This window comes from Poecilia reticulata, chromosome 21 (genome assembly GCF_904066995.2).
Source record: "Poecilia reticulata chromosome 21, P_reticulata-male-v2, whole genome shotgun sequence".
NCBI lineage: Eukaryota > Metazoa > Chordata > Actinopteri > Cyprinodontiformes > Poeciliidae > Poecilia > Poecilia reticulata.
The window spans coordinates 14152223-14728938 of NC_088850.1; the positions used below are offsets into that span (position 1 = coordinate 14152223).

General features: G+C 39.2%; 19 protein-coding genes and 1 non-coding gene across 41 annotated transcripts; 10 read left to right on the plus strand and 10 right to left on the minus strand.

Annotated features, from left to right (window-relative positions):
- Positions 1-29493: 29493 nt before the first annotated feature.
- On the minus strand, positions 29494-193465 carry nbas (NBAS subunit of NRZ tethering complex). The gene is made up of 53 exons (XM_008398001.2): positions 193292-193465; positions 192768-192819; positions 191531-191567; positions 189257-189334; positions 188783-188830; positions 187885-187928; positions 183283-183416; positions 181188-181321; positions 178608-178706; positions 174768-174906; positions 174613-174678; positions 174388-174516; positions 173951-174014; positions 173265-173458; positions 170001-170279; positions 164234-164359; positions 163823-163974; positions 163577-163714; positions 158576-158654; positions 156585-156689; positions 156287-156423; positions 151699-151785; positions 150659-150812; positions 144626-144811; positions 142651-142824; positions 142270-142403; positions 137627-137689; positions 135448-135570; positions 135256-135358; positions 135021-135098; positions 134742-134896; positions 131204-131316; positions 127902-128015; positions 123579-123692; positions 121455-121612; positions 120155-120238; positions 118812-118961; positions 118277-118390; positions 117016-117139; positions 113409-113485; positions 112625-112762; positions 97620-97843; positions 96425-96535; positions 91184-91434; positions 85165-85505; positions 83036-83260; positions 79547-79749; positions 77122-77211; positions 76255-76438; positions 55023-55162; positions 49853-50000; positions 48340-48474; positions 29494-30420 (listed from the first exon to the last, which is right to left on the minus strand). Exons 1-53 carry the CDS (start codon positions 193382-193384, stop codon positions 30145-30147), a joined length of 7098 nt encoding a protein of 2365 aa, XP_008396223.2. The 5' UTR covers positions 193385-193465; the 3' UTR covers positions 29494-30144.
- Positions 193466-193592: 127 nt separating this feature from the next.
- Positions 193593-199627, plus strand: ddx1 (DEAD (Asp-Glu-Ala-Asp) box helicase 1). Its single transcript, XM_008398002.3, has 26 exons — positions 193593-193711; positions 193832-193883; positions 194000-194063; positions 194454-194483; positions 194613-194709; positions 194805-194852; positions 194976-195059; positions 195151-195234; positions 195318-195394; positions 195496-195568; positions 195654-195730; positions 195835-195949; positions 196107-196245; positions 196378-196438; positions 196573-196671; positions 196841-196930; positions 197266-197454; positions 197544-197595; positions 197699-197845; positions 197926-198017; positions 198098-198170; positions 198268-198340; positions 198563-198605; positions 198688-198783; positions 198963-199083; positions 199173-199627. Exons 1-26 carry the CDS (start codon positions 193696-193698, stop codon positions 199301-199303), a joined length of 2223 nt encoding a protein of 740 aa, XP_008396224.1. The 5' UTR covers positions 193593-193695; the 3' UTR covers positions 199304-199627.
- A 2391-nt stretch (positions 199628-202018) lies between these two features.
- Positions 202019-234825, plus strand: itsn2a (intersectin 2a). 7 transcript variants are annotated; one of them, XM_008398003.3, is made up of 40 exons: positions 202019-202174; positions 208001-208073; positions 213159-213251; positions 214387-214450; positions 214842-215089; positions 215251-215472; positions 217123-217216; positions 218539-218681; positions 218825-218888; positions 219387-219524; positions 219604-219710; positions 219796-220058; positions 220138-220287; positions 220369-220509; positions 220588-220675; positions 220757-220896; positions 221905-221985; positions 222382-222521; positions 222623-223007; positions 223381-223538; positions 223663-223723; positions 224341-224564; positions 224657-224691; positions 224814-224980; positions 225673-225706; positions 225816-225937; positions 226490-226586; positions 226756-226947; positions 227171-227215; positions 230051-230172; positions 230279-230385; positions 230616-230799; positions 230897-230995; positions 231089-231256; positions 231866-232078; positions 232158-232279; positions 232371-232453; positions 233019-233102; positions 233189-233362; positions 234161-234825. In XM_008398003.3, exons 2-40 carry the CDS (start codon positions 208067-208069, stop codon positions 234310-234312), a joined length of 5211 nt encoding a protein of 1736 aa, XP_008396225.2. In that variant the 5' UTR covers positions 202019-202174; positions 208001-208066; the 3' UTR covers positions 234313-234825. The 7 variants fall into 7 exon arrangements, with proteins under 7 accessions (XP_008396225.2, XP_008396227.2, XP_008396226.2 ...); XM_008398005.3 differs by having other exon boundaries at positions 214914-215089; XM_008398004.3 differs by lacking the exon at positions 227171-227215.
- Positions 234826-234901: 76 nt separating this feature from the next.
- fam228a (family with sequence similarity 228 member A) lies at positions 234902-238267 on the minus strand. Its single transcript, XM_008398012.3, has 6 exons — positions 238062-238267; positions 236575-236760; positions 236417-236494; positions 235539-235733; positions 235303-235396; positions 234902-235175 (listed from the first exon to the last, which is right to left on the minus strand). The coding sequence occupies exons 2-6, from the start codon at positions 236752-236754 to the stop codon at positions 235072-235074; spliced, it is 651 nt and encodes a 216-aa protein (XP_008396234.1). The 5' UTR covers positions 236755-236760; positions 238062-238267; the 3' UTR covers positions 234902-235071.
- On the plus strand, positions 238254-241581 carry LOC145549847 (uncharacterized). The gene is made up of 2 exons (XM_081602841.1): positions 238254-240059; positions 240555-241581. The coding sequence occupies exons 1-2, from the start codon at positions 239996-239998 to the stop codon at positions 241085-241087; spliced, it is 597 nt and encodes a 198-aa protein (XP_081458967.1). The 5' UTR covers positions 238254-239995; the 3' UTR covers positions 241088-241581.
- Positions 241582-241604: 23 nt separating this feature from the next.
- Positions 241605-249767, minus strand: gnpat2 (glyceronephosphate O-acyltransferase 2). The gene is made up of 16 exons (XM_008398013.3): positions 248940-249767; positions 247393-247593; positions 247120-247296; positions 246866-246995; positions 246616-246743; positions 245935-246010; positions 245660-245811; positions 245299-245429; positions 244315-244556; positions 243629-243880; positions 243472-243551; positions 243108-243248; positions 242753-242852; positions 242563-242656; positions 242379-242440; positions 241605-242249 (listed from the first exon to the last, which is right to left on the minus strand). The coding sequence occupies exons 1-16, from the start codon at positions 248949-248951 to the stop codon at positions 242197-242199; spliced, it is 2031 nt and encodes a 676-aa protein (XP_008396235.1). The 5' UTR covers positions 248952-249767; the 3' UTR covers positions 241605-242196.
- A 111-nt stretch (positions 249768-249878) lies between these two features.
- Positions 249879-265247, minus strand: lpin1b (lipin 1b). Of its 3 annotated transcripts, none has more exons than XM_008398014.3 (20): positions 265027-265247; positions 258832-259035; positions 258641-258736; positions 256961-257244; positions 256567-256680; positions 255781-255904; positions 255366-255663; positions 254725-254818; positions 254448-254632; positions 254273-254366; positions 254083-254152; positions 253481-253573; positions 253339-253397; positions 252665-252803; positions 252406-252554; positions 252194-252280; positions 251614-251766; positions 251397-251511; positions 251201-251304; positions 249879-251106 (listed from the first exon to the last, which is right to left on the minus strand). In XM_008398014.3, exons 1-20 carry the CDS (start codon positions 265096-265098, stop codon positions 250932-250934), a joined length of 2709 nt encoding a protein of 902 aa, XP_008396236.1. In that variant the 5' UTR covers positions 265099-265247; the 3' UTR covers positions 249879-250931. The 3 variants fall into 3 exon arrangements, with proteins under 3 accessions (XP_008396236.1, XP_008396238.1, XP_008396237.1); XM_008398016.3 differs by lacking the exon at positions 265027-265247 and adding an exon at positions 261008-261156; XM_008398015.3 differs by lacking the exon at positions 265027-265247 and adding an exon at positions 260911-261109.
- Positions 265248-266826: 1579 nt separating this feature from the next.
- Positions 266827-273386, plus strand: gpatch2 (G patch domain containing 2). 4 transcript variants are annotated; one of them, XM_008398017.3, is made up of 10 exons: positions 266827-267008; positions 267701-267944; positions 268766-269319; positions 269481-269545; positions 269762-269959; positions 270285-270396; positions 270748-270787; positions 270937-271001; positions 271095-271183; positions 272377-273386. In XM_008398017.3, the coding sequence occupies exons 1-10, from the start codon at positions 266959-266961 to the stop codon at positions 272544-272546; spliced, it is 1587 nt and encodes a 528-aa protein (XP_008396239.1). In that variant the 5' UTR covers positions 266827-266958; the 3' UTR covers positions 272547-273386. The 4 variants fall into 4 exon arrangements, with proteins under 4 accessions (XP_008396239.1, XP_008396240.1, XP_081458724.1 ...); XM_008398018.3 differs by having other exon boundaries at positions 268766-269316; XM_081602598.1 differs by lacking the exon at positions 266827-267008 and adding an exon at positions 267061-267196.
- A 304-nt stretch (positions 273387-273690) lies between these two features.
- On the plus strand, positions 273691-311216 carry LOC103457691 (estrogen-related receptor gamma). 3 transcript variants are annotated; one of them, XM_008398021.3, is made up of 8 exons: positions 273691-274483; positions 289814-290065; positions 290160-290317; positions 291249-291365; positions 299882-299992; positions 302045-302224; positions 308188-308457; positions 308555-311216. In XM_008398021.3, the coding sequence occupies exons 2-8, from the start codon at positions 289827-289829 to the stop codon at positions 308797-308799; spliced, it is 1320 nt and encodes a 439-aa protein (XP_008396243.1). In that variant the 5' UTR covers positions 273691-274483; positions 289814-289826; the 3' UTR covers positions 308800-311216. The 3 variants fall into 3 exon arrangements, with proteins under 3 accessions (XP_008396243.1, XP_008396242.1, XP_008396241.1); XM_008398020.3 differs by lacking the exon at positions 273691-274483 and adding an exon at positions 283255-283635 and having other exon boundaries at positions 302054-302224; XM_008398019.3 differs by lacking the exon at positions 273691-274483 and adding an exon at positions 283276-283635.
- Positions 311217-313471: 2255 nt separating this feature from the next.
- On the plus strand, positions 313472-316922 carry LOC103457693 (usherin). Its single transcript, XM_081602599.1, has 6 exons — positions 313472-313972; positions 314709-314878; positions 314952-315056; positions 315442-315513; positions 316453-316629; positions 316813-316922. The coding sequence occupies exons 2-6, from the start codon at positions 314822-314824 to the stop codon at positions 316900-316902; spliced, it is 501 nt and encodes a 166-aa protein (XP_081458725.1). The 5' UTR covers positions 313472-313972; positions 314709-314821; the 3' UTR covers positions 316903-316922.
- Positions 316923-318409: 1487 nt separating this feature from the next.
- fez2b (fasciculation and elongation protein zeta 2b) lies at positions 318410-332802 on the minus strand. 4 transcript variants are annotated; one of them, XM_008398027.3, is made up of 11 exons: positions 332397-332802; positions 328135-328243; positions 327218-327346; positions 326373-326514; positions 325850-325977; positions 325084-325233; positions 324737-324817; positions 323932-324007; positions 323749-323814; positions 322706-322733; positions 318410-322310 (listed from the first exon to the last, which is right to left on the minus strand). In XM_008398027.3, the coding sequence occupies exons 1-10, from the start codon at positions 332699-332701 to the stop codon at positions 322723-322725; spliced, it is 1197 nt and encodes a 398-aa protein (XP_008396249.2). In that variant the 5' UTR covers positions 332702-332802; the 3' UTR covers positions 318410-322310; positions 322706-322722. The 4 variants fall into 4 exon arrangements, with proteins under 4 accessions (XP_008396249.2, XP_008396248.2, XP_017157702.2 ...); XM_008398026.3 differs by lacking the exon at positions 322706-322733; XM_017302213.2 differs by having other exon boundaries at positions 318410-322733.
- Positions 332803-334722: 1920 nt separating this feature from the next.
- On the minus strand, positions 334723-354805 carry wdr26b (WD repeat domain 26b). The gene is made up of 14 exons (XM_008398025.3): positions 354183-354805; positions 351890-351989; positions 350381-350437; positions 346996-347132; positions 344833-344930; positions 344559-344715; positions 341892-342030; positions 341485-341625; positions 340824-340943; positions 339678-339823; positions 339502-339580; positions 339263-339392; positions 338591-338785; positions 334723-338507 (listed from the first exon to the last, which is right to left on the minus strand). Exons 1-14 carry the CDS (start codon positions 354488-354490, stop codon positions 338482-338484), a joined length of 1833 nt encoding a protein of 610 aa, XP_008396247.1. The 5' UTR covers positions 354491-354805; the 3' UTR covers positions 334723-338481.
- A 1692-nt stretch (positions 354806-356497) lies between these two features.
- Positions 356498-369488, minus strand: adcy3b (adenylate cyclase 3b). The gene is made up of 21 exons (XM_008398024.3): positions 368301-369488; positions 367475-368209; positions 367016-367165; positions 365926-366065; positions 365704-365815; positions 364173-364300; positions 363797-363955; positions 363563-363722; positions 363322-363429; positions 363049-363125; positions 362758-362916; positions 362550-362637; positions 362291-362407; positions 360345-360616; positions 360140-360221; positions 359881-360039; positions 359143-359289; positions 358114-358230; positions 357903-358029; positions 357699-357823; positions 356498-357347 (listed from the first exon to the last, which is right to left on the minus strand). The coding sequence occupies exons 2-21, from the start codon at positions 368150-368152 to the stop codon at positions 357165-357167; spliced, it is 3288 nt and encodes a 1095-aa protein (XP_008396246.2). The 5' UTR covers positions 368153-368209; positions 368301-369488; the 3' UTR covers positions 356498-357164.
- Positions 369489-378947: 9459 nt separating this feature from the next.
- naga (N-acetylgalactosaminidase, alpha) lies at positions 378948-384180 on the plus strand. The gene is made up of 9 exons (XM_008398030.3): positions 378948-379100; positions 380454-380610; positions 380843-380983; positions 381354-381565; positions 381657-381751; positions 382073-382234; positions 382928-383125; positions 383238-383378; positions 383510-384180. Exons 2-9 carry the CDS (start codon positions 380456-380458, stop codon positions 383696-383698), a joined length of 1293 nt encoding a protein of 430 aa, XP_008396252.2. The 5' UTR covers positions 378948-379100; positions 380454-380455; the 3' UTR covers positions 383699-384180.
- Positions 384181-423547: 39367 nt separating this feature from the next.
- On the minus strand, positions 423548-443929 carry vegfab (vascular endothelial growth factor Ab). Of its 5 annotated transcripts, none has more exons than XM_081602251.1 (8): positions 443066-443929; positions 438634-438676; positions 437562-437758; positions 436051-436127; positions 433343-433375; positions 429093-429167; positions 427361-427504; positions 423548-425266 (listed from the first exon to the last, which is right to left on the minus strand). In XM_081602251.1, the coding sequence occupies exons 1-8, from the start codon at positions 443210-443212 to the stop codon at positions 425245-425247; spliced, it is 738 nt and encodes a 245-aa protein (XP_081458377.1). In that variant the 5' UTR covers positions 443213-443929; the 3' UTR covers positions 423548-425244. The 5 variants fall into 5 exon arrangements, with proteins under 5 accessions (XP_081458377.1, XP_008396253.1, XP_081458378.1 ...); XM_008398031.3 differs by lacking the exon at positions 443066-443929 and adding an exon at positions 441010-441972; XM_081602252.1 differs by lacking the exon at positions 429093-429167.
- A 73295-nt stretch (positions 443930-517224) lies between these two features.
- LOC145549872 (U5 spliceosomal RNA) lies at positions 517225-517337 on the plus strand. Its single transcript, XR_014085722.1, has one exon. It is a non-coding gene; the product is annotated as a U5 spliceosomal RNA (small nuclear RNA).
- Positions 517338-517611: 274 nt separating this feature from the next.
- Positions 517612-521336, plus strand: mrps18a (mitochondrial ribosomal protein S18A). The gene is made up of 6 exons (XM_008398036.3): positions 517612-517810; positions 519038-519069; positions 519428-519532; positions 519617-519740; positions 520915-520987; positions 521098-521336. Exons 1-6 carry the CDS (start codon positions 517627-517629, stop codon positions 521240-521242), a joined length of 663 nt encoding a protein of 220 aa, XP_008396258.1. The 5' UTR covers positions 517612-517626; the 3' UTR covers positions 521243-521336.
- A 325-nt stretch (positions 521337-521661) lies between these two features.
- On the minus strand, positions 521662-525422 carry rsph9 (radial spoke head component 9). The gene is made up of 5 exons (XM_008398037.3): positions 525079-525422; positions 524816-524978; positions 523913-524042; positions 523517-523663; positions 521662-521844 (listed from the first exon to the last, which is right to left on the minus strand). Exons 1-5 carry the CDS (start codon positions 525303-525305, stop codon positions 521684-521686), a joined length of 828 nt encoding a protein of 275 aa, XP_008396259.1. The 5' UTR covers positions 525306-525422; the 3' UTR covers positions 521662-521683.
- An 8123-nt stretch (positions 525423-533545) lies between these two features.
- tmem63a (transmembrane protein 63A) lies at positions 533546-548625 on the minus strand. Of its 2 annotated transcripts, XM_081602448.1 has the most exons (24): positions 548369-548625; positions 546504-546669; positions 546217-546296; positions 545986-546055; positions 545859-545896; positions 545614-545760; positions 544615-544662; positions 544414-544522; positions 544264-544334; positions 544089-544169; positions 543547-543664; positions 543048-543119; positions 542260-542393; positions 541223-541366; positions 540761-540914; positions 540558-540664; positions 540384-540470; positions 540237-540302; positions 539845-540007; positions 539079-539184; positions 538826-538993; positions 537193-537308; positions 537049-537099; positions 533546-535816 (listed from the first exon to the last, which is right to left on the minus strand). In XM_081602448.1, exons 2-24 carry the CDS (start codon positions 546639-546641, stop codon positions 535688-535690), a joined length of 2397 nt encoding a protein of 798 aa, XP_081458574.1. In that variant the 5' UTR covers positions 546642-546669; positions 548369-548625; the 3' UTR covers positions 533546-535687. The 2 variants fall into 2 exon arrangements, with proteins under 2 accessions (XP_081458574.1, XP_081458575.1); XM_081602449.1 differs by lacking the exon at positions 543048-543119 and having other exon boundaries at positions 548369-548622.
- Positions 548517-557237, plus strand: gprc6a (G protein-coupled receptor, class C, group 6, member A). The gene is made up of 9 exons (XM_081602808.1): positions 548517-548575; positions 550098-550320; positions 550837-551013; positions 551844-552314; positions 553510-553965; positions 554674-554889; positions 555239-555275; positions 555501-556002; positions 556040-557237. The coding sequence occupies exons 1-9, from the start codon at positions 548517-548519 to the stop codon at positions 556236-556238; spliced, it is 2340 nt and encodes a 779-aa protein (XP_081458934.1). The 3' UTR covers positions 556239-557237.
- Positions 557238-576716: the final 19479 nt, after the last annotated feature.

Below are 576716 nucleotides of genomic sequence, written 5' to 3' on the forward strand. Positions count from 1 at the left end.
CAATAAACCAAGAGAGGATAATACTAATCAAATGAAACTAAATAGAAATGAATGAAGAACAAAATGCATGAATAAACCAAGAAACTAAAGTAAATACAGAGGAATAAACTGGTATGGCAAGACCTTTCGAGCAATAATTAATACAGAGACTGTATGGCAAGAATAAACAGACACCATTTCCAGATAAAAGGTAAAATAATATTGTTGAAATGTCATGGGTTTGTTGAGACCATATCTAATACTGAGAATAAATATATCTTACAGACCATAACAGTAAAGACCTGATCACTTAATTATGTTTTTAATTAGATTTGATATATTTCTTCAATATTATTTTTCATGTCAGTTAATGTCATGAGGCTGATGACTCCATGACACTTTCAATTTGACTCATTAGGATTTGAATAAGAACCAGATTTGTTCTTTGTAATATCTGTCCAGTAAAACTATCCATCCATCCATTTTCTTACACCCTTGTCCCTTGGTGGGGTCGGGAGGTGCTGGTGCCTATCTCCAGTTGGTGTACTGGTGTACCAGGTGAGAGGCGGGGTACACCCTGGACAGGTCGCCAGTCTGTCGCAGGGCAACACAGACACACAGGACACACAACCACGCACACACACACACACACTCACAACTAGGGACAATTTGGAGAGGCCAATCAACCTGACAGTCATGTTTTTGGACTGTGGGAGGAAACCAGAGTACCTGGAGAAAACCCACGCATGCACAGGGAGAACATGCAAGCTCCATGCAGAGAGGCCGGGAATTGAACCCACAACCTTCTTGCTGCAAGGCAACAGCTCTACCAACTGCGCCACTGTGCAGCCCCCAGTAAAACTATTAATCTATAAATCAATAGACAGGTCTATATAAAGATATAATCCATGTTTCTGTCTCATGTTTGTATGGCATTAAAAGGACCTGGAACTTTAGTTTTTCCACTGAAAGCTCTGGTTTGCACAATAAATGCCACATGGGTGAAGTTTTATGGATGATACTCTGATGTCCCATTCTCCTGAAGGCAGCACAGAGCTTCACCACCAGAAACTGACAAACACTGAAGAGAAGAAGAGTTATGATTAATGTAGTTACAGTTCTATCCATGTTTAAATGTTGCAGAGCTCAGTCGTTTGCAAATAGTTCAAAGTTTAAACTGGCATGTTCATCTTTTATCTGGTCATTTTGTGGAATATTTAACAACTAGAAAATGGCACAAAATAAGAATTTTTTTCCCACTCTAATTGGCTGCTGTTAGGCCTACCAATTTTAACTTGAATGTTCATTGCATTTTTCATAGACGCCTGTATTATTTTTATATTATTATATTATATGTATTATTTTTGATGATAAATACAGAAACAAGCATAAAAATCAAAACATCTACAATAGTGATTGTAATATTAATGATAAAATAGTGGTCAGTGTAAAGTAGCCTGCAAATTCTTTGGTGGGGGACGGTGAGGGACCTGGGTGAAGGCTAGGGGGGCACTGGCCCAAAAAAGGTTGAGAAACACTGATCTAAAGGATTTTTTTTTTTTCTAATAATGTGAGAAAAAGTTCTTTAGAAGTCAGAAGAAAATCTAGCCACCTTACATTTCAGGGAGGAGAAAGATACTGAAGAAGATACTTTGGTGTGAAATCAACCTCAGAGCAAATCCAACAGACTTTGGAAAAATGCTGCTTGAAGATGTTTTGAGGGTGTCATTATCCATAGTGAAAACGTTCCTGGAGCAAAATTCACATAAAGGCCACTCAGGGAGGAAAGAATCTGTTACTTTGAATGGAACATAAAAAGACAGATTACAACTTAAAGATGATGACCATTGTTTCATCTGAATGAAAATCTGACAAGCTTAAGGAAACTTCGCCAACTGCGACAAATGAGGTTGCTGTTTGGGAGTTTCGTTGCAGGAGGGACCGGTGCCCTTCACAAACCAGATGACAGTATAAGTAAAGAGCGTTTTATAGAAGAAGAAGCAATGTCCAGAGACATCATCTGTCCGGTTAGAGTTGGGCACAAATAGGTCTTCTGAATGAACAATGATGGTAATCATGCCAACAAATCAGTTGCAAAATGTACTTAAAGACATGCAAGTCGGTGTTCTTAAGTGACCAACACCGTGCCCTGATCTCCATCGCATGGAAGATTGGAGGATGGAGCTGAATAGGTTTGTGAGCAACACCGCTTAAAATCTGTCTCCGTTATGGTCACGTGCTTTTTTTGTTTGTTTGTTTGTTTTTTAACACAGTTCATATAAAAGTTGCTTAGCTTTTTAAGTTTGTTTTATGACAATCACCAAGGAAACAAAACGAAACACTTCTTCTGTTCCATCAGATTATCCAACCGTTGATGATTCACAGCCTTTTTCTGTGATCAAGTCAACTAACCAGTTTTCCAACTAACATTTGGCTGGGGCATTTGCATCAGACAAAAGGTTTGGGCTTGCCAGGGTGGACGACTGATTAGTCGTGAGAGCTGCCACGTTAAAACTTTAAATGAGTGTACACAAGACGACAACACATAACAAAGGGTTTAGTTTGGGAGGATTAAAGAACATTACTTTGAACAAGCAACCATTGAACTCACAAAGTGAAACGCGTAATATTAGTTGTTAGGAATTACGCCCTCGATTAAGCGATTTTTCCATACTGTTTAAATCCCTAATTTGGTGAGGCAGGTGCTTTTGTCTCCAGCTGTCAGTGTGACCACCTGGACAGAGCACACACTGCGAAGGTCGCCAGTAAATCACAGGCCAACACAAAGCGCTTTCACCAAACACTTCAATACAAGATTAAGGTAATGTTTTGTCCTCTCCACATGTTTTGTGAAAGGGCAGACGTTGCAATGTCCAGCTGTGCTAGACGCTGTCGTCTCCACTTATGATTTTGAATGGCTGCAGGCAGTTCAGAGAGGGGCTTCTTTTTGCAGGTTTATGTTGGAAATGTTTATTAAAAAGATTTCAGAGACAAACAGTCAGGGAAACACTTACAACGTAAGGCCACTGAAATTCTCCACGGAAACTCCACAGACTAATAATGAAACGCACAAGGTTTTCCAAGCCAGAACATTCCTACTGAAAAGCAATAGGAAAAGTGGGGAACTTCTTGTGTACCAGAAGCAAGCTAATAATATGTGGAAGCATGCATTTTAACACAAAGGTAAATATATAAAAATAAAAATAAGGGAATATACAGTGAGGACAAATTGGTAACATAAGAAATAAAACACCAACCATTTACTAAAAATAGCATGCTTTGATTAAAATAAATGTTCAATTGAATAGGTTAATTTAAAGGTTAATAAGTTAAAATCAACAAAGTTAAGTTAATTCATTGTAAAGTTTTTGGCATTCAAGGTCTGGAATGGCAATAGTCCAAGGCTCAGCACATTCATTGGGTTTCCACATACTACAGGTCCTAATATAGATTCCTTCATTGTCTATCAAGATCTTTAAACTAAATTACCATCTGTAATTTGATCTGATTTTTTTTATATTTTCCTGCTTCTATGCATCGAGAGCGCTGTGCAGATCTGAGAGCAGCAGCACCGTTAAAGGTAGGAAAGCTTCCAAGAAGCCGTCTCCATGTCTAGACAGACTGCATTGAGCTGGCAGCATGCACTCGGGTTTCTAATGCTGCTTTGAGTTTGTTCCTTTGTTTGAGTTTGCAGTGCTGGTTGTCTGCCAGATAATTCAGCATGCATTGCTTAAAGCAAAATAAGTATCCGTGTTGCCAGATAAGGATGATTTTCATTGCCAAATATTCAAGAATCTGTACAGGGTTACCATTGACTGTAAAAGCTTGTCTGAAACATTTATTATTGTAATACTGCTGTGATACTGGAGAAGACATTTGATTGTGTTAATGTAACCACAATCAGGTAAAATAAAAGGCTTGCAGCTTTACTATATAATTTATGCGTCTAGACATAGGTTTCCTCTGTGTTCAACTCCGTGCCCAGCCAATAGATAGGCTATAGAAATGTTTACTCTACGCTAGAGAAAAACTGACGCAGTTAGCAAATCCTGTAAATGAAATCACAGTATCTTATAAATATCAAAGGTTTCGATGAAAGAAAAAAAAATCTCTTACAGAAACAAAGCTTTATAAATCCTCCCCTTCAAAAACTTTTGTGTCAGACAATGAATATAAAGTAGAATCTGTGAAATGTGACTTTCGGTGTGAATCTGAACAGCTTGCTATCCTGAAAAGGCTGATTTGGCAGCTCACAATCACAAGACAGGATAAATATATATTTAGAGTCATGCACACTTTACCTGCTGTACTATTCATCTCCCATTTTTTCTTCTTATACCTCCATGTAAATGTGTAACATTATTGTAGTCATTTTTTTCTTGTTCTGATTCACAGATGCATTGTGTTGAATATTTTTCTCATCAACCTCAGTGACAGACACTTCAAAGAAAAGCAGTAAAACTGTCAGTGGTCTCTGATCATGATATGAGGTTTTTGTACTAGATCTGCTCTTTCTTACTGTGGCACGCTAAATCTAAACTATAACTGCTAACTTCCCTGATGGTCAACTAAATATCCTGGAAAATTTCAGTAGAGTCAAACATAGTACCGTAATATTTGGTTTGCTAAATAAGCAAGATTAAAACGAAGAAAATTTTCTGGATGACAAAAATTCAGATAAAAATCATATATAATTCGGTTTAATGAAAGTCCTAAATTGGAGTGTCTTTCATTGAGCAGTTTAAAGAGTGCAGCACGTTTTCTGTCAAAAACATCATTAGAAGAAAACATCGTTAGTATAATGAGTACAAATTAGTACTCCCATTTAGTGCATGGAAAACAAATACTGCTATCACAATATTCCAGTATGGTCAGTGAACCGTGATTTTTGCTCGGTAAATAAGTTACAGGATGATCCTTTCTTGAAGAAAAATTTTTCAAGCTAAATTTACATTTTACAATTTCAGATTCATTTAAAAATATATATTTTTTATTTCTAATATTTTAGCAAAATTTGAGTTAATTCATGATTTTATCCAGTTGTCCATTTTCTATGTCCACATTATTCTCATGTAGCTGCAGGAGATGTAGGTGCCTAGTAAGACTTCAGATACACCCAAGACAGGAAGCCATGTTGCTGCCAGAACACAGTGTCTCTACAACAAGTTTGTTGTCTGGTGACACATAAAGTGATTAAGCAAACCAGTCATATTAATATTATTGATCAACATAAAAATTGCAATCTTTTCTTATTTCACTCTGTGGAAGAGATCAGTAAAATTGCATCATGCTGTTGCACAGTTAAAGGGACCCCCACCAAGCTCATATTTAGTGTATTTGTTGAACCGTTGTGATGGGTATTTTTCTCGAACCTTCATTAAAAGAACCACAGACAACATATATGAATTTTAAGACCAAGCTTTTGCAAAAGGAGAAGACTCAGCAAACTGCTCCTCCAAGCCACTCACTGTGCGTTCTGAAGACCTTTGGTTACAGCTTGTCTTTTATTATCAAGCAAAAACAGGGAGGATAGCTAAAGAAGACAGCAGACACAAATTATTACTGCACAGGCAGTTTCTAAGTTAGGGAGTATTCCGGTTGATAAGAAGGCACCTGTGGAAACGTAATTTAAGGTCTGGGAAACACACAGTTAACTGTTTCACATGAAGACAAACAGGCAGATGGGGCCTCCAGGTCAGTTTATACACACAGAAGAAAGAGAACACTTTAAATTGAAAATCACAATAATGTTGATTGTTGAACATTAGACTGAATATGAACTAAAGTAATAACAAAATGATAATACCAAAAAATCTCTAACATGTTGTTTGGTCAAAATGTCTTACAGTACATTCCAAGCCTTCGGGTTAAAGAAATAATATTGTGGTTTTTATTGTGCACTGGTAAATAATCAAAAACAGTGATTCATCCCCATGGTTGCTTTAAAGTCCTGGAAGTGTGGGCTATTCTTGACTTTCATTACTCGGGTTTACTCAAAACTGTCAAACTCACATCATTTCCACATAGTCACACAGCTGCTCTCCGGTGCTGTTCTTTTCCATGGCTTTTCCAACTACCAGCGTCCGTTCCCCGTTCTCAGACACGCATCCCTGTTCTGTCATTTTGCCTTTGAGTCTGTTTACAGCACACCTACTTCCCTCCTCCACATCTTCCCACTTGTCCGAAATGTGGCTGAAGACTCCATCAGCCATCTGCTAACTGGCTCCAACACAGATGCCAGAATTTAGACAGCAGCTGGATTCGGTATCTTTCAGTCCATTGCAACACTTCTCAGAGGGATCTTAATTGAGTTTCATGAATTTCTTCTCGCTCCGTTAGTGTGCATTGGTATATATTCTTTCGTTCACACCTTACGTATTCTCATTTTAATGCAATCTGCTGTTTTTATGTTTAGACACTGGTGCGTTGTCACTTTTCATCTAACAAATACAAATATCCTTACTACACAGCACTTAACTGTGCTATGTAAAAATGATTTGAATTACCATTTAACCATTCATTGAAAGGGAGATTCTTAGCCTCAGTGATGGAAAATCATTGGTAAATAAAGGTAAAATAAACCTTTGTATTCATGCATTCTTGCGATTTGCATTCTTTATAGTGGGCTGTAAATATCTGTCATTAATGCGCTTTGCCTCCCACCCTTCCTTTTATATAAACATCATCATAAAATCATCTGTTTTTTTTTTTTTTTTTTGGTTTACCACTCCAAAATCATGGCCCACTTTTTTTACCCCACCTGTTAGCCGCCACCTCCACTGTGCCCAGCTGTTTGGACGGAAAATGGAAGTGACCCTGAACCAAAAATTCACATTATTTTGTGTGCAGATGCGTGTATTTGTGCTGTAGGTTCCACAGTTGTCACAATGGGCTGTAGAATAAACGTGAATGAAGAAAAGCCTCTTAGCCCCCAGAATCCCACAGCTGCACACAAAACCAGACTCCTGCATGCAGACACTGAGACCTTGGTAAATTATTTACATTTGGTCAATAATGAGCCACAAATCAATTTTTAATTGTGTTTGTCTCCACTATTAATCAGACAATCGATTCTGAGGATGTCTCTGGTGCCTGGATGATCCTTAGCGAGTGAGAAAAAAGGAGTAAGGACAGAGGAGGACAACAGCTACTCTGAAATGGAAAGAGAGAAAAACTTTAATGAGGAGCAAAGAGCGATCAGACGTACTATCGGCTGAAATTACCATGAGATTTTTAATTTGACAAGAGACAGAGCCGCTACCTCTGATTTATTCTGGTCAGGGTCGGGTACAGCTGGCATTTCTATTGTACCTATTAAATTTTAGCACATACCTCATTAGAAAAAAACAGCATTGATAAAAAATAATCTTCTTATTCTCAATTCTTTTCACTTTCTTATCTTCAGTACAAAAATTTTTTTTACACATTTTTCCGACTCAGAAGGAGTTCATTTCACAACATCTGCCCAACAACAACAAAAAAAACTTTCAAGAAACAAATAACACAGAGCTGAGAAAAATACAAAACAATGAATTAAACTTCAGGGGGAAAAAAATAAATAAATACAAAACTTTAAAAGCTGCACTAAATCTCTCAGGACCCCTGGCAGAAAATGTCAAGCAGCTTTTAAGGCACAAAGACAAGCCATTAAAAGAGTTGGCGTGACACAGAGTTTTAATATTCCTTCTAGCACACACCTTTGGAAATGTCAGTGCTGCTTTAGAGCCCCGCTGATGGAAAGGCAACGGCTTGATTACAGTCATCATCCTTTCCGGCAGCCCAGACTTGAGAGTACATTTGTTTAAAGAATCTGCTTGGAAAGGTTCAAACACGCCCACGCAGACGCTCTGAAAAGCACATACTTAGGTATATTGTCTTAAATCACAATACAGATGCTTTCGGTTGTATTTCAGGAAACGGTGGCGGTCCACTTTGAAAACATTGCTTATTTATTGTTTCTTTGATACCCTTGATTCTCTTCCGTTTAGATCCAGCACACCAACTTCTTCTTCTCTTCCAACAGTGAAACAAAGCTGTTGGATTACAGTCATCATCCTTTGACTGAGGTGAGCTTAAAGCTACACGACTAGATCCAGTTCAAGCAAACCCCCATCCAAGTCGAGAGCTCTATAACAGACGTGTAGTCGGGTAAAACATTAATTAATTTTGAAAATGATAAAAACATTTTTTTTTACTTAGAAAGCCAGAAAAAAGCTTTGACATAATTCATAATAAATTCAAATATTTATTGATGATTGCCACTGTTCGCATTAATGCTGTTTTTACCTACCCACAGAAAAGACAGAAACAACGTTTTTAGTGATTTACTTCTTAAAGGTGCTCACTATTATGATCTATTATGAAAAATAAAAGCAGATGATGGCACCTTTAAAACAGCACTATTCTTAAAAAGAGCATACGTTAGCATTTGAGAATAATGTACAGCAGTAAAATATGTTCCAGAGAAGCAAAATATGGAGCATCAGTTTCCATGTAGTGTTACAACAGAAATGCATAAAATAACAAATGTAAATAAAACACATCAAATAATCAGCTAATAGTAATATTTGTAGTGTTTAATTATTTTTTTTTCTTGTCAATTAAGTGACAATTGAATGTGAAATCAATCATGATAGAGACCCAATGGCTGAAGTGATTTATTTGTGTTGTTTTTAGTATTTATTGAGGTAATGGTGTGTTCTAATGTCCAAAAAATATATATCTTCATAAGACATAGACAGAAGAATCCCCCAAAAATACTTGCCTGTAATTGGGAATCAAATGGCACATTTTTCCCCAAGTCTGCTTCTGATTGGTCAGTCAACTCCAGCCTAAATAGTCTGCCCTGGATGTCAATGCTTCTGCTGAGCTCATGTTAATGAACTCAACAACCTCAAGTAAAGTACTCTGGTCTACTGGTGGTCACAAAGACTGCCCTGGACTTTTGATTTCATTTTCTTTCATCTTCTTTTCTCACTTTAATTTAGGTTAAACTTTATAGTTCAGAATTACCGGTACTCCATATTGGACCAAATTCTTTTTAGATCTGCATCTGAGAACCTCATAAGTTGAGAATTATTGGACTTTTTTTACATGTAGTGTAATCTAAATGTTTGTTCGCTGCTAATTTTTAAGATAAGTTATGTTTAAGTTGGAAAAAAAGTGCTGTTGTTTTTTTTTCTGCTCTCACATTTTGTTGCAGTCAACCAGTAGTGAGTGGACATTATTTTTAACTCTAGTATTTAGTGAATAATAGTATTTTTTGTTGTTGTTTTTTTTTAACAAATTCTGAATCTTGTTCTTTCTGCATCTTATATTGTGATAAAAAATTGTTTAAGTTTAAAAGGGGTTTTTTTGTTTAGTTTTTTTTTTAAGATTATAAACCTGATGGAATTGTAAACATTAAAATGTAACTTCTCTACAACACACACGTTTTGATGAACTAAGCAACAGAGCCTAACCAAAACCAAAAAATTTTCTATTGGCCAAATGACAATATTTACTGTCTTCAAAGATTAAAGTGGGCGCAAAAATTAACTTTCAAAGTGTGAATTAATTCATTTGACCTGTTATTCTAATTGCTCTGACACAGTGGTAAGTACTTTATAATCACTTTTAGTTCCTGAATTGATGTTTACTTTTTCTGAGCTTTCCCTTTTCTGTAATCACACAAATTATCCCCGCACAATATGAAACGACCTCACTTGTTTATGTCCTTAGTCACTATGGCAATGGAATAGGGTTAACAAATTGGTAGAAAGCTTTTGTATTATTGTGTCCACTGCAGTGCTGATTGTATACAAAGTGGCAGGCATAGTCTCAATCAGGCTGTAATCAGACCAATAATCCTCAGGCAGGCCCTGTTTACTGCTTGCAAATAGAAGAAGAAAGAAGAGATGGTCCATCTAAATTCATCCACTTGCAGGTCCCTGCGTCGTCCATTAGCGAGCTGTTGGAAAGGGCTTCACCATTAGGGGAAAAATATGTTTTTTTATTGAGTACACAGATAGCACAGATGTCAGTTTAATTAGCAAAAGGAGAGAGCTGCATTAATCTGGCTGAACTCAATTAGAGTTTTCGAACTCAATCAACACATTATTTGGCAGGAACAAAACAAACCAAAGTCATTTTTTTCCCCCTCCACTCTGTGTTTTTCTCCTGCTGTGAATCTGCATATTACCATTTCTCACCAATACCGAATTGCATTTGTGAAAATTGGGTGGGAGAGTCAAGTTTCAATCCCACAATATTTTAATCTTTTGGGATTAACACCATTTGATTGGCTCCATCTCTCCTAGAAACCGAAGCCACGGCTCACGCAGAGGAGGGTTGGAGCAGTTTTAGCCGTCTGACTGACAGGTGGCTAAGACTATGTTTGAAATGCGAACACGGATTGATTTACAGAGGGATTGCCTTATAAATCAACCTGCAAACAAGGATGTGAACCGCAGGAGGCGGAGGGGCAAGGAGTGTGGGCGCAAAGAAAATGTAGTTAATCAGCAGCCGCACTGGAGCCTGAGACTTTTCACATTAATCTTCACAAACAAGGTAGATTTACAGTTGTAGATTTACACACAAAATACAAAATTTTTGTAAACATATATATATATATATGCAAATGCGTATTACTTGAGGGAAAGATGAAAATTATGTGATTCATAGACCATGAAAATAGAAAACTCTAATCACTCAGATCAAATGAAACAAAAGCCATTACCAGAAAAAGTTATTTTTATACCCTTTCTCTTTTAATTTAAAGGAGTGCAGTCAAGATCAATATTTTTTTTTTCTTCATTTGCTTTCAATTGTGAATTTTTCAAGAAAGTACGCGTAATCTATGTATTCTGAGGAATGATGGATTTTGTTTGATTTTAAAAAAAATACTCGTCAGGTTAAATCATCATTTTCATATTAGGTTCTGCATTTTTATCTGGTTGGTTTCTTAATTTGCTGAGAAGCAACACATAATAGGTTGGAGAAGAACAAAGTACTGCTTCATTAGACAAAAACGTAAGGGTTTTAACTCAACTTTAGCCACACGTTTTATTTGAGAAGCAACCATTGGGTAAGACTTTCTCTGTAGTAGATGCACAGTCGTGACAATTGTTTTAATTGTTTTGTTTTGCAAATTTTTTCTCTTCATTCAGTGGCTAATATTAGCTGATTAATGATGAAAAGAGCGAGTCTTCAGATTAAAAAGAAGAAAAAAAACTAAGAAATTATTAAAGACATGAAGTGACTGAAGTCAGCAGCTTCTGTGAGACTTGAACAGTGCTGAGGAATTAGAGTCGCTAGAAATGACCAAATGACAGTGACAGTGACATTTGTGACAACTTAACTGCCTGGAGCAATGCCCAGAAATCCAGCATCAAACAGACCCGAACAGACATGCCTAGTCAGCCGGCGTGGGTATAGTCGGACTGTGTACACTGACATCGCTGACGAGCGAAGCAAAGCGGTCACAGTGACCCGGACTCTGACATGGACAAAAATACAGGGAGATGGTGCTCAAAGAGACACGGAAGACTGCTGAGAAGTCACGGGCAAAGCAAATCAACAGCAACACTGCAGGAGACGCCGAGAAAACAAGCTGACAGCTGACAGCTGAGCATGCACTAATGGACATTGATCTCTTAGCAAACCGCGCTCAACTGTTCATACAAATCAAAACTGCTTAAGGACGTCGATCAGTACAGACAACCATTCGCGGTTTCCCATAAGAGATCTTGATGATAAAGAACCGCTTCTGTGCTTTAAGCTAGCAATGTAATCTCTTTACCTCTACAGTGACTCCTTGTTCTTGTTATGAATGCCCAGGGGTGTTGACTTTCTGCCTGTCTATGACAGTTTATTTAAATTGTCACTACATCCCCCAAACCGTAGGAATAAAATGTTCTTGGTGATAAAGAAAACTTTTTAAAATTAACAAAAAAAAAAAAAAACGTATAAAGAGATCATATTGTCGACAATGCAGAAGGAATGCATTACAGCAAAACCATAATTCAGTCATGCAAATTCATAATCACCCCTACAGCCCTGCTCACAAAGAGTTATTGTTATCTTATATTGTTATAATAGATCTATTAAGATCTATTATAACATCTAGATCTATTAAGATCTTATTAGATCTTAATAAGATCTATTAAGGTGGTAACAAAACAAAAAAAATCAACCAGAGGTATTATAAACCCAAACAAAATGAGGAAAATAATTCGAATTTAAAAATCCCTATTTAAAAATACTTTATTTATCCCAAATGGAAATTAAATGGTGTAACTCATATTACTCAAGGTTCTTCAAGGAGTTCTTGTAAATACTGACAGCTGTGGGTAGAAGAGGTCTGTATTGAGGTAAGTTAAGGTATGGTCATATTATTTATAGCACGTTTTCAGCAACAAGGCAATTCAAAGTACATGACTTAGAAAGAAATGCAACAAAACAGCAAACCAAAGAGCAAAAAAAGAAAACAAAAAAGTATCGCCCCATGTTTAAGGATGTAGGAGTTACATTACAGGGTTTTATTACAGCATTGGCTTGTTGCACCTTCATCTCCAGAGGTTTTCCAGTCGTCCCCAGAACATAATCAGTGTTCTTTATCAAGCTGTAAAGTCTTTTTTATGTCCCTGACTCTGATGATGCTGCCCCAAGAGATGATGGCAGGATACTCTACTCTCTCCACAACAGACTTAGAGAACATTTGCTGCAAACTCTCAAGAACCCAAGCTTCCACGTGAAGTACAGCCTGCTCTGTATCCCGCAGATGGGCTCACTGTTGTGTCTCCAGTTCAGTTCAGGTGAACACTAGTGTTCACAAGTGTGAACACTAGTGTTCATATTCCTCACCATCATTTCTCCTTGATCGAAATAGTGCTTGATCTGAACCTGTTTCTCCTGAAGCCTACAATTATCACCATTGTTTTGCTCAAATCAAAGCAGGCTGAACCGTATTAAATGCGTCGGAGAAATCAAAGAACATGATCCTCACTGTTCCGCCTGCTTTTCCAGATGACTGCAAGTTTGTTGAGGCGGATGTATGATCGTGTTTTCGACTCCACGGCAATAAGCAAAGTGCAGGGGTGGGATGTCTGTCTGGCTGGGGTCGATGCTGAGCGTGTTCTTGAACTGAATGTGCTCAGTAACGTCCAGACTTCCATCTATCTAGTCCTCCTTTTGCTTGAAGCACATGACCTTCTTCGTCCCTGAATGCGCCTCTCTGACATTGTTCCTCTGTAGTTCCTCTCAAGCTTCTCGCTCCTGTGCTTTTCAATGCTGTTTCTAATTTGTACTTTCAGCTGCTTTTGTATGTTCCTCAGTAATTCCCTCTCTCACTCCCTCCTCCTCATGTCCCTGGTGATCCAGCAGCTCACCAGGGGCGGACTTGCATGTGGGACTATCGGGGATTTCCCCCGGTGGGCTGATGGGTTAGTGGTCCGGTGGAGAAGCTGTCCCACCTGCCCCGGAGTCACGCAGCATACTCTTGTTTTCTCTACTTTGTAGATCAGCTCAGTGTATGTCTGCATAGTGGACCTGAACAACACATGAATAAGCGCTACATGGGCCAGCTGGATGACAATGAAGAGCAGAGATCGGTTCCACAAATCCCGGCCTATAAAAACAAATAGCTCCTGTGGCGCTTATTAAAAACTGAAGTCATGAAACAGTAAGCCTTGTCCCTACCAGTGCCACATGAATTAAATCTCCGTTTGTCTCTTGAATCCAGCAGAGATGTGCAGTGCAGTGGCTGCCCCAAGGTGGTGTGGGGTCTTAAACATTATATGATACAGGGGTCTCTCTTCCTGTTAGCTACGTCGCCACCACTAACAGTGTTTCAATACGAGTTTGATAGAATCTGGGATATGGCACCAACTTTAATTGGATGAGCTTAAAAGCAATTATTGATAATTGGTTATTATTTGCTGAGATGTATTGGTGGAAGAAAAAAAATCATACACAATTGATTAATCTCACAGCATCAGAGCTTCTGTCCGCACAAAATTTCACATAGTTGGTGACGTAGCCGGTCTTGTCCTTATTGTCCCCTTCATGTGTCTGGTACAAAGCATTCCAGTCTGCAACCTCAAAACAACCCTGCAGGACGGCCTCAGCTTTCCCACAGTTCTCTTCTTTACAGCTTTTAATATTAGAAGTGATCTGAAAGAGTCTTGTGGCTCAGTGGCAGAGTTCCAGCTTGGAGGGGAGAAGATGGATCCAAGGAGGTAAGTGACAGCTGATGGATGGCTGTGTGAGGTCCTTATTGCGTAGACCAGATTGTGTTGGAAAAGCCTGGATTTTGCAAGCCGATATAACCCGGTAAAGACTGACGGAGGCAGAACTGCAGAGGACGACTGTGAGTAATGAGGATTTGGAGGAGATGAGGCCTGTAGAACAGGAAGCAGTGTGGTTTGGATGCCAGCAAAAATCCAAACCGTCACACACAAAGGTGAAGTTTATACCTAAAGGAATTCCCATTAAGTTTTTCTGCTTTGATTCCTACCAGGACTGGTTAATCATTAGGCGCCAAATGTTTGTCCAGCAGCACACAGATGACTTGATGGCTATCAGGTATGGAGGCTCCAGCAGGTCATATGGTCCAGTTGACATCTCCAGTTCAGAAAAGACTGGGACTTCTTATTGTTTTCTTCCAACATAGAGTTTCAACTCAATTCAGTTTATTCAAATGGCGCCGATTCACACCAAATTTAATCTCAGGGCACTTTACCATGAAGTCTCTTAAATTCAATATCACATACTTTCCAATTGATCCCAGCTGACAAACAATGCAATTCAATTCAGTTTATTATTGAAATCAGTCGAAAAAGTTTTGTAAGGAAACTGATTATGGATATATTTTTTTAAACTCAAGAAAAAAACGTCAGTTAAAATTGTATTTGTAGCAAGGGCCTTAAACAAAAACACAGACCTTGATTCACCCACTTTGTCATGCACACAGGGAAACACCACAACACAAACATAAACTCTAAGATCTTTTTCAGCGCCTCAGCCAAAAGTCCTGATGTCTGGTTTTTGCTCTCTAAGGACTCCTGATGCTCCTTTTTAGCTAAGTTTTTAACAAAACATGCTCTCTTTTCTCCCTGTCAGTTATTCTGTCTCATCTCTTTCACCACCGTTAATACATTGCAACTCCCTCAACTGTCATTTTCTCTCTCACACGCACGCACGCACGCACGCACACACGCACACAAATATGGACAGTTGTGTCACTTTGCGCTCACATTACAGCAAAAATGTTCTTAATTTATCACTTCTCGTCTTGATCCAGATCAGGGTCACGTCTTTTCCTTCTTAGGGTGCCATCTCATGCTTTTGTGCTTCTTGTCCAATATACGTGTTATTTTAACTTTTCTCTTTGTCTGAGCGTCACTATGGTTACCACAATCCACACAAATCAACACAAGACCAGTCAGACACCTACAGCTGTGCAGACGTGATTGCTGTGTGTTCATGTGTATTTTGGGGGGCGAGAATTGAGAAGAAAGCGGATAGAAATTCAGGCTCAAGTTGTTTGGGGGCACACTATGCATGAAAGAGGAGGAGGAAATTAGTCAGAGCTAAAGAGATATAAGGGAGCACGACTTGATCCCTCCAGAGTGCCCAATTCTCTGAGGTTGTTTACAGCCAGCAGCAGCCCTTATCGTCATCAAAGCCTGTAAGTGACACTCTCAAAACTAAACTCCTCTGCTTCCCCCCTGCTCCTCCTTCGCTCTTTCTATGGAGACTGATTGCTTCATTTTCCTCTGGCATGAATGCACTGGAAACAAAAAAAAAACACAAAAAAAAAACGTGATGGCTCTTTGGTTTCTGGTGAATCTGGCATTAATTGTTTGAAAAGTGTTCGTGCCGATCGAGATGTCTGTCTGCTTAATAGTTGCAAGTATGGCTGCAGTACGGTAAGTTATCATAAAGCACGTTATGTTTTTTAAAAAAAATCATGAAAACATATTTTTGCTTCTTTAGTTTTGAGAAGTTCTGGGGAGATGAAAGACTATTTTCTAGATGTAAAAAAGTTTATTTGACTAGGCTTATCTCTATCAAGATGCCAGGAGCTTTGTGGTGTTTCTAGCCTGGTGGTTAGTAGAGTGGTGTAACTTAAAGAAAAGTGCTGTAAGCTTGTAGGACAACTGAGTCCATGAAGGCATCCATTTAGCACACAGGTAAACAAACTGTTGTTTCATGTTCTCGTCATTAATTTAATCTTAGCAAAGTGAGTGATCAGGATTTTAGTACACTCATATACAGTACACTGCAATCTGAGCCTATCAAAGCAGAACATTTTCTTTTTCCTTTGAGTTTTTCTAATTTACAAAGAGAGTAAGAGGGCCTTAGTTACTCAGTCACAGTTTCTAACAGCTAAAAACACATCATGTAACATTTTAGTTATTGAATCAGTGTTTAATGAGTTTAGGCTAGAAGTCAAAGGAACAATTAGACAATTTTTAGTCTTAGTCATTTTTAGTCTTGTCCAGAAGGGGTCAAAGGTTGAGATGGCTCATATAATTTTACTTTCAAAGCAACAGCTGTCTTTGAACTACCTAAATTGATCTTTTACACAAGGATTTACTCTAAGAAATAATGATTCAAGTAATTTGATAGCTGTCGCCTTAGTGGTAAGTAAATTATACATTTCTTCTCTGTAACTAATTCATTCTGTAAGGCTTACAAAATTACTAACAAGCTATTAAAAGCCTTCATGGATTCACCTTGCTTCTTGTCTGATGATCTAATAAAAATGCTAAGCAAAGTTGATTGAAATTCCTTCATACTGACCAGACCGCTGCACATTCTTTTTCTAACAACTTCCCCAAGTAATTCCCACTGTCTTAAAGTTTCGATCCCTGCTTTTCCAGTTAAGTGACATTAGTTGTTTTATAAAACGAAGAGAGTAAAGGCTTAGTAGCTAAACGAAAGCTCAAATTCTTCATTATGCTTCGAAAATATTGTGTTTTAAATTAGCAAAGAATAGTAACCTTGCTGTGTTTAGCTTGCGTCGTGTTTGATTATTTCCCGATCCTCCTGCAAAGCTGCAAAATCTTTTCTTTGCATTCAATCTGCAATGTCTAAAACGCAGTCCGTCCCTTCTGTCCACTCCCCTTGGCAGAGGCGAGTGGACAGGTGCGGAGGTCTTCCAGGGCTAAAAGATGACACCCAGAGAAAATAACAACTGCTGGTGAAGCAGGTAATTTTCTTCATTCAACTGAGGAGGCTAGCATCAATGAATCTCTGATTGCATGAGAATAGAGAATAAATGATACACGCACACACACATACACACACATGCAAGCCAGTGGGTGTAGATCATTCACAGAAGCACACAAACCTCTGCTTCACTTGATTTCATACTTTACATCCATCTGCTTTTCTCTTTGCTCTACATTACATACTCCACTACATGTCCACTATTCTCTCGAAAACAAACCAACCGACAAACGAAAAAAGACTGACACATTTGCTTCTGCAGCAGCACAGGAAAAAAGAAAAATATAAATAAAAACATCTCCCTCGCTGCTCATATTGATTTGGCAGATCAGCACTGTTCCCTTTTCTTCCTCAACCTCCTTTCCCCTGTTTTGCTGCCTACTTCAGCCCTGTCCTTCAATGCTCACAAACAATCTCTCAGCCATTGTGAAAACCCCTGTTGTGCACCTCCGTCTGCAGTGCTGTGGGCCAGGTGTTAAACCAGCTCCACAAGCTTCTATCTACTAAGTAGCCGAGCTACCTGAGAGCAGTGGAGCCATATGGCAGCTGGTGAAGCTGCAAAGCATGTGAGAACAGGTTTATCAGTTAAAGAGGAAGTGATAAGAAGGAACTATAATTGTTTTTCTCTTACTGTTCTGCTGCAAACAAGCTCTAATATGTTCAAATCAGCTGTATAATGCCGACGTATCTATCCGTTTGAGAATGACCGTCTACATCGTTACAACTTGGACACAGTTGGATGTTCCAGCAGCACAGTGATCCCGATTATACGTTAGATTATGTTTTAGAGACAAAAGGGGTCAAAACTAGGCTTCTTTAATCAACCTTACAACAATCATAGTGAAATTGGATAGTCCATCCTTTAAAAGCAGATCTTCAATCTGAATTATGACAGAACCTTCTTCACCAAAAACTTGCCATCACAGTTTGCTAAACTTGCAAACAGACTCTTGTTCCCATGTTATTGGGTGTTATGTGTATCTTTGAACCTGTATGCAGTTCTTATCCTGTTTTGATTTTAAAACATGAATGTCTTGTTTTTTTTTGTTTTGTTTTTTTGTAGTTGCTGTATTATTGTACCACTTTAAAGAAAAGAATGATTCAAATACATTATTGAGAACTTAACATAGCCTTGTGAGATTAACTGTAGTTAGTAGCAAGAGATTTAGAGAGTAGGGCATAGTGAGGAAGACCTTCATCCCCTTAAGTATCTGTCCTGGATGTAGCCTTTCCCATTCTAATAAGAGATGAATGGTCTCAAAAGCAAACCGTAGATTGAGAAACAATGAAACAGAAGCTGACTGAAAATGTACAGCCACAGTCTCTGAGCACGGGGTAAAAATAATTCTGTCTAATCACCGTCAGTATTCTGCATTTTATTGTTTGCACAAATACTAACTCCAACATCAAAGTTTGGAATATTTTTTAAAAGCATAATCTTAAAGCTGTGTGAAGAGACCCTTGACAGTTGCAAGACCTGCAAGACCCTTGGTAAATGGCAACAAAAAAAATCGCTGGAAATAACAGAACATTTCCTTCAGTACCTGTTTCTGTGTCCTCAGGTGATTAGCTGCAGAATACATTGGTTATTTTGGGCGAACTGACAACAAAACCATCTGGCTCAGTCATATGTGAACTGTCAAAGAGTGAAAATCTTTATTCAACTTTTTTTTTTTTTTTTTGCTAAAACTGCAGGATCGTTGTTCAGTTTGAATTGGTTGAGATTACACAAATGGACTTTTCTACAAGCCCTGCTCAGTTAATTAATCAGAATTAATTAAAAGATCACCGCACTACTCATGCAGTTAAACGGCTTGCAGAAATTAAAAACAAAGGAAAAACATTGTAAATCACACCAAAGGCTTTTATATTAAATAAATCAATGTGAAGTGAGTTCCATTTCTGGTCCTCATCAGCATTTTTTTGCCACTGAGTTTTGTAATAACTGTAATGGAGATGTGATATTAACAAAGATCAGAACACAAAAGGAAAACAGCAATAAATTCAGCCTTTAGCACACATTAGCGTTTCTCCAGAGAGAAACAACCAAACTCCATTGACAATCTTTGGATTATAAAACATCTTGTAATCGTTTCAATGAGAAATATAAATACAGGTTCTGATCAAGTTTAACTCCTTTTCTATTTTTAACTTGATTGCATTTGATTGTGGGGAGAGTTTCAGTCTCTAAATTGCAACAGATTCCAGACTTCCTCACTTTGCCCAGTAGAACGGCGTGATCAATAGTGCCAAAGGGTGCATTCGTGTCCGATCATGTTTCATTTTCTGGACCTGTGCAGCACTTTGTGTGCGTAAAGTGCTCCATTAATAAAGACTGACTGACAGCATGTGAAGAACAGCAACATGCCTGCATTTGTCAGAGCGTTAAAAATGCTCACACAAAAACGGAGAACAGCAACACAGAGTTTTTCTTTGATAGGATCCAGACGTCGGTTGTTCTCCATCAAAGAGTTCCTCAAAGGAGATGAGGCTCCACATGTACCCAAAACTAAAATGGTTACATCAGCAACATGCCTGTTCAAATGCTTTTTTTTCACTTGCGGTTACTTAAAGGACAGAAATCTATGGGTGTTGTTTCTCAGCAAAACAAAAAAAGAAAACAAGGCAGTATCCAAACACTACTGATAATTGGCTCCGACACACATTCACTTCTGGCTATTATTAAAGGTATATAAGCCCTTTCCTCTTTGGCTTTGGTTAACAGGTTATCTCAGCACACTTTTAAACATATTTCTACCAGTCAGTTCTAAAATAGTGGCAATTCAACACAGGAAGCAACAATGATAAGCAAATACTTCTGATTAACGAGTTGTTGTGGCCAATATTTGTACCAGTCTTGAATTGTGGTTGCGGTCCAGACAAACTTATTTCAAGGGCTGTGATTGGTTGCTTGGAACCTGCTGTAGGACAGCCTGTCACTGCAAATACGGCTCCAGGTCACTTGAGTTTTCTTCAAACCTAGAGACTCTACCAGCTCAAGTTCAGTCAGACTGGATGGAGAGCATCTCTGAGCATAAAATCATCAAGTATTGTTAGAGTTTTTTTCTTTGGATCTAAACCATTCTCTGGTAAAGATCACAGTTTTACCTTTACAGATAGAAGAATATAGCCCTGGCGTTGCCACTGCACAATGCTGCCATCGCTATGTTTTATAGTCGGGGTTGTGTGTTCAGGGGAAAGTGGACAGCACTTTCCATGTACGTCCAAAATTAAGCCGTGGCCCCACCTAACCAAAGCACCATCGGTCAGATGTCTGCTGTGACCACTGCACAGCACATAGCATAATGCAAACTGAATATATTTTGGCTTTCTTCTCATCACTCCTTACACTTCTATTTACATATTTTTTTTAAAAAAGGCATAATTTTATTTCTACTTTAAAATCATGCACTGCTTTTTGTTTATGTTTCAGAAGAAAAAAAATCCAGCAGAATATAAGTGTGTGGCTACAATGTGTTAAAATGCGAAAAGGTTTGAATATGAATATTTTATCAATAAAAAAAACCTGCCTTCCTTTTCATTTCACCAAGGTCTCCATTACAGAGGTAATGCGAGTCCTGCAGCAGTATATATTTATCCTGTGTGCTTTTAACCCTCGCTTTAATAATTTTGTGTCTTCCCTGCTCGTGTGGCCTCCCTCTTTGTTTGGCTTTACGCGTAAGTAAGCTTTGCTCTTTAAAAGAGAAGCAAAAGCAGCCTGGTTGTTAAAAAAAAAAAAGGTGTAATTTGTATGTGCTGGCGTAGCACAGCGTACTATAAATACAGAGAGAAAGCCGCTCCTCCGAGTTACAAGGTTGTGGGTCAAAGATGTGCCAAACAGACGCAGTGGAAAGAGTAGAGAGGAGTTTAGGAAACAAACATGGTATTAAAAGCAGGAATATTATTTTCCCCAGTATTCAGCGCGCTGACAGGCTTGAAGACTTGTGAGGGATTTCTTGGAATGCAGAGTCACTTTTCTCCCTCCCTCCTCCCCCCCATCCCTCCTGCAGACTCAGCAGACGCGAGGGAGTGCTTTGTTTCGCAGAAATAACTTCTCTCCTTGGTAGCCCGCGAGATGGTGTCTCATTCAGCCTCACCTCCTGAGGGGGGGTGCACCAATCCCCCCCCCCCCCCCCCCACCCCTCCTTTGCTCTCCCCTTCCTTCGCTTACCCTTTTCTCTCACCTCCTGGATGGATTGCGATGATGGCTCAGACCGGCATGCACCTCAAGCTCTGTCTGGAAAATGAAAAGAAAAGCGCTGACACTTGACAGGTGGTGACATTGTGTTTACCAAACCTCAGCAGTAGGGAGGTAGACTTTTAACAACATTTTGCACAGTTTTATGGAGTCTATTCAGACCCAGAAGCAAAAAAAAAAAAAAAAAAAAAAAACAAGATTATGAAACAGCCCTGGTTCTTTTTTTCTTCAGGAAAAAGAGTCTTGAATTGTTCACAAAAAAAAAAAAAAAAAAAAAGGAAAGAGAGTTCACAACAAAAAGCTGCGATCGGGAGGTGGGAACAAAAAAAAAAAAAAGTCGTTGCTGTCATCATTAACTCTAATGGATTCTGCCATTGTGCGAGTCGGTTACAGTGCTTTTCAGTGTGATGGGTAAAGTAACAATCCACTAACACGGATGTGGCCATTTTCATCCGTCTGCCTCTCTGTGCATGTTGTGCATTTTTCATGTGGCATCAGTGAACTGTGTTAGATAAGAGGTCCAACGTGAATGCTGGGGAAAAGTAAAAGTTAATGAAATTGAGATTACACCGCATTTCAGGTAATTATGAGGGCTGGCGCCAGCGGAACGAGAACACGGAGAGGGGAAAACGGGATCCCTTTAATCTTCGTCAGCTTTGTTAGCTTCGTCTCTTTGGTAAAATGATATTTATGCATAAGATGTGGTTTTCGTTTTCAACAAGATTCACAGCATGTTAGTGCTCATAATGAATGGGGGGCTGTTTTGAAGGCGGGCTTGGCAAACAAAACACACGCACACACACACATACACACACACGCACCCACACACACACACAGATGCGTGCTTGTTGCACAATCCTACAAGAATTCCCCAGAAGAATTACGAATTGAAACCATCAACAAAAAAAAGAAAATTTATGTGAGGCCTTGTAAAACAATTCAGATCCTTGAAACATTTTTGTCTCAACCACAAACTGCAATGTATTTTTGCAAATAATGTGATAGATGTGAGTCCATTCTATTTATAGAATGGCTTTGTGCATCCAGAGACTGAAATGTTTGCTTCTTTTTTTTTTCCCTCTTTGGCTGTAACGTGACACAATGAGACAAGTTCATTAACGTTTTGGCAAGAAACTGACTGAACACAAGCATCTGAAAGACCACATCATACTCTGAAGTACATGAAAGCTGCGATGAATTAGGCTTCATGTGAGTATTAACGTCTTGAGGTCTATATTTCAGTGGCATTCAGTTCGAGTGTGAGGATCTGATTGACTCTGACAGGGACCAAGCTGTGATGGTGTTACTGCGGGATCAGAGCTTTTGTTAAACAGCATGGCGGACACAGCATGCTGTGAACAGTTCACACCCCATGAAGCTGTACAGAAGAAAATATACATCACGACTGACATGTCCGTCCCAACCTTTCATATCATATATCCCAAATATACATTGATATAAATAACTTTTTTTGTACCTTGTAAAGCCTTGAGATTTCTGATGGGACAGTGGAAAAGATTTGTTGTGTGAAAGGAGTTGTTGAAGCTATTCAAGCCTAAAATGTCATCTCAATTCAGAGCATCTTGCAGTGAGCACAGACTATGCTAATGTCAGTGTCCACATTTCTAAATAAGACATGAATGATCAGGGGTTCGTAAAACACTAGAATGCTGAATGGGTATAATAGCACTTTGCACCAATTTGATGATTCAATAACCTAAATAACAGATTAAAAGTAATAAATATGTTTGTTGTTGAGCCCACGTCTATTTATCCAAAAATTTAGTACAATAATGAGGACAAAGATGGTTAATGTCCATTTCAGTCTGCTGGCTCTATATAACAAACTGGTAGCGATGTGTAAAAGGCCACGTAGTTCATGACTTTCACTCTAACAGGTTCCTAGAATATTTGAATGAAAAAAAACAAAAAAACTTTAAAACTACACTTCAGTTTAAATTTGGGCTGGAGTTTACCCTTTAAATGTTATTATCTACTTCTTTTTTTTGCAATTCTCCTAAGCATTTAACACAGTGGTCCCCAAACTTTTTCCTGTGAGGGCCACATAACTTTCCCCTTCTCTGGTGGGGGGCCGGCGTCAGTTTGTAACAGAAAAAGTGTTTCACCCTTTATCACCTGCGCTGCCGGAAATTGTTGACGGGGGAGGAGGGGCCGGGGGGGGGGGGGGGGGGCGTTTCTCGATTGATTTTTACCCAGAAAGCACATGGGCAAAAACCTTTAGTGAAACGGTCACTGGGACTGACTAGAATATATTCCATTGAGGGAAAGTAACTTTAACATATGTATTAAAGGCTCGTTTTGAAGTATAAGTTGCTACTTACAGGCATTGCTTCGAAGATTTCGACCTGGAATGCGGCGTTCATAACAAACACTTGCGTTCATCTGCTCTACCGCTAGCAAACAACCTTACTGATTAAATAACATAAAAGTCAAGCAGTTCCCTAAAAGTCCAACAGATGACAGCAATGCGCCATGCAAAACAAAACACCCACAGTTTACAGGACACACTTCCTGCTAAAGAGCCCCCTGGTGGTTGAAGAAAAGAAAATACAATATATGAAAAAAAAAATGTGAATGCTCTCTGGTATTGTTCAGGGGGCCGGACCAAATGTGGGCGGGCCGTAGTTTGGGGACCACTGGTTTAACACATTAAGCTCTCATTTGTGCAAAAAACTTCAGGGTTATTATTTTTTTTTTCTATTAACTGTAAATGACTTTGAGCTACCTTGTGTATAAATTGTTCTACAAACAAACTAAACACCCCCACAATTTTAAGGGCTTTTTGCACAAGTTCATCCAGGACTTCATTCATACCTGTAGGCGTTTCTGGATACTCGAATCCGACTGCTCTGTGCATACTGCATCTTCTCCTGCCTGTGTTGATTCGATTATCTTGATTACTGAAGGAGTCACCAGTTAAAACTGATTACAACCAAGCGTCGTGTCATCTTATTAGCCCACCTCAGATGAGTTGATTTTTTATGCCATTCATCACCAGAAGAAGCTACCTTTCATCACTCAAGGGTGCAAACCATCCGGCTTCAATTACTGTCTAAGACCAGTTTAATTCATTGTGAAAGGTTATTATACGTAGCAGCGGAATGGGCTGCCACTGCACAAAGCCCAGTCATCTTTATACAGTCAGTGCGGCGTAGTAGTGTAGAAAAGAAATAAATGGCACAACCCTGAAAGCAGGAGCAGAACCCTGTGAGAGTAGGGTTAAACATTAATTCTCCTGGCGAGCCGCCGACGTCTCTGTAATGCAGACGGAGCTGCAGGAACCAGGGTTATAGCTTTTGCGTCTGGCCACATATATTCACATGACCTGTAAGTGACACACGGATCGTCTCATTTTCCTCCATCTCCTCTGCAGGTAAGAGATTCATTACTCCCTTGTTTGATATATAGACCGCCCGGCCGCCCCCTTCTCCTCTGAGCGAGCTTGAAATACAGCAGCACTGCTGACAGGGTAAATACCTCCGAGCCACGTCCCTTTATTCAATTTCTCGCCTGTCGAGGATACAAGCGGCAGCAGTTTTAAATGGTGCCCGTCTAAGTGAATTACGGCTGAATACATTATGAAATCATACGTATTGTTGTTTTGGCCGCCCTGAAAGTTTTGTAGAAACAACAGACAAGTTGGACGGGGAAACATCACCGTGCAACAAGGGGGAATGTTCAACGAAACATTCAGGCTAATTATGAGTTGGTAAAAAAAAATTATAATAATATGTCACAAATGTAGCACATAAATCATAATAGAGTTTTTCCATTGGTGTAATGATTTAGCATTTAAACAGCTTTAACTACAATAATAAGATAATGATATTGAAATTAATTTATACATTAGATACATAAAAAAAAAATCCAACTGACAATATAAATATGGGTATTCTTACATGACATTCGTAATTATGAGCTGGCAGTTAACCTTAGACATAAATATTAAGTTCTAATTAACACAACATGTTAAAAGTGAAGTTAGAAATGCACTTCAGTGTTCATTATGGAATTTAAAGTTGAAGATAAATCAAAGAAATTGGCTAAAAGATGATTGTTGCACTAACTAAATAAACATACCCGAATGCCTCAAATATCACAAATAACGGTTTTACACACATATTGGGTACAAAGGGCCTTAAACATGTACATGAAAAATGACACATGTGGCCCATTCAGGGTTTATTTAGAATAATTAAAGGTAGCTCTTCATACCTGGAGGTATAAATTAGGTATAACTCAGACATTAGCATAAAACATTCTTAATTTAAATTTTATATAGTAAAAGTTGGAAAGCTATTGTTCCTTCAGATTCTTAGGTGTTTGTAGTTGCCATCAAAAGATGGTGTGTTTTCTGCATGTTTATTTTCCTCTTTATAGAAAACGTTTTAGGAATAAAATAGAAAAGTAGGAATAAAATTTAAATATTCCTAATTTCCGAAACAATTTTTTTTAATTTTGTTTTCCTAACTGTTTTGGAGCTGTTCTTAGTCCGGTATTAAGAGAGCATATATAATAAATAACCTCAATGAGCATTTTAATCCATCACAGTGACATTTTTCCAGCTCAGTCAAAATCACTCTTCACAAATGTTAGGATGCAATTTAAAATTCTCTTTCTAATGCATGTTGCTTCCACTCACAACCTTTGATACACATCACAAAAAGGTTTCTTTTGCATTTCAATATATTATAATGGCAGTAACCCAGTGTCGGAGCTCCAAAATCTGTTCATTTTATGCAAAACTCAAATTCTTCAAAGCAGATTTTTAATAGAACCCTCTTAATTAAAAAAAATACTTGTTTTTCATTAAAACCAGATTCTAACAAATTTCAGAGCCATTCCTAAGGATAATCAAAAAGCAGTAGTGCTACTCATCAGCCCTTGAAGTCAAATTGCTTTTTACACACCCAGCTAGTCTTTAAATATTAAACAGGAAACTTAATTTTACATAAACTGTCAAGCAGAAATAAAAGGAATAAATATTATAACAAAAATGTTGCTCTTGTACTCCCAGCTTCAAATATTTAAACTCCAAAATCCTTTCCCCTTCTTATAAAGCATGCAAAGCACAAATATTCATGTAAACATTTGTTGAGGGGGTTTCTGACATTTGAAATATATACATTTTTCCCTATTACAACAAATAATAAGCCTTAAAAACAAGTTCAATTTGTCCGACAGCACTCAAGGGAGGTTGGTGTTGTTCATGAATCAGAGTCAACGTTTTCTTCATCCGTTGTTGCGGTTCTTAAAAAGAACCGGTGACATACATTTGTGCATCGATTACAGGAAGCTGAACCATCAGATGGTTGCGGATGCCAATACCTTTCCAAATCTGGAGGAGTCTCTTTTGGCTCCGTCAGTAGAAACATCTTGCAAGAGTTGCTGCTCTGGGTCGTGCGGATGGTTTTCGCAGCTTCACGATTCTCTCCTGTTTGCAGTAGGAGCAAAAATTCAGCAAATGATGGAATTTCTTTTTCCGTTGTTTTACCAGAAGTTCTGTAACGAGCAACTTACTCCACCAGCCACGACAGGATACGGTCAGTAGATGAAATCTTCGCTTGCAACTGCGCCTCATTTTACAGCATGATTTAGTGCCACCTGTAAACATTGCAGATAGGTTTCTCCTCCGCATCTTAGGACGTATTCATAAGATTTGCGTCCAACACATCCCCGTTCTGGACTGCGCCGTACGCTCAGTCATCCATCTATATAAACAGTATCTATCTATAAAAAGAGTATCTTTAAAAAACACAGCTGCAAATGTGTTAGCAGCAGGTTGTTTCTGACAGCAGGCAGTGTATTTCTGCAAATGGCAGCAGGACCACTTGGACAACAAATTATCTTTCAGTCAGCTACGGCATCATTAAACAGTCAGGACATAGTGACTGTTTAATGCAAAATATGTATATGTTTTTTTTTATAAATATTACCTACTGCAGCTTTAAAAGACCATCTTTGTTTTACTGTCGCCGGAACAACGAGCGATTATTTTAAAAGTTAACACATTGTATTGACATGGTGCATCCCCACTGAAAGGGACTAACGGGAGTCCAAGGTGCATTTCTCACATCACACTGAGCTAATCAGGCAAAGTGTGCAGGAGTAATCAACTTCAAGTTGAGTCACCGCTGTGTTTCAGCATCTACGGCTCACGTGTTGCAAGCGAGGGCTCTGATTGGTCAAAAGGATGACATCAACAGAGGTGTGCAACAAACAACATCCAATCGTGTTCGACGCAAGTTCTCACGAGCCGGTTCCCGTGCGTTTTAGATCTTTGTGCTTCAGCACACCTGAAGCACATAATGGCTCATTAGTAGGTCTGTGCACAGTTTGATGACATGCTGGGAAGATAACAGTTTTAATCAGTGAGACATCTAAAGCACGCAGGACACTGGGACTTGAGGTGTGGAGGTGGACATCAACGGTTTAGACGATAAAACTTTGAATTGAGATAATCTGCATTTTGAGCTTCTTGTTCAGTGTTGTGAGATGGCATTTACCCACATAGGGAATGCTTCAGTGTTGTTTTCCTTTTTGTCACACTTAAATGTTCCAGATCGTCAAACAAATGTTAAGATTAGACAGAGATAACACTGAATAATCAAAATGAAGTTTCCAAACGATGATCGTTTGTACAAACCAATCCATCCCGAAGTGAAAAAGTAATAGCCCCATAATCCAAATGTTCCCAAAACTGATGTCACAAATTGATTTAGATCAGTTATGTCAAGTCTTCTCGGTGCTGATGCGATACAGCGGACCCGGGCCGCCACACACTACCACTACCACCATGTTGGGCCATGCTGCCATCTTGTTTTTTCTGAAACTCTGTTTTACAACATATGTACTGTATCCCACGCCTTCTGAAAAGTCCAGCTTTTGGGATCATCAATATGCTTTTTGGTTAATGTGGGATGCACCTCTGTGTTCAATCACTTTCCTATGAAACATGAACTCTGACTGTAGCTGATTCAAATCGGAACTGCAGCGCTTTCAGTCATCAACGTGCCCTTCCTTGGAGTAATTTTGGTGGAACGCTTCAACATCATTTCAAGTTTCAAGTCTCACTGTTTGCTTGTGCTCCAAACTCTTGGAAATTAGTTTGTAGCCCCTTTTTTGTTCTGCTTTTCAATGTCTTCATATCAGATGTCATTTGTACATTTGTAAGTGAATTCTTGATGATACAAAGCCATCAGGTCCAATAAATTAGGAGGCAATTATTTTTCCACATAAAACTAGCAATCTTCACTTGAAAAGCGATTTTTTTTTGTGTTCACTTTGTAAGCGTCATTTGAAACGGCGTGACAAAATAGAAATTTATTAGGAGGCAAATATTTGTAAAGCTCAAGTAGAAATGCTGAAGACAAAGAGGCAGTGAAGAAGAATCAAATCGTAAACATGTAAAAATATTCCTCACTCCCAAACTGCGAAGGCTTTTCTTTGATTAAGCGGTTTATTCTTTCATTTTGCGAACACAATGGATGAAGCTACCAGCCTGTGCTCGTTAGGAACAGGCTTTAAAAAAAAAAAAAAAAGTACTCCTCCGCTGATTTGACAAGTTAAACATTTTGGTGTAATTTTATGCCTTGCATAAAAAATTATTATTTTTTTGTCCCCTTTGAGCAATTATCCATGTTGAGAAAAGAAAAGATTTGAACGCTGTGGACGAAATCAGTTTCCCCAGCGAACAATACCTGGCCGCTTCCCCCACATCGTAAGTGCTGACCAGTGTAAACACTTCACCAAACTGCTTTAAAATAATTGTGCCACACAATGTAAAGAGCATTCAAGGGCCATGATAAATACATCATCATTGCTTGGGTCAGAGGGTTGTAATTATCCCCAGAACAATGTGAAATTGCTGCAATTATGATGCAAATGTTTTGAACGTATTCATTTGGGAAGGGTAGCAGTTTTGCAATAACCTTCCGTTTGAGAGAAAAGCGGAGTCGAGAAAAGGGTTAAGAAAGATATTTTCTTCAACAAAGCTGAGACCTCCTAATGATCTGTAGATGTGTACAGAATGTTCTTTTCAACAAAGAAACAGATGCACAAAATGAAAACACAATGCCTCATTATCATTACATGTTTCCTTTATTTCAGATCTGATAAGTGGGACGGCATGAAAACCACAATCATCTTGTATTGATTTAGCTGGAACAAATCATGCTGACAGCATTGTCATACACCCACATACATGTTTATTCCTAAAAACACACACGCGCAACGTGGGGTAGCAGTGGGGCTAATTTGTTTAGAGGAAATTAATTAGTTATTATTAGGGAGAAAACAACGGAGCAGAGGCAGGGTGTTTAACGGCGTGACGTTAAAGAGGCAAACCTGTCATGGAACAATAGGCTAATATCCACCCACCGCTCCCAGCTACCGCTCAATTACTTTATCACACAATAGGAGACGTTACACACGTAGAAATGCGAGGAGCTTGTGCGGTTTCTGATTAGTCCCTCCTGAACGCTCAGTCGTGACTGAATGACAGCTGAGAACAGGGCTGGATATTCCTGTGTGCATTTCTAGTTAAACCAATGTTTCAATATTAAAGCAATCGCCTCTCGTGCTGTTGAAACGGTTTTCTACTGATGATCCCTCAACCAAATTAGAGAACTAAATACAGATATATGGCTTGCCAGTACTTCTACACTCGCTGTCTACGTCCACCTCAGTGGTCAAAAACATCCTCTTCCTCCCGCTGCGTCGTGGCGTCTTCCTCACAGCCACTTCTTGAGCACGGACAAAGCAGAGTTGAAGGTGAACTGGGCCCGGTGAGTTCCTCTGTGAGAAAGCAGTAGGGAGCCCGCCTCTGGCCCGTGGCCCAACGCCATCAGGTCCGCGGCAGCTTTTTCCACGTCCCAGCCTCCCTCCTGCTGGTGGGACAGCATGTGGGAGCTGAGCAGGGGGTACAAGGCCGAGGAGACGCAGCCCACCAAGAGGCCCGCGTCCAGGAGCAACGAAAGCAGCTCCGTGTCGCAGGAGGAGGCCGTCTCCTGCAGGGAAAAAAAGACAGGGTCGAACAAAGTGTAAACATACATGTGATGAAAGCTAAGTGATACAAAGTTTTATTAAAAAGATGCATTCACCCCCCCTCACCCCCATTACTTTACTTGTGGGAGTTGAATGTATAGATTTTAAAAAAATATATATAGTCAAGTGTTAATGCATCTTACTGGTATTTATTTATGTGATAAACCAAGACAAATACCAGTCTGTCAATCTTTAATCTACTACAACAAATTGTGCTCAGAAATTACCTACTTAGTAAAAAGTGTTAGTATAAATACAGATGTCCTGTGGGTTGTTTGTGAAGAACTAAACACAGCAATCACACGGTGTGGCCCAAAACAACCCTATTGGGACCGTTTAGAGGAATTGGTCTTGGCATGGTCTTAAACTCTAAAGGTGTTTGTTTATGGTTAGGAACCTGATCTGAGCTCAGTTCAACCGAGCTGCAGAAAGTACGCTGCAAATCAGAGCCAAGCGCCTTCCAGGAGCCAGATATGGATCGCAATGATAGATTCGATAGAGTAAACAAACTAATAAAGGCTGCATGCCTTTCCATAAATCATAAAGCCTAATGATACTTTTAGGAGGTCCTCTCAAAATCAAGGGCACGACATCCGCTTCCTGCATTTACATTTGGTAGACCAGCCTCGGCCTCTCTTATGACTGTTGATTGTGTGAAAAGAAACCAAACCAACAGAAAAACTTACAAGTTAAACTCAACAATTGATTTGGACCGCAGTAAATGAACTTTACATGTGAAAATGTCCTTGGAGAACAATAATAACCAACAGCATCAGAAAGATCCAGGGACACAGTGAGGATGACGGAGAAAAGCTGTGAGAACAGCAAGGTTTGGCTGTAAAACAAACATCTCACTGAGCACTATTCAATCCATCATCTGAAAACAGAATGCACATGGTACATCTGCAAACCTACAAAGAGATGGTCATCAAACTAGAAAGTGAAACTGAGGACATATATAAGAAAAATAGCAGTTTTAGACTCGTACGTTTAAAACATGACAATGGGGGCAATGGGAAATATAAATAATATTGAAAATCAGGACTTATTCTGTATCCATCTTGTATTTGTTGGCCAGAAGCAAGGCACGTTCCATTCAATCTGACTGGAGCCCAAATGATTTGCAGCTGCAGTAAAAGTGATTCTAAAAAATATATTTATTTAGATGGAAGGAGTATAAATATGCACCACACTTTATAGATTTTTATTTGTGGAAAAAACAGTTCTTCCACTTCACAGTTATCTGCTGTATTATGTTGGTCTGTCACATAAAATCCACTGCTGCAGTGAGCGGTGTACGGGTTCTAAAGTTCTCTTAGATCATCTGACACTTTGTCTGGTGTGAGTAGTTGAAAATGTTTCATAAATACACTTGACCTTCACCTAAAAAATTAAAAAAAATGTTATACAGTTCAACAGTACGGATGCTTCAGGAAGGTACTGTAAAAAAAAAAAAGAAAAAAAAAAGTTGCTGGTGAAACGGAGAACATTTCTGCATCAGCAGCAGAATGTGAGAGTTGTGAGTGATTACATTGTCCCACGCTTGATGGAACCTGATGGGGTCACAGTGTCACATCACATCTTATATTGACCCTGACGCTGACCACCACCCCCCCTGGGATGAGCCTTCACACACACACACACACATGCACACACACTTCTCTTCAGTCTCTGCAGTCACTTGTGTTTTCAAGAGGAAAAGTATAAGCCCCCAAAAGGATAATTGTAAACACACAAACAGACCTCTATGTAATATTTTAATCACATCATCTGCCTCCTTACATCAGTCAATTACATGCAAATTCCACCCACTAAATGCTGCAGTGAGTGTTGTACAGGGCATGAAAAATCAAGGCTGAGTGCCGAGGGTTGAGAGGCCGTCTCTCTGCCTCTCACTGTGAGTCAGCCCTTCTCCTCTGTGACCTCTCACCTGTTTGCTCTCTCCATTATTAAGCTTGAATTCGCATTTTGCCCAGCTTCACACGCGTGCGCGGAGACAACAGCCAGTCCTTGTCCAGGTATTTTCGGAGCTGAAGTAGATCAATTATAAATGTTGGCCCCGTGTCTTATCCTGTTTTTGTGGAGATGGTGAGCGAAGCCGGATGAGTCGCTGCACCCCCCACACCCTTTCGCCTCTAAAATCTCTCATATCTGTGTGAGCCACTTTTTCTTTTTTTTTGCTACTTCTCGCTTTGAGGACGGTTCATCGTTTAAAAAAAACAAAAAAAAAAGACACAAGAGAGTTTTAAAAGGATGGCATGATGGGGTCTGAGCATTTCATAAGAGACTTCACAAACATTAAGCTGCTGTCATTGATGATGACAGAGCCCTGGTGGAAATACTGATCAAGTTTCGCTGCAGTGTTAGAAGACCTACGAAGGAGCATTAGCATTCAGGGTTTGTCTGCATTTTCAGTTCAAGTAGACCAAAAAGCGCATGGTTACTTTGGGACCGAGGGAAGACGGAGAAGACGGATAACGCTTATGGAGATATAGTTCTTTATGTCATGCATGAGTAATAATTTAATTTCTGGGCCTTCCGTTGAGAGGAACGACTGGATGAATCATGACAAGCTGGGGCGGGGGAACAGAGATGGACTACGAGGTCATTTCAACATAATGACAATTAAGAGAATGAAAGACATGAAAGAAGTGGCAGTGTGGGAAACCTATGATAAAGATAAAAGGGATGAGCCAGAGAGCAGCAGGGAAGGCATGCACTCAAAGCAGCTGGTGCATACATTTTTAAGTGTCCAGGAGCCAAAGTGAAGCTTTTCAAAAAAGACTTTCACACTTTGGATCAGACCTTTTTTCATTTTGCTGCCTGAGTCCCCCCTCCATCTCCAAATATGACAAGACATATATGAAGATGCTCTGTATGTTGACCTATTTCAAAACCTTTTATGATTATCTGGAAAAGTAATTATTTTTTTTTTACAAAATGTATAAAGATTAGAGTAGCAGAGACAGAACTTTCTGATAAAACTGAAACAAGCTTTACTCCATAGTAGTGTCCCCACAATATTCTACAGAGTGTCGATCTGCTACAATATGGCAGACCTGCTGAAAGGGTCACTAGTCTCTACCCTCTGTTTCAGAGACTTAATCTCTTCTCCGTTAACTTTCTGAACTGCCTGCCATCAGGCAAACTGTGTCACAGCCTCAAATCAGGACCACCAGACCCCCAAACAACTTTCTGCCTCAAGCTGTTAAAAACTTCAACTGCTGTTAAGACTATTAAACCAATTTAAAATCTTATTTGATTTGTAATATTTGCCCTCTGTTATAAACTCCTAAAAAAGCAGTCTGCTTTGCTTTCAGTTTACAAGGAAATGACATTAAACTGATTTAAAGATAAAAAAGGGTACATATCTGGACTATTTATTTCTAAAATGTCAAAAATTCCCTTCTCACCCTCCGTGGGTGGTCTGTTTCATCCTCTGAGCTCGGGTCCTCTACCAGAGGCCTGGGAGTTTGAGGGTTCTGCACAGTATCTTGGCTGTGCCTAGAACTGCACATTTCTGGACTGAGATGTCTGATGTTGTTCCTGGGATCTGTTTGAGCCACTGCTCCAGTTTGGGGGTGACTGCCCCGAGGGCCCCGATGACCACAGGCACCACTGTGGTCTTCACCTTCCAGGTCTTTTCCAGTTCCTCCCTGAGGCCCTGGTATTTCTCCAATTTCTCATGCTCCTTTTTCCTGATGTTGTAGTCACTTGGTATTGCTACATCCACCACAACGGCTTTCCTCTGTTCTTTATCCACCACCACAATGTCCGGTTGGTTCGCCATTACCATCTTGTCTGTCTGGATCTGGAAGTCCCACAGGATCTTAGCTCGGTCATTCTCCACCACTTTTGGGGGTGTTCCCCACTTTGATCTCGGGGCTTCCAGTCCATATTCTGCACAGATGTTCCTGTACACTATGCCCACCACTTGGTTATGTCGTTCCATGTACGCTTTCCCTGCCAGCATCTTGCACCCTGCTATTATGTGCTGGACTGTCTCAGGGGCCTCCTTGCACAACCTACACCTTGGGTCTTGTCTGGTGTGGTAGATCTGAGCCTCTATTGCTCTGGTGTTTAGGGCCTGTTCCTGGGCAGCCAGGATGAGAGCCTCTGTGCTGTCCTTGAATCCAGCTTTCTCCAGCCATTGGTAGGTTTTCCTGACATCAGCCACTTCAGTTATTTGTCGGTGGTACATCCCATGTAGGGGCTTGTCCTCCCATGATGGTACTTCCAGCACCTTGTCTTCTGTTCCCCATTGCCTGAGACATTCGCTGAGCACATCGTCCGTTGAGGCTTTGTCCTTGATGTATTTATGGATCTTGGATGTTTCATCCTGGACAGTGGCTCTCACACTCACTAGTCCTCTGCCTCCTTCCTTACGGCTCGTGTACAGTCTCAGGGTGCTGGATTTGGGGTGGTATATATATATATATATATATATATATATATATATAAAATTCCCTTCTCACCCTCCGTGGGTGGTCTGTTTCATCCTCTGAGCTCGGGTCCTCTACCAGAGGCCTGGGAGTTTGAGGGTTCTGCACAGTATCTTGGCTGTGCCTAGAACTGCACATTTCTGGACTGAGATGTCTGATGTTGTTCCTGGGATCTGTTTGAGCCACTGCTCCAGTTTGGGGGTGACTGCCCCGAGGGCCCCGATGACCACAGGCACCACTGTGGTCTTCACCTTCCAGGTCTTTTCCAGTTCCTCCCTGAGGCCCTGGTATTTCTCCAATTTCTCATGCTCCTTTTTCCTGATGTTGTAGTCACTTGATATTGCTACATCCACCACAACGGCTTTCCTCTGTTCTTTATCCACCACCACAATGTCCGGTTGGTTCGCCATTACCATCTTGTCTGTCTGGATCTGGAAGTCCCACAGGATCTTAGCTCGGTCATTCTCCACCACTTTTGGGGGTGTTCCCCACTTTGATCTCGGGGCTTCCAGTCCATATTCTACACAGATGTTCCTGTACACTATGCCCACCACTTGGTTATGTCGTTCCATGTACGCTTTCCCTGCCAGCATCTTGCACCCTGCTATTATGTGCTGGACTGTCTCAGGGGCCTCCTTGCACAACCTACACCTTGGGTCTTGTCTGGTGTGGTAGATCTGAGTCTCTATTGCTCTGGTGTTTAGGGCCTGTTCCTGGGCAGCCAGGATGAGTGCCTCTGTGCTGTCCTTGAATCCAGCTTTCTCCAGCCATTGGTAGGTTTTCCTGACATCAGCCACTTCAGTTATTTGTCGGTGGTACATCCCATGTAGGGGCTTGTCCTCCCATGATGGTACTTCCAGCACCTTGTCTTCTGTTCCCCATTGCCTGAGACATTCGCTGAGCACATCGTCCGTTGAGGCTTTGTCCTTGATGTATTTATGGATCTTGGATGTTTCATCCTGGACAGTGGCTCTCACACTCACTAGTCCTCTGCCTCCTTCCTTACGGCTCGTGTACAGTCTCAGGGTGCTGGATTTGGGGTGGTATATATATATATATATATATATATATATATATATATATATATATATATATATATAAAATTCCCTTCTCACCCTCCGTGGGTGGTCTGTTTCATCCTCTGAGCTCGGGTCCTCTACCAGAGGCCTGGGAGCTTGAGGGTTCTGCGCAGTATCTTGGCTGTGCCTAGAACTGCACATTTCTGGACTGAGATGTCTGATGTTGTTCCTGGGATCTGTTTGAGCCACTGCTCCAGTTTGGGGGTGACTGCCCCGAGGGCCTCGATGACCACAGGCACCACTGTGGTCTTCACCTTCCAGGTCTTTTCCAGTTCCTCCCTGAGGCCCTGGTATTTCTCCAATTTCTCATGCTCCTTTTTCCTGATGTTGTAGTCACTTGGTATTGCTACATATATGACGAGCGAGCCTCGTCATATATATATATATATATTGTATTACATCTCCTATTATCCAAACTTATCAGGACCATTAAAAACAAATATCAATGTCCATAATTTTTCACATCTCAAGGCAACAAATACATTTAATATGCCAAGCACAGAAAATGCAAAAATCTATAAATGACAAATAAGGAAAATATAAATATCGTAAACAGATTTCAAGACAATCCACTTATTTGAAAGAAGTGAAGTTGGGGTTATTGCTTATGAATAGTCAATAAATGCACCTGTCTGCAGTTGGCAGCAGTTTCAAAGTAGTGCAAAATTCACCAAATTTTGGGACATGATTGTCTTTATGATTCATCACCTTGTGATCCCCATTCTAAAACAGGTTGAAAGACCGACTTACTTTGTGATTTAAAGCTTCAAGCTTTGCCGTTAATTACATTTAGTAGTTACAGACCTAGATATGGAATTTTCCAACTGTCAATAAATCAAACCTCAAGGATTAAAAACCATAATAAAAAAACACCGTCAAACACATTTCACTGTTTTGCCAACGTGACGTTCATGCACGCAAACATTCAAGAAGCAGTCTGAGCTGAGCAGACGGCGGCCCAAATTATGAAGCGAACCTGCTGCTGACCCATACATAAACCAGATGCACTGCAGCTTCTGTTTTATGTAACTGACTGTAAGGTGACTCAACGTTAGCCATCAGGGAGGAGAGATGAGGGTGCCAGGGCTGCCGGTGTTTGAGACATTACACCTGCAGGGCTGGGAAGGGAACAAATTAGAGTTCCGGCACACAGAAGAATTATCACATACAGTCAGCATTGGCTGCACAAAACACAAATATTTGGAATGGAAGAGAGGGGTGGAAGTATGCATTGGTCAGGGGAAACTGTGACCAATGCAGAGAAATAAATACTAATAAAATTCTGTCTTTCTCCTACTTTTGTTTATTATGGAAGAGCTCAACAGACCTGCAGAGCAGAAAGCCAGTAGGGGCTTCAAACAGTATGTTCACCAACACACACACACACACACACACATCCCTATACCTCCCAGGCTATTACAGTTTGACGGTGTCAAGAGAGACAGCCGATTTGAGTCTTAGAGCCAGCTGGATTGACAGCTGAGCTGAAAATAGATGTGAAGAAGCATGTGAGAAATGGAGGGCTGGAGTGGAATCTTGATATTAGAGCGCCACAGATAACTTTGTGTCCTTCTAGCAGCATGAAAAGCTCTGTCACATTTCAGGCACGAGTGTTAATCCAGCATTCTCACCTCCTGGATAAGTATGCAGCATCAGACTGCTGAGGGTAATGACGAGGCTCGCTTTGCCCCGGTACGCTACAGCTAAATTCTATATACAGGAACCAACAGTGAAGTTAAAAAAAAAAAAAAAAAAAAACATTTCACCTTGGAGGCTGTAGTCAGAATATTATGATGCAGTTTTTCCGTGACGGAAAAGCTTGAACCGTTCAGCACTTTGTTGCAAGAATTATTACAACATGTCTTTTTTGTTTTTATATTTGTTAACATTTCAGCTGCACTGTAATGTTTTTCTTTCTAGGTTATTAGGATCACTGCCTCCTATCTGTGGAATAACTCGGTCAACTTTTTGCTACCTTTGATGTCGAAATATTTGTGGAATTATTTGAGGGAGTGATGCCAACATTCACTATGAACTTACTCGAAAACATTTGTCATTTAAACGAGACTGCAGTTCAACCCCTGCAAAATAGCATTGTGAATACAAACTCTTTGGTAAATGAAAAACATTTAATTTACCTTCAACAAACTATAGCTAACATACTTTTACTTTGTTCAAACTTAAGAAAAGATTCACTAGAGCACAAACTAAGTGCCTAATTGGGCAATTATTTTGCTATTATGTAGCTCCAAACAATAATTTGAAAAAATAAGCCCTGTGTGATTTTATTCAAGTCAGGGTGGCAATTTCCTGACACCAGTGGTCCATTTACACTCGGGCTTTAATGCACCGGAAACGAAAAAATATGACGGCCAGTTAATTTCACCCGACCTTCCACAACAATGGCTTTTTTTTTTCTTTAAGTGAACTTGTGCCCTTTTCACACATCACCTCTTTGCATCTGGCCTCACAGGCGGTTCCGTCTATTGGTGTCATGTGTGGAATTACAGAGGCAGAATGAGAGGTTGAAAATGACCTGGAGCTGATAATCCTCTGTGTCGGCAATCAGGGTAGGTAGTCACATAATTGAGATGCCCTGTGTCGGTAATGCAGAGGACGGTGTGATATTTTGTGGATGCAGGGTTGTTTACTGTAAATTAGAGATGCAGCGATCAGAATTATTTTTGGCAGATTTCTGATCTTTGGTTTCTACTGTGCTTTGAACCTGCCAGCACCAATTTTAGTCAAATTGTATTTCTAAGAACTCTATGAAAAAAATATAACAGCAGCGTGGAGCATCTTTAATTATTTAAAATAAAAGAGAAAACCTAGAGTTGATGGGAAGTGTTGATCAATAAAAGTGAAAATGCTTGTTTGAACCGATAGGTTTTCAGCCATGATTTAAAAAGCTGATGAGCGAGTTCTTTGGAGTGAGTAGGGCAAATCAATTATTCCTCAGTACGAAGGAATCATATGTTGAAGCAGGTAAACTATTTGTTAGGTACATTAGACCATCATATATAAGTTGTAGATGACCAGAATTGACTTGGTTTCTTTTCAGGAGATGCATTAATTCAAGTTATAGCAACATCAGTGGAGTCAACAGCTTCGATCAAGGAAATTGGCTCCTTGCTGCAAACTGCAATTTAATTTCTGCCTATTCAGCCGCAGTGTAGGGGAACCTTATGCATCTGAACAACAGAGATGAGGCCGTCTCAAACAGCTGGCATGGCTCCCATGGCTGAGGGAGGACTGTGACATTCCTGACCTGTCAGCCAATTCCCGCGGAAACGCTCGTTTGCAAAGAATCCCAGCATAATGAGAAATTGAACAAGAACCGGTAGCGCACAGCTACTTTTAGTTTTCTACAGTGTTAATGCTGTGGGCAGTTCCACACAGAGCTCCAGGATGATTTCTCTGGGTTATCTGAAGAGGCGAATAAGCTACTCGTCATCGTCTGGCAGCAAATCAGTCTGATCTCTGAACAGGCGCTACCCCCTCTGAGTCCTTACAGTTGGCGATGTCCTCCAGCAGTACCAACGCCGTCTCCACTATTATGCACACCTTTGCACATATAGTTCATGTACATGTGTGATTTTCTACACCTTGTCCAACTTAAGATTCCTCAAACCGCACCTGGTTGGAGTTCATTTGCTGATCCAAATCTGTTTTACTTTTCTTTTTTTTGAAAAGTGTCCCAATTAGCGTGCATTTTGTGCGCATTAACACAGTCTGTTACTCATTTAAATCTACATGTGACAAAATTGGAAGAAATTTATTATTTAGATTCAAATTAAGCTTTCCCTTTTTTTTAAAAGCGTGTTACATTAATGTGTGAGGCTAAGTGTGGTTCATTTTGAAACTTTAAGTTTAAAAATTGAATGAAATAAAAAAACTTGAACTGAAGAGATAAATTAGGATAGTTATAAAAAATTTGAAGTGTGTTAAAAAAATTCCACAAGCCTAAATTTAGGTTTGCTCTACAGCTAGACATTTAGTTGGCTTCAGGTTATGTGCTTTCGCTCCTCGACCCTATCCTGTGTTGAGCTTTTTCCTCACAGAAAATAAGCAAACACATTTTCTTTGTGTTTGCAGATACCCATGCAGTACCATGGGTATCTGGCACTGCAAACACCAATTTGTTTTTTGTTTTTTTCCTGAGGCCTCTTTAACTGAAAGGTTACAATTAGTCCAAGCAAATAATGTCAAAAAAACAGGTTCTTTTTATAAGTATTTCTTGTTACCGTTATTATCTTGTCTAGTTAGCTGTGTCTTCGATATTTCATTTAAAATAGCTGCTCGTCTTTCTTGTTAAACTTGAAGAATAGCAATTTCCCATCACTGCAATCTTGACAACAAACGGTTAGAAAACATACTGCATGACACAAATTATTATAATTTTTTTTCGTCCAATGTTTGCACACTTTTACAGACAATTTCCTGAAGTCTTAGTCCATAGGACGAGGAGGGAGAGGAGACGAGAATAAGAAAGAATAAAAGGATGGCAAAAAGAAGGGAGGAGAAAAAAGAAACGGTGCAACATTTAGTAAATGAGATAGAGAATGTTGTGTGGAATAAGAAATGTTGACACAAACGTATATAATTTTTAAAAAACTTAATCAAATTCCATACTTTTTCAGAGATTTCCAGACTAAGAAGTAATTCTGGTTTATGTAAAAGGAATGAGAGAATCAGTTGGTAACTAGCTTCCTAATGGCGTTTTACATTTTATTAATAACTATTTTAACCCCAACCCTTAGTGACTTGAAATTTTCAGGTCACTTTCATAATGTCAGAAAGTGAGATTCAGTCGTACAATATTCACAGAGTCCTTAGTAGCAGGAATGTTGTTCTTCACCATCCTGTTGAGCTCTAATATCTAAAGGATGACTGTCACATCACTCTTTAACTTGAAACTACTTCTATAAAATCTGAAGAGTGTTTTCTGGTCTCTTCGTGTTTTTCCACAGAAATCTTTTCAGCTCTGCGCCTGATGAACAAATCAATAGAGACTAAATCTAATTGAGAAGGGAATAGATCCATCATGCCCTTCTTTCCTTGTCAGGGGGTCAACAACCTTGAGAACATGAAAACCTGCCCTGAGCTGTACATGTTCGGTGCACAGGTGTTCTTGTCAGGTCGAAAGACCCTCTAAATCTCCTCAAAGGCCTCCAACAGCACGCAGCGTGCTTCTTCAAAGAGTTGGAAAAACAAGAAGCATCTTCTAACTCCTGCGAATTTGCTTATACTCACAGCCGGCGTTCACTTTGAGTGAACAAACAATCAGCATGACAAGACGACTGGGCATATCAAACTACAGCTATAAGACGACCAATCCCCCTCCCGATCGCTCTTGTTTTCAGCTTCTCATCTCTAGCCACCGCTTCTCATCAGACAGCCAAGGTTGTCTCTCCTGTTTATTTTCAAAAGCCTCTAAATAGGACCTGAAATGCCTGGTCAGTATTTTGCATGCCTGTTTTCAATTCGCGCTCAGCGCGACACTCATTTCCTGTGTACGTCTTGGTTGGCTCTCTACCTCCTTGAGCTAAATCCAGCTGAGAGCTTAATTGGGAGTACCGAACACGTACAATGCTTAATACATTATGCATGGCCAAACCTTCTTTTATCATTTAAATCATAAAGCTCCTTTGGAATGCCAGACAACACACAACCATCTCCTTTTCTCCTCCTCTCATCCTTTTCTGTCCCTCCTCAGGCTCTGCTTCCCTTCCCTTCACTCTGCCTGTCCCTGGGCTTTAGCGGTACATCAAACTGAAGAGTGCACACACACACACACGCACACGCACACACACGCACACACACGCACACACACACACACACACACGCACAAACACCCAAACACCAAACACCATCTTGCTTACAGCAAAACGTGATTAAAAGTGACAGAAGAAGAGGTTGCAAAGCCCCCCAAAAAAATAAAAATAAGCAGGTTGTGACGCAGCTGAACAAACACAAGCATGCACATTCAGGGATCAACCCGTTGAGTCGTAAGCAAACAGAACTAGCTTAATAGGTCCAATATGGGACCAAAGCTGCAAATAAGCTAATTTAAACAAGCAATTAAACACATAATCACTCAGCCAAGCACATGCATGCACTCGCCTGATGCCTTTACTTGAGAAAGCAGGAGGAGAACAGACTTTCTGGTTCTTTGGACAGACCTTTTTGTTAGCTTGACAACAAAGTCTCACATGAGGTGCACATTAAAAAGCAAGTGAGAAAAGCAAAACGGGAGCAGACAAGGGAGGAGAAGAGGCAATTAAGTTGTGAATTGACCGTTCCCTAAGTCACAACAGGCCAGTCAGTGATGGAAACATAAGTAGGCCCAGGGAGCATTCTTGTTGCAATAGATTAAATGATGTGTTTATCTTCATGCTGCCGAGTTTCTCTATTGAATTTGAGGGAATTGTTGAACTCTGGCAGCCTTCGTCATCATGGTGGTGTGTCAGGTTTCAGTGGCAGCCTCACTCTTCATCCTAAATGCATTCAGTGCAGAGGCACTGTTAAAATATCCGACTGGAATATTTATACCCAGAAAATGAAAACTAGCAGCTTTAAAAAAAAAAGATCAAGAGAATAATTAAAAGTCCACATTACTCTTGTAACACAAGTTAATTGTTAGTAATGTAACAAATTGCTCTTGTAAGAGTCTAGTATCTTCATTTCAGGTTGTATATTATATATTGTCTTATTGCGGGGCAATTTCAAGTTAGGTGGTCCGTGAGCTTTAGTTAAATGGATTAAGTGGTCCTCTACCTGGAAAAGTTTGAGAAACACTGATTTGGACTCATGTAAAATCTGACTTTTGAATTGAAAATATATTTGTCAAGAAAAAAAAAAGAACAATGTGACATTTTTAGGAAAATCTAACGTTCAGAGACAACAACTCAAAATCTGATCAAAACATCTAAATTCGCAAACAAATTTCACAACCTCTTGCCAGCACACTAAAGTTTGAACAAAACAGTACTTTTACTAATAAGAGGACTCGTTGATTCAGTCTTCTATTTATCAGATTAGCTATGTTTACTAAGATAAGGTGGCATAAGAATTACCTTTTAATGCAGGTCTGGTTTTGTTTTATTTTTTTATTTTTTTTTTTCCCGAAAGACTGTGGCTATTTTTAGACTGTAAGGCTGGGGAATCTGTTACTGTTATCGTAAACTCCATCACTACAATACACAAATGGCCACCTTAAGCAATACCAAACTAAATGTAACGGTAGACGAAGAAAGGAACTGGAAATTGAACATTCGTCTAAGTTTTATATAATGCCTTAGCTCCTTCACACTAGCAAGATGGCTCTCATCAAACCTTTAGATTAGTTTCCCATTAGGCTAGACTTGCTTCCCTCTTCAGGAGCTCCACTTTTCTCCTCCACAGCTATACATCATCTCTAAAAATGAGCAGGGGGAGGAAGAGCAGAAAATAAAGACACTATGCCACACTGCTCTGAAAGCTGTGAAAGCTTTTGCTGCCAAACAAGAGAAATAAAGGAGAACACTGCATTTTTCTGCATTAAGAATCCACTCCAATTCTCATTACTTGCTCTGCTACCTCTTTGTCTCCCTTTAGAAAACATCATGTCATAATCCCACTCCTCTCTTCCCTTCCTAAGTCCTCGAGCACATACTGTGTTGTCCCCTTCCATGGCAGAGCAAAGCTATTTACCAGTTACACAGCACCATCACAGCTAATGTAAACCTGAAGCAAAATTTACACACATGCCATGCCACTTTTCTGAATTATAATTAAAAAATAATCTTCATAAAAAATGTTATTTAATCATAATCTGAGGAATATATCAGTATTCTAAAAATTAATGGTGAGGAAAATTGTAACTGCTGACATCAGACACTGAACAGAGGCAGGAAAAAAATGTGCTTGAAGATAAAGGCTGCCAATCACTCCTAGCCGCATGCGATTTTCGTGCAGTGCTGTGTTGATAAAGTGCTGTGTTGATAAATCCATTGTGCACTGCAGCCAGACACAACTTCAGGCTTGTTAACGTCACAATAAATTATGACTGACATTTAGGAAACCCTTCATGTTTTGATTCTGACTGGTATGATGAATTGAAGCAAATTTTTGTAAAAGAGCAATCCTTAATGAAAAGACTTGAACTAACCGAAAGGTAAAAATGGTCAATTAACAGTTAAGCGCCTCTTGCTGTATTTCTAACTGACCAGACTGAGCCAAAAATCAATCACGTCTGATCCTGAGATACTGATCTGCTAATGGCTGCTGCACAGTGGCCGTTGACAAGCTGGGGCTATTTGTAGATCTGATAAAACAGCCCAGAGTAGTGTCCTCCCCTGTGAGCTTGAATTACAGCAAAATAAAAAGGAAAAAAGGGGAAGTAAACAAGTCAGATAAGAATAGAAAATACAAGGAAAATCATAAACAGATTTTTATCATCGTCACATTATTTATCTCACAAATGTTTTTGATTAGCAGTAAGGCTACGAGCAACCCAGAGTCATTCGATTTAGTTAAGTCTAATTATGTAGCACCGATTTACAACCTCTGCCATATAAAGATATTTTACAAGACAAACAATTCTCAGCAATCTCCAGTTACACAGTATACAATTTTGTCAAATTCAAATCAATCCATTGATACTTTTCCATTCAGATACTGTTACTCAATTTAATCCAAATTATAATAAAAACGTAAAAGGTTATGTTTTTGAATAACCCCAGCTAATTAAAGTCACTGAATCAATATAGACACACTAAGCTGGGATATCTTCCTATGGAAAGGAAAAAATAAAAATGAGAGATGGTGAAATAAAATTTGAAGAACGGTTGAATGAAGAGCCGATGAACAAAAAAAGGAGAGTGGAAAAGTGGTCGGTACATCCTCCAGGCCTTAGGGCCTTTAGAAACATAACTACAGCGATGGCTGGGGGAAACTCAAGTCACTTTAACTACTATAAAAAAGTTTTAAGCCTCAAAACAGACATGATGACAAAAAATGGGAGCTAGTGTTTGGAGAGGAGGCCTAAGAAAACAGCAGATTATTACAAGAAATACAACTTACAATTTTAGTCTGAATAGTGAAACTGTTACACTCCATATCTATTTGCAGTCAGCAATTGCCTTCACTCAGGCAAGTTCTCTGTATAGGAAAGTTTTATCTATCCAAAGCAATCACTAGAGAAAGGCGCACAACTTAAAAAACTCCAAAACTCCTTATCAGAGCTGTTGCCCCTGCTCATGGGTCTAAATAGCAGACCACTAGAAATCAGCTACTAAAACTAAGGCAAAGGCAGAGAGAGGAAGAGGACGTTCACATCATCATTTCCATCAATCATAATGGGCAACATGAGCCCTGACACAAACTCAGCAAGAGGATACAGAATGCAGTATAATGTGCTTTACAGAGACATGGCTACAGGATTATATCCCCTACTCAAACATCGTTCTGTCAGGCTTTCTGACTACATGAGCAAAAAGAAATTTAAAGAGTAGCAGGAAAAGGATAGGAGGTGGATTAGCATTGCTTGTGAGCATTAGATTATTATCCAGGACATATTACTCTGCAGTCCAGTCATTGAACTCTTGACAGTAAGTTTCCATTCATATCATTTACCAAGAGTTTTCACCAGTATTGTTTTGGAAACTGCTTTTATTCCAACCTCACTTGTTGCCCACAACGGATGTGAAGTCTCCAGTTACATTGTTGCTAAGAAAAGCAGCGTGATCTCAGATGGAGGGTTCTTCAAATTCACTGTAAGACAGACTGCAGCAGGAGAACCTTGTTGCCCATATTAAGCAGCATCTACAGCGACTCTTTGAAGAACCTTGAATAATATGAGTTAGAGCAACATTGAATTTCCTTTTGGAATAAAAGCATTTCTGAATTAAATTTGAATCAAAACCGGTAAGTCAGCGTATCCTAAACTCAGGGTCAGTCCAGGTGCCAAAAAAAAAAAAAAAGTTTGGTTCTGCAGCTATAGCTTTATTACTTTTCTACCATTTTCTTCCGCAAATTAGGAATAACCAAGCTTGGCATACTTTTATCGAACTACTTCTTTTGCCATAAGCACATTTATCCAAATGGAGAATTTGCTGTTTCCTACACTCTCTTTCTGCCAGGAAAACCTGTGTAATTACATCCTAGACAATGAGCTACCTGGCACCAAACTAGGTAAATACATCTGCCTGATGCATTTAGATTTGCTCTTACCCTTCATTTATGATACTTTTTAAAATCTTTATTTATAAAGGAGAAATATTTTTTCTACCATGTATAGAAAATACTGGAATAAACACAAGCAATGACGGTAGAAAGCAATACTTTCCTCACAGATTGGTTCTGATTTTGCGTTTATGTCACACGTTTCAGATCATTAAAAAATGATCAGACAAAGATAACCTGTATAAATATATAATGTAGTTTTGAACTGATTACTTAATTTAATAAAACAAAGGAAGAAAGGTTATCAAACACATCCAGTTAGTTTTGGATAGCGTTTTTTTCTCCCCTCCATTTTAACCAAACCTAGCATTTGAAAACTGCTGTTTCAATTAACTGAGGTGATGTTTGTCATTTATAAAAATTAGTTGAATGATTTGAAACATTTAAGTGTGACATTATAGCATAAACAAAATATGTAGGCACACACACTTTTTCATAGTACTGTGTGCCACAAGTCAGACACAAACACCACTGTGTCCATGATAATCAGGCACTCACTTTGTGTTGCTATTGGTTAAAGAAAACCAATATAATGACTCCACAAGAACAATGAGTGTGACTTAATTAATTACACATATGCCCATCTCAACACCTCCTTCCCGTCGCCCGTCCTTATTCTCACTCCCACTTTAAAACCAGATTTTTTTTCTAAACTCGTATTGTTTCTTTCACACTAAACTCGTAGTATGGGGAGTGTGTAAACTCGCTCAGTTCTTGTCTTATGTCACTGCGGGGTAAAAGCAGGTCTAACGAAATAGGGGCTTGATCTTTTCATTTAATACAGACTTAGTCAGTTAATTTTGAGGCTTTTTCTTATCTGATGTAGGAATAAAGCGAGGGTCCACAGAGTCTAAGAGGCCTTCTTTATGACAACTGCTTATCTGATTGGAGGAACTGTGGAGAGCACGTTCTTAAAAGATTACATCCTTATCTGAGCATGGATTCTCAAAATGTAAAACATAGGCAAATGGAAGAAGACTGCTTTATATAAATGTTAAGACTGATCTTTTTGGAATGTATCCCAAGGATGCTTTAAAAAAAAAAGAACAGAAAGGCCATGTGTTCGACTCCTCAGGATGTTCCATCTGGAATCTTACGACAACTTTATTTCTGCAAGAAATAATCTATTTTATTTTGCTGATGCACAACTGTGGTGTATGAAGACTTTCCAAAAGGCTCAGCCTTCAAGTAAAGAACAGCATGCATCTTGGATTTAAAAACATTGACTGTGCTTTCAAAGCGAACCTCTCAGCATCGATTCCATAATTTCTGGACTGTAAGCCACTATACCTTTTTCACTTGCTTTTGGCACTGCAATGTGGCTGATATATGACTTTTTACCAACGGGTTTTAAAATGCTGATGAAGAGGACAGCACAAGCTCAAAAGCAAATTTGTCTCAGACACAGAGGAAGTGTGTGTGAGGCTATTCAGTTCTGAGATTTAAAAAGACAACTTTAGTGTTTATAATGCGCAGGAGGAAGATGAATTTAATGATCGATGATTTTTCCTGGAAGTTTTTTTTTTTTTTGGTGCAACACTAAATTAAACAAATCTGACAAAATGCTTCCCAAGTGGCTATAATTAGCCAGGATTTTATAATAGCACCCAATATGTGGATTAAATAGACCAAATCATTGCAGAATGACTATGTGTGGGCCAACCAACTTTTTCATCAAGGTGTGAAAAATGTTTTCAAAAAAGAACCAGTCAAGCATAAACCAAAATTATATTAAGCTCATAATATAATTCTCACATCTAACTGTGGAGAACCTTTGGATTATTTTTCAAAAGAATATAATTGGTGTACAAAAAAACTAATCGACTAAATTGGGATTTTCTTTTGTCAGTTTCAGTCTCCGTTTCAACACAGCATGTGGAATTTTTCTGCATTTTCATAAGGCTACAAACCAAAAACATCTGGGCTCTGACAGATGGCTGAGGGAACCAAAAAAATCTGAAACACCATCTTGGGTTTAGTGAAGCTGTAAAATAGTGCCATTTTCAAAGTGCATAATTAATTGAATACTTATCAAAAATGCATTCAAAACTACTCTTTATGCAGCGCAGACAGCTTAGTCTGAACTTGAACACGAGATGCTGCAGATTTATTTATTTATTTTTACAGCGACACTTACTGCGCTCATGCCGTTGATCTGATCCAGAGTCAGCTGCAGCAGCTGCTCGTCGCCGCTCTCGGCCATTAGCTTCAGTGCGGGCTGCTGGAGGCTCGGCTGACTGTGGAGCAGCAGGTGTGCTATTTGTCGGATACACTGACGGAGGAGAGAAAGAGGACGGATGAATGGGCAGAGAGAGGGTGATGTGCGAGATGAGTTTGGTAAGACAGCAGCATAAAAGCGAGGAAAAGAGGACAAAAGACGGGGGAGAAAAGAGGAGAAACAGTGAAGGTTAATCAGCGGTGCTTATACTGTACAGCGATAAAGGTTTACGCGCAAACAGATGTGTGCTGCAGACATTGGCTCCTGTTGCAGTCCCATCCTGTAATGTATGGATAACACAATGCAATCTGACTCCCTCATGCTTCGGCGGTTTCATTTCAGCAGATTCAAATTAAAGCCGTTCAGAACAGAGTAAAAGGCCTCCATCTGCACCTCCCCACCCCTCCTTCCCACGGTAATATCAGACAGCCAGGCTGACACTAGCCTATTCACACTGAATAGCATTAGCGCTAAACTAATATCACAGTCAGCTGGCCTTAGACATACAGAATGACCGGCTGAATGATTGGCTTGATCCTTGCATAGTGCTCAGCAGGGCACAAATAGCATTAGGGAACGTCGGATGTCAAGGGTTTCTGGTGAATATATGCTTTGCAAAAACAACAGAGCTGATGTTAACACGTTACACGTCTAATAGCTTAAGGCTCCTGTATTAAAATGCAGGCTAAAAATGCAGGTGTTGCAGCGTAGTTTGCCTGAATTTAAACAAACTTAGGGCAACCCTAAGATGAAAAAAAAAAAAGAATGAAAATGTGTTGAAGTCACATTCATTACGCTTCACTAAGTTGCAGGGGTGACAAGCATTTCAAGAGATCAGGTCCTGGATTTATAATTTTACAGAACAAAATAAATAAAAAAAACATTATGTAATGATTTATCTCAGAGAGTTGAAAATTATACATTTTATGTTATTGTACAACCCTTGAACGTTCCCACAGTTCTTCATGTTACATCCACAAACTTTAATCTGTTTTAATGGGATTTTATGTGAAAGACCAGATCAAAAAATTTGCATAATTGCAAACTGAAATGGTATAATAACTCTGGAGGAGCTACAGAAATCCACAGCTTAGCTGGAAGTATACTGTTCCTTTCACTTTATCATTATGCACTACTTTGTTAATATGACATATAGAATCCCACTAAAGCACATAGAAACTTGCGATTGCAAAATTAATGTGAAAAAAGATTGATTATTTCTGCAAGGTCTTAAAAAAGCAGTGGTCTCAACACGGGTGTACATGGCAATACAGCCCATTTCCATATTTCTTTGATGCAGGAAATCATACAACATTGTTATGCCATTTCCTTCAACATTATCTGCTGCTACTGTCAAGTCTGGGCAACTATAGGAAAATGGAAACCATAAACAACAACAACAAAAAAATAGTGCATCATTTTGGCCTGTTACCTGCACAGGGAGCTTGTGTTTGGTCTTGTAAAGAGACCTCACCATGGAGACCAACTCCTGACCCAAGTCTAATGCGCCCTCTGAGGCTTGGCAGCGGGTCAGCAGAGCTGAGGTCAGCATCACCCAGGGGTTGCGCTCTGACTGGGCCCTGCAGACAAAAAGAAGCAGATGAATGTATTGTGTGCAGTATTATACCCACAAGCTTGTGTTTTCTATAAACAATATTGCAATAATTTAAAAGCTTGATTAAAAAGGCAAGCATAGAAATGAAAAAAAAGCATATTTTGCTGCAGCTCAAATAGCATTATTAAAATGCCAGTCCTAACAAGACATAGCTAAAAAAAAAAGAACATTTTCAAAAAGCCCATTACAGGAGAACATAGCTTTTGAATTTTCTTCTTAGAAAAGGACAGGGAAAAACAAAACAGACTTGAGTGTACCTCTTTTGAATTAAAAATTAAAAATAAGAACAGGGCATCTTTTTTAACAAGAGAAAATGAATAAATACAATTTTAAGATTTTTTTTTTGTTAATTACATTTCTAAAATCTAAAATTAGTGTCTCTTTGTGGACTGACAAAACCTAAAAATCGTAAAAGCACTTTTTACTTCAGCTCATACTGTATGTACGATCCCCAGCAGTGATCCAGTGTTTTTGTTTTTGACTAACTGTATGAAATACTGAGTTTTGTGAAAAAGGTATGTTGATGGCTTTTCAGTTTGCTGCACTTTCTGTTAAGATGCTGCTTGATGTTATTGTGCTTTTAGCCTTAGGGCTATCATATATTGTGTTGTAAAGCTAACAATACCTCACTACCTCAAACCAGTGAACTGCTACAGTATTCAATTCTTTTCTTTGCAGTCCTATGACATCAGATGATAATCCTGTTAGACAAAGACCGGATTAAAGCAGATGACTACAGTTTGCGCACCATATGGCATACATTATGCATAATGAAAAAAAAATAAAAATGAAGAAAAGCAGCATAAAAATACAAGGCAGGCATGAAAGCAGCTAGAATGATCAGGAGGTTTGTAAATAAACTAATGAATTCTGGCCATGACATTATGAAGACAATGTTTGACTAAACCCTCCACCCCCTGCGGTAAATATTAAACACCTACACTCAGCATCATCCTTCTCCTGTGTGTTTACACACCAGAGGACAGCTGGCAGCACTGACAGGGATCACTATGTTGACATGCTCTTATGAGCTTTTTACGACCTTCAATAATGCCTCCACAGTAACAGATTAGCTCCCACCAAGGCCAACAGATCCTTGCCCAACAAAACCTTCAGTCAGATGGGGAAAAAAAAAAACATAAGACCCATAGTCAATTTTCAGAGACAGGTATTTAAATTCTGATGACACGATGTCAGCTGAGAGTCATATAAAGCAAATTTTGCTGAGTGAATCAAATGTTGGCGAGTGCAGTTGGATAATGCAAAACAAAAGTATTGTTGCATCTAAATCAAGCCACAGAAAGAGAAATACAAAAAATAAATAAAAATTAAGTGGTGCTGAGGCCTTCAAATATTTATGTGATGTATGGGGAAAAAACGTTACCTAGTCAAAACTGTACAGACACCTTCAGTTGTTTGGGAATGTTGGCATAGCTGAAGATTTTGGAGGTGATTAGCATGACAAGGGGTGCATTATTTATTGAACAGAGAGCAAAAGACAAAAAATCTGAAGTGAGATAGGGAGTCCTAAACAGATTTCAGACTTGTTGGTCAGATATTAACCACTTGGAATTGTTTAACAAATTTCATGCCCTTAATTTTCATTGTCTTTATCCCTTCTTTCCTTAAAAAATCTTTGAATGACCTTTTGAAATTGCAGGTTTACAGTAGAAGCAATCCTGCTATTGCTTTAAATAATTAAACTTTCCTTATTTCTACTCAAACATATTTATTAAAAGCTACCCATATAAAATGTTGGCAAATTGTATTGTTTAATGAAGTGATTTATCAGTGTTTGATGAAAAACTAAATCCTTCGAGGGTTAAAATCCGTTATCAGATCTGTCTGCTTAATTTTTTTCTTCAAAAAGCATAGAGTACAAACCATGCAAAAACAAGTGTGGGCTATGATGACAAAGACGAGCATCATTTAGTAAGAAAAAAAAAAAGGCATCTCTCCATCCAAGAAACCCGAGTTTCTCGCCCTGAGCAGCTGTTTCACCTCTGCATGAGGGGGCCATGGGAACAAACAGAGTCCACTCATGGTGCTGCCACACAACACTCTGAGCTTTAAAATAACAGACAGGAGAAGGGTGCTGCAGCATGACACCGCCAAATCTGTCACAAGGCGCAATGTGAGTCACAGCCAGCCTCAATCCATGTTCTGAATCATGACTCAAAGATTGTGGACAAACCAAAGGATAAGCTCCGCTCTTAAGTCGGCATCCAAACAACAGCCTTCTGTAGTCGCACAGAAGAAAATCCTGACTCTAACCAAACACAAACACACACGCGCGCACACGCGCACACACGCACGCACACGCGCACACACGCACGCACGCACACACACACACTGTTTCATTCAGTGTGAAAGCATCACTGGTTTTTAAACGAATTCTTAAACACACAATCAGCTTGATGTTTTATTTAAATCTGACAGGGCAGCGACAAAACTGGGGTTAGAAGAAGCGATCGTGACAGCCTCAGCAGTCTGACAGTTATAACGCGCCAAAAGTCAGAGGCGTTCCAGTCAAAGGCAGAGTGCAGCTGTGTTGTCTAAACCTAATCCTAGCTCTCCAACTTCTTTTGTAAAAAGCTCAGCACAGAAGCTGGAGTCAGGCAGAACAATTTGTCTCCATTCCTGAGTGCTAGGAGGAATTGATTCTCCATCTAATGGGCTATTTCCACAGTATGAGCTTTTTAAGTGACCCTACTACCCTTTCAGGAAATCAGGGGGTTCACCTGCAGCTCTGGTGAAGGAATTACAGCGTATATGGGCCTCCACTGTCAAAACCTTATGGCCCCATCCACAGAAGCTTCTGCCGCCTTTATCAACTGGAGTGTACTAGAGACGGGACTTGCTATGTTGAAAGCTGCAGGCTGGTCATAAAAAGTTATTAAGACCTGTACAGATTCATCCCTGCAGTGCAGTGCAACGTAAATATTAAATGTCTGAATGTAAAAAAAAAACCCTCAAAAAACAAAAGCTTCCATACATGTCACAATGAACCAGATGTCAAACCACTGGCTTTGACTGTTAATCAGTTTATCAGGGATCGGCTGGTTGGAATCGAGAGATCCCACCTTTTTCAAATCCTTGAACACACCATATGTAAACATTGTCAGGTTACACTGACATCACTTTTATAAATAATAAAAAAAAAGTACACAAGGCATAAGAAGCTACTGAAAAGAAAACCGAGATGTATATACGGCTCTTTCAGGCAACTACAACAAAGACTGCAGATAACAGCAAGTTGAACTTACACAGCAAAGTTGCTCTGAATGTCAGAATAAGGCTGGATTTAGAAATGTTGGCAGACTTTCAGAAATCTCAGTTCAAGTGAGAGTCTAATAACGCTACAGATAATAATACCCACAGTGACTGCTGACAGGTTCATATTTTTGATCTTCAGGTAGATGCACAGAAACACAATAATGTGGAAATGTCCAACTTAAACTGCAGATCGAAGCCTTTCGAGCGACGCTCCATGTTGAAGTCTTAACTATGCGTTGTCCCTGCGTTCGTTAGAACACAGTCCGCTGTTAATCAAGGACAACAGAGCGGGAGACAAGCAATCTCATCATCAGGGATTTATCAATATTAGAGCCAACTTTTGCTAAGGCTCAGATGATCCCTGTTATTCAACTTCATGTTCCCAATGTGTTTGTGAGTAATTAAAGACACAAATTACAGAGCCAGCTCTCAGTGAAAGGAAAACGAATTGTATAAAAGAAGCCCATTTAAAAATGTCAATGTGTGCCTTTGCTTTATAATCTTTAAACGGAATCCAGTAAAACACTAACACGCCTGATGGCTTATGTACTCTAAATATGCATCTAAAAACTATTTTTGCCTTACTTCTCCAAATTTCACAAAAACTTGGTGCCATTTCTGAATAAGGCAAATGCAGTCTAAATCTATTGGGAAACAATAATAATAATAAAAAAAACCTAAAAACATGATGGTTTGTAATCCTTCCCATACATTGATGCTTTTTTCTGAATGACATCAAAGTGTAAACAATTACTGTAGAAATGTTTCAGTTTGTATTGCAAAATTATATACGCGGCTATGTCGCCTAATATTTGTCAAAATATTGCCACTAGTAAACAATAGTTCTTTATTTTATTTTTTTCTGTGCTGCAGTCACCCATAGCGCCTGTACAGCTCTATAAGAATGCATGTCAATCACAACTCAAAACGTCAGTTCTCATCTATCACTCAGCTTATTGTAAATAGTTTTTAAACTAAAAAAAAAAAAAAAAACACAGTAGAGAAAATGGCCTGGAAACACAAAAATGTCTACAATTTAAAAGTCAAAGTAAGTCCCTCTAAGGATAAATATAGTAAGCTTTAGGTAAGAAGAACGACAACAAACACTGCATATAAAGCCATTTCTAAACATCTTGAAATGAAAAAGTTTAACCTGTATGAAAAATACACTGCCCTTTTTTTTATTTGCCTGACCTGAAAAGAAACTCTTCTGGCTGAAACTTCATTCAAACACCTTGTGGCAGAGTGAAGCTGTGCCCAGAAATGCCCCAATGTGATAAAGTGTTATATCAAAACCCTAGCCAGAGAACATGCTGCCTCTGCCAGATGGTCTTCATCCCTAAGTGCATCCTCCCCAGATAAACATCTTACATTCACTGGAAAATGAGATTTATCAGATCAGGTTGGCTCCCTCTATTGTTTTAGGTAGTATTTTTGGCCACGTTTACAGATTAACTTTAATAAGTCACAGTTTAAAACCCCTTGAGCAATGCTATTATAACAAAGGAATAACACTACCTCATCTTTCAATGTTTATAAGGTCATGGATTCTTTCTCACCAAAGTTACAACGTTGGATGTTGTAATGGTTTCTGAAAACCAAACATTCACTTTTAAGATCTGGGCACACATTAAGGCATTTGCTTTTATTTGTTGATGCCACTGTGGTGAAGACCATCAGTAAGCTGCAGATGCTACAAAAGAAAACTTACACTTCATCTTTCATCATGGGTGGCCATGCTTGCAAGAGAAGCGTGAGCAACTGAAAGTCCTCCCACTTCTGTGCGCCATCCAACATCTCCTGGAAAAGGGCATACCGTTTGTCTTCATCCTCCACATCCTCTACCTGAACCTGGAGGCAAAAAAGGGGAAGGTGAGGAGAGAGAAACACCCTGAGAGCAAAACCTGGTGTACAGATTTAGGATTGTACACATACGATTCAATAATACAGGTACTGTTTGAGGTTTTGAGACGTTGATCTGCTGCTCCAGGTTGTTAAAAAAACAAAACAAAAAAAGCAAACCGCCTTGTTGCTATGGTTATGCACCATAACCACTGTCCAAAAGCAAAAACAGGAATCAGAAATCAGTTGCCTACAATCCAAAATGAGGAAAAATTCCCCAAAAAGTAATGTTTTTATTGGAAAGATGGAGAAGAATGGTTTTAAACGAATAAAAACAAATATGGCAAAGCTACTCGACCAAGTTGCCAACTTGGGCTACACAACTCTAGAAACAAACACTGATTTAGAAATGCCATTTTATTAACTTTTGTATCAGAAGTTGTTCTCAGGGTTTTTGAATTATGCTTCTGTAAATCTGAATGTATACAGTATTCACCAATAATGACAGGTATAATAACATAGTTAAAACTTTATCTCGGATCACTTCTGAATGTGTTCCTGACTAATAGAGTACTTCTGCAACTTAAAAAATATGCAATCTTGCTCCCATTTTGCTGGTCTTGATGTTGACTTCCTAGTGTATTTATTACTGCTTTGTGAGTTGTGCAATAGTTTTATATCTGGAGAGAAAACTTTTTTTTTAATGATTTATGCTTCCATATTTGTTGTGCTTCTCTTTTTAATAGTAAAAAAAATCTTTGCAAAACTAACTGGCTGCACAACAGATCCATATCTTGTGTTGGAGTCATTTTCCTCATAAAGTTGGGTAGGGGAATAAACGAGCAGAGCTTAAACTTGAGACCTTTCAAAAATGGAGGTCAAACGAGAAACAGAAACAGAATTTTAATTACCTGCAAAAAGCCCTAATCTGAGGTTATCAAATCCATCAGTGAATGTCATCTGCAAAGCAGAGCGTGTTAATCAGTGTTTCTGCTTTATGAACACTGTACGTCTTCTTATCGCAGAAGCATTTTCTAACTTTTACTGCCATGCTTATTCCTTATCTTTGAAAGTTTAAGGACATGGATAACATTAGGATTACTTTTTAGAACATTCAATTATAAGTTCTTTGCAACTGTAGTTTTTGTTGCAACTACAGATGCATTAAAAATGGCTACATTATTTTGCATGGACAAAGGTGAACACAACATTCTTATAAAAGTTCACACACACCAGATCTAACCTACCGTCAACTGATAATTGATTCATTCCCATTTACCACATAGATAAGAGGCTTATATTCTCTTAATAAGTGAGGACTGCAATTACCTGTGCCTGGTGATTAAATTCAACAGTTTTTTGCGGTACACAAAGAACATAGTGCAGCAGGGCAACAAGAACAAGGGATGTGGGGCAGGAACGGGCAGCTCATATTATAATTACACGTAAAGTGGGAATTAGATCTTCCCAAAGGAGTATTTTTAATCAATTAGCTTATCTGTGCACCAAACCACCACATACATGTATTCTAGTCATTATAAACTAATTTTCATTCTACACTCAAATCTATCAATGATCAATGTTTAGTTTTATATATCATTATCATTTTTAGGCAGCAATTAACTATCCAAGTCTTTAAAAGGACCTACAAACTTGCCACATTTTGGTATTCAGTTTGCAATTTTCCAACCAACTCAGGTCAGTTTCTGAAAAATTTTATTGTTGCCTTAGTCTGAGCTCAGAAAAATATTGACATTCAAGGTTAATGTATAATTTTCCACCTTCATATTTCTGTCCATCCCGGCTACTTCCTCTGCCACCAGTAGCGAAAAACTATTCCCATAAAATAGCATTTCTATATTGTCATGTTTGCCTGCAGGGAAGGTATTATGATGGTATGGTTTGGGTTTCATTATGCTACACTTGAGAATAGTGTCTGGATCTAACTTTTCATATTTCAAAAATAATATAGAAGCCTTATGGCAAGATACACCTATAGAGCTTTGCACTGTTATAAGGTTCTTTTATGCCTACACTAAAATTGCATTTTGATTTGCCAGTTGAACCAAGAACTGTAACTTTCAATTTATCAGTCTACAAGTGGATCTGAATATTTGGTGCTTCCAAAAACTTTGTTGAATTTTGGAAAGCAACAATATTTGTTTCCATAACCTTTTAAGATTTTGTGTCAAGGTGAATTGGTTTTATTGATGAATTTGAAGAATTATTTTTTGAACCAGTATTATTTTGTTTGACGAGTCACAAATATCGACTTCTCGCCATGATTCCTCCTCGCTATGGCTACTGCAAAGTGTGACTTAAGAACTATTTTTCACACAGAAGACATTGTTAAGCTTTTGCTTCAACTGTACAGAGAAACCTTACTGTGGCATGGCTCAACAACAGTGAACTCAGGGGACTCAAATTAATTTGGCTGGATTGCTGATGACTTGAAATCAGATGGACATACTACAAATAGGAACTTATTTTCCTTTTATGACTTAACATGATGTTTGGGACTTGGTTTTAGGTATTGCGTTGCATTGAGGAGTTTTTAGGCATTATTGTGTTGTATCTTCTTTTTTAATATTGTGATAGTGCTCTACTTTAAGTTAGCTACATTATTGAAAGACCTTTCTTACACCATCAGTCATTATTTTTGGAAGAGAATTCTTTAGAACATTCAGATCAGTAAGGTTTGCATGAATTTGTTTATACAGCTTTCATAGCGTCTGCGTTTTAATCGGGTTGAGGACTGGTCAATCAGACTATTGAAGTTTCAGTATTTTCTTTTTTTACACCGTTTTCATCTTGCTTTAAAACTGGCATAGGGAGTTTGTTCCCTTATTCTTTGCGTAGTGCTCTGCAAATAGTTTAAACAATTTGTTCTCATTTCTCAAAAAATCCTATGGTTCATTCAGATACAAAATTGCTAACATATTGTGATAAAAACAAACAACACATGCTTGCTCAGACAGGGAAACACAACATTACATTTTAAACCAACAAACTTCAGCAAGACTGAAGGTTAACAAACAGAGCATGGAGACAGACATGAAAGGAAAGTTGAAGGAAAAGGATGAAACCCATTTTATTTACTGTGCTGACCCTGAAAACGAAGCTTGTAAATTAAATCTACTACTTCATGCTTTTCCACTATGACTACAGTTAACCCTGCTTTCAGCAGAAGGATGAAAAGGAGCAAGGAGACCCAAAGGTGGGCAAAAAAAGGCCTTAAGCGCACAGAAAATGGCCGAAATAAAAAAAAATATATAAAAAAAACCAGTAGCCACTTCATTGATCTTTGGCATCTTTTTTTTTCGATCAACACAAAGTTAAAAAAACGAAACTAGACACAGGAGCTGGAGTGTTAAATATGATTATCGTAAGAATGGTTGATTCTCAAAAGCGAGGGCACAGACGTTTAACACAATCTCTTCGTGCATGTGGAAAAAAATCAATTGCCTAGTTTGTTGTTTATTATTACACACGAAGTCAAAGAAGTCAATGTGTTTGTGCAGATGTGGAGGAAGAGTTACACAAGAAATACATGTTTTTTAAAGTAATTTTAGTGTCCTCATGGGTATGTGTGTGAGATAGATGGGAGTATAGATAGAAGGTGAGATCTCAGTAGTGCACACAAACACATCTAACCTGATATTTCATATTCATTTAACTACATTTAACAAGGCCATACGAAACAACATTTTCATTATTATCCGATTGCTTGAAGTCCGATAGATTACAGATTAATACACTTTGACATTGCTTCGATTCTTTTAACATGGAAGGAGATTGTTATTAGTTTATTTAGAGGGAATGCACACAACCACCAAAGCATAATGAGGATAATTAATGTAGGCAAACAGTTTTATACAGACTTGGGAAGAATCAAGTGAATGCAAGAACTTTAATAAAATGCAGAGAAATAATTTCCCCCATATCTCAGTGTTTTCTTGAAAAGCAGCCTCTCTCAGGACAAATACTGAAACTTCAATGAGCTCAGCAAAGCTCTTTTAAATTTGAACAGCTTTCATGTACATGTGACACATGAAGGTAAAATTGTAGATAATTCTTGACACACACTAGGGGAATGAATACCAACAATAGTCTGTGTCTGGATGGGTAAGCATCATAAGCAAGAACCTGCTTTGAAAGCTTAAACAGATGTAAGGCACATATTTATGATCTATGGGGACAGTTCTTTGTAAATAATCTATTTATTTACTTTTAAATCCTGCTGTCACTAATGTTTTTCCATTATATTCAGAAGAGGCAAAGCTAAAGTAGCTGGAAATTGGCTGAGAGACAGGAATTTGTATTCCCTTAATCGGTGCCAAATTTGCAGGGCATGAGCTCATTAAAATATACTAAAAGTAAAAGCTTAACGTTAAAGTTAATGTATAATGTAAATTATCGACTGACATGTTTAAAATTTTAAGACTGGTTCATTAAACTCTTCCCAATTTACTTTTTGCTCAGTTTTTTTCTTTCATTGCTAGCATCTGTCCTGCCATGGAAACAGTGGCTTTTTTAGTAGATCCTTGTAAATGTCAGAACATAAAATTGATTAATTTAAGCTTTCAACCCAACCAAAACCAACAAAAAAAACCCACAAAAGAAACAAAAAAAAAAAAAGACATGGGTTCCGACATACAAATGACTATGATGCATTTTGGTCTTTGCACTATTATATGAAAGAGTCTAGGCCACAAAGTGCACTTTAAAGAGAGCCCATCACACAGATCAACTACAGATGCAACAGACATTCCTAAAACGTAACAAGTTATGGTTTCAGTAATCATAAAATGTTTCATCGTACCGTTCTCACAATTAGAAGACTGAGATTCCAAAGTAATTGCTGGAATGCCTTTTGTCTTCTCTGGCTGTATGAAGCATAGAGTAATGAAACAAAGACTACGGCATGCAATAATCAAAACAATTCAACAACACCAAACTAAACAAAGCAATGGGATAATGTTATATGTCTTATTGTAAAGCCATGAGTTAATCTTAAGATACACTCTACTGTGAGAATCTCACAGTCACACAAACCTTTGGTCTGACAGTTTCTTTAGCTTTTCCACCATCCCTCCTCAGGTGTTTTAAGGTCATCTACTAAAGCAGAAAAAGGAAGTCTGTTCTTACATGGATGCTGTCTAGAGTAGCTGAAAGCCTTTTCTGACTGTACTGAATTTCGAGTGCTTTTCTTTAAATTAACCTCTGATGGTTTACAGCAACTGCCAAGGCCTGAAGCAGTCTTGGCCAAAATGCAAAAAAAGCTTTAGTTTACGTGGATTAATGTTTGGAAGCACTGCTTTAGTGGAAACGTCACTGATTCTGACAATCTATATAAACAATAAATGAGTCGCAATTAATAAAATATCTAGTGACATATGTGAAAAAAAAAAATCCGAGTTATATGTAGCACTGTAAGCAAACATTTCTACACCAATAAGATGAGGCATTTTACCTTCTGCAACTCCCACATATTTTCTGCAATTCATCAAGCTGTGACTTCTATCTGTGTCTTTTATTACCTTCGTACCTAGAGCACATTTCAGAAGCCTAAACAGAGTTTAGAAAGGCCTAATAAAATATTTAAAGCTATTATGTAAATTTATGAGGGGGAGCCAACTTCAGAAGAAGGTCAGGAAGCAGGAGATGCATTTCACAGCAATTTTTAGTGCAGACACTTTCTCACAGAGACCGAAAGACCAACAGGTAAAAAAAACAAACAAAAAAAAAAAACATCACACACCATGTTTTCTTTCTGGTCATCTTTCATGACCCAAACATTAATAAGGAAAATACTTCAGTACCTATTTATTGCAGTCCAACATAAATGAGAGAAACATGGTGCTTTATCACTGCAGGTAGCTTTTCAGGAACCTACGTAGGTTTCTGAGATATTCCCCCCTCCCTCTTAAGCTCCACTGACACATATACACCAATATTTATTGCCCTCTTGGGTCAGTTATCCAGGACAGCTGACTGGGCTGGAGACAGAACAGTAATGCAGTCCACAAGAAGTGACTGGGCAAACTGTATTTATCGAGAAAGCTTAGGGCCTTAAGTGTGCAGCGGTGCAGAAAGAAGTTCAATTCAGTTTATCTATATAGCGTTGATTCACAACAAATGTCATTTCAAGGCACTTAAAAAAAAATTATTCATACAGATGTTGCATGAATAAATATTTCAAAATGCTAGTGAGAAAAAGCTGCAAATAGCAAAAACCTCGTATTTTAATTGAATATAAACCGAACATTTATAGCAGATACAACAGAGGCCATTCGCATGGCAGGAACAAGGTTCAAGCAGGAAATCATTTATCTCTATTTACGCCCATCACATCAACAAAGCATCTTATAACAAAAGCAGGCTAATGTGGTGCTGCTAAAATCAAACTCAAGTCAAAGATGCACTTTTCTTTTCTGAATTCTTATAAGCTTGTAGTGAAACAGAAGTGAACCTTTGCCCCCGTCAACAAAACTGCCTGATAATGTTCTCAGCAACTTGGCAATTATCCCAGTCCTTGACCTGAGTGGCAGAGGAACTAAAGGGAAGGGAGAGAGAGGAGAGAACGCGCTTGTCAGTGTATCGGGCTCGGAGCGGCAGTAGAGCCGGAGGACGTAGACATCTCTGCGTCTGGCCTTTACTGAGTGGGCTCTGAGTGAGCTCATCAATATTCATTGACCTGCGCCGGCTAATGTCCCCAGCGACGGGCAGAATAAAGTTGCAGAGGTCACACTCTTCACAAGGGGAGAGAGAGGGCGAAAATTAGTGAAGCTGGAAAGAAAGTGACGGGGATGAGAGACTTCAGTTTTTCAGACAAAAATGAACGCAAAGAAAAGCAAACGCCAACGATGGCATTACCCCGAGGGCGAGAGGGAGGCAGAGGGTTTATTACGATTTGAAAGTGAAACACATAAAACATGCAGAGAAAGCATAAGTACAAAGATAAAGACACGTGCACCTGTGGGGAAAAACAAACACAGAGACACTCCAATGTAAGCAGGGTAAGACATGACAGGATAAGTGCAATGACAAACAAATACAGCTTCCTATTCCCTCCCTAGATTCGCTATATTTCTTTTTGCTCTCGCTGATGTCTGGGGAGGATCTGCCTTGTATAACACGACACAGGAGTATACATAATGGTGCATGCCTCGAGAAAGAAAGAAAATAAGAGATGGGAAGAGTTTGGATGACAGAACACAGAAGGGGAGTGGTAAGAAAGCAACAATACATAGAGTGTAAGAATGAACAAGAAAGCTTGTAAAACAGAGAGTAGCTCAACATAAAAAGCCTGTGTGAATAAAAATTGCATGAATTTGATTTATCTGCTTCCTTTTTAGCAATATGTTGCAGGATGCCAGGTTTTCTCAAATAATAAATGCTCATATGTGTTAGGTGAATAATCCAGGAAGACGTTTAAAATGTAAAAATATGTGGCTTACTACCAAACACACGGGGTTACAGCTTGGACTCTCGAAATAATACCATAACATCTAGTAATATTCCTTAAATTTTGCTACATTCTGTTGCATTACAACCAGAAAATCTTTGTGTTTTGGTAGGCATTTAATGTTAAAAATCCACACAATGTATCAGACAGTTGTAAGTGGAAGGGAATGAAGTGATGGTTTTCATAATTTGAGAAAGCAACCAAATGCCTTCAGAAATCACCTAATTACTAAATCGCTCAGTTTGTAATTTAATTTAAGCTCTTCTGTGAAGAACACTGAAGTTTGCGAGTAACTGCAGTAACTAGAGGAGAGATCTGGAGCTCAGTTGTGAGAATCTTCTGGAGTATAAGCTGTGCTTTCTACAAATCCAGCTTTTGTGGAAGAGTGGTGAGAAGAAAGGCAATGTTAAGAAAAAGCCACAAGAAGTTTCATTTAAAGTTTGTCAAAAGTCACGCACGGGACACAGCAAACGTGGAAGATGGTGCTCTTGATTTGACGGGAAGACAGATGGAGCGTGAAAGGAAACCAATTAGTGGCTGCCAAAGAATTGAGACTGGGGAAGAGCTGCACCTTCCAGCATATATACATACATGCGCAGCCATTAAGGTGCTACAAATACAAATATTGAATCAAAAAAACATTTCACATGTTTCAGATTTTTTTGTGGTAAAATAACAAAAAAGGAAAAACCAAGCCTTTCTTTATCTTTGCCTCACAATTATGTGCTTCATGATATATCAATAAAATTGCCAATATAATACCTTGCCATTGTAGTTTTAACATGACAAGCTGTGAGGACGTCCTAGAGATATGAATCATTTTATAAACCAATGTGTCTTATTCATGCGATTTTTGGTTCTATGAAATCAGTGCAGGGCTTTGTTTATGAGACTAATTCAAGCTATTTACAAGTGCGTATAGGCTTAGGCAGACTCACAAAACAAGAGCTTTACCTGGTGGAATAAAGGAAAAGGAACTTGCAAAAACAGATTATGAACAAAAGCATCCTTATCCCCTCCTCCTTCATCTGAGATTTCTTCATCTTTCTCCAACCCTATCTGGCACTGTGCTGCCCACTCCTATAACTTCAACTGTCCTCTGGCTATTTTCTCCTCATTTTTCCTCTTGTCTGTCTCTCTCTCCACATCCTGTCTTTACTTGTTTATTTTATTGTGCAGCCTCCCCTCTGCTTTCTTTTCTTTTTTTTTGGGTGACTGAATCATCTGTGATCCCACCGAGATGACAAAGTGTTGTGCTTCTCTCTCCAGGCTCCCAAGTTAAAAACAGAGCATAAATAAAAGTTTTCTCAAAGAGCCGCGGGGGATAGATAAAAGCTGCCAAAACACGTGGCAACACAGCCGAGGATTGGCTATCACGACAATGACCCCTGATCTGTTGCATTAGACTGCGGCCGTAAGCTCATCGCATTTATTATTTATTCACTTGGAAAGGAAGACTCTCCACCGTCTTTCTCTGCACTCATGTATAATCCCTCCCACCCCCAAGGCCTGGCTCATTCACTTTCGTCAGACAGTGCTCTCTTTACTCTCCTCTCTAAGTACCCCTCAACTTTCAAAACGTCTTTTATTTTTACATGAAACACCTTTTTATTCTAAAAGATGCTGTCCAAATGTAAAGCACGGGTCGAACAAAGGAATCGGAAAATACACACAAGGTTTAAAGTGCACACCAAAGTGCACTTTTTATGCCCGTCATATTAGAACATAGGGGTGTAATGGTGCACAAAAATCACAGTTCGATACGTTTTTTTAACAGACTTCAATCAAGGAAAAAAGTGATTTTTTTTTTTGTCAAGAAATTAATCCCACTGACACTAGTGGGATTAATTTCTTGACTGAAAACCTTATAAAGGAGAACCTGGTCATGGCTGGTTTATGGTGAAATTATGTTCTTTCCACTTCTGGATTCTGGATAGTACCCCTTTTCCCAACCTCTAGCCCAATGACTACATTGAGTTACCACAGAAATCCGCCGTTCACGTCACATCAATATGCAAATTAGAAATTCATCCAATAAGAAACATCGTTTCTCCTGACGATGCCACACATTTTTGATCTAGATGTCACAGTATGGTCTGGTGCTCAAGGCAAAACAGAGAACCAAACTCATACATGATTCCAATGTGCAAAAACGACATCTGTCTGTCGTTTTTGTACTTTGTAAAAGAGGGGGGGGAGGATGAGGCTGAAAAGGTCCTATTCTTTACCAGAGTTTCTTTACTTCTTTTTATGTTCCAAAACTGCTCATCTTAGCACAACAGAGTCGCACACAAGCAATCTTTAAATATACAACAGATGGAGTCTTGTAAAATGGCAGGAGGGGAAATAGTTTCAAGCAAGAACAAACAGTACATAGAAGCACATGTCACATCCTCTTGGAAACACACCCTAAATATTTACAGTTATTAAAGTAAAAACATGAGCCTTCAAACCTAGACCCCATTTTGACTTGCATACATTGTAAAATATTGATGGGCACTTCAATCTTCTTTGCAATGTGAACATTTTTAAAATAGTCATGCCATGATAGACAACTACAAAAGTGCTGCTATGTTATAATGGAACAAATGACAGCAGCAAAGTGTTCTTAGCAACTGACAGGCTCTGGTTCATATTTGTAACTTCCTGACAGCATTAGAGATGTGATTTATACCTATAGTAAGTGTTTCTAAGGAAAAAAAGTTTAAAAGTGTCTGAAATTTTGACAGAAATTGATTCTTGCACAAGAATGAAAGTAGAGAAAAACACGAGGGAGAAGCACCTATGGGTTTTCCAACATGGACAAGGGTTCATGTTTGAATTTTTACAAAATCTGAAGCAAAACGCCAAACTAAAATTTGCCGTTTGGTAGACTGGGATATGTTGAAGTTGTTGTACCCGAGCTATTTGTTGATTGAAACTCAGAATGGACAACATTTAATTTCCAAAAGTTTACAGTTTAAAAATGGTCTTAATAAAGTGAGGAGGACATTTGAGAAGACACCTAAATGTCCATACTCTTCTAAATGGTGGCAGCACAAATATTTGAAAAATATCACAATTTAACTAGAAAGATTCAGATTTCTACATGCATATGTTGAACATTTGTGTTTAGATGCGTCAAGATTTTTTTATTTTTGCCATTTCATTCAGGACGATTCTCGCATTCGGGTAGCATTCAGTTTTATCGAAATAACCACTGGCAGACAAAAAAGAAAAGACGTGACACCATTTTGCCTTTTCCTGAATAAAATATTTTTCTTAGAAAAGATGTGTGGTAGACTGAATAGGGGTACTTTAATAGCCAAAATTCATCCATCTCCAGATGTCACAGTTGGAATTTGGGAATTTTTCTTCCCTATTCTCTAGCTAAGATTCCTCAGGAAGAATAAAAATCAAATTACCTTATTCTGGTAGTCAATGATAACTTACTTATTCCAACTATTCTAATGTTGAAATGGAGGAATGAATTTACTCGCTCTATAAACATACCATGGCAACACAAGCCCACAGAGAAACATAAGACTGGAGTAAGAAGGTTCTTTGTAGAAAACCTTCATAAAACACTAACAGAAGAATTTGAGCAATTACACAGTTTTACTTTGCTGAGCTGCCTGGATAGACATGGCTTATGATATATTTGACAAAATGACCAAAGAACTGGGCTTGACCAAAAGGTTTTAGGTTCAAAAAGCTTGATATCAACCTTTTCGACCCATTCCAAAATCCGTTTAGGTGGGTTCTTGGAATAAAAGTCATATTGGGACACACAACTGTGTCAAAGTTTCCAGTTTCTAAATGCTGATTTGAGGTAAGATTGAAAAATTTGGAGGCCGTCCCTGTCTTCTTCCTTTTTTCACTTTGTGCAATGAACAGATACAAGGATGTCCAAACTTTTTAAACAGCACGCCAAAAGTTGAAGGTACTCATTGCATATAACATTATTTTCCCCCCCAATTAAAATAAAATACAAGACAATGATTGTGAATTATTTCCTTCTTACCTGCTCAGCATAGCAATAGTTTAATTTAAAAGAAGGAAATACATAATTGTAGGCCTGAAAAACGAGTAAGATATTTGCCTTGGTAAAAAAAAATGGGTGAAGAATTTCCTAACATATTTGTGGCCCATTTCCAATGATGTCAAAATAATAGCAAAAAACATAACCAAACATTTGGCATTGAACACAAAATAAAACAGTCACTGAAAATATACTATAAAATTGCAAATTTACAAATTAGTACCACAGAATTACAATTGCAGTGGAAGTTCTACCTACAAAGTATTGACTCATTGGGTCTGAATATAAATGGAACTTGCACTTTAGTTTTAAAGGTGAAAGACTTAGAGCTGTGAATACTTTTGACAACCACTGGACATCTCATCTGGAATTTGGTGAATCGGTTAAAATGTATAATAACTTGCTGATTAAATGATCTGCCCATTCAACTGCTACTTATATGAAGATAAAGCAAGCACCAACCCAAAGCAATATGCCCGAGTCCTAGGAAAGGCAATGAAAAGTAAATTAAAGAGTAATGCCAATTAAAAAAAAGGACATTTAAAACTAAAGCAAAAAAAAAAAAAATGAAGTAAAATATAATATTGTTCACAAAGCAAGTTCAAGTTTGAGGACAGGTTTGGTATGCAAGCTCCTGAGGCTGTTTACCTGCAGACCAGAAGGCCAGCAGAGTGCAGCTACTCAGTGTGTTCTGCTAAGCTCAGTTCATCCATATTGCATACACACCACACAGCAAGGCCAAACTGCTCAGCACCAAAATGGTGTGTCACAGCAAATGATCCATGACAGTGACAGGGGCGAAAAGGCCTTGTAGCATGAATCAATGATTGGGGCGATGAGGAGCTTAGATGATGACATTTCATGCACCCAATCACGCATGAGCACCTGCTGGTGATTCTCTCTGTAATCCCTCTCTGGGCCGAGTAACATTTAAAGTAAACACAGGTGTGAAGGCCCTGATGCGGTGACCTGGCTCAATTTACTTCACTGCTCTCTGCAGATTTCCATTTAACTGTTTAAGGTCTGATGTGGTAGTTAGTGAGAAAACTGTGTTGGGATTCAGCACGATGACTACTTTCACCTTAAACACCAAGTAGAAATAGCATCGCATTAACAAGTTTTAACAAACATGGCAGAATTTTGCCTTGACGTCGTCCGTTTTTTTTTTGTGTTTGTTCCTTTTTGTTATGTTAGAAACAAATTACCCTTCGTAGACTATGGCCATTGACGTAAAGGCCACAATATTCCCAAAGACATGCACTCAGACAAAACAGACCCTCCAATCTTGACAGTGGTGGCATTTCGATGCCCTGCTGTTATGACTAATCATTCAAAATTAAGTCACAAAATCTATTCCCACTGTCACCCCTCATACCCTCGATGCCTCCTTCTCCATATCACTCCATTCCTCCTCCAAACTGGCTAAATGTCAGCATTTCAATTGGGCTCATTAATACCTTCCTCTTTAGATGTCTCTCCAGTTAAGTAGAGTGTTGGGATGCTAAATGAGGGAGAAAGAATGATGGATGGGAATGGTGATATATATATATATATATATATATATATATATATAGACACACATTTACACATACATCTAAAACCCCTCATTATCACTTCCCTGTATCTTTCCCAGCTTTGGCTCTGAATCATGTGTCATGTGGCAGGTGTTTCCACTGACACAGCTGATATTGGAATGACGATATTTACAGTAAAACTACATTTATTGACTCGATTTTCCTCTTTTCCATCATCACAACCAGGGGTGAAAGTAAGGGGGTATGCTCGGGTACTGCATACCCCTAAAAGATTTAGCAGGGGTACGCTGTACCTGCAAGAGAGGGGAGCGGCTGTCTGCTGTAAAAAAATCAATGGATGCAGGTGCAGCCACTAATCAGCCGTGACTGATTAGTTTTTCAAGAACAATCTAAAATACGACTAAATCAGTTAATAAATAGCTTTTTCCCCATTTCATGTTTCTGAGCTGTTCGTGCTTTGCTAGACCAGCGGTGCAATACGTCGATCTCGGCGGTAGGTGACAAACTGAACGTCGCCAGGACGCTGAAACCAGCACGTCCTCCTCTGGCTCCTTATCAAAACGTTCGTAACTTTATTAAAGAACAACAACAAAAAAAAAGAAAAAATCAACAAGATGTTCATATTAAAGACCCAACAAAAATAATGATCTCAGTAATTATTGTTTCTGTAAGGTGTTGCGCAAATCTGTGCGTTTCGGTTCCACGCCAAAATAACGAGCAGAGAAGGAGTTTAAAATTAACTAATCAACCACCGTTGTGTTTAGAGAGGCTTATTAATGATCGCAAAATAAATATCAAGCTTGAAAACTTAATATTGTAACGGACTGAATGTTATGGCTTGCGCAGGCGGTTGCCACGGCAACGGGTGTCCTTAAATGACAAAGAGAGACGGAGAGTAAAAAGGTAGGAGATGTTTTTAGTTGATCACCTGTTCAGGTTGTTTTACCTTTGTTTACCTTTGCTGTGGCTCATCACAGCCCCTGTAGTTTCTGAACGTTCAATAAATGACAAACTTGGACTAATTATCTCGTTCTTTGTGACTATATGTCATTTACAACAAACATCAAACACGGTAAATATGTTTCATTAAGTATTTAACAAACAAATGGCTTCTACCGTGATAATTATTTGAAATTAAATAAATTGTCTACTAGGGACAAGGGTGTATAGAAAATGGATGGATGGATAGTTTGGACATCTCGCTTTGAGCTCAGAGTCTGAGAGGCTTATCCTCTATCAAGCTACTTTTTTGCCTCTTATTTAGTGGAAATATTGATGTTGATGAGACTTTCTCCAAAATGATAACCTTTTTCAACTTTTATAGCTCCACTCTAACGTTCACAAATGACATTGAAATAAAATCAAGTCCAACATCTGGTTGGAGGTCATTCCTCTGGAACCTGTTGGAGGAAAAATATCCCAACTTCAAATGATGTGCTTTTCACCTAACAGAGCTCTGTGGTTTCTCCTATCAGTATGAGAGTCAGGGTGACGAAGTGGAAGCTACAGGATCTTCAAAACAAAGAGGTCATGATGCTAGGCTACTGGGGGTAGGCTGCTATAGGGGTAGAGCGAGCGTATGTTGTGGGGGGGGATGGGCGCCGATTTATGTGTTCGCATCCACCTGAATAATATGTAATTGTGACCCTGATCATCAGTACAGCAGGTGTTTAATGAGCTAATAGCTGCAGTAGCTAATCTACCACATTGATCACTTAATCGCAAAATAAACATCAAGCCATAAAAACATAAGACTCTAATGGACTGAATATTCAGATTTTTTTTTTTTGTGGGGATATTAGTACTACTATTATTAAAAATCAATAGCAATAATAATATTAAATTATAAATTTAAATATTGATATTGATATGTTATTAAATTATGACAATTATAATATAACTTATATAACTATATTATATTACTATTGTTTTTTAATCACAATAGTACTAATAGTACTAAAAAAACTTTTTTAATCATAAAAAACACTTTTTTTATTATTAAAAACAGTGTGTTTATTATAAATATATATTTATATATAAAATATATAAATAATATAAATATTTATATTCTTATAAATAATATTACTATTTATAACAATAAATAGTAATATTTATTATTATTATTATTATTATTATTGTTAATATTTTTTATTATTAAATAATTATATTTTATAATTTTATAGTTTAATTGTTATATAATTTAATAATTAGATTATTATTTAATTATTATAATTAAATAATAACCCCCTTGGAGGGTCCTTGGAGAACCCCCTCCAAGGACTCCAAGAAGGGTCGGTAATCTTTTCAAGAAGACTGGTTCCAGAACCGGAGCCAAGCGTCGAGGTAGAACCGACCATTTCTAGCCGAAACCTCTCAATCTCACACACTAGCTCCGGCTCCTTCCCCACCAGAGAGGTGACATTCCACGTCCCAAGAGCCGAAATGGGTTTTCTCCGTAGGGTGTCTGGGCTCTCCCTTAGAAATAGAGTGAGAAGCTCAATCATTTTGGAGGGACTCAGATTAGAGCCACTGCTCCTTCACGTCAAGAGGAGGTGGCTCAGGCATCTGGTCAGAATACCTCCTGGACGCCTCCCTGGTGAGGTGTTTCGGGCACGTCCCACCAGGAGGAGAGCCCGGGGAAGACCCAGGACACGCTGGAGGGACTATGTCTCCTTGTTGGCCTAGGAACGCCTTCGGATTCCCCCAGAGGACATGGAACAAGTGGCTGGCGAGAGGGAAGTCTGGACCTCCCTTCGTAAGCTGCTACCTTCACGACCCGACCCAAGAGGAAGAAAATGGATGGATGAAATGGATGGACAGTTGTAATTACAACTCCCTTACACTTTACGCAAGTTTTTCACTGTTCATTAACATATCCATCCATATCCATATCTCTGTATCCATGTTTGTTGCTAGGGAAGATTGGAAAAATCATTACCTTGTCCCTAGTCTCTTCAGGTTGAGGTCCAGTCTTCTAATTCCATTTTTGTCAGAACAGAGGTTGAAACTTCCCCAGCCGGGGAAGTTTGTTCTTTAAGATTAGAGAAATCGTTCCCTAGGACAGATCTCTCTTGTTGGGTCCAGTCTTCTAATGCCTCTGTCGTCAGAGCAGACGATAGAGGCAAACTTTCCCAGCCGGGGAAGTTTCTTCTTTGAGATTTGAGAAATCACTCAATAGGACAGATCTCTCTTGATGGGTCCGGTCTTCTAATGCCTCTATTGTCAAAGCAGAGGTTGAGCTTTTAGACTCAATGGTCTACTTTTCACTGCAAACTTCCTCAGCCGGGGAAGTTTGTTCTTTAAGATTAGAGAAATCGTTCCCTAGGACATATCTCTCTTGTTGGGTCCAGTCTTCTAATGCCACTGTCGTCAGAGCAGACGATAGAGGCAAACTTTCCCAGCCGGGGAAGTTTCTTCTTTGAGATTTGAGAAATCGCTCAATAGGACAGATCTCTCTTGATGGGTCCAGTCTTCTAATGCCTCTATTGTCAAAGCAGAGGTTGAGCTTTTAGACTCAATGGTCTACTTTTCGCTCATTAGAGCAGAGGTTCAGCTTTTGGACGCCTCTTTTTCCTCCTTATCGCTCCAACCCTTCTCAATCTATGCACTTTAGGATGAATGGAGAAATCGTTTCCTTCATCAGCATTCTCTCCATCAGACCGACCTGAATGATCTTTCGGTTTGCTGTGGCCTGATGAGCAAACTGCCCCAGCCGGGGCAGATGTAAAATGCTGTCCTTTAAGATAAAGAACAACAAGACTTTTTAGGGTGACGTTTGGTCTGATTTTTAGCCCTTTGATTGTAAGTTCTCTTTGCGGCAAATTCCGGTATCATAAGATGTCGAACATGATAGGGATGCAATGCAGAAGTTAAAGTCTCTTCAGAGGAACCTTCCTCTGACGAAAGATCAGCCAAATCGTCCCCTAGGACAGATCTCTCTTTACGGGTCCGGTTTTCTAATGCCGCTTTCGTCAGAGGAGAGGTTGAGTTTTTAGACTTGAGACTCCTTGAGACCGTTGAGTCTAAACAAACTTCCCTAGCCCTCTTTTGACGGGTCCAGTGATTCAATGCCGCTATCATAAGAGCAGAGGTGGCGCCTTTCAGACTCAAGGGTCTCCTTTTCACCGCAAACTTCCCCAGCCGGGGAAGTGGCAGATCTTTTTTGATGGCTCCATTCCTCTAATGCCGCTATCATCAGAGCAGAGGCTGACTCCCCAGCCGGGGAAGGGTTGAAAAGATAGGAGTCAAATACATCGTACTTGATGGACTCATCCCTATAGCTACTTGTGTCAAACGTCACCCCAGGAAGTAGCGTGTTACAAAGTTTCCTCACTCCTTTGGTGACCAAATATCCTGGTAATCGTAAAAAACATGGTGGTGAATGCGATCTTCTCCATTGTCAAATTGATTGTGCATGCATTGAAATAGATTGTATATTATTCAACCTTATTTAGACCTCTTCTCTTATTTTGTTTATGGCTTTGTTGTCATTTAATGCTACACAAATAAACTCCAGTGGATTTAACTGCAACCCATTCTGTCAAAAGAGGGAAAACAACATTTTAAGCATCAACAACCTCTCTCACTTCAAGGTCCCACCAGGACCTGTGGGAGTCTGGGTCCCAAATAGAGAGTGATCAAACATCTGCTTGCGTCATCACAAGCACTGTGCTTAAGACAAAGAAGGGGACTTTATTTGGAACTACATTTTAGTAAAATTTAAGAGGAGAAAATCTGTTACAGTCGATGCATGCAACTACACCAGGTGCGATTTGACCTCATTTTAAAACCTCATCTTTCAAACGACCAAACTAATGATACATTTGTTTGGACTGGCATGTTTTATAATGTTTATTCAATTATAAAACATACATTCATTATGTTTTACGGCAAAACATTATGTTGTTTTGTCATCTGGTGCTTAAAAATGTTTCCCAGACAGCTTCCATATTTTTATGGGTTTTCTTCCTTGGTTTTCTTTCATAGCATTTATTTCGTGTCTCACAATGGGAAATGCCCCCTGCATGACCTCATCAAAAGCTTAAATTTGATGAGGTGCCATCCTTGAATGGCTGGCACCAGTGGTGTCTATGTGAGGAGGGGCAAAGTGCTGAGGTCTATTGTGGGACTGTCCCACTGTTCTATCCGTTTCTCCCTTTGAGCCTCAGAGAAAAGTTGAGCTTAGATTATTATCCTTTAAAACAACCTTACTGCTTGCTTTGACCTCAGCTAAGCGAGTTAGTGGAATTCATGCCCTTTCTGTGTTTCAAGGCTGTATTAATTTTTCCCCTAACGACGTAAAGGCCGTCCTGCAACCTAACCCAGCTTTTGTTCCGTAAGTGTTGGGTTCATGCTCTCCAAGAGTCGACTTCTTTTCACTTGCCTCCATTTGCTTCAGAGGAGCAAAGGCATCCACATAATTTGTGTCCAGTGAGTGCACTGCCGATTTGGACAGCGTGCGAGGTTTTAGGAAAACCAATCAATTATTTGTGTCTTGGGCAAAACCACATACAGGAAACCCTGTATCAAAGCAGTATCTTTCACACTGGATTGTGGAAGATATTACTCTGGCATAATCTAGCAAGGGACTCCAGCCCCCGCCGGGTCTTCATTCACACTCCACCAGGGGGTTTGCATCCTATTGAGCCTTTTTTAAAGGACTCTATTCAGGAGGAATGCACCTACATGTTGGGCTTCCTACAACATGATTGCTAAAATTTACGAGTTTGATGTGACTGCTGCCGTTTTGGCACTTTCAGTCATAAGTGCAGGCTCTCTTTGTGTGACCCCTTACTGATTAGCCTTTGGAAAAAGTTGTCATTAAAACAGGCATGTCTGCCAATCCAGCAGTCATTTCTCAAAATAGTGAGACACAAAATGAATGCTATGACAGAAAATTTAAGGTTGTGAATATAACCCTGGTTCTCTGATTAACATGAATGAGTGTCTCACCTCAGTCACATGAAGTAAGCTTAGATTTTGCTGTAGTTGTTTTTATTTCTTCGGATAAAAAAAAAAAAAACAGGTTTAATGAGAGAACATTAGAACATTATATAAAGCTAAAAAGGTTGGTTTTACATTATAACACTGCTAATGCAGCAGCTGTTTATAAAAGTTTCTTATATAAAGTGGAAATTTCATTACATGTTTTGGTTTCCAGCAACCGAAGTACATGTTACTCTAACTTTAAAGAAACAAGCTCTGTTTCTTTTTATATATATTTAACATTATGCAATGTAAAAGCACTATGGCCAGGTCAAGATTTGCGCCGTCCTTCCTGCATCCATTCTTCCAACAATTATTAGCCTCTTTTTCAACAGACTACAAATTTGCCCGAAATGAAGAGGTGTATAATATTCCAATAACAGGAAAATCTCACCTCCTTGTTTGAAGCATGAAGAAAAGCAATACATCACAACAGCGAGGTGATATTATCTGTGCCAGTGCTCTTCGGTTATCCAATTCAGAAGTACAAATTGCTGCATATTTGAACGAAATCAAGAAAATAAAACATTGACTTTGTTAGCATCTGCAAGCGTGTTGTGACTAGGCAGGTGTTTCTATTTTACTCCTGCATTTCATTGTAGGTCAAAATGTTAATATCTAATAGCTTTCATAAAAAATACAGCAGCCATCACAGCTTGTTTGTTTGCACCTGTGCAGTACAGACAACTGAATAAATTGAAAAGGACTTTGGCCCTGAGGTAACCTGTGGGACATCGTTAGAAGAAAGCTATGCTGATTAGTAAAGGACCCCAGGGTTCTGAAGAAGAAGAAGAATAATAATATCAACTCCAATCCTGTCTGATTTTTCCCTTGTCAAATTCTCTACTCATTTGACTTTTTTTTTTTCCTTTTCCTAAAGCAATTTCTTTCTGCTCCTCGGCCTCTTTGTCTTCTGGCTGCAACAAAATGCGATGGGGTCAGTACCGACTGAATCTGTAGCACGGCTTCAGGGCAACTGGCCGCCATCAGTGGCAGCTCTGCGTATGGGTGGCAGGAGCCTGCATGATTAATCTTCTGCAGCTTTCAGCTGAGCCGTTGACACAATGAAAAGTTGCTCATATTAAAAGAAAAAAAAATGTATTGCATAAAAGAGTAAGTGTGAGTGAATGTGCTCCTGCATGGATTAAATCTGGGTGGCAGCTGAGCTGTGAACATGAGAAATATTTAAAACCGACCAAAATTTAGACTAATGAAAGTTATATCAGAGCCCCACTACAAGAATCCTTCTAACGCGTTGGGTTGCCGAGGAGAAGAGAGAAAGAGAGACGTGGTATCACTTCATTTGAAATGAGACTTGCCCTTACTGCAAGATGTCTTTTACAAGATTAATTAACAGATCCCTTGGATGTACTCTCCTTTAAGAGTGCATGTGTGTCTGCCTCAGTGTGAGTATTTCATCAAAGCCTGCCAGATGTCAGGAGTTCACCCAATTAGTTAAAGAGTCTGGGCCCACACACCTGTCTACCTGAACACACAATGGCCTGCGGCTGCGCGCATGCATTTACACATTAATTAACCAAATTCGACCATGAATTAGTCAGTGAGATAACATAATGACTAGCCACTCAAAAGCTGGTTACACTACGGAGGGGAAAGGGTGAAGGCAGAATCAGACGTGTGCTGAGGTGAGATGAACAGACGTGTGCCAACAGCCTGGGACTTATGAAATGAATACAGATATGAATCTGAAAAACTACTGATTAAAGGCAACTTTAAAGTGTTATAAGAAGGTCTGGTTATGTGGAAGCAAAGTATGCAGAATTTAGGAGCAAACCACTTTGCTCAATTACAACATTTCCCACAGAAGTGAGTGATTTCTTGGTCCACCCCTTCTTCTGTTTTCTAGTTCTCCAAATTAATTCTTCTTTTCGCTCCTTAATTTCAAGTACATCCTCAAAAGAAATATAACCAAGCCTCTATAATCTCCTGCAAATTAATTATTTCTTTGCTTTAAAAAAAAAAAAAAAAAAATACTGGGAATAAAAAGTCATTTCTCAAGTGCTACAAAATTAACACTCAATGTGCAGTGGGTAAGTGATTGGAATTACAAGCATGTGTGTGTTTGCATCACCTCTCTGTCTTTGAGAACAGCCCGAGTCCTATAGAGCAGCAGAAGACGGACGTCATGGTCTATCAGACTGAAGTTACTTTCCAGGATCTGCAGCACGTCGATGCGAGGCCTCACTGGGAGGGATGCTTCACCGCAGAACGGACGCAGCCAAGCCAGCAGGTCATCTGAAGTCACAGTGCTGTCACTGATGGAAGAAGGGCAGAGAGACAGCAGTCAGACAGGCCAAGAGAGATAAGGAAAGCTCAGACTGGCAGAGGATGCGTGTGTGGGTTCCTCTCAGAAGAGATCAACAGGTTGGGCTTATGTGTTTCCAAAAAAATAAAAAAAAGAAATAGAAAAAGCCTTCACAAAATTACTTCACAGTGATAAACAGCCTAAAAGCTAGATGTGAGTAACATTTAAGAGTCCTGAAATCATTCAGCAAAAAAAAAAAAAAAGCTGAATAGATAATAAATAAGATCTTTAAGGCTGCTTTTCTGGCCTGAACAAAATTTGAACTTTTGCCAGTGTACTCAGTACTCAATAAGACCAGTCAAAATCAAATTATTGCGCACACAAAAAAAATGTTTTGCAGTGCAAATGTAGAAATCTACAATTGATTGACATTCCCGTCAATATCCGAACTTAATTAACCACAATATTGCATTCAGATTAGAGTCTGGATGAAGTGGGTCTTAGAAATCCTGATTATTTTTTATTTGAATGCCATTCTGTTGTGGATTTGCTGATGTGCTTTGTCTTATGACTCATTTTCAAGATACACACAACCTTGCAGTTGGAAAGGATATGCTTATTTCTTGAGGATCACAAGTCCTCAAGAGGTAAGATTAAACTTTCAATAGTAATAAGTGGACTAGTGGAACCTACCCGCTCTGCACATTGTTGTGCACAGATGCCACCAACGCCTTCAGATCCCCAAGGGGTTGAGGGTAATTTCTCAGGGCAGTTTGGTCTCCACTGAAATGAAAATAAAAATCAAAATTCCAAGTTCAAACAATGCAGGATCATAATAAAATTTTTGGTAACGTCAAGGGACAACAAGCGCTTGCTTGAGACAAAAAAAAAACATTGTTTTTAAAAGTGAACCAGAAAAAAGTTAAATGAACAAGCAGTAGAGGAAACCTCACAGGGTCTATAAGTTTGGTTAATTTACATGATCATTTGAATTCTCACGTCCAAAGAGTTGTAAATTAAATTGATTTAAAAATACAAACTAGCAATCTGAAAGAGAAACTGGGACATCATTAGTGGTTCTGACATCTGCCTCTTTTCCCCGTGTTGGTCCTGGGACTGTATCCATGCAAAAGACTCATGTCTTGGCATATATAAACCACAAAACACACAAATGTTCTTCCACAAATGAGGGAGATGAGACAGCATCTTTTGCATTTTCCCACTTAGATTTTTCTCCTTGGAAAACACACACGCACAGACACACACAAACAGAGTGGTTATGACAGATACAAAAGACAGCCATTAGCATTAGGCTCGGCTCTGCCTGCTGCACCAGACCGGAAAGCTTTTTGGGGGAGCCAAAAACCAGACTGGCTCATTCATAACTGCCAAACACTTTCAGGACAGCCCTACGACAAATAAGTAAAGGCAAATTTCTGAAAGCCATGAACACGACAAAGAAAATCTACCTCTAATTACATACAGCGAAGCTCTGCGTAAGCATACATACAACCAACAAGCAGATATATGGAAGTGTGGATGAAATCTGGAGGAGAACATTTACACGAGGGTGCATTAGTTATCGGAAGACAATGAAACAGAGAAAAAGCACAAAAACACATGCAAGACAGAGAGTGTGTGTTCATCACAAGTAGTGCACGCCCGTCTGCGTGAATACAAATGAGAATCTGCAAATGTGCACGATCATCTTCTGCTGGTGTATAAATGCAGGTGCCATTAATCTGCACCATGCACCATTGAGCAGCCATAAAAAGCAGGAAATGAGGCAGGACTATAATCAAGGTGATTGGTGCTCATTTATCAAGCCAATCAGATGGCCAGATTATATCTGGCTCCGTCTGTAAAACTAAAGAGGTCCTCGAGGCTGAAAGGGCAACAAGAATGAGTAGAACTTCCTTCCTTTTAGGTCATATCAATAACCCAGAATCTCCTCAATTCTCTGTTTTTCACCAAGCTCAGTAATGACTGTATAAAGTTTTTGCACGCTGAGTCACACAATATCCACGTATTTGGCATGGCTTTTAAATCTAGCAGCTCCACAGGCATGTCAGCACGAATCATCTCTCCGTTCCTTTTGAGTGCTCAGAGCTGAACTCCCACAGGCAGCTTCTGTACATTCAGGCTTCTCTTTTGACAGTATTCTTCCCAACAACATGCTGAGCCTGGAGTGGACCGATATGCTGAATATTTTCTGATAAGTGCCAACAAAGATCAGGTTGTGGGAGTTGTGTTAAGGTGGCCTGATCCTAAACCTCTTTTTGTATTCGTATATAATTTTAAGACGTATTTTGTATCATTGTTTTGATTGTATAATCTTGTGAGACAGTATGTGTGAAAATATAGCAAAGGAATGATGCTGTTGTTTAGCATGCATTTGTATAAAATGTAACAATGATAATAATAATTTAAAAAAAGATACAGACAAGAAAACTACAAGAGACATGATTTTCTTTCAACAAACTCAGAAAAATAATTTTGGCTGCATGTAGATTTCTGTAACAATTAGAAAATCTAATGATGTGGTCTATTTTTTACAAAATATACCAGACTTTCTAAAAAAAAACACAAAAAAAAAACATCTCAACTCAAACATTCAATTAAGTTTGCATTTTTAGCCAGCAAAACCTCCTCTTTAGCATTCTGTTTGTGGTGAAATAAGAAAACTGTTAAGCTTTGTTAATTAAAAGTTTCTTACCGCATTATAAAAAAAAAAAAACTAGTGTGTGAAATGTGTTTTGAGTGAAGCCGTCAGGAAATTAAATTACATCTATATACAGCATCTAATTTTAGGTTATGTTTTCAGTGTATATACGTCAATTAAGTAGGGAACTTTCAGGCTTTCAAAACCAAGCTTTTAAGAGTTTTCCATGGCAACAGGTCATCATAGTGAATCAGTAAGTTAGATATGTCCTCACACAGGAGTGAGATACTATTTGTTTACCTACGTTCTTTTGCAAACGTCTGTAAATGTGTATGACAAACACATGCGTTTCTATTTTAGTGCATAGTTTTGATTCCTCACTTGAGTTCCTTTTGCTCTGACAACTACACAGGTGTGAGAGAAACTGAGAAACGGAGAGAAAGTGAGTGATCTTACCTAAGTGCTGCCACGACCCTCTGCACAGCCTCCTGAAGCACAGTTTTGACAGACAGGTCGAGCGGCCCAACAGCTACAGACAGAAGCTCTTTAATCTGCTCCAGAGGATGTCCGTCAGTTGCCATTGTGACTGCCAACTCGCAAATTTTTGACCTTTCAGACCGCGACAAATCATAAAGTTGACTGTAGCGCTGCCGCTGTTCCTAAAGTAGAGAGAGGTAAAAAGAGTAACAACTGAAACATAACCAAAAAGAGTCTGTTGAACGGTAACGTTTTATTGAGTTGCGTTAGGGGTATTTTAAAATGTGAACTACATTAAGGTCTGTAGGTTACAGACGTTTGGATGTACATTTGTAGGAGTTTTGTCATAGTGAATCCCAAACCTCTTTAAATTTAAATGTCTTTTAACTTTAACGCTTCTGTCTGCAAAATATGTGTGTTTCTTGCAGATATAAACCAAATCATTTCTTCTAATATATTCCATTAGAGATGCTGGTATAAAAGATGTACACTTAACAATCCGCTATGCACTTTGATCATGACGTGAGTACATTTTTTTTTTTTTTTTTTTTATCAAATATAGATTTTTGTATTACCGAGACAATATTAAGGACTTGATACTGATATCTTATTATTATTCCTTCTGTTGAAATGAGACAGAGATCATTTATATGAGATACTTAATTATAATATTATATCCATCAGCGGCGTGCCAGCTAAAGGCTGAGGAGTGCCTGATTGGATAACATTTTATATGCAGCAGTTTCACTGTGGTCTCTCATGTTCCTGGCAATATAGTCTAAGGCTGAGCGCCTGATGAAAAAATACAGCGATTTTGGTAATACGCCAATTATGTGCAATGGACATGATGATGAGTGAATGTGCTATAACATTAAGTTTTCAATTCATCAGTCCTTGCTCTGGCTCTGAGAGGAATGAAAATTACCGAGCAGGGTTGAACTTTTCAGTAAAATAACGCAGAGAACAGACTTTGATTGGGATGTTTATTCTGGAGAGCAATTTATAACCAGTGTCTCAATGTCCATAGTACTTTGCCAGTTTGCAGAACATTATACACTTTGCCAATTTGCAGAATCAATCTCCAGTGTAGATTATTGTGATTTCATGTGTTAAACTACCACATAGTGCATCATAAATGTAATGTTCAACATTTTATGGCTTCATGAATGAAATCTGAATAGTGTGGTATGCATTTATTTTCCAAGTCCACAACTCTATCCTTGAATCGTCAGCTTACTTCTCCGGTGTTCACGGCGCTGTTTGTTCATAAATATTCTCTTACAAAAATCTCTGAGTCCTTCATGGAACAATTGCATTTATACAGAGATTCAATTAAACACAGTCAGAACATGTTTCCTATTTAAAGCTGGGTCCTAAACGGAGTTTGTGGAACAGAATTTTACTTAAGGACATCAGAGGGGTTCAATGGAAATAAACATCACACGTCTCAGATTATTTGTAAATATATTTAGATGAATATACCATTATCCTTACACTTTACAATCAAACATTGTTCTGTAAGCATAAAAACAGATCAAGTGGTATAAATACTTTTACAAGGCAGTGTGTATGAAATTCAGACCAATGTTCTCCTAATGCCAGGCCAGTGCACCTGTTGCAGTGGATCATGTCCTTTTGATAAATGAACTCTTTATAGCCGAAAGAACCCGTAGAGCTCTATATATCCATCTTTTTCCCCCTATCTGGCCTTTCCCACTCCTTAATATGCTTTTTATCCTCTAAGGATGCAATCGCTTCACCCACTAAAAGAGGTGAAGTTTCATTAAAGGGGATAACGTGTCTGATAACGTGTTCTGCACACATGCACCTGTGACTCTGCCCGAACGCTCTGCCTTGTAATGCTTGTACCTTCGCCTCTATTATGGAGGATTTGTGCTCTTAAACACAGATAAATTGGGGGCTAAATATCACCAACTTACATGGTGTGGCGGTCAAGCCAGTTCTCAGCGCAGCCTCGTGGTCGCATAGCAACACCCAGCTCACCAAATCATAACGGTCCGTTTCTTTGGCCAAGCATCCATTTAGTGTTTACATGCACATGTGTAACACACAGCGAGGCGACAGCGGGGTTAAGTCAGAGTGACTTTATTTAATGAGATACAGCATGATGCATGTGCCATGTATATGTCCATATGGAGGGGGCTCATTTTAAATAGCAGACAGTAGATTTACATTAATATACCCTTGACCGGCCTCTGTGTGCCTTGGAAGAGCTTAGCAGAGCAGAACCAGCCAAAATATGCAACCACATATACAGAATAAACACTCGCAAACACCATCTGGAGGTCGAACGAAAGGCCATCTCATGGTAGGGAAATGAGAAATGCCTGCTTGTATGCGTGTGTGTGTGTGTGTCAGAATATCAAAAACACATACTCAAAAGACTGGAAGACTGGTCAACATGCCTGTTGCTTCCATCCGTTGCAATACTTTGCATACTAGCATATAATAAAATAAACCCAATGCATTACAGGTGTGCAACTTAGCAGAGGTAACTTATACCAATGCAAAGGGTAGGGCTGCCTGAATGTAACTGGCTTAAATGTAGAGTTTATTTGCATTGTACTTTCAGCTTTTTGCACTTTTTCAGGAAATAAACTAGGCTCTTGATGTATGCTAAATATTTTTTTTCTAAGTCTAAGTGTTTATGACGGAGGACTCCCAAACGTTTTTAATGCTACTTTTGTTTGCAGACTTGGATTTGAATATACCACCCATTTCTGGCACAGTTGCCATAGTGAGCCATGAGCAAGTCTCACAAAGGACTAAAGAAAGTGAGCTTGATGCTAAAGCCTCATAGGATGCACTTAATTTTTCCCATGATTGATTTTAGAGTATTTTAAAGATTTCTGTGGGACTAGTGAACATTTATTCTACAGTTTGCAGAAAGACAAAATAGGAAAACAAGAGGAAATATATTGAGGAAAGACCCCAAGGTTGGGTTTGGGATACATAATCCACCAGTCCTTGATATCAAATTTGTCACATCTAAGAATTTTTCTTATTTTAAGTTTAAAACACCTTTTTTAGCTTGTCAAAGGATACAACAAAAATCCTCTATTTATTTAACAACAAATAATGTCTGTGTTTCAATCAATTTTGGGTAAAACAAGTATGTGCATCTTATTGAAAACAAAAAAAATAAATATATATATATTTTTCTGTGGAAACATAAGTAAAACAATTTAAACAGCCTTTAGAAATGCTATTATTAGTACTTTAAAAAAAATATTTTATTACAATACTTTTTTTTTTTTACATAAATACAAATCAGTCCCACATGACTAACATAAAAAAAATATCTGCATAATATATGCATTTCATTTGAAACATTTTCTTTTTTCTTAAGTTGATATTTTTAACACACTGTTGCATAAAGAGAAATTCTCATCCTGAAAGAAAAAAAGACAAAAAAAACATAGCTGAACTGTGGCAGATGTGTCCTACCTGCTGGCTGTCTTTGAGTGACAGGATGAAGGCATGACTCAGAGTGTCCAGGTGGGCCTCGGATTGCTGCAGGTGTGCTAGAGCCTCGTCTGAAGTCATTTCTGTTGGGTCCGTACCTTCATGCTCTCCACTATTATCAATTCCTTTCTTCCTGTTCTTTTCGGCCAGCTGGCGCAGGGCTCTGGAGGCTCGCTTTATCACCTCCGACCTCGCTTGGACGCTCAGCTGGACGGGGAATAGAGGACATGGAAGGTCGAAGGACGGGGAGAAATGTGATAAGAAAAGCAAATGAGTGAGGAAGATTGAGGTCAATTTGAGCAAAGAGAGGGAGGACAGGATTGGCAGGTGATATTTATTAATTCAGAACATAACATGCTGAAGGTATGCAATCGATCTCGATGGAAATAATAACAGGAACTTGAAGTGTAAATGCGCGGGAGAAGCAGGTCAGAGAGAGAAGCGTGTGTAAGAGACATCATAGAAGTCAGGCTAATGTGATTGATTTTATTCAGTGTGAGCAGGTTAACTATTCATGCGGGGAGGAGAGGGCCTTTGGCTGAAGGTTTTACCCTCTTACATGAAAGTAGACAGCCGTTGACATGTTCTGCACACACAGTCAAACCGAGGTGGATACACCAACATTATCTGGCTTCACAGCTGCCACTTCTCATTCAAGCATAATAGATATTATGAAGCCATCGGATTTTTTTTCTTCACCAGCACAAGATGGTGTTTCAAACATTCAGATCCACAGTATTAAATCGAACCTTGAACTTTTTCACATTTTGTCACATAAAAAATGTACTTTTATCATGTAACATTGTCTTATGTACTGACTACATGTAAGGATGTATGAACATGCAGATAGATAGAAATACAAATATACAAATTGACTAAATAGCTTAATATCTCCATTTGATGAATCTTTAACTTTGTGTTGAAAGAAAAAAATAAACCGTTCTGTGTTGATTAATCCAGTTCCGATTTGACCGTCTTAAATTTGATCAAGACATGCTGCCTGATCTGACCCAAACATAGGTTGGGATTTTTTATTATTATTTTTTTTTGCACTGAATCACCTGGCCAGATCAATCTGTATTAAACTGTAAATTCAGGTATGATACCAAAAAGGTTTATCTAAAATCAATAGTCAGGAAGGGAGGTTGCCAATGCTGGGAGTTTCTCTTCATAAAAATTTGTCCAGTGGGTAGAATGACAAACCTCAGTTACCCATCGCACCTCTTAGCCTTGTAAGAAATTGATCGGGCTTCCTTGTAAAGAGCAAAGTAGCACTTAAAGGTCAGCTGTAGTCCTGATAGTGAGAGGGGTTTGGATTTTTTCCAGGAAGGGCTCAAAATGACGGGAAGAATAGGAATAGAAAAGCGATGTGTTTCTGAGAGGTAATCTGCATGTTAAAGACCAGAGGGAAAACTGCGCCTGGTGGGAATTGGGGTTTAATTGGCTCTGAAGTAGAGGGGGATCAATTAAACCTCAGAGTTGTAGGGAAAGAGAAGGGACATAAGGGAAAAACGGCAGGGGAAAAAAAAAAAAAAGCAACGTTCTTGAGAGGGAGCTGGTAGGGTGCCGGGAAGAAAAAAAGACACAGTGGGCTACTATTGATAAGGTGCACTAAGGCCCTTTAATTCTACCGCAGGACAATTTCTCACAGAGTTGTAATTATGTGTCTGACATTTCCAGGGAAATTTCACAATTTCTTTTATAAATCAGGGCTGAGTTTTGAGGCCTCAGAGTTTGGATGTGAACAGAATTACTCGTCTGAAATTAGCATGGGGGGCTTTTGACAACTCAAAATGAAGCTGGAGGCACAGGAGAAGATCAGCTCCACAATTTGGAGTCGGGTGGGAGAAATATGACAGGTGGATGTAGTCACTAAAACTCCCCACAATTCTTCCTCCTGCACAATACGGGTCCTGCCTGGGTGGCAGTCAGGATCCATTGGCCGCAAACAGTTACAAATGTGTATGCCCAGCTATCAATTCCAGTCTGATGCTATTACAGAGAGGAAAAAAAAAGTTTGTTCTACACTTTTCTCTGATGTGGTGCTTTTTCCATCCTTTCCATTTGGCAAATATTGATTCGTACATATAAGATGGCAAAATGCCGCTTACGTTTTTGGCTGCGTCAGGAGAGAAAGTGATACTGTCCAGGAAGCGGATGGCATCTGAGGGGACTAGTCTGTCCAGGTACTTGGCACAGGTGTCGTAAGCATGCAGGTAATCCTGATCACTGTGTGGGGGTCGTTTCAGCAGCTGTGGATCTCCTTTCCAAAACAATTTCTGCAGCCACACTGCGTGAACTGCGCTGGCGGAGACCGTCGCCTTGCCGCCTCCGGGCAGAGGCAGCCGATTGGCGAGTTTAGAGATGGACAGAACATTCTGACTGGTCAGGACCGGTTGTAATGTGGCCAGTGGATCAGACGACTCATCAGTCAGCTTTTTGTAGTTTACACCTGCAAACACCAAGGATAAAAAACAACAACAAAAAAAACAGTGAAGTACATTTTATATTATAAAACTGGCTTGCCTTTCCCCATCCAGCAACTCTTTGACACAATTAGATTTTGTTGAATATCAAAGCAGTCGTGCATCAAATGTTAGCAGTAATTCTAAAGAAAATTCAATGAGAAGCAAATAAAATGGTCTCATTTGTAAACAAACACTTAACCATCTCAAATGGGTTGCGAGAAACCCATTTGAAAAGTTATGATTCATTTAATTGCGTTTGCACCGTATTTTGTAAATTTATATGGTTTGGGGGGTTTGATTTTTGGGTTTCTTTATCATAAACTGCATTTTTGCTACGTTTTAAAGACAGATCCAAGTCATTTTAAGACCTTGCAAAGATAATGTATACAGTATAAATTGGATTAAATCTCTATGGGACAGCCTGCATAAATAAAGGGTAAATAAAAATACAGAAACAGAGAGTACACTTACTTTTATAAATAAAATTGGGCAATTTAAAACATTGGTTTGTTGGTATCAAAAGAAAAAAAAAAGAAAAAAAAAGGTAAATTATGTCTCAAGCCTTTATTGCCATTTTTTTAAATAACTTATTTTTCCTCTACAGACCCAGAAGGAATGTGACTTATTGATCAGAACCTCTCTCCCACTTGATCTGTTATTTAAAATCTTTGCAAAAATCTTTCCTCTTGTATGTTTAGCTAAATCTTGTTGTTTAACTCAGAAGAGGTTTTTCTTTGCCATCTTTTACCTCGATCATGTCTCTGGTCACTCAACACCCCGTACTTCTGGAAAGACCATGTAGGCGGAGGTACTTATGGAGGTTGTCTCTGAAGGATAATGGGTTCTACCCTGCTTACTGTTAAACTTTTCTTCTTTTTCCTGTTAATTTCTACATTTTCCCCCTCCATGACCATTTTTATGAATGGGGCGTTAAAGCTGTCAAGCAATTTTATTTTTTTTTTAAATGTACGACCTCTTATTATATGCTAATGCTCATTCTGGGCTCCATTTAAAAAGGGGAATGGAGCTGCTTAATTACTATGCACACCTTAGATAAGGTGTTAATCTGTTAAACCACAACCCTCCTTGAATATAAATGCATTTTACTTGAAACAATGGAAATTCATTTAGCATTCAGTTTACTATACTGCATAGCTGGAAGAAAGAGCAAAAAATTTACAAATATGTTCAAAATCTCTGGTTTCATAACTGTATTGGCAGAGTAGATAAAGTAGTTTCAACATTTCATTGCACAGTAGCTGCAGGTTTATGTAGTGTTAATTCATGGGGTGTGAATAGTCAATGTGCTTATAAATCATATGACAAAAGCTTACATGTTAAAACAATGTTTAACAAGCTACCGCACATCCAAAATACATAAATGCTGATCTGGATAATAAAGACAGTTGTGTGCTGAAGCAGTGCTGCCTGATCGTGCACAAGTACATCTGCATCAAGTCCACCGCTACGGCATGGCTCCAGCGTGTTTTTGTCTCTGTGTTTACGGGAACGAGCCATTGAGATGTTCGAGGTCTCCTGTGCCATCAGACAGACACATTACAGTGGCAACACCGCTGCCTGTCTGGATGTTAAATATTTAATACTCTCCTGTCTGTGGAGAGCTCTTCGTCGCACCGCTCAGAAGGCTCCCTTCTGAGCCATGTGAAAAATAAAAAAATACATGTAAATATATTGATAAAACAATAAATAAAATAAAAAAATCAAGCACATATAAAAATTCACAAAATCAGAACACCAAACACTTTTATATTACCACTACACAGAACACCTAAACCGCATTTAAGACCGCACTTACACATGTCCTCTCTTTCTCACTGTCTGGCTCTGCTTAAAGCACCTTTTCTCTGCTTCTGTTTCAGTCTCCTGCATGGAGGATGTCATCATCTTCCTTCCTACACTCAGACAATCATCTGGTACACTGTCTGATGACAGTATGAAGATTTAATGCACACTGCCCGATTCCGAAGGCAGTTTTGGTACTATATCAGCAGACACAAGTGTGTAGAATCATTTTCATGTTTGACCACGCATTTGTGTCTAATTTCAGCCGCTGGCCTGGTGGTAGTCCTGAATCCTCATAATGCAACCTACATTTTGCAGTTAAATATTACTAGAGCAAAGCAGTCCCACAGCATGATGCTGCCCCTACAATGCTTGAAACTTTACACAGCATACCAAAAAAAATAATAATAATAATTATTATTAATTGTGGGTAAAAAGCTGAATATTTACATTTTAAACCTTATGACTTGGTCCAAAGTTTTCAGGCCTCCTTCTACATGAATCCTCAATATATTTTGTTAGAATTTTGGCACATACTTCCTTACCAAACTCCTATAACTGACCAATATATGTACATACAGACAAGCTCAGTTGTCTGCAAAATGTCTCAAAAAGATTGAGACTGAGACACCAAAACATGAAAATGATACACACTTTTTATTTAATTTGGGTTTATGCTTAAGGTTATTCCACATTATGGAAGGCACATTTGTGCACAAGCTTCAATATCTTAGCAACTATGTTGACATATTGTTTCAAGATTTCTATATAATGTTCTTTCCTTATTATACCATCTACTTTGTTAAGTGCATAAGTTCAGTTCTGCTGCAGAATACTTATACAACACGATAGTACCAACCAGTAAATCAAATCTGACTTAATTTTGTCAGATTTTTACAATGGGTTTTTTGCCTGTATGCATTTACAAACTCAATTGCGGCCTTTTTATAGTGGTTTAGCTTCTTTTGTAAAGAGTGGTCTAACAGACCAAGTTGAAATTTTTTTTTACCATCTTCAGCCAGGATAATCACAAGTTCTTAGCTGGAGTTAAGGTTAGCGTAAATGACTATCCAACCAAAACTTTGCATGCGCTGATGTGGTTTCCCATGTGACTTATGAGTCATTTTGAGAGAGAATGCGTCAAAGTTTGATCATGTTAACAGAAAGTTAGTGGCCCTGGAGACAACAGCCTGTGTGACAATTTCACCCACACAGAGTGTGAATTTGTGGGTTGCGTTAAAGTTGTATGTGAAGAAGTTGGAAAGAGATTCAGGGAATGCAAGCTTCTATGTGTTAATGTCACAAAGTCAGCTGAGGTACAAGTAGCCTGCATGAATTTGAATGCTCTAGATTTCGTTGAGGCTTTTGAGTGTGGTAATGTGCATCTGTTGGAGTTCATGCGCCAGCATCTGCAAAACTGATCAATTAGTAAATCCCTCCCCTGAACGGAGTGTGTAAAATCGCAGCTTACCTCCTGTATCAAGATACAGCTATGACTAGCAAGTGTGTGTGAGGTACAAAGCTTTGAAAAACTTTGAAGGCTTGGGGATTCAAATCACTGCAAAGTAGGTATGTTTTGAAACAATTTCTGGGCTAACAAAAAAGTTTCAGGACTTGGAGCAAAACAGAAGCTTCTGTAGAGGGAACCGTCTACCTGTCCTGTCATTTCTTGGGCCTTTGAACTGTTGGCTTATTTTTTTAAATTAAAAGATCCTTCAGACCCTCCCGAGGTCCTACGGTTCTAAATTTTTGATGAAGACAGGAGATCAGGAGGTGATGTTATGTTGAAAAAAATTCAAGCTGAAGTTTTTTTTTTTTTCTGGCAGGAGCTAGTTCCCAAGGTTTATGTACTTTACTCCTACAGCAAAGGAAGTAAAGTATGTATATACTACTGTCAGTGTAGCTAAATAGGTTCCTGGTCCAGAGAAAAATATATATAGATGCAGCTTGTGTGCCAGGAGTGTTGCATGAGTTGGTTCTTAGCAAAACATGATCTGTAAAAATTGGTTCTTTATCAGCTTTAAATGTCTCAAATTTGACCCCAAGTGCTGAAAAACAACATATTCCATATAATTTATATTTATAAAGAATCAATTAAGTCACCATCAAAAAGACATGAGTAGAAAATTAAATACACCCTTTGGGATAGTTTGTAGAAGGACTTGTTTTCTCTGTTACAGAAGAATATTGGCCTCTCTCTGATTCAAATTACCATGAATTAAGTTATTCATTCATGCACAGCAAATCCACCAGATAATAAATATTTCTCCGTCCTTATTCTTTTATTGGGATGATAGTTAACCATCACTCCAAAAACATTTACAAATGTAGGTTATGCGAGGACACTGTTGTCTCTCATGAAAGTTATGAGGTGAAGGTTCTGAATAAATCCTGGAGTCTTCAAGAATAGCTATCCCTACAAAATTTATAGAATTCATTTTTGCAATGCATCTAGAAAACAATGCCTAAAAAGCTTTTTCTTTTAACAAACTCCAAAAATTAAGCACTCCATTTAACATCTGAACAGCGCAGCTGATGAGACTAAAGGTTCTGATGCAGTTCTTTAGAAAATAATCCTTTGCTTTACTATGAGGGAACAGGAACAGAGCAAGAACAGAAAGAAGTGACATGCACAGCAAGCCTACTGTAATAGCTAATATATTGTGCATTTGGCATTACCAGATATCACAACCTCTGTAAATCACACTTAGATTTTTGTCACTTCAGTAAAAGTTAGCCAAGTATGCCTCTGAATCCATCTGGAAAATGTAACAACACTTGTGTTTTGCTTTCATATTGGTTGATTTGCTTCCCGTGCACTGAGCCTACACCTCAAGTGAACATTTTGCTTGTTTATTATCCAAGCCTTAAAGTCGATCTCTCGGGTTAGTGTGTTTTTGCTTTGTTCATGTTTTAAACAGAGACATGTGTCACTGTTAAAATGTGTGGCACTTCCACGAGCAGAAGGAGGAAGCGAGGCGTGAAAACACAAGATGACACCCAGGCTGACCTTTACTGAACTCCCAAAAGAACTGACAATGTTTTCACCCTTACAAAACCGGGGATCAGGTACTGAAGAGCTGGGAGGGCGACGTCTGGTCTCAATGTCCTTTGAGATCAATGCTCACTTCAACGGTGTCACTGCAGGCTCCCAGGGTGTCAGTTATTTGACTAATAATACAAACGTGGGTCGGTGTCTCTTTCAGTTACAGGCAAATGATTGCATTCGGTTTCAGCACTGCAGGAAAAGTGTTTCATGAACCAATCGGGAAGAAATAAAAGGAACAGAATAAGATCAAGGAGGAGATAAAAGATAATGCATGTAACCTCTCACTGTAGATTTGTCATCGGGGATGTTTAATCTTTTCTTCACAGTAAAATATGTGTTGTTGTTTTTTTATCCTCACAATTTGGGGGCGGAAAATCTCCCATAAATCCTTCATTTAAAATGTATTTCACTGGTATTCACAAGATAGAATGTATTTGTTTATGCCTAGCATTTATAAATGCTGCTGCTCTAATATTTGTCTGAACAGTTTTTGTTTAAATCATTCAAAATTTAATACAGATCACATATCCAAGCTTTCCATCAATTCTGAGCAGCTTCCCTGGCCTGCTGAGGTGAAGTATCTCCCACCAGCATGATGCTACCAGCATGATGTTTCATGGTGGAAAAAGTGTGCTCAGGATTATATACAATCATAGCAACTTTTTCATCGGTCAAAATATCAACAAAATCCACTGAAGCCTATGGTTGTAAAGTAAGAAAACATGAAAAAGTCAAAAGAAGAATATATATAGTTCACCAGCAAATCATCAAATGGAAACAAAAAAAAACAAAAAAACTCCCAAAACATACCTTTGGCAACGGCACGAAGCTTCTTCAGCAGTTTGACGTGAGAGTCTGGTTTTATGATGGTGGTCACATAAGGCTCACAGCCTGCAGCGTCTATTAAGGTGTAGTAGTAGAGAAGGCGGCCCAGGTCACTTCCCTCCACAGTGGGCAGAACATATTTGGTCATGTGGCTGTAAAAGGCCTCCGGGTCTCTTTTCAAAGTGTCAAACAGTTTGAGGGAGTTACTCCGACTTTCGATTTCTTCAGTGGAAAGACTTGAAGTGAAAGAGAAAAAGCAGGGGGCAAAAAAATATTTTAAAAAATCAGCTGAGAATCAAATCAATACAGCACAACTGCATTTGGAACCAGATATTAACATACACAGTATAAAAAGACACATAGCTTTTCCCTCACTGAGTTTAAATAAATCTAAAACTATCCAGATAGGATTATCAAAATTACGTCTGCTCAATGCCAGATTATCGATAGAGAATCTTGTTTCCTTTAAGTTCATAAGTTTAACTACATTAAGCTTACTAAGTTGTTCAACGATTTAGGAAGACTTCTGATGGCCACAAGTATCACCAATTTATGTGGAGGAAAAAGATGGACACTTGAAACACCATCCCAACATCAACATATTGGGAAGGCAGCATCACACTGTGTGAGCGCTTTGCTGCAGGAGAAACTGGTGAACTTTACAAAACAGATGAAAACAGAAAGCTATGTGGCAAACTAATAAACTGTGGAAGAATTTCGAAGTCACACAGGCCATTCTACCAAATATTAAGGAAATGAATCTATGAATCTTCTTAAAAAAAGATCTATAAAAAATTCTCCTAAAAATTTTTGGCATTTAGCAAATATAAATAGTTGTTTAATAGTTCGCTAGTTCACCTAATTAAGATAAAACAAGAACGATTGGTCTTATTTTGTGTCAGGCACTCAGAAAAATGGATATGTCTTTTTTTAGACATGTTAGATATTTAAAAATCTGTTAAACATTTGATTTGTTAAGCATTTGATTTTAGCCTCAAAGCCAAAGATTTGTTCAGTAAGACTACAAGTAAGCACGATTGGTTGAGAACTGTTTAAACGCAGTAGGAAAAGTCATAAAAAAATAATAATAAAGCCCTAAAAAGAAACATTTAGGATATTTATCACAGCTGACAATCCTAACAATTTGAACTGATCAAACTTATACAAAGAGGAGGAATGAAAATAAAATCGAAAGTATATAGGAAGAAAGTCAAGTCGACGATATATTGAACGTTCAGATGGTGGCAAAAATCTGAGGGGAAGCCATTTCATCGACTTGATTAATCTGAGCACAATTTGAGTTTGTGTAGCCACAGAGCAAAAAGTCAACTGCAGCAAGTGGTCCAAAGAACGGGAACCAAACTAAAATGAAGAGAAGCAGAACAGCACAAAGAAACGGAGAAAAAACCCCAGAGAAATGCAATTAAAGTCAAACAAGAAGCGCTACAAAGATTAAAAAGGCAAGGGCGATGTAAAGCTACTCGCCGGTGGTCTCCGAGGGGCTCTGAGCAATCTGCGGCTGTCTGGGAGCGTGTTCGTAAGAGTGGAGTTCTGTTTATCTGTCAGAACGAGACAACATCAAAGTGGACAATGCTTCCCCTGGGCTCTCCGTCGCACTTAGCTGGGAGGCTTCTGCTAATGAAAAAATTAAATAGAGAGCAACAGCGGGTGCAGCCGCTGACAATAGGCTCAATAATGTAAATAACTCTAATCATGTTCACCACAGGAGCTCTAATATGGCTGCAATCATCTGAACTAATACAAAGGGAAGCACACTCAGCTTAGCTAGTGCTCTGTCTCTCACACACAGACAGGCACCCAATCAGGGTTGTTTCATTAGTTATTCATAATGCCTCTAAAGAGAATGAGGACTATATGAATTGAAACCTTCTTTTAGTAAGATGAGAGGTTATGAGTTTTGATAAAAAACATTTCTTAAGTTGGGAGCGTTTCTTCTGTTTTTCTCTGCGGTTTTTAACATCTCTGTGGTGAACATATTTCTCTCTGATAGCTTCATTACTAGTCTCCGCCACGCTGGCTTTGCCGCCGCCGCCGCCGCCGCTTCCTTGTTGGTTGCTCTCGAAGGACGCAATAGAATTTCCCCACTCTATCTTTGCGGTACTCATGTGGCTGTAATATCAGATGCTTGTTATTACAATCTTCTCTTGTTTGTTTCAAAAGCCAGCCAGAACAAGGAGCCAATTTAATCTGATTTGATCTCTGCGCCGCTCCTCGCAGCCCTCGTCTCCCGGCTCGTCCCAGGCCCATATTAACATGTTTGCTTCAGATGTGATGCATGAGATAGCAAACAAAAAGAGATTGCTAATGTCCCCAAATTTTGAGGCCTATTCAATTGAAGAGCCAATCAGACAGTACAGATTAAACTGTAGGGAAAAGTGATAGCTATCCAGCACGGCATTGTTCAAAGAGGTGCTGTCCGAGGGTCGAGGATGCTTGTAACTTTCTGCAAAGTAGGGGAGGTTGTACTGTAATGCTGTTGGAAAAATGCAGAAAGCATTTCTTGTTTTTTCCATAATACATAGAATATATTCAGTTAATGATGTCAAACTACATGCAGCTGTAAGATTCTCAGCAATATGAGAAGCAGTATTGAGTAAATGCGGGCCTGGTAGACTCTCATCAACACAACCAAACACACACCCACTGTCCAATGGACACTGTTCTGATAAAAAAAATTAAATAAAAAAAAAAACAGTATCTTTGGAGAATACAAATAAACAAGCAGTGGACAGGCGAATGTGGTGTTATGTGCAGCAGGAGAAAATGAAGAGCCTTATGTATAAAGGTTTCAGGTGCTTTGCTAGAATGATAAGACCTGTCAAACTTTATTCTATAAATATAGTCTATACTCTTGAAAAACAGCCCTGAGGAGCTCAATAGGTCGACCAGGCGCACTATATGAAGAGAGTTTAGTCCTCAGCGCAGTTGTCCTTGGTTTGATTCCTGGTCTCTGGCCATTTGTTGCTTGCCTTCCCTTTCTCTCTTCTTTCTTATTCCTTGTCAAACTACTGTTCATGAAAGGCCACTAGTGCCAAAAAAAACTTGAAAAATAAAACCAAACCAAAAGAAAACAGCAACAGCTTCAGCAGCCAAGCATATCATGTGTGTGCAGCGTTAATCAATAACTAAGACAATGTTAAATTTTCCTGTCAGGCCACAGGACTGCCTTTAGCGTCACTTCATGCTCAAATACTACAGAGCAAGCTTGTAGACAGGCAAGAAGTTCAACACCAGCTGCTGAGCATGAAAATGATTTCACTGATTTAATACATTTGTAGTGAAGGAATGATGAGTCGTCAGAAAACATAATTAAGAAGGTTCTCATGGTAAAACGCACATTCATGAAAAATATAGTATTTTTCTTATTTACATTCTCAAAGGGGACAAATTAAAACCTATGGATGTTCGTCATTAAGGTAGAAACTATTGCTTATTTAATACAATTTGTCATAAATATCAACTAAGCATAAAAATGTATCAATCCTCTTAAGTTTTTCTTTGTTCTATAACCTAAAAATATAAATAAAATTGTAGTTCTATATAAATGACAGCATATTTACTCTCATCAAAAATCAAGATTTGTACTTCTAAACACATTTTATTTAAAATGGCTCTTTAGATTGTCAAAGATGTAGATCCCTGGACTAAGTCCAGTATGCATGTTTTTATACTTATTCATTCGGAAAGCACATCACAGGTTTTATGAATTGTCTTCAACAAGTTCAATAAAGTTGCTACAATTTATACCACACAGCAGTATGATGTAGTTGGAACCACACAAAAAGAGGGGTTGCAGGAATGTGCCAGAAAAAAAAAAAAAAAAGAATGTGTCAGAGCAATTTTAGTTTCAAGGACCCAGGCAATTGTTATGTTGAAGACTGAGAGCAATTTGAAGTCTGGCAAGAAAAAGCTTGCTGTTTTACTGAAAGAGTCAGAGTTGACCAAAATTCTGGACTGCAAATTCAACTTCAATTCAATCAACTGTGAATTGTGGCAGCTCCTAAACAAGGTGAAATGCAAAAAATGTATTTCCCATTAGGGATCAATGTAAGTCAAATCTCCATTTTGCACTCCCACTTCGGTCTATATACGTCTTTCCCCTTTAAATTCTCCCAACTGCACTATTTATACCGTTTCCTTCCTCCATCCATCCATTAAATCAATAGGCATACTGCAGATGCTTCTACTTGAGATTATAGCATGAATATACTTCACAGATTTGTCATGATCTTGAGGTTTTGGTGGAAACACACACACACATAAAGCAGCTGTGAAAAGGGTTTAGGAAGGTGCATGTTGTAATTTATTGTTAAGCGGAGTCCATAAAGCATTTCCCTATATCAGAATGTGACAAGTGGGAATTTATCACAGATGCACACACACGTTTGCCTCCAAACACGAACAACCCTCAAACTCTGCTGAAAAGGCGTTCTATAGAAACAAGAAGAGATGCACTGCTAGCCCGATAAACTATATAGGAATTGAGGGAGCAAATAAATTATGTAAATGGTTTCCGACACACATCCTGTCATAAATCCAAACTCACTCATTCTCTAGATGTTTCATTTACACTTGGATAAAATGCTTTCTTTAATGTTTCCATGGTCTCTAAGAATGAGTTAAGTTCACATTGGATTCACATTTTTCTAAATAAAAAAAAATGGGTATCTGGAAGTTCAATGTTATTTAAGTAGTCCTAAAATATTCTGGTAGGGTTTTTTTTATAATATTGTGGAGAAGTGCTGTAAACTACAAACTAATGATACCCTGATCAGTGATTTTTGATTTCAATCAATTATTTTATCTTTTAGGATAATGCATTAATGAGAAAATGTTCTTCTCTAATAAAGTTATTGGTTCTGAATCCCATAGAAAGCAATATTATCCCCATTTATGCATCGTTTGTTCCTACCCTTAGAGATTTTTATAAAACCTAAAGTTCATGTTGTTGGCTGATGCATTTACACACCAAAAAGGGTTAAAGATTCTTGAGTGATGAATGTAATGAACAAGGGTTAAAAAAAAAAAAAAGTCTTCAATTTCTATAGTTTTAGACCTTCCAATCAACCATCAGAGCAGGTGAATTAGACAATTCTAATCTCTGGATGATTATTTTGTGCATATCTACTACAATAAAACATCAAATTAAGGAAAAAAAATAGTAAATCACAAGGAGCTAATGTGATTATGTATGTGTCCATGTACCTGCTTTCTGTAAAGAGGAACTCGAGGTGGGTCATGTAGACCTCCCACAGAGGGACGGAGTAACGCTTTGCCAGGGATAAAGCAATCCTGTACACGTTGTCATCCAGTGTCCTAGCACAAACATAGAAAAGGAGAACAGACGTGGCAATAATCAGATTTTTATCCTGTTAAAGTAGAGAAGTCAATTTCTTTTAATTACTTCAATTACATAAATGTTGCAGAAACGTTTCAAACTAGATTAACCCTCAGGACACCTTTACTGTGCCTTTGCTCTATTTACCTTCATGCTGCAAAATGGTACACTTTATAAAACTATTATGAAAATTAAATTTTTTTCCACTGTCATTGCATTAAATCTTTTCTATATTTTTATGCCTGTTTAGTCCAACAAAAAAATACTCTTTTTGAAGAAGGAAAACACACAATATGCAGTATTTTGCAAAAATAAACAACTTTTTATTGATGTGGGTGTTTCAGGGTGACCAGGTCAAAACTTAATCACAACACTGATTTGTATGCAGTATTTTTTATTTATTTTTTTTTGGAGTAATAAGAGTTGAAACCAAAAACCAACACTTCTTATCTTTGTGACCCCAAATGGTACACTTTTAAAAGTCCAACAAAAAAAAAAAAAATATTTAAATATATTTTTCACTTTTTTCTTCAATTCTTTTCTACAGCTCCAGACGTAAAGTGATGGGATCTATGATAATTATAAGGAGGGGTCATCACATCTAAAACCACTTCTCCTTGTATTTTAAAGGTAGAAACTTAGATTATTTTGGTCTTCATGGGAACATACTTTTAAAATGATAGCACTGTCATCCATTGGAAATATGTGATTATAATGGAAGTGAATAGGACCAAAATGGGACAGAAGGAAAAGTAAGTGTACATAACTTCTCCTGTTCTACAAACCTTACAATCAAAAGCTCAAATAAATTTCAAAAAGAAAATAAAAAACAGTCCTGACCAAGTTTCATAGAATTAACCTTTAATATGACAGATAATGTGAAAAAAAAGCTGTGAGGCAAGATGTACCATTTTGGACAGGAAAGGTGCGCCAAGGGTTAAGCACACATCTTTAGACATGGTACAACTCCATTCATAATACAACTGCTAAAAATACTTTTCCAGCTGCCAGCTTCACATTCCAAATACAAGAATAACAAAAATTTCCTTTAAAAAAACTTACTCTGTGAGGCCGAGAATAGTGTTTTTCTTGTACTCCATGTCAGAGCTGAAGCGCTGCACATCCACTCCCCGGCCCAGGCCCTGCAACACCTGAGCCTGAGTGAAGTCTGTCAGGCGCTCATTGTACACATACAGCTGGCTGATTAGCTTCTGCAGCTCCTCTGGCCAGGCCGAATATGAGGAGACATGCTGCGTGACCAGTCGAATCAGCTCCTTCGGATCGGCCTGTGGAAAGAAAAGGATTTAATGTCTCTGGATAACACGTGACAGGAATTTTCTCTCTATGAGCAATGAGAAGCTCGTAACAGAAGGGTTTCAAGTTTTAAGCCAATGTACTTTTCAAAACGGAATACTTCAAAATGCATTTAAGATAGAAAAGAAAAAAGAAAAAATATATGTTTTTATGACATTGCTAGCCTGGTACAAACCAATGCCTTGTTCTATGCTTTGTTTCATATGGAGGGTCTGGACTTTCGCTTGTTGATATTATTACCATGATGTGTGTGAAGTACCAGCTCAATGAAGCTTACCAGAAACCGCGTGCGCTGTAAACAACCCCATGGGGAGTGGGGCCAATAAAATGTCTTATTCGTCTTGCTCTGACTTTAGTTACTCAATATTTGGAAGCTTAGCGAACATAGACTGAATGGCTTTGTTCACTTCCTCCTGTGCTATTGCCAAACTACAACCTTGTATAGACAAACTACAATTCTAAACCAGTGCAGAAAACCATTGTGAATTGTTCACGACTCCTTCTGCTTGCTAATTGGCCCAGTTGAAATTCTACCAGAGAAATCCATCACAATGGGAAAAAGCCCAGATGAAGCACGTGATAAAAAAAATGGAGCAGAATGAAAGTAACAGTCAGGCTATAATAGTACATGTTTTTGAAGGTCAAATTTTTTATTTGGACCATTGCAGCTTTTTATTCATTGTCTTTTTTGCCATTTCTTCAGACCCTGAAAGTATTTTGTTTACAAAGTGATGAAAGTTACAAAAGAAGCAGACAAGATCACACTTCAGGTCTAAAAATGATCTACAATGACAAATTATTAACCATCTCAACTTTAAGAAATTCTAAAATCATTCCAGAGAAAGATTGTGAAAGAAGTTACTGTAGCGATTTTTGAAATCAAACATCAACATTAATTGCAGTAATTGTGGCATGTTCATGTCTTACATGGATTTTGAAACCTTGCAGTGCGTGCTCAGCTTAAGAGGATATAAAACTCATTCAAAAAGGAAGGAAATAAAAACATAATTGATTATTCAACAAAAGCATAATCAAATCCCCTTTAAGCACAGTTCATGCTAATCTGATACATTTTGTGCATAGCCTTACAAACCATATTAGAAAGAATTTCACCAAGTAAGACTAATTGTTTTTTTTCCTTTCAGTGATGTTTGCTTTTACATCTAATTACAGTATTGAGACAAGAGGTGCAGCACACCATTAAGGTTACATTTGGCCTAATTAATGCTGACATTGGGAGTTGACTTTAGCAATGCCACACATAGAGCCTGAAACGCCGCATACTGTGAAGTTTTCCAGAGGTCTCAGCAAAACACTCTAATGAGGTTATTAAAACAAATTTTGGTAATTTTCAGAAACTGAAAAAAAAAAAAAAGAAAACATGAAGAAATAGATCAACGTTTCTCTAATTACGCTTATGGAGATTTATTCCTGCACATGTTCAATCAGGTAATTTAAAGTGGAGCTTGTTTTTACATGTCAAGAAATTATGGCAAGATGTACCATCATTGCTATGGAGATTCGGGCCTGTGGGGATATTACAGACAGGTTTAAATTGACAGTGTAATACAGCAGGAGGGCTAGGTGAATGTTCTTTCTTTCTTCACCTCCATTCTAATTAAATGAGCTCCCAAATTTCAGTCGTTGGCATCTTATACCATGCCGCCCGGCAGGAGGAGATGGTTTATTTGTTGATCTTATTTGCATAAGGTAATTATAGCTGCTGGAAATGTGCAGCTGTGTGTTTGTGTATCGCCTTGCTCACACATCTCCTGCGTGTGTGTGTCTGTGCGAGTGCGAATGTAAGCTTAGTGCCAGACTTGGTGGCAGATTCGCAGTTCAAAAGGAGGACAGGAAAGGTTGTGAGAAGCCAAGTTGCAAAGAGAAGAATCATAAAAGTGAAGTCAGTGTAGATTATAAGTCAGAAGGAGGGAAAGTCATAAGATGAGAGGGGGGAGGAACAGTGGGGGTGGAAGAGTTGGGACATGGGCAACGGGAGAAAAGGAGGGTGAAGGTAACGTACTGGATAGACCTATAAAAACAAGACTGCCTGTCTGAAGTGAACACTGCTATGTTTAAATGAAGAAGAGTCTTTTGCAGCTAACTGAAAGATAAAATCTCATACATATAATTAAAGGGGAAATTAGCACTTGCTAATTTATGTAAAAGAACCACCCTCAAGACACAATGACAGATTTGTTATTTAGTCAGGAGCAGCGTTGAGTTTGTACGACACAACTATTGAGGGAAGAAGCATTAGAAATCAGCAGCCAGACTGCTGCAACATCAGCAAAAGAAGAGGCCAGAGCTGACAAGATGTTGGGTTTGATTTTGTCAACTTATAAAACCAGCTAACGACAATAAAGGCACTTGAAAATGCTCAGTGTTTTTGTGTTACTAGGGATTCGCTGACATCTGATAATAAACATCTAAAATCAGTTTGATTAAGAGTTGTTAAGACTGCAGATTATTCTCAATAGAGTATCTGAATGTTGTCACATTTCTGCTTCCAGAAGGAATTTGGTGGAGTTTACGGGATTAATCCTACAGGAAGTTGAATTTGAACTTCAGACTATTTTTCAGCATGATGTTTACATGTAACATGGCTTTCTTCCAGGTGATTAAGTTCGGTGTACAGTGAGCTATATAGTTTGTTGAAAAATACTGACGTATAGCAAGCTATGTGACTGTCTTGTTCCGCTGCTGGTCATTTCACAAATTTACCATGCTTTACGATTCTGGTGTTTTTGTGAGCAACTTTTCTGAATATTTTGTTCCTGCTTTGACAAAAAATAATGTCAACGCATCAAATTCAAATTAATTTTATATAATCTGTTCAAATCTAATTGTAAGGAAATGTGGTTATGCGACTAAAGTAATCATTTGTCAGCAGGAGGTCTGTCAGAAATGTCTTGAATTGAACAGGGGTCTAAATCGGTCAGATTTCATATAAAACAATCCCAAGTAGGGACCAGAATTATGTAAATAAGATCTAACATCCAAATCCTTATAAATTAAAGTACAAATAAATGAAATTAAACCTGAGCTTTTATAATGTTTTGATGCTGCTGTCTCCATAATTCCTCAAAAGTACACAACATGGTATGGTTGTTTTCCTACAGAGCAAGAAGTGAATTTTCTTCTGCTGCTCAGCTGCAGTGCTGGTTTTTATACCATGACTTCCTGTAGGAATGCTTTTCCCATGGCATCATAATTACTACTTTGCTGGATGTGCTCTAGTGTGTATCCCAGTGGCTTTTGCTCTATAAATGTTCCTCCAGATTCTGTTTATTGGCCAACTCCAAAACGTGACGAGGTACCTGTCCGGATTTTTCATCTTCCCCATTTGAGCTTGTCGCCTTCTGTCGGGGAGATTCTCGATTTATTCTTTATTGCTATGTATCTCAATTGTTAGCTTGCAGTTGTCAGTTTCAAATGGGTAGAGAAAACCAAGAGTAGCAGTCGCACTTCTGGGATATTTAGGAAGTGGAGCCTTTTCCTCTCCTTGGTGCTGTATAAGAATTAAGAATATGCTCTCAGCATCTGCTGTCCCCATCTGGAGAGAGACGCAGGAATCTCCGGCTCTTACCCCGATTAGGAGAAGGGGCTGAAGTTATTGATCTTGTGAAGTCTCAGGAGTATTAGCTGATGTCGGGGTCATAAAGCTCCATTCGTGTTGCATGGCTTCTACCTGTGTGCTCGGAGTTATCATCCTGTAGATAAAGTTACATTTTCACCCCTATACAGGACATCAATTAAAATAAAATGTTTTTTAAGTCCATGTCTTATTAATATGGCCACATGAGAAAGGCACACAAATAAGGCGTCTGCAACAGATTTACTTCTTGCATCCCACAATGGTCACATTTATTGATAAAACAAGGTAAAATATAAATCACTGCATTTTTTTTCAATCCAGTGATCAGTAAATTATTTTGTTGTATTACACAGTTATCTGTTTTCCACAATTGGATCTATCATGTCCAAAGAGACATGATAGATCTCTTTGGATCCTATCATGTCTTGTACTTAACTTCCTGGCTGCAAAACATAAACAGTTTTAAAATCAGACATGATTAGATTCTTAAAAATAAATAATTTTCTGTCCTTCAAAAGCTGATGTCACGAATATCTAAGACTTATTTGTAGTATTTCTTTTGTGGAAACATTGTGGTTAGGCATAAGTGGCTTTTCGCAAAATGGTACATTTTGAAGTTCCCCTGAAATTAGGCATAATGACACAAAAGAGAAAAACACATGCAAGAAGAAAAACTGTCAAAACAGTGATCGACACGCTGATGTTTGAAGTAAGCGACTGAAAAAAAAGACTTTCATGATGAAATACTGCAATGTCTTTCTTTCTCTCCTTTCTGTCATTCATCCATTGCACTGTTTGTGATCTGGATTATGCCCCCTGCTCCTCTGAACACCATTTTCTGCTGAATTTCTGAAAATTCCTTATCCCCTCTCCCTCATTACCCCAGAACCCCTAAAATCCCCTTTTCTTTATACTACATCCTTTTTTCCCCTTTAGGTTACCTTCAAAGAAAGAAAATAATTAAAAAAAACACTTTTATCTTCAATCAATCAATCAAATTTTATTTGTATAGCACATTTCAGCAGAAAGGCATTTCAAGGTGCTTTAGAAAAAAATATTTTTTTAATAATTTGTTTTTGTTTCTCCTTTTTTTGCTCAATTTCTTTAAATAGATACAATTTTAAAATATCTTAAACACAGATGTAATCCTCATGGAGAAGAATGTGAAAACTGCTTGAAGGAATTACATTTGCATTAGATAGCATGTGATGTTGCATTGCTGTGATGTCAGCAGAATGTCTAACGGCCCTTTAGCTATTCCGCTGATGCCACAGGCTCTTTTCTCTGTTTTTTTTTTCTCTTTACAAAGGTGCTAAAGAATCAATAAATGTAAAAAATAAAAACTTGCTCCTGCCAGAGATGTACTGGAAGGTTCATTTAATTTCATTTTTTCCCCCCAGTTATTACATTTGGGAAAAATCATCATTTGTTGTTTTTTCCAAATCACATTTAAATGTTTGATTCTAACACATTTTGATTTAGTAACACACAGTTGTGTGCACCTATGAACAGTTCAACAAAATGCAATAAATATTTTGTAGTGCCTAAGATAAATTATATTGTAGATTGACATTAAATATGCAATTCATGTCTGAAATTTCTGGCACAAAAACAAAGAAAAAGAGAGGGCCAAGACTCCTTCACAGCAATGTAAAAGATTAATTTCAGTCATCACAATCTTTACCAAATGTCTTAATTCTTTGAAAACTTCATGTTGTATCCATTCCTGTTGCCCAACATTAAAATATACTTAATTCTCTGAGACAGAAGAGCAAAACAATATGAATTTTTAAAAGACCAATTTTTTTTTTCCAGGAAAGTGTTAAAGTTTTTGCAGTTACTCTTTGGGTCAGCAATTTTCGGATCCTGCAAATGTCAGTTATACAAGCAAGTCTTAGAGTAATGTCTTAGACAAAAAAGAAATGACAATTCTCATCCTAAGAAAGAGTGCAGGAAATCTAATCAGAAAACATAAAAACACATTTCTGAACAGAGTAGGAGTCGGAAAACAGTCGGAAAGGCTGGGACTTAAAATATGCCGAAGGTCGTAACAAGCAGGTGGTTGCAAGGTAAAAATTAGCGATGTTACCGTAGAGCTAGAAGGTCAAATCTTATCTAGAGCCATTTTGTTTGGAGTGTTTTCTCTTGCGTCCACCACCAGTTCAAATAGATAAATGTCTGGCCATTAGTATGTCCCAGCATACAATATTAATGGCATTCTATAATTTATCATTTAAATTAGCTAAAACTAACTTTATAGTTAACAGAGCAAACAGTCCACACTGCAAAGAAGAGAATTGTATATTTAAAAACTATTTGGTTATTAAATTAAAGATGAATAACATTTTTGGACAATTGGTTCTCAATTCTGTGTTAATCAGTCATCAATGTGACAAGTTGAAGGCAGCTATGGACTACACAGAAGCTGGAAAAAACGTTATTAAAGTTGTGCACTCTGGTTTCAGAGTTGTTGTTTTTACCAGTTATTTTGTACTGAGTTTGCAGTTCTGTTCCAAGTCCTACACTGGAGTGGAGCCCCAGCAATACTAATCAATAATAATAGATTCTAAGGATCACTTCAAATGTTAACGTGGTAATCATTATTGCCATTGTTTCAAACATTAAAACCTTGTTTTACAGCAGCTGCTCTATTACACATATGGTGTGATATGTCCTCTGGTTTGATTATAAAATATTAATGACCATCCTTTACAGGAAGGCTATGTGTTTTATATCCTCACATTTAAAGAGGAACTGAATTCAGGCTAAATTAAAATCAATCAAACTTTTTTAAAAACTGGACATCAGAAGTCATAAAATTCTGATTGGTGCATCACTTGCTCTGGATTTGTCTTTATACAGAAAGACAGTATACCTCTTACATATAATGGTACTTTTTAATTATATTTTTTTAATGAAAAACAACTGAAGTAGAAACTTGAGCCAACAGATAAATAGACCAAACTGCATCAGCCCTCAGAGCCTAATCAGGTGATGCAAAAACAAAAGGTGTTTCATAATTGCAAAGTAGTATATAAAAATGTGATAATAGCGTCATGGTCTGAAGAGTTTTTAGAGATATCCTCGAAAGGGCTCTGGATGTCACAAAGTCACCTTAAATTATTATAGACCTGAATTATAACCTAATGAAAGATAAGGGAAATTAAAAAGAAACATTGTCAAGAGCAGACGGAGAAAAAAAATGCTAATTATATAGCTTAACTTTAAATTTAACAAACTTTGTTTGAATAGTAATATAAAGGTTAAAATGAAAGAAATTGCCATCACTAAGTTGTAGTAATGATCTTAATGAGTTGTGTGTATGTCATGTTTAACACTTAGCTTCATGGTCAGTGGCCTCATTAGCACTAATACTGCAATGGAGTATCTGCACATAATTAGTGGAACGGCAAAGGGGGGGAGGGGGGAAGAAACCAGGCATAGGTTGTAAAGGAATAATCACTTCATAAACAGGCTCAGCTGCACTGTGGGTCATAAAACACCATGAAGGGGAGGGATCACGAGAAAGACATGAGGAGGACAAGCAGGAGCGATTCAGCGGACTTAACGCCATGGATTTTATTAAAGAATTACGAACTACTTAGTCTCAAACAATCCCAGTCAACTGCAGCAGTGCATTAAGAGTGCACATTTGTCTAATAGGGGACTGTTAGTAGTCCCCTATTACAGGGCACTGATGAGTAAAATATTGACTTCTAATGATTATGGTTTGAAAGAACGATTTGGACAAGTGTATAGTAACAAGAAAAACAAGGAAATTAAAGTTAGTTAATTAAGAAAGAAACTGTGTAAATGGGAGGTCACTTGATCTAAATTGTTATTCTGGTCAATTCAACAATATACCACTGTTTCAATGGTCCATCACTTCCAAGGTTAGCTCTGACAATCAGCATTTTAAATACCACTGTGACTTTCACTTCAAGAAATACTGTACATAGAAAGATTGCAGCAATAAAATATTTCTTTATATTAAATTGGGTTTATCAAACCAATTTATCTATTTAAAGATGCCTGGTGAAGTTAAGCCTCAAGAACCTCAAATTTAAAGGCATGTGATAGTTTTATAAACTTTGCAGTTTATAAACTTGTTTTGCTCCTGAAAAAAGATTTTTTCCCCCTTTAAGTCTAAAAACCAATGTAATATTTGAATAGAGCTCAATCATTTTTAAACAAGAATCATGCATGTTTGTGTATAATGCAACCATGTATGCTTCTAAATGTACAGCATCGCACCGCAAGTGATGGAAATCAATACTCCAATAAGTGAGAGAATTGTGGCTGCAGGCAAAGATAAATGCGTTGATAAAAAAAAATCTCCATCTCTTTACTCAGCATATTGCCTTACAGGAGAATTACACTCACAGCTACAATTATCTAAGAACATTCTCATAAAAACTGCGCCGGAAAATACAAACTAATAAAGAGTATTAATGAGACTCGTATAATGGCAGGTAAATGTTCATCAAAACCAAAACAAAAAGAGGGCTATTTTGCAACATGTAAACACCACATGCAGAACAGTTATGGCAAAGAGCAGCTCTGTTTCACAAATGAGCACTTTAGCCACTGTAATGAAAACTTCCCTTGTGAACAAGTGGAAAGTGGCTCATTATGCCTTGGGGAGTAATGGAAACTCAGTCTCTGTATCGCTAAGCTATAAGTTTCTCAGTCATGCCTCAGAGCAATAATCAGATGAGAAAGTTAAGAACCGTAGGCTTTAAAAGCGAATAGAGGGCAACTGAAAGCTGGAAATCAGATGAGTGCCGTAAAGAAGTCTAAGTGTAAAAGAAATGCATAAAAACCTTAAACAGAGGTAAATTTAACATACAAGACAAGCTACAACTTTGAGGTTATATACTGGTACAAATTATGAATGACAGATTTCCTTGGAAATGGTTTGATTTTATTTTATATTAAGTTAACTTGTTTAATATAGCCAAATGACTTTGTATTAAAAAATTACAGGGAAAAAAAACTCAAGTTAAACAAAAGTATGAAATTACACATTTATTTTTAGCAAACAAATGTTGATGAAAATTGTTTTTGTACCTGCAGATATTTTTAACACACTATTTGTAATTAACAAAATATGTCATAGTAATGTAAATGAACAGAAAAAAAAATAATGTGAAAAACATTATTACTGAAAAACATTTCAGTAAGCTTTTACTAAAAAGCCTAGTTCTTTTCCCAGCCTAGAGAAAATCACTAGGCTCATTTAAAATCAACTTTATCTGACAGATTTCAACATGTTTTTGTGAATGACAGATCTACTAGCGGTCATTAAAGCTTTGTTTACATGGTAAATTTTCATAAACGATGACAGTTTGTCATCTTTGGACTTGAGCATCCTAGTAAGTTAACATGAGCAAATTTAAAAGACATTTGGTCCTTTCCATGATCAGTGCATGTCCTCGTCTAACGTCTTGCACCTGTGTAATACTATCAAAAATAAAGATGCAAAAAAAATAAAAAACTAATTTAACTTGGAAAAAAAAATTACTTACCAGAAAGCACCTCTAGTAATAAACAGAGAGAATATAAAAAGTATGAAAAAAATTAACAAAAAAAAAATATATATATATATATATATATATATATATAGATATAGATAGATAGACTTAAAACTACAGAGAGGTTCTTGACCATATAACATATCTACCAGTCCATTCAAAGACAGAGCCAGGGAAAATCGACAAAGCTTTCTCAAAATTTCTCAGCGTGACCAGGTCACATTGACAGACTAAATTAAATTCAGCCAACTGTGTGGAAAGCAGTGCATTAAGGTCTTAATGACACTGATGCTTTCTGGATAGCTTGGAAATGTATCAACAGAACATTTTTCCTCTTCAAGTTGCTGTGCTTAGCAAATTTTTGGAGTTAACCGATTTGCAAAAGTTTTACTCCCTTGTAAATTCTTCCATATTTTTGGCAAGTTACAATGACAAACTTTAATATATTTCAATACAGGACAGTGCAAGTTCAAATTAAGTTTTTTTTTTTTTTTTTTGCCTCCAAGTACCATCCGGTGCAAACAATTACCTTCAAAAACTCAAAATTTGTAAACAGAGTTTGCCTGTGTGCAATTTTATCAAAGTATAAATCCATCTGGCCTGTGAAGGCATAAGATTATTATTAACAGTATTATGAAGATGAAGGAACACAGCAGATGTGTCAAGAAGGTTTCGGGCATGTTGACAGGAGGATTATGTTACAAGATAAGATCCCAAGCTCTATGCATCTGACAGCTTAATTCAATCAATCATCTGAAAGTAGAAAAATGGCACAATGGAAATCCTTCCGATCGACAACATGCACGTCCTCCTAAACTTGCAGCCCAGGAGGGGCAGAGAGCATTTGTCAAAGAAGCCAAGAACTCTAGAGTAGCTGCAAAGATTCATAGTTCATGTGGGAGGATCTGTTGTTAAGACAACTATTGACCATGCCCTCAGAGGTATGGCTTTTATTGAAAGTACGACATAACAGCCATACTGCTGACAGAAAATCAGAAATGGCTTGTGCCATTTTGAAGAGGAAATCAAAAGTTTGTGGAGACACAGTAACAATGTGGAGACGTCAACCCAAAAGTCAAAAGATGGAACAAACACAAGGCAAAAATGTAATTAAGAACCTGTGACAAGGCTTGAGGATTGATGTTCACATATGCTCTTCCAGTTTGACTGAGTTTGTGCAATGTTACAAAAATGATTAAGTAAAAAAAATGTGTATGTAGATGTACAAAGCTGGTTGAGACACGACCTCCAGGAAGAGGGTTACACTGCAGTGAAAAGTGTGAATGATTGATTTTCTTAATTCTGAAATGATAGTGGTGTAGGATATTGACATTCACTAAAAATGACAAAGCATTTTGCTACAGCATTTATTATGAATATGCATGCGAGTTAAGTCTCTATTGTGTTGTTACTGCATGTAAAGTGGATTCTCTATAATCGCATGTAGCTAGTATACACAATTTAAAACTGCAAATCCATCTTAAATGAGTGCATTCTTCACTCTAGCTTTCAATATTCTTTCTTTTCTGGGAGCTTCAGTTTGAAATTCACTTTAATAAATCAGCAGAATAATATGAAAACAAGCTGCTCAATGAAGCTTTAAAAATACACCTTGAGTAAATCCTCAGAGGGCTCTATTCCTATTTGCAAATAGATGATTTCAGTAGCTTGAGTGTTTGGTGTCTTATTGACTGGGTATGAAATTATGAGATAGACACTGGAGAATTGAAAAGGCACAAGAGTCATTCACACAGTGTTACTGCTCTTCAAGAAGAGAGTGGGAAACACTCGGAGACAGCTTGACACACCGCAACACACAAAAACAGACATCCATCAGCCGCTGTCTCAGGAAAACAGATCTTAGACTGAAATCAACACCAAAATGTTAGCCTGCAGGAAAAGCTTAGACACTACAAACATCCAAAAGCATGCACACAGATGTTTCATGCCCATCCATGTATCAGAAAACATTTGGGTATGTGACACATTTTCTCTTCTGCTAACCCAATTTGCAATGCAAAGCAGAGAGTGCATAAAACATAGATACACCCTGCTATACTTATCTGAAATTAAATATCACAGAATGTAAAATGCATGACACTTTAAAGATAAGAGAAAGCAAGAGACCGTTTGAGAGAACAGTACAATGTGAAAGGCATGTACTGCTTAGATGGTATTGTGAATAGAGAGGACTAAGACTTGACAAGTCATGCAGGATGGTAGGGGACACAAAAGTTACTGAACAAAGAAGTGAAGAAGTGCTTAATAAAAAAATGCAGCATAATCAAAAAGACGCACCATGAAAACGTTTGACAATTTTTCAAGCTTAAAGTTGTCTGTCCAATGCTCGTTTAATAGGACACTTTTCTGTTTTTTTACTGGCTAGATACGCTGAATCAATTATCATTTTTATCTTGTATTAGTGTTCCTTGTGTTAGCCTCCATTTTTACATCAACAAAAGAGCTGTATCCCTTCCATTCCTACTACCTTCAAATTATTTTTCTTTTAATAAAAACAACTAGCCACCTTGTTTTCTATTTTTTGTTTGTTGTTCATACGTTTGTCCAAGGCAGAAAACTGGATGTTCTCCAGGATGTTTTCTCAAACATATACTTGAGATTTTTTTCTTTGTTTTGCTTTTTATGATGGCGAGATAGGGTAAAAAAAATATATAGCTATGTGGTACTAAAATCAGAAACTGTTTACAGTAACATGTAGGAGAAAGAAGCGAGGGATGTACAAGGAAACACACCAGTTTTTTCCTTGTTACAAACATTTTTGTGTCAAAAGAACTTTTGTGATATTTGGGCAGAAAAAATCCTTTACAAGCCCCTAAGCAACAACATCAAGAAAATACTTGTTTCCTTACAGACTTATTATGATTTTGGTTTTTTCGTCACACTTAAATGTTTATGATCAAACTAAACTAAAAGAAAATATATTTTGGAATGACATTACTGCTACAGAAAGCCACTACTGATTGGACGTCAATACCTTCAGTCTGTAACAATATTGTTTTCATATCTAACACCTAATTTAACAAAACCATGGTCACACTAATAAATTTGTACACATTGAGTCTTTAATTACACAAGTACATTAGGTATAATTAAAGCAACATCTCTTCTGACTGGAATATATAATATACTCCTTTTTTGACTAGTCCAACCATCAGAAAGAATGAGAACATGGTGCTAAAAATGAGAGTGATGGGAAGGAGTTATTTAAACCACTAAGGCCTGTAGCTCATCACCAATGATATGTCAGAGAAATATCAGTGGAAACATAGAAAAACCTGTTCAGTAATCAAAGGAAATGTGACAAAAAGTTTATAAAAATAAATACAAAAGATTTCTGACAAGCCATTCTTAAATATGTGAATAAAATAGATAATATTTTAGCATTATTTTATCTTTTGAGAGATGATCATATTTCATATCAGAAATGCATTGCTTGGTTGAAAAACAGCAATAATTAATAAACATCTGCCACAGATATGAACAAGTGTAGGATTAACTTCAATCCATTTAATAGTTCTTATGCAGTTACAAAGTTTTAAAGCATTTTTCAGACAAGGTAATACCTAGTGCAGAAAACACATACTTGTGAGGCAAGAAAATGGCACAAAACTGAGTGAAAACGCTAAAACGAAGTTGCCGTAACCTCATCAATAACAGTTGAGGGACAGCAAGACCTCAAACAAAATGAGAACAAGCACTCAAGCTTGTTCACACCGAAGCAACAAAAAGGGAAGCGGACGGTAAACAAAACGGAAAGAAAGAGCTAAAATTTGAAAGTGCAGCTGCTACAGAGAACGGAAAAGGAGAAAGGCTGTATATATATTTTAAGTTAATGGGCTTGAACTTTACTTGAGGCAGGAGGTTGAGGAGTGATTACTGCCATTAAGATGCGGGAAAGACTGTGTGCATCAAAGTGAAAGTGTGTGTGTGGCATTGGCAGCCAGTGTATTAGTGTGGGTAGGGATGTACAAGTGTACATTTCTGTGCACAGTGCTGACCTTGAATGTCAACTGGGACACACTTATCCACTTTTTTCTGCTGGCCTCTTTCCTTCTTCTCTCTATTTTCTCTGTCTTTTATTTCTACATTTTACCTCCCTCTTCCTACCTGAACTAAAACCCATGAGAGCCACAGACCACTCAAGAATAAGGTCAGAGCCGTTTCTTCCTTTATTCTGTGCCAATCAACCCCTAACAACTCAAGTGCTACTCTTCTCCGTCCTCACCTTTCCTTGTCTGTCGTATTTGTATCTCAGTCAGTCTTGACTTATTCAAGTTTTATCTCAAAGATAATGGTCCAACAATCAAAGAAATTAATCTTTTTTTTCCTGAATTTTCCAATTAAAATAAAACTATTTAGTTCTCACAATAACAAACAAAACAAATTTAGAAAAAATCTAAATAAAACGGAAATTAGTGGATTACACGCTTTTACAGTAAGAATCAATAAGAATCTCCAGTTTAATGTTACGTTTCTATTTTAGGAGAATTCTGATGTTCTGATGTTATAGCTGTCCTTCATCACACTCCATACCGACATGGCTAAAAGTACATGACACTGGTTTAAAATAACCTTTCCAGGGCATACTTTGAAGCACAACAAGAGAAATTCACATGCTTGTTTAAGATAAGCCTTATTTGGCCAACATTATCTGTGATTTAGTTGACAGCAAACGTATGTCCTGTTAGAATTATACATTGATGCCTTATGAAAGTAATAATAGTTTAATAAAAACAAATCCCTTACTTTACTAAACTATTTCAAAGTGAATCTGGCCAAACCATATGATACTTTTATCCACCAAACAAATCTCAGTTTTTTTGCAGAGGTCTGTTCCTGTAACCATCAAATCATCCCTCTTGTTATTCATCCATCTATGTGTTTTTAGTTATCCATCCACTTCTTCCACTGGCTTTTTAGCCATCCGTTGATTGGTCCATCCATGCATCTGGATGTATGGATGGAGCATTCATCCAACCATTCACTCCTTCTATCAGTCCATATATTTATTTATTTATTTATAGTCATCGATACATCCAACTACCCATCTGATCCCACCAGGTTTTCATCCCCAAGCCACATATCCATCCATTTGTCCATCCATCCGTCTGTCCGCCAGCCATCACAACCATCCATTCTCTCATTTGTACATGCGTTTGTTTTTTCAGCCATCCATCAAGTCAACACACCTGCTATTCATCCCTCAATTAATTTGTTAATCGATTTTTCTCTTTAGTTATCGATTCATTGATCATTTATCCACCCATCTAGCTATACATTCACCATCCATCCATCTCTCTAGCCATCAGTCATAGATCCATCCTTTTTCCAAGTTCCATATTTTAAGCCAGGGCTCTCCACAACTATCTTTATAAAATCAAAATGAATTTCAGTGTTTATACTTTAAAAGGACCAAGTGTTTTAGACGTTTGAGGCTTTAGAACTATGGCATTTTGACAAGAAAGGAACCCTCATTAAAACAGTAAGACGATGTAAGACTTTTTTCACTTTGATACAGCTACTGGCATTAAATGATTAGCATACCACCATCTTTTATCACCGTTCATTGAGTTCATTGAACATTGTCTGAACATGCAAACCTGATAGAGAGTGTGGTTTTTGTCCTTGAAGCAGGGCACGAGGCGGGAGTAGATCTGCAGGGAGTAGTAGTAAGCAGCCAGCTGGAGTGACAGAGCAGAGTGGCACTGCTTCTCAAAACACTTGTTGGCATCCAACACCTGCATGTATTAGAGACCATATGTTATAAGGAAAAAAACAGTCAAAGCATTTGGTATTTTTACCAGCCTGGCTGTAAAATGTATAGAAAAATTATAAAATTTAGTCCCATAGTCTGATTCACACTTTTAAAATACCTCACAGATGACAGTACCACTGAACTCTCTTCCAAATAAGTCTTTTCATCTCTTTTAGAAGCAGCTAGCTAAATAAAATTGAGCCAAATTATATCACAACTTGTGGCCTCTATATCTGCAAAGCTGGTAAAGATACACTTGGGCCACACTAAGGGAAATTACATATGCACAACACCGGTAACAGGCTTTAATTTAAAATAAAAACCTTCAAAAATCATGTATTTTTCAACAGTACGCTACATCATGTTGGTATATTTCAACAAAAAAATGCTGAAGTTTGTGGATGTAATCTAACAAAAATGGGAAAAAAAAATTCAAGGGTAAAAAATACTTGCAAGGCACAAACATGCACCATGTCTCTGTATTGCATGTTAGTCTTTATTGATTAAGATCTGTTTGTTACTCTGGATGCACTTTATGGGTAACACAGAAATGTTAAAAGTACAACTGCACTGAAAGAGAAAAGCATGTTCATTGCCACTAGATAATTTGTGTGACCGTGTGCGCATACCTGAGGCAGGGCCAGTAAGTAGGACAGAGCCAGCATCATGTCTCTGGGAAATGCATCATTGGCCAGCTGCAGCAAAACTGAATAGAATGGAGGGATGCAAGGGAAGAAAGAGAAGAAAAGATTTTAAATGAACCGCTAACTTAGCCCTTTTTTAAAAGAGAAAAAAAAAAAAAAAAAGGGAAGGTTTGTAGTGTAAATATGAAACGTCCTTAACATTTTGGTCAAATTTTGGATTCTCTCCTCTCTCCTTCTGAACTGCACTACTGCCCCTAAAACATAGCTGATTGTGCTAATTATGCACTTGAAATAACTGGCAATGAATTTTTACATCACTCTGCGAAAATGTGACCAACTCATTTTTGCGAGGTTGTAATTCAGCCACACTGGAAGGTTGCCAGGCTGGAATGGCCTGTCATTCCACTGTATCACTATTGGATTTAACCATTAATGGCTTCAAAGCATCACACTATGAACACTTCATTCGACTTTTGGGATGGTGCTCCTTTTCTCGAATGCTGTCTTTGTTTCAGACCAGATATAAAGGGATGAATGCTTTCCAAAAATTTTAGAAGATATAAAATTGAGGCAAATACACATTACATAGATGGGTAATCTATTGTCTTCTTCCGAATAATTTGAAGCTTTAAAACATGAAGAAAAAAAATGGACACAAGGAAGCCGTAAAGGGTAAAGGGTTCTTTTATGATGCAAATTTTCAAATTTTTTATCATTAAATCAGCTCTTAATAGGGTTAGGGTTTAAAATCTTTACAGAATTAGGTTGATCAAAAGTCTTTTTTTGGTCAAAAGGTTACTGCACCGAACACTCAATAAGACAATTCAAATACTGACTAACTATTAGGATCTCAACAAAACAGGTGCTCAATTAGAAGTGAAAGACTCAAGAGTACATAAAGGTACAAACGAGTACTGGCAAATGGGATTTATCAGCTCTACAAAGTCAAAACGAAAACAAAGACTGACTTTTTTGTACACTGCCTGGCTAAAAGACAAAGAGGAATCAGAAAGTAAACAAACATCACACACACTTTTCAGGTTTACCACTGCAGATGAACCCAAACCACTCTGAGCACACAAATGCACTTAATTAATCACTCACTAACTGAATCGCACACACACAGAAAACAGTGGGAGTGAGCAGAGGGAAGCAGACAAAATCACTTTGTAGTCCACAAAGAAGAAGAGGCCTGTGTTCGTGATAAGAGCAGCAGACTAACTGGAACAGACAGAAGAAAGCAGAGCATGGACACTGGCTGAGAGACAGGTTCAGGGGTAAAGGAAGACACATGCTCTGAAGAACAAAATGCACACCACTGTGCACCCATACAGAAGCATCCAGTGGATGACATGTTCAGCTAAAACTTCTGTGTGGGGGTGCGCGTGTGTGTGTGAGCAGGGGTGGAGGAAGTTTAAAGAGCCATAACAGCTCTCTTAGGAAGTGAGCCCACCTCCACCCTTAACTTTCTTTTCTCTTCCCTCCTCTCCTACCCCCTGGGTTTCAATGAGCTACACCTCAGAATGAGCTGATTACATGCCTCTTTAAAGTTACAGATACCATCGGGACAGGAATTACCAGAGGGGTAAACACGTACACGCACTTAAACACACACACACACTCTCTATCTCTCAAACTAGATAACCCCGACTTTAAAGCAGGAGATATTTCTGCTTTAGAGAGAGATGAAGGGGGACACTGATAAAGAGACCTCATGGAGGAGAGCGGGCATAAGACAAGGCTAGTTTGTTGCACACATCAATTTGGATTTCTACATCAGCTAAATGTGGCACATAGGTAGCAGAATGGCGGCACATACTGCGGAAAAACAAGTGATTAAGGCCAGTCGGTGGCAGCACATAATGCTCAGTGTGTAGTTCGATGTAAACTGTGCATCTTTGTGTCTGTTCACGTTAAGCACTTGCCCTGGCACCTCAATGCCGCTGAGTCAATGTTCACCCTTGTCATCATTAATTACCTCCACCTTATCAGGGGTCAGGTGGAAAATCAGTGTATTTATTTTCTTAAAGGCCATATCCTAGTCTGTTTTTAAGGACAGCCGGTGCGGTGGACAGATACGCCAGTCATTAATCGAAGCTTGTTATCGGGGGGGACGAAGGCGTCCGGAGTGGCTTTTCTCTTTCACAACACGTCGCGCTTCGCAAGCAACTCCGAAGGGAAGGTGACTTTTAGGGAGGCAGATATGCATATGAATGGCAGGGACAACCATAAGAGAGCCTTAGTTTGGTTACGGGGAAGTTTGTATGTGCACAAGGTAGATATGTGGATGCATACCAACACACCGCCGCTCTTTGGCCAGAGATAGCTATACACACATACACACACATGTTTGCTCTCTACTTTTGTTGTTGCATTGATTTTGTTGAGCAGCTGTGATCCATCATATGGTGTGGCCTTGATGTTTTGACATGATGCTATCTCCCTGGTACCACTGCAGTGATCCGTCATTAATTACTCTTGCCGTGGGACGCGTGAGGATACATTAATTAGCAGAACGAGGCTATTCTTCCCATGTTATCCCCAGCTCCAACACACATGGGCTCTGTGGCTAAGACGGATGAGGTGAGGGAGGGCAGGGTATGGTGTGAGGAAAAGGGGTTGACAACACTGTGCTCTTGGCAAATGACACCGCTTCAATTGTGAGACAAAGCACTGAGAAATGGTCCAAGTTAAACAATACTGACTCAGTTTACCCACAAGCTACAAATCTTCTTAATACCATAGATTCTGCAAATGTCACAAAGTTCCGTTTAGGATTCATTTAGGACCAATGTGATTTAAATTTAAGCTCATCAAGATTCATGAAAAGTACCTTAAGCTATAGCTGAGCCAAGAATTATTCATACCTCTGGGGTATAGAGGTTCAAAGTATTCTCAACTGTGATTGGAAAGAGATATAGATGTGTGTCAAAATATGATACTAAAAGGTTCCGTAATTTTGCAAACTGTGAGAGTTCAGAGACGGAAAAAACAAATCTCTGAAAACTTCAAAAACAACAAAAATAAAAGGAAGCCCAGTCAAAGTCTGAAGTAGGCTGTTTATACTCTAAAACCCTCTAATGAGGCTGAGTTATAACAAAAGATGATTAAGAGGCCAGAAAGTCTTACAGGGCAATTTTTAAGACTTTTTGCCATTTATCGGCAACAACTGAATAATTACTATTACTTTGAATGACCGTGTTTCCACAACCCGGGGGCAAATTCTTTCCACAAAGGGCTATGTTGGCTTTAACAGCTTTTTTCAACTTAAATTATGAGAAAATCTGAGTAAACAGGACAAAGTTATCTTGAAAAATTCCTTGCCATTACACAATTCAAAGTTGAATGTCTTCGTAATTAGATAAAGAAAGCATAAATATGCACATATAAAAATATAAAGATCTTTAAACTCAGAATGAAGAACTGCTGGCAGGATAAACAAGAATGATGTCACAACTCAGATACAGACACTCTAGACTACGCAAGAAATTACATGAAAATGGAAAGTGTTAATGGTCAAACAAGTTTATCACTACAAAATCTGCAATTTCACCTGTTTTATCTCCGTCACTAAGTGTTCCTTCATGCTTACCTTCTGTCGCAGGAAACAAGGTTTTTCCTTCTGTTTTAGCCTCAGCTAACTTCCCCGTCCTCAGCAAAACTTCAGCAAAGTTTTCCTGCGGCATTTCTTTGTAGGATGAGTAAACATCTTGACTCTAAGAGACAGAAGAGGAGAGAGTGATGACGTACTTAGGGTTATAGCAAGTACATTCTTGCAGATGGGTAGACTATAAAATAAGATAAAAAAATAGAGAGATGTGATTAAGATGACTGAGCATCTTCATTCACATGGAGTTAAGACAGATGAGAGATGGAAGTAGACAAATGAATGTTAGAGCCAAACAAAGAATTCCAACCAAGAGACCTTATGATATCTTTATAGGATGGCTGTGTGGCAAGTTGTTTCTCAAGTGTCTCAGTTGTGAACAATGAAGTTCCTCCTCCCACTTGCCTCAGAGCCACCGCTTCGACACTGAATGTTTCCCCGTCTGTCTTTAACACTCCATTCATCTTTCTGTCTCGGTGCATTTGTCTCTTTCTCCTTCAATCAGCCTCTTCCTCATCTCTTTTATCCTTCAATGCAACTTGTATGTTAAAAAAATGACCCTATTGATCAGGCACAGAGAGATGGATGCAGGGAGCAATTATTGTTAGATGGATGATGGAAGACGGATCAACGGTGGAGATGAAGTGAAAGAAGGGATTTGGAGAGGCCTATTAAAGTGTCATGAGAGGAGATGTATCGGCCTTTGCTGTTTCGCCTTATGTCCACTCCTTTACGTATCCATTTGATTTGTGTCTTGAGAGTAAAAAGCACAGAGATGACCCAAGGCGACCATTTTCTAAGTATAAAGGTCAATCTATTCTTTTTTTAACTTTTGACTCCTGCACTTTTCTGCTGCCATAAATCCTTATTTCAACATTCTGTTCTTATGGATTTTCCCCCACTCACCTTTCCTCTTCTGGTTAATATATGCAGCGTATTTCAGCTTTTTTATTTTCAAGTCATCTTGGATTTTGCTGACTAACATAATACCCATCTTAAAAAATGCTCCTTCCCTGATGTTAGTGCTTCTAAAGTGCTTTTGGCATTATAATTACTTAGACTGAAATCAATATTCATTTTGTCTTGACACAGTTTGTGAAGGAATGTATAAATCATGAGGAGGGGGAAAAATCAAATTAAACACCCTCAGTTAGGAGTCTACTCAGACCTTTTTTTTTACAATTTAAGAAGACGGCCTGCAGCAGAAAATAATGGTCCATGCCAAATACAGGTCCAAGCCACTCACCGGGTCTACATAGGGATCCTCAATGAGCTCCTGATAAAAGGCACTGCAGCCCTGGTGCTCCAGCTTGGAGTTTTCATACACCCCTTCCTGGTTGGTGGCTCCAGCTCCACGACCCTGAGGAGCCATCAAAACATGATTAAACTTTTACCACATGCCCACAGCACAGTCATCTCGCTCTGTCAAAGCTCATATCCTTGCATATTCTCTTTCTTAAGAAACCAGTGGCCATGTGGGCACCGTACTTGCCCAGCCACCCCGAGAGATGGCATCGTGCTCCACCTTAGTGACCACCTATCAGCCCACTAACCACAAGATGATAAAATATTTAGGAGCTTCAATTAATTATGCAACAGATGGACTTTGGTTTTTGGCGTTTTTAATGAAATCTGAATGGGAGAATGAGCATAGAATAAGTGGGAGAGAGGACAGAAACCTCTGGAATCAAATAACTCTCCATGTTCCTTACACTGTTGGTGTTTCTTTACCTCCAAACTGTTCACAATACAGGTGCATTAGGTTAGTAATGTGTGTGCACCTGAAGTGGACGGAGGTAATTAAGTGACTCCTTCACCCAACGGTGGTCGCTGACTGCTGTCAGCACTGCCTTGGTTGTCAGTCCAGTGGTGGTCAACACTTTCATGGTCTTTGCTGTAGTCCTATGAAGGAGGTCTCTAGATGTGCCAGCCTGCAGCCAAGAAGCGACGAGAGAAACCAAAGATGTTTCAAAGATTTAACAGTGTAATGAATGCAATGTGAAGGCCGTAGAATGACCCTGCATGACAGAACAAGATTTTTTTTGTACATAATGTTATCAATTGCAACAACACCTACAATCACAGCGCGGTGAGATTTCAGTCACATGTTAAGGTGGGAGGTGGAATTAAGTAAAAAAGTGAACAAACAAATTGCGTAAAAATAGAAATGTCTCAGGCCAAACTGATTAATAGACATCACTTGAATAGGATGCATCTAAAGTCAGATAAAATGTTTCAAAATCCACATATGTCCAGTTCCTGAATGTCATGACCTTCAAGAGGCTATTTATTCTCCAACACAGTCCAACACGGTTGAATTAAACAACCTGAAATTCCTCCACAGCGATGTAAAAGACATATTGCCACTTGTTGCAAAACACTATCAATGTCATCTTCACATGTGGTCAGGTTGTTTTAGAAATACGTTTTCAGCATTATTGAAAAGTAAACCTCTTCTCTAAACTATCCTAAATGTAAAATAATGCAACAAAGACACCTCTTTAAAAGAAAATATTGTTCTTTTCAAATTGAATGGTGTTTGTGACTATGCAGTCAAATTTTATGTCAGGTTTCGCATTTCCATGTTATGCCCACATGTTCTCAAAACCCCACTTACACTGCAAGTGGGCTGGATCCAAATTATTTTGCATCCTTCCTCCATATTTAATTTGGCAAGGGATTGCGAGTCAAGGAATTGAAAAACAAGAGAAAACAAATACATACAGACACAGATGTAATAATGCAAACAGACATCTAGAGGTCTTAAATATACACAAGTGAGATCTGGTGGCATTAATATAACAATAAAATGACAACAGGCAGCTTCAGATGAGCTTCCATACAGACAAAAAGCAGTTCAAGTCATGAAACATTAACACCCACTCAAGGCATCATAAAGCAGGGAGTGCTGAAGAGAAGAAGAAAGGGCATAAATTAACCAAGGGAACTGAGCAGACCTTAACATTAAGTTTACAAGTCATCAAATATGGAGCTGTAGGGAAACACATAAACAGAACCAAAGGTTTAAGATATAGCCCGCCTGGGTATACTCAGACAACCAGCTTAGACAAGGATCATATAATCACGTAAGGCAAAGCACATTAAATGAATAAAAGACACAAACCTTGAGATAGTCAGCCTTAGCTACTTCTTGTCCACTCTCTGTCTTGGCAGGCTCCATTTGATAATTAACAGCCTGGTACAACAACTGCAGGACAAACAAGTAACAGGTGAAGTTAAAGTTACACGGTTTATTGTCTTTGTATATATACGACAACATTCTGGTTGTCATTCCAATTTCTGAGCTGCCACAAGGAAAGGGAGTATCATAAAAAAGAAATGTCAGAATTCTTTTTTTAGCGGAAAAAAAATAAAACGTGTTATGTATTCCTTGATTTCTGTCTTTCTGACATGTGCTGTACTTGTTAAAGGAGGATGAATTATGATCAACTAGACAAATGCCGTATTAATGTGTTCACGTAGGTTCGGGAGTAGGGCCACACCATAACCACACTTTTCATTATAGTCAGCTCTCCTGTTCAGCACAGAGCTTAATCCTTTGTCCATTATATCTTACAGTCTTCGCTCCTATATGTGAAATACGTGTGAAAAAAGAGAAAATGCAACATCTATGTGAGCCAAACACACTTTTCAGGAGGAAAAGTGTTTTACTAAAATTGCTCCTTCCAATGTAAATACATACAATTGTTGAACATCAGAAGTCAAACTACTAGCAAAAGTGAAAAGGAGAAACACTGGATATGATTTGCATGTGCAGAAACATCTGCCAAGCTTTGAACATGCTCCTATGGACAGCTGACACACTGACTAACGTCTGGCTGGATGAAAGGAGCACAGAGAAAGAAAACATAGGCATCATCTGTCAAATATAGTCAAGTCAACGTGACAATATGAGAATATATGGCTGCCGATGTAACTGGGTCACTGCTGTGCAACGTTGTGACTGTTGGCTGAAGTAACAGGAGAAGTTTTGAAGTGTACAGATCTGTACTTTCAGCTTCAGCAATGAAAGACTTTCTTGGGAGTGTGAAGGCTGTTGAACGGCCAAGACAGGTGTCTATCCTAAAGCTAACTGAGCATGCACTTTTCCTTACAAACCTAAAAATAGAATCGGGACAAACAATTCAGAAAGGCAGTTGTAAAAAAAAAAAAAAAAAACTTTTGAAAGGAAATAAATTTCAGAGATGAAACACCTTTATGGTTATGGGGTATGTTACATTTATTTTTTTTAACAAGACGGGTACGTAAGTATTACAATATAAAATCAATAAGGATTTTTTTTTTGCAATGCTTTTTGACAGGCATGGTAAGAGCTGTGGAATAAACTCAAATGACTCATTTTGTGCATCCTGAATAGCAATTGATTCTAGTTTTTACTTGGAAAAAGGCCATATTGTCCAAACCTGAGTTTGCAAGTCACTGGAGGCAGCAAGGAGGGCATGGATGTTGTCTGGGGGACAGTGCGTCAAAGCAAAGGCTAACAATTCTTGTCGCGCCTCCAGGTCTCTGTAACCCTCACTCTGACCGAGCAAACTGCACACCTCCCACGCCGGACTGTAACCTGAGGAAACACAAGAGGGAAAAGAGGACAAGAGCCACAGTTAAGAAAAATGAGCAAGGTAAGACGGTGACTATATTATAGTTTCATTCAAATTTTGATGAACTTTTTATGATATAACACAAATTCAGTATAAAGTATATAAATTAATCACTGACAATAGGAAAAAAAAACCTTTTACCCAGCTATACAAACCATCAATTGGACAGAAATACTTATTTAAGTCTAAAACTAATCTCACCTGGATGAAAATCAACTGAAAGATAATATGTGTGTTACTCACTAAAGCTTCTTACGAGAACTATGTCAAGGTAAAGTGTTGCTGTTTGAATGGCAACTATACAAACACTCTGCTTTCAAACACACACTTGGCGTGTGATTGGTTTTCATCATCTCTTCCTGGAAAATACTTTTTTTATATATATACCTGCATCATCTTCCCGTTAGTCAGAAGGAAAAGAAGACTCGGTTTTCCTAATTAATCTATATCTCTGTAAATTATGGTTTTCATTGCTACTAAGAAATGACATTCTCTGTGAACCAAACAGATTATTTATGATTTGGTCAAACTAATACTTGTTTTGTTTTGTTTCCCCCTCCGGAGCATAAAAATAAACTAAGCAACTTTTAATTTTACTTGCATAGAAAAATGACTTGTCACTGCAAGAAAAAACATCTCCATTGCTCTAGCATCAGGCGGTAACACTTCAATGTACTTTTGGCAAAATGTAGTGCATTATAATAGTTCTCTAATTGTGCTAATACATAGAGTAATTCAAAGTAAAGTAGAAAATAATTGGATGCATTTATGATTTTTTTTTTACTTAACAGTGATAAATTCAAGATAATTTAAATCAACTTGTTCCTAAGTGGACTGTTAATGGTTTAAAATTTTAGTTTTAATGTTTTTAATCACATTTTCTCCCAAATGAATAATCATGATGAGAATTGAGGATTGTCATGATGGGTCACTGCCACATTGACGCACTAAATATAACGTCTTTTAAAAGCACAATTTGATTATAGATAATAAGAACACATAAAAAGTAGACTGTAAAAGTAAACAAAAGTATTTAACAACATTTTAAAAAGCAGTGTGCATCCACACTCCACTGTAAATTTCCAGGTATTTTATTCCAAGAAAAATTATCATTTCAGTTGGGCAGCACCATTCACATACATTTAGGGGTCATATGACAACTATGTAAAAATTCACTTGGCAGACATTTTTATAACAAGGTTCTGAACATCATTTATAGATTTCTTTAAAAAAAACAGCTTGGAAGTACATATATAATTTTCTGTGTCAATTTTAAAAATACATATTTTTATTTATTTATTTGTTTCAAATGGCTAAGCACTTAAACAACTGGTGAAAAAGTCAGAGAAACAGTGAGAAGAAGCAACATATTATTTGGTCACTTAGCCATTAATTAACAATTGGTATAAAATACAACAACACAGAAAATAGAAAAAAAATGAGGACGTAAATGTTACGTAAGCGTGAGGGGCAAAGAGCTGGATAAAGACATAAAGACAACTAAATCCTCTATTTTTTGAAAAAGAAAAAACTTTTTTCAAACTTTGCATCACGAAATAATCCAGAGTTGAACTAATTCCCATTTTATAATTATTCATGTGGCTCTGAGATTCCTGTGAGCTTTAAACCACAGCTCAATGATTTCTGTTTTTGCAAATTCCAATAGGAAATTTGCTGCCGTTACTGTTGCATTACACCATTTTCCATATTTATAGATAATTCATCCTTCTCACAATAAATTATACCTATAAAAACCTCAATTGATTTGACTGAATATTTATAAAGAGCTTTCTTTGAAATATTTTTGCAAACTAAACACAGATTGAAATCACTTTGAAATAAATGTTTAATGAATAATCCTCTTGCACAGAGAACAATTTCCCCCCCCTTAACTATGCATACTGGCTCACAGTTCTTTTAACTACAAACCTGCACCCATGAGGTCCTGACAGTGGATGTAAGAGGCTTTAAAGTCCAGACATTTGAGGGCTTGCTCCGCCAGCAAGGTCAGCACTTGGCCTTTTCGCCTCTTGTCATCATCTCCTGAACACATCAAAGGAAAAGTTTTTGCTTGAGCCGGTTCAGAGACATGCAACACATAGGCAGGATTTCAAATGTTCTTAAAACTTATTGACATTTTGTCTGATTAAAAAGTTTGTGAACCTCAATTTTCAGGACTTGACTCGAAAAGGTTATAAACTTCATTTACTGTTAACCCTAGATTTAGATTTAATATACAATTAGGAGAAAAAAAATTCTACATTTCCTTTCTTATCCATGATTGTGTTTGAAACATAGACAGTAAATTCTCTTGATAGATTTTATTTTTAGTGGGACTTTAAAAATGACACAGGTACACAAAAATAGAATGCCATGAAAGTTCAATAGATTTTGGACTCATTTCATATCAATTTATTACACAAATAAAGGGTTTCCTGAAACTCTAATTGGTGCCTCAGTCTGGGTCAGTAGGCTACACAATCATGAGGGAGACTGCTGACTGGACAGGCGCCCAGAAAGCAGTCACTGATGCTCTCCACAAGGACAGTACGCCACAAAACAGAATTTCTAAAGAAGCCGGTTGTTCACAGTGTGCTGTATCCAAGCATATTCATAGATTGTTGGGCTGCCATCAAAGCAAGTTACTGGGTTTCTATTACAACTCAGTAGAACAAACTTTTTCAGAATATTCTATATCTTACGTATTTGAAGTTACAGTAATTATTCTTATGTGAAAGCTATTTAAATGTGTTTTTTGGAGATTTTTCTTTAATTTTGAGTTGATTTATCTCTGTCCTTCATTAAATAATTCAACTTTCTAAGAATTTGATTCTATGACTGAGGAACCCATCAACATCACATCTGGACAAGTAATGTGACCTTGAATGGCTCTTATTTTTGGACCAGGACCTGGCAGGAAAATATGGAAAGAGTAAGTTTGTCCAAATATCCAAGTCTACAGAGAGCTGTTGCCTTCTGCCCTGTCTTAGAAACAGTCCATGCTAGTAGTGAAGACGATAGCCAATACCACTTTGGCAAAAAGACATAAAAAGGACAGAATGACATCGTTAGTCCTTAGTAATATGTCAAAGAGAACGAGTTTTAAATCTGTCCTTTTTTCTCATAGTGAAAGACAGAAATCAGAAAAAGTGGTTCCCGATAATGTTTAGCAGAAATCTGGGGTTTTTGATTCCAAGTGTCATAATTGTCCGAATTAAACGTATTAAGTCGTTACAATAAAATGGTCTCGAAAAGTCTGAGATCACATACTACTTGATGTCTTTGTAAATGTGGTCATTGCCATGTCTTTTCATCCAAAATAGACTTTGAAATCTTAAAGTCAGTCAGCATGCCGACTCGCTAAACAGAACCCCCCAGCCCCCAAAAGAAACAAAGCCGATATCTTAATAAAGGTGGGAACTGGGTGAAGATTCAGGACAGCCTTTGATTTTTCTGTCAGCTCGATAAACAAAAGTGGGGGGGGGGGAGGACAACAAGATCAAAAGGGACACGGACAGAAACGCAGCTTCTGAACAAACTTGTGCTCCGAGGATCAAAGAACAGACACTGCATGAAGAAACGCGCTGGTCTTTGGCTGTGCTGCCTGTGTGCGTGAAGTGTGAGCGACGGTTAGAGATGTGGTGTTTACCGAGAGGGGGTGAGACGTATTTGTCAAATATCTTCTGGGTGAATGGTGAGAGGGTGTCTTCAAAAGGCTGTCAGCACCTCAATATAGAGGAATGTTTGTGTCTGAGCAAACCAACCGTCATCTTGTTCTGTTTTTAAATCCACACAGCTCTTGGTATTTATTTTAAGCTCATCCGAATCAGACATATTGATAATCTGATCAATATGTGTACTTCTCCCTGATGGACCTATCAAACGCTGAAATCAAAAGGTTGTGAAATGTCATACAAAGACAGTCTCCCAAAGCGATAATCTGGATCAGAGGGGAAAAAAAAGAAAAGAATAAACATAAACACATCAGAATAAAACTGAATATTTCAATAATTATTACTGATCCCTTCATATATTATTTTGCCTCACGTACTGAATGATTTACGGAGCATCTCTGTCGAGGCAGAAACCCAACTCTAAAGTGTTTTTAACTTGTGTGTTGGTGATACCTGCATTAAATATTCACCACAAAGCCCTGGAGCTATGCACCCTTCAAAAGGCTCCCTCCTGCATTTATTTATTTTAAAAAAATGTTTATTCCTCCTCTCATCTCCCTTCTTTTTTTCCCCCCTCTGAAACCACACAGGGAGAGGTTCCTGCTGACAAACTGTGAGGCGTACAGACACAGAAATGCCACGAGGCCGGTTAGCAGGTTTCCTTTGGCTGGTGGCAAGTCTCTGAGCGAGAGGATGGAGGGACGGACTCACATACCCTGGAAGAACAGTAAGATGAAAGCTGGAGGAAGAAATACAGCCACACAAAAAGAATGACAGCTTGTATTTCCGATATAGAGAACATTAAACTTTGGAGCAGTACTGAAACTAAAAATGTTCCTGCAATCTTAAATTTAAAAAAAATAAATAAGAAAACATATTTCCCTTTAGGTTCTTCTTTAAAGTTAAAGTTTACTTTTTCACCTCTTAGAATCAAGGTTTCCTGGGTGAAAAGGTTCCAGTGATAACTTCAAGGTTTCTTTGAGGATTTGATATCAACTTTTCCAACTGATTGCGGCGCCGGTCGATATGGTCGGCGTGGAACAGCTGTGCAACATGCATCTCCACATATGAAAACTCAAAACAAATCATAAATTATTCAGTTTAAAAGTAGGGGATTCCCCTATTGGAATTATAAGATGAATGCTGATGCAAAGATTTCTCCCGTGGAGAGAGTAAATCCAGCAAAAAAAAACCCTGAAAAATGTCAATATGTGGTGATGAAAGTAGGCCAAAAGAGAAAGAAGAGAAATTTTGCTTTTCTGAAAACATGGAAAATGTAGAATGTTCCAGAGGTTTAAGCATTTATACACACAGGGTGAAAATGAATCAAAATCACTTCTCCACAACTGTCATTGTAAATAAAAACAGTCAAGTCTTCTGCAGTTTCTAACAGGCTTATTTACTAGGATTACCTGGATATGATGCTGCCATCACCATGAGCGATTTCTGTTTTAGAAAAGGAGGCCTGACAGTTTAGTTTTTGTCTCATTGTTCAGGAGCCCCTATTTCCACATGCTTATCGTGTTCCCTTCACAGCTTATGGGCTTTTTTTTTTATTTTCAAAAATGGCTTCTTCTCCTTGAACAAATGCAAGATTTGTGGTGTGAAAGACAAACTGTTCTACCAACGTATTCTCCCATCTGAGTTGTCAATCTCTGCAGCTCCTTCAAAGTGGCCATGGGCTTTCTGGCTAATTCACTGCTTAATGCTCTGTATTTTTTCCACCCTTTCAGTTCAGGTGAACAGCCTTGTCTTGGTAGGTTTGCAACTGTGCCACACTGTTTTTAGTTTTAGATGACAGATTGAACTCTGCAAGATGTCTAAAGCTTGAGATATTGCAGCCTTGCTTAAAACTCCTCTACAGCTTCATCTTCGACCTCTCTGCTATGTCCCTTGGTTTTTGTGATTTTTTATTTATTTATTTTTGTTCTCTAGCAAATTGCTGAGAACTTTACAAAACAGCTATAGTTAAGCAGCATACAAGTGGACATACAAAAGTTTAAGGTTTATTTTTAAGCAACGTAAGAGAATAAATCAATTTCAGAAGAAGTGATTAGTGGATGCAGTGGATAAAACTGTCATAAATCCCCTTCGAAGACATGCTAAGCTAGGAATAAAATTTAGACTTTCTGCTAAATAAACCAGTAAGAAATAAGATTTAACTGAAATTGTTGATATAAAGACCCAATGGCCTCGTACTGATTCAGTGTCTGACAAGCAAATATGCAAAATGTCGAAGTGCACCAGACAAATTAGAGACCATTCAATATAATGTTTGTGTGTACTGAAATGTGGGTTTTGCTGTTGTGAGTGTGAGCCTGAGAATCGATCCTTGCTTGAAACCTAAAACACTTGTCTTGTTCCTCTGCTGTGTGAGAACTGTCAGCAACCTTGCTAAAAGCACCCATGCATGCATCATTGTGCATCTAGGTCGGACTCTGCTGTACGTATCTCACTTCATCTTAAAAGCAGCGTCACACAAAAAGCCAGCAGGACAGTCTTGATCATTAAAGTTTACCCACCGTCCCTTTTCAGCATGATTACGCTCCAAAAGCAAAAGAGGTGACTTTGCATGTACCTGACACTCGCAGAAGTGAGGCCAGGTTGAGCAATGTGGCGGATTGTTTGTAGGCTGTGGAGCACTGGGCGATGCACTCTTCGATGAGAGATAAGCGGTTTGATTGCAGTCGCACTGGAGGGACGAAAGGAAGAGAAAGAAATGAGGGGTGGTCACACTTGTGTGGCAAATCACAACACTCAGTCGGGAGAAAGTTACAGCTGATGATTCAATAACAGGAAATTGTGTGAAATGAACGATGAAGCTGCTATGAACATGCCAGGAAAATAAAATGGAACATAATAAATGCAAAAAAAAACTATAGAGAATATATTTTAAATCATCAGTTAGCATTAACTGTTTTCTGAATAATCACTTTAGAACAAGGAGAGATAAAATTAAAATAAGTTTAAGCTTATTTACTAGGATTACAAAAACAAAAATATACATAAACAAGAGATGCACTGGTCAGGTTTTTCCTGACCAATATTTGAAACTTCTGAAGTCTGACTTGCAGAGTTAGATGTTTTAAGGATAAGCAATAACAGATGGAAAAAAAATGCTGAAAGTTAGTTTAAAGACCTGTAGTTCTATATTCTACACAAAATGAAAGAATTGCAATGTAATCCTCATTTATCTTGCAGCTTTTGTTTTTACAAGTAAGCATCGTTGAGACGCATAATGTTAAGGGTTCTAAAATAATAATACAAAAGAGATCACGTTTATATTTAAACTTTACTGTAAATCAACAGTGATTTCACTACCTAAATTGCAAGTTTTTTTTTTTGTGAAAATATTTTCCATACAAAACTAACGTTAATTCATGATGCACAAATTCCCCAATTCCGTTTCCACATTTCTCCAACCCTGCACTGAAACATGTCAAGTTTAGAAACTCAACAAGGCCCTGTGAATTATTTGCTCCCCTCTGAGGATCTTTAAAAGTTGGCATCACTTTGGGCAAGGCCTAGAGGGAATTCTGGGGAGAGAGAGGCTGTATGAGGCATTGCCTCAGGCTCTGTGGAAAGGCTGAGGGGAAAGAAAAAAAAAAGCTCGAGATGGATTACATATGTTCAAATGCTTCGGCTTCATACTTGTGTGCGTTTATCTGCTACAGAACATTGTAGCAGGGATACGGCTTGTACGCTTTAAGAAAAATAATGTGCTATTCTTTTAGTGTGTGTGTGTGAGAAAGAGAGAGAAAGAGAGAGGAAGTGAGAGAGATGCAGAAAAAAAAGTACTGTGTCCTTGAAAGAGTGCAATAAAACGACACCAGAGTACAGTGGGGAAAACAGCTTTGGCCCTGAGGAGTAAAAATGCAGTTCAATCACTAATGTCAAATAAAATCAATAAGTTGAGTTTTCTCTTCGCTGGAATTTTGTTGTGCTAATGCGTTTTGTCCGTCTTCCAGTCTCTAAGTTGATGTGGAAAATAAAATGAGATGGTGACCGTAGCAGTAGTTTTACAGTCCTAAAAAAGCAGGTAGACGCCATTTCAACGTTGTAATTGTATTTGTTTTATGCATATTTTAAAAAAAGTCAACATTTGGTTGTAAAACAAATACGATAACCTCCACTATTTCCTCTTGAATTTGGTTTATTTACAAAAAAAATAAAAAATAAAAAACGATCACTCTGGCAATAAAAACAAACAGTTGCTGCTCTTGATTATATAATTGTCCAAAAGTGTGAGCAGTTCTCTGAAAGCAGAGCTCTTTGTCAGTTAACAGGTCTGGAGCATTCAGCTGTGTGTTGACAGACTGCAAAAATAGAAAAAAAACATCAGCAGTGGCCCTACAGACGCACATCCTGCTTCTCATCTGTATGAGTCATTTTACTATCTGCAGTGGCTTGCAAATCTTTTAACCTCCCTTGAACATTTAGTCATGTAACAACCACAAGCTCCAGGATTTGATATGATACAGCAAAACAAGGAAGAAAAACAAAGGTAATTTCAAATGAAAATTTTGAATCAAAATGTGATGTACATTTATATTCACCCTATTGCTGTCAATCAATTAAAAAGTAATCAGATTAATCACACTCTGGTACTGTGATTAATCATGACTAATCACCAAGCCTTATTTTGTGAGCCTGAAATATAAATATACACACAGTTGTGCAAACCCCTCCTGCTGCAGTCCAATTAAAATTCAAGCCATTATCAGATTTATTTTTATTTTTTATTTTTTTGGCAAGAGAAAGCTAGTAATGTGGTCTCCCATTACTAACAGCAACCCAGGGAAACTTATTTCACTACACATGCATACAAGTAGCACCAAACTTGTTCAGGTAAACATTAAAGTAAGACATGCTGGTGTAAAATGAGCTGAGTAACAACTGGGTAACTAATATTAACAACTGGTCAATAGGATACACTGCATCCTATTTCACAAATCCACACCATCTTTTTTCTTACTCTTAAGCATATCAGCAATTTAGAAACTTTTACACCACTCCACCTCCTTACCTTCTAACAACACACAATAAAGATGATTTGGGCAAATTTTTAAACATGAAAATGTATGAAAGGGGAAATTAAGTCATCCACTAACTCCTGCACTCTGGAGTCAAACATGAGGCCACCAGCCCGATAAGGGAACACTGGCTGAACTGGGTCATGCAACAGAACAGTGATCCTGTGCGCAACGGTAAAAGTTCGTCAAAGTGTCTCTAAAAGAAAAGAATTAAGGTGATACAATGACCCAGTTAAGGTTTAGGCTCCTGCTGTGATGGGAACTTGAATATAAGACGTGCATGAGAACCTCAATGAACTTAAGAGATGTTGTAGAAAACAAAGAGAACATAAATTATAGCAGAAACTGGAAGTAAAAACCTCTAGCACAATGGGTGGTGTTCACCTGTTTTTAACCAACCACCAGGTAAAGAAAAATTATACAAATTCAGAGCTGTAAACCTTGAATGCTGAATTTTAAGCCTGACAATATGCCATTCTGCCTCATCTGCTTTATTTAACAGGAGGAAATGCCTGGAAGCAACTGTTCCCACAAGACCGAGTGCAGAGATGAATACAGATCGGTCAGGTTTACACCTGAAGCAGACATGTCAGAAACGATATGAGAGAGGATGCACATACAGACATAAAACTCTGATCCTAATTAGGCCATCGGGCAGATATTTGCTCAACACTTCATCCATAAACAACCATATATTCAGCTATGGAGACAAGAAGGAGAAACATACAGAAGGGTGATGCATGGTGGGAAACAGGTTTTATCGTTTATGTGTTAGGGAGGTGAAGAGTAACATTTTAGACAGGTTTGCCTTTGAGGATATTTAATGGAAAAGCACGTTGTGTACCACCTTGCAGCGGGAGAATGCGAACGCTGAAGTCCTCCAGTTGACTGAGAGCGCTGATGAGGTCCAGTTCCTCCTGGATGGCTGGAGGACAGTCGGTGATCAGTTGGAGACATGCCCTAAGGAAGAAAACAGTCAATTAATACCAAAAACGTTACCTATGATAAATCAGATCACTGGATTGACTTGAGCTTTCTCTTGCTCCTCCACATGTTGCAGTGCACTTGCAGTGAGCTGAACGAAAAAAAAAAAAAAAAACGAGATATTTGGCTGCTTCGAAATGTTTTCAATTGCAAAAAAAACCCTGCAATGTAGCAAAACTAAAAGGGCGACACCTACCACACTAAAACTATTTTTTATTGTTCTGATATTACACTTCTCGTTATTTCTACACTTTACATTTTTGAAGAAATTAAACCAACATTTGTAATTTTCAGATTTTTTATTTTATTTTTTTTTCCATTTTTCCAGTTTGTTTGCACGTTTTAGGGATATCTGTTCCCGTCTCTGGTCTTCTGGGTCCATGGTTGCTTGTTCTGTTGTTTTTACTGATATTTTTTTCATTAGAATTATCTTCTTAAACCCATTCAACTGACTGTCCAGAAGGTGAAACATATTTTACAGCCAAAACTAAGCAATATATTGGGAAAGGATGCATAAGTGGTGAGATCTGGGTTTCAAGCAGCTGTCTACTGGGTGGCCACTGGAACAGATTATTTACCAGAACAGAAAATGGTATACAAATCAACATAAGAAGCCCTTAAGATCTAAGTGAATGTCCTTATCAGGAATTCTATACCAAGTGTTTTGTTTTCAGATCTAGATAACAAAACAAATGTTACAGATAACATTAATAAGATAGTAATAATCACTTATTACTTCAGCAGCAGCACAAGAAATAAATGTCGATGTCCTGTCCAAACCCGTCTAACACAATAACACTTTTTTTCAAGGTTATCACCACATGAGGACTATGCCCACTTATGTTCATTCAAACCTCACAGATTAAAATGAAGGAGACTAAATGGATTTTCTTTATTCCAGTTAGCACTAAATGCTATTAAGCCTGAAGTTTCCAGAGTTCAGCAGTGCGAACAGAAATGTGACAAGGTTTCTAAAATGGATTTATTTACAAAGTCTAGACTAATTTGACGGATCCACAACAGCAGAGTTTCTCTTGGAATACAATCCACACTCATTATCCTTAAGAGGATTATGCAGCATAGCACTTAGAATATAAAACAGTGTGCTGAATGAGCAAGTGAGCAAGATGCAAGTTTACTTTAGAAAATAAATAAACCACCAAGGTCTGGGACGGAAAAAAACTAAACAAAAAAAGAACAAGGCAAAATGATAAATTTAACGTACATTCCCAAGCTGAGAGTACAGATCTTACATCTGTGTACATGGAGAGGATCGGCTTGTCCTTCATTTACGTGTGCAGTAATTTATCCAATAAAGCATAATGAGACCAAAACATCCTAAAAAAATACTGCAGCTAAGTACTCAGTAGACTGCACACTCCACAAACCCTCCACACAGCTTCACCTGCTCTTAAGCAAGATGAGAATTTTTCTGCCAGGAAGGAGAGGTTTGTCCTGGCAAGGACAGAAGCAGAGGAAAGAGCTGCAGATGGGTGAAAGAAAAACTGAAAAAGGACATGTTGATTATGCACTTAGGTCGTGAAGGATTTGGAAGCGTGTGCACTGACAGAGCCAATAGGAACAGAAGTCTCATTGGTTTGTTCCACCTAGACCATCATTTTCACATTATTTTGTGCAACATTTATAAAATATTTAACGTAACAATTCTATTCAATTTATCTTTGAAACAGAAGCAAAAATATTGATATCTTCTTTCATAGAATAAAGACGGGCAATGCAGCAAACTTTTTTTTTCCCAGTATGTTTTGTTTTCTTTATTTTTCCCCTCCTAACAAAAACAGAGATGAGTTTTCTCAAACACAACAAAGATACTTTGCTGACAACAACTTAATGATTGCTGAATTGTGTCTGGCTTTCTTTTTTTTCCCACAGTAGATTTTAACAGCTCTTTCTTTTATCTAAAGCACAACAGACAGTTAGTTGTTAAATCTGTTCTACACTGAAGATTAAGCAACAACATAAAAGAGAACAAAACAAGATACAGAAATAAATCTAGTCTTAGAGGTTGTCAGTTAATTCAAGATTGAAAAGGGAAAGCTCTGTGCTCTTTATCTGTAAGGACACACAGGGAAGTAAATTGTACAAACTACTCAAATTTGGACATTTTTTCAGATTTTGTTCACTACATCAAATACACACAAGGCCAACAAGTTTAAATATGGCCTTATTTTTATGTATTTATTTTTTTACATACTTTATAGCTTGCTGACAGTGCAAAGAGGGTTTTAGCAAATTTCCATTAACGTTTCATTTAAGTGCATTTCAACAGATTACTTTATAGCGGCTCCATGCAAATTTCTGCCATTAAAAAGCTGAAGCAGTTAATTTTGTAATAAACAAGATTTTAGTCAGTCTCAAAACTCCCAAAATGTCCTATGTGAAGCTTTCATAATCAAGAAAACTCTGGCGATTGATCTCCCTAGTAACACCCACCAGTTCTTCTCCCTTTTACTGATACACAACAAACACACATATGCACAGACGCACATGCTCACATGGTGGGAGTGTCACAATGGATGATGCTGTCCAAGTGTGTGGAGGGGGGCCTCCGTATTAGTTACTATAAATGAATGACGACCCAATTACTGTCCCACTTCCCCACTAGGAACAGACGGTGAGATTAGACATCCAGCGGCCCCCCTCTAAGATCTGAAGCCAGCAAGAAACACAAATACAAAATCTTCGTGTAGCACACAACAGAAGATAAAATGAAAGCAGACATAAACAGTGACTGTTTTTTTTTTTTGCTTCATTTTTTAAAAGAGGATACAACAGGGAAAAAAAATAGTTCATATGGCACAACAAAAGCCAAAAGTACCACAACAAACATTAAATACAAAAATATATTTTAATATTTCAATCTCAAATAAAAAAAAGAAAATAACATTTTGTAACTACAACAATTTGTTCAATATCTAAATAATCTAAAAAATATGCATTTGCGATGTGTAGCTCTATAGTGAAAACTGATCCATTATACTGTCACTAACACCTGATTGGTTAACCTCACAGTAAGTCAATTTCAGGACAATTATTTTTGATTTAAGCAGTATTAGCCTTGCCCAAAGGTTTAGACATGGTGTGTCTAAAAGAGCAAATAAATTAATGTATTCCACCATGCAACCACTAAATATCTTATATAATAAGTATTTCTATTTATCTACATTTAATATAATTAATGACACATTTACTTAACATTATAGAAATTTGATTAATTAAAAAAAAAATTTTGCCATCTCTGAATCTACAGGCTCATACTTCAAAATTTGAATTGTTTCACTTGAATCATGTCTAATTCGTGCCAAGTAAGAATTGGCAAAAGAGTTATTTTTCAAGTGGCCATTTTGTATGGAAATACAGCTACTCCTAGTCTTCCTTACCTGGCCAGCCCCATGCAGGGATCTGTTAGTGCTGTGGAGGAGTTGAAGTACTCCCTGGCAGCAGCCAAAACCAACTCCACACTGCTGTTGTAGGCCACCTTCAGAGCGTGACCCTTTCCCCGGAAAGACAAGCTAACGGGAACATCCTGATTCACCTGGAAACATGAATAAAAGTGCAGAGAAATCAATGAGAATGGAAATTTATTATAAGCGGCTTAATGATTGGAGAACCCAGTAGGGGTAGCAGGACCGTGTCAAGGAAGGTTTTATTCAACATACCGCGGAGCAATGCATAAGCTGCCCTGCCAGGCGTACGTTCTCCACACGGCTTGAGCACAGCAGGGACTCGACAAAAATCTGACAGAGTCAAAAAATATAAGGAGAAGTGATGCGGAAATTATATCTCTTTGTTGAACGAGAACTGTAAATGTTATTGTTTAGGGTATTAAATTGCAAGATTTCGTACAAGCACTTAAACGGGCTATTCTTTTGTGAATTTGCTGCTTGTTGATACCTGATGACACGTCTCTGATTCTAGGCAAGTGTAAACGTTCTGCTGCATATCAAGCAGGTCCTTCAGGAGAGCTCTCCACACCGACTCACTGACTGGAGGGTTCCTGAATGCAACACACAAAATATTCAACATACTCAGACATTTGTTGTGTCAGTTTCACATTCAGGAAGACATTTCATTCTGAGCTCATACTTGCGGCCGGTGTGACGGCACAGCTTGACCATTAGTTGGTGGGCCTCCTCCTTACTGTTCTGGCTGTTCTTCACATAGGAGATGGGCTTCTGGAGGCCATGCTTCTCCAAAACTTCCACCACACTGCCAAGCAAACAGTATCAGGTTTACAAGAAAATCATACATTCAAGAACTTGGAGAAATAGATTTCTTTTTGTAAGATAAAGTCACTCATCGCTTCCTTCTAAAGACAGCATTGTAGGAAGGCACCAAAGACCACGTCTAACTCTTTGAATTACAGACCCAGTCAATTTGTGCTACTTTTTTAAATTTTGAATTTAGTACTGCTGAAGAAAATGGATAAATAAAACAAAACTTTACTTTCACTTCTGTAATATTTTATTTCAATTCAAATTTTAAATCAAGTTCCATTTTGAGGCTCGATTTTCCAAAGTACTAATTTTTTTCCCCATTTTTCATACTTTTAAACATCTGAAAAACACAATAAAGTCCATACTTTCCCAGACTTTAACACTGAGTAGAAACCCTGATGCAATGCTGATGTTATTTGCACCTAAGATATAATGATCTGTAATATTTGCAATTAACATCCTACTAAATCAAATTTCTCCACATTTCTGTTAGAAGCATTGTGCATTTATGATCTGCCATTTTTAGTCTAATGAGTAAAAATAAATCAAGGGAATTCAGATACGTTAACAAATAAAGCCGCACAAACATTTTCCTTTAGCGTATTTAATAAAGAAGCAATAACGATGAGAAGGAGTCACAGTTGGAAAAGCCAAACTAAATAAAGAACAAAGACAACAAATAAAAACCAGCACAATCCACAGGAAGACGGGTAGAATCTAAGTTGTTCATTATTTTGGCAGCACAGAGTCATTTGTAAGACACAGTGCAGATGGAGAAAGCACAGTTCTAGTCAGAACAACAACATGATAAAGTGCATGTCACAGAGACAGCACTGATTTGTAAGTGTGTGTCTGTATGCAACACACACTGACAGCTGTTTTACGTGACCAAGGGAGCGGCTAGGTGTTGGTGACGGATTAGCGCGGCGCCCCTTCCCGTCTCAACAGGGTCGTGCTGCTACAGATGTTCGATCTCCACCGCAGCTCATTAACATAGCAAACAGGTGCCTGCGAATGTGTGAGGGCTTGCACTTGTAACGCATGTGTGTGAGTGAAAGAAAAACAGCAAGGCTTGAAATTTACAACAAGTTAGCGACCGTAGCCAGCCTTTATTACGGTAATCCTCGGAGGGCAAACATTTGGCATTTGCTGCTTGATTCATCTGCGGTGTGAGTCACGTAAACTTCAGCATGGCACGGCAATAAACACAATCAGCAAGCTCCCCGAGGTATCCCTGAGGTTGTTGATTCTTGCATATAAACTACGTAGAGGACAGACTGAGCCTCAACATTAGCTTTCTCACAGCTAGTTCATTCCCTTCTTTATCACCCTAATTGTTGGGATTCCTATCAGGCTACTGCCCTCTTCCCGGCTTCACCAGTATCCCCCATCTTCACCTTCATCATTACCGTTTTTCCAAGTGCATCCATGGGAGCCAAAGGGAGGAAAAAAAAAAAAACAGCAATAGATCCAACGCTTGGGGCATTTTTAACCCACTGGGAATGTCGATGATCCTTTGATACGGAGTGAGTGAGTGAGCTGAGTGCACATTTGTGTCTCCTCTTTTTTGGTGGTTGCTATGAAGTCAGAATCCTAAATTATTTAACAATTTGACTACAATGATAGTTTCCCAAGTAATAGATCACTAATGATAGAACAGAAACACCTTACAAGTTGTTGAGGGAATTTTAAATAGCAGCTGTGGAAGAGATTAGGATAAAGAATGACAGACAATCCTGTTTTATTCACTTAAAAATCCCAAATACATAAAAAAAAAAAATTAAATGTAAAAAGAAATGAAAATTGGAAGTGCAATTTGCATAAAATAGAAATTGTCTTAGCACTACTGCATAATTGCATATTTCCTGATGTCAGACATGGAAATATGTCTACCGTGATCTAAAAGATTGAACACAGCAGAAAGGAAAATGCTGCACAAATTATGCTGTATAACTTTCAGAGCCTGTGGATACATACTGTTAAACTAATCTATTCCTACATCTGCAAAGTGGACAAAAACAGAGGTGATAGATAAAGAGCAAATATACCTTAGATGCTTTTCAAGTTTGTCCACCTTGTCATGGAGTGATCCTGTGATTTCTGTCTCTGGTCTGTAAAGCAATAAAACAGGAAAAAAATGTTTCTAGTCAGTAAAATGGAGCACAAAATAAACAGTAGATTGCATAATAAAGATGTACACTATGAGTTTGTAAACCTCCATCGATTCCCTACCAAAAATACAACCCCATTGATGCTTTGGCTTGAGGCAAAGCATTCTGGACCAGGTTGGCCGGTTCCCCTACAGAGTATTAGCCATGATAAAATAAACCATGTGTAAATTTGTCTTTCTACCCCACCAATCAGAAACAAAATCTTGACAATTTTAACCCATTTCTCTGCTTTCTTCTTCTTAGCTCTGACTTTTAGCCCTCCACATCTACTTTTCCTGCAATTTATGTCCCTGATTCACTAATGTCTTGTTCATTCCTACGTTTTATTCTAGCCAAGAGGAAAGGCAAATTATGTACTTAGAAGATTTAGACTTAATTAGCCAGAGTCACAGATTAGAAAACCTGAGCTGGAGCAGCTAAGTAACGGTTTCTATCTTGGTTCACAAAGGTGCATCATTCTATGTAGGGCAAGGAGCTTAATAAGTTAGAAAAATCCCTCCCAGGAGAAAAGTTAAGTTTAGGCTGTTGCACGTACATGCCGGCCTCACAATTTCTTCTAATCTGAATGCCACAGAATATAAATCACTAAAGGAAAGTGAGCCATTTTCTCCACTATAAAAGCACTATAAAATGAATTAAAAGAACTGTATAGCAACACTATAACAAAACATTTTTGATCAATATTTATTCCACTACAGGTGAAATTCCAGTATAGCTGAAGTAATATAAAACATTAACATCTCAAAATATAATTGCTGTAAACGCTTAAAAACTGCTCTGCTTTACAGTATCTTCTTCTTTTGTCACCTAACCACTCATCTTTCTGAATAGTTAAACATAACAGAGGAAAAACTAAAATAGACAAAGGCTTTAATTCAGTTAGTTTTTTTTTCATAGACTGCTAAGAATTTGAACTGTGCCAAGTGTGGTTCAAACTCAGGCATCTTGGCTGATTTGGTGACAAACGTTTGGTAATGCCAATAGGACGCAGCTATGATGTGTGATTCAGGACGAGTTTATATAAAAAATTGGCATACTGAATCATATTTAGACTGAGCTTCAAAATTTCAGCCAGTGCTCTTAGACTGAGTTGATGGTGATTCTTACCATTTGTGGTCCAACTTTTCTATTTTAACTAGATGGATTTGATTTAAAAATGCAAATTTTAACACCATTATTATTATGCGAGTTATCATTGAGGTAAGAGAGTCAATAATTGATGTGACAGCAAACTATAATTTTAACATTTGCAATGTTAAAATTATTAAAATTATTAATTCCTTTGAAAACTGCTTATTATGTTTTCTCAAGCTTCAATATATTTTATTGACATTTTATGTGACAGACTAAGACAAGGTAGTGTATAATTATGAAGAGGTGGGGAAATTATTATTTTTTTAAGGGTTGACAAAGAATACAGATGCAGAGAACCTGTATTCAGCTCTGCTGAGTTAAAACTATTAAATAAAAACCTAATAAAAAAACATGAAAGTTTATAGCTGTAATGTATCACAATGTGAGACAGTTTAAAGCCCTTAGTGGGGTCGGGAGGGTTGCTGGTGCCCATCTCCAGCTAACGTTCCGGGCGAGAGGCGGGGTTCACCCTGGACAGGTCGCCAGTCTGTCGCAGGGAAACACAGAGACACAGGACAAACAACCATGCATCCACACACTCACACCTAGGGACAATTTGGAGAGACCAATTAAATAATCCTTATTCATCAACAGGTCAAAGTGGATATTTGTAGCAAATCTGACAAAACTCTCCAAAGGGTTTTTCCAAATATTACACTCATGTATAGGACAACACCAAAACAAACCCTCCAGCCTAGCGGTTCTCAACGTGGGCGGTACGCCCCCTGGGGGGGCGTTCAGAGGACGGCAGGGGGCGTTGGCGAAAATTTTTACAAAAGGGGGACGCTGGGATGACTTTGGGGGGCGTTCGGTCGAAGGTAAACTTTACACCTTATATGCACAACAATACCAGTTTAGACTTTGAGTAACTTGTAAAACTGTATTGTGCAACATTAAAACATGCTTGGCTGCAACGGTATTGATGGCAGCTCTTCTTCTCTTTAATGTTTGTAGCTTCTTGGCGCAGCTCCGTTCTCCTGCTACTGGTAGCTTCACCGCATCAGTTCAGCGTTACACTGGCTGATGACGTTGCTGTGATTCACTTTGTCTGGTGTCTGATTTTCAAATATTTCATGTTTTATTGAGGATTTTTGTACATACGTTTTGGCAGTTCTGGGATCATGTCAAAGCTGGAACTTATATTAAAAAGTGTTTTATTGTCCGTCTGGATGCTGCCCACTTCCATGGAAGGACAAAATCGCTCTTAAACATGTAATTACTAAAATCCTGATACCTTGACTTTGTATCCCTCTGAAAAATGAACCCATTTAAATAAGGAAATCCCTCCATGGGTGATACCACGATAGAGAGCGGTAACACCGGTGCTGTAAGTGGTCCGGTATGAAACGGGTGTGATAGAACAAGGGTACCACAGCACTTTTACATTTCAATAATCAGAATTGTTTCCATTGTTTGAAAAGGTTTATGTCAGTCTGCCTTTTCCTGATCGATATGCCCTGCACCTTAGGGGGTTAAAAAAAAAAAAAAAAAAGATGCGTACATTGCGCAAAACTCTGAAACAGGAGAAGCGGGACATAAAACGGAGCGACGAACTAGATATGAATTATGGCATAAAAACAGAGAATCCGACGCTGAACAGTGAAAAATCAACACATGATGTGGAACACATGACGATTAGGCGGCGCAGCAAGTGATGAGTGAAGATTACTGGTGGTGAGCGTCAATAAATGATAAAATAAATCTAGCAACAGGAAAGAAAGTGGACATGTAATAAACCAAGAGGACAATACTAATCAAAGAAAACTAAATGGAAATGAATGAAGAATAAAATGCAAGAATAAACTAAGAAACTAACTAAAGCAAATACAGAGGAATAAACTGGTATGGCAAGACCTTTTGAGCAATAATTAATACAGAGGACTGTATGGCATTAAAAGGGTCTGGAACTTTTGTTTTTCCACTGAAAGCTCTGGTTTGCACAATAAATGCCATATGGGTGAAATTTTATGGATGATTCTCTGATGTCCCATTCTCCTGAAGGCAGCACAGAGCTGCACCACCAGAAACCGACAGAACACTGAAGAGAAGAAGAGCTATGATTAATGTAGTTACAGTTTTAATGTTGCAGAGCTCAGTCGTTTTGCAAATAGATCAAAGTTTAAACTGGCATGTTGTACATCTTTTATCTGGTCATTTTGTGTAATATTTAACAACTAGAAAATGGCAAAGAATAAGAATATTTTTTCCACTCTGATTGGCTGCAGTTAGACCTACCAATTTTAAGTTGAATGTCCACTCATTGCATTTTTCGTAGACACCTGTGAACATAATTTCTATTCCCACGGCCTTTTTGTTCTCTGGGAAATTATTTTTGATGATAAATACAGAACAAGCATAGAAATCAAAACATCTATAATGACAGTAATATTAATAATAAAATAATAGTCAGTGCAAAGTAGCCTACAAATTCTTTGGTGGGGGGCAGTGAGGGACCTGGATAAAGGCTATGGGGGCGCTGGGCTGAAAAAGGTTGAGAAACACTGATTTAGACAAAGCAGTTACTTTTCATAAAAATAAATGCAATAAATTTGGTCAGATTAACACAATATTAAACACTGATTAAGAGAGACCCCTGCTCCAAACCAATTCTAGTGTCTCTTGTTTCAGTGCAGTCATTCCCTGTGGCGAGTGTGCAATAGAAAAGCATAAACTCCCAGCATGGAGTGCCACAGTGGAGCTAAAGTGAGACAGATGAAAAGAGCAAAATGTGCAGCTGTTGAAAGTTCAGGTTCCCGTCATGCAGCCGCCTGAGTACTGTCACAATGGTAATTTATTTCTACAATAAAGGCTGATTTTTTGAACAATTTCATTTGATTTCAGCTATTCAAGGAGTCCACATGTCCACTTTATCAATGATTTTCTCTCTTAAGACCACTCAGTCACTTTTAAATGTGCTGCGAACCCACACAGTCTCATGGGAAACTCACCAGGCCGGTCCTTGTGTCATATGCAATAAAATGCGCAACTGAAGAGGCGTACAGAGAAAAAGACTGAGCAATGGGAAAGGGTAGGAAATAATATTCGAACTGTAGCAGGGTTGACTGATGGCTCTTTGGAGTGCAAGTTGGACTTATAAGCGGGAAGAAGGAGGAAAATATAGGCTCAAAGGGAGGGGAAACAGAAACAGAGAGGGGTACTTGGGTTTATTTATAGGCCCAAGGAGAGCTGGGAGGCTGGAATGAAAGGAGAGATGGTGTGGGAATTGGGATTATTGTATTTTTGTGGAGAAGGCAGTGATCGACTTCTTTAGCATCCTGAAACCACGGCTAACAAAAGATGAAGATCGATGCTGTCATTTTCAGAGCAGTAAATATCTGACCAGCTGTCTTTGAGCGTCGGTGTATGGTGATGTGTGTATGTCTGACCCATAGCCCCTTTGGGGAAGACACTCCAGAATGTCGTAACAGAGGCTGAGCTGGTCGTCTCTCTCGCAGCTGTAGATGCACTCCAGGGCTACCTCCATCAGCTGGTCTGGGTCTCCAACAATCTTCTGATGGCACTGAAGGAGACGACAAAGGTGTCTGCATGTCGATGTGCATCCATAATTAATTTACCTTAAAGCTAAAGCAACAGTCTACCCATCGTCTTTCTTTATAACACATATATGTGCATGATTTGTACCTTCTGTGAAACACAAGAGGCCTGCCCATGCCAGTGGCTTATGGTTCATCATTTATAACGCGACCAAAAGCGCCGCCCCTGGCATAAACCAACCGCAGCATGTGTGTGAGTTGTGGGATACTTACGACAGGCTTAGAGTGCTGGAAAATGATGAGAGGGAGAGTGAGGTCTTGCTGGCCCAGGCTGACCAGGTAGTTTGCAAGCAGAGACTTGGCAGCGCCTTCGCTGTGTCCCTCACAGCGGTGCAAGAATGGCACCATCCACTGGAAGGCATCTCTCGCGTAGCCCTCAGGATTTGACTGTAAACAAAAAGAAACAGCAGAAAAAGATTTTATTCATTGGTTTTCTTTAATATAATGATGGGACAAAAATATACATAAGTTAAACATAAAAAAAGTACGATTTGCTGATACAAATCAATGCACAACTTGTCTTGTTTTTTTTATATCATCAGTCACCGATGATGGTTCTTTATGATCAGGCTCCAATATTACACAATGCCCAGGATCAAATTTTCTGTTTTATTTTAATAAATAGTCAAAGTACAAACGAAACACTAAGATACAAAGTTAAGGCAGATGTTTGTACATGTCATGATTTGAATACATAACCTGCTGAGTGGACAGAAAGTGACCGATAGCTGCATGAACAAATGTGACAGACAGAGAGACAGAGGGACAAACAGACGGCTTTATGAATGAATGATTGGATGTATGGACAGATAGACTGAAGGTTGAATGGATGGACAGATAGATAAAAGGATGGACATACAGATGAATATATGGTCAAATGGACAAACTGATGACTTGACAGATTAATTGATGGTTGGACAGTTGGAAAGACAGACAAACTGACAGATGGATGAACGGACAGATGTTTTTCCATCCTTCATAAAATGATGAAACCTAAAAATAAGCTTTGATCAAGTCCCATATTTTTCCCCTACTGTGTAGTAACCCTGTAAGACATCAGTTGGATGTCTCTGATCCTTTTCATGTTGGCGAAATATTTACAACAAATAAGATGTTTAAGATTGTGTGATGGAAAAGAATATGAGCATTTTAACACTGGTTTGCATGTATATCATGATTTCCATAGTTTTACTTTTCTGGACATAGTGGAGCACTTCAAAGAGCATTTACATAAAACATAGGGGTGCAATTAAACTTGAACTTAAACTGTAATTGCTGCAGCATGTGGGTAGTGCAATGGTGTGCAAACGTAGATGCTAAGCTCTTCAGAGAGCCTTGCGACAACCCTGACTCCCAATGTGCCGATGAGAACGTATTTGCAGAAAAAAATGATTCAAAAACAAAATTAGATCACAAACGCAAGCTTACACACCCACGCACGTTTTGCTTCACTGTGCTGTGTCTCTGAAAAGAAAGACATCAGACACCAGCAGAGAGGGAGATGTAATCTAGCCAGTTTGGTAAACAGTTACAAACACACACACACACTCGTACATCCGATGAGAGCCCAAAGGGAGTTCCAGTCAAACAGCATGTATTAGTGCAGTCAACAACATTTGCTGGCTGCCTGCCTGTGTGGCAGATCCCATTGCCAATGGTCCTTACAGGCTAAAGCTGGCAGTTATTAGCTACAATTTACAGGACAGCTCATATCATGTACTCCAAGGGGACTTGTAACTGTAGTACTTGCAATAGAATAGCTTTCATAGCTCTCTTGCTGTGGTTGGAAAGCAAGTTTGTATCATTAAATGTCAGGGATTTCAGGAATTTGTGGCCACCACTAAATATATTTTCAAAGTGAGAAACTTTTTCTTTTTCCATTGTGAACAATGAAGTCTAATTTAGATGATTTTAGAAGTTTATTAACATCGAATAGGTTTTTGTTCTCATTTTGAACTGCATAATATATTACGCTTTCATGTCAGCTGTAAGAACATGCGCGAAATCTCCTAGGATGATTTAGCGCAACCAAAACGAGAGTACCCGTTTTGAATCAAGGCTCCTTCATTATCAATCTAATCGCAAGAAAAAGAGAAATCCAGGCCTACTTTTCACTCTAAAGCATATTATTAAAAAAATAAATAAATTTTTAAAAAAAAGAGTCCCCACCAGGAAAAATGTCACTCACGTTTTTCATAAGCAGGCGCAGTTTGTCAATGTCGCTGAGCTGCTGCAAATCTTTAAGTGTCAGGCTGAGTTCACATGACGCCTCATACACCAGCGTTTCCATGGTGACCAAGTCATCAGCCAGGAGCTCCAGCCCCGGGATCTCCCGCTCCTTCCCCAGCCGTACCAGTGACAAGGAGCAATCCACCTGACAGGGACAAGAAATGAAAATGGAGAGGAAAGAGCAAAAGTAAAATGAATTTATGTGGTCAGAAAAACATGAAATTAAACATTTTAATTTATTTGTAGATTAAGAATTAGTATAAAAATAAAACAAGAGTCCTTCAAAATTCTTTTTAGGTTTAGAGTCAAAACTGTCTGTTCAAAGGCATGACAGAAAGTGTAATATTAATATGCATTCTTCATTCTGACACCCTTCAATAACATCCAGAGCAAGCAATTCCTTTCAGAAGTTTCCTCATTAGTAAATACAGTGCACTTGTGAATAACTTAATCTCTGTAATGTTCCAGCTGCTCTGTGAAGGCCTCTGAGAATGTTGGCGCACAAACAGCATTATAAAGAAATGGCAACACAGTAGACAGATTAGGGATAAAGTTGTAAAGATGTTTAAAATAGAGTTAGGATATAAAGCTTAGAAGATTTTAAAGAGCGCTGTTCAACCCAGAAACTGAAACAACTGCTGAAAGAAAGTCTCCATCCAAATCATGAAGTGTGGAGGAAAAGCTAATATCCCTTCTAGCAGAACCGGAGCTATTTTGCAAATAAGAACAGGCAAAAAAAATGATTCTCTAGATATGCAGACGTGGTTAATATGCTAACAAGTACTTGCAGATAAATGCAGCAGATTGTGTCTTTGACAAGGTAATAATTTGTGGGAGAAGGAATAAAGGAATAGTAATAAAACAAATGGAGACATGCACAAAGTGTAAATGAGCTGTGATTAACCCCGTTTCTAGTGAAATTTCTCTCATCACACCCAGGCCTGATCATTGCCAGACCTCTAGAAAAAGGAAGAACCATAAACAGAATTACAAACAACAAAAAAGAACTAACATCTAAAGCCCTGCAGGGCTCACGCTTTTCATTTATAGTAAATGTTAATGTCCCAACAAAACCAATACCCTTGCTGATAAAAAAATACAAACCTGTTATGGCACAATCTGTACTAAGGGGAAATTGCCTATTTTCCAGAGACAGATTGGTTAGGACAGTGTTTTTGTGTACTGCATTTTTGATTTACTCAAGTTATCTTTACCTGAAAATAAAACGTGTTTTATGCAATACAAAATATTCAATGATCCAGCAAAAAAGACAAAACTGTGAGATTTGCTGTGCTGCATTTCTTGGCACTGTATATCAGAGTACTTTTTGTCAAATGTGATAAATACTAGATGGAACTTTGGAATTCATTCATTAGTGCAGTCGCTGTACAACAATGCATTTCCATATACAGTTTTGTGTCTCTGCACAATGTCAGTCACAATTGGACAGTGACTATCGTGAATATAGAGGGTGTAGGTAGCAATGTGACAGGTCAATAAAAAGACACTCCTGAGGTTACTGAAGTAGGACACAGAAAAAGCAACGGTATTCCAGCCAATCCTAGACCAAATAAAACCCATCAGTCTTTGCTAATATCCAATCATTATTCGTTCCACAATAAAGCAGACGATTTGGGCTTCCTGCTACTCGGATCAATAGGATTCCATCCAAAAGAGCAACCGATCAATATTGGACCACCTATACACTGGCAGCATGCCCGACCAATCGATGTGCACCTACCTGTGGATGTCGGCCAATCAATAGCAGATGCCACTGGGCCTCTGGGTGATGATTGCTTTCTCCATTCCTTTAAAGCAGAGCCTCTTTGGCCAAGCGTCTTACACACGGACATAAGCACACTCGCATGCTACAGCCTACAGCTTATTTCAGCATATTTCTACTTAACAAGTAATTTCATATATTTCTTTGCTTGAATGTACATTCTTGCAAACAAACAGAGGCATCAGAAGAAACCCAACCGGCTTGACTCAGAGCTGAACTGACTGGATGCAGAAAGAGAGAGAGGGTTATTGATCGAAATGTGTGAAGAGATCCTCCAGAGAGGGATTTCCCTATCTCATTGTTGACAGGTGAGATTTCAAAATAAGCATCTAGGTTTAAAATTGATTTTTTTAAATTTTCTTTTAATGAGACACTAGACACAGTGAAAGATTGACCGGAGTCGTCTCTGGTAGGAAGGAGCGTAGATTAGCAATGCTGCACACTGACTGCCAGCTGGGTGAAAGACAAACTTATTGATTTGGAAATACTTTCTCTCACTAAACTAAGGTGCAGCGGACACACAGCCGTGTGTTTTTAAAATAACGCAGAAAAGATATTTGTTTCAATAACATAATCTTGTCTACACCGGATGGATTTAAGAAGTGTTCATCTACACAAACCAGCTGAATTACGTCTAAATGAAAGGATCAATCTTCTTAAAAATTGATTTGTGAAAGATTTAAGTTCTTTTACTTAAGTGAACCCTTGCTGCATACATTATTGAAAGAAAAATGATCCGACTAAATTATTATTATTATCATCATCAACATCACCACTACTACAATGGGATTCAATTTAAAAAGCAAGAACTAACAATCCATTTAATCAAGCAGTTTATCATAACAGCTTCATAGTCCTAATTACATCTGGACATAGTTTATCAATCTCCTAATCTTCTCCGGGATACATTTTCAAGTCTTGGTCAGAGTATGTCAGTAAAATGGCCAGATTTCTGAATGTCTACTATGCCACACTAGCTAAATGCAGGCGTAGTAGTTAATTAACTTGTTTTTAATCAGCTTGTTTATTATCAGTGCAAGTCTATAAACAGTACAAAGGCCAAATGAAAAATATTTGATACAGTAAGTCCCTGATAACTGTGTCTATATTGTTTAGTTAGAATGCTAATGCCAGAGCAATTAATGGTATAGATTTAACTACAAAATTAATATATTATTAAATCTGAATAAAAATTGTTTCATTATTTAGTTTTAAATTTAAAAAAATGAATCATGTTATGCATTTCTCACAAAATTCTCATTCGACACGATACTTCCATCAACTCATAAGCATCTCCCAATCAGCCTATGCCTAAATCTAGCATTTTAATTATGACCCCATCTCCGCATCTGTTATCTTTATTGATTAAGTATAATTATGTATCTTCAGTCTCTCTCTATTATCTCCCTTTCGTAAGTTCTCTATGATCCTCCAGCTCAATTAAAGCCTCCTTTTTCTCTCATCCTTTTCCAATCTTAGTCTTTTCTTTCAGACGTCGGTCTCTCATATTCTCTTCAACTCTGCTCAATTTCTGACCCACTGGTCTTCTTCTCTTCCCCTCCCACTTTCTAATAGAAGTCTTCAGCAGTCACTATAGCTGGCCTCTCTTTGAACTCCCTGCCTGGCCATCTGCTTTCCCTGTAAACCAGCAGCCCCCTTTCTCATTTCTGTTTTTCAAAAGGCATCCCCTTATTTTGGGCCATTTTGTTGCAAGTGCAACCACCACTTATTTTTAATATAATTTCTTTCCACCTCTTCAACCCCATATAAGTGGTAATTTTCTTCACACAGAGCTCTTTCCATAAGATTGCTTTCTTTTTTTCTATCGAAACATCTGTCGGCATTGGCCTCTCTTCACTTTGTGTTTGTAATGCGCTAACCTGGTGGGAAATGCTGCATTGGCCCTGCACTTATCTGCGTTTTTTCCTTTCTTGTTTTACACTCTCATGTTATGCTTTTGAAGCTTGTTCCTCTGTATGAGTCATGTTGTCAATTTCCCCCACCCCCCTTCAGCATCTCGGTAGCCATCTCTCTATGACTGCTTCACAACACTCCAGCTTCCCCTGATGTCACTCCTATTTAATCAAGCCCCACTTTCTCTACACTAAATCATTCTCCCAAGCATCAACAGCAGCCAGATCATGATGGGGAAAAAAATGCATCGCCTTGCAAAAGCATGTAAACTTTTCACATTCCTCTAAGAATGAGGTGAAAGATCATTTTCCAGCAGGACAACTCTAAATATCCAGCAAGAGCTGGATCTATCTAATTGGGTCAATTAGATAGAACCAATCAAAGTGCAAACCTAATTCCAACTGAAATTTTAATTAGATGTTAGAGTGAAAGATAACTATGGTCAGGTAGAGTGGTACATTCATTGTGTTAATGGAAAAAAAAAAAGCATGAATGATAAAAATGACTGCTGATTGCAGAAGCTATTATCAATGTAATATTCAACAATAATATTGTGATTTAATGTCTTTCCTACTATCATGCAGCTCTAGTTCGTAGATATACTAAACTAGTAGAAATATACCACAAAGGAAAGAGAGGCAAGAAGACTTGCTTCTGTAATTAAAATAAAATTGATTAATGAGAATTATTTTGGTGTATAAAAACAAATGCATGTCACACTTTAGGTTTCTATTTGAAAAAAAAAAAAAACAGAGAAACTTCGCATTATTTTATGAAGTATTTGGTGTTGCTATGCGACATGAAACCTTTATGAAACAAAGATTTCTGGTGTATCTGAAAAAGTTCAAATGGTATGAATACAAAGGAATTAAAATACCTGATTTTTTAGGATCTATGTCATTTCAGCACGTGTGAGAAAAAGTGTGAAGGCGCAGAAGAGGAGCGAGGCGAGTCCCAAGAGACTCCTGGAGTAATGTGTTAAGGAGCAAGAGGAGATGAGTTCTAATTAAAAAGAAACAAGGGAAAGAATGAAAGGGAAAGCTGGTGTGATTCCTTGAGATTAACAAAGCCTACGATTTTTTTTTCCAGATCCTCTAAGTCTCCCTCTCTCTAGTGCATGATGAAAGCAACAATTCCCCAGGTCTCACAAAAAATGAGCAATGGACCCCCAAATCTCTATTCCTCCATCCTCCTTGAGCTGAAGGAAAGGAATGAAATAGAGAAATGAAGGGGAACAATATGACTTCTGCCTAGTTAGTCCTTTCACAAAGATAAAGAGAGTGCTCCGACATCTTTGATCCATCACTGTGAAGGAGGTGAAAAGGGGAGAGGGTTGCAGTTTAGATGGTGTGGGTGGAGACAGTGGGCAGCTCCAGCGTTTATATCCCATTACTCCTCTAAACAAGTCCTATCAAGTCCTATTTTACAGCCCCGGCATCAGAGCGCAGATGACAGAAGCTTTGGTTTCTCTTCATTAAAAGTCCATATGGCCAATATGATAATAACTGTCACAGACAGGATCAAAGTGACCTTGACTGATGGAGGTTGGCAACATCTCTTCTGCATTATGAATCCACGCTCATCACACTTTTCTGCCCTCAATTATCTAAAAGTAGTGTGCAACAGCAATTATCTTTCCAATAGACAGGCTTCCATTAATTGCTTTCTGCTGCTGCCCTGCTGTAAGTCACAATAAAGCTGAGGGAACCTGAAAAAAGTAATCAACGGGGTGCATAAGATGTTTCACGTTAATGGGAGAAAATACCTGCGGTCTGAGCTGATTTCATTCCCGGCAAGGGACAAGAAAATGTTTTCAAACTGAAAGTGAGAACAACGGGAAATTAAATACTTCAATTGTTGGACGTTCAAAGCTAAATGCCCTTTTGGCAAAGAGTTTTACACTCACTACTGTAGATGTCTGTTTGAACAAAAGAGTTTCTGGTTTCCATCTACAGATGAACGAAAGTGCTAAGAGGTGGCTATACTTGTGCCAATTAGGTCGAAATGTTACATATGCTAAATATGAAATGTGGAAATATGCAATAAGCATGTAGATATGAGCACAATATAAAGTAAACAGAAAATACATACCTTTGTACCCAATTGTATAACCTTGGGCCATAACAATGATCTTAAGAAATCAATTTCTGTTTCAAGATGGCCTCATATTTCACTTTAGAATATTTCAGCATACACAAGCACTGCAAGGTACAAAACTATTCCAAATCATCATCTCTCCATCATTGTGCTCAACAGTGTTATTTGGGGATCTGCTGTTTTATCCAATGTTCATACCTGTCTGGAGGTGGAGTCGATGTCCTGGGCTCTGCTCCGGTACCAGTCGGATAGAAGTTCAATGGACGGTGTGGCTGTACGAAATCTTTGCAACTCTGGAGAATCCTCATATAGGAAACCGTCATCATCAAACAAGCTTTGGTCCAGAACCGCTCTAGATCATTAAAAGGGGAGTTTTTAATTTAAATGTAAATCATTAATTCCAGTCAAATTAGTTACTGACTAAAAGGGTATTCACAAGAATCTAACTTTTTTTCTTTTACTTGACTGGCCAATCAAAAGCTCATGAAAACTTGCCTAGTGTCAGCAGACAACAGAAAGGTTGAATGGATTACAGGAAATCGTTTAGTTTTATCCATTTGAGCTTTGCCTATCATGTCCATTTTTGTAATGTTGCCCACATCTACTATGGAATATGCTGAGTTTAGAAACGAAAACACTGCTGTTAACATTTCACACACTGATGAGGTAAGTGTGCATGACATTGTAAAGAAGTCAAACATTAGCATTTAGAGTTGATACCAAAAAAATAAAATATCTCCTCATCTCAAGAATGAAGATAAAGCATTATTGGAGGAAAGAATACCAGCATAAAAACATGTTATTTTTATTACCTAAACAAAAATGAAACGCCAGGACAGATTTCCAAATAGATGATAATCTACATTGCCTCTCTACACCAAGGAGTAATAAAACCGTGCCTGAAAAGTACAATTGTAAATGAAGCTGCCTCCCTCGTAATAGACAGCAAATGGCACAAATTGGCAGCACAACAGGACTCAGCATTAGTCTGATATGGCTCTATTTAACATTTGGATAATAGGATGTCATGTTTTGTTTCACATAATGATGCCAGCACAAGCATCTGGCCTTTATGGAACAGGAATTATCACAATTTTGCAATGTGGATGGGAGGCTTTTTGTTAATATATGGGCAGATCATATAATTACACATTAAACCCTATGGTCTGAATGTTGGAGTTTAATATGTTTAAATGTGAAAGGCTAAAAATCAGTTAGGGCTAATGTAAAGTATTTACCTGCACTCCTCTGCCTCACACCAGTCCATCTCTCTGTGTCTCTGCTCCTCCCAAGGGATCAACGCCAACTCCCCTCTTTCATCCGTACTGTAACAGAAAAAAGGATTAGGGAACAGCATCCACGAATGCAAATTTCAAATTACATAACTGAACAAACTAGCTTATCAGGACAACCATATAGCACCTGCAGTGCTGTGAAAAAGCATGTGGAATCTTAAAGGTTTCTTCTGTTTTTGACAGCCTGAATAAATAAAAAAAATAAAAATAAAAAAAACGCAGCTTATGACTCATTAGTTCATTTATTAAGGTAAAAAGGTTTTCCAAAACAAACCAGGACCTAAGTGGAAAAAATAACTGCCAACTTTAATGCAGTCTAAATCAACTGGTTAAATATGTTTTTTTGGTTCAGTTGCACTAACCACACTCATACCCGATTACTGGTAGACATGTGAAACTGTCAACTATACTGCCAAAACATTGGATCATAGCAGCTACAACAACTTCAACTCTTCAGAGAAGGTGTAGGATTGTGTTAATGATTCTTTAACCTTACACGCCGCAGCTGATGAGTCCCAAAAAAGGAAATTCTCATGCAAAAAGCATAAAAATGCCTACGCACAAAGACTTCCATGGTGAAGAAAAGTGCATTTCTTTCTGTTATCTACTCCTCTGTGGACAGAGAAAATATGTACTGTGGCTGTAAACTCCAAGAGATAGTGCAGCTACAAATCATCTTCGGTGCCGTTAAAGGCCGAGTGCACACGCGCTGCAGCGGTTTTATTAGCACTGCTATAAATTCTATCCAATCACAAAAATACATGAGAAGAAAGTAGCAGGTGTGATTTATGTTGACTTGAAAAAAATTAGTGTCAGAGATTTATAACAACACTGCAGCGCAAACTCATCCAAATTTGGAGAAGGGACCAAACCTAACATTGCATTTATTAAGGACTTAATAAACTTCAGCAAATTCATTCTGTTTTACTTACTACCAGGTCTTTTTTCTTCATTAACGACAACTCTGTTCGAGCGAGCAGAGTAAATATTGGTGAGCAGGGTCAGATATCAATAAGAGGAATAAATCATTCTGCATCCACAGCTCTGATCTACTTCACATCCAGGGAGCAGGGCGGCAGGGGTGAGGAGAGGATGCAAGGCATTTTTAACTCTTTGGGTTTGCTGCGAAAACAATTTCAAACTACAAGTAAACTTTTTTGACATCAATGCTCCTCAAAGTCCCCACAAAAAACCTGATCGATATTACAGAAGAATACTATATTCACCCTCCCTCCCCTTGTTTCAATGAAGCAAGACTTCAGTATATAGAGTGAGCCCCAGACAGATGGTGTGAGCGCGCTCCGTCTGCTGCAGTGTGGGAGTGAGTGCTGAAGGAGCAGCAGTTGGTGCTCACAAGCTGAGGGAAATGGAAAACTGGCCCACAGCGGCAGCTCCATGATGGATGCCCACTGCAGAGCCACAACCGCCTGACCTCCATACAAACTCAAGACATGCCTAATATAAAAAAAAGAAAGAAAGGCTGCACAGAACTGTGCGTGTGCGTGACTAGGCATGCGTGTAGATGGAAACCAGGACAATTACTCCTGCGTAGTAAAAGTCATGACTTCAGAAGACCTTTTCCTTTTATATATGTATATAAATGTTTCTTTGTTAAAAATGTGTTTGTCTACTGTTTACTGTAGCAGCCTCATACAGTCTTTAAGCACAAATGTCCTATGCAATAAAAACAAGGTCAGACGATCCCGACATGGGACAAAACACACTAGACAATTGCAATTGTTGATACTAAAATGATTCAACTAGCCTATCGTCTATATTTTGCTTGAACTTGAATTTCATCACATTACAATGTAGTTTAAATGCATTTTATGAGACAGATCAATATAGCAATTCCATTCAGAATTATGAAGTGAAAGGACAAAAATTCATCTTACATTATTACTTTTTTAATAAATATCTAAAATGTTTGTCATGCACGTCGATATGTTGTAGTGCCAAATGTTACTGCAGTTAAAGCGCCACGCTCTGCACATATAGACTGATATTTTTTCCATGTTATTTGTCGCAAAAAGTTCAAGTTCAGTCAGCCTGGATGTCCATCGTTTTTTGGGTGCACAGATTCTGAACAAGATTTAGCCTTAAACTTTGACTGGACCATTCTAACACATTTAGGCTTTGATCTAAACCATTTCATGTCTTGGAAGGTGAATGATCTGCTTAAGTATCAACATTGTTACAGCCTCAAACAGATTGTATTCCTTGAGAGTTGTGTATTTAGCTTTATCCATCTTCCCCGAGCATCTGCCCCAAACATGATTGCTATGATTCAAAAGTGTACTTTTGTTCTTATATGACCAGAACACCTTCTTCTTAAACATGTTTGCTATGTCCCCTACATGGGTTGTGGCACTCTGTAAATGAGACTTCTTAGAATTTTCTTTTCAGTAAACGATAGCTTTTAATTGTAATTTCTTGTAAACTGAAGCAAACTTTACACAAGTTAATCCAGTTAAGCGTGTCTTTTTAACATATTTGTCTGTCCTCTGGTGCACCATTTAAAGCCTAGTGTCACTAATTTGGCTTTTAAAATGGATAGTGATTTTTGGTTTGACAGTAAAGCGAGAGCAGTGGTGAAATCCGGCTTTCTGCTGCTGAGGCAACTGGCCAAAATTAAACCAATCCTGTCAAAAGATGATTTGGAAACAGTAATCCATGCTTTTATTGCAATTTTGTTGGATTATTGTAACTGGCTGTGCCTTGGTGATAGCCAGTCATCCTTGTCACGTCTTTAACTGGTGCAAAATGCACCCAGGTTTTAGATGGTACATTGAGAAGGGAGCATATTATTCCTGCTTTATTCTCTCTACAATGGCTGCCTGTCAATTTTAGAGTTAATTTTATTTTATTTTTTATTTGTTTTTAAAGCCTTAAGTGGTGTTATCCCACACCACCTCTCTGAGTTGCTGCACTTGCACACCCTGTCTTCATCTCATTGCCATAATAAAATAGACAGGTCTCTTCAACCGATATTTTTAAATGTAGTCTAAAGAATCAGCTTTTTGGTTTTGACTATGATCATGTATGAAATGTTAATTTTATTAGGATTGTATTGATTTGTTGACATTTATTTTCTGTAATGAAAGTATGCATTTTAATTTGTGTACTTTATCGTGTTTTATATTTTTATTTTTCCACATTTTATCCTTAGCACTTTGGCTTGTGCTTGCAGTTTTAAAAATAAAGTTGGCTTCCTTTATAATATCAACTTGTTTCTGCAATATAGAATCGAGTGTTCCTGACAGAAGTTACCATTTCTACCTTTACTTTGATTTACACTTATTTCAGTGCAGTGTAAAGCAATGAGTTTTTTTAAGTAGCGGGGCAAATTAATATGAAACCACACTCTCAAAAAAGTGCTTAGCAAAGCCGACAGTTCTGCAGGGGTCTGGCAAACAATATGCTAATAAATAGCCCATGATGTGGCCAGGTTGTTTTAATAATGACCAACCAACAAGCAGAGCAAATCACAGCTTCAAACAAGTCTATTGAGAGTTGATCTGTACATCCCACTACTTAAGATAAATAGACAATAAGAATTAAGGTAACCATGATTTCTTATTAAAGCACACAAGAGTCACATAATTAAAAGAAATAAAAATTATTTTCAGGTACTTAGTTGCAAGCCCAATAGTGTAACCATTCATAAAAGTAATGATACGAACCAAAGACGATGCTAATAAAAGTACCTCCTATGAGCCACACAATAGATTAAAAAGAGAGAACAGAGGAATCTTTTTTTTTTGTTACAGAAGGTATACCTGTTTTATCTTTTTCCTTCTTGGAATAAACTTTTTAAAACTTTAAAGCAAAGTGATAAATTTTTAAAGTAAAGGATTACCATTCCAGCAGCAGATACGATAATGTGCCCTGATAGAACACACAGTCTCTGACAAGATTTTTAATGCCCCAGATTAATTACAATAAGTAAAGAAATTCTCCTTTTGCAGCAAGTTAATTTGTCACCGCTGCAAACTTGGAACAACTATTAAAATTAGCTTGATGCTAAATGAGTTATTGTTACATTTTAATTTCTAAAAATAATTGTAGGTACTTTTCCATTGTAAATAAAAAAATATATATATAGTACTATTTCTGAAATAACTTGAAGCTGACAAAATGCAAAGAGCATCTCTTGTTGTCTAATCCATATTGAAAACGAATCAAACTTTGCTTTTATTAATTCATCAAGTTGGATAATTTGGATAATTAAACTCGTGAGAAACATAATATAGGGCTCCCCTAAGCAGAATTTACTACTGGAAAGCAAAACATCCACATTCACTTTACCAAACATCAATGTAAAACTTAAACAAATACTGTATGTTGGGGGTGGGGGGTCGGGGGAGGGGGACACAAAAAAAAAAACACTCTATGCCCATATCATATCTGGCTAGAACCTGAGGGGTGTTTCATAAAAAGAAGTCATGATCTTGCTCTTGGGTTTTTATGTCAGACATGTATTTTAAATCATTTGTATCATGATGTATGTGAGCCTCTGTTTACGTCTCACCAGGCCTCGGGCAGCAGAACGGCATATTCGTGGGGAGAGGTGGTTTCTGGAAAGTTGTAGAGGATAGCCAGCCTGTGCTGCAGGAGTTCTTCTCCATGATACGTGAACAGAATAGTCAGAGCCTGAACATTGCTCTCCTACAAACAAACATGAGAAAACGTCAACTGTAGTCCCTACAGTTTAGTTTTATTTCAAATGAAACTGAAAATTCAGATAATTTTTTTTTTAAGGTGATGAATGCAGCTATAATAAGACATCATGAGAACAAACTTTGAAGAAATTGAGACGCTCATGTTACCCTGGCATAGTTTCTTGCAGACAGAACAATATTTTGACTCCGGAACTTCTTGAAGAACTCTGCATCATATTTCTGTTCAGCTGCATGAGGCCCACCAAGTATCTCCTGGAAAAAAGGGAGGGTGGAGCAGAGAGAAGTAGAGATGAAAAACTGACAAAAAGGTTCACTAAAACAAATTTGAGAAGTTGAAGGGTTATCTTTCCAGAATAAGTGTTGCAAACCAAACTAAAGATGGGAGGGACAGAGAAAGAAGCAGATGAGAATGTGAAGAAATGCAGTAAAGGAGAGTCAACAGACATGCTATTTGACTTTGTAGCTTAGAGCTGCTTTGGGCAAATCTTTGGAACTTGTGTGTGTGTGCGTGGGGGTGTGCGTGTGTGTGTATGTGTGCATATGTCAGGAAGGAACATTTGTTGTTCTGGCCTTTGGTTAGAGGGATTTATCTGTGGGTATAAAATCTCTGCAGCATCTTTCATGCTTGAATATGCGTGTGCGTTGAAGAGCATGTCAAAATGTGTGTGTGTGATGGATAGCCTTTGAATGGGTCGTACTCAGACAGAGTCACCCCGAGTTGGGATGATGAAAACCCTAATATCATATTCATAGATGGCCAGAGAAAATGGATTGGGGCGAAAGGCATCTGACGAGTCCTGCCGTTACCATGACAATGTCCGAGTAAAGTAAGGGACGTCACCCTGTCAGAGCTGAATAGGCAGCGGGGCAAAGAAAATCTCATCTCCCCTTGCATGGGGGGAAAGCAAAGCCTTGTTCATTTGTGATTTATTGTGGATGAGCAGGGTGTGCATGTTAACATCCTTCAAACTGAATATAAAAATCCCCCCCCACCCCCCCAGCACTTGGCTGCAAGAGTCAAGCTCCACTTCAGACGTGTGTCTATTGAGCTGAAGTGCTTCTATAGCCAGTCTATCAGTAATGTATGATGTGTTAGAGCACGAAGGATCTGCCACTTCTTCAGTCTTCCATTCATATACTTAAAAATCCTCTCACATCCATATCTTCTTTAGTTGTTTTTATATTTCTGAAGAGATTAGTGGGGTTAAGAGAAAGTATCCATGCAGGATAGATGAGAAAATCCTCTGCGCGTTGTAGGGATTTGATATAAAAGCAAAAAGCATTAGTTTGCTGGTGGGAAAACATCTAAGCCATAAAGAATGTTTAAGAAAACATTAAAGCCGTTTGTGTTCCACATAAACACAAGTGAAAATATTGGAGGCATTAGAATCCCTTTTACTTAATGCAACTTTAATTAAAATTAATAGCACTTCTAAGTCCTTCTCTTTGTATTAATTGCCACAGATTCAAGCTGGACTCTTAGGATAAGAACAGGATGCGAGTTTGGAAAACATCCATTCAGACTCCACAGGGCCTGCAGACTAAAGGCTGAATAATCAATGCACAACTGGAAACAGACTCCATTAGGGGTTTATAGAGACCTTGTCACACAAGATCATGCAACAGCATGATATTTCTCAAAGTGATGCCTGGCTTGCAAAACCCTGCTGTCAGGATGACTTTCTCTTCATAAAAGTGTGTATTATAATTAAGAGTCTCAATATAAAAGTTTGAGCTGAATCCTTTTAAAGGCTCGTGTTAGAGTTAGAAAGAGGAAGAGTTAAAAAACTGGAATCAATTACTTCAGTTCTGTCAGGAGGAACTGGTCCAAATTCCAACAACCTGTTGGAAGATGCTTTTTGAAGGAAACCCAAAACATTTGACCCAAGTCATACAATACAGAACATGTATAAACTAACTATTAATTTGATTCTATCCATTTGTATTTTGTTGAATAAGTTGCCAAATTTCTCTGTATCCAGCTTGGAAAATGTGTGTTTTTCTTTACGCTTTGAACCAAATCTTATTTTGTTGAAATTATTGACATTTTGAAATGCCACGGCTGCATTTAAGAGATCATGAGCATTTACTTAGCAGTATAATCTCACTGAACTGTTCAGTGGCAGGTTTCTTGTTACCTCGTACGTCGCCAGTCGGTCCAGGTAGCAGAGCAGTTTCAGTCGACTACGACACAGCTCCTTCTGCTCCAGGGTCAACCTGAATATTAAAAAAAATAACCAAAAGGCATGTCAGTAAAATCCAGACACTTAATTAAAGACCTCAACTCTGACACAAGGTCTTGGCCAGTAATGTTACCCACAGTGAGACTGGATGTCTGCCTTAGTCTGTTCACTGCAATAAGACACAAATTAACTGGAAATTGACTCATCTGAGGACACCCACAGGGACATATTGAACTTTTGACTAGACTGCCCTCCAAACTAATCATTTTCTAAGCCAGCTAAATCAACTTCCTTAGACCACAAAAACCTATTCGGTCATTTACAGGATTCCGTCAATAAGGTGAGTGATTATCCTACAAGAATCAAATCAATGTCCAATATCATTTAATCACAGCTATAAATAAAGTGAATGACTGCAAACATTAAAGATCCAGGCAATCTCTGTGAAAGATCTGGTCTGCCCCTTGAAAATCAGTCTCGGATCAACAAGCACTGGACCTGACCTCTCATCCTTCGTTTTAATCCTTAATCCCTAATTACCGAGGGTAATATCAAGTTTTATCGTGGTGTCTCTGCAAAGACTAACAAAGATTAACACTGGCTCAAAACACCCTCTGGCACATCAAAGAGTGCTGGCTTGGATCTCGCACTACTGGTAATTACTTTGCTCTGTTTTCTCAGAGCAATGTTAAGAAGAAAAAAAATGGAGTGAGGAGATGAATGGCAAAAGGGTAAGGAAGAGGGATGAGGAGAGATGTAGAAAAAATATATTACTGTTCTCTTGAGGATGTGACTGATCATTGCTCGAAACAATAAAAGAAATACAGAGAACTTCTGACAGTGAGCAAATAGCTCATATTGTGGGAAGTTTCTACATTTTGGTGACAAATTGCCACCTGTATCACTGCAGAAGTGCCTGAATGTTCAGATTGATTCCACCTCCCATTTAATCTATGCTATTAAAATTAAAACATGCTCAGAAAGTTGCTTTATTTTAATTATTTAAGTATGACACATTCATTAATGGGATACTTCATGCATCTATCCATCCATCCATCAATTTTCTTCCGCTTATCCAGGGTCGGGTCGCGGGGGCAGCAGCTTCAGAAGGGAGGCCCAGACTTCCCTCTCCCCAGCCACTTCTTCCAGCTCCTCCGGGTGAATCCCAAGGCATTCCCAGGCCAGCCGAGAGACGTAATCCCTCCATGCATCTATTTTTGCTAATTTGATGATTATGGCTATTAGCTAATGAAGACCCAACAAGTAGAATATTACATAAGCCCAACAAAATAAAAGGCTTTTAAAACAAATATCAACTAACTGAAGAGCAAGTCCATGTACTGTAGATGATCTCAGTTGGTGGACGCTACAAGCCATTAGCTGTGAAGCAGGAACCCCTAGTTACTTAAGATCAGGACTTGACTGTTCTGATATTGTTTGGTGTAGTTTTGTGGTGCTAGAGACAGGCACCACAAAATGTATTATTTGAAAATGAGACCACATTTTCAAATAATCCAAATTCAGTATCTCAGTAAAGCTGGTCAGCAGAAGGAAGCATAATGTGGTTGGCAGCTGCACTGACTGAACTTTATAAAAGCACAGTGAACCGACACGACTTCACAACTCATCACTGAGTGTGGAAACTTCACACTAGTCCTTAGGCAACTTAGGTTCTGTGTCTCTTCACTCTTCCTCTGCAGCATGCAGAGGAAGAGTGAAGAGACGCAGGATCTATGAGTGATTTCCAAAAAAAAAAAGTTAAATTGACTTTCATCTGAAAAGAGGACCAGTATAAATAGTAAAACCAGTGTTATTTTACTTCAATTGCACTTTTCGCTCACACTTAGCTTACCATTTCTACGTTTCTTTGGAAATATCCTTTTCTCTTAACCTGTCTGTGGAGGGTGGTAACGACTGTCTGTTGGACAACTCTTAAGCCTGCAGTCTTCTCCATTATTGCATAGGCCATTGCATGGCCATGACATGAAAGTTCTGAATTTCATTTTTTTTTCTTCTTTAAGTGTCAATATTCAAACTTTCAGAAAAAAATAAATCGTGGATTTTCATTGGCTGAAAGCTACAAACAAAATACACAAAAATGACAGGATTATGTCACTGTCTGAATGAAGTTTCTAGTTGCAATTCTGCAATGTTGTTCAACTAAGAGGCAATATAAACAAAGTTCTGCAGTTCAGTGGTGAATACAATAAAGGGAAACGTGGTAATTCACTGCAGAGTGTAGGAGAGGATCTACACCTTTAAAAGGGTTTGTAGTCTATTTTTCTGAATTGTTCTTGTGAAAAGACTGAACGAATCAAATCTGTGACATTTTAAACTGTAATTCAAGCTGTCTGTCGCAAAACTGTGTGTATGACTGTGTGTTTATATGAAGTACACAGCCTGCATTCAACTAGTCTTGCACAGGCAGACAAACATAGTCCAACACTGCAGAAAGGAGGAAATTAGACTCCTAGCTGAAGCGTAAATCTGATCTACGAAGAACACAAACACCTTGCAGCAGACTACATTCTTTTATCTTCACCCGTGTCCGCCAATTTCTCATTTCTCTGTATATGATGTGAATGTTAAATTCTTCTCCAAACATGTTGCACAGATTCTACTAAAAGGATTCTATTAAAAGAGTGGATTTCATTTAATCAAAATGCTCAATATCCATCAAGACTTTTAAAACATCCATCTGTACTTTCTTGCCAAAGATTGCCGAGGTTTAGGAATAATGACATTTTATTTCACAGTTTGGACACGTGGTAGGATCAAAGATGCATTCTGTCTGATGGTCTACGGTTTGATGCACAAGGCGCCGTGACTTACTCAAGAGCAGATGTGATCGATACCAAGCCATTTCTGTAATGGTTGTGTAGTTAAAAAGAAATTAAGAGAATTATTATGTGACTCACAGGCCTCAGCCGCAGGCCTGCCGTCAACATGGCTGGTTCCATTAGGGGTGCACACAAACACACACAAACACATTTTGGGGACACATGTCAGCTCCCTAGGAAACATGACGACTCAAAGACAGATAAGAGAGAAAAAAATCCATGTTTTAAGAAGTAAATTCACTAACGACTCGATGCAATGGCCTACTTCATGGTTATAAATGATCGATTTTATTTTTTTTACACCCTCCTAAAACCCTGCGCTCATCTTCCATCTTTTATTTATCGGCACAACTACAAGTCTGCATTAAAGCTCCGGTTTATTACATATACGATGAGTCACACAGATAATCACACAAGCAAAATGATGACACATTACGGCAAATGAATGGCAGCAATTACAAAGCTCCCCATTACAAAGTTTGTGCTTGTTTTCATTCAAATGCACACTGCTGGCTCAACAGCTATTGTAGGAACGTGGCGTAAGAAGAACAAAACAGTGCGCAATCCAGCAACTTCAAATTAAAACCAGCAGGAACCATGCAAACTGTATAGATTTGCATTTAGAAAGTGCAACATCCCTGCGTGTTTGTGATTATTTCCCTCCGTTAACGTACATTTATTTAAACAGGTGTGTGTAACGTGCATGAAATCGCATTAGGAGTGTTTTTGGGATACATGAGCACGCAAATTTGCATGTGCGTATGAGGGGTGATTAGTGATCACTAAAGGGTTTTTCATTAGTCTTTCCCTGGGCACTCGACAACAAAGGCATAAATTACCTCCAACAGATTACCCACTAATCTGTGCCAATGGTTTTCCTCTGTCTTTTCCCCCCTCATCCTCATTAGCATGGCTGCCTTTATGATCCTCTCTCTTCTGTGCTACCTAATCAAACTATCAGAGTTAAATTTGGCAGCCCGCTCTAATATCCACTCCTCTTTTTTTCTGTCTACAAAAATAATACATTAGCCACAGTGTTTCCTGTCTGGCATAGAGTGGATATTAAAAAAACAAAGTAATATTTTAATACACAAGAAAACAACTTGCCAAATGAGCCATCTCCCACTGGGGAGGGTCAGGTTTCCCTTGGTGGGATTTTGTCAACAACAAATGGTTCTCCTAAGTTTTCTAGATGAATAAATAGATTACACCCACTGGTTAATAATAAGAAAAAAAACAGGAAAACATACCACAGTAAATAATTACATAAACATTAAATTAACTAAGCCTAAAAGACACCAAAGCAGGGGTTTGCTTGCCAACTCAGCTTGAGTCCAACAGCCAAACAGATCCTCTCTTACATTCGCAGACAGAGACACCTACAGAATGTCTGCCTGGCTTAAAATAAATAAGAATTATGCAGAGCAAAATTAACTTCGTAGTGTTTTGTTTTTCCAACCATATTTCATCAACTTCACCATATATATAAGTGCCTGTTGGCTTTTGGGGAAAAGTTAGAGCTCAAATGGAATCATCAAGAAATGTCTCCAAATTCTCATAAGAGATGCCATCTCTCTATTATGCTCCTCACTTTTATATTAGTTCATTCTTTTGCTGACCATTAAAATGACACAGTATTGTGCAGAACTGCATAGGACAAACTCTTTTTCTGACTTGTACAGAATGGATTATAGAGCAAAGGTTAGAAATAAATACTTTTTTGAAATTATACTCCATACTTTTCCAGTCAGGGAAAATACAATAGCACATGAACTCTGAAGTTGGATGTCAGAGATCCTGAACATAACCATAGTTTTGTTTGATCTCAAAACTATCAGAAAGAAGGTTGAGACCATGGCACAGAAGACAAAAAGACAGAGAGAATGACTCCAGAGGGAAAGTGATAAGAACATGTGATTTCAGGAGATAACGTGCAAGGAAAAATTCTACATCTGTGATTACAGTGACAAAAATCGGGTTTAATTCCTGTTAAACCCAATCACCATTCATTGGATTTCAATACAATGGTTAAACTGGTGCTTCACCACCAGCTGTTAGACTGGTACATAACACTGCAGACTTAAAAGGTCAAAAATTGGTAGTAAAACCTGCGTACCTGCTGAAATCAACCTTGGCCAGCAGCTCCTGTCTTTTCCTTTTCTCCTTCTCCTTCTTCATCTCCAGCTCTTCATCATCAGACAATAGGTCGTCATATGGGAGGTCATCAAGGTCCACATCGCCAGGCATGATAAACCTGAGAAATGGAAAGAAAACACGACAACATACAGAATACGCTCCTCGTCAGCAGGGGCAACACAGGTAAAAATCACTTGACGTTTGTGTTCAGCATCCCGTATCCCACCTGCCACCATCTTCATTTAGCCCAATGGCTATCAGGGCCTCGAGGTCAGTTCCCTTCAGCCCGTACTGCAACAGCTCTTTAGCAGCATCTACATTTTCTGGGACACGCTCCACACACTCATGCAATACCCAGGAGCGCTTGCGGATTTTGCTCTAGGAGAGTTTAGGGGAATAAAATACGGAGAACTGAGCCAAGAACAAATTATGTGATAAAGTGAGATACAGAGTTAGAAAAGAAAAGCAAAAAAAGTGACCTTAAATAAGGTTACATGTTTGTTTTTTTTTTGTGCTTCAGAGCTTATGATTTTCCCACTCAGCTCTTCTCACAAATCAAACTAATTATACAGCGATAAACAGCTAAACGTTTGATATAAATAATCAGTTTTTTTCATGCATTTCCCTCAATTCTTACCAGATAATCTTGAATTGAGGCAATGCTGACATGGCTCTTCCTCCACTGTCTCTGGTAGACTAGATCAGAGTCCAGGTTGTATGCCTGAGCAAGTGACAGAGCTTCTCCATATTCCTCATTGTCAATCTGCGAGGAAAGCAAAAGCATTTGCATAAACAACTCTGCCTTTTTTTTGTATAATGAAACAGACAATGCAAAGGGAGGAGAATATGAACTTACAATTAAAGAGAAATGCAGCAGGTTTTTGTTTAGTTCATGAGAATAAAGCCTCTTTATAAACACTTTAAAAATTTCCATTTGGCAAAAATAAAAAAAGTGCATTTTGATTGATACTTAAAGCAAACAAAGAATAATAAAACAAAACATCTGATATAATTTATGCATCATTTTATTTAATCTGCTCTTCAAGGGTACAGCACTGATTCAAATTTTATTCACAAGGACCTTCAGGTGAATAGAAAATATGAACTACAATGAATTGACTCATTGAAATGAGATTGTACAAAACAAAACAAAAAATCATTAATATGTTATAATTTGTTTAATTAATCATTTGACCTTATTAATTTTTGCTCATTACAACTTTGAATGACTTAAAATTGTTTCTGCAAAACACAGAATTACCTTGAGTTGGAAACTTTTGTTTACTTACAGGGAAGAATGAACTGATAATGAAGGTTTCTGAGCAAGTGCTATGGAACTGATAACCAAGTTTTCAGTGAAGATGTTTTTTCTTCTCTTTCCAATCGAAACTCCTTTGAACCGGGTTTGATTTAGGGACAGAGGTACCAATTAACCAGAGTTGGGAGAGACTTAGAGACTTAGAGAAACCCCCTACAGGAGAGAGATGGATGGAAGGCACCGTGCACACGACTGATAAGATATAAAAGGAGAATTGTATGTGTTAAGCTTCACTTCTTCTTCCTTCTTCTCTTGCTTTTACTCTGATTTTCTAAATAAAATATCTAAAGATAAATGCGCATTTCTCTGATTGATTCAGTGTTTCACTCGCTCCCAAAACGAAAAAGATTTTTCCTAAACAGTATGAATGGTGTAACAAGACTAAACTCACTTTGTTTGCCCTCAACAGCTCCAGGTTTTATATTACAGGGAAGCGCAAAGAGGCCAAGGTTTTGACTAAATGTGGCTGCAAGCAGTGTGTCCCAGAGCGGGAACGGTTTACACATTCACATTTCAGTCATATGTTGAATGTGGCAATGCTGCAGATAAGGAGACAGTCCCATGTTAAAAAGACGTTGTTACCAAGAGACAGTCTGAAATGTCAGGAAGTATCAGAAACAAAATATTCTGAGCTTAAAAAAACCATGAGATGTATAAAGAAACAACAAATCCAAACTTGGAGGTTAAAACTACACTAGAGGCCACTGTTTACTCAATAAAAGCATAAAATGAAAAACATATGACTTCTTTTTAGAAATAGAAACTTAGAAATATTAAAAGTATTAGAAATAAAAAAAACAACACAAACGACTCATTTGTTGCTTTTAAAAGCAGGTAAGCTTTTAAAACACCTTTCAGACAAAATGAGAATTTGCAGCCTCGCTTTTACAAAACATGGAACGCTACTTTCATTTGAAGGAAATGACGTTGCTTATGAAACAGTATATCATAAAAAAAAACAGTAAAAGCTGGTGAATTATATATATATATTTTTTTTTTTGACTATCAAATTTTTCCCACATAAAACGCTTAAACTGTTGTGCACGGTTCTAGTTGGCTAGGTCTCCAAATAATTTTTCTCTGACATTTCTCCTTACTTCCTCCTCTCACTGACTTCACAAATTGCCATATAAATCTTCATCTTTTGAACTCACATTTGAGCTGGAGACTTTGCTGTCGCTACTTTAGTCTTGCATGGCTATTGCGTTACAAATTGATGCCTGTGTTCTAAGTTTTGACAACTTTCTTGGGTGCATTTTATTTTACACTTCCACCATACACATTTATTGACTTCGGACAAGAAATTAAAACTAAGCAAGTAAATCTGCCTCGTTATTACTGAAAATGCCTGTTTTTATTTAACGTTTCCATTTCATTTCCATTTTTACATTTACATTCATGAGCTTGCATGCATTGTCATCGTTTCTGCTGTTGTGGTTGTTGTTAAGGATTTTTGACATATCAGTGCCTAGCAATATGATTTAATCTAATAACAAAAGTAATGACACTACATTTTATGTAGGCCCACTCAGTGTGCGTCTAAGTAACCCGCCAAACAAACTGGTCGACAGACACACTGAGGATTCCTCTCTCTTACTGTGTGGGAGTTAAAAAGCAACACATTAGCCAGAGCGTGGATCCTGGAGGCCAGAAAGAACCCCACACAGTTAAACCTCATGTAGGAGGAACATCAAAAGACACTTCCTCTTCTCTCTAGGTTCATCTAATGAAACCGTTTGCAGTCTTGCCAGTGTGCCGCTAAACCATCCAGTGTTTCACCGCCAAGTGCATCATCAAACGCTTAAACATTTGAAGAGGCTGGCTTAAGGAAATAACCCACTTGACCACAGCCCACTCACTCTAGTCAGTGTCACTGCATAATCTCAGCAAAATGAATCTGAGAGGATCACTGTTGTTCTTATGATTGTGCGAATTTGTGTGTTAGGTTCGTGCAAATCCGGTACCACCCATTAAGATTTTTGTAAGCCATTAATAAATCCCATATGTTTAAAATAGAAACCTCCAAATGATGAAAAAGTGAACTGAAACAGATCAGTGAAAGATGGGTAGATGTTGCAAAAGGAAAAATTAAAGGAAAAGGAAATATCTGGGTAGAATCACTGAAAATGACATATAACACGTAAAATATCATAATTTGTTAATTTATTCATTTGATATTACAAATCTCCAGAAAGTGTAAGTGTATTCTTACACCAAAGTTCAAAGTGAAAGAAAAAAAAAAAAGCAAGCCTCGTCTCATCCTCCGTTTCGTCTCATTGAGTCCTGAGATTGGGGGCGGGGGAAAGTCCGATTTTTTTTATCTTAGTTACAAGCAGGTCAGGAATAAGATCTGGTCAAGAAAAAAAATACTATACAACTCTGAACTAAATAATAAATAACTTAAATGCAAAACTACATGCAGATATTGAGACGCTTGTTAAATTGAACACGCACATAACGAACTAAAGAAAGGACAAAAAAAAATTATGGCAGACATGCAGCATCAGCTATCGGGGAATTGCAGTCAGTACCTAGTGTAACAAAGAGATAATAATGATGTATTACTTTGTAACTCTCACAGTTGGGATTGATGGTGATGACTGATGGCATCTAATGATGATGACAATGATGAAGAAGGCAGCAGATGATGGGTCATAAAAATGACTGATGAACCGTGCTCCAACTCGGGACTGGATAGGGAAGATACCACTCTCGCTGCGCCCCAAGATAAAGCTTGTTGTTGTCTTTTGCTGCAATTTGTAGCAAGCAGCACCAACAGTCATATTTCTATAAAGCAATTAGCATTTCAGAAAACACCCCCCCGGGACTGAAAAATAGCCTTAAAACAGACTGAGTGTCTTGCTTGGCTTTTCATTTTCTCCTCAACAGCGCTCTGGAGCCGAGCCAACAAAACATTAGTTCTTCTCTGAGCTAAAAGAGATTTATTTGGTCTGAAACAGATTCTGCTGAAGCCCCAATTACAATTCAGTCGATGGCCAAACAAATGGCGGCAGCTTCCTTCAACTGCTGCTAAATGAAGTGCCATAAAAAAATGAAGAGTTTCACAGTGAATGTGGTGTCCTCTGTGAAACCAAACTGCTCAGTGAAATTGATTACTGGCATTACGGCGAGGTGCACATTACTCCTGTATTAGTTTTAAAATGATAAAGGCAGTGCATGAGGTTCATGCAATTAGAATTGAACCATCTTTGAAATATTACATAAGCAATATCCTTTTTTTTCTCCAAAATGAATTTGTAACTCAGCGGGAGGCAAAAGAGCACATCAGAGGAGGAGTTGTTTGGACAACTGAACTAAATGAGCTTTCAAGTTCAAACATGAAGACATTCCAGCATAAACATTGATGACAGCTTTTTGCTAAATAAACCTTATGAGCATGTAGTTATGAATGATCTTTTAAACACCTAAGACATAAAGAACCTTCCCCAACTGTAAACAGTAATCAAAAATAATTAGCGGTGTACTATGAAACCAAAAATCTATTGTGTTTGCAAAATAATTTACAAGCATGTTTTGGAAGATGGATGAGATCAACAGTTCATTGAATAACTGTGTAGGTGAATACAATTGTTCTTTGGAAAACACCATAAAATGCCGACGTTCTCGGTTAGAAATCCAGCCACCTAGAAAGAAAAGATGGTGAAGTGCAGCTATTCATAGTCCTTGAAGCTTTTTGTCATATTATAATCCAAACCAACATATTTTATCTCAGAGACCAACAGAGAGTGGAAAAAGAGTGAAGCGGGAAAAAAAGGCAAAACAGCTTTCCTTTTCTTCCCTCTAGAAATAAAAGTGCATGTGAATTCCACCCAATCTGAATTCTGTCGCCCTAAAATAAAATCCCACACAACCAACTGCCTTTAGAAAAGACATTACTAGTACTAAACAGATCATGGTAGCAATAATTACAAGAAACATATGTGAACTCAAACCACTTGGATTATCAATGAATAATTTTATAAAATTAAATTTAAAACTACAACAAGTCCTACAGTTGCCCTCAAAGTCATATTCATCAAAACTCTCACAATAATAATCACTCGAATCATTACTGTCAGGCATAACATTGTCCTCTTCAAAAACTGTAACCATAACAGCAGAAGTTCTGTAATTTGTTGTATGTACAAAATTGTCATCTACGATGTTTAAAGTACAGTGTAAAATGTGCAAATGTCAGAGGTCACTACAATAATTATTACTAAATAGATACTAATCTGCAGCACGCTAGTACGCATTTCACAAATATCTTGTTTGAGACATGCCCACGTCTGCCAGTTTGGCAGACATTTACACAAACACTGGAACATAGTATGCACTTTTAATAAACAATATTTAGTATAAATAAATATTTAATTCAAATTTGCAACATATACTGTTACATTTTTGACAGTAGTAAATTTATAGATAATGATAAATTCAAAATCCAAACTACCAACGTTTTCGTTTCCATACAGGACTTAGGGGAATTTCAATGGGATGTTACAAAAAAAAAAAGCCCTAATGACCCTTTCCTTTCAGGTAGAGCTCCATCAAATGCAACTGGGCTAGAGAAATGCCTTAAGATTTTTGGCACAAACCCTGCAAAGGAGCTTTGAATGTTGTTTGTCCTGATTACTTGTACAGAAACTTGAGCAAAAAAAAAAAGGTGGAAAATAAACTCTGCTTTTGTTTGAATCAAAACATGCATGGTTCAAACTGAAAATACAGCTTTTTCCCCTTTTCCCTGTCTCAGGTTCTTATATTTATTTTTGCACAGGGAAATCACTTTTATGTTTGATAATCTGCTTGCATTTAGCAAAAGATCAAAACCAGCCATCCAGCTCAAAAAATATCATGCACCTGCTGGAAATTCTTCCTAATTTGTGTGTGACACAAGGGTTCACGAAGAAAACAAGAAGTTATCTTCATCTAACTTTAATAAACGCAACTCTCTAACAAAGCCTGGCGTAACTGTGGGATACAGTTTGAGCATTCATCTATGGTATGTAATAAAGTTATGCATTAAAATGTAACACAGGGAGAGAGTAAAGTGCAGTGTAGTGTATTGATGTTTAATTCCTCCTACCTTCCTCTGATACAGCTCCTCTGGGGTGGTGGACCTCAAACTGACCAGGCGGTAGTTCTTAGCGACTGTTCTGGGTCGTTTGCGTGGCGGCGCGAAACGTTCCATCTCCGTCACGTAATACAAGCCCTGCTTAACGTAGCCAAAGTAGCGAGCTTTTGCTGAGGACTCTTCATCCGAATCAGAGTCTCCGCCATCGTCTCCTTCCTCTTCCTCGACGGTTGCACCGCTGCCGAGATTGCTTTCGAAGCGTGCACGCTTCTGAGCAAGTCTCACCTCGCACTGTTGAGAATGACAGAAAGGTAAAATGTTCACGAGGTGGAAGCACAGAATATAAAAACAATAGGGTGACGTAATGGTCTTTAAAATACAGGTTAGTACCTCATTTGGTTTGATCACAGAAGACATTCACAGTGACTTAATATCGATAGGAATATGCAGTGGCTCAACGTTAAATATGCAAACACTTTATTTTCCAATAATCGTGCCATAAATGAATGGAAAAAATATGAGAGTGGAAGAACCTCATAGTTCAGTAGACAGTGGTAGTAAATTTTGAGTACTTTGGGCACCATAGTGAACTCTGCATCGCTTCAGCTGTTACTCAATGGCACTTTTATGACACTAAAAGACCATTAGCTGGAAGTGATTTTTTTTAAGGCCAAACAACATGTTGAGAAAAGCCAACTTTACACAGAGTTAAAGGCTCATTTGTGCTCAGTGTGCAGACACATAGACCTACCCCATCTTCTGCATTTGTGAGTATTTTAGTTAGTAAATCAGGGAGTGGAACTTCTCTCTATCCACATTCCACCGTGTATTTAATGATCACACAAACAACCGCCGTCTACTGCTACTGTGCTTCTTTTTATGTCTCATTCTGAGAATGCACATTATCAAGATTTTCTCCACCACCCATGTTTGCTATTATCTGAAACTTTCCTCTGAAATTGAAAACTAACTCAGAACTCATCTCTAACAGCTACATTGCATAAAAACCGAGGTAAATGAATGCCTGCACTGAAAACATGAGGTGAGGCTTGAGAGCAACACAAGTGAATAGATCTGTGGTAGGAACAGGTGGGCAGATGTTACAGTTAAATTTTTCCTCCAAAAATTTGTGTGAACTCCAATCATTAAGGTTTACAGATTTTAAACTAGACACTATTTCATCTTTTCATAGACTATTTTGTGTCAGTTTTAAACAAAAGAAAAGTATGCTTCAGTTTCATAGGAAATCTGTATTGCAACAAAAAATGGAAATAATAAATATTGCCCAGATTGCCTATGACTGTAATTCTAAATGCTTTTATTAAAGAGTCCTTTATCTAGATTTGTTAGTTTTCCAGTCAGGTTTATAGACTCAGGAGGATAAGTAACACACAGTGCGTCTCTCCTAAAATGGTTGTTCAAGCAATAAGAAAATATGTTGTTAGCAAAAACAAATGAATTACCACAATTCTTTTATAGGAGGAAGGCTTAACCATTTCCTAATCCGAATGACTATACCAAACACAATCACTGCAAAAATATGACTTAAGAGGTGAAATCACAAGAGCATTCCAAGCAATTCTCTACAACGACCTTCAGATAAGGAATATGAGCATTTATGTGTAAACATTAAATGACAGATGATAAATGATGCAAGGACAATAGTGTGGCACTAATGTAGCTGTGCAGTTGGTAAACACACTAAACTGAACACATTTGTGTCCATTCAACAAGTAGTCTTAAAACAGCATCAAGGACGAACTGATGAATAGAAATTTAAATACAAAGCACTTTCTTTTGCTGGTTTTATTGGGGGTTTTTTTTCTTAATTACTTCAAAATGGGGTTGAGCATTTTAGAGTCCCCACTGTCTTTGTTATGATGGCCTTCTGGGCTATAGCTTAAAATTAAATATGATGCTTTAGCACTTAAAAACAGTGATGATTTAAGCATCATTGCTGCAGTTTCTAATTATTCCACACTTTTGGACAAATGCACATAATATGCAAGCGGACTTCAAATAAAGATACATGTTTAGTCCAGCACAGATGATGCTGGAGAAAAAAACTGAATAAAAACTACTAAACTTAACTTTCCCCCTCATACTCCTCTCTGATGCTAAAACAAGCTGATGACACATTTCCTCAGGGTTGCCAGCTAAAAAATGCTTCTGTGAGATCAGACGACTTTTAGACTTTATTGTCCCCAAGGGGAAATTCTTTTTTTGCAAACCAACCCCACAACAAACAAAAACTCAGCAGTGAAATTAAGCATAAAATTAGTTTCCTCCAAAATATTAATTAGTCAGAAGAACTGACACATTATAATTCCCTTGTGACCTGACCAGTCTTATTATTTTTATTAGCAGTTTGTGTTTGGACTGAACAAGCAGTTTAGCAACAACCCAAATTCACAAAAGGTTGGGATATTGTGTAAACCTTTAGCTAAAAGTGAATGCAAATCTCATAAACAGTTTATTTGCAATGAAATGTAGAAGACATATAAAATGTTTAAATTAAGGCATTTGAAATTTTTTTAAAAATAGACTACTCAACTACTATGCCCTCAATTGCATTAAGCGTTCTTAGTTCTGGTGTGTCTCATCTTCCATAAACATTAGCGCATGGATTTATGGGCTTTAGGTTAGGAGAGTTTTACCTCCTCTCACTGCTGCAGCTGTCCCTTTTGCTTGTGCACCTTCTTTTATCCACACTTTTTCCTTCCACTCAACTTCATTATTATGCTCATGTGAACACCCAGTTTCAGGCAAGACCTTTAGTTGAAGAGACTCCCATCTAAAACCTGCGAGTTCTTGAGACCCCCTCTAAAAACGCCTGCCTGTTCAAAACACCAAATACACCGTAATGTGCATTAATACACAAACTGGAATTGGTCTAAGCACTATTGCAGAAGCTACAGTCTACCTTATTTCCACTTTTGGGGGTACAGCTAATTAGCACCAAGGAACATAAGTAGCGCTCCTGGATTGGCTCCTTTGCAAACGGTAGCCAAAAGCTGAATTTTTCATTCCTCCTGACTGCCCTCTATAAGATATTTGCCCCACAACACATTTTTATGAGATTTGCAATCCGCTAAATTTATATTTTACGCAACATCATAATTTGGGGTTATGTATTAACAAAGGTGAAGAACAGCTCAATACTCCACAAAGCATGTTTTAAAGAACTACAGGATGAAAGCTGTGATCTACAGCTAACGTTAATGGATGTTCGCTCTGGTTCAACAATCTGCACACATCCCTCAATGTGACATTTACCTCCAGGCTTAGGAAGCCCCCGTCATGCGCAGCAGTGACTCTGGGTGAAGGCTCGAACCATTCGCAGGATTTCCCCAGAAGGTTGCGTAACGTCCTGACGGATGATACGGTGACCGACCCAGAGCAACGAGCCAGAATCAACACGTTGTCACTCCACCAACTCACATCCACCAGTGGGTAGTACTGCTCCTTATCTGGGACAAGTGCAGTGACACAGAAAGGTCAGTCAGAGCAGATTTTCTTTTTTTTCTCTTCACATCCTCACTTAACATGTTTGTGGGCTTTATAGCCTGATAATCCCCTTATCCAAAGAGAAACTTTTTAGTAACTTGTCTCCCTCCCTTCCAGACATATTTATATGTAGCGCCATGAGACATCACTTGTCATGAGGATATACGCCTAGATTACTGCTTACACAAAATGTGATAGCTGTCACCACTAGTGGCCTGAAACTGTCAAAATAAGATTATAGCCAAATACACAAACACTGAAGTACACACACAAAATGCCCTGGTTACTGAAGGGAGAAAATATTTGCTAGCCCCACCATGCACCATGAGCTTTGTGTTTGTGAAAACTGTGTAATTCAATAAATTAACAGCGTCAAAGATCATTAAATTGTGTCCGAAATGTGCTGTCATGTCAGCAACAAAGTACTCTCTTTTTGCTGCTCCAGGCCAAAATACCTTTTATTTTCTTCCTTCTCTCCAGTGATGTCTTCCACTCTGGGTTGATCTCCTCAAATCCTGGCTGCAGGGCGGACCGGAAAGATGGAGGCACCAAAGCAGGGAGGGAAAAGAAGAAAGACCAGAAAAGGGGATGGGGAAAGAAATTAATCTGCTAACCCTGTTTACACTTGCAGCACACATGAGCTCCACCGGCGGCGGGGCTGAACGTAGACGCTGAATAAATCAGCAAAACATTTGGCGAATTTAAGTTCCTCACATTATGTGGGATGGAAGCAAACACAAACACTCAAAATCCTTCTCCCCACACCGAAAAACCATGTCCTAAAGAAGATTACATTAATGCTGTCAGTGAAGAACTTAATATACAAAATATCATCGCAAATACGACTGCAGTGAACATTCAGAACACAAATATGAGCAGCTTAGGGTTGTACCTGCTGGTCCTGGTTCCATGTGGCCCTCTGTTTCAGGGAGGGGACGTCCCAGACAGACAAACGCCCAGAGAAGTGGATGACAGCCAGGAGTGTCCCGTCAGGGCTCAGGCTCATGCGGAACACACCATCCTGAAGAATGAGAATGCCAACACATTCTTCTTATTAAGAATAGATCAGCTTTTTGTTTTTACAATGAGGTATTCAGGCTGAAGAGGGCTGCTGTACCTTTTCATCTCCTTGCCTTGAAAAGAATCTTAGGCTGGGAATCCTGAAGAAACCTCTCCTCTGATTCTACAAACAAACACACAGGGGCTGAAAATGTTTCATCTACAACACGACTAAACTGTTTGCAAGAAAACGAGGTGTTGCAGACATCTCACCGAACCAATATCGTCCTCGTAACTGGTGACCTGCTTGTAGTGAGGCGAGCCAGAGAGCGCCCTCCAGGCAGTGATGCCGCTGCAGGAGGCCTTGGATGCACCATTATCCCCTGATTCACAGCCTCCTACCAGCAGCAATCTACACAAACACACATCGTCTTCATGACTGTGCCTCCAACCTTGTCATCCTTTAATTTCAACTAAGGCCAGAGAGAATTCCCACTACTGATCTGTCATTTAGGTGCCTAGCAGATTAAGTCTTATTTATCAGAGGAAAGGTCTGGTTGGAATGACTTAAGCTCAGTAAAGACAAAAATAAGACCTCATTGATTAGTGGTTCCCTTCATTACAGTGGGATTGGCTGTGAAATCAGGCTTTCCAACTCAAGACTGCCCCCTGGTGTAGAAAATATAGATATTAAATATGAGCAAAATACAGTTATTTTTCCGTTTAATGCCTAATGTGTATTGACGTCACTGGTTCTTCTAAATACACTTAATTTGTGTGAAAAAAATTGCTTGAAATCAATTAATCAGTTTATTTAGAGAGAAATTTTCTTGCAGAGCAAAAGTAACACATTACACAAGACTAAAACGACAAATTAAAACATCAAATACAAAAGAAATTGAACAAGTTAAATGATGTGAAACATGGAAAGAAATATGGACTCTACAGAAACTGCAGTCATTAGTATGAAGGGTTGAGGAACTATTGCATTAATGATGATGAGAAGACAAGTTTATTGAGACTGGAGGTGGACATAAAAAGTGGCTGTGCCTCATGGGCCAGCACACATCGGCCTGCCCTCTAATTGACCTCTTGCACTGCGGACAATAAGATGTACTGCAATCAATTATTAATATAGTAGATTTATATGCATAAACATTTTATTTTCTCTCTTTTCAAAAATGTTCAGCTATTTTTATTTATTGCATCTCACAATTATGTTTTACTTTTCATATTTTTAATTTAATCATGTAGTTTTTGCATCTTAATATTTTTTTATTACACTTTTATTTCAAAACTAGCACAACAGAACAGAAAACAAATGAGCCTTTCTTTCCCCAACAGTATCAATGGCAACTGCAAAACTTATTACTAATTTTTCCCTTGAAAGAAAAACAGATCAAGCAATAAAAAATAAAACCAAAAACCTACATTAAATTAGAAATTATATACCACTATTTAGTAAAATAACGTCAAAACAAACAAGGTAAAAGGAAAATGTTGTTTTGGGGGTTGAGGAAGGGTAAGATATAAAATACTTAAAAGTACAATCAAACTAACAGATATAAGTTGAACTAAGGTCAAATTAGCAACAAACGATTTTGATTACTAAATGTCAGTCTTAAGTCAAACCAAAAATACATGTCTTAGGTTTCCTTTTGAAAACATCATTAAAAAAATTACTCCACTGCCCTGAGATTAGCAGGGCAGTGATTGCTCCCTTGTTGCACAACAACAAGGGAGCAATAAAGGAGGAAGTGGATTTATGCCACCATTACCATTCCTAATGCACAACTGCACATGTGTCCTTACAAATGTAAATTATTTTAATAATCATCCAGAGATTTTAAATTATTTTCTAAAATCCAATTCCTTAACCTTTTTTTTGTCCTGGTTTGCTTTCCATTCTTCCTCATGTTGACCCAGTTTTTCCACATAGGGATCATTAAAGTTTCATCTCATCTATCAGCTGGCAAACATTTGACAGTAGCTGCCAAAATCCATTATGCTTTCATGCCAGGTTTCACCGGCCAAAGTAAATTTGCTTTGTGCGGCCTATGGGCCCTGGGGAAAACCGTAAGGTCACAAATATGAGCCTGATATAATTAACCACAACCTCTGAATGGGCAGAGGAGAATTTCAAGCCAGTATCCCTGCAGGTATTTTATTAAAGACATGGGCTCATTCATTCTTAAATGAGTACCTTGACCTCATTCAACTTAATGTCTTCTGCTTGAACAGGAGATCTTGATGAAAACCAATGTACTTGCAATTTGCACCACAATCTATTGAGTTTTTTTTCTGCTACATGTGATGCATCTTAGGTCCACTGCTTTCTCCTATACAGACAAAATAAGTCTCCTCTTCTGTGTAGGGAGGTTACGTCTGAGAGAAAACATGTTTGAAGTGATAGCTTAGCAGATCAGAACCTTTTCACATCCTATCAGATTACATTTTATTAACTCATTTTATTGGGATTTTATGTAACAGACAACGTACACATGCAAATTGAAAGAGAGATTACTTGTAGCTTAATCAGTCAATTGTGCCTGCTAAGGACTGCACCACTGTGGATGATGTTGCCACCACCATGTTTAACTCTAATGATGGTGTGTTCAGACCGATTTGCCAAGTTAGTTTTCCAACGCACATCTGATTTTGCATGAAGCCAAAGTTTCATTTATGGTCACATCTAACCAGAGAACTTTCTTCTACAGTATTTTGATGCATTCCCTAGATGTCCTTTGATAATCTTGAAGCACGATTTTTTGGGCGTCCTTCTCTTGCCAATCTTCCTTAAACACCAGATTTGCTCAAGACAACAATAATAGATGTCGTGTCATTAGAAGGCAAAGCACAGGCTATATTTTCTACACTGCCATGAGACTTGACTATTCCCAAAAAAAAAAAAAAAAAAAAAGCACAGGCCCAAACTCAAGTAGAAAAGGTCTGCAGAGAGGAATATCAGGGCTGACCAAGCCTCCATCCAGGATTTGTACAGCTCTAGACTAAGGAAAAGAGAAGCAAACATCTCTTCAGGTCCGGCATATCCTGGACACAAATGGCTGCATATTGCTATCAGCAATAGCTAGCCACCATAGAGAAAGTTACTTTCCCCATCCTGCATTTCTGATCAAAACAATGAACACATTACAGGCTGATCAGTTAGCTATGCTGCTGTAGAATAAAACAAATACATTTGCACAAGCACAACCTGCCTTCCTTTTTTCTTCTTCACAGAAAAAGTTGCTGTACATTCAGAAGTATACACATACCGGTTCTTTCAAATTCATTTATTTCATCAGAAGTGTATATAATTATACTGTATGTTTGTAAGCTGTGAGACTGCGAAACCAAAGTCAAATTTGTAGTTAGTTCACAGAATCTTGGCCAATAAAGCTGATTCTGGTTCCAACACGATGCATGGATGTCTGTGGCGGGAACCTGATAAAATGTGGGAAACTCAAGGGGCTTGACCGCAAACCACTTCAAAGAGAAAACATAATTTAAAGAGCAGCAGGTTTGGGTTAAGCCATGACACTGGAGATGGTTTAAGTCCACAAGTACGTTCATTTTATATTGTACCGAAACATAATTGTGTCCATCCTGCAAAGATTTTAAAGTAAAACAAAGATTTATGTAATGTAATCTGCTATGCAATTAAATCTAATTTAGTTCTACCAAAGTAATGAAGATAAGACGTATTTAGCAGCAAATTGACTATGCCCGTAGATCTGAAATGATGAAACAGCTGGAAATCGCTCAGAAACTTTCAGCTTTGGATATTTAAGTGTTTTGTGGCAACATATCTCAGGATGAGAACTGATTCAAAGGATTTGTAAGGATGTCTGAATATAAATGTAGGGGAAAAAACACTTCTGATCAAACACAGCACTAATAGAAGAAGTCTCAGATGGTGGAGTCCTCAGGAGAAAATGCATTCTCCAGCAGTGTCAAGGGAAGGCTATAGATATTAATTAGGCTGCCACTGATGGATTAAAAGCTTAATGCTGGAAAATATGTCCATATTTCAAAAAGCTCCACATATCATTTACATTCAACCGGTTCTCTGAGCTCATGTAGTGTTTGAATGCCTGTCATTTTTTTACATACCGGTGACCGGGGAGGTAAACGGCCGAGGTGATGCCACGAGAGTGGTGTGGGGCGAAGTTGAAGGTGTGGTTTTCCTGGAAGTTTTGATTGGTTCCAACGCTGAAACAGAGCAAAAAACTTTCACATGACATGAAATACATAATTTAACTCAAGCGCATAAAAATGAACAAACAAATGAAGTGCTTATGAGGAAGCGTGTGGTGCTGAAAAGCATTTTTGGGCAGTTTTGGATAAAACAACAAAGCAATTTCTCACCGAGTTGCAATTAAAATGAGACATAGTAATCTATATAATCTAATTAGGAGCGGCAATTTAAACGGGAGTGGTTCATGAGGGGTAATTTGTGTCGGGATATCTCTGGGGAAATTGTTCTTTGCTGTTTAAATGTAAAGAGAAAAAGGAAGACAAAAATTAACACTGAAATGCTGGCACAAAGAACAAGACAATGAGAGAGATGCTTACCTATAATTCTAAGAAAAAATCTAATAAGTCATTTAGCAACAACATCGTAATATAAGCCACACAAAGAAGAGTGAATGTGAGCTTTCTGCTAAAAGCTTAAAAAACACTTTTAGAGGAAATCTGGTAAAATATCTCCAACGTCTTAATGATCTACTTGCACATACACGCCGGTACCTCAAAGAGCATTTCTCTGGCTGTTAAAGGAGAATAAATCAGCGTTTCCCTCACAAGCGGCATCAATACTGACCAAATTGAGGAGAAGGTGTTGGAGGGCTGGACATTGTCTGATCAGGATTCAGTGCACATTGCTGAGTATTACCCTGTGTTTTGGAGTGTCACAGCTCTAAGGCTTTGTGTGACAACAGCAGTGAAACAGGGAAATGGAAAATCTCTAAGGAGATGGGGGGGGGGGAAAAGAGAGGGCTAATGCTAAATCGAACTTGGAAGAAACAGGGTTCCGACACATTTAACATTTCTAAATACCATATTTTTACAACTATATGGATTTTGAAGCCTATTGCTGTGACATTATGGGCACTTGAGTAAAAAACATTTATTTTGTCGATTTAATTATCTGCTTTCGACTTTACGAAAAATAAAAATTACAAAACCGTCATGCTAAATCTGGCTTTACAAATCAGCAGTGTAACATAAGTCTACTTCATTGTTTTTTGAGGGTATATCTACCAAACTTTGACCAATTTAGACAATACTGACAAATCTGGATTGGATTACCTTAGATCAAATAAAAGTTAATTAAAACTGTAATCTTCGACAGCCAGTGTCATATAACGTTTAGATGCGGATCTGCTTCACCACAAAATCAAATAATGAGGTCATCAGCAGGTCTCTGTAGAAGTTGGCCGCACATGATGAGGTAATTCAGAAATTTGATTCAGCTGTATTGAACCAGCAGGGTTGCATCTACATGTTGCATGACACCAACCTCCAAGGATGGGAGTTTAAGATACCCACTTAAAAATGTATCAGTATTATCTTTATTTCATCAAATCTCCCCAAAAAACAGGAATTTAAATGCTGCATCTAGATCAAGCCCAGCTCAACAAACGGGTCCAGTGTATAACCAAGAAATAAAAGTATCTCGGGGTTAAAAAATGCCATCATATTAAGGATGCCAGAGTCCTTTCAGAAACTTCACAAAAATGTATTTATATGTTCTATTTATATATACTCTATTTATATATACTCTAAATGTGGAATATAGAAAAAAAAAATCAAACTTCATATTTGCCAAGTTATGCAGTTATGACTAGCAGCATTAGTAGCATATCCTAAAAAATTAGGATATGCTACTAATTTTTTAAAAGCATACCATGAAATGAATCCGCAATTTTCTCTTAAATAAAACAGAGGCAACTTCTCTTTATTTTACTTTTGCTAACAGAACCTGTTAACTGAATAAATTAATTAACTGCGATTAACCGTTTGCTGTGAAAACGACCCCATCAGACCCGTAACATGAGTTTAGCTTGCTCATGAGAATTCGCTGTTAACATTCCATGAAACATGAGGTCGTCGCTGTGTGAGGTGTAAAGTGTTCCACTGTTGAAGGTGGTAAGGGGGAAATGTAGTCGCACCTACTAACAGATTATCAAGCTTGTAAGCTTAATAAACAGTGTCATGGTCAATATGAGTAAGTTGTCACACTCTCTTATTCAAGCCTGCAGTGACTCATTGAGGGAGGAAGGAGGGATGGCAAAGACAGATGCAGAAATGAACATGTCCTTTGCATATTATCAGGTATAATAAACACCCACTAATGCAGATTTCTGAGGATAGTAAAGATTCCTTTGCTGCTTAGAGCTTTTATTCCCAACTGAACTGCTTTACATTATGGATTAATTAACATAAAAGCACCAGAAACAAATTTTAAAAATCACTATAAGAATATATTTAAGAATCATTAAATGTTATAAGCACACACAAGATAAGAAAAGAACCATAACAATAGTTAAAAATTGAGATAAGAATAGTTAATAAACTATACCAAACATGCAGCATTGTCATGGGAATTTTTCAATACATGTCTGCTTTTATATTAGAAGACAATAATGCAATTGAAGGGTGGCGGATTAATGAAGCATTTGTGCCTCTCACCTTACAAGGTAGCTCTTGAGTCCACCACTGTATGTGATCACAAGAAGCTCTGCTGACCACTGAGCACTTGCTGCGTACTCCAAGAAGATCAGTCCTGCGACTGCACAGCTGAAATCTCCAGGAAAACTCACCACCTGGATCAGAAAACAGTAAGTCGGAGAGGTGGCGTAAAAATAAGTGGTGCAACTTCTACTCAATTTATTTTTTAAAAATAGAGGGAGTAAAAACAATTATCACTTTGCAACCCACCAAGTGTTTTTAACTAAACAGATGTGACATGCAAGGAATGAGCATAAAGTAGACAGTCTAAAGATGAAGAAAGTAATGATGAGACAGGCGAGCCAGGCAAACAGAAGATAAGTGGCAAAGTTAAAGAGACAGAAAGCCAGAGAAAGCCGGAGATTGAGGGGGAAGGAGAACAGACGTGCACATGATTTTTCTTTCCTGCACATGCACACTTTCTGTCAAATTGACTTTTTTATCATCTCCCCCCTCCCCAGAAAGAGCAGCAAGTCAGTGGTGTGTGCACTTAACAGTGACAAACAGGAGGAAGAGCGAAGCAGAGCTGAGGGGAGCTGATGTAAGTGTGCGAGCGCACTCACTGTCGGCACACAACAAAGCAGCAGTGCACTAAAGGAGCGAGGATCAGAGACTTTCAAAGGCAAGTGTGGCTGGGGAGAAGGACGAGAGTCTGCACTCGCCGTCTGCCAGCGCCATCAGAGCAGTGGAGGGAATGATGGACAGAAATGCAGGAATAATAATATATTGCACACAGAGGACATTAAATGAGGCTGGAATGGAAGATGGACTTGATGGGAGCATGGGGGAGAGACACTGACACAGACATGCACGGATGAGAGAAATGTGACAGCAGAGAACATGAGAAGACTCGGAGAGTAAGCTGTGAAAAATTTAAAGGTGGGAGCTGATGAAGATGGGATTAAAAGGAGGAATTGAACAGTAAGAGCAGAGACGGAGGAGAAGAGGAAGAAGGAGCAACAGACAATGAACTAAAAAGCCCCCATGACAGACTAAAGGAGTGCAGAGGGTGTCTGACAAGCAAACATGTACTTCAAAACGTGACAGGCAGCTCAAAGTGTTTCACAGAGCAGGAGTACAAGTCTCGCCTGACTTGTCTCAGGAGGATTATGGATGTCTGAATCCTCATAACCATCTTACTGTACTCTTACAAGTAGAGCTGTACTGTAGTTTAGGACAATTCTGATACACAATTTTTCAAAAGTGTTCACGTTCCAGATTCTGATTTGAGCCAGTTTCTCTGAAAGAACCATATCACTATGTTTTTTTTCATTATCTCTGATTGAATTTGCAAAAATAACTGTTGAGTAATAATATGCATTTCTAGGTCAATGCCGGTTTGTGTTCTTCTTTGAGGACGTAAGAACTTTTTCTATTCAATAACATATCACATGTACAGATATTAGACATTAATGAGGAATCAGTAAACATTTTAAAATTTTTGCATCAAACCATAATGTCAGGAAATGTCAGGTATAATTTAAATCCCACATTAAAACACCCTTCAGGTTTTCCTAACATATCTGGACATTTAGTATATTTTCTTAGCATCGCTTTCAAGTAATATAGATAAACTTTACACCAAGAAAGACTTCTGCAAAATGTGGTAAAGCATTATCTAAGACTCATCCACATTTTTGCCCACCTAAACCAACCTGGCTAAAATATCAGCTGAACACACGATCACAGCTTCTGAGCATTAAGAAATGAAACGTTTATACATAAAAAACTAATTCAAAGATCTCACAGCTGAAATTGAAAAGTGGTTGAAACCTTCTTCAGTCTGATGTTAAGGATTGGTATAAGGTTACAAGAACCATTTCACATAAATTATTTCATAAATTATTTTTAAAAATACACCGTATTAATGTAGTTTCTTGATCTAAAATAACAAAAATAAAAGCATATCAAAGTATGTTGCTTTTTGATGCTTTTGTAGGCTGAAAAATCAATGGAATTTTTTGTTTTCTTCACAGTAAAAAAAGGAAAAACACAACACAGGGAGCATAAAACTGATTGTCAGATGATGTCAAACAGCTTGGATAAGCATGATTACCGGAGGGATGACAAAAAGTTCGCTGCCAATGAGGTCGAAAAGGCGAACGGTGCCTGTGCTGTCCGCATATGCCAACAGAGTGCAGTCGTAGCTCCATGCCACCTTTCGCCACTGAGGGTTGGGATCCTTTGGCACTGTGGCAAAATGGTAAGAAATGAATAATTAATCCCAAAGTGATCAAAGTTCAAGAATTAAAAGCTTTCAAATTAAGTCCGATTAGACAGCATTCTAGATTATATCTTCTATTATGTATGGTGCTAATGATTATAGGCGGGTGATAAATGGATGATAAATCAATGCTTCTAAAATACCGAGACCAATTTATCTATAATAAACAGCACAAATAACAGCTCAGCGATTGTGTTTTAAAAGGGGAAACACTTTTATGCTTTCAAACTTAAAGCAAGGAGAGAGAAAGTGAACGAGCTTGGGGTAGGAAAAAAAGAAGTGGGAGGAGAACAGGCATCATAAATTCAGCTTTTACTGAAGTATAGGCTACTGTTTTAGGAATGTGCTGGCTCAGCAGAGTTGCGAGGGTAACCATATCGCAATGATGAAGCACATCCGTGCCTGCTGGCATGTGCTCAAGGCTCCGCTGTCATCCTTCCTTTTGACAGAGGAACCAGGTCGGGCTGGCAGGCCCCAGGCACAGGACCTGTTTTGAATGCTTAATTGGAGGGCGAGAGGGGAGGTGGGTTAAATAAAGTGAGACCTGCATAAACCAAGCTGGTCTTCTTTTATTGTGGCAACAGCGACGTGTCCAATCCGTGTCGTTCCGAAAAGGCAAGTTATGTTTGTCTGTGGTTGATATCTCATAACGAAGCTCCCGGCATCTATTGGACTGAAATTCTTGGCCGTGTAATGCTGCTGCAACCCCTGGTGGGCAATAGCGCTAACGAACGGGGGCGATGGATATTGTATGACTGGAATTTTAAATGAAGAACAAAAGAAAAGAAGTGGGAGGCGAGGCAGATAAAGAGAGGACAGGAGAAGCCGGGGACGAGACAATGAATGAGACAAAAAGATTAAAAACACAACGACTGGCTCACATTTTAGGGCCATCGGATGAGGAGCATATTCGGAGGCAGACAACTTATCAGACTACAGATAGCGAGATTGCAGGCAGGCTATAAAGCTCTGTCCTCCTCTTGTTCTTTTGCATCTTTATTTTTAAATCTCTTTTTTTATTACATCCCTCACAAACTTGCTATCTTATCTACCATTATGAACTGTGGACAGCAACACAGTGGGTTCCATTTCCATTTACATGTTTCTTTGAAGAAAATTTGATGCTACTGTGTCTTCAATTTGCCACCCCACCCCCCTCCCACTCCTCCAAGCGAAAGTGGAGGCAGCAGAATTACACCCAATGACCCAACAGAAGCCTTCTATCTGAAGCCTTGCAGATGCATTTATCAGAGCTCAACACTTATGAATTATGCACAGAGGTTTTGAGACAACTCTACTGTAACAGAGGCAGTAGATACATAGGTGTGGATGCAATGAGCGGACACGAGAACATATGCGCGCTCACACACACGTTCATGCTCATCCATTAAGAGAAAAAGCCATTAAAAGCAGGATCACAGTGAAATCCATTAGAACAAATCTCCGTGAAGTGAAATGAAGTATGAAAAAAATGGGAGAGAGATGAAATGGAGAGGAAAGGAAAAAGAAAAAAAAAAAAAAAGAGGGAGGGAGGGAAGGGTTTACATGCGCCCAGGGGCTACTGTTATCCACACTATGAACCATTAGGAACAACGGATCACAATGACGGCTAGCCAGAGCAGAACGGAAGACCGAGGGGAAGGGAGGGATGACAAAAATAAAGCTAAAGAAAATTATATAGAATAAGAAAAGAAGTGGAGGTGCTGCTGAACCCACACAGCAGGTTTCACTCTGCATCTTTTACCTCTACCTGCTTTGCATAGGTGCTGTGAAAGAGTATTTAATATAGGTTTTATGCAACACTTAAATGTTTCAGCTCCAACTAATTTTAATATGAGGCAAAGGCAACCTAAATAAATTATTTATTAAGGGGGGAAAAAAGCTGCACGGACGAATTGACTGATCAGCCAGAGCCAAGACCGGATGACTGCCTGACCAGTAGAATCAGGAGTTTACTTGAAAGGAGGCTCTAAGATCTACGGATCGGTTTCAGAATGACAGCACGAGATTCAAACCTTTATAACTCTTTCAGAAAGTTCCTATAATGCTTCTTTGTCATCTTTGATTGTGTGGGTATGACTTAGACATATGTAAACCCAGATAAAATTAATTAAACAGTTTATTTTTATTTTTGATTAGATTTATTGATAAGGGTCCATCTGAAAATATTGCACGAGTTTATGGGGTAGAAGTTCATAAGTTTTTTACTTCTTCCTACTCCTTTTCGAGCACGTTAAGATTACTGTGGTACAAAATAAATTTGTATTTTGCCTTCCTCATTCTTGTGCATGATTTTATACTACCATTGTATTCAAAGTAAGTAAAATAAATAACTTTGTTACAAGTTTATAAATGTATTCTGTTTGGACTTTTATATAATAGAGCCTAAGAGTTGCTGCCATAATGTTTCTCATCTTGGCACATATGTGGTTGTGTTTTTACACAGGTCCAAAAGCAAAGAAATAGAGAATTGTGTGAAATGTCTACTTGTAACATACACAAAACATATGAATCATTTATGAGGCTCTTCCAACAGATAATGCATATGGATTGGAAAGACAGACTGAAGAACTCTGTACATTAACCCAAGTACAGAGTTCATTACTTTTCACAGTGGTGTCACCATTTTACTTTTTGGAGTACTTAACGATCTATTGCCATATGAGGATGTGAGATCAATGGTTGATACACTGTCTTTCAGCGGCCCCGAGTGGCGAAATAATTATTAGCTGAATTATTCAGAAAATAAGGCCAGGTCGCATCCCATGTCCAACACTCCAAGCACTTGGCACGCTGGGATGAAGGGATTTTCAACCCTGCCAACTGCATAATGCAGCAGAAGATGAACATTATAAAGTTATTGCTGCAACATCTGAGTTGCATTTATGGTAATTTTATAGAAAGTAGAGTTATTCTATATACTGGGGATCTTTAGGTTCCAAAAATTCATGCCTAGAGCCACCAACATATTAAATCAATGCCCATTTAGGAATCAGGGGCCAAGACACTGAAGGTCATGCAGAGTGCTGTGAGCATGGAGATGACAGAAAAAGGAGAGAGGGGAAAAGGTGGATTGTATTGTAATGCAGTCAAGTATGTTATCCTAGTATGTTGCTGCATCTTTTTACGTGTCCAAATGTGTCAGCATTTTGTTTCACATGCAAGGCTGGGATGCAATAGTGTGACATGAGCAATTACTTTATTCTGTACAGATTTGTATTTCACAAGAAAAACAAAGGAAAAATCCATTCACTAACAAAACCCAGGTGATGGGACTGCTTAGACACTCAAAAACAATTTGCCTTCATAACAATAGATATGCTAAATCATTTACAGTTATGGAAGAAATCAAGTTGGGTGCACTCAAACTTGTTTTGTCCACCAGGGAATAAAAGATACTTCAATGCTCTAAGTATCTGCTGCAGAAACTCTGACTGTAATCCTTGCACTTTAAAAGAGAAAATATGACCCAGTTTTGAATAATATTCAAATCCAGCAGCATTCCAGACAAGTAGCGCTGGGCGATGTTTATATCTATAAAACATTAGATGCAATGAATCAGAAAAGTTTTAGATCTCCCTGCTACTCTATTCGTATTAATCTCACTATGTTGTTAATGGATAGTGATTTAAATAGTAGAAGTGATTGTCTTGGCTGTCGTTCATCAGTCTAGTCCAGTCGCTCACTTTATTTTGATAGTTATTTTTAAAGCAGACTCAAATCAGACAAAAATGGACAAATAGGTACTTCTTAACTCCCAATATCAATATTCACACACTATGTTGGCTCAGTGTTAGGAAAGCTTTCGAAATGGCTTTGATCAACATTTCTCTTTGGGATGTTTTTTTTTTTTTTAATACAGCAATTATTAAGAAGAAATTCGACATAAAACAATTTATGATGTGGGTAGTTTAACAAAGAATCTACATTTTTGTCATTTGCTTTCTGAGTAAAAATAAATTGATTATTTTTTTCATCAGAACTAATAGCAAATCATTAGCACTGAATTATTGTTTTAATTATGAATCTGAAACTTAGTAATATATTCTGAATATCTCCAGTATTTTTTTCTTTATTTTGTACTAAGATCCTAAGCTGAAAAAGTGAGGGTGATTTACTGCTATTAGGCAGTAGTGCTGTAATTCATGCAAGTAATATGTATTCAAGAGCTTGCTGAGGTCAACAAAAGGCTAATAACTTAAATGCTCCTAATCTGATTGGATCTGGGTCACTGCTGCTTGCTGATATGCAATTCCTTGGTGTCATTTCTGTGGCAATTTATTCACAAGCACTGAATTTAAAGCTACAGCAACACAAAGTAGAAACATATGAACCGTACCAACCTCAGTTCTTTGCAAACCAAACAATTGGTTTACTGTGTTATGAGGATTTAGCGTTCAATTAAACTAAAACCACAAAACGAGCAGAACTTACCCTGGCATTTTCCAATGACAGAGCCAAAGTCATCTCTCGCAGATCTGAGGAGAAAATGCATACATAAGCAAAAACGGTGAAGAAGGTGAGTTTACTCTGAATAACGCGGGCATGCAAAGACTTTACCAGGGTCGGGAAGCCAATGACCCCAAATTAGCCCAGTGGATTACAGATGTGAAACAAAAAAAAAACAGATTGCTGATCCACAACATCAGGTTCATTGTTTATTTTACAAATATGGCAAATATGTTACTTAAAAATAAAGACACTACTGCAACTCTGTTAGCCAAACTGTGATTGTTTTCATTTATATATCCTGCACAGGTTACTTACAGATCTCATTATCAGGTGAAGCTCCTTTAGTATGGGGAAAAGAATGAACCACCTCTGACATACAGGAAAAGTTTAAAATATATGCAGATTTTGCAAGTGCGACTTTTCAAACTGTTTTGTTTTTTTTCAGGCAAACCAGCTTAGTTTAATCATTACATTACAACCATACGGCATGGTTTTGATATTCCTAGTATATCAAAGTACTAGTGTACAATTAAAAACTGGATATACCTGGAAATAACCACCACAACTATTCTCTGGAGTATATCCACTTATCGCTTCTTCTACCATTTAGACGTACCAGTTTGAGGAAGCGTTGCTTAATTGTTTGAAAAGAACTGAGCAGCAGCAGTTAAAGGTGTGCTAAATTAACTCGAATGCTCTCCACCGAGTCCTTACGTCGCTACTGACTGTACATGCTTTAATAAAACGGTTCTTCTTTCTCAGGTGCAAGTTGAACCTGCAAGTCTTTCTAACAAAAATGTGATAAATCACCTCATTAATTAAAAAGGCTCCATCGCTCTCACACAGGGCTTTAAAAGAGGAGATAGAGTTTTGTAATTACCTAATTTCCACACACTGATCTTGAACAACCGCCAATAGTTTGCCATTACTGTGGAGTAAAACAGAAGAGCGGTCAGGAATGAATGAGCAAAAGAAATGAGAGAGAGCAGAAGGACAGGGGAGTTAATGGAAAGGGGTAAACACTTGTCATTTTATTGTTACACATGAAAGTACAAGAGGAAAATGAAAAAAAAAACAGACAGGTTTTGTGTATTTTTCTGGAAAGAACAATGTGAAGATGGGAATAAAAAGCCAGGTTGAGTGACTTAAAATGAATTAACATCCTGACCAGGTCATATCCAGAAACATTGGTTTGTGGTTTGGTTGAGTTAACAATTACCATTTGAAAGCAGGTCTTTTTATTGTCATTTGTGATGAAGACAAATTATGAGCTGAGCACAGATGAGTTACATATTGATGACCAGAGAAAAAAAAAGAAAGCATAAGAGACAGTGACTGTATGTTGCTGTTGTACCTTGAAAGAACCAGCTGCCAGTTGATTTGCTTGTTTGCCAGCCGAACGAGACCAAGAGGCAGAGATGAGCTGGAGGGGCTGAGAAAGGAAAACAAAAATCAATAAACTGATTATTTAAAAAAGTTCTTATTTTATTTCAATGTCATACATGAATTTTTAATACCTGCCCCTCCTCTCACCAAAAAAGGTTTAAACACAAAAACAATTAGTCTTTATTAGTTTGTCTTTGTTCGTTTATTAGAAATTCTCATTGCGGAAACATTTCATGCTTTCACTTCATTTTATTATATTTATTTAATGGGCTGGTTCTCTTTAGTTTTCACACAATAATTATTTTATGGAGACTAGAAATATTTCCCGACAGCCAACGCCATCTTCTTTCATGCCATCTTCTTTGAACTGCACATCTCCAGTCAGCTGGCAACAGGTGGGGGATGGGCAGTGCTCCGTTATTGTAAGCTTCATTCTAGTCACTCTAGCACCTTCTCTGGTGTCTAATTAGAAGGACATTAACAAGTAAAAACAGCATCCCCAGCTTAAACCACAAGTTTACATATAACAAATTAAACATACCTTCTTTCTTCACTTTCTGAAGTTAAATTATGCCAACACTGTTCTGGTTTATTCAATTAGAACTACCAAAACTATTTCTATTTGTTAAATATTAAAAAATGACTATAAATTCTCAGTTTACCTTGATACTAATAATCAGCATGTGCTTTGTCCAAATTTGTAAAAAATAAAATAAAATAAAAAAATAACAATAATAAATAATAATTAAATTACCAAAATCCAACCAAATTTATTTTAACTATTCAACCTAGTTACCAACAAAATTTGCTATTTTTGAAAAGAAAATATTTTCCTTTCTCCAAGTGACTGAATTTGATTGGCTTAAGCCACTCATATGTTTTAATGCTCTTTGAAGTAAATCATTAAATTGGTTTATTTCAAAGTGGTAGCCATAGCTCAAGATATGGCGACTTGGCCATAATTTGGCCAATAATTTGCTGGCAGCACGCATGCTGCCAGCAAATTATTACAATCCCACAATCCAAATTCGCTCCTCCTGGTTGAATTTTTCTTTCAACGAATGAAGGTTATTAACTCAGCTGTCAAAGATGCTAATTTACGTAGTGGATGTAGCAATATCAGCACTCATAAAGGCAAACGACTGTAAAAGCTTAACTGAACTGAGTGTAGAAGTAATTATTTTTTTCCTGCTCAGTAGCAAAAGGAAATGTCATATAAAAAGTACTGAATACAATTCATTAAAAACGTGAAAATTAAATCTAAAATTAAATACTTTAGCATTATCACTCTGGCAACAATCCAATTATAATTTTTTTATATATATATATATATATATATATATATACAACTGCTTTTTATTTCTGGGTCTCACATTTCATGACAGCCTTTGAGTCTGCTGATCATGTCTCACCTTGTGCACAGAAAAAAAGTAAGGTAGAAAGTTTATACATTATAAAAACACTGGACCTTTCACATAAAATAAAAAAAAGACTTATGTAGCTTGAAGAGTTGTTAAATATTTAATGCGGTTATTGATGGTGTTAGCTAGCCCCCTGCTGGGAGGATAAGAAGGCCTCGAGGCTAAAGCATTACAAAGCTCACTGCTTTACAGACTGACGGCTGCTTTAATGTATTCCAGCAGGCAGTGTGCAGGACCAAAGGAGTGGCTTTGGTGAGCATTTCCTGATTTCCACTGATAATAATGGCGGAAGTACAAATACGAACGTCTCAAATAGACTGAATATTTATATTTAATAAAATATACATATACAATATACAGTACTTAAGCCTCCAAAGAGCTAGCTCAAAGTTTTATGTATACTGACTGCTTTTAGTCTGAAAGGATGCATTACAAGACAAAAACGTATCCAGATATTAAATATTTATTCTTCTAAAATGCTACATTTCTAATGTTGCCACAGTAGATTAAAGGATTTCTCAAACATGTATGAAAAAAAATCAGAGCAAAACTCACAAAAGTCAATTTTACATAATAATGCCCCTTTAATGAGATGGATACCCACAATTACCTATTCAAGCTTTTTCCAATTTCATTTATTTTTTTCATTTTTATGGTGTTTATTGACAAAAGCTTATGTTTTGTCAACATAAGCTTTTGTCGAAAATAAATATATTAATAAATATATGAATTCAATAATAAAAAGACAGTTTTTACTGGAGGACCAGCAAATATGCAGTTAAAATAACGACAGTGTTTCATTGTTTCAATGACAAACTTACCTATACCACAAATAGTGAAGGAGCAATCGGAACGGTCCTGAGGAAGATTTATGAAAATTAGTGAGCCAAAATTGACATTTCAGTAAATACACCCAGTCCTAGTAAACTAATTAGTTTGTCATATTTTTAGTTCAACTTCAAAAAGCCCTGCAGAAACCTAATTTAGGAGTTTTTTTTATTTCTATTGGCATTATATGCAATGTCTGCATTGTATGCAATATTCAGATTGTACGTATATTGGTATAAAACCAGCATTTGATATCATACTTCAGTATATTAAGCTTTTTCCAATTTTATTTTGTTAGTTTTATAGATTTCTGTTAAAGCTTTGAATACATATATTAATTCAACAATAAAAAGCCATTTGGTAGATGAATGTCTTTTATAACAAAACATACATAAATGTAAGCCTGAAGTATATATTTTCGGTATTATACTTCAGTATAATACCAAATACTGATGTATTTTGTACCATGGGATTGATTGTATTCTACGTTGATTTCAGAATAGCTCTTTTTAAAGTTAATCTCAATATTATAAAATAAACTACAATAAAAGCATTTAAATTTAAATAAACTACAATAAATGCATTTAAATGATTGTGATACTGAAGTCCATACAAATCAAGTCTGTAAAGCACACATGGGTTGAAGATTTGAAAAAAAAAGAAAAAAAAAGAAGAGCAACGTTATATAAGTATATAGCAGCCGGAAAGTTCTCACATTAAACATTATGCATTTTACTCTAGCACATGAAAAAGCTTTCCTCAAGACAAAGGATTTCAAACTACAGTTCAATGCCCTGCAATGTTCAGATGTATCAAACCTGATGCACATTTCCAGTTGGTGGATGTACTATTCATTATCTGGATCTATGTTTTTGATTAATCCAAAGCATAAGAACAATATTACTTTTTAAAAATATTTGTTGTTTTTTTGTTTTTTGCAACCAATGTCATTATTTCAACATTCAAGAAAGATGTTCTAATATTGTGCAACCCTATGTCTTTTATTGGACTTTGACATGATTCCTTGAGAATGCATAAGTTGTTGTTGTGCTTCAGGTAGAAAACCTAAGTCATCTATTGAAAACTGGAGTGTTTGTCCACAGGGAGGTGGAAATATACAAACAAACAATACACAAACAACTTTTAACAGGTTCACAGCTTTAATAGAAAGCCGTGGACCTTATTTTTGGCGACGTTAAACAAACTTAAACAACATAAAGCAGAACTCACCTGTTACAGCTTTTGCAATTACAGACGTGCTGTACTCCTTGATGCCCCGTAACTGTAAATGATAGGAGAAATAAACAGTTATTTATCTTTGTGGGACTAAAGCTACACAGGACAATTGCTGTTATAAAGATGTAAATAAAAACAAAAGTAGGCACATAGCATATAAGAATTTTCATTATGAGTTTAATGTTAAAATGTGTACATATTTTATTATTTAACTGAATTGAATATGTACAGATTCTTTTGAACTTTGCTAACAGTGAGTTTAAAAGTCTGTAAGAAAAGTGCCATTTCTGTACATATATAATAATTTTACTACACTCATTGAGCAGGAATTATACACATATAAACTTAATTAACATTAAAATGGCATAACTGGAGTAGAACTTGTCCAGTGTTTCTACTACGTGGCTTTGAGCTGCTGGCAGGGTCCAGATCACTTTCTCGTGCTTTATTAAGAATTATTCTTTAAAAAAGACCATGGCAAACCTAACAACACTAACTAAATGTCTGAGGTGACAAACCTGTGTGTCAGTCTCCGGTGGCCATTCCGTAATGACTAACAAATCGTATAAAATGTTTTCCTCTTCGCCTTCCATTAAGCTGTCTTCAGCCATGATTGCCACAGCTGTCAGAAATGTCTCCTACGGCAAGCACAGTGAGACAAAATATAGCGAGACCACACAATTTTACAGTATTGGTCCTCCCTAAAAATGTTCTGTGTTTTTGTGCCTGCATTCACCTTGCACAGTATAATTTTATATTTATATAAGAACACACAGTTTTTGCTTACGCAGTTTTTAAACCATACTGCTGTTAATGCGGAACTATTGTGATTCTTCTGTTTTGACGTTCTCTTAAACTAGTTGCACCGAGCCGTTCATATGAACACGTAACATCCGGTCGAGTAGCACTCGTTGCAGCAAAAATGGCAGCCTTTTCTGGTGAGTTTTTCTTGTTAATTTAATTAACCTCTACTTGTTCAGTAGCTATTTTAGCAGCTAGTGATTATTAAGAACCAGACCTTCGCTCTCAAACATTAAGTGTGTGTTTTACAAACGCAGAAATGGGTGTTATGCCTGAAATCGCGCAGGCTGTGGAGGAGATGGATTGGCTGTGAGTTACATTACACTGTTTGCCAAATCATCCATAGCAGTAATTCCTTGTTCTTTTGTTCCTCCCTCATTTTATCTCCAAAGCTTATGCTTACTCTTTCATTGTCTTAATTATAGACTGCCAACAGATATCCAAGCAGAGTCCATTCCCTTGATTCTTGGTGGAGGAGATGTTCTCATGGTAAGCTTCCTCCTGTGTACAGTGGCTTGAAAAGTATTTACACCGCTCGAATTGTTGCTCTACTACTGGAATAATATGTGATAGTTAATATGTTTTTGGTTTGATTTAGGCGAACTTTGACTGAGCCACTCCAAGACTATGATTAAACCACAACATAATAACTAGAACTGGTTGTAATTTTTTGAGGGTTGTAATGCTACAATTTGAGCCTTAAGGAGGTTTTTTTTGTGTACGCCTGTCTCTATAAAACTTAAGCTTGCATGTTAAAAATGAATGAAAATCTAGTTTGGCATGAATATTTTTGGAAGGCACTGTAAATGTATCACTTTCAAAAAGCCGGCACAAGTACAAGTTACAGACTCTGAAATTTCTTATTCATTCTTATTACAGGCAGCAGAAACTGGTAGTGGGAAGACAGGAGTAAGTAGAGCCACGCTTCATTTGAAATCCAATTTTAAACATTTGCTCTTCAGCAAACATATACATCAGGTTGAGCTTTGTAGAACAAGTTCAGTGTGCTATAAGTCTTTCTTCCCCTTTGATCACCAGGCCTTTAGTATCCCTGTCATCCAGATTGTCTACGAAACCCTGAAGGATCAGCAGGAGGGCAAGAAGGGCAGAGCTGCTGTCAAAACTGGTGGAACAAGTGAGATTTATTTATTTATCAGATAAAATTATTCAATCCAAAGCTTAACTAAAGTTATTTTGCATTTGTTTTTCCTGCTCTTTGCTTCATCCTAGTTTTCAACACCTGGCAGATGAATCCATATGATCGTAGCCCAGCCTTTGGTAAGAGAAGTTTAAGAGAACTCGTCTGCATTTGAAAGACAGCCCAACTGATTTTAAGACAAACACTTTAAACAGCTGCAGTTTTGTAATTTGCAACAAGTCTCTCTTTACTGGTCTGCTTAGCAATCGGCCCCGACGGACTCTGCTGCCAGAGCAGGGAGTTCAAAGAGTGGCACGGCTGCCGCTCCACCAAAGGTGTCACAAAAGGTCAGTGAGCATGATTTTTAATTATCTACCAAACTACTGTGAATAAGAGAAACCTACATTCAAAGTACTCATTCGATTGGATTATATGTAGGGAAGTACTGCTATGAGGTAACCTGCCATGACCAGGGTCTCTGCCGAGTGGGTTGGTCTACCAGTCAAGCTGCTCTGGATTTGGGTATGCGTTGAAAAATCTCCAGCCTACAAGAAAACTAAAAAAAAAAATCTTGTAACCGAATTGTAAATTGTTGTGTTTCTCAGGGACTGACAAGTACGGCTTTGGTTTTGGTGGGACCGGAAAGAAATCCAACAACAAGCAATTTGACAGCTACGGGGAGGTGGAAATGACTCCTCTGTTGTTATGAAACATAATCAGTTTGTGAATATTTTTTTGGTTTGTTTGTTTGTTTTACATGCCATCTCCTTTCCCTCTTTGCAGGAGTTTACCATGCATGACACTATCGGGTGCTACCTGGATTTGGACAAAGGCCAGATCTCCTTCTCTAAAAATGGTGCATCATTTTTGGATCATAAAAGATGTAGGCAACATGTTGAGCTGTTGATGGTTAGTAACATTTTGCTGGTTCTTTTTCCTAGGAAACGACCTGGGTTCGGCTTTTGACATCCCTCAAAATTTAAGCAGCCAGGGCTTTTTTGCTTCATGCGTCCTGAAGGTATCTCCAGGCTCAGTAGATAGAAATACTTAATAGTAGAAATCAAAAACTAAGTGCCGTGTATCCGTGGTGCCATACAAGCCTACATGTTTCTGTCTTGCTAGAATGCTGAGCTGAAGTTCAACTTTGGAGGAGAAGACTTCAAACATCCCCCTAAAAGTGGGTTTGTCGCTCTGGATCAGGCACCGGAGAGTCACACCATTAAATCTTCCCAAACAGGTAAAGGAACAGAATTCCAAGTTTAATTTTGAAATGGAAATCATATTCATTCCCTTTTATAATAAAGGATTTTTTTACATATATATTTCTGACATTACAACAATATTCAAAAGCTCCACTGTTTATTCATTTTTTATCTTTTTTTTTTTATTTATAGGCAGTGCCAAAGTGACTCAAGTGAAGGCTTCATCAAACGCAGCCAAAGCCCTGATCATTGAGCCATCCAAAGAACTGGCAGAACAAACCTTCAACAATGTCAAGCAGTTTAAGAAAAATGTGGAAAATCCCAAACTAAGGTCGGATAAACAATGGTGGAAACGTATTGCCTGTATTTGTAATTACAAATTACTGCCAGCAGATGGAGTCAGAGTGTTAGTGTTAATCTTCTCCAATCAGCATTTGCCAAGTTTCCTCATCTGTGATTACAGGGAGCTTCTTGTGATCGGGGGTGTTGCAGCTAAAGAGCAGCTAGCAATTCTGGAACAGGGGGTATGTAATATCTATAGGCTTAATTGGTTTAAATGTGAAACGCACAAACTAAAATACGCAAGTTTTCATTCTATTCTTGTTTCTTGTTCTGTTTTTTTTTTTGTAACTTTCTGTGTGTTTGATTCTGTTATCAGGTAGACATAGTGGTGGGAACACCTGGAAGACTGGATGACCTTGTTTCCACCGGAAAACTTAGTCTGTCCCAAGTCCGTTTCCTGGTTCTGGATGAGTGTGTATGTGCGACACATCTGCAAAATTTCAATCCACTTTAAAACCATCAAGTTCTCACTTCTTCTGAAAGACATTTTCAATTTCTTTTGGTTTATTTTCTCTATTTTTTTTTTATTATAATGACATGGTTCATTACATTTTAACATGTATTGAGGTTCACTTTGTCTTCAGGATGGTCTCCTAACAGCCGGATACACAGACTTCATCAACAGGATCCATAAACAAATCCCTCAGGTCACCTCTGATGGCAAGAGACTGCAGGTATCATTAAAGATGATGATAAGGACTCTAATCATAATGCAATCCATGTAGAGATGCATGACGTTAGGAAATTATGCAATTTGTGATGTGATTGTTGAATATTTCCGTGATGATATTAGCTGGGATAAGCCCACATTTTTCTCACTTATCTTTAGCTCTAAGAGTCGGTGAAGAAAATACTGAAATTACAAGACTTGCAGGGTACTTAGAGATTGCTTCAATATTTTTAGTTTAGGTGTTTTCCATCAGATTTAAAGCAAGTTTGAACTCTTCTGGGAAAAAAAAAAAAAGGTTTCTGCTGAATCTTAAAAACCAGTGCCACTTACTCTTCCCAGGTCATCGTGTGCTCCGCCACACTGCATTCCTTCGACGTGAAGAAGCTCTCCGAACGCATCATGCATTTTCCCACCTGGGTGGACCTAAAAGGCGAGGACTCTGTCCCGGAAACCGTCCACCACGTGGTGGTGCCGGTCAACCCAAAGGCCGACCGGCAGTGGGAGCGCCTCGGCAAGAACCACATCCGGGTGAGACACAAAAGAGATTACATATTACAGTGTTAAAGGCTGATGAGGAAAGCTTATGTTTTTATTCCGATCTGCTTTCCTTTGGTTAGACCGATGAAGTTCATGCCAAAGATAACACCCGACCAGGAGCCAATACGCCAGGTAAAGTCTATGCCAGTTTTTACCGTATTCTTAATTGGAAAACATGCTTTTTTTTTTCCTTCCAGTGAGCATTACAGATATTTCTGTTTACCTTCTTGGTTAGAAATGTGGTCAGAAGCTATCAAGAAGCTGAAGGGCGAGTACACGGTCAGGGCCATCAAAGAGCACAAAATGGACCAGGCCATAATCTTCTGTCGCACCAAGATCGACTGTGACAACATGGAGCAATACTTCATTCAGCAAGGAGGAGGTGGGCAGAGGTTTTAAAATTCAGCGCCAATTTGTAAATATCATTATTGAATCATACATTTGGAATGCCTTTTTCTCCAGGTCCAGACAGCAAAGGTCACCAGTTCTCCTGCGTTTGCCTTCATGGTGATCGAAAGCCGAACGAGAGGAAGAATAACTTGGATCGCTTCAAGGTGAGAACCAAAGACGAACACGACTTTCTGATGCAGTCTAGGCAGTCGGTAGACATTTTAAGGTCCTCTCATGTTCATAGAGAAAAGATGTGAAGCTGCTGATCTGCACAGACGTGGCCGCCAGAGGAATCGACGTCAGCGGCGTTCCTTACGGTACCCAATTTGTCGTTGCGTTCGCTTTGTTCATTTCGGTACTTCTGCCTACCTGTTCTCACGACGTCCTGTTTCTCCCTTCACAATTCAACAACAGTGATTAATGTCACCCTGCCTGACGAGAAGCAGAACTATGTCCATCGTATCGGCAGAGTTGGTAGAGCAGAGAGGTAAGCGCAGGACAGAGGAGACTTCTGAAGACGATTGTTTCTTGAACTATATTAAGGGTTTCAGGGTAAAGGAGGCTGAATACATATGAACATCCAATTGCTTCATGTGTTAAAATGATTCCACTTTATTTTGTACTCTACTTTTTGTTGGTTTGATGCAAAATATTCCAGTAAAATACATATTTGATTCAGAGGATATATAATATTTTCTTTAACTTGCAGAATGGGACTCGCCATCTCCCTAGTTGCTATGGAAAAAGAAAAGGTAATCTAGGCGGTAAGAATCCCAATGTTCAGTTTGAGCTCCTCTGTTTTAATGCACGCGGCTGCATCTTTCATCCCCGTAGGTGTGGTACCATGTTTGTCAGAACCGAGGGAGAGGCTGCTACAACACCCGACTGAAGGAGGACGGAGGGTGCACCATATGGTACAACGAGAAGGAGGTGAGTAAAACAAATCAGTCCGACGCAACAAAGTCAAAGTGGTGTATGAAAAGGTTCGCCTTGTTCGTTGAAGGAGTTTTTAAGGTGACGTTTAGAATCATGCGTTTGTCATTCTGGCAGGTGCTTCTAGCACGGGTCTCATTTGCTCTGTATCTCTCTCCTCTTTCCTGTTATCCCAGCTTCTTTCTGAAATCGAGGAGCATCTGAAGTGCACCATTACTCAGTGTGACACAGATATTAAAGTGCCTGTAGATGAGTTTGACGGAAAAGTGAGTTATGGACAGCGCAGAGCTCTTGGAGGTATTTGTCACCATTTGCATCTTTATAGAAGTGATAAATATGTACCGGCTCTGCAGTTTCTCACCAACAAGCCTGTTATCCTTCCCCAGGCGGAAACTATAAGGGTCACGTGGACGTTCTGGCCCCGACAGTCCAGGAGTTGGCCGTCCTTGAGAGAGAAGCTCAAACATCTTTTCTTCATTTAGGATACATGCCAAACCAGCTGTTCAGGGCCTTCTAAACAAATAGCATGAAAGCACTTCAGGCTTCTACCATTAATTGAAACACTCGCTTACTGAAACGGCAGAATATGAAGATTTGTGCTGCCTAATGAGCTACAGTTTTTTTTAAAAAAAGGGTGAATTTTTTTTTTAAATTATTTTACAATTCAAAAGTTTGGTTCTTGAGTCTAGTTTGAAGGATTTTGTTTTAAAATATGCTAAAGTTTGTGGTTCAAGTGAAAGAATGGCTGAAAGAGATTACTGTTGGTCAGGAATACGAAAGTTAATCCTGATCACTGTGATTTTCTTTTTTTTTTCTGAAATAAATTGTTGTAGGCTGTTGAGTCTGGTTTCTCTGTCCAGTTATGTTAAATGAAATTGTTTAAATAGAGTTGAATGGAGCTATTTAAGTTTATCATTAAATCATCAATAAACTTTGATTAACAACACTATTTATTCAATTAATATTGTTTTTTTAAAACACCACAGATATACTAATTTCACTTTTGTTGCAGGTTTTAGCACGTCTCCACACAATCTAGTACCATTGAATATGGTAATATTCTTTGAGAGGCTAACCTTTTTATGTATGAAACATTATGGTTCATTGGTTTTATGTATAATTACAGTTTTCTAAGAACCTGAATTTTAGGTTCAAAATTCAAAGAAAAATCATGCTGCATCCCTATCTGTGTAATGTCAGTGATTAAGTTTTTTGTTTTTTTTATGCACCCTTAAAACAGTCATGTTTTTCTATAATTGTAGTCAGGATATGCTCAGTAGAGTTGTCCATGTCAGTGTTGAAAGTTTGTCCACTATTCCGGATAATAGCATTTAGAGCAGTTAAAAATTAACTGTCAATATTGTTTGAGAATCTAATTACAGATTAAAAATCACATGATCTGTAATCGCATGATTTTATTTTATTTTTTCCAGAACATATATTAATTTTTAGACCTGAAAGCAAATTATGTATTTATAAAAGAGACTCCTGAATTGTAAAATGCATTAACAGTATTATTTTTGTTTCATTTATTTATTCATTCTTTTAAGCTTTGTAACCTTTCTGCCAGCTCAGAAAGGTTACAAAGCAAATAAGCTACAATACCAAGCTTGGGCTGTAAGTGGCGCTCTTGGCCGACAGAAATTTTAGATTTCTTCTTTTATGAGGGCTTTACAGTTAACCTCATAATTGCATTTAATTACAGGTTTCTGTTCACGTAAGAGGAATTTAAGCACTCATTACCAATAGAGCTGAATGGATCTATTTTTTATCCTATTTTTTGAGTTCTCAAAAAATCAGGATAAGTCCAGCTTGTCTTAAATTATACATTTTAAAACTGCACCAAAACGCTGCACCTGACGTAAAACTATTGATCGTATATGTTCTGAGTTAAACGTCATGGCTGTTTTCATTGTGGTCAAATTTTTGCACTTTGAAAGTTGCCACATTTTTACTTGCCTTAAAACATTAATCAAGTTTTAAGGCAAACATACTTAATTTATGAGAATTGCATATGGAGAAGTGAGAATTTGATCAAAGTGAGCCTCTCCACTCCAAGTTTTCTTTTCCTACGGTGGATTTTTCACTGCTTTGCATCCTTCCTACATCAAGGAGCTGGTTTTTTTCATGACTGCAAAGGTAAACTAGATAATTGTAAACCATAATGTGTGACATAAAAGACTGACAGACCCTGTTTAGGGAAAGATGGCCGTAAAATCCAAGTATGTTGCCTAAAACGAGCATGTGTGACGTAGTCAACAATGCAGAGTTGAGATAGTACATTGCTATTTAAAATTTAATAATTGCACACTTTGACCTTACAAACGAATAGCATTTTTTTTATATTCAAAATATATTAAACAAGTAAACATTTATTAACATTAATAGTTATGTTAGTAACATTAATAATGTTAATAAACATAATTATAAAATATTAATAAAAATGTTTAAAGTGTGTTAGAGTAGTTCTTCAATTTTTTTTTTTTTTTTTTTGTAGACTTGTGTGAACTCAATTATTTTTAGTTGACGCTTTGAATGTCTTGATAATTACTCCCTCTGGTTTGGGAAGCTGTGCAGCTGGAAGGGTTTTTGCTCTTCTTTTTTGAGTTTTGGACAACGGGTGTGTTGTGGCAACAGTGTATTCTGGAACAGCATGATTAGCATCTCAAAAAGTTCAAAACCACAAATCCTAGTGGAGTTGAACAGGAAGCCACATGGATGCAGAGCACAACCAAAAAGCAGGGAGAAGGAGTAAATCCAAACCATCTCAAAAGCACATGTGGTGAATCATTGCATGAGAACAACAACTAATTGTGTCATCCGGGACATGTTTTTGTGGAATATCGTCTCTGCTGCAGATTGAGCAGTTAGCATGTTAGCCGATTGCCATTCACAACAATCCTCAGTCAGAGGCGTTTTCAGATTGCTTGCAAGACTGGCTGCTACCTGAGATCCATCCTGCACAATGGCATCGTCATTCACAGCGACTCGTTTAAGATTACACGAGTTTGGAAAACGGTCAATATAACCTTTGAAGTAATACAGTATTTTTTTTAAGTGAATTGAATTGAACTGAATTAACTTTTCTGCCGTTTATCAATAGAAGCATGTAGCGTACCACAAAGGCCTGTTGGGTAAAAAAAAAAAAAAACTTCATTCAAATTCTAATTTCTTCTTTCTTTTTCTTTTAAATTTTCTTCAGGAAAACAAACTTTATTTTTTAAGACCGACGGAAATACTTAGGGTAACCCACGGAACTTGACTCTGAGCTGGAGACGCCCATTTCCAGTCCGCGCCCGCCCCGGCTGCTGGATCGGTTCCTCCTTCTCTACGAGCTTTGATTGTCACAGCCTGGATGTCGATCCCCGCCGCTATTCCACCGCAACAGGTAAATTATTAAACGACATTTTACTGCTTAAAAAAAAAAAAAAAAAAAAAAAAAAAAAGGTAAGAGAAAGGGAAAACACCACAAAACGTAGCACCTCTTCCAATTAGTTGTGAATGTGATGTGGATTTTTTTTTTTTAATTTTATGATTATTTATTATTAAACCTGTTCCTTTGAGGTAAGTGGGATGTCCTGCTTTTATTAAATGAAATACGGAGCCTAAAAGCGATGCGGCGACGCGTATTAACACCGTGGGGTTGGTTTGCTGCAGTGGACCTGCCGTCCTGACAAGATGTGGGTTTTATGAAAACCTGTCCTGAAAAGCAAACCTATTGTCTGCGTTTGAGATGGGGAACACACCATATGGCTGGGGGGGGAAATGTTTCCTGTAAATGACAAACTTCAAATTAAACTTCCTAAGTCGTACTCTGTTGGCTGCAAACACGCGATTTTGTTGTCTGATGAGAGCTAATACTTTAAGTGATTTTCTACTAATTATCTTGAGATGTCGTGTCACATGACATCACTGTTTGAAGACAACGCATCTCATTCTGGAGGTTAATAATCCTGTTTCCCGAGAATGAGACTCCATTTGACGCCGGTTAGTGAATGGTAAATCATTAAATCCAGATTTATAAAGGAGGGAAAAAAAACAGCTGAAGCACAGCCGGTTTTTTTTTTTTAGTGCGGCAGGTGTATTTATTATCTTACTGCTGTATCTCCCTTTGCAGCACCTGACAGGTGAGCTTGTCTTCATATGAGAGCCTATTTTCAATACTGGACGTGACAACTGGAACAAATTAAGCTGTTTAGGAAGGCATGTGTTCATTCACTGCAGTGGAGAAGACGAGTTATAGAGATGGCTTACCCTGTCTCTAGAATGTGTGTGCGTGCGTGTGTGCGCGTGCTGGTTCTTTTGCTACTTGGAGGTTTTCTTTGCTGAAGTGGCAAAATCCATTTAAACCGCAGCGGTAGTTGTGACATCTGGCCCAATCTCAGCTGAGGCTGTTAAATATCCACCTGCCAAGACATGACATAACCACAGAGCCTTGCAGGAATATTCATACTCTGACATGTGACAGGCCAACACAAGTAGAGCAATATTGTGAACTGGATGACTGGATTGTTTTCTGCGTCCCCCCCCCTCTCCATTTTTATTTAGCCCCTCTATGTGAAAACTTTACAAAACCATTTACAGCTGCGAGTCTCCAGCGGCGAGTCACATAGGAACACTGGATCGTCTCTCTTTTATTCTTTGTTAAAGCTTCCGTTTGGTAAGATTGAGTCTGTGAACATCGCCTTTTCTGGGCCACAAATTCTCAGCCGGATTTTATGCAAAACATAAATATGCTTTAATCTTAACTATTCCATTCTAGTTCTGGCTATATGTTTAGGATCATTTCGTTATTGAGGCACTCTTCTGAGTATGCCCCGAAACTATCTCACACCATCTAACCTTCAGCTCTAAACAGCTTTACGTGTCTTTGTTGAAGAAAATCACCCAGTGTCAATTTTTTTCTGACATTTTCCATATTAAGGGCATAAATACCAGTTAATTTGACCTTAATCTTAAGGCAACAAAACAAAGCAAAATAAAAACAACCTATAGAAAAACAGCTGAGGTAGGACATGGTGTTGTGTTTGTATCGGGGGGATGGAGAATCTTGTGTTAAAGAGACCACAGTTATTTATTGAGTTGACCTGTAACTGTGACATAAAGATATGAATGAGTCTCCTTGCAGAAACGTCCTGGATTTTACCAGAACAGAGGAAGACGTATATGTCTGTGTCTGTGCATCCGTCTGCTCTTGTGAACTGGCAAAACACACAGTGCTTACACTCACACACACACACACGCGCACACACACTGGGGTCTTTATTTCCACGGTTCCGTGAGGCTTCCTGGACTGTGTCAGCCAGAACAGGCCCCTCTTCTGTGCTTGCAGGGTGTGTTGGACACACTCGTGCACACAGGCCGACGCATTGATATGCCACATCCATCTAGCCTGGAGTGGTGCACACAGGTGTCAATCAGCATGCCGGTTAGAGTGAAAGGATCTTTGATTCGTTCGTGACCTCTGTGCGATGGGTCAGGAAACAAATCCACTAGCCCTCTTTTGATATACCCAATGCCTCAAATCCAGCTCGGAAACTGTTTATATAGGGAAAAAATATATATATATAAACACAGCGAAACGCCTTCTGTTGATATAAAGGGTGTCTTTGTGGCCTTTTGTTGATTCATTGTTGGATCCATCCAGGATATGTCCTGTTTAAACAGCGAAGGCTGTCTTCCATAGCCAACAGGAGGTAATATACCTCACACACTTCAAGACGTTTAAGTGTTTGTGCACGAGGGCGGATAAGTGTCGACTAAATACTGCACGTGTTTCCATACGACAGTTAAAGACACTCAAAAACAGCATGTCCAGATATTATTTTTACCTCCATTGTGTGTGCCGTGCTTTACTAAAGGATTGCAAAAGTGATTTCCAAACTGCATCTCAGGATGATTTTATGTGTGTGTATCGGTGTGTGTGCGTTATTAATGTCACAGAAGATTGTCTGCAATGCAAGAATCGTTGGCTTATGTATTAGGGTGTCATAAATTCACAGTGTCGTATATAGCCTATTGCACTCGCTGCAGTAAATATACACACCTCACATAAAGTGTTTCAAAAATGATACTGACATAATGTTTACCAACAGTGTCACAATCACATGGTTTTGTAATGCTGAGCCCCAGTGATGATGAAGCAACATGGTAGTGCACCATTGTGGACTGGATTAAAAATGACAGCTTGATTTCAATTGTATTTTTCAAAGTAATCTGTATCTTCTCCCCATTTCTCCAGGTTTATTACTGGCGAGAGTGTTTAACCAACCCCATTGCAAATTTATATTTGAATTCAACGTTTCACATTCAGTCCTTGATTGTGTCTGCATCTCAGACTCAAACTTAAAACTGCCTCAATCCGAAGTCATTCCTACAAAAAACGGCTAAATTGTGAATGTTTCTTGAATTAATTAGAAAAGCTTAAAGGGTTTGTATTTTCCCCTGCTTCTGATTTCTTTTTAGAATTTTCTTTTGAAACTGGGTTTGTGCTTTCTCCTACACCATGAACAGGTTTGTCCATAAATAACTCCATAGACAAAATCAGGAGCAAGCAGGGACAGATGCCACGATGGGTGGTGTAGTGCTCTTAAGTTCTTAAGTAAGTGGCAGAACTGGCATGTACAGACAATATTTTATGTTACGAAATAATCGCAGTGTCCCCTGTAGTAATACACTTAAAAACAGGAAAGACAAATCAACAAATTGAATCAAACAAAAGGGAAAATCCCCCTTTCTTTTCTAAAAGTTCTGCCAACTTTTCAAGCAAAGGTTGGTGGAACTGTAAAATTGGAGGGATTAAAATGAACAATTGAACAGATTAAATGTTTGAACCTGAACTTTGGAGGATTTTATCATTTGTATCAGTTGTGCCAACTATCTCCCGTCAGAGCTTTGTAACTATAACCTGCACTTTCTGCAGCCGTGAATCCGCATTGGTTTCTGCTACAGGCTTTATAAGGACATTTCCTTACTCAAGTAACATTCATACATTTTCATCCTAACCACTTGAGCCTAAGCCTCTGCTTAGCTTGCCAGTTTTTTAGAAATATTTCCTGAGCTCTGCATGATGAGTAAGGCAGCAATAGAGGTACCAGCACCGTCTGACTGTCAGTCAGTAGTTAGCTACATTTACCGCAGTGCCTCAGGTAATGTTTTCCATGAAAATAAGACTCCTCATTATCCAGTGGCCTCTCCTCACCCTCTGTATCCACATAAACACCTCTCTCCATTACGTCACAGTGACGACGCTCTGTTATTAAAGCAGCTTCTCTCTACTGCTGACCAGCCCACATATTTTTTTTTTTTTCTGACAGACTGGCAGCTTTTAGCGCAAGTCTGTAGCTTTAAAAAAGGAACTAGCTTACTTAAATTCGCTGCATAATTTAAAACCAAATCCATTTGAATTCGACAGCATTTTCTTTTCTTTTCAAATGAAACGAATGTCATTTCGTCTTCCGAAAACAAAAGGGAATTGAGGTTTGCAAACCCAGCTGGGTCTCAGTCACAAAGGTTTGGAGTAAACCAAATTCATTGCTGTCAGCTCATTCAGGACTGAAGTTTTGTAAAACATTGACCTGGCAGTTTTGATGTTAAATTTTATTCACTCTCCTACCCAAAGTGTTATTTTGTCGTTCTTTCTAGTTTCACTGAAAATGCGTCTAGTCATTCTAAAGTGTTTGCAATGAGGAAAAAATAAAGGTAGTTTTTTTTTCTAGACTTGAGACGTCTAAGAGCTTTTTCTCTCTGTTACTGTACAAATACTTCTTACCCATTTTCATCTTACTTTTTCATTCTTATCAGTCATTCAGTTTGGATTAATAAGACATTTTCTTTAGTTTTACAGTATCCTTTGCAAAGCATGGAGAGTGAAGGTCATAGCAATCTCTTTAAGTGGCAGCTGAGACCTTCAGAATAGCAAACGGAGCAGCAGTCAGTCATCAGTAAATGTACAACTTTCTTAACGTTGCCTTTAGGCACAAGCAGGTTTGAGGTGATGACGGGATGATGGTAAAAGTTGCGCCGTTTCTTGGTATCTTTGTACATGACAGTTGTAGTCATTAAGATTGGTGGAAAATAGTAAATAGTACAACATATAAATATATATGTTACATATATCATTTTTGTTTAGATTTCTATACCTACTCTGAACCAAAAGCATAGACTAAATCCCTTCAAATTGTTTTAGCTTTCATGTAGGCATTGTAGTAACAAGCTTATTAGATGGGTAATTAGTTGGCTGTCTGCTGGTGCCTGCAGTCGGCTGCTCACCAAACATGATGCTTGGATCTTGGTGCTCTTCCAGTTCATACATGATGACTGTCCGGGTTCTTCCATAACCGGAAACACGTTCTAACGGCTTAATATGTCGAGAGCAAGGGAAAAGGCCTTTCTTCAGCCTGCTAACCAGCAATGCTCAGCAATATCTGTGTTACTCAATGCAGTTTAATAATCAGTAGAGATGGAGAAAAACATTAAACTGTGTGAGCCGGATGATGGGGAAATTTTGCTCGGTTTTTCTAACTGTGACCTTTTAAATTGTTGACATACCTTGGTGCTTCTTATGGATTTTGTGCTTTTTCTTTTTTTTTTTTTTTTTTAACTTCTCTACCGATTTATCAAACTTCTAACAATGAGTGATGTTAGTTTTAACATCAATGAATGATTGGCCTTTATCTGAAATCCATTGCAACCAGGAAATAGGTGGATTTTTTGAGGTATTAGATGTAAAGCATGTGAGATAATCTGAATCATCTTCATCTCCAGCTAAGAAGTTGGTGCTTACTAGTTTTTTTTTGTTTGTTTGTTTTTTGTTTGTTTGTTTGTTTGCTGAAGCCACATCTGTCAAAACAAGCAAAAAATATAAAATAACACACACACACACACAAACCAAAGCAGCCCATGTCTCACACACCATCACTTCATCAGCCTGTCTTCTTCATGCTTTTTCCACAATGTTGACATCATCTGTTTCTGTTTTCTCTTTTTCCCATCTGTCCTTTTGCCATCATCATCCTTATTAGCCATTCACTGTTTTTACATTGCATTTCTGGAAAGTGATTGGTTTTGTCTTACTTTTTTCCTCCCCTGCCCCTTTTCAATATTTTTCTCTTTCATTCACCCCAAACAGATTCCTACACCTCCGTTACTTTGTGACACACACACACACACACACACACTCTGATCTCTGTCTTTTTTTTTTCTTTTTCTGCAGATGTCTGATAGCTAGCCAACTGAGTAGAGGACCTCCCTCTCTGCCGGGAGCCTTCCACCTGCAGCCATGAATGGTGAGGACTCAGTTTAAAGTCTTGGTTATGCATGATGTGCATCTCTACTGGAAAACAAAACATAGGGATGAAGAAGTAAATAAAATTACACGAAGCAGACATGTTTTTTCAAGGCCTATTTTTAAAATTATGATTGTTTATTTATTGATCAGGTCATCAAGATAAAATAGTTCATTGATTTGCTGGCAGTAACAATGACTTGTCTTTTTAATATATTTATACTTATCGGTCTACTAAAGGGATAAAAGGTTTTATAAGTCTTTTTGTATGTTTTTTTTTTAATTCATGAAATTGTTCCCATATTAAGTTTTCAATTTGAACACAAAACTTTAATTGCTTTTGGATAAAATAAACATTTTTTTGGTCTCTATTCCCTATACTGAAACTTTTGTTGTATGTTGGAAAAAAAAATGTGTTAAGCTTAATTTTTTCCCTATTCTATTATTATTATTGTTATTTCTTTTTGCATACTCAAATCCCATTCCACGAAACAGCACAGGAAGAAAAGAAAAGCAGCTTGCATTTCTGTGCTCTCACTGAAGCAGTTTCTCAAAGTCAATTCCTCAACCGCGTGGACAGTATGCAGCAAGCCTTTAAAAAACACACACACGCACACACATGCACAGGTAACTTGGGGTATCTAAAACGCTGTAGTGTACAGAGACTATTGATCCACCATCTGGAACATAAACCGATGGATCTCAGGTGAAGTGTTTGATATGTAAATATTGAGGAAAGCCTTGCTGTGTTCTCCTCCAGCAGACGGGAGCGGGTGCCCTCGGGGGACAGACTCGAGTATCTCCTAAGCGAGGACATTACAGTACCTAGACAACAGCACCCAGGCCAACAAAGGGAAAAGTCAGAAGGCAGAGTCTCTGTGCAGCAGCTGCTGTGGAGGCGAGACGCGGTGCGGGTGTTTTAAATTCAGCTCAGGCGATGTTGCTATAGAAGCCATCCTATACTGTATGTTTTTAACTGTTATTAGTCTGTCTCATGTCAGTGGTACTGGTGAGACCTCTGATCTGAGGGTTTATTATATCTGAGCTGCTTTAACGAAGCTGTTTTAAACGCACTGAAGAAAACGGATAACAGTGGAATTAATAAATCGTACCGGAAGAGTTCAGTATCTTCCACCATGCCTGCTTTTTAGTCAGCAAATCCTGTTCCCTAAATACGCAAAACTGTCTGTGAAATTCAGGGAATATGAAAACGACTGCCTTCAGAAGTTAACAAAAGTAAAAATAGAGGAAAATAGAGACTGTCTGGATGAATGTTGCATAAATGCAGCTGTTGTGTGAAGGCCTCAGAGGCTTGTTAGTCATTAGTCGACATTAGTCGACTAAAAGCGTCATAAAGACAAAGGGACGTTGCACAGAGGTCAGGGACAAAGTTGTAAACGCGTTTAAGGTGAATGTGCACTCCACAAATCTGGCCTCCATAAAAGATTGATTATAAGAAGTCTTTATTTATTTATGTATCTTTAGTTATACCGGTCATCTCATTGAGATCCAACATCTCATTTACAAGAGAGACATGCTTTGATCAAACAAAAACAAAATGTTTGTTCTATGTTTTGTTGTTCAGCTTGTAGAAGCCTGGATGTGTAGGAGGGCACAGCAAAAATGTGGACAAAGCTGGGAAGACGAATGGAATTAATTACTTTTTGTTAACATATTCTCATGAATAAGGATAAGATTTGAGTGACTCTTTACTTCGAGAACACTCGCTGTTTTAAGATCGAGATTAATCAAGTGGGTCGACCAGGTCTGATCCTGGAACTGACTCATTGGGTGTTTCTGGAACTATTTAGAGTACTGGTAATGTCGAAATGAAAGCAAAAAAGGTGGTTGGTGCAGGACAAATACTTTGCATAGTACTCAGGTTTAAGAATGTCAAAATTTGAAATTGCATTAGTCACTTGTGCTGACAAACCAGATTTGTGTCATTCTTGAATTGCTGTTTTTGTGTCGGCTATACAAAATTATTAGGAGTGCTTCTTCAAAACCCCTGGTTTAGACCAAAGCATGTTTTTAGGATAGCCCAGTCAAAGTCCAGACCTAAATTTAATTCAATGACATCAGCTGCTGGAAATTAGACATGAGTGTCAGTGAGTCTTTCTCTCTGCGCTGGATTTATTACGGTAGCAAGGCATAAATCTGGCATGTTTTCATGTGTCCTCCTGTAGAATAATCTACAGGTCTCCGGCAGCACAAATGTCAATCCGCAGCGGCCTCTTTTGAAGCTTTGCACTGTCCCAGTTACTCACAGAGCATCAGGCCTGTTCTGATGCATGCAGCCCGGTGACTGACAGGCTGTGGATGTGGCCATGCTAGCGGCACGTCCCAGTGGCCCTGTGCTGAATGTCCTTTCATTTGCAGTAACTCCAAACGGGGGGGGTGTTGGGCTGGTTCAGTCATCGAGACAATGCGGAGAATACTCACATCTTTCTGTGAGATTAATTACTTTCTCATTGTCTGCAGCAGCTTTTTGCTGAAGATGCCAAAAGTAGGCCAGGCTCTCTGAGTTGCTATAGCATCAGCTTTGTCAGGGGAGAAATGAAAAAAAAAAACACACACCTGAGCAGCTGTTGCTGTTGTGGTTTAGGGCAGCTTGTTTAGACAGAAATACCAGATTGTGGACAAGTTGTCTGCTTTTTGCTCACAACACTTTTTGTTTTCTTGGCAGCTTTTTGTGCCGCTATTAAACTCCAGTTTTCTAAAGTGGTATTCCTCGTCCAAGTCTGTGCATAGCTGGCACAGACTCATAGATTGTTTGGGTTTGTGCCGGAGGTGGAAGTTCCATCATGGGCAGGGCGGCATTTCCTGAGTTTGCAGAGTAAATTACAGCCTAGACACCATATCTCTGAAGATATGCACCCACAGTGCTTCTGTTCTTCTTATCTAAGATGAAAAAACATTTTTTTTTCTAGCACGTAAGCTGGCACATCAAAATTATCACCCTAAGATCAGTGCGTGTGACACTACAATCCCAAAGGACCGCTTGGACGCTGTATTTGCTCGGCAAACGTATCATTCTCTGTACGCTGGTGAAATATTAAGCCTTAGATCACTGTTCTGTTGTGCCCATGTATCTAAAGCTCAAAGAGAGATTGAGATGTGAACATTGTAGCATTGGAAAAGAAAGAGATGAGTGAAAAAAATGCAACTTAATTGCAGTTGATACTGTCATTGCAATCGTGTGTTTTTTTTTTAAAAAAGAATTGGAGGTAACTTTTTATCCACCTACAGGTCACCAAAAACCATCAACGATATTTTTATTTGCAAGTATTAATAAAGAAATATATTGTATGTAATGTCTCTTATATTTAATTGCCATAGCATAAAAACATATTCATTATATTTCCTTGACCAAACATATGAAGGACCTCAACGACGATCATTTGCCTCAATATCCAATATCGGCTACCGATGGCTGCCCACTGAACGTATGTTACAATGCATAGGAGAAATGAATAATAATTTGGCATAATTATGTCTTAAAGCATAATAAAAGAAAGATCAATGTCTCTTGAATTCAATGTTCAAGAGACATTGATCTCTTGAACTGGTGAAACATTCCCATAATGTTTCACCAATTTATCTATTCTGTTGGTAAAGTGTGTGATATTCTGAACTTTCTGCAATCTAGTATCATAAAAGAAGGAACACTGGTTTCAGTATGAAGCACTAAATCAGAATTAGTCACAACCTTGATTTCTTATTTATTTATTCTTTTTTTTTTTGTGCAAATGCTACACACGGTTTCAGCTGAAATTTACTAATTTTGTTTGCAATCTGCGATCACCATGGCAGCAGCGTTTGGCATCAGGAAAGCCCATCTGTTGAGCAGCGATGGATGAAAGGTTTGAGGAGCCAGCTCAGATTGAGCAGTTCTTTTTTTAGCTGTCCCACATTACTGCTTCATTTATGTTTCAGTTGATTTAGTGGTTCAATTATAATTAATACTCCTTAATGAGCTGTATCTGTTGCATCACCAATATTTGTTTTTTCTGCTGTTTGACAAAGCAGCAGTTTGCATCGCTCTGCTAGAAGATTTTCCGCTTTTCCCCCCCACAAGTCTTACAATTCCTTAAAGGATTATTCACACCAGTTTTAAACATTTTACATTTTGTGATGTCACGGCCACAGCTTCCAGTGTACTTTGAACACAAAGTACATTTAAACTCACTTTCAGGGGTATGACTGTAATACTACATCTGTCCTTGTCTGCTTGTCTCATAAATCAGGTGAAATCTGTCCTCCGGCATTAACTTTTTTTTTTTTTTTGGTAGTATATCGTTTTATTCTCACAAAAAAAGCAATAGTGACATATTTTCTCAAGGATAAATGTGAACCGGTGTTAGAATTCACATTTGCATTAATTCATACTCAAGGCAGGATGTTTCAGTGAGAGCAGAGTGAGTGGGGTGAAAAGTAGCTGCGCGGACACTTTTATAAATTAATAATCTTCAGTTGAAAATTTGCAGAGGTTCCATTCGGAATACAAATTATGAATGCATTATTGAATGGCAAATTGAATTCTGCGCTCGCGATGAAGTCGGTATAAATATTTCAGCTTCGTGAAGGTTTATCATTGGCTTTTGGCTACTTGTGGTAAATGACCCGTCCTCGTATAGCGCTTTATCAAGTCCAGAGGACCCCCAAAGCGCTTCACACTACATTCAGTCACACACACACACTGATGGTGGTAAGCTACAGGATTGTAGCCACAGCTGCTCTGGGGCAGTCTGACAGAGGCGCCACTGGGCCCTCTGACCGCCATCAGCAGCCAAAGTGGGTGAAGTGTTTTGCCCAGGGACACAATGACTGAGACAAACCCACCTTCGTTGAAATCTGTGTGACTGGGGGGAATCTGAACTTGTTGAAAAAGATTCATTACCTTGCTGTCGTCATTATTTTGTCTGAGTAATTTACATGGACTACAACTCTCACGCCTGACAAAGTTTATATTGTAAACGTATGTTTTATTAAATGGAAGCTGGTGGCTTTTAATAGTCTTTTTTTCTGATATTGTTTATAATTCTGATATTATTCAGCCCCTTTTTGCTCCTATATTTTCTTTCAGGTGGTTCCAGCGTTTGGGCCATCACTCCAGAGGAGAGAGGGAAGCACGATAAACAGTTTGACACCCTCGCACCGATCCTCGGCTACATCTCTGGTAGGCTGCTCTAACACAAAGGTCCAACACGTTGATCAGATAAAACAGTATGTCCGCTGTCAGCTAAAGTGACCCTGGCTTATCTCTTCATGAATCCTGCTGGGATCTTATCACATCAGCCGGTATTCCTTCATAAGTTTATTAGATACAGATAAAATCTCACCTCTTACATAGAAGCTGTCCCTCACTCGCTCCCCCTCTGCAGAACATGCTAAGTAACGCTTCAAAAAGCACAAAAAAGAATCTGATGAAGTTACTCAGCCCCTGAGCTCCCAGGATGCTAGACTGATGTAATCTGATGCTATCAGCGAGAAGTTGGCTCAACGTTTCGTTTCACGTCTCCCAGAAGACCATCTGATACGGACACCAAAAGGCAGAAATGAGAGCTGTGTTCAGAGTAAAAAAAAAAAAAACAGGGGCCCCACGCTGTTTTTGAAAAGTCTGGAATTCCCCTCGTTCTTTTTCTAAGGGACAGAAGTGCATACAGTTTTAATGAATGCAGTAGTTTTACACTGATTCATTTTCAGTTTGCAGGTGTCACCACATCCGATGCTAATTTTAGTGTTTTTAATGATTTGTGCTGTGCGTTTTTACTTTGCTGAAACAAAATAAAGTTGGAGGAATCCACAAATGAGCTTTAAAGGATCCACAATTAGTCCAGCATCCTTCATTTCATATAGATTGGGTTTTTTAAAATCTAGTTTAATCTAGTTAATCCAGATGCTGCAAAGGCAGTGGGCTTTATATCATCCATTCATCCATAAATCCATTGCAGGTTCGTTGAGGAGTAAGAGGCTTTGAGATCGCCACTCCATCATAGTGGGCCTATACCAATCTGTAATAATTAAAAGTTTGATCAGGGTTGTTTTATTATGTATGGAAACTACAGACTACAAGGCTCAACTACTTGAAAAGCAGCTTTAAAGTTACTAGTCAAATGTAGTGAAATTTGTAAAAATTGTAGAAACAATTTTTTGTGAAAATTTAAGTCTGGAATTAGGCAATCCAGCAGCTCCTGGATAAAGAGGCCTCTTTTGTATTAGGTAATAACGTTGTGGCTTAAACTACTTTTACATCTCATAAAAGATCTGTATCAGATTCCCCATCTCTCTGAGTCATTGTTGTTTGTCCACAGGGGAGCAAGCGAGGAAATTCTTTCTCCAGTCCGGCCTGCCGCCTTCTGTCTTGGCGGAGATCTGGTAACAAAAAATTCTGTAAATCGTCCATCAAAACTCTTCTTTTTTTTTTAGGCTAATGCAACTGGGTCAGTGGGTCCAGGCTTTGTGTTTGGCCGGTGTCAGTTTAGTTCTTCGAGTTGTTTTTGACTTCCTGTTGAGAGCTCATTTCCTTCGCTGCCCGCCACACCTAGTAAACTGTGTGTGTGCATGTGCGCGCGCGCGTGTGTGTGTGTGTGTGTATGTGGGTGGGGCGGCGGCGTGGGTGCAGGGACAGTATTGAGTGTACTCTGTAATCAGAAATGTGTGTGTGTATGTGCTTGTTGTTTTTGTGTAAAGAAAGATGTTGCTGGAATTCAATCCCACTAGCGCCTTGTTCCTTGTGTGACTTGCCTTTTCTATTGTCTCTCCAAAGGGGGAAACAAACCCCAGGAATAAACAGCTCGCTGGACTCTATGCACCAGTTTTACCGGTTTCACTCCTACAGGAACCTGGCTGACATGGACAGTGACGGGAAGATGGACAGACTGGAGTTTTCCATCGCTATGAAGCTTATTAAACTTACCCTTCAGGGCAGGAACTTGCCGTCATCCTTGCCGGTTACCATGAAGCAACCTCCGACTTTAAACAGCGGCTCAAACATGTCCTCTTCGGCACGGTTTGGTAATATTCTCGAATCTTGCACCGTGTCTGAGTTTCACCTCGATTACCTGTAAAAAAGAGAGAAAAAAAACATACAACATGACTCACTTTAACATGTAACCTCCGTCCACCGTGACATTTCACGATGTCCGCATGTTTACCCGTGTGCTTCCTTTGTGTAGGAATGGGATCCATGCCAAACCTGTCAGTCGGTCTTTCATCCATGCCAACTATTTCCACCATGCCCGTTCTAACACCCATGCCAGCTAATCGTCCTTTAACCTCTGTGCAACCCCTGGTGCCAGTGCCAATGGCCCTGCCCTTGATCACCTCGTTCGGGAACTCTGGGCTCCCCAATGGCACTGTCAGCCTCCTCACCCCGCCGCTTGTTGCCAGCAACGCAGGTTGGTTCTACACTAGAACCATTCAGATCGTACTCTCGGACAAATCAAAGTTATGCTGATTAGTAGTGACTCAAATTTGACTCCAGGGTTGTACATCCAAAATATTGGGATGTGTCATCTATTTATTCAATTAATCTTATCGGATTTAGAGTGTGCAGTATCTTATTTGTGAACAGCTCTGGAGACGTGGGCCAGTTACCAGTAGTATGGTGTAACACGGTTTTGAAATGTTACCACTTTAAAAACGCTTATACTGATGCCCCTCTCCTACCTGTTGCTGCGCACTGCCAGTCCACTGATTGGAATAAGGCAATAAAAATTTTTTTCTCTCGGTTACAAAATGACAATTTAGAACAAAAATTAAAGTTGTATGTTTTCCTTTTCAATACGTAGTGTTTTTACTTTGATCAAAGTGTTAAAATGAAAGTAACCTTGACATAATGAAATGTAACACAATTTCAGCAACAGTAGCAATAATTGTTACTTTTCTGTTCTTAGTCAAAACAATTAGACGGTGTAGTTTTTTTTGTTTTTCAAGTAATGGCTTATGGTAGATACCCTAGCCAGGGCTAAAGCTAGCTGAACAGTAGTCTTAAATGTACAATAAGTACAGAAAACAATGTTGACAGCGAGACTAACATCAGTGTTGTTGAGGGTTTAATGAAGATTAATCTCCACTTTTTTTTTTTTTATTCTTGTATGACATAGCTTTAGCAGCCTAGCACAGATTTCTGCTACATGACTTTACACAAGCTGCAGTTTAAGTCTACCATGAACCACTGCTTCACACGTCTTGGAAATCACACTAGTCCGGTGGCTGATGCTATGTAAGGCTAAAACAAAGTCACATCTGAACTGTATTGGAAGTATGATTACATAAAATTGATTCCCGCTCATCAATTGGGTTCCCGCTCATCATTTGGGGATGTTTCCTTTTAACACAGCATAAAACAGTTTGCGGGTAACAAGTTGGTAAGTTGGTAAAGTCCTTTAGAATCTACGTGTTTCATAATATGTTTGCAATAAACCTAAAACAGGAAAACACAAACACTGTTAGATATTTGACAATATACTTTAAGCAATTTAGTTTTTATTGTGATAATTTGCAATGAATAAATGACACACCAACAGTGTTGCACTTGTTCAGATCATGCTGCCCTACATAACACAGTTTGCTACTTGGTCTAAGAACAAGGCCTTCCTAAAAACAGTTTAGAGAAAGCTGTGTTTATTTATTTATTTTTTACTTCTCATGTGTCTCCTTTTGTTAATCTCTCATATTTTTTTTTACAATTTTCCCAATTATATAACCAGATTGTCTGAGAATTTACTACATTAGATAATTTAGGCCACTGTCTCTTTAAAGTGGTGCTGAAATCAGTTGTGAAAATGTATTTATTTTTGAGCTACAATCACCTTTCTGTGTGAGCTCTGTGTACTCATCAGTCTATAAAATACAAAAAGATAAGATTAGATGTGCTCAAAAGTCGAGGACAACTGTAGTTAAGAAAGCTTCCAGGTTATTTTATTCTACTTTATGGAACATGCATTCTCTTTATCTGACTTTAAATGTCATTATTGAAACATTATCTTGATATTTGGTTTCTTTTTTCCAAACTAAAAACTAAAAATAAACTGCCCGATATACAGGTACTCCGATGTCGGGCTTTTCGTCCCCTGTGGCTTTTTCCCCATCTCCGGGTGTGTCAAAAGCCAACTCTCTTTTGGACCTTGGATCCAGCAGGTATGCCTATTTTATTTATTTATTTATTTATTTATTTATTTATTTATTTATTTATTTTACAGTACCATTAATCTCTATGACTGTGTGCAGTGGTCAAACTGAAACACAAATATAGAATCAAATGCACCATATCTATGAAAGATTTTGTAGTCCCACCTATGCACCAAATTTGCATTTTCTCATCATGGGCATTAATTTCAGGCATTCAGAGATAAATTGGAACTATTCCAGATGGATTGATTATAGAAAACTAGTGAATTTCAAAACGATCTGGGTGTGCACATTCAAATTTATGTAGGATTTTTACATTTACAAGAAACAAAAGTTTGAAATGTATCACCCTATGTGTAATAAGCCTATGTAAAGTATGAGTTACACTTTCTGAAATGAGATTTTCAACAAAACTTTTGAGACATACTTGTATTTACCGCTTATTATTTTAATCTCAAATTATTATCTCAACAATGTTTCCACTGCAGAATGTCTGACTTCGACTTTACATATTTAAGGCGAGATAAAATACAGCAACAGCTACTTGCCAACTTCTGGCCTTTTTGTGAAACATCTAATCTCTCCCTAGAACGGGTGTAGTGAAAAAAGAAAAGAAAAGAAAAGAAAAGAAAGACGGCGCTAGGATGGATAAAGGTTTTGTGCTAACCCAGATTCTTTGTGGCTATCTTGTAACCAAGCGACTCCTCCTGGCATTTTTGCATGGGTTTGAAGAAAGGATAGAAATGGGATCTTCACTAATTTCACAGCTTCGAATAACATGATGTCTCTATAACCTCAAGTGTAGGCGGCAGGCTGTACGTAAGGTGCAAGTGTGCAGGGGGAAAAAAATACAAGCTAATTCATGTTTACCTCTTTCTGTATTACAAATCAAGTTTTCATAACACTGCATAATACAAAAACACATTTGTGGATATCCTGGATCTACTTTTTTACTGTTTTCTCAAAGAATGCATTGGTTACCAAAGAAATTTTAGACTCAGTAATTTTCTCTGTTCCCCTCCCTGATTTGACCAGTGACCAGTATGTCACTGCTGAAGGTTTTTTTTTTAAGTCAGACATTTGTTGTGAATTTGCTCTATATCAGTAAGCTGAATTTAATTCAGTTTGTGCTTTACTTTAGTAATGTTTTAAACCGTCATTCTTGTAAAATTCCTCTCTAGCTTAGTAAGAGCAAAATAAAAAGCAACAGGGACCCTGTCGTTTAAAAGTTATTGTTTGGATTGAAGCAGAAACCGCTGAATTTCAATTTATGTTGTCTTCACTTGACAACGTGCAATATTATAAAATTGTCCTCTTTTCTTTTTCCACAGTTCAAACTCTTCCTCCACCACATCACTGGCCAGCAGCTCTCCAAAAATGGGTTCTGGCGACTGGGCCGTTCCACAGGCGTCCAGACTCAAGTACCGTCAGCAGTTCAACACACTCGACAAACTCATGAGTGGCTACCTGTCAGGTCGGTCCAACTAAAAAAACCCAAAGGTCTTGGTGTCACTTGGCTGCTCATAAGTGGTCTAGAATGTTACACAGATACATATTTTATCCAAGCTCACATTTTATGTATTTAGTGTGTTTTCTTTGTTTTTTTTTACTTTGCAGGACCTCAGGTTAGAAATGCGCTGATGGCATCAAACTTGACCCAAACTCAACTGGCTACCATTTGGTACGTGTGATGTGTGTTTTTCTTTTCTAATTCCTGCCTGGCGTCGTTTCATCTTTAAAGTTCAATTTCTATTTTCTGGCATTGCTATTTTCACTATTTAGTCAAATTTATTTCTCTCTGTGTTAAAACAAACAAGCTGGTTAAAGCAGCATGAAAGAAATTGTCTTAAGTTTCCTTCCTTCCTTCGGAGGTTGGGTTGGACGATTTGGATCAGATTTTTCTGCAAAACCATCGTATCTCAAACATAAACTTGTAAAGTTCGCTAACTTCTGGTTGGATTTATAACTTTGCGGCTTTGCTCAGATTTGACTGCATTTGAGATTTTTGGCAGCAAACACTGCGGGCGTTTAAAAAAAAAAGCGCCTTTAGAGAACGTTTCTGTTAAGTGCAGTGGGGGGTCTATGATGCTGCGAGACCGTCTCTCTTTCAAATGATTGATTATATGTTACATGCGTAAGTTAAGGAAATACTTTACAATTATGTGTCATGTGTGCATAGGAGCCTGGCAGATGTTGATAAGGATGGTCAGCTGCGGGCTGAGGAGTTCATACTGGCTATGCACCTGGTGGACATGGCGAAGACTGGACATCCACTTCCCCTCACTCTGCCTCAGGACCTGATACCCCCCTCCCTCAGGTTAGCACAGTGGGTTTGGTTTGAATGTGCACAAACAAACAGCTTAATGCAGCAAACAAGGCTCGTCTTTTCATTTCAGAGGAGGAATTAAGTCCGGTGAGCTTCTCAATGGTACAGGACCCTACATAAGTCCAAGTTTAATGGACACAACAGAGATTGAACCTCCTCAGAAGAACAAGAGCAGTGGTGCGGCACTCTTCACGGTTTATGTTTTTTTTTTTTATTTTATCTTCTCTGGTCTCGTCACCTCTCTGGTTCTCGTCCCCCTCAGTGTCCTACGAGGACAAGCTCAAGGAGAACTTTGCGCGCGGCAGTGCCGAGCTGGAGAAAAGGCGGCTGGCTCTGGAGGAGGAGCAGAGGAAGGAGAGGGAGCGCCGGGATCGGGAGGAGCGGGAGGCCCAAGAGCGGCGGGAGAGGGAGGCCAGGGAGCTGGAGAACAGGAGGAGGCTGGAGGAGGAGAGGCGGATGGAGCGGCAGAGAGAGATGGAAAGGCAGAGGGAGGAGGAGAGGCTGAGGGAGCTGGAGAGGAAGGAGGCGAGTGGGAGCCGCGTTCAGACGGACGAGCGTCGAGATGTCTCCTTCTTCCGCTCACCACCCGTTGTTGTACATTCAGGCGGCCAAGCAGGAGATGGAGCGCCAGAGGAGGGATGAGTGGGAGCGAGCGAAGAGAGAGGAGCTGGGACGGAGAAAAGAGGCGGAGCAAGAGGAGATCGTTCGACTTAGGGCGAGGAAGAAGAGCCTCGAGTTAGAGCTGGAGGCAGTGGTGAGGCTGCGCTGATGTTGACGTATAAAACCTCTGCTGGTCAAATCTGGTCAGTTTGACACCAAGTTGATTGTTTGTCAGGGCAACAAGCACAAGCAGATCTCAGACCGTCTCCGTGACGCGCAGAGCAAGAGGCGGATCCAGAAGGCCGAGGTGGACCTCATCAACCAGAAGAGAGACGCCCGAATCGCTGAGATCAACACTCTTCAGCTTGAGTTCGAGGTCCAAACTTTTCTCTCCGGCCTCTCCCAGCTCTACTCTTCTTTCGGTAAAGCTTGTAAATAACACTATTGTTATCAGGAATGGCAGAGGAAGCTGTCACAGCTTGTCCCGGAGCAACAGCGACTGTCTGAGAAGCTGCGAAACATCAGCCTGAAGAAACTGCCCCGTGAGTCAGACGGCCACAACATCCAAACACGGCACAGGGCTTGGCTTAATTGTCTCATGAACTCTGACCTGTGCTACGCAGTGGCCGCTTTGACGTCCCTCGCCGGGAGCGCCGCCGAGTCGAGCGGGAACTGCCGCCGTCTCAAAGATCAGCTGGACATCCTGGAAAAGGAAACGACAGACAAACTGACCCAGATGGAGCAGTACAACAAGGAGCTGAAGGTCAGTGGTCGGCGCACCGAGCTGAAGACTCTTCGCTCAGGTTCGACCAGTCCACTCAGATGTTAGCACATTTCTCAAAGAAATCTAAAAATAGATGCTACTTTTTTATTTGCATCACGCAGGAAAACCATCCTTGCTATTATTGCGGGCAGTTTTGTGAGGAAAATAATGTTGTTTTTTTTTAAGTAATTGACGTTTCTCAGAGAGGTATTTGTGTTTCCCTGTCACTGCATTGCAGTTGCCAAAAAAAAAAAGACTGCAAGATTCTATTATATTCTTTCATAATTGCCTCAATAAATACCACAGCATATTATGATAAAAGTTTAAGTCAATATTGCCCTTCCTTACTCTGCTGTTTGTTTGTTTTTTTTTCTTGCATCACTCTCATGCGTTGCTGGATTCATTAAGATTAGCTACACAGATTTGCGCATCCTTCCTGTTCATTGCCAGGTTTAAATGTTTTACCTCGTTTGTTTAATTGCAAATTGTGTTCTTTCTTTCCCGTATTTCCCACCACATTGACTGAGAAACGGTAGATTAAGAAAAGAAGCCTCTCGAGTTAAAGGGGGAAAAAAAACAAACAGCTGAATAAGACTTTGCGGCACGGAAAAATCTCGTAATTATTTTTAAGAACTTGCCGACTCAGAAGAAGTAGGGCCCTTTCAAATGTTTATGTAATTCTCAGACTTGCAGCAAGCATCAAAAATCGTCATCCTCCCTCTGTTCGGTTTGACGTAACGATTTCTTGACTGCTGTTGGAGCTTTTAACTCTTTGTCTTCTTCTTTCTCTTCTTTGCTGCCACACCTGGATCTTTCTGTACTTCACGTTTTTTGTTTTTTTTTCAATGTTCCATCTTTCCACTTCCTCAATCTTTTCTCATATCCTCCTTGAAATTGTGTTTTTCCATCTTTTATTGGATTCACCCCATTTACTATCCTTCGCTTTCACCGCCTCTGTCCACTTTTCTCCTCTATTTTTTTTATCGTTCCGACTTTTTTACTGCATAGCTTGGGGATATGGATGACTGCCTCCTGCGAGGCCTCCTCTCCCTGCTGGCCTGCCTCAGCCAGCTCTTCCTCCTCATCAAGGTCATCCCTCATCCTTTCTTTGCCTCCCACTCTATTATCTTTTTTGGCAACCCCTCTGAGCTGTTTTTTTTTTCTCAGACATCTTCACCTCCTGTGTTCTCTCCCGCCACAATCTTTACTCTTTTCCCATTTTCATCCAACGATAACATGTTTTTTCCCCCCTTGTAAACAGGATGTTTCCTCAGGGTAAAACACACGTACACACGCACCATGTTAAATTTGCTCCCTTTCTGTTCTAGAACTCATACGTATCCACACACAGCACATCCAAAATGTCTGCATGTCATTTTAAGTTTCCAAGTGAACATCAGTGTATGATGGCTTGTAAATTCAGAATGTTAGTGGAGTTTTTTTACGTTGTCCTGAGAGAAATCCTGATGCTCTTGCCTGCACCAGGAGCTGCGGGAGAAGCAGACGAAGCAGCAGGCCGTCCTGGATGACCTGCACAGAATCAAAGAGGAGAAGCTGAGGGAGCTGCAGAAACGCAGGGAGGAGGAGAGCGAGCGGAGGAGGAGAGAGGAAGCAGAAGCAGCAAGGTGCATCTCTTAAATCAGTCCCTCCCCCCGTCTGCGTCTCTCGTGTGAAACCGTGCGTTTTGTCACCTAAGCCAGAGAAAACACAGCTTTCGTTCTTGCAGGCTGGCGAAGCTGGAGGAGGAAAAGCGCGAGCAGGAGCGGAGAGAACAGGAGAAGAGGGAGAGGGAGGAGGAGGAGGCACGGCAGAGGAGGCTCCAGGAGGAGCAGAGGGCCAGGCAGAGGGAGGAGGAGGAGAGGGAGGCGCAGGCTCGCCTCCGAGCGGCTCAGGAGAAGGCGCAGGAGGAGGAGAGGAGACGGAGGGACGAGGACGAGAGGAAGAAGAGGGAGCTGGAAGAGGAGATGAAACAGAAGGAAATGGAGGAGGAAAAGAGGAAGAAAGGAGAACCGGAGAGAGGAGCAGCCCAGCTGACCTCATACAGAGCCCTGTACTCCTTTCTCGCCCGCAACACAGATGAGCTGAGTATAGATGCAGACTGTGTCATAGAGGTGAGAGACGCGCACTCTGCTAAATAAGCTCTTCGCTCTGCCAGCAAAGTGTCCCGAGCAGCAGCTCAAGCCAAAACATAATCTACCCTCTGAGAGGTTTTCTCTCCTTTTGCGTCTTATTTTCTCCAAACACAACATTGCTAATTCACCCCAAGAATCCACTACATCTTCCCGAAGGGTTTTTGTGGTAGTGACAAAAAATATATATATTTATTTACTTTTCACCCAGTAATTTGTATTTTCAACAATGTCTTCACTGTAGCACGTCTGTGTGGCGGGTGCCCGAAACGCTAAAGCGTCTTGTGTTCATCGCCTGACCGTCAGCCTTTTAGCTTTGAATTACTGAGGTTAAAGTGCGTTTCTCGTGATGCAGGTGGACGAGCACACTGTCGGCGAACCCGGCTGGCTGTGTGGGAATTACCGAGGAAAAAGGGGCTGGTTCCCCCAGAGCTATGCAGAGAAATGTCCCACGCCTCCCACCTCTGAGACGGCCCCTGCCTCATCAAGTCTTCCTCCTCGAAACCCAAGGAAGTGAGAAGCAGCGAAATCCAATCGGTGCTGTTGGTCACACTTCTACTTCCTAAGTAGGAATGTGTGGCAGTCCCATTAGGCCTCAGTGATACCAGAGCGATCTCTCCTTTCCTGTTTTATCTAGAAACGCTGCCGTGGATGCCACAGAGGACAGCAGGGTTCCTCTGTTCTCAGTTGCTTCACAGGTGAGGCAAGCTTGACTAAGTTGTGTTTTAATCCCAGACACATCACTGTATTAATGCTGCTGTTGCACTGTTTCTTGTCATGCCTCACATTGGTGTATCTGAAAATGTATTTCACGTTTTTACGAAATACTGCAAGCTGAAAAACATACACAAATTATTATTTTTTTTTCAATATTTAAATAAAAGTCTATGCACAAAAATTAAGGTGGTCCAAGTGTTAAAGAATTACCTGAATTTATGAAAAAATAGTGCTAACTCCCCTGCAATGTCAGACACTCCAAGCATCCATCATGGCCAAGTGAGTTAATCTTCATCAGTGCAGACAGAGCTTCTGCATAGTTTAGCATGAGATTAAGTAAACTTGTTATTGGGTCATTGCTGTACATTTAAGTGCACATACATTAGTACATACTGTTTTAATTTAACAACTACTTCACTTGGCTAGCATGTTAGTAGAGATGACAGCTCTTTATGCAAACAAATGTGAAAAGATTCAAAAGGTATAAATACTTCTGCAGGGTGCCATAAATATTCTTTTTGGTTACATTAGTCATGATTAGTGACTTTAGCTGTCACTAATCATGGTCTCTCTGGGCTCCTGTATTTTGCCTCTCTAGTCCACGGTTCTCCTCGCCGCTCGAGCCGTCTCTTCGTGGTCGCCCGCTTCAGAAACTCACCTCAATTTCTCGCCGGACATGGGCGGAGCCCTGCTGAGCTTCTCGCAGGGCGACCTCATCAGCGTGCTCCAGCAGAGGGACGACTGGTGGCTGGGACAGCTCAACGGGGCGCGGGGATGGTTCCCAAAAAGCTACGTCACTCCGGAGCTGGGTGGCAACGCCGAGTACGAAGACGCGCACCGGAACACAGACTTAAGTGTAGCGTTGAAATGCAAACGATTGCCGGACTCTAATGAATGTGTTATTCTAACTGCAGCGTGGACACAACGGACACAAGTGTTCAGCTAGAAGGTGAGTTTCATTCATCATCCTGTCTGTTCAAAAGCGAAAAAAACTAAATAATCACAGCTGTGCCAGAATGCCTTTGTATGGACTCTTTATAGTTTGTTCTGATCAGAGTCTGTCTGAAATAGAGTATGTGGCCCTGTACACATACGAGAGCCCAGAGGCGGGCGACTTGACGTTTGACGAAGGAGACGTAATTATGGTGACGGAGAGAGAAGGGGAGTGGTGGAGAGGATGCGTCGGTGACCAGACGGGATTGTTTCCCTCCAACTACGTCCGTCCTGTTGAGCCAGAGGTGAGAACAAGCTGGTCGCTTTTCAAAACGACGTGGTGTAGCTCCATATCCTGATGTCTATAGAAATGCAGTTATGTCAAATAATTATATTTCCGAATGCCATAGAAAATGATGCCTCCGTTGAACAGTACAGCTTCTTGTGAAAGTTTTTTTTTTTTCATTTCCATTTTCAATTTTCTACATTTTGCTTCAACCATATTCTATTGAAACTGTGTCTAATTGGCTTGTGTATTTGTATTTATTCCCTAAAGAAAATACTTTGAAAAACCACTTTTTGCCCCAACAAGTCTGTTAGGAATGCTGCACTATTAGGTGGGTAGGTGGGTAATTAGGTGGGTATAAAGGGGCTGAATACAACTGTACAACATACTTTTATTTATATATATATATATATATATATATATATATATATATATATATATATATATATATATATATATATATATATATATATATATATATATATATATATATATATATATATATATATTACAGTTTTATTCTTTATTTTGATTCTTGACGTGAAATGTTAATAAAATACACATGAATTTTCTTTTTTGTAACTAAGACATTTTGTTGCACGATAAATGTTTTTAGTAATAAATAAAAAATAATCTAAGATTAGTCGTTTCCTACACATTACTGCTATATCCTAACGCCTTTTATTTTATCATTTCGCTAACTAATTTCAGGCATCAAAACCCGGAGTTTCAAGCAAAAAACCCGGTGAGGAAACGGCCTTTCGCTCTGTTCCACTTCAACTCAAAGACAAACACAGTCAGGTGGACAAATGTTGATTTAATTTCATTGTTGGATATTTCTGCTTGATTACCAGAGATTGTTCAGGCTGTCACTGCCACAGAGGCCCCCACAGCTTATCAGCTGACTCTGTCTCCAGGACAACTGATTGTGGTCAGAGCCAAAAACTCCACCGGGTGGTGGCTCGGGGAACTGCAGGTCAGACGTCACAGACTTGGATCCTATTTTTAAATATGACTGTGTATAAATATTTTTGTGTTTGTTAACCAAAAGACTTTTTCTAAATATCACATTTACCTCTGGTTGCTGCACAGTGAGTTTGGTGTGGCTAATTATCATAGTTTTCTTTTTTGTTTGTTTGTTTTTCTACTGTGTAACGAGCTCAGTCATTAATTTCATTGATAGCCAATGGTAGCTCAGTGTATGTTGCTGCTTTAATCATTATAAGTAAAAAGTAAAGAAAATAATAAATTAATAAATATTCTTTTTTTTTTAAATTGTGAAGACGTTTTTTGAAAAATTAAGTCATATTTTTCACCAAATTATTTTTTTTATATATTTTTATCTTTCACTATCAATATTTTGAGTTTTTTTTCTGACCAGGAACCCACACATATTTGGGATATACATTTTTGATTTCTTGTTCCTTTGAAATTGTAAAGAATTTCATTTTTCATTTAGAATCCAAAACAGATGAAGCTGTTGGAAGAAAAAAAACGGACTCCTGGTCTCTATTTTTCATACTTCCAGGCTCGGGGCAAAAAGAGACAGAAAGGCTGGTTTCACTCGTCCCACGTCAAGCTTCTGGGACCGTCCAGCACCAAGACCTGCCTCTCCCCTCTGCCAGGTGACTGCCACCACACTCTGCACCCAAAAGATGTGTTGCTGTGATGTGTTAGGAGTAAACGTTGAGTTTACTCCTAAATGCATGTGTCTGATATAACCTGCACTCGTCTCCCTCCTTGTAAGCTGACTCCTCGTTAACACGCCGTGTTTCTCCCTCCTGTGTATCCCAGTGTGCCAAGTTATCGCAATGTATGACTACGGTGCTGCTAATCAGGACGAGCTGAGCTTCTCCAAGGGTCAGCTCATCAACATCCTCGACAAGACCAACCCCGACTGGTGGAAAGGTGAAACCAACGGGGTCACGGGCCTGCTGCCCACCAATTACGTCAAGATGACAACAGAGTCAGACCCCAGCCAGCAGTGTAAGTAAAACTCATGCTTTTGTTATTTATTTATTTTTTTGCCTTTTGAACAAATAATTCTCGTGGGAAAAATGTTTCTTCTGTCGCAGCGTTTAAGAGAAAAAGCTGTAATTGACACCAGCAGCTGTGCGAGAGCTTCCTCTAATGAGAAAACAAAAGCTGCAAATACAGAGAAACACGTTGAAAGTTTTGCTTTCTTATCGGTTACCTTGGTTTGATCCAGGTACATTAAATTCCTCATCCTTACCAGAGCCTGGAGATGGTCATGGTAAGCCAGATTTTTTATTCCGTCGCAGAGGGAGTTGGTGTTCTCCGGCGCTTAAAAGGCCTGATCCCAGACATTTCTCGCCGATCGTTGCAGAAACTAATGAGTAATTTCAACCTTTGCAAGTAACAAATTTGGGAAAAAGGAGGAATCGGGCTTTTTAAGCTTATCCTGCTTCAAAGATCATTTAAAGGAATAATACAACATATTCATGATGAACTTTTTTGCCACGAGTCTCTTGAACTCTTTAAATTCATCGATCTCTGGGCAAAAAAGTTAAATGTAATTTCTATAATTTTAGATTCCTTGCAATTTACTATGACAATCAATCAAGAAGAAAAATCACAAAATCACTGATAACTTGCCACATTAATCATTTCGCTCACATTTCTGGAAATTTAATTGAAGCGGTGATTCCACTGGACATGCAGCTTTGATTTATGAATGCAGCACTTTCTACAAATATTCAAACTTCTTTACCTGGTTTTTTGGAGTTTTTTTGTTTTTTTTACATATATCTCAACACATTACAATCACAATTTGTAACATAATTTTACATCATCGGTCCAGACAAAGCAGTACCTAATTTTGAAACGGAAGGAAAATGAAGCGTGTCTTTGAAATTGTGTCCATTTCCTTCCAGCTCATAATGATGTACCACAAATAAGTAAAACACACAAGAAGGTCTTGGTTGTGACGTGACAAAATGAAGCAAACTCAATATTTTACCAAGATGCTGTGGCTGGGCTTAGGCATCTGTTTAATGAGCGGCGCGCGCTCGAATTAGTATTCATAGGACGTGTGTTTTTCGCCCACCGCAGCAGATTTCTTGTTAACAAGAGCGAACACAGTTGACATTTAATTAGGCTGAGCTCGTCAAAGCCACGCTCGCTAAAAACAATGAAATTTTCACTTTAATGAATGTCTTCCTGACGGACGCACACGCACCCCCCCCACACACACACACACACGCTCTGCGCTACGGCGCAGAAACGAGAGGCGATAAAAGATGGGCACGCACCAGCTCGTAATGATTAGTAACAACATTTACATTTCCAGAAATGCATTATTAATGCATGTGCATGTTAAGACTCATGCATTAATATTAAAACGATATTAACCGTCTGCTGTCTCTCTTCCCCTTTTTTTCCATCTCACTCATCTCCCCGCCTCCTCTACTTCATCCACTTTTTTTTCTCCTTCTGTAGGACAGTAGTGCTGGTTTTCCTCTCTTCTTCTTCTTCCTCCCCTCTTCCTCTGTCTTGCCCCTCCCTCCCTCCTTCCACCACCACCACCACCACCACCCCTGTCTGAGCGAATAGCCCTGAGGCAAAAGGGAACCCGGCAGCCAGCGAGAGCAGAACTGCCCAGCTCCTCACTTTCCTCTTGAATTATTTGGGACTGTGGTGCCCTCTGCTCCTCCTCTGTTACAATTCCTCTTTTGATTGTTTTGCTTCTTACTTTTTCCTGTTAGACTATTGATTTCTTGCCCTTCACTTTCTCCTGTTTCCCTCCACTAATTATGCAGGGTGAGTGTGAGGTGGAGGCAGCTCGACACAAGCAGGGGTGGAGGGAGTTTTGTACCTTTAGCACAGAAATATGGAAAGTCTAGTTTTAATTAAAAAAAACAGTTAGGCCCAAAATCACTAATGTACATGCCAAATTTTGATTCGTTGGGGATTTTTTTTTAAATTAGTGAACCATTTCGTTAATGACTCGGAATGATATAAATGAGTGGCAAATATATCTGATTATTTATTAATACATTTATTATTATATCTGTTGTTAAAAATGCAATACTTATAGATTCCTTTTCAAATCAAAAGCTCAAAAATAGTTTGCACCCAAAAGGACTTCAATAAAACAAATGTAAATGTAACAATACCTTACAGACTGTTAAAAGGGAAAGAGGAGAAAGTAAAAAATACTTCCGAAATATGATCATTTATGTCATTTTAGCCATAAACTTAAAGATCAGTTTCGAAAGTAACAATAAATCAAACTCTGTTATCCATGTGGGTCATTTTGGGCCGAACTCTAAAAGGATCTGGAAGAAATTAGCCGCAAGGTATTAAATATACTGCATAAGTAATTAGTTTTCTACACTAAGCTTGTATATTAGAGGTATAATAGAGGTATAATTCTTGCACTAACACTAAACTTTGCTGAACTGGACCAATGAGAAGATTCACTGTTGTTCAAACCGCCTCCTCGCTGCCACATTGCAACTTCTTGAATGGTATTTTTAAGACTCAGTTCTTAGGCGCTCTTATTTGCATTACTGCTTCATAGTAGTTTCAATTTCAAGTACTCAACTGTGATATCACCAGCAAAAAAAAAAAGAGAGAGAAAAAAAACATAAGCGTACAAAGCAACATCGTAGACACTGAAAGGACAGCGCTTGCCTTTCAGTGTAAGTTTTGCCAAGTTTGAACCTCAGAGACTTGAGCTATCAGCTGAGTCTTCCGCGGCTCTTTTTGCTTCATTTCTTCTGCTACTTTTTTTTTTTTTTTTTTTTTTTTTCATCTACCCCTATGCAATCATCAGGAGAGGGCTCTCCGATGTGAGAGGTGCTTTAATTTAACGCAGTCTTCTTGGTAGCACCCTTTTTAGCGTCGCTTCGTATGTTGTGTTCGTTCGTGCGCTGCAGCTACAACGTGCCTCACTCAGCGCGGCAGCTGTAAATACAACATTAAAGGACTGATAATAAAAGAGGATTTTGACACGTGTGTTTGTGGAGCGTTTTTATGTGCTTTGCTGTGTGCCGTCCACCTCTTATGCTTGTGTGAATCTGTGTGTATTTGCACGTGCATGCGTTTGCGTGTGTGTGTGAAACAGGGTGTGCAGACCTGATCACGTTGGACACAATGACTCCTCAGGAAAGGAAGAGACAGGGTTATATTCATGAGCTCTTCCACACTGAGGAGACGTATGTGGATGATCTGGAGCTGGTCCTAGAGGTACAAAACAAATGTTTTTTTTTTGTTTGTTTGTTTTTTTAGACTAATTGAATTTCTTGATCTACAATGGGTTAATTGACTTTTTGGACTGTTGACGGGTGCTCAGGTATTCCACAAGCCCATGTCCGAGTCAGGTCGCCTGACAGAAGCCGAGATGGCAACGATCTTTGTCAACTGGAGGGAGTTGATAATGTGCAACACCAGATTGCTCAAGTAGGTACCACGTGTCACAGTCTAACGCAGCCTTATGAAAGTATTTGTAGCCCTCGAAGTCTTCCGTTGTGGTGGAGTCTCACACAAAATTCCCAGAGGTTCGAGTAGGTCACGTGGAAAGATGTGACAAAACTTCCAAGCGGCACAAACACATTTTTGCGAGGTGCCGGCGTGTTGAAGAACAGAATCTGCAAAACGTGTAAAGCATCCTCACCATTTGTGTGCTCCAGTGCTCTGCGTGAACGCAAGCAAACGGGAGGAGAGAACATGCCGGTTCAGCTGATCGGAGACCTGCTGGCTTCGGAGCTCGCTCACATGCAGCCGTACGTTTGCTTCTGCTCCTCCCAGCTCAACGCTGCCGCTCTCCTGCAGGCCAAAACCCACAGCCAGCCTGAGTTCAAAGATTTCCTCAAGGTACAAATGACGAGCATTCGATTCACAGGGGCAAATGTTTTTTTGTTTTTTTTCATGATATCTATTTTTTCTAATATTTTCCCTCCTTTTTGAGCAGAAGGTTGCCACAAACTACCGCTGCAAAGGAATGCCACTGTCCAGCTTCCTGCTGAAGCCCATGCAGAGGCTCACCCGCTACCCTCTGCTCATAAAGAATGTACATTCATCACATCCTGTTTATCGCCATCTCTCTCCTTTCTCCTTCACTTCCTGTGGTAACCTTGCGCCTTGTTGTCTTCCCGTCGCTCAGATCCTTGAGCACACTCCAGACGGCCACGAGGACCGCGAGCCGCTCCGAGAAGCCCTGGAGCGAGCCGAGGAGCTGTGCTCTCAGGTCAACGAGGCGGTCAGAGAAAAGGAGAATGCTGACCGTCTGGAGTGGATACAGAACCACATTCAGTGTGAGGGTCCTATAGAGGTAAGCCCACTCAAACGTGGCAGATGCGTGTCTTTGTCGAGCCAGTGCTTAAAGGGGGCAACGAGCTAATGTTTTTCGGTGTCTGGAAAAACCTCACATTTGACGTGCACCGCGCCGTTACCTAGCAACCCGAGCGAAGCCCAGCCCCATCACCTAGCAAGCCAAGCGGAGCTCCAGCACATTTGGTCAGCTGGTTTTACTCATGTGTACACTGTACAATGGCTGCTGGAAAAGACAAATGTTATATTGTTGACTTCCCATTCAAAAAACCCCTTGCTGCTTTGTTGTTGGTGTGCAGGAAGTCCCACTTTTGCTTTTCAAGATGTATAGTTGTACAATTGCACATCTGTTTGCAGCCGTTTTCACGTGCGAGTGTAAAACATTGAGTTGAGGGGTGTGGTCACCCGCAGTTTATTTGAATTTAAAGGGACAAGCGACCTTGAAGCAACTAGAAATGGAAAGAACTGAGCAGACTAAAATCTCATTATCTGAGAAGGATTTTGTGCAAAACATGTAATGACCAAGTTTTGTAGAGCCCGTAGACCCATCCTAACTTGTTCAAGAGAGCATAATAGGTCACCTATAAGCTTCTCTCCATCTGTATTGCAGCACCTGGTCTTCAGCTCTTTGACCAACTGCCTCGGGCCCCGCAAGCTGCTCCACAGTGGTCGGCTGTTCAAAACCAAAAGCAGCAGAGAGCTTTGGTCTTTCCTCTTCAATGATTTCCTCCTCCTCACACACAGCGCCAAGCCCTTCTCCTCCTCAGGATCAGAAAAACTGTTCAGCCCCAAAACCAACATACAGCTAAAGATCTACAAGACGGTACGCCTTGCAGGGAAGGCCTCTGAAGAGGGAGGGTTTTTCTCGTTGTTGTTGTTTTACACATTGTGTGTCTTCCCAGCCGCTGTTTCTCAATGAGGTTTTGGTAAAAATGCCGGCGGACCCGTCCAGCGATGAGCCGCTCTTTCACGTCTCGCACATTGACCGCGTCTACACCCTGAAAACGGAGACTTTAAGCGAGAGGTACTCATGAGCGGATTCTGCTCTGCAAAGCACTGTGACCCGCAGTAATGACGATACCGTGGGTTTTAACACGTCTTCTTTGTTTTGGTAGGACAGCGTGGGTCCAGAAAATTAAAGCAGCCTCTGAACATTTCATAGAAACAGAGAAGAAAAAGAGAGAGAAGGCATACCAAGGTTAAACACATACTATCGGTCGCATTTGCAATCTGTCTGAATGCTCAACTCGAGTGGGATTCTTGCAGAAGCATTCACAATTTTAAGAGATATTAGGAGTGTTGTGTGAATGAAGACTAGATCGAAGTTTTACTGACTTGAACACAACAAGGCAACAAGTTCTTGAAGACTTTTGTCAGATTCTGTTCCAACACAGTCTCAGGTTTTGCAAAGTCTGCCTTTAATGCACATGTAAAATCTATAATTCCTTAAATGACATTTTAACTAAACGGTTAAATCTGTTTACAGACCTCATAAGCAAATACCATCCTGACTGAAAAAAAAGACTGAAAGTTACTGAGTTCTGAGAAAATCCAATATAAAGACATGAATTAAAATATTAAAAAAATACACAAAGATTAAATTCCTTTACTAGAGTTTTTTGTAATGGACATATATAGCTTTTACTCCAAACTCTTCAAACTCTAAGCCTGAATTGCTTGATATAAGAACCTGCTTTAACACGTTCTACACAATGAGCAAAATGTGTCCTTTGTTTACGCCAATCCTTTTCTATTCCTTTCAGCACGCTCCTTAAAGTCTAGTGGAATAGGTCGCTTGCTGGTGACGGTCATAGAAGCTCAGGAGCTGAAGGCCTGCAAGCCCAACGGTGAGACAGAAACAACAGAAGGCAAATCAGTTTCCGTCGATTAATAATCAACGTCAAAAGAAGCTGAAATCGACCTCCCTCTTTAGGTAAGAGCAATCCATACTGTGAGCTGACCATGGGGGCTCAGTGCTACACGTCGCGGCCGGTCTTGGACACGCTGAACCCAAAGTGGAACTTCAATTGTCAGTTCTTCATCAAAGACATCTACCAGGACGTCCTGAGCATCACTGTGTTCGAGAAAGACCAATTCTCACCCGACGGTCAGTGATGTGTGATAACACAAGATGTGTCGGCCTTCAGTCGTTTTCTAGTTAAAGGAGCAGCTAACTGCTAAGTTAGCGGTACTTTCTAGAGAGAACACAAACTTGAAAGCAGCAACAATTAAACTTTTGTCTTAGATATGTAAATACTTCCTTTAATTGTATCCTGGAATAATTAAAGATTTCTCAAAATGGAAAAATTAAATTATTAAAAAAAAATAAAAAATGGAAGCCATAAAATATGATGTTGTCCAAATCTAAAGTTTATGTATGTGTTGTCTTGACTGGATTTTGCTATTGTACAAACTGTCAATTATAGCTGGTAAATGTGATTTAGATTAATAAACTCTTATTGTTTGATCTCAGCCGAATAATAGATTATTGGTCTGTGAGTGGATGTACTTACGTATTTGAAACTGTATGTTTAATTATGGTTATTTTAAAGCTTACGCCAAAAATAAATGCGGCACATTTAATTTTATTTGTACAAAAGTAATACTGTAAAGTAATTCTGGCTCAAAAAACAAATAGGAAGTCATTTAAACCGTAGTATTACCTTAACATTAACAATTACATTTAAAAGAGATGTGCAGGTGATTCTGGATGAGTCTCAAACTCATCCAGATCATTTTTATGTGTTACTGTTTTCGTCTTTTCGCCAATTTTGTTCTAAACCAAAATGAATCAAACATCCACCCTGCTAGCCTCAAATATTCACAATCAGCTGAGATTTAGAAGCAGCTGATGACGATGAAGTCTGAAGCCGCTCACTGACGTGACAGATGTCTTTCTCTTCAGATTTCCTGGGTCGCGCCGAGGTTCCTGTGGCGACTATAAAGAAAGACATGGAGAGTAAAGGAGCGGCAACCCGTCGCCTGCTCCTGCACGAAGTCCCAACTGGAGAAGTGTCGGTCAAACTGGACCTCCAGCTGTACGAGGCAACCAAATGAGCCCCGTTGGATATCTGACATTTGGATTATTGACAGAGGAGATTTATGTGCTGAAAGTGCCTGTCTGGTGTAAACTATTCAGCTAAATAGTCTGGGTTCTGCTGTCCTTGCTGTGTTTTACATTAGCAATCAAGACGTTTTATAACCGATTCCGGTCTTAAATCTAGCACAAAAAAAAAAAAATTGCCAATATTTTCTTATTCACAGTGAAATCAAAATCTAAAAAAAAAATGCTTTTGAATAAAACCGTATAGTTTTGCTAAATGGGTAAATTTTTGCAACTAAATATATTAACCAATATATTTGAGTTGAGTAGGGCTATTTTATCACCAGCAGAAGAGACGAAATGTCACAAGCATCACTGCCAAATATACATGTAGTTGCACAGTTCCTTCCATGTCGATATGCAGTGCACACAACTTCAACTTGTAATCCTGAACACAACAGAATTTCATCTGAAAATATGCCAATAAATATGCAAAGTAGAATAAATGAAACAGTTTTTGTCCCTTTCACTGTTGCCAAGTAGTTCAGTTATTTGACTCTTGAAGACCTCGGAGGTAGCTTCAAATGAAAGTTTACGTGACGGTTGGCAACGCAAGTAGGTTTTATTTGGGTGCCGTCCCCGGTAAGGGTGAGTTTAGATGCGGTAGACATCTTGGTTGGAAACATTCACAAACCAGAAAACCAGGCAGCTTCTTCGATTTCCTTGACTCCATCCTTTTCTGGAGCACTGATGAATGCAAGAAACAGTTGAGTCTATAAGGCCTGAAGACGCCTGTTAGCCTGAGAGATCAGAGAGTTGGCACAAGAGCAGTCAGTCTGAGGTGGCTCCAACGTTTTACTGGAGACGGGTTTAGATCCTACAGCAAAAGGGGGGGTGAAACATGCAACGTAATAATGCATAACATGATTATTCCTTCTTTTTTTTTTTACTAGGTTTTCTAATCCATCTTATTTAAACTAGCAACTGACTACAGCTCATGTTACCTGCTTGACCAGCGGTGATTAGTCTCTTTTCTCTTAGTTTTCTTTTTAATTGAAGACTTAATTGGCGCATCTCCTTTGAGCCTGATGTTCTTATCTATGGATGGAGGAGAGAATGTAAATGTCGCATCACTGCGTGTTTAAGTCTCTTTATGTCGTTGATGACAGAAGGATGTTTTAGTGATCACCACACTTGAGTTCACCATAAAGGCAGCTAGTGAAAAACTGAGGATCCTCACCATAGATTGACAGTGTAGGAGGTAATGACTGTGCATGATTTGGTGTCTCATGGCGTCCATGAAGTAGCAGGAGGCCGTATGTTTCTCCACTCCGGTCTGGATGGGAAACCACACATGTTCAGTCCAGCGCTTGTGTTTGAGCTCCCTCTTCCTGAGCTCTTCTGTGTTTGTCTGAGTCAGGAAAGACTCTATCTCCTACAAAAACAAACAAACAAACAAACAAAAAAAACAGGGAGATTTCAGCCAGAATGAGAGGAGCAGGTGAATAGTATGCAACCATGTCAGATCCCTCCAACTCTTTGTATGTTTTGTTGTATTAAAAACACAAGCTTCTCTGTATTTGGGTGCAATCTGTGTGATGCATCAAAACGAAGTAGGACGTTTGTCATGAACAAGGAAAACGATGCATGCCTTTACCAACTTTTTTGACACCTTAACCCTGAAAAAATGCCGATGTAAAAACGGAACGCAGGCATTCCGCTGCTTGTTAAGATGCAATCTGTAAAGTGTGTTATGTATTTGTATTCAGGCCCCTGGTCCAATTAAAATGTAGAACCCCTTTCTGTGCAACTACAGCACAGAAAGTGATATAGTTGTGCCTTGACCAGCTTGGGGCATCTTAAGACTGAAATCGTAGACCATTCTTCTTTACAAGACAGCTCAGACTCAGACTGGTTGAATGAAAAGTGTTTATGGACATTTCTGAGTCTTGAATCTGAGATTTATGCTCATTTAACTCTTAGACTTTTTTTTTTTTTTTTGCCAAATATTTTTGAAAACCATGTTTCACTTTTTTTTTTCCAATTCACAATTATGTGTTGGTCTGGAAATGTCAGTTCAAACGAAACATTTTCAAGGCATCGTACGCCATGCCTTACCTTCATGATCCCATTGTCTCGGTTCGATAAAGGCTGAAGTAATTCTTGTACTTCCTCGTTCTCCGCTTTTATCTTGGCCTAAGCAGCAACACAAGAAGTGAGAAAACACACAGGCTTTTTATGTGTACAGGAACGGTAAGCTGGTACGAATGTAGTACCTGCAGTTGCCTGAAGGAGGGATGACAGAGCTGATCCTGTTTAAAGCCGTGCCTTGACCCGCAAAAAGACGGGACCAGATTCCATGTTCCCGGTTTGATACACACCGGACTGCTCTTTGCCCTCACTCGCGGCTGAGCTATACTCCAACCCCGTCCTGTGGTTCCTTTCACAGCAGCCATGTGGTCCTGAAACATGATTTGTATGAATTAGGTAGCCTGTCAGTGCTTTCAAATAAAGGGATCAGTTAAATATCCGGATACTTTCAGTTGTTTATAAGCAGAACCTAGTCAGTGGCTTACAGGTAAAGCGGTTTGCTACCACATCCAGTTTAAAGATGCAAAATAGAGGAATGAAAAATAGGCATCGTTAAACATAAATCCATCACTGAATGAGTGCCACCCAGATCTCACAGAACATGGAACATAATCACTCAGGGGAGAGCTGGAGTCAGCACAACAGGTACAGCCCATCACAGCCTGGAAACATGATCTGCTTACTGTTGCTATGCAAATACTGCCAATTGAACATGAATGTTATTTCACAGAATTCATGCAGTTTTGAATATAAGTGTATAAGGACAGTGTGTTTCTTCCTGTAGTCCAACATAAGTTGAAGCATCCCTCAGAAACCTAAGATCTTTTTTTTTATTCATTTAGCTGCTCATCTAGAATACCCCCCTCACCCCCCACCCACACACACACACACACACACACACACAGCCTCCCTGACATTCGCAGACTGGTGATAAATTATTAGTTGAGTTTACAGGCTTGCACTCTTAGTTAGAGCAGTGGAAAATGAGCATCAAAGTACATGAAATACTACGCTACATTATAGTGGGTAGTGCAGTGAGACTATACATATTCAGAAAGTTAAAGTATGATTGCAGAACCTTCAACTTTCAGCATCATCATTTTGAAATGTAGAAATTGCCTTGGAATCTTTTTCTGCTATTTGCTGAAAAACTTGAAGGTTCTGTGATATTTTTGCTTAATAATCTCACTACACTTTCCACTTTTTAGATTGCTGCAATTTAAAAAACCTACTTTTCTGCATAACATATTTAGGGTTTCCACCCTAAATATGGAAATTAATTCTGCTTCATATCACGATGGACAAGGGAAAATAATATATCTTACTTATCCTAAAAAATAAAAATAAAACTGATGTTAAGTTTTGACTAAACAAAAGAACAATGCAATTTAGGTATTTAATAAAATAATTTCAATTAACTGGTTTGAAATATTTTCCGAGGTAAATTGAGTTGAGTTCAAGTTTTTAACCACATGGTATTTCAAAATGGTTGCACTCTCATTTTTATTTGCTAATACTGTTGAACTTCAATGCCAGTGACTGATACCAAAATGAACACAAAATGCTGTCCATAAAAACGACTCATCGAAAAGTAGTTAAAGGTCAATTTTAGAGTTTCATTTGTTCAGGAAGCGCACTTGCCACTCACAATATGGCGAACGTTACGCCCTACCGTTTCAACTAGCAATCAAGTGTTCCTCCTCTTCGTCTTTTGTCGCAGAATTAAACCTAAATATTCTCACACATCATAGAGCTTATGGGTTTCTAACTATTCCAACAGAGCAGACTTTAACTTGCATAGGAAGGAGGAGGGAGCCAAGCTTCTCTTCAGCCTCCAAGTGTCCTACCAACCTGAGGCTTTCCGTTACCATGACGACCGCGGAACGCACCGAAACGGCTTTGAATTTGAACGTCTCAGTCTGGTTGGGCCTTATTGGAATATGTTTGTGGATAATAACTGGACCTGTTTACATAAAGCGTCCGTGTTTAGGCACGTACAATTATAAATGTACAATTATAAATAAATTGTACATTTATTTATATAGGCTTCCTTATAAACCAGGTGTGAATACTTTGCAGTGCAGCTGGAAAGAGAACCTGAACAGAGGAGTTGAGGGAAAATTACCAATGACATGAAATGACATGAGACTTATATAGAACCAGGACCTTCAAAGATACTTTACAATGAAATTAGCCATTCCCATTCACACACACATTCACACACTGACTGCTGGATTGTAGGCACCGCGCAGCTGCCCTGGGCCAGATTGTAAATAGAGAAATACACACGAAGGGTATGGAGGACCAAAACTGACATAATTAAAAACAAAAGCAGAAATTTGTATTGTTTGTTGTTCCTTTTCCTTACACCCTCCATATAAGGGAACTGCAGAAAAACACCAAAGACTAATGATATAATGAGAATCTAAACCAAAACTCTGGGAACACAAAAAACTAAGCTCTTCAACACAAAGAAAGGAACGAAGATCAACAATCTAAAATAAACCAAATACAAAACCAATAGCAGTCCGCATCATTTCATAGTGATTGTGTCTAGGCTGAAACACCTATATTGCAACACTATTTTTGAGAAACTAAACTTCTTGTTTTTACTAGTTGTATGTATACGATAATCATTCAAATAAATGATGTATAATAAATCTGAAATGATTCCTCTTTTGAAGAAAATTACTGAAGAATATAATTTTTCAAATAATCCAGCAAATTTATGCCATTCAATTTTTTTTCAGCAGGGTTGCCGTTTCCCTTAAGCAAAGGCATTCACAATACACTTTTAGAAATGCCTTTTTAATATATCATCCCCCAATTTTAGTTTCTTAACAAAAATAAATAACATCCCATTGCCGAAAATATTGAAAGAGATTAAGAGGAAAATTTTTGACTATGTGACTGAGTTAATGCATGGTTTGTTCTTAATGAACGGTTTGTTCTTAGACGAGCTTCACAAACATGTGACGTGACAACAGTTAATTTCTTTACATGAGCTCTTAACGTAGTTCCACTGAATCAATTTATCAGCAAGTTAAGCTGATAAATTGATGTTGATGTTTATCATTTTGAGATGATCATACCAGCCTGTCTCCACATAAATAAAAAGACTGACTCAAATTTGTCAGTACTTTTTAATGAGATTTATTGAAAGGATATGCCTGCACAGCCTGGGAACCGAACTGAACTCAAGAGGTCACCTTCAAGACATCAACATTAATACTCTAACACCGAACCTGGGGTCCTGGACATTCAAATGTGCAAGGATACTTTTTATTTAGCTACAAAAGCAGATCATTTTACATTAAAAGAATGGAGACAACAAGGATAGAACTCATGCTTGAAGCTTCTTCAGAGCTGCAGGCCTCAAAAGCAGGCAGTCGAGACAGCCTGCAGGAGGTCTAAGGTCTTAATGCTAAGGAGTTCTTATTAGGTGACCATTTGGACACCTTCAGAGAAAGCGCCTGTGACATGTTTGGGTATTAACTGCGCACAGACAGGCGGGGCAGGGCTTGGCCAGGTCACAGCATATCTTTTCACCTCTTTCTTACTTTCTTTTTTGTTGGTGGATCCGGGACGGGACAGGGGGGAGGCCACATGGACTGGTGGACTTGGTTGGCAGCGAGTATCGCCCTACTCTGGATAGTCTGCTTCATAGACGGTAGGTGGAAGCCGTTGGTAGACATCCGAGAGTTTTACTTACTTAGATATGTGGCGAGGCTGCTGCCGTAAAGTCAAACTTTACTTTGGTTGCAGTTACCGTTGGTGTTAGAAGGTAAAACAAAGAAATTAATCTTATAAATGGGGTTTATTGTGATTAAATCAACTTCAGCGACTATCTGATCCAGAGCTGACAAGCAGTGGATCTGTGCTTCCTCTTTATGTGACTAGAATAGGTGAACAAGAACACGTCATCACATTTTAAAGTTTTAAAATGTTAGTTATTAGCCAAGTAAAAAAACAAAAAAACACCCTTGTTGGAAAAAACCTCAAAATTTGTGAATTCTTTTAAGTTTGTAATATTGGTCGTTTTGTTCTGCGTGGGTTTGTCTGAGCAGCCTTTAATCCAGGAGCACACACTGTTTGTAATGGTTTGTGACACTAGTCACAGAGTTAAATTAGTCTCCAGCTGACCCGGCTCCCGTCTTATCTCCAGGTAACACCGTGCTTGAGCTGCGGCTGCTCTTCCATGCTCTCACCAAAGCTGCTTGCCACCTGTACCTGGCCCTGCTCCCGCTGCGCAGGGCCGCCACCCACTTCGCCGACTGCGCTCGGTATCTGCTCAGTCATGCCCAGCAGAGTCCGTCCCTCCAGCACGGATACCTTCACCAGGGCCAGCAGCAGCAGCAGCCGCTGGCCAAGAAGGGCACGCTGCACTTCCTGGAGGGCCTGTGCGTAGTGTGCGAGACGGTGCCCAACCTGATGGGCGCGGCGCTCAGCGTGGGCGCCGCCTTCTGCCACATGCTGCAGGGGGGCTTTTACATCCTGGCCGCGACGCTGCGCACCATCCAGATCAACCTCTTCTCCCAGATGAACGGCGAGAAGGAGAGGTGGGACAAGGAGCGGGTCAGGGCCAAGGAGAGCGAGAAAAAGCTGAATTGCAAAGTGCTGGAGTACATCTCGGTGTTCTGTCAGGACCCCGTCAGCGCTTTACGCATCAAGGTGGACGTGCCACCTGTGTACAGATAAGCTTTTGTCTGCTTAAGTGGCCTTCTCTGAACTGGTCACGGGGTTAAAGGTACACTTGATGGGTTTGATCCGATAGGAGGGACACCTTTGACCACTGGCTTTAACTTACTGTTGAAGTCAACCATCTTACTTGGTTATGGAAGAGGACCACTACCTATGGTGCGTTTTGTTATACCCGTTTCGATTTTGTTGAAATGAAAATAAATCTCTCAAACAAAAGTCAAAGTTGAGATCTCTATAAAAATACTCAATGTTCACTTTAAATCTAGATTGTTGCTTGCAGAACGTCATCTCATGGGCTTTTCAGTTGGTTTTGGAAGTTATTTAATGAAGATTAAATCCAGTTTAAGAGCCTCTGGAAAGTCGCCGCTCACCCATAATTTATAAAAACGCGAACTTGCACAAGATTTATCAACCTCAACCTCAATTCACACAAAGCAGAATTTGACAGTAGAAAAGTTCATTGTCAAGTAACTAAAAGCACAATGAAACATTCAACTCAATAAGACCTCTACAGTGACTGGCTTAATTAATCCGGTTTATTTTTAAAGTGCCCTGTTTTTCATTCACAGTCAAACAATGAATCCAACACATACATTTAAGAAAATTAAAGAATAATAGAGAATACTGGTTAAAATATCCTTAATTCCTTGTTAAAATAATTGGGATATATTTGTGTCAGTTTTATAAATATTTATCAGACCAAAAAAAAAAAAACTAGCATTTTCACACATCTTTACATTCACTAAGCTTTACTATTAAAATATATGTTCTCTGACAATTTGGCATGGTGAAAAAAATTAGAGTAAAAACATGGGCCTTTTAAATCACAATAAAAAGACTAACATTAATTAAACATGACATGATTAATAAATATGAAAAACTGATGTATTCATTCCAATGTTTTCATTGACTTACTATCCCCATTTTGTGTTTAAGCAGCAATTGTTCAGTTACAGTGGTAGAGAGTTTAGTTTTACACTTCTGGCATTAGCAGGGAGGTATAAAAATATGTAGAGGCCACAGAAGAGCAGAACTCAGCCGAAATTATCACTGATTTCTGATCATTACAGAAATCGGTGATAAGAATGGATCAGTTCCAGCTGAGACTACAGTCTGGCATCAGGTGCAGCCTGGACAATCTGCAGAGGGATTCTTCCAGCTGCAGCAAGAAAAAAAAACAAAAAACACCCAGAAGATGTCAGGGTGTAGTTTGGTGGTGTGACCGTGAAGGCAATAATGTAAAAAAAAAGAAAAAAAAAAAAAGAAAAAAGGCTTTTACTACGCTTACCAAGCATGTCTCCAGTTCTTCTCACTGCTGACTTGTTCACTTTATATTCATTATTCTCAGATCTGCAATCAGGCAAGAATAAAAACTTGAGTAACTGCTGTAATAAAGCAATTTCTGAACCAGCAAATAAAATAAGTTTAAATGAAATAAAACATATTTTCAGGGCCTGATCTCATTAACTCACATCGTTATCTTAGTGACGGCCCCCAGCCTCCGCAGCGATGACAAAACGTTTTTCTGCATGTCCGATGAGAGGGCTTCGTAGGTGTGGAGTTCCCCTAAAAAAAAAAAAAAAATGTAAAATTAAACTGATTTGTAAGCAGCTGGAGGGCAGTTGTCATTTTTATGGACTTTTTTTTATTTTGTAGTTTTACCTGAGACAATGAGTTTTGTAGCCAGAGTTCGCACACCAGACAGGAAGTCTTTCTCTCTGAATACACAGTCTCTCTCCTCACAGAGGAATCTGAACATCAGCTACTCATAAAAAAACAAAACAAACAACAACAAAAAAACACAGATCCTCAGGCATTTTGGCTGCTGACCATGATCACTTCAACATAACATTCTACTTAAAAAAAAAAAAAAAAAGAATTTGGGATATATGAGACAAACATAAATAATCAAAATGAACAGAAAAAAAACTGAAATATATCACTGTGTGCATTTAACCTGTGTGTTTCACTTTTTGAATTGATTTAACTAATAAGCAACACAGATTATAAAGGGCACCTGATACGACTCTATGAAGGGTTTCAGCAGCTCCTGCAGGAAAGACAACACCTCCGGCCCCGTGTCTGAATCCGTCACTTCCCACTGACCGACATGGACTGCTTTACATTTGTGTAGTAGAGAGCATGCCTCTTCAAAGTCCTACATATTGGGGGGAAAAAAAAGTGCTCAAAAAAAAAAAAAAAAAAAAAAGAATAGCAAACACTAAAATAACCAGTGTTTGATACAACATTTGTGGAAATCTTTGGAGTTTTTCCTCCCCCATCAACTGACTTTCTGTCATTTAATAAAAATGTTGAGTTTAATAACAAGCATTTTAATTTACAGAATAATTAACACCTGAGCTGACAACGAGGGGATTTACCTGAGAAGATTGGCCAGGAATGAAAACAAATTCGTTGGAGAAAAGTTCTTGCAGGAAGCAGAAGCATGTGAGGAGCTCATCTGTGAACAGAACAATGAGCTATTTACACGAGTTACTATAAGAAGTAAACGATGCCACGTCTTTTCAACCTCCCCACCTTTCTTTGTGCTTTTTGTGATGCTCATGGCCAAAGCAAGCAGCGCAGGACGCACAAAAACATGCAGGCACTGATTCCTGTATGAAGCCAGCATCAGCAACGCAGCCGCCGTCCTCATCATGTCTTCCTCTATCGAGTGTTTCCGCTCAAGCTCATCGTTTCGCGTCAAGTAGACACGTCCCGCTTTACGGTAAACAACAGATCGATGGAGAGCCATGGTGGAAGACATCACATCTGAATCTGGGACTTTTTCTGCAAAAAATAAAAAAAAAGAAAGAAAAAAAAAAGTGTAACCTGCATGTCATAATAAGTTACTTTGGTCATTCATGTCACTGGATGTGTGCATGCTGGACACTTGTAAAAAAAAGGACAGATTAGGTATTGCACTCTTAGCATTAGTCCTAAATCACTACAAGTGCTTTAATCCACTGAATATGCTCTAAGGGAGCGTGAGCACTTGTGCCAACTCACATTCATCTAATCTGTCTGATCTACTTCAGACCAGATCAAGGAACCCGTCTGTCCTGAAAGTGTTCCACCATCACATGCCAAAACAAATGCCACCTACTGGCCATCGAAGGAAAACGCAAGTCAAAAAGCCTACAAATGCATTTACCGCAAGTAACATGTACATAAAAGGCAATAAAATTTGCAGAATATATGTGGAAAAAGCATCTTAGACCCACCAGGCCAGTTAAGATGAGCCCTAAAATCCAGTGCCAGCTTCCTGAGCCAGAGGGTTTGCTCTGTGAGCTGGTGAAACAGCAGACCCTCTTCTGTTAAGACTGCAGTAGGAACCTGGAGCAAGACGCAGGCCATCAGAGACCAGGGGCTGGTCAGAGCGCCCTCCTCCTGGAGCCGTACGATCATATGAGCCAGCCAGCTCCCGCAGGCTTGGGCCTCTGCATTGGGTTTCTGAGGAAGATCCCTGAACAATGGGAACAGAGCTGGATCAGACAAATCATCATATTTGACTACAGCCAATTTAAAACTTAAAATGACTACAGTTTTTCAGCTACTATAGTATACCAATGTTTTTTGTTTTGTTTTTTTTACCCCAGTTTCTTGGACATTCAGGTGGTTTATACAGTATATGTTTAAACGTTACATTACAAGAGAACCCATTTGTTGTGTCTGAGCTCTAAATTTAAAAACATACACAGGTCAGGCAGGAGAATCCGTAAACTATTGTCGTAATTACGAACAAAAACAATTGCAAAGAGGCTGCAGAAAAGGTCATTTCTAGTGTGACCCAGTAAAAGACCAGTCCTACATCCAGTCCTGGTAATAAATAGTAGGAAGGCATAAAAATTTATGTTTTCCTTCTAATCTGACTGAAACTAACCTATTTTGTGCAAAGATTTCAATCATTTTTAAGTCTCTGGGTAAAAGACTTAAAGCCACAATTGCAGCCTAATAACTCAGAGGAAATAAACAGAGTAAATAGGACGCCTTCAAACTTTCAATTACAAACCCAGTACTATTGTCTTTACGCCACAAAAATTATGCAGTATTTTGTTTTGGTCTGTTAAATACAATTTATTTAAATCTTTTTTTTTTTTTATGAAGTAGCAAAACAAATATGCAAAATATGTATTTTTTGTTTAAAAATCTGTTGATACTGCAGGTCACTAGTGAACTACATGTGCTCAGCAGGTGATTTTCTCTACCTAGGTGTAAGGTTGTACTGGCAGCGATTTATCTTGCCCTCACACAGCCGTCGGACAGACAAGGGACGGCCAAAGTTCACGTGCATGCAGCCGTAATTCTCTTGCAGAACTCTGCTGGCCTTCAGTAGACCCTGCAGAGAGAATGAGTCCAATCGTAAGAAAAGGGAAAAAACTGCAGATACGTGCAGTGTGCATCATCTCAGACCAGATCTAATGATAGTTGCCGACAGACAAGCTGGTGTTATATTCACCCTATGAATCTGTGTTTATAAATGGTGATCTTCTGCAAATCTACTGTAGGAATTTAAAGAAAATACATTCCGAGAGCTGAATTGATTTATAAAAATAGCACAGGTCATACCGCGGTGCTTTCTCTGGGTTTGGGGACACCCAGGAGCTCGTGTGCGAGCAGCGACTCCTCCAGCACCCGGTCGTAGCTTATACTGATGGGCAGCAAGGTGACGTCGTACACCTCGCCTTTAAAGAATGGCTCCAGGATCATGTTCATCATACCTGCAGACATTTCCGGATACCATAATGTATTTGGAACCAAAAAAATCCAAAAAAAAAAAAAAAAAAAAGAAAAAAAAGAAAAGAAAAGAAAAAATATTAAGACGTCGACAGATGTGAGCTCACCTAACTTCGGTGGGAGGGACTTCAGCGTTCGACTCCGCAGACCTTCCACGAAAAACTCCAGAGGGGCAAATCCTTTCTACAGAAGACATTTCAAAATATTAGTTTGCCTCTTTTAGCGGATAACATGAAAAACTGAAATGTGAATACGGTATAAACTTATTGTAAACAGTTCCCAACATGGGCTTCTCCCTTGTGGGTAAATCTTAGTTATAGCTCGAAGATGTCCATGTTGGAGCAGGAACTTCTGTCTTGGTTTACTCTCCAAGTTCAGGGTAATGCAAAACAGGCTTCAATCGGGACAGCAGTTTTCCAGAAGTCTCCATTTTATAGCCTAACTTGAATAGAGAGTGGAAACCGGATTGTTCTTGAACATCCTAACTAATGTTCTTTTTTTCATGAGGAGGGCGGTTTGGGACAGACAGCTGAAACCTGGAGAAAAATCTGGTGTTCCACAGGAAAATTATTCTTAAAGGAGGCCAAGATTAAGCCTCTGGAACCTCATGTCAACTTAAAAAATGTCGGTGTATGTTTAAGGCCCAATTGGCATTAAAAAAAGACAAGAAAACAAACTAGTTTAACAAAGCGCTACCTGTCTGCTTTATCGTCACATCTATTTTTGAACGGAACTGTAGTTAAAGCAGCTTGACATTACATCATCCGCCAAATCATCATATGCCTTACTCTGACAATTGTTCGAACGTATTCCGACAGCACAGCCCAGTAGAGTTTGTCAGAGCCAATGGCACGTCGAATAAAGAAAGCCCCCGACCGACGCAGTATCTCTCCTACAATCTTCATCCCTGCTAGAGCTTTAAGGAGGAAAAAAAAAAGACAAAAGGGAACAGGATAAGAAAACGGAGAGACTGCTTGTCGGAATCATTTCTGACTGTTCCAATTACAATGGAGCGGTCCAAACTGAATAGATACTTGCGAATTCCAGCAGCAATTACAGGCACTGGGATGTCGTAGTTGAACAAGATGTAGGAGACAACCAGGAAATCAATGTAACTCCTGTGATTGGGCATCAGGATGACGGGGCACTCTTGAGTGGCTTGTTGAAGCTGCAAAAAGGAAAAGAAATACAAGAAGAAAAAAAACATATTGTCTGATATTGCAACTGATGAGTATAGTGTGAGTGAACCAGAAAAATTGGTATTCGGCGTATTAATCCCATCTCATTCTCACCACTTGGAGTCCTTCCATGTTGACGTAAATGGCACTGAAGATTCTCTTGAACACCTTTCTGACCGCGAATCCCAACAGCCTGATGAACCTCAGCTGCAAGTTTTGAGACATTTCCCACATAATCCCGCATGCTTCGTCTCTCACTTCCTCCACGGATGACCCCGTCTCCAAAGCAACCTACACGGGGAAAGAAGGGTTGAAGTCAGACTGCTTCCTGATGTTGCTGCAACGTCCCTCTTCACGCGTTTTTTTTTTCGGATTGCTCAATCGCACCTCTTTTATGACGTAGCGAAGATACTGAGACTCCAGCACGGCTTGGTTGAGTTCATCAGAGGAGCAGGCGGGCGCTCCTTTATACGGTGGAGGACTAAAGGTCCTGAAGGCAAACCTCAAGTCACTGCAGTACCTCTTGTCCTCCAGGATGTCTACAAATTCCTCTTCATCTTGCAGACGGACTTTATCCAAGACTCTATACTGGAGGAGAGAATAATGTTTGTGTTAAAATGATTTACTTTTAACAACCGTAACACAACATTATGATCATATTTAAAATACGTACGAGGCAAAAAGAGCTTGTAGAAAACATATGGATTTGGTTATTACAGAAAAGTTGAGTGGAAGGAACAAATATACAAACAATACAATAAAACTCAACAATATGAGGATGAAAGAGTGCTAAATAGATGGTGTAAGTTGCATAGAGATGGGCTTTAATTGTATTTCTTGTAGTATACCACTTCTGATCAAGACACTGTCAGAAGTGTCTTACCTAGGCTAATGAGGAAAAGGACTGCAGTTCACAGATCCAAATTCCTCTTTACAGAGGCAAGAATGCGTTGCGCTAAATTCAGAAATCAAGGTGAAAAGAGTTTGGAGAAACGGTGGAGAGGCACAGGATCCAAACTGCTTGACGTACAGTGTGAAGCTTCCTCTATCAGTGATGGCTTGGGGGTCATCTGATGGTGTTAGTTCACTGCGTTTTATTAACTCTAAAGTCCACGCAGATGTCGATAAGTTCATTTCCAGCAGGACTTGGCACCTGCCTTTGTTGGCAAAAGTATCAATGCCTGGTTTAATCACTATGGGAACACTGCTTGATTGGCCAGCAAACAGTGAAACTAAATTTCAATTTAGGCCATAATCATCAAAATGAATTAAACCAAATCGGCATCGCACCACTCTATGATGACTAAGATCACTGCTTTTTTGAATGGAGCTACTGAAATTAATTTTCTTACAGTTCAAATAACTGAGGATATAACTACCTCGCTGTGCTCCATGATGTATTTTGGTGGACAATCAGAAATGAGAAAGTCGCTTGCACCGTTTTATTTTCGCCTGATGCTATAGGTTTTTCTAAGTTTACTTTTATGACATTATAACACTTATAAAAATCGTTTTTGTAGGGCAATGTGTTGCAATAAAGCATTTGAGAAAATAATTAGCACAGCTTTAGGATTATTAGGCGGAGGGACAGGTGGGGGGTAAACTGAACCTTTCCTTGGTGTTAATAAAGCATTAAGGTTGTCGAGGAAACCCAGAAGGTTTGTCAGTTCTGTACTATGACCCAAATAGCTGCCTATTAAGCAACAAGTGGCGTGCTTAGAAACACTGAGCAACTTCAAGTGGGCCAAACTTTGAGCAGCTTAAGTCGACCCCGTTCTGCACTATTAACAGCTTATTTGTTTTCGCGGCTTTAACCATTACTTTTGCTCTCTTCAGAAATACAAGTTCGTGTAAACATAACAGTAAAACGCCGAAGGCTAGCGTAGCGGCTGAATACAAGAGCATATTAATGCCATACTAATGAGGTATCTTACCGTGTTTGCCATTATTTACAAAAATCCGTCCTTCCCTGCTGCTGTGGGCTATCCTTTTATGACTTTCGGTTTTTGTCTCTTTATAACTTCACACAAAACAGCAAGTACCTTGCAGCTGCAGCAACATGAGCCGCAAGCCAATAGAGTTACTGAATTTCGGAAACTCCTCCCCGGCCGCTTGAAACCAGCAGCTCTTTATTTGCCCTGGAAAAACCTGAGGGAGTTGTAGTTCCAGTAATTGTCCACAAGATGGAGGTGTTTCTCTTAATCACAGTATAATCTTCTTTTACCCCAATGGTGATTAACTTTAGCTGTAATTGGGCTAGACTAGAGAAACCATGGAAAGTCACCTATCCATCACAGGCCAACAAACCCAGAGGACAAATTACAGGTTTTTTTTTTTTCTTTTAATTTCAAAAATCAGTTTTTATTGTGAGGATAATCTTTGGTGTGCTGCATTCACCCCTTCATATGGTCCTGTCCTTAATTTCTTACGTACACAATTTTATATCGCTTGATATTCCACTTTTTGGATACGTTTTGTCAAAAATAAGTGCAAGTAGCTTCAATCTCTGTTGCATTGTAATTTATACTTCCATGATTTCCAGAGGCTTGCTCAGTTTCTATTGGTTGTGGTCCTGATTTTGAGTTTGGGTCTGTCGCCTAATGTAATGTGAGAATATTATAATCCTTGATCAAACCAAAACAAACAAAAAGTGATGCATGACCCATTGCTGGTAGATAGCAATTATTATAGTCATGTCACCACAATTTTTAATTGGAAACAATCAGCAAAAGTATGAATTCATAAAAAAACTAAATGAAAATCCATTTGGTTTAAATATAATTTAATGCTTATGTGTCACACAGATGAGTAAGTTGAGATCACCTACAGCTCTGTTATAGATTAAACAAAAAAAACCATTCCCTGTATACCAGTGTAATTTAATATGTTTAATGAGACCACTTTGACAATAAACTGGTCAGTGGAGGCCAGTAGGGGAAGCGTTTCAGTTTGAGGCAAAGATTAAAAGAATGTCAATCCGTTTTAGCTCTTTCATGGAAAGAATAAAAACAATAAAAACATTTATCACAGTCCTCACACATCCTCTCTCATAATACTGCAGGCTTGATGCTTTTACACAGCTCAGGTATACACCTGTCCAGAAAACATGCTACAACAGTTGTTCCTTCTTGCATTCTTGTAGTCAGATAAAAAAAAATTTAAAAAATTACTACACAGAAAAACATTCAAACATTCCTGTCCAAACTGTGACCAGCTGTCTTTCTTTAGATGCTGCAATAAAAAGCCACACAACGTTAAGGTCTCTTTTAAATTGCACCAGTCAGGTAGCTAATTACAGGAGATAAATTGGACAGAATAAGGTTGTTTTAGTTGTAACTGATATAAAAGACGTCTGAACACATGCCACACAGGTTCGGATAGAAAAATAAACACTATTCAACAAATCATCTCACAGATAAAACATTACAGGGAGCTATTGGCTACAGCTAATAGTGTTGTGCTTCAGCTACATAGATGATTTTTTTTAACCTTGTTTTCAGAAATGTTACATCGCAACTTTTCAGCAAACAGCACCTGGAATCAGTCAAACTTTGGCACACATTTGAGTAACTTGCACAGCTGGACTGCGAGCTCACACAGTGCATCTATTGAAATAAATAGAAAGTCTAACCATTGAAATAAGGTAATCTCCAAAACAAAAACTCTACTAAGCTGCCTGAACACATACATGATAATTAATTCTAAATATACACATCCAGTATTTTTGATCAAAGTGCACCTTTTGCTCTTAAGACTAAACAGAAGATTGCCCTTGTTGGTTGTCTCTACATGAAAGTGCATAAAAACAATACTTGACCTATAATCAGATACATCACAAGGAACTATCACTGTCCACATCACGGCTACATCTCAAGCACACTATAAGTCATTCAGAGCTCTTTTTGCAGGTGATGTTCAGGTGGGAATCAGCTGCCGGAGCGTGTAGTCTGTGGACTTGTAGTTTCCTCCTGTTCCACTTGGGGGAGCTGCTCCCTCCAGTATGTGAAATGGCTGTAGGTGTCTGAGCAGGGGAAGTCTGAGGAGCAGGATCGCATCTTGAGGGGGAACACGTGGTCTACAACCTCACTAAGACGTGCATACCTGGGAAAAAGATTAGAAAGAGGCGGCTGTAATGAGACGATGTGATTTAAGACAAATTATTATCGTAATAATAATAATAATCAAGCACACTTACGATGAGATGTTAGTCTTAGCATGCTCCTGCACTAGCTCCCCTTTAGGATTTACTGTAAAAATCCGGTTCAGTGGCACCCCTACTTCCTTATAAGAATACACATCCTACAAATGTAAAAAAAAAAATATGTCCAATGACTTATTTCTTTAGATCAAATGTTATTTATCATATGCATCTAAAATATGTGATTCCATACCGTGGGTCTGTTGCCAAATGCTGCGTAAAAAGGTTCTGTATTTGGGTAAAACAGGTGTCTGATATCTGTGAGACACTCCACTTTGAATTTCTCAGGTTTCTTCTCAATCACCTCCCTGTTGCATAAAAGAAAAAATAAGCATTGTTTCTCTTGCTTCTGATCTCATTCTGATCATGTTAAATCAATACAGTGAAGTGGGTAAGGGTTGGAAAAATACCTGTGCAGAGCTGAAAAAAGGCTAGATGGGCTGAGAAGGACGGGGCCCATGGGAAGCATGGTGCCTCTCTCGTTGACCCAGTTGAGGTAGCCTCTGGTCATGTCAGCCATGCCGATTGCTCGAGCTGAACAGTATAGAAACTTGTAGCCATTTCTGATGAACGGACAAAGAGGTTAGCAAACAACAAAAACTCTCTAGAAGTAGAATATCAAACTGGCATGAGGTGTGTAGCTTAAACATACTTAATGCATTTTTGACTAGCTATCTAATTTTTATTTTTTTTAATTCAAGTTTAGTTTTATGAGCATAATCCTAAACACTAAGAAATGCTGAAAATATTCATTAATTTAACTACGGTTATGGATTTTACATAATTATTGGTGCCTCAACATTTTTTTATTCTTTTAGTGTGAAATGATACTATTGGGGGAAAAAAAATACTTATTTCAAGACTTTTTACACATCTTTACTTTGCCTATATACGTTTGTACAAACATTAAGCTACGTTTTGCTTCACTTCATATTTATAGTTTATAAAGTATTTGGACATTAGGGGTTCGATAAAAATAAAAACGCTTACTGGCTGACTTTGTGGTAGAGTTGTGTAATTCCCTGGTGAGTCCAGTCTTTCCCCAGTGTGGGCAGGATGTGACCCAACGTGTCTGACCTGAAATTAAGTTGAGGAGTTTTTTTTAATTTAGACAGACTGCCATTTCCAGAAACTGTGTAAATTGACCACATGGGTTAGGTTGCAGGTGAATAAGTGGTTTCATTTGCCAACACGTCAAACACCTGGTAATGGTTCCATCTATGTCAGAGATGATTATCTTGTCGTCCCAGTTCCAGAGGTAGATGGTTCCCTGACAGCGACAAGTTCCCTGGTACTGAGTGGTCACACTGAACACAACATCATTAGGACCATCCTGCAACTGCAGGGACAGCTGCATGTACGAGAGGGAGAAGAGACAGGAAAGAAAGAAGTTAAAACCATAATTCAGCTACATGGAGAAGAAAATTAGATTGAAAGCTGTAGTCAAACTGACGTCCTCACCAGCTGCTCTGACGTGAGGCGGAGAGTTTTCTTGTAAGACACGCCCCCTGAAGAGACCCCAGGTTCTGACTGGATGACGGGGGAGCTTTGATTGGCTGCAATGTGATCTTCGTCGCTCGATGATGACTCTTCTTTCAGTCTGCCATCAAAGAGGTTATAAAATACTAAATGATGCAGCTCAATAAAGTACAATGCCATTGATAAATTCATTCGTTCCAGAAATTCAGGTCAATAAGTACACTCGTTTATAATCCAGATTCTTTGAACACGGTGACTTACTTCAAGCATTTATTTCAGTTAAGTCTTTCAACTAGTGAAATTCAGTTTCTACGAAAATAATACAGAACAAGGCATATAAAAAATAATTTTGTATCCGGGAATGTCATGTTATATTCTCACAATCATGGAGAAGATGGATGACTTGACTGTTATGCTCCATGGATTTAACAACTTTTGAAGGAAAAACAACATCAGAAGTGTGGGCTAGTTAAAAAAAAAAACTTAACTGTAGCTCAGAAGGTATAATCATAAAAATTTACTAAAATAAATGCTAGAAATAAATCAATCACTATACCATGAACCTATATTTTACATGGGCTTCACTTTTTAACCTTTAAACATTAAATATTAAGATGGATCAACGAAAGTTTTCCAAGTTTGAATTCTTTTCTAACCTGCTTTTCATTTCGCCAACCTCAGCAGCACCACAAGCCCCACATTCAGTGGCTGAATCCTAAAAGAAAAGATGTATGCTCATTCATAAATGAAATGCCAGAGATCATTTATTTTGGATATGAACAGAGAGGAAGAACTTACTGATTTTGCATTGTTATTCCTGCCTCTCCACGAGAACCACCACCTCCCTCCTTTCTTAGGCATCTTTTCCTTCATGATGTTCTCCACTGTGGTCTGAAGAGGAACACACACACACACCGCCCCGAAATCCACGACACACCATTAAATAAGGAAAAACGTAAAAAAAAAAAAAACCCCAAAAAAACACAAGCAGTTTATAAATCAACTAATGACGACGCAAAACCGAAGCGTCAACTAATTGGGGAAAAATGAGTGTGACAGACCGACGGGGAGGATTTGCGAATGAAAATAAATGAAACAAGAGCAGAGTGGAGACTTTCCAAACATACAGAGCTGAAGCTGAAGATACTAGTCAGACAACAGAGGAGGAAATCCAAGGATGAGAGTAAATAACCGAGGCACGAGGACTAATATGTGAAAGGACGGGAGGAAACAAGAACGAAACCAGAGGACCACAGAACACAGAGAAGACAAATTTGATCAGATTAGGTTGACTGACGCTACCCAATATAAAACTTATTTTGAGGGTGCAGAAGCAAACGTAGTCATAGGTTAGTGTTGTAAACATAAGATTGAGTAAATCTGTATGAGCGTGCCATCACCTTTGGCAGAGGTTTCTGAAAGGCTTGGATGGCGAGCACAAGTGGGGCTGCGGTGCTCCAGTTATAGTACCTAAGTGAGACAGCAAAATATATTTTTAATTCAATTTACATTTAAAGAGCCATAGACAGACAGTATTTTGTTCATTGCTAAACGGCAACTTTATGCTTAATTTATTTAAGAGTTTCTTACTTTGAACCGATTTTAACAACTAAGTTTGGGTCGTCTATGATGGAGGGGTTTTCTGCAAATTGCTGAAAGGAGACGATCTTATCACAGAATTGCTCTAAAAGAAACAAAAGCAGACAGACAACAATCAGATTCTGAAGTGTCTCGTGGAGTTGTTTCGTCACTTGTGACGACGTACCTCTAGTAATCTCCTTGTTGTCAGTGAGCCCCCCACACAGGGAGATGGCCATTGATGGCATGTCAGACATGGGGTCACAGTAGCTGTCCACACCGCTGTCTCCCCCCGAGCTCACACACTGTGGGGACAGGCTGGTGCTGTGGAGCCCCGGGTCGGAGATACTTCTCATGGCTGAAGCGCTCTCACTGCAAGTTGGAGGTGTTAAAACGATCAGGTCAGATTACACTGACCGAATTCTCGCAGTGTAGTCTGTGTGCGCGCGAATCTGCTTTCGTACCTCTTAGGAAAATAAAGAGCAGCAATTTCAGGCTCCAACTCCGTAATGTCGTCCAAGTAAATTCCGTCGGAACCAAGATGGCGGCTTCTTTTGTCTGCAGGAGAGAAGACAAAATTGTTGGAAAATAATTTCTTATATGTTGGTCTAAAAGATTTATTTCTTGTATTTGATTGATTGATTTTAGGGGAATCCTCTCCCAGAAGCTTAGGCAAAATGGTTGGCCTGGTTTGCCATTTGGTGATGTGACAGAAATAGGAAATTCCTATAGATGTACAGTTATGTGTTGCACATGAACATATTCACCTTATGCTTAAAATAAGCAGTTCTTTTCACTTCAGAACGTCCTTGCAGACCTTTTAGTCACAACAACTATTCCCTCACACTGTTGGCCAGTACTGATCACACCGTCGAGGTATTATTGAGTTAGGAATTTTTGCTAGCATCATAGCCTTTGGTACACTGGCCTAATTTTGAGTTAGGTTTCTGCAAGGTTTTTTGTTTTCCTTCATGTCTTAGATGATTTTAGTGCAGCACCTTATTCTGAGACCTTAAGATTATTCAAAAAGTCAGTAACAGAAGAGACCGACACCATCTGGGAAGATCATAGAAGCGCTTTCTTTATAGACCAACAGCACTTTTACCCTTTTTCTTTGATGGAGAGTCTGTTTTGCTGGATGCACAAGCCGCCGTTTCCTCTGAAGGTAGCGTCTGAGTCTCCATCCTCATGGATTCTGATTCCATCGTGACCGGGTCCGGCGTTCCCCTTTTGACCTCAGCTTCCTCCTCAATCGGCAAAGAGGGAGCTTGTATTTTAGAGCTCGGCGCACACTGGTCTGAAGATGTCTGATGACGGATCGCTCGGAAATGTGTCTTTTTGGACACGGGAACGGATATGGGGAAAACATGTGGCCCGACAGGCTTCAGCGAGAGAAATGAAGGCTAAAGACGTGGAAAAGGAGAGAGGTGCGAGAGTTGAAAATTGAAAACTGCAACAGGATGTTGTCATTTCTATAGTGTTAGATTTTTAGATGGTGTGCATGGTGGACATTTGCTTACCGCAGCAGCCTGGGGCAGCTCTCCCCAAGCCCAGTGCATGGCTGGATTCTGACTGTCTGCTTCTGAATGATTGGTGATCAGCTCTGAGTCGCTCTTTGGAGAGGTGGGGCGAGAGTTATCACGACTGGAGGGGAAAGAAATATTGTACAAAAGTTAAACATCTCCTTGTCAACAAACAGAACGGTGGAGTATCTCGGACCTGCATTGGGAAAGCATGTGAAAAGAAATAGATTTTTGTTTTTTGGTAGTGCATATTCTCAAACGAAAAATCTTTTTTTTCTACTTTTCTATTAACGTCATGTTAACCAGAAATGGTATTTTTATTGAAGTTTACCAAACAGTGTGAATTTCAATGTAGTACTAGTAACGATGAATGTAAAAACTTAATTCTTGTAATTTATTAGTGACATTTTCAAATTGGTCACATTGCTGTTAAACCGATTTTTGTTGCACAGTGTGGCTCACTTTTCTTTTACTGGCCAACAAAATGGGAAACATAAGGATACGTACCATCATAAACAACACATGCAACATATATTTTGATGATGTTTTTTATGTGGCCCGGCATCATAACATTTCTAATAAAAAACAATTGAGTGCTCTTAGCATACATGTATGCAGAGTTAAAAAGAAGGCTGAAATGGGTTTATTTTGTCCCAAAACGAGGAGGCCGACAGGCAAGGTATAGAGCAACACAATCGTCCAAAGTTTTCTGCTTTAGAACTACAACAAATGCAACAAGAATAAAATGTTATTTTCATTGAAAAAGCTTTTGTTCAGAATTACCTATGAATCGGGCTCCACTCTCCATCTGAACGAGTGTAGAGCCCAGCCTGTTTAAAAGAACAGATGCCTGAAGCCACAGTTGTTTCTTCTTGCAAGGCGTCCCTTGATAAAGACCTGCAACAAAAACACAATATCTGAGCTTGTGTTTCAATCTACTTGCACGATAGCAAGTCCTGTCGCCAATCAAGGTTAGCATGTTTACATCTACTAGTTACGAAAACATCACATTTGTCCTTTTTCTATTTCAAACACTGTGTATTTGAAAGTATTTTGAATTAACTTAATCAGCTGAGATGATTCACAGCACACTCTCCATCCTCATACAATCATAATATATCTCACTCCCTCTCGTATTTGTTTTGCCACATCTTTTTCACCCTCTCTTTCCCTTTACCTGCTGCTCTCCATTTCAGCCTCTTCATCAGAACTGATGTCTATTGAAAACATGTCTTCATCTGCTGAGTAGTCTCCACTCTCCTCCCTCCTTGTGCTGTCTGCCCGACTCTTCCTCCTCCTCTTCCTCCTCTTCTTTGTTACTGCGCCACTGCTCTCACCGCTCCCTAAGGAGCCCAGGATCTGTACAGGAGGCCCTGAGCTCTTCGCCATCAGCGGGGAGCACATTGAAAAGGCAGCATCTGACAAGATGGGAGAAGTAGCCAAGTAGGAGGGAACCACTTCCTGTTAAGATGGCAAAGACAAGCAAGATGATAAGTTATCTCACTAGAACAGCTACCTGAAGACACAAAGGTCTTTAAACATGGAAAGCCTCACACATATTTTAAACTAAAGTTCAAAGGAGAAGGTCCATTCTGACTGCTTAAAACGGCTAAAGATAAAATATCTCAAAAACGCTTGAAGTCGATACTTCACACTGGTTTATGGTGAGTTTTTTTTTTTTTTCATTTTGGTAAACATTCTCAAGCTTCCTGAGGAAGTTCAAAAATCTGCATGAAATGAATGCAGAGGAAAGTCAGAATGGGCTCTGTCCGACTGTGTTTGCATATTTAACGTTGAGCGCAAATGGGCCTTTGAAATGTTTAACAAAACTAACCACTTTGTCTGAAAGTTACATTTGACCTGTATCTCAAGCTTATTTTATGCTGAGCTACAAAAACACAAGCACAAGCAACAGGAATATGTTACACAGTTTGAGCCTATAACAGGCTGAATTTCTATGAAACGAAAACGGTTTCAAGGAGAGGCTGGGTTTCTTTTCCAGGCCTATGGAAAAAAGGAAAGAAAAACATATGTTTAACCACATGATTTGTGGTCTGACAGGACTGCCTCCCGTTTTTGCTCTGTGGTGCCAAAAAAGTTGGTTGAGAAGCAGTAGACTCCTCCTCTTCTCCTCATGCCCCATTAAGTCTGGGAATCTGACACCAGTCTGGAGAACATACAGCACCCACTTCCTTTGTCTGAGCCAGGCACTATTCAGCTTTTTTTATTACTTTTGGCAGATCACATTTCTATCAGGTTTAAATAGTAAGTACCTAAGCTGCATTAACTTGCTCGCAAAGGAAAACCTTGACGAATCAAAGGTAATAGCAGCAGCTTCCCGAAACAAGGGATTAAATAAGTTTTTTTAAACAAACTGAGTTCAAGTTGCAACTAAGTCCCTTTGTTTTCTAGCGTATTTTCTAGCAGCAACGCTTAATCTGTGAAGTTCTTACATGTCCGTTGGTATATTTTCACTGTGAGACATACAGCTGCAGCATCAAATGAAATGCAGGTATAAATGGCTCCAATAATAAATGGAGCCTTTATACGCCTCTCTCTCTGATAAATAGAGAAAGGCTGTTTTTAAAAAAAAAAGGAAACCAAAATAATCCAGGACGGGCTGCACACAGCCTGTCCCTGCTGGATGTTCTGTGATGAAATGAAAGGAGGAAAAGTGTTTAAAACTTTGTGGTGAAACATATGGTTGGGATGTACCTTTTCGATTTACCTGCAGACCCATTCAGGTAAACAGAAATATTCTTGAAATGGTAAATAATCATCAAACTCTTTCTTATCCTTACCAGGTGATATGGCATGACCAAAGAACACATAGAAAAGATGTTTTCCTGATTATTACCTGATCATTGTTTGTTTGTTGCACAAAGAATGCCTCTCCATTGTCGCCCAGCTTCATGTGCAGGTCCACTGGTTCTCCATTGATTTCCATGTCAACCTAAAGAGGAGAAAATTTTTTTTTTAAAAACAACAAACTAAAACATTCATTACCGTGACAAAATCCAAAATTTTGTCCCATTTGAGCCTCCTTACCACTTTCTCCCGGGACCGTAGGACGCCCATTTTGCCAAAGCGAACATGGAAGGGCGAGCAATGCAGCGAGCCATCGGGATGTCTCACAACGATGACGTCGATGCAGCCAGAGAGCGTTGCGGGGTTGAGCCCTCGGTACAGCTCTTTGACCTGGACGAACACCTGACCTGCGAGCTGGCCCACGTAGTTCATTGTTTGACGGGTCTGTAGAAATGGACGTTTGAAAATGGGAAAATGAAAGAGGAAAAAAGAATCGATTTAGGATTCGTCCCTTGATTAATAACAAACAGACCAGCAAAAATGAGTAATGGAAAAAAAATGAAGAAAAAGGTGACAGTTTTTTTTTTTTACTTTTGACAAATAAGAATCTGAAATGCATTTATATTTGGCACTCCTGAGACATGACTTGGCAGAAACACCCTTTGCTGTTGTTACAGTAGCTCCTCTGCTGGGTTTTGTCTCTACCAGGGTAACAGTCCTGCTGTAAAGTGACCTCTGCCCCACTTTCACTTTTTCTGCAGCGTCAAACTTATCTTGCTGCATGGCAGAAGGGAGGCCTAATTCAATAACTATTTCAGGGTATCAGAGTTAAGCAGGCTGAATTACAAGGCTTTCCACACTTTTCAAATATCTCATTAGAAACCTTTTTTCTTACTTTCACATGTTGGTGCATCATATAAAATCCCAATAAATTACATTGAAGTTAGTGGCTGCAACATAACAATATGACAAATTTGCCTGGTATGAATACTTTTGCAAGTCGCCATATGCTGTGCCATTTACTTGTACTTCACATCCCCACCCATCTCGCTCCTTCTCCCGTGTGGAAATTATATCCAACTGTTTTCCAGTCAGTAAACCCAGACACCAGAGCTCAAACAACAGGCCGACTTAAGCCTGCCACCACTTCTCAAGTGATCGCTTGATTATAACTGTTCACGTCTTAAATTAGCTGAGCTCAACTTGCAGCATCACGACATTGAGAACACCAGAAAGACCCAGTTACACAACAAGCCAATAAAATAGCAAAAACAGCATCTCTGCCACTGCTGACGTCTGCACTATCTCCTTGGAACACAATTTTACATTCAAGTGACTCCTTCCTAAAGCATTATGCAAATAATGGGCTATCTTGAATGTAGCATGCAGGCTTGATTTTATGACTTGAGGCATTTTAAATTCCAGATGAGGTGTAAAAAGACAGGAGATGTAGTCCAAGTACGTCAAAGTTCAATACAAACAGACAAGGTGGATCCGACCTTGATTTATTTAGCAGATGCCAAAACAATTAACCCTAACCCTATTCTCTTTTTTATGATCAGGACACCTCTTGAACAACAAGAACCCCGAGTTTAAAACAGTAGGTCAAACCGAGAATCTGTACTGTCACTTGAAACATTTATTGTAAATAACACCCCCTCCCTACATCTAAGCTGATACTAGAAGGGCTGATGCACACTGCTGAACAGATGAGTCTAAAAATAGACTGTCTGCTGTGGGAGATTTTTTTTTTTTTAAAAGAGGAAGAGTGGCAAAAAGCACTTGACAGCTTCTGGTTTTACAAGTATGTTTAAGACAAAACTCAAGTTCAAACGGTGACTTTAACAGAGCAATGCTCACGAGATTCATTAGGTTAATAATCACAAGCTGCAGATGGAATGTGACTGGTCCACTCCGAAGATATTATGGACTGAGTCTTTTGTTGTCAGCCAAGTCTCGTATTACAGCACAGACAGGCGTAATACTCTGAAAATTAAACTTATCGTATTCATTTATTATTGAAGTGAGCTTGTTCAGTTTTTAAATGGAAATATTTAATGAGGAAGGCAATAAATTATTACAAAATGGACCAACACGAGCCTGGGGCAAGCAGCCAATCAGCTTCTAAAAAAAACCATTAAAATTTTAAAACAATTAAGTTCAGGGAAAATAGTTGAGGCATATTTATCCAGCGTGTACGAAACAACTATAAGGGCAAGAGTATGACATGTGAACCCAAAGATGTAGTAAAAATTCCCATTCATACATTTAAAGGAAAAGACTTGGGGAGGTATCCTATTTATAAAAGCACGCACATACCTGTTTGTAATGAATATGCCAGTCTTTAACGAGCACTTCCTCAAAGGGGAACAACACAAAAATGTTTAAAAGTTCCGTTTTCTCAACAGAGCCTTACATTGCCTTATGTTTTCGTCAAACAGCCGCAGTGGTAGACTCTTTAAGTGAAAGCGAATCACATTTCTTCGTCCGTGTTTATTCTCTTTAACTCTTCACGTAACCTAGTAGATGATAATGTCACATGCAGCAAAACCGACCATCTTGTCAGCCAATCAGCTTCGAGCTGGCCAGTTTACTTTTATGGCAAACCATTTGTATAAATAGTTCATGTCCTCGACATCAACAGTAATTTTAGACTTTACTCACATTATTTCCTACACTCCTAACTAGGTTGTTTTTTTTACTACTTTGAATGGTTTAGTGAAGCCAAAAGTTCTACTAACTATTTGGGATTAAAAAATATATATTATCCAATTTGTTACCCATCATTGCCAGCACCTAAATTGATTCCCAATCAGATTTTTACAAAAACTGGCAATTTAGTCAACTCAAGCAGGTTCTAAACGGGAAGTCTATTATGAACACAAGGACTTATGGGTTGTGAGAAAAATACCTACTGGAGTTGTTGCAAACCAGCAGGTAACAATAAGGTACTCAAACTTTGCATTGCACCTCATTTCTATTCAGATCTATGCCAGTTGAGTTTTATGAAATATGATAAAAGCAAAATTACTTCCGGTTGGTAGATATACTTTTTTTCGAGTCACAAAGTCACATTTTCCCACAGTCAAAAAGGAGCAAAAACATTGAAGATTATGGTGAGTTTGTAGTCAAAATGGATGCAAAATGTCTTCTTGGTGGGTATGGCATGACCAATTCTGGAGCACTCCTTTTCTTACCCAAAAACGTCGGAAACAAACTGAGAAAAACATCAAAGGAACGAAAGAGAGAAATGGCCATCACCAAACAAGAACATCAAATATTTGTACAAACGGCTTGCCATAATACCTTTCCTACGGCCACAGAGGTGCACTACTCGGTTGTAAACGGGAATTTAGTCGCGTCACATTCTCAGAGCTTTTTCGGGTCATATAAACAATTCACAAGTGAATGCGCGATTTCTACAAACGTTTGAATAACTATGCTTTATCAAACTTCAAATTGTAAGATTCTATAGTTCTTTATTGTTTTCTTCTGTGTAATAAAGATGTACGTCCACATGGCGTAAGTGAAACATTTTGGCCACACTTTTCAGGAGACCGTGCAGACATTTTAAAGAACACGGTTTAACTGAATTGCATCCTGTAGTTTTGCAGCGACGGCGGGAAGCAGTTGGGAGCTACGTCGGCGGTTACAGTGGCTCAGTGAGCGTGACGCAGTGAGGTGATCTTCCTGGCCAATCACAGCCCTGCCTCGCAGCACAGCCGATGTTGGCTGTTGTAGCAAGAGACCCTTAAGAGAAACTGTGTCAAAAAGGATGTGGCTGACTGGTGGTTTCAGCTTCATGTTGCTCAACATTGACAAGATATTTTTATAATAAGCATTCTCTCAGATGTTGCACAAAATTCCCCTTATTTACATAGTACACAAAATATGTTCACTTTGCTAAACCTCCCTCTTTTAGGATTTGCCTACTAGCTTTACACGCTTAAGTTTTTGCCAGTTCTTCTCTCTTCTTGCCTCTTTAATCAGTTATATTACCTTCGATTAAATTTGAATAGTTTAGAAGACAGCAATTTTCCAATCTTGTCAAATTCTCAACTGGATATAGACTTTGACTTTGACTGGACCATTCAAACATGAATGTGTTTTGATACTATTCATCATTAGATAATATTCCTCATGTGTGTCCATGCAGCTCTAGTGACACACATGAGATTAATTAGACCCTCCACAATGGCTAATAACTTGCAGCATAAGAAGCAGTTTAAACATCTTTTACAAATCAGTCACAATCAGCATCTTTGACTTTTTTTTTTTTTGCAAAAACATTTTAAAAACAAAAAAATAGTTGTAAATGGTCTCCATTTATTTAGGGTCTTGGGACTTCAAAGTGCTTTAAAGTGCAATAAATCAAATACACTTTTACATGCTGATGGTGGTAAGCTACCACTTCCTCTGACCACCATGTGAAGCTACATGGATTGTAACAGTTTCTCATCAACAAGGGCACCAGTAGTTTTACTAAAAATATATACTTCTTAATCTTTTCTTAACATGGGATTTTAAATCCACAAATGTCAGTGAGCATGTTCGTCTTTACGAAAAAGAAGCATTCTGCCAAAAGATTGAACCCCAAACCCGATAGCTAATACATCTCTCAGCTGGATGGTTTTCTTCTACAAATATGGCCTGACATCCCATCAGTCTTTCTGTCAGTTTCAGAGGGACCTCTAAGGACATATGAGCTTCACAGCTGTCTTTACTGACATGTTTCTAAGAACAAGTCCGCTGAGAGTTGATGTAAATGACTCATGCTGGAAGCTTCATGCTCAGCATGTTAAATCACTTAGATGAGGGCTATTATAAAGAAAAGACAGTTTTGATGGCACATATTTTAAAATAAAACAAAACACACAAACATTTATGTTAGTCAGCTTCTTTATGTGTACAGAAGTGTAACACTGTTTGATTGAAAATACTGAATTATCAGAACCATCTTTTGGCTTGCATCCCAACTAAATGTGATGTACTGTTACGGTCAGCTGAAACTCTCAATGTGTTAGTCAGATTCTCATATCTACCAAGGATGTACAAGTATTTTCAGGCTGTTTCTTTCTTTCTTTCTTTCTTTCTTTCTTTTTTACAACAATTATATCTTTGACCAAGTTTTGCTTAACCTCATTACATGTGATCATTTCTAGTTTGTTCATCTCACATTGTTATTTTGATATACTTTAATTCAAAGAAACATATTGATGGAAAGACACTAACACTCATTTTGAACAGAAACTCACGTACATGGAAGATTTGGCCTGAAATTCCTCAAATACAACACACTCTGTTAAGAAGTCTGTTAAAACAAATAAGTAAAGGTGGATTGTTTTAACAGATGCAACGCTTTATGTTGAACTGTCTCTGACTAATCTTACAGCTGCTGACTGACTTACTTATGCTGAAGTGGCCAGAGAGTCGCAGGGATTGATAGAAACATTGATTCAGTGATTAAGTTAAACTCAAAGGAGAAAAAAATAACAAGGGTTTTCTGCTTACAAAGTAATTTTGAAAATGTTAGCTGTAAAAGTCTCTTCAAAAAAGTTATTTTTTTCCATTGTTATGTGCAAAGTGGGATTTTTGGACATTGGCAGTGATGTTGATGCTGATTACTTTTTAATTTTTTAAAAATTATTGTACAGATGTAAAAACTTACTTTTTTCATCCCTAATGCAAATTGCTTGGTTCACTAGATAAGATAAAACATTTTCATATATTGGAAAATAAGATATATATATTAATTATATTATAAATATAATATTAGAGTTTGTGTAATGCACATGCATTATGAATGAAATCAAATGACACAAAGATGTCCCAAAGGGCCACCTGTTATTGTGTTTAAGATATCATGTTAAAACAAAAAAGCTTCCCTCAAAGCACACAAGCTCACCACATTTTATTGAATTTGCATGAACATAGCCAGAGAGTGATGGAATAATGATTGCACCATAATATAAAGGAACTTGTGAGGGTTGAATAAAAAGTGATTTTGAAAGAAAAATTTAGCCCTTAGACATTTCAAAACTTTTCAGTCTGAGCTAGACGTTGTCATCTTCTGTGGCAAATGTGTTGTTTTGATCACGTGATCTTCTCATGAACAGGGTGAGAAGATCACGTGATCGCTGGAGCGTTTACCCCATCCACCAATCCAGCCAAGCAGCCTGTTACCCCCACCTCTCCTGGCCTCTTGACAACCTTCCCAGATTTCACTTGTACCCGGTCGCTTTACATGTGGGATTATCTAAACACACCCGGCAGCTTGGACAGCCCCTGTTATTTGAACCTATTGGGTGACTTCTATAACCGGTCTTCAATATTTAACTCAGACCTAAATTTGCATTGGAACAGAATGCACTAGCCGGAAAGGACAAAGTGCTGTAATCCTTTTCATACACGCTTGTAATTTATAAAACACGTTACCCAGCTCCAGGTGGTGTCAGTAGAATACTGCTGGACGGCCTCATCAAGCTCCTCTTCGTCCACTGATATCATGTGTTAAATCTCAGAAGCGGGAAGGCTGGAATGTCCTCAAAAAGTGGATGTTTGTATATTGCAGAAACTCCACAGGTCTTAGTTGCGTTCTTGAACATGCGTCTGCACTCTCCGAGCATGGCGAGTGTCTGACTGTCAAGTGCAAGTGAACACCGTCTTACTAAATTTACCTGGGACCCCCAGTTGGAAACCTGAGTCAGCCCTTGAGTGTGCATCTTCCATTGGAACCTCTGACTTCTTAGGCATTTGTTGGGATTGCTGGGATAATTTGACGAAATGTTATTCCGAGAGGTTTTATATGATAGCACACCAGTCGGACAGCCGACCTCCCCACTGAGGAGTTCAAACGCATGCCTGTCAGTCTTCTCAATAAGTTAATTTCCTCAATTACTTAGGAGAAAGGCTATAATATGTGTGACATTTATTACCCCATGGAAGACCACGATATTGTCGTCAATGACATTCAGAGAAGGCCACCTGTTACGTAAGCACATGGTACACAGTGACCACTGTAAAGAATATGACCCTGTCATCGCCCATGTGTTTTGTGTGCCAAGAGAGTCAATGCCATAGTACAGTGCCTTGCCAAAGTATTCATTCTGCCTTCATTTTTAAATAATATTTAAAGTTACACCCACAAACTTTAATATATTTTCTTGGGATTTTAAATGACACAATACAGAGCATAATTGTGAAGATGAAGGCAAAGATATATTTTAATTAGAAAACTATTTCAAGAGAGCATCAGCCATTTGTTTTCAGCCCTTTTTATACTGCTGCCACTAAATGAAACCCAGTGAAACAAAAAAACAACAAAAAAAAAACAACAAGGCCAAGGGTAACTCTGGAGGAACTGTTGAAATTAATATCTCACGTGGAAAAATATACCAACAGAATATTAGTTGTGCATTCCACATGTCTGGCCTTTATGGAAAATGACAAAAAAAGAAAGAAGAAAAAAGTTTTTGTCGAAATAAAGTCACAACTCCTGTTTGCAGTTTACATCCAATCCAATGACCAAATCCTGAAGCTTGATCGGACAGTTTTATAACCAATAGGTTGCTGGTTCGAACCCACAATTTATCTACTTCAGTTGTCTCCTTGGGCAAAACACCTGCTTGTGGCGGTAAGAGGACCCAGAATTGATGCATGAATGAATGTTTGAGTGGGTGACTGATTATAATGTAAAATCCTTGGACTAGATGAAGTGCTGTACAAATACAGATCTCTTAAAAACCCTGAAAAGGTCAGTCTCTGGATGTGCAAAGCTGGTAGAGTCAAAAGTCATGCAGTTTTTCCCTGAGTCAAAGCGACTAAACACAAATTAACCAAATGTATAATTTCCCTTGCAGGTCATATTTATATCCTGATTTATGTTTATCATTTAAATTCATGAGAAAATGCACCGAAGTTTGTAGTTGTAACAGGGCAAATGTGTTAAAAGTTAAAGGAGTGTAAAATAGCTTTAACACTGTGATGGGAACACTTGTGACGACAGCTCACTCTGGTGTTTAATGTGCGAAAATGCATTCTAGTACAAATTACAAATTGCCTTCACTTTTTCTGTTTGTCACATAGCTAATTAACTGTTTTTTAGCGTATAGAGTAATATATATGTGCGCCAACATATATACAATCATGTTTTCATATAGATGGAATTCAAATGTAGAACTTTTTTGGTAACAATGAAATCTTTCTATGCCTTTTAATGGTAATGATCCATTTTCCCGAAGTACCTGAAGGCAGCACCGCGTCTTGCAGTATATCCAGCTAACTGACTGTTAGCTTTTGTATCAATATGGAGTCTGGCTGTTTGTTTGTTGTTTCTGGCTAATAACCCGCTGGCACTTGGTGGCTTTAATGTTCCGTGCAGGTCACCTAAAAACCATCGGCAAAGCGGGAACTGGCTGGTAGGTGGTCTTTAAAAATCACTGAGACGTAGGATAACTCATCGCTCACGTACATTGAACTCGCGTGGATCAGCTGGTTGCAGAGCACACGGGCTAGCTACATCAACAGGCTAGCATCGAAGCTTTCCTGAATGTCGAAGGGGTTTTAATTGTTTATCTTGATCGCGATTCTCACAGCAGAACAATCAGTTATGTATTTACGCTTATTGCTTGCTAGACGTGAAGCAGCTACGTCTTTATTATGCGTTTATTGACGTGGACCGGTCTAACTAACGAGAAAACGTTAGCTTACGAAGCTAAGTAGTAAAACCGCTGGCGATATAAGAGATCTACTGTAAATTCATAGAAACGGCGCAAACAATATTTGCCGTATTTATATATTTCTAGCAGCTGTTGCAACGTAAGTAACAGTCAATGTGCCTATTGTTCAAACCACCCCTCTTCGAGATAAAGAATGTAATTTTATTTTTGTCTTGTCTGTGCTTAAGCTGTCTTGTTCGTCTCCGTTAAATATCGTCAATAAAGGCATTGCCACTTCTGCTTGTTGTGTGTGGGATTCTACCCGAGAGAAAATGTATTTGTATCTCCCAAAGCAAATGCTTATCTTCACATGTAAAGTGGTTACGTTTGTAAAACAAACAAACAAACAAAACGTGAATAATAATTTTTCCAACATTTGCCCTCCTTCCCAGGCACTTTCACCGGACAATGGACGAGCTGGTCCATGACCTGGTGTCAGCACTGGAGGAGAGCTCGGAGCAAGCAGCCCGGGGTGGCTTCGGCGATGGGGGAGACCACGCGCTCGCAGTGGGTTGTCTGCTGAAGAGACAGGCTCGGAAACGAAGGGGCAGGAAACGACGCTCAGACAACCCCCATCCGCCCTGGGAGACGGGCCACCTCAGTGAGGGTTCAGAGTCCAGTGTGGAGGAACATAAGGTGAGGCTGGTGGGGTGTGTCCTCGCTGCTGGAGAGGTTTTATGAGTCAGGCAGCTTCCAAGTGGATCACGTAGGTGTTTTTATTGTGTTTTTTTTGTTTGTTTGTTTAGACAATGACTGATCAGCATTAGTCAATGAGAGGCAGGCACTCTAATCTTTTTTTTTTCTAAAGTGAAACCAATTCAATTCAATTAACTAAAGATAGTTAATTGAATTAACTATCTTTCGGATAGTTAATTCAATTATTGATCTGTATTTGTTCTTTATTCTTTGTGATCAGTCATAAGATCCTGACATGAAACGCTTCTGAGTTAACACCAATTGGATGTTGCAGTTTTCTTTTGTATTTGAAATAATAAATGAATCCATAGAAAAGGGTCAGTACACTGTGTCCAGCCAGATACCGCTGGGTATACAAGAAATGCCCCGAAACATTTTTAATAAATGTTCTCTTGTCAGTGGTACTACGGTAAATAATAAACCACAGGCCTTTGACACTGCAGTCTGAGCTGTGTCCTCTGAAAGCATGCACAGAGCCCATATCTCTACTTGATTTGTATGATGCGAATAACTAAATTGATTAATAACAAGTGAGTATTTGTTGCGTTTTTGCTTCACTTTCCCAACTCAGATCTAGACGAAGTAAAGGGTAGCTCTTGGGTAAACCTAAGATTTTGTTCTCTGGCCCACTGTATCAGCCGCTTCCAGCGTCATCGTTTTCCATCTTCAGACAGTGAACTGGACGTGTCCTCGCTGACATTCGAGCACCTTTCAACGTCTCACAACTTACCAAGCGTGTCGCATCTCCTTGTCGCCACCAGGACTACCGTGCCAGCTCAGGAGGTGTTTCCGCTGCCAACAGCCACGCCCGTGACAACAGCGACTCTGACGACCAGCTTGGCCCCAAAAGGCGACCGCCCCACGCTACCGACTTGGGACGAAGCAAGCGGCCAATTTGGCCCGACGACCTGGCCGTCCTGGGGTCAGCAGAGGGAACTCGCAGCCTTAGACGCCGGCGTAAGGTCAAACGGATGGCTGTGGACCCGCCGGCGGAACCAGAACCTCACTCCTCTTCCATCCTGCTCGGGCCCCCGCCGGTCCCCAAGGCCCGCGTCGGCAGCAGGCCGCACAGACTCTGCGGTAACGAGAGCAGAGGCGCCATGGAGCTTTGTGGAGGCGGCCTGCTGGGGTCCGTGGGAGAAAAGAACCGTGTGAAGAAGAGAAAACTGGCAATGCAAAGACTGGGGCTGGAAGCTGCAGACGAAGGGGTGGTGGTTGAGAGCGAAGACCCTCTATCTTCACCAAAAGAGGGGTCTAAAGAGAAGATGGAGCTGGACGAGCAGAAGGGCTCAGATGAGGACATGAGTGACAGGTGGTTAGTGATTTATCTTTCTTTTTTACTATTTCAACTGACTTTCAATTCTTCCACCTTTGCTTCTGTTACTGATGAGTTTAATCTTAGATCTGGGTTGTATTTTGACTATTTTTCCATCAACGGTGTTTAAACATTTAATGACCTTTTGTTGTCTTTTACAGCGAGACCAGCAGCGTCAGTAACAGCAGTGATGGTGGCCTCTATACTAACGATGAAGGGAGGCAAGGTGTGTAATTAGTCCTGTTCTTCTCTAGGTTTTAATCCGAACACGTAAATAACCTCTGATGGAGGTTATAACTGTTTTCCTGGACTGAACAAGTAAAGAAAGAAAAGCTAAAATAGATTTATTCCCAGTCTTTATTCCACCAGTCCTTTCTTTATTAGATACATCCATCCTTAGTTCTCCTTGGGAGGCCACAGTTTCTGTCTTTGCTTCCTCCAGGTGACGATGAACAGAGCGATTGGTTCTGTGACGGAGAACCGGGGTCCGGATCTGGGCCCGGTGGTGCATGTGGGATAGCAGGAGTGGTTCCCTGGTGGGAGAGGGAGGCGGCGTCGGAGGAGCTGGACCTCGCCGACCCCGTCTTCAACAGCATTCTCACAGGATCCTTTCCTCTCCTGAGCCCCGCTGCACAGAGAGGTACGTTATGAACCGCTGGACCTTAAAGATGCATGTCATTATGTCATTCTTGACCAATAGGGAGCAAAACGAACAAAAAAACAAGTGGAAAAATGCTTTACTTATTCTATTAAAAAAAAAAAATCTTTGTTCTTTTTTGTCGTCTCTCAATAGGAAGAAGATGCATTTAAATTAGTTTTCCATTAATTTTTTTGAGCATCCTTTTTAAAAGCCAAAAACTATGAATCCAAGATGAATTCTTGATTTAGTTTAATCTTATTGTGCCAAATGAAATTAGATCAAAAGTGAGTTGATCTGTGAATAAACTTGCATTGATGTTGTACAGGGTTTCAGGCCAGGTTGAGTCGCCTCCATGAAAACCAGCAGGGATCCGAGGGGGGGCTTCCGGGAAGCTCCGGTCAGGGCTTCAGCGAAAGGCTGAGCCAAGATCCCCATGAGTGAGTTATCACCTGCTACTAAATCTCATTTTTTTGTTTTTTTATTTTCTGTTGTCACCTTTCTGAAACGTTTTTATGTTTGTAGAGGAATTTGGGTTGCCTTTTGTGTTGGAAAATATGACCAAATTATTAACATATTTCAACAAAGATATTTTGTCCTTTCTTGCTTTCTCTTTCCTTTTCTTTTCATTCGTGTCTTTCCTTATAGTTTTTCCCCCAGTCTCCAGGTTTCAAGCCTCCCTGCTGTAGAAATGCAATAAATTCATTAATTGCGTTCAAAATGTACGTAAAATAATGTGAATTCTGAAACAAGAACAGTGAGTTTAATTTGCACTATTTCTTCCTAAACAGGCCTTGGTTTAACGTGAGCTCAAGGAGGGACCATGGACAGGTGAGCTATGTTTCAAACTGGTTAAAATGCTAAGTTCAGGGTTTCACCCGCTGCTACAATCAAATCTAGGTGTATTGCTGGAATCTTTCAGATTGCCTAAAAGATGAAGTTTTGTCCCTTTTCTTTCTGTCTTTTACCTGCCACTGCAGTTGCACTGGGATCCACGGACAGACAGAGGGCATCGGAGGAGCTGTTCGGTAAAAACAGCAAGCAGGTGAGAATAAATTTAAACTTTTTTTTTTCCCCTTTTGTTCGCTGTCAGAGATGAAACTTAAAGCCGTTCTTGTTTCACCCACCTGTTCCGCAGGCAGACCAGCGGACACCTCGGCTCTCTATGCACAGGCGACATCAAACGGAGGCGAAAGGCAGCTCCTCTAGGTACCGTTGTCCCCTCAGGTAACTGATGGAAACACACTCCTTCTGCTACGTTACGCCCGATAGACTTTTCCTTTATATGCGTCTTATCTCATGTGTTCTTTGCTAAAAATATTGGGAGTTGGGCCATGAGACGCATAGCAAATGTTGGTAATGACAGGAGAAACTAGCTGTAACCAGATCACCTGGAGACCCCGGAGAGAGAAGCTTTTACTCAGCCCTGCTTACAAACAGAGGATTAAAACAGTAAGTAGTTAGCCTCTGTGGCTAAAGCAAAGTTCCTAGAAAACAGAGAACAGCAAGACCATTATCCAAGGCGGAAGCTAGTCCTTACTTCTCCGGATGCAGTAGTTGCACGACAGGAAGTGTGGCTAAGTCAATTACCTGGTTACGTTTGCAGAAAGGCCGGACAAACAAGCAAGACCGAATGCCTAATCTGTGAGATAACGGCAAGGGTTTTAACTTTTGAAGTAACGAGGATTACAAACTTTTCAGCGGACTTTAAGTGACCAGTCTGTGGCTTGTACTATAAGGAATATAGCAGCTGCAGCTCATGTGCCGGATACATTTGTGTGTGGCTGACTCCTTCAGCTCTGACTCCATCTGAACTTTACATTTTTTAATCGTCTCAAAACTCTTGAATTAATTTGGTATTGTATTCTTCCTGGAGCTGTAGTTCTCTCTCTTTAAAAAAAAAAAACAGTTTCTCTTTCTACTCAACTTTCTATTAATTTGCTTTGATTCAGTCTTCTGTGAGAAGTTAGATTCCTTAGCAGTACATTTTTTGGCTTATCCTTCTTATAACATATTAAAAATGCTTAAATCACTCTTGTTTGTAATGTCAGAGTTGCACTATTTGAATTGAATTAATAAAAAGTATGTATTTTAATATTCTAATTTGAGAGGCACTTGTTTAGCACCCACGGATTTTTTTTTTTTTTTTTTGAGCCAGGCTAATCTTGTGTCAAAAATACAAAACATTCATGAAATAAAAATCTCATATTTGATCCACAAGAACCAACAATCTGTGTATTGATTTCTGGCACAAAAAATTGTTTTTTTTAAAAAGTTTCCTTTTAAGTTGTAATCTTTATTTTTTTTATATATATTTGTGTTCTGAAAATACTTTTTCATTTGCTGTTTTTTTTTCCCATACAAACTTTAAATGTGTCTCTTTTTTTTTTTTTGATAACTTTAAAACATTTTCTCCTCAGGTGTGGTTGGAGAAAACGCCGCTCCCCTCCCTGACACGAACATGGGGAGCCGCATGTTGCAAAGCATGGGCTGGAGCCCGGGGATGGGACTCGGCCCTGAGGGGAGGGGCATCACCGAACCCATCCGGGCCACGCAGAGACCCAAAGGGGCAGGTTTAGGTTTCAACTGATCTGCCCTGCTTCCTGGACTCTGAGACACGATACCGCAAAAAAAAAAAAAAAAAAAAAAAAACGAACGCCAGATGAAATTCTCCTCAGGATGAATCTTAACCAAAGTCCTGCGAGCTGCAAGAATGAAACGGTTCTACCAAGAACGTCTGTGGTGACAAACTTTCCCCATATTGGGGAAACTTTTACGAAATCTGGGATGTTGACACGTGACGGCAATGGGTAGAAACGAGTTCTCCACGTTGGAGAACTTGACGGTGAAGCTTGATCACATGTTACCTCAGTGTTTAAGGGCAGACTGCTGAGTCTTTGAGCTCATTCTGAGTGTGAGCCACTAACGGTGCGACCCGTTAGTCAGCCAAACTGGTTCGAGCGTTGATCGGAAATGTTTTTCTTTCGTCTGAGATTGCACAAGAGTTTTTGAATCAAATGTTTGACTGGGCCATACCTCAACACACCTTTTTAAGTTGCTTTTTTTTTTTTTTTTATCGTAATGAAGTTAGCATACTTTACATTAATGTGAGCAGATTTATCTGGATGTATGTAATAATCCATTTTATTGATTTAATTGAGGAACTAGTGTCTTTAGAAAGTTTTTATTTCCACAAACGGAAAAATAATAATAAAAAAAATTAATCTAAATCTCTTTTTGTGTCATTTAGTGGATTTGCATTTTTTGCTAGAAGTTAACATTTATCACTTACTACACATTTCACATAATATTTTTAAGTACAAAGAAACGTCAAGTCTGTACTGGCCAGAGAAAGTATTTGAAACACACTGTAAGATTAAGACCTATATGTTTGTTTTTGTAGAAAACATAAAAAAAAAAAAAAACAGGATCCTAACATAATGCTTCATTTTCTCCTTCTCGGTGTTTGAGATACAAGTGCACTGAATGTAGAAAAAAAACAAACATTTTTTGAAGTGGATAGTGGGATGACAGCAGCAATATATACAAGAAAACCCCCTTCAAAGTGCTCTGGACTTCACACAGGAAATTGAATCGTTTACCAATATCACAATGACTCAATGCTCACAACTTAAAGATTACTAACTCTAAGTGTTAGAGTTAGTAATGTTATTTCTAACATTTTTACCTACCCTAAAGGAACATTCAGGTGTAATTTCTGTTTGGCTCGTTTGTTTGGTTCCCTATCTAACAAGATATTTTATTATCTCTTATATCTAATAGCTAAAATTATAATTAAAAAAGAAGAAAAAAAAAACGCCAACAATTGCTCAAAGTCTGACCTGACCCAATTTTATGGCGTCAAATGGTGAATAGAACAACTTTTCACCATGGTCTCATTTAAGAGTTAACCCCTTTTTTTTTTTTTTTTTTTAGAAAACCAGAAAACCTCTACACCCTTCATCCTTTCTCATGAGATAATTAACTCTAAGCCCTCAGTATTTCCAGCTCTTAATAAAACACACGCTGACTCAACATTGCCTAAAATACAATTCAAGAATCCTCTGCGTCCTTCTTTTTCTCCCCCTCGCATCTTTAGCGTGGCTGCAACAGAAAAACCTTCCTCTGACTGCATCCAGAGAGATGCAGGAGCACCGTGTGTCCTCTGCCCGTCGGTCCACCCCGCATTTAAAGGGGGGAGCATTCAGCTGGGTCCTCCCTCCACTCCCTCCCTCCCTTAGACACACTTTCTGTCTGACACGCTCACTCAGGACTCCCCTGTGAGCGAGCCGGGGCAGGTGAACTCAGCACTGGATCTGAGAGAGATGCTGAGAGGAAGGAAAGAGGGAGAGGGGGGAAATCTCTGTGTGTGTGTGTGTGTTTATGAATTTGTGTGCACGCTGCTGCATCGCTGAGCTACAGAGACCGGAGGCGAGGAGAGCTGGAGTGTTTGTCCTTGAGACTGACTGACTGCAGCTGGAAAGCAGAGCCACTGACCAGCCGACCAGCCAGTGGATGAAACTGACAGTAAGTACCGAGCAGAAGCTGTGAGATGAGAAAACCAGAAGGAGCAGATGTGGGTTTTAGTGCAATTGCAGCTAATGTACTGATGTCTTTTTTTTTTTTTGCTCTTGTCTGCTTAGAAACAGTCCAGTGTGGTCTTTGAGCGGAAACGGGTGTTTGTGTGTGTGTGTGTGTGTGTGTGTGTGTGTGTGTGTGTGTGTGTGTGTGTGTAAATATCTACTTTGAACCCTGGTGAACTCTGCCTTTTTATCCCATCCACACTTAATTTAAAACCTTCACGGGTGACTTTGTGAGCACTTCAGCAAATTGTTCAGCTGCTAAACGCATCTGCAGCAGCATTTGTCCAAGTGCGCTGTATCTAAAAAAAAAAAAAAAAAAAAACTGTCCACCAAATATTACTGCCCAGAACATTTTTCTCTTCCTCGTCTGTTTCTGTTGATAGATTGATTGTTATGCATGTGTAATGGGAAGGCAATATGTCTAATTTTGCAAATGATTAACTTTTGATTGGTGTGCCTTTGGTGTGGCTGGGAATTAGTAGGCCATGCTGGGCAGGCTAACTGGGTGAGAGGATGACCAGAAGGTGGGGGTTCCTGAAAGAGCACGATGAAGAGGGGACAGGAGGAAGAGCCAGGGAAAAAAACTGAAACATCCTAGTGGCACACTATGAAGAATCTAATCAATCTAATGACATGAGACGGAGAAGGAGGGACGGAAAAGAAACACGGATTGGATAGATAGGATTAAAGGAACAAGGGTATAAAAAAATGTAAAATGATCAAAACGTACATTTATTTTGGTTATTTATTTAAAATAGCGCATTAATTTACGTAGAAAGTGATTTAAGTATTGTTTTTTATTTTAATAATTATAATTTAGAGCTCATAAAAAAATACAAGGTTTGTTGAAAAAAGAAGAATAGCGCATTAAAGGACAATATTTTTTTCATAGCATAGTGACTTTGTTGTCATTTTGTTAGCTGCAAAACCACGGGAAATACTGCCAACTTGAGATTTAGTAAATTTTGGAGTGATGCAAGATAAACGTATTAGAGGAAGGTTTAGTGGAAGGATAAAGTCAAGTTTACAAAAAGGATGCACAAGCAACAGGGGTAGATAACTGCAGTCTGGGATTGATAGGATTGTGAAAGACATTTCCAAGAGTTTGGGGAATATACACCATGAAACAATGTCAGAAGGGTTTTTACTTGGGGGGCGGGGGGAGAGGAAGGGCTGGACTGTAGTTCAGTAGCCCAAATACAAACAGAGTAATAACTGAAGAATTGGTTCATATCTGTAGAGTGTAGGGAAACTTCTCAGTTTGATGACATCTCTGTATTCTAAATTCTTTCTTTTTTAAAATTAGATTTATGTAGTGTTATATTTTTTAAGAATTACATTTTGGATCTTTACTATTTTTTTAACACATTCAATTCAGTTTACATAGCATTAATTTACACATAATCTCAAGCTACTTTACAAAATAAGTAATTTCAGTCTATAGTACATACACTACAACTGAACCTAGTTATCAAAGAGTTGATTAAGTTCAGGTCATCATTTTTATTTTTTTTTCCCAGTTCACTATTCAAATTGGTCACTCTTCCTGCATGAGTATCTAGTGAGATACAACAGATTGCACTGTGTGTGACTTTACAGCAATCCTTCATACTCAACATGCACGTAGCGACAGTGGAGAGGAAAAACTCCCCCTGAACAGGAAGAAACCTCCAGCAGAACCTGGATTAGTGCGAGCGGCCATGTGCCACACCGAGCAGCTGGGGGTTTGAGAAGAGAGAGCAGATGTAGAAGGACTTTCTATTCTAATGAAATATTTGAGTTTCATTTTTTTCAACTGATTTGTAGAAATTAATTTACTTTTCAGTGTTAGTACCTTTTCTGGAGCAGGAAAATATCCACCGAAAGATGAGCAGTGGAGCTTGCTGACAGTCATCAAAAAGGTGGGCAGACGGAAAAGGAAGCCAAGGGCTGAGCGCATAAAAGTAGCCTTATTTTCCTCTGTCTCTGTGTCTTTTCTGTTGACTTGTTCAGCCATGACATGCTGACTCGGAGCCAGAGGGCTAAATTTGCCACCTGTGGAGATAAAAGTGATATGATGGGTTAGGGAGCGCGTACGTTGTCTCTGTGCGAGTGCGGGTATGTGAAAGTGTGTGGAAGAGCTCCTGACATCAGCATTAAACACGTGCGGTGCTGACTCCCAGGATTTTGTGTGTGTGTGTGTGTGTCTGTGCTGGACCCGCAGTGGTGGCTCCTCACCTGGGACGAGTCTGGGAACCAGGTGCAGGAGTGAAAAAGCAGCTCGGATAAGTAAGCAAGAAGCCTGACACACTGGCATTATCCTCCTGTTGTAGTGAAAAACAATTGCGAGTACTTATACTTATAGGTTGTACTTTTTAAATTAGCTACTTTTTTTTTAGTCATACTTTGCCTACATCAAATCCAGAAAAAAAACATGCAACACACAGACTGAGTAGCAGAAAGTCTGACAGAGGCACTTTCTTGCTCAGCAAGGAGATGTGGAAGGTGAACTTCAGCCCATTTTTCTGACTTTTACAACCTCTAACAGGTTTTCTTTCAGCATGTCCTCTATTTAGCTCTATCCAAATTCTCATCAACTCTATACAATTTCCTTTACCCTGCTGGAGACTACTTATAGACTGTTTTCAGTACAGGGGAATGACTGATTTTAAATTCTTTTGATACCTCATTAATTCCCTTTCCAGACTTATAAGAACTTACAGTCTTAATTCTTAAGGCTCTTGCAATCTCACTGGGGTGCTTGACTGAACTTCAAAAGTTAGGAGCCCCAAGATTTATAGTGGGCGAGCCTCCTTCTGAGTAACAATGTTTTAATCTGATGTGTTATTTTATCCACTTTAAGCAGAAATAACTGTGGGGGTAAAATGTTAACGTCAATGCAGTGTTTAGAAATGCTATGTGTGCCACCTGTTTTAACACCTGCATACAAAATGTTTGTGGTTATAATAATTACGACAAACCCCTAATGTATCATTTATGGCAGACAAATCCTTGAGAAAACAAGGTAATATTTCTATTTTTAAATTATTTTTGTGAAAAGCAACAATTTTAGAAAACATAGTTGTCTTTGGAAAAACTTCTAATATTTAATGGGTGAAGAGAAGTGAGTAATTTGCAGGCGCAAATCGGTTTAAGACCAGATTTTGCTGAGAAGCCGACGGGCCCTGTTGACAGGGAAATGCGAATCCGGAAATGTTCCTTTCTCTTCCGCCGTACGAAGAAAAGGGGCAGAAGAAGATGACCAACAGATGACCATTTAATCCAATTCTGCTTGTTGAGAATATGAAGGGTATTTGCCGCCGTAATCCATATTATGTTGTTAGGAGAAGCTTGGTTACATAGACTAATCACCCCGAGGGCCTCCAGACGGGCATCTGCCAGAGGCAATATGTCCGGACCGCACGACAGAGCTGAGGGTTAAACTCCCGGCTCTGGTGAATCATCATCATCATTTGCGATCAAGCTGCACTTGCTTTGCCCCTTCAGTAGAAATAATTTCTCCTCTAGGGGGCAATCCAGTCAAGTTATTACAGAATGAGCCCAAAGCTGAAAAAAAAAAAGGGATTCATCAGTGTGCTTCCTGGTCTCAAATAGTCATTAAACGAGCTTAAATTTCTCCACATGAAATCCAGCCTGCCTGAAAGCCTTCCTGTGAGTCTAAGGTTCCCTGCATTTCCTTTGCAGCGCGGCCGTATGATGCACAGAGAAGTGAAAACCATTTGAGGACCATTGACCCACCGTGGAGAAGCAGCGGCAAGTCCCAGCAGATCTGAGTGACATTTCAGTGGTTTTGTTTCTTTAGGCTCCTCTCAGAGGGTTTCTAGGGTTTCTGCCATGGGTGCATGTGTGAGCGAGGGAGATCTAGATCCCCATGCCGTGTGCCGCAGATCAATGTGAAACCAATCTGGGTCCGAGTGCTCGTCTGTCGGCCCGGTTTGTGGATCATTTCCCTCCAATCCATCTATTTAGAGCCACCAAACAGAAAACTGTATAGATTCAAGATATTGTTTATTCTCACACTGAATGACCTGTTTTGTTTATTTTTATTTTTCCCTGACTGCCCAGGCATCTCAGGGCCTCTCCTAACTCAAATACTTTAAAAAACTTTTATAAAGCCTTATTTTTTTCACTGGCCTTCAAACCTGTCTAAATTGATGTCTTGACAGCTCACTTTTTTATGTTCTTCATGAATATATTTACTTCAACTTATTTTTTACTTTTTGTATCTCCGTATGCTTCCAGGAAATATTCAAAATCGTTTGTGGGGCGGTGGAACAGTGGTGTTTGATAGTCTTTTCCCACCGTCCTGGTAATTGATAGATGGCTAAGAGTCAGACATAAACTAAGCAGATTACGCTCTTTAGTTTGGAGGCTAATGCCAAAGTGTTTGGTGGAGCCGGACTTTGGGAAGCAAATGCGACAGCTGTCCCCGGAGGATGAGAATCAGTGGCTGTGAGTTTAGGGATTCAGGAAAAAAGGGTGAAAACACTCCCCTACCCCCTCCACACACACACACAACCCGCACACACCCGCACACACACACACACCCGCACACACCCACGCACGCACGCACGCACGCACGCACGCACGCACGCACACACACACACGCATACACAAACATTTCTCCTTTTTCTGCAGATGGCAATGTATGCATCTGGTATATGGGGTCAATAGCTGGCAGCTGGGTGCCCTGTTACAGACAGCTTCCCTCCGGAGCTGGAATTGAGCTTCTGTCTTCAGCTCAGCCTCTGTGTAAAAATACTGTTGATGTCTAGCAGCAACCATCCTTGTTGACTTTCATTCGTTGCATTTAGAGTGTGTCAGTGATGTTTTTTTTTTTGTTTGTTTTTTGCTTCACTTCATGTCAGTAATGATGCATAGTTTGTCATTCTTCCCCTATTATTTATTTCACTTCTTTTCTCTCTCTCTCTTTTTGCCTGGTTTAGGTTATTTCCTCAACAGTATGTTTATAGCTACTAGTCAGACTTTCCACGAACAGATTCATGCATAATTTTTTGACCTACAGAACAACATGTAATGGTTAGCTTTTATTTGTTTAGTTGTGTTTTGTTAAAAATCATGAATTAATCAAGGCAGAATCTGCCCTTGCCTAAACAAGCTCCCACATTCACATGTATCTGATAACACCAAATGTAGCATCCATTTATATTTTACTTATTTTTGTTATAATTCCTTCTTTGTTTGTATGTGTCCCATGTGGCTACAGCACAGCATTTGAGCTAATGAAAGAGGTTTGTGAGAGAGTATCAGAACTGACTAGAATGTCCAAATTTCATTAAATCTGGACATTGACTTTGAGGGACCATTTGAATCCACTTTTTTATATATATATACAGAGCATACAGTTTGATTAATGCACTGTGTTCTTATCATGCTTCCTGGAGAACCATTGCATCACTGCTACTTTCTCTTGCTGCAATTCCCAGGTAGACAGACTTATAATGATCCCTATCCTACCAGTTAACCTAGCAACCAAACAGATCATAAATAGGCTTCATATTATTCTAACAAAAAAAAAAAATCCTTATTACTCTATGTGTTTGCTTCTGTTTATCTTCTGCATCGTTGTCCATCACAACTAAGCGGGGGTTACTGGAATCAGACTCCAAATAAAAACATGTATAGTGAAACCCCTTGCAGATATTTAACTTATATTTATATCACATTGCTTGCATGCAAAAAAATTGTTATTTTGTATCATGCATTCATAAAAATGTCAATGTCAATGGAGAAATGAAAGCGTAGTTTGATGAGTTCTTTCTCTTACATGACTTACTATGGCTATTACTATGGCTATTATCTCCTGCTGTTTTGGGTGAAGCACAATTGTTTTGTCGAAACAATTAAATCAGAGGCTGGTAATATAATTAATCTGTCGTGAGTTTAGTCTGTGAGTTTATTTCCTCTGCATAACCGTGTGGAAATAAACGGCACCTGACTGTCGGTGGAAAGAGCCTCTGAGAAGATCAGAGCCACTTCATTTTAATGTCAGCACTAAAGTTTCAGGAAGGGTTTACAGAAGAGGATTTCTCAGGAGAAGATTTTTATGTGATGCAATTACTGTAGTAGATTTTATCATCACTCTCTAATCATGTCAGTCTTGTTGTAGTTTATGGCACCAATAAAATAATAATAAAATAAAAAAAATGCTCACTTTGAGATATTCCTCTCTTTTGTTTTCCGTGCCTTTGTGTTTGGGCATGTACGATTCTTTATGATTCCTTATGATTCCTTGATCTTTCTCCTATTGTGTCATGTTAAAGCCACAAATCTTTGTGCATGTAATGTGACAGACCAACACAAAGCAGTTCATAATTGTAAATGGAAAGGAAAATAATTTTATTTTCTTAGTTAGCTTAGTTGCGAGGCTTGAAAAAAAAAATATTCTACCAGAGTAAATTCCATCTAATCTCTTCAAAGTTGGAACACACACACCATTACGGTCACATCTGCATCAAAAACTGGTTATATAAACTGTATTGTTGGTCTATCACATAAAGTCTTAAAAAATATATACAGAATGTTCCAGCTGCTTCGTGAAATTATATAAAATATACAACAAAAGAACTTTGTGGGAATGCTTTTGTAATGAACTACATTCATATTTGATTCCCAGTACGTGTGTGCATGTAGCTGTTATGACGTTTTTGGTTGGTCGATTGTTTCATGTGGTGCATAATGAGATAAAGTCCACTGCATGCAGTCTGCAGTCCGGCCTTCATCTCAGCAAAAGATTAGCACAGGTTATTTCAGCCCTGTGAAGTAAGATCAGGAAACACGGCATCATGTTGGTCAGTAAAGAAAAGAGACTGGCTGGTACTACCAGGATAAAACACTCTGCTACTCACAACTGTGACTGAAAGTTTGCAAAACCTTTAGAAAATTCTGAAGATGCATCAAAAAGGATTAATTACAGAGTAGAATTTACGTTAAATACAGAAGTTCTCGGAGAGAAATTTCTAGTGTTTATGAAATTAAAGTGAGACATATTCATAGAGCAAATTAAATATAAATCCTTCATTATTCACCTAAACAGACACACTTCAACAAATGAACAGATGTGACAAGCTGCTTCATAAAGTCTAAAAGCTTGGCAGCAAAAAAAAAAAAAAATGTAGACGGTTGGGACTTTAGTCTAAGTGCGTAGGATATATTTGACTGTATATTAACAATGTTTGTTGCATTTCATTGGTGGATAACTTAAAAATTCTAACAGTTAATTCTAAGAAAAACAATGTGACGCCAGTGGTTTCAGTTATTGATGTTTTATAGACTTGAGGCACAAAGTTTAAAGGTCAATTCTTCATTCAAAAGAACTGGAAACAAAAAAAAGCAGCTCATCTTAGAGTTCCTGACATCTCACCACAGGGTGGTGTGGATTACTGGCTCAAAATTCATCAGAGATAATATTTGGACACGCTGAGATTTATTCTACTGGGAACAAAAGTTAAATTAATTCGGTAACTCATTCTTATACTGGATTGATTTTAACTGATACACAAGATTTTTCTTGATCAAAAATAGCTGAATTAATATCCCAAGCAGTTTAAAAAAGGAAAAAAGCATTCGATTCGTATCCAGATGCCAAAGCAAATGTTTCAGCCTTGAATGTTTATTCAAAAGAAAGTGGAACATATGTGGATTTTAAAATTAATTTTAATGTTTGGTTGCAAGTTTTTGCTTAATGTACCTCTCTAAACAAACACCTTTCTGTGAATGGACTGGAATGCTGCTACAGTAAACAGTGATAGCCTTAATATATATTTTTTTTCTTCTGGTGATACCGTCTTATTTTACAATTTCTTATTGTGAGTAGCGCTGTAAAAAATGCTGCATTATGTTGCACCTGCTGACCTGGACTCTCTGCCTTCCATTTTGTTTGCACGTGTGCTTTGTGAGTGAAAGGAGAAAGGCATCATGTTAGGCACTGAGCCATAGCTGATTATCTCAGATAACAGCGCTGTAGCGGGTAAGTCAGTTTAGGCTTAAGTAGAATTTACGTTAATGTGGTTTGGAATGTGGATGTCCATATGTTTGTTTATGTGCTGTCTCTGTGGATAGCAGCTAACTTTACATTACATTTGGGAAATACAGTAATGTGGGTGAGAATGTCCTAACGTTTATTTGGAGGTTTTGTGTAATGATGCCATAATATTCCAGACATATTCCTTGGTATTTTGCTATCTTTTCAAGTTTAAAATACACGATAACATGTTTCTTTTAACAAAAAACCCAAATCTAGCGATTCAAAGTTTTTAAACAGCCCATTTCATTTGAAAGATATTGACATGGAAAATAATTGTGCTTAATTATGCCAAATTTAACTAATTGACATGCACACAAATAATCCCTCTTCTAAAGTAAATAATTGATAAGCAAACTTTTATAAAGAGATACAATGTGACTGGAAAGTACATAATACTGCAATCTTAAAACAAATCATTGATAAACTGTGAAAATATCAGTTGTGAACTGTGTGTATAAACATTTTTAGCTTTGCAATTGATGGAAAATCTTCTAATTAAAATAAATTAAAAGAGAACTGGATTTATTTGTGTGCCTGATAAATTGTAATCCACGATCCCACGCTGACAGCTTAAACCTGTTAAATAGGCACAGCAAGTTACTCACATCCACCTGCCCAAGTGGCTATGAGCGCAGCTGATTGGCTTAGAGGGCGGCCAATCAGCTTGCGCGATGGAGCGACCGCTTTGGTGACAAGCAGCCCGCAGTTTTCAGTCACAACTGTCCGACCAGACTACAAAGGCGGCGGGGAGCAGCTTTAGTGAGAAGTGAGAGTGACAGGAAGACAGGCGGAGCATGAGCGGAGCTGAGAGGGAGACACGGCAGAGGAGAGGGCAGTAGATGGAGACAGAAAGTTCCCAAGCAGGAAAAGTGTAATTTAGCAACAGTTGAAGGGCAGGTGTAACTTAGGCAGTGAAAGGCGCTAATACAGAGAGAAAGAAAACAAAGCATTTCTAATTAATTATTTTATTCGGGGTATGGTAGCAGAGCGCACATGGATTTAGTCGACCTGTACCTCCCTGAGTGTTTCAGCTACCACTCTGACACAGAGTAAGTACATTTTCATTATAATGTTATCCTATTGGGCTTTAAAGTCTCGGGTTGGAGCTGAAAAGCTTGAGTAGGTCAAGTGGATATTACTATATTTGAATTAATTTAAAATATTTGTCTTTTTTTTTAAGTTACCTGTTTATCAGGTGACGTATATCTCTTGTATGAGGTAATTTAATTCATAATACATCTCAGACAATCACTTTTGTAGTGATTAAGACTATTTGCACTAAATCCAGTTACTCAAATTTTAGCCATGTAATCATATTTAGCGTTTTCACACTTGCTTAATTTTATTAGCTATGAATTAGAAAGTATATTTAAAATGGCCAGTAGTTAACTAAACATGCACTGCCAAAAATATATTTGGAATGGCATAATTTGACATTTTCTAGTCTGAATATTGCTCTGATAGATATGAATACAAGTATTTGCTATCCATATTGGCAACATTTGGCATAATGCCTTCAGAATGATCCTTAGTATAAAATATACATCAACAGGTATTACTCGGATGAAAACTCTGCCTTGTCTGCAGAGATGGACCAAGGTGTAGGCAAACAAAAAATTGCGTAGGGTCCCAACACTAGCAGGTGTCACTTACAGAAAAGTCACTTACAGTCAATTTTACAAATGTAGGAGTACTAAATTTGCATCAACTATACAAAGAGCACACTTTTGATAGTGCTAGAACTGCATCAATTAAATTGCCAAAGATTGAAGTTGGTCAGTTTCCTCTCAATTGGCTCTGATCACTTTGCTGCACGTTCTTGAGCTTAGAAACAATCCGATAAAATTGCACGTCTTCTACTAAAGACATGATAATGATTGGAAAGTGTTCAGAGCCAGACCAAGGCATGTGCAAACTAAGCAACTGCTCAGGGCCTCCACCCCAGCAGAAATACAATTGTCACCAAAGAGAAGTTTACAAATGTAGGAATAACAGAAAATGTGCAATGCTTTTGATAGTAGAGATTCAACAAACACCCGGAGATCGAGGTTCTGCCAGTTTTCCCTAATCAGCTTCAGTCAGTCTCGATGTATAAATGGTGATAACTTTGCAATAGATTCATTTTATTTGAAATCCAAAGCTACTTCCTCTGACAAAGCACCTGCCTTTCATTTTTGTCTGTTACATAAAGTCCTTATGTAAAAAAAAAAAACAATCAGTCAAAATCAGAATCCATGCATTCGTCCATTATCTACCGCTTATCCAAAGTCACATGAACCAAACCGAGTAAACCAAAGACACAGTTTTAGTTGGATGTGGTAATTCTCTGCTTAGTGTTTTCTGAACTCTAAACGACAAAACGTTTCTGTTAACCAAACAAACAAAAACATGGTTTAATATTTTTATTAACTTTTTAAAACATGTTATACTATTTTGTAATTGTATTATAATCTACACAAAGTCATTCAGCAAGGTGGTACTTTTTTTTTTTTTTTACCAACTACAAACCATAATATTCATAAAAAAGAGGTATATAAGGCATGTGAGATTATTGTAAAGGGACAATTAGTTGAGCTGGAATGAGCAAAAGTTTTGAAAGGTCCCCTAATCATATTCAGATTTGAGCCTCATACAACCAGATTATCCATTTGGTGTATAAAATGTTATTTTAAAAAACAGTGTTTTAGCTAATTAACTACATATTAAAGCTCTAATAAGGTTAGGAAAGCTATACAAATAGCAGGACAAGAATATTTTAATTTATTTGAACTGTTTTAGATTTTCCCATTGTAGTCTCTTTCACAGTGTTACTACCACTATCCTTAACATTTCGGTCACTAAAATCTGTATCAAGTGTGAACGAAATGGAAACTGCCAAATTACATATTGTATTGACGCTTGAAATGTAAAAGCGTTTGTGATTACAAACACTTTGCATTTCAATTGAGATTTCATGCATTATGCAGCTTAAGCTAAATCTTATTGACGATTGCTTCTAAAACATAATCAACTAAATGTTTGTGTTCAATCCAGTTTTTCTTCCCAGCAGAATATTTTACCCCAAAAATGGAGTTCGGAAAAAGCTGCTGTTCAAAGCAGGTGTTAAATTACTCACCACAGAATTGCTTTCTGATTGTCCATATTTTCTGTAATCATTTAAAAAGAAGAGTGAGAAAAAAAAAAAAAGAGCCGAATCTATTATCATCACTGTTCGGCTTTTATCGGTTGTGGCATAATCGCTCAGCAGATTTCAGCAGCGAGCGTTTCACGATTGAAATTAACCTTCCGCCGGCAGCGGAGAAGAAAAGACAATTAGAAGATAGACAGAGGGAGACGGGAAGACATGTGGACGCACAGGTTGTCTGATTGCATGTGACACAAGCAATCAGATAAAGGAACCGGAAGGAGGGCGATGACAGCTGCAGATCACCCCCCCCGCCCCCCTTCCCCCTTCGTCCTGCGTCCATCTCTCTCCAGAACCCGCGGGTCTGAGGATCCAGCCTCAAGTGCTTCATCTCGTGGATTCATCCAAAGCCTGCGTAAGGCTCTTAGTTGGCTGAGGGTGTCACTGATCCCCGCTCATCTCTCGATCATTAGTAGAAAAAAAAAAGCACTACTGAGACCCCGGTGACCTAAATCACCTCTCTGCGGCCGTGTAAGACTGAGCTGAACGGATAGGCGACACGCCCCGGAATATCGCTGGATTTGCCTTTTTTAAATTTATTTCTTGCTTTTGGCAATCTTCTCTTAATTTAGCTTGGTAACTTAACTCTTCTTTTATCTCTTTCTTCCCTCCAACTCCTTTTTTCACTTCTGCAGTGGGCCATTGTCTGTATTATGGCTCTGCTTATTAGCCAGAAAGTGTTGCCCTCTCTTTTTTTCCTCAACTCCCCCATCCCTCCCAGGTTAATGAGCCACAGGACTCTCCCTCTCTTTCTGTCCAGCTTTTTTTCCCACTCCCTCTTCCTGCCTGCATCTCTTTTCATTTCACGCTGCATTTTATCCTTTGTTCCCAAGGTGCAGTTAGTGTTGTTTTAGATCCTTGGGCACAAAAGAGATAACTCAGAATGGCCATTGAGACGCCATTCTGGTTTATTCGTTTTGAACTGGGCCGTTGGAGCTGCGATGTCGATGGGCTATGCGGTGGTGTAAATTAGCAATTTACCAAAGTGATCAAGCATTTCATTATGAAAGCAAAGCATTGACTCAAAGCACTGGGATGCATTCCAGCAAGAGAGCTGAAAGTATGCATCTGTCAGGCTTTGCAAAGCAGCACGAACGCCTATGATGGACGGATGACAACAGATTCCTCGTCTCCGTGCCGTTTTTTTAAATGAGATTGGAAATGGCAAGGGGATGAGAGTCTTGTAACTGGAAGCCTGGACACAAGTTACCAAGGCACAGTTTGGAGAACAGTTGATCAAAACTTCCCAATAAAAAAATATTTCTTACCTGGCTGGCTGCCCAGATTAAATTAATGAACCCTACCTACTCAGCAGTACTAGAAACAGGTAAATGGCAAAAAAGTGGTGGAATGTGTCACATTCTGCTCACCTTAACTACTTATGTTTAGTTCAAAGCAGGTAGATTCTTTCAATGTTAGCAGAAAACACAGTTAGTCCCAGTTTCACAGATGGTGGGATGTTTGTTAAGCGGCTGATTGCAGTGCGGCTGTTTCAGCAGATAGCCTGACTAATCAACCAGCTTGCTGAGCTCAGCAGAGTGGACTTCTAATACTCAAACTATTAAGAAATGTAGTTGATGTCTATTCTATGTTTACACTCTGGTCTGCAGATCAAAACATCAATAGACAAACATTACAGTTTTAAATTATTTTAACTGTCATGTCATGTCATTTTTGTGCACATGCTGCAAAAATGTTGTCTTTTTATCCTTCTGTGAGCATTTATGTGTCATAATTAGTACACAGACATATCTGACATATTCAGAAAAGTTCAGCCTCTTGGCTACTGGTAGTTTTTGAAATATCCACTCTTTGTTAAACAGTTACAGTGATTCCTCTCCTGCGGTTTTCCTCTAAAGATTTTCTTGCTCATTGTTTTATCTTAAGTTAAGTGTGTTTTTTATCGTGCATCTTTGCACTTGCTCTTGTGGCTCCATAGAGGGGTCAGTAGCGCGTGGCCATGGTTTGCTCAGTGGGTGGTTTAAAACAGCCAGCCTGTTTGCCTACCAAATAGCCTTTGATGGGAAGACTCATTTACATGGCAGGAAACAGATCAACTTGGACATCCACCTCGCCATGCAGAGAGTGGAGACTGAGAAGTGTACATATCGTGTGCATGCACGTGTTTATGCGAGACAAAAGCGAACCTGCAGTCTCCTTTTAGAGTTGGGCCTGGCGACAAACAGTTGCGTGCAAGTATGTGTCAGGGTGTTTATGAAGACATGTGTGCTGCGACGTGTGAAGCGATTGCAGGAATCTTCATGTGAGGAGAAGAGGGGAGACGGGCTAAGCTCCTTATTTTTACAGCCAGGCACAAAAGACTGATGCCACCATCGGAGTATGCGTGTGTTTTCAGGATGTGTGAGAGCACGGCGCATGCCTGCGGGCCCACTGTACACTTCAGCTGGTTTCCTCCTCAGCTTGGTGACAGAGAGTCTGCTGTGGTCACTTCTTTACTTATTAATAGGTTTGTGACACATGATTTAGCATGCAGGTCATCTCTTACTATTTAGATATTATGGTAGAAGTAATGGCAATTGTTGTATTATATGTGTGTGTGCTGTTTCTTTGTCATTTAGAAATTTAAAGAGTAAATTCTGTTTCTGGAAGCTCTTATAGAGCTTTTTATTTAAATTATTGTCTTTGGCTTGGAGTCCTTCAAAAACTAATGAAATACTAAAAGAATAATTAGAATATTAAAATGTTTAAAACCCTGCATTACACTGAAAAGTAGTTCAAAAATTTGAATGGAGACCCCACAAACCTATATTGATATATATTTTTTAAAATATTTTTTTCTTTTTTATAAAAATGGATAAAAGAATATCGGACATGACTTGGTGTACAAAGCCACCGCGTTGCATTGACTTTGCTGTCATTAAGTAACTTTTCTAGCTAATTTGTCAGCATGATTAGCTTGTCAAAAAACCCATTCAACCCCAAACTTCAACTTACTTTCAGCTGTGTCAGGATGTTGCTTCAATATTTCCACATAACGTCCTCTCTTCATGATATTTTGTAAAGTACACCAATTCCTCCAGCAGCAAAACGTCCCCACAACATGATGCTCCCAGTCTGTTATGTCACGGTAGGTATGTTACTCTTGGGCTTGCAAACTTCCCCTGTTTTATTTCAAATAGGTTACTGGACCTTATGGCCAAACACTTTAATAAACACAAGATATTTCTCCAAAAGCTAGTCAAATCGAATCAAAACGGAAGTACAACAAAAAGCATGCTGCCTTAATTGATTTTTAAACAAAAAAAAGTAGGAGATTTTGTTTTTTATGCTATAAATGAAAATCAAAACGGTCCCAGATTTCTCAGTATTTGACCTCCTTCACTTTGATAAGAAAAAGCTAAATTTTTCAGAAACTATTTTATTTTTTTAACGTTCTACTGCATTTCCTACTACGATGACAATTACAACAAGCTCTTAACTTGTTTCGGTTATGATGTGTTTGACAGGTAAAGAGTCGCTGAGACAACAAGAACAAGTGGTGCCATAACACTCAATACAAATATTAAAACAAAACAAAAATAAACAAACAAATTAACAAAAAAAAAAAAATCAGTGACAGGAAACAGAGTAGATTATCCCGGGCTTTTCTATTTCCCTGAGTTTGCTTAAGTAATCACCTCCTTTAAAAACAAAGTAGTGTAATGCACTGCGGCTTTGCATATGTGGTCGATCCCAAACGGCTGGTTCAGACAACTCAGGAAAGGGTGGTTTGATAGGCCAATGAAAGGATGTGCAAACTTAACTAAGTGCTTTAAGTAGTTAAAGCACTTAGGGTTGTTGACATAAAGAGGAAAAACCTCAGAAAAGACTCGCTTGGGAGGCATCGTAATTCAGAGCTCAATTCATTTGTATGTGAATACTGTCTGCCTGTCGTAGCTGTATTTTTTTTTGCACCCTGGAAACAGGATGGTTTAAATATGCAATTAAAATCCAGGTTAAATATGACGTTCGTGCTTATGAATGCGAGCTTCCAGTGGCACGTTAAGAATGATCGTCATTTGTTCTCTTCCCTTCTTCTCCAGGCAACCAGGCAGAATGTCAGTAAGGGGCTTGGACCCCGCCTGTCCCACCTCAATAAAACGGGAGCCCTCCAGCCCCAGCCCCAGCTCTCAGGGCGACATCAGCCCAGCTCAGCCCAGTCCAGGTAGCTCCTCGTCGGATACAAACTCCAGTTACGGTCCCCTCACCAAGGGCCTCAATCACAACAACGGGCTGGACTCGCCGAGCCTCTGTGGTCACCCGGCTAGCTTGGCCAACAACGGCGGAACCACCAGGTTGGGTGTTTAAATCGATTTTCAGCTTGTCTCGCATGTTGTGCCACGAGCGGCGACTGAACGCATTTCTCCTCACCTTTCCACTTTCATTCAGGAGGTTTGGGGATGACGAGGGCCAAGTGAAGTGTGAGTTCATGCTGGGCACTGTGGCGAAGCGGGTGTGTCTGGTGTGCGGTGACGTGGCCTCTGGCTATCACTATGGTGTGGCTTCATGTGAGGCTTGCAAGGCCTTTTTCAAGAGGACCATCCAGGGTAAGTGTCAAAAAAAAAAATCTACATATTCATGCACAGAAAGATGCTCGGTTTTATAGTTTATTGTGCATGACTGATAACGCTTTCTTGCATCGTATAAACCTGTTTCACGAGCAGCATGGCACAGATGGAGTTATACCCCAAGCTTTTGTTGTGGTGTAAACAAGCCCCGATCAGTTAATTCATAGCTTCCGCCTCCCACTTTTGCAAACTGCAGAAAGGCTTTAAATAAAGATCTGTTTGCAAACAGCTGATATGTGGTTAAACTTGCAGGACATTGTGTGTATAGTCAACATGTTGGGGGTTGCGGGCTTTGAAGCAGCAGATAGCTGAGCTGCCTAGTGCTAAATGTGTTTGCTCTGACTTCTCCTCGGAGCTGAGAACTGAAAGCGCACAGTGTGGGTGTTTTAAAGGGATTGTCCTGCTCTCTGTCGGCTCTGGGCCCAGGTCGAGGACCCGGTGTGCCTCGTCTCGTTAAGAGCTCTGGAAGTTGGCTGCCGCAGAAAAGTTCAAAGGGTAGACTTGAGCGGCTTTCAAATCGGACAGAGAGAGCTGATGTCTGGCTCGTCAGAAACTTCCTGTTTCTAATGGAGGCTGGCAGCTGAGATGGCCTGTACTGGGTCAATGCCATCAGGCTTAGCCGGCAACTTTGGCTAGTTGATAAAATACATTTTTTTTATTGAGAATATAGTAAACTTTTTCAAATACTCCCAATAAATCCCAGTTTCAGTCTGAGTAGGAAAGTTCCCCGCAAAAGAAAATTGAGTTTAGATGCCAAGAAAACAACCTCAACAGAAAAAATAAGCAATTTTTATTTTTCTGTAGACTATTGTTTGGTCATACAAAACACTGGTAAACCAGTTTACTTAATTGTTTCCACATCATTGACAACCACTTTTTTTCTTACCTGTCCCTCTCTTTCCCTCTCCAGGTAACATCGAATACAGCTGCCCAGCTTCCAACGAATGTGAAATCACCAAGAGAAGGAGAAAATCCTGCCAAGCCTGTCGATTTGTGAAGTGTCTGGCAGTGGGCATGTTGAGAGAAGGTCAGCTGTGCATTAAAGTAACTTACTGTTCGCTTCACTGTGATAGATCTGATGGAAAATCTGGCAGGGGGCTTCAGTCTCATCCTTATAGACTTCTGACATGGAGAGAGAAGGCCACTAGGCCTGTGCTGTAGCTGACTTATCTCCATTGACAGTGAACTGAAAGCACCCTTGTGTTGCCATATATAATATATGTGTGTGTAGGTCAGTGTACGTGGAGTAAACGCAGCACTGAACGATGAGTAACAGGCTCTTATCTGTTCAGCCATGTCCCGCTTTGCTGTGCAGGGTCTCCAAAATAGTTTCTGGACTTTTGCCAATTTGTGAAGGTGTCATGGCAACATTCCAGCACCATGATAGATATTTGGGAGGAAGCTTATTCATTATGTATTTAGTTGAAAAGGGGTAGATTTTTTTTTTTGCCACAATGACCAGAAGAATAATTAAGTTTAGGCTCACAACCAATGTAATCAATCATGGTGGTAGCAGTATCACGCTACGGGTCAGTTTAGCTACAGATTGATCTGATGCATTGCATCAAAAGGAATGATGCAAATTATTGAACACTTTATCAAATCAACAGATGCATGGTCCATCTGCATCTGTGGGGGTCTCAACAGAACAATAACTAGTTAAGGGTGCACAAAGGAGGCAAAAACAAATTTCAGAAATGTCCTTCCTAAAGTTCCAACCTGAACCCAATTGAAAATCTTTGTAGTGTGCCAGGCTTATTCAAGAATTTTTTAAACCCGCTTTCTACTATGAAACTTTATCACGTCTGGATGAATATTTGAAGTGGGTCTGTGCACATGCCGCAGATAGTCTCCTTTAGTCTGCCTGTGTGCCTGCTGCCTGGTGACATATTGTTGTCCAGATTTAGAAGTGACTCACAGAGGAAAACATTAGCAGCCTCCTACTGTACTGGCCACTTGTCTCCTGCTGTGTGCAGCTTAGGAAAGTGTGTGTGTGTGTGTGTAAGTTACCAAAGAGGAAAGAGGAGATAAAACACCTGAGTGTGTAAATGTTGAGCAGTTTGATCTCAGGAAAAATACCTAATATATTATGAAAGTAAAAGCCTGTCAGTTTATACTAAGTGACTGATGTCTGCAAATCATGATGTGTGTAAATAATAAATAAAGTAGATTATGTAGGAAAAAAGAAAATAGCACATTAAGGTATCCTGCATTTTACTAGACCTGTTTCACAATATTTTCAACATTTTCTACTTTTCTGTGCTCTTTTTTTCTCTCTCCATATTTCAGTAACGCTAATGTCACCTTCGGGAAATGTTTGTGTAAGATATGGTCCGGTCCAGTTTTTGATTTTGTTTTTGTTTCGATCGTAATATCTGAATTGAAATATTTCCCCATCACAGATCTTACCCGTTCAGGTGACTTTTACCGAAGTGCTTGGAGTTGTTTTGGTGCTGGTGTTGTGATTAAACCACAACATCGTGTGTCACTATCCACGGACAAGTCCTGTACTGACATTGACTGAAATGCCACTCTGCCAAGAAGAAGTCATTTCTCCAAAAACAGCTTCTAAATTAGATTACAATTACAATACAATATACAAAACATACGCTCATGAGCTTTCAATTTCTTTCAAGGTGTTATATTAAATAGAATTAAAAATAAAAATATTAAACAACCAAGTACTTTGGATTTATAAAATACACAGCTGCATTAGTCTGGGATTTTATTGTCCCTCTTTGGGGATTTTAAATGAAGTTTTCTTACGATAGCAGCTCCAGATTGTCTTATTGATTTAGGCACAAATCATTTCAGTTCTAAAGCCTGACATGAATTGGCTTTTCTCAAAAGGAGCGTGCTAACTAGAGTACTTGACCAAAGTCATGACTCAAACTGGAGGTTATAAACGTTTTATATGGAGAAAGTTAAAGCTCAGTTTGTAGCCATTTTTCCTCAGCTCTGTTCTTCAATAAGAAACACAGTTTTAGTTTTACCTCCTAAAGACATGTTCACGATTTCTGATAGTCTCGAATTTTTGTGAATGTTTTGAAAGTGAGCAACCCCAAATGTTCTAGACCTGAAAGAGGATTTATTATTTCCTATTTGGACCTGAATGTGCAGCATTATGTATATGCACAGTGAATTATAGATGCAACCAATTATAGCACGTTTACACATTTCCGTGTACGTTTAAACGCCTTATCAAGATCTCAGATCCGCACTCACACCTGGGTGTGTTTTCCTCAGTGCTATCTTTTTCTATATTAGCTGCTTTTAATAGGGTTGAGGCATCAACAGCACCCCTCCTCTCTCAGCCCCCCTTTGCTACGTCCCCCTGCCTCATAAATTCCTCCAGATGCCTTGTGGGATTCCTGGACCTCCGTGAAACGCGAACTGCCCCTCGTAACTCCTGTCGTAAGCGCCCTCGTAACGCGCTTCATCGTGTCTCGTAATGCCCCTCTCCCCCTGGAGAGGCCGCAGTAAACAGAGACAGAGGGAGCTGTGAAGTTTAATGAGGAGAGTCAGAGCCATATTAAAAGAGCAGCTAAAAGACATATAGACCCCAGGCAGGATTTGATTAAGCCCCGTTTAGGTAACTGTTTCCACAGAAGCTTTCACTTTGCTAGGACAATAGGACCATGGTTGCAAAATAAAAAAAACAATATATGCTTCCTCATTTTCTAGTTGCATTAAAGTTCCACTAAAGATGATTCAGACCCTACACACCATTTCCATCAGTCAATAAGAAGCTATCTGCTGTTTCGGATGCTACTAAGGTGTGGAGACTACCACAACACAGCTGCACATTCTAGTGTATTTTTGTAGGATGTCATGTGACAAAACAACTAAAAGTACAACTGTAAAGTAAACAAATATGTAATTTTAATATTATTTTATAAGTGAATGCCATTTCATTGTGGTATTCACTGGATGGTTGGAGTTGTTGTCTTTATGGAAGGAGAATCTCTGCTTCATCTGAATCCCCGCATTAAGACGCGGTCTCCTCCATGTTAGTATTGTTGGTTCTCTGCCACATGTTGCATTTCATATATTGGGGAAAAAAAAAGTTTGGTTTTAGTCTCATCTGACCAGAGCACCTTCTTCCACGTGTTTGCTTTGTCCTGTCAGTTTCGAAGGATGGCTTTATCTGCGTAGGTTTGCAGTAATGAACAGTTCTCTGTGAGAATGTGTCATTTTGAATTAATCTAACCCCTTAGGTGACTTCTGAACTCAGTCATTTGTTCAGGATCCTTTTTTAAGAGTTTGAGAGAAACAGAGAATGAATATAAATTCAGAATACCTTTTGGATATTTGTAGCAGAAATTGAAAATCATGCAATCTTTTCTCTTCCCTTAAAATCGCAGTAAAACAGATACGAGCTTGAGGAAGCAACGTGACAAAAAGTGTAAAGATTTAGGATGCGGTAATACTTTAAAGCTGTATATGTGTCGCCACATCTGAGATGCGTGGGATTGTTTGTGGTGGGAACATGGAGGCAGCGGCGATGGAGGTGGAGAACAGGCTAAACTAGATGAGTGTATGCTGTGGGACCTGTTTTCTGGACCGGAAAACTTCTTATGTGGAAATGCTGTAAGAATGGCCGTGTGATGATGAATGTGGTTGTCCTTATCAAACGCTGATGGGCAGTCCAGAAGAACAATGAGGTACTGTGTGTGTGTGTGTCTCTGTCTCTTGTTATCCACCAAAGCTATTCTTGGCCTTTTAGTTGTCAGCACATTCCACTATGAAACATTATACTTAGTTTTGACATCATCTTCTGTCATAGCAGAACACAAACACTTGAATAAAACTTAGTTCGCCTGTAAATCAAGCATTCAGCAAATATGAAACAAACTGTTTGGAAGCTAATCCACATTAAATTTTCAGCTTATAGTTCATTTCTTTAAATTAAAATTTACTCAAGTTAATATGTGGCAATGAAGAGCTAATACTTGTCCCATTGCTGTAGCATGTTAGCCTTCTACACTTTAAGGCTATGCTTACACAAGACCTCTGTTAGGAAGCTGCTGGTATTTTCGGATGTTGACTGGGAAAAAGTTTCAAGTTTAGACAATAATGCCAAGACGCCTTAGATCCGCTGTAGTGTTCATGCCAGGGAGATATACGGCGCCGTGATTTTAGCATCTCATCAAAAACGCATAACCTTTTGACCCCTAGCTTTCCACCTCAATTAGAAAACAGTAAGCTGTGTCAGATGAACCAAGTGCTAATGCTCAGTATATTCCTTTTCAGAAGTTATTTGTAGCTGAACAGGTTAAGTGGCACACAGCAGCACAATGCTATCCACCGCTGTTTGTGTGGATCCTCCACCAATCAGTACAGTCTCTAGTCCTCAAACCCTAAATGATGTCAGGTCATCAAAAGATTCATTAAATATGGGAAAAGTGAACACAAGAAAAGAGGAAAAAGTAGAGAAAATCATTTTTATTGTAAAGTGGCTTAAATACTGCTGGTTAAGCTTTAAAATATGAAAGTATATGAAAGTATGGTTCAAGGAGCACTGCATTTAATTTAGTGACAACTAGTAAAGAAGCTTCCCTCTATAAACTTTCATCTTTCCAGTGTGTATCAGAAACAATATTGGGCACCCAAAATACAAAATATATAAATAGAAACTTAAGTCTCTGTTTAGGTTCAGTGTTTGGTTGGCTCTGGGAAAAATGGCAGCACACCGTGCTTATTCAAGTTGTTAAACTATTTACAAAACTTACTTCAATGACAACACGATTATGACTTCTTGGTATCACATCTGTGTCTTTTAATCCCTAAATTATTCTCAATTATTGGTTTCTGCATCGAGGCTTCCAGTTATATGATGCCAGTGCGGCAAGTGATGAATAGCCATTATTTTCTATTTTGGTTTCACAACAGGCTGTAATGGATACAATATGTGTCACTAACTGCTCGTTTACATAAACAACAAGAAAGCAATTAAAGTCAAGAACTCTTTATGCTTATGTTAAATAATTTCTGCCTTAAAATTTTTTATTTTAAACATTGATCAGCATCTTTCATGTTTTAAAACTTAAATTTGACATAAGCACATTCAAATTTATGGGCTCGCTCAGATTTGAAACTTGACTTTTTGTTTAAAGCTAAGGGTTTATTGTGGGATCCGTCGGATTTGACAAAAGCTTAAATGTAACAAGTGTCTGCATGTAAAAGTCTTATCAAAAGCTTTAGATCTGTTTTATGGTCCTGTCTGTCTTTGGACAGTTGATTTGCAAATAGTTGATATCACTCCTGTGACTACTTGTCCGTCTGAGAGGAAAGCCGGTAGAGGAAACGTTTTTCGATGGTTTCTAGTCAATGTCCCTCTTTGCCAATCGGTACTCTTATTTTCCTCTTACATGCAATTCCTTTATTTCATCCTGTTTTTCAAGCTGCAGGTGGTTTTTGAGGCCATCTGCAGTGGCTGAGCTGAGCAAAGTTTTCACTATATAGTAAATAAAAAAAAGAGCAGCTTTAGTTATTTTTTTGTATTTGTAAGTAGAAGTAGTGCAGAACAAAAAAATCTTGGATCTCTAATATTTTATCATTACATTGAAAACAATGTGTTTTTTGTTTTTATTTTATTAATGTGGAAATCATGAAAATCATTTTATTCTTATTTCATAAACTTGCAGATTTTTTTCATTCATTCTTTCAAACCTAAGAATTGAAAGTCCAGGCTCTTTCATTTAACCACAAAACAAAACAGAATTAACCGCTGTCAGTGTAAATTTTGCTGACCCTTTGGCAAGTGGAAGCTGAGAGGTTATGACTCCTGATAAAACTTATCTAACTCTCAGAGACCTCCTGCAGGTAGATATTATTAATTGGTGAAACCTAGCCCTATTTAAGTGGATTATAAATGTGGCAGTTTAGGAAACGATAAGCTATCGCAAAGCAAGTAGGACACTTAAATAAAACTCTTAAAGATGAGAAAGGCAACTGAAGAAAAGGTTTCTGTTCAAAAATATTAAAATATTATGTACGTTTTAAAAAGTGACCAAAAGTTTGAAGTTTGAAGAATCAGGCCTTGCAAACCAACAATACGTTAGTTTAGTTTCTGTGGCAGCAGTCATATTTACTAAACAGCATCCTCCTGTTTTATGGTCACCTCACCTCAAGTAAAGATGTCTTCAAAGCCTGAAAAATAAATTAAGCTTTTATTGCAGCAACAAAAATGACCAACTTTTACTTTTATGACATTTGTTCAGTGAAAATCCCAGTTAAAAACAAAAAAAAACCCTTTGTTCCCAAATGTTGTCATACCCAACAATTTCTATCAAATAAATGTAACTGAAGCATTTTTTATATACACTTTATTTTTTCTAATGAATTTTATTTATTCGCGACCTGTTTCTCATTGACAAACAGGCATGCTTATCTTATGTGTACTTCAAAATGGCAAAGACGAGAGAACATGGCATTCTAGTCAGGCAGCTGCATTGAACTTAATGAGTCAGGAAATCTGAATATGTAGATTTTTTTTTTTGCTGGGAAACATGTTTTAATTTAGATTTAATTCATAATGGGATCTTCAAAGATAACAATGATTACACATTTTATTTCTCAGGATAACATATATTATTTTTAAGTGTACTTGTCATAAGGGTTGTAAGGCACATAATTCATACCAGCACTGTTATCCACAATCCTCTTTTGCATTTAATATCTTTTCATGGAACATTAACTGATAAAGCATTATATCAAATTTATAGTTGTAGTAATGGCAGACGTATAAAATAAAACAAAATAGCTTTACAAGTCAATAGCACAGAACTGATAAAACCCCACAAATCTTTACACGCCTGATTAAGAAGACACTTTTTTTTTTTTTTGCTCCTCAATTTTTGTTGTGTGCTCTATGAAAATATCTGTACAAGTCAGAATAATAAGTTAAAGGGATGGAATATTGCTGGGAGGTGTCAAGAGGGGAAATAATAGCCTCAATGTGTCTCTTAAAGATGCCATTATAGATCTATTCAGGGACACTATGGCTATTTACACTCTGCAGACCCAGAAACCCAACACCACTACTGAAGGCTTCCTGAGTCACATTCACACCCCTTGCATAAAGCATTTTCTCCACAGTTGGTGAGACTCACAGTGTGTCTGTTTCTCCGCTGTGAACATGACCTGCCTCTCCCCTGGCTGACACACACACACACACACACACACACACACACACACACGCACTCCTAAATCTCCGTCATCACGTTGTCGCAGTGCTTGTTAAGATGAGCATTTGTCACCGGCCCCTCCGAGGTTTTCGGGTGTCATCTTACAGGATGCATGCTGCCGCTCCAGCATTTGGCCCATCCTGTCCGGTCTCCTTGAGATCCGCAGCGCATGTGGGCTGTTGACTGGACAACATCCCGATGGTTTACTGGGTTTAACATGGGAGCCGTTCGTCCGTTGACCGACTCGTTTAAATGTCGCATCAATGTCAAACGCTGCTCTGGCTCCAAATGTGACAGAGAAAGCAATGTTGAAGACGTTTGAAATCACAGTGAGCCTTGAATTTGGATGATCTTACTTTATATAAGTTGCTCAATTTTTTAATTTTGAGAAATTTTCTGGAATTAATTTACAATTAATTTATTTAAAACTTTTGACAAAAAATAACTTAGATGAATTGAAATAAATTTTACTATAATCAGTGTTCAAGCGATATATTTCAAGTGTTTATTTCTGTATATCTTGATAATTATAGCCATAAGAAAAGGACATGAGTTGAAAGTTTAGTGGAAGGAAAAAAAATGTAGAAAAAGGTTGTAGACATCACCACAACCTGGAGTAAATTAGTCAATTCAAGAGTCACTACACACAAACCTGTGTAATTAACTTGTCTTGTGAGAATAAAGAGTTTGTGTAGTGGTGCAAAGATATGCATTACTTTTCATTTGCTTGAAGTCCAGCATGAAATTTACACAGTCGGTGAGGATTTGATGAGCCGTCCCCTCTGCTGGTCTCGGTCATCTGTTCATGTTCAGTTTCCAAGTTGTGACAATCTTTATGGAGATAATCATGGATTTTTTTTTAGCATAACATTGGACCAGCCCAAAGTACTTTAATGACCACGGCATGACTGTGACTGATTTACCAGCAAAAGAGGAAGACGAGAAACCACCAAATGCATACAAATGCGTATGAACTGAATAAACACAGTTCACGCAAAAGAAGACAAAATATAATGGATGTACTTATCAAGAACGCAACATTTCTATGTTAAAAATGTTTCTCGTTGAGCTTACAAAACATTACAAATATCTGAAAATGGGAGTGTTTGGTTTTTGTGAACTGCCATCCTTATTAGCAGAAATAAACACTTGAAATATATTGCTCTGTGTATTTTCAAACATTTCCTTTCAATGATATTCCAATGTATTGGGGATGCACCTGTATGGATTGTATTATTTACTGTACATGTAACGTTATCATATGAGGGCCCCGAGTGTTTGTGTATGTATGTATTTGTGGTGTGGTTAAGCAAACATCGTCATTAACATCCTGTGATTATGTTTACATACGTAGGCGTGCGCCTGGACCGGGTTCGAGGAGGTAGGCAGAAGTACAAGAGGAGAATAGATGCTGAGAACAGCCCCTATCTGCACCCACAGAACAGCTTGCCACAGAAAAAAACATGTAAGTATAAAAAGAATGAGAAAGTTGTTCCTCTGGTTTAATAGACCTTAATTAAGGTTAGATGAGCTCCAAGTTTTGTTTGTGCTTACAACTTAGCAACAGCCAAGCCATGTTTCCTTTGAACTCTGGGAAGCCATCATTACTCACTTAACAAATTTAGATTTTTACGTGAGAACAGCTTTGTGTTTTACGTTTAAGACAAAGGCAGAGGCACTTTGCATTGAAATTGTTTCCCTTTCTTCCTCCTGGAGAGATAATTTATATAAGAAAATGAACTAATATCACACTAGATACAGAAGCTTCTGTCTTTTACTTGATTTGCCAAATGAAGTCATTATAAAATTCAACTTTTTTCAGCTAAGGAAAAAAAAGTGACTTGAGGGTGATTTCATCAATAATTGTTCGTCTTTCGTCTGACAATCATAAGAACTGGTGAAAATGAATGAGAGTCGATGATTGGAGCAGCCAGTTGCTACAGGAAGGACTAACAACATAGCAGAAAATGTACTTTCAAGTGACTGATCAGCAGGCCCAACAATTTTGCATCAGTCATTACATTTACATGTACAGTTTAGTCAAGGTAGAGTTGGAGCTCAATCAGACCATCTATCTGCACTACCGTTGTTTTCTCAAGCTCCATTTCCTGCTGCTAAACTCCCATCCAGTTCTTTAGTCCTGGATGTCTTCTGGTTATTAGAAGCCTGAACTTTGTTGGTGCCCAGAAAAATGGGAAGTTTCAGGGATTCCTGTACAACACACACACACATGCACACACACACACACACACTCATCACAATGTGGAAACCGCCATCCTGTGCTGCATTTTGTCCCCTTTATGCAGGTGACAACAACTCTGACATGTCCTGTGTGTCGCCAGCTTGAGGCTATTCTTTGTTTTGGCACCAGTTTGGTGGCAGCAGGTGAAATGATTGAATCGGTCTTACCCTTGAATGTGCCTTGTTTTAACAGAATTTTGTATAGCTTTGGCTGTATGTTTATGATCACTGTCATTCTGGAAGGTGACTGTCCAGACCCAGTCAAGTTGTTGAAGTTTTAAATGTTTTTTTTCTTTCTTTCAAATATGGCGCTGGCACTTTAGCTTAGCTGAATGAGGCTCGATTGACAGCTCCTTAGCAAAAGTTTCGAAGGCTAATACTAGCTGTGTTTCCATTACCCATAGATTTGTGCAAATTGAAATAAAAAAAAGTAAATTTGCTTATTGGAAACATGGCAGTTTTGAATAAGTAAAACCTCAAATTTTTTGATAAAAAAGTGTTTGAGCTAGGATGAGGTGTTTTTTTTTTTGCCATATCAAAATAGATGTATTTTGCAAAACTGTAATGGAAACACTTTTTGCTTGTCACATGAGTGACATGATAAACAGCCAGATGTTACTACTGGCATAAACAATAAAGAAATCAGTGGGAAGTTGTAGGAAGATGATGGTTTGTTTTTCAGACAATGTGCAGCTGGCTCCACCAGATCTCTCACAGCATCACGCAGTTCATAAAAGGTTGTGTGTCATTCCAACGTGTTGAATTCATATCTCTTGTGTAAATTTGCTGACTACAATTTCCCAAAATGCTACATTCATAGTCGCTTCCAAGTATAAGTGACTCGTCTCTGCAATGCCTGAGTAAGATGTTTCCTCTGATGGCTTAGCCGTGGCTGAATTATGATTATGTCTCATATAACTGTTTAGATCTGTCACTGCCATGATTTCTAATGACTCACCGCTTGAACAAGCTTATTCACTTGCGATTTTAACTTAATTACTTACATAATGGAAACACCACCGTTGCAATTTTCGACATTAGCTGGCAAAGATTTGCTCAAAGATTTCTACTGGAAACGCAGCTAGTGTCAAGAAACCTTCTGATGATGTGGGTCACTTTTCACCATTATACTTTGACAGAAATGTTTTTCCCGTGCGTGTTTCATATTTCTTTCTGGTTCTCTGACTGGTTCCAGTAATGTCTTCCCCTCTCTGTCTTTATTTATCTCACTGAAAAAAAAAAAAGAAAACCTTGTGGCAATAATAAACTTTTGCAGTTTTTGTAGGTGCAGTGGAAAACAAGGTGGTATCCCTGCTGCTAGTAGCCGAGCCGGAGAGCATCTTCGCCATGCCGGACCCCACGGTACCCGAGAGCGACATCAAGGCTCTGACCACGCTGTGCGACCTGGCAGACAGAGAGCTGGTGGTCAACATCGGCTGGGCCAAACATATCCCTGGTATGAATCTCCCTCTCTTTCTCTCACTCATAGTTCTCTCACACAAGCCGACACACACATTAGGTTGACTAAGTCCCTAATCAGATCAGAGAAGGGATTGTTCTGACTTGTGGCTGCCAAGACGGCCCAAAAGAGCGGGAGGAGGAGGGGAGGGGGAGGTTGGCTGTCAGTCATCCTCTATGTGTGTGTCTGTGCATGCCAGCATGCTGTAAATTGCGTGCCATGCCCTTCCTGACCAAAGTGTTCCCACACCAACCAGATGACCAATGGCCACATGGAAGTTTTAATTTGTTTCCTGGGCCGTGGCCGCCTCCCTGTCAGGTCTGAATTACAGAAATCCTCCTGGCTCTTGGAACACACTGAGCTTGTCTTCTGTCACAGAAATAGCAGATGAGACGTGCCGAGGTTTTTTTTTTTTTTCCTTTTCATCCTCTTCAGCTGAAGAAGTGTGTGTGTTCTCGCTGAGTAGTTAGAATAAAATGCCTGATGGATCTCTGCTCTAGACTGAGCATCATGTTCAGCTGGGGAGCGCAAGCATTTTGCCAAACTCAGAAATGGAGAAAAAAAGTCAAGCGTTTCATCATTTTCTGTTTGGAAAGTTTTATTGAATGTTTTTTGTAGTTATGAGACAACCAAAACTTTCATTTGTTCAAGATGATGAAAATGTTTTTATTTTTTTATATTGAGAAGTTGTTGTTTTTTTTTCCACATCAAAATTAAGTTGCTGTTCAGAGATGGTGCATAACAGAAAATTATGGTACTGCAAAGTAAACTTAATTCTATAAACACGTTTTGAGTTATGTATATTAATGCCTGACCTAACTCCCAAAAAGCTTTTCAGTTCTATTAAATTCACAATTTTTTTTAAAAACATTGAACATTTTCAGTTTACTCTTGCTTTAGTTGCAGAAACTACTGTTAGACATCTTATAGCAACGACTTGCTGTTGATGAATTATCATATTACACCTCACTGACTTTGACGAAGCTCAGACAGTGACTGTTTCTGCTTTCCAGAAGCAGTTAAACTGTTTAAAAGTAAAGGTTTTGTAGTCATCCGAACATAAATGTAGTATCTGTGAAGAGATGCCTGCACTGTAATTTAAGTAAGAGATAAAGTTTTATTACTTTTAGTGCTTTTCAGGGTGATTCTCATGTCAAAGGGTTTGGGATTTGGTATTTAGTACTTTGTAGGTGCAGTGAAAGGAGCAACGGCTTTCCCCATCTAGTTTTTAACATGACTAATAATACCAGGATTTCCACCATTACCCTCTCAAGCCATTTTAAATTGCAGCTCTTACACAGTAATTTCCCTCAGGCAGTACATCTGCATTTACCTGCACCACTTATATTAGCCACTTCAAAGGGTTCTTATAAATTAAATAAATAGTTCTTCTTTATTTCACACTAGACTGTTAGTAACAGGACTTCCTCAGAACAGTAAAATATTACACATAAAAGCTGCAATGCATTACTGTCATCTCATTTAGGGCCACAGGGATAAAAAAAAAACTGTCAAAGTTATCTCATTTATTAATTATGGTGCTGGCTTTTTTCTTTAACAAAAAAAAATAACTTGCTTAATTTGTGTTTTTGAAAAAAAAAAATGATCAGACTCACAGACAATGCTTTTTGTTAAATGAGTTTAATTTCACCTCCAGTCCAAAACTCAAACTTTTATCTAGACATTAAAAATTGAAATCCTACACTGTATAAGGCTTTTACTTAAAAACACAAATTAGAACATAATTTTCTCGCTCAAATATACTTTAAAGGCCAACAGCTAGGTCAAAAAGCCATACAGGTGCACTTCATTTAAAACTTTGGTGGAGATCCTGGATCCCGTTAAACCATTTAAGCAAATAAAGAAAATAAATAAATAAATAGTCACCAAAACTACTTTCACAATTAGCGACATATGGTCATGCTTTGTATATTTCTGTTGGTGGAATACTGGAAAGCTTCAGAGAAGTGTTTGCACAAGTCCTATAAGAAACTTAAATACGGGATTCTATTTTACAGCTTTTCTTGGTTAATCAGTTCTTATCATCCCCTTTTTCTCCGCTTTATCAGCAGTGCTATTCACACCCAAAACATCACCAGGGAAACACCTGGGCTCTTTGTTGATGTCTTGTCTCTGAAATGCTTACAAAACAAACAAAACAGGTGCGTGTGAGTGCTCGTATCTTTCTACGATATTTTCCCCTGCATCTTTTTTTTTCCTCAAAGTTTGAGAAGAGGCATTTGGCTGTTTGTTCCTCATCAGCGTTTCCATACTCTTGTTTTGGAAGAAATTCACCTCCTCCTTTTATAGATCCCCCCAGCGTGTTGTCGTCTGCTCCCCCAACCCCGCCCCCAGACAAATGGAGTCCGATTGACGGGTTTATATTTGTAGCCCTTTGCTGAGGGAGCGGAGCAGCGGTGAGCGGCGGCTGTAGCCGCAGCAGATACCCACCAGAGGGGTAAAGGACAGGAGAAGGGAGGGACAGGAAGACATTTTCCGTTCTGAAATGACACCAAAAATACACTAAACCATCAAAACCCATCAGGCATGTTTAGGGAAAAAACGAAAAAAAAAAAAAAACTAGAAATACTTCAAGGCAAAAACAGTAAAGTTAAATGGAAACCAGTATTTTGCTCCTGGGGTTGATTGTATTCACAGAACATGACGGAGCCTTTACCCCGAGATGGAAAAAGTGACGACATCGTCACCGATTAACCCGTTTCTCTGTGAAACCTTCAAGTACTTCTAAAATTTTGCAGAAATACTCTGTCGGAAAAATTCAGCGGGCAACTGTTTACGTTCTAGGAAACGTTCCTGATCATTATTTTTCCCAGATTTGGATGAGTAAACCCAAACCAGTTTGACCAGCTGATGCTGGAGAAGTCTGTTCTTTTTTTTTTTTTTTTTTTTTTTTACAATGAAACTGGAGAAAGGACAGAGTAGTTAGCCTGAACCAGTCCTACCACAGGCATGGACTGGTTGAGGGTTTAGAATTATAGTTTTCTGATTCACTGGCTATGACAACGCCACAACAGATTTTCCTTTGCTTACAAAAATCTTGTAATATTTTTCTTTCCTGGAAAAACACGTTGTGAAAACTGAAGGAACGTCACCTTCTGCTCTTACCTGACTGCAAGCAGTTAGCCAGACTGATTAACCACATAATAGGAATTTCGTTTATCTGTATTTCTGAGCAGAATGACACGTTAGGTCTAAATATAATTCTACGCGAAATAAGAATGTGTATTTGAGAATTACCAAATTTAAGGAGGGATATTTCCGATTCTTTCCTTTAATCTTTGTGTCCTTATTTTCTTTGTGTCCTTCAGTCGCAGAGTTTGTTGTTTTGGGAGGTGACTTCTCTCGATTGAGTGTGTAATTGGGGGTTATGTTGGAAACTCACGTGTTCGCCCAGCCGCTCCTTCTTGGGTCCATGTGGGCAGCGTCCATTTAGGCAGAGATCCAAAACTTGCAGGACTACTGACAGTTCATTGCATGGTCATACCAGAACAGTTGGAGTCCTCACGACTTCTCATCTTTTGGTTGCAAAACATTCCTATATACTTTAGTCTTCAGATGGACCGGCATCTTGTGGTTGCGCAGGATTAAAGAGACCTGCCTCCATTTTGGCCATGTTGCTTTTACAAAGAAACAGGCTTCATAAAGGGTATCACTATTAACTCAAGTCCATGAGATTCAGACTCAACAGTTTAATGTTATAGTTGTTCTATTCAGCAGTTGATCCTATTTTAGCAGCAGAGGCCAAAATTCAAACAGGAAGAAGAAATTGTAATAGAGTTCATAATTTTAGTAAAGACAAGAAAAAAAACCTTCCAAACGGTATAGACAGTGCATGGGAACCGGAGTTAAACAGAAGGAGCAAGTGGAGAGCAATATAACCTGAGAACTTGAATTTACTGAGGAGAAATTACAAAGGAACCAGAGGAGCTAATGACAGGGGAGTGGACGCAGCTTGGGGAAAAAAAAACAGGTAGGGGAGACTGAGGCAGAGGTGAAAAATAAAGCAAAGTAATGAGAATGAAAATGGGGAAAGGAAACATGAACCTAAGCGGTAAACTGTAAGAAAAACCACTCCAAAGAAATAAATACAAACACAAAGAATGAGATTAACTAAACTGAAACAGGGGACAAACTAAGATGGCAAGAAATAGGGAAGCATACAATAAAGAAATGATCAGTACATAAACGTTGATGAAACTTAAATTCCAAACACTAATAAAAATAGAGTTTATGTGTGAGGAAACATCTAACTACTTTTTTGGATGAGCAAACAGGGTGACATCTTCCAAACTTGGTTAATTACAGTTCATTGTATAGTTATCACAATTTATATATATTTTTCCCCTCTTTTTTGATAAATATTGTGATTACTTTACTTTTCTGATTGCAAAAGTACACAACAGTCTCAAGCCAGTTAGTCTTAAATGTGGATGAACAAAATGAAAAATAAATAAATAAATAAATAAATAAAGTGCGATTAAACAAAGAAAACCTGTGGCAACAAGAGACTCAAACGCAGGGAAAAGGCTGCTTGAATAATAGTGCGGCCGGCCCTACCTAGCAGCGTAATGGCCGTGTCACATCAGCTCTGGATGAGTGGCAGGACACACAGCGGCCCCCGTTGCTGCTGGGCCCGGGGTCCTGGGCGAAGTGTCCCAGGCCATGTGAGTTCTTTGCCCAGGGGGAGGTGAGTGTGATGGGCGGGCTACTGCCCTGGCTGCACCCACTCCTCCGTGTCGCCTCCTATCAGGCAGATTGACAGTGATGTGGTGTGAAGTCTGAGGGGCAAACTGGAAGACGAGCTGGCTAAAGACCAACTGCCCTCCTTGGTTTTGGCCATTTTGAGTCTGCGACGCAGCACTGGCTGTGGAATATGTGTGCGATTAAGGCGACTGCTGGGTGACAACTGTGTTAACATGTGGTGATATAAACTAGCTGTGCTTCTCTTTATATGTCAAGCAAATGTGGAGGGTATATTTGACACGTTCCTGTCTGGAGGGTAAATGTTTCCTATGCAGAGTTTGGAGCAAACAAACTCATTTGTTTGGTGTCTTCAAGAATATTTCCTGGAGAACTTAAGAGTTACTTTAAATGAGCTGGTACTGGGAACTGAAATTTGAAAATGAAATTTGAAACTCAAAAAAAACAGAAATGGTGGGTTGTTTTGGATCTTTTCACATTTATAGGCCAAATTGAACCAAAAAGTGTTTAATTTAGCTGTTTCTGACCCGCTTTTTGACATATCATGCCTCGTTTAAATTTATCATGAACAACTTCTTTGTTTGCCTCATTCGTCTGAAACGTGGCCTTTTCAACAGTTTAACTTTTATCATTCGATTTATCAATAACTTGCTTGAGATTTCATCTAGCACAGATTCACACAGGTCTCCTGATCGATGACTCTGCTACAGAATACTGATCCCTATCGACGTATGAAATTGTGCACTGACAGCATTTCCAATCCATCTCGGAGGGGCAGGGTGGGGAAACGGGCCGCTGGCACCGCCACAGGGATTTTAAAGAGCCGTGGATTCTGATAACAATCAAGGATGGTGTCAAAAATACAAACAGCCTGCCCTCCCCTCCCTTCTTCTGTAAAATCTTCTGTTTAATTACAGTAAACCTGTGTCTGTGTGAGTGTGTGTGTGTGTGTGTGTGTGTGTATAGAGGTATATGCAAGGCAGTAAGTGGGTTTAATAACCTCCAGCTGGATGTAATTGTCAATCAAAGTTGACATGTTCTGCAGGGACTCATCAAATGTGCCACAAATTCCTTCTGTCCTTCGTTATGCCCTTTACCGTGTGGCTATTTCAGAAGTAAAATTAGATTGCTTCAGTTATATTTTGCATTAATAGTAATGAATATTTCACACACAAAAAAAAAAAACACCTGAGCTTTCTGTCAAACCTTTGTGCTCTTTCATTTGTTTGTTTTTCCAGGCTTCCCCACCCTCTCCTTAGCCGACCAGATGAGCCTCCTGCAGAGCGGCTGGATGGAGATCCTGATCCTTCGGGTGGCGTTTCGCTCGCTGGTCATGGAGGACAAACTGGTTTATGCCGAGGACTACGTTATGGACGAGGAGCAGTCCAAACTGGCTGGGCTGTTTGATCTGAACAATGCAATCCTGCAGCTGGTAAAGAAGTACAAAAGCATGGGTCTGGAAAAGGAGGAGTTTGTGCTCCTCAAGGCCATCGCTCTCGCAAATTCAGGTACTACTTTTGATTTGACTCTTGAATCCACGCCTTTCATTTAAAAAAAAAAAAGAAAATCTTTCACAGCTTTAACCTGATCCCTTTTTATTTTTAGACTCCATGCAAATCGAGGACTCTGAGGCAGTTCAGAGACTTCAAGACGTCCTTCACGGGGCCCTGCAGGACCACGAGGCCACGCACCACCCCGAGGACTGTCGGCGTGCCGGGAAGCTGATCATGACCCTCCCTCTCCTCCGTCAGACGGCCGCTCGCGCCGTCCAGCATTTCTGCAGCATCAAACAGGACGGCCGCGTGCCGATGCACAAACTCTTCCTCGAGCTCCTCGAGGCCAAAGCTTGAACAGGAACAGATCTGTCCGCTGCTTCGTGAGAAGAAGCGAGGCGTATCGGTAAATAGTGGGTTTGCGACTCTTGTGTATTCGTCCATTTTAGCTCGCATCCTAATTAACGTTCTTTTCTTTCCCTTTTTTTTTGGAGACATAGCCCTTCTGTTTCCTATAAAAACGGCGAAATTGGTTCAAGTGTGCTAACCCGTTGACTTATGGGACAGGTGGCTTAAAAGCAGAAGAATCGCGCCTTCTTCAGATATTTACAATTGTATGCCAAACCTTATTTCTTTAAAATCATTTTAGGAAACACTTGATACTTGAAGATCCTTCTGGATTATTTTTGCTCATCTTGAAGCCTGTATAATCTGCATCCTAGCGATTTAGAGAACATTTATGATAAGAATTATTTTTTCTTTGTTGTAATGGTAGTTATATACTGTTAGTCTTGCCAAAGAGTAAAGACTCTTTATTATTGAGTTATACCAGCAGATGTCCATGATATTTTGATGTGGCCTATGAAATGTTCATAAAACCCTGCTCCCTCGCTTTATTGTATAGCAAAAGCATCTATCTCCATTCATGCACATGTGAAGGAGGGGATTATTATTATTATTATTATTATTATTATTATTACTAGGATTAATATTTTACCAGGCATTTTCAGGGAAAGAGTACTTATCTTCACGATGCAACAGTACTACAGCAAAGCGATATTTATTTATTTGTGGTTCTGTTTCTTTTATTTTACAAATGGGGCTGTTGCAGCTAGAGGATAATTTTTTAAGATTTTTAACTAATATTATTGTGAGATAATTTTCTACTAGCTTCTCTGCTGCAGCACTGATAACTGATGATGATATTACCATTGAAGTGCAGTCTGTGCATAATATCATGGTGTTGTGCAGAACAGTAAAATGACTTCATGTAAAACAAACAAGCAAACAAAAAACGGCTGCCATAATGTATAGTTCACTTCAAAAGTTTACACACTATGTTAACTTTGGACCTTTAATGATTCATATGAACTGTTTTTATTGAACTGGGTTGATGCTCAATATTTCTTAATTATTTAAAATCTGGAAGAATTTTGAATTTATGGAGGACTTTATCTGATCCATAAAGGCCTAATTATATGCATACCCTCTAAGAACTAAGGTTTTGCTAAATGTTTCTTAGGAAATCGCACAACATAAGCATAGTCCATACATTTTCAACAGGGGCGAGAAAAGGAACATTACAGACGCTTCATATTAACTCACTTTATTGCTTCTAAAGCCAGTTTGAATGTGTGGGGACGTCCAACTTTGTCCAAGTGTCAACCATCTAGCTGTTGGTTTGTGGTGAAGTTGGTTCACCTTTGACATTGTCCCGTTTACTGTACGAGTGCAAATGACTGCAAAACATCTCCGTGGCAGGACACCACAGCCACCACGCTTTACGGATGTTCAGAGTTAAAAGCCTTACCTTGACTCATCCAAACTAACCTTTTGTCACTGACCAAATAGTGTGATCTTTATCTCAAATGATTGTCCAGGCAGGAGAAGAAGAATAATTTTGACTGTGTATTTGGTGTTGATTTGGTAGGGGGTTCTTCATTTACCCATTCAGTCCATGTTGATGTTAAATCGGCTTCACTAGATAGCGACGCTAATGTTTTGCAGTCTTCCAGTTTGATCCTGGTTTCTTTCATCTGGATACAGCTGAGTATTACAACAACTCAGTGATTCCAATGGGAGATGGGGAAGGCGACAAACTAACGCCATGTTATGAATTTGCACGTAAGCGTAATTTTGAACCTCTATGGATCAGAGAAATGTACAATTAACACAAACTTGTGTGTGCACATTTCGAGTAAAAAAAAAAAAATGCCCTGGGGGGAAAAAAAAAAAAAAAGCAACAGCTCACACGCATCTTTAAAGGACCAAACTTACCGTCATGCACCAGAAAAGTTTCTGTAAACTTCTGACCAGAACTGTAGATCTGTAATTAGGGAAGCAAGAAGTTGATGTCTTTTCCATAGTAGAAGTCTGTGTGTAGGATCAAACGTGTGCACTGATTTCATTTTAGCCATAATGTTTGGGGAACCCGGTGGTGGCGCTCTGTTAATCTGCTAGCGTGTGTTTGTTATGTGAAGAGTCTCTGAAATTTGTCTCCCGCCACACATCTCGAACGAGGAGTGTGTGGTTGGAGGAGAGGGGTGAGAGGGTAGTGGGGGGGCGACCTTTCAGATTTAGGGTCAAACGGCACCAATGTGGTCGGTTTTAAATGTTTGTCATGTAAAATTTGCTGTATGTACATCATGTCTTATGCCAACAGTGGGGGGTTTTACAGATGTGAGCGGATTCTTCTCTCCCCTGCAGGAGCTGAGCAATGCTGTTTCATTCTCAGGTGGATTCTTGGGCAATAAAGACGATCCCCTTAATGCAAAGCTCATAATATCTGAGTGTCTTCTTCCTCAATAAAAGCGAAGGGAATTCATTAAGAGCCGGTAAGTGGGCGCAGTCTATTCTGCCTCAGCCTGAAAATGAACTCTTATTTCCATGTTCGGCCCATTATGTCACATTTAGGCCATCCGAGCCCAGTTGGATGAAGATTTATAATTAACAGCGGTAATGTAATGAAGTCGAAAAGTGGGCCCAGAGAGAGAGAGAGAGAGAGATGTCTGTATTGAGCTCAACATCACACTCATTGCCTTGTCATGTAGAGATCCTGAGGGGAAAAAAAAGAAGACATCTCTTAGCTTCTGATTTTAGCAGAAATATTGTTTAAAAGCTGCAAAGACGAGAAGGTCGGCTAAACCGTAAACCAGTGTCCGAAGGCAGTCTTCAAGGGTTAGTATCTGGCATCCTCTGGTCCAACACAGTCGAATCAAACAATGCTTCTCCAGCAGGCCTCTGCAGGACAATATAACATGCTGAGAAGGAAGAAGGACCATTTGCATCAGCCGTGTTGGAGCAGAGACGCATCTAAAAACGGCACGACTTGACCGGGGCCCAGACACTGCTGCCTTAAAACAATGAAGATGGGTGAAGTGACCCAAGCCGATCCAAATCCAACTGAACCCTCACCCACCCCCCGTTTCTGCCAGCTGAATTTATTTTCCCTCAAAACGCCGTCGAACGCGCCGTGGAGGGGAGAATTCTCCAGCTTCTCCAGGGACAAGCTGGAGAATTTTCACCACATCAGCTGTCAGTAAGTGAGTTACCCATCTTGAGTGATGTATTCCCGTATGTTCCTGTGTGTAAATGGGTTAGTATGTGCCGGGGCGGCCGTGTCACCCAGACACCTCCGCTGATGGATGAGGCCTCCTGAGGAGATGGGCTGTAAAAAAAAAAAAAAAAAAAGGCTGATTCTGGCACTCAAGGGTGAGATCACTTCCTCAATAAAAAAGCACTGTCCCGAATCATCACAGCAAGGTATGAATGCTGATTAGGGTATTAAGCGGAGAATAGCTGCTCTGTGAAAATAAATCAAATGAGGTGAGGCTTTATTTGGGGGGGATTTGAAACAGAGCAGCGATGGTTGGGCTACAGGCTCAAGGAGTCTAAAATAATCTAGTTAATTATCTATGGTTTCCTTGTTTTGCTGTTCTACAAGTCTTCTTTTTACAAACGTACTACTTAGTCTAGAAAAGTCTGGAATTTGATTCTAAGCATTTCCCAATTTTCGAAAATGTGTAGAATTTATTCATCATCACTGCCCTTGTATCCATCTAAACACGTTCATTTATCTTCAGGACTTATAAAACTCTGTTCTTTAAAATTATTATACATACAATATATACACTTGTACTGTATGTTTGACAAGAGTTTATTGCTGCTTGAACAGATATTTGGTCTTAATATAAAGTTTAAAATATGTTGCATTGGATTAAAACAAAATAGGAAGTGTGATTTTTATGTTATTATTATTTTTTTTTACTTTACATTCCTGTTGGGGAACAGAATTTTTTTAAAAGTCTGTTCAAAGGACCAAGTCATGTTTTGTGTTTTGGGGGGGAAAAAAAGTTGTGCATCAAGAAGAATTCAGGAGTTGCACAGGTGAAGAATCTCCCAGATCTGCACTTGGACCAGAGAAACACATAATTTGTAGAACACCAACGTCCGTCTGAAAAAGAAGGTCTCAAGTAGGAATAGTAAAAAAAAAAAAAAAAACACCCCAAAAACTAAGAAAAGAAAGTTAAACATTCAGCTGGCAGGAAGCATTTTTGGGAAAATTGTTTGGGAGGAAATTGTAGAGATTATAAAATTTAAGACCAAAGACTGTTTACGTCAAAACATTATGACTATCCCGGAGGGTTCTCCGTCTTTATAGCTGGTTACGGCTGCAGAGCGTGTTAACCTGCATGAAGACATCATGCAGCTGCTTTCAGGACTGAAGACTGTCAGGCCCCCCTGCAGCTTCCTTTGGACTGTGACTCCATGCATTCAGCTGAGTCTGAATGCATCCAGTAGCTGCTGCGTGCTGCCATCATGTGGTTTGACAGCGTACTACAGGAGACACCATATTGACCAGTGGGTTCATGTTATTCTCCCAACATATTAGGAGCTAATATTGACTGAGAATACTAATTTAAATACTGGACATTTAAAAAAAAAAAAAAGTATACCCTTCTCATTACTATTTGCATTAATGCAAGTTTTTTTCCCAGCAATTTTGCAAAAAAAAAAAAAAAAAAAGTGTAATTTAGGTGTACATATGATGCAGACTTTTTTTTGGAAATACCTGCAACATCAATTGTCATTCACACGAACTTGGTGACTAATTTAAACACACTAGTATGTAATTTCATAAGAATAGACATACGCATGAATAGTGTATAAGAAGAGCTTCACGTCTCTGCAGGTAAAGCTGAAAGCCGACACCCGGCTTGTTACCATGGCACCTGCCGAGGAAAAGCGGAGGCTGATGGGAGCTCTAGAGGCACTCAGGAACATGAAGGCAGTCGGTTCGAAGCTCTTTGACTCTTGACCCTGTCTGGGAATTAATCGGTGCTGGGTAGGGAATGACCGCAGCGAAATTTTTGTCACGTTTTGACTACATAATGTCGAAAGGAAAAGGTCAAGGCGGGGTTAACAGGTGAGATCCTAAACCCTGTGTAGGTCTGTGGCCTTGCGCTTGATGTCACACAGCGAGGGGCCACCAGCTTCCCCAACACAGGCCGAACCACGGACCTCCGCACTGGTGAGTCCGACGCCATCGACACAAAGCTTCTGCGTCTAACACTTCTATTGAATGACAAAAGGTTTCCCTGATAAATAAGGTAAAAGTGACCGAGTGCGCACCATCGTGGCATTTTTGGGATGCCTGAACGAGGCCGTGCAGGTAAACGTGTCTCCAGTTACGAAGTTCTCTCTCCGTCGCTGCACAACGTGATCGTCTTTCATTCACACTGTTGATTTCAGATCTGCAAGGTTTTTTTTTCTTCAGAAAATTATGCTTATTATTGTACAACTTTAAATGTGATCCACATGACAGACAAGTTTGGAATTTTTTTAAACATATTTTAGGTGGTTTCTTGTAAAAATAATTTTTTTTTAAAAAAGACATTGCCTAAGAAGATATGTCACCAGAAAAAAATGTTGGCAATTTGTTAATTGCTTAACATACACAGCAAAAGCAGTAGTTCTCCAATGGTGACAATAAATGCAGGTTTTTTTAATGGTTTTGTCATTTTTAAGTGTTATTATATTTTTTTTATATCCAATGTTTTGACTTCTTAATCCACTTTACCATGTGTTTAAGTTGAGCATCTGACAGCTAAATACTTGTCTAACATTCACTCATCGATTTACAATTTGTACATTTTTGAGTTATATACACAAAATTCTCTCTACGTTTAGTGCTCTCATAATCGACAAACCTTTAAAAAAAAAACTGCTCAGTAAAAAGAAGCTTATCAGAACGTTGTTTCCTCCAGATTCACCGAGCCCCACTCCTCCTGGAGGAGGCGGCGGCGTTGCCGGGGGTGACCGGGCAGAGGGAGGCCGGCGAGAGCATCATGTCGTCCAGGAGCTTTGGTTCATCGTGGTGATGGCCGCCATCGCCCTGCTGCTGCTGGCCGTGGCGTTAGGAGTCATGCTTCACAGGGTAAAGAGCCCGGGCTCCTTTTCTGCTCTCTGCAGATGCAGAACCATCATGTTGCTGCTTTATGTTTCGGCAGGCCCTGAATAAACCCCCCCTCACCAGGGCGAGGCCTCCTCTGGTCGCTCTGCCCATGCAGAAGAGGAGCCCCATGGCCGTGTACCCGCCCAGCAACTCTGTCCTGGTAAGAGAAACTTCTACCCTTTTGTCTTTACTCTCTGATCTCTGAAAGCATTGTAGAAACTGGGCCATCTCACAGCTTACGAAGGTGTCAGACGAGTCAGTGTTGTGTTTTTAAAACAATAAGCCTTGCTCTATTTCAGACGGTGCCCCAGAAAGTCAGGACAAAGGGCCAAAAAAGCACATCGCCAGATCTAAAACATAGCTTTAGATTTATGAAGGTTTGCAACATGGCCTGTTTTCTTTGAATGCATTCTCACTGAACCTTTTGAGCCTCTTGAGCTGCCATACTGTATTACATGAGCAACGGGATGCATCCCTGTGTTAATGCTACTTTTTGAAAATTATTTTATTTGAAATAACTGCCGGTGTTACTCTCTCGGTTTCAGTTCGACACGGTGCCAGACACTACCGGCTTCTCCAGCAGTGTGACCCTGAAGGGATTCTCCATGAAGATTGAGGTAAAAAACCGATGAAAACTGTTTTTTATTTGATTTGTTTTTCAACTTTCAGTCTTTACAACTGCTTCACCCTGAAACAATCAAAGTGAAGGTTATCACATTTTCAAGTCCAGGAGGTGTTATTAGCTCCACAGCTTTATATTAGAAGATAAATAATATCAATAAACTGCATTTTCAAGGAGTGTTTGCGTGTTATTATTAGTATATCTGAGACCGTTTAGTGGCTGGCAGTGACATTTGTCTTCATTTATCATTATTCCTGGGTGAATATTGTATTTAAAAAAGTCACACACAAGGCATTTAGTGTGAAAACAATGTTAGTTTCCCAAAAAAAAAAAAAAAAATTGCAATATGTCATTTTTCGGGCTGCACAGTGGCACAGTTGGTAGAGCTGTTGCCTTGCAGCAAGAAGGTTCTGGGTTCAATTCCCGGCCCCGGTCTTTCTGCATGGAGTTTGCATGTTCTCCCTGTGCATGCGTGGGTTTTCTCCGGGTACTCCGGTTTCCTCCCACAGTCCAAAAACATGACTGTTAGGTTAATTGGTCAGTCTAAATTGCCCCTAGGTGTGAGTGTGTGTGTGCATGGTTGTGTGTCCTGTGTGTCTCTGTGTTGCCCTGCGACAGACTGGCGACCTGTCCAGGGTGACCCCACCTCTCGCCCGGAACGTTAGCTGGAGATGGGAACCAGCAACCCTCCCGACCCCACTAAGGGACAAGGGTGAAAGAAAATGGATGGATATATCATTTTTCCTCCTTTACATGAGAAACTTTCACTTCAGCCTTGAATGTCAATATAATTACATTGCTGCGCAAAAACGTCATCATTAATAAAAAAAAAAAAGTAGGATCAAATCAACTTGAAAAGAGCAATTGCAGTGTGATAAAGCACTTTTTTCTTCTTCTTCTTCTCCTTTTTTGTGTGTGTTTTGTGTTCATTCAGGAGATTCTGGAGGCTAAGTGCGAGCCCGCCGGAGAGATCGATGCAGGAGAGGAAGTGGGCGTTCTCAGCGTGAACTCCCTGCGGCGCAGCATCAGCCAGGTGATCGACGGAAAGTCTCTCACAGGAGACGACGACGACGTCTGGGACCCCAACATCTCAGCCCATGACAGCGGGATGGTGAGAGACCCCAAAAATGTATGCTGAACATGTCAAAAAAAAAAAAAAAAAAGTAAAGTAAAAAATATGCAAAAAAAATAAATAAAAAATGTAGGTGAAAAGCTAAAAAAAGAGAAAAAAAAAACAAGCAAAAAATATTTTAATATGAATAGAAGTTCGAACGTGCCCTGTTTTACTTTGCAGTTTATGGATGACGAGGAATTTGTGGACACCATCAAAGGTTTCAGCACCGTGAGGAAAGAGCACACGATGTTCACAGACACCAACCTGTGACCCGACAAAAAAAAAATAAACGTTTGGTCCCCACAGCTCAGTCATGATGAGGCGCGTCACCACAGGGGTTCATGGAAGAGAAGCTTCGTGTGACAATGTCCAGTGGAGGAAGAAGAAGAAGAAGAAATATATCTTTATGTAAACACAAGTGGAAGAAAATCCATTTTATTGACATGAAGGAAGCAGCAGGACAAGCAGAATCCCATAGAAGATACTTTAGTCTCCATATTCTACTCTGGTGTTTTCTGAAACAGGTCCTGAATCATCCTTTTATTTTTATGGACATCTTAGGATCTAATGAGGAAGACATGTAAACCTCAGTGTTGTGAAGAAGTCGGCTTCCAGGTGCCATCATGTTCATCAGAAGCTGGAAAAGCTTTTTTTTTTCTAAACAATTTACTTTCTGAACTTAAGAGTTTCAGACATGCAGCTCCCTCCACATTTATTGGTGCGCCAGATTGTCTCTAACAATGATTTCTAGAAATTGCTTGTGGCGTTTCTAACTTACAAATAAGTTAGTCTGGGACTAAAAAAATTGCAATATTTTTAGTCTTACAAATAAGTTAGTCTGGGACTAAATTATTTGTCCCAGACAAATTTCTAGAAATTAGTAGTAATTTCTAGAAACAATGATTTCTAGAAATTGCTTGTGGCGTTTCTAACTTACAAATAAAAAGACATCTGTCAGATAAACAAAACACGTGTTATTTTTTTAGCTTTCCCATTTTGAACAGTTTGTGAGATAATTTGGCCTTGGTATTAAATAATGTGCTTTGGGGAAATGCTTGACACAAAGTGTGTCAAGCAACTTTGAGAATAAATTACCCAAATTACAAAAAAAAAAAAACACACACACAAAAAATGCCGAAGCTGCATTAATTTTGTAAGTACTGTTGAGTATTGAATTACAGCTAATAATGAAGCAGAAAATGATGATTTGATGGATTTACACCCATCTTTACCCAAAATGATCCCAAATGTTCAAATCTCCAACAGAGCAGAAAATGCTATTTGTAGATTTCGTTGCCATCATTCTGTATTTGGACATCATGACTGACATTACTTATAAATGTCAGATAATTTAAACGTTATCTCAAAAAAAAAAAAAAAAACTTGCTAAACTGGATGACATTTCAGTTGTGATTCTTTGCTTACCACTAGAGGGCGACTGTGTACCATCTTTAGGATAATCAGGTAGGTTCCGCTAAAGCGACTGTTTGCTGCTTCTCCGTGAAAAAGCGTCAGACCCAGGTCAGCATTAAGATTAAATCAAATACCAATAAGGCTGGACTAAAGAGTGACATATAAATACTACATTGTTGCTTCTAACAGCCGTCACCATATCTCTGAAGAATTTGAATAAGTAATTTTGAATTTGATTAATGAAATCATAGTTGCTAACTACTAAGGGTTTATTTGAATACAAAACACAATGCGTGCATAAATACATGAATACATAAAATTAGACAAAGAATGTCTCACAAAGTAAATCATATGAGCCAAAGTGTTTAAATATATAATTTCTTTTTATTTGAAATGTGTTGCAATGCAATAATGTGGGCACAAAACACTTGCACCATTACAGTCGAGATCATGGTTACAAAACATTCACATAATAAATTACTATACTGCAAGTACCACATGAGACGGTAAACATGAAACCCCCCCTAGCTAGGGAAATAAATTGCATTAGATACATGAGTTTAATAGATGTACAAAATAGTTTTTCAGGCATTTAACAAAGGCAGCCTCTTGTTTTTTTTTCTTTTCTTTTTTTTACTTGTTCATTATGTATAAATATAAATCTCTAACCTGGAGTTAGACTGATATGTTTGTTAAAATGGCCAGAGATCCTTCAGTGACACGAGAGCCGAAAGCCATTTCATTTTTAAACCATTGCTGATAAGATTTACAAACATTTTTCATTAACGCATTTGATTCAATAGACATTACATACAAAACCCCTTTAAGCTTTTAAAAATATTAAATGCTCGTTTCCTTTCCAGTTTTCTTGATATTGCTGCAACACGCACTTTTCCCTTTTAGTGTGATATTTAAATATGTCTGTAAACAAATCACTAATCATTGGAAATGTGTTTTCTGCAGCAGCAGTAAAGTGCATGCAGCACATGCTGGGTTGAAAATAGCTGGCATCTGTAGAAACATGTCACATACAAATATTTAAATATATTGTTTTGAAACAATAGAAAAAAAAACATTACCTCTTTACTTTTTTGCAAATCGATGTGTAATCTTCCCCAAAACCCACTCCACCTACAGAAGCATTTTCCTTCTTGGAGTCTCCCAATCCGGTAGCGCTCCACAATACAGCCCATATTTTCCACAGAACTTAATGATTTGTTTCCAGAATGGAATTTGTTGGTTACTTTCCCAGAACTGACTGGGTACTTTCAACAATTGGGCTATATTATGAGGTGGCTTATAATTTACCAGAGCCTTCCTGGGACTTAAAGGTTTACTTTTCTGAAACTTTCAGAGAGCTTAGTAGTTATTTCCATGCAAGGTCCTGGAGAGTAACCAGAAAGTTTCTGGGAAGTAACCAGAAAGTTCCCATAAAGCTTCAGGAAAATATCTTTCAAGATCCAGAAAGCATCCAGTAAATTCAAGGAAAATACTCAGTAAGATCCGGGAAGGCAATCAGCAAGCTCTATTAAAGTTTTGGCAAAGTAACTGCTCAGTTCCTGAATGTGCCCACCAAGTTCCTGAAAAGCTGCGGAAAGTACCTAGCATTTTCTGAGAGTTTCAGAAAGTATGGGCAGTAATATGTAGTGCGATCGACTTTGGTGACATATCTACCATTGCTACACTGAAGCAGACACAGACGCAGCGCCAACACCACCTGAGCCATTACACAAGGAGCTTCTCCTGGGACGTTTTTCCGCTAAACACGTCTTTGATCGTGTTTTATTATTATTATCATCATCAGACAGGTGACGTGAATCAAGTCCTCATAGAAACTCTCTGACAAGTCTAGACATGTAAACTGAGTTGGGAATGTTTTATCTACCGAACAAGAACGTTAAAAGTACCGACACCGACGACTGTACCTGAGACCTAAGCAACACCTGACCTGAATGTTTGCGTACCAACTTCCATCTGTGGTCACACACCGGCGATTCCCTGCAGGACTCGTGGCTTTGATTTCGCTCTATTCGCTTCATAGTCGGCATAAAAAAAACTAGGCAGCTGCTAGTGAAATATTTTGTTCGCGTTTTAGCCGTTTTTAATGTTTCACCCCAATTCACTTCACGGTCAACATTTCAGGCAGCATGCAAATTCTGACTGGACATGAAAAGCGTAAAACTAGAATTCTAAAAAAAAAAAAAAAAAAAGACAATAAATCTGGGATTTTATATACAGATATTAAAATGCACTTAAACTATCATAGGATACTTTCACATTCAACTAAACATAAAAAAACTAAAACTATCAGCCACAACTACCCCACCTTCACAATCTTTAACCAAGTTACATACATTTTTAGACTATTATAGTCCACAGCCTTTCAGTGAAGGATTTCCAATTTCCTCACTGAATCTTCTAAATGTTTAGTCCGGTAACGTTAATTATAATCACAGCAGCTCCTCAAATCATTTCTGTCATGAGCGGAACTGTTGTTCACTAAATAAACATTTAGTGAAAATGGAAAAACTCTTGGAAAAACCAGAGGAATTTAAAATGATTCCATTTTGACCAAATTTTTCACCGTTTGCTGACGAGATCCACTCTGTGCTACATTCTGCAGAGCTGCACCTTTACACCATCAGGTCACTGATAAAGTGCAACCCCTCTGTCCTTAAAGCCAATGTCCTAAAACACAGATAACTCACGTGACGGAACAACGACTAATGCCGACGTCAACTTAGTTAATACATTATTTCCCACCAATGCACATATGAAACAAGAGGAATCTGCAGACTGATGAATCCTTATGTAGAAGTGGTGAATTTGTTGGGGTTGACGTCACAACATCTAGAAAAATCATTCAAATCCCTTATCTTGCTAATAATAATAATTTTAAAAAAAAATCTCTTATCCAAAAATATTTTTTTTCACGACTTTGATCATTTTTTGTCCCTTTTTCAAGCTGTGCAAGTCCCTCTCAGTCATGTAGAAAACGTGTCTCATTTCAAACATTCAGCTTCGCGCAGCTTGTACCTGAAACTAACATGCAACAAACAGTTTTAAAGTTTCAAATTAAAGGGCTTCCCTCTTTGATTTTGAGAGAGCTGAGCTTAAAAATCGTGCAATAACTTCATGAGGATAATCGATGCATGATGCCTTCGACTTGCCTGGCACGTTTTCCACAGATCACACCAGGATTTGTTTTCCCCGTCAGGCAGCTGAGGGAAAGTGGATTTGATAATCAAAGCAGGCTGTTTGGACTGCGTTTACCTTGCAGAGGCCTGCCGATGGATTTCAGAGGTTTAGAAAAACAAAAAAAACAAACAAAAAAACACTTTTAAGGATCGTTTGTTTTTCTCCAAAAGCACCTGGCTAATCAGGAAGTGAGGTGTTCAGGCAAACACTGATTACTGGCATCCACACATGAGAAGTTACAGGTGCATCTCAATATATTCGAGTATCATCGAAAAGTTCATTTCAGCAGTTCAGCTTAAGAAAAAAAAAAAAGAAAGAAAAATACCGGATATGAATTTTTAACGTTGAGTTGATATGTTTCAAATGTTTAGTTATGCCAGTTTGGATGATCGTTGCTGAAAACCCCAAAATGAATTTCACAAGACATTAAAATATTATTTAAGACTGAAATAAGAGGATTATCACTAAGGTAGTACCACTTTTACTTTTTACCACTGCACTTTTTCCTTCCACTCAACCTTCTCTTAACACGCTAGGATACAAAACTCTGAACAGCAAACTTCTTCAGCGATGCCATTTTGTGGCTTACTCATTAGATGGAGGGCAAATTTGGTTTTTGCATAAGCTGTAAGCCATAATCATCAAAAACTAACAGAAACAAACAACTGAAATGTATCATTCTGTGTGTAGTGAATTCATATGAAAGGAGTTTCTCATTGGCATCGACTTACATCATCAAAAAGTTTACTTTAGTATCATTGAGATGCACCTGTGTAAAGTCACAATATGAAAAAATGGAGCACTGAATGAATAAAAAAAACTAGCTAATATTAGAACTTAAAAACATCTACAAAAGACTAAGAGTCGTCTCAAAAGTAAAGAATACAAGGAGAGAGCAAGAGCAGAAAGTACCACGAGGAAAACTGAGAGGAAAAAAAAAAAAAAAAGGAAGGAAGGTTTGGATTTAAATCAGTTCATGCGTTTTTTTTCCAAAACTGAAACCCTCCTCTGCCGGTCGACGTTGAAGAAACAAAAGCTTCCCGTCTGACTTTACGTGGGACAAAGAACTGCGGAGAAAAATAAAAATAAACAGCTGGTGAGAATCGCTGCAGCACACGAGGAAGCAGAGGTGTGTGGAGTATGACAGAGCAGCTACAGCCGGGAGGAATGTGTGGTTAGAGGTGAGGACCCCCCTGACCCCCGATTACAGGTGAGACGCAAACACACCAACAGCTGCTACTACAAGCTGGCAGAGTGAGGAGAAATTATGAGCGTGAGTGGGCTGTGTTTCTCCAGAGTGGGTGTAGCACGACTAGAAAAGCACCATACAGCACAACTGGCACCACGGCAGAGAGCGACAGAGGGGAGGAGAGGCTGATTGCTCTGGTTAAAAGGGAATGTTGTGCAGACAGGGAGGAAGATGAGGCGTTCGATGTCAATGAGCGGGGTTAGCCTCACGAACCTCAGGTTCCTCCGCTTTCATACGAGAGCTACCCGAAGGACAGAGCAGCACAGGCGAGAGGGAAAGGAAGGCACATGTCAACAACAGACACATTCACCGTTAAAGCTCACGGTTTTTAATCGGGCTGGGAGAGACGTGGGAGAAAAGCAGCCGAAACGCTGGTCACTGAATTTTATGACGTTCAAAAGCAAGGAGGGGAGCTTCTTATGAAGCAGGATACCAACTTTTCTGTTTTTTTTTATTTGTTTTTTTTCCACACACATGAATGTCTAGAACTAGACTGAAGTAAGTTTTCAGCCAAATTATCAACGAGTCGTATAAAAACAGAGAGGGAGCCGCCTCATGTTAGGCTCAAGTTTAATTAGTCTGATTTAAGGGTCTAAGTTTTAAATGTGCTTTCATTCACTGTAACTCCTCATGATTAGAAAAAAAAACTGGTAAAACATCAGTTTTCCCTAACCCTACACAGATTAAAAAAAGACTACTCGTGTTTTGTTTTTTTTTCACACTTTGAAATGTCATCAATAAAAATATTTTGGCCCTCCAAAATTTAACAACAAACCCACATTTCCGGTCCTGGACATCCTGGTGTTTTTACTCTAACAAATTTAGCTTCCTCTTTACTGTAGGTTGTACTGTAACCTTTTGCTTGTTTGTGCAGCTAAATGCACAGCAGTTCCTCTTCGTTATGATTCCACTTTCTGCGTTCGCACTTTAGCTGCGTCTGGAATCGATGCGATTGGTCATCGGGTGTGACCGCAGAGTGAGGCATCGTGTCAACACTTCTGATGAGACTTATTACTTCTTTAGTGCAAATCTATCAAACAGTGAACTACGATTTAAGTGTAAAATACACTTCTGGATGGAAGTCAAGACTTCTAACTTTTATATTTTTGTAGGTACATGTGACGGATTAAGTACGAATTAGTCTCATGGTTTCACAGTTAAAAATTATTGCATATTACTGAAGTTATTACAATATATTTTTACTTAACCTTGTTGCCTTGCTTGGACAAAAGCCTTAAAGTAAAAGCCATGTTTACCTTTCAGTATGTAATCTGTTAGGAGGGCCGGTACCTTCTCGCTGTCATCCCTCATGGCATGAAGGACTGATATGGAAAGAGAAGAAGAGTCAGGGACGTAAACAAAATCTAACTAACGACACGTTTCTGTTCCTCACTGGTTCACCGCTCGGTGAACTTGTACGTTCGTGTTCATGGACTCACTCTTTGTGAGGATCTGGAGGTCTTCTACAGAAGGAGAGCCTGCTTTCTTTTCATAGGGGATCACCGTGGTCAGATACTAAAAAGAAATATATATGTATATGTATATAAATATACATTACAAATTCGCATGGGAACCTATAAAAAAAAAAATACACCAACTGATTACATTTAACTTTAGCGTAATTTTGGAGTTAAGTGTTGTGTTAAAGTTATGAAACATGCAAAGGACTTTTGTAAAAAATAAAATAAAATAAAGGAGGGCAAAAAATATTTCAATACACCAAAGAAAAAGAATGATTGGGTGATTGTATTTTGTCACAATGCAACCACAAACTTTAACGTGATACATCTGGATTTTATGCAGCCGACTAAAACGAAGTAATGCATAATATACATGGGTAGACGCATTACTTTTGGTGGAAAGCCATATATTTAAGACAATCTGATTTTGTTAAAAAAATAACCTCTTCAACTCTTTAAATTTCGGCACAAATTCACCCCTGACCTCTCTGCTGTGTCCCTTAGTTTGCTCACTAATGTTCTCGTTGAAGTTTGTGTCTGTAACGAGACAAAATATGAGAAGTTCAGGGAGTATCAACACTTTTGCAAGGCACTGAAAGGAATTTAATAAAAAAAAATAGGAGGGGGGGAGACAAAAATTAAATGCAACGAAAGGACAAACTGAACAAAAATTATGGAGCAAAAAAATAAAAAATAAAAAAAGAATGCGCATGCCAGCTGAAACCCAGAGGTGAAAAAGCAGCACAGAAAAGAATCCGCAGTTGGAAGAAAGAGCAGGGGGCACCTGTTTATCCCCTCCAGAGTGGCCAAAAGTTTGACGGAGACCATTTTGAATGACATTGGAGAGTCCCTCCAGAGTGAGGAGCTACAGGGAGCGAGAGGAAGGAAGGAGGAAAAAAAAAAAAGAGATTTGACGAAAGATGTGGAGGCTCTCTACGACAGGAAGGAAAGGCGCTGGCGCTGATAAGAGGGCGACTACAGTGAAAGCTCTCCGGCCGGGTCATGCGTCTCTTTTCCGAACTTGGAAATAGTGCGTGGTGCGTCACACGTGTGGCTATGTTGTTAACCTTCAAACCATGACGATGCGTTTATTTTGCGCGTTTTCTGTGAATACCTCCCCTGCTGACTCACCGTGCCTGGTATGTGTGTGCTGTTGGTCCTCTGGCCGTTGGGCCCCGTCGTGGTCGTACTCCGGATCTTCTTCTTCTTGCGCAGCAGTTCGCGGTGCTCCTTCTGTTTGTTCTGCACGTCAATCAGCAGCGAAATAAAGCTGTTCTTCACCTGCACACAGGCAACATTTCATTTAACTACGGCAGGGGCTTGGAAAACACAAAGCTGGAGGAATAAAACCGACTGATTATTTTAGTTAGTTAATAGTTTTCAGAGCTTTTACTTCAATTAACAGAATTGACTAAAAAAGCAAATAAAATTCACAAGATAAAGGAGAATTACAGTGTGAACCAAAAAGATTTGTACTTCAAAACTAATATACAGTAGTGAGCTGCTTATGATAAAGGCTCATCTGAATGTTTATTTTGAGGCTACAGATGATAAATCTAATAATTTAATATTCTCAGTATCCTTGTGATCTGTACAAATATCACTCAAGTGTGTTTTTTTCTTTTTTTGGATTCTGCCAAATCTACTCAGAGTGAATCATGACACAGAGACAAACGTACAAATAAAGCTGCTGGCAGTTCTGACCTCATGGTGACAGAAGGCAGAGGGTGCTGCCGTCTGTTCTCACCAAACACAACGTGCGTGTGTGTGTGTGTGTGTGTGTGTGTGTTGCTTAAAGCTCTCGGAATGCTTCAAAGCTGCTCTGCTTTAGCAACATCTCTGCAACCGTTTCTGGTTGATCTGATTTTGGAGTTAATGCGCGATCAGATTTACGTACCTCCTTCTCAAAGTCCAGCTCGTCTCGCAGCGCCAGAGCTTGGATCAGCTCCTCGCTGTAGCGGCGGATGGCCGCCTCCACCTCCTCCAGGGTCCGGCTGAGCTCCGACACAGACAGCTGACGAAGCCCTGCGGACCAAAACGCGGGCGGAAACGGGAAGAGCCGATTTAATGTAGAGAAGACGCTCGGGGCAGGTCGAACCGCAACGAAAACCAAAAAAGACATTTTTTTTAAAAATGGTAATTTCACACCCGTCCAATTTTAGAACATTTACAGGGACTTGCATATCAAGCCGATTACATAACATTTGGAACGACACATACGCTGATTACATAACAACTATATCACATGTGCACATTTAATGTGCACAACACATTTGCTACACAGAGAGTCCTATTAAAATGAATTTAGTTATTTAGATAATCATATAATTGCTCACACGGGCACATTAAAACACTACAGGAGTTTTCTACTCCTGTGTGTGTGTGTGTGTGTGTGTGTGTGTCAGAGCAGGTACACTCACGTTCCTCAAAGCTGGTGTTGGAGCCGGATCGTTTCAAAGCGCTGAGGTCCTGGGAGAGCATCGACAAGTCGGACTGGGAAGGACTCTCGTCATCGTCCGGGTCTGGAGACTCCTGCATCATCTCTTCGATCTCCTCTATCACCTAAACACACCACAACTTTCAGCCAGACGCCAAACCTCCATCAACTACAGTTTGACCATTTGCTCAAAAATGTAGTTTTATAACCAGAGTGTGAGAAACATCAGGTCGAGTTTTTCAGCACAGAAATGACACCGACATTGGAGCTAATTATTCGTCTTGCGCTTTAGCTAACTTTGAAAAAGTTTAGCACACTTAGCTTCCCCTAAAGTAAAATTTTCCGGATAAATTCTGGGTGTTTTGAACATTTTCAGTAAGGAGATCCTAGTGAGGTCAGCAAGTTTATTTAACCCCATTGTATGTTGATTCTGGGTGTGACGTTTGAATTTGTATAAATCCAAAACAATAACCTGTCCCATAATATTTATTTCCACATCCATAACAAAACTCTCTAAACATATCTTGCTTCTGTGTTTGGTTAACTCCCCTATCTTAGTTATGCGTCATTGAAGTAAACACATAAATCTAATTTAAGGAAGTAGCAAATAAGCTGGCAGGCTGATATATTAAAACTTACATAAAGTAAGGATTACCTTCTGTCAGTTCATTGCTTTTTTTGTTTGAGTTTAATTTTCTTTGTGCTGAAATATTTTCATTAAAGATTTATGTGCTCAGAAAATCCTCACACAATTTAAATGCATTCCTTTTTCATAGAGAGAAATATTTTAAACCAGATTTCTATTTATTTTTATTGCGAATGTGTTACCTGTTCAGCTGTGAAGAGAGGCTCGTCGTTAATGCAGGAGACAATGATTGAGTGCATATCCAGCTGTTCCCGCAGCTCCTCGTCCTCATCGTCGGACTGATCCAAAGACTGCTTGTCCGTCTTCTGTCCCTTGGGGGGAGGAGACAGGGGGCAGAAATTTAGGCGTACGATATTTTATCCGACGAGGCTTTAAACTGGATTTTAAATAAAAAGCAAAAACCTGGACAATGAAAGGTTTACATCAGAATTGTTTTATTCAAGGTTTTGTTGACAAGAATGGAAACTTTTGAGTCTTTTGTGCCACTTTCCCGCAATATGACGAAAAGTGGAAAAGAACAGAGAGGCTTCTAGACCAGAAAAATGCAGTCCAGGTAGACTGACCAGAATAAAAGACCGTTTCAGAGTAGTTAGTAATGGGGACATTAAGATGAACCGACAGTGAGCAAGATGCCAGCAGCTGAGAAAAAAGTGCAGCTTTGGGGATTAAAACTAGATTAATCTGTTTTCACCTCCTTCCATCAATAAAACTCAATCTGTTTGATTACAAGATCCTTTGTGCTTTTATTTAGAACATGAAAGTTGTTCCTCTAAAATATAGGAACTGTTTGTGAAAGGCTAATTTATTAAGGTAATTAGTTTGGTGAATTCAACTTAGTCTCTGTGTGATTTTTTTTCTTGTTTTTGCCCTTTGTCACACTTTGAATCAAATTGCAAATTAAGTGATTCAAGATGCAAAATAACAAGGCGAGTGACTTACTGAAATTAATTTCTTTAATTAGGTCAATTAGGTGCCAATTCTCTGCATTTGTTAGGCATCATTTGCAGCAATCTGCAGAAACTGAAACACTAAATAAAAGTGTGTGTGTGTGTGCGTGTGTGTATGTGTGTGTGTGTGTGTGCGCGTGTGTGTGTGGTACCTCTTGATCTTTGAGCTTGAGGGCAGGCAGGTGCAGGGAGCGAGTGTAAGACGTCTTCCAGTCCACGGGCATCACGTTGCCATAGTTATTGGTCAAAGAGTTCCACACCCTGAAAGGACGAATAAAAGAAGACTTAAAGGTCAAAGCACAACAAAGGAGACTTTTTTTTTAAGCTGCAGTGAGGAGGCGCTCTTCCTTCTCTTTTTATCGTGACACAGCATTGCATGGCAGAATGCTGACCAACCCCCTCACTACGTTGCTGCTACTAGATCAGAGAGCAACCGATGGATCGACGTCCTCTGAATCACGTGCAAAGTTTCTGCAAAAACCGAAACCTTCGAGATGTGCGTCTTTAGCGGGAGTTTAAGCAGCGTGGAAATCAGAGTGAAGGAATTCGACAATGTAGGCGTTTTCAGCTTTCAAACCTTCATTTGCATTCAAAATCGGATCCTATCGGCTGCTGCTCCGCTGCATCTGTCTGATGCAAGTCGCTCAGCTGAGGCTCATCTCTGCCTCAGACTTACAGCAGTATGAGAGCAACCTGAGCTCTGAACACTGCCGCATGACGCTTCAAAACTAGTCATCAAGTATTGCAACACTTAAACAAGCGAACCTCTATGAACTTTACGAAGCAGGAGAACATTTTCTCTAAGCTTAGTCGGCACATGAATAACTGGAACCGCAGGAATAAATGATCGGAGCGCGAGTCCCTGCTCTGCCAAGCAAAGACGGTCAGAAAAGGGAGACGAGTGTTTACTGAAAACCTTTCCACAGCCAAAATGTGCCAAGTCAGACAGTCGTTTGTAAAGACGATAAGAAGCTGATGATAAATGCTAAAAACTGCGTCGTTAGGTGGCGAGTTGTTAGAAACTGTCACCTAGGTAACCCCATGTGGGAACAGAGAGAAACTCAAAATATCCTATTGTTCACCACATATGAACAACAACAACAAGAGTGATTAAATAAGTGATGAGGCGCCCATGTGAAAATTTGGGGTCAATACCGGCATTTATAACGCTGTTATAGTTGATAATAACCAATATTTTTATGTGCTCATAAGTTGGACAAAAAAGATCTGATCTGGTTTTACTTAGAGGAACAATACGATACATAAAAAATGGCTAGCAACGGTCAACACAGATGTTAATGATGACATTTTGGGCCTTCCATAGAATAAAGTTTGAGATAATATCTAAAGATTATTTAGTTTTAGCTTTTTTTCCTCTCATATAAGCACGTATGCCACTCTTTTTTTTTTGCACTTTTTTGGACTCCATTTTTTTTTCTGTTTCCGATGACAGAACGTGGAAGAAAGTTTGAAATCCAAACATTTTTCCGTAACCGATGACCTTCCCCTTCACCCCATCGTTTTCCAGACTTGCATGGAAACTCTGAAGAAAACCAGCACTCGCAGTAGGACTCACGTGCTCCTGCAAGTGTGTTTCTGCACTTTTGGCTCCGATTGTGCACGGATGGGTGCTGTGAACCCATGTGTCACAGTCGCGCTACAATGTCCAGGACAAATGTTTATATAACATCCATGTTTCTCCCTGAAGTGCTCGTGCGCTGCTCGGCGAGCTGCTGGCTTGTTCTAAATAGGACGAAGCGTGGCAGGAAACGCCGCGCGCCCCGGGCGGTGACAGCGTCTCAGGCACGTGAACGCCCGCCTAAACGCACCGCCGGCTACCATCTCGAAACAGCGATTTGACAGCGGCGCTACAGAAAGATTATTTAACTGTTGCGACTCCAACTTAGAGCACTCGTTAGTGTTGGGGAACTCACTCAAATTTATGTGTACCTATAACATCTTTTGTACGCAGGCAAAATCTGGAGGACTTGGCTCCAGCATAGCAGTAGCTGATCCCAAAGGAAGGCCCGTAAACGTAAACTTCATCCTTGTTATCCTGCAGTTTGTTTCAGACACAGTATTTCAGTGGAGCTTGTTGAGGAGCTGGGCACGTTCTGTAGAAGTGCAGCCATCCAGAAAAGACTCTTACTGAGTCTGGCGATGATTTTAGGGCCGTGGAAGGCTGCGGTCCAATTATTTCATACCCTACTTCCTGTTTATCCCTTAAAAAAAAACAACAAAAAAAACCCGCCAGTCTAAACTCCTCAAAATACATTTACCTAAACTTGAATATTATTCTTTTAAAATTTATTATATTTACAGAAAAGCTGTGCATGGGTAGTTTGGCTTAAAATGGTAAAATGTGACCTAATAATCACTCTGTAATTTTAATGGTACCAAAAAAAAAAAATCTTTGCCAATAGCAAAAAAAAAATGGCTTTCTAGTCTGAACAAGTAAACACTGCTTCAACTTTCAACCTATAGAAACAATTCAGCAAGATATAAATAATAAAATTAGCTGTGAATGGGATCTAATCTAAAACAAAATTCAAACACATCTACAATTTTTTTTTTAAGGCTTCTAACCAACCTGTAGATTAAAGGTGATTTTTTTCCACATATATTGTGGGGTTAAGAAGTTGACACCGGTTCTAAGTTTCAAATAAAATGCCACACACTGTGAGTATGAGCTTACATATTGCCCACGCTAAGTGGCCAAATCAAAGAGTCTCAGTGTTCAATGCAAAGGGCGAGAGGAGGCTGATTCATGCAGCCAGCTGTGCAGAGAAAAGTAACATCTACTTCCCGCGGCGCTGTAATGCCATGTTGTCATGTGAATGCGTAGCCGTGACCTTTGAGTGCCAATGAGACCCAGCAACTGCCAGACACCTCGGAGCGGGGTCCAAACAGAACCCGACAGCTCAATCTTTCCGTAATACCTCCATGGTTGTGATTCAGCACAGCGAGTCTGGTTGGAGGAAAAACCAGTGAAAGTCTAGGTGAGGCAGGAGTCGCTGGGAGGTTTTGATTTCTTTTATAATTTTGGTCATATTTAGTGTTCAACATTGTTTTCGACGGGTTTAATAGAAATACAAACTGCATCTGAAAACATTAATGTTTTAGTCATCTTCCGGTAGTTGCATTTAAAGTTCATTTTCGTATTTTCTTGATTCTGTCATTTGTAGACAAACTGCAAGGAAGAGTCTGAGTTGAATTTCTTCAAACTAACACCTCTTTGCTTCACCTGTAGCATTTGACCATTTACAAAAAAACAAATTAAATAAAATACTTATTTATTGCAGCAAATCTAGACCAGATTTAACTGGTTTATGTAATAGATGTTCCCAAAGACATTGAAATCATACACTTGTTCATGTTCAAGGCAGAAGATCTATTGTTGAGAATAATTTTAGGGATTGTGAAAAAGGAAAATGTAACCGTCTCCACCGTATTGAACGGCACGAGTCGGTAGTTTTGTTGTGGAAGAATAGGCTGCTTCCATCTTAAACCCGGTGGAACAAACATTTCCGTTTTTAGATTTAAAAATATATTGCATTCTTGATTAGTTTTCTTAAAATGAATCCTCTCCTCAAAATTAACTGGACCAATTTTGTCATTTGTATTGCAAAAAAACTGTTTACTGTGTTTTTTGTTGTCTGTTTTGTTTTCCTTTATAGCAATAAAGGTGTTAGGGAAGACTACTGTTACTTTTTATAAAATTTAAGTTCAGTATTTTAGTTTTGTTGACTATAATTTAAATTATATTCAACTGGCAGGAAGTTCTGCAATGACACATCTATAGTAATAACAATAATACGGACCCATAATTACAAAAATAAATTATTTCGTTCCCTTTTTGTATTTTGGCCTTACAATTTTTAAAAAGTTCCAACGCAAATTAAAGGATACAAATTACTCCAAAATTTCAGCTTTAAATTTAAGGCAACATGTCAGTTATTTTAATGCCAGAAAGAATAGTTTGCTTTCAAATGCAACTTTTTTGAAAATTTACCTCCTGTAATAACTGTTCATGATTTCAAAACTGCAATAACAAGATGCAAACAAAAAAAACAAACATTTCCATTCCTACTTTTTACTCAGTGGGGTGTCTTCTCTTAACTTTGAGAGATGCTGCCTATAACCTTAAGGGAAACATTTACATTTTAAATACTGCATAGAGTTTGTGGATGATGTGCCTTCTTCTCGGCGTTTAATCACATCTTTCTACCAAGAAGCAGAAAGTGAACCGTGAAACCAGTTTTTCCACTGCACTGACCGGCTGTATTCCAGACAGCTAAGATCCCTCAGTGAGTAATATATGAATTTATTATAGAGTTAGCTTGTGAGGCTAATGTGGTTAGCTGTGAGATTAAAAGTTACAACATAAAAGCAGAGACGGATAATTAACACTCACTCGTCGTCTTTCAGGTAATTCTCCTCTGTGATTGGTTTTATGGGAGCAATGTTTTCCGTCGTAGTGTTGTAGTTTCGGAAACACACGGTTAGCTTTTCGTCGAAGTCGTGGACCAGGTCCTCCATCGACTTGAAGCTACAGATCTCCCCGGAGAAACTGTTGTCCAGATCGGAGAAGTCGTCTAGGCCCGATGGGTCGCCAACGTTTGAGTTCAGCTGGTCCAGCTGTTCGGCCGACTCCGAGGACGGCTTGAATTCGTTGAAGTCCTGCCAGTCCTCATCGAAGTGGGCTAACGGCGCCGCCATGGCTGCCCGGTGAACCTGTCTATGCGGTCGGTCTCTTGGTGTCCTCCCCGGTGCTCTGCTGTCTGCGTTGACACCAGACAGGGGGCGGGTTAAAATGACGTCAGCATACAGCTCCTCCCATTTGCCAGCAAAACAAACCAAACATTCAGAGGCGATGTTAAGACTTTAAAACCTGGGGGCTAAGACCCACCCAAAAAAGTAAAGATTTATTTATTTTTTTTAAAGTTTTGCACATAACTGATACAAAATACCATGTGATCATGTAATTACTGTGCATTCGCAACTAAAAAATAGATACATTGTACATTGATATAAATGACACAATGAGATACATTTAAGATGCATTACATTGGTGTATAGTGAATATAATCATATAATTCAAATTATGAACGTCCTAAAAATACTGCTACATTGACTGTAATACCTGCATTTTCACAAAACGTTTTCTATAAATATATTATGTAAGAGAAACTGTTTTAAAATCAGTCCTAAGGTACAAAACAAATAAATATCCCAACACTAGGTCCTTATATTCCATGAAAACACTCAGTATTAGTCAACAACCCAAGAATCCCTTTAGTTTATCTCATTTTATATTGCAGATAGTCGTTAAAAGTAAAATGTTTGTTGGAGACGGAAAGGCCTCAACACCTCTAAATATGTTTTTTTTTTTTTGCAGGGTTAAAGTTCTTAGGAGCAACAACCAGTGAGTTCCATTGGTTGGCTCTAACAGCATAAAATTACAATAATACTAATACAGTCTTAGTCCTTTTGGCACATTCCTTTGAACTCGTAAGTCAGCATTTTGAGTTTCAGTTTGAAAAAAGATAAACTGGAATGACTACTAAAGTTAGAGATCTAGCCTGGTAAGCCAGAGGTTTCTCACACAACCTGCATAGAAATGTGGCTTACAGAACTCACAAATCTGAGCAACCATATTACATTTAAATTTTCTCCTCTTTCCCTTTAACACATTTTAAAAATCATGCCAACATCAGAATAGCCACAATCATGTTATGTATTACTTCAACACAACTAAACTTTGGACCAATTGATCTATTTCGTGTTATGCAATTAGTATTACATGCTTGTTCATTTCAATTTAATCTGCAGTAACATTAACATTTATTTAATAAACAAAGTCAGTATATGCATCTTAAATAGCTCAAAAATATTTATTTTACTGATAACTCAATTGTTTTTGTACTTTAAGTTTCAGATTTCTTATGTTTTTGTCAGAAGAGCATTTTGTTTTTATAGGTCACCTTGTTTTTAGCAATACCACCAGATGGCGCAATTTGACAAATACTTAAATTAGAGCTTGTTTACATTTTATAACGGTAATTATACTGTTATAAAATTAGTCTTTGAAAAAAAAAATCTAGAAATGATAAAAAAAAAATATAAAAATACAATTTCAATACATTTTCAACAGTCAACTTGTTTTTTTAAGTACTTAAAAGAAAGGTTTGCTTGATGGGCAAACCTTTTGTCATGTAAAACAAATTCTGATTTAGCTTCATATTGTTTCACTTTGGATCTTCCATTTATTTAACCACAAACACTTTCATCCCCTAATCGTGAGCTGTAGTAAATCTGATTACCCATCTTTACTTGCTACGTGCTTAATAGTCACACAAACCATTTTCATGTTTCTCCTCTCTCCCTAAAATGGCAAACTCTATATTAAAATGGATGGCCAACAACAAGACTTACTTAAAAATAAGTGGAATTTATTGTCAACAAATTTTGTTATTCCTAATGCTGGTGTCAAAGCAAAGCCTCCCTCCCTCTGTTAGACTCTCAATGTATCTTTCAAGACATGTCAAAATCAAATCATTTGATACAGTAATCTAAACAAGAACAGAATCAACCCAGCATGCTTCACTGGGGCCTGAATTTAGTGATAACTTTTCACCCCCCAACTTGCATGCATTCTTTTAAGCTAAAAAAAAAAAAGAAGAAGTTTGTTTTCCAGTCATCTTGTAAGTGTCCAAAACCTGAGCCCTGCACCATTAAAATTATTTTAGGTCTGTTTTTTCAAAACCCTGAATTCTTTATTGAAAATATGCATACATAACACTTTTCCTACACAACAATACAAAACATTACAATCACTGTTGTAAATAAGACATTGAACGCAAACCAACACATCACCCCTCTTCCCACCCTAGAGCCCAAGGAACTTAGAGATGCTACAGTAAGCCCTTATTCCCCGCCCCGGTCCCGTCCCGCCACCACCATCACCTCAGAGAAATAAGACATAGTTAAATCAGAAACAACTCCCTCGGCAAACTCCGACAGAAGAACAGAGAAGACACCGGGTTGCATACAGACATAGCATTTTGCCACCAGCAGGTGAAGGATGTTTTTTTTTTTTTTGTTTGTTTTTACCTTTTTTCTTTACTGAATTACTTTTTTGGGTTCTTTTTTTAAATGTGCATTGATTTCCATCAAGTCTTCTGAAATGGATTCATGGCATGGAAAGAGGAGTCCCTTCTGTGGTTTTTGGGAGTAAAGAGGTTTCTACAGTGTGCATATCAGTCTGTGACGTACGTAACCTACAAGAAAACAACTGTGTGCCTGGGATTTGGCTTCAATACAGGTCGGAAAAGTAGCAACTGCCTATCTACAACGGCACACCGAGCAGAAGATAGTAAAACACACAGAGATGCGATTAAGCAGAATCTTCACAGGGAGGAATTTCTTTAAAGGCGATGGGTGGATAGTTAGAACCTGATTCGATAAACATTTAAACACACCGTGACTCCTCCCTTGCTTCTACTGGCAAAGAGTGTTGCTGTGCATATTGTTTTATGATTGTGGTGGTAGATAAAAATGCAACTGAATACAAAGAAAAGTACACGTAAAAGAAAGAGATGTTACAAAAAAAAAAGAAGGACTCCAAATGTCTGGTTATATTTTAATATGATCATACAGGGATAGAGATCAACCAAAAATGATATAACAGAAAAAAAAAAAAAAAAAAAAAAAAATTAAGTAAAAAAAAAAAGAAAGTTCAATAAAAACAGACAAAAGCACTGGTTTAAACATTTTACTATATCAGTCTGTAGCGAATTGTCATTACATACCCTGAAATAAGGGAGGAAGAAAGCTTTAAATGGTGCAAAGACCACTGAATAACTTGGCTGGAGAGCAAAGGGGAGGTTGATGCCTAACTCTCTCTAAACTCCCAGAGGGGGTACCTTCAAGACGAGACTGCTTTGCCTTGTAATGCTGCGTTTCGTCACGTTTTGGGCCAATCACTCACATCGGGTGCATAGAGGCATGGCGAGGACTCGGGTCCTCTTGAAATCTCCTATTAGGTTTTTAAATCTTTTACCAATGTAACCTTTTGGGGTGGCAGCCGACTAAAGATTAATGCCACCGCTTCATGTGCAGGAGAGCAGAAAGACCACTCAAAGTGCCGTGAGGGAGTCATACATACCGAGGGGGGCGGGGGATCTGTGCAACTGTGGGAGCAGGAAGGCAGTTTGTGTTGTTTTGATTCAGGATTGCAAAAGTCCCAAACTAACGCGCTCGAAGCGTTGTTTCAGCTATTGATGCCTCTTCTTTTTATAAACTTGTCGAATAATTCCAATCATCAACTTCTCTAATGAAATAACCCTTCGCCGATGACTGGGCATGGGCCGGTTTCATGGTAAAAAGATTACTAGCGGCTTACTTTGGAAACTGAAATAGCTCCAGGAATCACTCTTCTAAAGTAACACTGTTTTAAAACTACAGCTGGAGCGCCGTCAAGCAGACGACTGCAGGCTAGGCACCAGCACGGATAGCCCAAGTAGAAAGGCGTCAGATACTGTGCAATAATAAAAGTTGGTGGGTGTTTATATTTTTATTCCAAGTCTACTGATCAAAATCGGAATAATAAATAAATATTAAATACACTAGTATAACTGCGATAACCAATTTGTGATCATATTTTTGTGGCAGTAAGAATCATTATTGGTGTAAAACCTTGAGCATGTTTCTATATTTTTGTCTGAAAGTTTTCTGGAAATATTTTGATACCCTGAAGCCATAATATATTTTCATTTTTTCACAGAATCTGGTACCGGCCCATGCCTTTACAAACTTTCAGCCTCTTTCTGGTGTCTTACTTAAATTGCATTTATTTTATTTCAATTTTTTTTGTATTTTGCTTCGCTTCACCCAACGAATCTTATGTCAACATATCAGTGCCATTTGAATGCTGCATCGTTGAGGACAAAACACATTCTAATGTAAAAATGAAAGCCCCACATTAAAAAAAAAAAAATAATTTTTTTACAAAATGTCTTTTTTTTTTGTTCCACAGACAGAGAGGTCCCTATGGGGCTTTGGATAACTCAGAATTAGTTTAAAATCTTGAACAATTTTACTATGAAAACAAGGGGATGAGGGGAGAGAATCTTCTGCTGGTGTGAGTTGCACACATACAAAAAAAAAACCAAAAAAACAAAATAAAACACGCGCCAATTAAATCTGCACCCAATAATGTCCACTCTCGCTCTACTGTGTGCATGCAAAAAAACACTCTTGTCACTATTACTCACACTCATCCACTCTCACACAGGAGGGACAGCAGTCACTAAGCGTGCAAATGAAGTTGCACTCCACGTCGGAAAGCGTCTCTTTCTGAGAAAGGTCTTGGTTTATATATATATATATATGCGTGTCTCGATGGTGGAAAGCACACCTCGCCACCAGTGTGTGACCCCCTCACAGTGGATATGTAACCTGTGGATCACTCTGTCCTCCTCCTAGGTAGATTTAACGGAGTTGTGCACAGGCTAGCTCGACAGGAGGGAGGGAATGGGGGAGCTGTCCGTGACGGATGTTAAATAAGGGGGATAAAAAGTTTTTTTTCCCCCTCCTAATGCTGAGAAACAGAACGTGGAATCTTCACACTGAAGTTTTCCTTGGGCACTACATGAGCTAGGGTTCGCCTCTTAAACAAGAATGAACGCTATGACTATCATTTAAAAAAAAAAAAAAAAAAAACTTCAAACAGTTAGCATAGCCTATCGGTGTTCTTTATCAGCTGGTCTGTTGATGGTTTCACCGTGAATTTTCAGCTTCTGTCCAAATGACTGAAGAATTTAGCAAGAAAAAAGGGGAAAAGGAAAAAAAAAACAAAACAAAAAAAAACACACAGATGACCTACTATAGCCCTCCCCCACCCCACACGCACCATCCTCCTCTCTCAACAACAAGTTCCCCCACCCATGTCCATAGACATTAGAGAGTCTGAGACAAACGGGCAGACGGATGTAGTCCGGCAAAGAGAGGGCTGGTCCGCCCTGTCCGTCTGGAGGCATCGCGAGGATGCAGCGGGCCCCAGGCTCAGGGTGGACGTGGATTTCCTCAGATACTTGCAAAGAGCTGACATGTCTACTGACACCGGAGCAAAATGGAGGACGAGGGGGGGGTCAGTTAGAAGTGAGGAGAACAGCTGTTACAGTTCATCAGAGGAAGATCCTGCTGAGTTCTGACCGACTTTCCAGGCCTTTAGAAAAGGGATCCAATTTTTTGTTTTTTTGGATGCGGACCCAAAATTCCAGGGAGTCCGTCATCATGTCCACCATTTGTCTAGGCCGGTTCTGGAGCCATATTTTTCTCACTTTTTGTTTTCTCAGATGGGTCGGTGACATTTGTTGGGTTTTTCTTCGCTTTCTCTCTGGTGATATCAAATTGTATTTGCCCATTTACGTTTTGTTACATTGTAGGATTCTTGGGTTGTTGTCAAATTGAGACGTCATCTGCTCTGTAGGTCACCATCAACTGTCCATGTTACTGCTGTTTTCTGAGGAGACGAAAAGCAAGCAAACATGCAACTTGTCATTATGGGTTGCGAGAACAGCTCACGCTTGAACGGAAACCTCTTACCGTTGAGTCCGTCTGCCTCTTGCGAATCGAGAAATGGAGCGGGACCCCAGATGCGCACTGTGCCGTCGTCCGAGGCGGACGCCATGAGGCCCGGGATGGCTGGGTTCCAGCTCACACAGTTAACGGTGCGTGTATGGCCTGTGAGCTCGGCAATAGGAAGTTCGCCACGCCTATGCCAGATGTACACTTTATGGTCTGGTGGGATTGACGACAAAAGGTGGTGCACAGTTGGAAGAAAATATATTTAGAACATGGGAAAGAAATGCCACCGCTCAGAGCAGCAACGATAACCAAAGAAACAAAAGATTACACGTCATCTTCAAATTTGAAGTCTTACCGCAATTTCTTGAAAGAATCCTTTGCATTTTGTCAAATTTTAACATTTCGAATCGCAGTTCAACAGAAATTGAATTTTAGAAATTCACGTTTTTTGTGATGAATCAACTCATAGTAGTAAATAATTATGAAGTTAAAGGAAAATTATGTTGTTTTTTTTAACAAATCTTTGAGTTATTAAAAGGCTGATCCTTTAATAATCTATAAACTTTTCTTAAAAGTTTTTCTTCCTGGATTACTCTGGATTTTGCTTTATTCATCTTTCTTACAATTTAAACCAGCTTTCCTCTTCCTGCCATTTCCTGTCAATGGCCTTCAGCTGCCTTTTCACTGTACCTTCGCTGCCACTGGCGATGAAGTCTTCGTTGTTTCCTCCGAAGCAGGAGTGGATGGTGTAGAAGCCCTGGGTCACACCTTGGTACTTCCTCACAAGCACCCGATCTTGAAGATCCCACAGGTGCACTCCCTATGTTGAAACCAGTTTAAATTCAAAATTCTATTTTATTTAATTTCTATTATATTTCTCCAATATATTTATTTGTTTACAAGCAACTCGGTAGAACTGATAAGCTTACCTGAGTTGCTACATTTAACAAAGCTAATCTACCGTTCTTTGAAACGGTAAAAGACATGATAGGGTGGTCCTCTTGAACTCTGTAAAAAAAAAAATAGTGAAAATAAATGATCTATCTGCTATTAATATGAATTACATTAAGTCACATCTTTCATTCTCATTTCAAAATATACATACATGTTTCTGTCTGTGAGGTCCTCAAAGTTGTACCCTCTGATACGCTGATGGGTGTCCGAGGCCAGCACAGTCTTCCCATCGCTCAGGCACCACAGGCACTGAACTCTCACCCCCTCCCACGAGTCCAACAAGTTCCCGTCCAGGTCCTGACAACGCAGACAGCAGAACCGTAAGCCCTTATTCTTAACAGGAAGACAGGCATAGTCCAAGCCAAAGCTACGACTGTCTGCTCACAACCACCTACATCAAGCAGCAGCCAAATCCAAAGACTCTGGGGCTTACAGTTCCTTATAACTGGTCATTATGCTTACATGTTTTTTTTTACGTTAAAACCACAAACAGTGCATTTTATTGGGAATTTATTTGACAATGTTCCGCATAAGTATGATGCGAAAAGGGTATAGATGTTTTTTTGTTGATTTATTTTTTTAAAATCTGAGAGTATGTTGTGCATTGGCCTCCAAGCACGTTAACTCTGTTAATACTAAAAGAAACAGCAGAATGGTTAGGGATGAAGCTACAAAAAAGTTCAAAGCATTATAAGGAGAACATATTCAGAAAATCAACCAAAAAAAAAAATAAATCAACCAGCAGGTCTGCAGTTACTCTGGGGGAGCTGCAGAGATCCAGATGGGAGAATCATTCAACTCGATAATTATTGGCCTGGCTAATATGGAAGACTGGGAAGAAGAAAGCTACCATAAGAGTGGGGTGGAGGGTCACCTTCCAGGAGGTCATATAAACATCTAGCCAGAGCTAAAATCAAGTTAGTGAAATATTTCTTTATAATGTTTAAATCAAAACATAAGGATGACCCAGTCAAACATCAGAAGAAGAATGAACACAAATACTAATGTCTAAGTATGTAAAACCAGTCAAGAAACACTAAAAGACCTACAGTTAAAATTGCAGTAAAAGGTAGTTTTATAAAGTTTTTAAATCAGGACTAAATACAAACAATCACCACACATCAGGTCTATATGTCATAATATCCTTCCACTTCACAAACATGCACTATTTTGTATTTGTGGATCACATGACAACCAAATAAAATACTACGATGTTTGTGATTGTGGCAAAATGGGAAAAAAAAAAAAATGAAAAGAATTGTGTTTGTAAAAGTTGGTAAATGACCGGAGGACTTACACACTGATAAAACTGCCCCCTTTGTCCACCGGTGACAAAGCGTTTGCCATCAGGATTCCAGGCCACACTGGTAAGACTGTCTTCGTGGGACTGGGACATCTTGGTCCGCAGCTCCCCCGTCTGGCAAAGAAGGGTATTTATAGAGAAACACAGAGAAGGAAATGGGGGAAGGGAGAGAGCGAGAAGACACATTGAGCAAGAGTGGGGGAGGGATGAGTAAGAAAAAAAAAGAGAGAGAGAGGGGGGAGAAGAGAGGATGGGTGAAAAGAAAAGGTCATTGAGTACAAACGGCACACTACAGGGTATCCATAGCACTTTTCAGACTTGGGATACGATTAATGGTGCTTAGACAACCGCGTCATACCGAGGATGGCTATGAGGAGACGCACTTACCGCGTGTCAAGCTGAATGATACAGAAACGGTGATATAATGCATGAGATCAGAGTATCCCAAATAACACCAACGGTATATAAATAAATTCTGACAACTGAAGTATCTTATAACTGTGTAGAAGAAAATATCTCTGTATGACTGCGCTCATTAATGGAGGTATGAAGCCAACAGCCTGTGCCAACAGTAAGGGCTCAATTACTTGTCCGAATGGTGTTGAAAAGAATATTTAAGGATACTTTTTAATTTCTTTCTTTCTTTTTATTCTACCTGAACATTCCAGAGCCAGAGCTCAGAGCAATCGTCAGGTCCACAGGCGATCAGGTAGGTGTCATCAGGACTCCAGGCTAAGTAGGAGACGCCGTATGCGTGCCCTTCCAGGGTTCGCAGCAGCTTCAGTTGGTGGCTCTCCTACGCGGGAGGCACAAATTAAACATGACTGAATAAGAGATTTTATAATGGCATTTTTAACTTTATTTCATTCAGATTTACCTTTCGTCAGACTACCTTTTAGAACATTAAATAAACTCGCTTTTCTGTAAGAGTTTCTCTACTGGTTTAGTGAGAAACTCTGCTAAACTTGATTAATCTCATGCAACAGTAGCAAGAGAAAACAATCTACAATCTACCAACAGACTGCAGTCGAATGAGTAAGGCGTGTATGTTTGCACACTCACCGGGTCCACTTGCCAGATTATGACAGTCGTGTCTTTGGAGCCAGTCGCTAGTTTGGTGCCATCGTTTGAGAATTTGCAGAACCACACTTCATTACAATGCTCTGTCAGAATCTGCTGGGTGTAACAGGGAAACTGTTTCCTGCAGAAAGAAAACAGATTGATTTTTAAGTCTACAAAACCCACCGGTGAATACGTCGTGAAAATTCTACAACAGAATACAAACTGGCCCTCAAAATGTAGCGTTTATAGTATTTTCAGATGTACAGAGAACAGAAATTTGAGAATGCAAAAGAGTCTACACGATGTTCGTCCTGCATAAGTTAGCTAAAAAAAACCAACAAAAAAACAAAACACAAATGTGGAGGGAGGAATATTGCATTTCCGTGGATCTTTGAGTAAATACTTTATTAAAGCACATTTCCATCCAGTTTCAGTTTTCAGGTTTTGCCAACTTTGTCTTACAAAAGTTCTACAAATCTATGAGATTGTGAGGACAAGCTAGGCCACTTCAAACAATACATGTTTCTCTCATGAAGAAATTATTTGTTGATTTGGATGTGAAAAAAAAAAGTTTTGTTTATTTTCCCAAGCTTTCCTGTTCATAAAGGAACATGAAAGTACATTAACTAAAGAAAAGGAGGGGAGACGTATACGCCACATGTAAATAACTTAAATTATAATGAAACTAGTACAAAGGAACGCATAAATGCTTTACCACTTGAAGCAAAATCACTTGTAATTTTCAGTTTATTGTGGTGCCGATAAAATAAAAGCCCCTGTTTTGTAGCTGACCGCTATTTGGGGCTATTGGTCACTTCATCCCTGCGACAGACTGGCGACCTGTCCAGGGTGACCCCGCCTCTTGCCCGGAACGTTAGCTGGAGATCGGCACCAGCTCCCCTCCCAATCCCACTAAGGGACAAGGGTGTAAAGAAAATGGATGGATGGATGGATGGGTCACTTCATCCACTGACAAAAACCACATTGCTTCCTATGTAAAAGCAGCCTACGCCTGTCACAATAAAGCAATTAATCGCACGATAAATCAAAATGAACTTGATCATTTCCATTCCGGTTCATTTTGTTCAAAGACAAAGACCCCATTCAAAGACCCCATAATCCATTTTACTTATGGGTTTGGTTGTGTGTGGGTTTTATTTTCGTTTATCGTTTTTGGTCGTTTTGTTTTATTTGGGATGTTTAAAATATCTTCCAGTTCTAAGTGTTCTTCACAAAATTAAAGTTTATTGGTCTTTAAGAGAGCAAGCGTTTGTTGTTATGCCATTATCAATATATATTACTTGAAAATAGTCTCAAAAGAACAATGTTATTGTTTATCGCAATAATTTCTAGGACAATTTATTGTCCAGTAAAAATCGTTATTGTGACAGGTAGGCCTGTCACGATAAACGATAAATCAATTAATCGGACGATAAATTAAACCTATCGATCTCATTTTAATTATCGTCGTTATCGTCTCTTCCGGCCTTTTTTCTTTCTGTTGATGACACTGAATTAAAAACGGCTCAGCTCCGGTACTCTCCACTGACCCTCCCTTTCTCATTTCCTTAGTCTAAAGTCCAGCGCACATTACATCGTCTTAGAACTGTTGGCTGATTGTCTGTACATTTTCAAAACCTGAGAGACATATTAGCCGACAGAAATCCTAGGTATAACGGTTTGATCGGGTTCGTCGTGCCGTGTGGTGTCCAGCCACATGGGCACAAAATAATGGCTACAAATCCAGTTAACTAATTTTAAAATCAGGCATTAATCAATGCTTTACTAGAATCTACCTGTGATGCAGATGGCTAGAGTCAACGTAAAGTCCTGACTGAATGAAAATCATTGTAACCTATTTATGTCACGTTAATGAAGAACAGCTGAAAACTTACCAGGTTTATCAACTGAGGTAGCAATTTGGCTCCAACTCCTCCCCTTGTCATTTCTATATTCTTTGCATGAAATGTTCAATAAACATTAATGTTGTTTCCACATATCATCTCCAATGTCCGGTTGCGCTGTTTCAGGTGTTTGGGATTCCCCTCCGTAATTAATGGAGACTGAGAATCCATTTTATTTTTGTTTTTGGTTTTATTTAGTTGATCAGTTCCAGTGTTATGTGTTCTTTTGAAAATAAGGTGTATTATTAGTCATTTCCATTAAATCAGTGTCAAAAGGTCTTGAAACAATATTATCGTTTATGGCAATAATCTTTTTAGACAATTAATCGTCCAGCAAAATTTGTTATCGTGACGGGCCTACTGACAAGTAAACATAGTGAATGATATCCAGGCTAATTAACCAGCTAATATGTAATAGAAGCGGTAATATTTATCCATTTGTTGTTTAAAAAAATCTTCAAGACCACTTACTGTTTTAGATGTGACGACTTAAAATTTTTCTCACCATCTGTGACTGAAGTAGATTTCTTTTTTTCCGTTGACCGAATATATTAAAGCTCAGTTGAATATGTTGACAGCCTCAATAGGCAGTAATGAGGGGAAACAAACATCATGCTTCCCGCTTCTATCCAACCCTCCTCAAACCATTTTCTTTTTTTACATCTCGAAAACTCACCGTTTTAACAAGGTTGTGTACACTTCTCAGACCTAGGATGCATTTCCATCAACATTTTCACTGTATGACTGATGCTGCAGCACCAACCTGCTGCAGACATGATCGAGGAGAAGGGAGACTGAATCCAGGTTGTTGTCCAGCTTGGTGTTGTGATAAAGACAGCGATCCCTCTGTAGTTCCACCGCTTGCCGCAGCAAAGTGTGTAGTCGCCGAGGAGGCAGCATCACGGATGGGGGCAGGTACGCTGCAACATGGTCAGAAAGCGGGAAGATAGTTCGCCTCAGCACATCAAATGTACGTGTGGAAGCTGGGCAACATGTGCTAGCTCCACAGGCTTATTAAACAAAAAGCAACTCCTCACTCTGTAATTTATCCAGGAGCCTGGAGCGAGAGGCTGTGCCCTTGCCCTCCCATTCTGCCTTGGCTCGGAGGTCGTCGGCATGACTACACATTAGGTACCTGCAAGAAAATACGAGGTCAAGGTTTAGAGAAAACAAGATTCACTGTTGGTAAAAACAAACAAAACAAAAAAAAAACCTAACATGATTCATCACACAACCAAAAATATATTAGATGCAACATTTCTTGTATAATTTCTCATTTAACCTACAACACTGGTCAGAGTAAATCAAAACGACAATTTTCTTTTTGCACAACACGCCCATGCTGTATTATGTTTATATCATTCTTAGTCTGGAGGCGGACTTCAAATAATAAGGAAAAACTAACCAACAATGCCTAGATAGCATGTTTTTGAAGTCCATCAAAAACATGCGTAAACTGAATATTTTATAATTAAAACAATATTTTAACGTACAGTCAGTGAAAATGCCTGGACAAATCTAATTTAATAGTCAGTCATGACCAGGGGCAGCGCTAGTCATTTGGGCTCCCTAAGCTACGAACAACACAGAAAAAGAAGAAAGGTGGACAGGAGGTGAAGAGACTCCATACAACACGCAATTATCATGTCACTGCTTGTTCTTTTTCTCTTTTCCACCCACAACTCTTGATGCCTTTTGAGGGCATATTCAGACTATCTGCTGGACTTGAGATTGAGGCATCTTTCCTTTTTTTTTTTTCTTGACCAAATATTAACTTTGCATGAATTGTACCTTGCTTCACACATTTTTTAATATGTCATCATAATTACTGTAAGTGTGCCGAGTTTCCAAGACCCTGATCATTTGGTACCCTATGCATTGCATGTCAATCTTGAAGACACAACATTATGTATAGTCTCATATCAAGAGCTGGGTTTATTGTTATACTCATATTATTCACTGTGTTAATTGGGGTAGAAGCAACCTGTTGACTTAAGAGCAGCATACTGCTAGCAGGCATATTACAGGGTCACACTGGTTTCTGAATGAGGCATACATTTAAATATCACTGACTGTATTGTCATAGAGACATGTAGTTTGTTTTACAACATTCTTTAACATGAACGCTGCTTATTTTCTGAAATCATGAGAAAGTAATGACGATGCCCTCAGCCAATGAATACACATGGGCCGGTTGGAACCAACCGCAGCTCTTAAGAGACATTTGTTGTGATTTACAGTTGATCCCAAAAATGTCCCAGATGAGGCTTTCTGCTACATCCCAGTAAAAATACAAGGCTGGCCCATTCTTGGCAACAACGAGCTTGTCTGACCGACACTTAAAATAACAGTAAAAACTCAGACAGTAAGAATGACATGAACAATAACCTACAAACATAAGAAAGGTTGACAACTGGCACATTGGCAAAATACAAAACAGAGTAAAAAGTCCTAAAAATGCAAAGTGATACTGTCCCCAAACTCATCACAGCAGGTAACAGATTAAAGCAGTAATTCTTTAACTTTAAAACCAAAATGACACTTATACAAACAGTATTAAAAACTAATACACAAATAAAGCAAATCAGGTCTTAGTTTACTTGTCTCACTTAATGAAAATAAAAGAACGGCTAGGTCCTTTGATGTCTTTTTAATTCCTCTGCTGATCCCTAATTCCTCCACAACACCAAGCTAACATCTCATGGCAGCTTTTAAGACTCCTTGCAACAACGACTGACTACAACTTCGACCTAATCTAATCTTATATTTTGCCACAGTTTCAGCCTTTAGTTGCTTGCTTCCTACAGAAGCACTGCCCAAGTAGCCAGTGGCAGTTTTTCTCCATTCAGTTTTTTAAGTAGCTTCTCTTTGAAGTCAATACTAAGTGTTTGAACTTCTCATCTTGTTGGCTATCTCTGCTTTTCATCTTTTCATCAAAGCTCAGCTGATGATAGTTTATTTCATCTGCAAAAGTATATTAAAATTCTAAATACCACAAGCTGTCGTGATGAATAAAAAAAAAACAAAAAACAAAAAAAACAATAAAAAAGCAATAAAAAAAGGGCATATTAAAAGCTGAATAACATTTAAGAACTTAACTGCCAAAATTGTGCATTTTTACAAAAGTAAATGTGTGGAGCTGTTTAAATTTAGTACTTTGAGTGAATCATTTGTGAAACCGGTGAAACATCAGAAAGTACCCGCTGAGGACGTGGATCCGGTCCGTGTTGTACTTGAGCGGCGTCAGCTCTCCCCGGAGGACCTGCAGAGCCTCCAGGACCTTGCCGTCCTCCAGATACTCTAGGTATTTCTGTTGCAGCAGCAGGAACTTCATACGCTGAGGAGAAGGAGAAGGCAACAGTAAAACAATGAACAAAAGGAAAAAAAAAACCCTTGGTTTTATGAGATTATAGCATTAAAACAGTGCATCATTAATGGATGCATCCCTAAAATACTTAAAAGTACCACACATAGAGTTCCTAAACCATTCTCTAAGCAAAATTTGAAATAGTCTATTTATAAACTGTTTATATACCGACATCTGTAATTTATCAGCACAATCTTTAACCTTTGCCCTGAAAACACCAAAAGAGAGTTGGAATGAATCAACTAAGCCAAAAAGTGATTTCTCCCTGCGTTTTAAAGGTGTTGTGCTGCAGCTAAGCACTCAAAGGTAAACGATATCTATAAACCCTCATGGAGAGTTGAATATTCTATTATCTGATACTGTACTGGAAGCTGTATAAATGGTGTGGAGGTGCAGCTTCAGTCTAAGGATGCATGACCACATCTCCCACATGCTGTGTTGAATAAAGCTCCCCTACTTTGAAAAGATCCCCTGTTGAGGAAGCACACAGTGGAAGGCAGAAGCTGTTTTAAGATTCTGTTTACATGTTTGAAGTTATGATTCTGCCTATAAAAACCCAGGCAGCAAAAAAAAAAAAAAACCCAAAAAACAACAAAAAACAGAAATGCCTATCTTTTTCCATGCGATTTACTAAGAAAAAAAAGTTAATATGCAGATATCTGAACAAAGTAATACATTTTATAATCTATAAATGAAGGAAAATTTAAGTACTTGATAGTCTGACTTTGATGTAAATAAGGTGCCTTTTTTTAAGACCACCTATTTACCCACTATTCTAACTGGGACGTTCTGGGACACATGAATCTGCATCAGTTTGTCACTAAACACAATCGTCCTGGGACACATTGAAGGAGAACCCACTGACATGACCTCATGACCCCTATAAAACTCAACATGAGGGTATTTTTAATAACCAGCAATAATAAATTTAATGGAATCCTCTTTAGAGAGGATTCCATTCTCAAAATGTCTTTTTATAGATCGATAGACTTCAGAATGCTGCATGGGTGAATGTTTGTTCCTTGTACAATTTTTTTTATTTAGCTGATTGCACCCACTGCAAACCTTGCATAAAAGTTAATAATTCAAAAAATGACTCATGGGAACAAAATATGTATCTGACAAATGTCTTGTCACTTTTACATAAGAGTGCAGGCTAAAAAACTTTGTAATTAAAAATTATAGTTTACATTCTTCAGTGTCTGTCCACTAATGTAGAGCTTTTTGATCTCTAACGTTTTACTTCTCCCATAACATATCTGTTCAGTTATATATTTACGTTTATAGAGATTTTGCAGCCAAACTAAAGCAGCAAAATGCAACTCATCTATACCTCAACGACGTTAATAACTGATTAATAATGCAGCTCGCGTGACTGGATGTTTCGGAGATCAAGTGGAAACATCAGAGGACCTTGCTGATGTCCAGTTTATGTCTCAGCTGGCAGCCCACCCCTGTGATGTGGCGACCTGCTCATCTGTGTGTAAAGGAAGTTACTGAAATCTGATCGCGCAGGACAGGAGTAAATGACAGTGCTTAGCGGGATCTACTTTTATCCGAATCAGTCAGGGTGTATTTTAATACCAGGTCTGAACCTGGTCTTATAGTTATGAAACTCATACCATTTAATATCAGTCTAAAGTCTCACAATGTTTAACTCTAATTCAGAAAGCAACCACAGCAATGTTATTCCAACAACTGCATACCCTCAGTGGTTAGGCTGCTATAGCAAGAACACAGGAGCCATAAATAATAATGCAAAGGCATGACTGCTCAAATTATGGCCTTGTGTTGTAGAAACACACACTAAATAACTCCATTCCTTTATTCAAGCATGTTTAAAGCCTCTTAAAAAAACATTACATTCAAATGTGCATTTCTGTCACTTGGTGCTTCTTCTGGCATGTTGGCTGAGCTCATTTTTTAACATTACAAAACAATGAATGCATTGTTTTATAGGACGCTAAATTCAACTTTCCGTTGAACAGTTTGTCAGATTGTTAAATCTGGCATTAGTTAGCTTAATCAGCTCCTCCTCCACTTCCATCCTTTGCATACAAGGTTAACAAACCCAATAAAGAAGCATGAAGAACGGCAGAGATGTCAGAGCGTAAAGAGGATAATTAGCAGGTTGGACCGCAACACAGAACAGTGTATCATTTATTTTGAACAGGAGAGGGAAAGTAATGGCTATTATTGGTCCTATACTCCTTCTCCAACTACTTATCTAACTTCATGGTGTACCACTTCTTTGACATCTTTGCTTTGTGTACTTTAAAAGGGAGCATCTTTAAACATGAACTTTGAAATCAAAACGGAAATCCAGATGGCAGAATAAAGCACATCCAGTTACCATTTCAGGCGCAGCTTCAATTTCATTTTGAAAAGATTGAAAAAATTTTTTTTATAACAACTCAGAAATTTTCAAATGGCAAAAGCACCCGTTTCGAGCCCCGCACACGACATTTCCACTGTTATTTTCAACTACACTCCAACCATTGTTGAAATCAACCCTCTCCGTCTCTTTATTTCACGCTGAGGGAAACAGAAACGTGTTTACTGATCAGTGCAAGCAGAGACATCTTTGGTATTAAATTTGAGTCTTATCTCAGGGATGCAGCACGACCCCGACAACTGATACAAGCAGAGTTGAGACAACCACACATAAATTCAAGACAGCATCCACCCACAAGCTGCATTTCTAAAAGTACACAACCCTGCAGCGACCCCTCTCTCAACTGCTAATTTTCACTGAGATGCAGGGCAGAATACGATTCTATCTAAAATTGATTTTTTTCCCCCTTTAAATTTAACCATTGTATATATTTTTAATAGCACTGTTTTGTAATTTATGAAAAAAAGCTCAACTCAAGACATCACAGAGTATTGCAAACTAAAACAATACACTAAAAACCAGTAGGCGCTGTGCTTTGCTTAAAGTATGATTCATAAAAAAATGGCAAAGTATAACAAGTTGAAGAAATAAAGATAAAACAAATAAGCCAAGAATAAATTATTCAGCAAAATAGCATATTCCTTCCTTAAATCCAGTGTGGGGTCCATTTCTAACTCTTTATCCAGAACATTTGAGCTTTTAAAGCTCCACAACACAGGCCTGGTTTTCTACTGCTACAGTTCTGGAACCTCCAGCAGAGCCTGTGTTGCTGACTGACCGTCATTCAGACCCAGTTCAGGGTTTGGGCAAAGCGGGCGCTTACCACAATGGCGTTGGGAGAATGCATGAGTGCTCTCAGCTCGTTGAGATCATTCTCAGCCTGGACCAAAAACAAAGGGTACATGATGGTAGGGAGACACAGAGAGAAATTGTTAGCTCAGCAGTTTCAATGCATGCAGAGGAGGAGAAAAAAGAAAAAGAAAAACAGCAATATGAACATTAAGTGGTCGAGATGGTATGGCCACTGTCCATGAGGCTTTCACAGCTTCCATGTTCTTTGATAAAACTGAGCAAAAGAAACAATCACAACTTAGATTTTACAAGTAGCTTTGTGGGAAGAACAAACCTGCCACCCACATGCACAAATTTACAACCGCTTGACTTGAGCCTACACTGAATGTTTTTGGCTTAAGTTCGTCATTTTTGCAATGCTTCTTTTTAATAAGGTTTGTAATTTTCTAAGGCTAACTTAAGACCTAGAAACAAAGAAATGCAACAAAGCCTGAAAATTAAAAGAATGCCAAAACAAAATGTACATGTCAGACTGTGTTACATTCTGGAACAGAATTTTCATCAATGCTGAACTCATTACTAGATTTAAATCAATGTTCTGATCAAATATTACATATTTTATACAGTTCTAAAATTTAAAAACATGTATTATCAACTATCATACAATTACAAAACTATCCAATAGAGTAAACCCTTAGTTCAAAGCAATTTGTTATGGAGATAAAAACAGTATTTATGGTATTCATATTTTTATTGTTGTAGACCACCTGATTTCTTGCCTAAAGAAAACGTTCTAAAAACGACACACATCACCTGAAATTATGCAGTCCGTAGTATTTTTCATCAGCATCTTGGAAAAATATTTATACATCTGAAACTTTTTCACTTTTTACTATAGTAAAACCAAAGATTTCAATGTATTTTATTAGGAGTTTATATGATGGGCAGATACAGTAGAGCATACTAAGGATGCACATTTCTATGTTTTATTTGTTTGTACAAAAAGTAGATGAAAAGTGGAACTGCGTGCACATTGAGAAACTAGGTTTTTTTTGTCTATTTTGTTTCCGGAAAGCTCAAGCTTAGGCAAAAATAGATAGAAAGTGTTTTCTGCCATACAGCATTTTGCATGGAGGGTATAGAGTGCAGTTTGATCTGACCAAAGCAACCTTCTTGCATGTGCTTGGTGTGTCTCTTATATGGCTTACAGTAGCTTCTTCTGTGTTTCTTTCAATTTTTGGTTGAAATGTATGAAAACCTTTTTGCAAGTTTATTGACTATATAACAAATTAAAAATGTCAAATGCACTAATTAATAACTGCAGAACAAAATCAAACTTGTATAACAGTTAGACCACAAAGGTAGGTCAATGCCTTTCTATGCAACTTGAAAGAACCTCTAATAAGATTCATGTCCTTTATTATATCAAATTTTTAAACAAACACACTTATATTTTTATAGTGTGAATAGCACAACAGATTCAAAGCACATTCCATGTTTATCAAACATTAACTCATCAATTATAGACATCCAAACTAACCTTGTCCCACTCCCCCTCCATGACGTGGTTGCGGAATTTGGACGCTGAAGGGTGCTCCAGTCTGCAGCCTGATTCCTGCATCAGCAGGTCCACCGTCTGACTGCAGACACACACACACGCGCGCACACACACACACACAGACAAGAGGGGAGGGGGTGGAGGGTTGGAGGAGAAGCAGACAAAGTTATGCTGATGTATAGACAGAAGACAGTAAAAAGGGAAGAAAAGTAGGGGATGGGTGACTTTGAAATTAAGCATGAAGGTGGCATCTAGGCGTCAGCAGTGAGTGGGTAATCAGAACTGTGAGCTCAGTCAGCAGGATGTCGAAATGTCAGAACATGATTATATGAAGTGACATGTCGGAGCTATTCATTATCATCGTCGCATTTTTTTTTTGCGACAAAATGCAACCGAAAGGGTTAAGATGAGAGGCACGGTGGTCTGTGAGAACACTTTTAAAACAGAGGGGGCATCATCAACTCTACCTGGTGACATAAACTTAATAGCTCCCTATATCTGAGGGAAAATAACACAGAGCACTTGTGTCATGACTGGAGCATTATGTGTGGACAGTAGGCGGTTCATTAACATGGGGCGAGCTTTCTCTGCAGTTGACATCACCCTCTCAGCTTGTCAACCATGAACCATTACCATCTGTCCAAACAGCATCTCCCAGCTAAGGACACCATAAATGCGCCTGCCGAGATGCGAGTGCAAGATAATGAAAACGAGGAGGCGCGGGGTGGCGGGGGAAGGTGGTGTGGGAGGTGTTGGAGGAGGAGGGGGGGGCAGACACCTTTCAGCATGATGACATCATTCTCAGGTATCAATGAAGTGGCGCAGCAGCTTTGTGTTCAGCCTCTCATCCAGCTGACTGCAATACTGATTTCTCCTGTATTTCCCCTGCTGAAATATAGGGGCTCTGTTTCATACCAGGCAATGCCATGTATCCCCCCCCCATCTCTACCCTGCCACCTACCCCCATCTCAATGGATAGAGCAACGTTAAGGCTGTCTTTTAAAAAGCCCCGTAATGGCTGCTTTTTACTTTCTCAGCTGGACAGCACAGCTCAGCGCAGGTTTAAGCTTCTATACAACAGTCACTTTGAAAACGATGAGTGCACACACACATGCATATCCTGAAACCCCCACCGTGGCTATAATTAGATTCGAGCAAAGCGTTTCCATCTAAAACAGCTGGTAGAGAGCGCATTCCTCAGCCGCCATGAAACCATCTGATTCTGCTCATTTCAGGAACAAATGCCCGAATGCCGTCTTCAAATAAACACATGCCCTCAATAAAATGCATGTCACAGGTTCTGGCTGACTGTTGACAAATATCTGTGACGATGAGACACGGGAATTAGGGCATTAATGCTAGAGAGACATAATCTGCAGGAGCCAGCCGTATAAAAACGAGAGGGGGAAAACAAATATCAAAATCTACAAAGCTGCACAAAATGACGGATATAAAGAAACGCGGAGTTGGAAAAGACGAGGAATAATAATCAGATGCAGCCTTGTTATTACAGGGGCTTTTACGCATTACACTATTATTTATGTTGCACCGGAGGTTCAACAAAAAGAAATTATTTTACAGCCGAGGAAAAACAATACACAAAAACCTCCAGTCGCACTGGCTTGACAATCTATACATTAACCTTAAAATTTCTCCGCAATTTTTTTTGCGCAACAGCCTTTGAACCGCAAACAGGTACACAACAAACTCGATAATCCTGCTTTAGCACCTCATTAAGAAGCTACCACAACATCCCCTTTAACACAAATAAAACACTTCATGTTGATGTGTTGTGAATAGATGGTACGAAAAAGTTAAGCCTTGTTTAGTGTGAATAAACGATACTAACATTGGATGATGTAATGCTTTTATCCAGTGCGAAATCCATATACGTTGACAGTACATCATGTCCTAATTTCAAAAACGTGCTTCGTGTTGCGTTGCATGCGATGAGCTGTTAAACTGTAGCTTGTGTTTTATGTTGTGTTAAATATCTGATGTCAGGGCACAGCACCTCAGCGCAGCCAAATGCTATTAGCTTTGAAGCTAACTGTTATTGTGCAAGATGGACCCCTTCTTCCTACCAACTGCCGAGCTCACAGGCTAACTTACTACCCCATCCCCCCATGTTTGTGTGTCAAGCGCTCCAATAGCGCTTTTAGCAACTGCACTATCATAAGAAAAAACAGTGATGTGGATTATACTTGAAATGTTCATCGCTAATATTTAATGTCTGCTGAAGTTTTTCTACGACTGACACATTGGATAAACTTACTTCAGCCCTAGTCCGTGGAGATGTTGTCCTATTAATCGTATGACATCTTCCTCCGTCTGCGACAGCCGTTTCTTCTTTTTCAACGAGCCCACCTCCGAACCCGAGGCCGTGGAGGCAGCCGAAGTCCCCGAACAAGGTCCAACTGAAGACCCGTTACTGGTACCGACACCGTTACCGTTGTCCGCGTTGGACAGAAGCCCGTTTGAGTGGTTTCCACCGGCCGAGGATGATGACTCCCCGTTTTGTGCGCTGTTCAGGCAGGGAAGCTCAGAGGATTCTTGTCCCTGTCCTGCCCCGTTTGACTGCATGCTGTTGCTAAAGTTGTTAACGACACTTCGATTAAAGTGGATGGTAGAGGTGGTTTGAGAGTGTGCGGCAAGTCCTAGGACAACTCCAGAGAGGCCTGTTACAACGGCTGAAGCCCCGGGCTCTCCTGCTCCCTCCGCCGCCGAGGCTCGGTGTTTCTTCCGCGGGGGCGGCGACGCTCCGCCGGTGTCCGAGTCGGAGGAGGAGGAAGCGGAGGCCAGAGTTTCCTCACCGAGAGCGGCCGTGGTTAGAAACCGGCGAAGCTCCGGGTGGGAAATGTAGGTTACGCTTCCAGATTGAAGGCCTTGTTGCCAGACTCAGAGCCTAATGTCAGCTCGTTTTTGTTGATGTTTCTCTCAAAACAGCTGCAACTCTAATGGAGTCCTGACGCCCTGACGTAGCCGGAAATTCCTACACTAGCAGGCTTCCGAGTAGAATATAATCCATGGGTGGTGCATGGGAACATAGTTAGCATAATAACTAAATATTTGACAAAACAGAAGATAAAAAAAAGTGTGTGAATGTTGTTTTTATGACCTATGTATTTTCAAACTAATATATATATATTTTTGTAGATTTTATACAAATCTTTTTAAGTAGTGAACTGACAAATTACAATAATGTATTGAAATTAGTTAATTATGCTTAAAATGTAGAAAAAAACCATTTAAATAATGTAACGTCAACGTTTAGTTCCAAAATGTCTTTTAAAATGTAATACTGAGAAACAATTTGTGTTTTATCATCAAAGTGACTGAGAAATTATGAAATATAACTCCAAAAGCTATTCTATGCAGACAGTTTCTTTGCAGTTTGCATCTTTCTTTAATGTGTCTTTTATATTCATTAGCCAGTACCAACAAAATGATACTTATAATACTAGTGTGCAAATGCCTAACTTAATTACTAGAATCACACATTAACATGATATTCTGAAGGAATAGCAGTCATCCCACTTTTACTTTTTAAATAAACCTTTGATCAATAGAGAAACAGTGCTTGATCAATGAACTACTGATTGGCTAAGCAAATGTCAACACATCAGAAATTCTTCCACTCAGTTATTATCCGAGTTTAAACAAGTTAAATCAATCAATTTTGACCTGGAGGTTATACAGAACATAGATGCATCATTCAGCAGATGTACACTTTCCCACAGACTCTTTTTCCGATGTTACCAGCTTAGACACTTTCTTCAGGCCCATCTCTACAATGTGGCAGACAAATTGGTCACCAACAAGGCTGCTGTTTCTTATCTCACAACCATCATGAAAAAGTCATAATCTCCTTTATTTATGGCAAATTATGCTGAGAAACTAATACAAATCTGCATGGAAGATACAATCAACTTTTCCGCTTTAGATGATATTTGGGATTCAGTTCCTACTATATTAATTGTGCAGGCTACTCTTACAACTACAATATGAGATGTTAAGCTCATTTAACCAAACTCAGTTAGCCATCTGCTAGGGTTTTAATCCTTGCCATGACTCTGACACTTAACCTTTTACGTTCTCTATTTTGAATACAGTGGGTGAGCAAGTATAGTTTAGATGAGATGAAGACTGTTGCCCTGCTACACAGACTCTGTGGAGTTTAAACATTATGCCTTGGTTACGTTGTAAAAAAATAAAAAATAAAATAAAAAAGCGCAGGCAGCTCCAGCATCGTGAAGATCCCTAACTTTCCATGGTACAGGTAGATGTGAGTCGGTATCAGGTAACAGGTTTGGTTTGAAACAGTCTGGAGGAGTCACTATTTGTATATTTATTGCCTCAACTGCCAATTTTTTTTGTTTGTTTGTTTTTTTGTATGTTTTGGCACTGGAATGGGGTTTTGGTTCTGAACATTCCAGTTTTAAAGAAAAAAAAAAAAGCTCTAAATATGAATAATTTCAGAAAAACAAAGCAATTACTCAAGTTTAATAATTAGTTTTGATTGACTAGAATGTCACTTAAATTGGCACATTCCAAACATTCAAAACACTGTAAAATAATTTGAAACGCAAAGACTAAATATAATTTATTAATAGTGTAAATGTAATGTAATTAGCCACAAGATAAAACAAAGTATGTTACATGTTTGTTACATACATCAATGGAATTATAAACACAGATTTACATTCCAACTCTTGCAGCATTCTTAGATATCCTTGTGTTTTAAGGCTATAGGCTTAAATGTGGAGTATGATGACATCATGCTCCTTAATATCAACAAATAAAAAGTTAATGAGTCATTTATGTCATTGGTGAGAGTAAGGCAAGCTCTGTGTTCACCTGAAGAAGAAATTCATGACTGCAACAAATGATGTTACCAAACGGATTCTACATGCTACATTTACACAAAAGAAAATGTAAAAGTGTTTCTGTTATTTGAGAATGTCACCTATGTTTCTTGGCACTATTTAGAAAAGACCACAGGTTTGTTTGTTCTGATGCCATCAGAGTGGGACCTATTGCATGACTTTGCAAAAAATGTAATGCAGTTTTCTAATAGTCATGATTATTTTGCAGTGGTGTTTGAATTTATTGGTTTGCGTACCTTTTTGCTGCTAACATAAGTGGCAGAGTTTAGAAAAATATGTTGAAAAACAACTCTGTACAAGAAAAGTGGAGCAAAGCTACCATTGCCCTTAAATCTGTTTGCATGTAAATTGAAATATTCAGGTGAAAAAAGTCAGGAAAGGTCATTCACTTGGTGCGGGAGAGCAGTTGTTCTCGGACCTGCTTTGCAGCTAGACTTGTTTTTCCCTTTCATGAAAAAGGTAAGCAGCTCTCCTTTTCCCTTGACAAATATGGGCCCTCTTCGAATGAAGCGGAAGCCGTATTCCTTCAGGATGTCATAGCAGTCCTCCACCACCTGATGGCAAAACAGGACAGATATTTACATGAATGCTATTCTGAAAACCTAAAACTTTCAAACTTACAGAATGTTGCATTGGTTTATTCAGTTGTCACTATGCATAATTGGGGGAGTTTATAAAACCAGAAAAATCCTTATAAGCTTTTCCTTCAAAATGATATTTAGCTTGTGATCACCCATACATAAAGAAATATTTAAGGGTTTAGCTTTAGCTTTACGGTTAGGATTGTTAATATTTGACATTTAGAAATGATGGTTTAAGGTTAGGGAAATGGTGGGTGGTAAAGGTAATTTGAAGATCAATTGTCCCATTCGACATTGAAAGATGCCTGTCCATGTTTGAGCTACCTGGATGTTGCCCATCACTCCAGTTGACTCCATTCTACTGGCCACATTGACTGTGTTACCCCAGATGTCGTAGTGAGGTTTACGGGCTCCAATTACTCCAGCCAGAACAGCTCCTTTATTCAAACCTGAAGGAATCGACATGAAAAGATCGTAAAAATGTGCAAAAACTCAAAAAGAGAGGCACATTCTTTTAGGTTCACTGACCGATCCGTAGCATGAAGTTGTTAAAGGATTGCTTGTTGAGGTTATCAAGAGTGACCTTCATGGCCAGGGCAAAATCTGCCAGCTCAGACAGGTGCTGCCAGCGTTCAATGAGCGACTGGTCTTCTGGCTGTCAAACAACGGAATGCAACTTTGTTGTCACTTTGTGTGGCACAAATTGGAGTATGTAGATAAAAACAAGACAGGATCACACCTTACGGCTGCCATATCCATTGGTGTTGCTTTCGGGCGTTAGTCCAGAGGCAGCCATGTATGTGCTTCCTATCGTCTTGATCTTTGTGATACACCTGAACTCATCTCGGTCCAATAACTGGTGAGCAAAAGAGGTATTTGCTATTCATAATTTAGGTGTTACAGAAATAACAATCAATCTATCCATCCATCTGTTACTCTATCCGTGACTATTCCCCTTTATCATTGCATTGTTGCAGGGTACAAAAAACATTTTTAATATAGTTCTCTGATCACATGGTTACATTCATGTGACCTCTCTTCTTAGCATAAACGGTAGAGGTCATTTGAATTGTTTGGCTTCATGGCATGGACTTGTTGCTTAAGCATGATCCATAAATATTCCATGTGGTTGAGGTCAGGGGGTCAGTCAATAAGCTTAATGTTATTGACTGACATTAAGCCAAATGTGGTATTATTGTCCTGCTCAACACTCAGTTGTGTCCAAGTTTTATCCAGTTATTGGTTGATATAAGGTGAGATTGTATAGTTTAAAGGTCCTCTAATTTCATTATTTTATATTACTAAAAAACATGTTAAATGCACCAGTACCACTGACAGCAAACTAAACCCTTGTCATGATGTTACTACCACCAGATTGCTTGACAATCCGCATATAATTTTGATGTGATTTGACTCTACTATCCACAAAGCCTTTTCATTGTGGCTAAAGAGATTATGGCGTTAAATAGGAGCATTGTAGTCTGTATTTCTAATATGTGATTGTCAAAAACCTGTGCAAAAAAATTGCCAGGACCTTTATTCATTGCTAAAAGGTATATGGTTTCTCTTGAACTTTATAAAACACATTTTAGCAAGCTTTAGTGGGGCTGCATGTACAGTTTTGACCCTATGTGAAATGAGTAGAAATCCACTGTAAATTCAAACCTCTGCAAGTAAAAACTTTTTTACTGTTTAATCACTGCACCCTTTGAAAAAAAAAATGCAAATAAATCATTCATGTCCATTATGATAGGACACCACAACTCACACTGTCAAAATCTGAAATGATCTCATTGAGGATCCTGAGACACTCGATGCCTCCGTTGTTGATGCCCTCTTCAGTGTAGAAATCAGAAAAGTTAGGAATGGAGGCAAACATCACACCAATTTCATCGTAAGACTGACTGTACAGCTCCTGCAACAAAAAATAATTACATTAAAGTAGCTTGTGCTGACTTTTATGACGATGCATATTTTTTGTATTTCAGAAGATTAAATATGTAATTATAGAACAAACCACAAGATGGCACTGAAATGCAATGGATTGCATAGTAATAGGATCTAAGGTGTTTTATAACACATTGATTGCATTTTAAAAGAATGGCAAAGAAAAACACAATGTAGGTAAAAACAAACATGTTATATTCCCAAATGGATTGGATGCACTGCAGGATGCATGCATAAAAAAAAATTACTTTAATTTATTTCTATTAAACTGATCTGTTAGTTTTGTTGTAAGCAAACCAACTCAGATCTATCATGCCATTGATTCATTAGATTCTTGTACACATTCATTTGCAAGGAACCTTGTAATCTTCACCACATATTCTGTGTAGCTTTTTCTGTGGAATAAAAGTTACTCATTTTATTTCACTTTTTGTTTATTTCATTGCTAGGCTAGTGATGAGTTACACCTTGAGCAGCACTTTGATCAACTATTTTGTTATACTGTTGTTTTAAATGTGCTTTGGAAATAAAGTTGGACTTGACTTGGCTTTATTTGTACCTCGTCTCTCATTTTAGTGCCCAGAAAGTGTTTGGCCACATGCTCTGGCAGCATGTTGGTCACCAGTGCCTCGTTCCAGCGCCTCATCTCGAACACCCGCTCCTTCTGGTCATGAACCCCGATCTTCCACAAGAACAGCTTCCTGGACTGACGCTCCAGCTACACAAATGCAAGTTTGGAAGAAGGGAAGTCATAAAACAAGAATATTTTCGAAATCAGCAGTGAAAGTGTTGTTAAGTCATCCCCTAGTTTTACTCACATGGCGAGCAAAGAAGTAAAAGCTTATCATCATGACGATAATCATCATTGTCATGAGATACTTTGATGGCACTATGTGTGTTCTGAAAATACATGGAGAGGGACAACATTAGAAATGACACGTGCACACCCCACTAAAAATCCATAGCAACATGCAGGAACAGGCAAAAAAAAAAGTCTTGCATCAATATTCCCCTCTTCCTTACCTGTAGGTGGCAAACTGTATAAAATCATACAAGTCGTATATGTCACTCCAGCTGTAGATATTTACTGCTCCTGTTGCTGTGACAACTAACACCATGAGGCCCAGTTTGATCAGGTGGCTGACCTGAACCAACATGGCAGTTGCGATGAGTGACATCACAGCCATGAAGCTGTAATACTTTGGATTTTCCGCACAGCCTCGGTCGCCAAGAGACTCCAGCATCGGGCCAAAGGTACTGTTAAAGAGCCTCAGTGAAGGTGGGACACAACTCAGCTGGAAAAACCAAAGATACAGAGAACATTGACAACAGGAGTAACGGGTGTTAATTCATATAAAAAAATTTACTGAAAAGCATTAAATCGTCTGACACTAATTAGTTTATATTCTTTACATTACAAACTAAAATTACTTATACTTATACCTTTAATGTCAGAAAGACATTAAATATATAAAAAAAACAATTAAAACATCCATCCATCCATTTTCTTTCACACTTGTCCCTCAGTGGGGTCAGGAGGTTTGCTGGTGCCTATCTCCAGCTGGTGTGCCGGGCGAGAGGCAGGAGTCACCCTGGACAGGTTGCCAGTCTGTCGCAGCTAGGGGCAATTTGGAGAGGCCAATTAACTTGACAGTCATGTTTTTGGACTGTGGGAGGAAACCGGAGTGCCCGGAGAAAACCCACGCATGCACAGGGAGAACATGCAAACTCCATGCAGAAAGACCGGGGCTGGGAATCGAACCCAGAACTTTCTTGCTGCAAGGAAACAGCTCTACCAACTGCACCACTGTGCAGCCCCCAATTAAAACATCTAGCTGAAAAAAAAAAAACTCTAGAAGAAACTCAAGTAAGTTTTACTTGGGACATAATTTCACCACAAGTAGTTATGGGATAATGAGCTTATTTCCTTCCCCTGCGGAAAAGGTAATTACCTCCCTAGACCTTAGTCAACTGGTATGTGTTTACATGCAAAGCCATTTTGGGTGTTATCCCTGTTGAGGCGACATACCTTTTAACAAATAAATGTGAAACTTACAATCTGCGATTATGTCAGTAATGCAACAACTTAACTAGATGAGAAAGTATTTAGGTTTCTGGCATCAAATGTATGAACTAAATAACAAATTTAGCTACTGTGAAACTGTTGGAATCCACCTCATTTGTGTGCAAATGATTTTAATACAAACAATTCTTAATATTCTTCATCTTTTGTTGCTAAATGTAATGTATTTTTGTTGCTGTCCTCTTGCCCAGCTGTCCTGATCTAAATGGGAATAACTCGATTAGATAAATGTTATAAATATCTCTTTTTTTTTTTTTTTGGCAAAAAGATCAAATCTGTGTATACATTCATGTCTTCCATTGCACTTTCCATTGGGTTGTCCTGCTTCTGAGAAGTCATTGAAAAATACATTCAACCCTTAAACCTTTTTTGCCCCAATTTGTAAAGTATAGGGTTTATATGGTAGTGTTTAGGCCACAATACCTGGTATAGCCCCATAGCAAATTCTAAATCAAGTTGCAACATTACATACACATAGTTGCACGTTTTGAAGATGGACTGTCATCCATGCCTGTCCACCAAGACACAAAAATGAAGGTTCATTCTTGCATCTACGTGACAAAACTCAGCAGTGTGTGTAGCAGGTTTCCCTGTGAGGCTGTGACAAATTAGGCAGCAGGCAGCAAGACAGACAGCTAATGGACTCCGGTGGGAGCATGCAGTGAAAAGTGTAGCAGGCAGTGATAACCTGATGATGGGAAAGTGGAAACTCACTAATGGAAATCAACACACACACAGACAACACAACCGTTTGGAATGGTGACATTTTTCAGTTCTGAATAAATGGAGATAAAAGTGTACAACATAAAAATGGATTCATTCCTTTGATTGCAACAGTCAGCATCCACAGAGATTCTGCTTTTGTCAAGATGTCCTTCGGTCTTACCATATCGGCTATTACGGCCATGGTTAGAACAAATATGGCTGCCATCGCCCACGTGTTCCGAGCCCACCGTGTGCGGTCGATCCACATTGAGAAGGAAACCAACCTCTTAGAGAACATCTGTAAAAAGCAAACCATAAATAACACAAATCAAGAAATGGAAAAATTGAAAAGGGAATTTTCTGTGTTTACAGTAAAAAAAAGAAAAAAAAATCAGGCTTGTGGTTAAGAATGATGAATAGATTAATACTCAATTTCTCACCCTAGGAAAGATTGCAGCTAGGGAGCAAACTGTGAGAATAAGCAACAACAGCTGGCCAACAGCGAGAGTCACGTAGTTGACGACCAACCTGGGTAAAGAACGCACAAAACAATTCAAATCACTACAAAAGTAATGAGTGCTCATCAGTTCCAAATAAATGGAGAATTAGTTACTTGCAACAACATTCAGCGACTAAACACCAACTCACAGCGGGTCAATAAACACTTCCATTGCTGTGATGAAAAAGAGCACAATGACACAGCAGCTGAAGGCCGCGCCACTTCTCTTCTCCTTCTCTGAGGAGTAGTGCTCCTCCAGCTTTCCATCCACAAAGCGCAGGGAAACGGGGTTGATTTGATCCTTCATTCTGTTTCAAAACAACACAACTCAACACCGGATACTGGGAGAGAATGTATAAAAAATGGCATCCACATAGGGAGGACAAACATGCCACATGTTTGCTTGAAAAGTTCACTAAATAATTGATGACGCATCTTACATTTGCTGAGATTCTCTGTCCAGAAGTTCCTGCTGCAGTCGTCTATTGATTGCTTGTTCGTCAGCCATTTTATTTCTCTGAGATTGTTTGCAACAAATCAGAAATAAAATGTGCATGTAAGGTTATCAAGCTACCTCATAGATTTTATTTATTATTTTATTTTAATGCCAAGGTTGCGTTCAACCTTGGCATTAAGGTTGAACGCAACCTTAATGCCAAGTTTAATGTCTGTTTTTTGTAGACAACAAAAAACAGACATACAATTTTATCTACCTCCTGTTTAGGGCTAGTCAGCATTGACTGAGGGGAGACTGTGTTCCCATTGGTTATCGTTGTATTGATCACCTGATCTGAAATTCTGCTGGTCAGTGCCCCAGGTGTCTGAGGTAAAAAATAAAAAATAAAAAAATTTAAAAAAGGGATATTTATATGCGACATTAAAACCCATTTTTGTTTATTTTCATCTTTACTACAGGCCAGCATCAATGTTCTTTTAAGCTAAAAAATAACTTACGGTTCCATTGAGTCCATTTGCTTCCTGTTTGGGTTTGAGAACCAGGTAAGTGTCAATTCCTTTCTCAAGCAGGTACTCGCACCTCTCTCCCCCATTTCCAGCCTCTACCTCGAATTCCCCATGCAGACTGTCCTTAGTGCTCTGGGAAATGTGCACTCTCCTGTGCAGCGTATAAATGTTTTAAGACACAAGGAGTTAACTGCTAGGCGTAAGACCTTAGTTTTATTTTCCTACCCAGGGATTCCTCCAGACTCCATCTTATTGGCCACAGTGACATCTGTTGACCAAACATCAAACTGCCAGCGCTTCTGACCGAGGACGCCGCCGAGCACAGTGCCTGTGTGAACACCCACGCGCATGTCCACGTCGGTTTTTGTCTTTTCGCGCACGTACCTGTTGAAATAGAGGAAGAATTATTTTCTACACCCATTTGACTGTTCCCACCATACTCCAATACTCTGATATTGAGAGCAGAACTCTGCACCTCATTATTTGCTGGCAAATTTCCCCCTGTTATATGAGATCATTTTTGCATTATCTCCATATTAGGGAAGCAGAGAACCATTTTCTTTTTCACTTTACACTATTTTTCAAAGGAAGCACTACTTACGAAATAGCCTCCACCATTGAAAGGCCCATCATAATAGAGCAAACAGCATGGTCTTCCCTGAAGTCTGGCAGACCACAGATGCAGTAGTAACAGTCTCCAAGAATCTTAATTCTCAGTTGGTGATGTTGCTGCGAAACAGCAAAAACATTTAATTTGCAAAAGTCTCTATAAAAAGAGATTGGACATTAAGAAACAATTATCTACACAGGGACTCTGATTAAACTTGGCGTCTTAGGTTTGTGCAAATTCATAGAGGTTTCAGTGGGTTTTGTAGATTTTTTTTGTGTAGATAAATCTATTGAGAATGCACAACCAATTAAAAATTAAAATGAGTGTACAACTTCTATTCTGATCGAAAAACTGCAGCTACAAAAATAACACACTGACATTTTCAAAATGTAACCTTTCAATGACTGTACTCTGTTGACTGTGTGTTGGGTTTTTATTCAGCCATTGGCAAGCCTGCTATAAAAAGATCAAGGATGCCTATTTTAGGCAAATTTTACAGGTTTTTAATAGGATTTCAGTCTGGACACAAGATGGGGAAGAAGAAAGTATGATTTTGTTGACCAAAAATGCTTTATTTTTTGACATGCCTTCCATAAAACCGGTTGACATTGATAGCATTTAATGGTTATCTTAACATTTTGTCAAGACAAAATATCAACAGAAACATAAAAGAAGACAAAGGAAAAAATAACCTTGTCGCCAACAATTTCAATAACTTCAAGCATATCTATAAACAAAGATCTCAGAACAAAGGCACAAGTATTCTTACTGATCACTCTTTTTTAGCTGTTGCGCAAGGTTGAAAGTACTGGAAACAAGGCCTGTCAAAATACAGGAAAAATCAGTCCTTCGTAATAAAAGTAAAAAAACCCCATCCAAAAACAAAAATTAAAGCAACAGATTTTGAGTTCTACTGTTTCGTGATCAAGATATCTAGACAGTTTATGTGAATCTGTTATAACTGTATATTCTTTACTATGGTGTCTTCTAAAACCTGGTTACGCTAGTAAGACACTGGGCAGTATTATGCACAGAAGTCATGCACTTCAGAGGATGTTGTTTTACTTTCTGGCTGCACATTTGTCTGCTTGCAAATATGCTTGTGTGAATATTAGTTTTATATTAGTTTGATTATTTGCTTAATTTTCAATTTCCTAATCGAGACAATAACGTCTCCATTAAAGACTGGGAATTGGTGACTCTCTTTGTGGCTAGCAGAATCATATGAAATTTTCAGCTTGGGAAAGCAGAAGTCAGACTGCTAAATAAAAAGGACACCTTAAAAATACTTCAGTTGCATTTATTTTAAAAGCATTACTATTGATAACAATGATTTTGCAACAGGTGATTGTTTTTCTAAATGTAACAGTGCAAAGACAGAATTTTTTGTTACTGTTTGAAGGTTAAGATTGTTCTACTGCATACAAAGATTCTTTTAAAACATAGGCAGTAGGGTGCCAATAACTGTTTACAGCACTAAACGAAACATGATTAAGGTAATTCACTCATTGCCGATACTCACTGAGGCCAGTTTATCGAAGCGGGCAAACAGTTCGTTGAGCAGCTTCACCAGCTCTTGTGCACTACAGGCTGAGGATAACTGGGTGAAGCCCACGATGTCTGCAAACAGTATACTGAAACAAAAAGGCATATACAGAGAAACAACATGACCTCCAGCAAACATCTTTCATTTACAAAAATCACAACTCTTGGGTAGCATTAAAGTTGATTTTGTGAGCCAGACCTGACGTTTTCATGGCGGTACATGTACATGGTGTTGAACTGCTGCTGCTGCTGGACCTCGTTTTGATTGGCCTGGTTCTTCATGCCCTGCAGCATCTCGTCTGCAATATGCTTCGGCAGGATGGAGAGCAACAGTTCCTCCTACATGGGGGTGGAGGGGAAGGGAAAGGTGTGCGTGTTCAATTAACGTGAAACAGAAAAAGACTTCTGAGGGCCCAACATGTAAAGCTATTAATCAGTGGTTCTGAAAATATTCTGGTCAGGTTGACATATTTCTTCTCTCTTTTTTTTTAAATCACTAAACATGTTATTTAGGATTTAGTTTGCAACGCTCTATTTTTTTTAAGCTACAAGGAAGACAGCTGTTTCAAAGTTTAAATGTTTTTCAATTTGCTTCACAGATTTCAACATTCAAGAATTTTATTGAGATTTGATGTTACAGACCAACAAAACAGCACAACGTATTGCACAGTTGTTAAGTGGAAGAGGAAATATAACACATGGTTTTCAAATCATTTTACAAATAAAAAAAAATTGAAGTGTGATAAGCACTTGTATTCACTGGATTCTGACTAGGCCATTCTAACATATAAACATGCTTTGACATTTCTACATAAGTAGATGCAACAGAAACAAAACGCAACACTAAATGTAAAACTGTAAAGCTGAATTAAAATAAATATTTGATAAGCTAATCAGCTTATATGGTATGTTGCCCAAGAGACACAAACCATATCTGCATTTATTGCCCAACAGCTAAGATGACATTATTTTCACAAGTCCCTGATGACCGATCCACTGATGAAAACAACGGCCTGTCTAATCAACCTATTAGCCAGGAGCAGAGGAAAACACCGGGCAATTAAGGAGCACAGGGCATTCTGTCATTATCTGATCTATTTGGGTGCAGGTTCATGGAAAAATGCATAAAGAATGTCTCTATGACGTTAACAATTACACTGCATGTCGGTTAAGGTCACAATATTTGGATGAACGATAGGTTACGATTAGGAGGGAAGGCAGTGGCTAGGTTAGTTTAGGTTTCCTGAAGAGATGAGTGAAAGTCACATTGTTCTCCTGAGTCACGTTACCTGCTGGGTGCTCTGGTCCTCCAGAGTCAGTTTAACCTGCAGAGACTGACGAGCTTCCAAAAACGCTGTTCTGTACTTCCTGTCGGCCATGTAAAATGACATCACGCCCACCATGGCTGCACACAGGTACAGCATCACATTGGCCAGCAGCTGAAGAAAAAGAGGAAATGTCATCTTTTTCTTCCTGTAGTTAGGTGCTCTCCACACTTTGTCTGTAATAATATGATAATTTGCTGCTTTCAGCTGAATACTGATGGACTCCTAAATGTGAGAGTCATATCTATTGTTGATGAATGATAAATGCAGAATGTGTACCAGGGTGTATTGCAATTTTGATCAATGAAATATTATAAATAACAAATAAACACAGAGTCATGCAACATCTAAATTGTTGTGAAATTTTACTTCTCTCTTGCCACAGTTCGACTGTGACCTTTGGTGACACCTGCATTTCTTTACCTGTCTCATCAGCATGGGCCCCTGAAGGTTATCCCCAAACCTTTGAGCCACAGTGACCCCCAGTGTCAGGGTGTGTATCCCACCGGAGAGCGCTGCGAGGAGGACGAGGGGCAGCAGATTCAGCGGTAAGGTCAGAAAGCTGGAGAAGCTGAAGAAAGCCTGCCAGCCCACAGAGTCGCTTGCATCAGAGAATCGCTCGTAGTTCAGTCCCATGTAACACAAGACATGGATGGTGACCATCAGCCACAGCACATATGGCACTGCTCCTCGTGCCACAGGGGATGTAGGCAGTTTTTGAAACCAGCAGAGCAGGTAGAGAACTACATCCGCTGCCAGCCCCACAGCGGCGACCACCAACATGGCCAGTTTGTCCTCGGTGTACACCACCGCACACATAATGATAATGAAGCTGTTGAAGAGGGCTGCAAATAACACCAAGACCAGCAGGTTCTCTTCTCTCTGCCGACGAAAGTAGTTCTGGTAAAGCCTCTCCAACGACTCGGGGGTAAAGGTAAGTCGCACTGACCGGGGCAGGCAGCGGCAGCAGCCGGACTGGAGGACAGCCACATCCCGGGTACGGCTTGGATCACTGGGAGCCGGTCCTGAATACTCTGCAGAGCACTCGGTGGACTGCTCTGTGTTTGTTGTATTGACACGGTCCACAGACATGCTGCTCATTTAAAGGTACTCCATTTGGTTTCTCCGACGGTATTCCCAAATGTATGGCAAAATCCTCTGAAAAGACGCCAAAGTTTCAATCAAATGTATTAAAAAAAATTAAAATCAGTCCCTAGGTGAATATAAATGCATCATGAAAGGTTCTTACCTTTTATGACATTTAGGATCATTTGCTCATTCTTGTTTTTCCCAAACTAAAACTTTATAGTATAGTGAAAATATGACCTGAAGTATCCAAATCCTGTTGAATTTGCAGTAGAAAGGAGCCATGTGCAGCTACCCTTTTGAAAGTAATGCATGTTCAGAACAGGTAAACGGCATCACACAGTTGTGTCTAAAAAACAGAATCACTTCTCTGATGTTCTTCTGTGCTCTGATAAGTCCTCTGTTACCTCCCACCCCCAACATCTCCCACTGGTAAACAGCTAATCCTCTGTTACTGTTGTTAAGATGACACTAAAATCTCACAGTCATGTCTTGGGAAATGTGATGTGCGCAGAAGTGAGAAAAAGACAGAAGAGGGAGTCTCATTAAGTCATATGACAAAAAAAAAGTGTTTTTATTAATTCTCCATGATTTTACAAAAAAATATTTAAGTCCTGAAAAGGACACAAATACCAATGTTTACTGGTGGACAAAACTATATGGTTCTTATGACACACAAATACTAAATATCTATACAAAACAAAAAAAATATCATTTCTCTTTGTTGGAAAAATAACAGCAGCAGCAAAATGCTGGAATTTGATTCCAGTCGTAGAAACAGATGTAAACGCAGTCGTCATTCAGTCTCTGTGTGTGTTGGTTGTTGATGGTGATTTTCCTAGCATACCACTGAGAGCACTTCCCAAAGCCAACGCTATAGCCACCAGAACTCCTACGGTCCCCAGCGTCCCCAGAGCTGCCGTGCCTAAAGCTGCGGCCCCCAGAGCCCCGGCTCCAATAGGCGCCGCTGCTGCGGTGACCGTCTCCATGCCGATTCCTTTAATTAGCTCCGTCCCTGTGAGAAGCCCCTGCTGTAGCTTCACCTCAGTGTGGAACGGACTCTTTGGAGCACCCAAGATGAATGCCCCTACTGCAGTGATTGCCACTGTCATCAGCTCAGAGGTTGTCAGCTGTGTTGATGTCAGTCCTGGAACCTCGAGGGCTACAAGTACACCCAAGATAACGGAACCTAAAAGTACCAATGTTGAATTCCTAGACCCAAATGTTTGCTTTGCTGAAACACTCGCAGCACCCAGTGACACTCCTGCAGCAGTAGTTGCTCCTAAAGCTGCTCCAGAGCAGCTTCTCAGTCCTAAAGCAGGGCTCCAAAGTACAACAGCTCTCAGAGCTTGTGATGGACCGAGCAGTAAAGGAACAGCCAGGCACCAGTTTTAAGTCAAAAATAATTGTTTTTTATTTAACCCAAACAACACTTGGGTAAATAATAGAAAAAATGACAAAAATTGGGCCCATAAAAGAGGTCAAAGTAACAGACATCAACTCATAATAACTCAAACAAACAGACCTAACTAACACAGACAAAAGGGGAAACTTAAATACTGGCTGATCAGGCCACATACAACACACTAAGGGGAAAATACACAAAACCTAACTGAAACTAACAGAAAAATCCCATTCCCCCCCCTCTGGATGATGAGTAGTGGTATGAACCAATTTGCAGTCTCAGCTGGCTTGCTCCACCCCATCTCCACCTCTCTGCTCTCCTAAAGGATTGGAGCAGCCAGCCCTGAGGAAACTCAAAAACCAAACAAAGGTTAAATCAAGCATAACACAACAATGTAGACTAAAATGTGCGCACTTATTCCAGAATACAATGCCATGTGTTGCCTTCTAAACAAAAACCAGTTATTCTGTAAATTGAATCCTAGACTTAAAGAAACCCAAATATAAGTGAGGTGAACCCATTTGTAGTGAGAGTGAATGTGAACCTGTTGCGTGTGGTGAAAGTGAATGTTACCACATTTGTGTGGCTGTCACTGCAGCCATCACACACTCCCCCTCTTCAGATCTCTCGCTGGGACAGCGAGAGAGGCAGTCTGCGATGCAGTTGTCCTTGCCCGGGATATGGTGGATGGTGAATCGAAATGGTTGGATGGCAAGGTACCATCGCGTAATCCTTCCATTAGTATCTTTCATCTTCTCTATCCATTGGAGAGCTTTATGGTCGGTTTCTAAGGTAAACTCTCTGCCAAGAAGGTAGTACTTGAAGGAATCCAGGGCCCATTTAATGGCCAGTGCCTCTTTCTCAATGGTTGAGTATCGTACTTCCCTGGGAAACAGCTTGCGGCTAATAAAAGCCACTGGATGGCGCTCTCCAGGGGGTCCCTGCAACAGAACAGCTCCCAAACCTCTCTCAGAGGCATCAGTCTGTAGAATAAAAGATCTCTCAAAATCAGGGCTGTGCAGGACTGGACTCTTACTAAGAGATTGCCGTAGGTCTTGAAAAGCGGTTTTGGCCTCCTCTGTCCAGATGATCTTGATGGGGCTTCGGGAACCAGTGAGGTCCGTTAATAGCGCGGCCCTGGCCGAGAAATGAGGGATAAACGATGATAGAACCCTGCCATACCCAGAAAGGATCTTAACTGTTTTCTGGTCTCAGGCAGAGGGCAGGCCTCTATAGCGGTAATTTTATTTATTTGAGGCTTTATCACTCCATTTCCTATAACAAACCCCAGGTACTCAGTTTCAGTTTTGGCAATCACACACTTGGCTGGATTAATAGTCAACCCTGCAGACTGGAGGCGCTCCAACACCTTCTCCAGACATTTCAGGTGATCTTCCCAGGTAGAACTGAAAATGACTATGTCATCAAGGTAGGCTGCAGCAAAATCAGACATGTCAGACAGTACCTGATCCATCAGTCTCTGGAATGTTGCCGGGGCACCATGTAGTCCAAAGGGCATGACTTTAAACTGGAACAGGCCCCACGGTGTCCGGAAAGCAGTAAGCTCTTTTGACCGTGCCGTCAGAGGTACCTGCCAATAACCCTTGCAGAGATCTATGGTTGTTAAATATCTGGCCTTCCCAATCCGCTCCACCATGTCATCAATGCGGGGAGCTGGATATGAATCAAACTGTGTTATTCCATTCAAATACCTGAAATCAATGCAGAAACGTATGCTGCCATCCTTCTTTGGCACCAAAACCACTGGATGGCACCACTCGCTTCTTGATGGTTCAATGATTCCGAGTGACAGCATCAGATCGACTTCCTCTTTCAGTGAAACCAACAGACGCTCAGGTATTCTGTAACTCAACCTTCTCACAGACGCTCCATCTTTTAATACTATGTCATGCTGGACAAGGTCTGTTTTACCAGGATTTCCCTGAAACATATTTGAGTTGCACAGATTTCTCACCTGAGCCTGCCTTTCTTCCGAGAGGTGGTCCAGAACCAGTAATTGAGGTGAGGGCTTTGGCAGGTACTGGTTATCCTCTTCCTCCTCCTCTGTCACATCTTGAATAAGAAAAACATCTGCCTTTGGCCTCTCCACCCATTCTTTAAGCAGGTTGACATGGAGCACTCTGGTGGAACGGGGCTGATCTGGAATGGCAATCTTGTAGGTTGTGTGCCCCAGTTTGGTCTGGATTTCATACGGACCTTGCCATTTCGCCAACAGTTTACTGTCGGCACTGGGAAGGAGCACCAGCACTTTCTGGCCAGGACTGAAAGACCTCTGGCGCGCCGACTGGTCATACCAGTTTTTCTGATGTTTCTGTGCTTCTTCCTTATGAGCTTGGGCCAACGCCATCATCTTTTCCAGTCGTTCCCGCATCTGAACAACATAAGAGACAACATTTACAGCTTGAGATTTTTCCTTGTCACCCTCCCACGTCTCCCTTAACAGAGATAGGGGACCCCGGACCTCATAGCCATACAGCAATTCAAAGGGTGAAAAACCAGTAGAGGCCTGCGGCACTTCTCTATATGCAAAGAGAAGGTAAGGTAGCCACTGGTCCCAGTCTGTACCGGTTTCATCGACAAACTTGCGCAACATTTGCTTCAAGGTCTGATTGAAGCGCTCTGTCAGGCCATCTGTCTGAGGATGGTATGGAGTGGTCTTCAGGCTCTTAATTCCAAGGAGTTGGTACACCTGCTTCAACAAAGTGGACAGAAAATTAGTTCCACAGTCAGTGAGAATTTCAGTTGGAAACCCAACTCGTGAGAAGAGCTGTATGAGACAGAAGGCAACTGCTTTAGCTTTTATTGATTTCAAAGGAAAAACCTCTGGATACTTTGTAGCATAATCCAGGATCACCAACATGTAACGATTACCTGATTTACTTCTTTCTAGGGGACCAACGATGTCCATTCCCAGCCGTTCAAACGGGGTGTTAATGATTGGTAAAGACTGGAGAGGAGCTCTGGGGGAATTCTTAGGGAAGACTTTTGGCACTGAGGGCAGCTTTTGCAGAACAGAGCCACATCAGATCGTATTCCAGGCCAATCAAAATATTTTCTGATGCGGGCCATTGTCTTGTGTTGTCCAAGATGACCAGCCCATGGAATGGAATGTCCTAAAGACAGCACTACCTTCTGGACTGGTTCAGGAACCACCAACTGCACTGCTGACCCCTGCTGACGATATAGGATGCCATCGTTCAGAAAAAATTCCCCCAGGCCGTTCAAACCTCGTTCAGGACGTGTATTTCCCTCTGCTTTCTGAAATAAAGATGTCAGAGCTGGATCCCTGTGCTGCATTTCTCTGATGTCCGTGGGGATTTTAAACCCCAAAGGTAACTCAGGCTCAGAGCTAAAAGGTGATTTAACAACAGTGTGTTGAAATTTCTCTTGCCGTCGCTGTCTGCGGGACTTGCGAGACTTCCCGGGTGTGGTCTCCAGGTCCGCATCATAAAAAGGCAAGGCGCAGAGTGGTTGTATAAACTCCTCTCTCCTTTTAGCTCCAAATCTGGTTAATGCAACATTGCACATATTGCTGGAATTCAATAAATCACATAACACAGGCAGATCTTGACCCAGTACTGCAGGAAATGGCAGATTCTCAGCCACACCAATATTTAGAAGATAAAGTTGGTCTTGTACTTTAATATACAAGTCTGCTGTTTGATATGACAACTCATCCCCATGAATGCAGCGGACAGGAATTGTTTCCACATTAACTTTATTTGCTGGAACAAAGTCTCTGTGCACCAGGGTTTGGGTACTTCCTGAGTCAATGAGTGCCTTTAATTGTTTACCCTCAACTTCAATTGAGGTCGTCCTTAAACCAAACGCCACTTTAGAGTCCACACTTTGTCTGGGCACAAAACACATTTGTGTTATCTTTGTGGAGTTCTTCGGGCACATTGGTTTTGTGTGTCCTTCCATCCCACACAGATAACAAATCACCGTCTTGGCTGGGACTCTTAATGGTTCATTCAATGACTGGACCTTTAGAGGTTTACTCACCCCTGTCTTTTGGTAATAGGGAACAGGTCTTGCAACCTCCCTCATTTTCCATGCTTTTTGACTCCAGGGTTGTCCTTTTTTTCGTGCTGCCACAAACACGTCAGCCAGCTGTGCAGCCTCTGCAGCCGACTTTGGGTTATGTTCTTTAATCCATATCTGCAACTCAGGAGACAGCATTCTTAAGTATTGTTCCAAAATGATTATTTCACCGACCTCATGCACAGTTTTTTGTCTTGGCATCACCCACTTTCCATATAACTCCTTCAATCTTGCATACAATTCTTTTGGATTCTCCTCAGGTTTTACTTCCAATGATCGAAATCTCAATCTGTATGTTTCAGGATTAATGTCGTACTTTTGAAGCACCGCTTCTTTAACTTTATCATACTCCAAAGAGTCATCCATATCCATGTGAACATACGCACCTCTTGCTTTGCCAGTGAGTAATGGAATCAGATAAAAAACCCAATCTGCTTTTTTCCACCGGCAAACTAGAGCCATGCGTTCAAATGTTGTTAGAAAATGTTCAATGTCATCCTCATCCATCAGTTTTTCAAGTCTCGGTTCATGAGAGTAAAACTGACCTGAGGGAGCATGCCTTTGCTCATTATTACAGCAGGTGGGCTCATCACCTTCATTTGATTCTACATCAGATTGTTGAGACTCATCCAATTGAAGCTCACGAGCAGGGTTGGTACGCGCTTGCACTTCCACCTGTAGCAGCTGAAATTGGTGTCGCAATGCTCTGAAGCACTGTTCCTGCCGATTAAACTCCTCCCTTCGTCTTGCTTCCTGGGCTTCCTGCTGGCCCATATGAGAACGAAGAATGGAAATCACTTCTGATATTGTGGGTTCCTTACCCTCATTACTATCCACCCCTCCAGAGGCTCCATTTTCCTCTCCAACTTGCTCCTCCATTCCGACAGGCTGGTTTTGAGGTTCTCCTTTTTGTCCTTTGGCACTCCTTCCTGCTCTTTGCATGGCTTGGTAAGGGGAGAGGGCTACAAAAAAAAAAAAAATAACTGGTGCCTTTAACTGCAAGATCCCACTCCTGACACCACTGTGATGGACCGAGCAGTAAAGGAACAGCCAGGCACCAGTTTTAAGTCAAAAATAATTGTTTTTTATTTAACCCAAACAACACTTGGGTAAATAATAGAAAAAATGACAAAAATTGGGCCCATAAAAGAGGTCAAAGTAACAGACATCAACTCATAATAACTCAAACAAACAGACCTAACTAACACAGACAAAAGGGGAAACTTAAATACTGGCTGATCAGGCCACATACAACACACTAAGGGGAAAATACACAAAACCTAACTGAAACTAACAGAAAAATCCCATTCCCCCCCCTCTGGATGATGAGTAGTGGTATGAACCAATTTGCAGTCTCAGCTGGCTTGCTCCACCCCATCTCCACCTCTCTGCTCTCCTAAAGGATTGGAGCAGCCAGCCCTGAGGAAACTCAAAACCAAACAAAGGTTAAATCAAGCAAAACACAACAATGTAGACTAAAATGTGCGCACTTATTCCAGAATACAATGCCATGTGTTGCCTTCTAAACAAAAACCAGTTATTCTGTAAATTGAATCCTAGACTTAAAGAAACCCAAATATAAGTGAGGTGAACCCATTTGTAGTGAGAGTGAATGTGAACCTGTTGCGTGTGGTGAAAGTGAATGTTACCACATTTGTGTGGCTGTCACTGCAGCCATCACAGAGCCATTGATGTTATTACCACAGCTCCCACACAAACCTTTCCAGCCACCTCTGGCCCCAGTCCAACCATGGCCACAGTTCCCAGGCCAGCCCCCAAAAGTCCCACAGACAGAAATCCCACCCAAAGAACTGATTGTAGAATTAAAATCACTTGTGTTTTTGTGCCTTCTTCTGCACCACCTGAACCCAAACCAACAAAAAAACCCAAAATTGCCACAAAAACAGAGTAGAAGAAGATCCTCTCCAACAATTTGCACCTGGTTTTAGATTCTGGTTTTGGTGGCGACCTTACTTTTAGAGCTCGTCGTAGAGCAAAGAAAACGATGATGGTGAGTCCCATACAGAAGAAACCAAGTATGGCACCCAATCGTCCAAACATAACACTGGCGTACAGAGTGGTGAAGATGATTAACAGAGCTGTTGTCATGTCATTGATGTTGGAGTACGAGTACACGATAAGAACCAAAGTGCCCTGAACCATGATGTAGATCCAAGGTGGTATGATGCCCTCCAACCCTCCGGTAACGACTGCACCCAATGCGACTGATGCCCCGGACATGGCTCCAGTCAACCACGGCAGGGTCACTCCTGCTTTATTGAGCAGCTTCAGCACCATGGCACTGAGGAGGAAACCCAGTCCAAGAGAAAGGAGCGCTGATGTAAACACCAGGCATGCTGCCACGACCGCTACACCGGTTGAACCAGCACGTCCAGCAGCTCGAGTGGCAGCGTTCAGCAGAGTGACGTCTTCAGTCAGAGAGGGCTTGACTGCGTATGAGGCAGCTTGTCCGAACACAAAACCAGCTGCTGCACTTCCGAGGAGGGTCTTCACCACACGGAAAGAACCTAAAGACAAAATTCTGTTATTTTATGCTATTCAAACTACTATTTAATTTCTACATTAAAATGTTTATGCTATTTAGAACTGCTTTATGGAAAAGGTATAAAATTATTACCCTTAAAACAACCTCCTCAATAGATCTGTTCACAATATTTTTTTACATTTTTGTTGATGAATTTCACTAAATAAATTAATTAATTAATTAAGCAGAGTCCTAACTGCTCCAGTAAAAATTTTACTCACTGGTTCACCAGAAGATGTATAAACATTTTTAGATTCTTCATTAAGTGGTTTAAATATCATTTTCATTTGAATCAGTACTATTTATAGGCAAAGGTCCCAGATAACAAAGGGATTTTTTTGTTTTTCATTTGAACAGATTTTACTAAAATGGATATTTATTCATGGCAAAAATGGTTTTGCGTCAATAACAGAAAGATAAAAATGCATGAATGATATTTTAATGTGATTGTTACCTGAATAATGAAAATCCTCAAGTATCTAATAATGGCGTTATGTAGCAGAGCTTATATGCAGTGTTTTGAAAAGAGTATTTTTTGGGGGAAAAAAGTCTGACATCCATCAGTTTGGAAATGGGACAGTAAGCAAAACATCATGAGAGGCATTGTCCACAAATGGGGAAAAAACATTACGCAGTGGTAAGTCTTCCCAGCAAGCCCACCGAAATTAGTCCAAAAACACCATTGGCAGCTCATCCAGATTTGTCCCAGAACCCAGAAAAACATCATTGGTCCGGACAAGCTTTGGCCCTTAATGAATGAAATCACTTAAGTTTTTATTTTTATAGGTTATTTTTGTCTGAAATAAATATATTATTTTATTCCACAGGGCATTAATTATTTTTCGAAACTGGTATAAGTTTTTGACCAAACTGAAAATCTTGTCTTAATTTGTTTGTGAATCAAAATTGAAAGTTCAGGACACTTGGATTGACTCTGGAATTTCATATCTTGATTTTAGACTTGACTTGATATTTGATCGTAAAGATTTAAACCTTACTTTTCAAAACAAAGCCACTCATCTGACTCTGTGGTAGAGTTGGTAAGCAACTGATGTGAAGTATTTGCAACTATGTCACATACAACATATTCAACTAAAACTGATAATCTATAATCAATACCCCATTAAGAATGCTTACAAATGACTTTGTTCCAAAGTTTGACGGTCCTTCCATATTTCTTGTATTATCTCCCAGTTTCAATTTTGTTCAAATCTGTTCTTGTTACATTAAGATGAAAGTAGAATATGTCTGAATAGTTCCACGCTGAAACCTAAAACCAGGAAGTTTGTCTGCTGTACAAAAGAAAAGCAAGCATTTCAGTGGACCATATCAGCACAGCTGCTGCTCTGCAACTAACACGCCACCAAACAGATCTCATATTCAGCTTTCACTGCGTCTGAGGTTGTGTGTGAAGTTCAGGATAGCGTTATCATCTTACCCAGGCTTGTTTCTGCCATTTCTCCCTGAGCTGTGTGCACCTCACTGACATTACAAGCTCTTCCGGTTCATGGTTAGACGTCAGACGATCTCACGGTGAGAGGAGCCAATCAGAAAAAAGATACCAGCTCCTGTGTCTTTACCACGTGACCACCTCACTCTTGCCCACATTTATATGAATGTTTCCTTTATTAAAATAAAAATAATGTGCTTAGAAAGGTTTATTTATGATGTTGAGCATCATTACAGTAAGATAAATAATAATTTCAAAAACTAATAAAAAAAGTTTGAACTACCACGGCACGAGTCAGACAACAATGCCAGACGGTCATTTCCATTCCCTAAATTTTAATTACATTTATAACATAAACTTGTTAAAACAATTTTATTGGCTAAATTTTTGTGAACGAATAAACAAATATTCGTAAATATCTTATGTATTAGTGCGCCCCCTATTGGATAGGCTTCCGCCTTCCCCCCGCCCTCCCTCAAAGTAATAAAAGAATTGTTTGAGCAATAATAGAGAACAAGCATGATAAAATCAACAATGTGACTTGATTCCTAATTTTTCACACAGTTTGATTTTGATTTGCACGAAAATAACAAAATCTTGTCACTTAATGCAAACATGAAACATTGCCTCAAAAGGCAATTTACGCAGGTTACTTGTCATGATGCAATACTTTCAGTTGCCACTACATGCAAACGCTGAAAAAGGAAACTATTTCCCATAATTTTTCTCTCTCTAGCCATTCTAAAAAGTTATGAGGAAACGATTGTCGTTTCATAGTATTATAGCATAGTTTACATTATTATGTAAGAATTTTGTTTTAGATTGGGAGAATGTTGATTTTGGTTCTCACAAGTATTAGCCCCCCACCCCCTCAAAAGAAAAAGAACAAAACAAGCCAGCAAGCAAAAATAATAAAAAACTAAGGAAAATGAATCATGTTGCTGAATCATGTTGCTATATATATATAACACTTAAGTGTTTAAGTGTTTCCTTTATTTTATATATATATATATATATATATATATATATATATATATATATATATATATATATATATATATATATATATATAGTTTTGATCTGCCCTTATGACTAGGGCAGATCAAAACTATAAATCTGATCCCATTTTATATTATTTAATTCCTACATGTAAATACAATAAGAATACATTTTTAATGCTTTTTAAATTTGATCCGAAAAATGATATGAATTAAAATGATCTATTTTACTTCAAATACCGCTTGACAAAGCTTGTTTTATTTCAATTTGTTATAATAAACATCAATAAGCGACATCCAGTCTTACTTGTTCTAATTTCCGGTGTATGGTCACCTGACAGCAGAAGTCACGTGAGTACCACTTCCGTGTTTACGGGAGCGACTCCGGATAACTGATGTGTCTGTGCCTTGCGTTTTTCAGACACTTAACTTCTGAGCAAGGTGAAGACTAAAGCAGAAACCAATATAAGAAGAATATCGACAGCGGCTTTGGCTCAACAGTAAGTTTACAGTTTTACTTTCATTCTTAAGAATTACTTAAAAAAGTTGTTATAACGAGAAAGTATGTCTATTTTTATCCACATTACTTCCCTAAATATTACTAATTTAAAAAAAATAAGTGCAGCTATTGCGCAGTGTTGTTTTTTTGTCGCAGCATTTAGACTTGCACTACAAAATCCGAAGTTTTTGATGGTCAAATAACAGCTAAACACATCACAATGAAAATTGTCACTCAGCAGGTTGGTGTTGCTTGCTGCTCCCAATCAGCTGAGACTCACGAGGTTTAAGGTGTCTGTCAAGGTTAAACACACCTTGAAAATATCATCACACCATCGATGTGTAAATAGCTGTTTGGTGTTGATGTAATCCAGCACATTGCATGTACTGTTCTTGCAAAATTATTTAAACCTCTTATGTTCATGAAAAGGTCCGATGCTTGTTTTTTTGTAGTCTGTGTACATTAATTGTGATTTATGATGCAAAACACTTTGTGGCTTTGTCTGTGAAGGGTGCTTTATAAATAAACTTAGTGTAATTTATTAAAATTTCATGTACAAAAACTAGTTGATTGTGAATAATGTGATAAATGTGGGATTAAATCTTGATACTATTCTGATATTAATTACATTTCTTATGACTAGGGCAGATCAAAACTAAACTTTCACCAAAGTACATGAAGACGCCGTATACATTTGAAGGCTGCACATCACCCTTAAACACTCCATCCTCAATGTGAAATTCGGTGGTGGCAGCATCATGTCGTAGGACTACTTTCTTTTCAATTGGGATAGGCAAGTGGTCAGACTTGATGGGATGGTGGATGGGATATAATATAGGACAATCATTGAAGAAAACATGTTACAGACTGTTAAAGACCTGAGACAGAGAGGAAGATTAACCTTTCAGCAGGACAACAGTTCTTCAACATTCACCCAATGAAATGGTTTAGATGAAAGCAAATCCATGTGCTGAAGTTGTCCTAAAGCCAACTGAGAATCTTTGACTCCTAATCAACTGAGCAGGAGCTGTTTTCTAAGCATAAATGGAAAAAAAAAAACTTCCCAAGAGGTGAAAAAGCAGTGGAGACAAAACCCAAAAGTAGAGCAGCTGCAATTGCAGCAAAAGGTGCAAGCTCAGCTTTTTATTTGTAAAAAATGTTGATTACCATGCATTTTTCCCCTGTACTTTGGTCTATCATATAAAATCCCAATGACAGTTTGCAGCTGAAGCCTAACAATAGTGCAAAAAGGATTTTTTGTATGTTATAGCTTTCTATTCTTAGTTATGGTTTTCTGTTTTTCTTTCATTCATGCATCACCTATATAATCAGATTTTCCTTTTTTTCACTTCAGGAATGCATTTCGCTGTGCTCATTTTTGCCTCTGTGGCCACCATGACCACCTTCGCCCTTGATAATGGACTGATGAGAACTCCTCCAATGGGCTGGTTGGCATGGGAACGATTCCGCTGTGACATTGACTGCACAAACGACCCAAAGAACTGCATCAGGCAAGCAGGCTTTTCATAAATGAGCACGCCTAAAATAACGTTAGATCATGACCTTAGAACATTTCTTCACACAGAAGCAGTCAAGCAATGTTCAATAAACAGAAACGTGTGTCTTTTAATTGTAATAGTGGATGGAAACTTTATTCAAATGCAGCATAAATTCATTAGACGTTTACAAACCGTACATCTTGTTCGGGTCGGTGCTGAACGTTGCTGTCCTTCCTCCCTCCAGTGAGAATCTGTTTATAGACATGGCGGACAGACTCTACGAGGACGGCTGGAAGGAACTGGGCTACGTCTACGTGAACATAGATGACTGCTGGGCGTCCATGGACAGAGACAAAGATGGACGGCTGCAGGCTGACCCTAATAGGTATAGTTTGGACACATTGAGACAGGCGTGCTCTTTTGTAAAAACAACATTATCGTCTCCAGGCGAATCAAACAAAAGGAGTGGCAGTGCAACAGTTTCACAATCCCAGCAAAGTGCATTTGTCTGTAGCTTTCCTGCAGGTATCTTCAAATTAGAGTGGGTAGAAGTGTGATAAAAACAATAACCTTTGAGATCTGTGGGAAGCTGTGATAAGTGCCTGACCTACTTTTTAATAAATGAAAACATATTGCTCTCTTATGACTGTGTGATCAAGACCTTAGCAACTAGCATTGTTGGCAACATGGAAAACCTGGACTTGTTTAACAGTTTCAGCAGGTAATGTTTAATTTCCTATGTTAAAAAAAATCAGGTTTCCGGGGGGAATCAATAAGCTGGCGCGCTACATGCATGACAGAGGCCTCAAACTGGGCATCTATGGGGACATGGGCACCCACACCTGCGGGGGGTACCCCGGGACGACGGTGGATAAGATTGATGTAGATGCTCAGACATTCGCTGACTGGGAAGTGGACATGCTTAAATTTGATGGCTGTTACTCCAATGCTGTCGAGCAGGAGCTGGGTAAGAAAACATGAGTCATTAGTTTAATGGTATGAATTCGGAGGCGATTCACCATCTGATATTAATTGACTCTTATTGCTTTTCCTGGCAGGTTATCCTCTGATGTCAAAGGCTTTAAACGCAACGGGCCGCCCCATTGGCTACTCCTGCAGCTGGCCTGCTTACCAGGGTGGACTTCCACCAAAGGTGTTTAACGCTGGCAAATGTTTCGAACACCGTGTTCTAGTACAATCAGGAAACGTTTTATAGCTATATCCCTGCTTTAGACATGTCTCTTTTCTTTGGCCTTTGAGACAATCTGAGGTGTTGACTATGTTGTCCGGTATTCTATTATTTTTACTATTTCTTGTATATACTATTGCGATTATTAATTTACTGATTGATTATATATGTATTATGTGATTGTGTACAGCACTTTGGTCCTGTGGGTGTATAACTTGCTCGATAAATATAATTGGTATGAAATGGTATGGTGATTTAATAACGTGAATGCTATTGATGTCTCAGGTGAATTACACTCAGCTCGGGCAGATCTGCAACCTCTGGCGTAACTATGGCGACATCCAGGACTCTTGGAGCAGTGTGCTGAGCATTGCCGATTGGTTTTTTGAAAACCAGGATGTCCTGGCACCAGCAGCCGGACCTGGAAGATGGAACGACCCTGACATGGTTTGTCCCACCGGCCTAATAAACGTTACTGTTTTCCGATTATTTTTCCATCCATTGTTACTTACTTAGTTTTAGTGTGTTACTCAGTTCCTTGTTACATATTAAGTTAGTTTCTTAGGTATATACTAGTCATTTTGCTACTTAGTTACTCATAAGTTACTTAGTTACATTCTTATTTCTTACAAACTTAGTTAGAAAGAAACCTAGTTGCTTCTTTAGCAACATATTGGTATTAAATTTTTATTTTTTTTACTTCCTCAATCCAAATATACTCAGTTAGTGATTGTTAGTTTGTTACTTATATCTAAACTTGCCTACTTAAGTATTACTTACTGAATGACTTGATTACTTATTTTCCTGCTTACTTAGTTACTTAATTAACAAGTTCTTTGGGTAGTTACTTCCAGACTTTGGTTTTTGTTATTTTAGTATTTAAAGCTTAACTACAGTGGGATTAGCCACATTAAACATATTTCCAGCTTTTGTATTTATACTTTAAACTTTGAGTAAAGAGCCATGGGAACTCTTGAAAGCTGGAGTCCAGAAACGTGTTGTTTACTGAAATGTCTAGGAACTCAGTGTCTCTGTTTATGACGCGGTCAGGCTCATAATGACAGGTGTCAAAAAGGTCTGAATTTCTACTAATAAATGTAATCCCTCTTAATTGTGTGATCATGTTCTTGCTCCCACCAGCTGGTTATCGGAGATTTTGGTCTCAGTATGGACCAGTCTCGTTCTCAGATGGCTTTGTGGGCAATCATGGCGGCTCCCCTGTTCATGTCCAACGACCTTCGCACAATCAGCAGCGGAGCCCGGAGCATCCTTCAAAACAAGATGATCATCAGCATCAACCAGGACCCCCTGGGTATCCAGGGGAGACGCATTCTCAAGGTGTGAATTGGTGCTGCTGTTTTGCCATTGGCTGTGAGGAAAACAAGACGGATATGACAATGAAAAGCGTCTTCTCGTCTCATTGTCAATGAAATTGCTTTCCGTCTTCCAGGAGAAGTCTGGCATCGAGGTGTACTGGCGCCCCCTGTCAAACAACGCCAGCGCTTTAGTGTTCTTCAGCCGCCGTAACGACATGCCCTATCGCTACCAAACCTCCTTGAGCAAACTCAACTACACCACTGGCAGCTACAAGGTAGGTCTCAGAGATTTGGTTTTTCACTGTTTAATAGTACGAGGTTGTAACTCAAGCTTTAACAGGAGATGTTTTTTCTTCCAAGAATCAATTCTGTTTTCTGTGTTTTTTTTGTTGTTGTTTTTTTCAAGGTGACTGATGTCTACACTGACCAGACTGATGTGCTAAAAGACTCCACTGAGTTTGTGGTTTCAGTGAACCCAACAGGTGTGGTCATGTGGTATGTCTCAGCGCCCGGCAAACTGCAGTACCACCCATTTATCAGAGGGAACAAACTCCACAGACAAACCTATGATGTAAAGCAAAACAACTTCCTTTGAGATTTGATTATCTCTTAGTATCTTTAGGGGTTTGGCCTTGGTGACGTTGTCCCTGCTGGGTCTGTTTTGCTGCAACCACACATGATATTTCTGCATGAGTTTGTTTCTCTACCTCAGAACGATTCAGGTTTAATTTTAACTTTTTTTTTTTTTTAATAAAATATAAACTTTTATAATAACAAATCGGGTTTGGTTTATAAGGTCTTATTAAAACACGAGATTATATTCTAGGTAGTGATTTTATTATCTCACATACAAGGCTTTTAAAAGAAGAATTACGATCTGATCTGTCTAGTTTTTTTTTTTCTTAGCAAATTGTCTTTCTCAAAGAACTAAAGCACTGACAATTATGGGTACCATATGCAATTATCACTATTGTTTTTCTTTAGAATTATATTTAGATAGTTGTCAATAAGGTTTTGCCAAAATTGTCAAATTTTCTAAATCTTTTTGGAATAAAAAGGAATTTTATAAGAAGTATTTCTTTGACTTATTGTTTTTTTTTCATCAGGAAGTTTCAGGAATAGGAATCCTTTGCACTTATTTTACTGCTGTAACAGATTTTCTCTGAAATTCAGTAAACTGTAAAATGTTTTAGTGTACTTCTGAAATGTTAACCAGGTGTAGACATTAAATGTAGCTTAAGTTTAACTAAATCAAAGCAGACTTAAAGAAAATCTTTGTAAAGGATGCACAACTAGTTAAAATACCTGGAGCCCATGGATATAGTGCTCTGCGTATTTAAAATTAAAATGGGTATAATATTTTAATAGCATACTTTTGAAAATAGGTGGACGTAATGCCTATTTCAGTAGGTATTAAGCATAATGCCTTTTGTGCTGACTTTTTTCTTATTGGAAGAAAATCCTTCTGATCTTAGAAACATACTCCTTAGTCAATACAAATGAAGGATACAGAACATTGTTGTTAAATATTCAGCACAATCATTACATGGCAGAGAGTCCTGGTGGTCCTCAAGTGTTGTGGTTTGCCTCTTTGCAGGCCACCTGGTTAGTTTATTGTGTTTTTATTAAGTTTGGTAAATTATCAAGGTTTTATAATGTCAAAGTTGCCTCACATTCATTTTTTCCTATTTCATTTCATAAACACTTGAGTTTTAAAGCCCCTTTTGAAAGAGCATCCTGGCCAAGACAGCAGCACAGAAACGGTTTTTTAGACACAATTTGTAAGATAAAAAAAAAAGCATATAATAAAAATAAGCACATGTTTTAAAAGCAGCTATAATAATATGTACTCACTTCCAAATTCTTGAATTCTTTTAAATGTGCTCAGACACAACAGCCTCTGGAGACGCGCTTTATATTTTCCGTCTCCATCTTTTCTTCACGTAATATTGTCTGTCTTCACTTCGCCAGAATACACATGTAATCCTGTGAAAGTATTTCTCCTGACTTGCTGCCTCCGAACAGTGAGAACATTTTGATCCTCTAACCTTTCTGCAAACTATGGTGTTAGGTTAAGGAAGCATAATTCAATGCGTTTGCAATCAGATTCCTTTTTAAATGATGCAAATGTCAAATCAAAACCTGCTTCAGTAAAGCATTACTTAACTTTACTCTCTCATCTAACCTTAGCTGACCCGGTTAATCCTAACTTAACCTGCTGTCTAATCTTCAGACCTTAACTGGCATCCGAACAGGCAAATTTAATGATACAGTAAACAGGAAGCGCATGCAAGTATGTTGTTAAAATACATCAACTTGATGACAAAGTATTTTTCAAAGTAATGAGATCAGAATTACATACATAAGGTCCTGCTGTGTAAAAATAATCATTTTAAACGGTGACACTTATGATTTAGTTTGTGTGGTTCATAAACTATTACTAACAGGAGCAGTTGAATATGAATAAAAGATTGTCATGACATTACATTTAAGATGACTTTGGATTATGTTCGACACACATATAAGGTTCCTTTTTTTTTGGATCCATCAGGGATAAGAAACTGCAACTTTTCTTTATATTGATGTTGTAAGAAAAGTACTCAATCAATCGGATAGCAGTTAAAATATTTCTGCAGACATGGGCAGAAAAATGTTTTTCATTTCTAGTTTTCACTTCATTTTTTTTTTTGTTGAACTAGGTCACCTAAAGTCACATCTGCAGAAAACATTCCAACCCCAGTTCTGCTTCTGTGAGTGTTTTTGTTCTGATTTGCGTCATTGTGGAAACACAATGACGCCAGTCATCTTTATTTCCACAACGATGTGCACAACATAAATAAAAATGCAAGTGTCTGTCAAAAGCAACGAGAGAGAAAAATAGATGGTGTGCATGTTGATAGAAATCTTTTTATTTTTATGAAACGCAACTTTAATTATATTTCACTATTTTTAAGAAGTTGTGAACTTTCTGTGAACATAACTTTCAGGTGGTTGTCTTTCTGCAGTGCCTTTAAAAATGCTTCATCTGCCTTAAAACAAAAACGACCTCTAATATATTTACTTTTGTATGTACCAATACAAAGTTATGCAAAAATACAATGAAATTAAAATTTGGGCTTTGAAATTGTTTAACAAATTAAAAAAATTGAAACATGATTTATATATTTTTACAGCCAACTGAGCCAGTTACACAATCATAAAGTTTCTGGGTTTGTTCTTCCTGGTATTGCATATTTCTTGCCCATTCTTTGCAAAATAACTCACTACATGGGTGACTTCTAAATATAAGTGATTGGATTGTATTTTTGGCAGTTTTAAAGTAACGTGGGGCTAAAAATGAGTACATTCTACAATTTTTAGTATTTTGTGAATACCTTTCCGACAAGCTGTATATTCTTTTTGTCAAGCAAGCTCAGTGTAAACGTTTGCATTCGTTTCAACATATTCCCTCTGAGCCTGTAGAGGTCAGCATCGTTCTTCTGTCTGTAGTCACGGCAACGTGCGCCTGCCAGTCCCATCCTCTGCCAAGAAATGCACCTGCTCAACGGCACAAGGACAATCAATCCATTGAGTCCGCTCATTTATCTCTCTGCTATGATTTGCTCTCTGCTGACACCACCTTCCCAATTTTTTGCACATTTACTACAATGTATAAACTGCTTTTATGTTCAATTTTGTCCTTGAATCCTCTGATCTCTTCATTGTATTCATTCTGTCGCCCAATCTACGCTCCTTTCTTCCTCCTCCCTCTTGTCTCCTCCTGCTCGATCTTCTGCTTGTCACCTCTGACCTTGGCCTTACAGCCCAGTGTTTGCTCACTCTTAACATGCTGGAGTTGTCACGTGAACCTATGGTGTGGCATGCATGCATAAAAACGAGTTAACTTGCTTTTAGTGATGTGCACACACACGCACACACACACAGACACACACACAGACACAGACATGGCTCTCGTCTGTCTTTTCAGGCCAAATTGGCCGTGCGTGCGTGTGGGAAACCAGATCTTCGCCTTCTTTTCTTCCCCATTCAGTCGGCTCGGATATCTGTTGGCTGGCTGAGCAGAGCCCATCTCTCTCTCCTGTCCAGGTCCATGCCGCTTGGCAACCTGACGTGGGAGAGAAGTGAAGGGAGTTATGACTGAAATAACGAGAGAACAGTGGAAGAAGGATTTGCACAAAGGAAGGGAGGCGGGGGCCCTCAAAAAAGTCTATACGGAGGTGCAAATGAGCGAGGCACCGAGGGGGAGAGATGAGAGCGCGGGTAAGGGAGGGGCCGGAGAGAGGAGAAGAGCGTTCCTGCCGATGCTCACGTAGGCCCACAGCTGCAGAGAGGCGCAGTTGCCAGTCTCGTCTTTGTGTCGCACTAACACCCCTGATTCTGTTCTGTTCAGCCCTCCCTCCTACAGCCATCCCACTCATTTCTGTCACGCTGCTAGTCACACTCCCTGCCTCGCGCTCCGAAATCCCACACATAAAGGGGATTCTGACATTAAATGCATGCAGACGAGACTTTGTATATATACACGCAAGGGGAACTGCACCGTCTCAGAAAACAGGGAGGGGGTTGACACTACTCAGGTTCAGCTACGGTGAAAGGAAAAGGGAGGCGTCTGATAGTTACATCTATGCTCATGCATTGCCTCCAGAACTGCAGGTAGAAAAGAGAAGGAAAAAAAAAAAGTCTGTCCACACATTCCTATTTGTGCAGAGATACAAGCTGGATTGTTTCTCTGCATAAAGAAACTGAAACACTTGTTTCCATGCACCTGATCGTGGTAACATCATCACCCCATCTGACGCTGCCAGTCTGCTTGGCTGGCTGCTAACTCGTGACATCACCACCCCTTAACACGGTCCAATACTAGGAAGCTGATACGCCATAATCTCATCTCTCCTTTTTATCGTGTTATGGTCCTCGTTGACTCTAAACCTTAGGAACAATAAAACCTGATCATGTGATCCACCGACAGAAACAAAAGATTTCCGTGATGCTGAATTGAAAAATAATAACTGATTCTTTAACTTTTTTTGATGCCAAACTCACGTTTGGTGTGACTGCGTGATACTGAGTCCAGTGCAACTGTTGGCCTACACAGCAAGAAGGAACTAGGAACTGAGATTGGATGGATGGATGACTTCAGTATGTTTGCACAATCAGCACAAAACCCTACATAGAATCCAATCTAGCCTGCTTGGAATCAAATTCATGTCATTACTATCAGAGTTAAATTTAAATCCAAGAATATAGGGTGGAATTCAAATTATTTCCAGATTTATTGTTTGAGTCATTGTAAAATAAAAAACATAAAAAATAAGCAAAACTGTATTGCCAGTGGCATGGAGGATCTGTAGAAATTAGCCTCTGCTTAATTTTTGCAGATCCTCCATGTGCCAGCAGAGTAGATCTAAAGTGCCTCACAAGAATATTTACACTTTCTCGCATCTGTAGGAAGTGAAAGGAAAAGGGACATTAGTAAAATCAACATTTTGGCGCTTTCTATCAAGTTATAACATAAGCGATCATAAACTAACTCCGCCTATTTGCCAAAAGCTCCTCCTTGGAGCTGCAGCCTCCAGTGAGCTTCACCTGATGGAACTTAAAGAGACAGAGGCCAACTTCAAGGTGTCAAATTGCAAAGTCAAATTTTCTTTTAAGTTATATTTGATGTAAGCAAGATTTTTTTTAATAACAACTGAAGGTAACATAATTGCTTGATTGCATGATAAAATTCCGAATCCTTGATGCATCTACATGGTTTGGAGGACGGAAACTGATTTCTTATGACTTTTTTTTCCCCACAACGGTTTTCTTTTTCTCACTTCTTTTGAAATGCTATATATATGCAATGCATAACCAATAGTTAAATTCAAATGGACTTCACAAATTTCTGTTGGTTAAAAAAAGAAATTAAATAAAATAAGCTTACATTATTTTCCTTCAACTCCGTAATAATACACTGTGTGTTGGTCTGTGACACAAAATCCCATAAAGTACATAGATATTTTTGACTGTAATATGACAAAATACAAAACAAGTTATAGGAATATGAATAATTTTTCAAGGCACTAAATCCAGGACTTGGAGGAAGAACATAGAAGATTGTAATTTAGTCTCTGGTGCTGGAACGGAGTAATAGCAATGTAGGAATTAGTGGTTTGTGGGACGGGGTCTATGCGAAATATGCTTGCTTCACCTCATATTTCTGTCTGGTGTGCATTAATGCTGGCAGAAAACTTCAGACTCTTTTTTTGTGTGTGTTTTTTGGAACATTACTCTGCAGTTTTTAGGCTAACTTCCTCAGTCCTGCTAGTTTAGGGTCAAAGGTTGGCCATATGGATTTGCAAAAATGTTTATTTAGGTGGCAAGTGTCAAAGTAACATCCAGATGCAGTTTTCCCCCAGCAGAACCTCGCACTGACACATTGGTACAACTAATTGGATTTGGAAGTAATCATAATTTTCTGCCACAAGCAGTAATCCCAATAAAAATGAATGTGTGCTTTGATTTTCATGAGCATGCAGGAACATATAGAATGCTTAAATGACGAAAGAGTGAGCAAGCAGAACTGGACCACCTGGGTTTTTTTTAACCAGATCTTTGTGTCCCTGGAGTCAAAGATGAAGCAAAGTCATCTGAGCTCTTTTCTATTACAAAGTAGCTTCTGACATCCCAGGTGTTAAAAACTAGGGCATTTCTCTGTAAGGGCAATAAGGCTCCTGTTGTTCCAGCATTTGGGTAAAAAAAAAGGAAAACATTACTTTTCAAATCAAAAAATTATGATATAAATCAGTTTTAATAGAAAACAAGTGTGATTAATTTCATTAAGTGTGAATTGACTGTTTCAGCTTTTTTTTGCTGATAAGATATTTAATAGCATTTTAACTGCTTTTCAGAAGCAACCACAGTTACTGTAGAAGGTGACATTGTAGAATTTTATCTCAGACAAATGTTTAGCACTGTTTGAATGAAATATGATAAAGTTACAGTAAATGTGTATGTTTAGACCCAACTGTTAGGATATCTGGTGAAAAGTAAAGTTGATTCTTAGGTACGCTGGACTGCTACCCATTGCATTTTGCAGATATGGACTTTATAGAAGTCTGACAAAAAGAAAGCAATAAGAAATCTTATTTGCAAGTTTGCCACCAACCAAAGCAAACAGATGAGACCAAAATTTGCCTTTCTGGTCCAAATGCAAAAAAAAAAAAAAAAAAACGTAGCATGGCAAAATACGGTCAAGAATTGTGCTTTGTGCTGAATATTCCACAGTTCCCGTATCATGCTGTGTGAATGATATGAAGAACCAGAGAAAAAAAACAAAAAAATTTCTCTTGATCTGGTTATACAGTGGGCCTCTGCCTACTTAGATTCACCTATTTGCAGATTTTTCAGTGGAACATGACTGCACATTTTCTTGGAAAATCCATCTAAAAGCATGCAACTCAGGAAGCTGAAATACGTTGGCACAATTTTGCTTGACATGTAGATGGGTGGCATTTGCAAAGCGGCCAATCCTGGAGTGCCATTTATTTTCCTTGCCGCTCATTGGCTGTAACCCCCAAGAGCGGAAATAAGGAAGAAAAACACATTAATAGTTTCTGCAATAGTGCCAGGAGCATTTATACATATTAATGCATATTTAGTTTTTGCACTTCAGTAGGAAGCTTTTCCCTGGTAGCTGGGGTTCTTAACATCCTTTAACAGCTGGACTCCCCAATGATAAAGCATGAAGATTAACTTTAAAATAGTTCCTCATGGTACAATCCTACAGATGCAGTGAGGTTCACAATGGAATGGCTCAATGCGAACAGAATCATACCGGCTTTTCCATTAGTGCACAGTACACTGGTCATCGTGCGCAGATGAGACTTAGCCAACATGAATCATTGATTCGTCATTTTCTTTCTTCTGAAAGTTTAGACGAGACATCGCTTTTAGCAAACGCGGAAAGTCCTGCAGCGCGTCACCTAACAGGAACTTATCCTGCTCTCCGTCACTCTGGCGTCTTCTGTGACCCTCTGCCGTATTTTTCCCTCTACGTTTACTTGCTCATGCATTCACTGATGACTGGACGCTGTCACCTCTGGGGTCAGACTGGCTACGGCGCGCACACTCTCCCCTCCCCTGTTGTACTCTGTGACCCCGCGAGGCACACACCGCCAAGCCTCGCTAGAGAGACTTACTATTTGATCTGCCGTAAGCAGCAGTCCCAGGAAAACTGCACGCATTCTTTGACTTTTACGAGCATGCAGAAACACACACAGTGCTTGAATATATCAAAATACCTGGGCTCACCTGGGTTTTTTTTTAACCAGATTTTTGTGCATAGTCATCTAAGCTCGTATTTGTAAGGAGGTACTGATAGGTGTTTAAGAATAGGGCATCCTTATGCAAGGCCAATAAGACATTTCATTCTAACATTTTTGGTAAAAAAAAAGCAACAAAGGTAGCCCCTCCCTGAGTCTGGTGCATGTAATTGATATTGTTTCAGAGTCCCAGTGGCTGGTGTAAGTTGTTCTGTTATAAATGAATGCAACAGAGGACGACGTCTCTGTGTAGAGGTTTATTATTTCTGCTGGAGCCGGATTCTGTACATATAGCTTCTAAGACATGTGCACACAGAGGGGTGTGGGAGGAAGACACGTAGGATGTACATCCTATGCTACGTCTGCAGCTGGTCGATGGGGGGTGGAGTGTTTGATTCATGCATGACTCATGGGACTTTCACTCCTCTAGATTTTCGTGCTTGCAGCCACTAAATTTGGTGTCTGTTAGATTTTATGAATGAATGTCAGGGCTTGTCCACCAGTGGCTGCTGTTGACTCAGTAAAACAGACGTGCCTGGTAACAGTTTCTTTGACGCCGTTGCGTACGAGGCAGGCTGCACGTTGCCGAAGTGTTTGGGAGCCGGCCAAAATGTCAGCTGCCTTCTTACTGGCAGTCTGTGTGGGTCAAAGTCAGAGGCTGCAGCCAATGCGCTTCTCCCCGCTTACACGCTCGCACAGACGCACACTGTGCCATGAGCTCATTCTTTCCCTTTAACTCTATATCTCCCCTTTTTGACTTTGCACTCTCGGTCACACACTGTCCTTCTCATGTTCTGTTACTGCCTCCTGCTCATTTCACATTTCAGGGCTCCTCATTCCGAGGCCACACAGGGAACTCTCAGACTCTTCTGCAGACATTCCTCACATCTGTCCACTCTGAGGTCTGTCTGAGGTTTCCTCGTTAGATTCCGCTACCTTTCTAGGCAACAGATCAGCAAGAATAAAATCTACTTTTAGCTTTCGGAGCCACGCACAGCCAACCCAGCTGCAGGGTCTGGCTCAAGCTAGGTTCAGAGGAAAATGGTTAGAGAGAGCTGGAAAGGGCAGGTAGAGTTCCTTGGAAAATGAGTTTTGTGGGTGTGAGAACTCCAACGGACATTTGACAAGCTCTCGCACAGCAGCAATTTGTCACCTGCTTTCCATAATCGGTCTATTTTGGGGGAAAAGCCATTTAAAGCCCTCAGCAGGATGCAGCAGAAACTTTGATGAGATTAGTGTGCAAAAGGGGGACCTGTTGCAGGAGTCCGACAAAAATAGATGCATGGTCGGTCAACAATGCTCCTCGTAACCTTTTGTCTGGCCTGTCCGAATCCGTGCATGGTTTTGTGTCCTATTTTTGCTTGGGCCTAATAGCATGTGAACTTTCTCTTTTTAATGCGGCTGACCCCTCCGGCTTGCTGGCCTGCCTGTCTGTCAGTTGTTTGTACAGTATCACTATGATGAGCAAAGGGATCCACGTGACACGAAGGTCAAAGCTGACTGATAATTCAATTTGAGCCATGGAAATCCACAGAACTCGATATCCGTTCCTTTCAGCAACACATTGCACTGATGCCACACTCGGTTTGTCCCAGAAGTCAAAACTGTGATCTTATAATGACGTCGCAAATAAACACAGCGTGATCCAGAATAGAACAGAAACAGACCTCATTGTCCTGCAAAGTTGGAAATTCAGGTGTAACAGCTACAAAAGATATAACAATTCACTAGTTGGAATACCAGGATTTTTTTTTTGGTTCTTACTGTTGGCAATGCAAAACGATGTTGCGCTTTTCCCCGTTTGTGCTCAGACACAAACTCTGTTTTCAATTTGTCTCTGTAACTGGAGCTTGACGCTGAGAATGAGATCACATCCAAGTTGAGTCCATTATAGTTCCAGATTGAAACTGTGGGATTTGCTACTTGTTTTACTTTTGACTAATATTAGCAATGCTTGTCAATAAAAAGTTTTTTTTTACTTCTAAGTTTAAATTGTTTGCACTGTAGACCACAGCGACTGTTTGACTACGTCACTAGCATGATTAGCTAACATGGCAGAAGCTCTCAGGATAAAATCTTAGGATTTTCCTTTATCTTGTGGCTTTGGTATTTGTGTGAAATGACTCGATAATGATGGTGTATTGTTCAAGAGTTTTGTCCCGCAAGTTTGTTTTTGGTTTTAGTTTTAATGAGTACTTTGCAACATAAGTACTTTGAAAGTACTTTGAAAAAACAACAACAAAAGAAACCAAGAAAAACTGCCTGGTTTGAAACCACCTTTAAATTATATTAAAACAGCAAGAAAAACAGAGAGGTTCAAGTTTCTAAAGTAGAGACTAACTTAAAAAAAATTATTTGTTTGTGAAATATTGATAAAATGCATGTGACACAGCAAATGTGGTTTCTATAGCACACATGTATGCTAGCAACCACACAAACAATAGTGCCATTTTTCTCCTATTTTCTTAGTCTGATTCATATAGTTATGATCCTGTTTCTGTCAAACTTGAGTTTTGTGTGGAAAAGCAAGAAACTCTCCAAAAAAATCTACATCATGACGTAGTTTTATACATTTGAACTCAACTGAACTGTAATTAATCGCAATGCATTTTAACCGTGCTTTAAGATAGTTTTGGTTTGAAATTGACTCTAAACCAATAAAGCTGAATTTATTGCGGCTGAACCGCCTGAGGTCTTATATGGACTTTATACTTGGCAGCATGGCAACAGCAGCTCTTGAATTTCTTTTTATAAAATGTAATTTACACTGCTGGGAAAGTTCTAAATGAGCTGCTTCCATTTAATATTATCTTTGATGTGAATGTGCTGAAAAAAAACAAATAAATATTGATCGGTAATAATAAAAACACAATTATTTACAAAATATTTTCGCATTTAGAAACAAGGCATTAGTAACGTTAAGAAGTGTTTTACCAAAACTGTTACTTTCCACAAGTTAAAATCTGACGAAAGAAATCGACGGATTAAATGGCGCGTGAGTCGGATTGAAAATTGGCGTCTTTTGATAGCTGTGACTTGATGCCCTGCTTAGCAACTGGGATTCTCTCCCCCTTTTACAGCGTTTGTCTGTTATTGACTGAGTCAGCTGCTGAGACTTTAAGGCCAAGTCAGTTGGGCTGCTGTTGGTTGGAAAGACCACACAACGCTATGTGTGGGCCATCAGCCAGCTGTTAGGACTGGGCTGCTCTACAGAGCCATCGCCCCCCCTCCCCCTGGTCCGCCGCGCTAAAATCTACACGGTTTTGGGTCTATTTTAAAGAGATCACATGGAACATGTGGGCCTGACCTTCAGCCAACTGCTGCATGTATCTCGGCGGGCATAATGCGTCTAAACATTAACTCCGGGGACTCGGCACAGTTTAGTCTAATGGAGCTGACATGAATGAGTGTCCACGAAGTGCATGTGCTCCCACTCACCTGTTGTGCAAGACTTTATGAAGCAGACTAATAGCAGAGACAGCAAACATTTATTTAATGTCACGTCAGCAGAAGGAAGCAGATGTTGTAAATTAGCACTGCAAATGGAGGCAGGGCGAAGATGCTGCCTCAGTGTCTACCCTAACCAGACACTCGCCGGGCAGCAGACTGCACCTGCGTCGCTGGCATCCACGGTCCGTCTGGTTCGAGATGCAGCTGCAGAGCTCCACCTGTGCTGCTGCTGCCTCGACACCAGGGGGGCCCCCGCTGCCACCTGCAGGGGGGGCTTTTTTTTTTTTTCCTTCTTCTTCTTCAACCACCACCAAGAGTGGCTCACAGTCTTGGAGCAGACATGCCAGCAGCTGTTCTTTCACTCCATTATGAGCACAGTCGAGGCTTTGTGCGGCGTGAAGAAAAGAGCTACTTGTCAAAGCGGTGACGCAAAAAGTCCCCCCTGTCTGTGTCAAAGTGTCAGGGAAGTTTTGGGTCAACTCGCGAGAGCCATGTGTGAAAACTGTCACGTACGGCACTGTAAATGACTCACGGCTGATTATTGTCAGGCAGGTATCAAATTTGCTTTATCTGGGATTGCTCACTGTCCCTTTGGAGCTGCAAAGTTCTTCATGAGATGGAATCACATGATGAATAATTCGCAAGATTGTAACTTGCTATCTAGCTCTGTTGCACTAATTTTTTCCCCCATCTCACTCTCGACTGAAAAATGACTTACTACTTCTTTCAAATATCCCAAGGAGCTTATTTCTGAAAATAAATTCAGTTAAAACGTCAGCTTCACTCAACCCCTCACTTTTTTAAGTCCGGTTGACCAGGTCAGTGCACTGAAGTGACCCATTAGCATTAACTCCATGGCCACAAGGGGGCAGTAGGGTATAGAATCACCAGTTGCGCAGGATTTACCCTCAAGTAACTCAGGTAGTCTCCCCTCTCCCCCTCCACACCCCCAAGAACTTTCTGAGCCACATGTCCTCTGATGAAATGACCCATACCTCCATGAATGACTGGCATTTGAAGTGACATCAGTTATAGCTGTGACCTTGTCTCCAATGCCCTGGCTGCACTGACCAGCCACACCACACTCCAAAAACAATCCTTTCTGCTAACCTTTGCTGCCGTTTCTTTTTAAAAATTTTGATCGTTTGCTCTCACTTTTTCCATTTTTTCTTTTTGAACTCAAGACGGGCATAGCTGGAAAACAGTCGCCTCATGGGGACTTTCCTGGAAGGTTAGCACTCTCCTGTAATTTTGCTCCTCTGGTCACATTAGGTTAAACAAAATGGAAGTGTGGCATCGCACAGAAATGAAAGGCAGTGATTTTGAGACCCGTGGGTAACATCTTTGTGGACCTTAGTGTTCATTGTACGTGTGCATAAACCACCAGCGGTTGACCTTCTGACATTTTGCAACACCCAGAGACTCCCTCCAAGTCCGCTGGTTGCTCGGTCCAGCAGCAGCTGCAGGGCAAAGCAGATTTTTCTGAAAGGAAACATCTGATAAGCTCTAATCTCACCTTGATATTTTATGGCACAAAGCAATCCATTCTCACCCCCTCGGACTCTTTTAAGTCCTGAAAAGCGACCATTGTTTGTTTTAGAAGACTGTGCAAAGGAAACAAAATCTGGTTTCTGGTTTGTGGTTATGTAAAAAAAAAAAAGAAAAAGAAAATGTGAACATGGGAATCTGGGATTTGAAAATGTACAGAATAGAGGAAGAATAAGTGGCTTTTGAAAATGTGTCACTTTTATTGTTGTGATTTGCAGGGCGAAGTGTAGACATATTCGAGAAGGAGAATTTATTGTTGCTAAGGGTGGGAAAACTGAAAAACGTTGCACTAAGAACGGAAAAAGAAAGCCAAATTTGATGGATTTAAGTTTCTATCTGATGATTTCTTTCCTGCTTAATACACAGTTAAGCAGTTGATGCACAGAGAATGTAAATATCTTGAAGTGTCTGGTTTAGAAACATGTTGTCGGGCACAACAACAGCCTCGATTACAACACTTACGGAAAATGTAACCGTGTAAAGCCATGAGACTAAAGCTGCAATTAGAGCGTGTCGAATATTTCACTTTGTCATAATTTCTGCCCGTTTCTCTCAACGTCTTACCCACACACATAAGCACAGATTCCCATTTTCTCTCCAAAAGAAGATGCATTCCCTAAACCTGGTCATTATAATTCTGCCTTCAATTTTGTCCTAATCTGAAAATAAAACTTTTTGTAAATTGTTCTTTAAAGGTCATGTCTCTTACTTTTTACAACTTTGCTTTTCCAGTTGTCTTATAGCTTGTTGGTAGAAATTATGTTTATTTTAATGTCTGAAGCACATAAAAATATCAGAAATGTCTGCAAGAAAGCAAGAAGAAATGTTTTCTGAGGCAGTTGCATGGAGATGTTATAGACCGGCACCTTACCCAGATATTTAAAAGCTCTCCATGACGGTATCAAAATGATGAATGCCTGTAATGAGCCACAGTGGCAGTAACTGCTTGCAAAATCTGATGTGCACAAGTGCTGTTTTTTTTTCTCAAGCGAATATGTCACTGGAACCTTTTGTACTAGTGGGTTGTGCTGTGGTTGCAGCAAGCACAGGAGCGGTGAATGGACGCAGTTGAAAGTCTTGAGATTCCACACCCTACTAAGTGTTCTTGCAGTGGTCAAAATGTAGCTTGACCACTGCAAGAACTTCATTTCGAGTATACCATCTGTCCTGCTGCTGAACTCTACATTTAGAGCTACATGACGTCTTAGGCTAATGCTAAAGATGTACTGGAGAGAATGGGAGTTAAACACTGTTACGCAATCATAACTCTCATTCCTTTGGCTCACACACAGAAAACAATTTTGTTTGTACTGCAGCTAATTATTGTGGGGAAAAGTTTATAGGGAGAATATTGGGAGAGAATTATACTTTATTCATGAGCCGGGAGGAATCTGTGGATCTTTGTAGATGATTTTTTTATTTACAAATGAAAATTACTTGTTTGCTTTGACAATGTAAATTAGACTATAATCATATTATTTGTTTTAGCATAATCAAGATTGATAAGTTTTCTATCTCTAGTAGAAAACAAGCAAACACTCCAAATGTAAGCTGCCCAAGCCTTGCCAGAACTGCAGGCTCTCTGCTTTCAGCTCACATGAATATTTTACCACCCCTGCCCTCCTCCACGAATTCCCTGAACTTTGGATCTTTAGTTTGGCCCAGTGACAACTTTGAAAAATATTTATCAGACCCATTCTTCAGGACAAACAGAGTCCTTTTGTGGCATGAATTCATATGTATTTAATTTTTTAACTTTTTTGCCACTTTGTGTTGCGGCATGACAAAAAGTAAGTGCACCCTGTTTTACTTCCATGGTTCTATTTATCAGCACATGCATAAAAAAAAAAAAATCAGCCTCATCTGGTCTCAAAATGAGAAATGTAAAAGCTCAAATAAATGATTGAACTATGTTGTTATCTAAGCCCAAAGTTGCAATGTGGAAAACCCTGGTTCATCTTTGCAGTTGTTTTACTGTCATTTAGATGCTAAAGTGCCGCTTTACTGCACCTGTTTTGCTGCAGTGGAGCATTATTGACTTTTAAAGACGGAAAAAAAAAAATCTGGAATAATCTTACAGGAGCAGTTGTTAGATTTTCTCAAGAAGCGTGACAAGGCATTTTCCAATTGATTTTCATGCCAAAACAAGCTTATCATTGTTTAGTGGAAAGAACACGAGCGGAAATCGGAAAACATCCCGGACAGTTGCCAGCCTTTCCATTAACGAACACCTCTTTCTATACCGGCTTTCACACTCGCCCTACGGTCAAACTGTTCATTTCTCATAGAATTTACCAAAGACCCAAGAGATTCAACTGGTCTTGACTAGTTAAAGGTCACATAAGCACAAATAGTCTTGTTCCGAATTATCACCCAAAATCTTAAATCTAAAAATCTCAGGCTTGGGAGGAATTCAGATAAGCTACGGAGAAGGACTTTTGGTTGACTGTGAGAGACTAGGAACCCATAGCTGATTAAGAAGAGAAAAGAATGAACGGTCTTTGGTTGGAGGTAGAAGAACAGCAGATCTGAACTGGGTGTCGCATAATGTCATTTTAGGAACTTCAGAGACTTCTTTGGCATTTTATGGTCTTCTTTTAGCATAAATGTGATTGGATGGCTGGAATAAATTGGGATACCCAGTGTGTAGGTTTCCCTCATGGACCTCTTATCCATGTAACCCCATTACCAATAACTGTAAGTGAATTGATAGGTGGATGATTAGGTGAATATTCAATAATTTCTTTCAATTAATCTGTACATACGGGACCAAACCTTGAGTCGTAAGCTAAAACCAAATCTCTATCATATAATTGTTCGACTGCGGAGTGTTTATTTACAAAACAAAGGTGACACCTTCATAATTATGCCCTAAATTGTCACTTATGTAAGTAGCTTTGAGGATTAGTCATAAAAAATACGCACATGCCACATAGTAACTGAATTATTGCAGGCAGAAGGCAAAGGTTAATCTGTAAAAAAAATCAACTCCAAAGCCAAATAAAGGAATTATATAATATTTTTATGACATTCAGCTTTTCCCTGCTGCTGATCCTAATGCACGATAGAGGCCATGGAACGAGGATGTCCATTGAAACTTTACAGCCCGAGTCAACTCCATTACCAGGAACCTGATGGATATTTTAGACAGCAGCTCTCAGCACTGCAGAATGTAGATAAACACATGCCATTTAGGTTCCCTGTTATAATGCCACAGTCAACAACCCTTCCCTGGCAACGCCGCACTGCTCTTTTACGATGCTAAGTCACAATTACGGTATCTCTAATTGCATGGTTACCTCACTGTATGTGTGCGAGTTTAAATCTCTGCGCTTGTGCCCGGCTGAGCCGATGTCAAGAGAGTGGAAGGGCTCTGAGAGAGGCGGCTGGAGGGCAAGAGTAATCCCTTAGGTGCATCCATCATGCTTGGAAATGTATTTTAACTAGCTGCGTCTGAAATAGCACAGATCCTGGTGCCTGCGTGCACAAAAGGAAAAAATAAAATAAAATCAATACAAAGGCAGGAAATTATACCAGAGAAATGAGGCCAGTTTGCAGATTTTGCCGAGTCCCTGTAGCACGCTTTCTAAGAAAAACTACTTCCTTGCTTTTACTCAATTTAGATCACGCAGCTCCGGAGTTATATTTGGCCCGTGTTGCTCTGCTCTGTCTTTCTGTGCCACTGGCCTTTGTCCTTCTTCCCATAGGGGTGGTGAGAGATGTAACAGTCTTGCAGGAGTCGTGCAGGCAGGCTACACACAAACATTGATCAAGTTGACATGATGTGTTAAAGCACCTCAGCTCAAAGTGGAGCAACGCACTGAAAGATTCTCAACAAATCGATTGAAAATTCGATCGGTGTTGACTCAGGGATGACGCAGCTGTCGCAGCGTTCGGGTAGGCTGCAAATAAAAATAAGTTTATGGTTTGATGTTCACAGTTTTCCACAAAAAAGGAAACAGGCTATTTTCTGTCTGTGTCGTGGCAGCTGGGCCGGCCACAGTGGTATTTTGGAGCTTTGAGCTAAAAGCATCCAATCACATCGACAGGAAAGCGAGACTCTTTGGCTGAGAAGCCTGACCAGGTCCAGCTGTCTGAACACGCTGATCGCTTTAAAACGCTACAAGCCATGTATTCTCTGGAGCATGACCGTTTGGTCAACAGAGCAAGGGTGGGTTATACCCTGAACTAGTTAATGACCCATCACAGGGCTGTCATTTACTTTACCATCCAAATGAATCCAATTGAATGTGAACCTCCACCCTGTCTCCAGGGTAGAGGTTCACATTCTTCCCCATCTTTTCTATTTATTTGAAAGAGAAGAAGAAGAAAAATGAGCTAAGCAGCAAGTATTAAAATTCGCTCTCAACAGGATATGGTTGATGTTTATTTTTATTTTTTTAGAGATTTCAGGAGACTAGGAGGTATTGGAGAGATTCGCCACCAAAAATAAAATGTTGAAAAGAAAGTAGCCAACACAGCAGTATTAGAGAGAGAGTTGAGACTTTTAAAGACCTAAGGGGAAATGGATAAAAGGCTCCATGAACTAAAGAGCAATCAAGGAAACAGAAGAAAAAGCTGGAACCTTCTAGGAAGGAAGTCAGAGTCATAATAAAAGCAGAGATGAATCAGCTGAAAATATTTTTAGTGAGTCAATGAGATTAAACAGCAGGAAAAGGAGATACAATCTCAGCTTTGAGACATATTTACTGTTAAAGCTCTTGTATCCTTGTTCACTAAAATGTTAAGTTGTTGCCACTGCTCAGCCTAAGATTGTGTTGCCACAAATATGACTTACATTTTATTTAAGTACAAAAAAATACTAGTGTTTATAGTTTTATATTTAAAAAATGTTTTAAATAAATGCACTGTGTATATTGTGCAGAATTACCCATGAAGCATTTAAATTATATATATATATATATGTATGCGACCATTCATGTAAGCTGCTTGGTGTGGTTTATCTCTGCCCAGAAATTGTGTCTCTACAGCACGTATGGTATTTCTTTTCCTGAAGCCTGAGCTGCAACATTGACATTATCTCTGCAGAAGCAGTAGGACTCTACAGTGAGGGGTTGTCGAAAAAAGAAAGAAAAAAAATAAATCAAAGCAGTTACAGACTGTCATATGAATAAAAAAAGCAGTGTGCTCAGAAGCGTTCCACACATTTCATTCTCATGTTCTGCCTCTGAAAGCGCTTTGTTGTGCATCCAAAAAATTTTTTTTTCGATTTATAACCTGCAAGCTGCGACCTACAGATCAGCCCGCCGTGGCCCTCGGGAAAGCGCCAGGTTTGTAGTTGAGTGGTCGGGTGTGTGTTGGAAGGCCGGTTGGGAACACATGCCATACCAAGAACTCCACAGGACTGGAGGATCTGATGACAGCGACTCTCTTACAGAGAGCCAGAGCTAAACTGAGACACCCTTTAGACAGGGGGAGAGTCGGAGGAACGGGAGTTTTGAGAGGCTGAGGGGAAATGATGGACGGTCGGTCGGGAGAAAAGGGAGACGTATAACTCACAGATGTATCGAATTCGGTGAGCCCACCCTCGCTAATATCTCCAAAATTAGCCAAATGACCATCTTGTAAGCTAGATTAAGCATCGTTCATCCGGCGTTTGGACACCGCTCGAAACGAAATCTCATTAGAGCTCACCTGGCTCCTGCTGAGATTAGTTACATTGACACCGTCTGACGTGGGAAGCATGTTATGACCAAAAATAACATAGAAAGTTCCTTTAAATAGCATCTACATCCACACATGCGTAGTCTCTTCTCACTTTGACCAGTTCAGGGAGTCAGCATGAGGTGGGACTCCCTCCATCCCCGAAAAGGTCACCGGTCTATCACAAGGCCAACACAAACACAAAACAAGCTTGGGCATAATAGCTGATGTACAATAAACAGCTAGCTGGAGTATCTGGAGAAAGTCATTCTACTAGTTAGTTAGGTAGTTACCAGACAAAACATTAAGAACAAATTATTTTTACCATGTTATTCTGAAAGTGCTAAAACCCTTGAAAGGGGCTAACATTGTTCTAACATTCCAACAAGTTGCACACAGAATAGTCCCAGCTGAGATCATCTCCTGAAATTTTGAGTAAGTCTTCTTTTTATTGGTCTTATCTAATAGTTTTGTTCTAGGAAACTTTTTTTTGTTAGCTTTAAGCCTGAATCATCAAAATTACTGAAATAATTCTTTGAACTCTACATATAAAGAACTTATATTGCATACTAATTAGGGTTGCCACCCGTCCCGTAAAATACAGAACCGTCCCATAATTGGCTGTCCGTATTCTACATATATATATATATATATATATATATATATATATATATATAATAAAGGAGTGGTCCCCAAGTATTTTATATGGTAGGCTGCCCCAGTCATTGTTTTACTCACGGTGTTGCTATATTGTGCCAACTGCTTTCTGAGTAACACAGACCAACCGGCATGCTGCCCCCCCTTATTTTCATTTCTGAAAGGTGGCAACCCTAATACTAATATCAGTTTTAAAATGAAATCAGACATTGAGACTGACTCTTTTATTTAAGATGCAGGGCAAACATAAATATTTGCGTTAGTAATTTTGAACTCTTTAAAAAGCTACTTGACAGGATCTTGAAAGGCCAAATTTCAAACCTTCTAAACTTTTCCCCGAATTTGATAAATATTTAATTTAGTCTTGGAAGCGTGTGTGCGCGTGTGCGTGTGTGGGCTCTCTTATCTCTCTGTCCTTGAGTTGGAGTCTGCCTGACAGACCTGGTCAAATCTGCAAACAGTCAGTATAGACACAGTCGCGTCTAAAACTGTGCTGGTGTTTCTTGCATATGCAGTTTACGCGGTCCGTGTCCAAATGAAACCACATAGCTGAGCGGAGAAGATCTGCTAAGCCAAATCTTCCAAGTTGCCCCTGCCAGGAGTCACGTTGACAGTGTGACAAGAGTTTTATAGCTCGCTGAAGATGCCAGGCTTGTTCTAGGACTAGCAGAGCTTATGAGCATCAGTCTGAAGAGCCGAGATGATATAATTCATTGCAGACTCAAAAGCTGTGAATAGCAGGAGCTGCAAGAAGGAGCCTTTCCCAGAGAGACATTCTTTGTCCCCTTGAGGTAGGTGGGGTTAGGGTGGTGACAGGAGCTTGTGGAAAAGGGAAAGCACTGGTTTATAATAGAGAGGAGACAAAATATGAGGTCTGGCGGCTTTACCGTGACTGGATCTGGATAATTTGGAGAATCAAAGATAAGCCGGACAAGAAGAGGAATGCTGTTTCTTACTGCAGTGTTGTGGTCAAAACCACCTAACCCGAGACCATGAAAGATCCATGGTCCCATAAAAACACCTAGATATTAAATACTTAATACATTTTACCAATATTAAACATTCCATCTCTGTGCTACAATCCGTGGTGGTCTTGTGCCATCCCTAAAAAGATTAAGCCCTGGGCGTTTGCCCATATTGCTCATGTCAGAAACCACCCCTGTCTGCACCATTAAACATAGCAATTGAGCCAATGCCCGGACGGTAAATAACACTCAACTATGAACACTGACCAAGGAGCAACAAGCAAGAAGTAACCAAGCACAAGACGCTCATTGTGACTGTTCTCTCCCTCTCTCCCGCTACATAAAGCCAGGCAGTCTGACACCAAGGCACACATTACAGCTGCCACTTTGAACGAAAACAATCAAAGAGCAATGTGCATGCTCTTTTGTTCTTGTGTTTTAGTTATTTGTTAATTTTAAAAAATATCAACGTACATAATTAAATAAAATAATGATAGCTACTGCAGTGTACACAGAGCATTACAAGAACAAAGAACGGGTGTTCTGTCAGGTCAGATCGCTTAGCACGAACTCACGGCTATATATGTCAGACGTCATTACCATAAGATTTCATTTAATCAGTAACATAGAATCATGACGTAGCTCGTCATACATTTTGCTATTAACAGTTGTATGGCATCCTGACTCAGCTGTTAAGTAGGTTAATGAGTTTTATATGGGCGTGTGTTGTAGCCGACTCCATCTGCAGCCAGACCCTGCTTTAAATACACTTTGAAACCACAACAACGCATGTATGTCTATATAGTTATCATTGAAAACAATTAAATGATTTATTTTCGTCATAACTTGTTGCATATGGTGAACTGACAACTCCTCTGACTGTCGGACTTCTTAATGCGCATTCAGGCATGGTACTCACTGCATGTATGCTATTCTGACAGCGTATGGTAATCTGATAGAACAATGGCTCTCAGTGACACTCCAGTCCTATCTAATAAGTAAAGAGCCGTGCAGAAGAATTGGACTGTTTCTGAATGTCACATCACTATATTGCAGACTTTTGGACACAGCGTTGTCCCATATATGCGACAAGTCACTCAACACCTCCGCACAATAATTCAGCGCAGTGAGTGACTTTTTTTTCCATCACAAATGCTTATATGTCTCTATACAGCTAGCTTTGCTAGCATCATGTCAACGGAGCTTACCTTTCTTTGAGCTACATTTCTAAGTGACGACATTGTCCCCACCGTCTGTGAAAGCGAAGCGATGCTGAGTTAGCTGTGGTCATCGGATTTTTTATGATTTATGCAGCGCTGTTCTATTACTGACGATTAGACAGACATCTTCTGCCGCTCAGAGGAAACCACTGCTCATGTCTTGGAGCGCCGCGTGCGAGTGAAAGGTGGGGAGCTGATGGGGAGTAACAGAAACACATAATTGCTTGGATTTTAATCGGTGCGTTTTGCATCCACTGAAAACAAAGATGTTAACAAATAAACTGGACAGTATGCTGTACGCTTAGTGATATTTTCACAGTTGCGGTCTCGACTGGTCTTGAAATAAAATGCCGAGTCCTCAGTGCCCGAGACCGAGACAAGACAGAGACCAAATGCGGTCGAGTCCGAGACGAGACCGAGACCATCACTCCAGTCCGGCCTCGAGACTAAGAATGATCTTGAGTACTACAACACTGTCTTACTGATTAATTTACCTTAAAGTTGGAGTTACAGTGCCTTGCAAAAGCATTCATGCACCTATAACTTTTGCATATTTGGTCATGGTACAACCACACAACGTTTATGGAGATATATAGCGGTCAAAGTTTTGCTTGCAAGTAAAAATATTACAGTTTTTTTTTATTCAGAAGCCTTCCCGCTGATACCCTTAAATAAAATCCAGCACAACCAAACACCTTCAGAGGTTACCCATTTATCAAACAAAGTCAACCTGTATGTAACCTGATCTCTGCATAATTTCATTTGTTGTTCCATGAGGTTTGTCAGAAACTATTAATGGACAAGGAGCAACACGCAGACCGAGGAACACAGCAGACAGGAGATAAACCTCAAACAATTTGTATACCAACAAAAAATTTTTTTGTCCGTGTCATTTAAATTTTTAAATGACACGTCAGAACACCACATGTTCTGATGATTTATTATCAAATTTACAGTTTGTGACATAAAAAAAAATATATCAGACTAAATTGGCACTATCAAACTATTTAGTTTGCATTTATAGTTTCTGTTTGTAGATATAATAATGTTAAAGTACACTGAAATATGTGGCTTGGTCTTTAACCATCCTGTTTTACACATGTTGTGTTTAATTTACTTTAATGTCAGCCAACCCTTGAAATCTTGAGTGCCTTACAGTCATTGATATTACTGCTGCAGGAAAGTTAACTGAACTGCAGGGGAACTAGACTAACCTGTGAAAAAGGTGGTGCTGATTAATTGATTTTCAGTCTGCCAGTGGTTTTATTGTGGACTTTGTAAAAATAAATCAGTCAGGCAGCTGGAGCCCATCCACAAAAGCTGCTACCAGCAAATGGCATAGGTAAGGACAGACTGCCTGTTTGGAAACGGACAGGTCGTAAAATCTTCGTTTGGGTCCACAAAGCTCTGAATGGTCCTTGACCTAAATACATGTCAGGGTTTCAGGTCAGATGTGATCCATTTAAATCCCTCAGACCTGTTCACCCAGTGTTCCTGGGAGCAGCGTTAAACAAAGGGAGGCAGCATTCAGTGTCTTTTCTCCACACGTGTACAGTAAATGTTGGCGCCTTTTAATCCATACTAAAAACATGTTACTGATCACTGCAGGTTTCCCATAAAGCCCCAAACGTAGTTTATCAATTCATTTTTAGCATGTTGTAGTTATTTATTTTAAGGTAGCACTGCTGCTCTGTTTCTTTCTCTGTGATGCTTACATTTTTCTTTCACTTTTTGTGTACCGTTTTAATCAATATCCAGTCTTTGTTTTGTTTATTCTTTACGTCTGCTTCTTTATTTTTCCTGTAGAGTGCTTTGAACCTACTTGTGTATAGACAGTGCTACATAATTCCACCTATCTTGCCTTTTGTTGATAATAAGACAACAATATGTAAAGTAAAAATGGCTGAATTTGCTAAAAGAATATGAACATTTCTGATCTCATCACTGTGACTCCAAGTATCTCAGATACCAGCCTGAAGGGATCGGTTTGCATCTGCATGGGGCAAACCCAAAACACACAAGGCTCAAAGAATCACTTGGCAACATCAACATGCCAAAACACTCCAAGACATCCTCAGATGCTCTTTTTCACCAGTTAAGATCTTTATGCAATCCAGATCTAATCAATGTGGACATTTTTTATTATTATTTAAGCTGTCTCTGTGGAAAAAAGAAAAGTGGAAACATTTTTATTTTCTCGTGTATGATTTCAAATATGAATATAGTAGGATTAAAGCAACTTTTTGCTCTTCAGCTCCCCCTACAGTTATTAGACGTGATAGCACACCTGATTTTACTCCCATGCAAATAAATCTGTTGTTAAATAATCAGTTAAGAGAAAGGATGTCCCCACATATAACAAAAAGTGGAAAAAAAAGAGAAATAGGAGCACAAATTGCTCTTTGCAAATGACAGGTTTACAGTTTCTGAATCTGGAATTGCGTGAAATATGAGTAAGTGCACAATAGTCTTGATCATGGCATCAACTCACCTGGCTAGTTTAAGTAGCACGTCATTTTAGTGAGACGTCAAAATTGTTGGAAATGTACACAATAAGTACTATTTTGCCCCAAGACAAATCAAGCACATAACACATTATGCCAGTTCACACAGTCTGCATTAGCTGTGCTGCATTAAAACTGTTATCCAATAAACATTATTCCGTTGTGGTAACAAAAACAGCGTAATGGACGCAAAAGTGTTTCCAGTGCAACTGCAACATATCCAATACTCCATCACGCGTAGATACCAGGAAGTAGTGCAACCATGTTTTAAAGTGGGACATATTTACCTCTCAGTGCAGTAGAATAAAGCCTACCACCCCCCACTACACGGATCTTGTGGCTCAAGAACAATGCCACCGTTCTTCCACTATTGTTCCACAGAGGAGTCTCAATCATTATAGCCGCTTCACTTAGGCGCTTTTCTGAGGAGCACAATAGCGGCTTATTTGTGTCATTTACTTCGTGTCCTGATAGACTAGATCTGTCATGGTGAAAAGTTAGAAGAATGTGAAAGAAGGAAAAAGTGGATTTGAGCAGATGAATGTATTTTTTTCTAACTTAGACAAAAGCACTGTGTCTTAACGTAAAGATTAGTGAGAAAATAACTAATGTGTCGCTGCTACGTAGTGCCGTGAATGCAAATGCAGTATAATGCACGTCACAGTCAGCACTCCATCCACCTTGTGAAAAGCATCCTGACATAATGAGGTGGAGATGCTTTTCTTTAGCATGAACAAGGAGGCCGATCAGAGCTTATGGTAAGATGGATAGAGCTAAACACAGGCTAATCCTTGGAAGAAAACCTGTTAGAGGCCAGGAAACAATTAAAAACTGGAAAGGACACATTCTAGCAGGACTGCAACCCTATCGGTAGAGCCAGAGTTTCAAAGGAATAGTAACTCTGATCGAAGCATATTCATATGCTAGAACGGCACAGCTGAAGTTCAGGTCTAAGAGAAAATCTGCTGGAAGACCAGATCGTTATTCTCAAAATGTAATCTGATTGAGTTTGAGATGTCTTGCAGAAGAACAAGGACAGGAGCAAATCAGTAGTTATGAAAAGCTAGTCGATAAAACCACAAAATGCTTGCAGATGTAACTGCAGCAAAAACTTATGCTAAAAAGAACTGACTCAGAAAAAAATATTAGCATTCAAAACCTCTACTATGCTCTTCCCCTCTTTGGTGTACATCGGTGTACCAGGATCTCGTGGTACAAGTTCTCGCAATATTGAAACATTGCGATATTTCTCTTTGAGATAGCTGCCGTCTTGAAAACACCAGAATAAAGGATGCCCGGACTACTCTTAAATCATTTGTTGGCAGCATTTTGGGTTTCCAGTACAAACAAGACACAAACAATATGCAAGGTGTGCAAGTTTTTCAGATGCTGAAGGAAGCAGATTGCATTGCTAAAGGACTAATGGCCACGTTGAGCTACATCGCAATCATATCACACCCCATCAGTAGCAACTGGGGAATAGTAATTGTTGTATTGAAGATCATGCATAGTTGAAACACTGTCCTGAGGACTGAAGAGATGAGAAAAATCCGAAAAAGAAAGATGCCAGTTTGTTGAGTTTTCTGCAAAATCTATAAAAATGCAGACGAAGGCCTTTTCTCACCATAAACTTGATTTATGAAGTTTAGTTGAAAGTAATATTACAATCTTGCGTTGTTGTGTCTCGTCTTGTAAGTTTTGGGAATAAACACAACGGAATAATGTTTATTGTTCCGAATATTTCTTTTTTTTTTTGTGCTGTTTTCTTCCCTCATAGGACCATTTCTGTCTACTGAGTTGTCAGTACGTGTGAAGTGGAGGAGTGGCTTGAATGCGGCCCGTGTTCCCAGTTAACTACCGAAGCAGATGTACTGTAACGATGGGTTAATGCGAGTCGGCTGCTGTGATGCAACAGCTCGCTCTCTGATGCAGCCCCAACTGTTGGACATGCGATATGGCTGCCTTGTGATCCATGGTTTCCCCTTCGGGTTGCGTCTGTCATGCTGCCTCTCCTGAGAAGTGCTGTGGCCATGGGTTTGTTTTTTTTTTTTGTGAAGCAGCACCTTATATTGTGATGTTGAAGAGGGCCATTTGGCACGCTGGCGAAACCTGGCAGACCAGAGCAGCTCTGGGTGAAAGTTTTCCTGACCGGATTTGGAAACAGCCATCAATACGTGTACGTGAGCAGTACGCGTACAGTAAGGAGATTACACCTAATCCACTTAGGAGTTAGGATATTAGCCTGGAGTAATATATAGGCAATAATAATACAGCACAGGCCACAACAGGACACCCTAATGCGATAAGGTCACATATTATGAGTTAAATTAGGAGCTGTTGATGTCAGTTAGCATCGAAACTGAGATGTTTGTAATTAAAGTACAGCAACATGAGTGTAATATATGCTCTGTTGACCGTTTATGAAAGTTTTGCGCAATTCTTTGTAATACGCCGAAGCAGATGCATGCGCTGGAGGTCCATTATGGAAGGTCACTACTGAAGTTTAATACACACACACACGCGCGCGCACACACACGCACACACACACAGGCTTCAGATTACTGACTATTGGGGTCATGCTAAAATTAGAGATCTGCACCAAATATATTTAAGCATTAACCTGAACCCTGCTTCCTTCTGACAAGTTAATAGCCTAAACATGGCATGTCAACCTTTGCTTTGTGTTTTTGACATATGATTTGAGGCCTCAGTGATGTGAAAATAATCACGTTAATGATTTAACTGGTCAGAAAAGGGGCTGGTTTCACCGGAAACCTGCTGGGAATGTCTTGAGATCACCATTTAGTGGCCCCCACCTCAGACCTCTGAAATATCTCCGGCTCCAGGATACCGCGTTTTCTGAGCCACATGTTAGCAGCAATTAGCCCCAGCCAATTAACGCCGGTTTGTGAACGATGAAGCAATAAGACGTTGCTCAGCGGTGGGGGTCTTCTCACTGTCTCAGTTACAAAGTTTCAAAACCAGCTTTTAATTATGGATAACTCGTGTATCCTAAGAGTTGCTGTAATCCAGATGTTGTCCTTAAGGGTTATATCAGCCAATGCCGTTGAGTATATAAAGACTAAATGTCTTTAATTTCAAGCATTTAACAGAAGAAACACAGTAAATCACATTAAGTCATGAACCAATCAGGTTCAAACTGGAGCTCTTTTCCTGACGCCATCATAATATGATTTTCTGCAGCTCAGTCTTGCAAGTCCAGTCAAATTTTTAATGGGTTTCATTTAATTTTATTTGCAATTGAATTGGTCATGACCATCTCTAATAATGTTTACATTTAATTTAATTTATTTTAATTTAATATTACATTATTTTGAGGATTCTTAATCATTAAGTATTGAATGACATGAAAAATAAGTAACAACAAAAATATTTAAGGTTTTGCTCATTAGACTGCACTATGCTTCCTTTTTTGGCAGCCATAATGTGGATGTTATTATTTTTACACTGTGTTTCAGTTCAGTTATAGGCAATACAGCAGAAATGGTGGAAAAAAATAATAAAATAGAAACACAAATCTCTAATTCAGTTGAATTTTTTTTCACACACTGCATGATCTAGAATAAAATGATATTCCATTTTAACAATAATAAAAAGGATTCTTAAAATGTGCTTTGCTTTTTTTTTTTAAGGTTATGAGAATGAAAATGAACACATGCAAATGCAAATGTGCACAAAAACTACCACTACATCATATCAAATCTTGGCACATACACATTTCCATCAGAGGCGTGTTTGCTTTAATAACTCATCTAAATTTCAATAACATGCTTTATTTATATGGTCTTCTCTGCAAACCCAACCACAGTCCCTTTCCTTTTATACAAAGTATAACCCCCCCCCCCCCAAAAAAAATAAAAAAATAAAAAAATCACCTCAATAATCTTACAGCCTCAGGCAGGGTAATGCTGGGTTTTAAGTTACAGTGAAATATCATATCCAATGAGAGCAGCGTGTGAGGCATCAAATTTTGGTTTATTATGGGAAAAGTCAAAGATTCCCTTCGGCAGCTTGTTTATTGTCCTGAGAAGCTGCTGCCAGTAAAGTGTCCTGGTCAAAGTTTGTTGTGGTCTGTCAGAGGGGGGTAAAAGTGTCCCGTGTTTTCCCTGTGGGACAGAGATGAGTGAGTCACTCACGAACAAAACACAAGAAGGAGGTTAGGGTTGACACACTAGAAGGATCAACTTTGGCTGAATGACTTCGGCTGAAACACATGTCCAAGTGATGTGGCAGCATTACTGTGGAACTGTAGCGATAGACGCTTGAAAACAAATACACAGTCGAAGCTTTAGACAGAGGTTTCACTTAAAGTTGAAATGAACTGATTATTTCTAAACCCTGATTTTTTTTTATTTTATGGTTGACGGCCAAACCAGATCAACAAAAGTAGCACATAATTGTAAAGTGAAAAGAAGATGAGACAAGATAAATTTTTTGTGAACTATCTGAAAAGTGTGACATTTATTGTCACCATACGAGTGAGTACTGCCTTTCGCGACAATTACTTTACCAAATACATTTCCTTAAATTTCTTCCTTTGTTTGTAGATTGGAAATGTTTACATGGCCATTCCATTACACATGTTTTAATCTAATACTTCCTTGTAGCTCTGTCTGTTTGTTTAGAGCTTTTGTCGTACTACATCGAATTTGTATTGAGATTAAATTACGCACAGTTTGAGGATGTATTAATTAATTATTCTCTGGAGGCATTTAGTTACTTTTTCATCCATGTGAATCAAAAATAATGGGGTTGGGAACAGAGTGTAGAGGGTTTAAATGCAATGTACACTTTGATTGCATTTGTATAATGTTTTGAAAGTCATTCGTCTCTTTCCTTCCGGTTTGCAATAGACTATTCTCTGTTGGTCCTTAACGTAAAATTCCCTTGAAATATGTTAATATTTAGTGCTGCAATCTGCAAAGAATGTGTAGAGAGTTTGTTGGACGTGTAACTAATTTAAATGTTGTATATTTCTGTAGAAATGGGGTGGCGGGGACATGACAGTTGAGATGAGTGACGTTTGTGATAGTCACTTCCAGATTTAGCAGGAAAAAAAACGTCTCTTGTCGGTAAGGATGGAAACTTGCAGTTGAAGACCTCTGTTCTCAGGATATTCAGTTTTATTTTTGCAATACAATAGTCAGGATTGCACAATCCATTTTTACCTGGAGCTGCCGCTCCTTTTTGACTTTTGCCACTTTCTCAGCATGGTGATACTCATGCATATTCCTGAAATTCCTGCTATGTCAGTTTCTCCTGGCTCTTCCAGCTTATTTTACTGGAATACATATCTCAGTTTCCCACTGTTGATCACTGGCAGAAATATTAAAAGCTTCCTCCTTCTGTTTGGCTTCTGCCCAAAACGGTTTTGTTTTTTCTTAACATTTATTGAGTTTGGAAAGCTCAATAGACTACTTAAAACTGTATTGCAGGGTTATGCGTGTTTCTAGTGCAAATTATACAACTTTTTTAAATTCCCAGAGTTCATGGTTCTTTTCTTGATTTACAATTGACGAAGAAAATTCACCCATCAGGCATCAACGACTATAGACGTGTACCCTGATGGTCCCACGTCCTGAAGGTTCTGGACAGACTCCATACACTCGCCCCTCCAGATCCGCCGCAGGAGCTCGTCCCTGCCTTTAAGATTAGAATATTATATCAGACCAATGAGAAAAGACGTCTGGACACAAATGTAAGCTTAATTAAACGCCTGTGTGACGCCTGCTTTAAAGTTATTTTCATAAAGTACTTTTCATCAAACAATCAGGCATCGCAGGAGCATTCTGTAATTTACTGAGATTAACGTTTCCTCGTTGAATTTTGTTTATTGTTACACATCCAGACCTGGAAAATACCTGAATGAAATTTCAAACTTTTTTTTTTTTTTTACACCACAGCAGGCTACTCTTAGTGAAGATTGTTGCTAAATAAAGATACGAGAAAGAATGTGGGTTTGCAGAGTGCATGGTAAAAAGAGATAAATGTTTATACAGTGCAGGGCCTTCCAGTAAGGAGCTAGGGGCTTATTTACATTAAGCAGAAACAAACTCTTTTTTTGCTGTTAAAAACAACAACAACAAAAAAAGAATCAGATAAAAACTTATTTTAAAGGTTCAGGTGAAAATAAGATGAATAGACTTCATACATGTTGCAAATCATGCTGTAATTTTTGCTAAGCAACAACACATTTTGGTGAGCTCGAGACGCTTGACGAGAGGATCGATGTTGGCTTCCATAAATGGCTTTAAAGGCCGTTTTACAATATAATAAACAAACAGTGAAGAAAGGCAGATAAGAAGTCAAACAGTAACTTGCAGGCATGCCAATGCGAAAGGGATTCAGTCAAAAGTCCCTTTTTGGACTTCGGGATTCCAAGAATCACGTTTCACTGTGAGAAACTGCCTTTTATCCACCTCCAACAAAGAAAAAAGCCCCTAATTCCCCAGCATCACTGTTCGTCTAATTACCGATATCATTTTGGAGAATAAATACTAATCTGAAATGTCATTCTTTTTCAAGTTGGTTCCCTCGCCTATTTCTTTCTTTCTTGAGTGATTTGGGGTTGATCAAGAGCTTGTGAGGTTCTGCCAGTTTTTTTTTCTCTCTCTTTAATTTAACACTGAGCCTTTGTGGATTCTCTAACAAGGCCAGGCCTCTCTTAATACAAGAACACGCAAATCCAGCTCATTTCTACCTGATCTGCAGTAAGTCCATAAGCTCACATCACTTCCTCACAGCACTGTGCTCTCGCAGCCACTGGTAGAATCTCATCAGTATTCTTGGCACCAAATGACAATCGTGGTTCAAATTTAGAAATAATTAAAAAAAAAAAAGTTCCAAATTGATTTCTCCCTCTTTTCACATGCAAGCATAAGTAGAAATTTTTATTTCATAGAAGACTTATGTCAGTAGTTTAATTGCAGCACAACAGATTCTTCAATCTTGAAAACTGACCATTTAACAAAAAAAAAAAAAAAAAATCATCCTAAAATGTACCATCAGCGTAGAACAAAGAGTAACGGTGTCCAGTCAATCGATAGCTACCTGCATCTGTACACATCTAAATGAATGCAGGGACATGCACAGAAACACTGTTGTGATCATGAATATACCTAGTGAGTGGTAATGCTGCGGTAATGAGGGTAATCTGAACTACACCCATGTGAGGGTTGAGTGGGTGCAGCGGAGCCAGGCAAGCAAACTACAACTGGCCAGTGTGACCCCTTTGCAGCACAGTGGTGTCTTGGAAAAAGGGTTCCTACTTCCTCAGGGCTTAGTCACTTTACAAGCACAAACTTCATAAAATTTACCAGAATTGTATGTGGGAGTCAACCCCAAAGTGCTGTAAAACTGTGAAAGTGAAATCTGCAAAGTCAGACATGCGGTTTTATTCAGCCCCCCTCCCCCGAGTCGACACCTTCTTTGTGGTTACGGCTCTTAGCTGTTTGTTGAGCATCTGAAATTGAATTTTTTTTTTTTTGCAAAATTAAGGCCAAATGCCAATTTTCAAGCCAGAGATTCTCATATTTTGCTCCATTCGTCTTCGCTCCGACTCTGCAGAAGAAAAGCATCCCCACAGCATGATGCTGCCAACACCATGCTTTACTGTGGTGTTTTGTTTGATTTATAGTGTTAGTTTTCTCTGCACAATTTAGCGTTATGCTTTCTCATCTGACTAGATTAAATCATATTTGCCGTGTCCCCTACATGTTTTGTGTCAAAACATATCTTTTCATTTAAAGGTTTTATTTTCCTGCCAATGTCTCCGCTCCTTTCTGACTTTTGAAACTTAACGTCTCTGACATCAAGTTACACATACTCCAGGTGGTCAACAAGTACCATATTTTTTCGGATTTTAATTTGTAAACAAATTTGAAAACAACCTAAGCTTTTTCTCTCTCTTCACAATTATGTGCCACCTTATGTTGGCATCCCGTAAAAGCCTAGTAAAATGCATCGAATTCTGTAGCTGTAAAGTGATAAAATATGAAACGCTTGCGAGGTCCTGTAAATGAGATGAAAGAAAACAGTGGAATATGCTTTTATGGGGACATTCAGGGAAGAATGTCACATGTTCATATCCGTTTCCATTTATAGCTTGCAAACACAAATGCAAATGAACAACATCAGTGAAATCCCTCTCTTTCTCTTGGCCAGTTGTCTCATTCCTCTCTTGGTCATGATCCCCTCTGCACCACATATATCCTCTTTTCTGCTCCCCCTTCACCTCAATTAGTCTCTTCTGCACTCTGCTCCAGTGATCCCTCTTTAAACTGATTTTAGTCTTATTCCCTTTCCCTCCCTCCCTCCCTCTCTCTCTCTCTCTCTTTCCCGTTGCTTGCCACATGACTTTAGTAGAATATCTTTCCGGGGTCACAATCAGTCATAAAACGTGGGGCAAATATAGATTGGAGGCCTTAAAGATGTAGTACGTGTGAGTGTGCACATTCTGACCCGACGACACACCTCAGGGAGGGGTTTTTTGCAGACTTGTGATTTCTCTCGCTTTAGCGCTGCGGCATGTAGAGATTTACCTGCTTTTAAGCACGTCGCCTTTGCTGGCAGGGCTTCAGTCCCACCTGTCTCCATTATCCTACTTCTCGTCTCTTTCGTTTCTCACAGTCACACCTGATCCCCTCCAGGGTCATTTTTGTACACCGTTTTTTTTTTAATGTCTTTATGAGACACAGAAAGAGCAACACTTTCAGCATGTGTCTGGATTTGTCCGGCCATTGCGCAAGAAACTATATACCCTTGAATTGGACATTGTGACTTATGTCACATAATCACTTAAGTTAGCATACAGACATAACACGGCCAAGGTCAAGAGAATGAACAAAAATAGTGAAAAGAGTTCTAATCAAAATAACAAAAACAACGGCAACTATCTTAAACAACTGGCAATTTTGAAGCCTTGTACGTACAATCAAAGTCTTAAATGACATTCTATGCTTTATAGGGTTTGAATGATCTACTCTGGATGCTATTGTATCAACCATAGGTCCAATTATTTTCATGATTGGGCTGGTTAATCGGACAGGAGAGAAACTCAGACATATTCCCCACCAGCAAGACCTCTCAGGTCAGGAAAAAAAAAACTTTAACAAGAGTCTGGATGATAAAAAGTAAGATTACAAATTAAAACCTTGCAATGACAGAACAAGCCTGCTCTGACTAACAGTGTATTTTGGCTATCTTTAATAGGCTTGATTGAACTGTATGTGTGAATCTTTGATTATTATGCAGTACAGCAAGGATTCTGTGGACCCCGACACAGACGGTCTTGCCATTTGTCCATTCTTAAGGAAACGGGGTTATGCTATAAAGAGAACAGCTTTGATGCCTATATGTTCTGAGTCAGGAAAGTAACACTTGGTCTCGAGCATCAAGGACCTCTTCCCTCCTGTTTTATGACTCCAGAGGTCTATGTAAGAACAACTGACTAAGCACATTAATTTTCCATGATGCGTTCCAATGCCAAAAGGCAAATACAGTTCCTACCATGTTTTTGGGGGTCTGCCTTAGGGTCTCTTTCCAATTGGATATGGCCTGAAAACATCTGCTGGAACGTGTCATACCACCTCCACTCAACCGTACCCAGTGGTGTGAATTCACACCAAGCTCACTCCAGATGACAGAGCTCCTTGCCCCATCTCCAAGATGGAATCCAGCCAGCCTGCAGAGGAATTAATTTCATCCAATTGCAGATGTTTCAATCTCGCTTAAAGAACAGGGATTTCTTGGTGACAAGAGGAAAGTTTTTAAATCGACAGACGTCACATGCTTCCTGTGCAGTGGACTTGAAGACTCGATTCTGAAAAGAAAGTAAGGTTCCTCTTTCTTATTTATTTATTTATTCATATTCAGTCATATTGAATTGCTTACATCACTCTTAGGAACATAAAGACCTTATAAAATCTTTTATTGTTATATTTGCATTATTAATATTTAGCACCTTGGATGGAGTAACTAAGCACGTTTCCCTTGGGGATCAATAAAGTATATTCTATTCTACCACCTGGCAACAACCTCTATGTAGTTCTGCTGTCCTCTCTCCAACCCAGTTTCAATCACAACTACCGTCCACTAACAGGTTTGTCTCGCTTTTCTTACGATTTGCCCTCAGGCTGCAGCTGCTCTGAGCCACAGCTAACGAAGGACGTTCAGATTGGATTTCCCCCAAACGCACCTTGGGAGGTGAGAACCTCCTCCCGGGGTGAGAGTCGAAGCTCTTCCACACTGGATCCTCTCCCAGCCTTCCCTAATACACCCCTTACATCATTTAGTTTCTATTTGGGATCAATTAAGTATTTTCACATTGAATTTGAAATAACAGTCATGGTTTGGTTTTCTGGGTGTGTCCCCTTCCAACCTCTGGATCCAACTCACTGCCAGGTTGTTGTAATTTTTTACAGTTCAGTCGCAGTACAATAAGAAGACAGTTTCAAGATAAAACAGTAGGTGAAGCAACACATACTGTGAAACCAAGTAAATCAAAATTAAAAATCCAGAACGGCTGTAAGACACTGAATTTACTAAATACTAGAGGTGTGCCGATCGATCGGTCACCGATCATAATCGGCCAATTTTTGTGAAAAAGTGCATCATCGGTGATCGGCGATCATTGGCTCTCGTTGCCGATACCGATCACCTGCATCTCATTTCGCAGCCTGCCTGTGCAGCTGGTCTCCTCTTTCCTTCACTCTGCGCAAACGCGCAGCAACAAATCCTAAGCGATGTGGAACTATAACGCACTGAGTGAATGGGGAAGTTTGCGTGTTGCGGCGGAAAATTGAAGCAGGTCAAAATGCATCAACACAACAAAGCTTATACGACATAAAAACAATGCCATACTTGACGGAGTTTGGCTACATCGAGACTCACTGCAGTAAAAAAGACATATGGAGTATCAGATAGCAGGTAAAGCAGCACACAGCTACAAACACTCACCCGGATTAGCCTCACGGTCAGAAAGCTAAACAAATAACCCGCAAAATTATTTAAGTCTTCGAGCTGCGATGTAAGACGCTGGTTCTGCTCTCGCTGTTGAACCGCTGCTACGCACTACAGGTAGTAATATTTCACAGACGGAGCACCGCTTCTGCTCCACCTGGTAGTGACTCTCACACCGAACCTGTTTAAAGCTGCAGCATCTAACCTAAAAAATAAATTTTACATATGTATTAAAACTTTCGCTGTCCTAACATGAGACAGATCTCCTGCATAATTACTCCGCTCAGTCAGAAACAGCCACTCAGAACTAGCAGTAATCAGCTAGCCGCCATGCTATCAGGAAGTTTTCATTCAGTAACTCTGTTTATTGTAATGGAACCTGATTTTGCCTTTGAATGTTAAGTTTTATACTTGAATTTTTTTGACAATGTTGAGAGGTTTTATTCTAGCTCTTTGCATTATTTAGCCTCTTCAGAGCCTTCATATGTTATCAGTCCGTTAAAGATAGTATTACCGATAGCAGTACAATTTGCACAATGCCTGTTTTGTTTAGTTTTCTTCTTGGAAAAAGTTATTAAAAGCAAGTTTTTGCCTAAATTAAGGTGAATTCATGGTTCATTTTTCCACATAATGTAACCGGTAGTGTTTATGATAAAAAAAAAAAAAAAAAAATTATGTGATCGGTATCGGTGATCGGCCCTCATGGGTGGATCGGTATCGGCAGGAAAAAACCTGATCGGCACATCTTTACTAAATACCATAACAAATACAAAAACGTATTGATAATTGACATGAAACATTTTAATAAACAAGACAACAAATAAGGAATGCAGTGCGACGTGTTTTGTTGTCACTCCTGTCTCATTCTTGTACACATTATGGCTAACCGATCAGAGGGTTCTCTCTCTCTCTATAGGACTAAACCTTTGCCAATGAAGCATTTTAAATTATTTAAAGATTTAAAGACAAAGTAATTTTCTATCTCCAGTGGTCATTGAACAAGAGGCGAGGTACACGTTTCACGCTAAATTCTTATAGTTCATCAAACAAGACAGGTCATGCTACATTCTAGTTTCTTGGTAAATCACTGATCACATGGTTTATGACATTCTTTGAGGTGTTTTACCCAGGGCCCCTCAATTACATACAAGGATCACAGGGTGTTCTTTATATTAAGGTATGCACATAAAGAGCATGAGAAAAAGAGAGAGGAGATTTTGCATTGGGAGCATTAGCTTGAAGCAGAAACTAATCCAGCAGAAAACGGCAATGAACGCGTGTAAGAGGGGGGGAGAAAATACTGCCAAAGATTCCAAAAACTTCACCTAATCTATGGTCACAGGGGTCAGATTTGGTGCAGGCGCCTAAAGATCAGCAGCTGCTCAAGTGTTAATTCGCAAGTGGTTTGCTATAACTGCCCTTTGTCTAGCAATTGTCGGATCAAGTGAAGTCAGGAGACATGTTGATGTTTCATTCGAAGCAGACAAGTTTGCTCGTGTTCTTTTGTTTTTTTAATAAAAAACGTTTCGGTTAAGTGGGTAGCAGACAAAATAGAAAGCGAGAAAGAGATTCCATCTTTTATAAGACGGAATTAAGAAAGATCTGTTTTAGAAATCTCATTTCCATGCAATAGGTTTGAATTCTTGACAAAAGGTCTTCCTGGAAAATCACTGGCGATGCAAATAGGCAGTCAAACCAGGGGTATCATCTGGTTTAGCACACTTGAATGAGCAGATATGAATGTGTCTGAAGGGGGACGATTCGACCGCACTAATCCGGTAGTTGTGAGAAACGCTGGCAGATGATCAACCGCACATTTTGAATGTTTCAGAGTTGTCACTCAAGCTCTGTTTGATGTTGAATAACTTCAGCGAGTGTTGTAAATGAGACACGATGTTGCGTCAGGCAGTGTGAAGAGAAGGAAATGGGATCTTGTTAGCTAGTTTACGTCATTCCTTAATGAGAAGTAAGGCTTAGAGCAATATAAAGCATTACAGAACAGCACAAGGAAATATTTTTACTTTGTCAGAGTTAATCCTCCGGGAAATAGTCATTATCCAACAACCACAACCTGTTACATCAGTTCTGCAACGGCAGCAACATGGTTGATTTACCAAACATTTCTGTATTGACTGCGGCGACAAAGGTTATTTATGGCTTAAGCCCTAGAAGAGAAAATGAACTTGTTTTGTTTGTTCTCTTTAAGAAGCCAGCGATTTATTTAAAACCTTTTGCCGTGGTTTGTGTGTCCTCTGGGATGAGAATCTATAATAGACTTTTGCTAAAATTACTACAAAACGATGATGCGCTAAATCATATGCTACTTATAAAATAGTCACATATGTTGTTTTAATAAGGCCCAAATTGACAAGAATGCCAATGAATGGTTTATACAGTACTTGCAGCTTTGATTGTTTTATATGCCTTACAGCCATAATAGAGACAAAACCTGGGACTGCTTTGTGATCTCATGTATAAATTTTATTAAATGTTCTTGTTGCATTTCTGACAGAACAGTATATTGATATGACATGATTGTTGTAGTGCAGCAGTGATTAGGAGTCAGATGTTTGAAAATGTTTTAAATTCCTTGTTGTTAAATGCTAATCTTCTATGTCTCTGAACAATATGAACCTAGAAGTGTCATATGTGGTGGTTGGTGGTGGTGAGGAGAGACGCAGAGACCCACATAGTAGGAGAAATAATTAATTTAATGAAGAGAATTGCTCAAAACAGTTCAGATCTCAGGCAGCACGGCCGAGCGGAAACATGCCGACACAGGACTTCACAGTTCTACTGTGCCGGCAGACGAACTATCATAGACATTAGACGCACATTTGACAAGGACCCGACAAGAGACCGAGACAACAGGTGGACTTAAATACACAGGGAGGGTAATCGGGTAACTAGACACACCTGGGAAGCAATCAACAGGGAAGACGCAGAGACAGAGACTCACAGGACAGAAACTGAACACAGAAAATCCTTAAAAATAAATACACAGAAACACGGATCATGACAAGAAGCAGAATATTAAAACTAGAAGCAGAATATTAAAACTTAAGCTAAGCCAAATTAAGTAAAGTTCATTTATAGCACATTTCAGCAACAAGGCAATTCAAAGTGATTTACACCATGAAAACATAATACAGTAACTAATCGTGAAACAAGCAATAGACAATAGATTTTGTCAAATGCCATCATCAAAATCATCAAGCAAATTTCAGAGTTCCAGTTATTATTAATTAAAGACAACTTTAAACAGGTGAGGTTTTAGCCTTGATTTAAATGAACTTGGTGTTTCGGCTGTTTTGCAGATTTCTGGAAGTTTGTTCCAGATTAAAGTTCCTTTTCACCATAAAAACAAAACGTGGTTTGGTTCTGGTTCTGGAGATGCAGGGTAGAATTTCCCTCAAAGACACAGAGCTCTGCTTTTCTTAGCTCTTTGTGAGTTACAGTTTTCTAGACTCACGGGACATTTTTTAGGTACACCTTACTGGTATTGGGTTGGATCTCCTTCCCCCTTCAGAACTCCTTTAAATCGTGGTAAAATTTCGACAAGGTATTTTGGTCCATGTTGACAGAACTGCATCAAATAGTTAATAGGAAATTTTCAGCTGCATATCCATGAGGTTGTTTTCTTATTCCCCTATATTTCAGGATCTTGGGTTGTTTTGGGGGGTTTTTCTGGGCTTATAGTTTCGTTCATTTTCTATCTGTGTTTTGCTTTAGCTATTCTTTATTTTGATTGGATCAGTTTTGTGTCTTGTTTTACTTTAATTCATTCTTAGTTTATTTAGATCCGTTTTATTATTCTTTTCTTGTGCTTGAGGCGTTTTTGTAATGATTAGATTTACTTCCCAGTTCCCGATACTCTCTCTTTTTCTCTCCCTCAGGCAGCCTTCTGCTCTCCCCTCACAGCTGCAGGCCCAATTTTTAAGCACCTCTCCTTCAAGTTCTCGATTTATCAGTTTTCATAAAATTATTCTGCTTCACTCATTGCCTTCTCAGCATTTTGGGTCCTACTTCCGTCTTCACTACCACACTTCATGGCACCACAACCCCCAGTCAGACTGTGAGCTGCTGTTTATGGAAGCTGCTGGAGTGCATTGAAATTCTGCATCGGATTATTTGAACTTTGTAACATGGTGCATTATTCTGCTGAAAGTAGCCAATGGATAATGGATACAATGTGGCCATAAAGCGATGGAGACAGTTAATAGAAACAGATGACACAGTTGGTACTAAGGGTCCCAAAAGGTGCCCAGAACATATTATCCACACCGTTGCACCACCAACAACCTCAAGCATTGCTACAAGGCTGAATGAATCGATTCTTTCACGATTGATCCCTCCATGTATTTGTTGCAAGTTAGATCAACGCATGCTGAGACGATGTTTTCCCAATTGTTGCCTTGAAAATCTGTTCCCATACAATTTCCCTGAGCCAGCAGTGAGTCAGGACGTCAGTTTCCTCTTCTTAGCAGCCGGCGGTGACATCCGTTGTGGTCTTTTGCTGCTGTAGCACATCTGCTTGAAGGCTCGAAGTGTTGTGAGGAGGGCTGGGAGAGGGGTGTTGTATTGGTTGGTTATCTGAGCTACTGCCAGTGTTTTGTACTCTAATACACATTTTCTTTACAGACGTGACAAAACAAGACCTCTCCTTCCACACAAGTGTCGCTCACTGAATGTTTTCACTTTTTCAAGGCATTCTCTGTATGGCTGAGCGAAGACTGAATGTGAAAATTCAAGTAGACCAGTGGTTTTTGAAATCGTCAGAACAGTCTTTCTGGCACCAACAACAATGCCACAGTCAGAGTTGCTTAAATACCCTTTCTTCTCTATTCTGATGCTTGGCTTGAGTTGTCTTCAGCATGTCTAGAGGCCTACATGCATGGATTTGCTCTTTCAGTTGCTATTTGAGTTAAAATGCAACCGAACCAACCAACAAAGTGGTTCTTCTTTTTTTCTCTAAATTGCACTACGTAATAATTTGTTATATTTGATTTAACCGATTAAATTACTGAACACTTTGTCAAAGTGCGTGTTTATTCATATGGCTAAACGCCTGTCGGTCATTGAAAGGGTGAAGGAATCTTTTCTCTGGTTCGCCGTCTTCCACGTTACATTTGCAACAGAGAATCCAAGTATTTGTGTAAGTAGCACTTTATGAAAATAAAATCCTCAAACTGTGGTCTAATTAACTCTCATGAAAACACAGCATTCACAACACTGCAACCTTTTCCTTATTTTTATATAAAAACAATATGATTTGAAAATAAATATGCTTTACTGTTTTACATAGGCACAAAAAAAACATGTTAAAAGTGTAGAAGACACAAAAAATATCTTATAATAGAGGCTCTAAGACTGATGGCGGTCAGAATGGAGATCCAATTTTTTTTAAATTTGTGGTTGTGCTATGGTAGTGTGTACTTAGCTGCTAGCAGTAGTTTATTGTAGTAGAGTAATTCCATTTTGCACAATGAACAAAACACAAACTTGTTACTTTCTTAAATACAATTTAGTAACTCCTACGGGCAGGTGAACACTTTCATTCGACCACACATTCATACCAGACACACTCAAAGTTAAAACTCTACATGGCACTTGCCCCCCTTAGATGACAAGGGCTTGAAATAGAGATGTCATTGGTAAGGCAGTACAAATAATCCATTTAGGGAATGTTAACATATCATTTTTGATTTTTTTTTTTTTTAAACTGGTTTTATAGAAAAGCACAGAGAGCCTCCATGCTGAGCATAACCATCAGTGACCTTACACATATGGAAAAAAAAGACAGCTACAAGTACATAACACAGCATACATAAATAGACCAAATTAAATATGTGTACACGACTGAATACTGAAAAATACTCTATAACATTATAAATTATCTAGAATGGACGATGGCATAAAGGGATATTGACTATGTACAAGGACAGAGACGATGTATAATCAATGAATTTGTAGTGTTCCATAAAGAAAACAACTTTGACAATCTCCTCTTTGAAGAGGAAGCAAAAAAAATAATTTAAAAAGCACTCAAAGGATTTCTCAGTACATTGTGTCAGGCACAGTTTTCAAATGGAATCAAACTACAGTATATAGGATATTTTCAGTGGTTTTCTTGTAGCACATCGCAAAACATTAAATGCTATATCAACGACCAGTATCCCTTTGAAAGTATATGGCACCGTCATTCTAGAGTCCCGTCCGAGCGCAGCGCAGCGTCCGAGCGCAGCGTCGTCGGCATGAGAGAGTCCACAGGAGTCCTGCAAATGTCCTCAGAGGGAAGCGTTCTCGAGCAGGGACAGTTTTCCGTCCCGTTTGTCGTGTCCGTTTTCTCCAAGCGTGTCAGCCAACGAAAGTCCAACCATCATCTCAGAAAGCAAAGCACACCCACGTCTTCTTCAGTCTCACCCGCCGTTTTAGAAGTTAAATATATCTAGAGGTTTTGCTTGTTATGACTGACGTACAACCACAGTAGACTCGTATCCAGTGAAGTATCTCGCACAACGAATTGACAATAAGACCACATCTGCGTCGAAAGCCTGTTAGAAATGCAAAACCACATGACGGCTACTTCGCTTTTTAGTCAAATGATGGGTTTAGTTATTTGTTTCTGTAGCAGCATAACAAATCTGTACTTTTTTTTCTCTTTTAATGTGATCTATATACACACAGATATACAGAGGGAGGAAACTTCAGTCTTTCTCTTTGTTCTGTCAGTCCGGGGGGAATGCTTTCCAAAGAAAAGAGCTTAGGGTATAAAGGTCAAAGTGCTGTGCTGTGAAATATCTTTAAAATGTTCCTTCATCTTGTACATCTGGTGCTGGCACCTCTCTCATCTTCTCGGCTTGTCACATCTAAACAGGAAGAGACAACAAAAGATAAAAAAGGGACATCAGTTAAACAGTTAAGAGCAAGGGGAAGATAGCCGAAGAATAACAACAAGAAGACAAGTGCCTTTACAACAGGAATTCAGAAAGCGAAAATCAGAAAGTGAAAAGTTAGTGATGCCTCAAGCTTGCATCACCTGGTGCTACTAAATGTCTCACAGCTGTGACAACTTATTTGGCCACTTGGAGCAGCTATTGTTTGGTTTTAAGCAGTGGTTTAGCATTTGCTCGTTGTATTCAAAAAAGTCCCAGGACCATTGCCATATTTGAAAAAAAAAAAAAACAAGTGTCCTTTTTTACACCAACATGGTGATATTAATTGTCTTCATGGTGATGAAATGGCTAATAAGAAAAAAATATATTTTTTGTACCACTTGAGGTGATAAGTCAAAAAAGAATCTTACCAACCAGAACAGAAATTAAAGCTAGTCAACACGCTAGCAACTCAGCAGTTTGTCAATCACAAATAAGCTCCTCGTCAATCTATATCTAAAAACCATAATTTACCAACTGAATATAATGCAATGCCAACAATGTCAAATGAACGAATCCCCTAAGGCACAAGGAATTTGTTTACCATGCAAGCCGGCGAAGTGAGATTTAAATTCAACTAGATCTCTCGAGATTCTAGGGTGACGCTTTAGTACCAAATTCAGTCTATTGCAAACTAGTTTAATATACCATGAGCAGATCTAATTTCTTGTGCACTTTTTCCAAACACTTCATGTGACTACGACGTCATTCTCTCCAGGAGTACAACAAGCTCATAAGGATTTCAGGCACTAAAGGAAACAGCTTTTGTTTCCTCATTGAAATCTTTTAACACTTTCTCACTATTTCTAGCACTCCATCCCAAAGTTAGACCGCAGTTTTTCATGGTCAGAATTTGCCACTAACCAGTAATATGGTTTAAGGTTTGTAGCTACACCAGCCAAAAATGTTACTCTCTTTAAGTCAGAAAACTTATAAAGATGATACAAGAAATGTGTAGATGTAGAAAAAGGAAATGACATGCAACACAGGTACAATGCTTTGTTAAGTCTAACCCCTTGTTAACACCAGACGCAGTTGCAACGAATTTCTGATGTCTGTGTCGGTTGCATCCACTCTGGTCTACGTCTCTGTTTTGACCAAAACTTTCAGCGGGGTTGCTGAGTTTTTGGAGGCTGCTGTGCGCTGAACGACTTGAACAAGAAGTCGGACTTTGAAACACCATTTCGACTAAAATAAACTTTTCTTCCAAACTGGAACATCCACTACGTTGGTGGAATCAGCTGAGAATTTCTTTCATGGATGAAGAGAGATTAAGCAGTTGGGGGGCACCTCCCTCTGCCGACATGTGAATGTGGGCCCCATAATGTATTTTGCTCAGGCTGGAACGAAGTGGGACCGGACAAACAATGAGCTTCTTGTATGAGACCCTCTTGGCTCTACTAAATGCAAACGTATCTGCAAAACCATTTGGGAACCCTACGTGGGTCTTAGCTGGATCTCAGTTTAAATTGTGCAAGACGTCCATATGGGTTCTCTCTATGTAAGAAGAGTTGCCATGCAAAAAAAAAAAAAAAACAGGTTCATTATGCAACATGCGGACAATCCCATCTATTTTCCTGACTGGATCTTGCATGACAGCATTGACAATGCCATAGATCATGGGCTGTTAAAATTCCCTGCAGGAATTTCAGACGTAGAAAGCAAGGGGAAAGTTTTTTCATAACTTCCAGATAGACGTATACCACAGAAACGTGATATTTAGCTTGAATTCATTCGATGTGCGCAGTCTAACAGCTGCTACGCTCTCTTTCCGAGGTGATTTCTGGCCGTGATATTAAACCGCAAGATAAATCGCACAAAGTACCCAGAATACAATGCAACTGCGTCCAATGGAAACAAGGGGGGTAACAAGCCAACTACAGTAGCTGCTACAAGTTTCAAAGTTGAATGTTTAGTTAGTTGTGTTATTTAATAAAAAAAATAAAAAAAGAAAAGCTATCTATGTCTTCTAGTTCCGTTCAAAGACAATCTACTAAAGTTGACTTCAGCTAAAGCAGCAGCGCTTACTTGCAGGTCTTCTCGTTGAGCTCTAGCTGGCGTTCTTTACAGTATTCAACTGTGTGTTTGCAGGAGCACCGGCAGGTTGAAGGGTCCTGCACAAACAAACGCTTTCTCCTCTCTGCGCAGTTATCACAACATGGCTCACAGACACTGGACAGACAGAGACAAAGACAGAGATGGGGAGGAAGAGGGAGAGGCAGATTATAACAGGATACTATTACCACCTGTGACAGGTCGCCCTAAGGTCAACCCTTTTTTATAATGCCCCAGTTGCTCCTCCAAGCCACTGCCAGGAATCCCTGCATGTGACACTTTTGGCAGCATTGCACACAGGTTCCCACAGAGCAAGCAAAAGGAAAAAAATAAAATAATCAAGCTTTAAAAATGAAACCTCATCTCCCATCCCTTCCACATTGATCGAACCACTCACAAAAAAGTTGGGTTAGACATGCAGTCAGCAAAGCTCTAGACCACTTCATGCACAGCAGAATGACACGTAGCAGCACCGAGCTGCAGGTAAATGACAGCACACTTCTTGCTCTCGCTCGTCTGATAAAGAATACTCAAGGGTCTGTTTTGTGCACCATTAAGAACGTTTCAATTTTATTGAGTAAAACTGAAAACTGCGATTCTCACAGATAGACATGAGATTCAAAAACAGAAACGGAAAAGGTTTTAAATTACATTTCGGAATAAGGCTCAGAAATTCCACTGACATCAGTGTACAAATAACAACCGAACATACAGACAGAATATGTTCACAATATCTGCACTGGAGAAACATGAGGTCATCTTTATGTTAGTTTTTGAAAAAAAAAAAAAAAATTAGTTACTTGAACGGTCTCAGACACAAAAGTAGGCAACAAGGAAACAAACAAAAAAAAATCTGTACTTGCCAAACAAATCAAAGGAAAAACAAAAAAAAACGAAAGGAAATAAAGGCTATAGATAGCAATCATTCATATCTTCACATTACATAAAAATGTACCAGCATTAAGCTCAGGACAACAAAAACAGTTTTTTAAGATGAAAAGAACAGAGAGAGGCAGAGAGACACAGCAAAGCGACACAGACTCAACACTGAAGACAGGACCATGATTACAATCTCGCTGATCCCAGCACAGATAACCGAATAGTATGAGGCAGTCTAAAGCCATGCTGGTGGTTCTGTGATCTGCTGTAGGAAAAGGTCTGTCCTTCAGCTAGCAGCTCATTTCAAATCAGCTTATTACAAATTTCTTAAGCATCCCTATCCATCTTTTAAGCCAACTAGGTGTTTGATCCTCCGGTTTCTGCTGCTGAATCTGATCCCAATCATTGGTCCAGTCTTTGCCATAAAGGTGTGGAGTGAGGGGGCCATACTTGCAAATATCTTTGCGCAAATTAGTTGGTGTTTTTGGAGATGGTGACATGGGTTATATGGCTTATTTTTACAAGGTCGGATATGACAAACTCTTCCCTGTGTGTATTATGTGTAAGTTTTTTTGCAAGAACACATTAGCAGCAATACCCGGCAGACAGGCCAGCTCAGACACATGTGCTCTCAGAATTATGAAAAGCATGACTGACGAGACAAAGTTAGGACAGTACACGGAAGCGACATGCTAACTGATGTGGCCGACGGATAAATTAAATGGCACAAAATTAAAAAGGGCAAAAGAGCTCCTCCCAAATTAGCTTAATTATGAGAAGCGCAACACTCAGGTGCAGGTAGGTGGAGAAGGCGGAGCTGACATACGCATCGTGAATTGTTTTGTCACGGTTTTTCTTTCGCTTTCTCTTTAGGCCTTTGCCTTTGCCTGTCCGGGGTTTTCTGCAAGAGAAAAAGGACAAGAACCCAAAGAAATGCCTGAGAGACTGGCAATAAAGATGAACTGGTACGCTGACATCTTAAACTGATGACAACTATAGCCAACATTGATATTTTTTGTATGATGGTAAAAGAAAAATGATTCCATTTGAATGAGAAATTCCTGCTTGTATTAATAATAAGAGGAAAGCCATATCCCAGTGCGGATAACGTACTTTCCTTGAAATTGGTAAAACAAGAGACACACCCAGATCTAGCCACATCCCGCTGTTTTTTAAATATAATGTGCTATCTGTGAGAAAATCAATTCATTGTCCAGCTTGGCTTCAAAGGCCTTTTTTTTTCCCGGCATGATTGGTCTTATAAAATGGTACAATGACTCTGGAGAGAGTGAAACCAATTAACGGTTGTGAGGCTTCGCCGTGGGCGGAAATTTACCGGATGAATCGAGGACAAAAGGCTTGGACTTCACCAAAACGGCATCTTTCAACATTATCTGGGTCAACTCTTTAGGGCCGATTCAACTTGTTTCAGAATGGGGCACAATGAGAACAAACAGAAGTGTGCTTATCAAGCGTACACAAGGGGCTGGATGCATAAACGATGCGTGGGGACAACAATCATGAGTGCGCTTTTCTTCCCAACGTACCAAAACTTGTAAAGGGAGATTGTGGAGGTTAAAATCTTCCCAACATATTGATTACACCGCATGTTTTTAAATTTGACAAAGTGAAAATAAGTTTTTCTCTTTCCTCTTGGTGTCTTAGCTTCAAATTCACTGGCTTTGTGCTTTGTCTTTGCAGTTGTGTTCATTGATATATCTGGCATGTGATGCTAACAGAGCTTTTTATATGCAAATGACTCACGATTTAATATATATGTATGTAATCACTCATGGGTCAAGATTGGAATGCAAAGCAGACTTGTTTAGTATGTTTGTAAAACAGGGCATTGCTTCACAAATGTGTTCATATGAAGTCCAAAAGACTTTGTTGGGTGTCTACACACAGTTTTACGCACTCGGCCCCTTGTGTTTCACAAGTGCAGGCTGGAGTTAGACACAATTTCAGTCACTAACTCGTGTTATTGCAAATCACGGCAAACACGTTAAAGGCTTTATAGTTACGAAGTGCAAAAGGAAAACTTTTAACTCTGTTTCTGTAAGGGAGATTTTGCCACCAAGTTTCCACATCAAGATATGAACCTACAACCCTCCAAATACTGGGAATCAATGGATGTTTTTAGTGTAGTTGTTTAGTTTATAATCCTTGTCTTTATTTCGCCAAGAAAAATGAATCGATTGTTGATAGTATTTGCCTGTATGTTCTATCTAAACACAGCCAAACAAAAACATTCAAAGTTCTGTTTCACCTGATTTTTGTCAAAACCAGTCAATTTAGCAGTTCAAAAGAGTAATGTACCGATTACAGTCACACAGCAGCCAGATAGCTGGGTGACTTAAGGCCTGTGCTGCTCGGCAAGAGATGAGAAATCACCGCGTGAGAGGGACTACAAAACTAAAATGACTTAATTAATTCAGCTGTGGTTTGGGCAGAGACATTTATTTTTTTGTGTTTTTGTGATCGCCTACGATTTGTTAGAAATCTGAAGTGGGCATGGTTATAATTTCCAAGTAAAACCTATAAGGACTTTTACAGGTGTTTTGAACTTGAGTGATTGTGAAGTCTGAGATGTAAAGGGCCAGAAAGAACTTTGTTCTTGTTTGTGTCGCAGGTGAAAGTAAAAAGTGATGCATCTCTCTGAAGTGGAGAGATGCATCATGCACCTCATATATTGCTATAAACACACACCAGATTTAAACTGAGTCGAGACAGAGGAGGTCATTGAATTTCAGCCAACGAGAGTTTCTTCAGAGGCGGTTATGATTGAAAGTAAATTTCAATAGAACAAAACTAATAAGATGTCAGTTGCCACAGATGGGTTCTGTGGGTACAACACTTTTTTTTTTTTTATGTATGATGTCCCTCTGAATTATAAGCTACATAGTGCTAGCCTAATTTTTTATTTATGAAGGACTGTTTAGAGATGATTTCTCTTTAAGGATTCCCACAAATGTTCTATTCCAAAATTGTGTTCCAGATTTTAAGATCAGTTTTTGACATTCAGTTTGCCAAAAATAAATGTTATCATCAAAATAAAAACCCATTCAAAAAGTCTATACATTTCTCAAATTTAGATTTTTCATCTAAGAAAAAAAAATCAGGAAACTCATACTTTTGTCTATATGTCATCTTAAAGTTTTTATACTTATCCAAACTTGTAAAAAAATCAAATCAAGCTCCATAGTTTTACATCTCAAAGCACTGAAACAAATATACAAACAACTTTGTTCTCAATAGTGCGTGTTTTTATGAGAAGAATGAATTGTAATTCTGCAAAATGTTTGATGCACAGGTGAAAGCTGATTATTGCTATCCTTGGACATCTGCCATCATATTACAGCTATGCAGCTATATTCAAACAGAATTCTTTCTCTTTTTTTTGTATTTCTGCCTGTTTTCATCTCTCGTTCTGCTTATTAACCCCAAACAGATTGACAATGCAGGCCTTATTCGAGGGGAAACTTAACACCAGCCACAAAGACATGAAGCCATGCTCACGGCACAGTGAGAACTTGCTACGTGACAGCATTAGCATGGTAATGTTTGGCAGCGTTCTATTCAACAAGTTTAGCCTTGTAGTTAGCATTCAAACAGTTGGTAATTGGTGTTACGGAGGCCTCACTGGAATGTTGGTTGATCATCAATCAAAGCAATTTTTGTTCACGAGGACCTTTCATAAGAGGTTGAGGATTTGATTCATTACAACGCATCTTCTGCAGCTCATGAATATGTGTCCCAGATTTCATCTCTTTCATCAAATATTTCACAATGAACAGCGACCATTAAAGTCACTGAGACATTAGAGGAAAAGTGAGAGTTTACAAAAGCCAGGCATATTCCTCTGAGGGCCGTGGATGTCTAATGTAATCGCATCCAATGTCTGTGGTGAACTTTCTTCTGGAACAAAGTAGAGCGCCGACTGGCAAAACAAAGCAAGGCTAGTATCGACGTTCCGCAAGCGCTTCTGCTAGCAAAACCACACATTTAGTTTTAACTGTTCAAGGAAACACTTTGTATTCTAGTCACAAGGTAACATTAACAGCCCGGAAGCCTCCAGTTGGACCAGAATGTGGAACAGGATGGTAAATATGTCACTAACCGATCCACAAAACAGGATGTGTGCACATGTAAAGGCTTCCTCTTCATCGGGTCTGATTTCCTAGTTGGACGTTGACAGTTAACTCGTTTCACAACTTCAGCAAGATGACTCACCCTGACAAACTCTGGGACCTCAGGAGAGGCAAGCAGGCAGCGATAAAACGAGAAAGAACATCTGAAAGCGTCAGAAGCAGAAGTTGAATGACCCCCGGGATCATCCCTTTGTCGAAACACACCACCAATGACAGACTTGTAAACAGTTGAGACAAGGTCAGAGAGAAGGTCTTAAATCTGAGCCTTATCTATATGACAGACGGCCCAACATAAAAACCAAAATATGGCCGACAACAACAGCCGCGCAGTGGAAAAATATTAACAAGTACCCACAGAGGGAGATTAAAGAGCCTTAATGACCGTTAGAGCGGCGACTCGTGTGGCGTGGGACAGGCAGTATCACTAAAGGCGGACCATGAACCAAACAGCTTAACAGCACTTCAAAAAACACTTATCTATATCAGAGCAATTAGAAGCGGGAGTAACAGAAGTTAAGTGGGATGTAAACAGGTTGAGGGTAGAGAGCAGGATTATAAAAAATGCGATAGAAAAGTCAGGAAAAGGTGTTGGTGGGGCAATGGCCTCATCAAGTCAGTCATTCACCTGTTGATTCAGTCACCACTCTCAGCATTTATCAACCGAACACAGCATGCTAATCCCAGATGATCCTATGTGTCGTATATGCTGAGTGTAAATTATTGCTATGGAGTGTTTTATGTTGGATTTGACAAAGCATTGCAATACGCACACAAAAGGAAGGAAAAATTAACTGGTACATCACTTGAGAGAGTAGAGTGTAGTTACACAGATTAAGAGAGGGATCATTTGCAAAGCAACATGAAACCTGAATTTCCCCCTCCCGCAATGTCCCAATCTCCATGCAGAGAGAGCTGAGGTACTCACTTTTCTTTCTTTTCTCGGACTTCTGTCTTTAACCTGAAAGGGAGCAACAGAAACACGATGTTAGGACACAATGAGCTGCCTGTTTAGCTGGTGAACAGATGCCCGTCAAAACCATTGAGGTTATACTTCAGCACGGGTTGACACACATTAATCTTCTCAAATCACGTTACATCACTGCCATGACATTTACAAGAAACAGTGCTAAAACTAGCTTCCACTTTCAAATGCCTTTCATTCAACTTGGTCAATGAAACAAAGCGGTTGGGAAACAAAGCAGATCACCGTAGACTGAGGCACGGGAATTGGGGGGGGGCGTGAGGCGAGTCTGGCGTTCGTCGACGGATACATACCTACAAACACGTCCGCAATTGAGAACTAAGAGGTTTGTTTCACTTTTTGTGACAGCTCTTGTCGATAAGAGAGTGTGGAGCAATAACTCTGCTGGCAACCTCCCCAGGCAGCCGTCTGCCAATAAAGTTAGGAAACAGTGTTTCCCCTGAGATGGTCCCAGACTCCTGGCCAATGTTTGGTTTGACAAACTGTTGCAAGATCCCCACATTTCCAGTATATCGGATGAATAAATTAAGGATAAATGATGTAAGCATGTGCATTGTTTAGAGAGTGACGCCTCCTGCATCAGACAGAGACTATCTGGTTATTGTGTCTGGATGCTTCAGCAAGGCCAGTGTTACATCTTGCAAGAACACAATGAAATGTACTTGCACTGAAATTTACCAGATTCTTTTTTTGGCCTTGGTTCATTTCTGCACCATGTTTAAAGGAACTAATTTGAGCAGTTTGAAGAGTCATAATGTTGATAAGATGGGAAATGCTCAATTAAAACTTGGACTTTAATATTGTGTAGTTGTCTGCTAAATGTTTTCAAGAAATGACAAAAGTCTTCTGTGACGTTGGGTTTTTGGTGGCAAACTTAAAAAAGCTGTAAAATACTGATAATTTGAGTTATTTTTGTATTTATGAAATAAACTAAGTTTTCTTTAAAGGCTTTTAAAGTCTTGGTTGTATTGTGAATCCAAGCGAAAGGTTCATTATTTTGTCTGCTGCTTTTGTTTTTAGGTTTTATATCATTAGAAAAATGGTTGTAGTTAAAAGAAATATTTTGAAATTGACATTGAAATAAATCTATTTCTTACGTTCTTACTTTATGATTTTGTTGGACTTTTAGAAAATTGTACAATGAGGTCATACATTTATATCTAAAGAGCTGGGAGGACAGAGGAGGGATGATAATCAAAAATCTAAAATGATGCTTTCTTCATTTAGGGCAGCAGGAACAAAAATCAAAAGAACTAAAATATTAGCCACCAACTTTTTTGGCCAATATAGATTTTTGTTTTTCTTTGAAATCTGACCTCCTGAATCCAATGTTTTTTTTGGGTTTTTTTTATATGGATTTTAAGAAATAAAAGAGACAAAAACCATAGCAGTAGCCCTTTTGAATCTAACCGAAAATGCAAGAGATACAACATGATCTGACTTTTCTGATATGTTATCAAAACTCAAAAAACATGCATCCAATTATATGACAGGTTTGTTGATGTACAAACCAAAAATGGTGGGAGTTCTTATTTTTGATTCATTTAATTAGTTCACCTCCAGGTGACAAACACATAGGCAAAGTCAGACTCCAGTTTGAACTAACTGCACAGACATGGGGCGTAGAGCAGCAGTTGTGTAACTTTTTGGGCCTTGGTCAGTAGTGTCCCTGCGTTGTTTGTTTTCTTTTCAGATTTTTCTGTAGCATGGGAGGACGAGGCATGTCCCCTCTGAGCTGCTGCGTCATTACTCAAACCCCTACTACCATCATAATCAGAATGTGGAGAAAAAAAAAGTCTTCAATAGTAAACAGAAACTCAAGGACAGAAAAGAGCTCTGTCAATGATTAGCTGGGACACAGCTATTCATTAGTTGAAGATGATGACGTTTGTTCCAGTTTTTGTCATGTTTAGATTTGATTATTCCAGTTTTAACACGTGTATTCTGTTTTTAACATTAACACAGTTCTTTCTATGGAAAATAGCAAATAAAAAGAAACAGGAAGGTATTTTTTTGAGTTTACTATCCTCAATTTAAGAGGAAGATTTGCTAAGCTTCTCAAATTAATGATTACATTAAGATAAGACGCTTATGTTACTTAATACTCCTCAAAAGGCCCTTCACAACCTTTGTGTCTAACTGCACCAGCCAATAGCCATCAACCAAACTCCTGATACTCTGCGCCATCTCTAACTGTGACCATTTGTTGGTTGCACTAGAAATGACATCTGTGCAATTCTCTGACTGACATTATGGCTCAGGAAGTGACCAAGAACAAGACTCCTACATAACCACAGTGGTCCAAGCCATGGCGTGTGGTTCCAGGCAGGACCTGTTACATGCCACAGAGCCGCAGCTATGCTGCGGAAAGATGATAAATTCAAAACTCGGCAAGACGTCGGCCGTGATATGTTGGAACCTGTTCAGGACTTTCCTTTAAAAAGGCCCAGCCGAGTGGAAGAAGGCAAGATAAGATGCCAATCTGGATGATTTGCATACATTGAATGTGTCAGGGGCAACCTGCAAACAACATGACGTGTTTGACTGACCTTGACTCTGCTGCACAATGGTGCAGTGATTTGCTTTTTAGAGATGCTGTGTGTGTGTGTGTGTGTGTGCGTGTGCGTGCGTGTGTGTTCGAGGTTTCTTACCTACACTCACATGCGCTGTGTTCTGTAAAACTCATGAAAATGTCATTTTGTTGCCTTTGGAGTTTTATTCTTTTAATCTGTAAAAGAGGAGAGAGATTTTAATTAGAGTTACATTCTGTACTTCATATTTCTTTAACTTTTTTTTTTTTTACATTTCATTATGTTGCAACGATAAACATAGAAAGTTAAAACAAGCACAAGTTAACATTTTCTTCAGAGACAAACCAGAATATCTGTGTTCAGCACATTTCACCTGGTGGAACTTAGTATAAATACTGCTGTTTTGTGGAGGTAGTGGCAGCATCGTGATGTGGGGGTGTTTTTCTGGACAGGGAAGCTGACGGTTGAAAGCATTGGTTGACCCATGGAGACAATTCAAGAGGTCTGAATAGCTCTTGTAATTTGATCACTAATTTTAAATAACTTTAAGGGTAAATCACAAAGTTTTGGTCTGAGCCTAAAATTCATTTTAGCTTCAGATGTTATGAGCGTTAAGAGAACACGTTGGATTGTTTTATGTGATGGTTTGTGATGTTGTTATCAGTAAAAGTTTTCTAATCTGTAGTGGAGAGATGTCATTTAAGCTATTCATAGGTCCTCAATGTGTTAGCTGACGCTACCTGTTGAAATGACTCGAGCAGATACGATCCACTCTTGCGTTTCCTTCGCCAAGTCCGAGTTATTACGCTTAAGTTGCTGTGCGCTGCATAAATCCGCCTTATCAATTGCCCCACTTCAGTCCACTCTAAGTCCGCCAGAGTGGAATGAACTTTTGGATTTTGCGACGCGATGTCAATTGTGCAATATAATCTAAGCTGGTGATTTCCCGGTTCAGCAGTTGTTTGAAAATTATCCCGGTGGACTCACGATCAGCTGATTAGGCTCAACCAGCTTCGGCTGACGCAACCTTCGCACAGAAACTCTAAAACTGAACACAGAGACATATTTAGTCTTCAGTCTCATCTGAAAGTACAGGCCCACGTCCTCTATTCGCACAAACTTTAACTGTTTCCGTTTGCGTCGTTTTGACTTAGGGAATCTTTCTGACATGAGACGCTAGCTTGAAAATGTTTCTACAAACTTAAAGGAAAATGGAATCTGTCTATAATTGATAACGGTACAGTTACTAATGACAGTTTTACAAAAACTCACTCCAGAAAGTCTGTTAACTGGTACCAGGTAGAGCAGGAGCCGGGAGGTACAAAGTCTTGACGGGAGGAAAAAAAAAGTTCCTCTAAGGATTTATTAACACATTTTCTTTATTACACTAAAACTGTCCACATCAATGACATGTTTTCAGTAAGTGAAACTAATTCAGGCTAATTCAGATTATGTAAGCATATAATTTTGAAAAGCTCTTTGAGCTTTACGCACTTGGGCGCATCAAAGGGGATTTCTAAATGCCACGCTCTGTTGGGTCTTTCTGTTCAGAGTCTCTGGTGTGAAAATAAAGACAAATTGCTTGGCAATTAAAACTCCGACGTGTTGGTGTTGCGCATACGAATGCTAACCTCCATTGTGACGTTATAGGTGGCTGTCGGGGTGCATTGTAGCATCTCGTCGCTGCAGCAGCCGGCGCAGCGCTTCAGAACCACGCAGGACGGGATGAAGATGTGCTCCACCTCCTCTGGATACTCCTGCAGGATATCCACCAGCACCTCTCGGGGCTGACACAAACTCTTGTTGTACACCTCCATCAAGGGGATCACTGGGGAGACACAGGTAACGGGATCGGAGTTATAAACGTGGACACGCATCTGATTGGACATTTGAATAAAACGCAGGCATGTTGTGCAGTGGACAGCATTCAAAAGTACTTTGCTTATATGAGTCAAAAAAAAAAAAAAACTAACTGTCCCTCTTTACAAGCACTTACATAATTTATCATAAAGGTTAACAAGTTATTTTATCTATATAGCTACAATTTAGACTTAAACATCACCTCTTTGCACTGCTCTCTTTGATGATTTACATGCTACAGAGCTTCAATAACAACTTTTTCACCTACAAACTACTCCCCTCCTCCCTTTTTGTCTTTGCAGGAGTCCTGATCTTGTGAAAGATATTAGCAAACAGACTGACAACACCTCTGAAGCATTGCGGAGGCCATAACTGAGGCTGAAACAACCCAGAGGCCGCCGGCCCTCAGGGAGACTAAACCAACCATGCTGTGTCTGAGCAAAATCATGAAGCCTGGCTTGTGATTGTTCAAATTAGATTGGGCAATGCTGGCGATTGTGCAAAATGAAATTTTTGGAGCCAAGAATTTGGCTCCAAAAATTCCTTTCTATAAATGAGTCTGGTGACCATAACACTTTCCCAGGTTAACCTCAAGTGGGACTGGACGCCACAAATTACATTTAAGGAGGTTAAACTGTTCTGGTTTACAGAGGAAAGGAAAAGCTAAATTTGAAGACACAAATCTCAGGGACATAAAGGGTCAGGCTACGTGGAATTCCAGTAGGGGGCGATAATTTCCTTTTTAATGTCAAGGTGAAATTCAAACCAGCCCTCTGATTGGCTGCGAGCCAGCAGAGAGCCCAGCACAGACTGTATTCCCACGGTGCCCTGTGGGACACCTACCGTCATGTGGACCTCTCTCTGCTTTCTCCGGTATGTGGGCACTCTGCAAGGAGGAAAAAAGAAAAAAAAAAGATTGCAGTTAGTTACAGTAGATTGTGCAAGAACTCTGAAAGAAAAGGACCCTGCTATTGCCCTTTGCTTATCCAATTCTGAGAAAGAACATGTTTGCATTTTGACATTTCTGAGGAACGTTGCTAAAATAGAAAAGCAACACCGGACACAATTCTGGGGACAAGTCCTTGTTTTGAACCCTGCGTGTCATCATTCTTTTAAATAGAAAATAAAATTCAGCCAAGAATTACATGGACATCAGCACACATTTTTTTATTTTTTTAAGGTTGGTCAGTCCTTGTTTTTATGTAGGCTAGAAAAGCACCTCTAAAATTTTATATTCTTATTCAAAATTCAAATTCAGTTCTAAAACTTTTGTTGAATATCACACCACCCGACTTAAGTCTTCAATAGAGCCAGACCAAACTATAAGCAAACTATGCTGCTGCTTAGAGCCCATAATTCACTTACATCTTCAAAATTGTGATTTTTTGTCAAAATTCCTCTAACGGAAATGGAAAATTTAGCTTCAGCCACAATATAAAATACCAGACAAATGCACAATAGTTACTGTTACGGAGTAAAACATAAATAGGTTTCACGGAAATATTGCACTTTGGAGGGCAAAATGAGTAGACCAGAGAGACCTTTGTCTCCACCACTAATTTAAAGCTATTTATTTACAGTTTGTACAGTTGAATTCACTGCTAGTAAACCATGAAACTAAGCGTGTTAAATGCACAACATGAACAAAATCAAGGGAAAAAAAGTCAAAATTTTGCCCAAGGCCCCAAGTAATCTATGACCAGCCCTGGTCCGAACACAGTTTCACATTGTTTAGACAAAAAATAATAATTATTTAGCTAGATGTTGCATTTGGAGAGGGCTTATTAACTATTATATTGCCGCAGGGTGTTCTTCCTTATGGAGCTAAGTGAACTCTTTGAGCAGAAGATATAATGAGCCACATGGAAGTTCTGCCTCATCAACTACGTGGCAAAACTTTATAAACTTCGGAACCGCTGTTGGTTTGGTTTCAGCTTTCAAACCTTTTTAATGTGTGGCTCCGCAGCGAACCACGTTGTAATAACCGTTGCCATTAAAAACCATCGGGAATGTCTGCTTGCTCCTCTCTGGGTGTAGCTGTCACCACACCAGAGGGGCAAGAGGATTCCCCCCCCCCCAACCCCCTCCCCCCTTTCTGGCAACTTTACATTTGTTCGTTACGTGTACGGTTTTGTCACCTCCTATATAAGCATACACACCCTTTTTTTTTTTGTTTTGGTCCCCCCCCCCCCCCCCCCGCCCCCCTCGATCACATAGAAAACGCCCGTTCATCTCGCGCAATACCTCGCCAACATTGCACGAGAAGCTGCTCCTGTTCAACCGGCATGCGCTCAATGAGATTCAATTCATTAATGAAAAGTGTAGGGGGAAAAAAAGAGAAACGGCTTGTGAGCATGCAGGCTCCGCCCCCTTTCTGGTGGCGTGAGAGGATCCAACCTTGTGGGCTGAGAGAGAAAGAGAGAGTCCCCCCAATTCCAACATCGTCACCCCCCAACCTTCCCCTTTAAACACCCACATTTACTGTATTAGGGTGTCAAGCTGCGAACATTGACCCTTTAACTGAGTGACGAAATGCCGGTTGATAAATTAGCAGTTCGGCCATACGTATTAGTCGGAGTCTTTCCAAGACTCTGGAGCGAAATCCGGAATATTCAGAGAAAGGAAATCAGAGGAAGCCGCCGCAAATTATCTTTTAAAACCTAATCAAGGAGCGGAGAAAACGCGCAACCCCCCATGTCCAGCTTCCCCCCCCACCCCATTTCCTTTTCACCTTGAAACCTTTGCTCACTTGCTTAATGATTATATAGAAAGCTTCTCTCCGCGTCTGCCTCACTCTGAAAGCCGCCACCGGGAGTGAACCTGCTCCTGATTCAGAATAGAGCCACTGCGCCTTTAAAGCGTAATAATATCTTCAAGGTGGTTTTGGAGCCGGCCTACAATACCCCCCCCCCCCCCGCCCCCTCCCCTCGTCAAACTTCACAACATAATCTTAAAATAAAAATAAAAACAAAATTCGTCTAGGCAGCATTTGTAGTGGATTCAAGAAAAGAATTATCAGAGCCACCCACGAGTAATTGGGGTTGGTTTATACAGTGTCAGCTTTGTAATGACTGTTAAAGCTCCCACAAAACATTTCGGCTTGTTTAAACATGAACGATGACCTAGACAGACGAAAGACAAGGGCAAAGCAACACATTAATGAGCAATGACTAGTGCATGTATTTTCCACTCCTTCCATTAGGAAAAGCACACACTCACCTTGACAGCTGACAGCGTCAAAAATAATAGAGTCAAACTGTCAATAAAGTTCATGGTGTTGGAAATCCAGTCCAAAATAAAGCAAGGGCTGAGCGAAGGTTTCCAAAACTTTTCAGCAGCCGATGCGGCTGGTTGTTATCAAGCAAAAAAACTTTCTTTAGGAGGAAAAATAATAATAATAATAATAATAATAATAATAATAATAATAATAATAATAATAATAATAATATCAGAAAACAGGGGCCGGGAGGTGTAAATCCATTGGTGGTCCCAAGGTTGAAGCAATATGAATGTAGACACAATCTTTTTGTAATAATAAAATAATAATAATAATAATATTAATAATAATAAAAAATCCCCTCTCTTCTCAACTGTTGCCAACGATTTTCAAGATATCCAGAAATGCGAGAATCCAAGACGCGCAACGTCTCACATCGTTCCGCAGCAGATCCTTATTTTCTCGCCACATTTGACGAATAATCCCATGCTTGTGGGCCAGCCGCCTCCTAAGCTCTGCCCATTAGAAACTTGCAGCTTGCTCCTATATGTGTAACTTGAAGCCGTGGAGCCGCTTGACGTTCACAGAGAAACCCGGCAAGGCAGATAGACAAAATAAAATAAAATGAAAAGAAAAAGGGAAAAAAAATGAAGAGATCGTTGACTGTATATTGTCCAAGGAGAAAAAAAAAAGTTAGTCTAATTGCTTCGGGTGTTTTATCCCTGTGTCATTACGCTTCAAAGCGGGTCAGCAGGGGAACTGAGCGTGTTCTCCCCTCTCTCGATTTCACCATTCTGTGACTGAGCAGGCAGAATCATCCGGGTGATTGGAGGAGGCTCCAAAGTGGGTGGTGTCTTGTGTTTATTGTGTTGACACAGCATGATTGGGCTCCTGAGTCTTAGTTGAAGGTTTTGGACGCGTGATAGCATCACAAGCAAAAGCTATTTAAAAACTATCGTGTGTTCAGGTGTGTGGCTCCATTTTTTTTTTCCCTTTACACATTATCTGTACGTGACAAAAGGCAGATAACTCAGGGTGCACAAAAGCAGCACCCTGATTTTGTGGTTGAGATATTTCAATACCACCATACCCTTGATCAGTCTTAATGTAATTTTTTTTTTTTTACCTTCAATTGTAAATTTTGTGTATAATTAAAGAGACCGCCACCATGTGATCATGAAACAAATACGGAAAACGGAAAAGTCTGAAGCATTTCACCTAAAAGTAAATGTGAAGCAGTGTATTAGTAAAGATACAGTTTTAAAATTTGACTTTTGAAAACTTTTGAAAACAAGACTTTGCGACCAAGACAACTTGGTCGCAGAAGTAAAAGCTAATTGCTAGTCCAAGAGGGACCAGGGTATGGATCTCCAAATGTTCCTCAATGGTTTAGTGTTTTACGCAAACACTATTTTACACACCTGTCAATCATTGTCATGTTTATATTGGCAAACAAAAAAAAAGTTAAGAAATGTCTATGGTTTAGAAATTTTAGTTATTTTTATGGCATATGCTTCGGTGTTGACCTCTGAGCTGAAAACCTTCAACTCATCTGAATTTCTGCCATCTTTAAACAACTCCAAATACAAAAATCTTAATGCTATTTACATCAATACAATATAAAAACTATTCAATGTTTCCATTGGACGTTTACTTACCCAGAAAGCTAAAGCTTATAGGGGATATAAAGTTGAGACCGAAACATATGAATTCATATAAAATGAAGCAGTATTCCCGTCGTATGTTATTGTTGACGTCAAAACATTTTGCGCATGCGTACAATGGTGGAGGGTAAAAAGCTATTCTTTTATACCGCCCATAGTCGCACTGACGCTGTAGAACAATTGGGTTAAAATAAAACCGGATGATTAGTCAGAGTTAGTGTGTGGGACGCCATTTTTTTTATTATTATTATTTTTTAACTGAACCGAAACACAACGTTTTCCTGAACTTATCTAGTTGTCGTAGTGTTGACAATTAGCAACAAAGCCCTGAGTCCTTTTTTCTTTAATACATTATGCGTGCATTTAAGATTTAGCGCGTTTTCACATGCGTTACCTTTAAACCAATGGTAGTGGTCGTCTTCATGCCCTCCGGCCGGGTGCTGGGGGAACCGGGGGAATGGGGTGTGGAGGGGTGACGCCCTGACGTCACGTTGCCACGAATTCTCTGCTGGTGGTAGGAAATTACCTGCGTGTAGCTCATCACCAGAACTTCTTCAGAAATGCACAACTATCCCTTTAAGATACGTTCATCATAGGTACCAGACTCAATTTCCATAGACCATAATAAATTATGTTTTAGTTTGTCAAGGACGTTTATTTATAAAGTTAACCGTTTGAAACAATAGAAATTGACTTTTTATGGTTTTATTTTTCATTGATTTGTGTGAAATCTAATTTTAGGACAGCTCAGACGCTCAGGTCGCAGCAAGAGTGCCGCAGCATTCTGATTTCCACTTCCAGCTGATGACAGGGTGGGGGGACATTTTCCAGTCTTGTGGCTTTACCCCTCGTTGCGCGCCTTCAGCAGCCTCACCCTCTCTTTCCGTTGAAGCAGGAGTCCGAGCTGGCAGTGGCAGGGGAGAGTGTGTGGCCGCCAAACACGTAGCTTAATTGGCTACGAGGAAGCTGCGTGCGTCGCAAAACGTTGCCTGAAACCGCCGCGCGACGCAAGTCCGGAGTTTTTTTTTTTTTTTCTTCTCCTCACTGGCGCACAAGGCAGTCGGAAAGCGCGTCGTGACTTCCTGTGTGTCGAATGGATTTTCTGTGTCATCCGGTGTTCGCGGTCGGGAGAGAGACGAGCCACCTGGCCGGTTTGACCGCATCCTCTTTGTTCTGCGGGGGGAAGAGCTGAGACATCCCGGGAGAGAGTAAACGGAAGGAGCGAGAAGGGTAGCGGGGATGCGCTATGACAGACAGCCCGGAAATGCACCTTCATTAAAATTATTAGCTGAGAATGACAAAAAGAAAAAAAAAGTGAAATGGGTGACAGACAGTAACGGATTATGATATAACCCTTACAACCTAGAAGACGAATTTTAAAATTGTCCAGCTTCAAATTACTTTGAAAAACCGTAAGGCAGGTCTACTGAGAGTCAAGATCTCAGTACTGCAATACCACAATGACCGCATGACTTCATTAAATAATTCTTTAGACAACTTGGATTTTGTAGCCGGTGGTATTTTTCTTTGTTATAGCTCAGTGCCGTGGAAATGTCTGGAAGTGATTGGAGTACCTTTTTCCTAAGAAAAATTGTGATGCACTCAAAATGAGAATAGGGAAACATACAAAACATAGCAACATACAAAACAAAAAATAGCAACATATTTGCTGCTAATATACTGAAATTTGTCATTGCTGTGCAAATAAAGGATTTTCTATTTGATTCTTCTCTATTTGTTGCTAAATAGCTAATTGCAGTTTTCTAAGGAATCTGAAATTTATTTTACAATCTCTAATGTGAAATTTGAGAAACAAATATTTTTTTAAATACACTAAACAGGGATTCTTACAAAAAATTCTGTTTTTAAAACAAAGAACATTCTAGTGTATTTTTTTTACATTAATACACCTGTCTATTGGTCTGTCTAGAGAGGATCTATGACTTTATAAGAGGTGATGATGATGTACTCACTTTATATACACTGCTCAAAAAAATAAAGGGAACACTTTAACATTTAAGTGAACACTGAAGTGTTCCCTTTATTTTTTTGAGCAGTATATAAAGTCTAAAATGCTGTTGAGTTCTAAAAAGAGGTATTTCATCATATCAAAGTACATAATTTCACTAGTTGCACTATATTATGATGTTCTTCTCTTTGTCTAAATTCTTTACTTTCAGTGAAAGAAGCAAAAGTTTATGCCTTTGATTAATTGTGTTTACATTTTATCACATTATCTGTAACAACAACCATGTTGATAATGAAAATAATATAAAAAATCCAATGGGCTTAATAGCTGCACCATTTAATTTGACATTATCTTCCCTACTGGCTATCTTTGTATAGAAATGATGCCCTCTTCTGGACAGTCTGCTGCAGGAGTAGCAATGTTTTATCTGCCTCCTGAACGCAGACAGATTGATAGACACTACGGAAGTGTAGAAGAGCAGATAAGCACTGACATAAGTTTTACAGCTATGCGTCTGTTAATATAGGGCTGGACTCCTGTCGCTCATACCTTACCGTGCATTAGGAGGCGAAAGGAGCGGAGGGGGGCGGGGGGAGAAAGTGGGCAAACTGAGAACTGAGGCATGACCAAGCAGGAAAGCAGAGATACAGAGTGAGTGATTGATAATAAGAATGGCGGCTTTTAAAGGAGGAAAAGGTTTCATGTAACCCAATAAGTGGCTGAGAGGAGTTCCTCTGCCTGGGCAAGGGGTAAATTGAAAAATAACACTTGGGTTCATTAGCAGTGTCACCAAGCTTCTGTTTCTGCTGACTCAGAGTGTATGCATTGGCCAAAGTGTGCTCAAGTGGGCAAGGTTAAAGAGGATGCAGCACATGTGAATACATCCCCAATTTGTGCTGACTCCATACGCGCCGGTATCTAAACACACGCACTTTAATGAAGCCTCTCTACTGAGCGTACAATAAGCAGCCTCCCCTGCAACAATCTGCGCATTGACACAGCTTTGTAAACACTATTATGTTCACAGGAAACCAGGGTGATTCCCATATGTAGTGAGGTGGTGGGGTGACGGCAAGCACGCTCTAATCCTCCGGCAAACACTCCCCTGAGCAACCACTTTGTCAAGAAGACGACATGGGGAGTAATCGCTGCAGCTGTTTACAGTGTAGCCTTAGTGTTTAATTTAGTCAATGTTTGGCCTTTTTTTCCGTCACGGGCAATCATGCTACGAGTGCCCGTGCTCTGATTTCATGCGACTCCACGAGTAGTTTTCCACACAAAGGCAGGACGCGGTCACAGGGCTTGGTGACATTGCTAAGAAGGTTGGAGGTGTGCAGCTTGCTCCCTGCGGCTCTTTGCATAACGGATGAGGTTGAAGGGGTGCAAAAAGTATTTGTGACAACCTCAAACTTTGTTCTATTAGGATTTCACGTGCATATAGCAATAATAAAAAAAAGCAGTGCACATATATAAAGTGGAAGAAAAAGTACGTAAGGGTTTCTAAAGTTTTAAGAGCAGCAGGTTCTCAAAAACTAATTTACCTCAGAAATCACCCAGCTAGTGTAGAGGGTCCACTTTTGTGTAACTTAATCTCGATACAATGCCAATTGTTTGTAAAGGCCACAGAGGCTTAAGAACTTTAGTGGCCTTTATGATGATGGCCATCATCATCATAAAGGCCAAGAGATTAAGACAGGTTAGGGAGAAAGTTGTAGACAATATTTAAGCAGGTTAAAGTTTTTCAAATCTCAAGATCTATTGTTCAACCCGTCACCCAAAGATGGAGAGTGTGGCATAACTGCAAACATGCCAACATATGGGAAAAAAGCAGTAATGCAAAGAGGCCCTCAGTAACTCTGGAGAAGGTACAGAGAGTTGTAGCTCAGGTGAGATAATCTGTCCTAAGAACATTTTTCCATCAAGCACCCTAATTCAGCAAGGAGAAAGAAATAGGACGTCCTCTCCAGCTGTTTGCTAAAAGTCATGCAGGAGATTTAGGAAGGATGTGGAAGAAAGTGCTTTGGTCAGACGAGACTAAAACAGATTTTTTTTGGCCCTCATGTGATGCGGTTAAAAGCAAACACCACATATCCACTGAGACGCACAGCCATATTGTAAAACATAGTGAACATCATGCTGTGGGAAAGCTTTTCTTATCCAGGGACAAGAAAGTTACACAGATGTTGGCCAAATAGTAAATAATCCTAGTAGAAAACCAGTCATAGGTTGAAAAAGACTGGTGTGGAGGTTCACTTTCATGGATAAACATATATTGTCAGCCCTATAGGATAGAATGGTTTAGCTTAAAGCATATTGCTAGAATGATCCGGACAAAGACTTGACCTAAATAAAAGGCAAAACGTGAAAACTGATGTTCACTTAAGCTTTCCATGCAACCTCCGCATGCTGCAAAGAATGGACAGCAATGCCAGTCTCTAGATTTGCAGCAATAGCTACTTCTAAGGAGGATGCATATACATGAACATCACATTTTCTATATTTGTATTTGTAAAAATGTTGAAGACCAACATACCATTTTCCTTTTCACTTCACAGTTATTCACTTCTTTTTCATCTTAGACCAAGACTAAAGATGTCTTTCAATAAATCATGTTTTTTGAACATTGTAAGCTGCTTTTAAATCATTAGTATGTGCTTTCCTACTTGTGTCTTTGATTGTCAGACTGAATATCACATTGCTTAAACTATGTATAATTTTCCAGAAACATTCTGTTACCAGGAGCCTAATGGTAGACTGGCACTGTCTTTTATCACCTGGTGCAAATAAGCACATTCTTCTCCTGTGTTCTCTCTCCTCCTTTCTGCCTCTCGCACTCCCTTCTGCCAGAATACACTTTTTCCTTTTACGTTCAAGAGAGCTAAAGCTGCCTGTACGTATTAGGAAGGGAGTGATTAGCTCTGCAGGGTACTTCTATGTGGGTTAACATCTTAGATTCTCTTATTTACTGTAAAGTACCCAGGAATGACCTGTGGAAGTATGCTTTTATCAGTAACACTATGACGGTTGTATACTTCAGCACATTTCTGCCATGATTAAATTGAGGTACTGCTTAGCAAGGATAAATAATGGTGCATATTTATATTTACTGCTTCAGCTGTGGAAAGACCATGGTTTTAAACACTGTCGTGCATAATTGCATTTTACACACTTTTTTTTTTTTTTTTATTCCCGGCAAGCTTGGCAGTGTGATTATACTTTTGATAAGTATGCTTTCATATAACTAGTCAAAGCTAAGGCAGGAGAAGTCAAGCATAGCGTAATATAATGTAATGCACTAAAATTAATCCACGTTGGAGCCTGATGAAGAGCCACTGCTGCTCCTTGTCGAAGGGGTCAGGTAATGTTGACTGGGCAGCTGATTTAGACACATCCTGGACATTTACTTTTGGGACAGAACCTCCACCTGTTATTAGTACTAAGTACTAAGCCTCTGGAAGTTGGGGACCATCTTGAACCACCTAGTTCAGTATGTTTCAAACCTGAGAACCCGGTTACCACCAAGAGTTACCACCACTACATCTCCATTTATGCTCAGTCTGGCTCCTTTAATTTTGCAGGGTTTTTTTTTTAAGACAACTGATGAAACGGTTAAAAGTTGTGGTCAAAATTTTCCGCAGCAAAATCAATTGTCGTCATTATATGATGGCGAGTCTAGACAAAATGAGTCATACGTGAGTAATTCTTCCTTCCCAGGGTGACTCGCCCTGATGCAGGCGATGTCACATGTGTTGAGTGGATTTTGGGTTGTATGAAATTCCTGATCTGAAAAAATAAAAAACCAATATCTAAAAGCATCTAAGTATTTAAATGTAAATGTCATCTGTGGGCCATCCGCTTTTACTTAAAACAGAAAGGGAAATTAAGTAATATGTCATAATTAATGTTAGGATCATAAAAATATTTATGAGATTTATTTGTTGTCATTTTTAGTCAAAGCTTTATTGAAAATAAGTGAATAAATGCAAAGTCTCCTTGTGTTTCGTAGAGTCTCAAATGCTGTTGATTAGTGGGGCTGTCTGCTCTCACGGTTGCAGTGAGGTACTTGATAAAGATATTGCTTCTAGATTCAAAACATCTCCAATAAGATGTGATTAGTGATGGTCAATATAGTCTCCACATCAAGACATTTGCTGTTTTTTTGTATTTATTTTTTACATCCGGAAATATTTCAGAACAGAATGGTCTGTCTTTCTTGTGAGCAAGGCAATCGTGTCTTTGCCTTCTTTATATCACTGCACGATAAAATAATTATAAGAGCGCTCTATGCTTTCTATGCTAAATTTAAAATCAAAGTATAATGTTTGGTTTCTGAATAAAGGAATGTTAAACGCACTTAGAATCAGAAGAAAAATGCTGTTGCAATTCACATTCTGCACGATTAGTATCAAAAAGCCTTATTGAAAATGGAAAAATGAAATCTAAATTATATACATGGACATAAAAAAATCTGTTCCTTTCTAGATGTTTCCATTCGATGAGCACCAATGCAAATATTATGCAGTGTTGTAACTTCTTGTTGTGAACTAAGTGATAGGGCAGGAGCTGTGTAAATCACTTTGTATACCAAATGTTTAAATCACTTTGTATACCATTAGAATTTAAGAAGATAAGGTCGATTGAAGTCGTCCTTATCTTCAAAAAAAAAAAAAAAAAACTTTCCAATGTCATTTTAGAGGAATTATTAGTGTTGCCCATCAGTCTGAGAAAGATTGCGAAGCTATTTGGACACAATCTAGAGTTCCTCCGTTTGCGGTGGAGATTATTTACAAATATAAAACATTTATGATATTTTCCCAGGAGACTGGACGTCCCAGTAAGTTCAACGAGGGGTCCGGGTCAGGTTGAGTAATGCTGAGAGAAACTGGAAAACACCCAAAAGCTCCATCTCAGATGCTAGATATCCAAGTTAGTAAATGTCTTGACAAAATCATGAGAATTTGTGCTTGGTTGATTTTTTTTTTTTTTTTGTCGTGACACTACTTCATAGGAAACAAATCTAATTTGGAAAATTTGTTTATGTATCCTTAAGTAGTGCCAAATTCAGAGAAAAATGCATTTAAGCAGTTGTTTACATTGTTTTTAATATGACTCTTGCTGGGTTTCTGACATTGACGGGGTTATGAGGAACTTTTACAGCTCTTGCTTGAATAACGAACAACCTCCGAGTAGTTCACTAATCTGTCGCAAAATTTGATTCACGTCTTGGGACACAACTTTCCCCTTTTTCATTCAGTGCACATGGACAATAAATTGTCTATATATAGAAAGACAGCCTCCCTTCAGAGTGAAAGCACAGTCTTACTGTGCACAAAGCCGTCTTTGTGTGCATGCAGAACATCTGGGGACATCTGTCCAGACCAGATACCTTCTCCTCCCAGCTCCTTCTCCAAAATATCTGGAGTGCAAGCTTACAAACATTGTTCCGTAGCATTTTTTAAACAACTTTTTTAGTTTAAGCCTGATAAGTGGCCAATAGAGAAGACGTCTGACAGCCTCTTGGACTTTATGGAGCACAGATGCATTCAGTCACCCCTAATAGTGACTGTATAAATCATAAGCCAATCAGTGTCACAGCTGTTAACCCTGGCCAGCTGTGTGGAGCGTGCCGCTCAGAGGCCGCGCACGTCCGCCGGCCCTTCATCGCTCCTCCACACTCCTCCTCAGTCCTTTATGCGGACATAAGCAGAAAGTTTTAGACAGAGAAGGAGCTAAAGTTCAAGTGCTTTAGCAAGCAGGAACACAACTTTCTCTTTCCTTTTGCTGCACATAGTCACTTTTTCTTTCACTCTTTACTTTATCCGTGTTGGTCTTTTCCAGTAAGACCTTTTTTTTTTTCCTTTCTTGTGTACTCTGTAGTTCAAAGAGTTCACAAGCCCATGCGGTCAGGAAAGAAGACAAATTCAGAGAAGGAGTGAGAGAGAGGGAAATCTTGTGTCCTTTAACCTGACCAAAGGTGAGTCTTGTCAACATTGATCATATTCAGAATTGCTAAAACCGGCTCCAAAGGAACAACACAAATGCTGTGTGAGCAAGTCACACAGAGCGAATTAGATTCATTAAACTGAAGCTCAGTTTACAGGGAGGCAGAAAAAGAAATCCGTTCTGCGTTCAGTGAACAAGTCGTGCAACATGCCCTGTTCTCTCTCAGTCTCCCAGTTTTACATGAGAAAATTTTAACCACACATTGTGTGTAGGAACTCGGTGCATGTATGCATTTGATTCTGTTTATTGGACCGTCTTATCCTTTAACCCACTGATGTACCTTTTGACCAAATTACTTAGGGAAAATGCAATAAGATTTTGGGTTTTGCAATAATTTCTGCACATCGGTAACCTGTAGGCTATCGCAATAATGCAAAACCGATTGTTAATAATAAAATAAACCTGATATTTCTAGAGATAATGACTCATTCAAAATCCTTTATGAATGACAGGTGTTTCCACCTTCTGTACTTTATGGTACAGAAAACGACTAATATTTAAATGGTAGACATCAGACACTGAATTTTGCTGTCACTCTTGACAGTTATTGATCTTTAACTGGTAAGATACCTGTTAACTGTTATCAGGTCATAGTTAAAGGGCAAGCAAGGCCTATCGTTTCCCATTAGAGCCATAATTTATGAACACTCAGCATAATGTAGTCAGACATAATAAATCTCCAAGTTCGTTCAAATTCCAAATCTTCCTTGGATAGTTGCAATGAAGACAGACTTGAACTCGGTCCTGATAGTTTCTGTTAAAACGTTTTATAAATCAAAGTGTAACTCGTAACATTAGGAAGTCTGCAAAGTCAGAGAGAGAGAGAGACAACAACATCTAGAACTGCTTTCATGACTTCACCCCACTCTGCCACAGGACTGAGAATATAAGCTGAAAGGCCGTCCAGTCCCAAATGTCATGCCTTTGACTAATGGTATTTACTGCAGAAGTTTTTAGAGCTTTTAGCTCTCGCAGGACCATCTTCCAGGTGTGTTTGAAAACTCTTGGCTAAAGACGCTGTCCTTGCACACACACACGGCCTAATCTGTGTGTACCTTTCATTGTGGGCCTGTCACAACTATCCCATCCACCCAGCTGACGGCCACACAAGCACAAACACAAACACAGACCCAAGCACTTATCACAGTGCGCAGTGTCCGCGTGAACGCTGACCTGTGACCGCAGGCTCTGACCTTGGGTTAATTAGTATCCTGTGCAGGTGAGATAAATGCAAATTGATTTCACACCCAAAGTGCACCTGTAAAAAGTGAGCTTACGCCAGAGCCCATTCGACATTGTATCTGGCACTAGACTTCAGTTAGCGCTACCATAAAAGCTCATGTTTAAAGATGGAAGTAGCTGTTTGTTGGATTTTCACTTGGCTTTAATTTGACATCACTAGCTCAACTTTGATCAAAACGCTTGTATATTGGCATGGAAGTTTACTAGGAATGAATTTTGCTTCTTAGTTTTACATTACTACCCTTCTTACACAGAAGGAGAGCTTTCATCTGATGGATCTTTAACACATCAAAAAAAAAAAAAAAACAGTTTCATTCAGTTTACACCAGCAGTAAACAAACATACTTTTTAAATTATGGTTTAATTTTGGGAAAATGTTATCCAAACAATTGTGGCATTATACAAAAAATGAAATTGTGAACTAGTTGTGTGTTTAACCTCATTGTTTTTGGTTCAGTTTCACCAACATACCCGGGACTGATTAGTACAAGACCTGCAGAATCAATAAATATAGAATGTGTCCTTGTAATGTCACATCTAGCTTAGCAGAACGTTGGAGGGAAGTTGAGTTCATTTTGTTCTGAAACGAACCAAAGGTGTTTAACGCTGTACAGCGTTCATTTCAAGAGACATCCACGTGGTCACTGATTGTGACGCTATCGCTAACAGCAGGCTGGTATCAACCATTAACAGCGAATAATCCAGACATTACTGGCAAGTAATCAAGATCTTCCTTTCAGAGGAACTCATGCGCAGCAGCTGCAGTCTGAAGCTCACATACCAGCTTCATTTCACTCTTCCTCACATGAAATACAGTCGAGTCAAGTTTAAGTCTGCAGGGCACAAGTCTTAAGTCAAGTCTGAATGAATTGTGTTAATAGCGTGCAACTCAAATTGAAGCGTCAAACTCGAATTGCCATCAAACATATTTCAATCTGGAGATGGTAATAAACCCATATCTAAGGCAAACCAGAGACATTTTTAAGATTCCACTTGCGATTTGCTTTACTTTTTCACAAGTTTCAAAGCATAATTGACGTGACGCTCGAACCGCACGAGGAGCACTGCAAGCTGCGCTCTCAGTGAACTCACGCTGCAGGTATGCAACACCCTCAACTTCAAAGAGCCCTAACATATTAAACGCAACATGCTGCACTGTTGCATCACATTGCCTCTTGATTCATAAAGTGTCTGTGTAAACCTCACGGTGTGTTGTGCTACCCCGCCTAAACGCACTTTGAAATGCTTTTGTCGCCAGTGAGTCAGCGGAGAGACTGATTTATAATCTGCGGCTCTGGATGTTGCTGAAACATGTTTACACTGCATTCAATAGGTGAGGCTAGGTGGAATTCCAGTGGAAATTAACCAGCAAAAAGCTGGAGGCAGGTCTAAAACTCAGCCCCCCCCTCTCCGGAGGAAGGTTTTCCACTACGTTCCAGAGCACACAAGTAAGCTCAAAATACACAAAGAATTTACACACAAATATTCACATGCAATCATAAGAATGCGGACCAATGAATCACCTCTCCAAACGGTCTAAAGGGCAAAGATCACTTCTCAAAAACACTTTTAATAATACATTTAAGAGCACCACTTTCCTTATGGTGTATTAGTCTAAAATCATTTCCCCTCCTTCCCCTCTCAGCGAGAGGTCCAGAGCTCAGTCATTATCACAGCTTGAACACATCCTGCTGTTTAGATCGTGCGTTTGAAGGAAGCACTGTACAATTACCACTGAACATGTCATCATAACAGAATTATCCCCCCCGCCCCCCTCTCTCCTCAGTTGCATGTTGGGAATCATCTGGCGTGAGCAGCTTGTTGTTGTTGTGTCGCTGCGTTCGGCGTAATTGACAGAGGGGAAAGTACAAGCATTTACTGACTGCCGTTGCAGCTTTAATAAGCACGTGCGCTTTTCTGAAGAAATAATCTGCTTTTAAAGAGCACCTTCCCCACTGAGCGGCCTTTGAAAGGTTTTGAGCAGCGCTCTTAAATCCTCAGAACTGTTTTCCTCGCAACTTTCCCTTTTCATTCGAGGGCGAGGACGTTACCCACGGCAGGTGAAGTATAACGCAACAGTTGCTGAGCCTGTCCACCAGTGGGAGAGCAGCAGCGGCCTAAACATTGCCAAATAATTCCCAGCCGATGCTTCGTCCAGTCATTACGTGAAAACGATCGTGAAAATTAACGATTACTCAGCAGATGTGCTTTGTCCACCACTTAGCATTTGACCTCGGTTCAAAAGTTGTGACTTTACTAAGAGGTTGTAGATATAATTTCATTGGTACATTTATCTTTTATCTAAATCACAGTTTATCACAGCACCCATGCACGTTCCCAAGAAGTTGGACCCACACATAGTTGATATGTCTGAGTTACAATCCGGGGCCTTTCGCTGAGTCACTATTAGTGGGGGTAAATGATGAAAACCATGTCCCAGGAAATGTGTCTGCTTCAGTATAACTTTACAGCAATAACATGTTTGGTACAAGTTTGTTTACTCTTATAATTCCAAAATAAGCTTTGGGTTCATGCAGTGACACCTTTCAACTCATACGCATCTCGCTTGTGCAAAAACGACGGATCCCTTAAGACGAGTTAGACAATAAATTGTTGCGTGATTTCATTAAGAGCGTAATTCACTCACTAAAATCTCCATCATTTCCCCTGAGCTGGGAAACTAATAAAGTTAATTTGTCGAGTAACAGATGGAAACCACGTAAAACACAATGTTGTACAAGTCATAAAAGTTGCAAAGAAAAATCATTTGTTCACATTTGCTTCCTTGGATCGCAGCCAGTCACAGGAGGGGAGGCGCTTATCAAACTTACAGCTGTAAACATGCCCAGGTGTGAAAAATAAACAATGTTTTCACAGAACATGTCAGTCTCTTAATTCGTGTCAAGAGAAATCTCATATTTTCATTTGCCTTACAGCAAGACAAGTCTTATCATACAGATTTAATCTTTAATAACGGGCAGGAGTTAATTATGGTTGTGCAACAGAAAGCTGATAATATCAAAATCAAAGGTTGGGGTTAGCTTAGGATTTTTTTTTTTTTCATTTTAAAAGTTATAAACCATTTTAGATAATGTAGAAGCTTTTGAGAAAAGAAACAGCTTGTAATCAACATGACAGTTCCAACATTGGCTCCAAATTTACTATTGAAGAAATTGGATAAACGTGTACAGAAGAACGCTGTGATACAATCTGTTTACAGCAGTGAACACATTATCTTATGTTTTAACTCCTTATCTAACAAAGCGCATTTTTTTCTTTCTTATTTTTTATTTTTTTCAGTTCATGTATTTTTGACCTGGAATAAGATTCCGACATAAGATACACAGTGGACTAACAAAAAAATATATGACACAGAAATGGAAATAGCTGAGCAAATACCAAAGGCCACCAATGGGGGGCAGCATACAAAGAGAAATAAAATATGCGATAGCATAATCGCTTTCTGCTAAGAGGATAGCAGTGCACCTACCTTGAACCAGAATACTGCAGTCGTTTTGTTTTGAAACAAACCTGAAGCGATAGAGATCATGTTTTTGCTGTCGTTTAGAACCACGAAGGGCTGCAGAGATGAAGTCACAACAAAACCAGAAATATTTAGCTGACTGAGCAGCCGACATCGGGTGGAGCCAACCAGATTGGTATGTTGAGTCATTTGCAGTAATTTTCGTAATTAGGGGAGACAAGATAAGCATCTTGCAGGTGACAAGTAGATAAATCCATTTTCTGTAAAGTCTTAATGTTTTGACACTTAATTACAATCTCAACTGATATTTCACAGGCTCATTCAACCGGCGCAGGGGTGGTACTGATGGCACGCACCTAATAACCTTTTCCCTTCTGACTGCACATCTGACAGGAATGGACTGGGAATTATCTTTGTTGTTCGTAATTTATTGTAAGGTGACAGAATGAAGAAATTGTAAACAAATTCCTTACGTTAAAAAAGCCTTTGGACATGGCAGTCAGGAACATGGTGTTGTCCTGAGTCAGCTCATACCTTCATTCCTTCCTACATGATGGTTGTCCTGAGGAGAACAGGATGGATTGTTTATCCCTGCAGGTGTGCTTTTAGCATGCTTGTCAGCGCAACGCGCATTTGTGATGAATGCAAAACTAAAATCACAATCGACACAGAAAGCAGAGGTGTGTGGAGTCTGTATAATTTAGTTCCCTAATCATGTTCAAAAACTCAATGACACGAAAATTTAAAGTAATTCTAATACAACAAATACAAAACACATCCCCAAATCCCCAACTCAAAATCTTCTTTTTGAGCAAAGAGGTTTGTTTTTGGAACGGAAGTAAGTAAAAAGAATCACTGAGGTCATGAAAAAATGGCAGAAAGGACAAATAGGTCAATATGTTGAAAACAATATCCACCTAATTCTGACAGGCTGACCAAGAGGAGTGTTAATCAACAAAGCAGAGAAGAAGTCCATGGTAGCCCTGGAAGAGGTGCAGCGATCCACAATTCAGGGAGCAGAAATCTGTCGACAGGACTGATGAGTTGTAAACTTCCCAAATCTGGCCTTTGCAGGGGAGTGGCAAAGGTAAAACTATAAATCCTGAGATGATTAATTTTTAGTTTGCCATGAGCCATGTGGAACACACCACGTGAAAAAAAGAGCTCTGGTCTGAGAAGAAGGATAATAACTTTTTGTCTGTCTGTCTGTCTCAGGTGTGGCTAATAAAGGTTGGTTTGAGTGTTGGTAAGGTTTAGACAGTGAAATGGAAATAATCAACAGGAACCCTTTTTTCAGACCAGTGTTAAAGTTTAGCCCATGTTGTCCATCCTGTCAGTCTGATAAACAGGAAGTGCATGCAAAATGGTGTGAACTCAATATGGGACAGAAGACCCGTAATTCTTGGCAACTGCATATCAGCTATCAGTTCAAACCTTTCAGCTTAACCAGCGATCAAATGATAGAGAGTCCCTTCTGTTGCCACACCATTGTTGACAACTGGAAGAAATTAACAATGATGTTGTGCTTTGAAAATGTTCTCATCTTGTAATGACATTAAACTTTGTTTCTACCTTTGAGCAATTGTTAACTCATGTGTTTAAGACCACAGAGTTAAATGGTACAGCGCGGCTAACGTCTGGTATTTCCATGCTGGAAGTAGCATTTGCATGCATGCATTTTCATTGAGCTGAGGATAATGGTGCAGGGTGGTTTGGCGAGAGGCACTGCAACAGCCAAATTCCCATGGATTGAATGACTCACTTGCTTTAGTGCGGCGATTGTGCATAAAAACGCTATATTAGAACAGTGTGAGACTTTTTTTTAATCTTTTTTGGCTCTACACTCGACTATTCCAAGATCAAACTTGTTAAGCAGGTGTTCAAAATAACTGCAAGGGACTGATCTGTATCTCTGGTATTTTGATGGTATGCCGCAGTATGAAAATAAACTAAATCGACTTGTGTTGGAAAAATACCATTTTGGGCATAACACAAAGGCTCAAAGAGTCTGATTTTGAACAATCTTCCTGCTATTTATTCAGTAATAGCTCATTACCACAAAACTTGTGGTGCTTGTTTTTGTCTTTGCTATTTTTATGGACTTCCTTTGGGTTTTTATGTTATTGTACATTTAGTTCACAATGAGCTGCTCAAGTCATTGGGAAAGGTAATCTCTCATTTTGAACATTTGAACAATCTGAGATCGTCTCCATGAGATGGTTTCTTTGAACATTTGTCACAGAAATCTCTAATCCATAGCATTGATAACTGCACACACATCTTATGGCCTTCCAAGGTCAAAAACCTGTTTTTTTATGGGATTTTTAATCATTTTACATGTAAGAGGAATAGAAAAGTAGCCCCAGCTCAAATCTATGAAAAAAAGAGTTGTCAAGCATGTGCTAATCTACATGAAAGTGAAGCAAAAAAACATAATCTGACCCTCACAAGGTGAGGATCACGTAAAAGAAAGTGCCTGGGGTAGTTTTAGGTGTGCAGAGTGTTGCTCAAGACAACTTCAATGAAGCACATACCTGCTGAGGGAGGAAACTATAGAAACATGATCGGCTCACCTCTTCTGACGCCAAGAAAGTATAAGATGGATGAACCAACGCGAAGAAGAAAACACACAGCCTGCAAAGACTCCAGACACAACTTGGTCAAAGCCGAGACCTAAGAACATGTAGCAGGACTTTGATAAGGATCGATATTCACAAATACTCTCTACTCAACCTTATTGGATGAAGAGCATTCAAAAATATCACACCCTAAACACCAATTCATAAAACACATCAAATGTTCTATTTCTAGCTTAGAAAAATGTGCAAAAGGGACTTCTTTTTTTTTTTTTTTTTGCAGAAAAAAATATAAAGTAGAGGATCACAATAAAATATGTTACTCATGTATAAATTTACCCAGAAACTATAGAAATGTCATAAACGCATAGACGACATTGCAAGAAAGTCATTTTCAAAGTTTTTGTGTTGTGTTTAATCACTAGCATCAACTCTTTGGGACTATATTCAGAACAGCAGAGACCTGATCTGTCGTTCTGGCAAGCCTTCAAAAACGATGTTTAACATTGACACAGGCTCGCTTGCACATCTCGTTTCATCTCTCTCACTGGCAAATCCTTCTAAAGTTGTGGCAGATGTTAATCTACAGAAAATAATGGCGGAAAGGGAATAACTGTGTACAGTTTGCACACGGACTGTGATTGAAACCAGAGAACCTTGCGCGGAGTGAGAATGTGTGTTTGTATTCTCTAAATTGCCCCGGCTTTGTTAGGAGGGCTTGTTTCGCTCTGACTGAATCCACAGACTGGTAGTGAAACCCAACACTCACTGTTGGGGGGGGAGGTGGGGGGGGGGGGTAAGAGGGGAGAAAAGGCTTTTCCCAAAACTCTGGCTTGATTTCTTTACGAGGTGCAGTGTCACACTAGGTGGGCCGGCACGCTGGGGAGTCTGCAGAACCTGACACTGAACACGCCAGGACGAACCCACTGCACTTAAAATTTACCCAACGAAATGAAGACGCTGTGTTTTCTCAGCGCAGGATGCCCTGGGTTTTAATACAGCGGATGTAAATCAAAGGCGGAGGAAGGAGGCGAGGAGGGAGAGCGGACGAGATGACCTCTGTTCACGGGGGAGGGTTATTTATGTGAACGAGGTGAGGGATCAGGCCGAGGTTATGAGAGGCTGATTTCTGCCGTTGACAAGAAACTTTGACATTTTCCTTAAAACTTGACTTTGCTAATGACTAAGAGATATATTTCAGAGTGCTGAGTCTTCCCAGGAGAATTTCTGAGCTGCGCTGATGAGGCGCTGAACTCAGTGTTGATGCGGGAAACACATTTTCATTGTTGCAACAGGAATAAAACATTAATTTGGACATGGTTTGGACCTTGCATTTCCTGTGAGGAGCTAAAGCCCAAAAGACGTATTTCGCTTGTCAAAAGTGTCTTATTAGCCTTGACATTGTCTTCTTTGGAGGGTTCCGTTGATTTGGTTTCTGTATTTTTGTGAAAGTAAGGCAACGAATGCTATTTTCCATGCTCTTTTGTGATGCTTCCCCTGAATGATAGTCTAGTGGAAACATTTCTTGTAGCCACAATCTTGTTGTTTCGGTCATGATCCATATCTCATGATAATAGATCAGGGCTGACACATTTAGAGACTAGAAAATCATCCTTCACTGTGAGAGACTGTGTATCCTGCTCTATCTTACCATCACTAATGAGCAAAGCTCCAAAATACTTGAACACCACAAAGGATGAAAAGATGCAGTTCACTTTTCTCAAGCTGGGAACCCTGGCCTCAAACTTAAAGGAGCTGCACCTTCTTGTGCTATTTCGGTTTACACTTGGATGTAAACTGCTCTAATGCATGCTAAAGGTCTTGGCTGGACGATACTATAAGGATAACATCAAATGTCAAAGAGAAAAGGAAAAAATCACAAGGGTCTGCAACTTGACATCCTACTTTTCTTATCTCCACCTTGACACGCTGTCCACAAATGCGATATTCAGAGTAAGTGATAAGCGGGAACTTCAACAGAAACCAAACTATACATGCACACTCCTCCTGCTCTGGTTGTACTAGGACTGGATACCCAGCGCCATGTACGCCAACAGCAACCCCCCACATGCCTCAAGGAACGCTGACCCAAAACGTATGTGAAGTGGACAATAAAACTCTCATGACTTTCTCAACAACGCCACGGGGCTGTGGAGCCGATCCATTGTTCCAAAGCCAGGACAGAAGCCACACTGCTCCTTCAACCAAGGTTGGAGAAATCAGATGAAGCCTCAGATCCAACTCCCTAATGTAAATGTTCCCAGGAAGGTTGACAAGTCCCATAAAAGTTGTAACACACTCTTGAGACCTATTTTTTTTAAAAAAAGTGGATCATCACTCCATCTGCCACTCTGCAGGAATTGTTCCAGTCCTCCATTATTTTGGGGTCATCAAAGGGTTTTCTAGAACTTCATGAAAAGGAACAAAAGTCGTTTTAAAATTCATAAGATGCTCGAGTCTTTTGAGGGATTTTTTGTATTTAGTTGCAGTCCTTCTGGCTGTTTGTTTACTTACTGCTTTTGTTTAGGAGTCTCCAAAGAGAACAAAGTCTTGAAGGTTTGCAGTTTGAACATAATTTGAGTCTACTTTTGTGGACATTGTCCTCATTTTGACTCATAAGTGGACCTTCATTGATTACATCCAACACCCAATTCAAAGTATCCCAGCCCAGCGTTAACATCAGCTTTCAGTAGTTATTGGCAATATTGTCCAATCCCAGATAATTCAGTCTAAACTATCTGACTCTGGTGGTGTACTGAACTGTAAAACACTGAACTTTCTTGTCCATTTTGCATGATGAGTCACTACTGATAAATTCATCACTTGATAATGGACTGATTTGAGTGAACAAACACAGAAACCCAGTGCTGTGGCTTTAAAATCTCTGAAACAATCCCTTAAAATTACATGTAAGTGGAGGACAAATACTTTCATGGAAAACTGCTAGATGAAAGGAATAAGTTCATGTTGAACATGTCTTTAGGAGAATAATTTGCTACCCAATTGTACAGTGATAAGAGTTTACAGTAGGACATCTAGATATGTTTGTACTTATTTAGTTAGAAACATTACAATTTTGACAAGAACTTCAGCTTTCCAAAAAAAAAGTGCTACTGAATATTTGACTTTTCTTCAAAACCCCCCTTTCTCACACTTCCTTTCGACCACGTCCTCATCTCACATCTTATTTAACATTGTCTGTGTCACAGCTGGCTCTTGAATCTCACTCGCATAAAAAGAATCGCTGCTATCAGTAAAACAACCCATCTAGCCCTCATTTTTTCCTCTTCATATCCTATAAAACAACTATTTATCCTCAGTCTCATCTGGCTGCCAGACATGAAACGGTATATGAACTCACGTTCCCTCTCACCCTTCATCAGCTTGCTCCCCCAGGCAGCGGCCATAAATCTCAGCAAGCTACTAACTGCCTTATCTGCTGTGTGTACTGGTTGCCTCTGGTTTGCACAGGCAGAGTTTTAATGAGGACACAGACACTCTTTTCCTGCTCTGTGGGGTCAGCCTGCAGACTTTAAGACTTAATACTGCGCTAAATAAACCTCAGAGAGCCTTGTGATCATTTTGCTGGGCACCGGAGTCGATGGTAACCGACTTATGCTCTCGTGAGTCAGAAAAATCAGTAAAAGTGATGCTACAATTGTAACTGAACTGTATCAAGGGAAAAGCAATTTCCCGTATGTCAGGCCTGTGTGCCAGGGTTGCGCACTCCAGCGTTGTGTAAGGAGAAATGAATTTTGTGGCTTTTCACTCCCATTAACTGGTATTAAGGCCTTTTTTCCCACCACTGAGGAAGGAATAGGTCGCCGCATGAATCTCACTTCTTCAGATTCATGCTGAAGAAGTGAGAAATGTCAGATTCAAGCTATGGTTTTACAAAAGCTTGTTATTACAAATGACATCAACCGCTAAATAAATTAGGAAACTTTTTGCCATGTTGTTGCCACTTGGAGGAAGTGACTAAAATAGGAAATTATTCCCATCTGCCGCACCGGAGTTGATGGTAACCAACTTCCACCCTCTTGCCCTGCTAACCACACACAATTTGATGTTATTACTGAATTGGAGCCACTTGTTTCTCCAATTTTCTGGACTGAACTGAGTTGTTCACATCTTGACATCCTAAGAAACCCTATGAGATATTGTCTGTATAATGTAAATACTTTCAATTGGTAGATTGGTTAAAAATACAGCAGACAATGTGTTTTGTAAAGGCTTTGCTCTTCAGTAACTTTAATCCATTTCTCACCACTCTGGACATTTCAAGGGAAATCATGTCTTTCCAGACATAAAGAGATTTAAACAAAGATATTATACACCCCGTATTTAAGAGGGTTAGCGTTTACAGCCTCAGCAGCAAATAGGTAAAATCTATTAATACATGAATTATTTTCTTGAAAAGCTTATGACTGCCTACTTTATATGCCGTAACAAATGTTCCACAGGTAAGTGAATCCGCAAATACCAAAACGCAAATAGTTTTTCTGCGTCCTCTGCTCGAAATGCCTCGCAATTTAAACTAAACCCTTCAGAACTTGTTTCACTGAATCCTTTCTGCTCAATTTTAAGAAACCAACAGTGGAAATCATCACAGTAGTGCCTTTCAAATCTTAAACTGACGCTGATTTTAACTTTTAGATTGTTAATGTTTATTTTTGTTGTCCACTGTGTCGTGTGCTGCTGCCTTTCTTGGCCAGGTTATCCCTCAAACTTCAATGGGTTTTTGCCTCTGGCTGCATAAAGGTTTAATACGAAAAATAAAAAAGTATGCTGAGCCAGACCAGAACTTGTCGCTGCGACGTTTGTTAGTGCTCCCTCCCTTTCATGTGGCTTCCATGGATCCAATCTCTCACTCTGCCTTCTCAGGGTGAGAACCTTGGAACGTCACAAAAAGCTCTGCCTCTGCTCTGCCCTATCCTCCTACGTTGTTCCGTCAGCTGGAGCCTCTGCCTCCCTCTCAAGCTTGTGGAATAACATGCCAAATCCTCTGCAAACCTTCCTGTGCACCTGGCTGTAAATGAACTCGCTTACCTGTATCCTGAGCATTCTGTTGTCTCTGGTTACACTCTGGGAAAGCTAACGTTAAGAGGACAACTATATGGCAATGGGTTCATTTAGTCAGGAATGTCATTTCAGCCTCCTGGTCGGTAAACTAGCTACTAGGAAGAAAAATAATAACAACACAAGCATCATTTGTATTTTTCTTCTTCTTTTTCCTCCTCAGTCATGTGTAGGGTGCCACCGTTTGACTGAGGGTTATGTTGTAACCGATGGGGAACACAGTCAGTGTGAGTAAAAGAGCTGAGTCATCTGACTCAGTAGTCTTTTCAGTGAGTCCGCCAACTCAGGTCAACAAACCACTTCAAACAAATCATCTTAGTCTGACGTGTCAACAGGTTTCACTTTGTTGAGGTTTTCCTCATTGTCATTGAGGCCTTTCCTAGTTATTTCACCCCTTTGTGTTTTGCACCCTCCCCTGATTAGACTCACCTGGCTTCCATATCACTAATCATACCTCAGATGAATTTCTTCAGTTTTTATTGTGTGACTCCTGTTCCCTTTGTCCACTTTCTCTAAGTATGTGTTTTTCCTTTTTTATCCTGTTGCTGCTTGTCGTCTGCCTGTATGTTAGGCAATTGACAAAAAAAAAAAAAAATCATCAAAATGTTGAATTTATGTCTTAAAAAAATGGTTTGTTTGCTGATATGAAATGGAACCAAGTTGGGACAAAATTGTGAAGTAAGGGAATCTTTAAAAAATCCAACATTTATGTTTTTTTTTTTAAGCCTTTTTGATCTAGATAAAAAATTATGTCAGTATGGTTTTTTTGTTGTTATTTTGTTTTTGGGGAAGCTTCATACATTTATTTATTTTTTTAAATGGGCTGTAATATTTTTAATCAGCCAGTTTTACCATTTCTTTCTTTTTTGTGGACTATTTGAATTGTTACACAATCAAATAACTGTCCTGCATCAACATATCTGGGGTCAAGATTCAACTGAATGGTTTCACCACCTGACGAAGCTTTGGAATATGTGCTCTTGGCAAGGAACCCGGAGCATGTATTAGATCAAAACATGTATTTGCAGCACACTGTTGAGGTAACAAGACATCCACTCCACGGTTGTGGGACTACGCACCTGTAATGTTTTGAAACACATGGCCCTCATGTGTCTCAGTCCAATAAAATTCTTTTCTTTTTCTTTTTTCCTGATCATTCATACATTTCAGAAACATTGTAATGAAGTGCCCACATCTGTGAATTATGTGTTCTGTAAAACGTCCCAGTCAACAAATAATTGGTTGGTGTATGACACAAAACAAAAATCAATTTATATAACCCAAACAGGGTTGTTTCCTTATTCCCTCACCACCATAAAATGAAGGCGCTCATCTTTCCAAGTGAAGTTGGAATTTATTTGCCCGTTTAAGTTGTTGAGCAGCTTCTTTGAAGATGACCCACATTCAACACATGGCTGAGGACACAGCAGGAGAAAAAGACTACTTTCTGACCCTGCACCACTGTGACCAGAGGATGACCTCCACTGATGTTAGGAAGCGGTCCTCTTCAGTGAACACGATCACCTAAGACAATGACCACCGACATGTTCGGTATTGCTGCCTAACAGTATTTTGTGTTTTATTTCAATGACTCATTAAAAGTCTTCTTTTTATCTTATTGTGAAAATATTTGCTAATGTGCTGATATTTTTATTTCCTCCTGTTCTAAAAATTATTATTATTATTTTTGCTTGGAGTAAGCACTGCAGGTGAGAAGGAAAACCAACATTGATCACTGACCTCAAATATTCCTGCAAATCATACTTTGGGTAGTTTTGGTCGCACCAAAAAACCCAAAGCAACTGGCAGCCGGGTCAGCTTGATGGACGCTTGTTTTTCCTCTCATGAGCTAGCCTAGCACACAAGGATGTTAACTCTACCGCCTACTGCACACATGCGCTTAGGAAAACACATGGCTTTGTGCCGCTATGGCAAACATTAAGGGTAGGCAACAGAAGTTTCTCCTCTTGACCTCAGCAAGGGTAATCGCACAAGTGTGTGTGAAATGCCAGGCTGCGCTTTTAAGCCTCAGCTTCCTTTGACGTTTGTCAGTAAACCAGCACAATCCAATGGGAGTTTATGGTTTTGCCAAAAAAGCAGGAAATCTAACCAGAAAGTGATAAACACTATCAACACAAAGCTGAAACCAGATACTGAATATAACAGCTGAGAAAGTTTGGGGCCTCTGGCAGCTAACCCATACTAATTTTAATAGACGCAGATTTTCAGTTCCTCTGCTGCATAGTTGTGAATCTCTCCACTGGCCCTGAAAGAAAAGCTGCCAGCTTGTTACCTGCTGGCTCTTTCCCATTATCCTCTGCGATAGCCTCAATGCCCCTGCAGCCAAAGCTGGGTTAGCAGGCAGGTAAACAGGATGGGTGACTTTTTAAACATGTACGGCGCTTTCCACATTTATTGGCACTCCTAGTAAAGATTTGAAAGAAAAATATACACACTTACTAGACAGAGGGATAGATAGATGGAGAGAGGGATTTTTGACTATTTCTCCATTTGCAATCTATTCAGATAATCCTTGTTTATTTTCTGTTTTGTTAGACTGTCAATAAGTGTAATCTTGCTGATTTCGTAGAAACAAAAACACTCAAAAATAACTTAAGATACACAGTAAAAGTTGACTGATCTCATTTTTAACATTAGTGTCATATGTCAATTAGCATAACCAAATCTTATCAGACCAGTTTCCATTTGATGTTTCAAGAATATTTGAAATTATATCTACCAGAAAAAAAAACTGCTTTATTGCAACCATTTTTTCCAACAAACCAGATTTTCAAGCGCTAGTCTTATTATTGGTGCAGAGACTGCACCAAGTCTCTTTGCACCAATAAGAAATTGCCAGTACTTACCAGTTCATCCTCTGTGAACTAAGATAAATGAGCTGCATCTTGCAACTTTTGTTTCCTCCCATGGGACAATCATGTAAGCTTTTACAGCGGGGAAGGGAAGGCATTGCATTACATGACACACAATGTCGTAGGCCGCTTTTAGGACAAGCATGATGTCCTAAAAAAAAAGTTTATTATTTTGAAATGAATCATGAGAATCAGACCTACACCGTGGGACTCAGAGTGATCCGCCAGCCGCCTCTCAGACTGGTAGACTTTCTTTAAATTGAGGTTTGGGAACGAGAATTCCCCAAAGGCAGTTTGATGTATTTAGCTTTTTGTTTTCTTGAGTTTAGAAGCTGAAATATTATGAAAGGGGAATTAAGATAAAAAAATGAAAAAAAAAAAGTCATTATCACTAAAGAAATAAAGTGAAGTAATAAATCAAAAGTGCTCTACAAACCACATTTGCTATGCCGGAGACTTTAATAAATGACTATTTTCTTAACTAAATCCTTCACTTGTCCATCAGAACAATGAGTGCAAGTGGACAAGGAAGGACAAGAAAGAAGAAAAACGTAAAGAAAAACAGTCTTGCAAAGGGTCTGTGGTTGCGCGGTTGTGCTTGCCTGCACCTCTAAAGTGGGCTTGCCGGGGCCAGGTAGCGTTGGAAGAGTTGTTGACACACAAGTCTTCCCTTTTTTTGTCACCTAGAGGAAGGCTGCATGTTAAAACATGCATGCGATGTCGGGAGACAACAGGCTTGACGACTGTACGGCCAGTGTTTGTGTGAGACTTTTGGATTTGCCCAAGGGCCCCCATGAGACCGATTTCTTGATTAGTTTCCTCTCAGGGGCCGAAGCTCTCCTCCTCCATCAGGTTACTGCAACGTACTGGGAATTAAAATTATGCTGCTTTTGTTGCTGGCTTGTGTCTGGCTTGTTTTTCGGTCGGAAAGGAAAAAAGAAGAACCTTCCAAATGAAACAGCACTGAGATCATTTTTTTAATTTATGCTCATGCAGGTTAATGCTTTTAATCATCTTTAAAAAAAAATTCTCCCGACTTAATGGTGGTCTCCAAAATTTCTGAACCTTGTTCTTTTTTTCCCCACCCTTTTCTTTTTGTACAAATTGCAACTAAAACCTTCTTCTGAAGGGAGGCAATCTCTAACTATGTTGACTTTGAGCACACGCCAGACTCAATAATGTTAAAAAGCGAAAGGCACCCAAACGAAAAAGCAAGCAGAAAGCCTCGGGTAGCACGCTGACAAAAACTCTCCCTCTCTCTGGCTCTCCCTCCGAACTTGCCGGGCTTGCTCAAAGTCAATATTGACCTATGGTCTTTGGTCTCAGATCTAATGTAATTTACTGCGGACAGTAAAATTCAGAGATGTAAGCAGAAAACGATGGGGGGAGGGGGCGCTGGGGTTATGTGAGGGAATATAGGAAGATTGCACTTAGTTGCTTAATGTCATGGGAAAAGATGCGAGAAGAAGACCGAGGACAGAAGAAGACAATAAAACAAACGCAGAGAAGCTTGAAGGAGGTGTTAAAGGCCGGTAGGTAAGGGGGTTTTAGCAAGGGAGCGGACAAAAGAAAAGCAAAAAGCTTGAGAGTGGCGGTGGAGGGCAGTGAAGGGGAAGAAAGAGGCAGGACAGGAGGAGCGAGAAGAGGCTCAGGGTGGCAGTGAAGGCTACTGAAGCTCCACAGGAGTTTGGGAACCAGTGAACCATGCTCTACCCTTCACCCCCTCCTCCTCTCGTGGCTCTCTCCATCAATGTGAGGAAAGCCTCCTGTCGCGCTGGCAATATGTTTCCCATGAGCTTTAACATGTGGCCCATTAACCGCTCTTTGTAATGTCCCACACTGTTATTCCCTTTTCTGGGGGGCGGGGGGGATTTTTTAAAATGGAAAACAAAATAATATTTTCCAGAGCATGGAACAACATTTCAACATTTGTATAGACATTTCAACATTTCTATAAACCGGTGAGGATCAAACGGCGTTGGCGAGGAGGAGGACGGCGGTCAGCTCGATGACAACAATGAGCAGGATGGAATCTCGTCAGATTATCAAACGAACAAAAAAAAAACAGACTGCAAAACAGACTCGAATGATTGGCAATTTTAGCGATTAATTTCTTATTATAACATGCAATAACAACTGAAAAGAACGTTTTAAGCATACGTTCCTTTAGACTCCCATTTCTGCATTAAATATGAAGCTTCTGCTTGATCTGAAATAATATGCAGATCTCAAATGTTGCATTTTAATTTGAGGAGAGCAGAAAATATTAACAGAAATAGTCTGAAAACATCAGACATTGTTCGATATACACAAATAATGTGTTTCCCGGGTAAAATAATAATAAATTTTTCAAAAATATTCTAATTCTTTGAATTGGTCTCTACATTTACTATAAGGAAACATCAGAAATGCACCCTTACCTCTAGAAGGAGGCAAATTTTTTAGATATTTTTACTGTTAGAGTTAAAATATTAGCTCATTGCATCCAAAATTTCCCACAAAAATAACACCTTTCAAAAAAAACACATTTATTCAAATTTTTCTCAGATCCCTCCTTTTCTCACCCCCCCACACATGTGTGTGTGTGTATGGTAGTTAATGCTACAGTTTATTTGTGAGATGGTAGCTTATACTCAGCTTAAACTGCTGAGTATTAAGTGACTCAGCAGTTTAAGCTTACAGTATCACCTTGACACATTACATGTTGTAGCAAGCACTGACACCAGAGCTACAGTCCCTTTTCCGCTCCTTGGGTAAAAAAAAAAAAAGAGAAAACTCTGTCAAAGCTTTTCTTTTTTTTCAGTTCACGTTTTAACTTAGAACTAGAGATGACATGATTCAGACTCACGAGTAAACTGTGAAACTGCTTTTTAGTTTAGTTCCAACTGTAATCAAAGTTCATGTCATTAGACGATTAGAAGATGGTGGTTAAAATTGTTTGTGTCTCATCTGTCGTAATTTAGTTTTCTCTACTAAATGCTAATACATGTTAAAAGTTCAGAAGTGTCACATTTTGCATCGATTTGTCGTTGAGGGTTGGCTACCAGCCTGAGGAGCAGTCTTTATTCATATGAGTGTTATTCAAGAATTGCTTCCTTTCTTACATAATAAGAGTTAAAGGCAATAGGATGTCGATCTCTAAGCACTCACCTTTATGTCCAGAGTTGATGATGGCGTAAACTTAAAAAGATGAAGTGTTTTCAGCAGCTAGTTAGAGCTTCAGAAGATGGACTTCACTTACACGAGACATTGTTGCAGTTCAATTTCACCAGATTTTGTAGCACCACACTTTGCACCCCTATGAAGCACACACTTAAAATAAATGTTTCCCTCAAAAGTGTTCTTGGAGGATTTTGTCTTTTGGGCACTAGCAGCTATTTCACAGTTATCTGTCCAAATGCTCATTATTTCTAGTAGAAAATTGTTGTAGTTTGTTCAGTGAAATTTAAACTATTTAGGAGTAAAACACCCCCCAGATACAACTGATTAATGTTGTTTTGTCTACACATAACTTACAACTTCCCAATGAACCAACCTGGCCTCATGCTTTAAGGCCTTTTAATTACAGAAACTGTACAAACATTTCCAGTTAGTTAAAATGTTATCAAGAAAAATACCAAGCATCCCTTCATTTTCTTCCATTCTTTTTATTTCCATTACTTCTAGATACTGCTTATCTGTGTCAAAGCAACAGCAAGACCTTTGGAAATCTGAGGAAACTGTGCATCCACATCCGTTTCGGAGAAATCAAGGAGCTCCGGTTGCTCACTGGCAGAAAATTAGAAATCAGCCAAGTGAACAATTCGTCAGCATCTCGACTAGATAATATTAGTGCTCTGTATTTAAACTCTCCAGCTCTACTTGTGACAGCGGCTGAAACTCAAAATCCACCATTAAATAAATAGAGTTGACCAACCATTTAAGCTGGGTCCTCCAACTCTTTGCTTGTTTAATCATAATGTGTGTTTTCAGGCATAGCTGGTGATTAGATTAAACGGAAAAGGCATTATATCAGACACACACACACACACAGACACAGAGCAGAGAGACAGCTCTGAGCTAATCCTGCAGAATATCAAAGAAAACCCAGACGCCCAAGACATGAAGGGAATGATCATGACACACATGACACATAGCAGCAAAGAGGTCAGGAAATAGGCGGAGAGTTCAAAGACGGAGAAAAAGAAAAGGAGGGTCCAGGCGGGGAATCCAAGTGAAAAATTAACAGAATAAAAGGCCTTTTGTAATGTGTGACTTCCTCACGGGGGGAACCACTGATTTACTCGATGCTCTTTGGATGTCTTGTCTGTCTTTTTTTTTTTTCCGCCTCAAAATTTACACAGAGCCATTTTGAGCCATTAAGGCAATTTTATTGTCAGTTACACAACCATTTACCAAATAACGCATGCTGTTGGAAAACGGTGCGTCCAGCGGTGCCAAATAAGCCACATGGAATCATTTTTTACTCGTGCAGTTAAACTTTTCTTACCTTTTTTTTATTTTCCCTTCCCTTTAAGCACAGCAAGTGCTGTACAGTAAAAGAGGCCAGAGTGGATTGTGTTTTGTCTGAGCTGGCGGCCTTATCAGCCTTCTCTTGTCCTGTTGCCCGTAGAGACACGTCCCACGTGGCCGGCTACCCATTGAACAGATCAAAGCTCTGTCAAACAGATAGGGCAGTCTCTTTCTCTCCTCCTCTCTTTCAACCCTGGTCTCTCTGTGATTCACCTGTTTATGCCTGACGTAAGTTTTCCCTCTGGTTTGCATGTCAAAAGATTTGTTTTTGATATTCAGGTAAAGTAACAAAACCAAAGAAGGAAGAAAGCATAATCTATTGTATATACATCTGCTATATTGTATCCCAGTATTTCATACGATGTCATAAATCAAATCCTTGCTATATTGCATAATATTCTGAGATATTGCACTTAATTTCATGTCATATTATAGGACATTGCATCATATTAAATATAACATCTTGTATTCCATTCATGTTTTTGCATATTTCATAGTGTGCTGTACATCATAGTGCATATCATAAAAATCCATCTCATTTTACTTCTTTTGAACATTTATATTTTCAAAAATTACATGGTTCTTACGAATAGAAACATATTCAGCATGACTTAGACTAGTTAAAGGAATTCCAGTGAGATTCACAGTCGACCTTCCAGGCTTAGAGTGTAAAAAATAAAAATAATAATAAAAAAGAAACCGGGGTAGACATTACTCACAGGGCCAAAACTGTGAAAATATAGGCGGTAATATTCACAGTTTAATATTTAACACTTTCGTTGATTAAAAAACATCAGACTTTTTAAACGTGACGAAACCAATAATTTCCCAAAACAGACCTCAAACATAATCAGAAAGTCGGTATCAACGTCAGCCTGTTTTTGGTGCTCGTCTTTCCTTGTTCTCTTTATATGGGAGGAAAGCTTCCAGAAAGGCAGCCAGAGAAAATAAAATAATAAAAAAATAAAAAACTCTCCAATACTACCTTAAGTACAACTGTTGTAAAACCTGAAATAAATTGGACAAGACAGGTAACTTTAACTTCTGTTTTTGAAGCTAACAAGAGATGTCTGTCATCCATCAGGTTGGCTTTCAAGTTACTCTAAAAAATGGAAATTAATACAGTGGAACAGCAAAGAAATGTAGAATTATTATTCCAGACCAAGTCCGGAGGGGAGAGTTTTGATACTTTAGTAGGTAGTCGTATTGTTTTTCGCCACACTCCATCTGCAATCCCTCCTTCTTTTCTGACAAATTTGATCAAGTATTTTACTGACAACCGGCTGCCTGACACGAGTAATAAACATTAAAGAAAATCATCCAGACATATTTATTCTATGACTGATAACATTTGGCAGGAAGAGCTGTCATCCATGTTGTGAAAATTAGCTTAAAGCTGTCATCACTGCGGCTTTAATCTGCTCGTCTGGTCAGTTTCTGTAAATTAAAATATCTCTGTTGTTCTCTCTTTTAAAATAGAAACACTAAATTACTGTCATATTTTTGACATCTTAGACACATGAAGTATGCAAGGATGACTTAAAATAAAGCAACAGTTCCAACGACTGCCTATTAGTGATGGAAGTAGGTGAAAGCATGAATTTGTCTAATCTTCCATGAGGCATATCCGCTGAGATAGAATCTCTAGAGGTATTTTTTATATTGCGTGTGTAACATAAAAAAACTGGGTCTTCAAACGTAATGGATTTATTGCTCATCAAGCCTTCCGAGTCTAAGAGATTTCTGGAGAGATTAATCTGCTGTAAACATTTACAACTTAATACATTTTCAGTATAAACACATCTGGACAGAAACACCAACTTGAACATTTTTTTAAAAGGAGATCAGAGACATTTTTTTTTTTTTTTTGCTTAGGCCTCATCATATAATCTCAATAGACTTTGTGATTCTCCAGTCCTTTTGCTTTAAACAAACACATACTTTAAAAAAATAATTGGTGGGAAGACTTAAAACCCCAAAATGTAAAAGTTCATAAGTTCATAAGCCATTCTGGTCATATATGATGGTATACCATCCAACAATCTTCACTGTATTCCAAACAGAGATGGAGTTTTTGACCAAGACTCAGGTGTTTTTTTTTTGTTTTTGTTTGTTTTCCACAAGAAACTTTCATTTTCTCACATTTAGAAAATTTTCTCACCACTTACCATATTTTCTGGACTGCAGGTTACTCTGGACTATGAGTCGCATCAGTCAAAAAATGCGTCATGATGAGAAAAGTATAAGTCCCATTTATTTAGAAATTGTCAGTGGAGGAGGACCTCAACCATGTTGATGATAAAAAAACATTTTTTGACTTAATTGTGGGACCATTCGCAAAGCTCCTCCCATAAACAATACCACTGATGGATTAATAAGCACCAACATTCATCCTAATAGAACATGCTGATTGTGTGTCAACAGTTATGTGCGCATGTCTGTCTCATTCTTACCATAATCCCTCACTCAATCTGAAAAAATAAAAAATAAAAAATCAGAAAACTACTTCAAGCGGCCTTGCAGCCCTTTCATTATTCCTTTTCAACACGTGGGCAAAGTGACGTTCCTAATCGCGTCACTAGCAAATTAGAAGATAATAAAAATGTTTCTAGAGATAACACGACTATTATTTCAATCGTAAACAAAACGTCAAAGTCAACACTTTGACCCGTCGAGTTACGCAAGCAGCCGGCATGTAAACACGTCCGTGTGTTGTCGTACGGTAGCGTCGCCCTCCAGGTTTTCCATTACCAGGTTCAACACATGAGGTCTGGTTTATGTGGGGGAGGAATACGAAAATGTTTTTGTGTGTATGCCAGCACTCCCAAAAAGAAACAGGCATGTAAACACTTTAGCAGAGCCGGAGGGGGAATGTTGGGATGGGGGCGGGGCAAGTCGCTCTGTTAGCTCGCTGAAGAAGAGGAAGAAGAAGAAGGAATGGTCTCGTTTGTATGCCAAAATGTCACTCCACTGTTATCAGTGGGGCCGTCCCTGCCAAAAGGAAATGGCAGTTTCACACTTTCCAACTAATTACCTGAGCAAAGCTAACGTTCAACTTTATCCTTCACTGGAACATAAGTTACCATCATTGCAAGTATTTACATTTTGTATGCTTTAGTAAAAGAAGAACTAAAAGTTTTACAAGCTGTTCAACGCCACCATGAAACCGACAAACAACAAAAAGCAGGTTTAGTCAACTCAAGCAGGAGGATCAGTAATATATTCCGTGCAGCAGCAACAGCAGCAGCTCGGCACACAGACTGTGTTCAGATGAGGAAGTTTACATTATGCAGACCACCTCAGGGATGAGCAAGTGAGATTATCTAAAAAAAAAAAAAAAAAGATTCACACTAAAGGGAGTGTTTCCGTAGGCTGCTGCCAGAAAAGCTGATTTGTCTGAACTTGAATGTGATTTTGAATTTTCAGATACTTGCCACTGCAAAAATAACCAACAATTACATTAAAGCTTACAAGTCCTTAACAGATTAACAGCTCATTTTTGGGCATCCATGGAGACTCTACTCGTATTTTTTCTTGCCTTTTAACCTAATGTAATTTCAGGGAACTAATAAAACATGTCCTCTGTGCCATTTTTATACCAATTCTTTCAGTAAATTTGTTACTATTTGGAGTCGGTAAGGACAGTTACTTCCTTTACCTCCGCATCAAATGTAGTGTCTTGCAAAAGTGTTAAGCTACGACCCCAGTGAGTATTACAATTTAATGCTATGTTTTAACACAAAATAAAACATAGTTGTGAAGGGGAAGGATCATGTTACACTGGAGATAAGAATATGTGATAAAAACGGAATTGTATGGCATGGATTTACATTGACACTCTGGATCAAGACTTTTATTTTTTTCCTAACAATTCTGTACATCTCAAGTCTGAAATTTTGCTAATTTTTCTTTATGAAGTATCTCAAACTTATCGACATTGGGCGGCGATACTTTATGACCAACACATTTTAAATCCTGCATCAGATTTACATCTGGATTTAGCTCTGTTTGACTTTATGTTGCTTCCTAATGCTTGAGGGTCGTAGTCGTGATTTTGCATATTCTTTTCTTCCGAGGTCGTCCTGCTTTTGACTCCATCCGTTATCTTAACTACTCAGAGAATGTTGAGAATGATTAATTTTAGCAAACATTTCATTCTGACATCCATATTTTTGAGTTATGCGATACAGTTGGAAGATTGATCGGAATAGAATGACTCCTCTACTTTTCTGAGACATTTTAATTAATGTTTGCTTGTCATTCCACACGTTTTCTTACTGCTTCGTTTGAGAAATATTTGTTCATGAATTTAATTATGTCCACTTAGAATTTATTGCAATTTTTTTTCTTGCTGATATCTGCTATCGAGGAAGTTTACTGTAATTTATTTGGAAATTTTTCAGAGTGTCAAACCGGATTTGAGATAAGCCCTTTGTCTCTGCTGGCCTGGCTGACAATGTGCGGAGTGTAAGCAGTAAAACCCAGGTCAGCAGGAATCACCTCAGACAGTCCGAGACGCCCTCCAATATTCTGCACACGCCAATACAGCAAACAGTTTATAAACAGAGATGGGGAAGTATGGGGGGGGAGATCCTGAACAGCCAGTGAACCTAAACACAACCCAACACTGCCTGCATAAACACACACACACACACACACACACACACACACACACACACACACACACACACACACACACACACACACACACACACACACACACACACACACACACACACACACACACACACACATGCTTAGAACTGAATGAATGGGAGTGTTTATCAAGGAATCTTCCTTGTTGCTTTTCTCTTTAAAACTTTCATGTGAACTTCCTGCATGGCTCCGCACTCCCGCTCTCTGATTTCAGAGCGTTTGAAATCAAAACAAGAGAAGTCGGGTTTTGAGATGTTTAATCAGTTTCCATGGCGAAGCCTAACAAAGAGAGGGAAGCACTTGACTGGATGCAGTTACTGGAAGGTCCTCTGGAAAAAAAAAAAAAAGAAAAACTCAGTAAGTCATGTCGAGGCTTTTCTCAAGTGACATCTGCTAAGCCACCTCCTCAGCTTGTTGGATGGAAAGAAGTAAAGCAGCCCCAACTGCCAAAAGCAAAAAAAATAAATAAAAAAAAATGTCTGTCAGTGTTTGAGAAAAAATATTATTTATAAAGACAAATCTAGAACCTGGAGAGGAAGTCAACAAGTTTTTCTTTGGGTCACAGAAACATTTCATTCTTATGAAATCAGGAATGTGGGATTTTCGTGCCAGTGTCCATTTTTAAGCTGGTGGGAAAAATTCCTCCGGTCAAATTGAAGTATACAGAGTTCTGTTTATATGCACATCAGAAAAACACGGCCGGGATGAATGCGGGGTTTAGAATGACCGTGCAACCTCAGGATCCCTGGTTTGAATTTGGCTGTCCATTTTTGGCCCACCGATCGCACGTCTCCTGTAGTTTGATGCCAGGACTGGAACGTCTGTCTAAATAAAATTGTCTTGAATTAGAACAAAATAAACACACGTCTAAAATCTACTTGTAACTTTTGGTGTGGAATGACAAGCAAACACAAATTAAAGTGCAGAAAAGTAGAGAAGTCATTCTATTCCGGTCAACTATATCACAAAACCCGTAAACATTCATGTCAGAATGAAATGTATGCTTTGCAAATTTCATCATTCTCAACATTCTTTGTGTTTGGCTGCAGAGTGACTGAAGAATGGAAGGATCTGTGAAAGAAGCGCATAGGATATTGGATTTTCTTTTGTTTTAACTCTGCATTGATGTCTGTGCAAACAAATACTTAAAAAAAAAGGAAACAAAGTGCTGACACTCTCTTCTACAAATTCAATTTCAGAGAGTAATTAGGTTTTCCTGCAGTCTGAACAATGTCTAACTGCTCTCTCAAGGACAATCGTCCAGTGGTTCTTATTGATCGCCTTTGCCATTCGATCTGGGCCTCCGCTGTAAACGGGTTACAGGCTTTGATGTTCCAAGTGAGGTCACTGTCTCTGGACTGTATGGGTGTGCAGATGGTGTGACAGACTGTATAAAATTACAACCAGCTTCACTTTGTGATAACTCACTAACAACCAGGAAAACTTTTTTTTCAAACTAAATGTTTTCTTCACACATCATCAAAGTAGAGGAATAAAGGGTTGGATTGTAAAACCAAAGCTTGCATGCATTTATAGCGTCTTTTTGAAGCCAAGTCAAATTATCAGGCCTTTGGAGTATCGGGAACAAGAAGTAACCAGAACCCTTATCATTACTTCTTCTTTTTTTAAAGCAGATAAGAAGGTGTTTTACACGGTATCCTGTTAACATTTCCAGCACACAAAGAGACACATTCATTTGAAATTATGTACGCGTCCACCACATCAATGTAAGACCAACGTCCTCTCTACGTTTTAGTTCTGCTCTGACGTCATTCTGTTCAGCTCTTTACAGGCTACATCATCCACACTTTCAATTAGCTGTCGGCTAAAATCATTTGTAGTCCTGAAGGAAATGCATCTTTCTGTAAGGTTTGGGGTCACAGAGCCGAGTTGGAGAGTAGGTGTTAAGTAAGGAACCTAAACAACAAGAACTGCATTAAAACTACAGGAGCTGCTACATCTAGATTGTTCATTGTCAAAGAAACCGTCATTACAGGATGTTGCTCAAAAGGTTGCTCTGCTCGTCTATTCTGACTTATAAAAGAACCTGTAGATTTCTGTCATCGTGGCTGACTCCTGCACATACGCAGCTGACCAAGTTTTAAAATCAAACTTCCTATTCCCTGGAGTTCAAATCTTCAAATTCGAGTCGGTGCCAGACCAGTTCAACTTGGGACTGCCAGCTTCAGAGAATGAAACAGTACTTGGCACCACTGTGAGCCTGCTGGGAGGTGAGAGGGGATATCTGGGAATGCTGATTCCCTTCGTTATAAATTTTTTTGTCTAATGGCTCTGCAAACAATGAGATGGAAACAGTTTTAAGTGAGGTGTAGTTTGGTATTCATGGTGGCAATATCAGCTGGGGGAGGCAGGCCTCCAATTCGATCTCACAACTAACTTTCTCAGGATGTGCATCAGTGAGGCAGCCAGAGTGATATGCATTTAACTTCCTGCTTTAAAAAAAAAAAGACATCTATGAACAGGATGGTGGAGGAGACTGATCTTTCAATAAGGCAACCATGTTGTCTCTAATTAAGATGCCAATTCTAGCAGCCTTGTGTTTGGGCCAAGATATAACAAACCTTCTTCAAAACTGGGCAAAAAAGTTTACAGTTTGCATAAAGACGTTCTGTATTTCATTGGTTAAGATGACTGAAACTTTCAGTAGATCATAAAAAAAAAAATTTCAACTCCTGGAAACTCCTTTTGTCCAATTTTTGGACAGAAATTTTGCGCTTGTGTGCTATTCAAAAGTGAAAAAACTCAGTCAAATATGGAGTCTGATTTCCAGAGTTATCCTCTCATACTACGTCCCATTGGAATACATTATAATAAGCTGAAAGTTCATCACTTCTAGATTGGTCCTTGGACTTGAAAAGATGTGATGCAAAATGGCCATGTTTGTCTTATAAACAGTTATCAAGCATACTGAAGATGTCAGTGTATGTTATTATATATGATTAAGGAAGAACAAAACTCTACCATAACGTCTCATAGAAAATAATTGCCAGGAATAAACCAATTAGACAATATACATAATAACATGTGTTCTTAAAGTGAAGACCAGTGACTCACTTGTAATTCGTGTAACACCAAATGTAATATTTAGGACTAATTTAATTACTCCAATTATTCCCCTGATTAATCTACCTTTTTAAAGTTTAACTTTCCACTCAACAGAAACAATTATGATGTCCAATTACCTTGCATGAAAGGGCAAAAAGATCAGACTTGGAATAAAGCAAATGAGGTAAAATGGGAATCAGCTCCAAAGTAGGAATGTCTCCCCATTGTCACATGCAAAACACTTATACCATTAAGTAAAGCGTTGCAAGGAAATGTTATAACTGATCAAATGTGGAAAAGATTGATTGATTTGACCTCTTCCAGCTTTGCAGAACACAACTCCAACACATTCCGATTACATGGAGAATATCATAATTATCTTTTTTTTTTAAATATTGACACCAATTCTCATCATCAAATTAGAGGAATAAATGGTTGGATTGTAAAACCAAAGCTTGCATGCATTTATTGCGTCTTTTTGAAGCCAAGTCAAATTATCAGGCCTTTGGAGCATCAGGAACAAGAAGTAACCAGAACCCTTATCATTACTTTTTTTTTTTAAAGCAGATAAGAAGGTGTTTTACACGGTATCCTGTTAACATTTCCAGCACACAAAGAGACACATTCATTTGAAATTATGTACGCGTCCACCACATCAATGTAAGACCAACGTCCGCTCTACGTTTTAGTTCTGCTCTGACGTCATTCTGTTCAGCTCTTTACAAGCTACATACTCCACACTTTCAATTAGCTGTCGGCTAAAATCATTTGTAGTCCTGAAGGAAATGCATCTTTGAGAAGTATATTTTAAGGAGGCCAGAAGCTTAAAATCAGCAGTTCTGATTGGGAAAGTCCATCTCCTAAATGCTTCCAAGTTGACGCCAAGAAAAAGCCTTTCCTCTGGGAAACGAAGGGGCTTCATGGAATAATCTGTAAGGTTTGGGGTCGCAGAGCCGAGTTGGAGAGTAGGTGTGAAGTAAGGAACCTAAACAACAAGAACTGCATTAAAACTACAGGAGCTACTAGATCTAGATTGTTCATTGTCAAAGAAACCGTCATTAGCTGCTGACCAAGTTTTAAAATCAAACTTATTAAACTTCTTATTCCCTGGAGTTTAAATCTTCAAATTCGAGTCAGTGCCATATCAGTTCAACTTGGGACTGCCAGCTTCAGAGAATGAAATAGTACTTGGCACCACTGCGAACCTGCTGGGAGGTGAGAGGGGATATCTGGGAATGTGGATTCCCTGCGTTATATATTTTTTTTGTCTAATGGCTCTGCAAACAATGAGATGGAAACAGTTTTAAGTGAGGTGTAGTTTGGTATTTTTGGTGGCAATATCAGCTGGGGGAGGCAGGCCTCCAATTTTTGAGCCATTAACTAACTTTCTCAGGATGTGCATCAGTGAGGCAGCCAGAGTGATATGCATTTAACTTCCTGCTTTAAAAAAAAAAAATGACATCTATGAACAGGATGGTGGAGGAGACTGATCTTTCAATAAGGCAACCATGTTGTCTCCAATTAAGATGCCAATTCTAGCAGCCTTGTGTTTGGGCCAAGATATAACAAACCTTCTTCAAAACTGGGCAAAAAAGTTTACAGTTTGCATAAAGACCTTCTGTATTTCATTGGTTTAGATGACTGAAACTTTCAGTAGATCATAAAAAATGTTTTTTCAGCTCCTAGAAAGGAAGGCAAGAGGACCATCAACGTAAGCGCTTCTCATAAAATCTGTCTGAAGGCTTTTCATGCAGTCAATTTCAAAGCAATAATTGGGGAACCGACTCAGTCTAACTATAAGGTTGACCGATGAAATTCTCCATAATTAAAATTTTATACATCAGCTTAGTCTCAGTCAAAAAAAAGAAAAAAGTTTTCTTAGTCTTTACGATTGAGAATAATTGAAAGGGACTATTACTTTGATCAACTGCATAACAGCTGAAACACTGATTTGATGTTTGCTACTGGTTTTCTCAATTGTTGATTGTTTGGTGTTTGCCTGGTTGCTGAAAAATAAACTTGATTGATTGATTGATTGATTGATTGATTGATTGATTGATTGATTGATTGATTGATTGATTGATTGATTGATTGATTGATTGATTGATTGATTGATTGATTGATTGATTGATTGATTGATTGATTGATTGATTGATTGATTGATTGATTGATTCGACCTCTGCCAGATTTGCAGAACACAACTCCAACACATTCAGATTACCTGGAGAATATCATAATTATCTTTTTTTTTTAAATATTGACACCAATTCTCATCATGAAATTAGAGGAATAAATAGTTTCATTGTGAAACCAAAGCTTGCATGCATTTATTGCGTCTTGTTGAAGCCAAGTCAAATTATCAGGCCTTCGGAGCATCAGGAACAAGAAGTAACAAGAACCCTTATCATTACTTTTTCTTTTTTTTTTAAAGCAGATAAGAAGGTGTTTTACACGGTATCCTGTTAACATTTCCAGCACACAAAGAGAAAAGAGACACATTCATGTGAAATTATGTACGCGTCCACCACATCAATGTAAGACCAACGTCCTCTCTACGTTTTAGTTCTGCTCTGACGTCATTCTGTTCAGCTCTTTACAGGCTACATCATCCATACTTTCAATTAGCTGTTGGCTAAAATCATTTGTAGTCCTGAAGGAAATGCATCTTTCTGTAAGGTTTGGGGTCGCAGAGCCGAGTTGGAGAGTAGGTGTGAAGTAAGGAACCTAAACAACAAGAACTGCATTAAAACTACAGGAGCTGCTACATCTAGATTGTTCATTGTCAAAGAAACCGTCATTACAGGATGTTGCTCAAAAGGTTGCTCTGCTTGTCTATTCCGGCTTATAAAAGAACCTGTAGATTTCTGTCATCGTGGCTGACTCCTGCACATACGCAGCTGACCAAGTTTTAAAATAAAACTTCTATTATAGCAGCAATAAAACAAAAAATACATATTGCCAGCATTTTTTATTCTTACCCTGTCTGAACTGCAACCACACCAGTTTTGCTCCCAGGTCGATACAGTTCTAATAATTACAGACTCTGACGGACGTGGTGGAAACTGTTGGGTGAGAGCATTTTACGATCAGTGTTTGGACTCGGTGTAACAAGTTTTTCCTTTAATAGACCTGTCTCAAATCCCAGCTTCGAGTGTGCGAAATGAGGGAAATCCACGATTCTGCATCTGCGTCATTGGGTGAACCCACTCGAGAGTTCATAGCTGCACTTTGCACAGGATTCCCTCTGATTTAACCCTCCTGAGCCAGTGATGTTCTCCAGGTCTTTTATACTCCCTTCTCTTTGACTCATTAAGCTGACTTGCTGACTCAGCCGCCTTTGATGACTTGGCATCGAGCTCGAATTCTCATGTCTTCAAGCAGCCTTGTAGTTGACCTCACCACAAGGTGTCTGCAGCCAACTTCTGCTGGGCAAGCCTTTAATTTCCAGCCACGTTGACAAGTATCAGCTGACAGCTCAGTGTATTTTAGGATTTTGTGTTTGTTGGCCTCTCGAAGCGTCCATCTTTCCAATTATTTTCCTCAGTTTTTCTGCGCTCCGGTGTCAGAGGTTTCAGGTAAACCAAAACGTCCCTTTCCTCAGAAAAAAAACACTGTCCAGCAACTCCTGAGAAATATTGTGCCATGTCAATGCTAGACTGGTGACATTATACTTTTACAAGTTTTGAGTGTTATCCAGGTTCTCTGTCCAGTCGGGCATATCCAGATACAGATGCAGAGCTGGCCAGCGAGTCCCTGGAGTTCAAATCTTCAAATTCGGGTCGGTGCCAGACCAGTTCAACTTGGGACTGCCAGCTTCAGAGAATGAAACAGGATTTGGCACCACTGTGAGCCTGCTGGGAGGTGAGAGGGGATGTCTGGGAATGTTGATTCCCTGAGTTATAATTTTTTTTTTGTCTAATGGCGCTGTAAGCAATAAGATGGAAACAGTTTTAAGTGAGGTGTAGTTTGGTATTTATGGTGGCAATATCAGCTGGGGGAGGTAGGCCTCCAATTTGAGCCATCAACTAACTTTCTCAGGATGTGCATCAGTGAGGCAGCCAGAGTGATATGCATTTAACTTCCTGCTTACTTAAAAAAAAGACATCTAAGGAAAGTCCAGAACAGGAAGGTTAAGGAGACTGATCTTTCAATAAGGCAACCATGTTGTCTCCAATTAAGATGCCAATTCTAGCAGACTTGTGTTAGGGCCAAGATATAACAAACCTTCTTCAAAACGGTGCAAAAAAGTTTACAGTTTGCATAAAGACCTTCTGTATTTCATTGGTTAAGATGAGCAAGAGGAGCATCAACTTAAGCGCTACTCATAAAATCTGTCTGAAGGCTCTTCATGCCGTCAATTTCAAAGCAATAATAGTTTAACTCAGTTTAACTATCAGGTTGACCGATAAAATTCTCCATAATTGAAATTTTATACATCAGCTTAGTCAAAAAAAAGAAAAAAGTTTTTTTAGTCTTTACGATTGTGAATAATTGAAAGGGACTATTACTTTGATCAACTGCAAAACAGCTGAAACACTGATTTGATGTTTGCTACTGGTTTTCTCAATTGTTGATTGTTTGGTGTTTACCTGGTTGCTGAAAAATAAACTTTTGATTGATTGATTGATTGATTGATTGATTGATTGATTGATTGATTGATTGATTGATTGATTGATTGATTGATTGATTGATTGATTGATTGATTGATTGATTGATTGGACCTCTGCCAGCTTTGCAGAACACAACTCCAACACATTCAGATTACATGGAGAATATCATAATTATCTTTTTTTTTCAAATATTGACACCATTTCTCAATTGGATTCAGGTCTGGAACATTCTAACACAACATTTTTTTTTATCCAAGTCCCGCTGTTGCTCAGGGTCATTACCCTACTGAGAGGTGACCTTTGACCTCTACCCCAGTCTGAAATCTCTAAGCAGCCTCTAATCATGTTTCTTCTTCATAGCTCCATCCCGTCAACTCTGACCAGCATCAGGATGTTTCCACCTCTACCATGTTCCCCTATGGCTATAGCCTGTTTATAGTTCACAGTGATAATCAGAGTTAGTTTGAATGAAGGCAGATGACTGCTCTGATTTTTATTTAGGGGTACCATAGTAACAGTAGCTGAATCATTATTTTTCAAAGTTTTTTTAAAAAGTTCAAGCGGCTTGAAGACTTTTGCAAAACACTGGTCCTGAGGGACACTGCATTGAATAACTTTCCCTCGTCACCTCTGACAGGATTTGTTTTTGCTGTGCTCTTGGACGTCAGCGTCCGTAATGTCATTATTTCGATGCTAGCTCAGCTGAAGCGCTAATTGCCACAGAATGAGACTTTTTGTGAAGCCAGCAGTGACCGGAGCTACTTGAGCCATGCGGCTCGTGTTACACTCTCTTTTCTTCCAGGTGTGGAGCTTTTCTTTGCGACTGCTCCCTCTGAACGCTAGAGCCTCCAACAGCGAGCAAACGGGCAATCTGGACAAGCCACCGAATGAAGGGGGAGTAGGAGGAATGCTAGATGGAGCGGGGCAGTTCAGTAGTCTTGCTTACTTTACTCTGTAGGTTAATTGCCGTCCTGACAGACTGATTACCAAGAGTGACAGAGGAGGGGGATCTGGCTGCTGCAGCTGTACTCCTTAACCTTCCAGTGCGAGTCGGCGTGCACGCATCTCTGTGAAAAAGTGAGATCGCAAAAGACATTTGGTGCCAGAGTGACACTTTTCTGTGAATTCTGAATGATTTCAAAACACAAATAAAGAGCAGGTCTAATTACTGCCCTCAGAGGATGTGCATTGTTGCGTGTACACAGTTCTGCGTGCAGCGGGGCTTTGGACACCTGGAGTCCGACTGAAGTGTTCAGGCCTGTCCGTGTCGACTGCTTTCTCATTGCAGGGTCACTGCAAAGGTCCCTCTTGTCATCTCAGTTTGAAAACAAACACATCAACAGACTCACAATCGTTTCCTTGTCGGCGGGCGTCTGGCTCTGGTCACGTGGCAGCGTTAATTATGATGACCGCGCTCTCTCTGCTGTAGATGCAAACAAGGTGAATGATGACATGGACTCTGCACTGCCACTGTGTAGTCTGGTTGCACATTTATAGTCATAAACAGAGCACTTGTGTCATGCTTATCTCTGCAAACAGGAATGAAAACACCTGCTTAATCCAGAGCGTGAAAGATTGAATCCTAGCTTCGCCACAGCTGTGTTTTTATTTGGTGTGTGACTCATTTGCACACAAACACATGCAGTCTTTGGAAGAGATTTTATTTTGTTTTGTTTTTGTCTCTATATGTAAACACTCAACCCGCCAATATCTGCACCACTCAGGGTTGGTAAATCGAGCTATTTTGACATCTGCAGCACGCTAACCGTCTGGGCTACTGGCCCGCAACAACCCCACTGACCCCTTCCTCTAACACGGCGCATCTCTGCAGCAAACGAGGTCAGAGACGAGGTCAGAGACGAAGAAGGCAGTGGAAGAAAATGTAGGCTGTATAAGTAGCTTAAGTGTTTTTTTTTTTTTTGTCTTCATCCGATGGGGATCAAAGCTTCTGATATAAGAGCTTTCTCCCTCTCATGGGGGGATTAGTGCGAAACAAATGCAGCCTCTGGCTTGACTACGCTGACTCCCACACAAACGAGCTGTGGGGGGGGAGAGGGGAGCGATAGGGCGGCCTCCCATCACAGGTGGACAGCTTACAAGGACAAGGAGGATAAGCGACACCTGTTTGGAAAAACATCCTGAAAAGAATTTCTGAAAGTGCTGTGGGAAGTGTTATGTTGTCCCTTTCACCTTAAAACCTTTTTGACGCCATAACAGGCGAGTGTGTCACATCCTACATCTCAGTAGGATTTAGGATGTGATGACCTATTGGGAGATATAACAGCTAGATTGTGAACACCGTGTAAAGGTCTCTGCGTGTGCTGTTCCCCATTAGCATCCGAGTTAATGAGTGCGTTGGCCATAAATTAATCCGAAACACTTAAAGCTTCTTTTTTACAAGCCTGGTTTGTTCTGAGGCTGCGAGGGGTGGAGGCTGGAGCGTTTCCCAGCTGTCATCAAGCAATTGGTGGGGAACATCATGGACCATTGGTCAGTCACAAGACTGGTCCAGGAAGAAAAACTCTGGAATTTTATGTATTATTCGTATTTATCAAACAGATTCCCCTTTCTTCACCTCAACACTTTATTCATATATTTCTTTTGGCTAAAGTTTGTTATTGCACTTTTCTTTAAAATACCAAACTTTGCATGTAACTTTCTACTTTTTGTCTAACATAGCCTTTAAATATTAAGTCAGATGTTCTAGTGAGTTGAACAGGAGTTTTACTCTTATTTGAGTCATTCTTTTTGGGATGAATACTTATTACTTTTACTTGCCTAATAATATCAGTAGTCCAACTCTCACTTGAGTCAAATCTTTGGGTACTCTACCCACCTATGTGAATGTGTCACCAAGGCACTGTATCTGACATCATGTTGCAGGCAGGGAAGAACATTCAGCTGCAGAGGCAGCCTGTGTTCCCATGACTATGTTAGGTCATCCTATTTAATATCAAGCTAAAATAGAGCCCTGCAGCTGTCTCTCGAACCTGGTCAACACCCCCAGCGCACAGGTGACCCTGCTGTCAACACGGCAACACAAGCTGTTACTAAGGGCCGAGGCCGAAAAGTGTCACTGGTCGTGTGACCCCAGGAAGCACAAAAGGGATGACTGATAGATGCCTCAAGTGCTTTTCATTAATAAAGTCCTTCAGGTTCTGTGACTTTTTCATTGCACTGTGCCTCCCAACCTTTCTGCCAAAAGCCTCTGGGTCACACAGTTCCAACCTGGTCAGAGCATGACAGAAACAGCACCGTGCCAAAAATCATGTCAACAAATGGTGTGCATGCGTGGTCAGACGCTGTGTCACGGGGCTGACACTGCAAGGTTGACAAGATGATTTAACAGGTGCCAACTGGACTAAGTGTTAATGTATTTATGGCTCTGGGATTCAGCTTGGGTGGCGTCCTGAGTACTGGCCTGGTGGCAGTTTACGAGGAGAGACACAAAATTTGCTCAGCTACAAGGAAACTAATAAGTAATCAATGGAATCGTCATCATTTAGTGAGAAAATGACTTAATGATATGGGTTAAAGTGTTAACAGTTGCAAGGAAGTCTGCATTTACAAGAAACTGGGATCAAGATTCCAAGATTGAATTTAATTTTAGACATTTTTTTTTTTTTCTCCCCCGTCAAATCAAAATAATGGTCACTATTGCCGAACACTTAACAGGACTTAAAAAATAAAGCAAAATAGTCAGGTCTTTGCAAACTGTAATCTAGCAAACTGTAATCTGGCTTTATATGTTGCTTTTGGAAGAATATTTCTTCCTCACCGAGTCGTTTTTAAGACCATGATGGTGCATGACTCATTTTAGTTGTGGTGACACTTTTTTTTTTTTTTTACTGCGTCAACCCATGTTGTCACAAGGTCTTCTTTTCTTCTGTTGTGGATACTAATAAAAGCGTACCCAATTCAAATAAAAACCTGAGGACATGAAGTCCCACAGCTTCCTTCGTGTTGCCAAACCAAAGGAATCCAACGGCCAAAAAACAAAACAAATCAGCGAGACGAGTTTTAATAACTGTACTTTCACCATTTCTCAACTGACTTGAAACGCCATTACTCTTGGACATTCAAGCCTAACCGAGTAGGAATCTGTTTCCATTTTTCTCCTGATTACAATAACGTTTGCATGTGTTTTGTTTATTCAAGTCTGGTTGACCCACTCGTGCAAAGCTGCACCGCATTGTACCATAACAGAACTCAGCATCTAAAACGTGAGAGCTCTCCCGTAGTCCCCTTTTATCCGAATGAAAACACAAAAGAGAGGCAGGAAAAAATACGACAAAATTGAGGAGTAAAAAAAAAAAATGCATTGTTTTGCAAACATATTTCTAGTAATTAGATCTCTATGTCTTGTCATATTACAACCAGCAACTTCAATATATTTTAATAGGATTTTGATAAGCTAAATAAAAATCGGAAAAGTTTGGTGTGACTTTCTATTCACCTCCCATGAATCAGTACATGCCTCACGGTACTCTTAAGATAATCTGAGGTGTAATATAAAACATTGACGAAGCATGATTCGTGTTGCTGGGACGTTAAAGAATGTGAAAAGCAGAGGCATCACATTAAAGTAACGACAAAGAACTGGAAAGTTTAGGTGTAGAAATGTTTAAAGTGGGCTCCAAGAGGTATGACATGTAATTCTGTCATTACGGAAGGAAAAGCGAACGTATTTAAGAAAACAAACAATAGGCTGAACGCAGGATATTACATTTTTTGCACATGGCTTTCAGCGCCCCCAGAGCCTTTGCGGCGTTGTGGTTGCCGTTGCCGGGTCAGGGCACGTTTCTTTAAGATGTGACAACGAGCAGAGGGGCCGACGTGTTCAGAGCTGCTTCGGTTTTGTCTCCATTTTATACACAAACAAACGTCCCGCTGTCATCACTCCATCCTTCAAATACCAAAGGGCCCCCTCAAGAGTGCGGCCTCTGTGCTGGCCTCTCCAAAGGCCCCACAATTTCTCTTCTGAAGAGCACGTCCCCAAGGAGGGACCTTGAAGTGAATACACACTTTCCCTCCTCCAATTTAACCCTAGGCTAACCAAACACACCTAGATTTGTTTTCTTGGATGGAGAGAAGTTCGGTGTGTGGATCTCGCCGACGTTGATGCAGTCTCACGTTGAACACTTTCCTTCTACAAGGCCTGGCCTCGTAGGATCTCTGCCCGCTTTCCCCTCATGCCTCGTAACATTAGGATCGCGTTACGTTCTGAATCACGCTGCAGCTTTGTCTCACTGATAGTGTTTTACCAGTGGTGGTCAATCTCTCACCCTGTGAACCTGCCGTACTGTGTCAGTGTGCGAAAGTGGCATTTTTCTCGCAGGTTATCACCGTCGCGATTGTTTTTTTTTTCTGCTTTCTGCAGCTATAATTTAAGCTGCTACTATCCAGTGATAATGGATTTAACAGGTTTTCTATTTATTTTTTTTTTTTTAAAAAGAACCCCAACCAGATGTGCACGGCTGCCTCGGGACAGAGGCGTTCATTTACAGCGAGGCGGTCCTCTGTTTTGAGCCAGGTATGACTCCTTCGGGGCGGAGTCCTCTCCATTCCTTATAATTCACCTCAACTTTCCTTTCCCATTATCCTCACCTGATTTTATGCTCCTTTTTTAACCAAACGCCTACAAAAATTAGGTCATAAAGCTTATTCTATAAAATATCTCATTATTTTTTTTCCTTTCTGAGAATTTGGTTTTGTCTGAAAGGATCAGGAAAACCATCAATGACGGTGTATAATAGCACATCACTTAAAACTAAAAAGCTACTTCGCTGTATTGCACTTTAAATGGTTGGTTTCTTGAAGACGTAATGAAAAAAAAAACCCCACTGATGACTAGTGAGTATTTTGCCTCAGAGATATGGTATTCGGTGTAAGAAACTTGCTGGGTAGACTGCCTTTTAGGGAATTAGTCTGCCCTCCCTTTGCTGTGTGTCTTCCAAAGAAACAACACGTAACTGACCTTTTCTTGACTCTGAACTGCGTGAGCGTCTGCGTGCTTGGTTGCTTGTCTCAGTCTCGATCCCGACCTGGACCGGTGACATGTTCCAGACGTAACTTGCACCCTTTGACTGGATGAAGTAGCCTTAAACTAGATTAAGCAAAAGATGGAAAAGTGGGTGGTGAATATGGAGAAAATGGTGTCACAGGTGGGCTCTTTGCTTACCGTAGCAGGTATGTTCTTATCTTGATACGCCAAACTGAGCTTTTTCCACTGTTGGGTAATTTATAGACACCTGAGAAATACATTTAAAAAATTTGAAGTATCATTTTAAAATCTTTGACTTTGACACTTAAATATTTAATGCTAAAAATAAACTAAAAATAAACAAATGAAATTTCACAAATGAAAATCAGTAAAGGAAACAGAGTGAGGGAGAAAGGCGCTGCAACAAATTAGGAAAGTAGAAAGTAGGAAAAAAAACCCCAGAATAAAGCAGTAGGAGACCAGATATATGATGAGGTGAGTCAGCAACAGAGAAGGGGGGCTGCCTGTCACTGTCTCCAGGTGGTAAAGCATATGGGGGGCCCAGTGAGAGAAACAGAAGTGGCTGCTGTCTGGGTGGTGCAGACCCCCAGGGATGACAGAATTATTAAAACAAGCATCTCATCAGTGCTGTTTTTATTCACAGGAAATAAATACAGCAATGGTAAGAATGGCCACAAGGCAGCCAGCCAGACATTGTTGAGGGCTGGAGTAAATTGTGGCGTTTATGGGTTAAGAAAACTTCTCACAGAAGGCCTGGCTGGAACATTTCTGGCTTTTGCTGCTCAGACTGTCAGTGAAAAATGCATATACAATTTTTCTCACGTCAAAGGCAGCTTTTTTTTTTTTAAGTCATACTTTACCAGAACAGCGATCAATGGACTCTATTGTCTGACACAACCCTACCGAATCATTGTCCTACAGGGTTACACGTATGGGTAGAGGTTGGTTGGTTGTGTGGGGCTCTTTTACAACGGAATCTGACAAAACAGCGTACAGAACTGGATCGACCCATTCTGTACACTTCGGTGGAAATGAGGCATTAAATAGAGAATGCTCAGATTTCCATGTTGTCATCTCTTGGAAGTGCTGATCAACAAATGTGGGAAGAAAACTTCTGGGTACATTAGAGGTTTCGCCAGATACAGTACTTCTAGCCTTTTTTTTTTTATTATTTACATCAGAGATGTTAGAAAGTGCAAAAGAGAAACATGTGGATCCAAAAACGTGAGGGATCTGTTTCCTGCATGCCATTGTTAGGACATTTTGGCCACCGTATGCGTAGGATGTCTGAGAAGCACAGACTCATTCTGCTGGAGACACTTATTTGGCATTTCCTTCCCCTTGCAGTGACTTACAGACAGTGTTGACTTACTTTCCTGCAATTACTGTAATAGAATAAAAGGAAAAAAAACAAGAGGCTAAATACAGAGAGATACTGCAAATTGGCCTCAGACACGAAGGCTTAAATACTATCCAGTTGCATTTATCTGGACATAAAAACTGAAATCTGTAAAAACAGATACACTGCCTTGATGTGGTTACAGCATCCCATAATGACTCTTCCATAATGACGGTAAATGAGAGCGCTAATGGTTCCTGGCCAGAAGTTGAGGGGATCACTCATTCGGTTTGTGATTCTTCCTGACTTCTGAATACAAGCAGAAAACAATGACACAATTAAAGACATTTTCAGGTGTTTTTTTTTGTTTTGTTTTTGTTTTAAGGTTATGTACAGCTTGAATCACTCATTGCTAAATAGATGAATAGAATCAACTCATGAATCTAGTTCTCTTCATTAGCTTTAAAAACAACTTTACTCAAAGGTAACATCTGCTGGGTTCATGTCAGAAGGAACTGGAAACCAAATGACTGGACTGTTTTTAATTTAAAAAAAACTGTAAGAATATTTGCCTTTACCTTTTTCTTATGTTTAATTTAAATTAATGCATTTACTCTCTAACAATGTCAGGGCAGGCTAAGAACTATGGCTAGGTCTTACTTGTTAGTGCAACATTTTTAGTAATAATATAACATAACTAACTGGGGTTACCTAAATTATACCTCAGTGTTTTACGTTAATCGAGCAAATGGGAGACAAAGGCTTGTGATTGTTAGAGGCATCCGCTTTGGTAGAAAGAGGAGTTCAGTGTTGACTTAGTTGCTCAAATATACCCGGTTCCTATATTGCCTTTCCGATTATCGTTTAATTTTGTGATCTACACATGTCCTTCATGCCTCGCAGTTAAAGCGAACCCACCAGTATTACTCCCATGATCCACCTTGGGAGGTAGTCGCAAACCCCATGACAAATTATAACTGCAAGGGTAATGCAAAATTGCGGGAAATGTGTGTTACAGTGATAATAAACAAGGCAAAATAACAGCAGTAGCAGCAGCAGGAGTCCACAGTGCAAACAAAGCAGAATCTGTCTGATCTGAGAAATGTGCAAAATCCGATGCAGATAAGATCAATAAGGATAGAGAAAAATGACTTTGCACTAAATGCACGAGGATGACTCAACTTGCAGCCTTCATGTTAAAAAGATTGCGTGGAACCATTCACCTTACTTGCTCATATCAATCTTCCAATCTTATGAGAAGATTGGAAGTTGATGTAAGTGGTGCATGCCGTCTCCCACTTACATTTACATGTAAGTTTGGGTCAGTGATGTCCTCTGTTGCAAACTCGGAGGTATACACTAACCCTGCCTTGTGACCTTAATTAGCAGGGGAAAAAACTAAATTGATAAATCGGAATTTCGTCAGAGTGAAATGATCATGTATACCCCTGCTTCAGTCACTGTTGCTTCATAGAAAATCTAAGTAATTAGGAGAAGCAGAAGAGTTGCAAAGTTAAATTCATTGTGACGTTGTCTTTCTCTTTTACTTAACATGAATGTGACCACACACTTTGACTTTGCTCGATTCATTACGTTAGGATTACGTAACGTTGCAGTAAAACAACATTAGTTTTGTTGAGTCGAAAAGACGCAAAATAGACCTTAACCTGCACAAAGACGCCGCTGCTGCTCTTCTCGTGTTGATGGGGGCCATACTTGTGTCGCGATGTTTATCACCACCCAAAACAACAGAACATAAACAGCAGCTATAAACTACGCATCAAAACTGTTACAAAAAGTGGCTGAAAATGGAAACTAATGTCAAACAATTTATATTGTGATGTGTGGCGTGACATGCTTACAGAGGCCACTTCCATCTGTGGACTGCAAAAGTTTAATATCTATCAGGCTGATGTTAATTGTGGAGGGGTGACAGGGTTGGAGAAGATCTTCGGTTGACAGATCTTTGGTCCATAATGGGAGGCTGGGAGACAAACGGGACAAAACTGACTCTTACAGTCCAAATGGATCCACACTCCTTGGACCTGCTCACATGTTGCCACAGCTTTCTTGTATTTCACTTATTTTATTTTGTTTCACAAAGTATCATTGGATTTTAAAGTAGAGATTTTGTTCATAATTGTCTCTGGATAAAATTGTAGTGAAGTGTAAATGATACAAACTGTTAAATCCTTTTTGGTCTGCAAATACGCAGTGTAACGGATGGCTTTTGGAAACTCCCTGATTAAATAATAGAGCCCATCGAGGCGAGTTCAGTATAATCAAAAATATTTTTTTACGAACATTTCAAAGGTAATCCCAGAAAACTTTGATTCCACAAGTTTCACATAAAACTTTCAGTCTAAGCTCAAACACCATCTGGGCACTCTGGAGGTCTGAGCCAAATTTCAAGGCAACAGATCTACATTGCTACTTGACCTCTAATAACGCTGGACCCACAACAAAAGCATTTCTTCCAGTTCCCCAGCAGCTGTTAATTTCAGATAAAAACTCTCCAATCGGTTTCGACAATTCAATAACAGAAACGACGCGAACACGATGAAGCATGACTGCACATTTATTACAAAGTGCATGTGTTTCGGGGTCTCTGCGGTTTGCTGAGGTCAAACAGCCGCCCCCGTGCGACAGGCATGAAGTTAAGAGTAACATCCGTGAAAACTATATTTTCCTTTCCGCACCACGCGGGCAAACTACTCCCTCGGCGTGTTGGAGTGAATGTAATACAAGCTGGTGTTTGACAAAAACCTGACGAGAGCATGTGCCTCTTAATTAACACTATCTTTAACAATCTTAACGAGTGCTGTTATTCTTACTTTGCTTTTTACATGACTGCCATTTTTCTTGGGAAAAAAAAAAGGTAATTTAATTTCCAGCAGGGCCCCCAGTCCACAGAGTCCACTCTGCTGGAAGGGGATTCACCGGGATCTCATCTCGGGATGAAAAGATTGCAGACCTAAGCAGCCTTTTTGACGTCCTTAAAAGCTCATTGTGAAACCTGGGTCTCCCAGACGTGCGCCCCGAGGACCCTTTAAACTTTTGCTTCGTCTCAAACTGATTTAATAACGCAGCGTTTGTGCAACACAAACATCCTTGAATGTATGCCTTAATAAGTCAATGGGGATATATGCTTTGGGTTATTGTGATTTTCATTACTCCTCAACTCACTGATGGGACTCCACCACGTGTTGCGAATGAGGTAAGAAAATTACACCCATGTGGGACAGAGCGTTGTGCAGCGTCTACCGAGCTGTTATATAAACTATATAAACATGTGGCTTTTCAATGATGTAAAACATCAGCTTGATAAAATAAGCTTTCCTGGCTCGCTGTGTCTGGACAAAATCCTTTTCAAAGCACAAACACTACGGGAACAAACGCTCGTCCTGTAACAGACAGCTCCAGGGGTCTTTGGCTTGACAGGCGGAGAACGAGTTTACTTATTACTGGCACATATCTGAGCGAACCGATCAGAAACCACTTTTATGTAACGCTCCAGCTCACGTTAAGTATCTTTCAAAAGGATCGATGTTTGTTGGCACGTTAGTCAGTTAGATAACATGACGGGGCTGAGAGTTACCAAACAATACAGATGTTTTCAATCTGGGCTCATTTGCACAACTACCACTCAGGAGGACAGGTCAGATCTTTTTTTCTTTTTTTTTTTTAAAGGGGCGGTATAGTGTATATGTACCAAATACCATTTTACAAGTATAACAACTGTTACCTTCAGTTGTTATAAAAGTGTGCTATATATCAAACATAGCAAAATAAATTTGACTCCACAATTTGACTTCTTGAATTTGGCCTCTGTCTCTTTAAGAAGCTCCATTCTGCCTTCACAACAGTGTTTCTCCATGATGCTGTTTACAACTGTTCTTAGGAGAGTCTGACTGAGAGAGTGTGCACGACAAGCTCAACAGATGTAAAGTCCCATCCGTTGTTTGCTAATTGCTGCAGCCGCTAGTCTGCAGGAGTGTCTGGAGGAGGCGCAGGGGAGGAGTGCTCTGGTGCTGAATGATTATCGGGTCGATTATCATATATTGTACAGCCTCACCCAGGAGACAAATTATTGCATTGCGCATTTAGAAACATTCTAAATTAAATTTATTGTATACTGCTGACCTTTAATTCAGAGTACGGTTAAATTCATCGCACCAACCTGCTGCTTCAGGCCGGCTCGCCCTCGATGTGCAACAGGCTGCTCCGCTGACTGCTGGCAGCGTCTCTCTGGCTTTGCCTGATTAATGGACAAGCCAGCAATGACAGGGGTAGACTCTGTCAGATTTTCAGAATGCAGCTTTTACTACGTTTCCAGACGATGTCAGGCAGAGTTTTTATGAGAGCGAAAAGCTGCCAGGTCAGAAGCTTCAACATGCAGGGCGATGCCGATCAGTGGGCTGGATGTAAAAGAGGCTGTGACATGCAACATGCCACACATTATTCTGGTAGCCAGTAGACATTTGGTAAATTAATTACACATGGCTTATGCAATTCAGACTCTCTGGCATTCCCCACCCAGTTCTTCATCTTTCATCTTCTTGGAAAAATCTGTTTTGTCATGTCATTGCAAGTAGTTACGTAAAACACAATCAGTCATCGCAGAGGACAGAACCGACGTCGACTTGTTTAACCTCTAAATCCTGCACTAGTCAGGCATTTGGTGCATGAAACAAACTTTATAAAGTATCGATTCCTTTTAGGCTGGACTCTGGAATAAGCTGAAAGGTTCAGATGATGCTTGTTTTGGGACAGTGCACTGAAGAAAAGCCAGATGGTCCTTCTACCCTGCAGCCCAAACAGGCAGCTGTTCTTAGTTTCTTGTCGGAAATGTACGTTTTAAAACAGAGAAACAGCTCCGAGTTTGGCCTGTATTAAATGAAGTAGAGCTCAGATGACGCAAACGGTTTCTTCTGCCTTTTATCGCGAGTTGCACTTGAGGCTGAACATCCAAGTGTGTTTACTGAAAATGGTTCTCAGGAGCGTTTGTGTGTCTAAGGGATGATTTTGCAAACACAGATGCGTATTTACAAACAGATGCATACAAAAAATGAATCTACTGGTTTGTGTCAAGACAGAACTTGTAATTATTTTTCCAACTTGGGAAAATAATTTCTTTTTTTAATGTATTATTTAGTTGGTGTTTCTTTTGGGGTTGAGTACCTATTTGGGGACATTCCACTTAAAGTCATAAGTCAGGAGGAAACTTATTGGTCAGTCACAACACCTGCATCCAACATGGACACCTAGCATGTACTGTAAATGTTAGAAGTAGCTGCAGCAGACGGAAACTTTTAGCTTGTTTCTATTTCAGTATGTTTGTTCTACATAGTGAAGATGTCATTTTTAGTTTATAATATTTCCCTGAGCTTCAATGAAATAATGAATACACTGAGCACATTTTGCTGGTTTTCAAACTAGCATCTAGTACGTTGTTAAGTTCTGAGTGTGACATAATTTTTCGATGCAAATTCTTAGTCTTGAACAAACAGAAGGCAGCATCCTGGTGCAAGTTTAGAAAGGATCTGTTCTTTGGTAGCGGAAGCATTCTCTAGCTGGTACTTTAGTGAACTTTCACAGAACTTAAGAAGGTCCAGAAATTTAACATGTAGGTTACTGGAACTATCCAGGTAGTTATTTTTGTCTCTTACTGGTACCTTCTGAAACTTGGATGATTGTATTGTGCTGTCTGTGGCATGTCTTTCTGGTACTTACTTTTACTTACGTTTTTCACTCTATTTATATTTGTGCTGTTTTTTTTGTTGCTTTTTTTTGTGTTGCTTAGATAAAATAATTTCCCTGATCCATAAAGTAATCTTAAACTTGATGATACGTGGTTACAGAAGCAGCTCAAATTTTTCATGTGTGACAGATTTTCAGGTACCTGATAGAAAAAAAAAATAAATAAAAAAACTTACACAGTGTAGAAATGATTTGTGAGCACTATAAGAAAGCGTGATAGTACACTGGGCGTTAGCATGCAACGTAGACGTTAGCATCTGCTTCGTACATCCAAAAACAAACAATGTCAGAAACCACTGTTATTGAACCCTTTAATTCAAATTAAGAGTCATGTTTTTGATGCTAATTAATTGACTGATGCTCCTTATTTTTGAGTTTCTCTAAAATATTGTAACGCCTAACCCAGACCCAGGTCTCAATGTCACATATCGTCTCTTCTTGATTTTAAATTTTGAAAAAGACTTGTTAACGTTATGTTTCTGTCGTAATTAGCTAAAATAAGGACAAAATCATCCATTTGCCTTATTTTTCCTAGACGCAGTTTGATGCGATGTATGCTTTGTGTTCTATTTTTTAAAATAGTTACTCTATTGCTATGTTAGTGATTTTACAGTAGAACCTCCCTCCGAACAGTATCATACGGAAGCGCATTGCTATCACGCAGGAAAAAAAAAATTCGAGCGCTATCACGTTATAACGTGATACGTATCTTGTTAAAACGTGATACATATCACGTTATAACGTGATACTATCTTGTTAAAACGTGATACATATCTTGTTAAAACGTGATAGTTATCTTGTTAAAACGTGATATGTATCTTGTTAAAACGTGATAAGTATCTTGTTAAAACGTGATACGTATCTTGTTAAAACGTGATATGTATCTTGTTATAACGTGATACTATCTTGTTAAAACGTGATACATATCTTGTTAAAACGTGATATGTATCTTGTTAAAACGTGATATGTATCTTGTTAAAACGTGATACGTATCTTGTTAAAACGTGATAATTTTATGTCCAGGAAGTGGCGATATTATGCTAGGCTTTTACAGTGGCTAACATGAATTGGTCAGGTTTCCCTTCATGTTTGGTCTACACGGATATGGATGCTGTGGTTAAAACCATTAACAGCTACTCTGAGCAGAATCCTACACAGAACGGGGCTGCACAGAAGGAAACGTCAATTCGGTTCTCTAGCTGTGACGGCGTTCCTGACTGTCTGGATCGAAGCTGGAGTTGGCTTCCGATTGTAGCTTCTGATTCGGGAAATGGCTAAAGAGCGATTAGAACGGAGTCTCAGATGTATTTGCTGAACATTTTCTGTTCAGATTTATTTTTTTTAACAGTACACTTGCTGAACAACGGCAACAGCTGTTCGTAACCAAGCAACCGAAATCAACAGAAGGCTAGATAGTGGCAAAAGACAAAACTAGATCCTGTTAAGCATTCTTCAAAATAAAAGACTTCCTCTCAAGTTAAAATGCATCCCTGTAAGCCACAACAGCCAAACAGAAAGGCAGGTGCTCTAGGACAAAAAAATGAAAGAAAACAGAAAGCTAAAATAATAGCAAATATTGTAAATGTGATAGTTCATTTATAATGCATTCCAGATACAAAAGTTTTTAAATCTCTCATGTTTGAAGTTTCACAATTCAGATAAAGGTTTCACAAATCACAAACTAGGTTTGAAATATTCTGCCATTGGCGTAGAATAATCTACTCCAGATTTGAAGTGTCGATGTATGTTTGTTTTTAAAGCATACCAGGTGATTTCTTAACACTTGCATGTTAAATCTAATTCCATGATTAGTTACTTATTTACAGGGCTGCACAGTGGTGTAGTTGGTATAGCTGATGTCTTGCAGCAAGAAGGTTCTGGGTTCAATTCCTGGCACGGGTCTTTCTGTATGGAGTTTGCATGTTCTCCCTGTGCATGCGTGGGTTTTCTCCAGGTACTCCGGTTTCCTCCCACAGTCCAAAAACATGACTGTCAGGTTAAATGGCCTCTCCAAATTGTCCCTAGGTGTGTGTGTGTGTGTGTGTGTGTGTGTATGTATCTCTTTGTTGCCCTGCGACAGACTGGCGACCTGTCCAGGGTGTACCTCGTCTCTCGCCCAGAATGTCAGCTGGAGATAGGCACCAACACCCCTCCCGAGCCCACTAACATACAAGGGTGTAAAGAAAATGGACGGAGTTACTTAATTACAGTCATATGTTAAGTATAATTTAAATGCTTATTATTATTTACTGAATGTAACTTGATTGTACATAATTACAAAAAGGTGATGTGAAAAATAATTAAATTCAAAGCTTTATTTATGATTTATTTTGACAAAAGGGAAGAGAGAGGAAGTCTTTTATTTTGAAGTATGCTTAACAGGATCTAATTTTTTGTCTTTTGCCACTATCTAGCCTTCTGTTTATTTTGGTTGCTTGGTTACGAACAGCCGTTGCCGTTATGCACCTATTGTACTGTTCAATAAAAATGTTTTACAGAAAATGTTCAGCAAATACATCTGAGCCTCCGTTCTAATTGCTCTTTAGCCATTTCCCGAATCAGAAGCTACAAACGGAAGCCAACTTCAGCTTCGATCCAGACAGTCAGGAACGCCGCCACAGCTAGAGAACCAAACTGACGTTTCCTTCTGTGCAGCCCCGTTCTGTGTAGGGTCCTGCTCAGAGTAGCTGTTAATGGTTTTAACCACAGCATCCATATCCGTGTAGACCAAACATGAAGGGAAACCTGACCAATTCATGTCAGCCACTGTACCAGCCTAGCATAATACCGCCACTTCCTGGACATAGAATTATCACGTTTTAACAAGATACGTATCACGTTTTAACAAGATAACTATCACGTTTTAACAAGATACGTATCACGTTTTAACAAGATAAATATCACGTTTTAACAAGATACATATCACGTTTTAACAAGATACGTAACACGTTTTAACAAGATACATATCACGTTTTAACAAGATACTTATCACGTTTTAACAAGATACATATCACGTTTTAACAAGATAACTATCACGTTTTAACAAGATATGTATCACGTTTTAACAAGATAGTATCACGTTATAACGTGATAGCGCTCGAATTTTTTTTTTTCCTGCGTGATAGCAATGCGCTTCCGTAGTATCAGGTGTAGTTGGGGAAACTCCCCAGAAATATTTGCGCTTAAAAATATCAAATCCCACCGAGGAGACTTTCGAGCATCCGCCCACTAACAAAAGAGTCGCAAATATTTTGACAATGCACAAGTTTAATGAAGCTGGACTATCCCATTACCGGTGGCATGCAAGCTCTATACATCCTGTGTGTAAAGCAATTGTGACGCCCCAGGCTACGCAGATATTACTTCGGGGAAAAAAATAAAGAGAGCAAGGGAGACCTTCAACATGTGGCTAATACAGCCTCCGTCTCCAGAGACTACCGTTTGCAGTCGGGGTGGGGGGTTTTAAACAGCAGCCTTGACAGCCTGCAGCGTGAGAGTTTAAGGTGATTTTCTAGATCATGACAAACAGAATGTCTTCATTAAAATTTTGGTCTTTTCCAGTTCGATTTGAAGTAAATCTGTTTTGCATTATGCTGCTCCTCCCAACGGTTACTCGCATTTGAGATAGAGGTCCAATAATCAGAGCCACATTTCGGCTGCGGGGCGGGAGGTTTCAGGGATGTCCGACAGAGATGTACGAGGTCCAGGTAGCGGTAATGTCATAGGAAAGCAGACAAATTCAGATAAATGTAGTAATAAGCAGGGCTTTAATAATAAACAATGCATAGCTGTGTGTAAGTCTCGAGGGAAATCATTTGAAAGATCGAAAGGTGCTTTTTTTTTTTAAAGGTGATGTTTCTCCTTGGTTTATTCAAGTCGTGTAATTTAAAATGTAATAGATGAAGTGCAAAATAATAAGAAAAAAGACAAATTGAGCACAGAGTGGCCACATTAGGAGAAAAACACAGTGATTACTTAACTAATCCGATCGTTTTCATTGCCACTTATCGTAACAAATGGCACATCCAGTTATTAGATATATGAGACAATTACTTTTTCATGAGAGACTCGATTGGTTTGGATTGCTTTAAATCAAATCATCGTTTGAAGAATGTTTTTTCTATCTCCTTGTTTGACATCTGCTTTAATAAATAAATAAATAAATAAATAAATAAATAAATAAATGGTGATTGGTGGTCAAACAAACAAAGAAAACTGTAAAGTAAATCTGTAAAGAGGATAAGTGATTCTAGGGAATTTTGTGCCATTTTAGCAAAAGAAAACAGATAGCATCTGGTTTTAATGTGCTTGCTGTGAGCATTGAGTACTACAAACTGCTTGGGGCATTATCCAATTCTTGTTTCCTAAACTACTTTAAATCAGTGCAGTTTTACGCATTAAACCTTTAGTTTCTTGAGCAAAAAGACAGCGCTTAAAAAAATAAAAAAAACCTAGGGAGAGCGATTGCGTCCCATCTTTCCAACAGCTGTGGGGTCAAAACTATAAAAGAGCACATAAAACACATGGGCTAGAGTACATGAGGGTCCTGGTTCTTTGATGCTTTTGTGTTTTTTTTTTTTCTTTTTTTTTATCTTCTGTCAAAGCAAACGTAGAGTCTCAGACGGCAGGGTGTTTATCGGACATGAAGAAGGCCCAGATCAGCTGAGAGGACGTTCTGTATGTTCTCCTGGTACTTTACTGTTTTTCTTCGCTCTCATCTTGAATCCTTTTCTTTCACGCCCACAGCCCATGGAGATCCCCAGCGAGCTCCGGTTGCTCGGGATCATTGCGCTGGCCACAACAAAGAGAAAACGTCCCACGTTTGTAAATGGGCTCCTGCCAGTTGGACAGGTTTCCTCAAACAAACGCTGCGGCAGGGGGAAAGCATGTCGGCTCTTTTAAACCCCCCCCCCCAACCACCACGCGCAATCAAAATTGATATAAGAGAGAGAGAAAAAAATTGGGATCCACATCTTTTGTGAATTTTCACACTGTTTTATCCGTTCCCCCACCCTACTTCAACTCTTATGTGAGTCATTTACATCTTAATTGCAAAACTGCATAAAATGTTTTCTATTTTTTTTGGCACGTATTGGTTGATTTATCAAAACATTGGCTTGCGTTCTTTTCCAAATAGAGATTTTTTTGTTATGAGAATCAGCATGTTTGTTTCTTTCAAAATCAAGCAGATGGTTGAGATCGAGCTTTGCCGTGAGACTGAATCATTCAGACCTCGAAAAGAATTTAAAAAAAATTAAAATAAGTAATCTGTTTACTTTGGCTTTGGTCTATTTCTTACCACCAATAAATATGCACGCAATGAATCATTACTATATAAAACAGGCATTGGAAAACATCTGTGAGCGATAGAACCATTGTTTTTATCACCTTTTTAATGCTGGACTTGGTAACCACCGTAGTAGTCGAGGTTGATGTTGTTTGTGGAAGGAGTAGCATAATTAAAGAGCAGAGGGGAGGGTAGGACCTCTGTGTCACCGACCAGACAAGCATGCTCAGTCACGAGGCCTTTCCGTTGCAACATCTTCACATAACCAGCCGGGGTTTGACCCGTCCCTGCACAACCCCAAAGCAGCTCCACTTCTCTACTGAAGGAAAACCCAGCAGATCGTCACGGGGCCTCCTACAACACATTCCCACTGGGATCTCCTCGTCGTTTCGTGGGGATTGTCTCGATACCTTTTTCGCTTCAGAAAATAAAACTTTTATACGTCTCTCGGCGAGTTTCAAAGACTTTTTCTATTCTTTTCGCCTTTCTCTGACAGTCGTGTAGTTGTTGTGGCTCGGTGTGTAAAGGATCGACAGTCAGTTATATAGCATAAAGTAATATGCTGTCATTGCCTTTGATAAATGTACGTGATGTAATGTAACCAGATTCTTCTGAGCTATCTGGTGCTTGAAAACATCTCATTTGTAGAGTTGAAGCTCATCCCGTACACTTTTCAGTCTCTTGACACAAAAACAAAACAGAAATACTCTACCGAGACGTGGAAATAACCCCCAAAGACGGTTGTTTTGCCACAAACTTTTAGCCAAATATTGAGCGGTGAGCGTTTGATGGATGCATCAGCAGGACATAATGACATCTGGTTGACATTTAGAGTGATCTATTGACCAACATATGTAGAATTACAGAAAAATATATCTCGTGGTTGTTTTTTTTTTCTCACTCTATCTGTGTCGCATTGCCACACTGTGCCCTCAACAATGATCAAAGCAAGCCCTTCATGCTGCAGGACCTTGTACATATTTCTGCATATATTTTGCTGCAGACTTGTTGTGGATTCTTTCCGCAATAGTTTTCTACTTGTTACGGTTTGAATCCGGATCTCGCACAGGAGATGTTGAGGCTCTGTTCGACAAGCCGACATGCTCCCCGTTGTGTCTGAGGCGTCTGAATTCTTTCAAGAGGCAGAATGTATAGCTGGAGCCATAAATCAGACGTCTATAAGTTGTCAGCAGCTGCACCACATATTGACTTCCCCTCTGAACGAATCATGTAGTTTCATGTGAAGAAATGTTCAAATGTCTTAATGTGTTCCAGAAAAACAAAGATTAGAGAATAAAATTTAAAAAAAAAGAAAGAAAAAAAAAACGAAAAGCAGACTTGGGCACGGAAAACAGGATTTTTCCCTCTTTTCTCTAACATTAATCATCTCGCCCTGCCTTCGATTTATCTGATGTTGCACCAAGTGCATTTGCTCCACCGCTAATACGTGAGTCAGTATTTTTCACGCAGTCTGGTAACATAAAGTACTACTGGGACATGTTTTTCCTCTCCCAGAAGTTTCTCAATATTTCTCAGACTTTACATTCAAAAGGTGCGACTTGTGGGCAGTATGAAGTAGTCTGCGTATTACAGATGGAAAAAGTTCTCTGTGTTTAAAAAAAAAAGTAAAATACAACAGATGATGTTGTTTTACTTTGGGTTTCCGAGGGATTATCTAATAAATTTAAAACACGCTTTGGGTTATGAGAATTTCTGGTTATGCCCAAATTAAAAATGTTTTATCTTGCGTCATATTTAGCATCTGATAAAGATGGCTTGTGATGATCAGTTGCTAAACATTTCCAAGAGCTCTATTTTTCACCCTGTGGTCTTAACAGTCATGAGTTTATTGAACTTCCTCTGCCTGCATTGTCATTTTAATATTTTGAGAAACAGTTTATTTCTTATTTCATACGCATCTGTAGTAAATTGTGTTTTTTTTGTCTGGATTATATTATCATAGTATGTAGTAAATCAAACAACATTTGCCGAGGGGAATCACCTGTCAAGTCTGTTCAACCCAAAGAAGAATGGGGGTCTTGTCACTGTCTGATAAATTGTCACTGTCTGACAAATATTCCCGCGCTTTTTGAGGGGATCAAGGTCGATCCGCATCCCCAAACACTTTCACATTCTCTGTCCCATCTGGTCAGCCTCCTGGGAATCTTTGCTGGCCACTGTTGCCTTGGGAAGCTCCGTCACTAGCCCCAGCTGGGTCTACGTCATCCTCCTGAAGCTCTGATTTGGGTTTCTGCCACCTCAACTCCAGCTTCCCGAGCTTCAACCTCGGTTCCTACGGCCTTTAGACCTGGCCTTCTGCTCCTCTGGGTTGCTCATCTGAATTTTGGGCCTTGTCATAGAAGATCCCAGAGAAGCATGGCAGTGTTTTGCGATGTTTTGTTGCCTTAAAGTCCTTCTGAACCCAACATTTCATTTTGCCCATTTCCTAACATTCTACCTTACTAAGACCATGTTTTGGCTCCGAGAAGGCCAGCCCAGTCCTAACAAGGAAAGTTATTAGAACTGAAGATGTCCTAAATAGGCAACAAAATTAAGTAAGCACACACACAGACACACACACACTGCAGCCTTATTTTCTTATTATGGCTATTGTTAGTCAAAGATGACAAACTGTAGTCAGATATCTAATAGGATTGACCTCAATGACTTCCCCACACTTTAGCAATGCACAGATAAATATATAAGTTTATCACTCGACATAAAAAAGTAAAACAGTACAGACTCTACTGGGCAATGCTTATCACCCCATTTCATCAGACAATATCAGTTGTATTGTCGGAGACCAAATAACGACACAAACGCCCCATTTTTATCATAGTTTGAGGGAAATTATCACATTTCCAAAACATGGAGTGCAGAATGTGCAAAAATGTCAAAGTGGGAAATAGCGCAATGGCTTGAAAGTGTGTGTTGGGTTCTGTAATCTCAATCAGTGATGCCTTTACTCCAGTAATCTATAAATATGAATTTGGGACGCTGGAGGGGAATGAGAGGTCCTTGGACTACCGCTTGTTGCTTAAAGATCCACCAAAGTTTTCATTGAATTTAAGGTACAGACACGCAGTTTTACAGCCAACGTAACGGTAAAAACAAAGCTGAACCCAAACCATGGCATCTGGTTACAAACCTGTAGCCTATTTTTGTGGTATTCTCTTTTAAATGTCATTATTTAAAAGCAACGGAAAGAATTAAACATATAACTTTGCTTCCACTTGATGACAAAGCAGCACTCGGAGAGGGAAAAAGCAGGCTCTCTTCCCTGACTCCTCTCGGTCCTGTGTTTGCCAGTGCTGGAATTTGACTAGAGAGTTGGCCTTGTGTTTGACTGCCCGGTACTTAGAGCGCACCAGTGAATGGAAGGTGGAAGGACTTCAAATTTGCCCTTTTGTTGCATTATGTTACTCTGCTTGACTGAATGTCTCCTCATTAAGCTTGATGCATAAAGACTGGGGAAGCTCTTGACTGAACGCAGCTCACTGTATGACTTTTTACCAGGGCAAGGCAAACTAAAGACACGCATGCACGCGCACACACACCCACACACTGAAGTTTTACAATCTCATTCACAAGATAAGATGTATTGGACGCAGTGTTAAAAATACAACAAAAAGGGGTACAGATAAGAAAAAAAAAAAAAAGCCAGATTTTCATGAATGACCCTTGGAAAAAGAGCTCTTAGAGACGAAGGTTGTGCTACCCAGCATGGACTCTACATAAATGTAGAGATTTCTCAGACTGGAAAAAACAAAAAAAACTATACAATGTCCCTTTTCTATAATTGCATAGAAAAAGTGCAATCCACAAATTCTTTGTTGTCAATTATGTGAGATGTTAGTTAGCTTAATATTTTAGCAAGGTCGACCTATAGGCTGAGAAAAAGGTGTCCCTGAACCCGACAGATAACTGCGACTGTTTTATTATTTTATCTTCAAGGTCTCGGAGTCTGACGGGAAGCCGGATCACATAGGAGGTGGGGTGGCGGTGAAACCATGTGAGCAGATCAAACCTTCACCTGATGATCACCACTGCCCCCTGCTGGGCTCCACCTGTCTACAAAAAAGCAAACAAACATGCTATACAGTGGATCCCATTTGCACAATCATGGAAAAACAGAGAGACTAATGAGGGTGAAGTGAAGGGGGCTGGGTGACAAAGCCAAAGTTATCTGACAGTTCACAAATAAGGAGTGCAAGTGTCAGTAATGCCAAAAAACATAATAGAAATAAATACAGCTTTTAAAAATGCTGCCGTTCTGTTTGCATTTGCAGGTTCATTAAGACTTTGAGCAACAGTGCAAAAACCTTCTGACTTCTCATAGAAACGCATTGCGTTGCCAGGCGGTGTGACGCAGGCATGTTTGCTGATAAGAACGACAACAACACATTAAGCTGTCTGATTTCTCAACTGAGCTTGACCTGAATTTCTCCCCCTTCGCAAAGAATGAAAATTTGGCACATGCTGACACCAGACCCAGATAGGAATGGGTGTGATGAAATGAGACGTGGTGAAATAGCGAGGAAACTTTCCAGACCAGACTTTGCTTAGTAATGTTCTGCAAACTCTTGACAAGGAATTGTCGATAGCTCACTTGTGGACTGGTTGACAAAGTATAGAGAGAGACTTTGGAAGGGTTACAATCAGCCTTGAGCTTCAAGGTTTCTTTGAAAGACCGCAGGGTTAAGAGCCAGTATGTGAACTGTGTTTCATACACCTTGACTTTGTAATAAAAGAAAAAAAAGATTTGTCAAGCTACAGCCAAAAACTTTGATGTAGTATGTTAATTGACTAACAAAATGCAACGCATGATAAGAGACAAAGCTAAGTGCGCTAGCTCTTTGGAGGTGTGTCTCTGTTTTGCACGTCTAGAAACAGATTTGTTTTTGACTATTGCTTTTTTCAAAATAGCACAATATCCTGCAGACTGGATTGAGAATCTGTAAATATTAGTTTTCAAGTCGTGTGACAGATTCTTGATTAAATTTAGGCCTGGACTTTGGGCAAAACCAGCTGTTTTGTGCTATATTTAGTTTTGCCAGTAGGCCAGAAAGTTTAGATTTGGTTTCGTCTGACCACCGCACATTCTTTCTGTTTGTAATGCGGCGCCCCCTCGGTGGTCAGTAGGAAACCGAAAAAGAGGCGTTCTATAGTTTGGTTTCACTTGTCACTACACTATGAAGGCCTGATTTGTGCAGGTCCTTGCATCCAAGTTGTAAATCTTTACAGCTCATCCAGAGTTGCCATGAACCTCTTGGGTGTGTCTCTGACTAATGCTCTCTTAACCCAAGCTGTCAGTTTTACGTTGACGCCCACGTGCTAGTACATTTGCAATTGAATTAAACACTTTTTAATTTTAGATGATCATGTCCAAAGTGTAAAATATTGTTTTATAACCCAACCCTTTTTTAAAGTTCACCAGAACTTTATTCCCGGCCTGTCTGCTGTGTTCCTTGGTCTTCATAATTCTGTTTCTTCACTAATGTTCTCTAACGAACTTCTGAGGCCTTCATCGACCAGTTAGACTTATACTGGGAATTAGTTAAATACAAGTGGACTCTATGTATTATTTGAAAAGATATCTGAAGCAGGCTCATTGAACAGGATTGTCTGTAGTGGTATTACATTAGCCATGTACAATTCTCCTCCTACATCACTGTCAGATGCCATTTTTGTGTTGTTCTATCATGTAAAATCCTAATAAAATACACACAGTGTTATGGTTGCAACATGGCGAAATGTGGAAAAGTGCAATAGTTGTGAATATTGCAAGGCACTGCTGACACCTTTCGACTGAACTCCTTCCAAGCAACATAAAAAATTGGATCGCTCCCACAGCTCTGATCAGTTCAGCCTCCAGATATAGCTAGCAAACCATTCCAGCTGATGACTCATTCAAATGCTGTCCTGTTTTTTTTTTTTTTTTGAGGAGGCGGGCATCCCTTGGCACAAGCAGCCCTCTGTTGTCGGTGCCATGATATTCTGCTAGCAGAGATAGCAAAGTATGACTGTTTACTGTTTTTCTGCAACTTCAAAAGTGCAAAGTAGAAGGAATAATCAATGAGCTGCGGGATTTCATCCACAATTTTCAGTTTGTATGTTTGGCAGGGAACGTGAAAGCTTGCTGTGCACATAGTTTCAAATCTGATCTATTTTTTTAATCACCATAGATAATAAAACCAGCTGTTTGTTTTTTCTGCATTGTTAAAAGAGTTATTTCTACACCAAGATGGCATTTGAATATTTGCAAGGGGATAATTTTGCTATCAGATCCTGCAGTTTTTGGCACTTGGCATTGTTTTTTTTTTGTTTTTTTCTGGTTTGACAGCTTGCTGCTTGTGTAAAATACACTCTTTCACAATGCAAATTCTTCCCATTGAAAGATGATCCAGAAGGATACCTAGTGTGTCAAGACCTCATACAGAGGTAGCCTGAAGCAATGGTGCATGATGGGTTGGGAACATGACCAAGATCAGTAGTTAATACAGAAAACATAAAATACATCAGTTATTTAATGCTTCGACAGAGTGAATAAAGCTAATGCTTTACATCTGTCAGGGAGAGAGTCAAATTTATTTTCTTGTTAGTTCGATATGCATTGTGCAAACGTTTGTATTCGGCACTCCTGAGTTTAAAAGAAACACTTTCCCCCCATTTTCTGATGCAAGTCTTTGGAGTGTGTCTCCACAGCTGAGACAGAAATGTTTATCCTTGTTTGATTTTTTTTTTTTAAGTTTTGTTGGCTCTAGTAACCTTTATTTGAAAGTAGTCCGACAGGAAAGAGGGTAATGAGAGAAGGGGGAAGACAAATGTCTCCAGGCTGGGAATCGAACCTGTGACCACAAGGACTAAGGCCTCCATATGTGGGTTGTGCTTTGCCCCTGCGTCACCACAGCACCCTTTGGTTTGACTAATAACCCTAGCACAATTTTGCTGAATGGACATCGTACGTCTTGGATTGGATTCAGGTTTGAGGTTTGACTGGACCATTTATGAATATACTTTGATCAAAACCGGTGTATATTTTCTATGTCTGCATTTCACTACCCTGTAGAGGTGTAGCTAGATCTTGTTCCAGCCAGTTGAGGTCAGCATGGCTTTGGACGATGAAGTTGCAATAGAAGATGCCCCTACTACTTTCAGATCAATTGTTTGACAAATGTTGGGTTCCTGATAGGAACGATAAATGTTAACAAAGTAACAAAACAGGTACAAACAATCTTAAAGCACTTGCAAGTTGCTTAGATGCCGAAAGAGGCATGAAGAATCACAACTGGGAAATGTTGAAGCAATGCCCAACAGTCAATTTGTTTCTGATCATTAAAGTTTTTCTGAACATACTATCAAAATGTTATCCCATCTTGTTCTTGTGAACTCGACGTTGTGTCTCATCTCGTCTTGTGAGTTTTAGGTATGTTACACCTTCAAGAATCCCATTAATTCTGACTAGGATTCCCTCACAGCTACGTTTTACCATGTTGATTGTGGGATTGTTTGTTCAATGTTAGTTCTTGGTCTGCCTAACCTGACGGTGACAACGTCCTAATGGGGTTTCACTTCTGTAACATGCTTCCCAGAGCTTTCGCTGTCTTCTTTGATGGTTAGAGAGACTTTATAAAGTTAGACACTGTTTCCAGATGGTATGATTCAGAACAGGTCTAAACAGTTTAAGTAAATCCATTCATGTTTTAGGACTGTAGGGTGTGTCTGGGAATGAGAAACATTGACACTGAACAGGAGGAAAATGTTCTTATTCCTGCAAAGCAGTAGCTCCTGTAATGGCAGTAGCGAGCTCATAAATCAGATGACCACCTGTCAACAGTCTTTTTTAGTAAAAACAACTGTAGACAACTGGAAACCATCTGGTCTGTGTCAGAATGCCATTACAGGTGCCATAGCAACACGCACAAGGAAGAAGTAAAGAGCCATGGTGGGAAACCGATCTGGGCAGCGCAGGACTAATCATCACAGCATGAAGGACTCCTGCTTCCAATTAAAAAGATCCTTCAAGGCCCGAATGAATCACTAGTTTATGTTGTGTGTCTGTCTTTGTTTGCGTGCCGCCAGGTTCTTGCTCCTACAGGTGAAGCAGATTCTCACGTTTTAAACAGATGGAGACACGAATTTTAGGTCAGAGCTTGTTTTTCTTTTTTTCCCACTCTTTACACTTGACACTGATCATGATGGAAATCTCCAATTGGTCCTTTCATCTTTCTGCTCTTACTGTGCCGCCTTTACTTTTCACCTCAGCACTGGTGGACATTAAAGGGGTGATCTGTTATAATCATAGGAGAAGAAAACACAACTCACTAAAACTTTATGAGGTGCTCTGAACTCAAAAATTGCCAGAATGCAAGGCAATTTGTGAATCCATTTGAATGGCTGAAAACTTTGCTTTTGGGTGGTTTTGTTTTTATATGTAATGTATGATTAGCCTGCTAACACATGAGGCAGACAGTTGCAAGGAGGCATGTGATCTTGTGTGTGTGTCCTTTTGGGTAAAGCTTGGTATGTGTGTGTGAGAGAGAGGATTGAAGCCAGCATTCTCAGTGGGCTAAGAAGAGGAAAAACAGGGATAAAAGCCTCTTCAAAGAGCAATGAATTTGTTTAAGAAGCCGGTGTGTTTTAGCAAGTCAACCAGAATAGGTAAGAGGAAGATTGTGTGTGAGAAGACTGGGCGGATGGAGGGCGGTGATGGGATGATCTTGTTGAAACTCGGACAGAAAAACATGCTCCTCTCTTAGAAAAAAAAAAGGGGGTGGGGGCTTTACCTAACATTAGACAAAAGTGTCCATCCGGACCTTGATCCCCACTCTGCGGTCCTTGGATTCCTGTTTCCACTTGTCTTGCTTTGACAAGTTTCTTTCTTCTTGTCTCATTTTACAGCATCTGGGGGCCTTTGACCAGACTCATTCCCCTCGAAATAGGCTAATTGTGTTCAGTTGACTTCCTTGGATGCAACAAGGCCTTACGAGTTAATCACCCAGGAAAGCCTCTTAGTGACAGCTATGCCTTAATTGCATACCAGACTGTGCACATCAATTTGGATGCGGCACATCCAGATTCCGTCTGCATGAGAATGAAAGTTTGAGTCGAGAACTTTGTGGTAGTAGAGGACAAGAACACACAAAACTGAAGTAAGAGTCTGCGTGGAGTTTTTAATTAGATCCAATTTACAGTGATTAGGCTGATAATTAGTTCTGTTTGTACAGAAGCTTCAGTATCCTGAGACAATCATATACTCTCGTAATAAATATTTTTTCTGCGCTCTGTTTTAGAGCTGACCGATTTGAAACAAAACCAAACTCAAAAGTGGACACTCATCAACTGTTGGAGATTCAAATGAAACTCAGTAAATGCAAGATGTCTGATTCCGCCTCATTTGCTTATGTAGGATTTGACCAGAAAGGGAATCTTTCTTTCGTTCCTCAACATTTTAAACATTCATTAGAAACATAAGTTCCACCAGCTTGCCAATGGAAAAATAAAGCTGTTAGTTTAAGGTTTAATTAAACACAACTGGTGTTGTGTCTCATTCAAAACTAAAAGGATGGCACAGGGATCAGTGTGACAATAAAAGGGGAATGCTACTGGGTGGACTAGACTTTTTTTTTTTCTTTTAGGCAATGTGACCGTCGTACCCACTCATCTTCGCCGTACTCTCATCTCGCCTGCTCGCTCCATGCTGGGCCGTAGCCGTTTATCCAGGAGAGCAGGGGTGAAAACACTAACCTTTTCCGCACAGCTATAACTCCACACCATGACACCGAACCAACATTGCTTCAGGGTCCCTCAGTGCTCTCTGAAAATGTCAGACATGCTCTTTTCATCTGGGAGAAATCTTATCTGATTTACTCTACTCCCTTTTCCTCGGCCAAGGCGTATGTTTGTACAGGACCATGTTTCATTTGAATATCAAAGCCAGTAAGGAGGTGGCCAGACACTTTAAATGACAATTTTTTTTTTTTTTTTGTGGGGGGTTCTCTCGAGGAATGTGACTGCTTTAGTGTCCCGGACTGATCAGGAAACTGATCAGTCCTACAAAGCAGTCTTTGTGGTACCAAGGGGACCATAATCTCTATTTACCCATTCGCTACTCCATGGATGAAATGAACACAGATGTCCATTTGCATCCCAGGGTGCAACTTTTTAAGCTTCACGGCCTACATGGCACTTTAAAAAAAAATTGCTCACATTTTTGCATCTGAAACCAATGAACCCTGATGGTGAACATGTTTCCAACATTACTTCTCCTCACCATGCAGCACATAGCAACAGGCAGATCAGAACCATGCGATGCATCTGCTAGAACAGTATCTGGTTTAAAATCTGCTCAACACAGTTTTTTTTTTTTTTTTTTTTTTTTAGCAAATCAAAGCTTTGTTGTCCTGATGGAATGTGTTTTTTCACAAAACTTCAACAAACGAAGAAGTTAAATAAATTTGGCTTCATATAAGAGATGCCAGAGTGTTCCACCGCGCAAGTTGGCAGCTGCTCAAAACTGCACCCTCTAAAAGCGAAGGAAGAGGAAGCAATTTGAAAACCTATTTATCTCTAAACGTGTCCTGGATCAAAAGCATTAACGCAAGGACAAAGCCAAGTGAAAGTATTGCCAATGGATTGCAAAACACTAAAGTGTCACTCCTAAAGCATTACGGTAAATACAACAGGAAAGAAACACCTATATTTGCAGAATGCCTTGTTAAAAAACGTTCATCTTTTGCAGATATTCCCATATTACAACCAGTCTTAGCTTGATAGACCGACACAAATGTACAGAACTGTCAGCTGAAGGAACATTTGAAAAATGTGGCTTGGTTGGATCCAGTCATTTTTCTATCAATATTTTGTAAAACATATTTTTTGGTAGAATTAAAGCTAGAAGTACGTTGGAGTAACTTATTGCTCTGAAGATCTAGAAGCCAAAATCTGTTGTCCGTTCCTCTTCACAAAATATTTTAAGCCCAGTCAGATGGAGAACTCTAGCAAAACATTCATTTTTAAATTGTGACAGATTCTCAATTGTATTTAGATCAGAACTTGGTGACGTTTGTCACCGTCTCGCTGAAAAGTGAAAATCTGCCCCAGCTTAAAGTCTTTTGCAGACTCCAACAGGTTTCCTTCCAGTATTGCCCTTTATTTAACTCTGTCTACTACTACATCACCTCTGACCAGCTTCCTTTTCAGATTTTTACTTTTTTTAGAAATATTGAAATGTATTGAAACCATTAATCCTTTCTCTCAGTGTAACAATTAAACACTCCTTTATGTCGAATTATCTCAAAAAATCCTTAAACTTTGTGGTTGTAATTTGACAACAACAAAAAATTTGGAAAAGCTCCAAAGATAACACTTGGGTGAAGCACAGCAGTAGGTAAAGTAAATATGAAAGATGTTTGCACCTACATGCCTAAATTACTGTTAAATTCCTTTAAATTTGAAAATGAGCCCAACTCAGAGTAGCTACTCTTTTATCTTTCTTCTTTATTCCCCTGAGATGCAAAACTGAATGAATAATAATGTCTCGTGGATGCTTGAGTAAAAACGGGCGAAGTTAGTGCATTATTAGAGATAATAGCCACAAGTCTTTACAAGCCAACAGCATTAACCCTATAAAGGATCAAAACTTGTTTGTACATCTACTGAAAATCAAAGGTGAACAGACAAACAGCTGTGACAACGGGAGAGTCATTTGACCTAGGAATGAATGCTGATTGCACCATTCCCAGTGAAGACAAAAGATAAGACTTTTGTGGGCGTTAGTGGTTTGTTTGTCCAGCGTGAACAGGGGCTTAGCAGACGAATAAGCAAAATGCCACAAAGCTTTTAGAGGTCTTAGTGAGAAACAATGAGTTATTCTGGTTCCCAAGAGCTCAAGAGATGCAAAACATTTTTTTTTTAAATGGACATTTCACTGAATCAAAAATATTCAAACCAATTAAATGCTTTAAAATTGAAAACTAAACTGTGTGCAACTTATTCCTGATAAGACTGCGTCCAAATACACTTGACAAGAATGATCCAAATGTTGGACTACTTATGGAAAAATAGATTACACATTTTTCTTGTGGTGAGGATCTGCCCTCTGAGGGAGCTGACTCACTCATCTCAGGCTTAGATAAACTTTAAAAACTAATCCTTCTAGCTATTTACTTGAAAAGGTGTAACTTTGATCTGGAAATGCATCACACCCAACTTAACAGCTGCCAACCATGGAGCTACTGGGATTTCCTGGCTGCTGTATTCAGGGATCAATCAAAAATTTCGAAGCTCAGTGCAGCCCGAGTGTATTTTATTTATTTATTTTTTTAACCAATTTCATGGATTTAAACATTGTTGTAACAATTTTAGTCAAAGTGAAAGTAATCAGAAACATTAAGCATTTTTTTTTTCTGCAGCTGTGGATTTTATGTGCACGACGGCCATATTGCATTTAAAAACGGTGATTGGTGAGACGTCTCCAACCTTCCGAGTCATAGTTCTATTTTAAGAATGTGTTCATGTTGATTTTTGCAACCTGGAGCTCGGATTATATCTAAGTGTTTGAATAATAATTAAAACAGCTCAGTAGAGTTTTTGCTCGTGGTTTAATGTAAATTACAACCAAAACATTAGTATTAGCATGAGTTTATCTGTTAATCTTGATGACCTCTAAGAAAGATTTAAATCTACTAACTTTCATAGAAACAGACTTTTTGTTCTTTATCTGTAGTCCATTGCATTTAAAATAATGTATTTTTACAAAACGAAGACTCTTAGTTTTGCACTTGCTTGGGAGCAAAAATTCCCAGAGTGATTTTACAAAGCAGTAGTGTCCATTTGTGTAATAATGACAGAAGCACTAGCTAGATACATAGTTGTGTAATGCAACAACTATATGAAATAACGAAAATATAAGGTCATCAGCAATAAATCCTTCGAAACTGGTACAAAAACACTTCTTTTCATGCTTGCAGGAATAGCAAATCAAGATGATAGCTGTAAGAAAATCAAGTTTGCTAGCAGAGTTAGAGCTCTGGCCTACGGTAGATTCATATTCACTTTGTCTGAGCAGTGCGGACATATGTGGATCGTTCCTTTTTTTGCAGTGGTTTCTGCGATCTTATGTTTAACCATCCCAAATGTGTCCAGGCTGCATTCACATCTGCACCCAGTTCCAGATACCATCAAAGATGTACGATAGTGCTTTTAGTTGGCTGAGGTTATAAAAGATCTATTTTGGAAAATCTCAAACTGTGGGTTGTTAACATCCAAACTACGTCTCCTTCTTACTCTGTTTGTTTGTCACAAGTAACAGCCACCGACGCTTCATGAAACAAAAAGTTTCCCACAGTGTGCATTGCTCCGACAACGTTGCGTGCTAGCCGGCATTCATCAGTTTTTGTAATAACACCAGCTGAACCAGATTTCACTTTAAATTATTGCAGCTTGGCACTTCCAGTGGTCAAACCTCCACAGGGTACCTTAGTTTCAAAAGGGCTGCAACCATGTTCTGAAAGCACTGTCATTTATTTCAAGAAAGACCTTTACTTGCACGCAGATGTGCAGCTGCAGGCCAGCTTTGGATTCCTTAAAGCCCTCCTTTATGCATAAAGATAAAGACGCGAGATAGACTCAGAAACATAGCAAACAAAAGCATTGCAACTTGATAATGGCATAGTGTTCTCATGATAACACTGTCAAACATCAGAAACCTTATCTGCCACTTTATCTTGTATCTCAAACCTTATCTGCTTTGAGAGTTTACCTGTATCTTGAAATTTCTGGCCTGGCATGTTCTGACAATGGTCCTGTAGGTTCTCCTAAACGCTTTCATCTGATGAGCAGGGTACGCGAAGAAGAATGGACATTGAGCCTATCGCTCTGCTTCTGAGGAAAAGCAACACAAGGATGTGGAGCACACTGCTAATTAGAGTGAAACTGAAAAAAGAAAATGTCTGAATCTAACATCTAGGTGCTGCCTTCACTTAATAAACCCCATGATAGATTTCATGTAGCTCATTGTTCCTTTTTTTATTCCGTGTCAAATTTTGCCAATAAAAACTTGAACCGAATTAAATACCCATTGGAATATTTTGTCTGTGCTGGAAAATTTGACTTTCTAAGTCTTAAATTCAATATGGCTGCATTGCCTGACGCTGAACTCGGGGTGGGCTGGGTAGCTCTCACTTTCAGGTGTTCATTTTTTTTTTCTCCACTTTGGAACTTGGAAAGTCAAACTTCCCAGTACAAATAAAACATTCCAATAGGCGTTTATTGGACTTTTATTGGCAAAATTATAAAAGCTGCAGAAGTAAATTGCCTGATTTGTTAATATTAAACCAACCACACACAGAGAACTGTACAATCTCTATATGTGAGTTTCTTCATGCCTTCAGTGTGTGTTACTAGAAGCAGTTAGCCTGGTCACTCTGGACAACAATGTTGCTTCTGTTCAGTTTGACCTGGACGTTGGAGCTCAGTTCCCCCATACTGAAAGCATTCTGTTTGCTAGTTAGAAAACCAGAAGGTATTTAGGTGTTAGATACCACAATATGCACATATAAACTAAAATATTTTTCATTAATTTGTCTCCTTAATTTCTAATGGAACATGTTCAGTCACAGTATTCTGTGTGCTGTTGGTTTAATGAGGTGTAAACCATCAAAAGTGCCAATGAACCAATTGTGCCTGCAACTTTTACGATTCATTTTCGCTGGAGACTTATTGGATCCTTAGCACAAGGCTGTTTGCAGACGTTTAACTTTCTGAGATAGAATTTTTACATTGAATGCATCATGAGTTCCATTTTCTAAGACAAATTGCATACATCATAAATCATAAAAAGTTAAGGTGTCTTAATGTTTTATTTAAACATGATTCCCTCCTTTGGGACCATTTGATACTCTCCTACCACTCTTCCCATTTTCTGTCTGTTTACTCTGAAAAAAGGTCATTAGTGCCACACTTTCTGAGTGATGGTTTTTTGGGGGGGGTTGGGGGGTGTTGAGTCTCAATGAAATAAAGATAAATTTTTTTTTACATTATATGTAACACAATATTTTCTATATCTTGACTTCCCATCGTCTTCACTTTTTCAGAAGCTGGATATGCACATGATATGGTAATGTTTTCACATAAAGATCATTTTTGTGTTTACTTAAATGTTTTTGATCATTCTATGCTTGCAAAAACAAATCACTTAATTCTGAAAAAAAATACTTATAGGAATGTAATAGAACAATATACAATTTTATTCTTGAAAAATATACTGAAATAGTGCAGAGAAAAAAAATTACCAGCTCACATTGCTAGGTACATTTCTGAAAAGAACTGTAGACATTAAAAATGTCACTGGACACAAACTGTGTGTCCATATATATGGATTTAATGAAAGACAAAAAGCATTAAAGGCCTCAGAAAATAATCTTTTATTATGTTTTAATGATCTAATTTAAAAAAAGATACTCTATTTACCTATTTTGGGCTCACTCCAGGCGAGCTTTTGTTTCTGATGGTAAAGAAATAAGCTCACCTGTTCTAATTGTGTAAACTAATTTCGTAGATATGCAGTTATTCAATAATAAATCATATCTTTCATATAAATAAATGGAAAAAACTGCAGATTTTCTCCAATCAAATTATCTAAGTTTTACTATGCATGTCAGAAGGTACAACCAACCTATAATCTTAAATTATCTACATAAATGTCCACTGTCAATTTAACACTTTGAATCAACATTTTTTTTAAAACACAGTTTTAGATTGTCTACATAAGTCTTTTGTAAATCCAATGCTCTGCCGAAATGGATAACATCTTTATTATCTTTTCACTAGGCTTAAACGCTCAAACTGTTTCGGCACTATGATGAAAACAGAGCAATACCCATAATGCACCGCGCGATGAGATTTACGATTTATTCACTGTAAAGTTCGTGGAACGATTTACTAGAGAGTTCAGTGGTGATATTGGTATCAGTTAATATTATTTTGAACCCTCTTGTAATTTGTTGAAATTCTAATTAATTTTTTTGTCGTAACCGTCAGTCTGAACTGTATGTCTGAGTATAAAGGTCTGTGGAGCCCTAATTATGGCATGCACTCATGTTTCTCTTCAAATCGTATAAATCTTTCGCCTTTTACTAAAGATTTCCGTGGAGAGGAACAACATGAGTTTTACCTAATTTTTGATGCCCTGTCTACAACAGGGTTCCTTTACATGTGAAATGAAATTAATAGACTGGATTTTTCCATGAGGAAATGTCGTTGGTGTTGGTTACTACGGAGATCTGTATCATTCGAAAATTAACAAAAAGGAAATGTGATAATAACAATAAACAACCTTTATTTCATTGACTAGAAACACACAAAACCCCCCTGCATGCCAATCAAAAGATTGTGGATGGTAACGTGGTGATTAAAAGTGAAATCGCTATAAAATTAGGGTTGCAATTATGATTCTTGCCGATGGTGTCGCTGGTTTTTTAATATTCTTCCTAGCATGCGAAGAAGAGGAGGGGAAGGTCAAGAATTAAACATGGCGGCCCGCAGTTTGCTAAGGTCTATTTGGACCTCATTTGCGGGTTTAAAACAGGGTTTCACGGAGACCAGCGTTAATTCACTCCTCAGGGTTAATGTTCCCCAGATATCTGCTGTAGCCGTGCAGACCAGAGGAATTCGTCAAGGTGAGGCTTCATCAGAAATGGTGCTGCTTTAGCCACCCGGTCGTGTTAGCATACAGTTAGCATATATTGAAATGATGTTTCCTCATTGTTGTCAAATACTCGCCTTCTATCTCTAGATAGAGACGATGGAGAAGATAATTAGGAGTTTAAACGTGTTTGGAAAGAAGGTTTCGATATTATCTAAAGCTAAGAAGACGCATAATCGTATCCTGTAAACCTAATGTATCCCATGTGTCAACAAATCTTTTTTTATTGAATTGCTATTTATCTTGTTACCATTAAATCTGACGTTCAGCATCTTACTCTCTAAGATTATAAATGAGTTGTCTTGCAGAGGCTTTCACTTCATTTACATCTTCGAGTAAATGTTACTTTAAGAATCGTTCCAAAAAGAGAAACTCATATATGCTATGCAGTGGATTAATTTCTGGTAGAGTGAAATATTTAAAGTCCTTCATTCCTAGAAATTTGGTAATTTAGGTTACATAAGATGACAACCATTCAGCATTCAGTGTGAGAAAATTAATGTTACACAAGATCGATCAAAAAAATGATGTCAACATAATTATCAGACTCTTGAAAAGTATGTTCAATTCTATGCATTTTATACTTAGTTACGGCTCCTTTTGCAACAGTTACTCCATTAATGCAGAATTACATGGAGGTGGTCAGCCCGTGGTTCTGCAGAAACATTATCAAAGAACCTCAGGTTGCCATGACAGTGGCCTTTAGGTCATCTGCATTATTGGGTCTGGTGCCTCTCATCTTCCTCTTGACAACACTATGGAGGTTTCTAAATAAAATCCAAACTTTACCAGTTACTTTTCACTGATTTTCTGTTTCAAAGGTTTTCATTATTTGCTAATCATAAATTAACAAAATAAAAATGGCAAGAAACAAAGTCTTAAGATATTTAATTCTGTGTGTAATACATCTGTGAGCTTCTGAATTGTGCAATTGAGTAATAAATATTGGACTTTATTTATAAACAGTTCCTCAAATTTTTTAGCTGTACTTACAAATGATGGATAAAAATCATCAAAGTCACAGATGTTGTACTTGACCTCTTTCGTGATGCGTTTGTTAAATGTGTTTGATGAGAGTTGTTTTAACTGTCCCTTTAGCTGGTCCTATTTGGGTTACTACATAAAGTAAAATGTAATTTAAAAAATATTGTTAAGGTCATTTATGATTAAAACATGATATTGTTTAATGTCTGCTTTACAGTGGTGGAGAAAAAAGATGGCAAAACAACATCGGTAAGTAAATTTTGTCTGTAACCTCAAACAATTAGATTTTATTTTCTCTTTGTTTTGAGTGTTGTTAGTGTAGTACGATCAAGAAGTATTTTTATATGTATTTTTTTTAAATAATGCTCCAGTAAAGCAAGCTAGATGGAGAATTTGATACATTTTCTCCTTATTGACCCTGATTTGTAACCAGCAAATACATTCAGAAAAATCAGCATATCTTTTTAGTATTTATTAAACCTAAGAATTCTAAGACTAAGAATTCCCATCATTTTCTCTCTCCAGAAAATCTTTTTTTCCCCGCCATTAACATCAATGATTATTAACTATCACAGTTCATGTTTTATCATTCCTTTTCTATTTCTAGATTGAGGGACAAATCATAGAAATACCAGCAGGACCACAGCCTCCAAATCCTACAGCCCAGTGTCCTATCTACAGATGGAACCTGCAACACAAATACAACTACACTGTAATGCTCCAGAAACGCTTCCAGAATAATCCTATCATTATAGCTGTATCGAGATACTTCATTGTCTCCGTTCTAATTCCCCAGGACGTCTTATTGCTCAGTCAGTTCATCAGGTCAGATGGAGGGATGCTGCCCAGACGAATCACCGGTCTTTGTTTGGAGGAGCATCGCAAGATTGCCATCTGTGTGCAGATGGCGCACAGAGCAGGTGAGCGTCTAGCTGGATAAAGCGAGGCTTGCATTTACTAAGGTGTTTCTGTGTTTTTAAGGTTCTGTTGTGCTGGGAATATGTCGCAGTCATGAAAACTCATTGTGGTTTCTATGCAGATTATTAGAAGTAGAGCTGCATCTGCTGGTTGGGTTAAAAAAAAACCCAAAAAAACAAGAACATTCTCCTTCATAGCAACAAAGCACATGTCTCTTAGCCATTTAAGTTGCACAACAAAACAGGAAAAAAATGGAACTGGAAATAGGCGTGGAACTTTGTCAAGCTGCATTTGAATTACCTAACATAAAAAAAATATTTTTTTAGACAAGACCAAAGTGGGAAGTACTATAGAACTAAAACTTGCATTCTCTTTGAAGTCTACCATACAGTGTTACAAATAGTAACACTATTAGCGAACCCAGATAATGTTTTTGCCTTTGAAGTTAGTTAGCTGGTTTTACTAACATATTTGAATGTAACCATTGCAAAACAGTGGTATTATTATTGGTGACTGTGTTTTTAGTGTCTGCAAACAGATACATATTACTTAAGTTATAGAAAAGTGGGAAATGATTGAGAAACTAATGCTGGGAATATTCAACTTGTAAAAATTATTGGCACCTTCCAATTACAAAAATCCTCTATTAATCTAGGGTGGATATCAAACGTATCACCTGCTAACTTGGACGTTTTCTGGATGTAAATTCCTACCCTGGTGATCTGATTTGCACCTTTTGAGTAAAAATGAAAACATCAGTTTAGTTGTCAGTAGGTATCCTCAGTTCTGGATCATTAGTAGCTTTTAGGCATTTGCTTTATCTGCTAAACAACGTTTAAGCTAGGTGAGTTGCTGTAATCTCCTTGAGTACATAAAGCAAGCAAAGTTGGAATTCAAAATTCCAGCTTTGAATGTTGAAAAGCAAAAAACAAAATTTATATATATATATATATATATATATATATATATATAATATACTGAACTTAACTCTAGTTACTTCTGCACTCTAGCGCCAACACTATAATCTGACTAATTCCAAAATAAGAAATAAATTTGACATATTTTGACTATGGTTGGGTTCAAGGACTCATTTGAACAGGGAATCGTAATTTGTGAGAATTTCATTTTGTATAGAAACACTGAAACTAATGCATCTTTTTTTTGTCTGTGTTCAAGGTCTGCTGCCTGACCACAAACCCAAACTTCCAGAGGGTCACGTCCCAAAGAGACCTAAACCCCAACTGAACAGGTGCTGCTTTGCGTCTGTGGCAGCTTGTGTTTTTCCTCCATTATCTACATGCATTCTTGGCGGGTTTAATGCTACAAAACATTCTTCTCACATCTGCGTTTGGTTAACAGGTACTTGACTCGCTGGTCCATTGACTCGGTGAAACCCATCTATAAGAGAGGACTGAAGTGGTGCAAGAAACGCATGGATGTAGGTCATCCGGCACTGAGGAGCAACGTGCAGTACGGTGTGAAGCCGCTGCACATAAAGCACTGAAGGACAGAAAGGACAGATCAGCTGGAGGAGGCGGGGTCTTCGGTTTTTATTTGATGTAATCTGGATTTATGTCATAAAAGCATGGGAGACAGCCCGTCTGAAGCATAACTTTTGTTTATTAATCTGCATCAGACCTATTATGAGTCATTATCAGCCCCACCCAGAACCATCAAAACATTCTCTAACAGCTTCATGTCACCAACAACCGGGCTCTGTGTTACACTTTCAAAGTAGGCGGTATGTTGACTGTCTAAACACAATGCAAAACAGATGTTTAAATAAAATGACAATGTTTGCTCTCACTCTCACCATTTGTTTACTGTGTAACAATAGCTTTTATAGAAGAGGACCGAAAGGCTCATTGTTAACTGATCTTAGTTACTCTAAAGACCGAAAAAAAAAAATTAAGAACTCTGAGATCAAAAAAACAGCATGTTTATATTACAGCATAAAAGGAAGGTCCCGGTTTTTCAGCCCGTTGCCGATGTAGACGTATCCATGCTGTGGCGTATTTGGCACATGGTAGAAAGTGAGTCCAAACCACAGGAGGCTGCGCAGAATACACACACTGCTGGCACACTCAAACTGAAGACTCCACGATCCTAAACACAAACATGGCAAACCTGTAAACAGTTGGCATTAAACCACAGGAAGTTGCTACATCCTGCTTTCTGCATTGAAGTAAATCCCGCAGTAATCTTTGGGAACACCATCTCGTTCACACGTAGAAAACTGCCAAGGGACACACTAATAAATCATCCCTTTGTGCGTTTTGATGTCTGCCGTCGAGCTCGTTTCTCAGCATGTTTGGGTGGGACCATCAACACGAGGAACATGGGAGTTTAACGAGGGCCGGATTGGCCAGTATGAAAACATTCGATTACACCAAAGAGAGGCAATTCAAATAGATCAGCCAGCTTTTCCCAAAAGCTGTTTGTTTTGGACACGTCTTACGAATATGATGCAAGTCTAAGTAAAAACTGACATGGATGCTTTATTAGGTAAGACGCAACTCATAACTGTTGCGGGGAAAAACAAGGGCACAATAAATAAAACTTGGGCTTTCTCTGAGCCAAGGTCAGAGAAAGCCCCGGTATGTTGGCGCAGATATGTTTGTTTTCCTCCCCCCGTCTGAGGGATCATTTCTAAATATGCCCTCCTTATCGTTTTCAGTGAGAACGCTCAACCTGCTTCAGCGAAGGCTGGGGCGAGCGTCGTGCCGAAGCAGCTGCGTGCTGTCTGCTGTAGTGACGACACCGCTCGCATAAACAAATGCACATGTGGAAGTTCTCCTGAGGCAGACATCTGTTAAGTGTTTGCTTGTGGGTGCTAAACATTTTCTTCCAGTCCTCAGACATGCACATAGCTTTACACCCAGGACCTCGCTGTGCATGTTCGCTCAGGCCTGGATGGGATCCAGCGACAAACCTCAGTGTCGTGTTGACATGACTGTGCATATCTAAATTCGCACGACTGGTTTGTACAGTATTTGTGGTTTAATGTTTGCCTCCTGAATTGCCTCTTCATTTTTTTTTTTTTTCCATTACATGGAACGCTTTAGGCTGGCGGCACTAAAACACAGCAGTGAGAAAGCTAACTATCTCATTCCATCTACATTTTGCACATTCAGTGGAATATTTCTGATTTGCTTTTCTCTCACTTTTGCGATCCAAAGTCCAGACAATTTAGATCAAACCAAATAGTCTCATCATTGGACTGCATAAATAAAAAATATATATTTTGTAAGAGGAATTTTTATATATAAAAAAATTATTCTAGAAGGTCTATCCAATTTGTAACACGTGGCATTTTGAAGTTTATCAGTATAGTCCTCTTATGCAACAATCTTAACGGTACTAAAAATTTTATTTACCAAAAATTCACAGGCCCCAACTGATATGTGATGTTTCTTCTGTTGTAGTGCCTTGTAATACTAATCCAACCAACTTCAGTGTATTTTATTGGGAATTTAGCTGATAGGCCAATTTAAAGTAATGCATTATTATAATTTTGGGAAACTTATGTTTATACTTTTTTACACATAGAAATCTGAAAAGCATGGCATGGATTCACATTGTTCCTCAACTCAGATGGCCCTTTTCTTCAAAACCCAGTGCAATCATTTGCTTCTAGAAGTCTCCCCATAAGTATCAGGGGACACATATGAGGTGAAGTTGTTAAAACGTTTAAAGCAGGGTTTGGCTATAAAACAATATTCCATCGCCAACATATGAGTGAGGAGAACAATAGGTGATGAGAGCACTGCAGCTTCACCTTTAGGAATGTCGTCACTAAGGACATCCAGGAAGTCGATGGCTGGGCACCAGTCCCCCATCCTTTCGAGATATAACGTGTTTGCTCTCTTCGGTTCACGGAAGTGTAGAAAATTGTCAAGCTTCCTTGCTTCTGATTCAGAAAGACCTAAGAAGACAACAGAAAATTCACCTTGAGATACAACTGGGAACAAAATGAGAATGTGTCTAAATACACAAAGTAGCCAAAGATTGTAAGCAAAGATGATGCCAGCTTGAAATTTCTATCATGTCTAGCCACTTCAATCAAAAATGTCTCTGAGGTTCTTTAACAGAGGATGTCTGAGTCATTTGCATTCTTCGCATGATGCACAGTAAACCAAAGGAATCTACACCACAAGATTTACAACAAAGTTACCCTCAAAACTGCGGTTGACATGGACAAGGCCAAGTGGGGTCCTGATGAAGGCACCTCGGGGCACCACAGACACTTCTTCATCAATCTGTTGAAGAGTCACTGCCAGTCTGTTCTCCTCACTTACTCTGGTCTGTAACCAGGAAGGGAGAATGTAACTCAGACGGGACACAATGACATCACAGAAAACACAGATGTGTTTAAAAGAAGACTTAAAAAGTAACCCTTGTTGTTGATGAACTGGTATGGAGTTTAAAAAACAAGAAACCTCATTACAATATTGGTAAATGCAATATCCATGTCACAAAATACAGTTTGGAATGCGTTTATTGTTGGCTAAATAATCCCAAGTACCATAAACATGCATTTTTTATGCTAATGTAATATTTATCCTGTTGGAAAGAGTCTCATAGCTGAATTTCCTCAGAGCTCCCCTGGTGACCACTTATGGTAGCCCAAAGGGGGGTCTGTACCTGCTATGGATTAAGTACAGGTTAAGATTTCTGTACTTAATCCATATTCATCTCCCTGAGCTTGAATAAAGTTTCCATGAAGTTTAAAAAAAATACATATATAATCTTAATACTTAGCATCAAGTTCAGATTTGTAGTTCTTTCTGTTTTGAATAAGTGGTCAGACAGAGTAAAGATTTCTTAGATCTCGAGTTTGCCGTGTAAAATACATTTTGCAACAAACACAACTCTGAAACAAATGACTATCTTTAGCTTAATCGGTCGGCTATTTTGTACAGCCATGTTCAGAGTCTCCAATTTCCGTAAACTTTACCTTCTCCGTAAAGGTTTATGTCACCCTCTTTCATAGTGGCAGCCTGGGCACTGAGCCAAATTACATCCAAAACAGCCATTGGACTATTGTGGTTTTATTCACAGCCATTGCCAAACTTACCACGTTAGCCTCTGCTTCTTCTTCTGACTCAATCGGAAAGTACAGATTTTGTTCATACACATAGGCGGGGTCTCCTATGAAATGACCCTTAGCAGTTTTGGTCACTTCTTCAATCATGCTCTCAGTGACAGTTGGAAGAAGGAGCCAGTCCATGCAGTTGAAGCTGAACGACACAGACCAAAAAACATTTATAATAACAATAATAACAACATGAGAAATAAAAGGAAATAACAAATAGTATTTGTCATAATTAACATGATTACCTATAAAGATATGTTCTATTTTTTAGTTCATCTTCACTTCTCCCTTGAGCAATGAAGTAGTCCTGCTTTATGCCCAGAAGTTTCCCCCAGAACATGACCCGTTTGAAATTGTAGCTTTTCTTCAGGATCAACATGGACGTCTGAAGTGCGGTTCTCTGTTCAATATTTAAAATACGTCCGCTGCTGGCAATGAGGTCCAGAGAATACGACAGCGAATTTGAGTCCATTGTTTCACCACTTCACACAACGACACGGCTATGTTTTATTTGTCTAATAGTTGTTTAACTACTTAACTGAATGAACCAGGCTAACTCACGTACGAGCCAAAACTGAAACCGTCCGGTCCGAACGTTACTTTGGTTGTCATTGACAACAAAACCTCGTTGCCATAGTGACCCACTGAACTGCTTTTGTTAATCGTTTTTTTTGTGTGCGTTAGTTCACTAAATTTCCAACTGAAGCATGTAAGTTTGCCCTGCTACGTGCATTAGATACATTGTGTAACGAAAAAAAGCAATTTTATCCTGGGGGTGGTGGGATTGGAAAAAAATGGTTTAAAGATCACCGCACGCTCAGCGTATGACGTCATGCCCACCGGATGGTCCTTTTCAGCCGCAGACGGTGAGAGTGCGTGATAACAACATGACTGAGCGCACTTAGTCCAGGAGGGAAGATCCGGTGACTGCGTTGGAATAAAATATAACTCAGGCTAATCCTTTCCCAGGACACTTTGCTCACTGGAACGTGACTTCAGACACTTTTACTCTTCTGGCAAGGGAGCAAATATGGAATTGATCACATTTACTCTGATTTCAGTTCACCTGCATCCGCTTAGGCCACATTTCTACCACCTAGTTTTGCTTGCAGGCCGAACAGTTCTCTCATAGATTACCTTCAGCATGTTTAAAGACTGTACTCTTCCTCACTGTAGATTTGTGGAGTTCACAACAACTCTTAGCTGGGACACAGTCACCTCTGAGCCATTACTCTCTACTACAGCTTCTCATTGTCTTCCATGTGTTACTTGTCAGGTAGGTGAATTGCCACATCCTGGTGTGTTAGCAATTCAGCCACACTCATTGAATATTCAGATGATCAACACAACAATGCATAGCTGGATATTTAACTTCCATGTTATAGTATGATCCATCCATCCATTTATCCGTTTATCCTTGAGGTGGGGAATACCCTGAAGAGGTGCCCATGTTTATCACATCGCAACACACAGTACAAACTACCATGCAATCACACACACACACACACGCACACACACACACACACACCCGCACGCACACACACACACACATACACCTAAGGACAATTTAGAGAGACCAATAAAACTAAAAGTCATCTTGTTGGACAGAGGTACCTAGAGAGCACCCACGCATGGACAGGGACCAAAAGCATCACAGTCCTGCCAAGTTATGTGATACTTAGAGCTAATCTAACCCATGAAATCACGGTCAAATTAATTGCAGTTTGAAGTTCCAAAATGTAAAAATGTTCAATGTGTATTTAAAAGAATAAAAAAAGCATTGTGTTTCAGGAGAAACACCGCATGAAGTTAGTTAAAGGCGTGGTATTATGCATTTTAAAACCGATAAGTTTCGTCTTTTTCAACCATTACTGCTGTGGTGTTGCGTCTTATATTCTCTAGCTTAATAAACTGAACATACCCAGTTGTGACGATGCAGTCTGAACTGCTTTACTACTAATAAAACCAAAAGGAAGTAGCTCATGCGGCTAGAAACAAATAGGCACAGACAGACACAGCTTTTGTGAAAAACAACAAAAAAAAAGCTCCAAAACTTTGTAATGACTTTTACATGGTAATATTTTTTGACATTTTCCACCCCCATAAACATCCCTCCAGACCCAGCACAGCCTATCCCTGACTGAGTAGAGCAGGCCTCCAACTCCAGAACAATAGAGTGGAACACACTTCAAAAACTTCTCTAGAACCGCTCAGGGAACATGACCAAGAGCTTAAAGTGCAATCGCTGCAAATCCCAAACTGATCTTGCATCTGCGGGGTTGGAACAGACTTGATCCACGGAGGCCCCATTCTGTAACTTAAAAGACCCAAAGCAATGTAGGAAAACCTCCTGACACAAGACATTACTTTAGATCTTGTGTGTACTTCCTAAAAAAAAAAAAATAAATAAATAAATCTCAAGGTGCTTTTGTGGACCAAGTGAAATGTAACATTTAGAGATCTCTGACCTCCATTTACTTACTGCTTGTCTCTATAATACGATATAAGCTGAAGCATTTTATTTATGTGTCCTGTAGTATAGAGCATTCTTTTACAAATTGTCTCCCTATAATAACTAGAAAAAGTGTGTAGTTTAACTCTAAACATTAGTCCAGACTGTAAGTCCTGGAAGGGTCTTCAATGCTCTTTCTCCCACGAGCCTCATATAGAACAGAGGCTTAGGGACAAAAAAAAAGAGAGGGCCAAAGACAGTTCGGTTCCTGGCTGTCTTAACCAACTTTCAGGGAGATGAAATTGGTTAAGCTCAAGGAACATATATGGCAGAATTCCTGGGACATGACTGAATGGGTGAACAGAGCTTATAAATCAGCTTTGCGTGCGTTTCCTGTTCTGCTGGGCTGTTGTGCACTTTTGTTGAGTTAAAGATATGCCTACCAAATATGTGTATGTGTTAAATCTAAAAAAAAAAAAATAAAAAAACAAAGATCAAGTTTTCACCTAGATCTGCAATGGTGCTGCAAATGAATCTGTTTTGCTCTTGCTTTAGCAAAATTGACACGTGAGCATACGAGTGAGCAAGAATTAGTAAGGGTTAGAATAATATCAAGATTCATACTAGAAGGATGACCCCTCTCTGGAAATTTCCAGTGGTCACCTCATGACTCTATGATCTTTACTCTCCTAATCTTAAAAGGAAAAAACATGTTCGGCCACCTTTTAAAAACTTTCCAGTATGTTGTTGTTAATTTTGTCTTTTCCATCATAAAACATTCATACCTAGTTAATCTCTGCTCCCTCAACTTTCTCGAATCACTTACGTTTTAAATCTTAGTTTTAAATGTCATCCTTTTTTCATTACCTGTAAATTTCTTCATTGTGAAGCTTAGCAGTGTTGCAAAACTCTTGATTCAATTGCCTGTTCCTCTAAGCCGTTTATGGAGCTAATCAAGTTTAGGAGACAGTGAATGAACAACGGTTATGGAGTTTATCATGGCTCCAGTCCAGCTGCCTCTGCCAGGAGAAGCAGCATGAAGTTGGCTTTAGTTACACTCAAAAAAATATGACGGGTTACTATCCCACAAATTTTTTGGGACTGTCTACTTGGAATGATCTTGTGCATGATGATCCTATTATACCATGCCTGTCAAGTGGAGCGTTTCATCTTTTTTAATTTGTGCCATATGACCTATGCACCCCTAAAAACCAGGCATGCGGAGGTTTTAAAAGTACATTTTTTCAGAATTGGATATCAGGCTTCACAATTTTGAGTAGAGATATTCGACTTGCTCCTGATTATCAAGACGTTTAGTCACGGACAACATAAAATGCACATCTTGCAGTTTGAACTGCAGCCTGAGAAACTCATGCTTTCATCTGTCAGCCAGCACTTCGTCCACCTCGGAGGTGGGTGCGTGTCACCACAGCCGAGAGTCCTGTTTCACCACAAACTCAGCGCACACTGATCTTTGTGTACGAAGGGCCTAATGTTGGTCCTATAGGTGATGGCATGGCATGTGATTTTTCATTTTAATGGATACGTGAGATCCTCCTGGCTGCGACCAGGGCAGAGGAAAGACACGAGGTGCATAGCAGCAACGCTACAAAGAGTGTTGCAGGAAATTACTTTGAGTGCTGCCAAAATAAATGGGCAAGATTAAGCTGTCGCCATGCCATCAGGGTGACATGGCTACTTCTCTGACCAAGCCCCACAGGGGTGCCAGGTCACAGTGCTTAGACTTGTCCAAGCACCAGAGAGGACCCAGATATGCTCAGGCCTTTCCACAATTTTGGTTATTATTCCATACACTGGTCCTCTAAAGTTGAAACAAACTGCAAAGGTGCAGTAATTAATCAACATCATAGACTTTCACACAGCTAACTTTTTTATGTTTGGCAGTAAAACATGTCTGAGTTGTTGCTGGTACATTTGGGATTTTGGAAGCTGTGAGTCTTGTCTGCCAATAGTAAGGTTGGCAGTATAAAACCTTATTAGTTTGATAGTAAAACTTGATACTTGCTTTAAAATAAAACACACACACACACACACACACATATATATATATATATATATATATATATATATATATATATATATATATATATTGTTTTATTGTGTGATCACTATAATAAACAAGTGCTTTGAGGGGCTAAGCTGAATTTATCACTTACTGCAAACTTTAGTGCAGATACTTTAAACTGCAATGCCACAAACGGCCAGTAGGAGTCTTCTTCAAGAGATTCCCCATCAATGTTATTACTAAATTGGCCTCTCATTGTATCTGCATTTCATAACTAAAAACATTTTTACTCTATTTCCATGAAGGTCCATCATTCGGTCTGCTCACTTTGCATGCTCGACAGACACTGAGGAAAAAGTGCCATGTGCTGCAATTTGATATCAGTTTCTTTGTTCCCCGCTTATTTGCATCAAGCCAATTAAGAGCTGTATTGAATTGCAGCGTTTCCTGCTTTTGCATCGGTTCAAGTCCCTCGTTTTGTAGTCGATAAATGCCGAACTGCAAAAACATAACCGATGGCACGTTAATCGGTTTAAAACCTCAGCCTTAGGTTTCTAACTTTCCAATCACTACGACCACGCAGCAGTACGCACATTCTGGTTTCATTTATTCCTGAGCTTTCATTCATGCTCGTCCTTTTCTCTTCCCATGTCACGCGACATTTTCAGGGCTCTGTGTGTTGGCTGTAATTGTCCAGACAAAGAGGCCTCGGTCTGAAGTCACATGCCTCGTCAGCAGCGGTGATTTCAGCTGCCTGGCCCTCTGCCCTTCTGGTTAATGTAGTCCATTGAGAAAAAAAAGAGAGGGAGAGTGGTGTGACTTTGCCCCATACAGAACAGAACACAGAAGAACGGCCCCTCATACACCCACCTACTCACCCACACAGACAAACAAACTTTGAGCTTGTGGCTCAGGATGGCACCTCATTAGAGTTGGCACTCTTTGTGGAAGTTTTGGACTCAGACTATCACACGTACATGCACACCACCTTAGTTCTGTTCCCTCATTGGCCCAGGAAGGAAGTCAGACTTGGACTGAAGCAGTCTGTTTCTGTCCTGGTCCCGCTGCTCTGGGAAACTCAGCTCCCAGGCGGCCAGCGTTGCCATGGCACTAATCCTGACGGACAAAAGATGGGAGTGCCACAGAGCATGATATCGCCGGAGCCCCGCTCATTGGTTGGCACAAGCCCACGCGATGCCGTGATTGGCCGCTGCCGTGTTTATAAACAGATCGGCGCAGATTGGTCAGAGGTCACATCCATCGATCTTAGCGGTGACAAGGAGGAAATCTGACCCTAAAACCTCCGAACTCTAAATAGGGTTTAATCCTTACTTGATACACACACGCACACAAACAGTGGTTCTCTCTCAACTCTGCTGGCCTGGGAGTGTGGAATTAAGTGAATACTGAGAATGAGGGAGGAAGGTGACTAAATAATAGCGTATTTGGTATACAAAGGCCCAGATCAGAACAATAACAAATGCAGTTAGGGCACAGAGTTCAGCGGCTGTCACACCTCCACTCCACACAGTGGTTTTGGATTAATGCTGGATAAACAGCTTCAGCAGAAGGATGTGTGCTGTGTATACTCATAATACTCAAACAGCTAAGTCTTAGTGATTTTATTTGACCAATCCAGAGAAATCCACCGTTTGAAACCAAACCTATATTTGGCCAACCTATATAACATGGAAGCTGCCACTTCCATGTTTTAGGGTTCAGGTTGATGTGCAGTCTTACTTTTCTGTCAAACATCTGGTTTTATACTCAGATTACTTTACAAACAGGTGAGCTCTATTTACAAATTAGGTGACTTCTGAAGGTATATGGTGGAAATTGATTTTTTAAAAAAATTTATGTGTATTAGAGTACAGGTGATTGAAAACAAAAGCATGCCACACATTTCAGATTTTCCCAAATCTGACCCTGGTTAGATGAACTTGAATTGTGTAAATTTCCTTCTTCTTTTGCAACACTTTTCTAATAAGGTACTTTTCAAGGAGCGAATGTTCTGAACAGTAGGATGCCCATTTTTGCATGTGAACTCTAACTAAGAAGCCAAACTGATGTAATTAGTGCAGAACGCTAAATGACATTAAGAAAAGACTAAAATTGAATGAAGGCATTTGTTGGCCTAAAGCTGGTTTGAATGGTTGGGTGTTTGTGGCCTCTGAATTTTCCCTGCACCTCCATTCCTTTTTAAACAGCTTTCTGCTAGGATGACAGCTCCATCTGGTCCTCAGCTCATCTCCATGTCAGCAGGTTCGAAAAAAAAAAAAAAAAAAAAAGATATTTAAAATTGATTCATTAGACCACAGTGCTGGCTAAAGATTTCTTCTTCGGCTCAGACGAGTTGTATCAGACTCAGGCCCAGACAGGCTGATGGAATTCATGGATTTGTGTTTTGCCGCTCTGTCTCTCTCTCTACTGTGGCGTTTTAATTGCTTTCGCAGGAGCGCAGACGAATCGTGTTCAGCGACAACAGTTTTCAGAAGTGCTCCAGAGCCCCTGCAGTGATTTCCACAACACAGCCACGTCAAACACTTCAACTCGACTTCAACCAGGTCCATCTTAATTAAACTCAGGCCTAGACAGGCTGGTGGCATTTGTGGATCTTTCATGTGTAATTTTTTTATTATTTTTTTTCCCTCTCAGCTTTTGTAAGGTGGCGTTTTAATTACATGTGTCGAAGGGAAGACAAACTTTGTTCGCTGACACTATTTTTTAGAAGAGTTGTCAAACCCCCTGCAGTGATAACCACAACACAGTCATGTTTGCTATGAATTTAAACTCTTGCGGACAGAGTTGTTATCCAAATCAATCAAGACAGGACATATTAAGGAGGAAGGAATTTCCTAATTTTGTTCAATTTAGAGAAGAAAAATAAGAAAGCTAAATGATTGAACGCCTTTTTCCCTGAAAGCCTGAACCTCCCTTTTCTGAGGTTGTAAAATTACATTTATCATCAACTGAATCTGACAATTTCTCTGCACCATTTCCAAATGGTGCCCTCCATAACAATGTCACTGATAAGGTACATTTTTACATAAAAACTGTATTTTATTGCATAGACCTAGTATCAAATGAATCATAATATACATTTGCCTTTTTTTTTTTTTTGAAAACAGACTCTGGGCTTTGGCCTACCTGCTCTTTCAAAATTAAAAAACCCGATCCCCAAAGTAGTGCATATGTCATATGCAAAAAAATGATATCTGAAAATTATGCAAAAAGGTTTTACAAATAAAAATCTGAAAAGTATGGCAAGCATTTCAAATCAGTCGCCAGGGGAACAGGTTAGAAAAATAAAGTCACTGAACATGGCCATGTCAGAAGAACATGATCCATGTTGTGAGGAAGCTGGTGAGAGAAAATAGGATTATGGGAACCTAAATATAAGCCAGAAAGAAAACTTAAGAGTGGAGAAGATCTATGACTGGGTTGGAGGTTCTCCTTCCAGCAGAATAAGGACTCTCAACAGAGCCACAATGGAAATGGAGGGGGTTGCATATAAATTCACACCAAGTGTCAAACATTTTGAGAAAATGTGAAAAAAGTTAAAGAGTTGCAATACTTTTGAAAGGAACATACAACTTTAAAGATTACGGATTTTTTTTTTTTTTTTTTAACTTGAGGTTTTAAATTATTTGCAAAATGTTGCATGTCTTCGGGTTCCCATCTTCAGAAATGTGGTTTACAAAAAATGAATAGCCCGTTTTGTGTAAAACTACATAATACATGTGTATTTGAACACAAGATGCTGCACGCCACACCCGGTTTACACGCAGCTGGATCAAAACTTTCACACGCCCACGAGAACAAGTCGAGAACCCCTTGGCCAAGAGCTGAGCCAGTGAATTGTGGCGTGTCCAACTCTGGGTCAGAGTTTAGTTTCATGTGTGGATTTGGAAAGCTGCTCGGTGTTGCGCTAGCCGCTGGATGCCAATGCTTCCCGAGGCCCGCAGTCGTAACATCTTTATTACTTCTGCTCCTCAGAGGAAGTTTCTCCAGCAGTGGTTGAGCGTTGTATACACGAAGCACAGATAGTATATCAGGTGTCCAACATCAAACTCCTCGTTCTTGGAGCTGCATGAGAATATCTGCGATCCATTAGTGGCCCCCAAATCCCGACTCTGCACAGCTTTGTCATGTGGCTTTGTTGCGTTTTTTTGTATTGCAGCCATGACAGATTCTGATTATTACAGCTTAAACAAAATGAGACATAGTTGCATAGTCATATTTTGAACTTTAATGAAAAACATAGCAGTATAAGCTGTATGTTTTGCTTAAACATATATAAACTTCAACTTCATGACAGAGGCGACTTTTGCACGAATGGCATCCTTGATCAGCTCCTCCTTCATTTAATATTTTTTCTTATTTTTCACAAAGTAAAATAATAATAAACACGAAATAAAACTTTAAAATCTACAGTCACCTCAAAATAACGGACTCCAGGCTTGGATTGTGTATAGAGCATTTTCATTCTTGTCTAAAGTGGGTTTTATGTAAAAACATAAAAGCATCAACTTCTTTTTGTCTTTTCACAAAAAGAAGTAAACCTAAAACTGTGTTTAAAATGATCTCTGATCTGTGCAAAAATAATTCTCTTAAGGATTTACAGCTCTAGATTTTTTTAGATTTTGAACAAGAGGTGCTAAATAGTGCAAACAGAGTAATTCAACACAGAATTAAAATCCATAAATCAGATACTGGATTTTACTGAACATCCAAGCAACAAGAGACGACTTATATGGGTACAGCGGGTAATTTCCTTTTCTTTGGCACTTGTGTCACCCTCAGATTAAATGACAACCTAGGTGGTGAGCCATAATCACCCCCATCAAAAATGAAAAATAGGTGCTTTCAGATTTTACTGAATTGACATTAAAATATTTTATTCAAATACTCTAAAGTGTGCTTTGTAAAGATAAAATGATAAATGTATTCCTCAAACTTGTGTTTTACCATTCTGTAGCCTGAAAGGACCTTAAAAGAATGTGTGGACATTAACACTGCAAAGCGAGTGAACAAGCAAAGTCGTTTTTCTCGAAGCAACTGAAAACCTCTTCAACTCTTTCTGCTTCTGAACTGGCTTTTGTTCTCCTAGCGCCACTGCGAGGCTCCATTAGATTACAGCGAGCCTCGTCCAAACCTTTCCTTTCACCACGGCGACCAACCTCAACGTGATAGTGTACCACTTCATCACTTGTCTCAAACAACTGTGCTAATCACTGCAGTCCCCTTCTAGACAGCCCTTTATTTAACAACAGTGGTGTTTCCCTGCTGAGGCAGGTACTGTGGTGAGAAAGGGGAAAGGCCAGGAGAAAGAGAGGGTAAGAAAAAGAAAAGGAAACAATAGTAAAGGATCAGGTGAGGAGGTGGAGCTGGCAGGGTTGTAGCTCAGTAAACTGGTCCAGACCAGTGTCAGAATAAGTTAGAAATGCTCAATGCAACATTGTGGGTTTGACCTTTTTGTTACAGCTTTATGAATATTTCAGGGGACCCACATCTTTACTGCAGCTCAACAGCGCCCCCCAGTGACAAGATGAGCACATGTACCTCAAAATATCCCTGGAGTTTAAAAACGACAATATATTAACACTGAACTCCTTCACCCTTTTGACAAAAAAAATAAAAAATGTATTAAGAACTCCTTTGAAAAATAACTTAAAAATCTATTACATTCAACAACAAAAACGTCTAGGTAAAAGATTAATTCGATCTTTAAAATGTAAAGTATTTCTGTTTACCTGTGGATACTATAGTAATGCATAATTACAACAAAAAGTGAACTTCCGGATGCGAACCCTCTGCCATATTTGTAAATGCAAAAGTCTTGGTTTCTCTGTCTCATTAATAAAGCAAAAACACTAGTCATTTCAGTAAACATAAAAGATACAGAAGGTGCGATATAAAATCTTTCCCTCGAAGGGTGAAAATATCTACTTGTGCTTGTCCAGCTCTTTGGTAAGTTGTAGGTTTAAAATGTGCAAGTAGCCAACAAAGAGTTCCTTAGTTTTCGGCCTGTTCTGAATGGCAGTGTTTGTTACAAATATTACTTGGTCCTTTTGAAAGTGTCCTCAAACAGGATGTGTTCTGTCTATGCTGCTCAAGTGCAAACGATATGTCTAATATCAAAAAAATTTCCTGAGATATTGTTTTTTTCCTTCTTATAAACAAGCCCCTGGAAACTAACATTAGATGCGATTTAATCACAGAAGGATTAAGGATAGTGGGTTGATGTTTGAACAGGGGAAGTGTTAGTGGGACTCCCTGGAACAGTTTATAATCACACCTGAAAAGCAAGTAGAATCACTTTTGGTAACTACAGGCATCTTTGTTTCTAAGGTGCGCCGCAACAGAACCCAAGGAGTTATGAATGTTCGACTGGACTAAAGCTCTTAGGTACACCGTCGTCTAAGGAGCCATACGACTGTTGAGGTCTAGGTTCCTTTGTGGTGGTGGCCGGTGATCGGGTATCGAGCACTCTTGGAAGATAAACCTGCAGATGTGCAGATAAGGACAGAGGGTTAGCATTTATGGCATCTTCCATAATCTGAAAGCACTGAGTAACAAACTTTGATCTCCGCAAAAGAAAGCATAGTAAAAGCACAGATGACGTCTTTAACTTGCATGATTGACAATTTCGTCCGTGTTTATAACAGAAACGTACCTCAAAGTGTTTTAGAAATGGCTGCAATTAAATATATAATACTAAATTTTGATAAAATCTTCACACTTGTTTTGTTTTCTGACAATTAAAGTTTGAAAATAAATAGATGAAAGCCGTTTTATTGAGAGTTTGGAAATAAAAACTAAGATTAGGTGAGGAAAAATCAAAACAACAGCAGGGAATAGTTCAATTTGAGACTCTAAACTTATATTCAGGTTTAATTCAGTTTTAAAGACGTGAACAGAATGTAGAACTAGTTCTTGTTTAGGGTGAACTGGTCAATGGTGACTATTACTTATGGTTATTCAGTTGGAAAAAAAAAATCTATGTTAAGAAATAATTGTTTAAACCAAATTAAAATAACTACAATTTTTTTGTACCCCTAAAAACTCCAATAAAATGTATATAACCAAAAGTTTTCTTTTTCCCCCCACCCCCAAGTTGAAACTTCACATGTTTAAAATGATCAGGAAGTTGATAATCTTATCAGCACTAACCCATAAGTTCCTGCCAGCCTTTGGTATAAATATAACTTGACACATAGAGCCATTATATCTAGTCCGTCTTCAAAATAGGAAAGACAAGATGTCATACTATTTAGGTCCAGAACTTACTACAAGCAATAGTTATTTGCTGAAAGTTGCCCATATGAACAGTCAACTAGAAAGCTTAACACAGTTTTTTTTCTCGCTGCCTTGCAAACTGAGGACATAAACTTTAAGTCTCACTGTGAAAGAACCGCACAATGTTTTGCATGCAAGGTTTCCATACATTCTAGCCAAAAATGTGGTAAATCTGCTAATTTGAACTTTGGTTCAGTCTTCTATGTGTGTATTCTACCTTAAGTCTCCTTGTTTGTTGTACTGCTTCCAAACAGAAATATTTCAGACATGATGGTAATGATTCGTTAGTTAATAACTAATACCAGAAACATGACCAATAAGTTCAGCAAACAAACAGCGAGGTTAACTTCAGGTCAGCATGGAACATGTTCTCGACATGTATGATCTTTGTTGACAGTGGAACTTGTTATTTTGAAAGAACAGGCACAAGTACACCACCTTAGTATTTTCTTGCACTCCCTCTACTGTATCCTGGTCCTCCTCTTTCACCTGAAAAAGAAAAACAAACAAGTTGAAGGCTCAGCGTGAAGGATGACGTCACGGCAACGGTGCGCTCACACGCAGAGGTGGGGGAAGACTCACCGTGTAGTTATGAGGACTGAGGTACTTGAAGTGGCCGAAGCAGGAGAAGCCCAAACAGATGAAGACAGTGAAACACAGGACAACTAAGGTGAACAGGGACGTAGCCGTTTGGAAACCTGAAAGACAGTACAGGATGATTTTAAACACACTACTAAGGTCGACTCCCAAGAACACAAAACAAGCAGGGTAAAAAAAAAACAAAAACAAACAAAAAAAACAGGTAAATCATGACGTAGTACTGACTTATTTGCCTCAGACAGGTGTGTTTGTGGCTTTCAGCTGCTTGAAGCAGACAATCCTGTTGATTAATCTTAACAATAACTTTTATAATAGCAAAATATCTGCCTGCAAACACATGTTAATTATTGCAAATAGTTCTTCTCAGCAAAAGAGGAGGATATCACAATAAATTACAGAGTGTAATTTTCCTTCCAGCTAGACAGGTGAGCTGTCAAAACGAGACATTTTTAATAAAGTTAAATGATATGTTGCACAACACAGAGGTATGCATAAAAACTCATTTCAACTGTCTGAACGTTTTTCCTTTATTGTAGTAATTGGGATTTCCTGATCTTCAAAATAAGAAGTATGTTCTCCTCTCCAAGGCATGTTAAAGGCATTATTTTTATGAAGAAGTTAAAATATAAACCTTCAATAATTTGAGATTTTTACAACCTTGAACTTTGAGTTCTGAGGTTCAGTTGGCGCCTTAGGGGCTTTTAACACAGGCTGTTCATACCTGATTGTTATCCAACAAACTAAAAACCTCAAATACGCTCAGATTGCCGCTACACTTAACCGGCTTTTCACACTTAAGAGACATGCAGTTCTGGAACACAATGTTTGATCTGCAAGGGAGCGAGCAGATTACGTACTGTTTACATATCTTTAACATTGCTTACACTTCACAGGGAGGATTGCTTATTGTGACCTTTGACTGCAGGGGGATATGTTATCGGAGCTTCGTTTTTCTCATGTTAGGATTTCACCTTAAAATATCAGTATTTCAGCAGAATTGTCGACATGACTTCAGTGTAAAAACACTGAAGTTAAGGTTTAGAGAACACTAAATCACAAAATGTACAGACTACTCAAAATGAAAGTTAACATGTCCAACTTTTAAATCTTTCTTTAAGTGTAGATTGCCTTGCAAAAATATTCACAGAAATCTCAAGAGACTTTTTTTTTTAATCTGAAAACTGATTAAGTTTCTTAACTCTCAGACATCAAAATAAAAATCTAACCATATCAGAACCCCAATTTATTAGTAAATGGACTCTAAAGGTTCGTTAGGTTCATTTACTGTACACTATCTAAACATGGCCGTCCGCCTAAAAGTAGAGAATTTATAAAAGAAGCAGCCAAGAGGCCCATCGTAACTCTGTGGACCTGCTGAGATCCATAGCTTAGGTGGGAGAACAACATTCAGTTGAAAAAGAAAGACGATAATGTTGATATCAAATCTGAAGTCTCAATTGCAGATTGCCAAAAGGCGTTTTAGATGTCAAATTTGACCCAAAACGGAACTTGTTGTGTCGCAAGAAAACTAACTTCAAGTCTTAACAGACAATCCCTAGTGTGAAACATAGTGGTGGTAGTATTATGCTGTGGGAAAACTTCCCTTATTTCTAACCTGCTCTCAGGACAGAGAAGAAGTAGAGCCATATGAGGCAGATGATTGGTGCTGCCAAAACTTGATTAACAGCTCCGAGGTGGACCCTGCGGTCGAGGCGAGTCGGAAGGTACGCAAAGAACAAGTTGTGTCTGTCCACCAGGTGCTTGAGCAGCATGTAAAGGAGACCTAATCGAATCAAACATAAAGTAAACACTCATGTTACTTGGCAACAATCAGAAATTAAGCATGAAATGGGATTCTGATTATTTACCAAATGGCACAATGATGGGGCAAATGATGCTGTAAGCCATAATGACCGTAAACACACACAGAGTCCAGCCGTACATGGCTCCGTATTCAAACTCATACGCTTGGTGCTGTGAAGAAAGAAAAAAACATTAAAGTTAACTTCTAAATGAAGCAGTAAGTATATTCATATAAAATAGATGACAACATTTCTAGTACAACAAAAACCCTATAATGTGAAATGTGAAATAACAGCCCTTATTAAAGACACTTTTGTCAAAGTTTTGCTACAATTAAATATATTTATTGTTTTATTTATTTTGAGACAAACAGATAAAAAATGCATATTATGTTCCTTACTGGGTAAAAAAGGAATGAAGAGAAATACATGTACATACATATATACACAAATATTAAAAAAAAAAAAATTTTTATAAAATATCACTGCATTTACACATAAGCAAGAAAATAATTTGACTTGAAAATGAGATGGGAAAAGATAAACTTATTTACGCCTACTCCCTATTCATACATAAATCATGTGGTTGTGACTGTAATCTGAGATTTAAGTAGTTAATTTCTAGTTCTGTAGAACTTACCTACATTCTACAGAACTGAAACCAGTTACATACAGCACATAAGCTATGTAATATGTTATGATATAAATAAAATATATTATACTTGTATTACAATACATTATGATACCTATGCATATACAATATGCAGATTTATATATGCATGTGTACAAGAATAGCTAATAAAAAATGAGAAAAAGCATAAAATGTCATTACCTGTTTGACGTATTTTCTTTCTGCAGCAGAGCGAGCAAGCATCAAACGTATGGTGTAAAGCAGTAACCCTGGCAACCGCAACAACTCCATCCCAGAGCCCACCAGGCCAGCCGTGATCACGTAGTTCACGAAAAACGCTCCTTGATCCGGTAAAAACACACACCTGGAGGATTATTTAAAAAAAAAATTAAATTAAATTTAAAAATCAACACCTAGGAAGGATGTGATGAATACCATCTTGTGGGACAACAGAACAAAACTGGAAACATTTATCCAGACAATGATTGCTTGCGTCAGACAAAGCAACAAATAATTCCATGTTTCTTAATCCTAATTAAAGAATATAACTGAATTAAATTTAGAGAACCAATGAGAAAAAAAAAAATACTCACTCAAATCTTGTTTTCCCGTCATTTAGAAACGTTTTATCAAACAGCCAACGGAAAAACCAAGCAAGACTACAAGGACAAAAACAAACTAAGTTACTTGAAATAATAAAACACTTAAAGGAAGGTGACATTCTGCTTGATCGGGATTACCTGGTGAGTCCTAGCGAGGGAAGAATAAGTACCATGAAGAGCAGGAAGAAGTACAACTTTCGCATCATGCTCAGCTGCTCACTGGACCTGCGATAACAGAAAAATAAAAATATGTACTTGCCATAAAACCCTATTCAATGCACTCACTACTACAGTGTAATGTGTTCGTCATACATGCTCCAGTGTGCCTCTCCCAGAGTAGAGAAGTACACTATTGTAGGCAACAGTGCAGAAAAAGACCAAAGCAGAAGAGTCGGGAAGAACTGGCTGATGATGGGGCTCTGGATGGAGAAAAAAAAAAAAAAACATAAAGATCAACAGTCGCTCCCAAAACAAAACCATGACAGCTTAATGTTCTTTGAGTCATCAGAACTCACATTAAGATTGTATATTGGACTAGTCACGTTGAACTTATCCATGACGTTAATGATGATGGTGGGAGTCGTCAGGAAGGTGAGCAGGATAAACAGGAAGAGGTTTATTCCCAGCCAGCGGATGACCCAGCAGAAACCGTGCACCGAAAGGTTCTCCCTGGTGGTCATGGAAAGCAAAACAGAGAAGTTAGTCTAAGAAAATAAAAACCAGTAGAGGTTCTTGTGTGTAAGCAAGATATGAGCAAGACTAAAAAAAAGATAAAACTAAATGTTCAAAACAACTAAATATGTTGTAAATGTATGCATTTATTAAACCTCACCCTGTTGTTTTCTTATTTATTTTTTGAACAATGAATAATATAGTAAATAAACACAATTTAAAGGGAATATAGAAATAGTTTTAACACACAGTTAGGATGTACAGGGAGCACGCAGTGTGTGCTGTGTTGAAGTTTCTCATCTTACCAGTAAACACTTTTGGGATGTGGAGCGAAGCTGACCCGCCACTTGTTCACATTCAGATCTCTGCTGACAGACGAAGGCTGAGGCTCCCTCCCACAGCAGCAGCCTGGCCATTCACACTTGATGGCATTGAAGTCTTTTAGAATGCTACAGTGAATTACACAGCAGTTAGTGATGCACAGTATCACTAATCAATATCACCCTGCTGGTGGCACAGAGTTTTATCTTAAACCATATATTTGAGATTTGCAATACCAGAAAAAGTTATATTAACTGCAAATGACTGCTACTAAATACTACTGAAATTAGGCACATTTGTGCATATGAAAGGAACCATTGTACCATTATTTCATAGACACATCTTGACAGAAACATTTCCATTGAATGCTCCACAAATGCAATGCAAGGTCTGAAAGAAAACTATTATAGCTCTCACTTCTCCCATTTTAATTTAGTCACAAGTCCTGCAGGGGACATAAAGAACTTGTGGAAGAAGGATGATTGGATGAGATCAATCCAATCATCCTTGAAAAGGAAGCTGGTCAAAGTTAATGGAAGGAGAAGTAGAGCTAAAACCAATCCTGGAAGAAAACAGCTGAAATAAGTTCAGACTGAGATGGAAGTTCACTAGTAGTATAATGTACTTAAACATACAGCCACAGCTACAGTGATGTACAATTAAAATGGCCCAGTCAAAGTACGGTTCTTAATATTATTGAGAATATCTGGAAAAAACTTGAAAAGTTGGTGTTCACAGACGCACATATTAAATATTGTCTGTTGGCAGATGTACAACGCTGGTACATACATGCTCTAAAAGCAGCTTAATTGTATTGAGAGTTTGGTCTATTCAAAGTATTGATAAATGCAAATATGCACCATGTTTTTCATGCTGTATAAACCATCCTTATGTTATGCGCTGCTTCTAAATCTCAAACTGATTTGAAGCTTGTGGTTGCAGCAGATCACAGAACCTTTTCATACTAACTTGTATGAACAAGTTAGATATTGCAAACATTGAATGAAGAACGGATACTCACTGCTTTGCCATAGCCTCGTTCTGCAATGTGACAAAAGCGATACCCAGAGGTTTCTGTGGCACTTCTTCTGCATGCCGTCTCATTTCCTCCAGCAGCAGCTTTTCTTTATGTCTGTAATATTCTATGGCATCAACCTGAGAGAAAAAACACAAAGTTCAAGTAAAACAATTGTTCCTTTTATTTAACTTTTTCCCTTTTAGCCGCAATATTTAGGTTTTGCTTTTTTTTTTTTTAAACCCATTTTCTTTCTACAGATCTCTTAAAATACAAATGACCTTTGAATCCCAGGTATCAAATTAGTATCCCGATCAATGCATTTTAAAAATATCACTATAAGAGGCTCTGATGAAATACCACATTTGTGATTTGTCATCAGCTACACTTCCCAGTGTTGCCAAAAGATTTGCAACTTTTTGGTTTGTTTATGTCCGTCTTTTCCTTAACAAGCTAAGTAGTTTTCACCGTTCATAAATATATTTGCGATCCATGCATTTTATTCAATAAATATGTTAATTAATATTTATGTAAAATGAAATAACTACATTGTTTATTAATACAAACTAATGTCCCCAATCTCTGAAATCTATTTTTAAATGCAAAATCAGACAATGTGTGAGATGTGAACTGTCTGTGAGGAAAATAGTGGGCTGCCTATGATAACTATTCAGGCAAAAAACTATTTTAAAGTGTGAATGAGAGTGTAATATCTGTAAAAACCTTGTCCTGACACCTGCCTGCTTTGTCCCTGAAACATATCTTTTGCTCAGCAAGTTGTAATCTCTCCTTACCTGATCAGTCCCTGTATCATCATCCCTGCTGCTGGCCTCTGGTCTAATGTCTCCTCCCTGACTTTGCTCTTTCTATTGTGACAATGAAGATTTCTTCTAAATATGTAGAACGCAACAGTGAGCACAACTTCTGCACAGAAAAAAGATTGGGTTCATTCCTGGCATCCACTAAATGGTAAGGAATTGAACATAAGCAGAGGGGGTAGAGTAGTCAGAAATGTACTCAAGTAAGAAAAAGGTTACTTTTGAAAATGTCCAGGGTCTGGATAAATGCAGAAAAAAAAACTATTTTTCTACTTTCCTTTTTATTATACTTCCTTACTGATGAAGTATAATGTGTTATTTAACTGTAATTTAAAACTGCATTGTTTTTAAAGAGGCATGCCTGGATTGAGGTTAAGGTCTTGGGATATTGCCTGATCTAGCAGTAGTTAGATCAGGCGTGGATGAAGAAAACCCTGTGACGTAAAGAACGCCTTGATTAAAGGATTCATCTCACCCTTTCACAGCTGGAGCAGCAGCACAACTGGCCACATACACGAGGGGTGATCAGCTCTCGCACTCCTGTTTTGTCCAGGATACGCTCATAATACCGCAGGTTTTTCCCAGCTCGAACTCTGAGTGGTAATAACAAAAACATAAACACAGACAAAGGGTGCTCACCTAAAAGTAAAGCTAAACTAGCATTCATGCTTAACTACTTTGCATGAAGACTGCGTTTGAAATATGTTTAATTTCTTATAAACAGAGCCACTCCCTTTTGACCGGCGGTGTTGTTTAAGCACGTAGTTGCATCTCTAGCAGTCACAGAGCAGCAAATGTTAATATTCCACTCATGATGGACATAATAACTTGTCCTTCGGATTAAATAAACTCTGTTGCATTAGAATGCAAGTTCCCGAAGTTTACTTCAAACGATGACAATACCGTGGAGACATGACGACATCTTTCAGCCTTCATTTCAAATGTATTAATAAATAAAATTACAGTCTAGAGTATTAAAAGTACAGAAAAGAAAATCAGCTACCTCTAAGATCTTACCTTTCCTTATCAAGGTACATGAGTTTGGCCACGTTGTACCCCAAAGTCACTGCACACAGCTGGCAAGAAGGATATGCCTCCCTGAGGACAAATGCAACAGCAGATGAGCAACGCAACAGATCCTAATTAGTGATATGGTTGCTTCAAAACAAAAAGTCAAAGTCATTTTACGTACGTGAAGTGAGTTTTTACTTGCTCATCTGTTGCTCTTTTAGGTATCGAACACACAAACAGGGTGTTTCTGGCCTACAGAAAATGAATGAAAGGTGAATAATATATAAAAGAAATCATATCAATTTTTTGTGTAACTATTAAATAGACTCACTCTTTCTCTGCGCACGCCTTTCATTTTGGACGTGTGTAATCGCAGCATCACTACCGTCAAGAACAGGTAGATAACCGCAAACACAGTATGAAGCCATAAGAAGTTGTTTCTGGTGTAACAAATGGTAGGTACCATTAAGAACTATAACAGCAGGACTGCATGCTTATTACCAGAGCGCATAAATCTTTAAATCATACTTACTGAATGGAAAGATTTCCAATAGTTGTCCATCCAAATTTATGGGCCTCACTACCTGGAAGAATGAAGTCAGTATTATTTTGTCAAGCAACAGAGACGCAATACAAATATTTTGAGCGTGTGAACATCTTCACCCAATTATAAAAGAACATTTTGATTTTCCCCTTACGCCGTGCATTTTATTTATTTCCTGTCGTTATTTTGTGTTGCCAACCATTTTGTTTTACTGGAAATGTTGAAAAATCGCCCATATTGCTGTGGATGTGGCTGGGACCTGTTCTCAGCCCCATATTTATTTTCTGTTCGCTTTTAGGTTTGATGTTGTGTTGTGGTGAATCTTACATGCAGGTGTGCTGGCTTCTGTTATTTTATGCCTTTTGCCCTTGGGCTTTAATAAAACCTAGTTTCATTTTGTACCCAGTCAAATTTAATGAAAGTTTATTTCTCTTTGTGGTTAAACATTTTCTGAGCTTATCAGAGAAGATTAGGATATATAATCATGAAACTGTTCAAACCTCACTTATAATTTAAGTGAGGTTTGAATATTACTTTCTGGGGCTCATATTACATTTATATGTTTTTATGAAACCATGCAAGCCAGCAGACTTTTATAAAATTTGACAGATTATGATCACTGATCAAAACAAAAATGCTAAAAGCAGCCTTCTGCAGGCGGCTATTACTTCCTGGATACAAAAGCCAATTTTCTTAAATAAAAAGAGCAAAAGTAAGCTATTAAAAATTGTCTCAAATCATTTATCGTTATGAACTGAACCATTACTGACGGCTCGTTTCCGTATTTTTAAAGGTCAAAAAAACAACAACAAAGAAACATTACTTCTGTACATGTGATTGTGTTTTATTGCTTCCCGTTTTTCTGTTCTGCTTAGTTGTAGTAAGTCTGTTAGTGTTCAGCATTACTGAACACTTGAGAAGATGTTAAACTCTAACTTTTATGAAATGGAGTCTTTGTCAGATGGGGTGCAGTACTCGGTGTTAAACCTACTGTAAAGCTTTCCAGACATATTCACAGGCAGAATGATTGACAGGGAGGTGACCGTGATGATCACTAGCAGGATGATCAAATGTCGCTGGAAGGAGAGGTAGTGAACAGCATCCATGCCACATTTCTCTTTAATTTTTTCCTCACTGAAACACAAACATAAGATAATCAGCAACATGCGATAAAACATGTTTAAGTTAAATAAAGACACAGAAGAAAATGAAAAAAGCTCAATAAGACTCACTCCATTCTGACGATGTATGGCAGCCAAGAGCAGAATCCCTGTACAGGAGCAGAAATACTGTATTACAAAGAATACTAAACGTGGCAGCATTTTGAGATAGAACTTTTTTTATGATGATGTTGCATACCGACTCATAATCAGGGTCCTCAGTAGTGGACGGCATTCGTCCATAACGACGATGTTTTGATTCATTAAACCTGTCACACAAAAGTTTCCTGGTAAAAATGCTTTTTTATCCTAAAACCATAATTTATTTTAATCTAGACTTTTAGATTCTTGTCAGTATATTTGCCAAACCACATAGTTTTAACAGCTGAAAACAAAAACAAAAAAAATGCATGCCAAGGTATTAACCAACCCTTCATTGTCCGCGACCAGAGCTAAACGACCGTAGTCCCAGAACTTCTTTCTGATGACTGAGAAGACCAGCAGCAGAAACTGTTGGTATCAAAACAAGAGCAAATTTAGGGTGAGTATGACTTCCGTGTAGAAAACAAGACAAAGAGACATCAACTCATTTGTAAGAACAAAAAGAAATATGTACTGAGTTTACTGAATGGTGTGCAAGTCCTGATGAAAGAACATTTCGTGTCATAAACCTTTCAATGCTAAAATCAATTTTGAGGCAGGTCCACAGAAACATACAATGAAAACGCAGAAGTTAATCAGCAGGACAAGTGGAACTCCTCCAAAGTCGAGTCCTGAGAGAACAGTGGTGTGGTTGGAGGTGAAGCAGCTAGGAGTTGTAGAATTAGAGATCACCATAGGCCACAAAGCAGACATCACTGGAGTGAGGCGAGGCCTGGAGAATCTGTAGAGAATCACAGAAACACACTTTCAAACATGACCTGACCATGTCCAATAAGGCAGAGAATCAGGAAAACTGTTATAATATGCTTAGGAAGTTACTAACTAATTAATAGAATATACCTTACTGTCAGTGCAACAATCAACTTTGAGCAAAAAACAATAGTTAAATATTTGGCAATATTGAGCAACTTGATAAACTGTTTTGTGTAAACCATTACTTGGCATGTTTCACAGCAGTGCATCTTCTAATATAGCTTTTGCTTGCAATGAAAGTTACCTTCCAACCTTACCACCTGTAGATATTCTCATTTTTGGTCATTTCATTTTGGCCAGTCACTATAATTGTATTTTACAAAAGAGATGAATCACAAATTCATCTCTACATCTCCAAATCATAATATCCTTATGGTTTAAAGTAAGAGCTGAAGTGACCACAGCATTTCCTCTGGCTGTGGTTAAGCTGAAACTAGGCTCAGTTCCCCTTGCTCTCATAGCAAAGACGAATTAAAACGTTTGGCAATATTTCCAGTAGTGGAAGAACCCATCATGGTGTTGAAACTAAAGGAGCACCACCCATTACTCCTATTTTGCAATTAGTAAGTAAGTCATTGGTAAGTAACGTCTCTGTGTAAGCAACTAACTACAGGCTCTAGAAGAGCAAATAGAAACACTTGGCTAAGACCAACTTGTTACTCCAGACCAACTTGTTACCCCCTATGGTTACAAGTTGTGTGTCCATAGGGGGTAGAATTGCAAAAACAGTAGAATATTGATTTTGAAAACAGCAAGCAATTTTAGCAGGCCTTCAAAATCCTCTCCAATAAAATAGTCAATATAGGGAATATATAACATGATAACAGTCCAGATCCATATTGTTTTTTTCTAAGCAGTAGCCATGGTATACATTTTTGTTTGCTTTACGTTTTGTTAGAGCTGTTTTTTGTTTGTTAGTTTTTTTTTTTCCTCCCCCACCCTGGTCCTCAAGGTGCACTGACCTGCATGTTTGAGATGCTTCCCTGCTTTAACACACCTCATTCAGAAGACTGCAAATCATCCATCAATTGAAGTCAGGTGTGCTGAAGCAGGGAAACATCCAAAACATAGGTTGCAGATATCAGATATATTTGATGCCTGGTTTGTGGGAAGTGTCCGTTTACTTTTGACACACCTGATGTGCAACATCAATTACGACCGCGGTTTATAAGAGAGTACAGCTTTATAGCCCAAAGGAGCTTTTGTATGAAGAAAGAGATGAGATACTGTCAGTGACGGAGCAGTTCTGTGTACTCAAAGCCAGTTTAATTGTACTGGTTCTCCAAGTAATCAAACCACAGACACACGCCCTTTCTTGCTAAAATAGACGAAGTCATGAGGAAACAAACTGGACTTGAGAGGCATGACAAAGCTAACTGTTCTAGTCTACCGCAAATAATCAATTTAAAAATCTTCATATAGCTGAGCGACGTGTCTCAAACTGTCTCAGCATAAACAGGAACAGTGTCAGTCAAGCAGCTGTTCGCTAGTTTTGGGGGGTTTTTTAACCTTGACGAAACACAGCTGAACACACGTTTTAAGTTGTAATTTATTAACACTAACCAGACTATTAACCGTTTAAAATAGTAAGCGCTTTAATAAATCAATTTGGAAAAACAGGTACGGAAGTTACCCAGAAACTTTGCGGTATACAAGAACTCGCTTACCTTCACAAACCGTCTGAAGTTAATTTAGGACCACAGCCGCTGATGTAACGAGAATCCCTTATCTGCAAGTGACAGACAAATCTCGCAAACAATCTTGTCCCTTACAAACTCTGAAAGTATATTTCCTCGAACTGTACATAACCAAAGTATGCGGGACTTCTTCTGCTTCACTTCTCCGCACATGCGCAGAAGCAGGAACTTCCTAACGCAAGTCTCGTGCTCAGTAGATAAGTCTTCGAGCCGCTCCTTTCAGGTTTCTACCTGAAACTGGTTGCACAAATTACACTTTTTATTGCGACTACAGCAGTTTAGAAAGTTTTTAAAGGACGATATCGAACCGCACAAACAATAAAAGCAGCTAAACACAGGAGCATGAAGGTGTGTGTTGATATTTTTATGCGTAGGAATATTAGGGAGTGACATTCAAACATGGATTCTTGATGTAAAAAGCATTTTATAACAACTGAAGGTAACATAGTCACTTGATTCTACTATAAAATGGTATCATGTGCCAGGAAAATCATACCGCCCCATTAAACATTATTTGCCACCATTGGTGAATAATAGAGGTTTCTACCTGCAGTGCACAGAGTGTGTTTGAATCGGCAGTGCAAATAAGCAGAAACAGGCTTGGTTCTGTTTGGGCGATGTATCAAGGCATAAAGGGCAGAAAGCAATTTTAGTCATATTTAAAACCACTTCTATACATAAGTGTAGCCCAAATAAATGTCCAAAGAGATTATTTAAACTTAGGCTATGTATTACAATTCAACAAGCCAAGTCAGTAAGTTTAAACATTGCAGCAATATCTTATCAGGCTATACCTTTGGTGCATATTGATTGTGCCTTTAAGTGGTTCAATTCGTTATCGTTTTTTTCTGCCACTAGCTGTTAAAAATTCTGGAAAAATGATTCAGCTGAATCTCATGTAGTTCCCAAGAAAAGCTTTTGCATGTCCTAACTGCCTGAAAAAAAGTATACATACATACATACGTACGTACGTGTGTGTGTGTGTGTGTGTGTGTGTGTGTGTGTGTGTGTGTGTGTGTGTGTGTGTGTGTGTGTGTGTGTGTGTGTGTGGGGGTGTGTGTGTGTGTGTGTGTGTGTGTGCGTGTGCGTGCGTGTGTGTGTGGGCGTGTGTTGTCCTGCATTCATTAGAAGTGTCAACTCTCCAACACGTCAGAAACCAATAAAGCTAACTTAAAAATAACACTTTAGTGGTAAAGGAAAAAATAGCTTTTTCCTTAAGGTTTATATCAAATTTTGTTGAAACCTTTGGAGAATCCCTTAGTCTTGCTGTCTTGCAAGTGATATAGTCCAAGTAGTACTTAGAAGAATAATGTTAAAATAGTTTTAAGATTGTATTTACCTTACAGGAAGTTTGAAGCCTCACTCTCTTGCAGACACACCAGCGAGACGCACAAACCTGAAACTTCGGATCCTGCACAAGGGTTTAAGAAATGTTTTAAGGAGGAAAACCTTCACCAAACATAGAAAAGATGAAGCAATTTTTCAGTTTTTGGTTCTTTTTGGCAATTTTTTCATTACAAGTTGTCTGTAGTGAAGCCTTACAAGAGGCCAAGTCTCCAGGGGACATTATAATTGGAGGATTGTTCCCAATACATGAAAGTGTTGATGATAATGGACTCTGTAACAGGTATTTCTTTATTTCTCTAAAGAAATGTGGTTGGCCTTTGGCATGTGTAAATAATTCGTTTTAATTTATCAGGTTCAGTGTTGCTCGGCTGGCCCAGTCTCTGATGATGGTGCGTGCAATAGAGGAGATAAACCAGAGTGGAGAACTTGGTAACATCACTCTGGTATATCACATAGTGGACTCCTGCAGTGATATTACCACAGCGTTGAGAAACACTCTGCCCTTCATAAAAATAAATGGTGAGCACTCTCAAGACCAGACTGAAAATAATTCGTATAAAAACAATCTGTCTTTCTAATAGCAGGCGGCGATTTTAACCTGATGGGTCAACAAGGTAAATTGCATAATGTTTTCTATAAATACTTTTGATAGAATCCTAGAGATATGGTGCCTGAATTTAAATGTTGCATTTGTTGATCACCTTCCGCTTATCCGAGAGGTAACAGATGCAGGAACAAAACCCAGACACCCTCTTTCCGGTGACCGCACATTGTGTGGATAAATAGCATGGGAAATATTTAGTCCCTCCAGCAAGATCTGGGTCTCTCCCGGGGTCTTCTTCCAGTTGAATGTGCCCTAAAAATCCAAAGCCTGCACCCACCAGCCATACGTAAGTCGGTTTTATCTGCAACATCATTCTTACGGTTAAGATTCATATCTCTGGACTAGACCACAGCTGGAGTTTGGAATGTGGACAGGTCAGAAAATAAAGAGCTCTGCTTTTTGGCTCAGCTCTTTCTTCACCGCAACAGCCCATGTTTCTGCAGAGGACGATCCTATTAGTTTGTTCATACACTGACATTATGATAAGATACATGAACTCCCTTTCTCGCAGTTGAAACTCACCTTCTGTTCGTATGCTTTCTACAATCTAAACACAGATCGTGAACCACAGCTCACCCCACCAATGATGGCCGTCATAGGAGATTACTACTCAGAAATATCTGTAGCAGTCACAAGACAACTCAACTTGGAGAAAATCCCTGAGGTATGATAAAAATGAAAAAAAAAGCTTAATTCATGCATTTATGATATATTTAACTTAATGATCAAATGTAATGAATAAATACAAAATTAATATCCTTTTTGCTTAATCAGATAGCAACTGATCTTTCTATTAAAAGGTGTTCGCTTCCCTCAAATTTCTTCTGTTTTAGCTTTTATTGCCAGACTTCTTTGTTTCAGATCATTTTAGTATCAAAGATAACCTGAGAACACAAATAGCTGTTACCCAAAGATAATTTAATCTTTTAAAGGGGAAGAAATAAATTCCAGCTGAACTGACCTTATGTGAAAAAGAAATTGCCTCCCCTTTGTTAAATAATGATAACCATGTTTTTTTTTTTCTTGGAGGGGGGGGATGAAATTAATTTCAGTGGCCACACTCAAACCTGAAAGCTGTCTGACATTTAGATTCAAGAACGGACCTAAATAGAGTTTGTCTGATCGCATGAAGCGGCTGAAAGAGAAAAAAGACAAAGTGGGCTTCTCAGATGAAAATCCCTGCTTACAAAAAAATAATACCCATATTTGCCAGAAAACATGTTGATGTTCCACAAGACCTTAGTTAAAATTTTCTGTGGACTGATGAGGTGAAACTCGAATTTTGTTGAAGTGAAAACCATTCTGACAGTCAAATATGGTGGTCAGAATGAATAATTGTCTGAGACTTTATCAATTACTTCTTCACATTACTCTACCTCTGTAAAGGAGAAGGTATTTTGTTTTCAAATTGCCATATTTTGACGCTGATATTATTATTATTATTATTATTATTGGCGTTGCTGTTCTAACATGAGATTTGTGATATTTGTACAGATCAGTTACGGATCTACATCTGGATTACTAAGTGATAAAACTCGCTTCCCGAGCTTTCTGAGGACTGTACCAGAGGATGATCACCATGCAAAAGCCGTCATTGAAATTCTCAAGGATCACAACTGGAACTGGGTTGGAATTGTGGCAACCGACGGTGAATATGACCGCTATGCAGTAGAACGTCTCCGGCATCATGCGGAGCATCATGACATCTGCTTTGCATACATTAAATTCTTGCCAGAGTTTCTTGTTGACAATAACCTCAAGGACAGCATCAACGAAGCGGTCAAAAGCATCACTGAAAATACCAATGTCTCAGTTATCGTCTCCTTCACCAAACCCAACCACATGATCAGGCACGTGCAGAGGGGGGCCCAGGGGGTGCTTGAGCACCTACCCTTTTTGCTCCTTGCCCCCAAGTGCCCTTTTAGTCAATTTTTATGTTTTTTTGTTTGTTTTTTTGTTTTGTATTATTTTCTAAGCCCTCTTCTGACACATAACATGTACTAAAATTATTATTATTATTATTATTATTTTATTTTATTTTATTTTTTGTACAACATAAGCCCTCTGGTCACCTTGTTACCTTTGACCTTTTGCCCGTGAGGCATGACACAGTTGCCTCTCGCGCAGTGAGATAAGGCGGCTAACTGGAGCTCAACGTAGCGAACGTTCCAGATTACAGATCAGGTTATGGTGAATTAAAACGTTTCTGGTAAATAAAGTGGAGTAGACTTGCTACTTGTCAGATGACGGAAAAGGTTGACGTATTGTTTCTGCTTCAGCACAGAGTCGCGGTTTAAGCAGAGAGGTAATGAAATACAACAGACACTGACAGGCCTCTGCGTCTGCCTTTCTCTGAAGAACTACTGAGCGGGAGGAGACAGCCAGGTGAGGAAAAACTGTTCTTTTCTATCGATTCAGTATTTTTATCATACAGACATTAGGGTGTTGTTGATGTGCTATTAGCTAGCTGCTAGCTAACGACTTTGCTAGCAAAGCAAGATAACTAAAAAGCTTCTCCCCTGTATCTTTAATGATATCAGTCATTCTTCAGTATCGCTTATGCAATAGGGGCACATCGCCCGTCCAAAACCGATCATCTCCATAATGGATGCATGTCTGATCTTCTAATTTCCTTTGCTGCATAATGTACATTGCCTTTATTCTGGCGTTAGGTAAATGTATCTTGAAGGAGAATAACAATTAAATAAAAGTCCAACAAGGATATTCCTTTAGAATTAAAAATAACTCACCCTGAATTACCATGATAGATTTAATGAATGTAATAAATGTGTGTCATTAATGAAGGGGAAACAAACTCAATCCAGACTTTAAGTTTAGAGTCTGGTTCGCAGAGTATGCAGTAATTTTTTCCCCCAATTATTCAATGGGGGAAAAAAACTAACCTCAGTTAAGTAAAAAAATAAAACTTTGGAATTGTAATGATTCTTTTTATAAAACTTTTTTAAATTAAATAACAAATTTTTGTCTTGTGAACTTAAAAAGTTATTTGCCAAACATAAACTTTTATTTGCACACATCAGAAATCTTTTGCCCACAACGTCATGTGAGAATCACAAGCAAAACTTTGAGTCAAACAAAAACTTAGAATATTAAGAAAAGATTTCTGACATCATCAATCAATGAAATTTTATTTGTATAGCACATTTCAGCAGCAAGGCATTTCAAAGTGCTTTACATAATTAAAATAAAAACAGCATGCATTTTTACAGCATGTAGAAACAAAGTTTGGATAGCCAGCGACACCTGGTCACAATCAGTTAATTGTCTGGACACGACAAGGTGGAATTTGAAAGATGTCGAGACAGTTTTTGGCATAACCCTAAAATCTGGAAACACATCCAGGTTTGAACAGTTTCTCAGGAATCTTGATAAACGCCCCGATCTGTACAAGAACAACTCATTTTTGAGTGACTTTTTAAATGGGACTGTCAGTGGCTCGAATACATCACTCGATACAAAGATCACTCAGTTAATCAACATGATATATCCGTATGCTGTGTTCAGTATCGAGCTGGCAATCAAAGCAATTGCTGAGACTGTTAAAGACCTGTGCATCAACCAGGAGTGCGACATTGCCACGTTACAACCTGAAAAGGTACGCACCTAAACACACACATAATACAACGGCACACAATGCTATATGACAATAGTGATTTGTGTGTTTATAGCCCCTAAATGCTTTCACATTTTGTCACTTTAGAAGTTGAAACTAATGTTTTTACAGGGAGTTTTGTCCAAGTGTATCTATGAGATGGAGGGATACATGGTTTTCAAATGCTTTTAGAAATGAAACTTAAAAAGTATTACATGCATTTTTATTATTCCCACTTGGCATACATGTTTTTTTTTTTATCAGCATTTCATATCTGGAGACTTTGACTGGGTCTTCACAGCAAATGAATATTCTTCATCCTGAACTGTTCCATTTTAGCTCCATCTGTGCATTTAGGAATATTATTCCATTAAGTCTTTTGTAACCTCAAACCAGCTTTATCCCAATATTGCACAGCACACTTTTCAGATTTCTAGATGTTTCAATATCAGTGTATCATTTTCTCTTACTTGACAGTTATCCACTATTTTTTGTTGGTAAAATCTGAATAAAATGCATACAACATTGTGCTTGAATAACTATGAATACTTTTGCCAATGAAAAACAGATACATCTGTAGCAAATGAGAATAGAATAAATGAAGAATTCACTCTGACAATAATATGCCAAGAAACACTGGTCTCAGTGTGCAAAGTATTTCTTGTATGCATGCTTGTTATAACCACAGTCTTCATTGCTTTGTCGTTTCAGTTCAGAGATGCTTTGAAAACAGCAAATTTCTACTTGGATGGGAAAAAATATTCATTTGACAAAAACTGCAATCTCAACTCGGGGTATGACATTTTCCTGTGGCTATACAACTCTCCAAACACTCTGGACATGAGCAATGAAGTTGGTCATTATGACATTGAAGGGGACAGCATGACGTTTATTAGATCGGAAATCAGCAGTTTATATCATCGGACTGTTAGTATTTTCATTCTTTAATTAGCTTTTAATTAACTTTCACAGCTCCTTTTAATCAGCCTAATAAAGTCACTCAAGTGACATTTTGTTAACATAAATAAGTTTCTCTTTGAATTGCAGCAAAATGAAAGTTCTGGGTTACAAAGGTTTTATGCTAAATAAATAAATGTTAATAAATAATGTTGTAAATAATGTCAATACAAATAAGCAATATTTGGAATATAACATTATGATTTGTGTCAAGGAGTTATGATTTACTAAATTTTTCCAGTAAATTGGTTTGGTTAGATGATGAACTGTATGAATGTGTAGAATTTGCTTGCTGAAGAAAACTACTTTATCTTTGTAGAAAAAAGTGAGATCGAGGTGCTCAGCGTGTTATCCTGGTGAGTGGAAGGTCCGAAAGGCTGGACAGCCAGTTTGTTGCTACGAATGCAAGAAGTGTCCCGTGAACTATTACTCGGCCCACGAAAGTTTGGATTATCTGACATTTAGATTTCTGCAAAGTTCAACGACATTTTAAATAATATTTAAGAACTGATTTTGTGGAAATATCGGTCTACTAGATCAAAAGTAGAACATTTTAATGACCATTTACTCTCTAATTGCAGATGCTTCTCTTTGTTTGGCATGTGAAAACACCACTCTCTACTCTTTCGAGGGCAGCCAAAACTACACCAAGAAAAGAATCGACTACCTGGAGTGGGACGACGTATATCATATTGTGCTTCTGGCTTCTGCTGCACTCGGAGTTCTGCTCACCCTTGTGGTTGCCGTCATCTTCCTCGCCCGCTGGAACACGCTAGTCGTACGCTCATCTGTTGGCCCCATCGCCATCCTCCTCCTCCTCTCGCTTCCGAGTACTTTTGGGAGTGTGGTTCTATTTGGCGGTCAACCCAAGGACTGGCAGTGCCAAACACGACAGGTGTTGTTTGGTTTGAGTTTTACGTTATTTGTCTCCTGCATCTTGGTAAAGTCATTTAAGATCATCTTGGCCTTTGAATTTGACCCTGTAACACAAGGCATCCTGGAGAAGCTCTACAAGCCTTATCTTATTATTCCATTGTGCATGGCAGGCAAGGTGCTGATCTGCACAGTGGCCTATGGGCCAATGTGCAGAAATATTTGCAAAAATATTTGCTGCCTATAGGCCTCCGGTGTTTCAGCAGGATTCTAAATCATTTGTCAAGCTACTTCTCTTGAAATGTGACGAGAATTTATTCCCTGCGTTTGGGGCCATGCTAGCCTACATTGGCTTCTTAGCAATCTTCTGCTTCAGTCTGGCTTTCAAAGGTAGAAAGTTGCCTGAATGCTACAATGAATCCAAGTTCATTACTTTTCTATGCTGATTTATATCATATCCTTTCAATCCTTCAAGAATTTGGGGGAAACTACCTACTACTTAATCAGAAGGAACTCAGTCTAGTACCTTTGTACTGCGGGTAAGACTGTGTATGTGTGTAATCTCGGTAAAGGAAATGTAATAAAAGACTAAGCTATTCGGATATTTTTGTGAGGTCTGGCACACGGACCTTTAACGGTAGTTAAAAACAAAACAAGAGAGTTGTTCCTTTATCTTATGGAGGAAGTGTTGTTATATCTCTTGGGGAATATCGTAAGCTTTGTTGTCTTGCCAGGTTCAACTCAGGTGAAAAACAAGTTGATGGTGCATGACATCAATAGTTTTTTTGTGTGTCAAATCAGTAAACTGGAATGCAGCAGCTTGCTTATTTATTTATTTATCTATTTATTTATGTATTTTTTTGGCGATGTATTGTTTCTAACCTTCATCAAACAAGTAAATAGAAGAGTCAAAAAAGAGTTACATGTTGACATGTTTTATATTCCATACTGTCTCTTAGTTAAGGAAGTTTGACGGGCTCAATCTTTTGCGGTTGCACCAAAGAGACACATCAAGCCGAGATGTTAAACCTGTATGGGGGGAGAGCTTTTTAGACACTTTTACATGCACTTAAGTGAACTCAATAAACAAGAAGACAAGAAGACCATGCAATTATTCGGTTTTTAGCGCTTCCAATGGCATTGGACGTTGTTTTTGGAGAATTACTCCCAACCCGGGGAATTGTGGAAGATAATGGGAAATGTAGCAAGGATTTTAACATTTTTAAGATCATGCAAAGGCATGTTATTTACAATTTCATTCCACTTACAAACTGATGTGTTAAAGCTCAGTATGCCTGCATTTATTTTGTGCAAACATCTGACCCAGGTTCATTGTTGCTCAGCTGGCCCAGTGTCTGGTGATGGTGTATGGAGGATAATAATCACATCGGGGAATTGGGGATCATATTGTGAACTCGTGGTGATGTAACCAGTGCATTGAAAAAAAAAAACACCTAGAGCACCATGGAAATACCATGCTCCCCCTTTAATTTATGGTTCTAATAGAGATAAAATTTTAGCTTCACTTTTTTAAAATTCTGGTGTTTTCAGTTCTTTTTTTCTAGAATTTTCTAATAGTGTACTGTAGTAAAATGTGTCTCATTTGAAATAGCTAGCAATTTCAAATCAGACACAACTCTCTTGTTTTGTGTTTGGGTTTATATCTAGAAATCGAGACATATCTAAAGAAAATAATATGAAATAAACAAACATTGTAAAACATTGCGCATTTAGACAGCTTTGACCCGCATCGCTACTCTTACATGAACATGTATGAGTTTACACCCTTTTCTGTAAAAAACTCTCACCAGGGGCCTGCTTCTTTGTATCATTGGATCATTCAGATGTTGCGCAAAACACAAAGGAAATGTGAAAATAATTTGTAACCTTTTGACATGCCATTGAAAATAGCTGGTTGGGAAATGATTCATATCTGTCTCAATAATCAGCTTAAAAACCTTTATTAGCTTTACAGCGTGTGAATGTGTGAATGACTGAATGGAGTGTGAAGCGCTTTGGGGTCCTAGTGGTGGTGTTTGTCTTTTCAGTTTCAGTCAAAAAAAAAAAATAAAAAATAAATAAAATAATAATAATAATAATAATAATAATAATAATAAAGCAATAAAAAATGATTCAGCCTCAACTGAAAGATAACTTCTTGTCTCTCCCCCTGACAGAGTGACACGAGAGGCACTGGGCCGCTAGGCGTTAGCATTGGAAGCAAGCAAAGAAATTAGCAAGTACCACTGGGTGGGGATTTTGTTTGGAGCTGGAACGCTGCTGAACAATCCCGGTTTCTGAAAGAGAGAACTATTTGGATTATTTCGAGTTACTTTCACGAGGTAACACCACCATCTGCTGACAGTTTTGGTTGAGTTAGTAGTCTGACCGGTTATCATTTCATTTTCGTTTTCATGTGAAGCCCCATCTCCTGCTGTTAGTTATTGGTCCACTCGAAAATATACAAACACACGTGATCCCAACCATTTTCAACCATTTTTCCACACTAGATCATTTGGAGTGTATGAACACAGAAAAGCACCAAATCTTTTTTTTTTTAATCATTTACAAAACCTCATTCCGGAGTGATATTTGGAGCAAATCGGATAAAATTATAACTTGTACATGCTGTTATAATTAGCAGTACATTTATTGCATTATGTAGTAACACACTTTATTACCAGATATGAGATGGTAAGATGTAATAAAATTATTTTCAAGTCTTAATACCTAATGAAGTTATAGTATTACTATTAGAAACAAGACAATCAACTTTTTGTGAAATTCTGTAAATGTTAATATTTAATTCATGTGTTCCAATATACCCCCAATAACTAATACTTGGGGGATTCAAGTGTAATGTGTTTAGTTGCTTTATTTAATAAAAACTGTCACTGTGCATGATTGTAATATCAAAATAATTTTTTATTATTTTCCTTTTACTGATTTATCAATTTTCTGATCAGTTGTTTAAATTGTTTTAATATAAAATGTTTGATGGTCATGGAGAGAAAACACAAAGTAATGCAATTGCATGTAAATTTGCATGAAGTGTGACTTTTGTTGCCTATGGAGTAAAGTAAAGATCCATGTTTGACTACTGACTGCATGTAGTAAAATCTACATCTGGAAGGGCTTTCTTAGGGGAAACAAACTCAAAATCTGTGGTTTGGGGTTTAATTACGCATGAAGAAATTAGAAGTATTTAATTCTGTTTGTATTTTTTTTTAATTTGTGTGCTTGCAAGTAACACTTTGTAAGCTTGCCAGCTTCAGTGGCTAATTAAATTAAAGGAAAATGTCTGGAAAACAGAATTTGGGAGAGTACGGATTTGCTACATTAAAAGTGAAGCCCAAATTGAACAAACAGAAAGAATAGTGCAGTGAAGCCACCTTCTTCTTTCTTTCTATCTTTCCTCATGATCCCACACACAAACCAGAACAGATTCACGAGTCTCTTCTACACTCTGAGCCCACAGATAAACTTTCTGAACGTCCCATTTTCTCTCTGCTCTTAGTTTAGACTTCGCTTTACTTCAGGGGCATTTCAACAATAATTTGCAGAACATCAAGCGTAGCAAATCTGGACTGTTCAACATTTGAGACATCACATGAGATGCGTTGTTGCGGGTTTGTGGTGCCGAGCGTTCCAGACCAATGTCACGGACCAGAGCCAGATTCACCACTGTTCAAATTAACGAATCCAATGCAATTAGGCTGCCAATTTACTGTGAGATTCTGTGCTTCCTCTTAGTGTGTCTGTCTCTCACCGTCTTCCTCTTGCTTTCATTATGGGATTGTCTGTTTATCAGTTGTGCTGTTCATTTCTATTTCCAGTGTCCCGCTGTGCCGATTTGTGTATGTCTTGTTTCAGAGTGTGTGCATGCAGAGCGGTAAGTGATTTCAGGGTGTGTGTATACAAACATCAATCTGCTTCTGCTGTGTATTTGTTTGTGTGTGTGTGTGTGTGCATGTGCGTGTGTGGTGGCTGTTCATGTCTCACTGTGGGATGCGTTGATTAGCGCTCACAGCGGCTCAGCTCCCAGCTGTCCTTGCGGCCGGCCGCTGATTGAAACCAATCAGGCTTGCGATGGCCCCATCGCTGTGACCCCTCACCCCTCCCACCCCCGGCCTAATCACCTGCTGATTGGCCCACGCGGGGCCCCCCTCCCGTTGGCACGGAAGGTTAATTTGACCGGCGGATGAAGGCTCCAGGAGGGAATAGGAACGTGCGCTGGGTGATATTGCATGGATATAGCCAAGCTGTCAATCACAGTCACTTAAAAAAAGAGCAACTAGCAAAACAGTGACAACCAGGAGGGAAAGGAGGGGAAAAGGATGGTAGAACAAGTCGCTTGGAGTACAATTGTTCCTTTCTCGCAATGTTTTATTTTTCACATTCAACATTTTGTGAATTCTTTTCTCAGCATCCAGCAAATTCAATCATTCACTTGAATGTTGAAGTTGAAAACAATGAGGTAGTTGTAGGTTTTCACATCCATAAATAAGAAAACATAATGCTGAAGTTATGTTTGAACATTATGAGACGTAATGTCTCATAATGTCTCATAATGTTCAACATTATGAGACATAATGTTCAAACATAATCAGTCAACTGATTTTTTTGTTTTTTGGCATTTGGACAAATTTCACTTGGCTGCAGTTTGCAATCTATCGTAGGCAAGTAAACCCTGCATTGTTTATCCTGCACAAAATAAATATTATTTAAATCATTGCTTTGATATCTTTGTATGTGAAAATTGGAGTATTTTCACATACTCCATTTTTCTCAGACTTCTCATTCTCAGGTTTGAGAATGACATGTTCAGGTGGCACCGTGATTCATGGAGGATCTAGTGACCAAAAAGACTAAAAAAATGCTACTTTGCTGCCCTTTTTTTATTAAATATGTATTTATATCCAGCCCATGAGTTGAACTTATGCATTTTGATGTGGAAAATTAAAAATAAAATTATTCATTTTATATTAAAAATGTAATTATTTTCAGAAATTCTTATTTTTCATTTTTAAATAATGTGATGCAGTATAAATCGAAGAAACATATTTTCATTAAATTTTTCCCCCATAATTATCCTGACTTGAAAAACGTTAAAAGTAGTCCAAGTCCATATACCTGTGTAGAAAAGTAAAACAAAATACTTTGAGACAAAAAAAAAGAAAACATTTCTTCTTTGTCTCTGTGAGGTGCATTTATAGATAACAAAATATGTTTTGATAGAATTTTTATATTTACAATTGGTTAATTGATTTTATGGTATTTTATGTCTCAATTAGGAACCAAACTGCATTATTCTTATGTTTGCCAGCTAATGCCCAATCTGTGGATAGATGTTATTTAAAAGTATTTTTTTCTAAGCATAATTCTCACTAAAATAAAATTGCAACAATTGTAGCATGCTGCACATGTTACAGTTGGAGTTGTCACATGTGCAGCGACCAAAACGCATCATCAACATAGCTACAAAATCTGTAGAGTGGATCTAATGTCTAGTACTAAAGCCATGAAATTATTCTCACACAATGATGTTTAAACTTTTAGTCTGCTGTGGACCTAAGAGATTTTAAGGAGCTTCTTTTCATCAATGCAAAACGAGAACTGTTAAATTTTATTTGGAACAGAAGATACAAAATTCAAGAAGCAAAATCTGTTCCGACTGCACATTTCAGGTCAAGCTGGAGATAAGTATATTACAGACAAAACAATTTTTATTTTAAGTAGTCTTTTGTTTTACTTGCATGATTTAATACATTTGATCAGACAGTTTCTTAAATTGTAAATCACAATTTACAATGTCTGCTAAGTGTTTAAATATATCTTAATTTAATGTGAAACCCAAATCGATATTTTCATAAATCACATTTTTGACTCATATGAGATGTTTTAACATTTTATTTTAGACTGTAACTGGGATTTTTTTTTTTTTTCACATGTATTGCTTGTACCGTCACAGGTTTCAAATGTGCCCACATGTTTTCAAAATTTTAAACTCTTCTTTTGCTCAGTTTTCTGTGAGATTGTATTTTATAGTAGTGGGGCCTCCGCTCTGAATGTTTTGTTACATTTTCCCAGTACGACTGATACAAAATGTTTGAGCTAACTCCTTGCTACTATGCAGAAATAACTTGACTAACTTATCTTATGATAACCAGTTCAATTAAAACATGCAGGATTAAAGAGTCACTGTTGTATTCAGTAAATGTTGTGAGAAAGTTGTAGAATGAAGACTTTGACAGGAGGTGGCAGTATTGTTCTCACTGTAGATAGGTGATTTTCTTCATCAACTAAAAAACCTTTACCTTTAAATTAAAATGCAGTGAAACACGATGTGTTATTCTCAATAAACATTTTTTTGAAAAACAAATCCAATCAAAAAACTGAAAAAAAAAACAACTAATGAAAACACTAGTTGAAAGAGATTTAATTACTACAGTAGACATAATTAAAAGTAACAATTAGTAAGTGTGTTAAAATAAATAAATACAAATGTATGCACCTATTTTTTATTTATTTATTAAGTGATTCTAGGACGTTTTGCCAAACGGTGCAGTTTCTGCTTTACACAGTACAGTTTGATGGCTCTCATCATCCTTAAAGCCACTGCTGTAAATGTGCCAAAGTTTACCTCTGGGTATCTTGCCTGTAGCAAAGTAACAGGCTCTGTAAACCTGACCTAACCACATCACAAACCTCCCCCATCCCCGTGGTCTGACTCTCCTCAGCTGTGTCAGTCCATAGATTTCTCCGTATCCTGCGCGCGCGTGCAGTTTGTGGCAGGTTCGTCTCCCTCCCCGGTCTCTGGTGGGCAGAATAATGTTGCCAGATTACCATATCATTACCATATCATTTCCATGTTTTTATCATCCTGCTTGCCTGATATGCCTGCATGTGTGTGCATGCAAGTGCGTGCATGGCTCTGAACTTCGCATCCAGGCTTTTACTGCACTTCTCTCTGAGGTCCACAAACATACACGATAAGACACACACTCTCACGCACGCATGCACGCAACTCCTGTAGGAATACACACATCTCTCAGGCAGGATCCTGCTGTTTGTCACTGTCAGATCTTTCAATCTCTCTGTCCATCTACCACCAGCACATCATCATTCTGAGTCATTTCCCAGCCAAAATGCTTGGGAGCGCGTTTGTTGAGGTTACTCTGCATTAAATACCTCGTCTAAATTAGCTAAATTTGTTAAATTGTTAATTTGATGAGTAATGAAAGATGATCAATAAGCTGCTAAATATACAATGTCTCTCAAAAATGTACAACTGTTTTGTGATACAAAGTGAGAACATGATTAGCTATTTTGAAACCTTCTCCATCCATATTTTGACCAAAACAAAAGCAAAAAAACCAAACAAATAACACCTTAATAATCTAAATGCAAGACCCCAAAAATACTAGAAAGTTCTGACTGCATCCCTAATCTTTAATTTGGCAATATTAAAGATTGCCAAATCTTTGGAAAAGTTCTCCTAATCTATTAACCGCACTGTAATTTTCTACTTAGATTTTTCAGTCTGCTGAAAGTAATAACATACATGTCTGGACAAAAACACTCAGCTTTAAAGACAAAACATTTATTATTTTAACTGTAGGTTTTATCTTTAAGTTGGCAATGGTTTTTAGTAAATGTTCATTTACTATTATTACTAAAGGAACGTTTTGGGTCAAGAAAGGTGTGTGTGGAACTGGTCCTTGATGATGTCACCTTCATGTTTAACTCAGAACATAACACTGTCTCTCAAAATTAAAAGTCCTGAAGTTTTTCTTTTTTCAGTTTTGGAGAAACATCAATTTTTTCTTCAGTCCATATTTACTCTAGTTATTGATGACTGCCCTGACTGCCATGGTGTAGATATGAAATGTTGTGGAGATACACAATCTCCACAACATGATGACTTTGCAAAATTAGCTATTTCAGATTTCTTTGTAACCTCACTGCAAGTTTTAGGTTTTAGGCAAAGGATGCAAATGAGGGATTGGCAGGGAAATAGTCGTAGGACAGATGAAGGTGAATCAGGTTTTGTATGAATGTTTTCAGATGTAAACATGGGGGAAGGGGGGGGGGGAGCTGAATGGAGATGCGATACAGAGTAAATGACTCTAGAAATGTTTTATCAAGAGAAGAAAAAAAACACTGTTTCACAGTCTTGAGATCTAATATAAAGTCTATAACTTTTCAAAATAAAGAGTTGTAATTGTTTGGTTCATAAAAGAAGAATTCAGTCATTCAGGTTTACAGTGAAATAAGAACTTTTTGCCGTCCTGATTTGGGCTCTTCAACATCTTATTAAGATTAAAAGACGCATTGTGATTGTAATTGCTGTTGACACAGATAAAAAATAAAAACCTGTTATTGCCGTCCATTAAAAATGTCAAGAATATTGACCCTTGTCTCCTAACACTGGACCAAAGTGAGAAAGGAAGGCATCATCCAGCTTTTCGCCAGCATGGCATGAGAACAGGTACTGTCATATTTTCGTCTCAAGCTAAAATGCTGCAGATATGAAGATCAGTGCACCCTCCACAATTCAGCAGCTTGTCAGCCATTCTGGCTCCGATTCCGCCCATTCAGCCATTTTGGGGTGTGCAGATGCCAGAACAAGCTCATTTAGCAAGGGGAGCATGTCTGGGGTCACGCCCGTGTTTACGGGGGGAGCCAAAGCTGATGGTTTTAAAATGGCGTGCAGATGGTGACAGAGGCTTGATTGCAGTAGAGGGGGCTTCAGAGTCCCACCCACTCCTGCTGTCCAGCTACTTTATCTGGATCTGCGTCTGTCCCTCAACTACTTCTTCATATTAGAACCAAGCTGCTGTTTTATAACTCTTTGCTTGGTCCAAATCTGCATGCAGCTATTTTAGTGAGTTTCATGTTTTTTTTGTTTTGTTTTTTCTCATGTGTTTCTTGCTTAAACACATGAAACCACAAGCATACATTCACATGAACCAGCAGTGCTTTGTGTACATTTCGCTGCCCTGCAGAAGAATTCATCCTCTTTCAACTTTTTCATTTTCCACTGATAGACTAACATAAAGTAGTGCATAGTTAGAAAGCAGAAGGAGAATGATTCATGGTTTTCCAATATTTTCTAAAGATGAAATTCTGAAATGTGTGGAGTGCACATGCGCCCAATCATTCACAAATCAATACCTTATCTACAGGTGCAGCCCTTTGTGGTATTTATCTACCAACGTTGCAGTTGCCTTTTCTGAACCCTGCAAATCTGGAGAGAAAAGTCGGAGATGATGTGACATGAGGCCGCAGAGGCTTTGAGATCAATATGGTGGGATGAAAAGACTGAGATTTGGTCATCTAGACTGCTACAAAAAAAGCTGGAAATGTTTAACATAGGGGAATTAACCTGCTTTGTGAACATAAACAAACCTACAGAACAGCTGAATTTTTACTGAAAAAGGAGACTTTCGAAGACAGTCAGATTTTATTTGATTTAAGGCTATCAAGATAAAGAAAGTTAAATTAAACGTCTGATTTGTTTTTATTAAAAAAATAGAAAAAATGACTCCATTCTACTTTCCCTTCGCATTAGTTTGTGTTGGTCTATCGCATAAAATCCCTACAAAATACATTGTCGTTTATAGATGTAATAGGCCAAAATGGGCAAGAGTTAAAAGGGTTTTAATTATTTTGCAAAGCACTGTATGGATCCGATCAATAGGAAATCTCATTAACACGACTTGAAGTGTTGCAGGGACCTGTGGGCTCTGGATAACAGTGAAAGGACGGGTAAAAAGTGAAATTTCCTAGAGCAAAACTTCAGCCTGAGCACTTCGAAAAAAACTAAAAAGGACGTCAACTGACCAGAAAGCGGAGGTGCAATGAATGAGCCGGGTTACGAGAAGGGAGGCTCACTGGACGACCAAGGGAGGAAATTACAAATGTTGTGACTGTGTTTGTCTTGCTGTGAAATATGATTAGTGTTGTCTCTCATTAGGGAGTTGATCACCCACTCCACTCCCTCCCTCACACATATCTGCAGCGGGCAGACAAACCTGCTAAATGGGCGAAAGCGGGGAACACGTCAGGGCGTCTGATGTAGCCGCCGAGTGTGTGTTTTTTTTTAAAGCAAATGTTTTTGCACGTTTCCTCGTGAACAGCTCAAATTCACGCATTCTGCACGACTCCCGGCGATTTTCAGCGCACATGCAGCACCAACAATGCCTTCTCTCACCCGTCGAGGTGGCTGGTAAGTGATTCCACAGGCTGTTGGCAGAGAGCCAGCCCAGCTCAGAGACAGAGAAGTGAGGCGAAGAGAAGAGAGAGGGGAAGAAAAACGAGGAAGAGGGAGGCAGTGACTGTGTAATTAGAAGCAGGTTTTCGCAGCTCTCTTCTTCAGTTTAATTAAAAATCCAAAAGAGGAAACAAGGAAAGAGAAAAGCAAAGTAGAGTTTTGCATGTAATGTTTCTTTTTCTTTTTTTTTCTTTTTTTTTGTGCCAGAGGCAGGTGCAGTGTTGGCAGCAGGACAGATGCCCAGCAGCTCCTGGCTTCTCCCACAAGGCTTTGAGAAGAATATACATTAAAGAGATGAAGTCCATTAACAGTTTAAGTCATTCAGAACATGAACTGAAGCTACTCTCCCCCCCCTCCCCCCCACTCTCTTTCATATTGAAATGCACACTTGATGCTTTAGCGATGATGACAAGGCTGATGTGTGATAAAGAAGGTGATAGTGACAGAGTCTGGGTTTTTCATCCTGCAGTTTGTGCATCGGGGCAATGATGAGTCAGCGATATCGACAGCGGTCGAGGTGCTGATGAGGAGTTCTCTGTCTTCTCTAACCCACGGCTATAGATCCATATTGCTGAGCAGGCTGTTTTCTTTCCACAACAAACTCCTCTCTTTGTCTCTTCTCTCCACTTCCTCCACAAGCAACTTTTCTGCTGTCATTCTTCTGAGCTTTGTTGGAGACCACCATCCTAATTTACATCCTCGTGTGTTTTTTTTTTTCCCTCTGGTCCAGCACATATCCTATTAACTGTGAAAACGGTTTTTGTCTTAGTCTATTTTCCCTTTTTCACACTGCTGTCACCTTAATAATCCTCTGGGGCGGAAGGTGGTTTCCCAGTAAGGTGTTAAATACCAACTGTTTTCAAGAGCTGCATTTTTTTTTTTTTTACTTTGGCCACTTGGGGGCAGCATACAGAACCTCAAACAGGCTTTACCCCCCTATAGTGCTTTTAGTGAACCTGTGTGATGGCAAAGAAAGATAACTTTGTAATTAGGCTAAATTTAAACCAGAGAGATGCCTCAGTCAGAGAGACTTTACGAACGTCTAACATAGTAAAAACAATTTATGGGAAAACTTAAAAGGCAGATGTAGAAATTCCAGTTTTTCCTCAACAACTGTACATGAAATACTTTTTAACCATCTGGATAAAATAAAAATGTTTAATGGCTACAATGTGATTATTGCAACATTAACACACCTTTAAAAGTAAAAAAAAAAAAAGCTTCCATAAAGATTTCACACATTTTTGGACTCTCGTAAAATTAGCCCGAGTGTGCACAACATCACAAAACAAAAGATTCATGTAAGAAATAATGATGTCAAGACTACTCGGTACACAGTGAAAGAGAGTGAAAGTGAACGAATAAAAGAGAAAGAAAGATCTATGATGCATTGGATTTTTTTTATAGTTAAAGACAAAAGCCATTCAGTTGGCTAACAACACCTTGCTTGGAGACAGGTCAAGGTTTTCGTATTCCATCAGCCTGGTTTCCCTCCACACTCTGGTGGACAAAGTCTCTGACATTACTCCAAAATGCAGCCTCCGTTTGAGGATGACATAGCATTTTATTAGAAACTGACAAATTAGGATGGGATGACAATGACAACCATTTCAACTGCTGGGTGGTAGTGATTGTTCACATTTCCATAAGCTGGACTAAAGATCATCCAGGAAATGAGGTAAATCAGCATAGGAAAGTTAATTAGTTTTGCATCATTGTAACATTGAGGCAAATTTCTTGCCTACACTAGCAGTGTAGCACTGTGAGAAATAGAGACATACCTTTCACACAATCCTGCATCGTCAACTTTCATGGATTGGAAACAATCCTCCAATAATAATGTCCCCTGGAAACCTGGCTTCTTGTGGGGATTCACTAGAGAAAACTAAAACAGCATTAACCGAAGAAATGTTTCATCCTCTTCGTTTGGTTTACTTTTGTCGGACTTAGAATTCCTCCAAGAGGCTGGCTCTGAAATTTCAGCTTCGATTGTCCCTCTGGTGTGACTGAAGTGCCAACAGTACAACATACAAAACACGTTCGACATATTTGTTATTGCAAATGGGCTGCCGTTCTCTTTGGAACATGTGGATTGTAAAAAGAAAAATGACAGTTCTCTTCCTTGTCTGCATATCAATACCAGTTCTGCTCATTATGAGGTCAGTCACAAACTAAATATTAAAACATATTACGTAGTTATATTCTTGCACATTAAGTATGACTCTTGACGATCTGATTTATGTCCAACCTGTGAATAAGAAAACTGTCGGTATGATGAGATTTGTCAACTATGTGCCTTTTTCCTGACCTAAAGCTGGCAAAGGACGTAAAGCTGTAGGGGATTCCCTAAAAGGAGTGAACGTTTGTAAAAAGCTTAGGGATGGGTTTTCTTTCGACACACCAAATGTAAACAGTTAAAAAGATGTCAGCTTCTGTAAAAACGCAGCTGTTTCATATTTTTTGCAAATTACTCAAGACTCTCTTTCCTGTTCCAGTGCTGTTGATTTCCATGCACCCTTCTCCTCTCTGCAACCCTGCACCTTTCTACAAACAAGGAGCCAAATTAACAAATGTCAGAAAGACTCTCCTGGGGCAGTTTAACTGTTTTTTCCTAGTTTGTCAGATTGAGGTGTTTGACCTTTGGTGCATGAACAGCGGAGCAAGAGGAGCAATGACTGCTCCGTCGTTTTCAGAAATCGGGGACTACGTTTATGTTGTTTCTCATCTTGCAAGCTCTGCATCCATAGTTTACTTTTCTGCAATCAACTCATGTTAATGACATGTAAATAGATAAGTAGCAAGAAGTTGAAGCATATTTAAAGCTCCTGTAACGATTTTTAAAAGGTGGATTTGCGGAACAACAGCATGTTTTGTCGGTTTTGGATTGTTTACTATAAGTGAATGATGGATGTTGGTCAGACAGGATTTTTTTTATTTATTTATTTTTTGACAAGGGGCCTGAGGGACTTGCCTCAGTATGCTTACATTTCCCATATACAACATCTTCAGTGTTCCTCTCTGCACACGAGTGTTTCCTCAGAAAACTGCATTGTCCCATATAGCTGCCACACAACTCTTCCTGATGCGCTTCAAATTCATTTCGCTCTCTTTGCGTTTTTTTCCTCCACCCTGTGCTAAGTCCACACTTGTAAATGAGAGCGAAGATGAACTGACATTCGGTCAGGTGGGAAATTACAAGCGTAAGAAAACGGAAACATGGACATAGAAAAAGACTGAATGGAGGGGAAAAAAGAGAGAGGCGAGTCAAAGAGTGAGGAGCAGCTGCCAAAGCCAGTCAGTTGGAGGAGAGTGAGGAGCGGGGAGATAAGGAGTCAGCCAGAGAGTGGGGAGCTAGCAGGCCCCCCGAAAGAAAGACACTGATACCCTCTCTCTCTCTCTCTCTCTCTCTCTCTCTCTTCTTTTCCGTCTTTCACCTCCACCCCCCTCATCCCTATCCCTTCCTCACCCTCCCAACCTCCTCTCCTCCTTTGTGCAGTGTCTCAGCAGAGCTTCGTTTGAGTGGCAGGCCGTCACAGATCAGCTAGCAGCTAAAGCAGAGGGCTCTCTGTGTGCGTGCGTGCGTGTATGCGTGTGTGTGTGTGTGTCAGCCAAGGCAGGGGGTTGCCAGCCCAGAGCGAACAGATCAGGGGAGAGTCTAAGTGGGTTTATCAGCAGCGCTGAGAGCCAACAGACACACACGTCATAAAAGTCGAAAGCGCACAACTGTCACACACGGACACAAAGTAAAGAAACAAAGAACGGGAGAGCGTGAGACACACACGCATTCAGATTTTGGCATATGCTCGCGTGCACGCACACGCACGCTTACACACGGAGGGAGAAAGGGGTATTAGACCCAACTGAAGCAAACCTGTGAGCGTGAAAGCGCCTTACTGCCTGCCTGCTAGCAAGAGATGTGACTGAATTCTTAAGCAGCCAGCCAGAGAGTGAGGGCAACTAAACACACACACACACACACACGCACACACACACTGCTTATATCTCAAGGCTCAGATGAAGGCTGGTGCTTCATTCCTCTTGAAGCTCTGTGCCTTCAGAGCCCCTGCGTGCTCGTTGAGGTAACGATCAGGTGCGTCAGTGCAGCTCCATCAGTGGTTTTTCAGGGTCTTACATCAATGTTTAGATCACATTTATTGATGTTTTTTTTTTTTCTTTTTGTGCTGCTCTTAAGGGAGGGAGAGTTTTATTAGACACTGTAGTTTAGACACAAGGGAAAGGAGATGAAGGAGGACTGCTAATAGTTTAAAGAAGCACTGTATACAGTGATCACACATAACTTTACAACATAAATAAATGATGGCAAGGTGTGGCTGAATCATAGGGTTTAAGATGTCTGAGTATTCTTTGCGTCCTTTCAAATGATTGCTTAATTTCTTTTGGTTTAACAAAGTTTAATTGTCCACTCACGCCTTCCAGCTCCCATCAGCACGATTTAATGAAACAGAAACAATTTGTCCCAACACAAACCAGAGAGAATCACAGCCCAAATGTATCCCTAACGTTGCTGTTTAACCACCAATTACCAAGTTTATGTATATCTGAATGACTCTCCCATGGGTTGGTGGGAAACATGGGACTCTGAAAGCAGCCAGGCAACAGCAATGATGACTGACTTTAATAAGAACAATTAAAAGTCAACAGATTCACTACAATGATGTCGGCCACTCAAAAGGAGCCGTCTAAAGTGCTTGCTAGGAGGGAAGTGAAAGACCATCCGTCCATCATCCAAACCCGTGTTTCCTTGCTGGGTCACAAGGGGGGGCTGGCTGCGCTCTCCAGCAGTCATGGGGTGAGAGGAAAGGTACACCCTGGAGCAGTTGTCAATCTACGATATAGTAAAAGAAAATCACAAGAATATACAAGGAGAAGCATAAAAACAGGACAATGCCGACTGAATCGTCTTAGCATCTTAGAAACAGAAACAGATATTTAAAAATCAAACAGAAAAAATGTCCCATATTCCATACAGGTTAAAGGAGATTTTATTGCACCACTGGCTACGCTGTTGTATTCCTTAAAACCTTGGAACAAGATATTGCAAAGCTGTTCTTTGCCCACTTCTCACCACTGAAAATGTTTGGACTCCCTCATGAATTTAGAGGAAAAAAAGTGAAAATCTCACGTGGAAGTCAAAGGTCTCCAGTATTTTTGCAGGGATAGCTTGGATGTTTTGGAGTGAGTCGGTAAATCATTGGTACGACAGATGCTACACTGCCCTGAGTTTGGAGTAAAGCAAAGAGATCCTCAGGAAAGTGGAAGAATACCAGTGGATCTTATGGATCAGTGATTTAAAATAAATCAAACTGAAAGTGTTTGGGATACAAAGCTATATCAACAGATATTAATGAATTTTGAGTACTTTGCGTAAATGATGACCTGTTGCTTTTCTCCCCGCATTTCTCTACTGCAATGAAAAATTAACCAATGGTTTGGAAAGTTAGGAAGAAGAAAGGTGCAAGTGATTATGTGCCTAAAAAAATAAATGATGCCACACAGTTATTGAGATTTTATAGAAACATCAGGAAAAAAAAAACACGTTAGTGTGTGCCTGGTTAAATAATTGAATATCTATGACCTCACCCAAAATTAAAGCTGTAAAAATTTGCTGATATTGCCAACGGATCAACCAAGCAATTACCAAACAGAACATAATTATACATGTTGTAAATTTTCTGAAGAATTGTCAAAAAAGTGGGCTTGCTTACACTGAGCTCTTACACTTAAACACCCAAAACATATAATGAGGAACTGACCATTAACATTTATTTTCAAACTTCTTTTAATATATGCTGAGTCTGAGCTGTTTGAGTGTGTGCGTGCGTGTGTGTGTGTGTGTGTGTGTGTGTGTGTGTGTGTGCCTGTGTGCGTGTGTGTGTGTGTGTGCCACGTGTGAGTCTCCTTTCTCTTTACTGAGTGCCTTGCCTTGCTTGGTTACTGTGTGATATCCTTGTGTAGCAGTGGAACAAGGCGGCCTAATTACATCTTTAAGTGTGTAATTAGCAGCAAGTTAAATTGCTGGTTTGCACAAACAGCACACGTTGAATGTGAAAATACAAATCATGTCTCCCACTGCTGCAGAAACTGCAAAAAAAAGAAAACAAAAACTCCTAGCTAACAATGTAGTTCGTTTTTTTTTTTTTTTTTTGCTCCGCAAAAGTATTCACACTCTTGGAGCATTTTTGTCACAAGATCACCACAAAATTTGATGTAGTTTCACAAATGAAACTCTGAAAAAGGCACGTATTTGAATTCGTCCACTTTGATACTCGTAAACAAAGACAAAAACAGCGCTTACAATTGCCTACAAAAGTCACCTAATTGGTAGAAAAAAAAAAACTGTTCAGTTGTGTGTAATTTAATCTCAGTACAGGTAAAGCTGTTGTGTGTAGGTTTCAGAGGTTTGCTGAAGCACATTGATGAACAAAAGGACCAACAGGGCACACCTAAAGGTGCAGTCCTGCCTAGTCCACTTTAATCAAACTCTACCTCGTTTACCTAGAAAGTCCGGTTTGTTTGTGGAGGCGTGCATGTGGAATCGAACTCTGATGAGGACCAAACAAGCAAACCTATGTCTCTGTCCAACTGAAGTGAGCTGGTGCAGTTTGAATGCACCAGCTCCTAAAGCAGGAAGATATATAGGGCAAGGCATTCTGGGTAAACACAACTATAACAAACACTCAAGTCTAGCACTACTGGGAGAAATTTACCAAAAGCAGATGGGAAATCATACCACCGCTGAAACCTGATGCCTCTTTATGTCTGTTTACATTTCGCGAAGAAGGAAGTTGCGCTCATGTCTTATTCAGACGTCTTGTGTCATTCCCTTCGGTGGTTCTTGGTTCAGCGCCCCCACAGGTGGGCCGGGGGACAGCGTTTTCAATTGGTTTGGTTCATTTGACTAACATTTCACTAACTGAAAATGTGACAAATGTTGCAATTTTAATCCTCAACTGAACTGAGTTTACTAAACTATTGGGTGCGAAAACACCCTAAAGAACACCGTAGGTAAGTCAGAGATGAACCTGCATAGGCTTAAAATAGATTAGATTACAAAGCACTATCCCAAGCTTTAAGTATTTATGTAATTTTAAAATGAGAATAAACTGACTAAACAACCGATCTATAGTGCCTTGTTGCCTAAACTGACAGGCCAGGCAAGGAATGGCATGAAAGAAACCGAAGATGCATCGCTTCAAGCCATGTGAAACATTTAGAAGAAGTTCTGTCTTATTTGGTTAGATGAGACTAAAATTGATTATTGACTACATATATACTGATATGTGTGGCACAACATTCCCACAACGTGTGGAGGGTGAGGAGGGATTTTGTCCTTGAACTGGGGAAGCTGGTCTGAGCTAAAGAGAAAGATAGGAGAAGCAAAGGAGGAAGACCTGGTCCTGCTAAAAACCTTAGACAAAAACCTCAAGTTAACTTTCCAGTTGGACAATGACTCTAAACTTATGAGCAGAGATACAATGAACTGGTCGTGATTTTTCAGTCAAAGTCTAGACTTACAACAGTTTTTGTTCTCAGATGCTCTCCATTTCCTCTTGCAGTTGTAGAGCTGTGCAAAGTACTTCATAAGATTTACCCATTGGAATGAGTGCAAAGGCAGACCACACTTTTTCAAAGTTTTTGCTTTAAAAAAAACTATAATTTTCCGCCCCCGTTGCAAAAACACACAACGTTATCTAGAAATATGTTTCATTGCGTTGTTTTCAGGTGACAAAGTTAAGAAAACATACGAATACGGTCCTATGGCTTTGTGTATACCTGCAAGAGGACAGAGATGTAATTAAAAGGAGGCCTTACCAAGCACTGAAACCGTACACCGTTTTAACCAACACGACATTGTTAATTCAGTACCCGCTTTGTCGTACGGCACATAAATCATGCACACACCTCCTCACGGGCTCACAGAGGAGACAACGGAGGACACGAGGAGGCAAAGAAGAGGAGAGAAAGATTGACAGGGCAGGCCTTTAACCTCTCGCCTGTCCACAGAAGGGCTGTTTGTTTAGAGGAAATGACACGTGCTGCCGAGGAGGAAATGATCTGCTTGGCCCCATGTAAGATCCTCCCTGGCACCAAGAACACTTCACTCAGCTCTTTTTTTCTCCTCCAACTCACTCACACACACGCACACACACACACACACACACGCTTCACTTTTTTCCTAGCTTTCTCCCCTTCATCTTCTCAGCTCTCCATCCATCGCTCGTCTGTCACGGCGGGAGTGCAGCCAATCCATCACGGGTCAGAGCTGTGCGACCCGTCGGAGCGCGCTCGTGTGTGTGAACGACTTGAATATGTGAGGGAGTTTGTGTTTCAAAGTATCACGACAAAAAAAAAAAAAAAGGCGCGGCTTGGCTTCATGTTTGCATGCACACCGGGCCGTACGCCCATACACACACCTTTCCTCGCTCTTTCACCTCTAATGAACAGCCTGACTGGCGTAGGCGCGCGTCTGCGCGCGTGTGTGTGTAAGTGACACAGAGGAAGTGGTTTGGCCCTGCACCTTATGCTTTGCTGACAGATTGTTGGACCGTGGCGAGCTGCAGAGACCCACACCACGCTGGGATAGAGACTTATGATGAAACATCAAATTATGTGGTGCCGGAGTGTGTCTGCATGGGGGGGCTCACCCGGCGCACACAAACACGCCTGAGTCTGTGCTACAACACACCTAATCGAGCCGTTGCTGCGTTTAACCGAAAGTCTCCCACTGACTCATTATAAGCCAGCATTACTGATGGCGTGTTGTTTTATTTACATAATACATCTCCTTTATGCTGCCGATGTGGTCCCTGTAAAACCTCTTTGGATTTATGAGGCCATTTTCACGCTTGTTGCCACAGGAAATATGAGTGTCTATCAGCATGTGTTGGGGAGGAAAAGAGTGAGAGTCCCAGCTTGGCGCTGCACGACCATTTCACACACATCCAGCATGCTCTCTCTCTCTCACACACACACACACACACGCATTCAGAGACTCTGGTGTGTTTTGTTTTCTGGTGACAGTAAATTGAGGCTGTGTGCTCAAATACAAATTCAGGCTCATAAAGCAAACCAGAATTGAAGCCTTGTAGGGTGCTTTTGGAAGTCAGAGTCAGTGTGATGTGTGTGTGTGTGTGTGTGTGTGTGTGTGCGTGTGTGTGTGTGTGCGTGTGTGTGTGTGTGCACATAAGTTGCAAGTTTACCGTTCTGAGATGGAATGCCATCAGGGCCACACAGGGATCAAGTAAAGCCCAGGAGGAAGCTCTCAGCAAGGCATCAATATGCAGCAAACAGCCTCTGTACCGCTGCTTTCGTCAGCAAAGTGTTGCTCCGTGTGTTGGTGGGAAGCTGAGAACAAACTTTGTGTCTGCAAGTATTTTGTTCGAAAGGCTCCTATAAATCCAAAAATTAATTCAAAAAGCTCATTAGCTAAGCTTGCTGGGGTTTTTTTTAAGCTAAGCTAAAATTAGAGATGCACCAATTAGGATTTTGCTGACTCATGCTGAATTTATTTAATTTAATTGTATTTTTTTTATATATTTTTTTTTAGATTTGATGCTGATGACTTATAAATTTAAATTCTGGTCAAAGCCTATTTTCGTTCTACTGTCGCAAAGTTAGATTTTTTTATTATTATTATTTTAATCGAGCCATGGATAGCATCTTGCAGAAATAACAATATTACCTTTCAGCTATTTTTGTTTTGTTTTTCCACATCACAACCGTGATACTCTCACTGCACAGTAGTGCAGAATTTGAAATGAAAAGGTCAAACGCGGTTTTGATTAAAAATAAATAAATCTGGGTCTGAGTCAATTCTACGTGAAACCCGCTTTTACTGCAGTCAGTCTGTATTAGTGGTGTTCAAACATTTTGCACCGTGGCTAAAATGGCCAAGTTGAAGGTCCTGAGGAGATACAATTTCTATTAACATTTTGTTTAATAAATTAAACAATATTTCAAGTAGATTAACACATTACTGAAGGTCTAATAAAATGTCCTCAGATATGTGCCTGAGTAAAAGAAAGGGCAACAGTTGAACTTGATGGAAAAGTGTGGAAAATTATGTGGAAAAGTGTGGAGATCATCAGGCTGTAGACTTGGCTTTGACTCCCCAATTAGCAGGAGCTGTTTTATTTTTAGACTTGTTCCTGACCTTTAACTTTAAACGACCAAATCATGTTGCACAATGAATCAAAGTGTGATTAAAAAACTCCAGGATGATGCGGAAGTGAATCGGTTTGCCCTAGTAAGTGAACCTTGTGACTTCTGAAGCCAGTTGGCTGCACTGGTTTTTATTTAAGGGAATCAAAAGGGGACCGAACACAAATGCAAACCATATTTATTTTCAATTTATGCACAAAAAACTTTGAAAATATTTGTCCTTTTTCTCCCCTTTCCCAATTATCCACTACTTTGCTTTGTCTGTCTCAGAAGTGTCAATGCATTTGCCCGAGTCGAATCCATTTTCACTGTATTTACACGTACATCTTGTGAACTAGATTTGGAGAAACCTTCAGTTTTTCTCCTGCTGAATAAATCTTACTCTCAGAGAAAAGCCTCCTATAAACCCAGGAACAGAGTCAATATATTCTGTCAGTATGAGAGATTAAAGATACACATCAACTCT

Coding starts and splice junctions, on each gene's coding strand:
- nbas (XM_008398001.2), bottom strand. CDS start 193,384: ATGGCTGAAGACAGCTTAATGGAAGGCGAAGAGGAAAACATTTTATAC. Junction 137,690..142,269: donor CTTCCCCAAAGGGGCTATGG/GTCAGACATACA, acceptor ATTGCTTTACAG/ACCAGAGACAGAAATCACAG. Junction 128,016..131,203: donor TCGCATTCTCCCGCTGCAAG/GTGGTACACAAC, acceptor TCGTCCCTCCAG/TGCGACTGCAATCAAACCGC.
- ddx1 (XM_008398002.3), top strand. Junction 194,710..194,804: donor TGTCAAAACTGGTGGAACAA/GTGAGATTTATT, acceptor GCTTCATCCTAG/TTTTCAACACCTGGCAGATG. Junction 194,853..194,975: donor TGATCGTAGCCCAGCCTTTG/GTAAGAGAAGTT, acceptor TGGTCTGCTTAG/CAATCGGCCCCGACGGACTC.
- itsn2a (XM_008398003.3), top strand. Junction 225,707..225,815: donor AGTTTCAAGCAAAAAACCCG/GTGAGGAAACGG, acceptor CTTGATTACCAG/AGATTGTTCAGGCTGTCACT. Junction 232,454..233,018: donor GAGAGAGAAGGCATACCAAG/GTTAAACACATA, acceptor TATTCCTTTCAG/CACGCTCCTTAAAGTCTAGT.
- fam228a (XM_008398012.3), bottom strand. CDS start 236,754: ATGGCTGCTGTGAAAGGAACCACAGGACGGGGTTGGAGTATAGCTCAG. Junction 236,495..236,574: donor CCTCCTTCAGGCAACTGCAG/GTACTACATTCG, acceptor GTTGCTGCTTAG/GCCAAGATAAAAGCGGAGAA. Junction 235,734..236,416: donor GAGACAATGGGATCATGAAG/GTAAGGCATGGC, acceptor TTGTTTTTGTAG/GAGATAGAGTCTTTCCTGAC.
- LOC145549847 (XM_081602841.1), top strand. CDS start 239,996: ATGGACTGGTGGACTTGGTTGGCAGCGAGTATCGCCCTACTCTGGATA. Junction 240,060..240,554: donor GATAGTCTGCTTCATAGACG/GTAGGTGGAAGC, acceptor TCTTATCTCCAG/GTAACACCGTGCTTGAGCTG.
- gnpat2 (XM_008398013.3), bottom strand. Junction 246,744..246,865: donor TGTAATTGCTGCTGGAATTC/GCAAGTATCTAT, acceptor TCCTCCTTAAAG/CTCTAGCAGGGATGAAGATT. Junction 244,557..245,298: donor CAGTACAACCTTACACCTAG/GTAGAGAAAATC, acceptor CCCATTGTTCAG/GGATCTTCCTCAGAAACCCA.
- lpin1b (XM_008398014.3), bottom strand. CDS start 265,098: ATGATATCAGTGGACGAAGAGGAGCTTGATGAGGCCGTCCAGCAGTAT. Junction 252,555..252,664: donor GCCTCACGTCAGAGCAGCTG/GTGAGGACGTCA, acceptor TCGTACATGCAG/CTGTCCCTGCAGTTGCAGGA. Junction 251,767..252,193: donor CTCTACCACAAAGTCAGCCA/GTAAGCGTTTTT, acceptor TCCGTTCATCAG/AAATGGCTACAAGTTTCTAT.
- gpatch2 (XM_008398017.3), top strand. CDS start 266,959: ATGTTCCGTGCAGGTCACCTAAAAACCATCGGCAAAGCGGGAACTGGC. Junction 267,945..268,765: donor CCAGTGTGGAGGAACATAAG/GTGAGGCTGGTG, acceptor TGTCGCCACCAG/GACTACCGTGCCAGCTCAGG. Junction 269,546..269,761: donor TAACGATGAAGGGAGGCAAG/GTGTGTAATTAG, acceptor TGCTTCCTCCAG/GTGACGATGAACAGAGCGAT.
- LOC103457691 (XM_008398019.3), top strand. CDS start 283,580: ATGGATTTAGTCGACCTGTACCTCCCTGAGTGTTTCAGCTACCACTCT. Junction 290,066..290,159: donor AACAACGGCGGAACCACCAG/GTTGGGTGTTTA, acceptor ACTTTCATTCAG/GAGGTTTGGGGATGACGAGG. Junction 291,366..299,881: donor AGTGGGCATGTTGAGAGAAG/GTCAGCTGTGCA, acceptor TTACATACGTAG/GCGTGCGCCTGGACCGGGTT.
- LOC103457693 (XM_081602599.1), top strand. CDS start 314,822: ATGGCCGCCATCGCCCTGCTGCTGCTGGCCGTGGCGTTAGGAGTCATG. Junction 314,879..314,951: donor TAGGAGTCATGCTTCACAGG/GTAAAGAGCCCG, acceptor ATGTTTCGGCAG/GCCCTGAATAAACCCCCCCT. Junction 315,514..316,452: donor GATTCTCCATGAAGATTGAG/GTAAAAAACCGA, acceptor GTGTTCATTCAG/GAGATTCTGGAGGCTAAGTG.
- fez2b (XM_008398026.3), bottom strand. CDS start 332,701: ATGGCGGCGCCGTTAGCCCACTTCGATGAGGACTGGCAGGACTTCAAC. Junction 325,234..325,849: donor AGCTGGACTTTGAGAAGGAG/GTACGTAAATCT, acceptor GCCTGTGTGCAG/GTGAAGAACAGCTTTATTTC. Junction 324,818..325,083: donor GCACACACATACCAGGCACG/GTGAGTCAGCAG, acceptor CGCTCCCTGTAG/CTCCTCACTCTGGAGGGACT.
- wdr26b (XM_008398025.3), bottom strand. CDS start 354,490: ATGCAGTCAAACGGGGCAGGACAGGGACAAGAATCCTCTGAGCTTCCC. Junction 350,438..351,889: donor TGGAGGGGGAGTGGGACAAG/GTTAGTTTGGAT, acceptor TTTTTGGTCCAG/GCTGAGAATGATCTCAACGA. Junction 347,133..350,380: donor ATTCTCCCAACGCCATTGTG/GTAAGCGCCCGC, acceptor CCTTCTCCTCAG/CGTATGAAGTTCCTGCTGCT.
- adcy3b (XM_008398024.3), bottom strand. CDS start 368,152: ATGAGCAGCATGTCTGTGGACCGTGTCAATACAACAAACACAGAGCAG. Junction 363,956..364,172: donor TCAATGGTGGAGGCTATTTC/GTAAGTAGTGCT, acceptor CTATTTCAACAG/GTACGTGCGCGAAAAGACAA. Junction 362,638..362,757: donor GAAGTGTTTATTGACCCGCT/GTGAGTTGGTGT, acceptor TTCTTTACCCAG/GTTGGTCGTCAACTACGTGA.
- naga (XM_008398030.3), top strand. CDS start 380,456: ATGCATTTCGCTGTGCTCATTTTTGCCTCTGTGGCCACCATGACCACC. Junction 381,566..381,656: donor TGCTGTCGAGCAGGAGCTGG/GTAAGAAAACAT, acceptor TTTTCCTGGCAG/GTTATCCTCTGATGTCAAAG. Junction 383,379..383,509: donor ACACCACTGGCAGCTACAAG/GTAGGTCTCAGA, acceptor GTTTTTTTCAAG/GTGACTGATGTCTACACTGA.
- vegfab (XM_081602251.1), bottom strand. CDS start 443,212: ATGAGCTACACGCAGGTAATTTCCTACCACCAGCAGAGAATTCGTGGC. Junction 429,168..433,342: donor GTCCGAGAAAAGAAAGAAAA/GTGAGTACCTCA, acceptor TTTCTCTTGCAG/AAAACCCCGGACAGGCAAAG. Junction 427,505..429,092: donor GACAAAACAATTCACGATGC/GTATGTCAGCTC, acceptor CTGTCTGTCCAG/TGTCTGTGAGCCATGTTGTG.
- mrps18a (XM_008398036.3), top strand. CDS start 517,627: ATGCGAAGAAGAGGAGGGGAAGGTCAAGAATTAAACATGGCGGCCCGC. Junction 519,070..519,427: donor AAGATGGCAAAACAACATCG/GTAAGTAAATTT, acceptor TTCTATTTCTAG/ATTGAGGGACAAATCATAGA. Junction 520,988..521,097: donor CCTAAACCCCAACTGAACAG/GTGCTGCTTTGC, acceptor TTTGGTTAACAG/GTACTTGACTCGCTGGTCCA.
- rsph9 (XM_008398037.3), bottom strand. CDS start 525,305: ATGGACTCAAATTCGCTGTCGTATTCTCTGGACCTCATTGCCAGCAGC. Junction 523,664..523,912: donor TGTCAACCGCAGTTTTGAGG/GTAACTTTGTTG, acceptor TTGTCTTCTTAG/GTCTTTCTGAATCAGAAGCA. Junction 521,845..523,516: donor TAGTGACGACATTCCTAAAG/GTGAAGCTGCAG, acceptor GTTTGTGTTTAG/GATCGTGGAGTCTTCAGTTT.
- tmem63a (XM_081602448.1), bottom strand. CDS start 546,641: ATGTCTGCTTTGTGGCCTATGGTGATCTCTAATTCTACAACTCCTAGC. Junction 543,665..544,088: donor ATGTACCTTGATAAGGAAAG/GTAAGATCTTAG, acceptor ATTACCACTCAG/AGTTCGAGCTGGGAAAAACC. Junction 537,100..537,192: donor TCAGTCCTCATAACTACACG/GTGAGTCTTCCC, acceptor TTTCTTTTTCAG/GTGAAAGAGGAGGACCAGGA.
- gprc6a (XM_081602808.1), top strand. CDS start 548,517: ATGCGGGACTTCTTCTGCTTCACTTCTCCGCACATGCGCAGAAGCAGG. Junction 550,321..550,836: donor ATAAAAACAATCTGTCTTTC/TAATAGCAGGCG, acceptor CATTATGATAAG/ATACATGAACTCCCTTTCTC. Junction 556,003..556,039: donor ACAGTGGCCTATGGGCCAAT/GTGCAGAAATAT, acceptor TGCTGCCTATAG/GCCTCCGGTGTTTCAGCAGG.